Source organism: Pseudorasbora parva, chromosome 2, assembly GCF_024679245.1.
Source record: "Pseudorasbora parva isolate DD20220531a chromosome 2, ASM2467924v1, whole genome shotgun sequence".
Classification (NCBI taxonomy): Eukaryota; Metazoa; Chordata; class Actinopteri; order Cypriniformes; family Gobionidae; genus Pseudorasbora; species Pseudorasbora parva.
This window is the reverse complement of record NC_090173.1, coordinates 17,012,135-17,504,634: the sequence shown is the minus strand read 5'-3', so window position 1 is coordinate 17,504,634 and position 492,500 is coordinate 17,012,135. Positions and strand designations below refer to the sequence as shown.

At 39.5% G+C, this 492,500-nt stretch overlaps 16 protein-coding genes, 1 long non-coding RNA gene and 1 pseudogene across 27 annotated transcripts in view; 8 read left to right on the top strand and 10 right to left on the bottom strand.

Moving 5' to 3' along the window:
- The window catches only part of st6galnac2 (ST6 (alpha-N-acetyl-neuraminyl-2,3-beta-galactosyl-1,3)-N-acetylgalactosaminide alpha-2,6-sialyltransferase 2), a 9,420-nt gene extending 6,635 nt beyond the window's left edge, over positions 1-2,785 (top strand). Inside the window, exons 6-8 of the mRNA XM_067427047.1 lie at positions 1,607-1,690; positions 1,786-1,882; positions 2,033-2,785. Coding sequence (XP_067283148.1) covers positions 1,607-1,690; positions 1,786-1,882; positions 2,033-2,209 — 358 coding nt within the window. The 3' untranslated portion in view covers positions 2,210-2,785. The remainder of the gene's footprint in view (positions 1-1,606; positions 1,691-1,785; positions 1,883-2,032) is intronic.
- Positions 2,786-10,491: 7,706 nt separating this feature from the next.
- On the top strand, positions 10,492-105,734 carry LOC137092972 (caskin-2). Of its 4 annotated transcripts, none has more exons than XM_067457574.1 (22): positions 10,492-10,971; positions 16,692-17,233; positions 56,032-56,083; positions 66,219-66,316; positions 68,543-68,688; positions 69,787-69,882; positions 74,773-74,903; positions 80,157-80,265; positions 85,376-85,484; positions 88,308-88,402; positions 89,527-89,644; positions 91,480-91,665; positions 95,567-95,644; positions 96,073-96,212; positions 97,465-97,528; positions 98,733-98,827; positions 99,030-99,140; positions 99,230-99,331; positions 99,424-99,559; positions 101,362-102,996; positions 103,668-103,914; positions 104,051-105,734. In XM_067457574.1, the coding sequence occupies exons 2-22, from the start codon at positions 17,140-17,142 to the stop codon at positions 104,145-104,147; spliced, it is 3,939 nt and encodes a 1,312-aa protein (XP_067313675.1). In that variant the 5' UTR covers positions 10,492-10,971; positions 16,692-17,139; the 3' UTR covers positions 104,148-105,734. The 4 variants fall into 4 exon arrangements, with proteins under 4 accessions (XP_067313675.1, XP_067313666.1, XP_067313686.1 ...); XM_067457565.1 differs by having other exon boundaries at positions 99,421-99,559; XM_067457585.1 differs by lacking the exon at positions 95,567-95,644 and having other exon boundaries at positions 10,494-10,971; positions 99,421-99,559.
- On the top strand, positions 92,650-92,766 carry LOC137056894 (5S ribosomal RNA; annotated as a pseudogene).
- Positions 105,735-109,980: 4,246 nt separating the features above from the next.
- nherf1b (NHERF family PDZ scaffold protein 1b) lies at positions 109,981-157,079 on the bottom strand. 2 transcript variants are annotated; one of them, XM_067457542.1, is made up of 7 exons: positions 156,362-157,072; positions 138,581-138,715; positions 136,282-136,452; positions 126,779-126,932; positions 120,442-120,485; positions 114,823-114,948; positions 109,981-111,620 (listed from the first exon to the last, which is right to left on the bottom strand). In XM_067457542.1, the coding sequence occupies exons 1-7, from the start codon at positions 156,848-156,850 to the stop codon at positions 111,474-111,476; spliced, it is 1,266 nt and encodes a 421-aa protein (XP_067313643.1). In that variant the 5' UTR covers positions 156,851-157,072; the 3' UTR covers positions 109,981-111,473. The 2 variants fall into 2 exon arrangements, with proteins under 2 accessions (XP_067313643.1, XP_067313652.1); XM_067457551.1 differs by lacking the exon at positions 138,581-138,715 and having other exon boundaries at positions 156,362-157,079.
- An 8,665-nt stretch (positions 157,080-165,744) lies between these two features.
- LOC137092950 (ras-related protein Rab-37-like) lies at positions 165,745-230,535 on the bottom strand. Of its 2 annotated transcripts, none has more exons than XM_067457521.1 (9): positions 230,337-230,535; positions 215,783-215,893; positions 186,072-186,113; positions 185,771-185,837; positions 184,412-184,464; positions 184,167-184,232; positions 180,302-180,358; positions 180,138-180,214; positions 165,745-166,800 (listed from the first exon to the last, which is right to left on the bottom strand). In XM_067457521.1, the coding sequence occupies exons 1-9, from the start codon at positions 230,505-230,507 to the stop codon at positions 166,692-166,694; spliced, it is 753 nt and encodes a 250-aa protein (XP_067313622.1). In that variant the 5' UTR covers positions 230,508-230,535; the 3' UTR covers positions 165,745-166,691. The 2 variants fall into 2 exon arrangements, with proteins under 2 accessions (XP_067313622.1, XP_067313631.1); XM_067457530.1 differs by lacking the exons at positions 215,783-215,893; positions 230,337-230,535 and adding exons at positions 200,979-201,089; positions 206,499-207,044.
- Positions 230,536-230,867: 332 nt separating this feature from the next.
- On the bottom strand, positions 230,868-266,424 carry xylt2 (xylosyltransferase II). 2 transcript variants are annotated; one of them, XM_067457508.1, is made up of 11 exons: positions 266,237-266,424; positions 252,214-252,736; positions 251,944-252,119; positions 248,456-248,658; positions 246,398-246,478; positions 242,692-242,908; positions 242,108-242,284; positions 240,445-240,701; positions 240,078-240,273; positions 239,365-239,698; positions 230,868-235,291 (listed from the first exon to the last, which is right to left on the bottom strand). In XM_067457508.1, the coding sequence occupies exons 1-11, from the start codon at positions 266,366-266,368 to the stop codon at positions 234,972-234,974; spliced, it is 2,616 nt and encodes an 871-aa protein (XP_067313609.1). In that variant the 5' UTR covers positions 266,369-266,424; the 3' UTR covers positions 230,868-234,971. The 2 variants fall into 2 exon arrangements, with proteins under 2 accessions (XP_067313609.1, XP_067313602.1); XM_067457501.1 differs by having other exon boundaries at positions 230,868-235,294; positions 266,237-266,423.
- Positions 266,425-268,158: 1,734 nt separating this feature from the next.
- LOC137051067 (uncharacterized) lies at positions 268,159-286,733 on the top strand. Its single transcript, XM_067428793.1, has 5 exons — positions 268,159-268,394; positions 269,930-270,039; positions 280,044-280,142; positions 280,389-280,559; positions 283,804-286,733. Exons 1-5 carry the CDS (start codon positions 268,319-268,321, stop codon positions 283,981-283,983), a joined length of 636 nt encoding a protein of 211 aa, XP_067284894.1. The 5' UTR covers positions 268,159-268,318; the 3' UTR covers positions 283,984-286,733.
- A 15,969-nt stretch (positions 286,734-302,702) lies between these two features.
- On the bottom strand, positions 302,703-313,209 carry LOC137092893 (tripartite motif-containing protein 16-like protein). The gene is made up of 6 exons (XM_067457426.1): positions 312,578-313,209; positions 308,621-308,716; positions 308,292-308,525; positions 304,238-304,397; positions 303,792-303,839; positions 302,703-303,630 (listed from the first exon to the last, which is right to left on the bottom strand). Exons 1-6 carry the CDS (start codon positions 313,148-313,150, stop codon positions 303,104-303,106), a joined length of 1,638 nt encoding a protein of 545 aa, XP_067313527.1. The 5' UTR covers positions 313,151-313,209; the 3' UTR covers positions 302,703-303,103.
- A 2,899-nt stretch (positions 313,210-316,108) lies between these two features.
- LOC137092909 (E3 ubiquitin-protein ligase TRIM69-like) lies at positions 316,109-331,646 on the top strand. The gene is made up of 10 exons (XM_067457450.1): positions 316,109-316,258; positions 319,761-319,843; positions 326,137-326,235; positions 327,436-327,537; positions 327,665-327,799; positions 328,549-328,686; positions 328,776-328,827; positions 329,369-329,395; positions 329,508-329,534; positions 330,580-331,646. The coding sequence occupies exons 2-10, from the start codon at positions 319,781-319,783 to the stop codon at positions 331,137-331,139; spliced, it is 1,203 nt and encodes a 400-aa protein (XP_067313551.1). The 5' UTR covers positions 316,109-316,258; positions 319,761-319,780; the 3' UTR covers positions 331,140-331,646.
- Positions 331,647-333,628: 1,982 nt separating this feature from the next.
- Positions 333,629-373,354, top strand: recql5 (RecQ helicase-like 5). Of its 3 annotated transcripts, XM_067457329.1 has the most exons (19): positions 333,629-333,787; positions 334,053-334,174; positions 337,366-337,881; positions 338,350-338,446; positions 338,540-338,651; positions 340,825-340,987; positions 341,090-341,172; positions 359,164-359,385; positions 359,490-359,586; positions 360,872-360,908; positions 361,022-361,080; positions 365,191-365,264; positions 365,436-365,529; positions 365,608-365,748; positions 367,695-368,242; positions 371,428-371,470; positions 371,568-371,789; positions 372,414-372,486; positions 372,579-373,350. In XM_067457329.1, exons 1-19 carry the CDS (start codon positions 333,694-333,696, stop codon positions 372,677-372,679), a joined length of 2,898 nt encoding a protein of 965 aa, XP_067313430.1. In that variant the 5' UTR covers positions 333,629-333,693; the 3' UTR covers positions 372,680-373,350. The 3 variants fall into 3 exon arrangements, with proteins under 3 accessions (XP_067313430.1, XP_067313424.1, XP_067313417.1); XM_067457323.1 differs by having other exon boundaries at positions 365,436-365,748; positions 372,584-373,354; XM_067457316.1 differs by having other exon boundaries at positions 365,436-365,748; positions 372,579-373,352.
- Positions 341,192-353,272, bottom strand: smim5 (small integral membrane protein 5). Its single transcript, XM_067457367.1, has 3 exons — positions 353,051-353,272; positions 344,089-344,212; positions 341,192-342,265 (listed from the first exon to the last, which is right to left on the bottom strand). The coding sequence occupies exons 2-3, from the start codon at positions 344,204-344,206 to the stop codon at positions 342,174-342,176; spliced, it is 210 nt and encodes a 69-aa protein (XP_067313468.1). The 5' UTR covers positions 344,207-344,212; positions 353,051-353,272; the 3' UTR covers positions 341,192-342,173.
- A 2,210-nt stretch (positions 373,355-375,564) lies between the features above and the next one.
- cdr2l (cerebellar degeneration-related protein 2-like) lies at positions 375,565-397,766 on the top strand. Of its 2 annotated transcripts, none has more exons than XM_067457342.1 (6): positions 375,565-375,770; positions 376,013-376,131; positions 386,323-386,435; positions 392,776-392,924; positions 395,339-395,503; positions 396,751-397,766. In XM_067457342.1, exons 2-6 carry the CDS (start codon positions 376,053-376,055, stop codon positions 397,670-397,672), a joined length of 1,428 nt encoding a protein of 475 aa, XP_067313443.1. In that variant the 5' UTR covers positions 375,565-375,770; positions 376,013-376,052; the 3' UTR covers positions 397,673-397,766. The 2 variants fall into 2 exon arrangements, with proteins under 2 accessions (XP_067313443.1, XP_067313452.1); XM_067457351.1 differs by lacking the exon at positions 375,565-375,770 and adding an exon at positions 375,777-375,914.
- Positions 397,767-401,997: 4,231 nt separating this feature from the next.
- On the bottom strand, positions 401,998-435,495 carry arhgdia (Rho GDP dissociation inhibitor (GDI) alpha). Its single transcript, XM_067457474.1, has 6 exons — positions 435,169-435,495; positions 412,277-412,472; positions 406,675-406,758; positions 404,365-404,441; positions 403,909-403,972; positions 401,998-402,335 (listed from the first exon to the last, which is right to left on the bottom strand). The coding sequence occupies exons 2-6, from the start codon at positions 412,461-412,463 to the stop codon at positions 402,136-402,138; spliced, it is 612 nt and encodes a 203-aa protein (XP_067313575.1). The 5' UTR covers positions 412,464-412,472; positions 435,169-435,495; the 3' UTR covers positions 401,998-402,135.
- A 1,761-nt stretch (positions 435,496-437,256) lies between these two features.
- Positions 437,257-442,128, bottom strand: alyref (Aly/REF export factor). The gene is made up of 6 exons (XM_067457304.1): positions 441,753-442,128; positions 439,779-439,943; positions 439,549-439,696; positions 437,929-437,995; positions 437,658-437,850; positions 437,257-437,569 (listed from the first exon to the last, which is right to left on the bottom strand). Exons 1-6 carry the CDS (start codon positions 441,996-441,998, stop codon positions 437,555-437,557), a joined length of 834 nt encoding a protein of 277 aa, XP_067313405.1. The 5' UTR covers positions 441,999-442,128; the 3' UTR covers positions 437,257-437,554.
- Positions 442,129-444,354: 2,226 nt separating this feature from the next.
- mcrip1 (MAPK regulated corepressor interacting protein 1) lies at positions 444,355-452,250 on the bottom strand. Its single transcript, XM_067457291.1, has 5 exons — positions 452,134-452,250; positions 451,641-451,723; positions 448,917-449,032; positions 446,381-446,485; positions 444,355-445,139 (listed from the first exon to the last, which is right to left on the bottom strand). Exons 2-5 carry the CDS (start codon positions 451,646-451,648, stop codon positions 445,075-445,077), a joined length of 294 nt encoding a protein of 97 aa, XP_067313392.1. The 5' UTR covers positions 451,649-451,723; positions 452,134-452,250; the 3' UTR covers positions 444,355-445,074.
- Positions 452,251-456,107: 3,857 nt separating this feature from the next.
- On the bottom strand, positions 456,108-468,350 carry LOC137092882 (tripartite motif-containing protein 16-like protein). Of its 2 annotated transcripts, none has more exons than XM_067457410.1 (6): positions 467,714-468,350; positions 460,714-460,809; positions 460,385-460,618; positions 457,623-457,807; positions 457,201-457,250; positions 456,108-456,972 (listed from the first exon to the last, which is right to left on the bottom strand). In XM_067457410.1, the coding sequence occupies exons 1-6, from the start codon at positions 468,290-468,292 to the stop codon at positions 456,446-456,448; spliced, it is 1,671 nt and encodes a 556-aa protein (XP_067313511.1). In that variant the 5' UTR covers positions 468,293-468,350; the 3' UTR covers positions 456,108-456,445. The 2 variants fall into 2 exon arrangements, with proteins under 2 accessions (XP_067313511.1, XP_067313517.1); XM_067457416.1 differs by having other exon boundaries at positions 456,109-456,972; positions 457,201-457,248; positions 457,648-457,807.
- Positions 468,351-470,248: 1,898 nt separating this feature from the next.
- On the bottom strand, positions 470,249-481,018 carry LOC137092901 (tripartite motif-containing protein 16-like). Its single transcript, XM_067457439.1, has 6 exons — positions 480,335-481,018; positions 479,128-479,223; positions 478,805-479,038; positions 473,600-473,759; positions 471,388-471,435; positions 470,249-471,158 (listed from the first exon to the last, which is right to left on the bottom strand). Exons 1-6 carry the CDS (start codon positions 480,911-480,913, stop codon positions 470,638-470,640), a joined length of 1,638 nt encoding a protein of 545 aa, XP_067313540.1. The 5' UTR covers positions 480,914-481,018; the 3' UTR covers positions 470,249-470,637.
- A 3,830-nt stretch (positions 481,019-484,848) lies between these two features.
- Positions 484,849-492,500, top strand: part of LOC137051056 (uncharacterized) — an 8,573-nt gene continuing 921 nt past the window's right edge. Inside the window, exons 1-2 of the long non-coding RNA XR_010899915.1 lie at positions 484,849-485,033; positions 485,788-485,958. This is a non-coding gene — a long non-coding RNA (uncharacterized lncRNA). The remainder of the gene's footprint in view (positions 485,034-485,787; positions 485,959-492,500) is intronic.

Here is a 492,500-nt window from a genome sequence, read left to right as displayed (position 1 = left end):
TTTTTTTTTTTTTAAATCCTGAAACCTGAAAAATGTATTCATTTAATATAATTTCATGTCATGTATATTAATAAAATATATTTTTTAATTTTTTGCTCTTATGCTCTCAAGGGTTAATTTTTTGCTCTGAAAAAATACAAAATTCAAAAGACTTTGTTTTCCTGGGTCGATTCAAAGAAATTCAACATAGTCACACAACAAAAGAACTTAAGATACAACATACAACACACAATATATCAATAATTACCTTAATTAATTAGGGCTATTTGTTCCCTGATGTTTATAATAATTATTTTCTTTCTTTTTTTATTTAAAGTATTGAACTAACTACATACAGTATATGTATTGATAAAAGATAATCAGAACATCCTATACTCCATTAATCCTTTGAGGATTTTCTGTACTGAATATGTAAGATGGCTGTTGCTAATAAAAACATGTATAAATGTTTTATTTTGATGTTGAAATGAAAGGTAATAAATGGCCAAAATATATATGAATTCACCCTATATGATGAACATACAATCAGGCATAACTTTATGACAGGTGAAGTGAATAACACTGATCATCTCTTCATCACGGCACCTGTTAGTGAGTGGGAGATATTAGGCAACAAGTGAACATTTTGTCCTCAAAGTTGATGTGTTAGAATCGGGAAAAATGGGCAAGTGTAAGGATTTGAGCGAGTTTGACAAGGGCCAAATTGTGATTTGATCAGAGCATCTCCAAAACTGCAGCTCTTGTGGGGTGTTCTGTCTGCAGTGGTCAATATTTATCAAAAGTGGACCAAGGAAGAAATAGTGATGAACCGGTAGCATGTGGGGAGCGAAGGCTGGCCTGTGTGGTCTGATCAAACAGACGAGCTACTGTAGCTCAAAATGCTCAACAAGTTAATGCTGGTTCTGATAGAAAGGTGTCAGAATACACAGTGCATCACAGTTTGTTGCTTATGGGGTCGGCATAGCCGCAGACCAGTCAGAGTACCCATGATGACCCCTGTCCACCGCCGAAAGCGGCAACCGTGGGCATGGGAGCATAACAACTGGACCACGGAGCAATGGAAGAAGGTGGCCTGGTCTGATGAATCACGTTTCCTTTTACATCATGTGGATGGGCCGTGTGCGTGTGCGTCGCTTACCTGTGGAACACATGACACCAGGATGCACTATGGGAAGAAAGCAAGCCAGTGGAGGCGGTGTGATGGTTTGGGCAATGTTCTGCTGGGAAACCTTGGGGCCTGGCCTCCATGTGGATGTTACTTTGACACGTACCACCAACCTAAGCGTTGTTGCAGACCATGTTCACCCTTTCATGGAAACGGAACAGGAACCTGGAAACCCTGGTGGCTGTGGTCTCTTTCAGCAGATAATGCTCCAGCCACAAAGCAAAAATGGTTCAGGAATGGTTTGAGGTGTTGACTTGGTCTCCAAATTCCCCAGAACAATATGTCTTTTATTCAGTTTTAAATTTAAACTATTTTTGCTTCTTTTTTTTGTGCTACTTTGATTGAATTGCACTGAATTGCAATTCTAAAAGTCATTCTACTGCTTCTAGAGTTAGTTTGATTGTTTTTTAACAGCTTAAGCTTATGTTGTTAATGAAACAGGCCCTCAGAACTTTTTGGATATAATCCTGAAATTCATCAGTTCAAGATGATCCATCCAACCTTCATTCAATATGTGACTCAAAGGTGAACGTGTTTTCCAATACATTAATCTACGCACATCACTTTGTCACATTTGTTTCTCTTCGTAAATGTAATGCCATTGTATTTTTGATTAACAGGTTTCTGAAATCCCCACAGCTGGATCAATACAGAGATCTTTACATGCCCAGCACGGGTGCTCTAATGCTGCTGACTGCTTTACACACCTGTGACCAGGTAAACACACCTCCCGTGTCTTTTATCATTAAAACAGCATTAGAAATTCTTATTTCTAAAAGGCTATTTTTACGAGAGTTTTATTGTTAGAGTGAGCCCAAAATCTATTGTAATCTGTTGTTGATAAATAGATGTTGGCTTCTCTCTCAGGTCTCTGCGTATGGCTTCATCACAGACAATTACAATGACTTCTCAGACCATTACTATGACAAGGTCATGAAGCCTCTGATCTTCTATGCCAACCATGACATGATGATGGAGGGACAACTGTGGAAGCAGCTGCACTCTCATAAAGTATTGTGGCTATATCAGAGACAATTAATCTGAAAATAATGTCACTTCAGTGAATCGTTGGACATGGGAAAAACAAGGGTACAGGACTGCAAAAATGAAGACGTTCACAGACTACCCTGCTTCTCCGGCAACGGCACTAAGAAGAATGTTTTTAACGAGCCAAATAATTTAAATCAAAGAGATTGGACGATTTCCAACTTGGAGTCCCATCACAAATTAAGCACAGAGACTGTACTTGTGAAAATACTTAATGATATTTAACTGAATACATGATTCAGACAAAATACCAGTAGTGATTTTACTGTATCAGTATGCACTTGAGACCATAGGACACTCCTAGACAGACTGGAAAACTGATACTCACATGGTTTAGGTCATATACAGAAGGAATTTGTTCCCGTGAAAAATAGGCACCTTTAAATGGACCTCTATGACGTGCCATTTCCCAGGGTTCAGTCTTTGGACCTCTCCTCTTCAGTCTGAACAATGTCTAAAATGTGTTTTAAAATATAGAATATATATAGGAGAGAACATAGGCAACTTTAAATAGACCTTTATGAAGTGTTGTCCCCCAGAGTTCAGTCCTTGGACCTCTCCTCTTCAGTCTGAGTTTGCAATCTCGTGGAATGTATACGCCAAAATGAGTTTTGGCGTGCTTATGGTACGCGGTTTTTCGCATGCATATGATACACACTTTATGGCGTATTATACATACGAACCCCCCACCCCACCACCCTAAACCTACCCAAGAGCGTGTCATATGCACGCCATAAAGTGCGTATCATATGAACGCGAAAAACCGCGTACCATACGCACGCCAAAACTCATTTTGGCGTATACATTCTACGAGATTGCAAACTCATACTATTTATACGCATGACCATGAGATCGTGTTGAACAGAACATAGGCATCTTTAAATAGACCTCTATGACCTGTCGTCCCCCAGGATTCAGTCCTTGGACCTCTCCTCTTCAGTCTGTATAATTTTACATTGTCATGCCAAAAATTAATTTGACAAATCAATCATCATTAGATCGGAATATTAAACATTTCTGGGTATCACGCAAGAGACGGGTTTATTGAGGATGGCTTGTCGATTACACAAGAATATGAATATTTGAAAGATTGCAGTCATTGTGCCGGAAACGGGTTTATTGAGGATGACGTGCCGGTGAGGCAAATTCAGAGGAGACACCGATTTACACGCTCTCTGCAGACACTCCAGGATGCGCTGGTCATGCCCAGGTCCAAATGCATCGATGTCCAGGTCCAAATGCAAGGGTATGCATCAGCGTCAATTTCCCGCCCGAACACGGCCCAAATAAATATTAAATATCTTAAACTGTGTACTGAAGATGAACGGAGGTCTTACGGGTGTGGAACGACATTAGGGTGAGTCATTAATGACAGAATTGTCTTTTTTGGGTGAACTAATCCTTTAAATACATTAAAATATTAATTATTCCAAACTGTTGACCTGCCAAATACGCCACAATAATGGGCTCTCCTCACAGTCAAATCTCTGTACTTAATGACACGTTATGTTCTCCAAATATACTTTGCTTTGTGCGGTGAATCTGTTCATTTATCTGACTCTATAAAAAACTCTTCAAAGCAAAATAAACTCTTTTTTTCTGCTTCAAGGTGCTGGTTTCACCCTGTTTTAGCTTGTGATCACTGTGATAGTGACATTAACTGCTCTATTTAAACATGCCCCAGGTGTGCAACATCTGTTTGTGGGATATCCGGGAAGGTGATAGCAGCCCCTGATCCTTTGATCACAGCTCGCCCTTATCTTTGTGAAAGCAGGTGAAGGGATGCAGAACCACAAGCCTTGTTCTTCAGTTTTCACCTGGTTCTCCACAGCACACAGTCTCATTCAGACGCTTGTCAGAGCCATATTCACCATCCTGTTCCAGATGACTTCATTTAGGAGGGGACAGGAAGCACTTTGATCTGTGGCAGATAAAAAGAGACTTCTCAATCAGTGTGTGCACATGCAAGTTTAAGCATATAAATGAGTCCAAGGACGGTTTAAATAGTTTTCACACTTTATTGATAGCTCAGAACATTGAACAAAACAAACTTTGTTTTCCATTAGTTTTAACTGCACAACAGCATGCAACAAATGACTGCCTATAGGGATGAATAAACATGTGGGAGAAAAAAAATCGCAAATGAGTTCTCTTTAATATTTAACTTCTTTCTCCCAGACAGATATTTAAAAGCATAAACCCATATCCTTCAGAATATCTTATTTTGTGTTCAGCACAATAAAGAAATTCATACAGGTTGGAACAATTTAAGAGCAAGTAAATGATAACAATTAAAACTATTTGAACTATCCCTTTAAGGGCCTTAAACCCTTCACCCCCCCCCCCAAAAAATTCTGTCATTAATTATCACCCTCATGTCCTTCAAAACCCGTAAAATTTCCGTTCATCTTTGGCACACAAATGAAGATCTTTTTGATGAAATCTGAGAGATTTCTGTCCCTCCATAAACAGAAAAGATCATAAAAAGCTCATAAAACTAATCTATACGGATTGAGCCTTTTAGTCCAGATGTTCTGAAGAGACGTGATCGCTTTATATGATGAAAAGATTGAATTTAGGCTTTTATTGCATGAACATTCATCAGCACACACATCTGTTGTGTGTAAGCATGTTATCTGGACGTGCAAGAACCATTGAGGTTCATTCTCATCTTACGCAGCACATTGAGCTTCAGCAAGAACCAATGAGGTTCATTCTCGTGTTACGCAGCACGTTTGAGCTTCAGCAAGAACCAATGAGGTTCATTCTCGTGTTACGCAGCACGTTTGAGCTTCAGCAAGAACCAATGAGGTTCATTCTCGTGTTACGCAGCACGATTGAGCTTCAGCAAGAACCAATGAGGTTCATTCTCGTGTTACACAGCACGATTGAGCTTCAGCAAGAACCAATGAGGTTCATTCTCGTGTTACGCAGCACGATTGAGCTTCAGCAAGAACCAGTGAGGTTCATTCTCGTGTCACGCAGCACGATTGAGCTTCAGCAAGAACCAATGAGGTTCATTCTTGTGTTACGCAGCACGATTGAGCTTCAGCAAGAACCAATGAGGTTCATTCTCGTATTACGCAGCACGATTGAGCTTCAGCAAGAACCAATGAGGTTCATTCTCGTGTTACGCAGCACGTTTGAGCTTCAGCAAGAACCAATGAGGTTCATTCTTGTGTTATGCAGCACGTTTGAGCTTCAGCAAGAACCAATGAGGTTCATTCTCGTGTTACGCAGCACGTTTGAGCTTCAGCAAGAACCAATGAGGTTTATTCTTGTGTTACTCAGCACCTTTGAGCTTCAGCAAGAACCAATGAGGTTCATTCTTGTGTTACGCAGCACCTTTGAGCTTCAGCAAGAACCAACGAGGTTCATTCTCGTGTTACGCAGCACGTTTGAGCTTCAGCAAGAACCAATGAGGTTCATTCTCGTGATACGCAGCACGTTTGAGCTTCAGAAAGAACCAATGAGGTTCATTCTTGTGTTATGCAGCACGTTTGAGCTTCAGCAAGAACCAATGAGGCTCATTCTTGTGTGATGCAGCACGTTTGAGCTTCAGCAAGAACCAATGAGGTTTATTCTTGTGTTACTCAGCACCTTTGAGCTTCAGCAAGAACCAATGAGGTTTATTCTTGTGTTACGCAGCACCTTTGAGCTTCAGCAAGAACCAATGAGGTTCATTCTCGTGTTACGCAGCACGTTTGAGCTTCAGCAAGAACCAATGAGGTTTATTCTTGTGTTACTCAGCACCTTTGAGCTTCAGCAAGAACCAATGAGGTTCATTCTCGTGTTACTCAGCACGTTTGAGCTTCAGCAAGAACCAATGAGGTTTATTCTTGTGTTACTCAGCACCTTTGAGCTTCAGCAAGAACCAATGAGGTTCATTCTCGTGTTACGCAGCACGTTTGAGCTTCAGCAAGAACCAATGAGGTTCATTCTTGTGTTACGCAGCACGTTTGAGCTTCAGCAAGAACCAATGAGGTTCATTCTTGTGTGATGCAGCACGTTTGAGCTTCAGCAAGAACCAGTGAGGTTCATTCTTGTGTTACGCAGCACGTTTGAGCTTCAGCAAGAACCAATGAGGTTTATTCTCGTGATACGCAGCACGTTTGAGCTTCAGCAAGAACCAATGAGGTTCATTCTTGTGTTACGCAGCACGTTTGAGCTTCAGCAAGAACCAATGAGGTTTATTCTCGTGATACGCAGCACGTTTGAGCTTCAGCAAGAACCAATGATGTTCATTCTTGTGTTACGCAGCACGTTTGAGCTTCAGCAAGAACCAATGAGGTTCATTCTTGTGTGATGCAGCACGTTTGAGCTTCAGCAAGAACCAATGAGGTTCATTCTTGTGTTACGCAGCACGTTTGAGCTTCAGCAAGAACCAATGAGGTTCATTCTTGTGTGATGCAGCACGTTTGAGCTTCAGCAAGAACCAATGAGGTTTATTCTTGTGTTACGCAGCACCTTTGAGCTTCAGCAAGAACCAATGAGGTTTATTCTTGTGTTACGCAGCACGTTTGAGCTTCAGCAAGAACCAATGAGGTTCATTCTTGTGTGATGCAGCACGTTTGAGCTTCAGCAAGAACCAATGAGGTTCATTCTTGTGTTACGCAGCACGTTTGAGCTTCAGCAAGAACCAATGAGGTTCATTCTTGTGTGATGCAGCACGTTTGAGCTTCAGCAAGAACCAATGAGGTTTATTCTTGTGTTACGCAGCACGATTGAGCTTCAGCAAGAACCAATGAGGTTCATTCTCGTGTTACGCAGCACGTTTGAGCTTCAGCAAGAACCAATGAGGTTCATTCTCGTGTTATGCAGCACGTTTGAGCTTCAGCAAGAACCAATGAGGTTCATTCTCGTGTTACGCAGCACGTTTGAGCCTCAGCAAGAACCAATGAGGTTCATTCTCGTGATGCGCAGCACGATTGAGCTTCAGCAAGAACCAATGAGGTTCATTCTCGTGTTACGCAGCACGATTGAGCTTCAGCAAGAACCAGTGAGGTTCATTCTCGTGTCACGCAGCACGATTGAGCTTCAGCAAGAACCAATGAGGTTCATTCTCGTGATACGCAGAAAGATTGAGCTTCAGCAAGAACCAATAAGGTTCATTCTCGTGATACGCAGCACGATTGAGCTTCAGCAAGAACCAATGACGTTCATTCTCGTGTTACGCACCACAATTGAGCTTCAGCAAGAACCAATGAGGTTCATTCTCGTGTTACGCAGCACGATTGAGCTTCAGCAAGAACCAATGAGGTTTATTCTTGTGTTACGCAGCACGTTTGAGCTTCAGCAAGAACCAATGAGGTTCATTCTCGTGATACGCAGCACGTTTGAGCTTCAGCAAGAACCAATGAGGTTCATTCTTGTGTTAAGCAGCACGTTTGAGCTTCAGCAAGAACCAATGAGGTTCATTCTTGTGTTACGCAGCACGTTTGAGCTTCAGCAAGAACCAATGAGGTTCATTCTCGTGATACGCAGCACGTTTGAGCTTCAGCAAGAACCAATGAGGTTCATTCTTGTGTGATGCAGCACGTTTGAGCTTCAGCAAGAACCAATGAGGTTTATTCTTGTGTTACGCAGCACCTTTGAGCTTCAGCAAGAACCAATGAGGTTCATTCTCGTGTTACTCAGCACCTTTGAGCTTCAGCAAGAACCAATGAGGTTCATTCTCGTGTTATGCAGCACGTTTGAGCTTCAGCAAGAACCAATGAGGTTTTTCTTGTGTTACGCAGCACCTTTGAGCTTCAGCAAGAACCAATGAGGTTCATTCTCGTGTTACGCAGCACGTTTGAGCTTCAGCAAGAACCAATGAGGTTCATTCTTGTGTTACTCAGCACCTTTGAGCTTCAGCAAGAACCAATGAGGTTCATTCTCGTGTTATGCAGCACGTTTGAGCTTCAGCAAGAACCAATGAGGTTTTTCTTGTGTTACGCAGCACCTTTGAGCTTCAGCAAGAACCAATGAGGTTCATTCTCGTGTTACGCAGCACGTTTGAGGTTCAGCAAGAACCAATGAGGTTCATTCTCGTGTTACGCAGCACGTTTGAGCTTCAGCAAGAACCAATGAGGTTTATTCTCGTGATACGCAGCACGTTTGAGCTTCAGCAAGAACCAATGAGGTTTATTCTCGTGATACGCAGCACGTTTGAGCTTCAGCAAGAACCAATGAGGTTCATTCTTGTGTTACGCAGCACGTTTGAGCTTCAGCAAGAACCAATGAGGTTCATTCTTGTGTGATGCAGCACGTTTGAGCTTCAGCAAGAACCAATGAGGTTTATTCTTGTGTTACGCAGCACCTTTGAGCTTCAGCAAGAACCAATGAGGTTTATTCTTGTGTTACGCAGCACGTTTGAGCTTCAGCAAGAACCAATGAGGTTCATTCTTGTGTTACGCAGCACGTTTGAGCTTCAGCAAGAATGAGGTTCATTCATGTGTGATGCAGCACGATTGAGCTTCAGCAAGAACCAATGAGGTTCATTCTTGTGTTACGCAGCACGTTTGAGCTTCAGCAAGAATGAGGTTCATTCATGTGTGATGCAGCACGATTGAGCTTCAGCAAGAACCAATGAGGTTCATTCTCGTGTCACGCAGCACGTTTGAGCTTCAGCAAGAACCAATGAGGTTCATTCTCGTGTTACGCAGCACGTTTGAGCTTCAGCAAGAACCAATGAGGTTCATTCTCGTGTTACGCAGCACGTTTGAGCTTCAGCAAGAACCAATGAGGTTCATTCTCGTGATGCGCAGCACGATTGAGCTTCAGCAAGAACCAATGAGGTTCATTCTCGTGTTACGCAGCACGATTGAGCTTCAGCAAGAACCAATGAGGTTCATTCTCGTGTTATGCAGCACGTTTGAGCTTCAGCAAGAACCAATGAGGTTCATTCTCGTGTTACGCAGCACGTTTGAGCTTCAGCAAGAACCAATGAGGTTCATTCTCGTGATGCACAGCACGATTGAGCTTCAGCAAGAACCAATGAGGTTCATTCTCGTGTTACGCAGCACGATTGAGCTTCAGCAAGAACCAATGAGGTTCATTCTCGTGTTATGCAGCACGTTTTAGCTTCAGCAAGAACCAATGAGGTTCATTCTCGTGTTACGCAGCACGTTTGAGCTTCTGCAAGAACCAATGAGGTTCATTCTCGTGTTACGCAGCACGTTTGAGCTTCAGCAAGAACCAATGAGGTTCATTCTTGTGTTACACAGCACGTTTGAGCTTCAGCAAGAACCAATGAGGTTCATTCTCGTGTTACGCAGCATGTTTGAGCTTCAGCAAGAACCAATGAGGTTCATTCTCGTGATGCGCAGCACGATTGAGCTTCAGCAAGAGGTTTGTCCTCGCCTGTATGTTGAGCAGGTTTGGTTGAGCTTCTGATTATGTCCGTTAATCAATGTTTTATATGTTAATAAAAGCCTAAATTACATCATCATATAAAGTTATCAAGTCTCTTCAGTAAATATGAACTAAGCCACTCAAATCATATGGATTAGTTTTACAATCTTAATAAACACGTCAAAGTGTCAGTTGCAAAGCTGTCAATGGAGGGAAGCTCTCAGATTTCATCAAAAAGATCTTGGGAACACTTTACAATGGGTGCACTAATATGCATTAATTCATGATTAATTAAAGCAGACAACTGAAAGTTGAGATGCATTACTTTGACCCGTTGTGGTAATTAAAATGTAAACTATTAGTTAATATAATATGTTTTAAGGAATTAATACATTGACATAACTAATAAAAATGTAATGATTACTTATTAGTCATGTAGAATCTTCATTGGCTGCTGATCCAGTTATCATTAATAAATGTGTTAGTTCACCATTAGTATGCATGAACTCATGACTATCTGTGCATTAGTTAAGTATGAATTAATGCATATTTGTGCACCCGTATTGTAATTACACTGTAGACCCTTCCCTTACACCTAACCCTACCCTTAAACTTACCCACACCATCACACCTGTCCCTAACTCTACCCGTATCCTACCTCAATATCAGCAAAAGTGTTTTGCAATATAATATGAACACAATAAGTACACACCGTGCTTACTTTTTGATGTAAGTAGTAGGCTAGTTAAGGCCAACTAATATAAAGTGGGACCCTGAAATCAATTAGAAAATCTCAATAGCCACACTTTTGCATCAAATTCTCCCAAAACCAAATGATCTGAGATGTTCTCTCCACACTAATTGTATAGCTCTGGACTTTGTAATGAATAGTTATATTTGAGTATATAAATAATTTCTGCTTCACGAATAGTCTAATACATCAGATAAGATGAAGGAGCATCCGGCAAATGAGTGGCGTTTGGCGGCAGAGCAGCGGATGAGTCCCAGAGGGCGGCAGAGCGGCACAGCTGCTACCCCGGAGCGGGACGGGCGTCGGGGCAGCGTTGCTCCCTCCCACTGGGAGGAGGGCCGACCCGCACTGGAGCTGCTATGCCTGCCGCTCGACTCCACTCACAGTGTTGGAGCTCTCGAAACACGCACATGCAAATCCATGCAGACGTATAGTTTGGAGAAAACACGGGCGAGAAAATAACCTTATTAAGACTCGAGCGCGAGTAGCAGCAGTGAAGGTTGTTCACACTTATAGTAAAGAGTTTTTCTCGGCTAAGCGTTGACTAAAGGTGACTTTGAGTTGGCTGTTCTTGAAGTGTCTGGACTGGAGAGAGTGAACGAGTCACTGATCCTGAACCCGCTGTTATGGCACCAACCGACAGCGAAAATTAATACATTACTCTAATTTAATGGTAAGTGTGTTCATTATAACTAATGGAGAAGTATTGTTTAAGCTAATAGTAGATTAAAGCTAATAGTGTATCGCGGTACTAGATGTGATATTTCACCGAATTATCATTTCATTTTCGTGTTTTTCCAAACTAAACCACCATACTAACTAGTTTCGCGAAAGTACAATGTTTATTGCTTTTGTTGTGAGGTACGTTTGTTATAAAGTGTAAGAAGCTTCATTGTTATGAATTCGTCTAGCATGTAACAACTTTACTTTCAGCTGTAGTAAATACATTTTGGCGGACACTATGGTTACCATGACGATTTTCTTTTGTACAGCTCTCTGCAAATTGGATTTTGGATCTACCAGACATACTTTATTAGTATATTATGCTATCAACCACATTACAGTGTGCTATTATGCATCTTCAACTAGCACCAGCTATTGCATGATTTATGATTGAATAGTGTTATGAAGAAACGTGTTATGTCATTGTTTGTTTATTTTGGCACACACGTGATGTCTGTGCTCAGAGACCTTCTGTATGGATGGAAAGGGGTTGTGTTAGGCTGGTAACCTAAGGGATGTAGCTCTAAACCCCACAAGAGCTGATCCAGGGCCATCACCATTGCATTTTTCATCAACCTCAGGTTACTCCAGGACTGAATCTGTTGGTGTTCAGAGAAGGCCTGTGCTAAAAATAGGTTTAAGATGAGATTTTCAGGCTATGATAACCGTCACAGAAAAATTAACAGTTTCATGATATATACAGTGTATTAAACAATCAATTATTAATATTATCATCAGTTAAACTAACCATTACATTTTTGTTTGTTAAACATTTGGCTATAGCAGACTTGAAACTATGTGTGTGTTTTGTTTATTTAAATTTCAGTAATTAAAAACAAATATGGTTTATTAAACAAACAAGTATTAATATTATCATCAGTTAAAATTAACTTTAAATTAATAAAAACAGTTTTATTTTGGTTGAACATCATAGCAGACTTGGAACCATGTATTTGTTTTATTCACATTCTAATAATCAAAACATATTGTTTATTAAACAACCAATTTTTTATATTATCATCATTAATAATAAGAGTAATTTTAAATGCATTTATTCTGAAATGTTTTATTCAAATGTTATGATTTAATACAAATATATTATTAAAAATGGTGGCAAATCAAATGAATGCACAAAGCTAACAATTTAACTAATGTTTTAAAATGTAATCAAATGAAAATTTATAATATTTTTTTGGCAACGTGCTGCACAGCAGAGATTGACAAAATTAAACCGTGGACAAAAATGATATTCCTTAAATAATGTTTAAATACATTGCATTATTATTATTATTGTTATTATTATTTTGAGAAGTATATTCTATTGTGCAACAGTAGGCTAATATTTCTGTCATAATTTTTCAAGTTTAACCAAACTTTTGTTTTGAAGGGTGAAGTTATGTGCTTTTCAGAGTGTATTTACATTTACATTTATGCATTTGGCAGACGCTTTTATCCAATGCGACTTACATTGCATTTTTTAAGGTACACATTTTACATTTTTGTCAGTTATTGCTTTCCCTGGGAATCGAACCCATGACCTTGGCGTTGCTAGCGCCATGTTCTACTGTTTGAGCTACAGGAATGGCCAACTATTTGACAATGGTTTTTCTCAAATAAAATGATGAAACGCTTATTAATCTTTCTCTCAGAGAAGCTCTGGATATGTTTGTGTGTTCACGTCCTCATATTGTGAGACGTCAGATATACATTTATATAGAAGTCTTTTGCACTCTTATATTCACAGACCATGTCGCGATTTGATTTATTGTACAGCTCTACTTTCGATATAGTCATCCGTCCATCAGTTAATACAGGTCTAGCAGCGTTTAACCGAGTAAAAACAAAGCAACACACCTGATGTACGTTCTTCATTCATCATTCTGTTGAAGTATTGGTAAAAATTCTTGCTGTATTTTTGGAGAAAAGTACATCTCCATCTTACTCCGACCAAAGTGATTTGAACGCACCTGACGTCACACGTACTGTCTGTTTCCCAAGAGGACTTGCAAGCACCATGATTAGCGACCTGTTCCGGCAAACCGTCGCTTATTTCTTTGCATCTCTAAAATGAATATGACGGTTCATAAACAAGAGGCCCAGTGACTGAGCTTGTTTAACCGTTATTCCTGTTTGTGAGTTGTTTTCATCACTCAAAGCAGTTTGATCCAATGGATCCTCACATTCACCTGTCCTGTTCCTCCTCTTTCTTTTTTTCGAACTGTGGCTTTCCTCATGATAAACAGCATCTGTAAACATGCTCATGAAGTTCAATCAAAGCGTTATAAACCTGTCATAACAGCACTCCACCCTGGCTCAAAAACACACATTATCAGCGGTTTGGCAGCAGCGTGTGAAAACTATTGGCCTTGAGGGAAACGAAAGAGGACGCTATTAAGAGTGACAGTTCTGAGTGTTTTGGGTGTGTAGAGAAGGCATGCTCGTTCAGGGTTGTGCATTGGAAGAGTGATTATGAGACGGCCGTGTGGCGCTCATTTACTGCTCAAGCTGTGACCGAGACACACTGAGTGTGGAGGTCCCATGTGCTGCGCTGCATATGGTTATTGCTGTTTTTTTTAAGTAAAAAAAAAACTTAAAGGGTTAGTTCACCCAAAAATTTTTCTTTCATTAATGACTCACCCCAATGTAGTTCCACACCCCTAAGACCTCCGTTCATCCTCAGAACACAGTTTAAGATATTTTAGATTTAGTCAGAGGGCTTTCTGTCCTTTGAATGTAAGTGTATGCCCACTTGCTGTCCACGTCCAGATCAAAGTAGTCCATATGTGACATCAGTTGGTTAGTGAGACTTTTTTGAAGGGTCGACAATATATTTTGGTCCAAAAATATAAAAAAATACGACTTTATTCAGCATTGTCTTCTCTTCCGTGTTTGTTTTCAAACCTCAAATAAAGATTCAAACAGTCGTGAATCAGCAGATTGATTCGTGATTCGGTTCGCCAATGTCACGTGATTTCAGCAGTTTGCCAGTTTGACACGCGATCTGAATCATGATTCATGACCGTTTGATTCTTTATTTGAGGAACACGGAGGTGAGAGATGACAATGCTGAATAAAGTTGTATTTTTTAATATTTGGATCAAAATGTATTGTCGACGCTTCAAAAGAGTCTAACTAACCGACTGATGTCGCATATGGACTACTTTGATGATGTTTTCATTACCTTCTGGATGTGAACAGCAAGTGGTAATACACTTACATTCAAAGGACAGAAAGCCCTCGGACTAAATCTAAAATATCTTAAACTGTGTTCTGAAGATGAACGGAGGTCTTACGGGTGTGGAACGACATTAGGGTGAGTCATTAATGATATCAATTTCATTTTTTGGGTGAACTAACCCTTTAAGACGCTTAAGTTAAGCTTGTGATTGTTTTTAATTTGTGTGCTTTGACAGCAAGTATTTTTGAGATGGTGTACTATCAAGACTTTTAAGTTCACAGGCCTCATTTGGCGTGTTTAAACGTTTTCTTAGACTACTAGTCTCAGCAGTTTTTTAAATAGTAGTGCAATTACTACTACTGCTCAAGCTTAGGGTTAGGCTGCGGCATGCAAACACAGATACAAATGCTTGGCCAACAGATTTAAAATGTGCAGGAGCATACTTAAAGCTGAAGTGTCACTGCCGATTGTTACAAACCGGTTTTTGCAAAAAATCCCACCTCCTTCTGTCGGAGGTCTGTTACACACAACTATTAAAGCTGAAAGTTTGGCTGCACCACATTTGACCTGAACTTACATCGCTTTGTGGCTAAAAAGTTCAAGTAATCTTATATTTTGAGAGACTTATTGACGTTGACACAGTCATTCAGGTCTACAGATACTTTGAGACTTTGATTTGGAGGGCAAAAGTTTTTTCTAAGAAGTTATTACAAAACTACTCAGGATTTTCTTTTCAAGAATTTCATCATTTTAATGAGAATTTATTTCTTTATTATGATATTATCCCTCCCCCATGCCCCCCCAAAACATCAAAATAAATGGTGTGAGCATCATGTCATTGACACAAAGACAATACATATGTATATATGTAGTTAAAATTGGCTTAAAGGTATAGTTCACCCCAACATGTAAATCTTATCATCATATTATGTAATAATAAAACAAGTTTTTTGTCAATGCAATAAATGCCAATGCGTTACAGTGCTATTTTGAACCTCACTGACCTTAATTTTACTTTGTTACAGGTTTGGGGTCGGTACATTTAAAAAAAAAAAATACACTGACGTCTCTTCTAAGTCTCTTCTACTCACTAAGTCTGCACTTATTAGATCAAAAATACAGTCAAAACTGTGATATTGTGAAATATTATTACCATTTAAAGGGGTAGTTCACCCAAAAATGAAAATGACCCCATGATTTACTCACCCTCAAGTCATCCTAGGTGTATATGACATTTTTCTTTCAGACGAATACAATAAGAGTTATACTTAAATAATATCCTGGCTAATCTAAGCTTTATAATGGTAGCCCAGAACTTGATGCCCAAAAAAGTGCATCCATCCATTTATACCGCCTTCCATGTTTAACTTACGAAAAAAGTGCAACTGGCGCGACGATGACGTCAGATGTAGCGCAAACGCTTTGAACTGCGAGAGGTTTTACACTTTTTGCGTAAGTTAAATAATAAAGGCAGTCTGCCAGAAGCTAGATATTTTACTTGATAACATTTTAAAAATGGGTATTTTTCTTACACAAATGCATTGCTTCACTTTTCTTTATTTACCACCTGGAGCCATGTGGAGCAGTTATATGATGGGTGAATGCACTTTTTTGGGCTTTCAATTTCGGGCTGCCATTCTAATTCAATTTCGGGCTGCCATTCAAGCTTTAAAGAGCCAGGACATTTTTAATATAACTCTGATGGTTTTGTCTGAAAGAAGGAAGCCATATACACCTAGGATGGCTTGAGGGTGAGTAAATTATGGTATTATTTTAATATAACTTTTATATTGTGATATAACTGTTTTTTAAACAGTTAACTCGAGTAATTGACTTTCCTGTAGCTCAAACAGTAGAGCATGGCGCTAACAACGCCAAAGTCATGGGTTCGATTCCCAGGGAAAGCAAGAACTGACAATAATGTAAAATGTGTACCTTAAAATGCAATGTATGTCGCTTTGGATAAAAGCGTCTGCCAAATGCGTAAATGTAATATGCTGATTTGATGCTCAAGAAACATTTCATATTATTATCAATGTTGGAAACAGTTGTGCTGCTTCATAGTTTTGTGGAAACCGATTCTTTGATCAAAAAAATAGCATATATTTGAAATAATTTGAAAAGGTCTTTATTGTCACGTTTGATCATTTGATGCATCCTTGCTGAATAATTTTTTTTTTTTTAACTCAATTGAACAGTAGTGTGTAATTTGTGTGTTCAACAATAGAAAGTCTTGAAGTGACATGAGGGTGAGTGATGACAGAATTTACATCTTGGCTATCAGCATGAAAAATCCACCTGTAGTTTTTCCTTGTGAAATCTAAGGAATTAATCAAGTGTGAAAGGTGTAAAGAGTCTCTAAGGCTTGCTGTAAAAGTATCATAGTTGGCTTCTTTTCTTATTGTTACTTTCCCTGTCTTGCTGCTTTGCTGATGCACTGTTCTTGACTGGTCTATTAACAGTAGTATTTTTCTTGCCGACTCCTTTTCCAGGTTTTGGTCTGCTGATCCAAACTGTCCAAAACTCCAGACTTCTCAACCTTCTAAACCACAGCATCAACAGCGCCCCTGCGTTCCCAGAATCTGAGCTCCACACGGCCCAAAAAGGCTCTGGAAACTTGAGAACGAAAAACCGGAAGGCAATTCATAAGGCAAAATAGATTTTCCATTTCTCCAACCTTCCGCATCCATAACCAGACAGAGCGCTGAAGTAGACGGTCTGTTGATTTTGATGACGTGATTGTTGGAGAAATACTGATATCTGGTTGCTTGTGGTTCGCTCAGACGTCTGGCTCTCACCTACCCCGACTGAAGTAAGCACTACCGAAAGAAAGAAAGGATTCCGGGATAGGTTCATGCCGCGGTTGCGCCGCTGAATGGAGGTGTAAGGGAGGAGCGGGACTCTTGTGGGACGCTGGTGGAGTTGTGGCTGGTGGGGATCATGGGAAAAGAGACGGATCTTCTGCAAGCGGTCAAGAATGGAGATCTAGCTACTACACAGAAACTGCTGGCCAAGGTCAAAGCCAGCAAAAGCAGTGAGTAACATGTCATTGCTATTATAAAACAGCTTTTGATGACGTGTATCGATGAAGATCTTTGCTTTCGCAGCCTCCCATTGGCAATTAAGGAGCTAAAAAATGGGCTATGAAACATTTTGAATATTTTTTTCTGATGATTCTGTTATGATTTTCTTCCAATCATGACTATGGCTGGCTCATATACATCAAAAACATTCTTGATATGCACGTATTTGCTCTAAAATGGTCTGCAGTGGTGCTCATTTCTAGGATGTTAAAGAGTAGCTCACCCATAGTTCTGAAAATAGTTATTTATTCATCCAAACCTGTATGACTTTCTTTCTTCCATACAAAGAAACAAAGAAGATATTTAGCATAATGTCCATGCTGCTCTTTTTTTTCATACATTTACATTTTACATTTACATTTATGCATTTGGCAGACGCTTTTATCCAAAGCGACTTACACTACATTCAAGGTACACATTTTACATTATTGTCAATTCTTGCTTTCCCTGGGAATCGAACCCATGACCTTGGCGTTGCTAGCGCCACACTCTACTGGTTGAGCTACAGGAAAGCCTCACAATGGAAATACAATGAAAGTAGATGGTGAGAAAGTGCACTGTAAACCCAAATAAGTTGGCAAAAGTAAAAAAAAATTAGGAAACCAGTTACATCAAAATTGAGAAATTATTAAGAAATTTCAGAACATTTTTATTTTGTACTCATACATTTTAATTGCTGATAACTAGTGCTAGGCATTTGATTAATTGATTAAAGAGGCATAATGGGCAGTAAGTAAGTAATATAATTTTACACAGTACACACACATATTATGTAAACACAAACTTTTATTTTACATCCGATTAATCGATTGTCCAGCATTACTCTGAACTTGAAATATTTGAGTAAGCTAATTCATACATTTAACTTTACAATAAAATGATCATGTAATCTCAACTTAAATACTTTTAATAGTGGAACCGTGGCTAGCTTTAACTAGCTAATTCAGCAAATGCTAATTGGTAATACGATGCTTTAATAGCATTAGAATAGCATAGCAATTTCTGAATGAGTACAGCAATATTAAACATTTTATATAATGTACAGCTCAGGGAAAAATTAAGAAGACCACTTAAAATGGATTTCTCAATGTTAAGTGGTCTCTTCATTTTTTCCAGATCTGTTCTCAAACTAAGCTCATGATCCACTCGTCACCATGACGGTAACCCTCCAAAAAACAAAACATAACAGAAACTCTTCTAAACTAGCATTATAAAACATAAAATATGACTGAATCTCCCACTTAACATTAATCTTGTATTATGTACATTATATAACACTTATTTTTAGCATTTACTTTTGAGTGTCATGGCAAAGCATGCTGGGAAAAAGAAATCCCAGTGCAGTTTCAGTTAAATTTACAATTTGTCTACATTTTTAAAGTTTCCTAAACTCAAAACAATGAAACAATTCAGATGACTTCAAATGTGTCAGTTTTGTGAGCTCAAAGAAAAAGAAAGTTCTAAATTCAGGTTTGGAATGATGCAAGAATATTAATTTTGGGTTAAAGAGCCCTTTAATCGTGGTTAAGCATGGGAATTCATGCTTGAAAGCATGATCAAATTAGCCACAAGATTTACTTAATAAGCATGCAATGTGGTAATGTGAAGAACTTTGAGTGCAAATCGGTTTGGCTTGCTACAGACATAATTGGGAAACACACATTTGCACATATTTACTTACACATAGCCCACTTAATTACTTTTCATTTCACAAGTTTATTTTCAGGAGGTCAAAGTTCAGGACCCACTTGTCTGCTCAGCGGTTATCAATGGTGACTGTTGTTTTGGTTAAGTGTATTTCTTTTCTTTGCAATCTCGAATGATCTAGCGTGAATGAACTCACCGCTTGGAGAGCCCCATTCATGCCTGTTTTCCCCAGTCCCACCATTTGGTCTTTGTTTGAGGTGTATTTTATCTCCTGGTTTGTGTTCTTTAAGAGCAGTGTGATTGGCCTTTGGAACATCTTGCCAACCAGGTCCTGATAACATCAACAGACTGTAGAGTGTGTTTGCGTTCTACTTTTATCTCTTTATGGCAGCACATTAAGAGAGAGCTGTATGCACTCGACTCCAGTATGAAGAGCTCATTCGCTCTGTGATGTGGTCCAGACTGCAGAGGGGAAGAGAGGTAGTTGCTCCCCCAGTACGACCTCACAAACTCCCAGCCATCAGAAGAGAAGCTGTGATAACATATAAAGACAGTTGTAAAAGCAATATGCCATTAAACAGACATTTTACTATGGTAAAGAAGTGTTGTTGTGCAAATCAGTCAGGATTCTTTAATGAATAGAAAGTTAACAAGAACAGCATTTATTTGTAAGATAAATCTTTTGTAACATTATAAATGTCTTTACTCTCCCTTTTGATCAATTTAGAGATGCAGCGAAAATTCAGCTACCGAATTTGCAGCGAAAAACCAGCTATTTTTGGTTTTGGGTCGAAATGGTTTTGGAGGGCTGAAATCAGTGACCGAAACAGACATTTAATTAGCGCTTCTCCGATGGCACGTTTTGACTGTGTTCAGCTTGCATGTCATGCACACAACGTGGATAAGCTACAACAGTTAAACGTGCAGCTTCACCAAAATTTGTAGTGTGCCTGCCATCCAATAATTGCAAGCTTTGTGCTCTGTTACTTTTAAAATGAAGCAAAGTCTCAACTTTAAAATTCTGTAAATTTGATTATGAAGTTCAAACAATAAGGGCCTCTATCATACACCCAGCGCAATGCAATGCCAGGCATGACGCAAGTGTTTTTTGCTAGTATTAGCCCGACGCAGTTATCATTTTCACGTCAAGCTCTACGTTGTTTAAATAGCAAATGCACTCGCGCCCATCTGCCCATCAAAAAACCAGGTGTGTTCAGGAGCATTGTTGGCGTGTTGCTATTTTGAGGAGGAACTGAAAACGACTGCCATTGACCAACAAAAACCTGGACTAAAGTCAATAGTGCAGTATTTTAGTGTTATTTAAAGGGTGTGTTAGTAATGTGCGCCTATAGGCGGGTGCACAACGCTTGTACACTCTGCTTATTACACATACAGGGACGCGCAGCAGCACACAAACATTTTTGAACATTACAAATAAAATGATTCCCCTCTGGAGAAGCGTTTAGTCTTTCCGCTTGCAAGTTCGCATCGGGCCGCATTTTTCTGTCCGAGCCCGGCCCGCGTCCGACAGAGCAGTAACCGAACCTGACCCGAGCTCGACAGGCATTAAGATATTTATGTCCGAGCCCGACAGTTAAAATCTATTTTTTTTCTTCATATACTAACAACACGTATGTTTGTTTGTGTGGAAAGCCCGCTTTTATTAAAGGGGGGGTGAAATGCTGTTTCATGCATACTGATCTTTTTACACTGTTAAAGACTTGGAATCCCATACTAAACATAGACAAAGTTTCAAAAGTTAAGGTGGACGTTTGATGGGAGTATTTCTTTGTCAAAAATACTACTTCCGGTTAGTCATAAGTTTCGGCAAGTTTTTTTGAGATCATGCGTCCCCATTGACGTTAGTGGGGGCAGAATTTCCTTGTATGGGCCTTACGGACAATTCTACCGGAAGCGCGTGAGAGAGAGCGAGGGAGAGAGCGAAAGCAACAGCCTACGCCCATCAAAGCAGGGTTTGTAGGATGCTGGACAGGTGACAATTACACATAGCACATAACAATGTCACCAAAAAAGTGGGTTTTTGGTTGCCAGACCAAGACAGTCCTGCACAGATTCGCCAAAAACCCCGCGTTAAGGCAACAGTGGATGTAATTTGCTTTTCCGGATCAGCAACTGAGTTGCGCGAATGTTTATATCTGTTCGCTGCATTTCGGTGCCGACTGTTTCACAAGGCCCAGCTCGACGCCGAATTTTCCCAATCGCCTAATGCTGAAGGATGGAGCAGTCCCAACGTTAGAAGGGTGAGTGAGACTGCTTTTAGTCCGCTTACTGTCTACACAAACCACGCGTAAACACACAAACACACGTGCACAACTGCACTTCCCACATGTACACCTTCAAAGACAAAAATACGACGATATAATTCAAGTATAAATATGTAAATAACACAAGCCGCTAAGCATATTATATAGTTAGTGTATAACTTGTAACTTACCACATACAGACGTCCTGCTCTAGTCGTTTTTGCTGCTGCTCCTGTTCAACTGCAGCCTCTGGGTCTGATTCCGGATCATAGATGTATGGCTGTATCTGATTAAAAGCCATATTTTTATTTTGAATAAAGTTTTTTTCCGCTGTTAGGGATGACGCTCGACTCAACACACAGCGCGCTGCTGCACACGTCATTATTTAGCTCCGCTCACACGATACGCCCCCACCCGCTCGGCTTTTTTCGGAAAGACTCGGAACAGCGCATCTTTCTTATATAATTATTAAAAAAATAAAAACTTTTCGGAGATATGCAGGATGCAATGCTACTCTATAGGTACTCAAGATTGACATGACACTGACTGAAACTGAGTGTTTCACCCCCCCTTTAAGCAACTGTAGGAAGGCATTCTGAAATGTTTACCGACGAGCGCATCAGCACGCGCATGGGGCATCAAATGTTACACAGAGCCCAATCAAATAGCCAACTGAAATCAAATTTTTATGCAGAAAAAGGATTGCATCAACTGTGGATGGCTTCAAGGCTGTCCTGCTGCCAGCTGAAGTTGCGCTCACTGGAATGACAAGGATGCCGCGGGCAATATGCACGCACTTGTTGCGCGTTGTTGTCACGGCGACATAAACAAATTTCCGCATGCAGGAAGACGGATGTTAGGGTAATATTTTACATTTATTTTAATCACAAAAACAAACCACTGCATCAAGTTAAACAGGGCCATTGGCTACTTGCATAATAATCAGTTTTAAATTTAAAAGGTTCAATGCCTCATCGCGCTGACGTGACCGAGGCTCGGGTCGGGTATCCATCCTCTAATGTAAATAGTGAATCTGCCATGGCATGAGTGGCTTTTATAGGGAATGGGAGATGACACTGGAGATTGGTTTATTGCACGTTACGTCTAAAACACACCCATGACCAATTTTCCCGTCGTTAAACTAGCAAAAGTGGATTCGGACATGCCATAAGTGCATTAGATAGACCATAGCTAGTCAATTGTCCATAAACTCATTAGTTAACTAGAGAAGAGTATTTTTGCTAAATGCACCGTATAACATATTCATAATATTTTTACTTAACCTGCTAGTGATGTCTTCGTTTTTTTTAAATGTATGTTTGAATCAATCTGTCATGAAAAAGTTTTTACAGTGTATTGCTGTTTAAATGTTTATATTTCACTAACAAACTGGATCAGAAACAAGTCAAAACAAAAAGTTGAAAAAAAAACTGCTTTATGTGCTATTGTGTAGAATAAGATTTAAGTGTTGATTATTAAATACATTTGATTCAATGTAGTTTTTGGCCAAGTGCATCCTTAAATTTTGGTTTTGTTCCAGGTTTTTTATTTCGTTGCATTTTTTTTTTTTTTACATACTGATCCTAAATTTGAAAATGACTTCACTGTATATGCACATCATAAGATAAGTGCTACCCTGAAAGGAAAATAGTCTCATGTGACTTCACACCTGGGACGACCTTAGCCTTAATATACCTTTGCACCTCGCAGGTGACCGTTTCAGATGTTTGCGAAGGTGCTTTTAATTATCCATTAGAACACAGGGCACTTTGTCTTTTGAAGATCGTGTCCTCTTGTTGGGCAGGTGCCTGTATTTATCGCCGGTTGGCTGTGTGTTTGCCTGCGCCTCGTGGGAAAGAGTAGGTCTAAGAGGAGGTCTTTGAGACTTCTACCTTTACAATTGACTGGTGTTTTTTTGTTTGGACTTAAAGCGTTAGCTCACCCAAAAATGAAATTGATGTCATTAATGGCTCACCCTAATGTTGTTCCACATCCGTAAGACCTCTGTTCATCTTCAGAACACAGTTTAAGATATTTTAGATTTAGTCTGAGAGCGTATGCAAGTGTATGCACACTATACTGTCCATGTCCAGAAGGGGAATGAAAACATCATCAAAGTAGTCCATATGTGACATCAGTTAGTTAATTAGAATCTCTTGAAGCATCGAAAATACATTTTGGTCCAAAAATACCAAAAACTACGATTTTTTCAGCATTTGTTTTCTCTTCCGTGTTTGTTTTCACTCCTCGAATAAAGATTCGAACGGTTATGAATCAGTGATTTGATTCATGATTCGGATCGCTCGTCAAATCGCGTGACATTGGCCGTTCGAATCTTTATTAAATAAAGACGTAGTTTTTGTTAGAATGAATGAAGTTGTAGACTACTTTGATGATGTTTTTATTCTCCTTCTGGACATTATAGTGTGCATACACTTGCATACGCTCTCGGGCTAAATATAAAACATCTTAAACTGTGCTCTGAAGATGAACGGAGGTCTTACTGGTGTGGAACGACATTAGGGTGAGTCATTAATAACATAGATTTCCTTTTTGTGTGAACTAACCCTTTAAGCTTCAGGATCTGATTTCCAAGGCCGGCGAGAGGTCAGTATGATAACCCAGCACCACCTCAGCTATTCTTTACCCAAGTGTGTGTAAACACGCAGAGATAACGCAGCCACTTCAGGGTCGCGAGTCGATCTTGTGTATAACCCCCTCTTTTGTCTTTCAGGCCAGAATCAACGCCTGAGCCATTGTGTGAGTGGCTCACAGGCTGAGTAATTGCTCCATAATGTCATCTTTAGTGCGCTAAGGGTCATAAACGCTTTCATACAGTCATTAACGTGCGGAGTGGTTTTGTGGCCCTCATCCTTCAGGCTGGAGAAGACCCGGCCAGCTGACTAGCCTACCCAGCACGCCTCCTCCCCTTCGTTCCCGCCGCTTTGTCTCAGTCCCTCAGGGGCTACGCCGCAGCCTGTCAGATTACCCACGACTCTTTGTTCGAACTCGCAGCTTTACTAATTCATCACCTTGGGCTCTGTACACGTGCTCACCCAGGCTGTGCAGGCCAACAAACATTTATTGCATCCATTGATGATGAACGCATCCGTCGCTTCCCTTGACATCTGCCAGCGCAGGTTTGCTTTCGCCACACATCAAACTCTCATAAATCATGATGAAGACCCAGATGGTGGCCAAACAGATTATAGAGTATTATGCGAGACCCTTCTTATCATCTCCTGTTCTTATCATGACCTATTTTAGATCTCCATGTTGTTGTATGTATAAAGTTCTCATGGAGAGCCCGGAGTACGTCCAATATACGCCTACTGATGACTTTGGATTTTGCTGGATGGGTATTTTTCTTTCTTTCCACCTTTTCTTTCCAAAAAGAAGTGGAATTCTGTGGTTTGGGTGGAATTATGCTTTAATTTGTTTGTGTGTGTGTGATTAATGTTTTGTGGTAAATCCACGGCGTAATCCTATATGATTCCAGATTCATGCCAGACGTTTGATCCTCTAAGTCCTGTTGTTTTTAGTGCTGGGATGTTTGTAGGCATACATGTTATTCAAAGGAACAAGATACACAAGGGATACGTAAGTTGTTACGTCTGATCCAGGATCTGAGTAACACAAAAACTACCCAAACACTGGGTTGTTATGTTTGTCCCAGGAGCTGAGTAACACAAAAACTACCCAAACAATGGGGTTACACAAAAACTACCCAAACACTGGTTTGGTACGTCTGACCCAAGATTTGGGTAACACAAAAACCACCCAAACACTGGGTTGTTACGTCTGACCCAGGATCTAGGTTATACAAAAACTACCCAAACACTGGGTTGTTACGTCTGACCCAGGATCTAGGTTATACAAAAACTACCCAAACACTGGGTTGTTATTTTTGTCCCGTGAGCTGAGTAACACAATAACTACCCAAACACTGAGTTGTAATGTCTGACCCAGGATTTGGGTAACACAAAAACCACCCAAACACTGGGTTGTTACGTCTGACCCAGGATTTGGGTAACACAAAAACTACCCAAACACTGGGTTATAAAGTCTGACCCAGGATTTAAGTAACACAAAAACTACCCAAACACTGGGTTGGTACGTCTGACCCAGGATTTGGATAACACAAATCTACTCAAACACTGGGTTGTTACGTCTGACCCAGGATTTGGGTAACACAAAAACTACCCAAACACTGGGTTATAAAGTCTGACCCAGGATTTAAGTAACACAAAAACTACCCAAACACTGGGTTGGTACGTCTGACCCAGGATTTGGATAACACAAATCTACTCAAACACTTGGTTGTAAAGTCTGACCCAGGATTTGGGTAACACAAATCTACCTTGAGTAGAAAAAATAACCCAAGACACATTTTGACGTTTGGTTTCTACTTTTGCTGCTTCAAACAGAGTGAAATTTCATCTGCATGCATAATTTCCTCGTTCAGTGCTGAAAACTGTAGTATTGGGTCAGAATGAATATGTGTATTCAGCAAGGACTCATGAAAACCATCAAAAGTGACAGTAAAGACATTTGCAATGTTACAAAATCATGAATAATTGTACATTTTGTAAATGCATGAACAACAACAGAAGTGTCATTTACAGTCTTTATAGTTTGAGTGTTTATAGGTTTCTACATGTTTCTTGAACTTCTATGGTTTCTTGCTCTCGGCACCCAGTAATTCACCACACAAAGCACATTGTGGTTGACACAAAGCATGTCTATCCTCGTCGCGGAGAATGTACTCATATGAAGTGCCATTGTGAAGTATTTAATTCACTGGATTATCCAAAAATAGGCATTACCTCATGGTTATTTAACCAATTTTCTTTTTAAGTTCCTCAGTTTTTAATTGCAGAATAAGATTTTGGTCATACCACCCACCACTAACCTCCAGCACCTTGCATCCAGGGTGCAGAAGTTCCCCATCGGTGTTTTCTCTTCATTTCAGTGAATGTGGTTTTGATCATTTCCACCAGATGGGGCGCACGTTTGTATGGACCTCAAAGAGCCGGTGGTGGTTCCTCCAGTTTGTATTGACGCTGCTCAACACCAGAATCACAGATGATTTGATTTGATCCTCCGAAAGAGCCACTGTTGTGGTTTTTCATTCATTAGTTTGTGGTTTAACTGCATGTTAACGCTGTTCTTTAATATCAAGCAACCCCCACCACAACTAATGGCAGCAGGGGAAACTAATGAGATTTTCTCCTTTTGGTGGCGGAGACATATTGAGGGGGACGTGTTAAAACCCTTTTTGACAGACTGTGAAATTCTGTCTCTGTATGGTAGTTGTCTGTCGAGTCTGACACTTGCCTGCTAAATGTTTAATTGGCTCGCTAAAGAGAAACGTCCTGAGTGCATGTCATGTGCTGTTCAGAAGATTCCTATATAAGGCTATAAAGCATCTGCTATCACCTGAATTCTCAACAGCCATATATATATGACTTTATATCTCTCAATTCTGACTTTATATCTCTCAATTCTGACTTTATATCTCTCAATTCTGACTTTATATCTCACAATTCTGACTTTATATCTCACAATTCTGACTTTATATCTCTCAATTCTGACTTTATATCTCACAATTCTGACTTTATATCTCACAATTCTGACTTGATATCTCACAATTCTGACTTTATATCTCACAATTCTGACTTTATATCTCTCAATTCTGACTTAATATCTCTCAATTCTGACTTGATATCTCACAATTCTGACTTAATATCTCTCAATTCTGACTTTATATCTCTCAATTCTGACTTTATATCTCACAATTCTGACTTTATATCTCACAATTCTGACTTTATATCTCACAATTCTGACTTTATATCTCTCAATTCTGACTTAATATCTCTCAATTCTGACTTTATATCACACAATTCTGACTTTATATCTCACAATTCTGACTTTATATCACACAATTCTGACTTTATATCTCTCAATTCTGACTTTATATCTCACAATTCTGACTTTATATCTCACAATTCTGACTTTATATCACACAATTCTGACTTTATATCTCACAATTCTGACTTTATATCTCACAATTCTGACTTTATATCTCTCAATTCTGACTTTATATCTCACAATTCTGACTTTATATCTCACAATTCTGACTTTATATCTCACAATTCTGACTTTATATCTCACAATTCTGACTTTATATCTCACAATTCTGACTTAATATCTCTCATTTCTGACTTTATATCTCACAATTCTGACTTTATATCTCTCATTTCTGACTTTATATCTCACAATTCTGAATTTATATCTCTCAATTCTGACTTTATATCTCACAATTCTGACTTTATATCTCACAATTCTGACTTTATATCTCTCAATTCTGACTTTATATCTCACAATTCTGACTTAATATCTCTCATTTCTGACTTTATATCTCTCAATTCTGACTTTATATCTCTCAATTCTGACTTTATATCTCTCAATTCTGACTTTATATCTCTCAATTCTGACTTTATATCTCACAATTCTGACTTTATATCTCTCATTTCTGACTTTATATCTCACAATTCTGACTTAATATCTCTCAATTCTGACTTTATATCTCTCAATTCTGACTTTATATCTCTCAATTCTGACTTTATATCTCTCAATTCTGACTTTATATCTCTCAATTCTGACTTTATATCTCTCATTTCTGACTTTATATCTCACAATTCTGACTTAATATCTCTCAATTCTGACTTTATATCTCTCAATTCTGACTTTATATCTCTCAATTCTGACTTTATATCTCACAATTCTGACTTAATATCTCTCAATTCTGACTTTATATCTCTCAATTCTGACTTTATATCTCTCAATTCTGACTTTATTTCTCACAATTCTGACTTTATATCTCTCAATTCTGACTTTATATCTCACAATTCTGACTTTATATCTCACAATTCTGACTTAATATCTCTCAATTCTGACTTAATATCTCACAATTCTGACTATATCTCTCATCAATTCTGACTTTATATCTCTCAATTCTGACTTTATATCTCTCAATTCTGACTTTATATCTCACAATTCTGACTTTATATCTCACAATTCTGACTTTATATCTCACAATTCTGACTTTATATCACACAATTCTGACTTTATATCTCTCAATTCTGACTTAATATCTCTCAATTCTGACTTTATATCTCTCAATTCTGACTTAATATCTCTCAATTCTGACTTTATATCTCACAATTCTGACTTTATATCTCACAATTCTGACTTTATATCTCACAATTCTGACTTTATATCACACAATTCTGACTTTATATCTCACAATTCTGACTTTATATCTCACAATTCTGACTTTATATCTCACAATTCTGACTTTATATCACACAATTCTGACTTTATATCTCTCAATTCTGACTTAATATCTCTCAATTCTGACTTTATATCTCACAATTCTGACTTTATATCTCACAATTCTGACTTTATATCACACAATTCTGACTTTATATCTCTCAATTCTGACTTTATATCTCTCAATTCTGACTTTATATCGCACAATTCTGACTTAATATCTCTCAATTCTGACTTTATATCTCTCAATTCTGACTTTATATCTCTCAATTCTGACTTTATATCTCTCAATTCTGACTTTATATCTCACATTTCTGACTTTATATCTCACAATTCTGACTTAATATCTCTCAATTCTGACTTTATATCTCTCAATTCTGACTTTATATCTCACAATTCTGACTTAATATCTCTCAATTCTGACTTTATATCTCTCAATTCTGACTTTATATCTCTCAATTCTGACTTTATATCTCACAATTCTGACTTTATATCTCTCAATTCTGACTTTATATCTCACAATTCTGACTTTATATCTCACAATTCTGACTTTATATCTCACAATTCTGACTTAATATCTCTCAATTCTGACTTTATATCTCTCAATTCTGACTTAATATCTCTCAATTCTGACTTTATATCTCTCAATTCTGACTTTATATCTCAATTCTGACTTTATATCTCTCAATTCTGACTTTATATCTCACAATTCTGACTTTATATCTCACAATTCTGACTTTATATCACACAATTCTGACTTTATATCACACAATTCTGACTTTATATCTCATTATATCTCACAATTCTGACTTTATATCTCTCAATTCTGACTTTATATCTCTCAATTCTGACTTTATATCTCTCAATTCTGACTTAATATCTCTCAATTCTGACTTTATATCTCTCAATTCTGACTTTATATCTCACATTTCTGACTTTATATCTCTCAATTCTGACTTAATATCTCTCAATTCTGACTTAATATCTCTCAATTCTGACTTTATATCTCTCAATTCTGACTTTATATCTCTCAATTCTGACTTTATATCTCACAATTCTGACTTTATACCTCTCAATTCTGACTTTATATCTCTCAATTCTGACTTTATATCTCTCAATTCTGACTTTATATCTCTCAATTCTGACTTTATATCTCACAATTCTGACTTTATATCTCTCAATTCTGACTTTATATCTCACAATTCTGACTTTATACCTCTCAATTCTGACTTTATATCTCTCAATTCTGACTTTATATCTCTCAATTCTGACTTTATATCTCTCAATTCTGACTTTATATCTCACATTTCTGACTTTATATCTCTCAATTCTGACTTTATATCTCACAATTCTGACTTTATATCTCTCAATTCTGACTTAATATCTCACAATTCTGACTTTATATCCCACAATTCTGACTTAATATCTCTCAATTCTGACTTTATATCTCACAATTCTGACTTTATATCTCTCAATTCTGACTTAATATCTCACAATTCTGACTTTATATCTCACAATTCTGACTTTATATCTCACAATTCTGACTTTATATCCCACAATTCTGACTTTATATCTCACAATTGGGAGATTGTGAAAACATTTTTTATTCTGCAGTGGAAACAAGCTTCCATAAGAGACACTACATTTTGCCACTTAATATTTTTAGGGAAACTGTGATACATTTTTTCCGGATTATTTGATGATTAAAGTTAAAAAAGAGTTTATTTAAAATAGAATTGTTTTATTTATTTAAACTTGATAGAACATTTGTGTAACATTAAACATCTCTTCACTGTCACTTTTGATCAATTTAATGTTTCTTTGCTAAATAAAAGTATTAATTTCTTTTAAAAAAATCTTACTGACCCCATACTTTTAAATTGTGGAATAGGCATATATATTAAATATGTGATATAGACCACATAGCTTAATTTTTTTAGGTTTTCTAAAAATTTTTTTTAAAAAAAAGAGTTACCCTCTACATTAAATGTTTCTGTTAGTGGCCTGAAACACAATCATAGTAAATCAGAATTCAAGCTGAACAGTTAAATGGTTGAAATCATACTGTTTGTGTATGTGTGTGTGTGCGTATTTGACCCCATGCGCTGTTTATTTTCTGTCACGGTCTTATCTCTTTATCCTGCATTTGTTGTGTCCATCAGTTGCACAGATGCAGTCTTTGGTGTGTCAGAGAAAAGCTTTGAGATTACGGCAATTATTTTCTGCCTATGAATGTGTATTCAAACGTTATCTTCCTGACACAGATGACTGAGAAATGTACTGCAGTCCTGCCTGAGGCCAGAATAATGCTGAATAAACCAGAGAACACTGCTTCGTTTAGCTTACATGCACAACCAGCCTCTAGTATGTTTTTTTGGGATGTATTTAGGGATGGAAAGTTACTATAAGTGCACACAGCTCTCAGTAAGACTCAAGCAGAGCTTTATAACACTGCAGTCAATTAATGCTTAAGCCCGTCGCATATGACCATGGCTGTGCGTGACTACGCCACGTTTCTTTTCCAGACAGGAATGCGGGAGCAGAATCTGGTAGTACATGTGGAAAATAGGTCAATATTACCTCAGAACACTGTATGCGTTGACTTATGAGCCACAGCTGCCTAGAGCTGGAGCTTAATAGAGTTTCACAGATATTTTTCTGGCATTCTTCCTCTTCTCCGAGCGTGCCAACCATTGTCCGGGCTGCGACATAACACTCCGAACTTTGAATGAGGGGGAAAAATGCACAAGAATAGGAGAGATGATGTCAGCTAGAGGGAATGTACGCCCCACAGCGCTCTCTGTGTCCTCTAATGGAGTTTATGAATGCGTTCAACAGGTACACCAAGACAGTCTGTGCTGAGACAGTCGTGGATGAGGGCAGTGAATTCACAAACGATAATCAGACCATATTTTGCTGAGTGTGTTTTTGTGCTTGTATTTTGGCTGGTTTAGGTCTGTAATTGACAGCTGGCTTCCAAAGCTTTGGACATTCTTCATATTCTGTGATGTGGTTAGAAATGTATTTAGATATGTCACTAACCCTAACCCTTAAATTGATTTCCACTGGCATTTTTTTCTAACCTTAAGATGTATGCTATGAATATTTTTTTGGTTAAATTCTTCGAATGTAAATAATATACATTCAAATCATTTGTATTAATAATTATTAGAATAATAAGGCACTACATCTGTTATAAATAAAATAAAAGTAGCATCAAGATATATTTAAGATATACTGATCAGGCATAACATTATGACAGGTGAAGTGAGTAACACTGATTGTCTTTTCATCACGGCACCTGTTAGTGGGTGGGATTTATTAGGCAGCAAGTGAACATTTTGTTCTCAAAGTTGATGTGTTACGGTGCTTTCACACTAGCACTTTTGGTGCGCACCCGGGTTCGATTGACGTCAGAGTTCGGTTGGTTTGGATGATATCAATGTGGTCTTCCGAACTCAGGTGCGCACCTGCGAACCGCACCCGAGTCCGCTTAGGGTGCTTTCATATCTCTAGTTCGGTTCATTTGGTCCGAACCAAGGGCAAAAAATTATACATTGTTGCATTTTTCAGCTTTTTTGGTTCCTTTTCACACCACACTGATTGCTTCGGTCCGAACCAGTTGAAAGGAACCAAAAAGCAGGCACGTGACAACATCCACATCACTCATTAGCCATGGCGTATTTCCTAAACTGCTTTTCGATTGGTCAGAATTTACGTGTGGGAAAATTCCAACAGAAGAGGAAAAGCCAGCAAACTACAATAACACTATGAAGAGACGACTGCAGGCTGGTTTTGTCCCTGGCCATAATATATACTTCATTGTGTGTATTTACCACTGTATGCAAACAATACCTTTCTATAATGAAGCGCCTGAACGGCGAGCGTGCATCACTCGTCACTCGAAGTGGAGGCGTGCATTAATTATTCTTAACTCTGACATGCTCATCTTCTGAAAATATTGCCAACGATCTATCAGGTAATAATGTCATGCACATAATGTCAGTGCAGCTAACTACGGCAGCTGGTTTAGTCCAAAAATGATCAGTACTTTTGCATTTGGTTCTGTTCGAGGTCTGTTCACGTTCTCACCACAAACTGGCCGCTCCAGAGTTCGTTTGAAAGCGTACTGAGACCACCTCTTCACACCTGACCAAACGAACCGCACCAAAGAGGGAAACGAACTCTAGTATGATTCAACCGAACTTAATGAGGCAGGTGTGAAAACACCCTTTAAGAGGTGGTCTGGAGTTCGGTTCATGTGAACTCCGGTACGGTTCGTTGCTGATATGAACGCAATCGTAGTAAATCGCGGAAGTGAACCGCTATGACATATGAGTTGATAAAAACTGTCATACTGCAAGCAGAGAGCTGTGGATCTCATCTCTGCTGGTCTTTAGAGTTCTTTAGAGCATTTGCAGTGCATTCGCAGCAGATAGACTAGACACAAGTGCCATTACGTACAGAAGCTTTGGTAACAAAACCAACGGTTCAAAAACAAAAATATAGTGACAGAAGCACCGCCTTCGCGCTGACTGTCGTTACTAAGCAAGCGGGCAAACAGCTGCTGCTTTGATGACGCAAACGAACCCCGGTTCGGAACCAAATAATTTAATATGAAGACAGTCCAGCGGAGGCAGGGGGAGCAATCGAACTCGGGTTCGGTCCAGGCATTCAAACCAAATGTGAAAGCACCCTTAGAAGCAGGAAAAATGGGCAAGCGTAAGCAGGCCCGTTTCTAGCCTTTCTGGCACCCTAGGCGAGATTCATATGTTGCACCCCCCCCACCCCACCCCCCCACCCCTTTTTTTTTTTTAACTACAACTTATTAAGTAAATATGACTTCCTTATTTCATGGGCATATTGTACATGCATTAATCAAATAATGTAGCTAGGTTTATTATCACTGAGATCACAGATGTTCGGGGGCATGCTCCCCCGAGAAAATTTTGATTTCTATGATCTACATGTGTATTTTAAGATGTTCTGAAGGCCAAAAAATTAGATAACAATAGCTTAAAAAACCATGTCACTCGGCGCCGCTGCGGATTGAAGAACACAATGACACAAAGACTAAAAGACGGGACGAAGCCGTAGCCGAAGCCTCGCGCCAGTTTCATATGTTTTAAAGGTTAATCACATATTTTTTTAGGGGGGCTGATGCATAAGTTCATAAAAAAGGGCCTAGTGAGGCCCATGGTTATGACAGTATTAGCCTACTTGATCAATTACACTAAACAGCTATCTCTGATGTAAAAAAAAAAAAATATATTCAAATGATATATGCTATAATGTTCTGCACCTGAAATGAGCATGGCGTGTGGTCCGTCCAGTACTAATATTCAGTGTAATGTTTTGCTCAACGTTATGATAGAGCGACCAGCTTAGTAGAGAAGAAGTAACCAATAAGTAGGCAAACATACCTGTATATTTTGCATTCTTTTTTTATATTTCCTCTTTTTTCTTTTTAGGATACTGAGCCCCTGATGGCTTTGACCTTTTCATGATGATGAAACTAAAGCACGCTGTAACGAGTAGAAATATAGTGTGGCCCCTTTAAGAGTTGCGCGCGCTCCCTGCAAACGAAGTCTGCATTTTGTGTATGTGCGCAGTGCGCACTGAGTCTTGAGCTCCCATGTGTGGGGATTATTTTCTGTTTTCTGTTGCTAACAGTCAGTTATTTTGTTTTATTAAGTAATGCTGTGGACGGAAAGGGAGTTTGTGATGAGAGTTCAGCGTGGAATAAAGTGCGATCTGTTTTATGTTAATCGCCTCCGTGTTTGCATCCACTCCAGTTACATTAAGTGAGCTATCCGCATTTTTCACTCGGACACAAGCGTTACAACGCCACGGATGACGACGTTCCCTGCCGCCCTGACATGATCTCATTTCATTACAGCAGCGCCACTATCACCATGGTGACTTCACTCCAATAATCGCAACTAATCATAATGCCTTGAAATAGCAAAAGTACGAAATATTAATAATAAAATATATATGAAATAACTATAAAATCTTGTTGGGGCGGGGGCTCATTGGCGCCCCCCAGCTGTTGGCGCCCTAGGCGACCGCCTAGTTTGCCTATGCCTAGAAACGGCACTGAGCGTAAGGATTTGAGCGAGTTTGACAAGGGCCAAATTGTGATGGCTAGACGACTGGGTCAGAGCATCTCCAAAACTGCAGCTCTTGTGGGGTGTTCCCGGACTGCAGTGGTCAGTATCTCAAAAGTGCTCCAAGGAAGGAACAGTGGTGAACCGGCGACAGATCTGCTCTGATTGGTCAGGTGGTCCAATCTGTTGTGATTGGTCTACTCTGCAGTTGCAGCAAGGACGAGTTTGAGTTATGATCTAAATACACCAGTAAAACTTTAATAAACAATAAAGCAATATTTTAGTTTACCCACACACAGGAGCAAAACAATCACTTAAAACAGATGAGAAAGAAAAAAAACAACAGAAAATGAGAGCTATATATAAACAGGTTAAACAAAGGGAGTTAATTAAATTAGGTGACAGTAATTAGTAAATGTAGCAACTAGGGCTGGGCGATATGGCCAAAATTTCATATCCCGATATAGCTAATTTGATATCCCGATAACGATATACATAACGATATAGCAATTTTTCTGTTAATTCAGTTTATGAATAGTCTATACAAAATTGCAATGTGGAAATGCAGTTTGAAATGATATACAAAACAAATAAAGGTAGTATGGACTACATTTTTATTTTATTTACAACCTTTTTTTAAAGCAAGACTGTTGGTAAAGTTAACACCTGCCTAGGGATGTTAACCGATGACCGTTTGACCGATGGTTGACCGTATCAACGTTAACCGATCAAAGTTGTCGGTTAAAATAAATAAAAAAGTGATCTCTAAATTAGGCTATTATAGACAGTGGACTAAACGCTACAGTTGGCCGTCTCATTCCAAAATCTTTTTGTGTGATTGAACATATCCCTCACACTCAATTTTTCATAACTCGCCTGTTTGTACTTAATAAACCAATAAAAACATTTGGCGCGAGGTCACAGCGTTTGGGTTTGCGCGCTCACAAGGTTTGCAAAAAGTAAACACTGGAGGTTAGAGCCAGGGCAGACGACAGGATGAAGCGTGCATTTCGCTTAAGATGGGCTTACATTTGGAAATATATTACATCTTCATTTCAGTGGTAACACATAAGGTGTTGATCGTCTTTCTTTATTATTGCTAGCACTACCTCGAACTAAAGCGGCGTCTCTTCGGAGCTGTCATTTTCTTAAATGAGCCGCGGCAATGATTCAAATGAGCTTCTAACGCTAGACAAATGCCTTTATCTTCAACGCGATCACCTTGTACCCAAACCATTTCGAAACTAAGGAGCATTTCGCGCTGTGGGGGATTTAAAAAAAGTGACGTGAGTGGAAGGGAGGCGGCAGCGCGTGTGTGTGTGAGTGAGAGAGCGAGAGAGAGACAGAGGGAGCGCGGCTCGCGGCTGTTATTTCAAATAGCGCAGCATATTTTAAACTAATCGGTTAACCGGTTTCAACCGGCTAATGAGGCTCGGTGGTCGGTCAAGAAAATGTTTCGTTTTCGCCATCCCTACACCTGCCATTAAAATATTTCAATATATGGCTATATGGTGTGCCACGCGTATAAAAGCCCGTTGCAGCGTCTGTGTCTGAAGTTTGTTTTGCGCGCTTATGCCACCACTCTGGCATAATTACTCTGAGAATTACCCTGGTCTGAACCGCGTCTACTACCGTCTTCATCTATGTTTGTTTATGTATTGCAGCGTGCATGGGCATGCCGGGGAGGTGCATCTTGACGTAAAATTCTGCCATAAACGCCTTATCGTGGCGTAAGCGATAGAGCTTTATATAAAACGATAGACATTTTCTATCGTCCAGACGATATATTTCGTCATATCGCCCAGCCCTAGTAGCAACCAAGGAGCACACAATGAACATCCCAGGAAACAGAGAAGGAAAACAGGAACAATTAAACACAATGTGATCCTGACAATTTACTAAATATGGATATATTTTAATTCAGCAAAAATGTGTCGAAAGCCCTTTCGAACAAGATCTGTATGTTTGGTCTGGTTTCCTGGAAAAGAAAGTCTGTACTTGTTAAAGGGGTGATGAATTGAGAAATCAACTTTCCCTTGAGCTTTTGATATATAAAAGTTCATGGTAACATAAGAATATCCTGTAAGTTTCAGAGCTGAAAACTTCCTTGTTAGTCAAAGAAAATCTTTTATAGACACCAGGCCCAGCAAACGATCGTGTTCGCATCTTGACGTCATCGTGTGAAGAAACACGCCTCTACAGAATAATAAGCACATGTAGTTCAGTAGCCCTGCCACCGACTCATGGAGCTGTTCGGATCACTAGCCAGCAGCAATAAACATGCCGAAGAAGATAGCAAGATATTGTGGAATAACACAGTCATTGCATCGCTGGATTTGCAGACATATTGAGATTAAAACACAATGCTGTGGCTTCTATATTGGATCCGACAGGAATGGTGCAACACACTTATGTGAGTAAAACGTCTTTTTAATATGTAATAGTAGTCCCGGATCTATGTGTTTTCCAGACGGGCTGCCAAACCGTAAGCCCGTCAGCAGGCCGGTGAATCTCAAATAGTGAAATAATATTCCTTTCTTGATCTTGGTGCGTGCACACGTGTGTGTGTGTTTGTGTGTGTGCGTGGTTCGCGCTCATATCCTCGAATCGGGCAGGCCAAGTAGGCTAATACAAAAATAATATTCCAATCAAACGCGGGTGGATGAGAAATAAATCTTTGTGTTTGTTTGATAAAGACCAAGTTGCAACCTCCCACAGTTTCTCTTGAAGCCAATACGGAAGTAATTTTAACTGCAATTCATCGACTGGTCGCTAGGGACAGGCTCCAGAAGGGAGCAGAATCTCATTGAGATTGTTACATTGTTACATTGTTTTAACTCATAAAAATAAGTTAAGAATTGTTAAACTTTTTTTAATAAGTTATACAAGATGTTAAACTGACTTCATTTTTTGAAGTCAGTTTAACATAATCTAAGTTGAAATAAATCTAAGTTGAAACTACATTTCAGGCTGTGACTTTTTTTTCTTCAGTGTAACTCATTCGTTTACATTATATTAAGCCTTAAAGTTCTGCATAATTAAGGGCGTGGTTACTTTGAGTGACTGGTGGATAGCCATTTATCTGCCATCTGTTAGTCATTGCGTCACCTAAGCTCCGCCCACGTCCCGCCTTTTTGGCCAGTTTCTATTGACGCAATGCTATGATGGCAACAACCAGCTTGGCCCTACTTTACACTTTACAGAACTGCTCTTCAGAATCCTATGGGTGACGTCACGGACACTACGTCCGTATTTTTTTACAGTCTATGATAAAGAAGTTTACGAGCCCTGTGATCGAGAGAATCATTCCGGTTGCCGCTATCAAATCAAGTGAACTGACAGGGGAAAAGAAGCTAATTAAATATGCAAATCTTATCCAATCCTAGACTTGGGCGTTTAATTCCAAGTCTCCAGTGCTTCACGCCCATCAAAACCCAGCGTTCAGGAAAAAGCCAGTGTAGAAAATCGCCTATTACATATTAGTTATGATGTTTTGAATGTAAAAACCACACAAAAGTTTAGTTGACCTCAGACAACAGTATAAAACATTTTAAAAAGCCAGTTCATGACACCTTTAACTGTATGCTAAAAATTTGTTTGTTTGTTTTTTACTTCAAGAACTATAGTTTATAGATAACCTAAAAGCTAATAGATGTGGACTAAAAGCCACAAAATACTGATTTAGTTTTTATGGGCTCTTTATTGTGTCCTAACGGGAGAACTGGAAACGCTCCAGCTCTTTTCATATGGAGATGAACGGACGTGAGCCAAAGCACAGATACGGCAGGAGAAGCTCTCTGGTGCTGTTAATCTGTCACCTTATCTCCTGTAGCGCCTGCGTATCTCAGACGGATACGCTCAATCACATGCCAGCAGCACGTGATCTCTGTGAAATAGAGTGGGAGTCGATTCTGGGTAAACCGATGAAAGTTTGGGATAGGAAGAAAAAAGCCTTTCTGAACAAAGCGTGGGGTGTGAATTTCCTTTTCATCCTTGGAACAAAATGCGTACCTTTTGTGTGTGTGCGTGTGTGGTGTTGAATAACAGTTTTAGCTGATGTATGCATTCTAAAGAAAAATACTTTTTTAGCCAAGAAGCTAGTAATAAAGTATTTTGTTTTCATAAGTAAATCCAGTGAAAACAGGTCCAGATCACATTTCACCCCAAAAATCAAAAGAAAGAATTAAAAAAACTTGTTGCTTTAATGCGTCTTTTAACTGTAATCAGAACAAATTAAAGGAAGTACTACCGTTACTATCAGGATGTGTAGTATAAATATATTTATAATCTTTTTTTGATGGGAAGTTTGTATTTTAGCTTTGCTAAAAATGTTCTAATTTGTCATGAATATGTAAAAAAAAAATTATTTCTTTCTGATAAAAATACATTTGACAACTGTATATGCTACGCAATGAATTTAGGCACAGTCAAGCTTATGTAAAAGGGAGTGTGATGTAGTGGTCAAAATGCTGATTTGCTGATTTGAATGGGCATGAGCTATTAATATTGCACCCTTGATGAAACCATTTAAAGGGATAGTTCACCCAAAAATGATGTTGTTCCAAACTTGTATACGTTTCTTTTTCTGTTGAACACAAGAGAAGATACTTTCAAGATTGTCGGTTATCAGACAGTTGACGGTATCCATTGACTTCTATAGTTTTTTTTCCTTTCTACCGTCAAGTGTTTGATTACCAACATTCTCTTAAATATCTTCTCTTTTGTTCAATAGAAGAAAGAAACTAATACAGGTTTGGAACAGCATATTTTTGGGGTGAACTATCCCTTTAACCTCAGGTTTTAATGAAGGACTGAACCAGCAATAAGCAAACTGTTAGTCAAGTTGGATAAAAGTCTTACCTAAATGACTACTGGCAGAACATGCTTAGTAAACCACCTCTTACTCATCACATAACACATATTCAGCAGTTTTGATCGGTCTCTTCCTCCCTCATCATCATCAGTGTCATCACCTGTGCTAAAGTGACACTTTAAATGTTCTGCTGAGTCAACAAACCATGAATGCTGATGGAGAGAAGTCACACAGAAACAGGCCTGCCATGGTGCTACAGCTGTCAGCACTGGAGCTGTGGGCTCTCTTCTATTTGACTTGTCCACGTGTATCACACACACCCACATTCAGAGGAATGATCATTTGCATGCTACGCATAGGATGCTTTGCATTCTACCTTATTAACAGTAAAATATGGTTTCCGGGATTGCATCACACTTCTCTTTGGAAAATACCACAATTCTGGATGACGCACGGTGGTCAAAACCATTTGTAGCTCCAGCTAATTGAAGACGCATGATTTCAATCTTGAATTCTTTTGTCATAAAACTGATCTTAGATGAGTTGATTTCTCTTGCAGATTCATGATCAATAACTTGAGCGCTCCGTGCGTACGGGCGTTATTTTCAATTGTCCAGATCCTCTGGTTGTAGTGGGAAAACCCATGGCTGAAACAGATGTTTCCCTCTTGAATAATCTCCACCTCTTCTGTTGTTGCTTTTGAGACATAATAGGAAGCAGCAGGAGGAAATTACGGCTTGTTTTAATCCTAGTTGAAATGCATTCCCCTTGTAGGCACTGGCACGACCTTGCACCTGTGATCTGGATTGTGGTTTGTGCCATTACAAATATTAATGAAAAGCAAAGCTTTTCCGCTGTTATAAAATTCATTACTCAAAGTGTTGGTTCAGAAAAGCGGCTGTAACTCGTTCTCGTAATTTAGAATGACAGCATCTTATTTTTCTCTGTCTTGACAGGCTGCACTTTACATTTATGGTTTGTTTTATTACTAGCTTCATAACCTGTTTGCACTTTACTCATCAAATTGTAGTTTGGGAGCTCTTGCACACATATAATTAAAGCGTCCTCTTGTCATGAAGCAGTTGAGAAGTTTTTTTTCTTTTGGAGCGGAGAGAAAATTCCCTTTTCTCAGTGCAATTTCTTTATCGGATGTTATGGGTTTATTACTCTTCTGAGATGTGCAGAAACACCTCATCAGACTTTTTTTTTTTTTTTTTTTTACACATTTTCCAATTAGATTTTTAGGGGAAATCTGCCCAAAGGGGTCATGAACTGTGAAATACAATTTTCCTTGAGCTTTTGACGTATAAGAGGACATTATACTATAGGAAAATCCTGCAAGTTTCAGAATTGAAAACGTCCTTGTTAGCTCAAAAACAGCTTTTATTTTAAACAAGCCCAGCGAAACGACTCTTTGTGGAACGTGAAATGTTGTGGAATCTGTTGGTGAAAATGATTGGTGGACCTCTGCAGAAGAAGATCAACACCTACTTTATCATTTCAATTTTGGCCCCGCCCACTGGTGTGTTAGTGAGATGACGAAGAGAGAAAAGCGATTTAGGATCACTGGACTTAAAAAAGCATCACCTTACAAAGGATCCTAGTGCTAGGAATGTGCTTATTTTATTTATTGTCAACAATATGAGTGTCTTAGTTGAGCATTATTTATTTTTATGCGGTACATTTGACTTTGGATTCGTTGGTAAATCAGTCACAGTTTTGACGCAGGCTATTTCTGATATGATTCGTGTACAGTCAGATGTTCTTTGTCTATGTGTCAGTAAATCAAACCAGTCACTAAACGGTCAACTTCACATTGTTTCTCTTAGTAGGATGAAAATAATCTGTTATTTAAACTGTGATTAAACTATATATAGATAGTGATCAAAGAATGCATTCCCTTCACAGTCGCTGGAACTATCAATCAAACGGTGCAAGTTTATCAGTGACCAAGTTCTACCAAAACTCCCTCTGTTATAATGAAAGCATTCGTTAGTGTGCAAAAATAGAGTTGCAATGATGAGATGCATTTATGCGCATCTCTGTGATCGTCTACAATGCTCATCACTGCAACCTTTCATGAACACTTAAGGTTGAGTTACTTACATGTTGTGGCATTACTGTCGAGTCAGTATTGTAAAAGTCTGGTTGCAAAGCGTACACCGAAACCGAGATTGATTTACAACAGAATCTACAGTTAAATGTACCAAAGTTGCAATGATAAAGTGGGCATTGACATTCTTCTGCAGAGGCAGTCTTTCACCAATCTATAGGAACCTTCCACAATAAGTTGTTATCTGGGCTTGGCAACAATAGAAGCTGTTTTTGGATGAACAAGGAAGTTTTCAGTTCTGAAACACACAGGATATTCGTATAGTATGATGACCTCTTTTATGTCAAAAGCTCAAGGAAAAATTCATTTCTCAGTTCATGACCCCTTTAATGCTGACTCTGGACTAGGTAGGACACAGCCCTCATTAGGATGCAGGCTTCCGTTTGAGAATTCACTTCCAAGAACGCACAGAAATGGACTTGCGTTCTCGTGGAGAGCGGTTTCGCCAGGCGACCTTGAAAGAATGAACTCGGAAGGACGCGAGGACACAGAACGCATCTTTGTGAGAACGTAGATGTGCTGCGTTGTTGCTCAGCTGACCGTCCCAGCATATTTTAAGGAGTAAATACATTATTACAGACATTATTTTCATATAATTTTATATCCTTTTATTTGAACATGTGTATTTGTGAAAATTAGTTACCTATGTGTTACCTATACTTTGTCAATGTTGAGATTCTTTGTAATATGCCAATAAATATACTGCAGGCGTTCTTCAGGTTTTATCACTATAAGAATTAAGCAAAACAACCGAACAAATCCCACCAAGCAATAGCCGTCACTTCACCATCTTGGTTAACTATAGACCCAATATAATCTGGCTATCAGTAACCCACTTCTATCCAAAATAACCTTGAATTTGCTCACAAGTAATTTTTGCCAAAATAACTTGCGAGATGTATGATATTCCTGTATCATGTAAGCAAAGTCAACAGTGATTTCAAGGTGTTTAGTTTAATTTCTTTGACATGTTCATGTGATGACTAGTCTACTCTTGGGCAATGGTTAGACATCTATTAAATCTTCACTGACAGCCCAAATTTTCCTCTGTTTTAGCCTAGACGTCAGGGCATCAGACGTCTTTTAAATTCAAAACTGCTTGCTGGTATGTTTACTTTCAGCAGCCATCAGATATTTGTGAGTTTGCAAAAGGAATCTCTTAGTGAGAATGAGGAGTTTAAAGCTTACAGGCTTCCGTACGTCAACCGCCCGCAGCGTCTTCTGGGATTTCTAATGGTTTGATTTCTCTCAAGTCTGCATTTGATGCATCCTCGATATCAAGAACACATCCGGGTACTTTCATGCATCCTCTGTACATGTGCTCTTAGGTATTGTAATTGAACTTCAATGTGGATTTTGTAGTATGAGAACACAAGGACACAAGATAGCTTAAGAATGCATATTGAGAAACAGCCTATAGGCGTTTCTCAATATGCACTCTTGACTGTACTTGTGTTCATGTGAACTTGTGAGACGTCATCAGTTGCTGCCCAAGTTCCAAGTTCACATCTAGCCAAGTACAGTTCAAATCTCCGGATGTGTCCTTGATCTGCCCCTTTTATTGAGGATGCATCGAGAGGAGACTTGTGTGGACTTGAGACACTAACCAGCAAGCATCAACAGCGGACGAGAAACCCTGCGTAATTTAAAAATACTACTGTTATTGTGTCACGAAATGTAGTGTTAAGAGTTTTTCAGGCGAAAATGTACTTAAAGCTCAAATCTGTGGTTTATTAGTAAAGATAGTGCTTATTTGAACCCTTTATCTGTTGTTTTCAGAGCGGAGCTCAGCTCTCATGTACCTTTCCTCAGCCAGTCCTTCTGATGTCTGCCACTGGCTGTGATTTCTATGTAGTGGTTAAACAGGAGTATTTATAATAATGCTGTTTGCACATTACACTCCTGCACTTCTGTTATCCACGTATTTATTTTTATAGTCTCCAGTTTACTTTATCTCACTTATTTTATTCCACATCTCTTATTTCTTTTACTTGATTTATTCATAATTCTACATATGTATATATATAGCACCTTTATCCTATTCCTATTTTATAATTTATTGTGCTTTTTTTGTTAATTGTTATTTGCTGTCCATGGAGCGGACCTGTTTACATTTCACTGCCGGTTGTATTCTGTATAACTGTGTATGTGACAAATAAAACTCTTGAACTTGAACTTGAACTATCAATATGTAATATTTAATTTTATAGTAGTGATGATCATCAGAGTACATACACTCTAGAAAATGCTGGGTCAAAAACAACCCAAGTTGGGTTGGAAATGGACAAACCCAGAAATTGGGCTGTTTGAACCCTAAATGGACCCATTCCAACAACCCAATTTCTGGGTTTTTCCATTTTCAACCCAACTTGGGTTGTTTTTAACCCAGCATTTTTTAGAGTGTATATGTACATATTTCCTGAACCACATATTAATATTAATATGTTTATTTTTTTATGTAAACGAAAAGAGGCAGGGTTGTGTTGTAAGGTGAGGGATTCTATCCAACTCTTCCAAATTACAATTATAGAATTACTGGACCGAACCTTGCATACTTGGTATTGAGAAATGCCCTATGTCTCCTTTATTTAACGCACATGATTCAGATCATCAGCTCGTTTGGAGAGTGCTCCATGAACTGCACTGAATGTGTCAGATAAGAGAGACATACATAAATGTGCAGTGCAGTTGGTCTCCAGGACCAGCACTGAAAACCGCTGCTTTACTACACATTCTTAAAGAGATAGTTCACCCTAAAATGAAAATGACCCCATGATTTACTCACCCTCAAGTCATCCTAGGTGTATATGACATTCTTCTTTCAAACTAACACAGTTATATCCAAAAAACGTCCTGGCTCTTCCAAGCTTTATGATGGCAGCCCAAAATTTGAAGCTCAGAAAAGTGCATCCAGCCATTATTAAAGTCATAAATCATGGGGTCATTTTCATTTTGGGGTGAACTATTCCTTTGAGGAGGCAATATGTGAACAATATGTGAAGGGGCAGGGCATTCCAGATCTTCGAAAAATCGGCTTTCAGCATGTACATATTCCCAAAGGACCCCAAATTTACTTTTGTTTAACAAACCATAAGAATTGTTTTGCTCTCTTGCGAGTCGCGGGCCTCCTCTCTGCTCTCCCCAGCGGCCGGCCCCGCAACTGCCGGGCCCCATCATTTGGCACGGAGATGAAAGCGTGTCTCGCGCTCGGCTCTGTCCTCTGTGACACGGCCTGACCGCAGTGCAGGCGCAGACGTGCCCATTAACTGCACCGCTAGCCCTGTGACAGCACGACTCCGCTGACACAACAGACACCCCGAGACTGAGATGGAGCTGAGAAATCTGTCCCGCGCGCAATTTGCACACCCACCGTCTTCTATTACTGATTTATTAGTATGGAGACTGCTTCCTCCATCTCTAGAGATCTTTTTTTTAATCGGACTTTAAAGGGAAACCAGGATTGTTTCTGCAGGACATAAAAACATGGAATGCGTTTGGTTTGGATACGCATAGCCTTCCAGAGGCCACATGCCCAGGCCTTGGCAGCGGGAGGCTGCCACAGTCTCTCTATAGAATGGCAGTGCTCTTTAAAACGTTTTGTGACTTTATGCCATTTCAAAAATGCAGTCTTGTGTTTAAAGTTGGAGGCGTGGCAAAAGCCGAATGTGAATTCTATTACTCTCCTGCATTTAGGACTAGCTCTCACGGATGGCTTTTGGTGTAATTGGATGCTGCAGCTGTGCATTTGATCTAATATACTAAAAAAGTCTAAGCTTGAAAGCAAATTGAATCATCGCAAATTACTTTGGCATTTGCGTTAAAGTGGTCTGTAGCAATGTGAGAGACTTCATTGAGGAGACAAGGATTGGGCCGAACTTTGAGTATGTTGTGGTTTTTCACATTTTCAGTTTAAGAGAATGGGCATACTTTAAACTTTTACATTGTGTTTAAAAAGGCCAACGGTCATTTGATTTGTTTGTTTTAGCATTGCTTTGCCAGCATGGAATGGGTTTGAACACTCTCCCACAAAAGCAGTTGGGACTTATTGTTTCCTTGGCTTAAGACATTGGTGTTAAAACTAATCTTGTGCTCAACCTTTGCCCTCTTAGATCAACTCCAACTTAAATTTACTGACCCTTTTAGGGGACTTCGCAGTCCTGTTTATGATCTCCTCTTCTACTTTGAATGAAATGACCCTAATCCTTTAAAACTTACAATATGAAAGCCAAGATGAAAGTTTTCTTTTTTCCTCAATAATCCAGTGAATTGGTTTACTTTCCAGCCCTGTTTTATTTCTTGACATTTGACCTTTTAAAAGCCCTTGGGGCCGTTTCCACTGTCACTTCCGGGGCTTGATCAGGCATCATCTGGGCTTCCTCTGGGCCAATGGTCAGGACTTTTAGTCCACTGAATACCTTGGTCCAAAGTGGGCCAGCTTAAACTTGAGGAGTGGTTATGATCTGGAGACGGATGATTTCATCTACCAGCTAACTTCAGAATCAAAAACCTTTCAAATTATTTTAGCTCAAATCTCACTTTCAGACAGCCGCGAGTGTTTAAAATAACTTCTGACTATGAGCAGATGTGGATTCTGATCACCGTATAAGGCAGACATATTTATATGAGATACAAAAGACTATGCATGCTAACTATTACTATAGTAAACATGGTAAATACGACCACTTGAAGAAATCAGACAAATTATATAGGCTATTACAATAGTTTTTATTTTATTTGATCTGTTACGTACGTCTCGACTCTTTACAACAGACTGTCTGATATCATTTAACTCTGCATATGTTATTAAATAAAGCAACTTTACGCTTTCAGAAGTTTTTCATCTGTTTCTCTGACTGAAAATATAACTGTATTGGGACTGTCGTTGGAGAGAGTGTTAAAGCTGTAAAGTGGGACTAATGTGTAATCTTGACACAAAATAATTCATTATGATCAATGCATCACTTGTTATTTGAAAAATTGGGGTAAAGCATTGATGCTTGGGTTTTTAATCTTTAAGTAAACAACAATAAAGCCAATAAACGGCCACTTTTATCATGTTCATTTGACAATCTCACTAGTTTTAAGTAATTTCTTTTTGATTCGTTGGTGAAATTATGGGTTTGTGTAACATTGTTCCAAAGAGGCATGTTACGGGTAGGCTTTAGTGAAGTGCTGCAGAGCTTTTAGCCTAACGGTGGAAATGCTCTTTGGTTTTTGGGCTCAGTGCTCACAGGTCTGAGGTTATTAGCCCGGCCCGGCCCATTGAAAGCCCTGGCTCGCACTGGCCCGACAGTGGAAAAGCTGCTTTTGTGACTACAAATGACTTAAAACCTGCTAGCTATGTTCTACCTTTAGAAAAATTGTTGCAACCAATTAAAAAAAACACAGCTGAGTTTGATACAAACTGTAGTATCCCTAACGTCAACTGTCTTTCCAGTTTAAATAGGAAATTTAGTCTTTGTTCAACTTTTTTTCAGAGGACTCTCCTGCGTGTGTTTAAAGGCAGAGCTCTGCAGCGTGTTTGAGTTGGCTGTATGCGTGACCACATGCTCCTCGGGGCCCATCTGCAACGATTATTTATTTACACGCTGTGATGCTTAACCCTGAGCAGGCAAGGGCATCCCAAACCTCAGCAGCAGCAGGACAGGACGAACTCTGTAAGTTCCCTGCCTCTCTTTAAACTTGACGCTAATCCATCCTTCGTACCTCCCTCAATCATACTCTGAGCCCTTTTGATTCTTCCCAGACATCACTGTTGACATTCTCAAGGCTCCAGAGTCAAGAAAAATGCCTCCTGCCTCCTAAAATTACTTTTTTTGCAGTTGCAAATTACAGAAGAGCACTAAATAGATGGCGGTTTAGAAGTAGTGTCATCTAAGGGTGACACAAAAACACTAGGCTGAGGGTTATGTTAGTGCTGCAGAAAACACTGGAAGTACAGAGATGAAATTAGTCAAAATAAAGTGTAGACAGAACGTTTTCCTGACAGTCATCAAAGGCGACTAGATTTTAAATTATGATGGCATATTTGCAACCATTTTAGTTCCAAGTTTTGCATAGGGTCTTCTTTTTTGCACGAAATGTTTAAGGCCTACGATACTGGAAAGACAGATATAACACAGATAAAGACCAGCTTTATCTCTCAAGGATGACCTGACTTTCTGTTATCAGGGCTTCATCAGGGGTCTTGAGAACAGGCTGACGTGAGTCTCTGCATTCCAGTGTTGAGAGGTTTAAGTGTGTAAAAGGTCTACCATCCCTTCAAAATGACAATCACTGTGAGATGGGCCAGTTGTTCACCTATATCTCCATTCACATACGTTGCTTTGCACGTAATGCTGCAGTGATCATCTCAGGGGAACTGCTGGGGATAGTGTGGAACAAATTACTGGGTGCAGTTTAACACATTTGTGGCTCCTCTATATTTGTGTTTCCCCATTTGTCCTTAGTATGCAGAGTATGTTGTTTAACTGACAGCCGGACATATCTTGTAGTGCGTAGGACTGGCTGATAGTTGTGTTTTTTTCAGTCAGAGGAATATTCATTTTGAAATGAAAGCTATTGCTGCCATGGACATTTTAGATGTAAAAAAATTTAAATCATGCAAACAGCAAAAAGCATGGTAATAAATGTTTTGTTTTCTACGTAAGTGATGACACAAATTAAACAATTCATTAAAATGAATGGCAATTGAAGTATAGTTTATATTCCAAAATTGGATCAACCTTCCCAAGTCTGTATTTTTGATGTTGAGGTTTAATCCAGAGAGTCATTTCCTTGCGTCATTAGTTGTGACACAAGGAACCACCATGGAATAAGTCCAAGCCCACATGTGCTAACCACTAGGAACAAGAACAACAAAAGTGTTTCTTGAGTTACCTCACCAGGAGATGTTCTCACCCTCTGCGTGGAGACCTGGAAGTGTTTTACTGGGGAAGACTGAACATACACAATAGTCTAAGTGATCCTCCTTTTTGGAACAATAGTGTAGGGAAGGAAGTGCAATAAGGGGCCTATCCCAAGTCCTTAAAAGCCTGGTTGCTTTCGATGGGGCCTGTGTCAACAGACCCCCCACCTAATCTCGCCAAGGGTCACACTTGCTTTTGCACCCTCTGTCCTCACTCTAACAAACCCTCCGTCTGTGCGGAACCCCAACCCCCTTGCCTCTGGTTTGGGATGGCACAAACCGGAAAAGTGGCTCACAAAGGGAAGTGTATTCTTCCATGAAGAAAACAATGTGTAAACAAAGAAGACCACCAAAGACATGGTAGGTGAACTGAAATGGGTTTGTCTTTGCCCGTTAGAGCAGAAGTGCTCTGCGCCACCCTGTCTCGCGTTGTGCACGGTATCTATGTGCGCTTCACAAGGGCTAGAAAGATGAGCAAAACAATGAAGATGGGTTGGAATTTGGTGTCATTACGTAACTTGAGACTGGTTAAGAGAAAGAGCGGTGAGAGGGATGATGCATTTGCCCTGATCAGTGTCTAAGATTTCTGTCTGTAGATGTGAAAAAGAGTCCAGATGTTCAATAAAGCGCTGGAGGAAGTCTTGATGACAGGATATGGACGTTACCTTAACCACTGTCTAGTGCTACTTCACTATTAACTACTAATTACTGCCTAATTCCTGCTTCATATGATCTCATGCTTCCGGTGACATAATCATGCAAGTGATAAGAAAATAGCCAAAATGTGTATACTATATGGCCAAACTTATGTAGACCTTCAAACACCACATTTGTGTGCTTATTGAGAATTTAATTTAATAGAGGTTGAAACATTGTTGCAAGGTTTTGCCTAGTCAAACCTGCTCATTTATAAGGGGGTGCCCATATGATTGGTGCCCATGTAGTGTACTTAGTTTTTGCAATTAGTTTTCTTGGTGAGGAATCTCAATGCACCATTTTGTTAATACTGCAGGGCTCTGAAACAACCTAGTTTAGTGAGCAAGACTCACAAAGTTTCCCAGCGATGATATGGTACAGAAATCCAGAGGGGTAGCTGTCGCCAGGCTCATTTACACAGCTGATAAGAGGACCAGGGGAAGTGTGTTTCTCCTTCTCCAAACATGTAATCTCCCAGCTCTGCAGGCCTTCCATTGTCAGGTCAAGAGGACTAGAATGGAGCTGTGAACTTCCTGGAATCTGCCACCTCTTGACTTTCTGTTGGCCACAGATCGGCCACAGATGCTATGAAATCCACCCCTTCCTTGCTTTCTCTGTTTAATCAAGAAGTTTCTTGAGTAGCCATTACCGAAGAGGAAGGTTGTCAGTCATTAAGCCATTGTACTGTGGTCATTACTGCTCAGGGCGGGTTGGCGTACAGGAAGGAGCTGATGTATGGAAATCAAACATCAAACATTCAGCTGAAGGATCAAAGCCGCACTTGGCGACAGTTTGTAGGAGACAGTAGCTGTTAATGTAAGCATGGGTATTGTAAGAATCTCCAAAAGTTTTTTTGTTTTTTTCAGACAGTCCATCTACTGCACCTGCATGTTCTGAAATAAAACACAAAGTAATACCTTTACCAAATAGGACAGGGGCGTCTAGTCTTGCAGATTCAACTTCCTGCAGAATTTAGCTCCAACATACTTGCCTGAATCCTGAAGACATTTATTTGCAAGTCCAAGTACTATGTTTAAAGGTGCACTATGCAACTTTTCCATCCGCTAGAAGGCGCCTATTACAAAAAAGGTGTAGTTTGATGACGCCAAGTGTGAGCGCAGAATCTTGGGACATGTGGTCTTCACCTCACAGCCGGTGGAAATGAATCGGGATAGGACTTGGTGCAGAAATCATGTTGATGGATGCGATTATTAACGTTACTGTAGTATGAAGCAGAGCAGGAGTGAGTGTTGTGGAGCTGAGCAATGCCGTTGGAGCGACTTTTCAGTAAACGCACGGCTCGTGAGCACCGGGACTTTTATTATGACGAGACATGGACCCGTCACCGGCGCTATTTCGGCTTTTCCGGTCATGAGTGTGAGGTAACGCAGCTCTGTTTATCATATCAGATACATTTAAGTGTGTTTAAAATTATGTTATGACGTTCCTCTGTGCGTTCGCTCATCAGCTGCTGTGACACTTGTTCACACTGCTAAGAGTAAAGCGTTTTTGCCAAATAAAACAAAAAGATATGACGCAATTGACAGGCGACTCCCTCAGACGTCACGGCTCCTTGGTTAAAATAGCAATTTTCTCACAATTTACAAATAGTTTAAAACGTTTGGGATAGTGTAAGAATGCAACTGAACAAAATATATAACACTGGCCTAGTGGTAGATATTTTACTGCAAAAATACTACATAGTGCACCTTTAACTGCTGTCAGTGGACACCCCTGAGTTGCATAAGTTGCACTGGCCTTTCCTACAGCCACCTACAAACACAAACTGGCGAACGGCAGTCTTTCAAATCAGCTTTGACCGCGACTCTGGAAGACTTGGAGGAAAGCTTTTCTCTAAGAAAAGAACAAAGAACGGCACTGAAGTCATTCTTAAGAAGGGAAGATGTGTTCTGAGTTTTGCTGACCGGATACGGTGAATGTTTAATCCGTCAACTAGCTCTGCTTCACCTTCGTTGCTCTGGTTGGTTGTAGCGCTATCCTATCACGTGCAGAGGGAGTTTGAAAGACAACCGTTTATCCCGCCCCTCGGATTGAGCCCTGTCTATGGTGGTCTGGCTTGTCAGGCTAATAAAACCAATTTCTGTCCAGTGTCCAATTTTAATTGCTGTGCCACCAGTGCAACTCATCAGTCGCAAGGTTCTCATTCATTGACAGATTTTAAGCCATAAATTTAGTTAATAAAAAACAGTTTAGGTTTGACTACCTGTGCAACAAAACCTGTGATATTTTAATATGGTGGTTCTCCTGGCTCATTTCAGATGAAGCACAATCTATCTGACTCCAGCCAGAGTAAAACCGTGAGCCATTCCTTTCCTCTGGGTGTGTGTGTTTACAGCTTGGCTCCGACGCATTGTCAGTTATAGTAGTGAAAGGCGTTGGCTGTTCTTTTGTAGATGAACGTATAATTGTGTACTTTTGATATAAGCAGTGGTTGTCTAAATTTAGTGTTTTCTTTCTTCCTTTCTTTCTTTCTTTCTTTCTTTCTTTCTTTCTTTCTTTCTTTCTTTCTTTCTTTCTTTCTTTCTTTCTTTCTTTCTTTCTTTCTTTCTTTCTTTCTTTCTTTCTTTCTTTCTTTCTTTCTTTCTCTCTCAGTCTCTCTCTCTCTCTCTCTCTCTCTCTCTCTCTCTCTCTCTCTCTCTCTCTCTCTCTCTCTCTCTCTCTCTCTCTCTCTCTCTCTCTCTCTCTCTCTTTTTTTTTACAAAAACAAGCAGAAACCCATAGTCAGCATTGCATTTCAAGAGCTAAATTCTCCATTGTGCAGAGTTGAGCAAAAATGGCAAAATGCATTTTTGTGGCGGAAAACCCTTTCAGCTTTATGCCTGCCACTTTTAGCATTAAAAAAATAAGTAGTTATTCTAAGCCTTACCAGTGTGGTAACCAAAGAGGAGGTGCCTTTTCTGGCTCTTTAACGGCATTAAAAATAACTTCAACAAATGTTTAGCAGATGAACGTTTTACTTAAAAAAAAAAATAATAATTATTCCAAATTTCTCTTTTTAGCAGGTTCATTTTAATGAATTGGTCAAGAAAGACTCAAATCAGCTCCCACAAAAGAACTTGGAATTGTTACAATATGAACCAGAATTGTTCATTTCTTTGGGTTTTCCATCTTTTAAGGAAGAGCTCTTGACTTCAAAGCTTCTCATTATGTATGAAAGGTAACTAGGTTTCATTGAGACCATGTCAATTAACCGCTCCTGTGGATTTGAGGGTATAGAGCTTGACTTCAAAGGTTTTTTTGTGTGTGTTTTGGCCACTCATGGCTGTGACAGCTTCATAATAAGGATTGGCGATGGATCGTCACTGTGACTCCACATCGTGGGTGTATCCAGTGTCTGAGTTCTAGGTCCAATTCTATCCCATTGCCCCCTGTCTTAAACTTTGACCTCACCGAGCTGGGAATACAAACACTGATTCATCTTTAGGTGGACAATGCGGTTCCTCTGACGTTCCTGTGGTCTGGGTAAATTGTTTAGTTGTTAACAATTACAAGATTGGAAAGTACAAAATGAAAACTGGGGTAAAACAGAACATGTAGATTGAATAATGAAACTAAATATAATCGAGTAGCATGGAAAATAAATCCTCACCAAGTGTGAATTAAGGCTGGGCGATGTAGCTGAAAATGATATCTTCATAATTTTGTTCCTTTCGACAATATTTAACTCTCTGGAGATTATTTCAGAGTATTATTTCAACAAACCAGCCATTCAGGATAGTCAAGTAGACTAAATTTCACTTTCAAAAGATGTTTTCAGAAGCTTAATGGTAAAAAAAAGTAATTTAAATAGTAATTTTTACAAAACTTCCTTGAACATTTTGAGGAATATGGCGGACATTTTACAGCTTTCCTATAGCTCAAACAGTAGAGCATGGCGCTAGCAACGCCAAGGTCATGGGTTCAATTCCCAGGGAAAGCGAGAATTGACAAAATGTAAAAATGTGTACCTTGAATGCAATGTAAGTTGCTTTGGATAAAAGCATCTGTCAAATGCGTAAATGTGAATATCAGTTTTAACGTGGTTTATGGTCTTGAGACATTGTCCATGTGCTGCAGGGAAGAATTGTTTCCTCTTAAGGGCCACCATTGCTGAGGATCAAAGACTTCAAGATTACTATTGAGTGGTCCCTTATTTTCCATCCTCCTGCCAGTTTAACGCCCCCTGAGCTGTCCAGTGAGGTCAGGAAGAGGTCAGAGGTTAATGAAGTGCCCCTTGTTGTTCACAGGACGAGGCAGTGTTATTTAGTCCTGTATCTCCCAGTAAGCTGACAGGAATCTCGTCGGACCTTCTCATCAGTCTGGATCTCAGACGCCCTCTCAGGCTCTCATGGGAAAGACCAATTTAAACTACATAGCAACTCGTTTTAGCATGAAGTTATGAACCTTAAAGTTGAAATTGTAGTCATTTCTGCACCGCTAGTGGCACCAAAATATAGAACTACCTGTCTAATGCCTTGCAGAAACCTAGCATCCACTAATAATGCATCTATTTTCCAGAGCAACCATTTAACACTTTAGCAGCTACATAGCAAGGCCTACAAACACCCTTTGTAATGCTCTCTTCAAACTGTATTTTTTAGACTTTTTAGTTTCAGGTTGTTGTAAAATTCAAGTGAATATGTCCGTGTTTCTGTACTTGGGACCTGACCGCTGATCCTGTGTATTAGAGACCATCACAAGTTTATACAGACACATTCCACAGCGTACGCTGAATGAAAGACAGCCTGTCAACACACAGCCCTCTCATTTGCTTCATGTGACACATCAGCCATGAGTCTCACGATGGATGTACTGTCCACACTGAATCGATGGAGATTTACAGCCATGCTGGCTAGGCTGCAACAAACGCTTATGACACGATTAATCCACCAATCATCGATTATGTAGCTGATTAATCAGTATGCTTTGATCAATTATCCCACTTTTGCAATATCGAGTTGTACCTATTTTAACTTATAGATAAAATAATAAAATCACATCAGCTTTTGAAAATGTATTTTTAATGAATTTCAAGTCAATTGAATAGACCAATCTCCTTCAGGTTTTCTTTCCTCCTCAGAAGTCATCAATAGTCCAACTCTTACAATGAGTGGTACTGTGTTTCATTAAGTCTGGTAATTGTAATAATAACTTTTTAATCAGAGTAAAAATATGAATATGTAATTGTGTGCTTTTGTTAAAAATGCTCCTTTCTGGAATTCTTTTTTTTTTTTTTAGCTAATTATCGTGTTTATGGTCTTTAAATGGCTTTCCTGAGGTAAATGTAACGTTTTGTGACTTTCTGTCAGATGAAACTGATTAAGTGACTGCATTAGAGATGGATTCATTTCAGTAAATTGTACTGTATCTTTCAACATACCTTTCGATGTTCAGTCATGTTTATTTTGAGCTGTTACAGTAAGAAAAGAGGAAGAGATAACAGGTTCACAATTAATCGAATTTCTAATCGTGATTATAATTACAGACGCCACAAATTACGTAATCATTCAAATGCGCAGTTATAAAATAAAATTCTGCATGTTTAAGATGTTTTAAATAAGGCTTTTTTTCCATGGTTTTAATTTGTTTTATTATAATATTATAATACCATACATATTTTTTACTTTTTTCTTTAAAGAAGAAATCAAGGTAGAGTTGGCATTTGACACTTAATGCTATTGAAAAGCATTAAAAGTTTTTCAGGAAGTGTTTTCACCTTGTTTTTTTTTTTCATTTAAAATATAGCATGCAGTTGCTTCGAACAATGGTATAAAGCTATTCGAAACAGCATTCAATGTAAATTTTGATCATTGTAATTACTAGTCTCGATTACAGTTTCAAGGGAATAATCGACAAATATGTTTTTTGTCATAATCGTGTCAGCGATCTTTCACGCCCCATTAAAGAGAGCCAAAACCAATTTTTTTTAATTCCGTAGTAAAATTGACAGAATTCAAAAGCTGAGACTTAACCTGTTTTGTCTAATCTGTTGGCACATTGTCTGTGTCCTCTTTGCTCTGTGATGCATCTTTCACTACGTGAAAAAAAATGGATGTGTGGCAATTGCGTGAGTTTGAGGCCCTGTCCACACGAACACGGGTATTTGCAAAACTCCAGCTTTTTTATGCGGTTTGGCCACTTGTCCACACGCAAACACAGTATCCGGACACTGAAACCAAACTTTTTTTTAAAACTCCTGCCAGGGTAAACATTCTTTAGAAACTCCAGTTGCAGTGTTATCGTGTGGACAGTGAAACCAGAGATTTTGGTTTGTTGTGTCAAAACCGGAACCGGCAATAACATTTTTTCCAGGCTTCTGATTGGCCAACATGGATTTACAGTCAGGGTTATATTGCCATCTCTTGGTTTGCAATGCTCTTGACAGAGCTTCATAGCGTGTTTTGTGTTTTCATGTGGACGCAATTTTCGTTTGCACTCTGAAGCGTTGTGTCTTCTTCTATTGGATTGGATCTGGGAAGGCAGTATTACAGTATTGCGCTACAGCACCCCACTGCTCAAACGTCATTGCAGACCCTTCAAATATGGCATATGAGATCAACAAAAAGATTTGTTGTCAATTTTTTATTGTCGACGTTGTTGGTAATGTTGTCTAATCATTTTAGCACTAATGCCGGTGTGATGTCAATAGGCCAATTAATAAAATATATAATTGTGCACCCTGCTTTCTAGTCACTCTATCAGTTCACCATCAGATCTAAACCACTTCGGCTTGGGTCGTGTCTCATATGCGAGCTTTGATGCAAATCTCAACCCTATTGTCTCGTCTTACTTCGTAGGTATGACTTTTCTACTGACTTTCTTTATGTGAAGCTGACGTATGTGTTTTTTTGTCTTGTGTTGTAGAGTTACTGGGCTCCACCAAGAGGCTGAACATTAACTATCAGGATCCAGACGGGTGAGTCATTGTTCTGCTGTGGGTTAATCTAATAAGGACATGTCCAGATCAAAACACAGGGATTAAGAAATGCAGAGTCACTAAACATTCCCAGAAGGCCACAAGAACTAAGGAAATGTGAAGGTGTCAGAGAACTTGTAAGACATGCAACTCTTTTTAAGTTTAAATGCTATAGATACCAACAAGATTCCTTGTTTGATTGCCTGAGCAAATTATTGCTGTGGATTGTTAGTATATCATAGTTTAAGGACCATCTGGGTCAAAGAACATTGTCAACACAAATGTGATGTTACATATGACACTGAAGCTTCAACCTGAGTTTCGAGTTTGAAGCACAATTCTTTGATAAGCATAAAGAATACATAAAGTAACCTGATATTTATCTCACAAACTCACATCCCCTGAGAGTGTCAGTGTGATCATGTTCATGCATGTTGACTTCCTGTGTGAAGCATCATGATTAGTTTTGAAATTTTGATTCCTTTTGAAATTGAAAGGGAAGCTTTTGCAAGTAGTTGAGTCACACCAGCACACTGTCTTAAGCTAAAATGCAAAAATATGTACTCCACACATCTCTAACCTCTCTGTTTGTCTCGGACAGGCCACTGAATAATAACTCGGTCATGTCTTCATCCATCTTTGCTGAAATTATCATGTTTGGCCAACTTCATATACACGCTAAGTGCACTATGAGCCATTAGCCTGTGTTTATAAGACTAGATCCCTTCAGCCAGATAGTTTACCTGTGGCTCGTCTTAAACTGACCGAGTATCGTTGCTCCCACAGTCCATTAAAACATGCTATGTCAACAATGTCTTTTGAGATAAGGCGGGCCTCTCACAGGGCTGTAAAAAGGTACATTGACCTCATATATTTAAGTCGAGACTTTGGTGACATTTAGGTGCTTGTTTTTGGGTCGAACCCCCACCTCTCAATCGTAAAGAAGAGAAAGGAGGGTGGGCCAGTCGAGGGGTCAGAGATGGCCATTCGCAGACAAGGACCGTAACGAATTAGATAGGAGTGTTTACAAAGCACCGAACAGCCATTATTGAGGCCGGATGGGAATGGCAAAAGGAAAACAGGGAATGATGGATGGAGTTTTATGGGAGTTGCTGAGTGCTGTTCCATTGCTTTCTTGTGTGTAGCTGGTGTGAACAAATCTGCCACTATATGGCATTTTAAAATGGATATATTGAAGATAAACCCTTGGGTTAGACTGGCTGACGTCTCAGGTCTTTAAAGCGGTCCACTCTTAGTTTTAGATGCATCAGTCACGTTTTATTTTGTTCTGTGAAGTTGCCATGGTATCTACTGACTGGCTTTTGTTATATAACATCTCTATCCAATGGAAACTTACCAACATAAGAGGAAAACAAGAAAAAGGGTGAAAGGATGTAGTTGAACCCACTCCGAGTGTGTGCAACACAATCGTGCAGAGACCTGTATCACTTATTAATGGGTACATAGTACATAGACTCACCCATGTGTGTAGGCAGAGGAATCTGAATCTTACGAAATCTGGAACATATCAAGTTCATATACTACTCTCACAAATCATAAGCAAAAATTTGAAACATTTTTTATACATTTTATAACGAAAATTAAGCTACTTTTTTCTTATCTTTCTTTTTTTTCTGCACATGACATATGGGGAAAAAATATGTATGTTATGACCACAAATTAACAAATGGTTCCCACAACTTACTAATACATCAGCATGTTTTACTAATTCATTCCCTTGTTTTTTTTAAGTAAATCATGGACATGATATAATCATTTGTTCCCTTGTTTTAGATAAATTAAAATGGTGGAACAAATTAGTACAGCGTGGTCATGATTTACTTAAATGAGAGAATGAGTTATTAAAGGCACAGTATGTGGGTTTTACCACTAGATGTTGCTCATTCAAAACAATAACAAAGGCGTAGCTTGATGACGCCGTGAATGAGTGTGTCGTCTTCACCTCCACAGCCAATGGAAAGCATTCAGACGGGACTCGTGTTCATGGATTCACGATGTATTAAAGTTTTATTAATGTTACTGTGGTATGAAGCAGGGAGGGCTGAGAGCCCAGGAAATTTTACCTGGCTGTTTTTATTAAGCTTAAATGTGTTGTCTATGTGTTAATCACATGACAGAATAGTGCCATCTCTGAGGCACAAACACGGTAGTCGCCATACCTGTCAACATTTGGGTATCAACATTTGGGTATCAACATTTGGGTATCAACATTTGGGTATCAACATTTGGGTATCAAAATGGGGTGTGGGGGGGATGTGGGGGGGTATATAGATGTTTTAAAATCTAAAATTAATACGTATTTTTTATATAAATACGTTTCTTTGTTTTTTACTTAACTATATTGATATTTTGTTTCTGTGATTCATCTTAATTAATTGCCATTAAAACATAATATGTATATTAGCTCCAAATTAATGTAGAAACAACATAAAAATGTGTTTATTGGAACCTTTTTATCTTTTTAGGCCCACTGATAGTAATAGGCCTACAGCTTCTGATGTCTCTATGAAATAATATTTAATTCACACTTAAATAAAATAACACACTAACATTTATTAAGCTTCAAAAAATATTACTTTTAATTTAAGTAAATAAAAAAAAAAATCCTCACATTTCATTTGTTCCAGTGCTCAAGAAGTTAACAAGTAGGAAAAATACATGTTATCAGTTTGCACTACATACATTATGAATTATATATAGATTAATCCTTATTAAGGGTACTAAAGTTATTTAGTCAAGAGCAGAGCATATTTAGTGAGCAATTACTTTTGTTCTTTACATTGTCATTATAAGTGTTACTGTCGCTTTAAAAGATCTTCCGCTGTCGCACATGATGCGTAGCCTATCTCACAAACATCTCATTTTCTCACACCTCTTTAAACTCATTTAAGATGTTATTTAACTTTTTAAGGCTGCTCTTACGAAGAAACTTAACAAAACTGGTATATTGGCATAATTGTGTGTTATTGTTTGTTAAAGCGCGAAAGAGAACTTGAATCTGGGCGTTGTGTGAGTTTTTCATACAGCACATTCTCTTTGTCTTGTCGCTCTTAAATGGTTTAAAAGCATGTGCATGAATAAACTCGTGATCATATAATGTAACAGTCAGGGAATTACAGAAAATAAATATTTACCAGTGGAGTCTTCTCTCGTTTCTACCATGGTTTCTACTAATGATGCTTGATTCAACTTCCCGCGCCCTGCGCAGATATCAACAGCGCAACTAGGTTGCCAAGTCGAGGCCACAAAGGGTTTGAAATTTGTGCATTGTGTCGATTGTATGAGTCGCCGTTTCATACAAGATCTGGCAACTGAACAACCTTGAAATAACACATTTGTGATTATTCAAAGAACGAGGTTTTGGCCATCCAAATTACGGGAGATTTCCGGGAGAAATTACAAAACGGGAGGGGGGCGGGAGATGGGTGTGAAATACGGGAGACTCCCGGCAAAAACGGGAGTGTTGACAGGTATGGTAGTCGCGGTACATCAAGAAAATAAGAGATTCTAACAATAAGACTAACCCTGTTGAGCTATAGAACAATGATTCGTTTTCTGTCGATAAAGTTATCCAAAACAGTTTCTTACCTGTCTAATAAAGCACATATTATATTAAATGGTCAATTGAGGGTAATTCGGACGTCATTGATAGGTGACGCAATGATATAATGATAATATATTCACAAAACTGTAAAAAGTATTGCATTTTCTGTATTTATATGATGCCACTCAAACAATACAGTATTTTTAAAATAATAATGCAATGATTCACAGTAATGCAGAATACAGTAATTAGAATGGGATAATGGGACTCACAACTGAGTATAATGGAAATGTGCGGCAATTTTTGGTCAAAATGTGCTTGGTTATTATTAACAAAAATCCTTCTTCTTTTACTCTATAGTACACAATGTTCTTTTGGGTCTGAACATATTTTCATCAGATACACCCATCTAAACGATGTTGGAGTTGCAACATAGGACAACTTTGTTTCTGCATGGCACCTAATGATGACCTCAGCATGCATCATAAACTCCACTTTTAATTGTGAAAATTTGTTCATTGCCCAGGCATGCCAAGGAAAAAAATATTTTATACAGTTTTTTTAATGGGGATGGGGTGGGGGGTGTTGGTGTTGGTGTGGTGTAGCATTTAAGGTTTTGCTTGTCTGTGAGACAAATTAGTATTTGAGCTGCCTTTGACTTTCTGGGGAACTGTTGGGATTTGTATGGGGGGCGTTTCCATGGCAAACATCGTGGAATGTGTGTGAATGAATGGCCAGGCCGGTGTGAGAGGGACTCTTTGGAGCCCTGTCCTTTGTCCAGCCAGGGCTGCGCTGCCAGGACACATCAAATCCGTCCTGACATCCCGCGAAATGAAGGCGAAAGTGGACAGGGCTTGTAACACAAGACCCTTGCTGAGTTCTGGGAACTTTTCCGAATTGTGTGTTTGTGGGTAAATCAACAACTGCTCGATATCGCTGCGGGCAGTCACCGGACTGTCTGACCCGCTCTTGATATTTCCTGGGGTGCAAAACTCTGTTTTTGTCTGGTGTGATGGCAAAATGCAGCCAAATCTTGTAACCGATCAAGAACATGATTCCAATTAATTAAACAAGTTTCATTGTATGTTTGAATCATTTTAAGTATTAAGTGCAGTAATTAACCCTTATTGCCGTTTAATTGTTGCAGAATATGTTTGTTTTCAGTGTTCTAGAAGCCGCTTTATGGTGTACCTGTCCTGTACTAACATATTGCCTTACTGTGTATTAGGCAAGGCTCATCATTAAGGATGGCCCACGGCCAGATGACAGTACTAACACTTTTCCTGCTGGGCCACAAAATCTTGTTTGTTTGTTTTTATGACATTTAAACTTTTGATCACTTTTTTTTATTATTATTAATTTATTTTATTTATATAGTGCTTTTACAATGACGATTGTTTCAAAGCAGCTATTTACATGTATTTATATTTAAATATATTTCAAGAGTTGTTGTAGTAGAGCACATTTGAGAGTCTGCAATAGCTTGTCATAAAATAAAAGCAAGATGACAACATGTCTACAGAGCCCCACAACATGACATGCAGGAAAAAAAATAGTAGGCTGAATTGTGTGCACAATTTATAAATCGAGGGAATTAATTAGTAAATTGTGTGCACAATTATTATTATTTTTTGCATGTCATGTGCAGGGCTCCGTATACAACAGTTCCCACACAAGCAAATTATAGATTATCTTGACAGAATATGCTAATCTTAAAGCTGAATCGACATCAATTCATAAACTAACCATTTAGAAAAATCATGTTGCCATTTCTTCTTGAGTCTCTCCATAATTGTCCGACTCAAAAAAGGCTGAACAGTGTCTGACATTTTCTGTGCGTGTCTGCATGAATCTGAGCTGCTAACATGAGCTCTTGAAACTCCACCCCTTCTTGAAAGAGCAGCAGCTTATTTGCATTTAAAGGGACACAAAAAATTCACATTTTTGCTGACCCTCAAAAAGTGGCAATTTTACCATCATAAAAAAAACAACATTGTGGTATATTGAACTAAAACTTAACGTACACACTCTGGGGACATCAAGGACTTATTTTATATCTTATAAAAATACTGTAATAATAGGATCCTTTTAACACTTTAAATGATTTCTCATTTTCCATGCAATTAGTGGAGTGGAGAAAAGCATAAAACCACCGTAAAAGTAGTCAATAAGACTTGTGCAAGTATTTTGAAGCCATACTATAACTTAATTTGAGCAATAGGCTGAAATGTTAGTCATTATTGTTACGTCTGCTAGTGGAAAAGAGACAGAGAATCCAATAGCGAGAATCAAAGTATTTATTATACTCGCGTTCAGAATGAACACAAACAGTTCGCTGTGAGACGCGAGACGAATACTCAGGAACACCATAGAACCGGCTGTGACACAAGGCTGTCCGATGGGCTATCTGAACCGACGGGAGCGGGCCTCCGGAACGACGGGCAGAACATCCAAGACACACAGGAACAGGAAACACCACGCAGACAGGAATCAAACAAATAGCAATAATCTGACAACAGAACATGGTGAGAACCCTGTATAAATAGTCCCGGTGATGAGTGCAGCAGGTGTCTGTGATCAGAGTGAAGTAATCAGAAACCACGCCTCCAACAAAACCACACACACACAAAAGGTGAGACAATTATTCAGTAAATATTAGCTACCCTAGTCTACCCTAGCTCTTCATGGCACATTAATGAGAGAGGTAGCTATGCCCATTTTATGAACAAATTATTATTTTTAGTCAGATCTATTGAAATTGTATTTGCTTTTTCTGGTTCACAAAAAACTGAATTATTCACAAATTGGACTGATCTGGTTATCCACTCAATGGTCCAGTTTTTAGCAGTCTACGTTTATGATAATTTTTATGGTGGTTTATTTTTATTTTTTAAACTTCAGTCCCCCTTCATCAAATTCTTCATATGCACTGAACAACATGAGGCTGAGTAAATAACAGTATGACAGTTTTTACAGTGTGTGCCTCCTAATCGACATTTGTATTTGGTTATATTGTTGATTTAGGCTAGGATGAATTTGGTCCCGATTCTCTGGTAAAGAGTCCAGTCCAGATCCAGTGATTAAGAGAGATGAAACAACCTCTCACTTCGACAAAACATCTTTCCTCACAGCTCCCAGTTTCTTTTAGTTTTTTTCCTAGAAAGCTGATGGAAGTGTGTGTGGAAGTGTGGAAGAGAAGAGTACAGTCTTCTGTTCGCAAGAGAGAGAGCTCTTTCACAACACAGGTTTCTTTCACCATCTACATCCCCTCGCAGGCTCTTAGGGCCAGCCATCAGCGGGTCAGGTAGAGGTACAAAGAAAGACAGCACAGGGGAGTGATTGTGCCATCTACCCAGAGCCCCACACCTCATAACCAGACCTACACTCTTAGAAGAAAAGGTTCTATATAGAACTTTAAAAGGTTCTATCGGTGCTACGTATTTGGAATCCCTAAAAGGTCCTATACAGAATACTTTTTAAGGTTTCAATCAAAAGAACCCTTTAGTGCCATTTCAGTTTTTCTCCTCCAGAAAAACTGCATGATTAAAATGTGATATTAAGTTACTACAACAGTTTTATAAACAATAATTTAATTACAACTACACAGTGGTGCAGAATAATGTAATATATGAATGAATAATAGCCTAAAGAACCTTTGTGACAAAAAGGGTTCTTTCTTGTCATTATAGAACCTTTTTAGCATAAAAGGTTCTTTGGAGTTGAGTAAAGAACCCTATGGTTCTATATAGAACCCCGGTGAAGCCTTTTTTCTAAGAGTGTACGTGGAATATACTGACTTTTCATGCACTGTTACTGGGATGAAATCTGAATACATCTGTGAAATGAATATAAATGTGGTAAAGTGCATTAAACACAGCTGAGAGTACCACCTAAAAGTGTTATCAAGTAAATGGATATTATCCAATGACCCTCATGATGGGGGTCCCAATTCTGCGGAAAATTGAGTTCTGCGGGCACAAGACCTGTGTGGGCCTGCTCATAACACAGCTAGGGCCTGAACTGACTCTCTTCCTCTCCTCAAACACAAATGTCCCAGTCGTGAGGCTGACTTTTCCCTCCTAAGATTCTGGAGTTAAACTTGTGGTGTTTTGCCCTTTGCTTTGTGCCATGGAGCCTCTGGCAGTCTTCATTTCCTGCCATAACCTGCCTTCTTGTGCCGTGGAATGTTTGTGTAATAATTGTGTACAATAAACTCTACTTTAATAGAAACTTTTTATTGGCAAACTACCAAGACCAGTGGAATTTATTTCTGGGAATTTGGTACAATGGTACAAATTTGGTACAATGGTACAACTTTGGTGCAGGGACCTTCTGGTTTATAGTCCTTAGTTTTAACCACTTTGCCACATCACCTCCTTTCATCCACCACTTAAAAAACGTAGAATGAATTACTAATTTTCAAACCTTCACAGCTGTCACACCATTTCTCATGAGTGTCAAGAGCGTCCACTGTGAAGACACTTAGCTGATTTACATCCGAGCGTTTCCGCTAAGCATGGCGAACTGTGTGATTCAACACAATGTGAGAGTTTGACACCAGCTTGTGATTCGGAGGGTAGAAAGACCTTGCAAAGTTCCATCTCTTCAAAGAGATGGGCGTCAGCAAAGGGTTTTCTCTAAGCAGGAGTCTCAACTTTAGCCATCATATTCATCCAGTCTGATTAGTTTTCACTCTACTTGTCTGTACTGATCCATTTCACATCTAATACACACAGCTGCCTGCTCAGAGAAGCTGGGCTCAGGAAATGAATGGCTCCTTTGGCTAACCTGTGCTTTTAGTGTGATAAAATGTTGGGCCAAAATATCTGCATTGCAAAGTAGACCGCATAAGATGTCTCTTATTGATGCCTGATAAGATGAGTCAGGCATGTTATGGTTTAAGGCAAAGTTTCCAGACTTATGCTGCAGGCTTCTAGAAATGTAGGATTTGTTTCTTGTCAAGACTTCCAAAAACTCCAAAAACTGTGCCCAAAAGATCAGTGCATTGATTGCTTTGCCTTTTAAGATGCCGTCTTTTGGCAAATTTCTAAAGCAGCATTTCATATATTCATTGCAAAAAAGGCCATCCCAAAATGCACTCTTTTGAAATCAGTTGAGTTTCTTAAAGTGTTCTGGAAGAGTCCTTTGTGAGGTTCAGTTTCCAGTGCAATGCTGCCTGGAATACACTACATGACTTTTCTGAACAGATGTTAAAACACTAGGCATCAAGCACTTGCCAACTTTTAAAATATTTTAAAGAAAAACTGAGCTTCATACACTAAACGACTGAGGATCACACACTGCCAAAACTCACGCAGAAATGTGCACCTCGTTGCTGGAAGACACATGATAAAAGACAACAATACGTTCTAAAATTGGCTCAAAATATATATTTTTTTTAATATACTCTGATTGGATGAAATCGAAAGACTGAAGCTAAAACATCAGAGTCTGTGCGTATTATACACTATGCCATTCTCTGTAAAAACCTGGTTGACCAAAATCTGCAAACTGGCTCTGACTTTCAGCAAGTAGAGTTGACTCCTCCAGACTGCAAAATGGGGCAAAAGTTGTGTTACACCATATTGGTAACTGATTGAAAGGAGGCTCATAGGTTTTGCAACTGAGCTTACCTCTCAGGCATAAGAGCAATAAGTCAGATTATCCCTTAGTTTTACTGTATGCTTTCATGCATCCTGATGAAATAGTCATTGTTTTAGTAATTACAGCCAAGCTGTGACTTGACATTTAAAGATATTAAGGGAGAAATGTAGGTTATTTGTCTACCGGTGCACAGTTTATTCCAAAAGCGCCACAGTAATGCTGTACTTGCCCAGTCAAACTTGGCTCATTCTTTATGGGGCCACTCGTGCCTCAAGTGACAGCTTCCCCTTCTAAAAGTGATATGTTTGCAGTAATGGCTGTGGGTGAGGACTTCACTAAGACAAGATTCTGGAAGGAGATTTACGTCCGGGACATCTGAAGCATTTGAGGAGGGGTGGTTGAAGACATCCCTGTTACGCTTCTGTGAGAGGTCTTGCTTTGGTTTTGGCATGTCCTAACAAAATACATCCACCCCAGACAAGAAGCATTTTCATTTGTCATACTTTGGTAAACATCAGATCATATGAGGGCGTCTGTGCCCAGAGGACACAGTTTTTTATTGCCTGAGCTTGTGCTGAATTTAATATATCTCCCCCTTGTCGCCCTGATTCTTTTTTTGACTCATGAAACCTTGTAAATTTCAGGCTTTAGTCTCTAATTGTGCCACAGCTTGAGCAATATGAGGCACTTTTACAAGATGTTGGTTCGTTGGCAATCTCGCATGTACTGTTGTTGTTGTTTTTTTCTTTTTCCATTCTCTTTATGACCACACATGGCCTCAAGTGTCGAGTGATGAATGTGTAACTGTGAGCTCAAATTAAGCTGATAAATGTTATTGAGTGGCTTCTTTATTATTTGGCTGTAGCTTGCATCTTTCCCAAATGTACTGTTACTTATTTGTCAAAAGTTTTTTTTCCCACCACTCTCTTCATCTATTTAAAGTTTTCTGTTTTCCCCCCCGCTTAGGTTTTCAGCGTTGCATCATGCTGCTCTCACAGGGACTACGGAGTTGCTGTCCCTGTTGTTGGAGGCTCAGGCTGTTGTGGACATCAAGGATAGCAACGGTTAGAAATGTCTCCTCATTAACTTTAGCTAGTCCTATAGTAAAACTGTCAACTGGCTAAGATTTATTTGCATAATAACCCGGAACCTTGTAACTTCAGTCTGATAGGAGAGCTCAACCTTCCCTTCTTTTAAAGGGTTACTTCAGCGATTAGCATATAGCTTTGTATCACTAGAAACCCTGGAGTATAATCAAATGATTGTGCTTCCCACACTCATATCCCCTTGAGACAAGAGATTTATGCATTTTATTTCTGGAAAAATTCCTCCCGTGACGCAAATTGACGATATTTGCGTCATCTTTGGAATTTTTGGCCAGAGGCTAAAGACTACAGCCAGCAGAGGGAGCTATTTCCACATGTTTTCAACTCGCACATGGGGGATGGAGATCAAACTCACAGCTCAGCTCGCAGCTGCAGGCATTAATTTAAACAGATGCTAAGCAATGTAAGTGTTTTAACTTCTCAAATAAATTTCTATGAAAGTTAAGCTTCCAAAGGCATGAACTGAAAACGCGCCAGACTGAACATGCGTTGTGAATTTATGCCGCGAATGTGGTTGCGATTACCTCAGCTCTTATCACCTCATCAGCTCATTTATGTCGTTAAATGTAATCTGACTCCTAATCTGAGTTAGTGCTGTGAGACTCACGCGGCGACTTGATTGTTATATTGAACAGACACGTTCAGTATTTAATTGTAGTGTCTGTTCTCTAACATAGTCACTCCAATTAGCAGTAGCTTTGGGAATTGCCTCACAGGGCAGCGAAGCATTCTGGGAATTGTAGTCTTTCATCCCCATGAGACAAAAATACATTTTCTGTCTTTTCTCAGTCTAGAAGGCACCAAATTCAAAAATAATTTCACATTTCTACTAAATTAATGACCAAGTTTAAATACAGATTCATCTTCCCAGCGCTGAAGTACCCCTCTAACCTGTGCACATTAGGAGCATTCAAAAGTGAATTACGAACTATTATATTCTAAATCAATTCCTTAATTTGATTGAGGTAACAAACATGATTTAGAATAATATGAATTTGAATGTTTTTAATTTAAAGAATTAGAATTCAAAAAGGGAAAGCAACACATAACATAAAAAAACAACCAGTATGAATTACCCATAAAAAATATATCATATACACAACATACAGTATGAAGGAGCTATTTCTTGAAATATTTGATGACTCACATTCTAGCCCTTTACACCAAGAAGGATGATTTTAGCGATAACTATATTAGTGCCCTCACCAACAAACGATATTGTTCTCTTTATTATAAGCACGTGCTACAGTTTTGTCGTTTGACACTTTAAATTCTCAAACACTTTAAAGCAGAATTCTGATTGGCTCTCAATATTTGATCATTTATCAGCTGGAATAAAAGTGATTCCAATGACATTGTTCCTTTGTCTTTTTATCGTTTTAGTTTTGGTATGGACTATTCTTTCACTATATCCATATCTTTATCCGTATCTTTGTAGTTATCATCCTTGTGAACAGGCCTAAAAGGGATAGTTCTCCCAAAAATGAAAATTACCCCATGATTTACTCACCCTCAAGTCATGCTAGGTGTATTTGACATTCTTCTTTCAGACGAATACAATCAAAGCTATATTAAAAAATATCCTGGCTTTTCCAAGATTTATAATGGAAGTTAGGTTTTTTTTAGGCCCCCCAAAAAATGCATCCGTCCATTATAAAAGTAATTCAGGGGGTTAATAAAGGCCTTCTGAAGCAAAGCGATGTTTTTTTGTAAGAAAAACATCCATATTTAAAACTTCATGAACTAAAATAACTAGCTTTTGGCAGACGGCCTACACATGCCAACTTGCACCAAAAGAGTAACTGCCGTGATGTAGGAGTAGCGTAAGCTTTGATGCCTCTCATGGTTCAAACAAATAGGGCTGGGCTGGGCAAAAAACTCAAGCCCCACCATCAATTCGTTTTAAATATTAATGACTGGTGTTTTGTTTTGTCTATCCTCTGCGCTTTTGCGTTGTGCGTCAGGTCAGAGTTTTTTTTAATTATATCTCAGATTGTATTCGTCTGAAAGAAGATGACTATGATGACTTGAGGGTGAGTAAATCGAGGTAATTTTAATTTTTGAGTGGACTATCCCTTTGACACATAAATTGAAATGGAGCATATTATTACATTTTGCCCAGTCTTGTACAGAGCTCACAGAACTCTGCATCAGAGGTTGAATTGTGTATGTTTTGTTCTGCAGGCATGCGGCCGCTGCATTACGCAGCATGGCAGGGTAAAGCTGACTCAGTGCTCATGCTGCTGAGATCAGGGGCTGCCGTTAACAGCGCGTCCCACGACGGGCAGATTCCACTGCACCTGGCAGCTCAGTATGGACACTACGAGGTGGTGCGTATCCATTAGACCAGGGGTTTTCAAACTTTACGATGCCAAGGACCCCCAAATATGATGCAGCTTTATGGGGGACCCCCTTAAATCCATCCATCTATATATATATATATATATATATATGTATGTATGTATGAAAAACATTTTAACTGTTAGATAAATAGTAAGTGTGACATTTTAAATACAACATTGTTTCCAAATGTAAATGGGATATACTTAAGTTTGGACGTATAAACCTGAAGGTGTTCAATTAAAAATGAACTTGTATAAGCAACATTCACAATAAATGTATGCACCAGTAAGCAGCATACGTCCCGCATCAATGATTCTGCTCTACGCACCCAGTGAGCATGATAAAGGGGACTATAGTGAGAAAAGTTCTCTAGCAAGATACAAAGCAAACATATACAATTCTGAAAGGTATGTATTATGGCAAACAAGGTGAGAAACGTTTAGAAATTAAACAGTTAGATTGTTCGGTAGACTTTATCCATTTTTAGTTTGTCTTTTAACTACCTGGAATTTTTCTGGGGACCCCTTAGAACCTTCTAGAGGACCCCTGGGGGTCCCCGGACCCCAGTTTGAAAATCCCTGCTTTAGACCACACTCAGATTACTGTTATCAAACACGTCACGTGTCAACTCTTGAACAAAGAGCAGAGCAGTTTTGCACTGTGGCCTCCATAGGGCAGCCTAATGATATTGTTCAAGGTTTTTCGATTCAAATTCTTTCCATAATTGCTTTGTTTAAATAATTGGTTCCAAAAGCCAGTCGGGTCAGCCCACAGAGAAAACTGTCCAGTCCATGTTTGAGAAGCAGTGCTGTTAGATAAAGCACCTGTGAATCATCTGACATCAGCTCACTGAAATGCAAAGAAATATGATATCTGCATTGCGACATCAACAAGTGACCCCAGATGTTTGTGTGTGCGTGTGTGTGTGTGTGCGTGCGTGCGTGTGTATATACAGTATTACTGAGGGATCAGAGATAATCTGCCTGTTTTCATGATTATTTTCTGTCTCATGTCACATATATGAACTAACAAGATAGTACAAAAAACATAATTCTTCTATTTTTTTCTATCTCTCTGTTTATCAGTCTGAGATGTTGTTGCAGCACCAGTCGAACCCATGCGTGCTAAACAAGGCTAAGAAGACTCCTCTGGATCTGGCCTGTGAGTTTGGCCGGGTGAAGGTCAGTCATCTCATCTCTGTAGAGACGTTTCAGTGTTTAATTTCTAGCCTGTTCATGGTTGTTCTTCATGTGCAATGACGATTTTTAAATCACTGTTACTATGGCTACTGTGATCTCATAAATTATGTTATCTGATGTGCAGGAGATCTCACTAAATCTGACAAGAATATGTCCTTTTAAATCTTTTGGGGATTTTGAGTTGAAATACGGCCTGTATTTCACCTCAAAATCCCCAAAACATTAAAAATACAATTTGCCTAAAGAAAATAAATCGGTCTATTTGGGCCATTATTAAAGTCTACATTCTTATTTTCACTTGTGATTCTCATTACTTTAATACAATATTTTTCCTGTATTATATTGTTCATATTGTATTGCAAAGCACTTTTTCTGCTACTGAGGTGGGATAAAGGTAAGATTAGGCACAGGTGTGGTGGTATGGGTAGGTTTAAGTGTAGGGTTAGGTGTAAGGGAAGGGTCGACAGATTAATTATAGACGTAATTACAGAAAATAATCACAACTGTAATGACATGCATGTATTTTAAATGCAATTTAAATGTTAGTACATTAAGGCCACCTAATAATATAAAGGGGACCAAAAACAGTAATACAATGTTTTCATTTAAATCAGCATAATTAAAGGCAGTACAACAAAAACTACAATCTTATATACATATTAGGACTCTTAATTGACTCAATTTAACATTTAACTTGATTATTCGAATTATAATATTAATAATCTCAAATAATCAGTATGTGCTGAGAAAATCCGCCAAATAAAGGTCATTGTTGTGGCAGATGAAAAAAGATTTGAATAGATTTATATATTATTTAATATCGTTGAACATATGTCATTGGATGACAAAACTGGACTGTCTATGAACTTTCTAAAACGTGTTGCATTTACATCAAACTTGAATTGTATGAATTAGTATGAAAATTCGTTATTGTGCGATGGAGGCATGAATTAGGAACGCGAGTAATGTATTACTTGTTAAATGTACTGCCCCAGTACTTTTAAAGTACAGTTTATATAAATAATATATAATATTATTGTGCTTTGCTGTAATAAGAATATTTGAGTTAAAAAACGAGTGGGAGTTTTCATGAAAATAAAGCAAAAAATCCTAATGATTTTAAAATAGGCTTAATTTTGTAACTTGTGGCCCTCTAGAGCATAAAAAACAAAACTGTGTGCATTTTGCTGAAGACTTTTCTTTTTTGGTTGTGCTTCATCTCTGCTGTAATTCTTTGAAAATAAATTCCAGCACAGTGCTATAACAACCGTAATGAAATGACCCTTCGTGATGCATAATGCTTTAAAATACCTTACTCACTTTTCCAACATTTCAAATCCCTCAGTTCTCACCATCTCTGTAAAGCCAAGCCAATGTTGATTCTTGTTTTATTACAAGCTCTGTCACATTCTCGTTTTGCCAGCAGACTCTCCTCTGTGTTTAAAATGTGTGATTTCCAAGAGGTTTGGAGATTTAGTGGCTCCATGTCAACCTTTCTCACTCGTTGTGACAACTAACCTCTGTCACTCCCACACCAGACACGCGTCAAACTAGACGGAGCAACTTTTCTCGATTTATGAATATGACGAGACACACGGGCAAGTGATTTATGTATGCAATTACAAACACTTCTAATTGGCCTACCATTGAGTGAATCAGGGTAAGAAAACACATTTTGGAAGAAAAGAATTACATACATTTTAGTAACATCCTGTGGTGAGGTTGTGAATTGCAACCGCCCCTCGCTCACCCCTCCCTTTTGAAGCACATAGAGAAGCTTTGGTGGCCATCACAGGACAAAGATCTTGTCGTCTGAGACAGCAGAGAGTATCTAGTGCTTTGTAGAGCAGTTTGTCCCTTTAGGGCTACTGTAGAAACATGACGGCGCAAAATGGTGACTTCACTGTAAGGGACCCGCAGTGTGTGGAGACAGAAATAGCTCATTCTAAGATAATAAAAACATAACGGTTTATTATGTAAGGTCTTTATACATAACTGAAAACATAAATATGCAATATAAAAGTATATTATATTGCATTTCTGTCAATAGATACTCAAAAATACTACACTGCAGCTTTAAGAGAAAAATATTAATTGTCATTTTTCCTGAGATAAAACAGTCTGTGGAGATACTTGTTTACATGCAAAGACATTTTTCCTCTTCTCTATTTCTACCCTGGCTTTTCCTGTCTGTCTTTGTGTGTCATTCATTCTCTCTGGTTTACATGTTCTCGTGCACACATGCCCAGTGGTGTGTGATTTTAGTTCAGCTGTGTATTTAGGCCTTTTGGAGGTGTTACTTTAATGGCAGTGTGTGTATGCGTGGTATTTAATCAGCTGCTGTATTGAGGTATCAGGGTGCGGCTGAAGCAACTGGATAATGTCTTTCTTTCTCACCCTACTCAGTGCTGCCCGCTTAGGGTGTGCCTTTAAAATGTACCGTAGTGAGTCTTCAGCGTGATCTTATGAATGCTTTGAATATGTGATCAATAAAATCACTTAAAAATTCTAACTTTATTACTACCAGTCAAAGGTGTACATATCTACTCAATATTTGACTTTGAATATTTGATAACTTTATAATAGTTATAACTTTGTGAGTATCTGTATTTTTGCCATGAAAACTTAAAGGGCTAGTTCAGACAAAAATTAAATTGATGTCATTAATGACTCTCCCTAATGTCGTTCCACACCCGTAAGACCTCCGTTCATCTTCAGACACAGTTTAAGATGTTTTATATTTAGTCCGAGAGCGTATGCAAGTGAATGCACACTATACTGTCCATGTCCAGAAAGGGAATAAAAACATCATCAAAGTAGTCCATATGGGACATCAGTTGGTAAGTTAGAATCTCTTGAAGCATTGTCTTCTCTTCCATGTTCCTCACATAAAGATTCAAGTGGTTATGAATCAGTGAATCGATCAATGATTCAAATCGCCAATGTCACGTGATGACACGTCATCCAAACTGCTGAAATCACGTGACATTGGCGATTCGAATCATTGATCGATTCACTGATTCATGGACAGTAAAGTGTGCATAGACTGCATATGCTCTGGGACTAAAATATAAAATATCTTAAACTGTGTTCTGAAGATGAACGGAGGTCTTACGGGTGAGGAACGACATTAGGGTGAGTCATTAATGACATCAATTTCATTTTTGGGTGAACTAACCCTTTAATTACCAAGTATTTAATTACCAAATAATAGATTTTTCTAAAAGAAGCTTTTACTTGCTTTTACTTTATTAACATATTTTTTCCATGTATGCGCCGCTTCACTCCACACTATCCCATAATCCCCAGTGCAAGTCTGACGCGTGAATGACGCTCAAACTGCAGAAAAGGAAGAGAAACGCTATGAGCTTGTGACCCAGATGTTTTTGGGTGTTAATGTTTACTGGGACACATTAAAACATGAGCTCATCCTCACCTGTGAGAGCCAACACAAGACTGTGTGTGTGTGTGTGTGTAGCCCCTTTCACACTGCGATTCCGGAAAATACACGGATAATGCGACCCCGCATTTTAATGGTCCCGGGTCGAGTTGACACGTGACATCCGGATGTGACGTATAATGGCGAGCGATCTCAGCTTCAGTGCGGATAGTAAGGAGCTCCGTGGTCTCGACTTCTGTCCAGTTTGCGCACATTTCTGCTTGTTTAATTTTAGTTTCTTTTGTATACGAACACTCTCTGCGTTTAAAACACTGACTAGCTCTTCTGGCACTGCAGGGTTATATTATTGAAAAAACAAGCTCTAGGAGTCGCACGATAACTACGTACACGTTGCGGCATTAGTTTTGGCTATTGTTCACACAGCTTTGGTCCCGGGGTCGAATACCGCAATATTACTAGGTCCCCGACCCGGGTCGAATTCGGTAATCAATCCCGGGACGTGGTTGCTTTTTACACAGAAGGCGACCCGGCAATGTTCCGGGAATATTGCGGGTCCGACGTGCAGTGTGAAAAGGACTTATGCGTGTATCCACATTTTCTATCTTCTTACGGCCTTTTCCAGTTTTTTTTTTTTACACCTTCATCAAATCATTTCTCTTTTAATTCAGTTTTAGCATAAAATCGAAATCACTTACTATCTGAGAAGGTACTACATTTGAATCTGAATTTACTTCGCAACCGTTAAAAAAGAAAGTTCTATATAGTATGAATGTGTGTAGTATAAATTAAATTTGGACATGCTACAACCGCCATGTTGTCATTATCACTTGACCTATTGCATCAGTTGCGTCGCTTCACTGCCTTGTAAAGTGTCCACTTTTCAAACGTTTCGCGAGTACTATGAATTTGGACATAATGTAGTAGGGAAATAATATATTTCAGGCGGAGCTTACATCGCATTAGCAAAAGTGTTTGTAGCTTACCTGCCTACCATTTATTCTGGTTAATGCCACAGTTTATGTAAGATGGATGTAGTTTAAGAATGTGTTATGCTTTTGTTTTAGAAATGAGACATACTGAGAAATTGTGTAAATAAATAAATAAATAAATATTGATATTAATGGAGTAAACAAGTAATTTTATTATTATTTATTTTTATTTTTTTACTGTAAAACAGTTATTTTAGTATAGTTTATACACTATAGTGTTTATTAATATTTAGAATTTTATTTTTATTTTCAGTTTTCAATTTCAATTTAATTTTTTTGTAATTTTGGTTGTAAATAATTATTTTCTATTTTAGTTTTAGTCATTTAGAACTACAATTTAAACTGATTTATTTCAATTTGTTGACAAGGCACCATTATACTTTAGCTTTGTTTAAATTATGGAAAATAATATGGTTTAATAGTTTTAGTTATCAGTAACAACACTGGTGCAGATTATGCCAATGATCTCTGTCTCTTTTGTAGGTGGCTCAGCTGTTGTTGAGCAGTAATATGGTTGCGTCTCTGTTAGAGGGGGATCGGAAAGATGCTTCAGACTCAAACTTTAACACTCCTCTTCACCTCGCGGCTCGCAACGGACACAAGGATGTTATCTGGTGAGCTCTTAAATAACTCAAGTGTGTGTGTGTGTGTGTGTGTGTGTGTGTATGTCGGTGTGTGTGTGTGTGTGTGTGTTTAGCGCATCTGTAGGCATCAGTCTCAGCTGTGTTGGGCTGTTCTGTCTCTCTGGAGAGTGCGCATGTGTGGTGTGTGTTTAATGCATCAACACGGCATTTGATTCTCAGCTGATTTCAGTGTTAGTCCAGAAACACGGCTGATATATGGTAAATATTACCCTCAGAAAAATGTATGGGATGAGCCACATTCAAAACTGATATGTACACATGTGAACACACATTAGTTGAATTCTGTATAACATTTTTTCTCAGTTGATTTGACACATTTCTCCAAATTCATTTAGTTGCTCTCAAATCAATTAACACAACGAACTAAACACGCTTGTGTTGGCAAAACAGTTCACTATTCACTGCATAATGAAGCACTGCATTTTATTGATAATGCATTTATCAAAAATACTGTCAGCTAAACAGTTTCTCTTGTCATGCATTACAACATTCTTATATCATGCTTCACAACATGCTTATGTCACTCTTCACAACATGCTTATATCATGCTTCAGAACATGCTTATGTCACTCTTCACTACATGCTTATATCATGCTTCAAAACATGCTTATGTCACTTTACAACATGCTAATATCATGCTTCACAACATGCTTATGTCACTCTTTATAACATTCTTATATCATGCTTCACAACATGCTTATATCACTCTTTACAACATGCTTATATCATGCTTTAAAACATGCTTTTGTCACTCTTTACAACATGCTTATATCATGCTTTACGTTAAATCCCTCTTTAAAACGAGCTTATATCATGCTTCAAAACATGCTTAAAACATGCTTATGTCACTCTTTACAACATGCTAATATCATGCTTCAAAACATGCTTATTTCACTTTACAACATGCTTATATCATGCTTTACAACATGCTTATATCACTCTTTAAACATTGCTTATATCATGCTCCAAAACATGCTTGTCACTCTTTAAAACATGCTTATATCATGCTTCAAAACATGCTTATATCACTCTTTACAACATGCTTATATCATGCTTCAAAACATGCTTATGTCACTCTTTACAACATTGCTTATATCATGCTTCAAAACATGCTTATATCATGCTTCCCACCATGCTTGTCAATCTATACAACATGCTTATATCATGCTTTACAACATGCTTATATCACTCTTTAAAACATGCTTATATAATGCTTTAAAACATGCTTGTCACTGTTTACAACATGCTAATATCATGCATCAAAACATGCTTGTGTCACTCTTTACAACATGCTTATATCATGCTTCCCACCATGCTTGTCAATCTATACAACATGATTATATCATGCTTTACAACAGGCTTATATCACTCTTTAAAACATGCTTATATCATGCTTTAAAACATGCTTGTCACTGTTTACAACATGCTAATATCATGCTTCAAAACATGCTTGTGTCACTCTTTACAACATGCTTATATCATGCTTCCCACCATGCTTGTCAATCTATACATGCTTATATCATGCTTCAGAACATGCTTATATCACTCTTTAAAACATGTTTATATCATGCTTCAAAACATGCTTATGTCACTCTTTACAACATGCTAATATCATGCTTCAAAACATGCTTATGTCACTCTTTACAACATGCTTATATCATGCTTCCCACCATGCTTGTCAATCTTTACAACATGCTTATATCATGCTTCAAAACATACTTATGTCAATCTTTACAACATGCTTATATCATGCTTCCCACCATGCTTTTCAATCTTTACAACATGCTTATATCATGCTTCAAAACATGCTTATGTCAATCTTTACAACATGCTTATATCATGCTTCCCTCCATGCTTGTCACTCTTTACAACATGCTTATATCATGCTTCAAAACATGCTTATGTCACTCTTTACAACATGCTTATATCATGCTTCCCACCATGCTTGTCAATCTTTACAACATGCTTATATCATGCTTCAAAACATACTTATGTCAACCTTTACAACATGCTTATATCATGCTTTCCACCATGCTTGTCAATCTTTACAACATGCTTGTATCATGCTTCAAAACATGCTTATGTCAATCTTTACAACATGCTTATATCATGCTTCCCTCCATGCTTGTCAATCTTTACAACATGCTTATATCATGCTTCAAAACATGCTTATGTCAATCTTTACAACATGCTTATTTCATGCTTCCCACCATGCTTGTCAATCTTTACAACATGCTTATATCATGCTTTACAACAGGCTTATGTCACTCTTTAAAACATGATTATGTCACACTTCGAAACACACTTAAGCCATGCTTTGATACCAGCATCACAAAACGCTTACATTGTTTGCAAAAATGCTTCTTAGCATGCTTATGGGATGTTTTACAACACGCTTATGTGACAACATGCTTTATAACATGCTTCACAACACACTTCTCAGTGTACTTGCGTGATGCTTCGCAACACGTTTATGTCATGCTTCTCAACACGTTTATAACGTGCTTACATCACGTTTCACAACATGCTTACGTCACGCATTACAACATGCTTATATCATGGCTCACAATGCGTTTACATCGCACTTCGCAACATGCTTGCATCACATTACATAAAACGCTCATGTTATACTTACGCCACGTTTGAGTACCCCGTTTATGTGGTGCTTTACAAAATGCTTTTCTCAAGCTACACAACATGCTTCACGTCATGCTTCTCAACAAACTTCAGTCATGCTTTGGTACCAGCGTCACAGAACGCTTACACAACGCTTTGCAAAAAAACAACAAAAAACTTAGCATGCTTATGTGATGCTTTGCAACACGCTTACTATTACAGCAGCACTTTACAACACACTTACACAACATGCTTCACAACACACTTACATCACGCTTCGTAACATTCTTATGTCATGTTTTGCAACATGCTTACGTGGTGCTTTACAAAGTGTTTACATAAAGCTTCACAACACACTTTTTACCACGCTTCTCAAAGTATTTAGTATTTTATTACGTGACTTTTTGCATCACCCATATATCATGCTTTGCAACACACTTACATCATGTCACACTTTACAGCAAGCGAATATTATGCTTCTCAACATGCTTACATTGGCATGCTTTGGTACCAGCATCACAAAACACTCACATGATGGTTCACAAAAGCACTTCTCACCATGCTTATGTGATGCTTCACAAAACATTTATGTGACAACACGATTTACAACACACTTACATGACTCTCCACATCACGCTAATGTCAGGCTTAACACACGTTACACACACCCACTGATATGATGCTTCACAACACGCTTGCATCATGCTTCACAACCTTGTTTCTCTATAAGCTTACATGATGCTTCGCAATATGTGCGCTTATGTTAAGCTTCGCAAAAACAATCCGATTTTGATTATATTTAATAAAAAGTTTAAATATTTACTAAGGGCTAGTCAGTACTCTGAACTATTCATTTAAATGTGACATATTTTGACTATAGTTGTTTAGATTTTTGTGATTTGAGATCAAACACACCCACATGCAATTCAGACACTGTACACACACAGTAGAGGATGAGACTGGGAAAGTCCTGGTGCCAGCAGACAGTCAGCATTTTGTCTGTCTCTCTGACTCACACTCCCCCACATGATCGTCCCGAGGGAGAGGAGTGTCCCAGTCTCCCTAAATATGTGTGATCACCTCTATGTGTGATCTGTCTGAGATGAGTGGATTAAGCACTGCTTTGACTCATCAATCTTATCATCGAAGACACACAGCACTTCCTGTATCATATTTAACTCTTTATCATCATATCAGAGAGATTTACAGTTTTGAGAGATGTTTATGGCAGTGATTCACACGAAACATCAAAGTTAAATAAAATTTAAAATGCATTACATTGTACCAAATTAAACAAAGTCTAATTTAGGAGCAGTTAAGCACATTTACCTGCAAACCTTTGGCAAATCATAATTATGACAAATTATTTAAATTATGACATTAAAAGTCAAATTGTGTGTATTTTGTCTGTTATGATTTGACCTTTTATCTTAGAAATATGACTTAGTATCTCATTATTTTGACATTTTATGTAATAATTCTGACTAGAAATCATGCTTTAGTTAATCATATTTTTTCTACCGTGGTAGAATTGGGTTTTCATACACATTCTGTTTTTGTATTGTAAAACCATATTTTATAAATATTTAGATTATAAAGTATATATTTTATATAGTACTTATTATATTGCACTTAATTTATTCTAATTTAAATATTTTGTGTCAAAGTAATAAGACTGTGAGGATAAAAAAAAGCATCTTAATATATTACAGCAATGACAATTTGGAAAGGAATATGTGTTTAATTTGCATGAAAATAATACCACAATGTCAAAAAGTTAAATAGGATCTAATTTTGACAGATTTTGTGAAATTCACACGGTGACATTTGTGCAGTGTGGTTCATTTTTACTTTGCATGGTCATGACATATCTGTCTCTCTGTGTGTGCGTGTGCGTGTGCGTGTGTGTGTGTGTGTGTGTGTGTGTGTGTGTGTGTGAGCCTGTTTATGTGGTTTATGAGGACACAAATTTGTATAACTACATGGGTATTACACTGGTATTACACTATAAATGTGGATAATGAGGACATATCAAATGTCCTCATAATTCAAATGGCCTTAAAAACATACTAGATTATGTTTTTTTGAGAAAGTAAAAATGCAGAATGTTTCCTGTGATGGGTAGGTTTAGGGGCAGGGGCAGTGTAAGGGGATAGAAAATACGGTTTGTACAGTATAAAAACCATTACGCCTATGGAGAGTCCCTGTAAACCACATAGACCGACATGTGTGTGTGTGTGTGTGTGTGTGTGTGTGTGTGTGTGTGTGTGTGTGTGTGTGTGTGTGTGTGTGTGTGTGTGTGTGTGTGTGTGTATGTGTGCGCACATTTTCTACGGCTGTCACGCTAACGGATCCCCCATGCCTGGCATTGCAGCAATGAAATTCCATCCAGCATTCCGACAGATGAGCGTCTCTGTCTCTGCCGTGTGTGTGTGTCTGTGTGTGTGTGTGTTTGTGTGTAAATTCCACAAGTCTGTGTGTATTATAGGCCCTTTAGTATGTAAATATAACACAGAGTGCTAAAGAGTATGTCGTCCCCTCTCTTTGGAGTAGTTATAGAGTACTACCACCAGTCCATTCACTCAGTTTCCATATCTCTGTCTTCAGGCTTCTTCTGAAAGCAGGTATTGACATCAACAGAACCACTAAAGCTGGCACAGCGCTCCATGAGGCTGCCCTCTATGGGAAGACAGAGGTAGTGCGGCTACTCCTGGACGTAAGTTGATCCTCTTTTTGTTTTGTTTTGTAGAAATGCCTCTACTGCAAGGATTGACAACCTTTCTGACATTTTTTTATATCCCTTTTTTAATCACTGTGGCATATTCCCCCAAAAGTAACTTTTTTTTATACATTTCTGAACATTTCTTAGTAACCCCACTCTTTTGCTTCTTACTGAGAATATTGCTTTTAGAGCAAGAAACACAAAAGGAAAATAAATCAAGACCCACCATAACTTTTAGTTTCACCTGTAACTGGAAGTACATCACATATTAGTTAACTGTAATACTGTAATATTTACAGGTGAGTTTAAAATGTACATTTATATTTAAGGTTTATAATTACTGTATATTCAAATGTAATATTTATATTGCAAATATAAAGTTTGTGGTCAAAACATTTTTTTCCGACATTTATAATGTTACACAAAATTATAAATGCTGTTCATTTAAACGTTTTTATTCAATAAATAATCCTTAAACATTTATTACGGGTTCCACAATAATGATAATAAAAAATGTATTTTCATATTTTCCATTGTTGCAGCACCTCTTTTCCCAGTCTGTCAGTAATGTCCTGTTTAGTTCCTGTCTCTATAAAGCCCCTCCTTCTGAAAAGCACTATGTGCTCTGATTGGTTGATAGATCAGTGTCTTGTGATTGGTCAGCCACTTCAGCCGTGTTTGGCAAATGTCATGTCTCTTTACTATAACCTCAACACAAGGAATATTGTGATTTGTTTATTCCTGGAAGAAAACTGAAGACTACAGTGGAGGTGTTTCAGGGAGTTCAGAAACAGCGTCACTGATATAGAGAACAACAACTGCTGGAGGGACCTTTTTCATGCTCAAACAGCAACATTACGCATATAAAAAAGTATAACAGATGTATGTGTCCACTTTTTCATTTTATTTGACATAATTACATAAAATATTGATTTCTCCAAGTATTTTGCTAATGCTAATGAATCATCTTCCATATGCCAGTTAGTTGTTCACTGTAAACCGGATAAGGTTACCAGAACTCCAGAACAAAGTTGATTAACAAGTCACAATTTTCCAGAACTTAAAAGGTTGGATTACCTGCTACTTGTACCTTTTGATAACAGTTAAAGTCCTCATTTTGCTCAACTCAAATATTTACAGTTTATGACTTTTAAACTGAAGTTTGAACAAATTTTCAGTTAAGGTAACTCAATTATTTTCAGTTATTATAACAAAGTTTTGAGTTTTCACAGAACTTTAAAAATTAAGTACACAACCACACCATTTTATGTTACCAAAACTGTATTCCAATCCTGTAACTGGAAACCAATCAAAACTTCCGCATGGGTCCCAACATGCATTGCGGCAGATGTGTCTCACAAACATAAAGCAGCTAGAGAACTGCCAATATTACACAGTCAAGAGTCAAGAGCCCAACTAAAGCAAACACTTATCTCCATCATGGTGACTTCCAACAAAACTATTATTTTCATTAAAACAGAAATGAAGTCAATCTGGTTAGTTAGTTGGTTCAACAAAAGTTGGTTCACATATTATTGTTAGGTTTTAGTAACTTACACATTTTTACTTACCGAATTTAAGATTGCACACAAAAAGTCTCCATCTTAATTTGAATCACCAACAGATGAGGCGAAAATGACCGCCTTTTGTAAATGTCCTCCAATCAGTGAATTAGTTCTCTTGTTGCCAGACAGAACATCTTGAATGGCCAATCACATCACAATCACATTTTCTGAGTTATGGTAACTTATTCGGGTTTACAGTTTTTCATTTATTTATTATTTTTTATTTAAAATCCAAAAGTTCTTACTGAACATGGCTCGTCAGAATTGCAATTCCTTTTGTTGACTCTTTCATAGAAGTCAGGTTAATGTACTACATTTAAACAACATTTTAGCAAGACCAAAGTGAGCTATTTTAATTATTTATGATTTTGAGTTCATACAACTTAAGTTTATGTATTTCATTCTTAGCATGTAATTACATTGTTATATTTAATTAATAAATAATTATATTAAGTTAATTAATAATTATATTAAGTTATATTTAATTTATGTTTTTAAGTTATGCTTACTTATTCACAAAAAACTTCAATTTAATCAAAAAATATTAGTTATCATTACTCAAAAGGAAGACGATGCTACATCAACTTGAAATAATTAAGTTAGTTGAACTTTTTCTAAAACTTTGAGTATACACTACTTCCATCCATCCATCATCTTCCGCTTATCCGGGGCCGGGTCGCGGGGGCAACAGTCTAAGCAGAGACGCCCAGACTTCCTTCTCTCTGGCCACTTCCTCCAGCTCCTCCGGGAGTACCCCGAGGCGTTCCCAGGCCAGCCTGGAGACATAATCCCTCCAGCGTGTCCTGGGTCTTCCCCGGGGCCTCCTCCCGGTGGGATGTGCCCGGAACACCTCCCTGGGAAGGCGTCCAGGAGGCATCCGAAATAGATGCCCGAGCCACCTCAGCTGGCTCCTCTCGATGTGAAGGAGCAACGGCTCTACTCTGAGCTCCTCCCGAGTGACCGAGCTTCTCACCCTATCTCTAAGGGAGCGCCCAGCCACCCTGCGGAGAAAGCTCATTTCAGCCGCCTGTATCCGGGATCTTGTCCTTTCGGTCATGACCCACAGCTCATGACCATAGGTGAGAGTAGGAACGTAGATTGACCGGTAAATCGAGAGCTTTGCCTTATGGCTCAGCTCCTTCTTCACCACAACAGACCGGTACATCGCCCGCATTACTGCAGATGATGCACCGATCCGTCTGTCAATCTCCCGTTCCATCCTTCCCTCACTCGTGAACAAGACCCCAAGATACTTAAACTCCTCCACTTGAGGCAAGAACTCTCCACCAACCTGAAGTGAGCAAGCTACCCTTTTCCGACTGAGAACCATGGCCTCGGACTTGGAGGTGCTGATTCTCATCCCCGCCGCTTCACACTCGGCTGCAAACCGTCCCAGTGCATGTTGAAGGTCCCGGTCTGAGGTTGCCAACACGACAACATCATCTGCAAAGAGCAGCGATGAAATTATGAACAGAACCGGTGACAAAGGGCAGCCCTGCCGGAGACCAACATGCACCGGGAACAAATTTGACCTACTGCCGGCAATGCGAACCAAGCTCCTGCTCTGGTTGTAAAGGGACCGTACTGCCCTAAGCAAGGGGCCCCGGACCCCATACTCCCAGAGCACCCCCCACAGGGTGCTACGGGGAACACAGTCGAATGCCTTCTCCAAATCCACAAAGCACATGTGGACCGGTTGGGCAAACTCCCATGAACCCTCCAGCACCCTGTGAAGGATATAGAGCTGGTCCAGCGTTCCACGACCGGGACAAAAACCACACTGCTCCTCCTGAATCCGAGGTTCCACTATCGGCCGAATTCTCCTCTCCAGTACCTTGGCATAGACTTTCCCAGTGAGGCTGAGGAGTGTGATCCCCCTGTAGTTGGAACACACTCTCCGGTCCCCCTTCTTGAAAAGAGGGACCACCACCCCGGTCTGCCAGTCCATAGGCACTGTCCCCAACCGCCACGCGATGCTGCAGAGGCGCGTCAGCCAAGACAGCCCCACAACATCCAGAGACTTAAGGTACTCAGGGCGAATCTCATCCACCCCCGGCGCCTTGCCACCGAGGAGCTTATTAACTACCTCGATGACTTCAGCCCGGGTGATGGACGAGTCCCCCTCCGAGCCCTCAGCCTCTGCTTCCTCAAAGGAAGACGTGTCGGTGGGATTGAGGAGATCCTCAAAGTATTCCTTCCACCGTTCAACAATATCCCCAGTTGAGGTCAGCAGCTGCCCATTTCCACTGTAGACAGTGTTGGTAGGGCACTGCTTCCCTCTCCTGAGGCGTCGAACGGTTTGCCAGAATCTCTTCGAGGCTTCTCCATGGCCTCACCGAACTCCTCCCAGGCCCGAGTTTTTGCCTCCACAACCGTTGGAAACCGTTTGAACCGTACCTGTCCGCTGCCTCAGGAGCCCCACAAGCCAGCCAGGCCTGATAGGACTCCTTCTTCAGCTTGACGGCATTCCTTACTTCCGGTGTCCACCACCGGGTTCGGGGATTACCGCCTCGACAGGCACCGGAGACCTTATGGCCACAGCTCCGAGCGGCCGCGTCGACAATGGAGGTGGAGAACATGGTCCACTCTGACTCAATATCTCCAGACTCCCTCGGGATCTGGTCGAAGCTCTGCCGGAGGTGGGAGTTGAAGATCTCTCTGACAGGGGGTTCAGCCAAACGTTCCCAACAGACCCTCACAGTACGTTTGGGTCTGCCGAGTCTGTCCAGCTTCCTCCCCCGCCATCGGATCCAACTCACCACCAGGTTGTGATCGGTTGACAGCTCCGCCCCTCTCTTCACCCGAGTGTCCAAGACATACGGCCGGAGGTCAGATGAGACGACCACAAAGTCGATCATCGACCTTCGGCCTAGGGTGTCCTGGTGCCAAGTGCACTGATGGACACCCTTATGCTTGAACATGGTGTTCGTTATGGACAAGCCATGGTTAGCACAGAAGTCCAATAACAGAACACCGCTTGGGTTCAGATCAGGGGGGCCGTTCCTCCCAATCACGCCCCTCCAGGTGTCTCTGTCACTGCCCACATGGGCGTTGAAGTCCCCCAGTAGGACGATGGAGTCTCCAGTCGGAGCACTTTCCAGCACCCCTCCCAGAGACCCCAAGAGGGCCGGGTACTCTGCACTGCCATTCGGCTCGTAGGCACAAATGACAGTGAGAAACCTATCCCCGACTCGAAGGCGCAGGGAAGCAACCCTCTCGCTCACCGGGGTGAACTCCAACACATGGCGACTGAGCTGGGGGGCTATACACTACTTAATCTATTTAATTAATTTGAACGTTCGGGTTTACAGTGTTGTCTTTGCTTTAACTTAAGGCTCCCACATGTTTGTTTGCACAGTGTAAGCACACTTTCTCATGGTATAAACTGATCTGAAGATGTGCCTGGCACTTACCTGTTCAGTATCTGTAATGTTCTGTCCTGTGTATTTCTATAGATCAATTTTTCCATGGCTCAACGCTCATCTACTTATCGACGCAAAGCGTTTAACTGGCCTAATGTTTTTTTCTTATAATGGCAGGCTGGGATCGATGTGAATATCCGCAACACTTACAACCAAACAGCTCTGGATATCGTCAACCAGTTCACCGCGTGCCACGCCAGCAAAGACATCAAGCAGCTCTTACGAGGTGAGATGCAATCTGACAATTATTTGAGGACAGCTGCACTGTATGTGTGTTGTAGTGTGTATTCGTGCCTAACAGTGTGTATGTGGAGTGTGTTTGTGCTCATACTGCATTTGACTGTGTGAAGTTTGTGTGTGTGAGTGTTTAGGAACGGCCCATCTTAAGTTTATAAGGGGTTATGGGAGACATTTGAGCTGTCATTTAGAAAGCAGCTGTTTAAACTCAGGATTATATAACCTGCTGGGAAGTTTTTAATGCACGAAAGAGATGTGTGTTTGTGTGCAGATGCATACTACAAGTCTATGGGAAATGTAGATTTATGAAACATAAGACAGGGCCCACCCACAAGCACTTACATCATACTCAAACACTTGTGTCAGGGATGTTATTTTGGGGGAATTTAGCCTTCTGTTCATTACTCTTACTTATTCTATTCATAGATGTGGCCTTTAACCTGTTAACTGTCACCCCCCTTTTTGAGCATTGGCATGAAAATACAAAACTTCTAAAAATATATATATATTCTGAACTTAAGTAGTTAATTTATGAATGCTTTGGACCTATGGGTGATCTCTTTTTAACCCTTAAATGCATGAATGTTTCACCAATCATTCTTACATATTTGGGTCTTTCGCAACCCAGATGGATCTCTACCTGTCGTGATAATGTAAAACTATAAAAAAATATAAAAATAGTGCTGTAAACTTTGTAATATTAGAAAACTGACACCACCCACTTGGGGAGGAGCCCGCTAATAAGTTTTAAAGCACTGTTTCCAAGTGTTTAAGCTTTTGAATTATGTGATAATTCAATTATGTGATAATTTAAAAAGGCAATCAAAAAAGCGCTACACACTCACAGTTGACAGTTTAAGAATGCACAATTTTTTTCACACGGTATCACAATTTGGCACACGTGACCATCACGGACCGCTGGCTGAATGTCTGATGCATAAGACACACAAAATGGGAAACACTTCAGGAGTTTCGAAGTCGTCATCTGAAGTCAGTTTTCCAGGAGACGTGTGTCGTGTTATATAAACCCATCTCATAAGAGAAGAAAGCCGTCGTGATTTTAACTGTGACAGTGTGTTCTTTAACATCTGCGGCATTTATTATGGTTTATACCTGTGAATATAAATACATATTTGAGGGGAATGTTTATATGAGCCACTTATTCTGTTTGTGTCATCTCCTCTGAGTTCAGGCAACAGACAACTCTTATGATAATGAGCGCAGAGACAGGCCCGTCGGCTTTAACCAGAGCTGCTCTATGTGGGCCACAGCGCTTCCCAAAACCTCTGAGTGTTAATTATTGATTCAGCGAGCCTGCCGTGTGTCTGTGTCAGCACATTCCTTCCCCTGGAATAAAAATCGCAGAAATGACACGCTGAGAAATCCAAATGGCGGGATCTCACTAGATTAGGATTTTAGGAACAAAAAAAAAGAAAAAGAAATGAAAGCTGTGAAAACAAGCACAAAACACAAAAATATATTTTGGGAAAATGTGCTTTAAAATAAAGAAAAATACATATGTACCTAAAAGTATTGGTAAAATTATACATTATGTATTATATTATATATACATTAAAATCTATACATTATATACTTATATAAAGATTTTTTTTCTTTGTAAGTTTTATATTATTAAACTTTTGAATTTTAAAAATTTAATTTGTAGTATATAGTAAGACTATATAGTAAGAAAATGTGTTTAAAAATGAAGAAAAAAATACATATAAATGTACCTAAAAGTATAAGTAAAAAGTAAATAAAACATTTATGCAATTTTTATATTATTATTATTATTATTATTATTATTATTATTATTATTATTATTATTATTATTATTATTATTATTATTTTACATTTTATAATATTTTTGTCACGATCCCAGCTCTAAGTCTTTTGTTTAGTATGGACTTTTATGTTGAAGTGCCTTCTGCTTTCATTGTTTCTATGTTCTCTTCCTATTTGGTTTCTGTCTCTCCTTGTTGTCATATCAGTTGTTATGGTTACCTTCATTGTACACACCTGCAGTCTATCTACTCATTGTTTTGTGTATTTAAGGCCTTGGTTTTCATGTAGGGTTTGCGAGTCGTTAATTGTAAGTCTGGATGTTCTGACCTGCGTTTACTGTTCTCTGGTATGGATCGTGTTTGTTTTCTGATTCTGATGTCCCTGTACTTTTCCGAGGAGTCTTGGAATTAAATGTGTGCGTGCAAATGGATTCTCTCTCAGCTTCTTTGCTCAGTGATCCGTTATAATTTTATACCATACTACATTTTAAAATTGAAAATAAAAATTTGGTCAAGAATGAGCATCCTTATGATTATTAATCACCCTTATGATTAAGTGCATCCTTATGATTATTAACCATATTACAGACATTCTCAATAATGAAAGAAGTAAAAACAAGCAAAAACATTAATGGAAGCAACATATATATGTATATATATATATATATATATATATATATATATATATATATATATATATATATATATATATATATATATGATGGGAAATATGATGGGAAAATACATGTACCTATAAGTAATTTTTTTTTTTTTTTTTACAATTTAAAATAAATCATTTATAAAATATAACAATTCTACACACACACACACACACACACACACACACATGTCTGTCTGTCTGTTTGTCTGATGTATATGAAACATGGGTATTGATTTTTGGTCTGGACAGGTTTCATTAGATCCAGCAGTGTAATGTATGTTGTATTGTCCAGTATCTGAACTCTATGAACGATGTGAATTTATGGCGTTTTGTATTAACACAGATGTGTGTGTGTGTGTGTTTTCAGAAGCTACAGGAGTTCTACAGGTCAGAGCTCTGAAAGACTTCTGGAATCTTCACGACCCCACGGCCCTCACCATACGCGCCGGTGACGTCATCACGGTACGGCTGCTCACATGACTTTATTAAACCAATTATACAGCCCTCAACTAAGCAACAATAAAAACATTTAATTTACTAGACGTTCAGACAAAATGTTAACTGCTGCAGTCTATTTAAAAAAATATTTAATTAAGTAAAATTTGTTATACAAAAAAACAAAACAGGTTGAGTGACTGATTCAATGGCTCATTTAGAAAGACTTCACTTATTTCATGACTGGATGATTGAGCGTTTATAAATGAATCTCTTGAATAAATGATTCAATGACAACTACATTTTTAAATGTCACTTGTTGCCACCTTCTGGTCTAAATGCAATTGACAGTCTTTATTTGACGCCATGTTACTTCCAAAAGGTGATTTACTCTATTGCGATAGTTACCGTTGACATAAGTGCTTATATCCAAACTATACACTTTTATCCCAGCACTTCTGTGATCATCTGAATTATTCTAACACAGAAATAATGATTCTGTGTGGTTGAAAAGGACCTCATTGCTCTCTCTGGCTCAGCAGCAGTGCCAATGCAGATCTGAATGTTTACTGTGATCGTACTTCTCAAAGGTTTAACAGACAAGGGGTGAATCGTTGTTATTTAGGAATAAGATGTTGTGGGTGTTTGAATCGAGTTCACGTCTGTTTTCTTGTCTTAAGTGCTATACCAAATGACTGTCAGGAGGTCAGATTTTTCTCTTTCTTTCTCGTTCCACCGAGTTTTAAATGACTCTTTCTGTTCGTCACCTTGGTTTTTAAAACACTTGTTTATTTGTGAACTCAAACTCAAACCAACAGAGATTTTCACACTGCTTTGTTTCACAGGAAATGGTGGGCAGAAAATAAGAACTGTCTAAGGGTCATATCCTGGGCGGTTTGGAGATTTATTTTGTGAGCTGCTGTAATGTTGTTAGGCCTGCAGCTATTGTATGTTTGATGTGTGTTTACCTAGCGTGGGTGGCTGGGGTCATGTTATCTAACTTTCAAAAGATTTTAGATCACGCATTGTCTCTGAACTCCTGACCTCCTCCTCTGTTTTGACTGGCTGTCAAGGACGTGAAAAACTGCTTTATTAAAAATCATATGAGGTCACTGTGACGTCAATGTGTTTTGCTGTGTTATGATTGGCAGGTGATAGAGCAGCATGTGGACGGACGCTGGAAGGGCCACATTCATGACACCCAGAGAGGAACAGACCGAATCGGCTACTTCCCCCCCTCCATAGTTGAGGTCATCAGCCGGCGATCAGGTACAATCATAACCTGAAATCTGGATTCGTCATCTTTGGAGCTTCACCGCCTGTGGTCACTATATATTTTCATTTTAAGGATTTTATTACTGACATTAACCTCACAAATTAGTGTTTGTCTTTCTAAATCAATAACATGGACATGTAACTCCTACAAACTTCCATCCCACTGCTTCCCATGTAATAAATGGCTGCATCCGAAAGCTGAAAAATGCAAGAAGTAAATATAGCAGCACGCAGCCATTAAGGTGCTAAGCACAAAGAAAGCACGACAAATCATGACTGCATGGCTGTGAGCGTCAGACCAACTGCAAATGTTTGCAATGAAATGATTAAGATGATTCTAGGCAAAATGCCTGAAAAATCAAATCCAATTCCTAGTAATGTGTTTTAATGCTATAACACTTTCGACTAATAGGTGGCGCTGTTACGAAACTTATGTGGTATGGTCAAACTGATGTGACAATGACACATGCAAAGTTTGGTGTCAAAATGCCAAAGCACTGCAGAGATAACGCCTCAGAGTCATTTTGGCATCATGCCGTTTTCTATTGACGAAATCCATAACTTTTTGGGGAAAATTGGACAAATGGTCTCAGAGGAGTTTAAAAAAGTAGGTTTTTAAAGAGAATCAAAGTGGCGGACAGGATGTTCGGCTGAATATGGCAAAATTGGTGTCTGTTGTTCTCTGCATTACCCAAGGAATCTAATAACACCAGTTTCATTACACTAGACTCATTTAATCAAAAGTTATCAGCATTTTTGGAAATATCATTATAACTTTTGACCCCAAGGTCATGATGCCCTGAAGTACTGTCAAAACATGGTGCCAAAGCATACCAAGTTTCATAACAAAACACAAATCCGTTTGTAAAATATAGCATTTTACACAAATTCTAAAATGGCTAACACCCAAGGTGGCCAATATGGAAATTTGGAAACTAAAGAGTTTTGTGATTTTTTTTTGTTTTGTTGTTGTTGCCAAAGTGCTCAGAAGTTATAAGGAAAAATATATTTATATCTCCTGTCCACTAGGTGGCACTGCTCTGAAACTGTACAGGTAGTCTCAGGTCATGGTTGGCATAAAATACACCAAGTTTAGTCGAAATACGCTAAAGGTTATGGCCTCATGGTCATTTTGGCGGGCACTTAATCGGAATTCGTTTGCGTGTTATTCAAGAATGGTTTGACGCATCAACTTGAATTCAATCAAATTTTGTCAGCATTGTCTGAAGATGATCTGGTTAAATTTTCGTGAAAATTGGAGCAACAGCCAAAAAAATGGAAGAAAAAAATTCATGATGGAATATGGTGCAAATTCCAAGTCATGGAATCAGAGGGGAAAATAATTTAGTTTCTAACAATTACGGTTCAAAAGTTAAGTCAAACGCAAGTCAAACTAGGACAGGTGGTGGCGCTAGAGGGGTTTTAGACTGACCTCTATCTGTGTGCCACAAATTATTACCACATGGTTCTATAGGCTGCCATAAACTCAAGAGTGGAAGAAGAAGAAGAAACGGAAGCAGAAGCAGAATAATAAAACGGATACAATAAGTGCCTATACACTTTCGATGCTTGGCCCCTAAACACTTTTGGTGCTTAGCCCCTAATTAAATCTTTGCTTTTGTAGTCACCAAATCTCCCTCTGTTTATTTGCTGATTATTAAACCATTATGCTGCCCTTTAGAAGTCTGTCCGGATGCGCAAATGCTATCTCCAAAGTCATTGCCTGATCAGTCAGCTGCCTAAGCTTTCGGACGCAGCCAGTGTTCATCTCTAACCTCCATCCGCTTGCATTAACCCTCTGCTCCTGTCATGTGTGTATTGTCCTGTAGGGGGCACCCTGTTACGACACACCTCTCTGCCCACCCAGAGGCAGCAGCTGCTCTCCAGGTCCGCCCTCAGTCCCAGCTTGAGTCTGAGTGGGGGCGGGACCCTTCAAACCGACGACTCCTACACTCTGTACACCACTAACCCACACCTGGTCCTCCCACATGCCAACGGTCTGAGCACCAACCCAGGTATAACTTCCGCACCCAACTGGTGCTTTCTCAGCAAGGCCCTGTTTCCACCTGGTATTAAGATGCGTTTCAAATGCCTCTCAAAGACACTACGATAATACGCTTTTTAATGGGTTTTCGAGTAGCTCTGGAAGTGGTGGAAATTGGTCAAGTTCAATATATATGTACAGTGAGGAAAATAGGTATTTGAACACCCTGCTATTTTGCAAATTCTCCCACTTGGAAATCATGGAGGGGTCTGAAATTGTCATCGTAGGTGCATGCCTACTGTGAGAGACTAAAAAAAAATCCAGAAATCACAATATATGATTTTTTAACTATTTATTTGTATGATACAGCTGCAAATAAGTATTTGAACACCTGTCTATCAGCTAGAATTCTGCCCCTCAAATACCTGTTAGTCTGCCTTTAAATATACACCTCCTCTCCATTTATTATCCTAAATTAGATGCACCTGTTAGAGGTTGTTAGCTGCATAAAGACACCTGTCCAGACCATACAATCAGTGAGAATCCAACTACTAACATGGCCAAGACCAAAGAGCTATCCAAAGACACTAGAGACAAATTTGTACACCTCCACAAGGCTGGAAAGGGCTACAGGGAAATTGCCAAGCAGCTTGGTGAAAAAAGGTCCACTGTTGGAGCAATCATTAGAAAATGGAAGAAGCTAAACATAACTGTCAATCTCCCTCGGACTGGGGCTCCATGCAAGATCTCACCTCGTGGGGTCTCAATGATCCTAAGAAAGGTGAGAAATCAGCCCAGAACTACACGGGAGGAGCTGGTCAATAACCTGAAAAGAGCTGGGACCACCGTTTCCAAGGTTACTGTTGGTAATACACTAAGACGTCACGGTTTTAAATCATGCATGGCATGGAAGGTTCCCCTGCTTAAACAGCACATGTCCAGGCCCGTCTTAAGTTTGCCAATGACCATTTGGATAATCCAGTGGAGTCATGGAAGAAAGTCATGTGGTCAGATGACCAGCAGCCATATCACCCTGTAGCCCAAGACTGGTTTCCCACTGAAGCTAAACAGGGCTGAGCCTGGTCAGTACCTGGATGGGAGACCAACTGGGAAAACCAGGTAGCTGCTGGTAGAGGTGTTAGTGAGGCCAGCAAGTGGCGCTCACCCTGTGGTCTGTGTGGGGCTTAACACCCCAGTATAGTGATGGGGACACTATACTGACAAAGAGCACCGTCTCTTTAGGATGAGACGTTAAACTGGTCCAGACTCTCTGTGGTCATAAAAAAATCCCCCCCCCCCCAAAAAAAAAAAAAAAATTTGCCCATTGGCCCCTGTCCATCATGGCCTCCTAATAATCCCCATATCCTGATTGGCTTCATCACTCGGTCTCCTCTTTACCATAAGCTGGTGTGTGGTGAGCGTTCTGGCGCAATATGGCTGCCGTCACATCATCCAGGTGGATGCTGCACATTGGTGGTGGTTGAGGAGATTCCCCCTTCCATGTAAAGCGCTTTGAGTGCCTAGAAAAGCACTATATAAATGTAACAAATTATTATTATTATTATTATTATTATTATTATTATTATTATTATTATTATTATTATTGTTATTATTATGAGACCAAAATATAACTGTTTGGTCATATTTCCCCTAACGTGTTTGGAGGAAGAAGAATGATGAGTACCATCCCAAGAACACCATCCCTACTGTGAAGCATGGGGGTGGTAGCATCATGCTTTGGGGGTGTTTTTCTGCACATGGTACAGGGCGACTACACTGTATTAAGGAGAGGATGACCGGGGCCATGTATTGAAAGATTTTGGGGAACAACCTCCTTCCCTCAGTTAGAGCATTGAAGATGGGTCGAGGCTGGGTCTTCCAACATGACAATGACCCGAAGCACGAAGCCAGGATAACAAAGGAGTGGCTCTGTAAGAAGCATATCGAGGTTCTGGCGTGGCCGAGCCAGTCTCCAGACCTTAACCCAATAGAGAATCTTTGGAGGAAGCTCAAACTCCGTGTTTCTCAGCGACAGGCCAGAGACTAATCTAGAGAAGATCTGTGTGGTGGAGTTGGGCAAAATCCCTCCTGCAGTGTGTACAAACCTGGTGAAAAACTACAGGAACCTTTTGACTTCTGTAAATGCAAACAAAGGCTACTGTAGCAAATATTAATATTGATTTTCTCAGGTGTTCAAATACTTATTTGGAGCTGTATCATACAAATAAATGGTTAAAAAATCATATATTGTGATTTCTGAATTTTTTAAATTTAGATTATGTCTCTCACAGTGGACATGCACCTACGATGACAATTGCAGACCCCTCCATGATTTCTAAGTTGGAGAACTTGCAAAATGGCAGGGTGTTCAAATACTTATTTTCCTCACTGAATATTGTACAACCATACGTGCCTTATACGTCCTGAAAAGTGCTTGATCGCACACGTGATTGGTCCCAGTATAGGTCATAAACCCCGCCCTCTCTATGTAATGTAATGGGAAGTGAGACAAAGTGAACAATCAAATTACACTTTGAACTATTTTTTTGCCAAAGTTGATTTCTGTCACTGTCACTGAGGCACCAACAGACTTTTTTCGGGAGGAGATTGGAGCTTTAGCTTTAATTTCTACATTTCCATAACATGTTTATTTCACACCAACATGATGCATTGTTCTGCATCTGCGAGAGTTTGGCAGACTTTTGATATTACGGCTCTACTTCCTTCCTGCTCTCTACTGCACAGACTCCGGTCCCGCGCTTACTACTGCACAAACTCAGGTCAAGATGTCCGTACCATATTCGGACGTTGGTGGCTTTATTCTTCAGTGGAAGGCAGTAAAGACGCATCGTCCATATTTTTTTACGGTCTATAGGTACAACAGGGAAAAGGCTCCTTTGATTTTATTATCCTCCAAACTGCTAGATGGCGGTTTGGTTGAACGTGCCTCAGCGCTTTCCAAAACATCCGCTTTTCAAGATGCACGTGGAAATTTGTCTGATCGTGAACACTGACAGCAGCGCAAACTTAATTCTGCACTCATTTGATCTAATATTTGATTTTTTTTAAAATGTTATCAATTTAAATAGCAAACAAGTAAATCAGTAAAAATAATGTTTATATTTTGAGACAAAGTTCTTGTTCAACGTTTTGTACAAGGTAATTAAAGCAACAGTTTTTAATAACGGAGAAAATGTAAAATGGTATTTGGGGCAAAAGGCTCCATATTTAACATGATAATACAGATGGCTTCAGACTTTTCCATTTGTCGACATGACAGTAAGATTTAGATGGTGATTTAGATTTAGGTGTTTAGGTGATGTTGTACTCTTCTAAATTTAGGAAGCTGTTATAATTAAGTCTTAACCACTGATTTCTAATTCTATCTGTCTTTCGCATCCAAACACAGCGTCTCCACGACATGCAAAAACATCACTGAAGCGTCCACCTTTTTTCTTTGCGTATGCCTTTGTACGAGCATTATGCTATTATTTCACATTGTGACTTAGACGATTTTGGAAGGAATAACTGAACTTCGATCGAGGCAATCTAGGCAGGCCTAGATCAGTTTTCTCTGTTAGACAGAATTAATCCCTTTGTAAGAGACTATGAGCTTTGTATGCACGAACATACACATGGCACACTAAAGGAAAGTTGCTCAATAATATCTACCGCAGAATAAATGTTGTATTAAAATCTTAAAATGGCTTCCTGCACATAATGTCATATTTATGGCTAGTAAGTGTTCCCGATTTATTGAGATTTTGGACCCTGTTCACGACTGATATAGTACAAACACTCTCTTTGCATATAAACACTATACAGTGGCACACACTCATCTGAAGCCCCTGATTTGGGATGCACACCCTCATCACAACCCCCACCCCCACTAGACTGAGGCCAGTGGCCCAAAAAGTGTTTGTGTCTGCTAGGTGGGCCTCCCGGCAGTCTGTCCCAGCACATAAGCCCCAGCATGGAGGACGTGTGGGTTTTGCGGAACTCCTGCACTGGTAAGAACCGCTTCACTCCCCTCCACCGAAATGCTCCTCCCCTGCGCCCCCTACTGGCTGTCACCCCCTCCCTGCTGCAGACAGACCCTCTAATTGGCTGGCCTGTCGGACGGCACACAGACCCAGTTGGTGTGTCTGTCTCTAGATGCCAATTCCCTGTTAGCGTACTGTGAACCCGCTCCTGTAGCAGAACGTAGGTTGTGTGTAAACCGCATCACCACATGCCTGTGGCTTTGCCCTGCTACCCCCACCCCATCCTGCCTGCTGCTTGAGTAGAAATCCAGTGGGTACAGAGTCCTCACGGCTGCGGAGTGGCACACTGGCATGGCAGCGCAGACGGCCGCTGCGATGCCATAATTCGCGGCGTGTTATGATTGCAGTTACTCATTGGACTAACACCTCCTTCGCTCTCTCTCGCTCTCTCACAGCGGGGGACAGGAATAGTGTGGGCAGCACTGGCAGCGTGGGCAGCACCCGCAGTGCAGGCAGTGGCCAGAGCACAGAAAGCAACAGCGCCCCCAATGGACCACAACAACACCAACAGGCCACCAACCCTGACCCCAGCAAGGTAACCGCCCACTCTGTTCAGTCAAAGGCATGATGCTTTGAGAGGAAGACAGCCTCAAGAGTTGTATTGAGTCATGCTCTAAGGACAGTTGCTGTTATAGGTAGTGAGTTATAATGATAGAGCAAATAATAGTGCTAATTTGACTATTTTAGCAGGTAAAATGTTTTGTTCCATTGTAAATAATCAGTGTTTTCTTTTTCTTTGTTCACATAACTATGCTGAAATACATTAATTCCAAGTTGGCACATCACAGATTCAAAAATGCATTTAGTTAAATTCCCATTTTGTAACATTTCGAACAACATTAACATGAAGCCAGCCATCGCATGCCCATTTAAAAACACAAATTAACCGGTGACCAACCTTGTACTTCCTTGTACTTTCAAACCTGGAATCCAGGAAGCACAAATGATTGAAAAGGTCAGGGAAATTCAGTGGTGAAATATTATAGGAACACTTAACATTATTTTATGTTGAAGGGTTGACAGAATTAATTTTCTATCTTTAATTTCTTTTGACCTTATGTTGTTCCAAACCTGTAAGACCTTCGTTCATCTTCGGAACAAAAACTGAGATATTTTGATGAAATCTGAGAGATTTCTGACCCCCATAGACTACAACGCATTTACCACTTTTAAGGCACAGAAAGGTAGGAAAGACATCATTAAAAAACAGTCCATGTGACTACATTGGTTCAACTTTAATTTTATGATGATACCATAATACTTTTTGTGCGCAAAAAAAAACAACAAGTTGTAATTATTTGCCAGCTCCTGTGTCAGTATCACAGCGTCGGCCAATGGCGAGCCGGCGTTCTGACGTAGAACCCGGAAGAGCTGTACTGTATTTACTACGTCAACAGCGTAGGATACTGGCACATACAAGAAGAAATTGTTGAATAAAGTAGTTATTTTTGTTTGTTTTTGCGCACAAAAGTATTCTCGTCGCTTCATAAAATTAAGGCTGAACCACTGGAGTCACATGGACTATATTAGCAAACCTCGGGTCTTGAAAGTGGTCATTGTGTTGCTGTCTATAGGGGGGTCAGAAAGCGCTCGAATTTCATCAAAAATATATTTTACAAAAATACCAAAGATGAACGAAGGTCTTATGGGTTTGAACTGAATGACAGAATTTTCATTTTTGGTTAAACTAGCCATTTAACAAACCCCTTTTAGTTTCAGGCATACGCTTGTTGTTTCTGTGTTCGATAGCTAAGGTTTCTTTTAACATTTTCTATCCTTTTATGCAGACGGCACCCTCTGCTGTGGATTTGCTACAGCCTGACCAAACCAAACATCCTGACGCACCCACAGGTAATGAGCAACTTTACCTGTGACATGTTTATGTGTGCATCTGTATACAGCTTACAGTGACAGTATTTGGACTCTTAGCCCTATTCAGAGGGGACTAGTTTCACTGGCTTAATTTGTGATTTGTATCCTGTCTGAATCTATCATGTCTTATGTTTTTCTCATACAACCTCAGTAAAAATGCCAAAGGAAATTGCATACTGTTTTTCGGCAATGTTCCTCTGAGAAATCTAATCCATTCTGAATGTGTATTGTCAGTTCATGCACTACGCACACATGCTTTCAGTTTAATTCAATATGGATGGCATCCGTGGAAAAAGCGGCCTGTAATTTCATGTACCGATTCGGATTGGACACGTGGACGTCCGTGTTTATTACAGAGGTGGGAGTGTGTGTTGTCTAAACATGGGCATTACAGGAGGTCATCTGCTGTGCTTGTGTGCATCACATAGGACGTATCTTTCAATTCATTACTTATTGATATAACTTTAATTTTTTATTAAAACTCTATTTAAATAAACTTCACATGAGTTTATAGAGGAGGCAACACAAGTGAGGGGAGACATCTAGTCCAGTACCTGACATGGTACTTGAAAATGGGCAGTGTTCACAGTTTCCATGATTTGGCTTTATTTATTTATTTATTTATTTAATTTTTTCATTAGATACCATCCATATTGAAATTAAATGAATGCTTGCGAAAGATTGGTGTGCATACGGTACCTCAGGTAGGTAGGTACAGAGATCACGTGGTACAACTAGGAGCTCTCCGAAAATTCACAACTTGCAAGTCCCAATTACGAATTCTACAAGGATATGTGCTTTTCTCGTGATTACAACCCGGCGTGCAAATTAATACAACATCGCAATCACAGACATTCGCATTCAGACTGGATTAGATTTAGCTGAGGACTGTTGAGTTTGCCGAAAAACAGTAGGTAATTTGCTTCGGTTGTGTGAGAAAAACATGGGATTAAAATCACAAAGTGCACTTGTGAAACACGAATTTCAATAGCATCCTCCATGAAAACTAGTTCATCCAAATAGGGTAAAATGTATGAATATTGTTGCCTTATATTACAAAATATCAAAGCGTCACCTGTGTGATCTTGAGGATCTTAAAAATACTCACCGGGTGATTCAAAGACATTGAAAACGCTGTTAGGCGTGCATATATTAACATGAGTATGTGTGTTGTGTTTTAAAGGAGTTCCTCGCAGACCTGTGTTGCCCACACAGAGGGCGGGAGAGCAGGGTTTCTCTCAGCAGTTTGTGCGTCCTCAACAGCTGCTAGAGGGAAAGGTAAAAAATAAAAAAAAAACCCGTTACAGTGAATGACACCAACTTGAACATATTTCAATATGGCAAATTATTTGTAAAATAAAAATATTGGTGCAGCGTTCTACATCTGGGTCTGCACTTGGTTTTGTACATAGCAGGATTAGTGATTTATTAAAAGAGTCCTATAACAGCAGTTCGATCTTCATGTCTTTATCACTGTCAGGATGCAGAGGCCATCTATCAGTGGCTGAGTGAGTTTCAGCTGGAGCAGTACACCGCAAACTTCCTCAATGCTGGCTATGATGTTCCTACCATTAGCAGAATGACCCCAGAGGTACGATCAACGCGCATGTTGCTTTGAAGAGATATGCCGTTTAGTCTGGATAGGGTTGATGTTGATTGAGTATTATGCCTCTTTTTCAGGATCTTACGGCTATTGGTGTGACCAAACCGGGTCACCGTAAGAAGATTTCCCTGGAGATCGGCAACCTCAGCATTCCAGAATGGCTCCCAGAGTACATACCAGTAAGTCTCTGTTCTTTATAGCTTGTATGCATACATGTGTGTCTACGGCGTTGTCTTCAGTTCACTCACAGCCAAATCTTTTCTCTTAGCAGGATCTTGGAGAGTGGTTGAGCGCCATAGGCCTGCCTCAGTACCACAAGAAACTCTCGGAGAACGGCTATGACTCGATAAACATTGTCCGAGATCTCACGTGGGAAGATTTACAGGAGATAGGCATCACCAAACTAGGTGAGCATAACACAGAACTAAAGTGAGAATATATATAAAATTCTGCAGTGAATCAGCTTTAACAAGATAATAAAAATGTTCATCTCAATTCAGTTAATATATCCCGTAGGGGTGACCCCGAATAGTCGAGGATTCGATGCATCGATATGCGGAGCCGGATTCGACCACCGATCTTATGGTCGAATCTTCATGGGTGTTATGAAACTAGGATCATACCATTTTGGCAATATGGGGGTGCTCAATATTTTAAAGACGTAGTGCGGTGCTGAGCGTCCGGTGTGCGACCCCTTTAACTCTTTCCCCGCCAGCGTTTAAAAAAAAAGTTGCCAGCCACCGCCAGGGTTTTTGACAATTTTCAAAAAAATGTAATAGCCCATAGAATATTCTGTTTAATGAATATCTGAGCATGCCATATATCAAAATAAAGAGCTGACCCTCTTCTTTAAAAAAAAACAAAAAAAAAAAAACATTTTATTGTAGCTTCATGCGTTCCTTGAATATGGGTACGCTTCATAAAAAAAAGCAACATTTTGAACAAAAAGCTGAGAAAATCCTGTTTTTGTGAAAGACTGTATCCAGATCAGATTCAGAGCGATGATCAAACACAGATGGAGTAGATCGAGTCCATCAACACCCATAATGCTTGCACAGTCCTGTAGCTCGTCCTGGCTCCACATTTCATTCAGTAACATTAGATCGTTTTGATTCATATGCTGTTTAATGATGATGATTACGTTATTTTTCATATGCATATGATTACATGCGATCGCTCGTTTTACTGCGTCTTACTCGCGCGTGTTTTGATCAGGAGATCCAGTACTACTCATTCAGAAGATGCGCAATAGCACCCCCTAGCGCCCGACAGTGAAAACACGGAAACCCGGAAAATTCCGTTATTGGCCTGGAAGCGTTTTCTCACAAATAACGGAAATTTCCGCGTTTGGCGGGTAAAGAGTTAAGGGTGCTGAGCTTCGTACCGCAAAATTTGAACATATTTAATGAGTACACAAACACCGGTGGCAGGATTCGGTGCCTGTCCTCAGCGACTCAGGAAGTTGTTTAAAATCCTGCCCTGCCACAGAGCACCATTTCAAGGTTTTATTATATTTCTGTCAAATCGTCAATGTACTGATTTCACCATGTGCTACAAGATACATTCATCGTGCAGCTCTTCTGTCAGAAGTCGATTCAAAATTCAGCTTGCGCATATAATGTGCGAGTGAGGTGTGAGATACCTGAGACGCGCCGCTGAGCTTCACGTCCGGTGTGTGACCCGCTTTAGGCACAATCGGCTTAAGAACGTGCATATAAACAAACTCAAATGTTTCTTTTCTTCTCTAGACAGGTATTTTTTTAGGTTTATTTATCAAAATGTTCTTTAATATATTTGTGTGATGTTCTGTATTTCGATTGCGGCTTTTACATGTTATGAGAAAACAGTTTACGAATGTTTATCCACCACATTACCTTTTATCTAAACCTAAATAAGAAAGCCATCGTCAGTTCGTCTGTCAGTTGGCAGGCAGTTTTGGTCGCTTTATTAAAAGTTGTTGCTGTGTGCAGTGTGTAAAGGAAAATAAAAATTGTTTTACCCTCCTGCTGACTAGTGTCGTGCCCCTCCCAACCCATTCACCCACACACATAACGTAGATGATTCGACTATCTGTCGACCATAGAAAGATTCGACAATTCTAATTTGAATGTGTAAATCCTTAGCCGGGGACACCCCTAATATCCTGTGAAGTATATCCTGTTGTGTGTGACATCTACCATAAGAGTGTGTGTGTGTGTGTCTCTGACAGGCCATCAGAAGAAGATGATGCTTGCTGTCAAGAAGTTGTGTGATGTTCATAAGGCTCTTCTGCTGGCGGAATCAGGACAGGGCACTCTGCGGCGCAAAACACCTGCTGCCCTGGACCTGGTCACTATCGAGCCGCCCCCTGAGAGTTGCGACCTCCCCTCACCCCACACTCCCAAGATGATGACTTTCCAGGACAGTGAGCTTAGCTCTGAGCTACAGAGCGCCATGTCCTCCCAGTACAGCGGCTGTCAGGACGGACTGGCCATCAAGAACGCAGTAGGCATGTCCTCCAGTCAGGAGAGCATCGACGCACGCTCTCGAGGCTCCGGACGCTCTCAGGAGCCCCCCAGCACTCCCTCCTCCACTTCAGCCGTGACCCCTTACAGCCGTTCCCGAGAGAGTTTAACGAGCCCAGACAGCAGTCCTGGTAAAGAGCGCAACATTCCAGAAGGCCGTGACCAGGTCCCACGTCCTCAGCCACCACAACAGCTGCCGTTCAGCGCGTCCGCAGGCTTTAAATACCCAGCGGTGCCTTCCAAACCCAAACTGGGCTCTGCTCCTTCTCCGCAAGGTTCTCCTTCTCATAAAACCTTCAATTATCTCCGTGCACAATATAACAGTGCCACACTTGACCGCCGCTCTCCTAGCGTGGCCAAGAAGCGTACACAAAGTCTGTCCCGGTATGCTTTGTCGGATGGTGAACCAGATGAAGAGGATGATGATGAAGCAGCTCAGCTAGCCAGTATGGCCATGCCTTCGTATGCCACGCTGAGCCGCAAGCCTACCCGGGGCCAGCTGGCACGTCTTCAGTCCGCCCCTGAGCAGTCCATCGGCCGAAGCCACTCTTTCGCCATTAGGGCTCGGCGTAAAGGGCCTCCACCGCCGCCACCTAAACGCCTTAGCTCTGTCAGCAGCAGCACTAGTGTCGAAACTGTCTCAGACACACCAGCGCCAGCTTCTGGAGGAGTCGAGAGCGGCAGACCTGAGAGCGTAAAGAGCATCACAGCTGCATTAGAAACAGTCCTACCTGTGCCTACGGTGGAGCTCCTCCCGGAAACCACAGCAGTTGTCTCTAGCACCAATGAAGGGTCCAGACGCCGACCTTTGAGTCAGAGTGAACCCAGCCCGGTATCCGCCAAACCGGATACTGATCGAGCAACAAAATCTGACACAGAGGAGGATGATGGGACGAAGGATTCTGGCCTGGAGAGCTCATCCTCTCCTCAGAGCAGCTCCAGTGAGTGCATCCCCTTTGCGGAGGAAGGCAACCTCACCATCAAACAGAGGCCCAAAGTTGGTGGGCCACTCAAGGTGGAGACCACTTCTGAGTCTCCAGAGAAAGCCAAACCAGCCAAAACCCCTGAAGTTCCAGAGTTCAACCTGAAAGAGTCAGACACAGTGAAGAGACGGCAGAAGCCAAAGGAGAAAGAGAATCCAAACACAGCGTCCGACAACACACCTGCTTTAGATACTCAGGACATGGTGAAGCTCCGCATCAGCGAAACAGAGATGAGTCTGCCATGTGTGGATCTTCCAGCCAAACCAGTGAAAGCACCTCCCCCTCTTGCCCCTAAACCTCCCAGCCCCCTGAATCCAACACGGCACACCTCTAAACCTCACCCTGCTCCTGTAACAGGTACAGACAACAGATACAAATAAATTCAGTTGACTTAATATTGCTGTTGCATGGGAAGTGATAACTTGCTTAAATTCATTGACCTCAAACCTTAAATTTTAGATTCCTTATTCATTTGCTAGATTTAGCAAATAGGTCTATCTAAATGGTCAGATTTATAAGTTGTTCCCAGAGGTACTTGACAGAAAGTCTCAATTCAGAGGCTGCATCCTTCCAAGGATACAGACTTTGGCCGTGTCCCAAATGGCACACTTCATATGCACTTACTGTCTTGTGTACTTACAATGGCTGTCGCATACGTGTGTCTGTTAAGACCGTAGGCTCTCACATTTGTTATGTTATGTGTCAGAGGCGAGCGGCCCCTTTGTGATCAGTGTGCAAAGATGTTAAGATAAGTTGTTTTTGCAGGTAAAAATATTTTTTGCGGGTTGATTTCCATCCCTGTGCATGTGATTTCGGTGCTCCAACATTCCCAAAACTCCCTCAAGACGTACAAATTCAGTGGAGAATTCGACCGTTCCAATGGAGAAAATCACATTAGAAGAATCATATTATTTTGATTTGCCATTTGGGCAACTATTTTTATTGCACAGACCTGGCAACCCTGATTACAGTATATGCAGAGGACAGTAAGTTGTGAGTTTATTCTGTGATTCTTGTTCTGTCCGCAGCTGGCTCCAGTGTCACTCTCAGTGTTGTACAGAGCGTTGCCTTTGCGGCACCTCAGTCTCCTGTGCCGTACTCGCCCTCAGCAGAGAACACGGGTCAAAGTGTGACGTCAGGAAGGCCCCAGGCTCTGGTGGAAGGTGGTCAAGGGTCAACACTGAAGCATCAGAGGCTGGAGAAGACCAGCTCATCCCTGGAGGAAGCACTGAAGGCTGTGGAGAGAAAACTCACTCTTGAGAACAACAACGTGGGGTGAGAGACACTTTCCACCAGCTTTCACACCAAAATGATAGATTTTTCAAACTGTTCCTTTCATGTTTTTTCAGTTTCCTTTTAATCGTTACAAATGTATCACTCCTAATTAAACATTCTGTTGCGTCTCTTTTAGCACTTCTCACATGGTGAAGTCTGCGGGGAACATTCTGGATGACATTGGGAACATGTTTGATGACCTGGCTGATCAGTTGGATGCTATGCTGGATTAAAAATGATCCTGGATGGAGCTGTTTGGTTTTTTTTTGTGATGGCCCAGAAACAGGATGATAGAGATCTACGTATAGAAGCATGGTTTCGTCTGCCTTATATTTCAGATGGAGAGCAGAGAAGAACTCTTGAACACAAAAGCGGGCACCTCTATTTACAAAGACCACACAGACATTTTTGGACCACAGTTGGACCACTGACTAATGTCAGTCTAGGTGTCGTTTGTACTTGTTTGTTTATATTCCATTTTCTAATCAACCAGCATATATATTTGTTTTTGTGTTTTTAATTTTGTCCTGTCATTTGTTGTTCTTTTTGGGTCTAAACTGTGTGACCCCAATGGACCCTACGCGATGGACCCAGATAGAAGAAATGCACTTAGGAGAATCATTCCTAAAGCAATATACATTTCAAAACACTACACTGATTCAAAACATTTCTAGAAAGATTAAAGGGACAGTTCACCCAAAAAGTGATTGACTTGCCCTAATGCTGATCCAAACTCAAAAGGATAACATTTTGAATTAATAATACGCACACAGAAACATGCCGTCAAGACAAAAAATACAGGATTTAAATTTTTGGAGTGAACTGTTCCTTTAATATAACTATATATTTCAACACAGTTAAGCTCTAAAATGTATCTTGTTTTGTAAGGAGGACTTTTATCCATTTAAGCAAGTGAAGCAGGTATCCATGTCCTAGCCTTTGGAAGGATTGGTGCTTGTATCTTAATCACCTTGCAGATTTGCAGGTTAAAATACATGACTGACATTTATTTTTGTATGAAAGTGTGGTTTAAAGGGAACATGTTGAAATGAAAACAGTAACACTGCCTTATGTAACTAGAGCAGCATCAATGTACAGCAAGCAATTCAGGGTTAAGTTACCATGAACTATTTTTGAACATCTTTAAACTTATATTAGTCCAAATAGTATTTAAACTTTATCAAAATATGTATATTGTACACTAAAGGTATATTTGATTGGGACGCAAACGTGTTTGTTGTACCAAAGTTTATGTATATTTTTATTCAAATGTTGGATAATGCTAATGCTAACAGACTTATCTTGCAGCTAAACTAATGAAAGTTATCCCAGTGGCATTTCCCCTTTTGCACATAATTTGATATGATGTGGAATATTTTCACACTATTCTTGTGTGCCGTTCGTTTAAATGGATGTTACATTCAGGTTCTGTCTCCCAATTAACCAAGATGTAATTAATGGAATTTGTTTAACTGAAGGCCGTTTTAATGTTTTAGAATTGCATTTAAGCCCCGTTCACACCAAGTACTATAAACTATGAAGTTTTAAATTATCGTTCCAACTCTATGAGAATTGTGACATTCACACCACAGCTATAATGATAATAAATCCACAGAACCAGAATTTAAAGAGATTGAATGCAAATGTAGTTATTATATTTCTAGTCCTCGGTATGAACGGGCCTTTACTTATGTTAATGCTATAATATACTAGTGATGTTTTTGATTAGATAAACATAACACTCTGATATGATTGTTCCATACGAAGCCTGTCTTTGTTCTAATTTGTTAACATTTTTTATTAAATGAATTTAGCTATTCTGTTCTTTTTATCTGTCATTTCAGCATTTACAGTGCAAAAATTTAGGGTGTTCTGTCTGACTGGCCCAGATTTCAAAGGTAGGGTTGCACCAGCAATAATTCATAGTAGCATAATACGACATTTACCTTCGATTATCTAACAGCAGCTTTCAAATAAGTGTGCAATGGCTGGTTCCCGAAGTACAAATCCCATTCAGTTTGTTAACAGAAAGTTTTCATACTTTATACAGTGAATTACTGTAATAGATCTAAGCTTACATTTAATGTAAATTTTCAGTAAAATACAGTTAAATGTACAGTTTTTGGGGGTGTAAAAGAACAAGTCATTGTGTATTTTCCAATTAAAAAAACATAAATTGACATTCCCAGAAATCTCTGTGTGGACACTTCACATTTAATGTATTTTCATTGAAACAAATTTCTCCTTAGTTTTTTCTAATCCATTACATGTATTAGGGTTTTAAGTTTTTAAATGAATGTTTATTGCATTTTTTAAATTCCATGTGTCCATGTGATTAAATTCCAATCACGTCGTGTATAGAGTCGGTGGGCGGGGCCATAATGACGAGGGCCGAGTTGCGCTTGCGTGCTTCTTGTAAACACAGAAACTGGCGAACGGCGGTCTTTCGAATCAGCTTTGACCACGACTCTGGAAGACTTGGAGTTAAGCTTTTCTCTGAGAAAAGAACAAAGAACGGCACTGAAGTCATTCTTAAAAAGGGAAGATGTGTTTGGAGTTTTGCTGACCGGATACGGCGAATGTTTAATCTATCAACAAGCTCAGTTTCACCTTCGTTGCTCTGGTTGGTTGTAGCACTGGTAGCGCTATCCTATCGCGTGCAGAGGGAGTTTGAAAGACAACCGTTTATCCCGCCCCTCGGATTAAGCCCTGTCAAAATCAATGGTGAGTTTCCATACCAAACATCTTGATGTGGGTCTGGCTTGTCAGGCTAATGATGGTGTTAGTGTTTGTGTGAATGACACTGTGCACCTTCTATGTATTAGCATTATCTATTCTTCCTAAAAGCTGCTTGTGATGAGCTTTGATTCATCATGGGACTTTTATCGCCACTGTGATTGGTGGATGTCAGTATATATCAAAGGTATGTAACAGATTGGTCAGGTTTTATTGATATTCATGACGGCACTTGCCGAACATCTAAAACAGAGCTGTATTCTGGGCTAAAGGCGCTCGTTGTATGTTCGTAGCTACATATGATGGTAGTTTGACCAGTTGAGAACTCATGAACATTGTCAGAAATCCCTCCGTCACACACAAATCAGGATCTGACTGAGAGGGTCAACGCCTGAAGTTACCGAACTCTGATGGGCATCACAACTATGACGAGAAAAAAAAGGTATGCTTGAGCATTCTGGCCCTTTTAGGGTTACATATTACTGTTTTTTGTTCGTTTATGTGTTCATTTTTCAGTCGAATCTCACCAGAGTTTGTTTGGAAGCGAAATGAGACCCATCTTTTTAGTGGTCTCAGTCCTCTTGTGCACTCCGGGGTTCAGACGGCAGCGTTCACACTTATTCAAATTTGAATCGCACGAACAGAGCAATCAATCACACCAGGGTTCATTTTAATTGAACCAAACACTGAATGGCGCTGCGTGTGATAGCACAGACAAGATCAGGGAATCTTGAGCCAGACCCAGAGAAGTTTGGCCTTCCATTGATCATCATATTGACTCGAGCTAGGTCAGTGAATCTCAGTCATTCAAGTTTTGGGAAGGTTATCATTAATTAAAAAGGATTCTATTGTGCAGGGGTCCCTAATCACAGTTTAGCTCCAACCCCAATCAAAAACACCTGAAACAGCTAATCAATAAGCACATCAAAGAGCTAAACTATGCAGGACAGTGGCCCTCCAGGACTGAGATTGGGGACCCCTGCTATTGTGTATTGTAGCGGTATAGATGTAAGTGATGGGCACTTTAGAAACTGCTTCATGAAGCTTTTAAACCTTTACAAACCTCTTGAATCAGTGGTTCGGCGGTTCAATGGATTTCACCTTATTTCTGATCAGTTTTATACATTTGTTTAATTAGACATTAGTATAATTAAAAGTAATAACAGTAGTTCATCTATTATTGGTCTGTTAAGATGAGGCTGTGCGATATTGAAGAAAAATTCAATATGCAAAATCTTCTTAAATAATGCGATATTCGATATGCGATATACGATATTGCTATTAGTGTGTATTAAAATCTATTTAAATTATATTTTAAAAAAGTATTTAAAGCCGCACTTGGCTACTTTTGCTCTCGGGGTCCCCCTACAGTTTGGAAAAAATAATGTCCTCAACTACTGTCGTAAGAGCTGTCATCCTACAACAGGGGATGCCATCGCGCGTGCATTTGTTGACATGACAACCCTGATAGCCCTGAACTAGTGATGCGTGGGTCGTCTCATAACCCGCGGACCCCGTATGTCTATTTAATGGTCGCGGGTGCGCGGCGGGTTGTAAAAATATATACAGTGGTCCGGTGCGGGCCAAATAACTTCATAAAAGTGGTGCAGCGGGTCGTTGAACACTGCAAGAGGAGTTCAGAGTTCTTCTGGCATCGCGTGTGAAATGTCTTCATCCCAGGTAACGTTACAGTCAGTGGCATGTTTCAGCATGTCATATGAATATAATTTCATGGGTTTTATTTTTTTCAAATGCCAAATAATCATGATGCTCACGTTTACAAGCCAGCGTCATTATAGTAGTCTATTGGTTAGCGTTTTACAGAATCTATATGATACTTCAGTTCAATGTTTGAGTGGTAGGTATTCACCATAACAAGCATGACAGCATCGGTCGGGCACGCCTCCTTCAGCTCACGCCGACGAGCAAACGCTGGTCACATGTTGATCCTCGTCCTGCCTTTAATCCCATCACTTTTTCGTTTCCTCTTATTGCTTTCCTCCAACAAAACCTTTTCTTTCTTATTTGTCTCTGCTGCTTCGGACATGACTATATTATCCGACGAACAAAGTTGGGCTCGCACGTCTGAATGTAAGGAAGTGTGGGTGTCGGTGGAAGTGACGTATATGCCGTAAAGCAGTCGAATTTTGTAGTTCTTTTTTTTCTCGGGTTACTACCCGAAACCCGAAGTTTAAAAGTACGATTAAAAACGATACAGAGCCCATCAGGCTATGGCAGACGTGTCATTCAACCTATTGTAAGTCGATTTATCATCACAAGAGTCTTAAAAAATATATTATGAAGGTTGAAAAGTTACCTAGTGCTGCTTTAAAAACTGAGAATTATATTATTTATGTGTTTCACATTCTTTTTGGGGAAAGCAAGCATTGCTACAACTTCTGAAAGTGACCAGCAGTGTTTTAGCAAAAAATGGTCATAAATCTGACAATATCATTTTAACATCAATGTAAACAAACAAAAATTGCAATGCAAATATTATACCAAAAACTCTTTGGTTGACTTGGTAATATAGTTATATCAACCTAAAACTCAACATCATGAACATCCTGAACTAGGGCTGGACGATTATTTTTGTTATTTTAATTTATCTTTTTTATTAAAAATAACTAAAAACAGTAGTCTTCCTATGAATTAAATATACACTGATGCATGATAAAGCTACAAAGGTTATTCAACCAAGAGCACTGAGTGATATTCTCTCTTTCTTCTGTTGTTTGACAGACAGGTTTACTGTATTAGCTGCCTGTCACTTTAAGAGCTAATGCACGGATCCTATTGACACGCATTAGGTGTCTTTCCTCGACTGCTATCATTCACTTAAAGCATAACTGACTGGGTTTACATGAATACTCATCAAGACAGCCATTTTGACATAACTGTGTGTGTATTTGACAGTTCGAGTGCGTACCAAGACACGCAACAGAACTGAAGGGATCACACGCTTTCAGAGCTGCGATTTGTGCGCACGTTTTGGTGTGTGTGTAAGACAGCCCAAGACTTCAAAGAGTTGTTTTAATAACTCTTTTTAACGTCAAGCAAGTCACATACGTAACAGCCCAGTCGATTCTCTGCTATATGCGTCAACCTAAAAAGCCCTGAAAACTGATAAAAGAACTCGTATTATACAGACACTTGATATTTAATCTTCTTAGATTAGTAGTTCGTTGCATTTGATAGATTTTAGGTTCAATAAAACATTTGCAATGTGTTTGTAAGAGGTCTTTTTATGTACGTGTGGCCTGAGTTTGTGTTGTATTTCCACTGTTCTGACCAACAGGGGTCACCAGCGAGCATAAAACACTGCAGAAATCATTTGTCCACTATAATGTATTTTCTGAACAAAGTGGGTGCTCTATAATTGCATTGTTACATAATATAGAAATAACATTCACAAATATGAAATAACAACAATGCAGTGATCAGAAGTGCAGGATTAAAATAAAAACATATAATTTGGAACAAGACCATGATACACTAACATGAATTTACAGCGTGCTCCAAAACGTCTCTGGCCACTAGTGAAAATGCTTCCTTGCTTATTATAGATTTCTCAGACTTTTTGACAGCACTGTATCCGTCAGGAGTTTGGGATGCAAGTCTTCATTTATTCCTTCATTATAAAACAATGAAATCATTCTCAACAGAGCTGGTAGAGAAATGAGACTCAAGAAGTCATTCATAAATCAAACTACATTGCTTTCACTTTTAGAAGAAATGGTTCTATAGAACCTTAAAGGGTTCTGTCAGGCACTTCATATATAGAACATTTAGCATAAAGGGTTCTTTAAATTAAGAACATTAGGGTTCTATATAGAACCCCATTGAACCTTTATACAGCCTCATGCATAAAACTCACTGAACACACACACACACGTTTGTTTTTGAGACATATGGGGACATTTCATAGGCGTGATGGTTTTTATACTGTACAAACCGTATTTTCTGTCCCCCTACATTGCCCCTGCCCCTAAACCTACCCATCACAGGAAACATTCTGCATTTTTACTTTCTCAAAAAAACTCATCCTGTATGATTTATAAGCATTTTGAAAAGTGGGGACATGGCCAATGTCCTCATCTTACACCCTCTCCTTGTAATTCCTATGTCATTATACACATTTGTCCTGTTATGTCACAAAAACATGCCCACACGCACACACACACACGCTCTGAATTAGGCTCGGTTCAGAATAGCATACTAACATAATATCACTATTTCTGTAGTGTATAATGTGCACATAAGTTGCTGAAATACTGCAAAATGCAATGTGACTAATTGTTTAATGCAATTGCCTGACATTAAGACATATTTACACATAATTGAATTAATAAAAAATAAACTTTATTTTCCAAAATGACTGGATGCTGCTCATTAACATGCAATTTAGTGGTCATGTGACAACCGCATAGCATACAACTGTATGCATAACAACATAACGCTACGACTGTTTTACTATACGTTTAAAGAGTAAGCAGTATACGATGTGTAATGCACGGTATTCAGTGAGCAGTAATATTACAGTAAGTACTCCATTCTGAACACAGCCGGTGATTATAATACATCAAAGTTGTAGAATGTATCATTCCATTTGCCCCGTAGCTGATGTACTAATATAATCTGTTAGTAATTCAAATACATAGTTCTGAATACATATAATTCTTTGTGCATATATATATACACATACACACACTGTACACAAATCATATTGAGCCTACTTTAATGATAACCTCATTATAAGATCTGATCTGTTTCATGAAGTCTTAAACAGAGCATGATGGATGGATGGATGGATGGATGGAGGTCTATAGGTTACTAAAGAGTTCATTTTTCTTGCTCCAGTCCATGGGCGGAGCTCTCTTATTGGAGCGTTTCTGGTGCGCGCGCTCTTTCACCTGCTGTAAGGACAGATTGAGCTCCGGAATGGCTTTTATGATGGACGGCTCCAAAGCCTGAGAGAGGAAGAGAAACAAACAAAGTTATGAAACACCTGCCACAAACATGTGAAACCACTTTCTAATGGAAAACGGTTTCCAAATATTTAATTGGGTTAATAACTGTAGTGTATACTGCTGGTTATTTCTTTAATAATAGAATGTGAAAGAGTATGCATACTGTAAATGTCACACAGTGACTAATTGTGTTGGATGTGCAATTCAAATCGTAAAAAACAGAGCAGATCATATATTACTGAAATATGCACTTAAATTACACTTTTAAAAATGCACTTTGTAGTAATGTTAAATGAAAAGATTTACTTTCATGTTTTAATCTGTTGTCATGTTGTGAAGACGTGCTCTTATTTTGATCACATGTAAAGCAATTGATTGTTAAAACTATTGGTTTATTCAATATTATATAAGTTAATATATTTCAAATGTACTAAATTGCAACTTCTTCACAACAAATATGAATACACTTAAATACATAACACAACTTTCAATATAAATGACAATAAAGTATATATTAGTTTATCATACGTATAGTATGATACTATATGTATGATACATGCAGTAGCTTTAACCATATTTCTAAGACAATAAAAGTAATTTATATAAAATTATATATATATATATATATATATATATATATATATATATATATATATATATATATATATAGAATGTTATGCTGAAAAAGTAATGTTATATAGTGAGAGTATGTTATGTAGTAAGAGTAGTAAATAATGTAATAAGAGTAGTAAATAATGTAATAAGAGTAGTATGTAGCATGCAGTAAGACTGTAAGAGTATAGTTAGAGTATGTCGTATAGTAAGAGTATAATATGCATTAAGATAGTATGTTATGCAGCAAGAGTAGTGTTATGTCATAAAGTTAGAGTATATCACGAAGTAAGAGTATAGTACGAGTAGTATGTCATATAGTAAGAGTATGTCATGTAATAAGAGTATGTCATGTAGTACGAGTAGTATGTCATATAGTAAGAGTATGTTATGCAGTAAGAGTAGTAAGAGTATGTCATGTAATAAGAGTATGTCATGTAGTACGAGTAGTATGCCATATAGTAAGAGAATTTTTTGCAGTAAGAGTAGTACGTTATGTCATGTAGTAAGAGTATAGTACGAGTAATGTGATGTAGTGGAAGTATGTTATGCAGTAAGAGTGGTATGTTATGTCATGTAGTAAGAGTAGTATGCCATATAGTAAGAGTATTTTATGCAGTAAGAGTAGTACGGTATGTCATGTAGAAAGAGTACAGGGAGTGCAGAATTATTAGGCAAGTTGTATTTTTGAGGATTAATTTTATTATTGAACAACAACCATGTTCTCAATGAACACAAACTCATTAATATCAAAGCTGAATATTTTTGGAAGTTTTAGTTTTTAGTTTTAGCTATTTTAGGGGGATATCTGTGTGTGCAGGTGACTATTACTGTGCATAATTATTAGGCAACTTAACAAAAAACAAATTTATACCCATTTCAATTATTTATTTTTACCAGTGAAACCAATATAACATCTCAACATTCACAAATATACATTTCTGACATTCAAAAACCAAACAAAAACAAATCAGTGACCAATATAGCCACCTTTCTTTGCAAGGACACTCAAAAGCCTGCCATCCATGGATTCTGTCAGTGTTTTGATCGGTTCACCATCAACATTGCGTGCAGCAGCAACCACAGCCTCCCAGACACTGTTCAGAGAGGTGTACTGTTTTCCCTCCTTGTAAATCGCACATTTGATGATGGACCACAGGTTCTCAATGGGGTTCAGATCAGGTGAACAAGGAGGCCATATCATTAGATTTTCTTCTTTTATACCCTTTCTTGCCAGCCACGCTGTGGAGTACTTGGACGCGTGTGATGGAGCATTGTCCTGCATGAAAATCATGTATTTCTTGAAGGATGCAGACTTCTTCCTGTACCACTGCTTGAAGAAGGTGTCTTCCAGAAACTGGCAGTAGGACTGGGAGTTGAGCTTGACTCCATCCTCAACCCAAAAAGGCCCCACAAGCTCATCTTTGATGATACCAGCCCAAACCAGTACTCCACCTCCACCTTGCTGGCGTCTGAGTCGGACTGGAGCTCTCTGCCCTTTACCAATCCAGCCACGGGCCCATCCATCTGGCCCATCAAGACTCACTCTCATTTCATCAGTCCATAAAACCTTAGAAAAATCAGTCTTGAGATATTTCTTGGCCCAGTCTTGACGTTTCAGCTTGTGTGTCTTGTTCAGTGGTGGTTGACTTTCTGCCTTTCTTACCTTGGCCATGTCTCTGAGTATTGCACACCTTGTGCTTTTGGGCACTCCAGTGATGTTGCAGCTCTGAAATATGGCCAAACTGGTGGCAAGTGGCATCTTGGCAGCTGCACGCTTGACTTTTCTCAGTTCACGGGCAGTTATTTTGCGTCTTGGTTTTTCCACACGCTTCTTGTGACCCTGTTGACTATTTTGAATGAAACGCTTGATTGTTCGATGATCACGCTTCAGAAGCTTGGCTATTTTAAGATTGCTGCATCCCTCTGCAATATATCTCACTATTTTTGACTTTTCTGAGCCTGTCAAGTCCTTCTTTTGACCCATTTTGCCAAAGGAAAGGAAGTTGCCTAATAATTATGCACACCTGATATAGGGTGTTGATGTCATTAGACCACACCCCTTCTCATTACAGAGATGCACATCACCTAATATGCTTAATTGGTAGTAGGCTTTCCAGCCTATACAGCTTGGAGTAAGACAACATGCATAACGAGGATGATGTGGTCAAAATACTCATTTGCCTAATAATTCTGCACTCCCTGTATAGTTGAGTAGTATGTCATATAGTAAGAGTATGTTATGCAGTAAGAGTGGTATGTTATGTCATGTAGAAAGAGTAGTATGGTACGTCATGTAGTAAGAGTATTTATGCAGTAAAGTAAGAGTATAGTACGAGTAGTATGTCATATAGTAAGTGTATGTTATGCAGTAAGAGTAGTAGTATGTTATGTCATGTAGAAAGAGTAGTATGGTACGTCATGTAGTAAGAGTATGTATGCAGTAAAGTAAGAGTATAGTACGAGTAGTATGTCATATAGTAAGTGTATGTTATGCAGTAAGAGTAGTAGTATGTTATGTCATGTAGTAAGAGTGTGTCATATAGCAAGAATAGTATGTAAGTGGTTCTGAATTCAGCATCAGTCTCACCTCAGGGGGTGGAGTCCCAGTGGGTGGAGTCATGAGGGAGGTGTTGGAGGATGCGTTGGAAGGAGACGGACTGACTGATATCTTCGAGTCATTCAGCCCCATCTCTTTGGCCACATTCCCATTTACCTAAACAGAAGGCAGAATTCAGTCAAATGTCCTGTGATGGATCTGAGACTGATGCTCAGTGCTGTGGTCTGTGCACCAGGGGTCAGACTTGAGCCTGTGCTGTACTGGCAGCTGCAGTGTGTGGGCCTCAGGCTGCTGGAGACAGAGGGTTCATTAACTGTACGAGTGGGCAGCATTAGCCAGGCATCAATACTCCTCCTCTGACAGGTGACAGCGCCCCCTTCTTCCCTCCTGCCAGCTACAGCTAACGTCAGCCATTAGCCAGAGGCTGAAGGATCGCTGTATCACCCCACAATCATCTTTAGAGAAACCGTCCCCAGCGTCTCTCTCTCTGTCTCTTCTGGAGACACAGCCTCAAAACATAAACTCCAGCAATGAGTGAAGGATCGGAGAACTCCAGCGAGATGAGTGCAAAAACTGAAGGTGAATTCAGAAGGTAGCTGTAACTAACTATTACCGGCCATGAAATTGTATTTTTTGCCTTATAATCTTGCCTCAAATATATATTTTTAGCCTGTATGACAGTGTGTTGCATATTAGTGTCAAACAGTGGAAGTCATAGTCTCGCTCGCGGCGACATATAAGCCGGTCTCTGTCTCGCAGTCAAACTCCTCCTGTCACAAAAATGTAATGATATATCACGTTTATTCTCCTTATGGTGCTCCATATTGTGGTGGCATAATGTGAGAAATATTACACATATGTGTCACCACAAGAGTCTTGGTGGAAAAGAAACAACGTTATTCAAGGTGCGACTTGTTAAAAAAAAAAAACGGAACGGTTGGGGGTGTTGATATTTGAACAACAATGCCATCATTTAAATTTAAATGTAGAAATATAGTGCAGTGTCATTAACCACAAAGGTAACACCTTTTGTTTAGGGTCCAATTCTCAATATTATCTAGTTAAGATATTGCTGGTTTATTAGTATTTAATCACATATTACTGACTTTTTCTGCATATTTTACATACCTTAAAGGTGCAGTGTGTAGTATTGATGAGGATCTATTGACGTAAGGGCAATATAATATACATAACTATGTTTTCAGTGGTGTATAAAAAGACTAGATGCAGCTAAAAATCACACACTGCACCTTTAATCCTACCCATTACCTAAACTCAACGACTACCTTTTTATTAGGAGTTTATTGAGGCAAACACCGTAGTTAATCCTGATAATTGGACCCTAATCTGAAGTGTGACCAATATGAAGTTTTAACAATTAACTTATTGACTTGAATTTAATGGACTACTTGCACTGAGCTTCTTCTGAAGTGACGCAATTTGGTTTTGTAATAGTAAACAGGTAGAGATCCATCCGTGAGTTAGAAATAGATCCCGGTCACTAAAGATTAATACAAATTTGGCTAAACATTTATGCATTTAAGAGTTAAAGAGAAGACTAACACAAATGTGTTTAGTATGTAACTTAATATTTATTATACAGGATGCACAGTTGGAAAGAAAATGTATCATTTCTGGAAGTTCAAAATAATTCATGCTATCAATTGACCGACATGAAAGGTAATAGTCTGCGTTCTCATGTATGTGAGCTGTTATCAGAAACTAAGTACTAATTTACAGGAAAATAAGTAGAACGGAAGTTGTGCAAGTAGTCCATTACTCTACTTGGACTCATTATGATTCACACTCATAATGATTATGGGCAATAAAGCACATTATTTCTTTTTCACATGTACACTGCATGAAGTCCAGTAATCTGTACACCACTGAGTGACGCATCTCAGACCCTCCAGCACACAAACTAGTTCAATGAATGACTGAAAACTTGAAAACCTGTGATAAATCCTGTCAATTTCTGTATAAAGGATTGATCTTTAACCTCTAATGGGCTTCTGGCATTCCTTTTCAAACGTTTATCATTGGCGTAATCCCAATACAGTTTTAGACACAGGCTTCCCTTCATATTTGTCTAGAGCGACGACTTCACTAAACCCAATAATGGGCTAATACTGTATTTCAATCATAAGCTAATATCAAAACATCTAAAGTTTTCCAATAAGCTCTGAGAAACTTGCTGTTTTAAGTGTGTTTTTCTGTGATGAGAACTAGATTCAGGCACAGATCAATACAAACAATTCCAAGTTACTGTATTTATTTATTTATTAAAAAGCACACAGAATAACAAATAAAACCCCAACAGGAAAGAGTACAGGGCTGAGAACGGAGATTAAAAAAATGGATCTCAATATCACTCGTTCTGGCTAGAAATGGATATCTAATCACAAACAAGCCAGATTTTGTCCATGATGCTCAATGTTATTAAAGCCACAAGACGTCTTTGTAATATCTGCTGAATTTGAAACGTTGATCTTATTGACACAACCAAATCCCAGAACCTCAAATTTCCTTTTTTCTTTTGCTACCTGGTATTCCACATTTGGCAGAGGAAAGCGATATTAATGGGTACGGAGTCAGTGGGGATCCTATGGTATCTTTCTTGCCCTGCTGGCCATGTAAAGAATGAGGTGTCCCTAAGGGCCCTATCATACCCTCGGTGCAATGCGACAAGTATTTTTTGCTCGTTTTAGCCCAACGCAGTTATCATTTTCACGTCCAGCGCCACGTTGTTTAAATAGCAAATGCACTCGCGCTCATCTGTTCACCCCTGGGCGTGCTGGTCTGAAAACCAGGTGTGTTCAGGAGCATTGTTGGCATGTTGCTATTTTGAGGAACTGAAAACGACTGCCATTGACCAACAAAAACCTGGCCTAAAGTCAATAGTGCAGTATTTTAGTGTTATTTAAAGGGTGTCACGAACTGGCTTTCTTCCTTTTTTATACTGTTGTCTGAGGTCAACTAATGATGTTCGTGTGGTTCATTCAAAAACATCATAACTAATAAGTAATAGGCTATTTTCTAGACTGTTTTTTTTTGGCTCTCTCCTGAACGCTGGGTTTTGATGGGCGTGATGCGCTGGAGACTTGGAAGTAAACGCCCACGGCTATGATTGGAGAAGATTTGCATATTTAATGAGCTTCAGCTCCCCTGTCAGTTCAGTTCACATGAGAGAGTGAGGGAGAAGCGGCAACCGGAATGATTTTCTCGATCACAGGGCTCATAAACGTCTTTATCAAACAAACAAAATGATTTATTTCAATGATTTATTTTTATATTACACATACATAGCCCACAAGTTAACTCGAGAGGGACTAAGAGAGAATAGCAGAACAAGGACGGAATATAATGAGATTCATTGGCCTGCCGGGCTTTGCAAGCCCTGGCCCATACGTGTCTGAGTCCAACGTGCTAAAGGTATGCTCTGTTAGACACGTACACATGGGGAAAACGATCGATAACAATGCAATAGGACATTCAAGACTCACTCGTTCATATTTATTGAAGGGGGAAGAGAAACCAGTTTGTGATTTGTGTAAGAATTTCCCGAGTATAAAACATATTTTAATAGAATGTCCTTTTCTAAATAATATTAGACGCCGGTTTTATTCAGAAAACACATTAATTGATATTTTTAAAAAGGTTTCTCCTGGAGTAATTTTAATTTTTTTTTGTCAAATAATCAATTGAAAGATTATGTGTAATTGTTGTTGTTATTATGACTATTGTTTTTATTGATATATATGCCTGATTTTTGTATCGTGATTGTTTTTTAAGATAAAATTGTTAAATTATTGTAAACAATGTATTGAAGTGATACTGTTGATTGCCATGATTTTAGCCATTGCTTAGCCTGACTTGGTCATACTCAATTCTAGCCAGAATATGAGTCTGAATCTGCTCCATTGGGCTGTGATTATGGGCCGTGTTTCAACCGAAACAGGAAAGACCTCAATTGGATAGACCTACAACCAATCAGAGCAAAGAAGCGACGCATTGTCAAATGTCAACAGACAAAGCTCAACTGTGTTGCCCATGGTGTTGCCAAGTCCGCGTTTTTTTCCTGCGTGTTGTTTTCTATGTCCGCGGGTTAAAGCGACTATTATGTGATATATAGACCCATGAGTGCGAATTTTAGCAGGCAACCTTGCCAAAAAAACACACATTTTACCCACCAAACTTCATTTTTCCCACGGAGAACCCCCTGAGAAGCTATTGTTTAGGGCGAGTAGTTGGTGGGTTTTGTTGTAAAAACTTGGCAACCCTGTCTGCACGTGCGCTGAAATCAGGCTGGAATACACAATCTTTGCCGGTGTTGTAAAAAAATAACCTAATTTAATGATACACAGAGTACTTACCCAACATGATCATCATTTCTGAGAGAAATAGTGAAGGTGAATGCATATACGAACAAACTCTCCATTTAGGATTCGAACAAATATAATCCAAGCCCCTTTGAAGACGTGATGATTACGTTACTGTTGATCATCTGTCCGTCATCGTCTAAAGTCCGCCCTGATGATTTCATTGGTCCGAACAGTTTCTGTTCGGGGGTAATTACTCCTCTATGGAGCAAGGCCAGACCGAACTGCCCGACCTGAAAAATGTTTGGGGCGGGGCTAAGTTCGGCTGGCATCCAGGCTAGCCATTGCTGCTGATATGGCATTAAATCATAAATAAATAAAAATGCAATACTATTACATATAAAAACACGACCGGAGATTTGTTTACAAATGATCCCGCAGTGAACTGAAGTGAACATGTCTTCCCCACGTCAGCTGGAACTTCATTAAAAATACAGTTCAACCACTCATTCCTAATATTAGGATCAGAAGGAAGCTTATGCAGCGACTGTGTTCTTCCACAACCAGGAATAGCGCAATATCTTAATCTTCCTCGGCATGTTTATTGTTGTTGACCAGCTAGCCCGAGCCCTCCATGAGTCGGTGGGCGGGACTACTGGATTAGACGCGCTGTAGATTCTGTAGAGGTGTGTGTTTCGTTGCACACTGACGTCAGTATGAAGCACAGGACCGTTTGCTGAGCCTGGTGTCTATAAAAGCTTTTCTTTGACTAACAAGGAAGTTTTCAGCTCTTAAACTTAGAGGCTATTCTTATATCACCATGACCTTTTATATATCAAAAGCTCAAGGGAAGTAGATTTCTCAATTCATCTCCCTTTAGAGGGTGTGTTAGTAATATGTGCCTATAGGCGTGTGTACAACGCTTGTACACTCTGCTTATTACACACAGGGACTCGCAGCAGCACACAAACATTTTTAAATATTAAAAATAAAAGGATTCCTCTCTGGAGAAGCGTTCAGTCTTTCCGCTCACAAATTCCTCCATGTAAATAGTGAATCCTCCATGGTGTGAGCGCAACTGGCTTTTAAAGTGAAAGGGAGATTCTGATTCGTTTCTTGCACGTTACGCCCAAAACACACCCATGACTCATTAAGAGACTAGCCAGGTACAAATATACTGTATTATACGCCAAGTACTGTATCATTTTGTATATCTCTGATAAGTACATAAGTAGACTGAATGCGAGAAAATGACAGAACTTTAAGTTTGAGGTGAATTATGCCCTTAATATGGCCATCTAATATTCTGTAATTTGAGCGGTTATCTTACCTTGTCCTCCATGTCTCCGTTGAGCACAGGTTCAGGCAGTGGTCCTGCGGGCAGAGAGAAGCAGGACAGGTCAGTCACAGATCAAACAACTGCACCTACTACATCTGCATCTATCAGACGGGACACTTTCTCCAACAATGTCGCCAATGCTCCTCATCAGAGATGGTGAGGAAGCAAGACACTTGCTTCCAAACACCCTGAGAATAGCTAGTATGACAATCACTCCTTCTCAGGTTGCAGTGAGCAGATGTCGACTCTGTTACATACTGTAGCACAGGTATGTGCTTCATTTATTATTCAGATGCCGATAATCACCGTGGTGAGATCCGTGATACCTGGATACCCGTCGACCCCCCCCACAACTCCACAGGGAACAAAATCTAGAGGGCTTCATAGTGGATTACACTTTAACAAATGAGCTTGACATGAGAGATGAAGGATGTACAGTATGAGGAGATAAGCAGAGACTTTGTACACTTTAGCATACGTCTACTTCTATTGTCTTAAAAATATGCTTACAGTTAACTCTGAATGTACTGGTAAACTTCTATAGTAAATTAAAATATGCTTATTGTAATTAATTTAATTTCCACTGAAGTTGCATTTTATCACATTTAAAATGTATACTACTTTATTTACTTTAAATGTACTATCAAATAACCATTTCAAAATTCCATACTTTTCCAGACTCAACTTTCTAAACCTCTGTAGATTTTCACACCATATTAAACATAAATGCTTCATACAGAATTATTTTTAGCTTTATATTTGGTATATAGTATAGTTATCTGTAAATATTTTTATTTACTCATATTTGCTCATTTTTATTCACTCAAGTTTTTTTCATTGGTTTTCCCAAAGTTAAACTTACAGAGCTCTTAAAATAATTAAAATATACAGACTTGTCCATGCACACAAGAAACTTTTTTTTGTGCCCTTGAGAAACTATTCACATGCACACAGGTATTTCTTTGCGTGCTTCTGCATTACAATTTCTAGTTATAACCCATTTTCTTTGTGTGTCATTGCTATTTTACTATGAAGAAATGAGAGCATGGATGCACATAAATTATTAGAGCTCTATTTGAGATCCTTAAGGTTGTACCTCTAATATCATGGCCTAATGTCCGATTTAACACACACTATGGCGGCCAACAAACTATGATACGAAATGTGCTGATGGCACAATACGGCTGTGTGCATTGTCCTATTTGTCAAGTTTAAGGGTCCATAAAAAAGACTGTTACTGTAAAAAATAAAAATAATAATGCACATGTAAAGGCAAAAAAATGTTCATGCGCATGTAAAGGCAGACTCCCAAAAAGTTTGGCAATATAGTGAATCAGCCAATGGGTAAGAAACAATATCTTGTTTTCTGTTGTTGTTGTTCCTCTTTCCTTAGGTGGTTTTATTAATCTCAATAATCACTTAATTATATTTATGTATATTAATGTCCGGACATCTCTGGTTAAACTTCATGACATTTACCTTTATTTAAGGAAAAGGGCCTTTTTTTTCAGTGGTCTGAGTACCTGCATTTTTAGGGGAATTTAGCCATTTTATATATATATATTATAATATAATATAATATAATATAATAATAATAATTATTATTATTATTATACACAAAAAGCTAAATCGTTGTTAAATTTTACAGCAATTTTTCTGTAAAAATACATTTCCTCAACTCTGAGAAAAAAATAGATGTTTAGTTTTTTACAAATAAATTTATCAGGTTAAATACATTTTTGCACACAATAATGACAATATTGCCTTTACTTTTAAGGAAAATTACTTTTTTCAGTAACAATTAGTTAACTTAATTTTTTTTTTTTTTTTTTTGGTGTGAATGTACATTACATCTGTATACATGTATACAAGTTTGAAACAGGTATTTGTGGTGCTGCACGCTTGATAGGCCACAACTGCATTTTACTGTAAACATGTTAGCCTTTTGTTTATACGCAAGTCAAAATTATTGTCAGTGACTATTTCGTTTTGAACGGTCACAACACGGTCACACAACAAGAAACGTCAATTTACTGCATTAACTGAATTTAATTGATAGTCATAATGTATTGTGGTTATCATGAGTACCCTTTACTTTTTTTTGGTAAAGTAATTAAGTGACTGGATAATGCAAAAAAATATATAACTTCATACTTGTGTAATATTAAATATGCTTTGTTTCCAACAAAAATATGTTCCTACCACCAGCCAGTCTTTCTGAAGAGTTTATATGAAGAAGAGTAAAGTATAGGAAGGCAGATAACAGAATTGGAAAATAATCCCGACACCCTTTACTGTCTTCTTGTCTCCAAATTTCTGTCTTTCTACCACCGTCTGAAGGCTTTATGAGTGGCAGAAAACTGCAGGGAGGATACGATAACACAGATCCATCTGGCCTCTGATCAGCACAAAACACACACATTACTGGCTGTTTGGACACTTCAAATGTCCTTCAGTCCCAATACGGCAATCTGAGAGCCACTCCAGACCAGCACCTTGGAAACCACACAAATGCTGCTTCCAAATTTGGGAGACATGCAGCAGAGAAAGACAGAGGGTGTGTGCTCAGACAGAGCAGTGTGACTGTGTGTGAAAGAGAAGAGAAAACAGCTGAATGTACAACTGTGCAGAGAATAGATTCCTACCATCTTTAAAAAAAAAAACACTAGAAGAACCATTTTGGGTTTCACAAAGAATCTTTCAAAGAACAGTAAAAAGCGCATATTTTAATTATCTTATTAACCTTTTTCCACTATGAAGAATCTTTTGTGGAATAGAAAGATTGTTAAAGGTTTGAAACATTAATTAAGACATCTGAACACCTGCTGTTAACAATTACGGAGAAACAGCATAAATAGAAACTACAACAGCCTTGAAATCAACTAAAGATAAAAGAAGACAGATCTGATTTAACAAATCCCCAAACAGCTTTACCAGCTTCACTTATTACTAACCAGACTTTATTTCTGTTGTAAGACTACAGAAGCTCTTATTGAGAAATAACAGAGCTTTACATGCTGATGTTTGGTTGAAAATGTTTTGTTTGATCACCATTATGGTGATCAGTGTTACTGTTTCCTTTAGTTTATTTCACTTTCAGCAATTGCAGGTGATTTCAGAAAACTATTCTGCATTTATAGAGATTGATGAAAAGGCAGACAAAGATGTCTGTTTTAATGGCAGTCAAATAACTTTTCTGTAGTTTCATGAATAACAGTTGAAGCATTAATGAAAAAAGTAATTCAACCTTTGACAGCCTCTTTTATAACAGCTGAGACACTTAGCATCAACACTCATCATACAAACCTCAATGGTGACAATCAAAAACATTCAAATATGAATAGTACAAGAGTTCAGCTGCATAATAAGCCAGGAAGGAGTTTTATATGCTGGCATGAAGCATGTCACCATTGTTGCGTTTATTATGCTGATGTCTCTAAGTGTCTAAAAAGCACTGACAGCCCAAATGTTGCCTTGTTTTAGACTAGACATCAGGGTGTTTGGAGGGCTGTTATACGTCTTTTAAATGCAAAATTGTTTGCTGGGATACTACAGCCAGAAACACTCAACAAGAGCCCAACTGCAGGAAAAACTGATCACCATAAGGGTGACTTCAAATGTTTGTTTCCCTTTCCTTCAGTTATTTTACTCATTAACATCAGGTGACATCACTAATGGTCACACTAAGCGCTGTTCATTAAACTCAGGGGATTTTTGTCATCCAACCTTAAGCCATTGTTTAAACCAGAGAGTTAGTGACCCTTAATACTTGAAGGACATCAGTGTTTGGGTAACGCATTACAAGTAATTTATTTAAGTTATGTAATCAGATTATTTTTTCATTCAAGTAATTTACTTTTTAAATTTATTGACTGATGGCTCTCCTGTCCCTATGTTGAGAGAGATCGTAAGTGTAGATGTGTGAACATGATGGTCATTGTCAGGATGTGTGTCCCGCCATTCGCTTGTGTATTTAGGCTGTATTGTGTAACCGTCACTCCCACTAGCCACTTTGGCGGGTTTAATTTTTTTGTTGTCTTCTCAAAATCACGTGATTCTGTTGAGCGTATGAGCGATATCAGGTGATCAGATGAGTCGTCGCTGAAATGCTGGAGTTTTGTTCAGAGCTCGCTCTCACTGAAATCTGCACTCTCATCATAAACAAAGCCGAGATGTATGTAGGAGATCATTCATGATACAGTGATTGACTGTTTTTGTTCTATTTTAGCAGCAAAAAAATGCTTTATGATGTGGCATAAAGTTGGCTTGACGTTGGACATGCGATATTCACAAATTTAGGAACCATCTTTAAAGTTATATACAACATTAGTATCCATTTTTCTTACTTCAATAACATGAAGAGAATGACTTGCAGTCATAAAACCAACTAAAGTATTCATCTAGGTGATATTATATCAAATAAACTGTCAAGTCACATGAAAATGTTTATATAACATTTAACATATTTAAAAATTCACTAGACTACTCTACATGCTCATACACAAAATATGCTTTAAATATGTTATAGTTGATAAAACACTGAGAATATTGCTTGAGAATAAATTCAATTTACACCAATGTTTTTTTGTTGTTTTTTTCAGACAGGCAACTATTAGTGTTTCTCTGTCTCTACACAAAAGCTTAGCAGAGCTAAATAGACCTATTTGATGACCTATCATGTTATACATTTCATGTAGATTTGGTTTAGGGGATAAGGGGTCGCACACCGGACGCGAAGCTCGGCGCCGCGCTGCGCATCGCCGCATCTCTAAAATTCGAACACATTGTTTTCAATGAGTGTACGCACACCAGAGGTGGCATTCGGTGCCTGTCCGCGGGGACTCAGGAAGTTGCTCTAAATCCTGCCGCACCACCGAGCGCCATTCCAGGGTTTTATATTAAATGCATATTATATTTCCCTCAAATCGTCAATGTACTGATTTCACTCTGTGCTACAAGATACACTCATGGTGCAGCTCTTCTGTCAGAAGTTGATTCAAAATTGAGCCTGCGCCTGTATAATGTTTGTGTCCGGTGTGAGATACCTGAGACGCCGCGCCGCTGAGCTTCGCGTCCAGTGTGCGACCAGTTTACAGTGGTAATTTTTAATTTTAGGAAACCACTAGCCACAGTGCCTGGTTGAAAAAAGTTGATGTCAAGCCCTGGTCATTGTAGTTCTAGACTAAATGTACAAATCTCACTTACAAAACAAAAAACTGATTAATTATTACTCAAAATTAAAAAAAACACATTGAAATGCAAACTCAGAATATTACACAAACCTGCAATAATGAAATATATTAAATTACACAAATATACTTTGTGTTTAATCTCACTTTATAAACCATTCTAAGCCATTTATGTTTATTTATAAAAATAAAATAAAAAATGTATTGCTAAAGTAAACCTGTTGAATTTTCTTCTCCTTCATCTTATTTTTCTTCAATCCAGAATGGCAGCACAGCTGAAAGTGTTTTTTTTAATTATTTTTTTACTGCACCCTCTATTGAACAGGCCTGCATTTGCTTTTCTTTCATTTTATTAATTATAATTTTTTTTTGTGAGAAAGAAAAAAATATATAACTAAATATATGTATTTGGTCTATATATTTGCCAAAAATATAACTTTTTTTAAATATTATTATTATTACAAAACAAACAAGCAAGCACAGCCCAGGTGAGAAAAAGTAATGCAAAAGTAAGGTGCCGCACTAATTTCTACTAAGTAAAGCAATTCAAATATTGTAATCCATTACTTTTAAAAGTAACTTTCCCCAACACTGATGAATATAAAAAATGAGCCTCACTGAGAACAGTAGCACCTAAACACTAAAACTCGCCTTCATCTGGTCAATCCTGCCATTTCCACTCAAGCAGAAGGAGTCAGAGGAACTGATAAAACGTGATAGCAGCTAAGGAAAGTTTCCACTAGTGCTGACGCCAAACGCTTGCTCAGCAAATACAATGAGTAAACATTGTGTCTCCACTCACTCATGACTAATCTAGTTGTGACACACACACACTCACTCACACTCACACTCACACTCACACACACACACACACACACACACACACACACACACACACACACACACACACACACACACACACAGTTTCCATGGCTGCAAGTTGGCATTGTTGATGATTGTTGGCACAGGGTAACAAAATGAGACGGACAAACTAAATTGCTTAATAGGAAACCCAAAACCACACGCTTGCCTGAGCGACCCCTGCCAGACAATGACTCCATGTCAGACGCCACCTACAGAGATGCCATGGAGAGTTACGGCTGCTGGATAGTGTGTGTATATATATTGTGTGTTTGTACCTGTGAGGTGTTCTGCAGTGGGCATCACTCGACACTTCTTAAAGAAAGCATCTGTTTCTTGATCTACGACCAAGAGTGTTGTGTCATCACCACCGGCTTTAATCGCGGCCACCACCTCTGCATGCTGCTTCCCTTCCACTGAAAGCCCGTTCACCTGCGGACAAACAGTGACTCATCAGAAGACATTCACACACGCGTGCACGGACTCACACTTAAAGGGATAGTTCACCCAAAAATGTTAAATCTTACCCTCATGCCGTTCCAAACAAAAGTTTACTACAGACAACGGTTACTTTTTGGCGTCGCCCTGAAATCTATTTTTAGATGCATTTCACATCTTCATTGTTCCAACAAAGAAAGTGTTTATCAAAGCAAGGATTTATTTTTCAATATTATCAGTCTCCTTTCCTGCTGTCCGAGGGAAGGATATCCTGTGTCTTTAATTCACAAACATTCATGCATTACACGTTTGCCAAAAAAAGCCACGAGACTCGTTTGTGTGAACTGAATGAGGAGGAATGTCAAGGGCAAATCTTACAGGATCCTGCTGAGGCATGATTGTGGAAGAAAATTGTGACTTGAAATATTTATTATTTAATATTGAACAATATGAAATATTCACAAGCATTGGTTTATTATTCATAAATAGATGGATATGAGTGTGAAATCAATGTTCATTTCAGCTCATGTAGCATTAAAAGGAATAGTGCACACAAAATGAAAATTCATTATTAGATTTTTCTGACCTTATATTTTCTTTCCTCTTTGATACAAAAGGTAAGCTGAAGATGATTTATACTGCTAAACTTAAAGAAGGACAAGCCAGATGTGGAATAAACAGGAGCTCACTTTAAAGGCACATTTTACTATATATATATATATATATATATATATATATATATATATATATATATATATATATATATATATATATATATATATATATATATATATATATATATATATATATATATATATATATAATAAAACAAGTTAAATTGGATTGTACACAGTTTATAATTTTGATCTTTTATTCAGAAAAAAAATTCAAAAATCTAACCTTTCAATGACGTAAACTGAACTGTAAAATCACATTTAAAAAAATAAATGCTTTTGTTGAAAACATGTTGGCCATAATTATTGGCACCCTTTTATTAAATACTTTTTGCCAAGATAAGAGCTCTGAGTCGTCTTCTCTAATGTCTAATAAGTTTGTTGTAGAACATCTGACCAGAGATCATGGCAGAAGCTTCATTTTGTGCTCAGTGACACATTTGTGTGTTGATTTTGGTGTTTGTTTTGGATCATTGTCCCGATGGGAGATCCAGCCACGGCCTATTGTAAGATTTCTAGCAGAAGTTGTCAGGTTTAGATGTTTTATCTGCTGGTATTTGCTAGAATCCATGACACCATGAATGTCCAGGACCTCCAGCAAAAAAAACAGACCCAAAACATTAAAGATCCAGCTGTGTTTTGAACCGTGGACATGGGGGACTTTTTATCCCAGTTTACACCAAATCAATCTGATGGGTTTTCTGCCAGAAAGCACTTTTTTGTTCTATCTGAGCACAGAACCAGGTCCAGTTTGAAGTTCCAGTCACGTCTGAACTTAATATATTGGAGTGTGTTTCTGGATGAGCGAGAAGGATTTTTCTTGACTCCCTCCCAAGGTTATTTTCGTAAACGAAAACTGAAACTAAGACTAAAACTATTGGTCAAAAAACATTTTCGTAAACTGAAATAAAATTAAAAAATCTGAATAAATAAAAAAAATAAACTAAATGAAACTAACTTCTCTTACTAAAAAACTAACTGAAATAAAATAATAATTAGCAAAAATAAATATTCGTTTTCGTTATTAATAAGCCCTATTTAATGTGGTGGAAAATCTGACTGTGGCGGTTGAGCGAGTGTCTGTATATATTGCGCAACTGCGCGTGAAGTGATCTCTGAGGAGATTCACCGCTGTCCTGTGACGGACGCGTGCAGACAGGCAATACATCGCCAGTCCTAAACGGCAGTTCACAAAGAATCAATGCGTCCGTGGCAGTGAAATGGGAAATAACAAGGTAATGAGATGCACGTTGAACTTCTTTTAACTTAAGCTCACTGTTTTAGAATGCCGTTTCTTACGCGACGAGAGACGCAGGCGCAGAAGTCAGCAACTATAGTAGCAAGTAACGTTACTAGCCTACTGTGCGTTTGTGATTTCATGTTTGCATAATATTGACAGGCTCAAAGGTGTTATCATAATCATTTACTACTAATAATATTATTGTCTGTGTGGAGACATTTCCCCACAAAGTAGGGAATACCAGGACACACACACGTTTGTTTCACTATATAAGTGAGGACATGGACTTCCAATGATTTTATATCAGGTTAATTATATTTTATATCCCCTAACCCAATCCCTATCCCTATCCCTAAATCCATCCCAAGGACGTGCAAAACAATAGATTTAAATAAAAACATGTTTTGGCCGATTTATAAGCCTTTTTAACTATAGTGAGGACCAGTCAAATGTCCTCACTAGTCAGTTATCATAATATTTTACTAGATAAGTGAGGACATTGGTCCCCTTTACAATTATATCACAACACACACACACACACACACACACACACACACACACACACACACACACACAACAGTGTGTGTTGGCTGTATTCAGATGACTTTAGCTGTGGTCTTACACTGCTAGCCTACATTGTACTACTGAAGAAATTAAAATAAGCTTTTAATTGTTTAACAATATTTCATCTTTGTTATGAATGAGTTTGTCTGGAATTTATAATTTTTACTTTTATATTTTACATTGCATTTATTTTGTTCTTTAAGATAGATCCTCGGAGTATTAGCCTATGTCAAAAATATCAAATATAATTTTTTAATATCAAAATATAATTTATTTCATTTTTAATCTCCAGATTAAAAAAAAAAAAAATTAATATTAATGGGAGATACTTCTAGGGGTGCCAATATTCGTGTCCAACGTGTTTTGGAGAAAATCAATTTCATAATGTGATTTCACTCGACTTTCAATTTCAGCTTTTTGTGTGTTTTTTTTTTGTTTGTTTGTTTGTTTTAGCAAAACAATGCTACAGCCAGCCATTCTGCTTCCAAATGTGCGTTTCGTGTCAGAATGTCTGTTTTTGTTTTGGTGTGTGTGATACCGCACACTGCCAATTTACCCAAAAGTATTTCGACACCAGATATTGCCAGTTGGTGGAAAACACAGAGTACTGCAGCCAGGGAAGCCAGCTAACAAACTGGGCCCGAGATCACAAATTCTCAAAAGCCTCTGCATCTATTTATCTCTATGAATGGGAGCATATTAAAATGCGGATAAAGCAACTCATCAATTTACAGAGTAAGGCTCCTCGCTTTCATTGTCAATTGTATTCTCTCCTGTTGTGTGTCCTTAATCTGGTAACCCATGTGAGCGTTCAGCCTGAGGAGAAGCAGGTGGGGCAAGCTCCTCCAACAGTTTAAATTTGGACTGCAGTACCCATTTCAACCAATAGCTGTCAATATTATAATTTACACTAAATCCATAAAATGATCCCATATACAGAAATGGTTCTATGTATGAAGCACCAGACAGAACTCTTTTTCATCTTAGATTAATGGACAGTATTTTCATTGAAAATAATATAAAAACGATACATTTTGATAAAGAAAGGCCAATGCTGGCATGTTGAAATGAGTTTAGGTGAGATGGGAGGCGCTCAGGGAACAGATCTGTCCACTTGTGTGTCTATATGTGAAATGAGGGTGTGTCTGTTAGTGGAGCTCAGTCCTAGAGAGGAAATGGACAATGTGCGCTCAGCAGGAACAATAGCTGCCTGTCCAACACAAAGAGCCCGGCTCGCAGAATAAGGCCTGGAGGCCCCTCAGGGACAACAAAGACCCCTCCATCCCTCTCCTCCCTCTGCTTCCTTCCCTCGTTCACTGGTGGCCTTTCTGTGACTTTGCTCCGGATGGAGCGGCCAAACTCAAGAATTCCAACTCACACAAGAACCGGACAAGGAAAAACCTACAGAAACATACACCTACTCGTTCTTTATTTTTAGTATTATGTGCATTGTCTACAGGATTATTATGTATATGCATTTGAATGCATTCAGGAATGAAGCACATTGTGTTATCCGAAGGCATACAAAAGTTCTGATTGGAACCATTTTCATGGTGAAATAGAGTAAAACAAGACAATAAAATCTGTCTTGTTTCTTAAAGGGGTGGTTCCGTGTTTTTTTTAATTTTTTTAAGGCTTGGTTGTGTTTATGGGGCGCATTATATGTCACAATATCCTGGCCGGACTACTGTTGTCAGTGATATAAGTATTTGAAATGAACATGATTTCTTAATGTCTAGTGACATATCAGGGCCATTTTATGATTAATTGAAATACATTTCTTACGTACAGTTTGTTTAAAGTAGCCTGACACCATCATAATCAATTCTAGTCAGTAGTGTTTCGGGTTGCCAAGTCCGCATAACATTAGTTGTCAAATATCAACAGAACTAAACTGCACAGTGTTGCCAAGTCTGCAGTTTTCCCCCGGGTTGTTTTGCATGTCCGCTGGTTGAAAAGATTAGTGTAATCGATCTTTGCTGGTGTTGTAAAAAATTTTTTTTTTAAAAAAGGATACACAAAGTACTAATGCCACCTTCACATGCTATCGGAAATGTGATAATTCCCACTTCTGAAGTCGTGATTACGGGTTCATGCCATTCAAATGTAGAAATGGGAGGGTGTTCATGTGTAATTTTTACCTAGGAAACTGGTATTTACGATAATTCAGAGAACACGTGGATGCAGCATTACCAACACAATCATCACTTCTGAGAGAAACAGTGATGCATATACGAACAAGTTTTCTGTTTAGGATTAGAACAAATTAAACCCAAGCACCTTTGATGACGTGGATGATTACGTTACTGTTTATCATCTGTCCATCATCGTCTAAAGCCCTGATGATTTCATTGGTCCGAACAGTTTCTGTTTGTGCATAATCACTCCTCTATGGATCAAGTCCAGACCGAACTGCCTGAGCTCAAATGTTGTGGGCGGGGCTGAGTTCTGCTGGCATCCAGGCTACAGTTAAAGGGTTTTTTTTTCACCTAAAAATGAAAAGTTCGGCGGAAGAGTGACCTCTGACCCGACGCCTAAATAGACATAAATCCTGTAGCAGATCTAGGCAGGTGGAGCTGGGGGAGGCGGAGGGTCTCAGAGGAACTCTTACTAGCTTACAGCAAACACTGAACCAGACTGTTTAATTGTTAAGCAAGCAATCTCATTGGCTGCAGGATCAACTGAGGCCAATCAGCTTGTGCCATCTGTTAATGATGTGATTGCTTGCAGGTTGAATGTGATTGCGCCCTCTAGAGTTTCATGTCTGAACTAGATATTCTTCTAAAAAAGATTTTGTTCCCTGACTGACTGACTATGCCAAAAATCTCCACTTCAGCAGCACTTATATCAGGAGTCCCCAAACTTGGTCCTGTAGGGCCGCTCTCCTGCAGAGTTTAGCTCCAACCCCAATCAAACACCTGAACCAGCTAATCAAGGCCTTTATAGGACATAGTAAGACATTGATTAGCTGGTTCAGGTGTGTTTGATTAGGGTTGGAGCCAAACTCTGCAGGACAGCGGCCCTATAGGACCGACCCTGCGTCCCAATTCGCATACTATCCATACTAAAAAGCATTCGAAAATAGAATTAATATGCCCCAAATCGTAGTATGTTGAAAAGAGTATTCCAAAGATACCCGATGGTTTACTATTTCCGGTCCGAATTCGAAGTACGGATCGATGGGCACTCTAACGGCTGATATTGCCCACAACTCATTGTGAGTTGGACGAGGATTCGATTAGAACTACAAACGCGGATAAAAAGCGTTAAAAAAACTACAAACATGACGGATGTGCAAGTTCGACGGTTAAGTAGAGAAGTTTAGATTAAGGGGTTTGAGTGACCAACTATCAATATTTAACCTGACAAAAATATATTTATTCAGTGTTGCCACATTATATTTCACATGCAGCAGCATTGTGAACTTTTTTAATGACACGTTTGGCCATTAACTTTTAAATGCATCATTATATTTAAACTGCAAACAGAGGAGGAGAGTCTCTGACCCACAAAGACCCACACATGGCAGATCAATGAGCGGCTACATTTCTCTTCGATGCGGTAGGAGATTAATCTGAATGTGGAGGATTTGAACTGTGACGAATCTGACGATGATTGACAGGGCAGATAAACGGTGACGGGATGCACGTAACTAACGCTGCCTTCACGTGCTAGCGGAATTATCGTAAATACGAGTTTTCGAGCTAAAAATAGCACATGAACGCCCTCTGATGTCGTGTTTACCACTGGGAAGTTCGGAAATAATTTTCATACCAAAGTTCCCGAGATGGGCGTGGCATAACCGTTAAAAATGGCAGATGGGAGCAGAATTTCTGCTGTGGCAGGTGTTTTATTAGTTTTTTCCCCACAACAATTTCATTGTCTTGTCGTTAAAGTAGTACATATTTACATAAATTAATAATCATTTGAAGCATATTATGTATTTTAAACACATATAATTGTCTACATTATGCCTTTATTGTGAATGTGATTATAAACAATATGCTATCATGTTGTGCTGCTATGTTTGCCAGTGATTGTGATTTTCTGGGACCGGGAAATGACTGAAATGGTGTTAAAATAACATTTTCCAAAGACGCAGAAAAGTAAACCTGGAGTCCTCCATTCTTTCCGACAACAAAGCTGAACACAACAAGCTCGTAATCACGACTTCTGAAGTGGGAAGTAGGAAACTGTCGCTTATGCCGCCTTTACGTGCTATCAGAAGAGTCCGTTAAAGATGGCGAAGTAGTATGTCCCGAAGCTTGCATACTTTTCTTCTACACACTCAAAAGTATATACTTTTTCTTCACAAAAAGAGTACATACTTTTAGAACGTAGTATAAGTAGGCGAATTGGGACGCAGCGCGAGTCTGGGGACCCCTGACTTATATACACCAAACTTCAGTTTTTTCTATTTTCTATTAGTTTTTACAGAGTGTGTATATCATTCACCTAATTTATATAACATGTTATACATAACAACATAGTCAATTTTTGTTTTCTGGCCCTTGACAGAATAAAAACAAAAGAGAAACCCAATTTTGAACTGCATGGATTAATCCAATGTTCAGGTTTCTTTCTGGAAAATTATGCAAATTGGTACAGATTTACTTAGATAATGCCTATTTCCATATTTAAACAATATTTCACAAAACTTGTAATAGATAATAATTGTCTTAATGTACTGTGATGATAGCTGTAGTTATAGCTATTAGTATATATATATTGCCTTGAACCCTGGTTCATTTGAGGGTCTGATAGGGATTTGAAAAGCAGGATTTTATACCATATTGAAATGGTTTACATCGCATCACGCTTTGAAACTGGTCAGGGCTGCAATGTTCATTATGCTATGACATACTAAGTGTTTATTTTCTGGAAGTGCTTAATTCGAAAAAGGTTGGGCAATCCTGAAGTTACTTCTCATTTTTGTTTTTAGACACAGTCTGGAGCCCTGACATAAATTCAACAAAGTGTTTCCAGATTTGTTACTTGTATGGTCTATTTTACACAGTGCACGTAAAAGAACACAAGCAGAGTCTCCAGTTTTAGAAGTATTATTATTGCTCATGGCTTCTTGTTTGACTCTCTAATGTTCTTGAGGGTGATGTGCTCATTCCAGGGCTCTTGACCATGCTTCACTTCTATCCCATTTGTTTCTACTTCTCCGTTCTCAAACAGGATAAGTTTAAAAAAGTGGTACAATGTACAAATTTCCCTTCCAGGAACAGTTTCCGAATCACTATACTTGGAAAAGTATAAATCTATCATGTTTTATTCTAACACCAAAGGCTTATCTCACCATAGATATTTATTTAAACTGCACTGGGGTGTGTTTCCCAAAAGCATCGTTAGCAAACTAGGGTCACAAGTTCCATCATTCCCAAAACCATACCGTTGTGAAAAAGAAGTGTGCTTAACTGTATTGAATGTGTTCCTTTAGTGCACTTTAAATCTTAAAAGTTAACTTTTTAAAAAGCATACTTGCAGATAATATATTACAAAAGTTAAAGGCCTCTTAAGTGAACTTAGAGCACATTTTCATGTTTCTTAACACACTTTGGGCAATTAAACAGCACACTTTCATGTTTCTTAACACACTTAAATGCACTTCAACAGAGATTTTTTTATATTTCTTAACACACTTACGTGCACTTAAACAACACACTTTCATGTTTATTAACACACTCAAGTGCACTTAAACAGCACACTTCAATGTTTCTTAACACACTTAAGTGCACTTAAACAGAGAACATTTTCATATTTCTTAACACACTTAAGTAGCTTAGAAATCTAGCCGCACCCTAGCAGCAGCAAATCTAATCTGCCGCGAGTGTCGTCTAGCAACTCTCAATACACTTCTGAGCTGTAATGCCAACTGCTAAACTCTGGTCAGGCCAATCACATCATGTATAGAGTCGGTGGGCGGGGCTTAACATAATGACAGCCGAGTTGCGTTTGCGTGCTGCTAGTAAACACAGAAACTGGCGAACGGCGGTCTTTCGAATCAGCTTTGACCGCGACTCTGGAAGACTTGGAGTTAAGCTTTTCTCTGAGAAAAGAACAAAGTACGGCACTAAAGTCATTCTTAAAAAGGGAAGATGTGTTCTGCGTTTTGCCGACCGGATACGGCGAATGTTTAATCTATCAACTAGCTCCGCTTCACCTTCATTGCTCTGGTTGGTGTAGCGCTATCCTATCGCGTGCAGAGGGAGTTTGAAAGACAACCGTTTATCCCGCCCCTCGGATTGAGCCCTGTCAATGGTGAGTTTCCAGACCAAACATCGTGATGTGTGTCTGGCTTGTCAGGCTAACACTTAAGTACACTTAGAACACGCTTTCATGTTTCTTAACACACTTAAGTGCATTTAGAACACATTTTCAGGTATTTTAATGCACATAAGAAGCAGATTTGTTTCTTAACACAATTAAGTGAACTTAAGTTAGAACTCACTTTCATGTTTCTTAACACACTTAAGTGCACTTAGAGCACATTTTCATGTTTCTTACACTTAAGTTTAACAAGTGCACTTTCTAATATAATTAAGAACGTGCAATTAAGTGCACAGAAATATTACATTCAGTTCACACTCATTCAGTTTATAATATTTCCATAATAATTGCTCTCTAACAAATGCTGGGTAGATTCAACCCATGTTTGGATCAAATGTGGACAACCGTTTGCTTAAATTAACTTTAAAATCAACCAACAAATGGGTTTGTTCATAACTGACCCAAACATGAGTTGAAACAACCCAGCATTTTTTAGAGTACATGCTACTTGTTTTTCACAAGGATGTCTAAGTATGCAGTAAAGTGAGACAGTTCACAGGGTTTGCAGCATGTCCAGTGTGTCTTGTACCTGTATTATCCGGTCTTTGGGCCTCAGGCCAGACCTCTGTGCCGGCGACTCGTCATCTACAGCTCTGATGTACTGGCCAGGTCTGGACTTCTCGCTGTGCAGGTTAAAGCCGAAGCCATTGGAGCCTTTCTTGATGGCACATAGCCGCGGTCTGAGTTCAGACTTCAAGTCCTGTAGGACGGACACAGCACAACACACACAACATCAGCACAACTCAACACAAGCGAGTGCCACTGAAATGCAGGACGTGCCCTTCTGTGCCCTTCATCTTATAGAATAAAGTCTTTATACAGTACCTTATAAGTCTAAGACTAGTCTTAAAAGTTAAGTTAAGACTAAAACACGACTAACATAATTTGAATCCAAAAAGTAACTCTAATACAAATCAAAATGACCGCAATTATGTTGCATAAGGCACAAATAAGAGCACTAAACAACTAATATTCATGCATCTGTCGGCAGGCTGAGCACAGAAGTACACTTAAGCATCCTTTTATTACAGAAACATGTTTTGAAAGAATATACTTGAGAACAAATTGAAAGTAATGTTTTTTAGACGGTTCATTTCATGTTATTTACAATTAAAAATAAAATGTATTAACACATTTATGTCCATACAAAATGCTAAATTAATATGAAAGGAAATTAGTTGGATACAAGAGTGCTTTTATGAACCATTTACAAAAAATAATCCTAAATTATTAAGTAGGATTTAGGTACATCTTTATATTTAATGTCATTCATAATCACTTCTATTGTCTTTGAAATACAGTTAAAGTTCCTGCTGAATGAACTGACAAGCATTTATGATAAACTAAAATATAATTTTTATTGAAACTTGTATGTATATATTAAGTTGAAATTCATTAAATTTAAAATATATTAACTTTAAATGTAACATTGAATAACACACAAACAAATCATAATCATGTGCTTTAAGGTTAGTCAAAACTTCAAAATAAGTGCCCTTCTTTAAAACAGGACAGATTGTTAATTTGACATCACTGTGGACACGTAAAGGGTTAGTTCACCCAAAAACAAAATATCGCAGATGTCACGTGATTTCAGCATTTTGACACGCAATCTGATTCATGAATCAATACACTGATTATAAACTGTTTGAATCTTTATTTGAGGATTGAAAACAAAACCGGAAGAGAAGAATATGCTGAATAAAGTCGTAGTTTTTGTGATTTTTGGACCAAAATGTATTTTTCATGCTTCAAGAGATTCTAATTAACTAACCGATGTCACATAACTAATGATGTTTTTATTCCCTTTCTGTACATGGACAGTATAGTGTGCATACACTTGCATACGCTCTCGGACTAAATCTAAAATATCTTAAACTGTGTCTGAAGATGAACGGAGGTCTTACGGGTGTGGAACGACATTAGGGCGAGTCATTAATGACATCAATTTCATTTAAGGGTTGAACTAACCCTTTCAGTTAAGATAGTGTCTTTTTTGGGCCTTTTATTTCATCAATATTATATTATCTGCAACTACAGATTTTTGTAAATACTTTCAAGATTGTAATTACACTAAAAGCATATTCAATACAATTAAGCGCACCTCTATTTCCAAAAGGGTTGTTATACTGGACAGAGGTATAGACCCAGACAGAAGGATGTTTTCTCTTTGTCCTGAATGTGGACGGCGCACAGGATGAGGTCACCTGATCATGAGCCGCCCCTCACTGTTCTTAGACGGCACACGGGTCAGTGCATTGTCATCCAGGAAAAAAACACCCTTCCGCTACGTTCGGCATGTTAGGTCTTTTTATAGTTCTGTGGACAGTGTTTTAAACTGCTATTTGTGTTTAATCCGCTGCTGATTGTATTTGGCCAGGATATTTCAACACAGTTCGTTTTGTCATCACACCCTTAATCATAAGTGAAAACAACTTTCCTGGAGGGCACAGTACACTTCAGTCAGTTGGAGCCATATTTAGTTTGCCACAAATTAAAACGCTAATTGTTCTTCTGATCTGTAGCAGCAATGCTGGGATGTTTAAATGTTTAATACTTCCAAGAGTTGTTCCTATGGCTAACAGCAAATATAAGCAATGGTAACAGTGAAAACATGATTAACAATTATAATTAAAGCACCAGTGCAGAGCATTCTGCTTCTCCCAGCATTGTCACTCTTACACACGGCGCTACGGTAGCACTTCCTCTCTGTTCGGCTCCAGCGCAGGAAGAGCTGGACTTCCTGTGGACCACACCTGCTTTCCACTGTCAGAAACAATGAGGAACACCACCCGCCTTCACCCGCCCTAAACCACAGCACAACTCACACGCTCCATCACAGCGCCGTCAGTCAGTCCGGCGGAGGACGGGTGGACACCATGTAGCCGAATCAGTCCGTGAGGGGTGTATCCGGCCATGAACAGCTCTGCTGCTTTTCCTTCATTTCGCCACAATTCTGCAGTCTATAAATAAATTACAATACAACAGGATCTGATCATTCTGTCCACTTGATTACACCAATCAAGACATTTCACAGTGGATTACATAATTATGGGGTAAACGCATTGAAACTGCAGTTAAATGTTAATAAATGGTTACAATATGTATATCGCTTAATAGCACAATGACTTGAATAGCTGTTAAGGCCCGTTCACACCAAGAACGATGTTTATAACTATAAGGTTTTAATAATCATTCTAAATGTAAAAGAATAGCACACCGAAACTATGATAATGATGAAAGGTATAGTTCTAAAAATCATTTTAAACTTCTTGCCATATCTGCCAATGGCCGAAAAAAAGAAAGAAAAAAAATAGTAAAAAAGAGTAAAGAAAGTTAAAGGCACAATATGTACCATTTTTGGATTCAAATATACCAAAAAAAACTAGAGCAGTGTTATATTATGTTGTTGTCTTGTGTCTTGTTCCGCTCCAGCGGCTTTCAGCCCCACCCTGCTTCATACTACAGTAACTTTAATAAATATTTAATACATTAGCTCATACATGAATATGATTCTGCCCCAGCCACATCAGATTGGAATAAAGTTAGGCCTGTCACGATAACACATTTTGCTGGACGATAAATTGGCCAAGAAATTATTGCGGTAAACGATAATATTGTTGTTCTGAGACCATTTTCATCTAAAATAATGATAATGGCATAAAAATGCAGGTACACCTTTTCAAAGATCAATAAACTTTAATTTCTTAAGACTATTTAATTGAAAACATTTTAAATAACCATAATAAATGAACAAAACAACCAAAAACAATGAAAGCATGGACTCTCAGTCTGTTTAAAAAAATGCATTTAAATAAATACCAAAAACAATAAATAAAATGGATGAAAACCGCAACGGATGATTGTGTTTTAGGTGCATATTAGGGGCGGCACGTTTCACAAAACGCACGGTTCGGTTCGTATCACAGTTTTAGGGTCACGGTTTTCCGTTCTGTCCGGTTCTTGTTGTTTTTTTTCTTTTAATACAGAAATACTTCATGGCCGAGCAGCTCATCCATGCCTTACATCACCAAGTGCACTGCAAAGCGTCAGATGCAGTGGTGTAAAGCACAACGCCACTGGACTCTAGAGCAGTAGGAGACGTGTTCTCTGGAGTGATGAATCACGCTTCTCTTTCCAATGGACAAGTCTGGGTTTGACAGTTGCCAGGAGAATGATACTTGTCTGACTGCATTGTGCCAAGTGTAAAGTTTGGTGGAGGGGGTATTATAGTGTGAGGTTGTTTTTCAGGGGTTGGGCTTGGCCCATTAGTTCCAGTGAAATAAACTCTTAATGCTTCAGTATACCAAGACATTTTGATCAATTTCATGCCCCCAACTTTATGGGAACAGTTTGGGGATGGCCCCTTCCTGTTCCAACATGACTGCTCGCCAGTGCACAAAGCAAGGTCCATAAAGACATGGATGAGCGAGTTTGGTGTGGAGGAACTTGACTGGCCTGCACAGAGTCCTGACCTCAACCCGATAGAGCATCTTTGGGATGAATTAGAGCGGAGACTGAAAGCCAGGCCTTCTCGTCCAACATCAGTGCCTGACCTCACTAATGTGCTTCTAGTTAAAGCTGTTGTAGCTGCAAAGGGTGGGCCAACTCCATATTTAACCCTACGGATTAAGAATGGGATGTCAATAAAGTTATTGTGCATGTAAAGGCAGGTGTCCCAAAACTTTTGGCAATATAGTGTATTTATTTAATTAAATCGCAGCTATTGGATAATGTCACTAAGCCATATAGTAATTTCGATTCATTGTTCAGGTCCCTAATCAAAATGAATTAGGGCTGCTCAGACTGCTCAGCCTCAATGGGACATGTTCCACTGCTCTATCCCCAATTCCCACCGACCTACACTAGGCATGTCAGCAGTGCAACAGAGGATGTGTTGTGCGTCTCGTGTGGAGGAATCTCAGTAAGGGCAGGGAATCTGAGGAATCTGCTGCAATCACAAAAGCCTGTCAATCCCGTGAGGAGGAACCATTGAAATGAAAATGGGAGGAACCGAGGTTTGGCTCCAACAGAACATCCTGTGTACACAACCTCGGCCTTGACCTGAGATCAGCCCTGCCAACCCGACACAGTCGCCACAGCTGCCAACACCAGAAGGTCTTACAAACTCTGAAACATGGAGGAAGTAAATACGTGTTTTGGGTTGCTTTACTACTTGCCGTTACTGGGGGCTCATATGAATTGTGTCTAGTGACTAAGTGTTTGGAAAAACAGCTGAGGCTGGGTCAATGAAAATCCAATTAAAGATCCAGAACACAGTAGTAAATCTCTGCTCATGCCCAAACAGAGAAAATGACATATACTGTATATCACATATGTCCACATCAGAATCCTGACCTCAATTCCACAGAGATGATGTGCTATGATCAAGCAAAATCACAAAAATATACAATGGAAAAAGACTGTTATGGAAAAATGGACCAGATTGTCAGTTGTTCATAGACTGCAAATTCCCATTAGCTACACCAACCAATGAAAATAGCTTCTTTTTTTGTTTGTTGCTGCATCAGTACTAAAGAACCAAAATGTATTTAAAAAAAACACACACACAAAAAAAAACATTTGCGTTTATAATACCTACGTAGCAAATAGCTGTCTAGAGGGTGTTGATAATCTGGCTGCCAAACCTATAGTATCTCAATTGAACTATATTTATACACCGATCAGGCATAACATTATGAAATTATGCAAAACATCCCTGACCCATCAAAACATGGACTCCACTAGACCCCTGAAGGTATCTGGCACCAAGATGTTAGCAGCAGATCCTAAAAGTTGTTAGGGGGGCCTCCCTGGATTGGACTTTTTTGTTCAGCACATCCCACAGATGCTCGATTGGATTGAAATCTGCGGAATTTGGAGGCCAAGTCAACACCTCAAACTCGTTGTGCTCCTCAAACCATTCCTGAACCTTTTTGTTTTGTTTTTTGTGGCAGGGCACATTTTCTGCTGAAAGAGGCCACAGCCACCTGGGAAATCCTTTTCCATGAAAAGTTGAACATGGTCTGCAACAATGCTTAGAGAGGTGGTACGTGTCAAAGTAACATTCACATGGATGGCAGGCCCCAAGTTTTTCCAGCAGAACATTGCCCAAAGCATCCCTTCCTCTGCCGGCTTGCCTTCTTCCCATAGTGCATCCTGGTGCCATGTGTTCCCCAGGTACACATCGACAGACATGCACCAGGCCATCCACATGATGTAAAAGAAACTGTAATTCATCAGACCAGGCCACCTTCTTCCATTGCTCCGTGGTCCAGTTCTAATGCTCACGAGCCACTGTTGGCGCAATCGGAGGTGGACAGGGGTCAGCATGGGCACCCTGACTGGTCTGTGGCTTTGCAGCCTCATTCACAACAAACTGTGATGCACTGTCTATCAGAACCAGCATTAATATTTTGAGCAATTTGAGCCACAGTAGCTCGCCAGTTTGATCGGACCACACGGGCAAGCCTTCACTCCCCACGTGCATCAATGAGCCTTCACCGGTCCTCCACTGTTCCTTCCTTGGAGCACTTTTGATAGATACTGACCACTGCAGACCGGGAACACCCCACAAGAGCTGCAGTTTTGGAGATGCTCTGACCCAGTCGTCTAGCCATCACAATTTGGCCCTTGTCAAACTCGCTCAAATCCTTACAACTTTGAGCACAAAATGTTCACTTGCTGTCTAATATATCCCACCCAAAGGTGCAGGGGCTGTGATGAAAATACAATCAGTGTTATTCACTTCAGCTGTCAGTGGTCATAATTGTATGCCTGATCGTTGTATATTACAATGAATTAGACAAAGAGCAGATCATATTTTCTGCATCCAAACAAGCCATTTATGCAGAATCCTGAACGTGTTCTCATGGCTGTGAATTTCATGGCACAGCAAGATCTTATTTCATAAACTGAGTCAGCGCTTTTTTATATTAGCCTACAGAAGAAGCTAAAGTGTATTTCCTGCTGCACTGAAAAAAAAATGATATAGAAGCAATTTTTAGTTCAAATTTCTAGTAAATTTCAATAATTACAAAGAAGTAACACTGAATTAAATGAGAAATTTTTACATTGAAAGACTGAAATGTTATTTTCTTGTAAAATGTCCTCCAATAACCTTCGATTTAAAACTTCTATTCTACTAAAAAATGCAGATGAGTGGAAATAAACAAGAAATAAAATGTATATAGTTTGGTCTGATACATAAAATATAAAAAGCTGAACTGAATTTTGTGATGACTGGTGATTCCCTGATAAAGGTTTGCTCAGCAGAACATTACACAACACAGTGAATCATAAAGCTTGAAACCGGCCTTAATTACAGCTTTACATATTCAAATGACTGCACCGATACTGTGCAGCTTTGACTAGGCAAACATTTAGCAAAGGAGTGCTAGTGTGTAGCTGCAGTTTACATGGTGATACGTTTATCAGTCCTCTAATTCTACAATCATGTCATCAATGAATGTGAAACCCCTACATTGATTACATACTTATTATAAATGTAATTATAATAATAATATTTTACCAATCCAAGGCTATTCTGTGTGGAGTACTAGTACGAATACTATTTTACTGCAATACAAAACAAGTTTTCCCTTTGTCTTTTTGTGTACAGATGACAACATTGTCAAAACGATCCCCGTTCGCACGGATCTGTAAAAAACAACTAAAGCGCTGTATTATTCATGCCAGGCCAGTAGATGGCGATTTGTCCCGTGGTGTGGAATGAAAAGGAAGTCTTGTGCTGTACATACACAGCAAATACTTGCGTCTGTGTTGAAAAGTAAGGTATTTCTTAAAAAAACAAAAAAGATTTTAAAACGAGGGTCCTAGAAATGCTGTCCTGAAACTGCAGTCCCCAGTATTGCAGGGACACCCTCCTCCCTGAAGGGCCAATGTCCTGCAGAGTTTATCTCATGCCTGACCAATCAAACCTGCTTGGAATTTTCTACTCATCCAGAAGATGAGTATGTTCAGGTGTGTTTGATTGGGATTAGAGCTAAACTCTACAGTATTCCCTCCAGTGTTGTAGTAGTCAAGGTCGGACAAGAAGTCCAAGACCATGAGTGTGTCTCAATCAGCTCCCTAGTTCAGTTGTCAGGGCACTGATCAGGAAGTCAGCCCATGGACCTATTTCCTGATCAGTGCCCTGACTACTGAACTAGGGAGCTGATTGAGACACACCCCATATTTTCTATGACTAGTGAAGACCAGTTCATTCGAGTCAGACCACACCAGGTGCACATGTTCCGGAAAATATGGTCCGAGTCTGAGTCTTGACTCAAGTACTACAATACTGGTGACTCTGGGATATGCTTCAGCTTCACCGTGACTCTACATAAAACAAGCAGATTGGAAAACGGATGTGGTGTGTTTGTGGTGGTTTATACCAATGTTTTCCCAACCCTGTTCCTGGAGGCACACTAACAGGCATACTAAACTCTTTTCAAACTCTTTCTAAACAAGCACCTGATTTAACTCATCAGCTGATGGTTGGAAAACACTGCTGTATAATCTAGACACATATGGTAGATGAGTTGTGATGACTGTATTCTCTGTGGGTTCTCTTATACAACTATCTTGACCAACAGTTTACTAGAATGCACTTGGAAGTAAACCCGCTGACAATAAATATTTACACAGCCCTAATATATAAATAAGTCCCTGGGGAACTTCCTGTCCAACTTCATATGGTGGCTCAATGACACAAGTCACATCTGTTCAGAGATAGCTAGGCTTGATAAGTCAAATTAGAGCTTTCACAGAAGTTAAAGATGTTTCTCAACATGGTGAAACACATTTACATTCACAGCTTCATTTCACCCTGTCGGGTCCAAAGTTCACCCATATTAGACTAAATGGCCTGCAAATTATCAACCTCACTGTCAAGCATGCCCAGCTCTAGACTACATGACCACAGATGACGTAAAACAAAAACAAACAGCATGTGTTCTTAAGTCAATAATGATCTTGTACTCTTGTTCTGGTAGCAGGTGGTGTATTTCTGAACTCTCCCGGAATGGTATCAGAGCTATTGAATAGACAAACATTTCCCACAAATGAGCCCTATTGTGTCTTTAAGTGAACTCCAGACAGCCCAGAGAGTATTGCTCTTATCTGGGGCAAATCTATCACTCTCCTTCCACTCGACTGGTAGAGTCTGACCTAACTCTCTGGGAGATCTTTCATGGTACCCTGGAAGGGAGGATTGTCTAAGGGCAAATTAACACTAGCGTTTTTGAGTCACTTCACAGGGAAACTGGCATTGTTACTTCTTAAGTCTGCCTCATGGCAGTATTCAAGCAAACATACCATTGTTCTGACCCACTCGGCGTACCACAGGGTTCGCTACTAGGCCCCCTCTTCTTCTTTATATACACTCTCGGAACCAGCTATTTACTTAATTATCTATCATAAAACTTTGTTTTGTAGTGCTTCTTATGTTGCTGTCTTCTCTGGTTAAAAATAAGTGTGCTTAATAGCGAATGTGTACTTGTAGTGTACGTATAACTACAGAAAGGTATCAGAAAGTGCTACTAGTATGTTTTTTTATACTTGATAGTTCCACAATATTCTTCTGATACCTTTGTGTGCTTACTTGTAGTGAATGTGCACTTGTATTGTACTATAAATCTTAATATTTACTGTACTTGCAGATAATATACTATTCATAAATTAAAAGGCCACTTTAAGTGTACTCACAGAGAGTAAACTTTCATGGCTTTCACTTAAGTACACTTTTTAAAAGTGCACCTTGTCAAATTAAAAGACAATAAAGATGTCTCTACTTATAAAGATGCACTTAAGTCCTAATTAAGCGGGTCGAAAAGCACTCTTACGTTGCAATGAACTAATTTCAATGACATGTAATGTCTGTACATGTAAACTTTCAGTGGTCGATTAAAGTAGGAAATGTGTCCGTTCCGCCAAAAGTGGATTGCTCAGGTTAATCAAACTACCAAGACGGGACTATGTTGTACAGTATGTCATTACTGCATTCATATAAATGTATTCATAATTCTGATCTGAGCTTGTCTATACAAGCTATTTTCATTTTGCTGTGCTTGTAGAAGAGTCCCTCTCCACAGCCAGGGTGGAGATGCTACTCTATTGTAGGTCGATAGACTTCCACTTTCCAGTCAGGCTTTTCAAAAGGGAAAGGTTGTGCTTATTATCAGAAGAAGTTTGTGAACCCTGCATAGAAGAGGAAATGGGATGTAACAGTGTGTAGTAGTAGCTGCTATATCCACAACCCCCAAGAGGCAAACAAAAAAACCTTCAGCTGCCCTTCCTCTGACAAGCCACCCTGTGAGTGCAAGGTGGGGTTGACCTGGTGGCACAATAGAAAGACCTGAGCTACACCCCTGGCACTAGACAGAGAACACACACACACACACACACACACACACACACACACACACACACACACACACACACACACACACCTGACTACCTTCAGAGGAACCTGAACCCACCCACCTCTATCTATACAGTCTGTATTTACAATGCTAACAATCATCCTTTTCAGGCCATTCCACAGAGAGTTAGTTTATTAAAGGGACAGTTTATCATGAATCCTTGGGTTTCACGATGACAACAATGTAGCCGGTCAAAAATAAAAGTTACAATCCAGGACATAATGTAGATGCTCTAGGCTAAACGAAACTGAGATGTACTACAAATAATAACATACATTTGGTTTGAACATTATGTATACACCCAAATAAATAAGTCTGAGTTTGATTTTGTTTCACATTGTGCTTCTAGGTCCGAAGTGCATCATTAAATATGAGTACCAGCGTGAGAGTCAGTGTGGTTTACTGGTGCACACTAGAGTTTGAAGAACTGGTTTCATACCAACCAAACAAAACATCTCTGATGTCAAACAGATCAAAAGATCCATTGTGAAAGCGCCCAACTAAACCAACCATCAAAAGATCAAACCCACTCAGTTAAGTGCCTCAGGGTTTGATACACGGCCCCCTCCTGTTCCTTATTTACACTTTTTAGGACCAGTTATTTACTTAATTATCTGTTCTATCAGCACAGAGTTTATTACTCTTATCTGGGGCAAATATATCACTGTCCTTAAACTCACTGGTTTGAGTCTGACCTCATGGGTAGATCTTTCATGGTACCCTGGAAGGGAGGATTGTCTAAGGGCAAATTCACACTAGCGTTTTTGAGTCACTTCACAGGGAAACTGGCATTGTTACTTCTTAAGTCTGCCTCATGGCAGTATTCAAGCAAACATACCATTGTTCTGACTCAAATGGACAAACAGTGAGAAACCCACTCGGAGTACCTCAGGGTTCGATACTAGGCCCCCTCCTCTTCGTTATATACACTCTCTAAGACTTACTTAATTATCTCTTACTTCTAACCTACTAACAGAAATTCACCAAAAACTACTATGATATTACTGTTTTTGTACTTGGTAGTTCAATAGTATTCTTTAATGCATCATGCAAATACATGGTGTGCTATTATGGTAATCATGGTTTACCATGGTAAATAATGGATGTAAAAGATGTAAACTATACACCGATCAGGCATAACATTATGACCAAATATTGTGTTGGTCCCCCTTTTGCTGCAAAAACAGCCCTGATCTGTCGAGATGACATGGACTCCCCTGAAGGTGTGATGTGGTATCTGGCACCAAGATGTTAGCAGCAGATTTTTTAAGTCCTGTGAGTTGTGAGGTGGAGCCTCCACAAATTGGACTTGTTTGTTTAGCACATCCCAAAGATGCTTGACTAGATTGAGATCTGGGAAATTTGAAGGGCCAAGTCAAAACCTCAAACTCGTTGTGCTCCTCAAACAATTCCTGAACCATTTTTGCTTTGTGGCAGGAGCATTATCCATTATCCAGCCACCAGGGAGCAGCCATCTGTTTCCATAAAAATAATGTACATGGTCTGCAACAACGCTTAGGTAGGTGTGTCAAAGTAACATCCACATGGATGGCAGGACCCAAGGTTTCCCAGCAGAACATTGGCCAAAGCATCATCCTAGTCGTCTATCCATCACAGTATGGCCCTTGTCAAACTCGCTCAAATCCTTACACATGCCCATTTTTCCTGCTTCTAACACATTAACTTTGAGAACAAAACGTTCACTTGTTGACACAATGACAACAATGTAGCCGGTCAAAAATGTAGCTGAGTCAGTGGTCATAATGTTATGCCTGATCTGTATATATGTGTATATATATATATATATGTGTGTGTGTGTGTGTGTGTGTGTGCGCGTGTGCGTGTGTGTGTGTAATATATATTAATTAATTAATGGGCAACTTAAGTGTACTTGAAGAGGGCAAACTATCATGAATATGTCCAAGTACATTTTTTTAAAAGTGCACTTTGGTCAAATTAAGCACCTTCAGAAGATGAAAGAGTTTGTTGCAACAAGTTCTCAAATAAAAATGCATTCACATGAAAAGAAAAGCTTTGCTGATCACAATATATCTAACAAAAACGTCTACATAATAACTGAGACAAACCAAAGAATGCAAGTGACACGGATGCAGCCACAAGACCAAAAGTATTTCCTTTGTCTGGATCCTGAGCTTGTTCGTAATGAATAAGGGCAGCTCCAGGGTCAGATGTTCTTGTAGTTGTTGATGGCCTCGAGGGTGGGATCACTGCTCCTAGATCAGTGCTTAAAGACAGGGGAAGTGTGTGATATCTGCACATCCATGAAAAACAATCAGAGGAAACCACTCTCAGATTTCTGGAGTGCCTGTTCTGCCACCGGCTCCGAGAACCGATTCCCACACACTCCCTACAGCCTCTTTGAAGAACAGCTTTTTTTTCTCTCTGCGCAGTGTTTATGCTATAAATGTGATTATATTGAAAAGCTTAGAAATCAAAATGTATTGACGTTCATTCGAAAGAATAAGTCCCACAGGATTCAGACACCTTTTGACCTTATTAAAACAAAAATAAACATTAAGTAAACTAAAATAAAATGTATTTTATTTCAGCAGATTGACAAGGCATTGTCATTTTCAATTAGAATAAACTGGATAAAAATATTAAATACTACAGTAACTAGCTATATTTTTAATTAAATAAAAATAAAATGACAAAAATACACAACAAAATTACTAAAACTTTAACTATAACTATATAAAATTTAAAACTACATTTAAATATTAATAACCGATTCTGATTTTTAGAGACTAAATATTTTAGTGCTAAGCATAACTAGAAATATCTATATTAACATTGAATATTCACAATATAATGATTTTTCAAGCTACTGTATATAAAAAATAAGCAAGGCCATCATTTTAGACCATATTGCAATGATTTTTATTTAGTGATTAATACTGAAAGCCTGCATCATTGCACTTACGACATTGCAGGACAGGATCATTTTAATAGTGTTCATGATTTAAATTTCTGTTACAAAAGGGCATTAGAGTTAGAAAACTTAGATTAACTTCTATCAAATCAATAAATTAAAAAAACAATGTGGAAAATTATAAAATGTAATCTTAGTTTTATTTCTTATTGATTCATTTTGATTTAATGTCTGTTGATGGTTCCTCTGAACAAAAACAGCATATAGTTCAGCCCAGCCTCAGGCATGGTTTTTGACATGAAATGTCCGAAATCATTATAGCTCAAAGACTCCAAGTCAAAACCTTTTTGTGTCAACCTGCTCTTACAGAAAGTTCATATGAAGTACATTAGCGAGCTTCATTGAGATTCCAGAGTAAATGTGCCGCTGGATGACGTATCCGTGCTTCTTCCTGACAGAGAGAGCAGTTACGTAAGAAACAGCACTTGACCCGGAGAGTCACAGTCGATTTCACCCAACACAAAAGCACTTCCACGCAAGTAATTGCCTCTGAGAATAAGCTTATGTAAGACCAGTCATCTGTGCACGATTGAAAAACAGCCCTGCTATCTTCGCAGATTTCACTCTGACTTCCCCTCGGAGCTGTACAGGAAAGCAACAGGCTTTTAAAAGGAAAACCATCGTCATGAAAACATCGGAACACAGGCCAGCTCTCTCAGTTATTTTTATTCAAACACTCCTGTTGTAGCGCAACAAAGAATTACAATTCTAACAAAAGCCCAAAGATGGACCTCGCAACATTCGCAGGGTTTTTAAGGGTTGTTCTTTAACTGAGGATAAACTCCTGTGAACATTATATTATGTATTTTTGGCCTTCTGCCACTTGAGAGAAATGATTTGGAGAAGCGGAAGCGACAGTGTTGGACTCTATATATATATATATATATATATATATATATATAGTGACTCAATGTGTCGTAGGACAGCGTGACTGTATGATTTTAATAATAGAGACCATATCTCCATAGTTTTGTAAAAGTAATTATGTAGTTATAGAGACCATTACACAATATGTCATTTTTTGCTTATTCAAAACAAAGGTTTTCGCGCATAACTAGATTGGAAGTTTGAATTGTTTAAAGCAGCTGTATCGACAACACATCGTCTCTCTGATGTAGAGCTAAAAGATCGATATCTCGATTCAAACATCCACGAGATTTTATTCCTAAATGACAATGATTCGCCTCTGTCTATTAACTCTTCGACAAAATCACTCCTGAACATTCAGATCTGTGTTGGTGCTGCCACTGAGCCAGATAGAGCAGTTGTCATGTAAAGGTACAAAACAGCTACACAAACAGTTTTATCAACCATACAGTTTTGTTATTTTTGTGTTAGAAAAATTTAAATTATCACCTAAGTACTAGGATAAAAGTTTATAGTTCCGATATAAACACTGATGTCCATGATAGTGATGATCAAAATAGAGCAAATCAGCTTTTGAAAGCAACTTGCAGTTTTAAATATTAAAGTTTTTCAATTGTATCAACTACACCATTACACCAGTAGGTGGCAACAAGCTAAATTTATTTATTTATCATTGAATCATTCATTAAAGAGATCCGTTCAGAAAGGCTGATTGGTCCAGTCATGAAACAAGAGAAGTCTTTATGAGTGAGTCATTGAATTATTCACTTAACCTTATTGTTTTAAAATAATTAATTCAAATTAAAGGGATACTTCACCGCTTTTTCATATTAAACTATGTTATTCCCTTAACTAAAACGAGTTGAAGTGCATGCACTTAATCTCTCTGACGCGCGGTGACGATCTGATAGCATTTAGCTTAGCCCACTAAGCTCAGTTCATTCACTATGGTGCCAAACAGAGATCAAGTTAGAAGGGACCAAACACCTCCACGTTTCCCTATTTAAATACACTTACATGAATAGTTGAACGATCAATTATGGTGACATAAAACGTGGCACTTTTCTAATAGGGATTAAAAAGGAGAACTAATGTATGGCGGAATAGCACTTCTGAGAGTACTTCGACTCGGCACAGTAAAAAGTCATGCCTGAAAAATCCTCCCTCACGTCTCCCCCTCCCTCTCTCATGTCTCTCAATATGGGGGAGGGGTAGATGTGAGGGAGGATTTTTCAGCCGGGACCTTTTACTGCGCCGAGTCGAAGTACTCTCAGAAGTGCTATTCCGTACCATACCATACCATACCATACCATACCATACCATACCATAGGGAATGAACTGGGCTTAGTGGGCTAAGCTAAATGCTATAAGATCGTCACCGTGCGTCAGAGAGATTAAGAGCACACACTCAGACTAGAGAGGTATGTATCAACTCTTTTTAGTTAAAGGGTTACTTCAGCGATTAGCATATGGATTTGTATCAGTAGAAACCCTGGAGTATATTTGAATGATTGTGCTTCCCCCCCTCATATCCCCCTGAGACAAGAGATTTATGCATTGTATTTTTGGAAAAATTCCTCCCATGACGCAAATATTGTCAATTTGCGCCATCGGAGGAATTGTTGGCCAGAGGCTAAAGACTACAGCCAGCAGAGGGAGCCATTTCCACATGTTTTCAACTCGCGCATGGTGGATGAGAGATCACACTCACAGCACTCAGCTCACAGCTGCAGCCTCAGGCATTCATGTTTAAACGGTGCGGCCAGCAGAGCAAAGTAAGTCTTTCAACTTCTCAAACTAATTCCTATGAAAGTTAAGCTTTCAAAGGCATGAACTGAAAACGCGCCAGACTGAACATGCGCTGTGAATCAATGCCGCGGACGCGTTTACCTCAGCTCTCATCACGAGCTCATCCATGACTGTCAATATATCTGACTCCTGCAGCGTTCGTGCAGTGGCACTCCCTCAGCGGCTAAATCACATATTGAACAGACATGTTCAGTTTTTAATTGTAGTGTCTGTTCTCTAACTAAACTGATTTTATGAATATGAACGCAGTCATGGTGGGAAAGTGAAAGTGATCCAGTAATCTAGTAGCGGTGGCTTTGCGAGTGGCCTCGTAGACCAGCGAAGCATTCTGGGAATTGTTGTCTTTCATCCCCATGAGACAAAAATACGTTTTCTGTCTTTTCTCAGTCTAGAAAGCTTAAAATTCACTACATTAATGACCCAATTTAAATAGATTCATCTTCCCAGCGCTGAAGTACTCATTTAAGGGAATAACATAGTTTAATATGAAAAAGCGGTGATGTATTCCTTTAAATTGACTGCAGCAAATGACATATTGTCAAAACCTCTAGTAAATAATGGGAGAATCATGATCTCTATTTGAAACAAACAAATCATGATTCTCAGTGTATCCAGAATCACGCAGCTCTACTCTGATGCATCACAAACCCACGTCCCTTTCTGACCCCAGTGTATCTCAGTGTATCCAGAATCACGCAGCTCTACTCTGATGCATCACAAACCCACGTCCCTTTCTGACCCCAAAATTGTCCTTGTGAGAATGTGACCCTTCATGCACACCTGCCCTCGTCCTAGCAGTTTACACTAGTGCACGTGCCACAGAAAAGATCGAGGACAGTTGGCTTGCAAGTGGGGTACAGAACAGATCTGCACGATGCCACAGGGGCATTCTGGGTAATTTGGTTATGCAGATGACATGAGAATGAATAGGAGGTCTGAGCAGTAAACAGGACTGTCACCATGGGGAGCCCAGCTGTTCTGGAGTCTGGCCTTTTTCCTCCTTGAGTAATGTGCAAATCATTATCATGGCAGCAGTTCACACACACACGCACACAAAAGACACCGCGGTTACAACCGTCTGGACAGAAAATAGAGCGACGCGTGAGAAAAACACAGCAAGATCTTTCTCAGACAGCTTATGAACATACAGCTGATCAGCTTTAAATGATGGTAATAATGCTCTGTGTAATTAGTTGTGGTGTGAAACTGTGCGTTAAAGCTGTTTACTCAAGGACCGAGGCTGAATGGAGTTGTCTGTCTTCTGTGAGAACTAACCGAGGTGGAGGTCGTCCTCAACGTGCCACCCACTCACAGTCAATGACTAAATAAGCACTAGGTATGTGACCTGCCAAGTGCACTATACAGTGTGTAGGTGTGTGTTTCACAGTTGTCATAGCGCTGTTTTATAATTGCTTGAGGAATACAAAGACATTTTTCAACCGCATATATGGACAAAAACATCAAAGCAATGATACTGAATTGTATGGTGGATGCATTTAGACTTATCAGAGAATAAAGTATGACAAATTTAGATTAAAGGGTTAGGTTTAGGGAACAACCGTGGCAGTACCATGGTAAAATTATTACATTAATAAACATATACGTAGTTTAAAGACATGGTATTTGTACCATGGATCATGTACAAAAGACTATATCATAGAACTCTGTCAGTGTATTACACAAGACATCACATGTAAGTACTGTGGTTAATGCCATAATTGTACTAAATTACAACGGCACAGATGTGACCAGATTAGGGTTCAACCAATACATTTTAATGGTTGATTCTAATTATTACACTATAGCTTTCCTACACTTAAGTATATTCATAGTAAGTACACTAAGTATGTTAAGTGTGAGTGTTTCCAGACACTTAATTGCATGTTAAGTGCCATTAAATTAAAATATATCAGTTTAAATTTATATGAAATGCAATTAATTCAACTTAACAAGTTTGACCCATTTACTCTGTATATGTAATTTCATAATCACTTCTATTGTCTTTGAAATATGGTTAAAGCTACTGCTGAATGATCTGACAAGCATTTATGATAAACTAAAATATATTTGTAAATACACATTTCTAACAATGAAGTTTAGTAACTTTTATAATTTTAAGTAAACTATAAGTGAAATTCAAATCATCAAATTACACAGTTAAGCCCAATACAATTAGACACACCTCTTTTTCGAAAGGATTTAGATTACGTCCATAGTTTACCATGTAAATGATTATCATAATCATGCACCATATATTGCATTAAGCATTAATGTACACAGAAGAATACCATGGAACTACAAAGTAGAAAAAAACATACTAGTAGTACCATAGTACTTTCTGGTACCTTTCTGTTAGGTCAGACAACGTATTATTTCATGAAAACTTGAAGAATATAAGTGTGCACTTTATCCTCTCAAAAAGCAAGGCTGCCAACTCTGTTCTCACAAAGCGTAAGCATTCAAATTCTTTCAATTTTACAACGAAATTCAATCAATAAATATCGTTTCAATGTGCAGTGACAGAGTGCGCCTAGGTTGAACTGATCATCTCTTCCTCTTTACTACTAGTCATAGCATGAAATAAACATGAATGAACATCAGAAGGTATGTTAAAAGATATAGTACAACTTACTGATAAGTCTTGTGTAATAATTGCTCAATCACTGTTTCAACCGGGAAAAGAAATCAATAAAACATCTTGTTAACGTAATGTTACATTTACCTCAGAAAAAGCCATTCAATGACCATATCTTATCTTGTTTGTACGCTAGATAAATTAGTGGAGAATTCTGCTAAATATACACTGTAAAAACAATATATGATCAATAAGTTACGACAACATGTGTTTTTACATTGCTTTAACTCATTAAAATAAGTCAATCAATTTTCAACTTTTTAAAATAATTTTAAATAAGTCAGTTTAATGTAATTTAAGTCAAAAGTACTTAAATATCCAAGTTGATTGTACTTAAATTTAAGGCAGCAACTTTTTTCACTCTTATATAATTAAAAATATATATTATAAGGTTATTATTATAACACCCTTATATTATTTGTATACAAATAAGTTGTTAATTTTAAACTTTAATATTATAATAATGTACCAGCTGACAGGGTTCCCTATCGAAGCTTGTTTCTTCCACAAAATAAAACATTTTAAAAGATAATTGCGACATTTTATCTCACAATGTGTTTATCTCACAACTGTGACTTTTTTGCAGAATTGTGATTTATAAATTCATAATTGCAAGATAAAAATTCAGAATTACGAGTAATGAAGTCAGAATTGTGTGATATAAAGTCAGAATTGGGAGATAAAGTCAGAATTGTGCGATATAAAGTCAGAATTGGGAGATAAAGTCAGAATTGTGAGATATAAAGTCAGAATTACAAGTTTAAAAGTCAGAATTGAGAGATATAAAGTCAGAATTGTGAGATATAAAGTCAGAATTGTGAGATATAAAGTCAGAATTGTGTGATATAAAGTCAGAATTGTGAGATATAAAGTCAGAATTGAGAGATATAAAGTCAGATTTGTGAGATATAAAGTCAGAATTGTGAGATATAAAGTCAGAATTGGGAGATAAAGTCAGAATTGTGAGATATAAAGTCAGAATTACAAGTTTAAAAGTCAGAATTGAGAGATATAAAGTCAGAATTGTGAGATATAAAGTCAGAATTGTGAGATATAAAGTCAGAATTGTGTGATATAAAGTCAGAATTGAGAGATATAAAGTCAGAATTGTGTGATATAAAGTCAGAATTGTGAGATATAAAGTCAGAATTGTGAGATATAAAGTCAGAATTGTGAGATATAAAGTCAGAATTGTGAGATATAAAGTCAGAATTATGAGATATAAAGTCAGAATTATGAGATATAAAGTCAGAATTATGAGATGTAAAGTCAGAATTTCAAAGTTTTAAAGTCAGAATTGTGAGATATAAAGACAGAATAAAAAGTTTTAAAGTCAGAATTAAGAGATATAAAGTCAGAATTATGAGATATAAAGTCAGAATTACAAGTTTTAAAGTCAGAATTGTGTGATATAAAGACAGAATTATGAGATATAAAGTCAGAATTGTGTGACAAAGTCAGAATTGCAAGTTATAACGTCAGAATTGAGAGATATAAAGACAGAATTGCTTATTCTGTGGTGGAAAAAAGATTCCAGGTTCCCTGTAGTTTCCAATTAGTTGCTAGAGATTTTTTAAAAATATAAAATCAATCGATATTGAATTAGAATCGAATCGCGAATTTATTAATCGAATCGTGAAATTGGTGTAAATATCCAGCCCTAATAAAAACACCTGCCATTGTACCTTGTAAACATTGTAACATGTTGTCATGTTAATTAAATTCTGTTCAGTTACAGCATGTTGACAATCTCAGTAGCCTATGGGCTACAAGGTTTTGTGGGGTATGTACGTTTAGAAAAAAAAAATCGTGAAAAGTTGGCAGCCCTGCAAAAAGTGCTACAATTATGGCAAACATCAGAGAATGATATGCAATATTAACTTCCATTATAGCTTTTAATGAATAATCAGTGGTCTCTCACCGTCTCGGAGCTCACGGATGTTCTCTGTTTCTCCACCGCTGGAATGTAAACGGGGATGATCTCGCCGTTCCTCTCTGGCACCGGGGGCGGCAGCGGCGAATCGTCCCGCATCATCTCGTCGCTGATCTCGAGCTCATCGTCACATTCGGGCACCGGAATGCCCTCCGTGACGAACTCCCGCACACACTTCAGCTCGTGTTTCTTCAGCAGCTCGTCGGTGTCCACGTCCAACACGATGAGCTCCAGGCTCCCGGCGCTCGCGCGTATTCTCGCCACGACCTGCTGGTGGCTGTCGCTCTCCACGCGCTCTCCGTTAACGAACACCAGCCGGTCGCCAGCGCGCAGACCGGACAGCTCGGCGGGAGAGTCGGGCTCTACCAGGCGGATGAATTGACCGCTTTTACCCTTCTCTCCGTGCAGATGAAAGCCGTATCCGTTCTCGCCCTTCTCCAGGACGCAGAGTCGCGGGCGCAGAGTCTGGCTGGGCATCACGCAAGTCACCTGTTGATTTAATCTGATAGCCTAAATAAATAGAAATTAAGAATAAATGAGGGTCCTGCGCTGAGGTGCTCACGGATGAAGCATGTTAACCCGCTCAGTCTGAGTATATGAAGGGATTTGTTGTTGATAAAGTGTGAAGAGAAAGTTCTAGTGTTCGAGTGTTTGAACGGCTGCACATCAACATCCAAATCCAGCCCAGAGAGGAGTGACTGCTCTCTGGAACCTCCTCCTCCTCCACCCCTGCACGCTTTAAGTGAAAGCGCGGTGAACCGGGGTCATCTCCTTCTCCGGGACCCTTTCTCTTCCTACTTTCGACTTCTGTTATGTGATGTCATCCGCACACTTTACAAGCATTACATCTCTCTGGGATGGCCAATTTGGCCTTAAACAAGAAATAGCTGTGTATAATTAAAGGGTTAGTTCAACCAAAAATGAAATTTCTTTAATTAATGGCTCACCCTAATGTCGTTCCACACCCGTAAGACCTCCGTTCATCTTCAGAACACAGTTTAAGATATTTTAGATTTAGTCCAAGGGCTTTCTGTCCTTTGAATGTAAGTGTATGCCCACTTGCTGTCCACGTCCAGAAGGTAATGAAAACATCATAAGTAGTCCATATGTGACAAAGTAGTCCATATGGTTAGTTAGACTCTCTTGAAGCGTTGACAATACATTTTGGTCCAAAAATAACAAAAAATATGACTTTATTCAGCATGGTCTTCTCTTCCGTGTTCCTCAAATAAAGAATCAAACGATTCAAAAGTTGCGAATCAGCGTATATCCGTGATTCATTTCCATATGAATCACGAATCAATACGCTGATTCGCAACCGTTTGATTCTTTACTTGAGGTTTGAAAACAAACGCGGAAGAGAAGACAATGCTGAATAAATTCGTATTTTTTGTTATTTTTTTGGACTAAAATGTATTGTCGACGCTTCAAAAGAGTCTCACTAACCAACTGATGTCTCATATGGACTACTTTGATGATGTTTTCATTGTATGGCATACACTTACATTCAAAGGACAGAAACCCCTCGGACTAAATCTAAAATATCTTAAACTGTGTTCTGAAGATGAACGGAGGTCTTACGGGTGTGGAACGACATTGGAGTGAGTCATTAATGAAAGAAATTTCCTTTTTGGGTGAACTAACCCTTTAACATATAATAAAATAATTAGCTTTATTGACACATTTTAATTTGATCTAATTAAATGTTGCACTTGAAATGACAGTATATTCCTTGTAAATAACTGCATGACTTTCACAGCAATTCCACAGTAGGACTTATCTTGACTCTAACTGCACTCTTGCAAATTTCTTGAGAAATATACAATATCATACTAAATTTATACACTGATGATGTCAGACCTTTCAAAGATAAATCTCAGCTTCTCAGATACTGTTAAATATCCATGCTGAAACGAGGAGTGAAGTATTAACGCATAATACTATCGTTTGACTAACTTATAATCAGCCAATTAGCTTATTTTATATTCTAGCTTGTCATTGTTTTAACAACTGTTTTCATTTGTCACTTTTGACTTGGCTAGATCAGAAATCTGAATATGGATATGCAATGTCCGAGATCCCAAGCTAATGTAACACCGATCACCATCATGGTGACTTTAAAACAATAGCAGTACTAAACAATATAATTTCTTACAGTGGCATGGCTAAAGACAACTTTATCATGTGAATTCACAGTAAAACAAGAGCAGCATCATTTTGCTGTTAATTAACAGTTATTCATAGGACAATTACCCAGCATGCATTATTTTTCACTGTACATTTCTGACTACAGTAATTTATTGTATAGCGTATAAAATAATACTCTTTCATTTTTACAGTGTATGTAGTTCACCCAAAAATGTACTCACCCTCAAGCCATCCTAGGTGTATGACATTCTTCTTTCAGACGAATACAATCAGAGATATATTTTTAAAAAAATGCCCTGGCTCTTCTAACCTTATAATGACATTGAATGGAAAATGAGATTCTGGAGATCAAAAAAGGGCATCCATCATCATAAAAGTAATCCATCTGGTTTCAGGGGGTTAAAGGGGGGTCTAATGCTCTTGAATGAATTCTGAGTTATTTACACTGTTAAAGAGTGGATTCTCATGCTAAACATGGCCAAAATTTCAAAACACGAGTTAGACGTGTGAGAGTATTCCTGTGCCAAATACACTCCTGGATTCGAAGCTTTGTTCGGGTTACGGGAGCCGTCTGCAGCAACGGAGTTGTGCAAGTGTGTTTGTTTGTTCCCGGTCATAAAAAAAAAAAAACGCCATAATGTTATTGTGTCTGCGTGTGTGTGTGTGTGTGTGTGTGTGGTGCTCGTGATTGTTTAGCTCCGCCCACTGCACACCTCCACGAGTTCGGCTGTTTTCGGAAAGAATCAGTGCAGCGTATCTGTCTTTTGTAGAGATGGTAAAACTAAAGACTCTTCAGGTATGGAGCTAGAAATATGACAAAATGATCTGAATTTGAATTGTATAAATCTGAATTATTGACAAGTGTAATCTAACAAAATTGAATATTATGTTGCATTTTACACAGTACTGAATTTGAATTTTTTTAAATATTGAATATAGAACCTTTGAAATTGAACACATCTGAAATGTTTTTATGTCGAAATTGTATCGACATGTATTTTCAAACAGCAGATATTTTGTTCTGAATAGACTGGAAATATTGTTTTTGAAAATACAGATTCAAGATTTCAGATGAAGAAGAAATTCAGATCATCAAATTCAATATTCTAAAATTCAGATCATCAAATTCAATATTCTAAAATTCAGATCATCAAATTCAATATTCTAAAATTCAGATCATCAGATTCAATATTCTAAAACTCAGATCATCAAATTCAGATCTTACAGAAAGTAGGCCAGAGGTCATCATCAGGGAAGAGTAAAGGATGTCAGAAAAATCCAACGGAGCACCATCTGATCATTTCATTTCCTATTTGTAATGGAATAAAGAGAAAAGATCAAACGGCCCTTTATACTTTTTTTGTTTATTTTACATTAATGCACGGAAAAAGAGATTCCTCATTTTTCGTGTGGTTTACCGCACAATTAAATAAGACAGGCCGGGTGCTGATTAATTATATCAGATAAGAAGAAAATAAAGGTAAAGGTAGCATTTGCTTCAAGTAAAAAACATTTACACTATAGCGCTGGGCATTGTCACAAGTTTTAAAATTTGATTTGATATTGATTAACTTCCGGCCTATCAGGTAGAGTATGGCAAATTGTATGTACTGTACAGTGTATTGGGGGGATTTTTGGTGGTATAAATATATTGATTTTGATTTTTGATTGCATATTTGTGATATTTACCCCAGGGCGTTGTCATTTTATAAAGGCCATTTTTTAAAATCTTATTAAATGTATGCATTTCATATTAAATTCTTACATTTGATTAATAAATGCAATTATAATAGTAAGACACTAGGGCTTTTACCAATCAAATTAATTAATTTAAACTGCAAAAATAAAACTGCAATACATAATGTTATGAGATTGATGTTCTAAATGTTTGAATATACAAATAAAAAAATGCAATTATACTTTTAAACATGAAACTAAACCGCCAATAGGTGACAGCAAGTGATCGTCTTAATGAGTGAGTCATTGAGTGAAATGATTCATTCAAAACGCTGAATCATTCAGTACGAAACACCACGCTGAGTGTTGTTCCTTTGGAGCTATTTTCGTCAGTGAAATCGTAGTTGAAATAAAACAAAAAAACGTTTTTTGAGTCTAAAATGTAAGTACCTAATAATGAATTATGCTACACAATTCACGATTGCAATGTATTTGAAATCATGATAATGTTCAGCAAAACAGCTCCGTTTAAATTGCTGCTCACTTGTTTTGATTTCTCCACGAATGTCTCACAAAGAGACAGGCAGCGCCAGCCTCAACGCGACTTTGTTACCAGAGATACACTCCATTATCAGTCGCTGTTTACATTGAATAAATTATTATCTGGTTATTTTAATGTTTTATTTGTCTGGGCGGGAAAGTAAAACCCTCTTTGATTTGTCCCAGACAAAGATAAAGTCGAGCCCTTACAGATAGCCCTGTGTGTTCATTCATGATTTCTCTCGTGCTGTAAAGCGGAGATGATTGGTTCATGTCATGAGCACCGCCGTTTGCTTGAACTGAGGGCTACAGTGATCTGTGAATGTCACGCCATAGACTGTTAAAAAATAGGTCACGCCACATTAGAGCATTTCCCCTTATTATTGTTAACAACTTCACCCCCCACCCCCGAAAGAAAACTCATCGGATCTACATTCATTCACCCCTTCAAGTTAACTGTGTTAGTGGACTAAAGTAGGGAATAGTGAGGGTTTAGGGAGCGAAGTTGGATTCAGCCCTGGAGAACGACAGATGACGTCAAATGCTGAGATTTTCTTCACTAATCAGCGATTTGTAAACCACGCACGAAAAATGAGAAATCTAGCCAAAATCTAATTTTCCGTGCATTAATCTAAAATAAACAAAAGTATAAAGGGCCGTTTGATCTTCTCTCTTTATTCCATTACAAATAGGAAATGAAATGATCAGATTATGCTCTGTTGGATTTTTCTGACATCCTTTACTCTTCCCTGATGATGACCTCTGGCCTACTTTCTGTAAGATCTGAATTTCTGCCATCTGAATTTTAGAATATTGAATTTGATGATCTGAATCTGATGATCTGAATTTGATGATCTGAATTTGATGATCTGAATTTGATGATCTGAATTTGATGATCTGAATTTTAGAACATTGAATCTGATGATCTGAATTTGATGATCTGAATTTGATGATCTGAATTTGATGATCTGAATTTGATGATCTGAATTTGATGATCTGAATCTGATGATCTGAATTTGATGATCTGAATTTGATGATCTGAATTTTAGAACATTGAATCTGATGATCTGAATTTGATGATCTGAATTTGATGATCTGAATTTGATGATCTGAATTTGATGATCTGAATCTGATGATCTGAATTTGATGATCTGAATTTTAGAACATTGAATCTGATGATCTGAATTTGATGATCTGAATTTGATGATCTGAATTTTAGAACATTGAATCTGATGATCTGAATTTGATGATCTGAATTTGATGATCTGAATTTTAGAACATTGAATCTGATGATCTGAATTTGATGATCTGAATTTGATGATCTGAATTTGATGATCTGAATTTTAGAACATTGAATCTGATGATCTGAATTTGATGATCTGAATTTGATGATCTGAATTTGATGATCTGAATTTGATGATCTGAATTTTAGAACATTGAATCTGATGATCTGAATTTGATGATCTGAATTTGATGATCTGAATTTGATGATCTGAATTTGATGATCTGAATTTGATGATCTGAATCTGATGATCTGAATTTGATGATCTGAATTTTAGAACATTGAATCTGATGATCTGAATTTGATGATCTGAATTTGATGATCTGAATTTGATGATCTGAATTTGATGATCTGAATTTGATGATCTGAATCTGATGATCTGAATCTGATGATCTGAATTTGATGATCTGAATTTTAGAACATTGAATCTGATGATCTGAATTTGATGATCTGAATTTTTTCTTCATCTGAAATCTTGAATCTGTATTTTCAAAAACTGAATATTTCCAGTCTATTCAGAACAAAATATCTGCTGTTTGAAAATACATGTCGATACAATTTTGACATAAAAACATTTCAGATGTGTTCAATTTCAAAGGTTCTATATTCAATATTTTAAAAAATTCAAATTCAGTACTGTGTAAAATGCAACATAATATTCAATTTTGTTAGATTACACTTGTCAATAATTCAGATTTATACAATTCAAATTCAGATCATTTTGTCATATTTCTAGCTCCATAAGGTCAGGATTTTCATTAAATGGGATTTGGTGTCTTTTGTGTCCCCAGTAAAGATCATGATCTCACGGCCTTAAAATGTTGAACGGTGTCAATTTTTGAACCTGTCTTAGTCATAAATAACCCCATTTGAATTCTAAGCACATTGATTTATTATTATTAAATGTATTTTAACAATTATAATTGAGGGTTTTTAGCTTGGGCCTTAATTTATTGTCCACCCTGTAATTTTTGACTACATTCCCTTTTAATGAAATTTGGAAAAATGAAATGACATCATACCAATGGTCACGTCTTTGGAGGGAAAACATTTTTTTTAACCAATTGTTTCTTTCAAATTTGATATGGTCAAACTTAGTACGTCAAATATGGAAATATGGAAAATTGTAGTACTTTAAAAAAATTTTTTTTACAGTTTTGACCTTGCAATTCTTTATTTGATAAACCTTCTCTGTTTTCACTCAGACCTGCTGATTTTAGATCAGAACGTCCACTCTGTTATATATCTGAAGAGCTATACTGACACTGAGTGTGTTTAGTGAGTGTGAAAGCCATCTATGTTTAAATAGTGCATTTGAAGTTCGCTGGCAATGTTTTATATATTGTTTCCTATCTAAATTCAGTTCATAATAAAGTAAATGTACTGGATGTACATGAGTGACAGAAAATCATCCGTCCATCCATTCTTTATACCACTTGTCCACCGTGTTATTATCAGTTTGTCGACTCTGTTATGCAGTTTTTCAAAAATCTGCAAAAAACAAACATACTAATAATTCAGTGACAGTAAAATGTTCTAGGCATTTGTATCTTTCCTTACAGGGTGGACATTTTTGATCATCCATAAGTTCTATTTTTATGTTTTATTTTTTTCACAAATTGTTAAATGTATTTTATCTGAGCTTGACCAGAATTTTCTTCAAATCTTTCTCATCACCCTATCATGACTGTAGAAAAATCTCCTTTAAAAACTGAGTTCGATTTTTTGATTTATGATGGCCAAAAAGCACCAGGAAGGACCCAAATGATACATTGAATTTCGTTTTTTTCTTTCACAGAAACCTATCGCATACCTCAAGAACACGTGTGGCATTGAACCATTCTGTGATACTTTTGTGTCCTTTTTAAAAAGCGTTACTGTTCGCTGCTCTCTGCCATTATATGAACGAGCGTCATTTTTGTTTAAATTCTCTTTTTGTGGTCCATAAAAGAAAGAAGGGCATACGGCATTAGAGTAAATTATGACTTCATTAATAACTTAATTTCAGACTTTAAACAGGCCACTTTTTTTTTTTTGGGTGAATGATGATCTGGGCATTTCATGTTGTCAGGGCATCGTGTTAAAGGCATTGATTTCAGATAGAACAGAATAATCTTAACACCACACTGCATTAATGTGAATTTAATAAAATTACCCTTTTTAAGATCTGGGACCATTTTGGGGGATTTCACCTGGATTTGGCCTACCCTAATTGAAAATATTCCCATAACCATGTTAGTCTAAATGAATCATTTTGGTGTAATTTTACAAGAAACCCTTTGAAGTTACATAAAACACTGCTAAAAGTGATGAACATTAAACATATATTTTGTCTGAGCTGTAATAAACCCCACAAAAGAGGCGCTTTTTGATTTTTTGTGTTATAATTTAATATTTGTGTATAAGTGTATACCTCAGGCCCTGTGTGTTCTAGCACCATGCAGACAGTTTTGGCTGTTTTCCCTAGATGGCAGCAAATACTGAAAAAAATAATTTTGTCTTTATCATGTTGTATGCAAGACTTTACATTTTAAATGTCTGTGGAATAGCTGAATTTTGCAGTATTTTTTCTGTATCATGTATGCAAGATTAATTCAAATGGATCCGAATGAAGGAATATTTTTTTTTTTTTTAAATCAAATTTTTGCCTACCCAAATCTAAAGTCTCCCCACACCCATATACAGTGGTATTAACGGAATATCCCAGTGTCACCATTTTTCCCCCAGTGTTTGCTAACATATGATGGAAACAGCCAGGGTGCTAGAACACACTCTCAAAAATATTTATAATCAAAAAACAAAAAAGTGCCTATTTGGTTTGTTTTTTTATATTTTATATGCTTTTTTATTATAGCACAGACAAAATATAATATAATATTTATCACTTTCCGCAGTGTTTTATAGGGATGCACCGAATGTTCGGCAACCGAAATTATTCGGCCGAATAATCCAAAATAAGCACTTTCGGTATTCGGCCGAATAAGTAAAAAGGCCGAATAATTTTTGCCGAACAATGACGTTTTTAATGATGCGATCAAATAGTAACCCACGTAGAGTGAGAGGCGGGCGCTTTATGCAGCAAACATGTCAGCAGTGTGGAAGCACTGTTTAGTGCTGCATCTCATGTCATCGATGAGAAGAGGAACTGACTTTCATGTGAGAGAGCAGAGAAGCTACTTTTCATAAATTTACTATTTAATTATTGTAATGGTAAAAAAATGGCCAAATAAATGGAAAAAATGCGAAACACCGCGTTTGGTATTCGGCCTTCGGCCATCGGCCAAGCATTTCATTATTATTCGGTTTCAACTTCGGCCAAGAATTTCATTTCGGTGCATCCCTAGTGTTTTTGTGTAAAATTACTTTAATTTTGTGAAAAATCCAGCTATTCCACAGACATTTAAAATTTAAAGTCTTCACTTGATGACGTCATTCCGGACCCTGATCAGAGTTTAGGAGGTGAACCCAATGTTAAACTGCTTCTGTGTCGATGCCTCAGGTCTTAAATTGAATGTCAGGTTTACAGTGTAAGAAAAGCAGCCTTCTTTACAGAGGAGGAGGAAAGCTTAAAGCATGGAGGAAATCAACAGACATGATGCCCATATTTCTTGCTCATTATATGCTTCGCTAATGGGCCAAATATTTGCGCTGCAGTGTGAGGTCACATGACTCATGATGTCACAAAATAACCAACAGCAGTCTACAGACCAATATCTCACCAAGATCAAATAACGTTTACATTTATTCATTTGGCAGGTGTTTTTTTTATGCAAAACAACTTACATAGTACAACACAAGCATTTGCTCATTCAAATAAGACTTGTTTATCTCCTCTAGGACCCATAGGTCAACATAACTCACTTTATTTCAAAGTACAGGACACATATAAACTCGAAAGGTAAGGCAACAATTAAATCGATAAGCTCATTAGTAATTCGTAGTTCTTTGTGTGTAACACCGCCCCCCTGTGGCTTTAAATATTAACAAATGAAACCATGGAAAACACCCAAACAAAGCACTGAGAAGAAAACAAAAAGCCTGTGTGTGGTTACAGTGGACTTTCTCATGGCACTTTGTGACCACTGTGAAAAGGTGCGGGTTTTTTATTATTATTTTTTTTACAATACATATTCACATCAGTCTCTATGTATGAGTGTGACATGCGAAATGAAACCATGATCAGGCCTGACTCTGTCAAGCTGTGCTATGATTGTTTTCAAGTTAATATATACACTGATTGTAAACATAATACTTAACAGAAGCTGATTTTTTAACTCTGCAAGACGCCCAAATTTATATATTAAAAAAAACACTACAGACACAAGCTCACTGCCCAATTAGAGCACATTTGCGTGGCATATAATGTAATTTAATACTAATATATTTTATACTGTGTGTAGACAGAGGATATAGCCATGGAAAAACCATGTACACAGACAAACATACCCGGAAACTGTACACACCTGGATTAACGCAGTTCATAAAGCAGAAACCACTTCCAGAAGCTTATTACTCTGATGTACCTCAGCAGTATTTGGCTGTATATTCCTGACTAGAAAGCGAACAGGGGTCTGGGGGATCGTCGGACACATCAAAACAACAACGTTCACGCACACAAACACACATCACACACACGCACACACACGTCTTAGTATAGAAATATCTCGGCCGTCACACGAGGCTGCCGCAACAGCTGGACTTCTGCTTCTGTGACTCGATGTAATCGTGGATCTTGAACTTGGGCTCGTGGGGCTGCTGGAGATTTCTCTGCTTCAGCTCTCTGTGTGCACAGTACAAAAGCGACATTTTAAAAGAGTGCGATGATAACTAGGAAGTAGAAAGTCAAGGCAAACTTTAAATGTTGGTGAGACAATGCCTTAAAAACACCTTGTGAAAGCCCTTAAAGAATTGTACTTGTAGTGTACTTCAAACCTTATTAAATAGGCCTACACGATTCAAGTTTCAGTGGAAATTACATTTACAAGTATTTTTTAGTTTATCATAAATGCTTGTCAGTTAATTTAGCAGTAACTTTAGGCATATTTCATAGAAAATAGCAATAAATATGAAATTACATATTAAAATGTACCTAAATTCTAAGTTTAGCTTAATCGCATTTAATATAAATATAAAGAGTGATATTTTTTATTTAATTGCATTCATCATACAATAAAGTTTGCAAAGAAATTGCACACACACACGTATATTCTTTTAAAGTATTTTTTCCATAATCAGTACTTTTTAATTATGCTGAGGTGTACTTTTTGATGATATTTGCAGTTTTACAGCCATCAGGCATAACACTACATGACCACCTTCTTAAAATTGTGTTGGTCCCCCTTTTTCTGCCAAAACAGCCCTGAACTGTTGAGGCAAGGACTCCACTAGATCCCTGGAGGTGTGCTGTGGTATCTGGCACCAATATGTTAGCAGTAGATCCTTTAAGTCCTGTAAGTTGTTTTTTTTGTTTTTTGTTTTTTTTGTTTATTATTTATTTGACAGGGACCATGTGCAAGTACATTAATCTTCCAAGAGAAAAGATGCTTCACACCAGATTTAGCTACAGCTAATTTCCATCCGCAGTCCCTGGGCAGATAAAACAATAAAATATATGCATCTAAACATCAATAACTCACCAGTGTTGGGAGTAACGCATTACAAAAGTAATACATTACAGTAACTTATTACTTTTTGCTGTAACGCAGTAGTGTAAGGCATTACTAATCAATTTTCAGTAATATTTTACTCGGTACATTTCCAGTAACGCGTGCGTTACCCCCCTCCCCCCCAAAAAAAGAAAGAAATACAATAAAACGAAAAAGGAAAAGGAAAAAAAGGCGTGATACATTAACGCATGAAAAATGCAAGTTATTACCTGTTCGTGGTCATTCAATAGCCACGTGTGGTGTCCAGGTTAGTAATTAAATACTAAATGACAGCTTCTGATATGTTTTTGTATAGCGATTTACTTCATTTTCCTTCAATTCAGTACTTCAATTCATCTCCCTCTTGCTGGTGTACTTTTGGATATGGTGTGACATAGTCCAGTGAAGGCGTACGTGTTTATTGCGGATTTTACAGAAGTGCCGCAGGCATGATCTCAGTCTCTGTGCTCGCACTGGCCAGTGGAAAAGTGGCTAAAGAAGGTTTAAAGGCTCTGTCGTTTCAAAGAATAGCACAACGGCGAGCGCATCGAAGAACGGACGAGAGACAAGGCGCGCGCTGCTGAGCCAAACTATATGCCTAATGCCTATAAACAACACTTGGGTGAAGATGACAGAATAAGACTACTGCACACCGTGACACTGTCGTTTAGATTTTTTATAGTAATACAGTCATTTAGTTCAGTTAGAGAACAGGCCGTTCAAATAAAAACGGAAGCATGAACCGAAAATGTGATCTTGAGCTGACAGATGATCGCGGAAGATTTGGTTTCAAAGTAAAATGTAAAAGCGCCTATTAAAGGGGGTTTGTCATTGTGTTGTGTATTTCATTAAGAATAATAGGCTAATTTTAAACCGAAACTAAAAATCTGCTTGGCCGCACACAGAGCGCGCATTTACTAACGAGCTGTGCGCGCACTGGCGCGTTTTCAGTTCATATGGAAGCTTAACTTTTATAGGAATTCATTGAAAGCACTCGCTTTGCCTCCGCTCCCGTTATTAATGACCAAGCGGCAGTGCGCAGGTTCCTTTCGGTTAGATAGATTAGTGATTTAAAAGCCCAGATACCGGTGATGTCATCACACTTTGATTAGCCGGTGGGAAAATGTCCCCACCGTCTCATCCCTACTGTACATTCGCGAGATGTGTGCGCATTGCTTAGTTTATCAGAGATGAGGACAAGAACGTAGGCTAGTCAAATGCAAATGCAGTCAAATACAACCTTTTTCTAAAACCGAAATAACTAGGCTATCTCGCAACTATGTTGCAACAATAAGAAAAGAACAAATGCGCATATTGTCATAACTTAGAGTTTACACAGTTCTGTTGTGTCTATGAACACAGAAGCTATTCCCAGATATTGCCAGATAATCACTTTACCTCTAAAATAATTCTTATAACAGAGTTGGATCGTCATGATTTCTTGCATTGTCTTGAGCATTCACTTTTTTGCCAATTCTCTACTGTTAGCCTATAGCCCATGTCATTATTCTTCATCATATCGCCTTCTACTGGATGTAAAATGCTCTCTGTCTACATCTTAGAATGTTAAGAGCTACTTCTGTAGTTATTTTGGTGAAAGTAACTCAAAAGTAATACAGGAGTAATGTAACGCATTACAATTCTGAGACAGTAATATTGTAGTGTAATGAATTACTTTTAAATAGCAGTAGTAAGTAATCTATAATATATTACAGTTTGGAAGTAACTTGCACAACACTGTAACTCACTATCTATTTACAACCATATTTACAGTCATACTTCAGCCTACACTAACCCTATACATACTTTCAACAATAAACCATTTAAAATTTCTACATTAAAAACTTGACTAACCCATAAACATAGTCAATGCTGGCATAACTGATTATCTAATAATACCTTTCTAACATTTTGCGAGAAGGACTTCAGATCAGAGGATAATTTAAGACTATCTGGAAGATTGTTCCATTCTTTAACAGCTTTGAATGAGAAGGCTGTCTGTGCAAAGGCAGAGCTTCTGTTCGGTAATCTGCAGTCATTTCGACTTGTGGACCTAGATGTCCTGGTATTCTGTTCTGAGCAGAGCTGTACAAATCTCCTCAGTGGTGGAGGTGCGCTATTATTAAGAATCTTAAAAATTAATCGTACATTTGAGTACACAATTAAATTTGCAAAATTTAAGATTTTTAACCGGTTAAAAATTTGACAGTGATGATGTCTCAACGGTTTTTTATCTAATACCTTTACAGCCTGATTATAAAGGGATTTTAAAGGTTTTAATGTTGTTTCACTTGTTTGAGACCAACACGAGATACAATAATTAACATGAGAAACAATCATTGCATCAAGATATATTTTTGCGGCATCATAAGTAAGCATATTTCGAATATGTTTAAAAACTGAGATGTTGTATTTTAAAATATTAGACATTTTTTTGATATGCTTTTTAAATCCTAACGTTGGTTCCAAAAGGACACCTAAGTATTTAAATTCATCTACTACTTTTATCTTATCTTTTACAAAAACACATGGAAAGGTTGTTGGTTTTCTAATTTTAGTGAAATACATTGTCACCGTTTTATCTACATTAAGTGTAAGCGAAGCAGAGGTGAGCCAGTCAGCGATGTTATTCATGACCTTAGTTAATTTATTAGCGACACTAGTAGCGTCATTTCCATGTGCATAAATAATAGTGTCATCCGCATACATTTGAACATCCACCTCACCACACACTGTAGGGAGATCATTAATATAGAGTGTAAACAGCAGAGGTCCAAGAACAGAGCCCTGGGGGACACCTGTGTCACAAGCCTTTGGAGTAGACAGCATATTACTGACCCTCACACACTGTACACGGTCACTTAGATATGATTTTATCCACTGCAGTGCACTGTTGGACAGTTTATAGTTGCTCAATTTCTTCAGCAGCACTGAGTGGTTGACCGTGTCAAATGCTTTGCGAAGATCTAGAAACACAGTGCCAACGACCCCTCCCTTGTCCAGTTTAGTTTTTACCCCTTCTATAAAATGACAGCATGCCGTTTCAGTGGAGTGGTTTTTCCTATATCCAAATTGCATGGGATGTAGAAGATTATTTTTATTTAGATGTTCTAATAACTGTTCTTTAATTACTTTTTCAATGACCTTTGAGACAACAGGAAGTATGCAGATAGGTCTATAATTGCATACTTCATATCTATTACCGGTTTTAAAAACTGGCGTGATAATTGCATTTTTAAAAACAGTGGGGAACATATTTTCTTCGATTGATTTATTAGTCATATAAGTAATAGGAGTCATTAAAATATCTTTATGTCTTTTTAAGATTGAACTATTAAGCCCCCAAATATCTTTACATTTGGAGTTTGTCAGTGATTCTAAGATTTTGAATATTTTAGATTCATTGATTGGTTTGAACTTCAAAAAACTTGGATTATCATCAATAAATGGATCAGATATTTGATAATTAGTACAATTGTAATATTTGCCAAGTTCATTAACTGATTCTATAAAATAATTGTTGAAATAATTTGCAACTATTTGTGGATCGTTTTCAAGATTTTCATTTACATTAATTTCCATTTTCTGGCATTTAAAATGTTTTCGTCCAGTGACTTTATCAACAGCTTTCCAAAGTTTTTTAGTATCACCTTTTGCTTGTTCAATCAAATTCATATAAAAGTTTGCTTTCGTCTCTCTTAACAACCTTATAACCTTATTTCTAAGCTCCGTATATAAAAGTCGATCAGTCATGTGACCTGTTTTCAAGGACTTTTTAAGTGCTGTATCTCTTGACTTCATTAGATTCCATATGGACTCATTTATCCAAGGCAAGAATTTTTTTTTGGATTTATTCTTTAAATGGGATTGTTTAGAATATTTGGATAAAAGTTCATGGAATGTTTTTAAAAAATCATTACATGCTGACTGACAATTTTTACCAGATGTTAATTGTTTCCATTCAATTTTTTGTATTTCATTATGAAACAGTTTTATATCTTTCTTGGGAATATAAGAAGCCACTGAATCACGGTCAATTGAATTAAAATGTTTATATCTCATTTTTGATAATTTCCTAACCATTAAAGTACGATTATGGTCAGACAAGCCTGTTATCAAATTATAGGTTTTGGTAATTCGTTCTGCGTGATTAGTAAAGATTAAGTCTATTAAAGTTTGGGACGAATTTGTTATTCGTGTAGGATGTTTTATCATTTGTGCCATCTGAAACTTGTTACTAATTTGTTTTAACTTTTTCTTGATACTCTTGTTCAGCCAATTTATATTAAAATCACCTAACAAAATGGTTTCCTTATTATCACATTTTTTTAGTATCTCAATGAGATGGTTAAAAAAAATGTCTTTTGCTGTAGGTGGTCTATACAACACAATGACCTTAAAAGACCTTTCAGATGATAGTCTGATTGTTACTCCCACACATTCCAACGACTCAGTGAGATTTTCAATCAATTTACAATCCAAATGTTCCATCACATATATCATTACTCCACCACCCTTTCCCTGTTTCCGGTCACATCTAAAAACATTGTAGCCAGATACATGAAATAGAGTTTCAGGAGTAGAGGGTTTTAGCCAAGTCTCAGACAAACAAAAAATCCAGATTTGAGTCCGTTAGCAGATGTTCCAACTGTTCAGTCTTTGACAAGACACTTCTAATATTCAAATGTCCACCAAGGATTCCCCTCGGCTTTACTTTTGGCTCCCAGAGAATTTTTGCATGATTTACAGTCTGGAACAATCTAAATCTTTGTTGTTTCAAAGTCACTCTGTCTTTGCACGTATACTCTGAACACGGGGGAAAGCGTGGCGTTAAAAGGTCAACAGCGGGAATTTCAACTTTCCTTTTCACTGTGCGCGATATTAAGTTGGTTTGCAAAGACGACACACCCATGTCCGCGGCTCTAGAAGGAGCAGAACTCACCGCTGTGGAAGTTGTAGAACCATAAGCAGCAAGCGAAGAGTTGACACTTTGTTCCGTAGTTAGCCGACCGCCCACAGGACCCGGGTTTAGATGGATATCTCCACACAGTAGTAGAAGCATACACAGTAAATTTGACGCTTTCTTTTGTGCCGATGTTTGAGATCCCTCATTGCGGTCCTGTTGATGAACGTCAGCGCGTCCGTAGTTTAAAATCACAGAATAAGCGATGTACTGGCACCACGAAACGACAGGGGAGAAAGCGATATGCTTCACAGAGCGTGACGAAAAGTGATAGGAAGTTGACCAGGTGTTCCATGCTGCAGCGCAGATTGCAACAAATTGAAGAATCAAAATTACGCGTTGTACCTGAGTGCTCGTTTTCCTAACGTGCAGACGTTGTGATATCGGTTTTATACCTTTGTTGTTGTAAGATAAATTTGGCGGCATCCTAGATTGTTTTAAATTAAGTGGAGTCACAGTACCTGCCAGCCTGCGAGCACTCACAGCCATCGATCTGAGGTTATATCGAGTTGCTGAAGCCTGAGGTGGGTCCTCCATGGATTGGACTTGTCTGTTCAGCACATCCCACAGATGCTCGATTAGATTGAGATCTGGAGAATTTGAAGGCCAAGTCAACACCTCAAACTCATGCTCCTCAAACCATTCCTGAACCATTTTTACTTTGTGGCAGGAGCATTATCCTGCTGGAAGAGACCACAGCCACCAGAGAATACCGTTTCCATGAAAGGATGTACATGGTCTGGAACAACGCTTAGGTACGTGTCAGAGTAACATGAAGACAGAGTAAGCAGAACATTGCCTAAAGCATCACACTGCCTCCACTGGCTTGCCTTCTTCCCACCAGGTCATCCACGTGATGTAAAAGAAACCGTGATTCATCAGACCAGGCCACCTTCTTCCAATGCTCCGTGGTTTAGTTCTGATACTCATGTGCCCACAGTTGCTTCTTTCGGCGGTGGACAGGGGTGAGCATGGGCACCCTGATTTGTCTGCGGCTATGCAGGCCCATACGCAACAAACTGTGATGCACTGTGTATTCTGACACCTTTCTATCAGAACCAGCATTAACTTCTTGAGCAATTTGAGCTACAATATTGTTCCAGCCTTCACTTCCCACGTGCATCAATGAGCCTTGGCTGGCCGTAATCCTGTCGCCGGTTCTCCACTGTTCCTTCCTTGGAGCACTTTTGACAGATACTGACCACTGCAGACCAGGAACACCCCACAAGAGCTGCAGTTTTGACCCAGTCGTCTAGCCATCAAAATTTGGCCCATGTCAAACTCGCTCAAATCCTTACACTTGCCCATTTTTCCTGATTCTAACACATCAACTTTGAGGACAAAATGTTCTCTCACCCACTAACAGGTGCCGTGATGAAGAGACAATCAGAGTTATTCACTACATCTATCAAAATAATGTTATGCCTGATCAGTGTATATACGTCCTGTGCATTAATATTACAAAGGGTGGTACCTAGAGTATTACTATGTGGTTGCTAGGGCATTTCGTGGACACTCAGACTGGTTGCTAGGCGGTTACTAGAATGTGGGTGCTAAAGTGATCTGTGTAGCTATATCCTGTATATAGATATAAAGATATAAAAGTAAAGAGATAGATAAAAATACAAATATATTGACAGACAGTTGCTGGGACGTTGTTGTGCAGTTACTAGGTTGGTCTGGATGATTGCTTACTGGCCCAAGTGAAAAGCAATTTTAAATAAAAAAATCATTATTAGACACTAAAAAAAGTCTCAGACACATTATCTGATGTGTCATTCATAACTGTGAAGGACTTCCCCTCCCTCTTCCAGTATTATTTATCTGACGATGTGTGTTACTAGCGTGAGGGCGGGGCAACCTGTCACTCACATGAGATCCACCAATAGCAAAAAACAAAAACCATCCAATCAATTCCTCTCGGACAAAATCAAGTCTCGTCTTACTTTTGTGCTTCTTCCAGAAGCCATTTCACTCTGATATACAGTCATGTGAAAAATAAAGTATACTCTCTTTGGATTGTATGGTTTTAATTAGCAGGAAATAATTAAAAAAAATCTTCTGTCCCTGGCAGGTCTTAATATTCGATAAATACAACACCACATGACATTTCACACCATGTGATTATTTATTTAACAAAAACTAGGCCAAAACTGGAAAAGCCATGGGTGACAAACTAAGTACACTACTGTTTTCATAGGGATTAAGAAAAGTCAGGCACTGCTAATCAAATGTCTTTGATTATCTGATCATCAGCAAGCGTGACCAACTTTATAAAAGCAGAAGTTCTGGCAGTTTGCTGGTCTAGAGTGTTCAGGTGTGTGTTAACACAATGCCAACAAAAGAAATACATCAGCAATGATCTTAGAGAAGCAGTTGTTGCTGCCATCAATCTGAGAAGGGTAATATCCTCATTTCCAAACAGTTTGAAGTCTATCATTCTACAGTGAGGAAGATTATTCACAAGTGGAAAACATTCAAGACAGCTGCCAATCTTTCTAGAAGTGGACGTCCCGGCAAATTCACCCCAAGATCAGACCGTGCAATGCTCAGAGAAACTGCAAAAAACCCAAGAGCTACATCTCAGGCCTCAGTTAACAGGTTCATGACAGTACAATTAGACTGAACGAATATGGCTTGTTTAGAAGGATTTCCAGGAGAAAAAAATAACATGGCAGCTTAGATTTGCAAAGTTGCATCTGAACAAACTTCAAGGTTACTAGAACAATATCCTTTGGACAGACGAGACCAAAGTTGAGATCTTTGGCCATAATGCACAGAAACCCAAACACAGCATATCAGCACAAACACCTCATACCAACATCATGCTGATTTTTGGCTTATTTTATAGCCACGGGACCTGGGCACCTCACATTCACTGAGTCGTCCATGAACTCCTCTGTGAACCAAAGTATTTTAGAGTCGAATGGGAGGCCATCTGTCCAACAGCTAAAGCTTGGTGAAATTTGGTTCATAAATGATCACAAGCACACCAGCACATCTACACCAGAATGGCTGGAAAAGAAAAGAATCAAGGCAATGGCCCTGAAGTCCAGACCTCAACCCGACTGACATGTTGCGGAGGGACCTTCAGAGAGCTGTACATAAACAGAAGCCTGCAAACCTCAAATGAACTGAAGCAACGTTGTAAAGAAGAGCGAGGCAAAATGTCTCCATAACGCGAGACTGATAGTGTCATGCAGAAAACCAATACCTCAGCGTATTACTGCTAATGTCTATGCTAATGTCATGTGGTGTTCTTCATCTGAGGTTGTAGTAACCTAATGTAGACCTGCTAAAGGTCAGATGATTGTATATTATGTCCTGATTCATAAAACCAGTTTCCAAAAAGGGGCACTTACTTGTTCACATAACTGTACGTCACAATAGAGAATTAAAGACAAGCTCAACTTTAATGATTCAATCCCTAACATATGATCAATGGTAATAAAGTGACACTTGTTTAAATGTTCACATTCAATTAAAGATGCGGTCCGTAAGTTTTGACTATTTGTCGCCATCTCTGTTTGAAACCTGCAATTGCAGTTATTTGCGGAAATATCATCTTTACGTGGGTTGTGCAGTGACGGATCCCCAGCGTGCATGAATCTAATGTTTTTAGGAGTTTGTGTGGCTGTCGTTCATTCATCGCACCTGTATGGATACTATACTTCAAATCACAGATTATATGTCTTGGAGTATGACCAAAACGAGAATTTTCTGAACAAGTGAGAAAAAAAAAACTTACAATAAATCTTGGTACCATCGGAGATTGAATCGAACGATCGCTTAGGTCATACCACATCAAACCATGCAAATTATAATGAATGTTATACTTTTTTCTCAAATTGTTAATGTTAACAAACTCAGCATTGTGTGACTGTGTATTTAGTGTAGATTTCAATTTCCGTACCATCTCATCTTTAGCTTTTGACTACAGGCTAATCTCTGGTTGTCACTGATGATTGACATCAAAATGATGCGTTTGATTATACCAGCTGCTGTGTGAAAAGGTTTTAAATGATCCGCCACCTGCAGCATCCACACATGCGATAATACTGCTAGTCGGACTCCTACTTTATGCATACAGATGTGACGTAATGATATGCTGGAATTTCCCACGGGAATACAGCAGTACCACTCAAATTATAACACAATATTACAAGTTTACCCTTGTGAATCTGGCTACGGTAAGGCGATTTTGAACCCTGCTGGTTGATTTTAGATCATTTTTAACCACAAAAAAAAAAAAAAAAAAGTTACGCACTGCAGCTTTTATAGTGAAGTATTTTTACTCAAGTAGATTTTATAAAAATATATGTACTTTATCAGTGGTGTTTTTTGGAAAAATTTTACTTCACTTCTTTCCAAAGCATTAGGTCTTACTTTTTAACGGTACTACATTTAATTTAAAGATGCAACTTTCCGTCCACTGGAGGGCGCCTATTCTAAACAAAGGCGTAGTTTGATGATGCCAAGTTTGAGCGCAGCATCTTGGGACATGTGGTCTTCACCTCACAGCCGGTGGAACATAGGACTCGGGCAGAAATCATGTTCATGGATGCGGTTATTAACGTTGCAGTAGTGTGAAGCAGAGCAGGACCGAGTGTTTTGGGGCTGAGCCCGGCCGCTGGAGCAATTGTTATACAAACACCAGCCTCGCAAACACCGGGACTTTTATTATGACGAGGTGGGACGCAGTCGCTGGGCGCCTGCACTATTTCCGCTTTTCATGAGTATAAGGTAAAGCAGCTCTGTTAATCATATTAGATTAGAGGTTAGATCGGGATCAAAAAACCCTACCCGAGCCCGTGCACGTTGTGTCCAAGCCCGGCCCGGCCCGACACATTAACTTTAATTATGAGCCCGAGCCCGATTTAAACCCGACCATTGTTCAATACGTGGGCGTTTTGACGAGAACGAGCCTGTAATGAGCAAAGCGCAGCGAAGCGGACTGGTGAGGCTCATGATAAAACTACATTTAGTTTTCAGTTTTCTCCACAGCAACTGTACAGCCGAATAACATTTTTGTTGCAATATTTTCATGTTTAACACTTTGAAGCTTCTTTGAAACAATCATCATTGTAAAAGCGCTATAGGCTATAAATAAAGCTGACGTGACTCCGCTCAATAATCCGCAGGCGCGCGCTCATGATCCGCTCACCGGTAAACTGATGTCTGCTCAAATCCAGCTCAGACATTTATCTGTAGCTTACTTTGTTGTAGCCATTAAACAATGTGTTTTTTCCTTCATATTTATGTTTAAATATTATATTATTATTTTTACATTTCATCTGATTATGATGAGTGAAAAGATGCGAGTGGGTCAGAAATGATTTTGATGGTTATTTAGTTTAATATTAAGTTTTGTTTTGTAGAAAGCATTTATTTCGTTTTGTTTAAATTGTATCTTAATTTTAAAAAAGGTTTCTTAGGCCAATTGCCTGGATTTAATAAATAAAAAGCAAATAGCAGACTATAATCGTGAGGTGAAGTCGTGGGAGTGATCGCTTTCATTCCTCATGAACTGGAGCTGCGCGTCTCATAAATAAACCCAAACTCAGCAGCTACTCGCCTCACAGACATAAGAAATATGCGTATAGAAAGCTTGAAATGACCACTTTTAAACGAAACGATACGAAGATATTTAATTAAGCAAAGTGCAGTGTTCACACGAGCAGCTCTTGACACAGAGCGTTTCTGTTTAGAATGCTGCGCTCCATCACTGCTCGAGCTGTGAGTTTAACACGCATTTTTACACTAATCCTGACTTGTGCAACTTTGTAGCCTACACATTTGTTTCTTAGTTGTTGTATTAGTTCTTACTTTGCTAAATATATATATAATTTCTGATTATAGCATAGCTTTCTGCCCACCCAATTAGACTAGTAAAGTAGGCTAATGATTAAAAAAACAAACGCTTGATCACGGGCCCGGCCCTACCCGACCCGAGGATAGTGCCGGGAAATCTTAGCCCGACCCGTCCCGCGGGTCGGTTCGGGTCAGGTTCGGGCTCGGGCAGAGAATCTAAACTCTATATTAGATACATTTAAGTGTGTTTAAAATTATGTTATGACATTACTCTGTGCGTTCACTCAGCGCTGCTGTGACATGTTCACACTGCTAAGAGTAAAGCGCTTCTGCCCAATAAAACTGAGGGTAACGCAGATATGACGCGATTGACAGGCGACTCGCTCAAACGCTATGCTGACACGTCCCGGGTCCTCGGTTAAAATAGCAATTTTCTCACGATTTACAAATAGTTGGAAACATTTGGGATATTGTAAGTAATCAACTGAACAAAATATATAACACTGGCCTAGTGGTTTTTGGATATTTTTCTGCAAAACTACTACATAGTGCAGCTTCAATACTTTATCACATTTATAATACTTTTTTTTCTTTTGCTCAAGTAAAAGTTATTTAACGTTAACTTAAGTTAACTTAAGAAGTAAGAAAGTACAAAATGTTTTATGTAAATGGTCTACTATTATATAGCACTTTTAACAGACCCTATGGCTATCCAAAGCGCTTTACATCTTCCCTCACATTCACCCATTCACCCTTTCATTCATACACCGACGGCGGTGTCTGCCATGTAAGGCGCCATCCAGCTCGTCGGGAGCAGCTGGGGTTCGGTGTCTTGCTCATGGACACCTCGACACTTGGTCAGGTGGAACCGGGGATCGAACCACCAACCTTCCGATTTGTAGACAATCTACATGAACCACTGAGCCACTGCCGCCACAAATGTAGTTATTCTTAAAGGGGTGGTTGCATGCGATTTGACTTTTTTAACTTTAGTTAGTGTTGCTGCTTGAGCATAAACAGTATCTGCAAAGTTACAGCGCTGAAAGATCAATGAAAATAAATGGAGATATTGTCTTTTAAAGTTATGGCAGTTTATTGCCTACAAAAACGGCCGGTTTGGACTACAACGAGCTTCTTCCTGGGTTGGTGAAATCATAAACTCTTGCTAGTCACTGCAGATGTGACTTCTGCCCATAATGGTAAGGTTCGTGGCGTTTCTGGACAACCTGTGCTTGGCACTTTAGCCAATAAAAATACAGGAAACTACATTTGGCCATCTAACCAATCTAAGACCATTGCGCTTTTCAGAGGGATGGGCTTCATAGAAGCAGGAAGCAGACGAGCCGTTCAAAGGACAGTGGAGCGGTGTGGAATAAAGGTAAAATATAAGAAAAATACAGTGTTTAAAAAAAGAAGAAGCATTAAGACATGTTATACTGCGCCTCATAAACACAACCAAGTCTATTTTTTTTTTTTTTTAAAACATGAAACCCTTTAAAGTTTTAAAAAAAATGTATTCATGAAACGTAGTGCAGTAAAAAGTATGACATTATGCTTTGGAATGAACTGAAATAAAAGTTTTCCAAAGAAAAACATTGATAAAGAACATATAATTTTAAAAATGAACTTGAGTAAAAAGCACAAATACTTAATTACTGTCCGCCTCTGCATAATATATAAAGAAAATCTCAGACAGACCTTGCTATGGCATGAAAAGCGAGTTCCACGTTGACACCGGTCTTGGCACTTGTCTCCATGAAAGGAACTCCATATTGCTTTAGTAAAGAAAAAGAAAGTGTTAAAGTTTATTAAAAAATAACCATTCACTGATCATTTGTAACCGCAGATATGTCCACTCTTACCTTGGCCAGCTTCTCCCCTTCTTCATGCGTGATGACCCTCTCAGCAGTCATGTCTGACTGGAGGAATACAAACACAAAGCAAACATTGATGCCTTTACATTTGTGCTTTTGAAAGACATTTTGAAAGACTCGAAGTGAATTGAACCACGCATACATGACCTTGTTATCCTACAAAGGCAAACACAAAAAAGTGTGAATAGAGGACCAGTTGTTTTTAATGAGCTGTTATGATTTTGTTAAAGAAACATTCTGGGATAAATACAAGTTAACCTTGCAAAGTCTGACATGAAAAAATTGTGATATTTATTAGACCAGTTTAAACAACTTTTTAAACCATCCAAAAACATGTTTGCATTTGATACTTCAGGCTTTTATGGCTCATACAGTCCAATATAGTGAGAATATAAAGCACAAACTCGAGAAGGAAAAAATACCTGTATTATTCTGTAAAAACATTTGCTGATATTTATATGACCAAAACGATATACAATTCTGATGCTTGTAATGTAAATAAATTAGGTATTTATAACAGGATAGCGATAGCTACACTCTAAAAAATGTTTTGTTGTTTTTTGTTGGTTTTAACTAAAAAAAGTAAGTAACCTGGTTGCCTTAATTTTTAGTTTATTGAAATTAAAAATTTGAGTTGATACAATGAAGGAAATTTGTTTAATAAATAGAAACTCAAAATATTATTGTATCTGAACCACATAAAAAATTGATAAATCATGATTAAATCACAAATTTAAATCATAAATCACGTTTCACTGCGTCATCAGAAATAAAACAATTACCCAATATGCTTACAAAATCGTTTAATACTATTTTAATAAAGGTTGTCGAATCTCAAAAAATGTTCATTGTATTAACTCAATTGTAATTTCAATGAACTCAATTTTAAGGAAACCAGTCAACTTTTTTTCTAAATATTTTTTTACAGTGTACCACAAACTAATTTTAAGATCTTCAGATCTTTCAATCTAATGGATGAAATAAGCTCTTGCAGTTTGCATATGAGCACGCACGGAGATGATGGAAAAACACACGAAGAGCTGCAATTTCGTTTCTGCTCTGACAGACACAAGACCAGCCGAACGCTGTGAGTGTGTCTGAAATCAGGAATGGAGAGAGAACATTGTGCTTGGGATGTTTATTATCTTCAAACAAAGCGTAGGTCTCCAGACGACAAAGTTTAATCGCGTATGGCTAGCGTGCTTCTCATTATGTTTCCGCATTAGGTCAGTAGGCGGAGAGTAGTCTTTTGTGGCCGTTAGAACACATTCGACCACGTAAGTGTTAAAACTACAAAAGCAATCCGGTCCTATGTGTTTTTGACTACCTCTGAAAATGGACAGGCTCAAAACGCTTGAGACCCCATTTTACCTGTATTATACCGTCGTCAACTTGTGATACACTCGACCAAAACGCATCTTTACAATGTTCTTTTAAAACGTTCTAGTTTTATTTTTGTCAAATAATTTTTTGGTTTATCTGTTCTGATTTCAAAAGAAGGCGTGTAGTGTATTCCAGTATTCATTAAACGGATATGGATACAATCACTTTTTTTTCAAATAATACAATTTAAATGAGTGAGCACATCCACCTTCCAAACAGTGTTTTTGTTTTGCTCCACAAAGGTATTATGGTTGTTTATATGGTAACACTTTGCAAAAAGGTTGCATTTGTTAATACCAATGCATTAACTTGAACGAACAACGAGCAATGTTTTTACAGCATTTTTAACCTCTGTTTAGGTTATTATCAGTTATAAAAATAAATACAACACTTGACCTTAACAGACGAGCAATCGTTTGTAACACTAATCATTAAAAACATCAGCATTTCCAATGGTTCAAAACTACAGTGTAAAATATGGCACTTGCATGCTCAGATAACATATTTTTTGAATTTCCATGTGTTCAAAATTCCTGCAAACTATATTTATCCGCACAGAGCCGAAAGAATAAACAGAACAGTTTTTTAAATTTACTCAGAAAATTGGAATATTGTGCAAAGATTCAATATAAGACACCTGATGCCACACTCTAATCAGCTAATTCCCTCAAAACACCTGCAAAGGCCTTTAAATGGTCTCTCAGTCTAGTTCTTTAGGCTACACAATCATGGGGAAGACTGCTGACTTGACGGTTGTCCAAAAGGTGACTATTGACACCATACAAGAAGGGCAAGACATAAAAGGTGATTGGAAAAGAGGCTGGCTGTTCACAGAGCTCTGTGTCCAAGCACATTAATAGAGAGGCGGAGGGAAGGAAAAGATGTGGTCGGAAAAAAAGTGTACAAGCAATAGGGATAACCACATCCTGGTGAGGATTGTGAGACAAAACCCATTCAAAGATGTGAGGGAGATTTACAAAGAGTGGACTGCAGCTGGAGTCAGTGCTTCGAGAACCACTACGCACAGACGTATGCAAGACATGGGTTTCAGCTTCGCATTCCTTGTGTCAAGCCACTCTTGAACAACAGACAGCAACAGAAGCGTCTCGCCTGGGCTAAAGACAAAAAGGACTGCTGAGTGGTCTAAAGTTATGTTCTCTGGTTAAATTAAATTTAGCATTTCCTTTGGAAATCAGGGTCCCAGAGTCTGGAGAAATAGAGAAGGCACACAATTCACGCTGCTTGAGGTCCAGTGTAAAGTTTCACAGTCAGTGATGGTTGATGTTTTCTGAGGTCCAAAATCATATACCAGGAAGTTTGAGAGCAGCTCATGCTTCCTGCTGCTGACCAACTTTATGGAGATGCAGATTTAATTTTCCAAAAGGTCTTGGTACCTGCACACAGTGCCAAAGCAACCAGTCCCTGGTTTAAGGACCATGGCATCGCTGTTCTTAATTGGCCAGCAAACTTCCCTGACCTTAACGGCATATAAAATCTATGGGGTATTGTGAAGAGGAAGATGCGATATGCCAGACCCAACAATGCAGAAGAGCTGAAGGCCAGTATCAGAGCAACCTGGGCTCTCATAACACCTGAGCAGTGCCACAGACTGATCGACTCCATGCCACGGCACATTGCTGCAGTAATTCAGGCAAAAGGAGCCCCAAATAAGTATTGAGTGCTGTACATGCTCATACTTTTCATGTTCATACTTTTCAGTTGGCCAATATTTCTAAAAATCCTTTCTTTGTATTCGTCTCAAGTAATATTCAAATTTTCTGAGATACTGAATTTGGGATTTTCCTTAGTTGTCAGTTATAATAATCAAAATCAAAAGAAAAATAAACATTTGAAATATATCGGTCTGTGTGTAATGAATGAATATGATAAACAAGTTTCACTTTTTTCACAAAACCAAACTTGGGTCTATATTCAAAGCATTCTTGGATTACAGCCATTTAAGTTTGGATAGTGCATTTTCATGTCTATTTTCACAAAGGAGGGTGACAGTTAAGGGGTTAAACGGCTATCACTATTGCAAATATCCTCTGCCTTAGATACTTCCCTCTTTCTAGTCCTTTTTTATCCTTCTCTTTAAAGTTAAACCCAGGAAGATTCCTTTAATATTAAATAAGGCTTTCCGTCTCAGTCAGTCCATGAGGGGGCGCTACCTAACCCAGCGCAAAACCAGTTAGTGCAGTTCCACCAGAACACACCCTAACCGCACATCAAAAGATGAAAGATGACCAGAGGCGTGTGGTTAAAATGACTGTGCCTAAAATGAATTACTAGCTAAAATGACACATTGATGGATAAAAGGCAGAAAAGTATAAAGGACTGAAAAACGTCAGAAAAACATAAAATATTTGCTGCTGTGTGTGTGTGTCTGCATATGCATTAAAACGTTATTTGTACCCTTTCAAGAGGGTCTGCTTATCTCAGTTCATTCCTTTCAGGAAGTCCCACTTACCTTGTTGCCAAGCAACATGATGACCACATCCTTCTGTGCGTACTCATAGATTTCAGTCAGCCAGGCCTGCATAGCAATAGACACGCAACAACAACAACAACAACAACAAGAACAAAAACACTTTGAAGGACAAGAAACACATTTGCAGTAGATATGAATGTCATTTGACAACCCACGCTAACAACAGCGAGGAAATAAGGTCCAATAAATGCATTTTTAAAGGTCTAAATGTCTGTTTGTCTTACTCTAATGTTGTCGAAGGAGGACTTTCTCGTGATGTCGTACAGCAGCAGCAGAGCTGTAAGGGAAAGGACAGTACGTTCAAGTCACGCAGTATGATTCAGAGCTGAGCTTTATTAGTAATCAAACTCTGACTCGAGTCTGCCTTGTTCGTCAGGAATTGTGACAGTACAGATGTCACTGCAGCACTGAACGTTTTACACAGACTGAGACTAAAATGAAACACTCTACTGAGAAACTGACTTGCGTTAAAGATTTATTCTAACAGAGTTCAGACCAGCGGTTGACCAACATGATGTTTTTATTGATCGAAAAAAATGCAATAACTAGAGAGCAGAGCTAATGATGACTGGTATAATGCCAATATACATTCACCGCCATTTTATTAAATTAGGTACACGCATTCAACTGCCCATTAATGCAAATATCTAATCAGCCGATCACAGCGATGGATCTGCTGAAGTTCAAACTAAGCATCAGAATGGGGAAGAAAGGTGATTTAAGTGGCTTTGAACGTGGCATGACTGGTGCCAGATGGGCCGATCTGAGTGTTTCAGAAACTGATGATCTACTGGGATTTTTACAGACAACCATCTCTAGGGTTTTACAGAGAATATGCTCTGAAAAGAGAAAATATCCAGTAAGCGGCAAAATATCGGAGGAATGTTTCCAGGAACATGTTGAATCTATGCAATAAACATTTATTTTAAGCAATATTTATTATTTAGTTCACTTAAAGAAAAAAATATAAAATAAAATATAATATATAAAATATAAAAATAAAACAAAACAATAAGTAAAATATAAAACAAGAAAGCAAAAAAAAAAAAAAAACGCATTACAAAAGTAAAGCGAAAGCATTGCAAAAAGCAAAGAAAAATATGAATAAAAACAAAGCAAAACAAATAAAATCAAAGCAAAACCAAACAAAAAATCTAATCAAAGCAACAAAAAAAGGTTAAAAAAACAACAACAAAGCAAATGCATCAAAGAAAAGCAAAAAAAAAATTAAAATCAAAAACTAAATCAAAAACACAAAAAGCAAAACATAAAACCAGAAAACAAAAAACAAAACAAAATAACTACAAAAACAAAATGAATTAAAAAAACTAAAAAATTTCCATAAACATATTTATTGAATGACTAAATATTTTATATTGTTGTTACCACCATTTCAAAAAATGAATAAGTCACTCGAGGCTGAACATGTTTGATTTGACCAGTTTCCTCAGCTTTGTTTCAGGCATAAGAAGAGCCGTGACTCACGGTAAAATCATGGTGATGCACGGCCTCTCGTGACATACTGCTTTAATGAGGCACGCCATACGATGTGTCAGATTTCATAGGGAAGGCGTCATATTTACCCTGAGCGTCTCTGTAGTACGCGTGAGTAACGCTGCGGAACCGCTCCTGACCGGCCGTATCCCAGATCTGCAGGAGAGCAGCGTTAACATGTGAGCCTTCATTTACTGTACATTAACATGAATCATATCTCAAATGTGGCAAAGAGGGAAACCTGAAAAAGGCATTAAGAATATCCTAAAGTAACAGACGTCAAGTCAGATGATTTGAGACGCCAATCAGGACAGGTTCAACACAGTACTCACATACTGATAACAACACCTCTGACTAGAGGTATATATTTGTATTTAGATGATTGCTTACCTGGAGTTTGACCTTCATGTTATCCACTGTCACCACCTTATTCTACAACAGGAAGAAAACAAAACAGCTGTAGCCATTAACTTACACCATTAAAACCACAACACACTGTTTCTGACAGACAAAATAATGAACGGTAAATACTTTGTTATTCAAGGAAATCATACCATACCACACACACACACACACACACACACACACACAACTAAAGTGAGATCTCTAACTGTGCCATTCAGCTTTTGTGTGGCCAGTCTCTCCCCAGGGACTTAATTACATAGCAAAGATGAAATAACAGACCAGCTCCCTGCTTAATTTCCTGTTGACGTCAGCTGTTACTTCCTTTGTGAGCAAAACGTTTTTAAAAAAAAAAATCACACCTTCTGCACCGAGAGGACCAGGCTTATCAGATGTTTTCGTGCACCAAATGGCAGTGCAATCAGAGACGTCACTCACACAAATGGAAGTGAGATTTTCAGAGATGAGTAATTATCATCCGCAGACATTCACATACATCTACAGGAAACCATTTAGGCCCGACCAATCCTTCAGCGCAGTTAATGCTGACGGATCAAAAAGCGTGGGTGTTTGAAGCTGAAGTGTGTCAATTGTTTGCTTACTTTCTCCTTTCTAGGCTTGATTTGGAGACACAACTGAAAGTATGTTTATTTTGTAGGTGCGTAGAAATTAGACAAAATATCTGACGTAACGTTACCGTACATAATCCTTTAATTTCCATCATCAAACAGTTCTCAGACCAAAGTAATAATGTTTGAACACCAATGAAATGCTGGAGCGTTCCTCATCGATTAACCTGTTAAGCTGATTTCTAAATTTTGAAAAAATCCTAAGAAATGTATACTCAGACTAAAACAAATACAGTTTGTGAATCCTTTGCACTAAAAGCATAATTATGGTCTCATTTGAAAGCAGACACCTGGCAGTTTACTGTAAAGTCAAAATGATAATATTTTTTATAATAAAAAAAAGCTATAATAAGCTTCAAAGTTTTGTAAAGTTATTAGAAATTTATTTGTATGATATATCTTTATGAAAATAAAATTGAAGTGGGCCTTGGAGAAATCTAGAAATGCACTACAGCTAAAGCCACAAGTCTGACCATGTTATATTTCAGATCTGAAGATGATCAGTCTAAAACTCTGCATTTTATTAAACGTTTTACAAGATCGTTTCATGTGATTTTATTTTGAGATATCGCTGAAATATCAACTGATGTTTATTGCCACATCTTCTCAGCTTTCAGTCGCTGTATTGCCTCTATTGTTTAGAGGTGCAAACTGCCCCATTCAGTTTGTCTCCCCGGCATTCACACTTCTGCGGACTGGTTATGGCTCCAATTATTATTCTTTTGTCTGCATTATAATTACTAACGATTCTCTATTCAAACTGTTCTATTCAAACCTCATTTCTAAATCAAACCTCTCACTTTACCCTCACTGAGGCTCTATTGAATGCATTTCGTCCAAATAAGCATTTCAGTAGTTTTACATTTAGAAAATGTTCATAAAAATAAAGTATTTACTCAGTAGCAGGTGCATCTAGGGCAAGCTAGCATGTTAGCTTAGCACACCAGCAAAACAACAATTTATACGATTAAAATCATGTTTTATTCAAAACTTGCTTCATATCACTTTATAATTTATAAGTCGAGTGTTTTATATAACAATATGTGATCTCATATAGCTTCGGGTCAAAAAATCTGACAGAAAATATACAATGCTAAAAGCTATGTGGAATAGCATTGCATTATAAATATCATCTATTATGAAACCACCCAACATGGCATAAAGAACACAGACCAACCATATATTGCCGCGATTGTGTGTTTATTGTCTTAAAACGTGTTTATCTGCATAAAATAGCGATCTGACGATCCCAGGGAGCTGTGTGGATATGTCCATATGTCAGATACTTCCTGAATGTCACATGGTGTGTCTGTTCTTCATGTGTTCCCCATGGGGTGAATTTTCAGTAGTACAGCTTTCCAGCGCCCTCCGGCTGCCAGAATGAATTGAAAACACAGCATATCACAGCCTACTGCTCTCATAATCACACATCCGCGGATTTTGGATAAAGATTGAATAAATAATACTTCTCTGTATAGAAATTTGACTCAAACGTGTGAGAATCTATCAATATTTCTCCACATCTGCACACTTTTGAAGTAAAAGCCCTGAGGGAAGTTGTTTTGTCGAGTGTCTTCATGACGACCAAGGAGGATTTTTTTATGAATGGGAGCAAATGACGCGCATATTACAATCAAAAGGTAGCGACGCCCAAGATCATATTCATAACTCCTGGAACATATTAACACATTACGGTCACTATAAGACTTTGAGAATAAAACAGAGGTAAAAAAATTAAACTTTAGTCTTAGATCTTTTTAATGATGTATAGTTTTTCAAGGTAATTACTTACATCTGATAGTAATTTTGAGCTAATTTAAACAAAGAGACCTTCAGTGCGTCCTCGTGACGGTTATCAGGCTAGAGATCCTACACACAGCTTCCTTGATTTAAGTCACTTTCTTGAGGTTCAGAAATGTTTAAAAGAACATTTCATGTTCCGTCACATTCATGTTGTTCCTAACATGCATAACTTATTCCATGGAAAACAAAAGGAGAACTTTTGAAGACTGTTCAGGCTGTTCTTCTACACACAAGACTGAAGGGTAATGGGGATGCTGTCAAAGCACAGTAAACAGAGGCCCATGTGACTTGTGTTTTCAAAACTCGTATGATATCGAGGGCAGTTTTGTTATAGAAAAAATGTGTTTTTGGTAATTGAAAAAAAGGTTAAATAAAATAAACTTAGCCCAGGTTTTTAGTGACCCGAGAAATCTTTCACCCTGCTCCTCATTATTATTATTTTTTTTTAGTATTCCTTCTTAGTATTCCTCAGTCAACTCATATAAAATAAACAATACAAAAAATAACAAAATTATAAAATAATGCCTGTTTTCCCTAGCCTGACGTGGTCATACTCAATTCTAGTCAGAATATGAGTCTGATACTGCTCCATTGTAGCCTAGAAATCTAGACGCACCCTAGCGGCAGCAAATTTAATCCGCCTGCGAGTATCGTCTAGCAACTCTCAATACCCTTCTGAGCTGTATTCGCCAAACTCTTGCCGGGCCAATCACATCGTGTATAGAGTCGGTGGGTGGGGCCATAATGACGACGGCCGAGTTGCGCTTGCGTGCTTCTAGTAAACACAGAAACTGGCGAACGGCGGTCTTACGAATCAGCTTTGACCGCGACTCTGGAAGACTTGGAGTTAAGCTTTTCTCTGAGAAAAGAACAAAGTACGGCACTGAAGTCATTCTTAAAAAGGGAAGATGTATTCGGAGTTTTGCCGACCGTATACGGCAAATGTTTAATCTGTCAACTAGCTCTGCTTCACCTTCGTTGCTCTGGTTGGTGGTAGCGCTATCCTATCGCGTGCAGAGGGAGTTTGAAAGCCAACCGTTTATCCCGCCCCTCGGATTGAGCCCTGCCTATTGGGAGTTTCCTGACCAAAACATCTTGATGTGGGTCTGGCTTGTCAGGCTAGCTCCATTGGGCTGTGATTATGGGGCGTGTTTCAACTGAACCAGGAAAGACCTCAATTGGACACACCTACAACCAATCAGAGCAACGAAGCGACGCATTACGCTATTTGTCGAATGTCAACAGAACTCAACTGCACTGTGTTGCCAAGTCCGCGTTATTTCGCGGGTTGTTTTCCATGTCCGTGGGTTGAAGCGACTATTATGTGATATATAGACGCATGAGTGTGAATTTTAGCAGGCAACCTTGCCAAAATAACACACATTTTATCCCCCAAACGCCATTTTTTCCCATGAGAACACAGTTGCTTACCAACATGATCATCATTTCTGAGAGAAATAGTGAAGGTGAATGCATATACGAACAAGCTCTCCGTTTAGGATTTGAACAAATATAATCCAAGCGCCTTTGATGACGTGCATGATTACGTTACTGTTGATCATCTGTCCATCATTGTCTAAAGCCCGCCCTGATGATTTCATTGGTCCGATCAGTTTCTGTTCGGGGATAATTACTCCTCTATGGATCGAGTCCAGACCGAACCACCCGAGCTCAAATATTGTGGATGGGGTTGAGTTCGGGTGGCATCCAGGCTAGGTTTTCCCATTCATTTTTTGTAAAAAATGTATAGGGTCGCTAACGACCCGAGGTGTGTAACAGTGCAAGTATATTTTTTTCTGTACAATAATTAAATCTTTGGTGATTGAATAAGTGCACTTCACCTTTACTCCTCAAGGTTTCATACACCTGGTGCAATGCAACACTAGTGTTTTTTGTTAGTTTCAGCCCGTCATCATTTTCTCCTCCCATTCCACTTTAAATAGCAAATGCACTCGCGCACATCTGTTCGCCCATGGGCGTGCTGGCCTGAAAACAAGGTGTGTTCAGGAGCATTGTTGGAGTGTTGCTATTTTGAGAAAATGAGACAACAGTATTTTTTGTTATTTAAAGAGCAAAGTAACTTAATTTACGATATGGACTCGACAGAATTGCCAACATGCAAGTAAGCGTTATATGAATTCACGCAAAATCTAAGTATAATGCCATAGATCTAAATAAAATGCTATAATCGACCCTTTTTATGATTAGTTAACCTTGGGAGCTAAAATAGTAAAAACGTGCAAGTTTTTGAGAGAGTTAAGCATTTAATACTAACTATTTCATGTGCAAAGGTGTTAGCTAATCACAGCAGTGGGCGTTTACATCTGATACAGTTCATATCAGATGCTAAAATCAGGGTATGAATAGTGCCTTTTATTTCTGAATTATTTTTTGTAAAAATATGTTTTGTTATAATTATTTTAACATTATAAGTGCACCCCAGGAAGCATCAGTTCATGGCCCCTTTAAGTAACTATTAAAATAAAACCTGCTATTTAATTATGATAGATCGATCGATCGATCGATAGATAGATAGATAGATAGATAGATAGATAGATAGATAGATAGATAGATAGATAGATAGATAGATAGATAGATCGAGAGAGAGATATAGATAGATAGATAGATAGATAGATAGATAGATAGATAGATAGATAGATAGATAGATAGATAGATAGATAGATAGATAGATAAAAGCTCATTTAAAATATTAATACCTTCTATAAAATAAAAAAAGACAAAATATTGCAAAATTTCTGCATATTTAATCATCACTTAATTCAAACCTGACACAATGGGTCTTGAATAGCTGAATGTATAAGAACATTAAAATTAGATTTAATAACTAGAGGAACAGATGAAATTCACACATTGTGCTAAATTTCTCCTTTTGTGATTCACAGGAGGGAATAAAAACATGTTTGAAGCAACAGGGAAGTAAATGATGACAAAACTGTTTTCGTGGTTGACTAACAAACACAAATGCATGCTTCGGCTGCTTAAAACGCCTTCCAGGAAGTTCAGCATAAAAATGAAATCAGAGCACAGCACAAAGCAATTTGAGAAGAACATTAACTGTTCAATAGGAGCGCAGGTATGCCTCTATTGTTCCTTCCATCACTAATGCATTTCTGACTTGAATGAAAACACTATTGTTTTTCTTGACAGAACTGCGTTCAGCAGAGCTCAGATGTCTCATTCTTTCTCTGAGGGCAAAGCCATCACAAGCGGCAGAATAAGATAAACTGAAATCCAATGACAAAAATGGTAGCGATGATTAGGCTGGGAACTGGGAACTGCTTTTTCAGAACGCTTACATTTAAAAAAATAAATAAATAAATGCAGGAATGTTCCATGCATAATCTTCTGTTAACAGATCTTGATTGCATGCATTCTTCCACTTTTAGTCTTACAAATTATTGGTATATTATGTTTGAAACTTAAATTTCTAATACAAAACAAAACCGTCTTTATTTATTTATTCTCATGTTGTTCCAAACCCGTATGACATTATTTGTGCCACAAAATGCTGACCAAGCTTATGAATAAATTTCATTTATGAAATAACCAATACAATCTGACAACAGCTGTCTCATAAATGTTGTTCGCACCAATAATGTACAATTCTTTTACAACCGTTTGTTCTCGTTCTCGAATCTGAGAGCATTTTCCAATCATGTGATATTTTACCAGGATCAGCACAGGAAACATTTCGTCGCTTGTATCACTCCGCTTGCAGCATTTTTCACAAAGAGAAAAGTTTTCTTTTCTCAGAGAAAAGCTTAACTCAAGTCTTCCCGAGTCGCGGTCAAAGCTGATTCGAAAGACCACCGTTCGCCAGCTTCTGTGTTTACTAGTAATACGCAATCTCAACTCTGCCGTCATTATGTTAAGCCCCGCCCACCGACTCTATACACAATGTTATTGGCCTGACCAGAGTTTGGTTTTTACAGCTCAGACTTGTATTGAAAGTTGCTAGACGACACTCGTGGCAGATTAGATTTGCTGCCGCTAGGGTGCGGCTAAATTTCTAGGCTACAGATGCACTTTTTTGGGCTTAAATTTTTGAGTTGCCATTATGAAGCTTGGAAGAGCCAGGATATTTTTTAATATTACTCTGACATTTAATATTACACTGGCTTTAGTGAGCTATCCCTTTTAGTCGACGATGCCTAGTCGTCATCTCCACAGTGGACACGCCTATGTGACTATTTGTTTTCCACTTGAATTTGTTTTGTTTTTTTAAAGTTGACTTTAAGCTTTCGATAGATATGATATTCTATCAGGCAAGTATATCCTGAGATTCGGTTCATTTTTGCGACATGCTCAAGTTCACTGAGACCGAGACTGCAGAAAGCACATTGTTTGTTATTTTACCAAAGCACAACATTTTGTTGTCATTGTGAGTTTACAGAAATAAAAGTAGACCCTTTACAGTTTGCATTTCTCTTATCTGTATGACAAAAATGAAGTAAGCGTGCTCTTCAAACAAACACTTTGATAATAGCGCACATTTAGGTTAATGTTAGAACAAGTTGACTAAGTTGCTACTACTTGCATGTTTTAAGTGATAATCCACATTTGAGTTTGATGAATGATGAGCGAATGTTTGGATTTCCTGCCGTTAATGATCAGTCCGTCACAGCCTGTGTGATTTCGCCACTTCCTGTGGAGGTGTTTTTTCTCTTACTATCCGACTAATACAATTTGGTCGACCAAGCCTCTTCTAGTCTACTAACGGTTAGTCGACTATTAGGGGGCAGCCCTAGTATCTACTCTTTATTATGTACATAAATGGACCACGGTGAACATATTTAGACAGGTTGTGACGTCACATTTTACAACGCTCAGTACGACCTTCTTGGCCTTTGGGAAAGTTTTTATAGCAGCCGGAGCTTCTAACAGCAGCTGCAATGAAATGGCGATTGGCTCTTATTTAAAAGGCGGGACTTATTCTACACATGGTACTTCTTTCAATTCATAGTAATATGAGTGACCCATCTTTGTGTATATATATCTTTGGGTAAAGGTAGATTGCTGCTCTTCCATACAAAATAAAACAGAATGGTGACCAATATTTTCAGAGAATAACGACTTACATTTTGGTCTGTTCTTCACACAAAGCTATTTTATGACTTAAGGCTTGGGATATAGTGAGATTGTGCTTCTTTCAGGGTTTTTTCCACTGCATTAAAGAGGAGTGACTTGAGGGAGAGAAAAATGACAGAATCTTTATTTTTCTGTGAACTATCCCTTTAAATCAGTTTCAGTCAGGAACAAATATTGATGGCACTTCTTCGAAAGCACTAAAGGAATCAATAAAGGAAAGTTAAAAGACCGGGATCAAAGCCAGAATCATTCAATCCTTTACCATTTCCATTCCTACATTGATGATGATATATGGCTATAGGATATTCATTAGTTGCTCTAGTTGATCTGTCCAAGTCTTAACCTATTATTTGAGAAATTTAACAATAAATGCCCTGTACCTGTATCAATGTCAAGGACCTTTTGACACTGGAAAGTATATTGATTTAGGAAAAACATACATATTTCATGGCCTCTGCATATCCAGCATAAATCAACCATAGCCATCAATTTGTTGTAATGGCTTTCAATTTCTCTGGCATCAGACTTGCTCCGCTCTGGCTCCCACACATCCTCATGCTGAGCAAGTGCTACAAGGAAGAGCCCAAAATAGACTCAGGCTATAGTGCTGCTGCTGTGCCATTCAAAAAAAAAAATACCAGCACAGAAACGCATCGCTGTTTCCCTGAGCCACGGCAGATAAGATGCTTAATTTCAGACTAATTTTAGCCGTTGTTGGCAGGCAATCAAAGAATACCGTGTCTTTAAACTTCCTAAAGACGCCTTCTGTCTCAAAGCATGACACTTTCTTCTTGATTCTGACGTTAGGATCTGGTCAACGCCACGTGCAAAACCTTGACTATTTCAAGGTCTTTAGCCAACCTTCACTTCCTTGCAAAAACACATACTGTGAAACCAAACTGACTGTCTTGGCTTGAGGGCAAATATCTATTTGTGGCGCATGACCAACTTTATTTCCCTCCAATAAAACACGCCAACTGACAGCAGCCTTTTGAAATAACATATGTTGGTGTGTTTACCATGATGACCCAAAAAACAAACACAAAAAGTCACCAAAACTTCACCACACAGCACTGATGCAGTTAAAACACAGTCTCTCTCTGAGAAAATAAACTAAATATTTTCCAATCAGGTGCTCTCTATAATGAGAATGCCACTAAAAATAACAACTAGCTAATTATGGTTCCCAGCAGTGATGTAAACAAAATCCAACTGGCTATATTTTATTATTATTATTAACCCTATAACGGTCACCCCCTTTTTGAGAATAGATGTGAAAAGGCACTATCCAAAATTAAATGGCTTTGGAATATAGACCCAAGTTTGGACTTCTTTTAAAGAAGACATTCAGCAGCACTTCAACAACAACAAAAATAAAATAAAAAATGAAAGTATGAAGGTGATGGAAGTTTAAATTTACTGCAAATGAAATGTACTAAATATTTATTTTATAGAAAGTATATATTTTTTTCATAAAACATTTTTTTACTGTAACATTACTATTAAATCAAAGCAATGGGTCTAATCGTGTTGTGTTCCAAATTCAAAGTTGATAGCACACAAATTTAAGTTCCCATAAGATTTTGCTTAGGCGCTGTACCAAATATTGCCACCGGGTGACATCCATATAATGCATTCTCCTGTAACAATGCATTTTTGTCCAAATATCACTAAATACAGAACCTTGAGACTCAGATGTTTCCGACGAAATATGCATTTTGTCAAGATTAGAAAACATTGATTATAAAGTATTTAAAATCAATTTTGCAATATGAAACCTGACACTAGGGGAGGAGCCTGCTAAAAAAAATTAGGAGTAACGTTTCCATGGTAACGCAACATCCAATTTCAAACCAGTTTTCACAGAATGAGTACAATTATGCAAGTTCGTGAGTCCATAAGCTTTCAAATGATACCTACTTTATAGGGATGGCTCGATACCATAATTTTGGCTTCGGTACGGTACCACAATCTAATACCGAAGTAACGATATTTAATCAATACCACACGGTCTGATATTAGCGCGTAAGAAATCTTGTAAGAAATAATTGCAGCAAAAATCTCTCAAAATTAGCAAATTGCTTCTGGTTTTAAAAGACATTGCACCTACACTAAAGCAATCTGCACAATCCGATTCACCATTTCACATTTGTCTCGGGGTGGATAACGGAAATAATTTGAACATGCAAGCAATTTAATAGCATTTCGTAGTAACAGTTACAGGAAATATGAGCTCATAACAACGACACACAAACACAATCCTGTAACTTAGAGCTTGCATATTACAAATTAAGTTTCCTTAAACAGTCAAATTCACAGAATTATGTAAAAATGTCTGTCTTTAGTGAGTATTCACATAAACACAGGCGGTTGTGTCTAACGCGAATGTAAATAGTGCAATAGTATGCAAATATTATGAGATCTAAATGTCATTGCTTGAAACGAAAGCTGGAGATTGTGATATTCGATCTTATGTTAGGCTATTTATGTGCGTTTGATCAGTGTAAAAAGAAAATAAATGTCTAAATTAGATGGTTTAAATGATTCACTGACCTGTCAATCTCTTAAGAAGTCTTAAAGTCAGAATAGTGACAGATGCTTCTTGGCTAGGTTTGATGGTTCTTCATCAGTTTTATAAGCAAAGTAATTACAAATTTCACTTCTACTCCTCTCTTTATTAATTCGTTTTGGGCATCTTGAGTGAGATTCAACCATAAACAGTAAAAGAAATGGACAGAGCTATCCCATTGACTTCAACGGCCGAAAATGAGGCCAATCAGAGGCACTCACTTCCTGATGGCTGAGCGAACTGCGTAGGCTCAGACTGAGCTTGACGACGTAGATGTGACGTGAGCCTTCTGTCTGACAGCTGTAGGTCTTCTAGTAGTTGTGGAAAGTGAAATCTGAATCACGTTGTTTAAATATTTTCTCCCGTTGCTTTTGGCTCACTATGGACTTCTCCCCGTTCTTCTCTCTTGACTTTATCGGACTTTATGTCTCCACGTCCCCCCGACTGTCTCATAGACAGTAAAGATTGCCTGCGAGCGTCTCCTCAGGTCTATACGGTAATTTCTTAACTGTGCGACAAAGTCGCGTTGGTTATGACGCAATCGTTAGCCTATTTTTACAAAAACAGCTTCTACGGGGCGATAGTGTAAGATACAAGATAGTGTAATGTAAGATACAGGGTAATGGAGCCTTTTATGCATTGTCGTGTTTCTTTATAAATAAACAATGGACAAATGGAGTCTGTAAACGCCTCAGATGTAAAGTTATTCACTGTCAAAGTGACTCAAAAATGAATGGGAGTCAATGGGATGCTAACAGCAGGTGATGGCTTGGTTAGCAATGGCCCCCCCCCTATGGGTGGAACGCTTTCCGAGTGCTAGATTACCCCCTTGGATTCAACTGCTTTATCCATTTTGTTCGTCTATTTTGTCGTCCCATTTGCAGGTTGTTTCGGGTCAGAGTGGCTAGCGAGCTGCCATCTAGCAGTGAACTTCAGAATGGCAGCATATACCGAAATGTGCAAAATCATGATATTGTACCGTTTTAAATAAAATATACCAGTATTTTTCCAGTATCGGTATACCACGCATCCCTACTACTTTATAATGATTAGTAAAATATGTGATAGGAAAAAAGTGGGGATGATGACAGTTAAGGGGTTAAATGGGATGGGCCCTTTGCAAACTATTTTATGGGGTCTTTAAATTCGCAGTGAAATGGAAGTAACAGATCCTTTCTTCTGAATTGTGAAGTAAATCTGATTAGAGTAACTGATTATCGAAAAACGTAGGGCGAACTTGGTTCTATGCATTGGTTGTGATTAGACTTTTTTTAAATGTGCCACTGCTCTCATAAAATGAATGCAATCGTGTATTTGAAAGAGGCACGGGGTTCTGCATACGTCACCAGAGATAAGTGACGTTTTTGACAGGAAGATCAAAAAACAAACACATGACTAGATAATTAGTTCACAATAAGATGAAGAAAAGGAATTCAGAAAATAGATATGGTGAATTTCCATTTTATGCCAACTTTGAAAAGCAAACAAGTTTTAGTTTTGAAACTTAAGTTTTCAGTTACATTTTTTCTCAAGACCCAAAGTGGTACGGGGCGATGGGTTAATCATTTAGCCAGACTGAAACGTGAATGAGCATCGGATTGGCCTGTTATATCCAAACACTCCAAGACTTCACAGATTGATCTATCAGAGAAGCTGGTGGACTGCACCAACAGTTCTTCAGAAGACCACAGAGATCTGCACAGTTTAACGGCAATGGACAGTGAACACACACGCACACACACACAACCTCTGGATGACAAAGTGTCTGAACAGCTTACTGGCACTGACACCAAATGTTAAAACGGGTCATTTTTTTCAAGCATCATATTGTAATCTTTCGCATCTGAGGTCCACTTGTAATGTTAGATTTTGACTAATATTTCACTGACCCTGAGGATTAAAAGAGACAATTTTGGAACATAAAAGATCATATTTTGAAGGATGTTAGTAATCAAACCGTTCTGGTGCCCAGTCTACCCACTGACTTCCATTGAATGGACAAAAACAGGCATTTCTCAAAATATCTTCTTTTACAGTTCCATAGCCTACATAAAGAAATTAAACAGGTTTGATATGACATACAAGTGAATAAATTAAATTTTGGGTGAACTATCAATGTAAGCCTCTGTGGTCAAAACTTTTGTGGTCAGTTTAGCTTTTAAAAAATTTTTTAAAAACTTTTTTGCAAAAATGAATGGGAAATTAATTTCATCTAGTGGAGACGTTTGGTACTTCGCCCAAACAAAATAGACTGAAAGCTCAATTCTGGAGATATCAACCTCAAATTTGGAACACATCTTGTTTAGATTTATGGCTTTGATTTTCCACACAGTTTTAGAGTAAAATGTGTTTTGGAAAATATAATAATAATAATAATAATACTTTATTATTATTATTATATGTCATTATTATATTATATTATTATATGGAAAATATGTCATAACTAAACATGGTGAATTTTTCTTAGCAATAAAGGTAACTTTTTTGTTGGTTTAGTCCAATTCAGCAATAATCTGCCACGTGTTGTCTTTAAAGGTCCCGTTTTTCTTTTGTTTTTGAAGCCTTGATTATGTTCATGTTTCGTGTAAAAAACTAAGTATTTTTCACAAAATTTACTTATCTGTACAGCGCTGTTTTCTCTGTCCTAAAAACGGCCTGATGATTTCCTTGTTCTATGAAGTCCCTCCTTCAGAAACACGTAACGAGTTCTGATTGGGCCAGCGCTTCCCGTGTTGTGATTGGACAGCAGCTTAGTGCACTTTGCCCGGAAATGTCCCGCCTCTTACCATAACGGGGCGATGCAAGCGCTGAATGCGGGCTCTTCTTCACGTGAGAGAGCAACAAGACCACGCCCCCTATTTTGTGTGTTCTTGTGGGCGGAGGGTTAGTCAACAAACGCTTCTAGTGACGTCATTCCTGAAGGAAGTGCAGAGGTGTAGTCCAAACCGGCCGTTCGCTGTAGGCTTTGAAAGGGAACTTCTGTTAAATAAAATATCTCGCTTGGCATTGAACTTTGAGCTTTATAATTTTACAGGTATTATTTATGCTCTAACAGCAACATTACACACTAACTAAAGTTTGAAAGATGGAATTGCGAAGAACGGGACCTTTAAAAAGAGACTAAACGCAAGCCTGTTCTCCAAAGCCTTCAATATTTAACACAGTTCAAGTTGGGAATTTCATTGTCAGCTCAAAAAGTGAATAGATGGATTATAACTACTGCATACATACAATTAAGTACCACAAGATCCAATAAAATTACAAAATATTAAATAAATAAACATGATCAAACTAAAACATAACAGTCATTTCATTGAAGTAAAAAAGGGTAATTTTTTACTGCCAAGCGAGAGCACCAGAGGGTTTAGTCTTTGGAATAATTCATAAGAAATGATCAACAGTGCAGCGGCTTTGCTTTCGGGTCTAATATCTTCTGCACTTCAATAACAGCCTTGGCAAAGCTGCATTTTATTATGACATTTGTGTGATTCATAAAACAATCTGCACTAAAATGTGCAACTCAAACTGTTAGGATCAAACTGAAACAATTGTGGACACTGTTGAAAAATAACAATCTTTCTTAACATCAGGGAAAGGATACTTCTATAGTTAGTTAAACACAGATCATAGGCCTGTTCATGCTGAGGACGATAACTATAAATGTAGCAATGTCTATAACTATAAAATTTTAATAATTGTTCTAATTCTATGAGAACAGGAAATGTTCTCAGGACACATTCTGGCAAGGTTCTAGAACAAACGTTCTTCAACACTGTAAAACATTGTTGGTTTAAAGGTGCAGTGTGTAGTTTTTATGATGTTCTAGGACAAAACCGAAATATAATATACATTTGTGTTTAGTGGTGTATAAAGACCTTACATAATGAACAGTTATGTTTTTATTACCTTAGAACGAGCCATTTTTATCTCCATTCACCGCAGGTCCCTTTACAGTGAGGTCGCCATTTTGCGGCATCATGTTTCTACAGTAGCCCTAAAGGGACAAACTACTCTACAGAGCGCTAGCTACTCTCTGCTGTCTCAGACGACCAAATCTTTGTCCTGTGTCAGCCACCGTAGCTTCTCTATGAGCAAAAGGGAAGGGTGACTGGTGGGCGGTTTCAATTCACAACCTCACCACTAGATGACGCTAAAATTCACATACTGCACCTTAACGCAAGTTATGGTTGCCTTAAAATTTAGTTCATTGAAATTTTAAAATTGAGTTAATTTAGCAAATGAGATTTGCTTAATAAATATAAACTCAAAATAGTATGTTATCGGAACCAAATTACTTATCTAAAGTTGATTATCTATTTGACAATTGATCAAAAGTTGTGATGACAAATCATGAAAATCATTTTTTACAGGGAAGCAAAATTAATAGAACATTCGATCAATGTTCTCAAAACATTAGCATATACATTGTTCATGGAACTTTTTCTGAAACATTTTATTTGGATATTCATCTGAAAGGTTTTTCTTTCTCCTTTAAAAAAAATGTTAATACATCAGAACATTCTGGTATTTCTAAGGTTTGCAAATGACAAAATGTTAGCTTAATCTTCTCTAACATCCACAAAACCAAGAAAATGATCTAAAACATTTAAAAACTGGTCTTTTTGAACGCTCAGAAATAGCGGTTTCATTACTTGATGTGAAAACATTAGTAAACCGTTCGCCCACACCACAACTATAACAACAGAGAAACGATATCAAGAAAATCACTTTCAGAACGATTGTTTTCCTGCTGATGAATGAAAAAAACATCCACTGCTGGCTCACCCTAAAGTCTATCCCCACTGTGGCAATGAAGTTGCCTCCCAGAAAGGCACCATCTTTAAAGCGCACCAGGACGCAGGTCTTCCCTACTGCCGAGTCTCCCAGCAGCATCACCTACAGGCATCGGGGTCAGAGACAGCTGTTAGGCCCACAACCCTTCCCTTACACACATCCTGAGCGCTAACCGTTTGCCAGTACCATGTTAAAGTCAACATGAAATGATACGTTTCTGAGCGAAACAGGACAACAGTGTAAGGTAGGAATCTGTATCATCCATCCAGAATGACTGGAGTGTGAAACATGTCTCTAACAGATTTTTGCAGAGAGCTGGTGGGATCAAATTGAGAATAGATGCTACGTTTACATGGATACCTTTTGTTTCATTAATTAATTCAGAATCCGAACGCAGTGTTTACAGGAACACTAAATAAAGGGATCGGGTTGCTGTGAGAGTTTATATGTCACAAGCCTTAAAGGGATAGATCACTCAAAAATGAAAATGACCCCATGATTTACTCACTCTCAAGTCATCCTATAGGCATATATAACATTCTTCTTTCAGACAAACTCAATCAGAGTTATATTAAAAATGTCCTCTCTCTTCCAAGCTTTATAATGGGAGTGAATGGAAACCCAAAATTTGAAGCTCAGAAAAGTGCATCCATTCATTATAAAAGTGCTACACACGACTCTGGGGGTTAATAAAGACCTTTTGAAGCGAATTGATGAGTTTGCGAATTGCGTAAGAAAAATAACTATATTTGAAACTTCGTAAAGTAAAATATCTAGCTTCTGGTGGACTGCCTTCTGTAAATTCATATACATCAGGATGACTTGAGGGCGAGTGAATCATGGGGTTAACTTTTTTTTTTTTTTTCAACTATCCCTTGAACTCGTAACTGATTTTTTGACTTGCACACATTTTACGACTGTTTCCAGCCATTAGTGAACGCTAACTTTTCTTCAACATTGCTTATTTTTGTTATGTTTAAAGAGCAGGCTAGATATTTTTCTATTTCTGGTCCTAATTAGGAGACGAAGAGCATGTGAATGGTTGTGTGATCGCAGCTTCATAGCCAGCAGCCATATCTCCCTGTAGCTTAAGTGACAGCTCCCACTAAATCCAAGCAGGGTTGAGCCTTGTCAGTATCTGGATGGGAGACCTCCTGGGAAAACTAGGTTGCTGGTGGTAGAGGTGTTGGTTAGGCCAGCCGAAGAAGCTCACCCTGTGGTCTGTGTGGGTCCTAACACCCCAGTATAGTAATGGGGACACTGTACTGAAACGAGCACCATCCTTTAGATGAGTTGTTAAAGGGATAGTTCACCCCAAAATGAAAATTCTGTCATCATTTATTCACCCTCAAGTTGTTCCAAACCTGTATAAATTGATCTCTTCTGCTGAACACAAAATACAATATTTCAAAGAATGTCAGTAACTAAACAGCTAATAGGCCCCATTGACTTTCATAGTACAACCCCAAATCAGAAAAAGTTGGGACAGTATGGAATGTGCAAAAAAAAGAAAAGAAAAAAGTGATTTCTAAAATTATTCTGACTTGTATTTCATTGCAGACAATATGAACACAAAATATTTCATGTTTTGTCTGGTCAACTTCATGTCATTTGTAAATATGCATCCTTTCCTGTCATTCAGACCTGCAACACATTTCAAAAAAAGTTGGGACAGTAAAGCATTTACCACTTTGTAATGTTGCCATTCCTTTTCACAGCACTTAAAAGACGTTTAGGGACTGAAGACACCAAGTGATGAAGTGTTTCAGGTGTAATTTTGTCCCATTCTTCTGCAAACAAGTCTTAAGGTGGGCAACAGTACGGGGTCTTCGTTGTCGCATTTTGCGCTTCAAAATGCGCCACACATTCTCTATTGGAGACAGGTCGGGACTGCAGGCAGGCCAGTCAAGTACCCGTACCCTCTTCCTCCGCAGCCAGGACTTTGTAATGTATGCAGAATGTGGTTTTGCATTGTCTTGTTGAAATATGCATGGACGTCCCTGGAAAAGTTATCTTCTTGAAGGCAGCATATTATGCTCCAAAATCTCTATGTACTTTTCAGCATTAATGGTGCCTTCACAGAAGTGCACGTTACCTTTGCCAAGGGCACTGACACAACCCCATACCATGACAGACACTGGCTTTTGGACTTGTTGCTGGTAACAGTCTGGATGATCCTTTTCTTCTTTGGTCCGGAGCACACGGCGGCCATTCCTCCCAAAAAATACCTGAAATACTGATTCATCTGACCACAGTACACATTTCCACTGTGTGATGGTCCATCCCAGATGCCTCCGAGCCCAGAGAAGTCGACGGCGCTTCTGGACACTGTTAACATAAGGCTTCCTTTTGGCACAGTACAGTTTTAACTGGCATTTGTGGATGTAACTACGTATTGAAGTACTTGACAAAGTTTTGCAAAGTAGTCCTGAGCCCATGTGGTGATATCGCTTATAGATGAATGACGATTCTTGATGCAGTGCCGCCTGAGGGATCGGAGATCACAGATGTTCAGCTTAGGCTTGCGGCCTTGTCCTTTACGCACTGAAATTCCTCCAGATTCCTTGAATCTTGTAATTATGTTATGCACTGTTGAATGTGAAATATCCAAATCTCTTCCTATCTTTCTTTGAGGAACATTGTTTTTAAACATTTCAATAATTTTCTCACGTATTTGTTGGCAAACTGGCGATCCTCGGCCCATCTTTGCTCCTAAAGGATTAGATCTTTCTTGGATGCTGCTTTTGTACCAAATCATAATTTCAATCACCTGTTGACATCACCTGTTTCAAATCACATCATTATTTAACCCTTTTACCTCATTACTAGCCCTAAATTGCTCCTGTCCCAACTTTTTTTTGAAATGTGTTGCAGGTCTGAATGACAGGAAAGGATGCATATTTACAAATGACATGAAGTTGACCAGACAAAACATGAAATATTTTGTGTTCATATTGTCTGCAATGAAATACAAGTCAAAGTAAATTTAGAAATCACTACTTTCTTTTTTTATTAGCGTTTTCCAAACTGTCCCAACTTTTTCTGACTTGGGGTTGTATTTTCCCCCATATTATGGAAATCAATGGGGTCCATCAACTGTTTGGTTACTCACATTCTTCAAAATATCTTAGTGTTCAGCAGAATAAATAAAATCAATAAACTGAGGGTGAATAAATGATGGCAAAAGTGTAATTTTTGGGTGAACTATCCCTTTAAATCGAGGTCCTGACTCTCTGAGGTCATAAAACAAATCCAGAGTAGTGGTGGCATCCTGGTCAAATTTGTCCATGATCATGGCCTCCTAATCATCTCCATATACTGATGGACTACTTCACTACAATCAGCTGGTGTGTGGTGGGCGTTCTGGCGCAATATGACGGCCGTCACTTCATCCAGGTGGATTCTGCACTTGTGGTGGTGGTTGAGGAGATTCCACTTTCATGAGATTTGAGTGCAGAGAAAATCACTATAGCAGTAAAAATGTCTCTTCCCACACCCAAAACAAGGCATCTTTGGATGAGAGTACGAGACCAGGACTGATGGGACGTTGTCCGACTCCACTTCACAGACGATGAGTGGAAGGAGAATTTTATAATGACACGTCAGTCATTTATGACAATTTATTTACCACAATGGCTCATTACACCTGTCATACGATCAAGTTTTTACAAGTGTCCTCTCAAACGGAATAGAAAAGGATTTGGATTTGGCCCATTAATTCCGACTGACGTGATTACATGTGACTTTTGTATTCTGACGGTGATACTAGTATGATTACAATTTGATTATAGGGTCCATGTAAATACAGCTAGTGACAAATCATGCATAATAAAGTACTGTGCATGGAACAAGTATTGACAGGTACATATAGGGTAATTTCTGCCTTCATGTTAACTTTAACACCAATATGCAGTTGTTTTAAAGAGATGGTTCACTCCAAAAAGAAAATGACCCCATGATTTACTCACCCTCAAGCCATGCTAGGTGTATATGACTTTCTTCTTTCACAATCAGAGTTATATTTAAAAATGTCCTGGCTCTTTCAAGCTTTATAATGGCAGTGAATGGTACCTTAGATTTTGAAGTCAAAAAAGTGCATCCCTCCATCATAAAAGTACTTCACACTACTCCAGCAGGATTAATAAAGACCTTCTGAAGCAAAGCCATGCACTTGGGTAAAAAAAAAAAAAAAAAAAAAACTATTTATCCGATAAAAGGCAAAGGCTACAAAAGTCTAGTTCAGGTGGTAGAGTGACCTCTGACCCGACGCACCACGTAGGATGTAGGAGTAGCGCAAGCTAAAATGAGTGTGGTTCAAACAAATAGAGCTGGCCAACAAACTCAAGCTCTTCCAACATTTCTCTTTAAACATTCTCGTTTTAGACCTCTAATATGTCATGTGTCAGGTCAGAGGTCACCGTTACTGTAAGCCAATGGTTATAAATAGGGATATTTTTCTCACACAAATGCGTGACATCACTTCAGAAGGCCTTTTTATGATAATGGATGTACTTCTTTGGGATTCAAAATCTAATCCTCCATTCACTCCCATTATAAAGCTAGGAAGAGCCAGGATATTTATTACTATAACTCTGATTGTATTCATCTGAAAGAAGAAATTCATATACACCTGGCTTTAGGGTAAGTAGGCTAAATCATGGACTAATTTAAATTTTTGGGTGAACTATCCCTTTAAAAGGAGAAAATGCATGGCAAGGAAACTGGCATTGTGAAATGCACGTTTACCCAATTGTGTTAACTGGTATTGCATAATATTCTTCTCAGAAACCACTATTGCTTAACGACATTGCGACATAACGATCATTTTTCATGCATACACTTGACTTACTAACACATCTCCTCTTATTGGACTAAAGCACATCATTCTGGAAACCCTGAGACATGGTGTTTTAGCCGATATCATCGAGTCTCTACATTGATAGCTTTTTTAATGCGCAGAAATGACTCCCTCCTTGGGTCAATATTTATCCACCAGTGAGGAAAAGTCAAATATGCACGTTACTCAAATATTAGACAGCATGCATTAGAACAAAAACGGGTGATATGCTGTATATAGTTATAAACTGTTAGGTCCCAAAGGAGATACAATTGAATCACATATTGTTAGAAAAAAAGCAATAGGCTTAACTTTTAAACGGGAGATGGAAACTACTGTCAACTGATTTTAAATTGATTGCGTACAATATATAATTGAACTGCTTTTGGTCTAAACTTTGGTCCAAACCAAGTTGAAGGAACCGCTGTTATATTGTATTACACAGTGAACTACTATTTATCCCCCACGTTTGCATCCATTAAAGTGAATTCTGACAGTTGCATGGCGGTGAACATGCCTTCGCATTGTTGAAAAACTAAGTGGTTTCAGAGTAGAAGACGACCGCACACACGCACGCGCGCGCGCCACAGGTGCTAACTAATACAGGGCAAATGTTTCAGACACAACAATCGTGATAACAACAAATGAACTAGACAATAAAAAATAACTCACACCTTGAAGGCAACATCAAAATACTCATTGACCGAGGCGCATCGCTCCAGCACATTTCTCGATGTTCCGTTTTTTACCCCATTCTCCATCAATGTTGCTTTTTTGATTGACATCGCGGAAACAAATAGCGAGGATGTTTTGCTGTCGATGTTCTTCTCCGGTGACTAGATCACGAGTGCATCACATAGTGCATGTAAAAACGCGCACAAACTTCATCAGATGCTGGAGGAGGACGTGAGCGCGAAGAAACAGAAAGCATCTATCCGAAAAGCGTCCTCTTCATAATCATTTACGCGCAAAGACGCAAAACATGCGCGTTATCGTGCAGTTGCGCGCATAATCACGCACAGCAAAGAAGCAGATCGCTCCAAAACACACATGAGCAACAGGCTCCCGTTGGTCACACACACGCACACACACACAGGTGCTAGATCACACTGATTGAGAGGAGGAGACCGACCAATGACACCCGTTCAAGCGACGCGACAAAACTAGACGCGCCCAAGCTGCCAGTGTAGCGAGCGTTGAGATTTTTTTCGCGTCGCGTCTGTTGAGGGGCAAACGCTGACCAACGCGTTTTCTTGTGTGACATAAACCTGTTGTCTCTGCAGGGGGCGCTCAAGCGCTCCGAAAGCCACATCCTCCAGCTTCATTCAAATCGCAGGGGGGTTGTATGGCAAGCCGATTTAACATTTAATCCGTATCTATTTTCTTGTTACTAGTACTTTTTTTTTTTTTTAGATATTAGTATAGATAGCTAATGAATAAGAACTAGTACTTAATAAAGTAAATGCTAGTATCAAAAATAAAGTAGGCATAGGCATCAGAAGCAAATAAAAATGCGGGTGGGTCCTCCCCCAGAAAGTTTACTGGATTAGCTGCCATCTACATTAAATGGTTAGTTCACATAAAAATGTAAATTCTGTCATTAATTATCACCCTCAAGTTGCGCCTAACCCCTAAGGCCTTCGTTCATCTTTAGAACACAAATTAAGATATTTTCGATAAAATCTGAGAGCTGTTTGACAACTCCATATCTGCAATATAATGAACATTTTCAAGGCCTAGAAAGGTAGTAAAGACATTGTTAAAATTGACCACGTGACTCCAGTGGTTTAACCTTAATTTTATGAAATGACAGTAATACTTTTGTGTGTGTAAAAAACAAACAAAAATAACGACTTTATGCAGCAATTTCTTCTCGCAAGTGTCCTACGCAGTTTACGTTGTTACCGCAAGTGCTTTGCTTCCTAGGGCCTGCTCTTCGTACGTCACTAACTCAGTTAGCTGGATTTGACTGTTGACGATTTGGCTTGATCTCAGATGGTTTGTTTTTTTGAAGCTCATCCTGGAGTTGCTGTCATAGCAACAGGTCCGTTAGCTTAAACTTGCTCGGGAGCTTATTTCATGTAAACAGGATTAGATTGCATCTTGAGGTGATACTTAAAATCTGTCCCAGCCACTGCTACTTTATAACAAGAGTTCATTAGTGAACCAGGGGCAATACTAATTTAAAATAATAATAAATATAAAAGTTTATTTGAAAATAATATTTTAATGTTGTGTAAAATGTGTGTATAATAGACACAGTCACTTGATTGAGAGATTTATTTGTGAATTATGATGGAATGATTACTTTATAGATGTATTGGAGGTTTACACACATTGTGCCATTAATCTTCATCGTGCATTCATTTGAGCGATGACAGATATAATGGGAGTGGCTTGATGCAGAGCAAGAGATGCAGATAATTTGATCTTGACTGTTAAGAAACTTTAATTAATATTGTCACATAACAAATCTGCTTCAAATTGAATTAAAAATTAAATTTCAACATTAAAATAAAAATGTAAAGTGTGTACAAATATTATAAAATCGTGAATATAAATAATTGGGAATCATGTTCATCAAATGGTTTGTCTGTTTCCTTATAAAGGTCCAGAAATTTGTGTTTTTTCTTCTTCTTTTTTCTTTGACAAGTTTTTTGCCAGGTGGCTTTTTTAATTATATGATGTCATTACGTTGTCTTGACGCCAGCCAATCGCTGTATTGTTGATCATGGTTTCGAGTATCGATGCATCTGCCCTCTTCAGGAAACACAGGCACGAGCAGTGATCTCAGATAACTTAATCCAGATATTTTAATCCAATCCGCAAATTCGTTTGAAGAATCGAATTAGCCAGAGATCAGTTATCAGGATTAAAAGATCTGGGATCTGTCAAATTATCTCAAATGTATTAAACAAGGTACGAAGAACGGGCCCCTAGTTCTACGTCAGGACAACGGCTCACCATGGCTGATGCTGTTTATGTGAGGACGACAATGCATGCGTGTGATGCTATCGCAGCCAGATTAGCCGTTGTCCTGACGTAGAACTAGGAAGTAAATCACTTGTTAAAAGATTAAATGTTAAAGGGGGGGTGAAATGCTGTTTCATGCATACTGATCTTTTTACACTGTTAAAGACTTGGAATCCCATACTAAACATAGACAAAGTTTCAAAAGTTAAGGTGGACGTTTGATGGGAGTATTTCTTTGTCAAAAATACTACTTCCGGTTAGTCATAAGTTTCGGCAAGTTTTTTGAGATCATGCGTTCCCATTGACGTTAGTGGGGGCGGAATTTCCTTGTATGGGCCTTACGGACAATTCTACCGGAAGCGCGTGAGAGAGAGCGAGGGAGAGAGCGAAAGCAACAGGCTACGCCCATCAAAGCGCTGGCTTGTAGGATGCTAAACAGGTGATATAACCAGTAGCTACTGACTTACCCACTGATAGGCCGGCGGTCGATCTGTATTAGCACTTTCCTCACGCGACGGGCGAATCACTTTCCTCACGCGGCAGGCGAATCACTTTCCTCACTGAGCGAATCACTTTCCTCACGCGGCGGGCGAATCACTTTCCTCACCGAGCGACTCACTTTCCTCACGCGGCGGGCGAATCACTTTCCTCACTGAGCGAATTACTTTCCTCACAGAGCGAATCCCTTTCCTCACAGAGCGACTCACTTTCCTCACGCGGCGGGCGAATCACTTTCCTCACAGAGCGAATCACTTTCCTCACGCGGCGGGCGAATCACTTTCCTCACTGAGCGAATCACTTTCCTCACAGAGCGAATCACTTTGCTCACAGAGCGACTCACTTTCCTCACTGCAGCGCGCTGCTGCACACGTCATTATTTAGCTCCACTCACACGACACGCCCCCACCCGCTCGGCTTTTTTCGGAAAGACTCGGAACAGCGCATCTTTCTTATATAATTATAAAAAAAATAAAGACTTTTCGGAGATATGCAGGATGCAATGCTACTCTATAGGTACTCAAGATTGACATGACACTGACTGAAACTGAGTGTTTCACCCCCCCTTTAACACGGCTTTCCATAGACTTTGAAAACGGACATAAAAACGACAAATCCCCTCTAGCAATCTCTATAAAAAAGCCCGCACAAATGACTGTGATTGATCCCTCCTAAACAGCGTTGTGAAAAGTACCATGTACCACGTGACAATAGTGTCTTTGAATTTATCATTTGACTGAAAAAGGATTGGCCTACAGCGCCTTTAATAACCTTCTGTGAATTGTAAAATAAAAACAACTCAAGCGGTTAAAATATAAGATTTATTGTTCGGAACCATACGCCCACTTCGTAATATTTTGTAATCTCAACAGTCATTCTGCCATTTGATCTGTTTCTGTGAGAGAGTTTGGCCGATTATTTCAACAAAATGCATTATCGACAAAATGCAGTTTTGTAATATTAGCAATATCTAAGCTGTAGTTTTGAATGACTTTACAAATATGAACGCCTCTTCGCGGTTTCTTTCATTAAGTCCATTAAATAAACGGGTTGTTAAGTGACATGGCATTTTCACTGTCCCACAAGATAAAAATGAATATGTTGTCAGCATTTAAAATGCAGTAAATGGTTAAACAGATCTTTGTCTTACATGGACCTGTTGATATAAAAACGACTTCGTCTTTAGATTTTTTACATTTTGAGCCCAAATCTCAAAAAGTACGTGTGACTGTCGCAAGCATGGTTCAGTAACCTACAACTTTTATAAATTATCGAGCATACTACACATGTTAATTAATACCACAGGCATATTTAGTATGTTTTAGTAAATGAAAATATTGTTCCCCATATATTTCTAAAAGCGTAGAAAAGTAATACATTTTGTTTGTTAAATTAGGCCTAGTTGAAGGATCCCATTCAAGCTCATGTTACTGTGAAGCCCATGGCATGTGCACATGGGAAGATTGTCTCAGAATTGTTCAAATATTTACATTTTATATTTCTGTTGTCCTTTGGTGCGACACTATTCTTAATTCTTTCTATGTCACACCCATCAGGACATTCAGTTAAAAAAAAAAAAAAAAAAAAAAAAAAAAAAAAAAAAACATGATGGCCTCTTATATTTTCTTAAACATCAGACTTTATATAACAATATGCATTTTTTTTTTCTTCAAAAGTGGTATTTTACACACGACACAAAGAGCAATTTTTACTGCTTAGCCTATTTGTAAACTACCCAAATATTATTAATGACTCCGATGGTGTGTTTTACCTATTTCCACAACCTACCCCCGGATTAAAAGACAAGGTTTAAGCCTAAACTGTATGTTTGAGCTGTTTTAACTGAAAGCAACTTGCACTGGCATATTTTAAAGCATGTCAGTGTCATTGTTTTGGCTTCAAGATGTAGGCTACATCAGTAATATTTTTTCCAAACCATATTTAAGCTACTTAAATGACCTAATTGAACTAAGATTAATCTTTGCTTAATCTAAGACCTGTCTGTGAAACCAGGCATTTATGTTACAAATTAATTGAGTTTTAATGTTCGTTAAAAAACGTGTTTAGTGCGCCCCCTACTGACCATCGAGTGTAATGACATCCAATGCTCCATCCGTGTATATCTCAGACTTTAATAATAGCGTAAACGGCTTAATAAAAACATATTTTGGTTAAAAGCGCAGCACTTTCTTTAATAAGCAATGTTTTTAACAGTAGGCCTATGTTTCCCCACCCCTGATCTGATCACTCATGATCTGCAGGAATATTGTTTGACATTGACATTGTCGTTTGACATTTAAAAAAAAAAGAACAATTTTTTTTTTCATATGTATTGTAGCAAATCGATACCTGATTATGATAACTCACTGTACTATTGCGTTCTTCTTATGCATCCCTCTTTAGAATCAGTCTTGGCACAATCTGCCCTTAATAGGTAGTCAATTTCATCTTATATTTCCAGAGTAGCATAATATGCACACACAGGCTAGTTAAACACTCTGTTTAACATAACACACACACACACCCACACACACGCACACACACACACACACACACACGCGCGTCTGGTTTTGTGGGGACTCTAGGCGTAATGGTTTTTACTGTACAAACTGTATTTTCTGTCCCCCTACACTGCCCCTGCCCCTAAACCTACCCATCACAGGAAACATTCTGCATTTTTACTTTCTCTAGAAAGAAAAAAACCTTATCCTGTATGATTTATAAGCCTTTTGGAGGTCCCTACAATATGATCTCACACACACACACACACACACACACACACACACACACACACACACGAGACTAATTACAAAATATGAAGAAAAACAACAAACAGTGATGATCCAACCGAGACCAGGCAGATCCCTGTGTAATTATAATCAGAGCCCACAGTAAAATGATCATTATCATATTATTGTAATCAGACGCCCTGTGCCGAGCAACCCCAGCGGAGCTATGACAGCAGATAGAGAAGCAAATCCAGCAGGCAAAGCCAACATGGAAGCTATTGATATTTGTGTGCCAATCAACGTTTTCAGAGAGAATGGGAAGATGGGGGGAATACATCTTTACTATTAAAAGTAACATTTATAGCCTATATGATATAATAAATAATATATAATATTATACACTAATATCCCCCTTTTGCTGCCAAAACAGCCCTGACCCGTCGATACAGTGGACTCCACTAGACCCCTGAAGGTGTGCTCTGGCACCAAGATGTTAGCAGCAGATCATTTAAGTCCTGTAAGTTGTGAGGTGGGGCCTCCATGGATTGGACTTGTTTGTTCAGCACATCCCACAGATCAGGCTTGTGCAAATCTCAGAATTTCAAAATTGGCCTCCATTCAATTCATGATTTTGAATTTGAATTGAGCTGACTCCGCCCCACAGGAAGTTGAATTTGAATTGGAATGACAGGAAGTAGAATTAAATTCATGACAATTCAAATAAATTCCACTCAGTCACACAACAGAAAGATTGTGTTGAGTCTCACATACATTCAGCGTTAGGAAGGTTACTTTGGAAACGTAATTGCTTACTGTTATAAGTTACCCATTATAAATGTGGTTTGGATTACTTTATCAATGCAAAGCAATTTTTAATATGATTAGTAACTAATTAAATTATACATTTTACCTCAGTAATACAACAATTACATTCATTTTGTAATTTAATAACACAATTTCATTACACGCATCTAAAACACAGTATCTACTTAAAAAAATGATGGTAACAATATTACATAATATTTCAGTAGCTTTTATGATGAATTAAATCTTATTAGTGGAATGTGCTTTTTCAATTTAAGGCGATTTTGAAATATATATATATATATTAGAGTAAATGGAAATGACATTGTATTTGACTTTCAGTTATGTTATTCAATTAATAGTCTGTTTAATGCTGGCATAGGAATTAGCAAACTTATTGCACTAGCATTAGCAAAGTTATTGCTCATTAAACAAAGCAACATTCTTCATAATAATAATAATCATAATACTTGCAGTTATTCACATCACAACCTAACCATAAGCTCTACTCTTCTGCACAATGGTAACAGTCAAAACTTCATAACAGAAATTCTTTCAAATGTCAAACATTACTGAACATTATACATTAACAGATGTTTCCCTCCACTCAGAAACACATTAAACACTTCGTCTCAATATTAATCTCCATTTACAGCCATATGCAAAGCATGCTGGGAACTAACAATGGTGTCTCTGAATAACACACAATTGAGCTAATTCTCGTAAAATAAACAAGTAATCTTAATATCCTTAATTAATTTTATCAGCTTAATTCGTTCCTCAATTCAAGCCTCAAAATTGCTTACATTTCCTTAAAAAATTAGGAAAGTACCTCTTGGTTTTATTTCTATTCAACACTGAACCACAATTTTCTTAAAAAAAAAAAAAAAACAACAACAACAACACTATTTTTAATTACCACCTTACTTTTTTGTGTGAAAATGACAAAAACCATGATACATTTTTTTTATAGTGTCACTCCTCAACCCTGGATACATTTTGTTCTAAAATACAGATAATGATCAATTTAAATAAATTAACCCTTCAATGTTGTTTAATTAGTTCTGTTCCAATGTTATTTTTATTTCAAAGTAATATAATAACACAAAGTTGTTGTAAATGCAGTTATCATTAATTCCAATGCAAAACTCACAGATCAACACTGATGATCTGATTCTCAATCGCTCCTCAGATGTTTTATCATTGAGTCCGCAGCGTTCTGCTCTGAAGATCTTTCCTGCAACACTAAAGATGTTCTCGACAGAAGCAGAGGAAGCTGCTGTGGCAAGATGGACATGAATATGAGTTTCTTTGAATTTTTCTTGAATTTCAATTCTGCTTCCTTTAATTCAAATTCGAATTGTAATTCTGCATCCTGTTTTTGACATCAATTCAAATTCAAGAATTGATTTGGAATTTAGGAGTCATTCTGAATTGTGCACAAGCCTCACACAGATGCTCGAATGGATTGAGATCTGGGGAACTTGGAGGCCAAGTCAACACCTCAAACTCGTTGTTGTGCTCCTCAAACCATTCCTGAACCATTTTTACTTCGTGGCAGGAGCATTATCCTCCTGGAAGAGGCCACAGCCACCAGTGAATACCGTTTCCCTGTACATGGTCTGCAACAATGCAAAGTAACATCCCAAGGTTTCCCAGCAGAACATTGGCCAAAGCTTCACACTGCCTCCGCCGGCTTGCCTTCTTCCCAAAGTGCATCCTGGTGCCATGTGTTCCCCATAAGTGACACACACACACCCGCCCATCCACGCGATGTAAAAGAAAACATGATTCATCAGACCAAGGCCTTCTTCTTCCATTGCTCCATGGTCCATTTCTGATGCTCACATGAAGAGATAATCAGTGTTATTTACTTTACCTGGTCATAATGTTATGTCTGAACGGTGTGTATTATATTTAATTTGAGAAAAACTACTTTGTGCCCTGCTCAGTTCTTACTTTCTCAGCAGTTCCGTTATATTTGTGTATATTTGTCTAAAAAAGAGTTGTCTGTTTTGGTCTATTTAAAAGTTTTGTTTATTCAAATTACAGTCAAATAATTAAATTTAAGACTTATTACAGGTTTTTATCGGTACCTATGGTTCTGTGAAGAACCTTTAACATCCACGGAATCTTTCCATCCCACAAAATATTCTTTATAGTGGAAAAAAGGTTCTTTAGATTATTCAAATGTTCTTTGCACTAATGAATAAGTGGTTCTTTTAATAACTGCTCACAGAAATGTTAATAATTCTTGGGGGAAAATAGTTCCCCAAAACAAATCCATAAAATGAATCCATAAAATTAAAATACATGTTAAATGTTATTTATTGAAAATTATGTTATAATTGATTTCAAACATTTGTTGTCTCGTTTAAAGCATACAAATGTAGTGATGTGAAGTTTTAATATTAAATGTCAAGTAAACTTCTTGTTTTAACCTCTTAAGACCCATGGAAAGATACAACATCATTTGTTCATGACACAACAACAAAAAAAAACATTATTTGAAAATGTATACTTTAATCACACTATGCCCTTTGTAGTGGACAACAGGACTTTAAAAATGACTTTCTTTTTATTCACCAATTTTATTCATCAATTTTTAGGTTTCAGTTTTTTTTTTAAACCAAACTTTGTTTCAATACGACTCTTAACTATGTTATAAATGATATAAGGGAATGAATTGATACCATTTTAACTTCATGCAATATGTGTGTAAAATGGCCGTACATTGCCCTGAAAAGCCCTGAATGTGCTCTTTGCAGGACATCCAGACTTAAAACTGTGACATGTATGGTGTCAGAGAAATGCACTAAAATATAATGTCCTCGAACGAGGACAGTGGCACCCAGAAGGTTACGGATATTTATTTATTTTGCAGTGTAAAGTGATGTCATCTGAGTGTCTAATCGGAGAGAACAGCAGCTGTGACTTTCTGCAGACAGACTCACCGTGAAGCCAATGCCCACAGTAGCAGAGAAGGATCCAGAGATGAATTTTCCCTGGTCAAACTGCACTAGCAGAGACGTCTTCCCCACTCCACTGTCTCCAACTAGTATAGTCTGCAACAGACATGAAGATAAAGGTATTGTGACACTTTTGTGGTTGTCAAACGTTAGTGGATCATGGTTAATGTGATTCTCTACACCTGTGGTTCCTCTGATACCTGGAGGAGATCTGACTTTCATACAAACATCCACCAACGAACACTAAAACACTAGACCATAAACAAAAATGAACAAAAAATAAGACATTTTAAGTTAGTGAAGGGAAAATATTCTGTGGCAAGAGTGCAGATGGCACTCAGGGCATTTGTACACGACAACAATGTACTAAAAAACAGTAATGTTTTCCCTTGGTGTTTTTCGCATACAGACGCTGACGAAATTATCCCTGTTCTCACGTATCGGTCAAAACAACTAAAAACATTGTATTATATGTGCCAGACCAGTAGTTGGCTATGTCACTTTGTAAAGAAACTCTGTGCTTATAGACTGAACACGTTTTCACTAATTCATGTTTTTGTAGTTTAAACGGAGACGATAACGGTATCATTTAAAAAAACGTGTAGCCTGACAAGCCAGACCCACATCAAGACATTTGGACCAATCACAAACTGGCTTATCCACCTGGTGCACTATAGGGGGGTTTAACACAATGACAGATAGCGATGGGTCGTTGGTCTGATTGGTTGAAGGACTATCCAAATGCATACAGAGTCATTTGAACTATGCTCATTGATCACACCTCTTGTAACCCACATCAAGATGTTTGGTCTGGAAACTCACCATTGACAGGGCTCAATCCGAAGGGCGGGATAAACGGTTGTCTTTCAAACTCCCTCTGAACGCGATAGGATAGCGCTACAACCAACCAGAGCAACGAAGACGGTAACGCGGAGCTAGTTGATTGATTAAACTTTCGCCGTATCCGGTCGGCAAAACTCTGACACACATCTTCCCTTTCTAAAAATGACTTCAGTGCCGTTCTTTATTTTCTCAGAGAAAAGCTTAACTCCAAGTCTTCCAGCGTCGTGGTCAAAGCTGATTTGAAAGACCGCCGTTTACCAGCTTCTGTGTTTTCAAGTAGCACGCAGAACCTTCGCAACTCGGCCGTCATTATGTTAAGCCCGCCAACTGACTCGATACATGATGTGATTGGCCTGACCAGAGTTTGGTTTTTCCAGCTCGCAAGCCAATGTAGAGTTGATAGACTACCCTGGCTGCAAATTATATTTGCTGCCGCTAGGGTGCGTCTAGATTTTAGGCTAAAAACGTGCACTTTGAAACCCTAATTCACATTTTTGTAGGTTAAACGGAGACGATGACGATAGCGGTATCATTTTCAAAAACTTGCACTATTGAAACCCTTATTCACTATTTCATGTTTTTGTAGTTTAAATGGAAACAATGAAGGTATCGTTTTCAAAAACTTGCCCTTTGAAAGTCTATTTTCAAGTCCCCAAAACACTGTTGTCATGTAAATGAATGGCCAAAATGTATTAAAAGTTTTCCATTTTTAGTTGAAAACGGTGTTGTGTTATCCCCCCCCCCCCCCCCAGTTTTCAACTAGAGATGGAAAACATTTTGATTGTTAATTTATTTACACACTGTAAAATTTTTTTTTTAGTTTTTTGTAACTTTAAAAAGTAAGTAACCTGGTTGCCTTAAAATTTTGAGTTTATTGAAATTAAACATTTGAGTTGATTTAATGAAGGAAATTTGGTTAATAAATAGAAACTTAAAATATTATTGTATCTGAACCACATAAAAAAATGTAATAAATCATAAAAATAGCACTATTTGGCATGTTTCACTGCGTCATCAGAAATAAAACACACACAATTACCCAATATGCTTACAAAATCTTTTAATAATATTTTAATAAAGGCTGTCGAATCTCAAAAAATGTTCATTGTATTAACTCAAAATTTTAATTTCAATGAACTCAAAATTTTAAGGCAACCAGGTAACGTTTTTTCTAAATATTTTTTTACAGTGCATGACAATGGCGTTAGTTTTGGGGAGCTGTGTGAACTGGATTGTTGTCGTCTCTACAGAAAAAACTCAAATACAAAGCTGTTTTTAGTACATAATTGTCATATAAATGTACCCTAAGCTCAGTTCACACTGCCACAACAAACTCCAACAAACATGGTTGTAATGTCTTGCTGGATCAGTGTGTTCACCCTATTTGTTGGGACAGTGAATTAGCCTTAATGCATGTCTATACTCTGGGGTTATTGTATTTTTGTTGTCATATTAATATTATTATTTCTGTGCATATAAAATGGGAAACCTTTTAACATAAAACAGCAAAATAAGCGAAAGGGTTCAGATATTTTCCCACAACCTTCTTGTTAAAATACAGTGTAAAGTACATGTATTCCATAAACAAACACAGAGAATAATCAAGCATAATCCAAGGTCTTAATTTCTCTTTTGCTGTGTTCTCTCATCTGCATAGCGTGATTTCGATTGCACTTCTTTTTACAGTATACGTGCACTTACGTGTACTTACCTAAAAAAAGTATTGGGTAATATAAGGTAACTAATGTGTTAAGGTTCGGTTTAGAGTTAAATTCAGGGTTAATACCTTGTTATTATTCTATTATTGTAATAACTATAATAGGTACATAGTATGTGCAATCTAGAACAGGACTGTAAAATAAATTGCTACTGTGATTTCTGCCGCACAGCTAAAATGTGAAAGAAAGAAAAAACGAGCGTCGGCTTTAGGATGGGAGAGATGATCCTAGCTAGTGTTGAAAAGACAGATTAGTCACTTTCCTGTTGACACCTGCTATTGGCATCAACAAGACAGAAAGCGGCTCTGCACACTCTTATAGCTTTTTCATCAAGAGATCTGTCAGGGTGTTTGTTAATGGTGGTGTTTTGAAAGGAAAGCATGCTAGCCTGTTGCTCATATGTGGGGTTAAACACACTTATGAAATCTTGCAGCTTTTTCAGGAAGGAACGGTGTACTATAACCCCGATCAGCTGGATGGTAAGAAAATGAGTGAAAAAACGTATCAAAGACTTTTAAAAAGGACCTGTGTCATATTTACAGACAAGAATGTCACTGATTATGAGACCTGAGGGTGGGCTCTTTTGACTTGGGCCAGTAAGCAATCAATTCAACAACCCAGAACAATCAAGCATCTTAGAAACTGCATAGCAACACCCTGGGAACTTGCCAGAACACTTGGAAACACCCTAGTAACAACCCAAAACATCTCGATACTGCATCACAACATGGCAACAACAACAAAAAAAGACACTGTAGACCAAGGCTATTCATATCTTGCCCCAGAGGACCAATGCGCTGCAGAGTTTAGCTCCAACCCTGATCAGACAAACCCACCTGTGATTTTCTATGATCCTGAAGACATTGATTAGCCTGGTCAGGTGTGTAAACTCTGCAGCGCATTGGCCCTCCAGGGCAAGATTTGAATAGCCCTGCTGTGTAGACTATAGCAAGTTCCCTGGCAACCAACCAGAATACCCCAGCAACCCCATAGCAACATGCAAAATCTAAAACTAAAAGTTTAGTAAATGAAAGCTTTAGCATAAGTTCTGCAGGGAAGACTTAATTGTTACGTCACTTTAACTTGTATCTATCCAATCACCAATCTAGGTACTTACTCATGTTTGAGTTCGCAGATGCTGACTCCCCAATTCACCGCCATCCTCCCCACCACCTCCAAGTCAAATCCTTCCCTACTCCACCCCACCACCACCAGGATGGTCCCTTCCATACCTCACAGGGGGGTCGGCTGCACCTCTGCCTTCGTCTTCAGGCAGGATATGCAGTGTCCGTACCCTCTGATTAAGAGCTACGGACGGGGCCTATGCCAAGTACTTTATTGCTTGCTGGGTTGTTAATAAATGGATAATTGTCACAGTATTTATTCTCCCGAGTCTTTCTGGCAGAACTGCATTGCAACATTCTAGCAACCACCAATTACACCCTAGCAACCATCTAGATATGCCCTAAAAATACCAAGAAAGCTGTAGCAACCAAATAGAAATACCCTAGGAAATTTCAGAACAATTTAACATCTGCATAGTAACACCCTGGCAACCACCCAGTAGGTCATAGCAACTACCTATAAATGCCCATCACCCCACAAACCACATAGAAACACCCACATTTCTAACCGGAACATCCCAACAACCACCGAGAAATGGCTTAACAATCTGCAAATAACCCTTTAGAAAGCACCTAGAAATGCCCTAGCAACACATAACTAAAAATTCCCAACATTCTTGATCCAGAAAATGCCCTAACATCCACCCGGAACACCTTAGCAACCATCTAGTAACACTGAACAACCATCAAATCTCCCCTAGCAACGACCCAGCATCACTCAGAACATTTTAGCAATACCCTGGCAACCACCCAATACATTTACATTTATGCATTTAGCAGACACTTTTATCCAAAACGACTTACAACTGAGGAGTACAGGAATTATCTGTCATTAAGAGGCGAAGTAGCGCAAAAAAATGCCCTAAATACAACCATTTGGATATTACTCAGAGCAGCAAAAACCAGAAAAGGGAGGGAAAAGAGAAAAATAAGGGAGGAAGAGGAAGATTTTTTTTATGATAAGATTTAGTGCTCATGGAAGAGATGAGTTTTTACCTGTCTTTTGAATGAAGCGAGTGATTCTGTCGTGCGTATGGAGGACGGAAGATCCTTCACCAACCAGGAACGATGAATGAGAAAGTTCTGGAGAGGGATTTCATGCCTCTCTGTGATGGTACCACAAGCCTCCACTCGTTAGCTGAGCGAAGGCTTCTGGTGGGGGTGTAGACTCGTAGGAGTGAGTCGAAGTATGCGGGTGCTGAGCTTGTGGTGGATCCATAAGCAAGAGTCAAAGCCTTGAACTTGATGCGGGCAGCGAGGGGAAGCCAATGCAGAGAGATGAAGAGGGGTGTGACATGGGCTCTTTTGGGCTCATTGAAGACAAGACGTGCCGCAGCGTTCTGGATCATTTGAAGTGGTTTGATTGCACAAGATGGAAGTCCAGCCAGAAGCGCACTGCAGTAGTCAAGTCTAGAAATTACCAGGGCTTGGACAAGAAGATGTGTTGCATGCTCCGTAAGGAACGGTCTGATCTTCCTGATGCTGTGCAGCGCAACCCTGCATGACCGAGCTGTCTTTGAAATGTGGTCTTTTGAAGGACAGCTGGTCACCAATACATCAAAGCAAAATCTTAGAAACACTCTAACAACCAGCAAGTGCCAGGGTTGGGGTTGAAGAGATGAGGTGAAGACTCGATATGCAGAATTAATGGGCTTTTTATTAATAAGTTAAACAAACGATTTGTGAAAACAGGACCGTCTTGACTTGACTGCAAGTCAGGGAAACACAACAGGAAACTTTAGACGATCTGGCCCAGGACTGTAAACGCAAGGAGAATAAATAGTGAGCAATGCAGGCAAGAAGTGAGGACAGGTGGGGAAAATTAACCAATAACCAGGTAACAAGATGGGTCATGTGCTTGTGATTTTGGCATGTTTGGTGTGAGCCAAACATGACAAAATCACGGGCACAGGGCCAGCGAACAATAACAAGCCACAAGCTGCATGCTACACAGAGCACAACAACACAGGGTGGAGTCGAAGGGATAGGCCAGTGAATCTCCAGTGTGTCTGGAGTCCTGGCTGAGGGCCAGGGTGGTGCAGGGAGAATGGGTGAAGTCACAGGGAGCTCTGGGACCACTGAAGTAATTGGAGAACTGGGGACTTGGCAGGAGAAGCGGGGAAGAGCCAAGAGGAAGAAAGGCCACTTTCTTCTTCTCCACGGTTGTACACATTCCCCAAAAAGTGCCAGAATGACAGTATCTCATGGGAGTAGATGACTGACTCCGAAAGTAGACAGGTGTCTTTTTAATAGTTTGTATGTAAATATGAGCTTGACCACTGTGCTGCATCTTGCAGCTTTTTCATCATGTTGTGCTTAAGACTGTGCCGCCTTTTTCATTCATGAGGACTGTGGCTCTGCCGTAAAGTATTTGATATACTTTAGGGTGCGTCTAATGTTTTTAAGACCAAAAACACATTCTGTTTGATCATCCCCTTATGCCTGTCACTCAGATGTTAAAAAAGGATGAATGAAGACATTGGCATGGTGATTAAAGATAATGTCAGATGACTGACATCACAGAATTTACCGGCATTTCGGTGCTGATGTGTGAATGGTCTCTGTGGCAAGCAGCGAGGCAGAGGGACCGTGCGAACGGGGTAGTGTGAGTGATAATGAGCGCCAGCTGCATGCTGCACCGGTCTTGTGTCTCGGAGGAGCTTGGATGCATTAAAGGAGGAGCGACGACAGTGAAGGACAAGAGAGGACCAGGCCTGGATTTTTGTTTTGTTTTTTGTTTACGTTTTATTACAGTATGTGTGTGTGGCCGTCCGTGATGAGGCTGTCGTTTTTACTTTCAGTTTGTTTATGTATTTCTTTAAAGTTGTTGAACGTTCGCTGGTTCCCGCCTCCTTCTTCCCATTTCAACATACCGTATTGCATTGGTGCAGAAACCCGGGAGTAAGGTGGGACATGCTTTCGAAAAGCCCTTGCTGCTGAGGGAGATCGTGGTTCTGAGGAGATCGGGCAATGCAGAAGAGAGACTACCTAGAGTGTCTGCCAGAGGCAGTGGTGCTGGAGTGAGTGAAGACCAGGTGTGCTCCTGGGTTGATGTGGGGTAGGTGGCTATTGTCCGAAAGGAAGCGGAGGCGCCATTCATCGTGGGCTGGAGCCTGCTGCCGTTGGCCATGTTTGGGGAGAAGCAGGGGATGGGGAGGAGCTGCCGGGTGCCCTCAACCAGAGCAGCCACCAACAGCTGAGGAGGATTGAGCCATCCACCGAGTTTCCAGTACCATCGCACTGCGAGGAAGAGCCTCGGACCGAGTGGGAGTGTGTCCGGGAACCGGACCAATAATTTTTTTTTTCTTCTTTTCCTCTTTCTCCTCTTTTATCTTTGTCACTACTCATGATTCTGGCTCCTTTTCTCCTGCCTCATCTGTCCTTACTGCCAGGTGCCGCGGTTGCCGTGATCGGTCCTCCTGGAGGGAGAGGGTGGACCAGTGTCTCGGGAGTACCCCCCAGCCTGCTAGGGGCGATGGGACAGTGAGAACAGGGTGAGGCTAGTAGTGTGAGTGATAGTGAGTGCCAGCTGTGTTTTGTTTTTTGTGTACTTTTTTATGTGTATGTGCGGCAGTCTTCCGTGAGGAGGCTGCCATTTTTACTTTCAGTTTTTTTATTGTTAAAGGTCCCATGCCATGGATTTTTTTATTTTATGTTTGCTGAGGTGTACTTATATTGTTAGTATGGTTTTTACATCAAAAAATGTAAAAACTGATAAACTGAATCCATTCTCTACTAATTCTCTGGGCGGGCAAAGCAGAGGAAGGGGCGGTAACCTTTCCTGGTATGACGTCATAACAGGAGAATTCAAGATCAGATCATCTGAGCTCTCGTTTTCTCAAAGGCAGAGAAAGACAGCCAGAACTCGGTTTACACCGATCAAAATTTCTAGCCACTTGGGGACAATAGGCTAGGGGAACTCCTATTAATGTTGAAAAACCTCATAAAATAAAAATTGAGTGCCATGGGACCTTTAAAGTTGTTGAACATTCGCCAGTTCCCGCCTCCTTCCCATTTCAACATAAAGTATTACAGTCTCTTAATGGTAAAAAGCCAGAACGGTGTCAGCCTAATTTCATGGTAATTTACTGGGACTACTGTCTGAAAAAGTAACACTCTTCATTAGCTTTGGACAGCTTTGAACAAAAAAAAAAAAAAAACCTCTTAGGGAAGTGAGCATCCCTAGGCCCTACTCACTCTAAAGGGGAGAGCACCACTTGAAGTGGGGATTTTGTAGGGAGCAGGGCACTTGAGTGTCTTAATGAAGCCGTTCGGATCGCACTTGGCAAAGGGAGCAATGCAAGACCACAATTTCCTCATTAGCTTCACCTGTAATGTTGCCACGACAAAGCTAGGCAGGGACAACACAAATGTCTTATTATTGATGTTGATATAATACAAATATTCTTCATATGTGTGTGTGTTTCTTATCTGTTTGTAACTTGAAAAATTAAGCATAAACACATTGGAACTTTTATAAACTTAATATGAAATGCATGATGAAAATGTGTATAATATATATCACAACAAAACAAAACAACTTGAATTATTCTGTTCATACGTTCATAACGCCAGCTCTCCCGCCACATCTTACTTTAAAATGAATGCACTCACGCACATCCACCCTGGGTCACATGACCGTAAATGTTTAAATTACTTCTTTCAAGTTACCATCGCATGTTCCCTTCGCTGACAGACTTGTGGAAGGGCCCTTCGTTAAGGGATTAATTTGGCCTCTTCAAATGGCGTCGTTGATGCGCCGTTTGGTATTCGCCCAGCGTCTCACACTTGCCCAGGGCAGCGTGCCACATCTCTGTGGGGACTGACTGAGGACGTGGGCGTCATCAAGTACGGGTTGCCATGGTTATCACATTTGGCCAGAGGCTGCAAAAGCACATGCGGCTCGTTCGACGACATTTATCAGCTGGAGGGCAGATGGGTGGCTGTATTCATAGTTTCATCTAGAGTCTCACTATGTTGCCCTCCTTCAATCCCTGCAGTGAGTAGGCTACATCACGCCGCAGGTACAATATTACATCCTGCAACGCTTTCTGTGTTTAATACAGATATGTGATGATTGTTTTAGAAACAACGTGATCGTTTAGAATGTAGGAAGTTTGACGAAACAATAAAACGCATTAAGAGTCACAAGGCATTGTTTTACACGGCTAAACGAACAAATACCTGTGGGATGATTTCGGGAGATGAATCGTGTCGAGCACAGAGCCCACAGGCTTTCAAACTCTATTATTATTTCATACGAACCTCATCCATGTTTGATATTCCTTAAATCCCTCATTACTCATTCAGCTGAAATGCTTGATTAAGGAAGAACACAATGGAGCAAACCACATGAGGCACGTGACGGGGCACGGGATGCCATTACCATGGTAACATACATTTCCACAACCGGCACACCAAAGTTTCTAAAGTTTCTACGGCCTAAAAAGCTTAAAATATGAGAGTATCCAACTTCAAAAGTATCACATTTTAGGAATATGATCCTAAAAAAAAATTATACTTATGCAAAATTTGAGACATGACCCGTTGAGACATGGACTCCGCTAGAGGTGTGCTGTGGTATCTGGCACCAAGATGTAAGCAGCAGATCCTTTAAGTCCTGTGAGTTGCAATGTGGGGCCTCCATGGATCGGACTTCTTTGCTCAGCACGTCCCACAGATGCTCAACTGAATTGAGATCTGGGGAATTTAGAGGCCGAATCAACGCCTCAAACTCGTTGTTGTGCTCCTTAAACCATTCCTGAACCATTTTTGAATTGTGGCAGGAGCATTATCCTGCTGGAAGAGGACACAGCCCCATACGCAACAAACTGCAATGCACTGTGTATTCTGACACCTTTCTGTCAGAACCAGCATTAACTTGTTGAGCAATTTGCAAAATATACCTAAATATATTTGTTCTTAAACATTGAAATATATGCTATAATGCGAATATCATCTCAGCTAAAAGAATCTCATTGCAGTGTACTTTGTTGTTTAAAGGGGGGGTGAAACACTCAGTTTCAGTCAATCTCATGTCAATCTTGAGTACCTATAAAGTAGTATTGCATCCTTCATATCTCTGAAAAGTCTTTAGTTTTATTATATTTATAAAAGAAATATAGGCTGTACCGAGTCTTTCCGGAAAAAAACGAGCGCCTGGAGGCGTATCGTGTGGGCGGAGCTAAAGAATGACGAGCGCAAACAAAGCGGTGACGTCCTCAAGCGTGGAGAAACTCATGGCTATCGATCTCAGCTAATACAGATAATGATCCAGAATCATTCGGAGGCTGAAATAAATTGAACAGGAGAAATAGCAACAGCAGGACGTCCGTCTCTGTGGTATGGACTGTATTTAGTGGCCTGTCAACATTTGTGTCTTTACTCTCAGTTTATGAGGACATGATTTAGTTTATGGACTATTGTATGTAATAAAGTGGAGCGCGGCGCGGAGTGTTTATGGCCGTGCATTTCCTCTCTCGCTGTAGTCACGCGCGCGCCCACCCTACCGGGAGAAGAGCCCGTACGGCCCATACAAGGACCTTCCGCTCTATCGACGTCAAGCCGACCCATACTTGAAAAAAACTCTCCGAAACTTGTGAGAAACCGGAAGGAGTATTTTTAACACAGAAATACTCCATCAAACGTCCAACATTAGTTTTTGAAACTTTGTCTATGTTTAGGATGGGAATCCAAGTCTTTAACAGTGTAAAAAGCTCAGTATGCATGAAACAGCATTTCACCCCCCCTTTAACTCTTTCCCGGCCAGCATTTAAAAAAAAGTTGCCAGTATCCACCAGGGTTTTTGACAATTATTATAAAAATGTAATAACCCATAGAATATTTTGTTTAATGAATATCTGAGCATGCAATATGTATTAAAGAGCTGTACCTCATCTTTAAAACACAACAACAACAACAAATTTGAATCTAGCATTCCGGGCAAGCTTCATAAAAAAAGCAACATTTTGAACAAAAAGCTGAGACATTCACGTTTTTGTTAAAGACTGTATCCAGATCAGATTCAGAGCGATCGAGTCCATCAACACCCATAATGCTTCACAGTCCTGTAGCTCGTCCTGGCTCCACATATCATTCAGTAACATTAGATAGTTATGATTCATATGTTGTTTAATGTTGATGATCATGTTATTTTACATATGCATCTGCTTATATACGATCACTTGTTTTACTGCGTCTTCCTCACGTGTGTTTTAATCGGGAGATTCAGTACTCATTCAGAAGATGCGTAATAGCGCCGCGTCTGACAGTGGAAACAGAAAATTCTGTGTTTGTCGGGGAAAGAGTTAAAGGGTTAGTTCACCCAAAAATGAAAATTATTTCATTAATTACTCACCCTCATGTTGTTGGACACCTGTAACACCTTCGTTCATCTTCAGAACACAAATGAAGTGTGACATTTTTGTTGAAAGCTGACGGCTGAGAAAGGCTTCAGAAAGGCCTCCATTGACATTCAGTACATTTCCACTGACCCACTCACAAGACGCATAAAGGCACTAAAGACTTCGTTACAAAGTCCATCTCACTACAGTGGCTGTACAATCATTTTACAATGCGACGAAAATAGTTATTGTGTGCACAAAGATCAAAATAACGATATAATCCACCAAATTATTGACGTGAACTCGACGCATGCGCGAGAATATGACGCAGCTCTGCCGTTCGAATCATAGCGAATACATGACCCGGAAGAGGAGGAGCGCCGCTATCACGTGAGTTCACGTCCGAGACCTACACGGAAGACAGATAAAGTCATTATTTTGTTTTTTTTTGCGCACAAAAACTGTTCTCGCCGCTTGGTACAAATATTGTAGAGCCACTGTAGTGAGATGGACTTTGTAACGACGTCTTTAGTGCCTTTATGGGTCTTGTGAGTGGGTCAGTGGAAATATACTGAATGCCAATGGAGGCCTTTCTGAAGCCTTTCTCAGCCATCAGCTTTCAACAAAAATATCTTCATTTGTGTTCCGAAGATGAACGAAGGCCTTACGGGTGTCCAACGACATGAGGGTGAGTAATTAATGAAATCATTTTCATTTTTGGGTGAACTAACCCTTTAATTGAATAAATACACAACCGAGTGTCACAATTGAATTGACAGAATCCATTTTGGGTTATTTAGTGAATGTTTTGCCATGTAGCATTTCAACAATGGAAAACAACAAGAGAAACGGAGTCAACGTTTCGCTCTCACCCTCACTCAGAGCAACTGATGTGTTTCACATCTCATGTTTCTTTAATAAACTCATTTCCTAGCATCCTTCCTCACCACATCCACGTACATGCTGAGAAAAAAGAAGCAACTCGTCTGCAAAATGTGTAGTTAGCTATGTAGTAAACACTTCCTTACGAAAATGTACCATGGTTTTATTATAGTAAAAGTATTTTCTAAAATAATTAATAAAAGTATTTTTTTTGTACACATGGTGTAGTAACCATGTTTTGGCTAATTGAGTATCATTTATATAACCACAGTTTTAAAACAAATCCTATGGTTAGAGTAGCAAATCCATGGTTAATTTGTGATTACCATGGTTTAACTATAATAACCATGTTTTTTTGGTTTTTTTTTATTTGTAGTAAAACCATGGTTCATTTTTACAAGGGCTATTCCACATCCACTGATTTAAAGTTCAACAGCCCAATATGTGGTTTACTGTACATTCTTAAAAGGTTCTTCAGGTTGTCAATAATCTTCTTAAAAAAACCCTGATTTGAATAATATGACCATTTGGAGATCTAAAAAATTACAGATATTATACATTCTAGGTCCTTCAGACCAGTTTATGGGTTTCTATTTAGAGAACCAGAGAATAAAAAGTTATTTAAAGGGATAGCTCACCCAAATATTTTGTCTTACCCTGAAATTGTTCCAAACCTATTCTCTCTCTCTCTCTCTCTCTCTCTCTCTCTCTCTCTCTCTCTCTCTCTCTCTCTCTCTCTCTCTCTCTCTCTCTCTCTCTCTCTCTCTCTCTCTCTCTCTCTCTCTCTCTCTCTCTCTCTCTCTCTCTCTCTCTCTATGCGTGCTGTCAACATCCTTTAAAACCTTCTTTTGTGTTCAACAGAATAAATATTTTTTTGGGGGGGATGAACTAATCCCTTTAAGTATCTTTAAAATGTTTTTCTTTCACAACAGACTGTAAAACCTAGTTTAGGATCTAACTGGAATCTTTCTAAGGGTGTAAGTACATGTAGCTGGTTTGTGAGCTCAATGTGAATGACAGATGAACAATACCACAAAACCCCCTTCAGCAATAAATTGATCGCACAGATAGTCACTAGGTCAAGGCATATGGGTCAACATACAACGCAACCTTACTCACGAGGCCAAATAAATGAACGAATGGCTCCATGGACCAAAGGAGAGTGTGTAATTCATGCAGCCATGAACAGCATTGTACTGGTTTATTTCTGCAGGTCTCTGGCACTGACTGTGAGAGGGTGGTGGGTGTGCAACTTCCTCTGAAAGCCATAATCACAGCTGATTCAGCTTTTAATAGAAACTAGGAGAACAGGCACAGACAGACAGATAGCTATACATACAGAAAATAGATAGACAGAAAAAAAGAGGCACTATATTGCCAAAAGTATTGGGACACTCCTCCAAAACATTGAACTCATGTGTTTTTTTTAATGACTTCCATGACTACAGGTGTATAAAATCAAGCACTAGGCATGCAGACGCTTCTACAAACATTTGTGAAAGAATGGGTCGCTCTCAGGAGCTCAGTGAATTCAAGCGTGGTACCGTGATTGATTGCCACCTGTGCAATAAGTCCATTTGTGAAATTTCCTCATGACTAAATATTTCACTGTCAACGGTTAGTGGTGTTATAACAAAGTGGAAGCAATTAGGAACAACAGCAACTCAGCAACTAAGTGGTAGGCCACATAAAATCACAGAGCGGGGTCAGCACATGGTGAGGTGCACAGTGTGCAGAAGTCACCAACTTGCTGCAGAGTCAATAGCTACAGACCTCCAAACTTTATGTGGCCTTCAGATTACCTCAAGAACAGTGCGTAGAGAGCTTCATGGAATGGGTTTCCATGGCCGAGTAGCTCATCCAAGCCGTACATCACCAAGTGCACTGCAAAGCGTCGGATGCAGTGGTGTAAAGCACACTGCCACTGGACTCTAGAGCAGTGCATACGTGTTCTCTGGAGTGACCAATCATGCGTCTCTGACTGGAAATCCGATTGACGAGTCTGGGTTTGGTGGTTGTCAGGAGAACGGTACTTGCCTGACTGTATTGTGCCGAGTGTAAAGTTTGGTGGATGGGGGATTTTTCAGGGATTGGGCTTGGCCACTTAATGCTTCAGCATACCAATACATTTTAGACAATTTCATGCTCCCAACTTTGTGGGAACAGTTTGGGGATAACCCCTCTCTGTTCCAACATGACCGCACACCAGTGCACAAAGCAAGGTCCATAAAGACATGGATGAGCGAGTTTGGTGTGGAGGAACTCGACTGGCCTGCAGAGTCCTGACCTCCTGTGAGATGAATTAGAGCGGAGAATGAGAGCTCAGCCTACTTGCCCAACATCAGTGCCTGACCTCACAAATGTGCTTCTAGAAGAATGGTCAAAATTTCCCCAAAACACACTCCTTAACCTTGTGTAAAGCCTTCCCAGAAGAGCTGAAGCTATTAGAGCTGCAAAGGGAGGGACAACTCCATATTAAACCCTACAGATTAAGAATGGGATGTCATTAAAGTTCATGTGCATGTAAAGGCAGGCGTCCCAAAATGTTTGACAACAGAGTATGTATAGATAGAGAGCAAACAGACGATAGATAGACAGACAGACTTGACGGATAGATAGTAGTGGTCACCTTATGCATGAGCTCCTCATTGTATGTGAGGATGAGTGAGCTGCTGGAGAGTGTCCGTCCGTCCTCGGTGTCCGTGTCCACGGGAGAGGAGCCGTAAGCGCTGTCAGGATCAGCCGGCTCTCCCTGCTCCACCGTCTCCAGCTCCGAAGGGCTCTCCATCATCAGCTCCATGTGTGAGGAGCTTCTCAGCAGCAGATCTTTGACCGTCATCGTGAGGAACTTCTCCTTGCCCGCTCGTCTCAACGATGTCCCGGCGTCGCTTATCTGCTCCCGTCTCTTATGCGTGACTCGTGCCAGAGATTCTTATAACCTGATGAAGTTTACACTGATAAATATTTAACAGAAGGGCTTCCTGTGGCGCGCAGTACAGGACGTGGTACAAAACTGGGTCGTTCCTGTTGTGTAGAACCTTCTGAACAAGGAAGCTTTTAAAAATGAATCTGCTTGTTCTGTTGGAAAGTATGCTCCTGTATGCTCTGCTCAAACTCAAGACACTAAACCTTGCCAGACAACAAATAAATAAGACATGACTCACTTGATTTCACATCTTTATTGTGCCATCATGTGTCATCTGTTGCTGCCCATCAGCCTTAAAACAAGGCTCTGATTCAATGTGTCCCGAACGTTCAGTTTAGGACTGGTGCTTGCATCCCACAGAGAGCCTGATGATGATGATGATGATGGTAAAACAAAAGCATTCTCAAACTCTCACAGACAGGTTAAAATATGACTTTAAATACAAAAATAGCATTCATTCTTTACATCCTCATTCCACTTCACACAAAGTATGTACACGATGAGAAAAAGGACACTTTAAAACCTCAACAAAGAAGAGTTTTTTGATCAATAAATCAAAACCTGAAAGAACCCCTTTTGAAACGCAGGGCACTTCAAATCTATTGTAAATGAAGCATGACCAAATATAAGCAGCATGTCGCACAAGACACATTTGTTTCTTAGTGATGTCTTCATTAGAAGGCAAGAAAGTAAAATAGCACATGTAACAAACTAGAAATGGACAAATGTGGATGGTTTAAAAAAGGGACAGCCATTACACGTTTAAATGGAAACAGATATTTCCCATTTCCAGATGTATTTTGTTATTTAAAGGGACAGTTTTCCCAAAACGTTAATTGAGCCATCACTTACTCAGCCTCGTGTTCCAAACCAAAAGACTTTCTTCTGTGTGACGCAAAGGAAGAATGCGTATAAACTGATGTTTTACATCCTGGTGCTCTCAGGCTCCGAAAAACACAATAAGCCCACATAAAGTTTATGTAACTCGTGCACTGCATTTCAAATCTTCAGAAGCCATAGCATGTGTAAGAAACTTAAAAGAATTTACAGGGATGGTCCATCTAAAAAATATTTAATTCAGGCCTTCAGGTTGTTCCGAAGACTTTCATTCATCTTTAAAACAGATTTTTTCTTCCCCCACTGGTCAAAATAACCCGAAGCCCTAAAATAATACTTCTTTTGTTTTGGTCCAGAAAGCTGATATTATTTCATTATAAATAACTAGATTTTGTCAATAAATAATATCATTTAAGTACATTCTTTCGTCTTAAATTTAAAACAGCTCTCCGATACAGACATAAATAGCTAAAATCAGCTAATTTTTTTTGTACATTTGGTCATCTTCGCCAAGATCTTATGAAAAAAAAATCATATGATAACATGATATTTCATGACTCTTGATGACCTTATAGCTCCACATGGAGCAAATGAGCTGTTCCACTGGGTCCTAAAGTCAGTTTATCTTCACTATGCATTCAGACACACATGTAGACATTATACAATTATTTTGTTGGTAAAGTTTTAGCATTTTGTCATTTTTGAGCATGTTTAGCTTTTTCTGTGTACTGTGTACTGCATTCCATTCAGTCCTAAAGGGGTCAAATTGACATGTAAGGGAAGGATTTGTTACTTTTTTTAGTACAACCACGTAAACTTCTTGAATCAAGTAATTTTTTTGTGTGTATTCGTGGTCCAAGAGCATCAAAAGTCCTATAAAAGTTAAATAATTTTAAATGAATTTCGGGAGGAAAAAAACCTGAAGGAAGAACAAGCTAATGAAACATCCATTTAAAAAAGTCCATTCAGCAAAAAAATTCAAACATCAAAACGGCATTGTAAAAGTAATCCATGTGCCTCGACTGGTTTAATCCCCATTGTGTGATGTAAATGTTTTGTGTGAGCTTATAATTACAAAGTATCTTTACTTCTCCATAGATCTCCAAGATCTGTTCACAAGAGAGCCAAACAGACCTCCTCATGATGAACCCTGAAGTTGTAAGTCTTAGTTTCTTTTTTTTAATCGTACCAAAGTGTGCAATTCCAGGAAACCAGAGCTGGAGGATATCAGTGTAAGAGTCCATTAAAGAGTGCATTTCTCTTGTTAACAAAGTGGTTTTGATTTGGGTTGAATGTACCTTCAATGGAGGAACAGAAATCGTCAGGGGTTCATTAATGAGGACTAATGTGTAATGTTGCTTTTTTGGGCATGATAAAGCTCTGCAAAGTCTCTCCAGCCGGAGTCATTCCCTACATCAGTGACACGGTTTCTGAACTCCCTAAATTGCCTCCATTGTAGTCTGGAGTTTTCTTCCGGGAACAAACACGTCACAATATTCCTCACTTAAATCATTTCCGCCTAAGGCACATGCTAAATAAAGGGGCGAGGCCTGGTTGTGTTATTTAGGCCCTGTCCCAAATGGCACCCTAAGCCCTCACGACCTTTCTCCGAGTCCAGACTTTCATGACGTACTGTCCCGTTGACTGCCGGGTAAAGGTCCTCTGTGTTGCCTGCGAACTTGTGGGCTCAGCTTAAGTGTGCATCGAGGGAGCACAGCAGCCGCAAAGGGGGCGCTACCGAGCACCCTTCTTTAAGCTTAAATAACAAATGGGACACCCTACAGTCTTGTGGACATAACCGAAAATGCACATGAAGTTTGCCATTTGGGACGGGGCCTTAGAAGTGTGTTAAAATTCACGGTAATGGTAAGGGAAAGGACAATTCCCAAACACTCATTTAACCAATCACAACACATGGATCAACCAGAGCACATTGTGCTTCATAGAGACAGGACCTAAACATTTGTGTTTCAAGGATCTTATGGGTTTAAAATAATATGAAAGGGAGTAAATATTGACAGAATTTTAATTTTTGGGTGAACTAAACCCTTTTATAAATGGCTAACCAATGATCCCGCCGTAAAAGTAAAAAATGAAAGATTTCTTTTGTGAAAACTGAGAGTTGGGTTTCCACCCAACCATTTTAATGCAAATTTCAAAACCTCTATGTAAACAGGTGGTGTGTGAAAAAGTGAAAACAAATGCCTTGGTTTCTCGCATCGCATAACTAAACAATGCAGTACCTTTGAATATGTACAAGTGCAAACGCAATTTTGTAGGTATGGAGATGAAGGGGATATTTTTTAGTTTCTCAAGACTTGAAATATTGCACACGAGTCATTTTTTTGTTCATTCACCAATGTGAACATTATTTGTAAGGTCTTCTTTTTGTGTTCCAAAGACGAAAGTCACAGATTCACATAAGGATGACTGAAATATTCCTTTAAATGAGAGGTACAAAACAGCAGCTAGTGTAACTTAAGTCTCCAGCTCTTGTGTTGTTCTACACCAATTGCAGTTCAAGAAATAAGAGTGAAAAACTATTCGTAGTTGAAAACCAAACTGGTGGAAGACCAGAATAAAGTGTGAAATACTGTAACAAGACCAGTGAGTGACAGATAACAGACTGATCTTCAGCAGGGTAAGTTCAGGCAGTCGCAAATAATTATATCCATATCCCCGTACATTGCAATCTGTGTGCGGTTGAGCAAACTTTGCAGTAACGGATGAAGCAAGTCCTCCTTTAGAAAGGACATTCAACACGGAGACAAAGTCACAGTATCAAAACTCAGATTCTTGTTTCCTGACAGACGGCTTTCATTAGTGTTCATTTTGTTGCTGTATACAATGATTCCATGCAACGCTGCATCTGAAAAACATTAAATGAGCAAACGTATTGATCTGTTGGCAGAAATTCATGATGATCCAACAAGCTCCGCCTCCTCTGCCGAGATTCAGCCAATCAGAAAGGAGCTCAGTCTTACAGTAAAGTGCACTTCTTCAATCTGCTTCTGAAGTTTTGATATTAATACTTCAAAATAAGCAAAGCAATACAGCCAGAGGTGTCCAGCAACTTGCCTCCAACAGCTTCAAAAACGAATTTTGGCCACTGTTTCAGAGAGGACAATGTGCACAAGTTTTTCAATTTTCTTTTAACAAAGAATACAAATGTAAAATAGTTTGAGATTTGAGTCTTTGTATCATAAACCCACACCGTAAACTATGTGCTAAGACTCCGAACCTTGTAACAACGTATTTAGGTGACATCTGAACATTGATTTATAAAAGCAAGACTCATACATGTCCACGTCTGGCAGTCTTCTTGTGCAAATTTAAACGTTTTCTCTTGTAGATTCACCCTCAACCAGTTTCCACCCTCAAATAGGATGTGCCTCGACTAGTAATGGGATGATCTCAAAGACCACGACTCGTAAACATCACTCTTGCAGACAGTTCTTCAGAGCCATCAATGCTCTGCTCCATTTATTCAAGCTTGTAAGGCTACCTAATGCGACCGTTAAGTTTGACTGGCCCCAGTTCTGATTTGGGGTCAGGAGACAAGGAGCTCCAAGCGGTCTTGGTGCAGAGTCCAATGGAGGGACAGGAGGAGGTCTTCTCAGAGCAGATATTTCCAGTGACCCAGAAAGCCCCCACAGAGCTGTCCACCCAGGCCTCCAGGGGCTTCCCCACCAGGGAGGTCTTCTTCTGCGCCTCCTGCAGGGCGGGCTCGCTGGGCGGCAGCTTCAACACATGGGCGAGCTGCTGGAAGCTTTGCTCCAAGTACACGTTACCTGGTGGACCTGCATGTACCCAGCCATGGTCTTCTGAAGGGAAGGGAAAAGGAAGGGGAACAAGGATGGGGAAAAAAAGGAGGGGAAAGGAAAGGGAGAAGGGGAGAGGAAGAGAAGAAATGGAAATGGTAGGGAAGTAGAAAGGAAGGCGAAAGTGAAGGGGGAAGGGAAGGGGGGAAGGAATGGAGAGATGAGTATATATTCAAAGCAACAGATAAATGTCAGTAGCCTATGAACAGGAAGCAATAACCTCAACCATATTCAAGCGATTATATATATATATATATGGGGTGACCCCGAAAAGTCGAAGATTTGATGCATCGATATGCGGATTCGACCACCGATCTCTCAAGTCGAATCTTTGCGGGTGTTATGAAACGAGGACCATACCATTTTGGGAATATGGGGGTGCTCAATATTTTAAAGACGTGGCGCTGAGCTTCGCATCCGGTGCGCCCCCTTTAAAGGTCCCTGTTTTCGTGTGTTTTTGAAGCCTTGATTGTGTTTACAGTGTGCAATATAACATGAGTTCATGTTTCGCGTGTAAAAAAAACAGTATTTTTCACACAATTGACTTATCTGTACAGTGCTGTTTCCTCTGTCCTAAAAACGGCCTGATGATTTCCTTGTTCTATGAAGTCCCTCATATTTTATATATATATATATATATATATATATATATATATATATATATATATATATATATATATATATATATATATATATAAATTATATTATATTATTAAAAAAATATCTGTCTAGAGAGGAAAAGAACACTTTGAGTTCGTTTATAGGCACGTTCTTAAGCCGATTGTGCCTAAAGGGGGTCGCACACCGGACGCAAAGCTTAGCGCCGTGTCTCAGGTATCTCGCACCAGATGCGCACATTATATACGTGCAAGCTCAATTTTGAATCGACTTCTGACAGAAGAGCTGCACAATAGGCGTATCTTGTAGGACAGGGAGAAATCGGTATATACACTGACGATTTGAGGGAAATACAATATAAACGTAATATAAAGTCTTGAAATGGTGCTCTGTGGCGCAGCAGGATTTTAAACAACTTCCTGAGTCGCCACGGACAGGCACCAAATGCTGCCACCAGTGTGTGTACACTCATTGAAAACAATGTGTTCGAATTTTAAAGGCGCTGAGCTTCGCTTCACGTCCAGTGCAAAGTTCAGTGCTCTTAAAGGGGGCGCACAGCGCCGTGCCACGTCTTTAAAATATTGAGCTCCCCCATATTGCCAAAATGGTATGATCCTCGTTTCGGTGGTCGAATCTGGCCCTGCATATCGATGCATCGAATCTTCGATATATATATACTATTTTGCAAGTTCTCCCACTTGGAAATCATGAAGGGGTCTGAAATTGTCATTGTAGGTGCATGTCTACTGTTAGAAACAATCTAAAAACAAAATCAAGAAATCACAATATATGATTTTTTAACTATTTATTTGTATGATACAGCTGCAAATAAATATTTGAACACCTGTCTATCAGCTAGAATTCTGACCTTCAAATACCTGTTAGTCTCCCTTTAAAATGTCCACCTCCACTCCATTTATTATCCTAAATTAGATGCACCTGTTTGAGGTTGTTAGCTGCATAAAGACACCTGTCCACACCATTCAATCAGTAAGAATCCAACTACTAACATAGCCAAGACCAAAGAGCTGTCCAAAGACACTAGAGACAAAAATTGTACACCTCCACAAGGCTGGAAAGGGCTACGGGGAAATTGCCAAGCAGCTTGGTGAAAAAAGGTCCACTGTTGGAGCAATCATTAGTAAATGGAAAAAGCGAAATATGACTGTCAATCTCCATCGGACTGGGGCTCCATGCAAGATCTCACCTCCTGGGGTCTCAATGATCAGCCCAGAACTACAAGGGAGGAGCTGGTCAATGACCGGAAAAGAGCTGGGACCACCGTTTCCAAGGTTACTGTTGGTTAGACATGTGCCGATTTTCGATAATGCGATTTATCACGGTAATGAATATGCACGATATTGTTATCGTGGGCACTTTAAAATATCGTAAATAATAATTTATTAACAATTTATATTTTTTTTATAATGCACTCAAGAATACTTTGCCCATCAACCGTATAAATGCTCAACACCGCTGTATTCTGCGTCAAAGGGACACGCGCTCAGATATAAACAAGCCCAACGTGCGTTTGCACATGACTGAACCGGTGAAGGAGACGCGCTGCTGAAGTGCCGCTCAGTGACAGCAGAGGGCGCTGATGAACTGCAGAATGCAGCCGGTTACCCCGGAAACCAGCAAACAAACAAAAAACACGTGTAGTTTTTAAAACAGCCATTCGTTTTTGTAATCTCAATGTTGTTCATCACAGCACCAAATACTTAATACTTAAAGACTTAATAGGCTATTTATTTTCAAACTTAAACATTTTCATGTTTTAAATCTGGACTAGGCCTACAACATGCCCTAATAATTAGAACTGTTCTGATTATTTGTTATTGTTCAGTAAAACTTTGAGACATCCGACTTCATTAGTTAACATGTTAATTCATTATTACCAAACTGACAATGAAAAATACTTGTAAAGAATTAATCATTCGATGTTAATTTCTTAGTTACTGTTTAATGGCATTAAAATCAAAATCAAAATAACTTTTTTAATGGACCTAAGATAAAACTAACAATGATCAGTATTTCTTAACTAACATTACCAAAAACATTATACTTTCTGTACCAAATGTAGCTATTGCTCAATCTTAGTTAATGCATTAAATAATGAGACCTTATTGTAATTTGTAAGCCTACCTGTTGTTCTTTATAGCCTAATTCTTTTGCAATTTAATCTTGAAAATTGTACTTTTACAGCTCTGAAAAATATCAAGAGACCACTTAACATTGATTTCTCAATGAGGGGTCTCTTAATTTTTTTTCCAGAGCTGTATATATTTTTGGTGCATTATTGTATTTAAACATTCAGTTATTTTTGTTCTTACAAAAATAGTTCTTAAAGCTGTTATGCTATGGCAACACTTTTTTTTGCAACTTATTTCAATATCATGATAATATCGTATACCGTGATAAAACTTCATCAATTAATCCCAACATGAAAAATTGATATCGGCACATGCCTACTGTTGGTAATACACTAAGACGTCATGGTTTGAAATCATGCATGGCACGGAAGGTTCCCCTGCTTAAACAGCACATGTCCAGGCCCGTCTTAAGTTTGCCAATGACCATTTGAATGATCCAGAGGAGTCATGGGAGAAAGTCAAGGGGGTGGTAGCATCATGCTTTGGGGGTGTTTTTCTGCACATGGGACGGGGCGACTGCACTGTATTAAGGAGAGGATGACCTGGGCCATGTATTGCAAGATTTTGGGGAACAACCTCCTTCCCTCAGTTAGAGCATTAAAGATGGGTCGAGGCAGGGTCTTCCAAAATAACAATGACCCGAAGCACACAGCCAGGATAACAAAGGAGTGGCTCTGTAAAAAGCATATCAAGGTTCTGCCGTGGCCTAGCCAGTCTCCAGACCTAAACCCAATAGAGGGAGCTCAAACTCCGTGTTTCTCAGCCACAGGCCAGAAACCTGACTAATCTAGAGAAAATCTGTGTGGAGGAGTGGGTCAAAATCCCTCCTGCAGTGTGTGCAAACCTGGTGAAAAACTACAGGAAACGTTTGACCTCTGTAATTGCAAAAAAATGTAGCAAATTTTAACATTGATTTTCTCAGGTGTTTAAATACCTATTTGCAGCTGTATCATACAAATAAATAGTTTTTAAAAAAATCATACATTGTGATTGCTGGATTTTTTTAAATAAATTATGTCTCTCACAGTGGACATGCACCTACGATGACAATTTCAGACCCCTCCATGATTTCTAAGACGGAGAACATGCAAAATAGCAGGGTGTTCAAATACTTATTTTCCTCACTGTATATATACATATATATATACACACACACACACACACACACACATAATATTATATATATATATATATTCAGATGAACCAGGAACAGTCATTGTTACCAAGTAGGTTCAAAATATTTGATGTATGAAAAATAACAGTAATAATGGTAATAATATTTCACATGAATGTCTCTCTCACCTGTGCGCAGGGGCTCGCGTCCCTTGAAGGCCAGAGGCATGACCAGAAAGCGAGCTTCTGCTACACGCTCCCACAACCGCAGCACACGCACCGTCCACACTCCAGGCCTGAGGGGGCGCTGAAGGGGTGGCTTGTATTGCGTGAACTCTGCCTCAACATCTATGCTGATGTCATAGGAGGCTGCGACTATGTGTGCTGGATCAATCCACACTATAGTGGCCGTCAGGTTGGGCCCACGAGCCCACTTCTGAACTGCCACCGGCTCATCTAGAGGTCCCATCACACCACCAAAGTTACGGAAGATTCGCTCCTTTGGGTCCCACTCAGTTCCGACCTGGTACAAAACAGCATGAAGAAAAAAAAAACAACAGTGAAAAAGAAGAACGACAGAATAAATTAAATACTGCTGCAGAATGAGTTGCAAACATTGCCTTTGGCATGAAATGGAAATTCACCCTATCTATTTTCTAAATGGATGTTTTTGATCTTTTGTGAATGAATCATCCAATCTATCTGTCTTAAATCTGTCTCTCTGATCTTAAATGGATCTTCAGTGAAACTTCTATCTGGTGACAAATGCAGAAATTCTCCAATCATTTCGTCCACTTAAACCTGCCCCGTTTTCTTAAAACTGACCACAAGCTCCCATTCAGATCTGCCTTGATCCGATCAACAACACTTTTTTTTCCTATTCGTATCCCTGTTCCACTCACCTCAAGGTGTTTGAGGCGCTCAAACTCATGAAGATTGTGTTCCAGCTGCAATGTTGCTTGAGGAACAGCCCACACCTCCAGAATCTCACGGGACCTGGTCACCACATTCTGGACCTCCTGCTTGACCAGGTAACCCTGGAATCGGTCATCATAAAAATACAGGTGCACTGAGACGGGGTAGCCAATGGCTTCAAATCTGTGGGTAAGAAACAATTCAATAAATTAATTAACTGATAACTGGAATGGGATTGGATTGAATGGGATTTGGAGGGAGGGTGGGATTTGGATGGATTGGGTAGGATAAATGGATTGGACAGATTAAATGACTGGATTGACTGAAATGGATGCAATTGGATTGGACTCTCACCTGCAGGCTTCAGAACTGCTTTGAGTGGTCTCCTGTCTATGGAGGCCCAGTCTAAAGAAAGAGGAGTACGCCGTGAGGGCCACATCATTGAGGGATGAGACCCCATCAGCCAGCTCGAATAGGCTCTCCCAGTACGCTTTCAGTGCCACTGTGCCTGGCGGGTACTGCCCATATAGATGATTGTCCAGGATCTCAATAGCCTCTTGATTCACAGTGGACTCAAACTTACGGGCGAAGAACGTAGGTCGCGTTAGTTGCTGTTGTGAGAGAAAAGTGGGGTAGAATTGGTGCCAAATGTAAGGACAATTTGCTAAGAAAGACAATGGGTCTCGTTCACTAATTGCGTGGATGATTCGTATCTTCTAAAAAAAAATCTCCCTAATTCACAACATGCAGAGCGGGTTCAAAATCGGAGAAGTTATACATTACGTGACTAATGCGTCTAAAATGTGTATTTCATCAATGAAAAATGTTGTAAACAAAGTCACAGCTGAGCCCCTGCAAATCTCTTTGCAAACACACTGCGGTGTTTTGGCGATGAATGAATTTCCGTTTTTGAACGAATCATGCGAGTCAATGATTCAATGACTCATTCACAAAGAAAGTGGCTGCACCCGAAATCACATACTCTCAAGTATAGGTCCTTATTTTGAATAATTAATTAATCTGCGATCGCTAAAAAAAGTACAGTATGAATGTTTGTAGTATGAATGCAATCCAGACGTACTACATTTGCCATGTTTTCATTATCACGTGACCTAGGGCATCAGCTGTGGAGCTTCACTGCCATTCACAAATCCTCTCCTGTAGTTTATGAGATTGTAAAGTGTCCACCGTATTTACACTTCAGCATCTCACCAGAAGCAGTAGGTCATCCGGGGAATTTGTGCCTACTTTTGTGTAGTGTGAATTTGGACACCTTTTTTTGCCACACAGTGCTTTTTGTCTACTATATTGCAGGGAAGTATGCGATTTCGGATGCAGCCTGTCACTCGTTTCGTTCCTGAATGAATCTAGCCTGGATGCCAGCCGAACTTAGCCCCGGCCACAACATTAAAGGTCGGGAAGTTCGGTCTGGACTTGATCTGTTGTGGAGCAGCTATGCTCAAACCAGAGCTGTTCGGACCAATCCAATTGTCAGGGCGGGCTTTATACGATGATAGACAAATAATCAACAGTAACGTTATTAACATCATCAATTTGAGTTTAATTTGTTCTAATCCTAAACGGAGAGCTTGTTCATATATGCATTCACCTTTACCGTTTCTCTTAAAAATGATTGTGTTGGTAAGTACTCCATGTATCCTTAAATTGTTTTAACACCTGTTGTAAAAATGTTGTTCACAAAGATGACATTTAATAAAGGTTAGGAAAAAAATGCCCCCTAAAAAAAAGGTTCAAAAAGATTCCCCTGTAAATAAATATTGTCCATAATGGGAAAGTTGACCACAAGAGAGAAATGTAAGCACAGAGCTCAGACTATGTACGGTGAAATATATTTATGATCAACTATTTAATTCGCCCAAAATGTGTTTCATGAAGCAGATTTTACTCTCAAGTTTGCACGTAAATGCGCTTAGTGAACGAGACCCACTGTGATCCATTAAATACTGTGGCTCCTGACTTTGATATATCTGAAGGGATTGCGTAACAGTTCACGGACCTGTATTCTGATGAGGTCCGAGGGTTTGAAGTCATTTGGTGAACAGCCACACCAGTCCACTATGTGCTTATACTGGCACTTGCAGCCCAACTTCCGGTTCCAGTTGGTCACACGCAGATTATTGTCTACCAAAGTATCGCACATTAGGCTGTTTCCCAGCACCGTGTGGAAGAAAGACTGCAAACCAGACAGAGAGGAATTATATAATATACCCTCAGGGACACAGCGTTTACTGCTCACTGCTGTGCTAATTAAATAAAACTAGCTAACATGGAGAATCATATCAACAGTCTTATGAATGTATGATTCAGATTTAATGTGCAGGCCAGATGTGTAGGATGAGATACACTCTGCTTGTTTAACCCCTAAATGCATGAATGTTTCTCCAATCATTATTACATTGAGGTTGTTAGCTGCATAAAGACACGCCGGAAACGTCTCGAAAAACGCTGATGATAAGCAAGCGCGATAATCATCCGCACAGGCCTTAAGAATATCTTTTAACTATGACAGTGAGCAAAAAAACGACTTATTTTAGTAGTGTTTGCACAACCAGAAGATGTAAACATGTCCAACGGCCATACCTCAGCAGGCAGAAGAGCATAGGTGTAAAACAACTTGAGACCCGTCACCAGCTCGTCCTTCGAGTTCACCACATACTCCACAAACTTCCGCGTGAGGGAGAACCAGTCCGAGCCTCCTGACACCTCCAGCCCCTCAGGGATGCTGCGCTCGCCCAGACGCCACATGTGGTTGTCACATTCGTGGAACAGGCGGTCCAAACCCTGCTTCTTAATGAACCTGCGTGACAGGAGAGAGCAGGATGATGACTGATGTCATGATAAACACGATCACTGCTAGTTAGGCATGCCAAAAGTGTCAAGGCAGTATAAATATCCTGATATCATAATGAATGACAGCAGGGGTCTCATTAAAAGGCTGAAATTCGTTCACAGTTCACAAAAAAACAAAAAAAAGTTAGTTTGGTGCAGACTTTTATCAGCATTTCTCAAGATATTTGACAGCTTTTTTTATTATGCCCTTCAAATCAAAGTCATTAAACCAACACACAAACAAACTTATGTCACAGGTGGCCCTTGTAGACTAGTGTGTAAATGATCAGTATTTTAAAGATGATTTGCTGGAAGCATAACATTTTTTACTTTCGATTTATGTCAAGTGGCAAACAATAAAATCATGATATTCATAATTAACGCATTAAATATTTTTATAGAATATATCTGAAAACCTTTTGAAAATGTGCATTTAAGGAGTTAAGAAAAAAGTAATTACTTCATTATACCACAACAATAAATTAGCTAGTCTCTAAATCAAGTGGCAGTGGCTTAGTGGTTCACGTAGGTGGCCTACAAACTGAAAGGTTGGTTCAATCCCCGGTTCCACCTGACCAAGTGTCCATGAGCAAGACACCTAACCCCAGCTGCTCCCGACGAGCTGGATGGTGCCTTACATGGCTGACATCGCTGTCGGTGTATGAATGGGTGAATGTAAGGCAAAACGTAAAGTGATTTCGATGGCCATAGGTCTGTTGAAAGCTCTATTTGTGAATATTTGTTAACTGTTGTGGCGATATGCACTACAGTTCAACAGGTTTTTAAAATGTTTTTGAAAGAAGTCTCTTCTGCTAACCAAAGTTGCATTTATTTGGTCAAAAAACAGCAAAAAAAAAGTAATATTGTGAAATATTATTACAGATAAAGCTATTTATTCATGTGAATCATTTAGATTAGCTTTTTATGCAAAACCAAAAATTCTGGATGCACTTGGCCAAACTATAAACATTTAAACTACGGCTGTGATTGTTCGTTTTTAAGACATATTTATTCAAACACAATTACTGAATCACTAACAGGTAAAGTAAAAATATAATGAAATGTAATACAGTGGATATATTTAACAAAATGCTGCTCTAGTTAATTTTCTAGCTGCCTATCAAATTTATGGTCATTGAATGGCTTTTCTGATGTAATTGTGTCCTTATGTGACCGTTTACAAGCTGTTTTATTGCGGCCTTTCCCCGGTTGAAAGACAGATTGAGCGATTACATGAGAGGGACAAATTTTGAAATTGTAATGTACACTATGGCCATGTCCACACTAATAGGTTTTTGTTTGAAACCGCGTCTTGTTCTCTCCGTTTTGACCTTGAGTCCACACTTAGACAGCGTTTTAAGGCAACAAAAACATTGCTTTTTGAAAATGCCCCCCAAAGCGTATAAATGTGAAAAGCCGTCTTCATGTTGTACTGTGGACACTGAACCTCAGTGAATGGTGATATTTTGCTAAATAAAATGATCCTGCCAGAAGAATTGTGTGATAACTTTATGATGCCTGTATCATCTCAGTCAGCTTTTACGCCTGTGCAGTAAGTTGAATGTGGCGTTTACTGACGTTTTAGTGTGGATGAGAAACTTTTGGAAAACGGTAGTGTAGACGGAGAGCGTTTTTAAACTAAAACTGCATTTTCAAATACAATTTATTACTGTAGATGTAGCGTATATAGCCAAAAGAATTTGGAAACTCATCCAAATCATTGAATTCAGGTGTTCCTGAAGTCTGACCATAGTCAGAGCCAGGGCCGGTGTTTGCTATAGGCGAGCTGGGCGGTTGCCTAGGGCGACAATTGTGTTAGGGGCGCGAGCGCACTCTAGTGCCGCCCATTACATCCCATTAAGCATCGAATCGGAACAAGCAAAATACAACATAATGTTTATTAAACATGATCATCATAGGGCGCCCCTTCAGCCACACGTTTAATTACTTATCAACCTGATTATTAGATTGATTTGATGGTGATTATTGATTATTAGTTCAGGCAAGTGCTCATCTAGAAAAATTATTTAAAAATTATCATTAAAAAAATGAGGCGTCTAAACCACGCACAGGGACGGAAAAAGAGAAAGAAAGAAAGGAAGAAAATCGAAAGAAAGCCCAGTATAGAGGTTAGTCTTCTTATCTCAGCCAATAAGTTGTCAAACAAAATAAAATGACTTAGTATTATCAATATTATCAACTAATATTTATTTTATAAATATTATTAATATTGTCCCCAAGCTATCACTTGCTAGTTTTCTACGTATTACTACATATTGCATACATAACTTCACTGACAATAATCTACAGTAACATACATGGATGTAATTTAAATATCAAAAGTCCAGCTCGTTATAAATATGGATAAAGTATGCACGTTAGTTATGAAAAGTATGTAATCTACATGGGCGTCGGGAGCAAATAAAAAGTGGGGCCTCTCGTTTTTTTTTGTATTTTTTTTTACTGGAGTGATAGATGCCATATTATTTACATTAAACACAAAAATTATGTTTTTTTTGGCTACTTAAAAACTGATTGGGCTAGACAAAATTACGGAAATCACCGTACTCTCTACAGTGGCTGTAGTGTAGGGGTAAGACGCATGTCATCAAGTTGAGACGCATATCGATCAGAGGTTGGATTCCACCTTTTGCCACACTTGCTCTATTCCCTTTTCCCATCACATATCAGATCGGAAAGGCATTTATTTTTCAATAAAAAGTGAGAAAATATTAGAAAAGTGGAAATAAAGCATCTAACGTGTTTAATAATAAGTGCTTCTTGGTTAGGGGTAGGCCTAGGTAAACGGACGTGTTGAATAAGAGACGATAAAAGTGAGTGGGGCGGGGCGAGCAAAACTTCATCTCGCCAAAGAGCTAGAGCCGGCCCTGGTCAGAGCAATGTCGTCTGCAAATTATCCCTCCAAGACTGGTAATGCCACAAACTTGTTTATTGTTTCATACTAAAAGTATCAAGGCACAAAGCTTATGGCAGGCTTTGTTTCAGAATTTTAAAATTAAGAAATTGATATTGTCAACCTATCCCAAGGCTCCACAAAGCTGATATGTTTTTAATTGTTGGTAGCTTATGCACGTGTTGTGCACAAAATAGATGCCGAACAGGTAAAATGCACCACCATTCTAATATGATTTGACGCTCAAGAAAGATTTCTTATTATTAATGTTTAAAACAGTTGCTTCGCATTTTTGTGGAAACTATGATACTTTCTTTTTAAAGATTCTTAAAAGAAAATTGGTGCAAAAGTTGGCAAGTCTGATTCTTTCTATGAATTATTTCAAATTGCTCATGTCAATGAATGAATTCACATAATCCCCACCCACAAACAAATTAAATCGTCTGTGGTGCATTTTAGAGCCTCACTAGATGTGAACAGTATATCAGAACTACTACCCCTACCTGGAGTAACCTCAGAGTGGAAAAACTAAAATGAGTTTACCTTGCGTTCTCTCTGCCGTGAGACTTCAGGAAGTTCTTGTCACGGTTCTGGGAGAGAAAAGCCACAAGCTCATCGTTGGTCCTGTGTTAGAGCGATAGTGAGAGAGCAGAGAAGAGGAGAGATAAAAACGAGGGATTATGTCAGAAGCCGCGCTGACTGCAGGGTGGCGTGGGTGAAATCTTCATCTGGAAGGAATTAGCTTCTGCTGACAGGATTTGGTCGGTTTCAAAGTCTACATGTGCATCAGGGCCACGTACACCGATTTGGCTTATTTAGCGTACTTTAGAGAAAAGAAAAAAAACATCAACAGCTGGAGGGATTGTGACATTTGTAAGGCTCTGGTGCGAGAAATCCTCCCGAAAAAGATTGCAGAGAAACCCACAGATTTGCCAGCATCATTATGCTTGCACACAATGGGAGAGGCTCTCTTAAACCAGCATCAATCCATCTCAGATTTTTTCACTGAGCTCATTGCAGTGCATTTTGGGATTACCTTCGATAGCGTTCCCTTTATGGTTTGGAATAAGAGGTCTTGTTTTGGCCGAACGAAATCCATACCAATAGTTTCTCTGGGTTGCGTCCGGCTGAGAATGGTGTGCTGTCATTACACAGTACGAGAGCGGCCTCTAGAGGCCAAATAAACACTATCACTGACACCTTGTGGAGTTTGTTTTGACACATGAGGCTTGGCTGCACAGAGCAGGACACTTCAGAGGCACATTTAAAACAGACATGAAACTGTATGTATACAGTACACTACTGTACGTGTTTTTATAGCATTATAAATTCATCATTCATTTGTTGACTAGATGCTACATTAATGGAGAACAGCAGTATGTTTGCCGTTAAAGCTGAGAGGATGCTAACATTAGTGGTACCTCAAGCGATTAAACCAGTGAAAAAAATCCGACCCAAATGTTTAATGTCATGATTGTGACCATCTGTTTGCATTAGTTAATAGACAGCTGGTTACTTTTATCCATTCGTTACGCAGAGAAGTTGCATATAAAGCTAGTGACATGAGAAAGCAAACTGATATGTTCATGCAGCCGACAGAACCATATAAACAAACCAGAAACGCATTCGATTTCACTTCTTTTGCTAACACATACTTTGCTATTTTCATTAGATAATAAAGCTCTGAAAAACAGAAGCATAACGTGAGAATATACATACAATATTGTAATGTATTTAAAGATCTCCATCTTTAAGCATGACTCTATGGATTTATATGAAATGGCAATGCTTTACAATAAGAGTCCACTTATATGTACTTATGTAACATATTACTATTTTGTATAATTAAACAGTACAGTACATTCAAATTTCAGTACTGTACTGTTTTTTTCAAGTTTTGAAAAAAAAAGTACAGTACTGTTTTAAGTTCAGCAAATAAAGTTCAGCACTATTTTATGCACTGTTTGTTTTCATTCAGTATTATATATTTTTTTTAAAATTTAACTGTGAGAAATTCTTTTATACAGTAAATTCCATTTTTATAACTATTCTGTGATTCCATCCATTTTTAATGCATCATGGAAATTATAGGGCTCTACTTTTAAAGAAAATCCACAGTTCAGTCATGAAACTCTATCTGAGCACTGATTGGTTCTTCAAAACCGTTTTTTTAGTCAATCAGATATCCTTCCTAATCTATGTATCCATTTATCACCATTCCCTAGCCGGCGATAATTCAGCAGCGTGATATGAAGACCCTTGTTTTACCCTCTTCCTCCCCAGCCCCACATTATTTTAACTAAGCTAAAGAAATCTTCATATTTGATCAGCTGCAGCATAGCAGATCTCATTTGCCAACATAAAGCATATGTATATTATACATGCCACAATAAATGCTGGATACAATAAACCTGGAGATCTACCTATCTGCAGAGTTCAGATCGACCGCTGATCCAACACACCTGTCTCTAATTATCAAGAACTCCTGAAGCTCTTAATTATCTGATTCAGTTGTGTTTGGTCAGGGTTGGATCTGAACTTTGCAGAAAAGGTAGATCTTCAGGAACAGGATTGGCCACCCTGACCTAAGGCAGTGCTGACCTGGTGGGGAAGTCGGTGGCACTGAGGTTGATGAAGAAGTCCCACTTCCAGTCCAACATGGACAGCAGATCATGCATGCTGCGCAGGTAGGCCTTCAGCAGACTGGCCCCGCCCCAGATGGTGACCATGCGCCAGGGCGTGGCTCTCACGTTGGGGTAGATCTCCGCCATCTGCAGCACTTCCCGATGCATGTAGTTTGACCGCTTTAAGGAACAATATAACAGTCTTCAATGACAGTCAATGATCTTAAATAGGAGCACATGATTTTGGGTGAACAATTTCTTTAATATTTTTTTGCATGTTACTGCAGTAGAGCTGATCTGCTGCTGGAAAAGGGAAGATTTCCTGTCAGGAATTTAGCTTAGCTCCTAAGAACTTTACTTTTTTAAGAGGCTAAAACCTGAAATAACTTCAAATGAAACACTAGACAGGCATGTAGAGAGGAAGAGACAGAGCAGATGTTATGCCAAATCGTATCAAGGTGCGAGAAAAGCATTCCTCCAGCAAAAGACCCGGTTTACCACAAGTTCTGACAAACCTCAGCTCTACACACACATCTTTGTTCTCCAGCATGTGAGCTGACGGCCACTGAGTATCTCTAACACTCAATCAAGAATCCAACCCACAGGGCTGTCTTTAAGGGCACTAAAGCTTTTGCCGTGGAACAGAGACCCATTTGATGTCTGATGTCGTTCTTTTAGGGTCAAAGTGGCTTTCTGAACTCCAACAGAACAGCTTGACAGGGCAGTTTGGACTACAGATAGGTTGAACTTGGTGTGGTTTGCACTTAGTTTGAAACTTTGTAATGCATCAAAATCAAAAATGTATACAGCAACTTAAATTTGTGGACCGGCGAAGCCAAAAGCTGAAATCAATGCTAATTTTAAAATAGCCTTTATGTGAAATACTAATTATACTATTGTTACTTTTTTATTATGATTACGCAACTTCTCTTTAATTGGCATTACTTCACAAAAACATAGCCTCCAACCATTTAAAAATGTTATAATATTGTTTACATTTACAGACAACTGCATAGAAAACAGTGTAAAAAAACTCAACATGTACTTACTGGTTCAGCACACCAACAAACAGCGCAAGCAAGTCCCAATCTTATGAGTCAGCTTTTCATTGACAACTTTAAAAGAGACTCTCTTAACCAGTCTTGAACTCACAAGTTATCGAAATGATGCAATAAATTACACTGTAAAACCTAACTCAAAATAATGAATAGGTTTGAATAGAGCCAACTCAATCAAATTAGTTCAATAAAATTAACTTTTATGAGTACTTAGAACTTTTTCTTTTCAGTTCACAGCACTGACACATTTTAAGTCAATCTGATTTGTTTCATTAGTTTGAGTTTTTTTAAACTTTTCTTTTAAATGTCTCTTTTAGACAAACTTAAATTTAACTGAAACTGCGCTGGGATTTCTATTTCTCAGCATGCCAGGACACTCAAAAGGGACAGTAAAAATGCTAAAATTATGTGTTATGTAATGTTTTTTTGTGCAGATTAATGCCAAGTTAGAGATTTAGTTGTGTTTTGTTATGCTAATTTAGAAGAGTTTCTCTAACGTTGGGTTTTTTTGAGGGTTACCATCATGCTGACGAGTGGATCATGAACGATTTTGAGAAAAAATGTTAAATATTTTTATATTGCTGTAACCATTCAACAAGTGACATGCTATGCTCACGTGGTCAAAGCATTGTGCATCCGATTAGCAAGGTAGCATTTACTGAATTAGCTAGTTAAGCTAACCAAGTTTTAGCTAATAATAATATTTAAATTGAGATTACATTATCATTTTAAGTTAAATGTATGAATTATCTTACTCAAACACTTCAAGTTAAGACCAATTAAGGGGGGGGGGGGGGTGAAATGCTGTTTCATGCATACTGAGCTTTTTACACTGTTAAAGACTTGGATTCCCATCCTAAACATAGACAAAGTTTCAAAAACTAATGTTGGACGTTTGATGGAGTATTTCTGTGTTAAAAATACTCCTTCCGGTTTCTCACAAGTTTCGGAGAGTTTCCGGAAGGTTCTTGTATGGGCCGTACGGGCTCTTCTCCCGGTAGGGTGCGCGCGCGCGTCACTAGAGGGAGAGAGGAAATGCACGGCCATAAACAATCTCAGCTGCAGATTCAGTCGTCCGTGAACACTAATGTCGGTTATAGTCCGCGCCGCGCTCCACTTCATTCCAGTGAGTAAACATCAGTAAACGACACGATCGCGTGCTTCATCATTCAAATGCGCTAACGGACTTCATTGCTGTTCTATGTATAACGTTACACTAGTCTGACGTGCAAAACCGTTTTGCTTGCTACTAAAGTTTGGGAATAGTCCATAAACCAAATCATGTGCTCATAAACTGCGAGTAAAGACACAAATGTTGACAGGCCACTAAATACAGTACATACCACAGAGACGGACGTCCTGCTGTTGCTGTTTCTCCTGTTCAATTTATTTCAGCCTCCGAATGATTCTGGATCATTATCTGTATTAGCTGAGATAGCCATGGGTTTCTCCACGCTTGAGGATGTCACCGCTTTGCGCATTCGTCATTCTTTAGCTCCGCCCACATGATACGCCTCCAGGCGCTCGTTTTTTTCCGGAAAGACTCGGTACAGCCCATATTTCTTTTACAAATATAATAAAACGAAAGACTTTTCGGAGATATGAAGGATGCAATACTACTCTATAGGTACTCAAGATTGACATGAGATTGACTGAAACTGAGTGTTTCACCCCCCCTTTAAAATGTATGTGTACCAAATAAAATCTTTAAATGTCTTACCTTAAAAAAAAAATGATGTAACGATTACCTCAAATTGTTTGAGTTTGCCAATTTATTAGGGATTACGGTGTAGCAAAACTTTGGCTAATTTTTTTTAAAAAGTCAACCAATGTATGACGCACAGCTCACACAGAGGTCACTTTCAAACCAAGCACCTTTCTAATTGTCAATAAGGCGAAACCGAGTGAACAACTTTAAATTAGGATTATTGCTAGTTGTTTCACGGGACGTTAGGTCTTACCTCCGGATTAACGTTAACTCCTGGATGCTTTGCATTTGGTACTTTTATCAACTTTCCATCAAGCCGTTTTTTTTTTTTTCTATAAGAAAATGTTCCAATCAATGATCCAGACAGCGCGTTCTTCTCATCTCCTTCCTTTATTCTACAGTTGAATGGTGGCGAGAACTGCTCAGGGTCAAAGTTACGGAATTGATTAATCTGCGTAATTTTTTTAACACGTTTTTTTCTCAGATTAATTAATCGAAATGAACGAGTTATTTTGACAGCCCTATTTTAAATCATTCTAAAACTTGGGTGCGCAAAAATCTTTCGCCCTCATGTGAAATTCCCAATTGTGAAGGATGGTAAATGTGACTTTCATCATGCTAGACTCAAACAGAGACCCTTTTTTATTATTACGGTTCATGAGGCTGTTCTTAGATACACACAAATTCTAAGTAACTTACCTTGTCCACATGGATGTAATAAAAGTGGTCTTTGTGATAGATGGCTTTAAGGAGACGTTTCAACTGTCGGACTGCTCGTCCATGAACCACCAGCACAAAAACCACCCTGACCGGGTTCTCCACCTTGGAGAGGTCAGTGTCAGACAAATCTGCATGCTGGACGGCACTGGAGATCACTAAAGATGGACAGAGAAAAAACAAACTAACTACTACACATGCCAATTAACATTGGACTGGGTGTGGATATGATGGATGAAAGAGTGCAGTTACCATGCTGTGGGCAAAACTGAGGCAGAGATTGAGGAATGAGCTGTCCTGATTGGTGCTGGCAGACGATGTTGGCTATCTCTTGTCTGCATTGCCGTGAACCCGCACGGTGGAGGGCAGATAAGGCGTCCTTGCCCGAGATCTCACATTTGGGCACAAAGTCACTGTTCGGGACTTGAGGAGCACCCTCGACGCTCCCTGGCTCTCCTGGTGCCACTAGATGGATTTTGGCCATTTCCCCGGCACGATTCTCACTGAAGTTACGGCTGCTTGAGGGATCATAATGCCCAACTTTTTCAACCGCCACTCCATCTTCCGGCCCGCCAATGCTCTTGTCCTTCAACGAGGGCTTGCTTCTCCGTCTAGACACCTTCCTGATGATGGTGGTCACGGCGGCCTGATCCTGACGCTGCCTCCACTGGACGTGGTTCGCCCCAGACAGGGCGTTTTGCCTGTCAAAGGCCACAGGGTCCATCTTCTGCTCCTGCCCATTGTGGTCAGGCAACTTCGACCGCCTGTGCTTCCGCTGAAAAGGAAACAGATCAGTAAATAATTCAGATGTGATAAGGAATCAAACTTTTTTTCTAAAAGAGTATCTATTTTAGAACAAAACAATGATTCACTTTCCAAAAACAAACTTGCTGACGTTTCAGGGAGCCCAGAGGCACAGCATGTTTGCTTTGTTTCCCATTTGTTGTTCCCTGTCTCTAGTCTGGGCTATTTTTAGCATGGTTTCGTGGCGGGAATCGGAGGAAGCAGAGATTCATAATGAGGATATTGACTCACAGGAGAAGGTTTGAGAAAGAGCTCGGCCAGCACAGAAACACACTCGGTGTTATTATCTTACAGCATCTACAGGGGTGCAAGGTTGAATCTCACAAACAATATTAAAAAAAAGAAAGAACTTGTAACACTTCACAATAAGGTTTTATTTGTGAACAATCCCAGTCTTTGTTTTATTTTCAACATCTACTAATGCATTTTTAACACCAAAAGTTGCATTTGTTAGCATTTGTACTTCAGGGCTCAACGTTCGTCTGGGAAAAGTAGATTTTTTTGAAGACGCAAGTGAAAGAGAATTTTACTATACCAGTAGCCTTGGTCAATAACAAAAAATAACTAGGGCAGTCACCAAAACACGAGAATGATTCTGCATCCATTTAGTGTAGGTGGTGATTGATACTGAATAATTATATAATATATAAACAAACTGACGGCAACAACTTTGTGTGGTTGAGGCTCACGCAGCCTCATGAGGAGAAATCGTAACAAATGAGCACAGCTTGTACAAAGAAACTCAGTTAACACTAGGCATGTGCCGTTTTTTCGGTAATGCGATTTATCACGATAATGAATATGCATGATATTGTTATTGTGGGCACTTCAAAATATCGTAAATAATAATTTATTAACAATTATAAAAAAATTTTTAATGCACTCAAGAATACTTTGCCCATCAACCTTATAAATGCTCAACACTGCTATTCTGCCAAAGGGACACGCGCTCAGATGTAAACAAGCCCAAAGTGCGTTTGCACATGACTGAACGGGTGAAGGAAACGGGCTGAATGAAGTGCCGCTCAGTGACAGCAGAGGGCGCTGATGGAACGGCAGAATGCAGTGGTTACCCCGGAAACCCCACAAACAAAAGCATCCACGCTAGTGAAGAAGTTTTTAAACAGCTATTCGTTTTTGTAATCTCAATGTTGTTCATCACAGGCTCAGCACCAAATACTTAATACTTAAAGACTTAATAAGCTATTTATTTTCAAACTTAAACATTGTTTTAATCTGGACTACAACATGCCCTAATGATTATAAATTTATATACAAATAATATGCTCTTATTTTTACACATTAGGCCAATTAAAATAATCCCAGAATTTACTGTATACATTATAAAAAAATTTTTTAAAAAAAAATGCGATTTCATAAAATGGTGGCAAACCATTTTTCTCATGTATGGAGAAGAAATGATGCAACCTCCGCATCCATTTTCAGGTTTTCATACTTGGGTCTCTCCAGCGCCGGAAAGCTTTTCCAATATTAACGTGAGTGATGAGTCCAAAAGATCTTGCCTGATCATAACACTTCTTTTTCCAGTGATATTAGTCTGAACTCTACAAATGCCCCACTTACTCAGTCTCTCTCCGCCCCCTCAATGAGTGGATACGCCCATTACTGCTGATTGGCTACAAATGTGTTGTGGTGCTCTCCCTGTTCCACTAGGTTTCCTATTTACACAAATATGATGTACAAGCTTTTATTGTTTTTCAGCACACACAGAATCGACATCTAGCAAATAAAAAAATTAAAAATAAAAAGTATTTATATCGGCCACCCCCAAAAATATTATATCTGTCGACCACTAGCAAAAAGAAGAATGTGTGCAAACAATCTAGTCCTTTGTTGAGAAAAAAAGCTAACCACAACGTTACATGGCATGCCAGTGTGGTGCTGGAAGTATGTAATGGGAGAGAGAGAAATAACAAGCATTTCCCACCACTTCCTGCTATGGGATCATTACAGAGCAAGTCTGGGTCTATGCCACACATCTGCTGCCCACACAATGGATTGTGGGCCAGCAGCCCTAGACCAATGTCAAACGGTACAACACCAGTGGACCTCATTATCAGGAAAGGTTTGGACTTTTTAAGCTCAGGCATTTTAAAGTGAACCAACAGCTTTGTTTCAAAACTTGAGTTCCCAAAGCAAAAAGCTGTTTCACAAGGACAGCAGCATTGCGTTATATTCGCGAAGGTGATCCCAGAATACACTGCAGTCAGTGAAACAAATCCTTAGAAAAAAGCATATGGAAGTGGATCAAAACAAATCCTTAAAAACAGATGGAAGTGAATTGATTGAAACAAATCCTTAAAACAGATGGAAGTGGATTGAAGCATATGGAAGTGGACTGATTGAAACAAATCCTGGATGGATGGATGGATGGATGGATGGATGGATGGATGGATGGCATTCAATTCAGAAAAGTAATGTAAGATAGTAATATAATAATGTAATATATTTGCAATTGCACAGCACACACATATTGAGTAAAATGGACAGAGTATTGTGCTTTTAGCTTAGCAACAGAGCTTGTGTTATGTATTTTCTACCCAGAAGATTGCAGAAGTCTTACAGCAGAAAGGGCAACGTTATACAACATTCTCTCATAGCTGACAGTCAGACGACAGCTGTCTGCAAACTTCCTCTCACCAAAGTTTCCTTAACCTTAAAAACAAACCACAAAACAGGAATGTTTGAGTTGATGTTGTTAAATGTACCTACACTGGGTGCAACCTACACATCAAGTATAGAGGTTGGAACCAAGAAATTCAGATTCTTATACAGAGCAAATGACTTGCAAATGGTGGCCTGTTAAAGGATTCTCGAATGTGCATTTGAGTGCCAGTGTGGACTGAACATTAAAGAATGATAACTATAATGTAGAAACCTATATTAGCGCACACACAAATTGACAATAACACTGTTTATTAAGAGTGCACACTTATGTCATCTGCCGCTTTAAATGTTTGGGCTCTTTAGAGCAGGATGGATTCTGTTTGGCAGTCAATGCTTTTATCAGCTAAAACGATTGATCTGAAAATAACACCTGCTCTGCTGAAATATAAAATGTTCTTCATTGGGGAACAGTCTGCTAAGGGTCGTAAATGCGATGAAAATGAGAAGAAATATTCCTTGAAAGTACTAATAGAATCATTAAAGGAGCGATTACGGAAGTGAAATCGTTTAAGAGAAACCCAGAATCGTTAACTTCTTTTAAGCAGCACAGGTCACATGACCTGCAGTAATTCATTCTTCCCGTCTTACAGACCAAAGGCTGCAAACTCAATGGCCTCATTCATCACACTGAGATTTGCTACAGAGAGAGACAGAGGTCAGAGGAGCCTGTGGATGTGCTGTGCTTGGAACAAGGGCAACTTCTTGTGTAGGGATCAGTCAGGACGGTTGACTCGTCATCAAACAATCAGTTAGTCAGCCAGTGCTTCATTACTTTTTAGTGGTGGTGCTGTAAAAGAGCTGAATATAGAGTCATTCAGAGGCGGTTACAGCATGCTGCCAGTCAATAAGGTCACACTAACAATTTGTCAAACAAAGCAAGTCGTCATTCGTTTTAAGTGATAGTTGATTTATGGCAATGTAACAATTAGTTAATTTTTAAAGGGGTAATAAATTGAGAAATCAACGTTGCCTTGAGCTTTTATAAAAGGTCATGGTGATATAAGAATATCCTCTAAGTTTCTGAGCTGAAAACGTCCTTGTTAGTCAAAGAAAAGCTTTTATAGACACCAGGCCCAGGTCCTGTGCTTCATACTGACGTCAGTGTGCAACGAAACACACACCTCTACAGAATCTACAGCGCGTCTAATCCAGTAGCTCCGCCCACCGACTCATGGAGGGCTCGTGCTAGCTGGACAACAACAATAAACATGCCGAGGAAGATTAAGATATTGCGCTATTCCTGGTTGTGGAAGAACACAGTCGCTGCATAAGCTTCCTTCTGATCCTAATATTAGGAATGAGTGGTTGAACTTTATTTTTAATGAAGTTCCAGCTCATGTGGGGAAGACATGTTCACCTCAGTTCACTGCGGGATCATTTGTAAACAAATCTCCAGTCGATGCTGGATTTGGATGCGACAGGAATGGTGCAACACACTGATGTGAGTAAAACGTGTTTTTATATGTAATAGTATTGCATTGTTATAGATCGTTTTGCTTCTGTGTACGTGTCTAACAGAGCATACCTTTAGCATGCTGGACTTGGAAGCCCGCCAGGCCAATGAATCATTATATTCCGTTCTCATTATTTTCCGATATTATATATCTCATTATATTCCGTTCTCATTATATTCCGATATTATATATCTCATTATATTCCGTTCTTGTTCTGCTATTCTCTCTCAGTCCCTCTCGAGTTAACATCTGAAGGGTGGCGCGCGCACGAACGTGTATGTGTGCGTGCGGTTCGTGCTTATATCGTCCGATCTTGCGGGCTGTGTGTAATATAAAAATAATAGTCCAATCAATCGTGTGTGGATGAAAAATAAATAAATAATTGTGTTTGATAAAGACGTTTACGAGCCCTGTGATCGAGAGAATCATTCTGGTTGCCGCTTCTCCCTCACTCTCTCATGTGAACTGAACTGGCAGGGGAGCTGAAGCTCATTAAATATGCAAATCTTCTCCAATCCTAGCCGTGGGCGTTTACTTCCAAGTCTCCAGTGCGTCACGCCCATCAAAACCCAGCGTTTTGGAGAGAGCAAAAAAAGAAACGGTAAAGAAAATAGCCTATTACTTATTAGTTATGATGATTTGAATCTAAAAACCACACGAACATCATTAGTTGACCTAGTTGAAGAGAGTAATAAAAATATATCAGGCTATTTTGCAACTCCAGTTCAAAGAAACAATGCAACTGTACCTATAAACCTAACTGTGTAAAGTCTAAAGCACATTATTTTTTATATTTATGCTAGATGTAGATGTTTTTTTTAATACGTATGGAGGTCTGGCGGAAATTAGATACCTAACACTAACATGTTCAATATGGATATTTTTCTTACACAAACCCATGGAGTTTATTATCCCCCCGGAGCTGTGTGGAGTACTTTTATAATGGATGGATGCACTTTTTTAGGCTTAAAATTTTGGGCTGACAATCACTTCAATTATAATGCTTGGATTAGCCAGGGCTTTTTTCATGTAACTCCTATTCTATTCGTCTTTGAGAAGAAAGTCGTATATACCTGGGATGGCTTGAGGGTGAGTAAATCACAGGGTATTTTTTTTATTTCAGGGTGAACTGTCCCTTTAAAATCCTGTTGTGAGCTTTTGAGCAGGCTGATTCCTGTTTAAACAAAGACGATCTCACTGCAGACACCTTGGGGCTGAATGACACATGCTATTTAATCAAACATGCATTGTTCCTGAATGAATTAGACAATACAGATTCATACCGCAACAGTATGGCTGTAATATCTGCAGAAGGTGTTCATTCCTCCAGGGCCACTACAGGAAGCAGTTTTGTGAAAGAGACACATAGTAGGTTGCATTCCCGTGAGGGCCAATTAGGAGAGAGGCTGCAGCAAAGCATTCACGCAAACATGTGAAACATCCCATGACGAAAACTTTGGAAGCTTCTCAGGATGGCGGCGCTCCATTCATTCAGTCCACTATCATCTCAACCGCATCTTAAAAAACCAACATTTCTTGCCTTGTGCATATGTAAGCATCTCAACGTGGCCTGTTACAAGCCGGAGTATTGGGCAAACACTCGAGATAATGTTATCTAGTTGGCTAAAATGGACGAGGACTCATGAGAATGAGTTAAAAATTGGTAACAAAGTGTAAATAAAAAGTCAGAGCTGTCAGTAAAGGACATTTGGTGTTTAACAAAAAACTACTGTTCAAAGGTTTGGGGTCAGAAAGATATTTTTAAAGTAACTAACTTCAGCAAAGATGAATGAAACTGCTCAAAACTGACAGTAAAATTTTCTATTCATCAAAGAATCCTGAATAATGTGAAGAAACAAATGTATTCTATGAAAAAGATGGTCACTTTAAGATGGGAGTTTCGGTCACTCATTATCAGTATGTATTTTTCATGTAATGTAAAGATTATGTAACATTTATGAATTGCCAGGAAGCTATCGGGCCAGTGCTGAGTCTTCAAAAAAGTTTACTTTTTGCACATATTTTTAAGTCTGGTAAATTTAATTTAGAGTTGTCTGACTGTGCGTTCAGACCAGACGCGAATTAAACAAATAAATCATGGTATTTGCGCATAGTTGGACGCTTAAGCATTTCGAGTTTACTTGCTTTCGCACATGACATTCACTTCACAACAGACACAAATTCGCAGGCTTCTGTCAGGCTGCTTGTCTCGTTGCAAAATGGATGATATTAATTGTTTTAAAATATTCAGTGATTGGGAGTCATCTCAAGGGCAAAAAGTGTCCCAATCTGAAATCCCCCTATGTATAGCTCAAATTGAGCAAAGAGCCTTTTTTTTTTTACAACTTAACAGATCCTGGTACAACTTTGCCAACCTCCTCACTCACTTTCTTCTAAGCAAGATCCCTTTTACCGGTAGTCCTATTTCTATTAACTACAAAGATCTATTGTACAGCTCTGGATATCCACACATGATTTTGTCCTCATTGTTGTCATTACTAGAGAAGCCTCCTGATTGGTTAACACAGCGTGAATATCCACCAAAGTTTAGATTTTTCGTTTGGCGCCTCAAATCCTTAATTCGCCTCTCTTTGCATTGTCTTGCCTGGTGTGAACTAGGCCTGCAGTACCCCTCTCAGAAACTGAAGCTTTCGCGCCTCGATCGCCCCCCGGTGACCGGTCCCAGTATAGCCGTCCCTCTGTGTTTTCTAACGGATGCGAGGCAAACTAAACAATAAAATTACACCTCAAATAATTTTTCCCCAAAGTTAGTTTATGTCACTGAAGGCAGTTATCATCACGATGATTTCATTTCAAGTGTTCGTTTTTAAAATAAGTTTAGTTTTAGTTAGTTAAATGTGGGGTGTGACGTCATGATTGACAGCTGAGACTGACGGCTTCTCTGAGTGAAGTTGTCACTGAGGCACTAACAGACTTTTTTCTGGATTTTGGGGAGCAGATTGGAGCTTTAGCTTTAATTTCTACATTTCCATAACTCTTTATTTCCTCCCAACATAATTAATTGTTCCGTATCTGTGAGAGTGTGGGCAGGATTTTGATATCGCAGCAGTACTTCCTGCTCCACTTCCTGTTCTCTACTGCGCAACTCCCGAAATTGCTACTACGCACAGTGCGCAGACTCGGTCCCAAGATGTCAGCGCCGTGCAGGCCGCCTGAAAGCTTCAACTATGGCAAGCGGAAACGGATGATGTCGAGTCGTCTGTATTTTTTTTTAAGGTCTATGGTGTGAACGCACCATAAAAATCTAAAATGTGCTGCAAACCGCGCATTATCTAACCGAAGCTCATGGACTAAATTATTTTAAGCACCATACTGTTCTCTTCCCCACATAATGTCGTGAACCAGATGCGTGGACTCGAGTCATGTGACTTGGACTCGAGTCAGACTCGAGTTATGAATTTGATGACACTCGGCTACTATTGGAACCAAACGCTTTTAGCTTTCTTTCTTTTTTGCTAAAAAGAGTGCTCGTCAACTTTTTTTTTGGTCAAAAAACACGTCACGTGTGAACACAGCCTTACTGACTTAAAACAATGGAGTATTTTTCTTAAAAAATATGCACGTACTGTTTACTTTTGACCACCAAAGAACATCTAGTTTTGCTCAAGACTCTCACATTCATTGATCATGTAGGGAAAGTATTCGAGGAAGACAGTGAAGTGCAGACGGAGCAGGAATCCAGACACGACAGCACATTCCTTATACCCGTCACAACTCTTAGTCTCCTTTCCCAAATGTATTCACACATTACTCTAGGGCCCTTGAAAAGCAGACAGTTAAACATTTACTAATTAGCAATGCTAATGAATGCACAATGATTAGCGTTCCTGAATCAACCCTGCTGGGGTGTGAACCCCAATTCGTTTGTTTAAACACTTCACCACATTATTAGCTGCAGTCCTCCAAGAACTGCAAAACAGTCACACGTGGTTCAATTGACCAGAGTGAGCGCGTTTCAAGTTTTTATGGACATATTTCAGACATACACTCTAGTCTAGTGCTCTAAAGATGGACCAGCACCGTGTATGCCATCGTCGCCAATCCCACAGGTGCTCAAGGACCCACGGAAAAAAACACAAGATATTCTATGATAATAACCATCAAAACTATTAAAAAATTCAGGAACTTCTCTGATTGGTGGACCTCGCTTGTCATAATATCAGCCTTATATGAGTGCATGCCTTTTTGAAACGGTGGTGGGCGTGGTTATCAAACCGTTATCTTCATTTTTAAAAATGAAAGGTGTATTGTAAGTGAACACGCTTAGTGTGCCTAATGTGTTTCTTATAGCCCATAGAAGCTGTAAATATCTATAGCTCCGTTTTTTGTAACTTTAGTTGGACTTAAGATTAGTTGGAGTAAGTTTGTTTCTGACGCCTATCATTAGTGAAAACACGCATAACATTTTTTCTTGAAAATAAAGATGTTACATAAACATATTTTACACTAAATAGTCTGCTTTAACTTGGATCTTTCAAGTATTAAACATTTGAACACAATATATGACACTAATAATTCTTAATTTCTGATATTGCAAAATCAATCAGTTAATGATATTTTGAATGGAATATGAGACACAAACCTGTACATAATCCCTTTATCGCAGTGCTGCGGTGCACAACATAGGATAGGCTGGAGAAATATATTCATACGTAAACCTCATATTTCTTTAGATAAAATAGAACCACAATTTCTTGATGATCACAGAAAGATTCTTTCTTTGTTCTCTGCCAATCCAACAGTCAGTATTGCGTAATAATTCCCACCTTATGGTGACGGTAAACTTCTGCATTCTGTCTCACGATACATAATGTGTCCTATTATTGTGGCCAGCCTAAGTCACCCAAAGGAGAAGTGCTCACTGACACAGATTTAGACAGATTTGTGAACAATATTTGAAAGAAATAGGCCTTTTGTGTAAATAGAAAAAGAAAATAATAATATCTGCATTAGGTCACAGAGTGAGTTTTGATCGGAAACATTGTATTAATCTCATATTGTCACTCAGAAATAGATAAATGGTGCGCACTAACTTTGTTATAAACTCTGGATTGAGGAGTGTGAAACAGGATCACGAATCCAAGACGATCTCTAAGCGGGAGCGCTAACAGTTATGGTCCATTTCTGATTTTATTGTTGTTTGTTTTGTCATGTTGCATTGTTTTACTCAGTGATGTTTTAAAACAATAAAGAAAAAGCACAATTTTGACAAACGTTGCAGGGGTGGGGAATGTTGATCCTGGAGAGGCACTGCTCCAACCCTAATCAAACACACCTGAACAAGCTAATTAAGGTCTTTCAGGATTACTACGCCGTAGTCCGCACGTACACTGGTATGTTTATAACCTGAGTATTTCCTCCAAAACAAATCACATCCACACAAGGATGTGATTTATGCAGGATGTGGTTTAAAAAAAAAAAAAATCCCTCTAAAAACGCAAAAACACGCTATGATTGGCTGCCTAATTTCCACATTGGTCCCATCCACCGCACTGATGCACTGAGGGATGCCATGGGCTCGGTGAAACCCTTCTACAAGTTTCTTTACTTTGGATTCAGAGACATAACTGTATACACAGGGGCAGGGCTCAAGTGGACTGTAAAAAATTCACACACTTGCCTTACTAGTATTTAGTATTATTTTTGCATTCTGGAGCCTCTGTTCTGCAATACAATGAGATAACTGTGCATACGTATCTGTATACATGTGATAAGCGCTGTAAGCAGAGCTATTAAAAGCTATGACAGCTGTCATTGCATAGACTCGACTCTTGTAAACAAAAGAGGAGGCGGTGCACAATCTGACGTCAAACAAAGGAGAGAACGCCGCACACTTTGACTTCACAAGCCGAAATCTCTGGTTTCACCATCTACACGACAACGCTGCAACCGGAGTTTCTTAAAATCTTCACCCTGGCCGGAGGTTTCAAAAAAAGTCTGGTTTCAGTAACCGGATACTGCGTTTGCGTGTGGACGAACAGCTAAACCGCGTAGAACGAGCTGCGGTTTTAAAAATACACTTGTCAGAGTGCAGAGGGACTAAAGTTGCAGGGCAGTGGCTCTCCAGGATCAACGTTCCCTACCCCAGCACTAGAGTGACGCAAAAGTGCAGACTCCCAAACCATTTACAATCATAGAGGGGTACTTCAGCGCTGGGAAGATGAATCTGTATTTAAACTGGGTCATTAATGTAGTAGAATACTCCAGGGTTTCTACAGATAAAAAGCCATATGCTGAAGTAACCCTTTAAATAGAGCTTGGTCTGGTGATAGCCAGACAAGATTCACTCCGATATGCCGTCATAATTAGACATGTGACGATTTTCGGTAATACAATGGTAATGAATGTAACGCCCGTTTCACATATACTCCGTCTGCAGTGTGTATACGGTGTGTGTTGCGGAGCGTATGCGGTGCAGGAGCCACACGTCCTTTGTGCTTTCCCAAATGCTGCGTTCGCAGCCCGCAACTGATTCGCTGTTGCATACCACAAACAAAGCATTTATTTATTATTTTTTATTTAAAATCCAAAAGCTGTTACTGAACATGGCTCGACAGAATTGCAATTCTCTTTGTTTACTTTTTCATAGAAGTCAGATTAACGTACTGTATTTAAACATTTTATTCAATTCATTAATTCATATTTATATAGCCTAGTACTTTAGATTTAGCTCACACAGGTGGCAAAACATTTAAACATAGGTTACAGCCATAGACTGTAAAAAAATATGGACATTGTGTCCGTTACGTCACCCATAGGATTCTGATAAGCCGTTCTGAAGCTTTTAAGTAGCGGCGAGCTGGGCGTTGCCATCTTGCGAGCGAGTCATCGCGAGTAACTCCCGGAAACAGAAAATGGGCAAAAAGGCGGGATGTGGGCGTAGCTTAGGTTATGCAATGACTTAGACGGTGGATAAATGGCTATCCACCTGTCACTCAAAGTGACCACGCCCTTAATTATGCAGAACTTTATGGCTTTATATAACATAAACGAATAACTTATAAAATAAAATAAAAATCACCCCCCCTTACAGTTGTCATGAAGGTCAAAAATAGCTGTATAGGCCAAAACCACAATTTGTACCAGGCTGTAAAGATGTTTTTTTTCCACTGTAAAGTTGGGAATTTTAGCATGGGGCTCAATGAGATTCTGCTCCCTTCTGGAGCCTGTCCCTAGTGGCCAGTCGATGAATTGCAGTTTACATTACTCCCGTATTGGCTTCAATAGAGATCGGATGAGGTTGCCGCTTGGTTATAGCCTAAAATCACAAACATTTTAAATTAGAAACTTACAATAGGCTATTCAAAAACTGCCGACGCTCGTCTTTTCTTTCGTTTTAAAAACCTTTAAAAAGAAATCCTGTAGGTCATAAAGAGCTTTGTTTTCCAACACCAAGAAAGGAATAGTGCTATCCATTATAGCACTTTTTTTTAACCTAAATGCCAGGCAAGGGGTCATTTAGTTGCTTTACTTGAGAAAAAAGCCATGTGTTGACATTGAAACAAGAGTATATTTTAAATTATATGCGTCTGTGGTGAAATTTTTAGCAGCAGTGCAGCACAGCAAAAAATAGACTCGGTATGAAAACGATCGCCGCACTGCAATACGCACCGCTCCTGGAACGGACTGACGGTAACGTACCACATCCGCGCGCAGTGTGACAGCCAAGCGGCAACCTCCCGCGATCTCTCTTGAAGCCAACACGGAAGTAATGTAAACTGCAATTCCTCAACTGGCCACTAGGGACATGCTCCAGAAGGGAGCAGAATCTCATTGAGCCCCATGTTAAAATTCTCAACTTTACAGCAGAAAAAAACATGTTTACAGCCTGGTACAAATTGTGGTTTTGGCTTATAAGGCTAATTTTGATCTTCATGACAACTCTGAGGGGGGTGAATTTTTTTATAACTCATTCGTTTACGTTATATAAAGCCTTAAAGTTCTGCATAATTAAGGGCGTGGTTACAAGTGGATAGCCATTTATCCGCCGTCTATAGTTACTGCGTCACCTCAGCTCCACGCACATCCCGCCTTTTTGCCCATTTTCTGTTATCCGGGAGTGACACGCGATGACTCGCTCACAAGATGGCAACGTCCAGCTCGCCTCTACTTTAAGCTTCAGAACGGCTTATCGGAATCCTATGGGTGACGTCACGGATGCTACGTCCATATTTTTTTACAGTCTATGGTGACAGCTGTAATCCATTTACACTGGCGCTGAAATAAATACGCACCGCATACGCACTGCAGACGTGAAGTATGTGTGAAACGGGCCTAAACAAGTCCAACGTGCATTTGCACATGGCTGAACGAATGAAGAAAAGATTGAACTTTCCTATCAGCATCAATGGTTCCAAGAACATTATTTAGATTTGCACAATGTTCTTCACATTATAAAATAAAAAACTCAGTTCACTTGTCCAAAATGGTCCAAAATTGAACCAAAAATGGTTCACTTGTCATCGCTGTGAAGCATCCTTTATTTTTAGGAGTGTAAAAATCTAGGGTGACCAAACGTCCTGTTTTCTCAGGACACATTTTGGTTATGGATAGTATTTTGTAATAATTTAACAATTTTCTATCCATACAGAGGGGGCATAGTTAAGTATTGAAATGAATAAGCCATCTTTAAGTAAACTTCGAGTATCATTTGAGTATCTCAATGCCGGGCAGATTGTCCTGATTTTCGGTAATCAAAATATGTTCCCCCTAGTGTAGTCAGCATTTTTGGGCATCAAAGTCAAAGTCTACTGAGTGACCTATGGTGCTCAAAAAGGCTGCCTAGGTAGGACACATTCTACTTGCCCTACAGACTGATGGCCAAAAAGGCTGCATTTTAATTGGCTCAATAATAGTAAAAGGCTCAATAATCTTCCATACAGTCAAGCCCAAACATCCGGTGTATGAAACCAGCTTACTGGAATATAACACCATGATGCATAGTCTCATCTAGGTTAAGACTATGAAGACAAAAAAACATCTCTCACTAAGTTTGTACACAGCCATAGAGTTGTAAGTTAATTGGTGTCAGTCCAGTCATTTAAACCCGACGCCGGTCAAAACAAACCACTCTAAATGACACTTGATCATAACAACTGCAACTATGGTTCATGTATACTAAGACTTCTTCTGGTAATACAATAAACGTGTTTGTTTACAATCGATGTCGCTATTACTGGAGTTTCAGTTCAGCTAATGAGACTAGACTGACGGCTTTAGCTTAGCTTAGCATGCTATCGTAAACCTTCAGATCTAACGGCGTAACTGTGGCACGGAGGACAGATTTACCCGGATGAAAGAGCACCTACCTCAGCCTCTCCCTCCTCCAGACTCCGCAGGCTCCATACCACCAGCCCTTGGATCAGCAGGATTGTTAAACCGGTAGCGATTGCGAGTTTATACCGTCTAAGGAGCTTCTGTACACGGGTGCTCGCGACCATCTTTCCCCTGTGATTCGCAGACAGCAGCGAGTCATGTCAGCCGCGAGTCACGCTTATCTGGAGGGAGTCGACTCAGTGAATCACACAGTGAACCGGTCAAAGATATGTGGTTCAGAGTCTTTTAAAGGGATAGTTCACCTGAAAATGAAGAGCCCTACTCAACCACCCTCAAGTCATCCAAGGTGTATTATAGCATTCTTCTTTCAGATGAATACAATCAGAGCTAGATTAAAAAATACATATTAAAAAATGCCCTGGTTTTTCCAAGCTTTATAATGGCAGTGGACGGGTGTTTCTGTTTTGAAGTCCATGTGTTTATGTAAGAAAAATATACCTATTTAAAACTTTATTAACTGCATTCACAAGAGACTGGCGTTCCAGCGTATGACGTAGGGCGCAGGTGTAGAGTAATTTCTGGGGATGAACACAGAAGCGCAGACGATAGAGCAAAACAAAGCTTGGTTCTCGTGAGAACTATAGCATCCCGGAGCATCCTATGTCATCGACTGGAACGCAAGTCTCTCATGAACGGGGGGTACGTCAGTTAGTGGAAGTTAGAGATTACAGTTTTTAAAGTTTTAAACATGGTTATTTTTCTTACACAAATGCATCGCTTTGCTTCAGTTCTTTATCCATGGAGCCGTGTGGAGCATGTGAGGGATAGATGCATATTTATGTTCTTGACCCAAATGACCCAACAATTCACTGCCATTATAAAGCATTGAAGATCCAGGATATTTTTTTGCGTGTGCATATAACTCCGATTGTGTTTGTCTGAAAGAAGAAAGTCATATACATCTAGGATGACTTGAGGGTGAATAGCCTTAATCATGGGCTAATTTTCATTTTTGGATGAACTATCCCTTTAACCAAACGATTCTGATAAACTGAATCAGACTGATCTGAATCAATATTCAGAGAGATGCCATGTTGGCTGTGAAAATAATATATCCTAATTAAGTGTACGATTCACAAATTCATGACGATTGTTTATGAAAATGATTTAAAATATAGTTTTTTTTTTAAAATAAACATTTAATGCACAAATTCTTCAACTTCTGTCATCCTATTAGGCCTAATCAAATATTTAAGCATCAATCAACATGTAGTTATATTAAATAGTGGTTTCTTAAGAAATAATAAAAGCATTTGTATGAAAAAATATAGGCTAAATACTGCTAGCTCTAAAAACATGCAGAAACATGACTTTCTTATCTTCAAATGTACGTAATTTCCTTTTATTGTTGTCTGTAGTCTATATTTAACTAATACGAGCCTTGTTTAATACTTGGTTATTTCTATTCATCAATGCCTTTGAGGATGTATTTTTTCGTACTGTTTTGTTCTTGGTGTTCAATAAAATTACATTAAATTTATGCTAACGTTAGGTGGCGCTCTGTATAAGCACAAAGTCCTGCTTATCTCCAAGACAACCAGTAAACGTTCGAGGAATGTTTCGGCTTGAGCGATTTGAGCGAAACGGTGAGATTGAGTATGGCATAGAATTAATTATACATTTTTTAAAGATAACTTTTATTTATGTAGTTATATGATAATACATAAACAAATTCACAGCTTTATTTGTGTCTATTTCAAACGCTCCTCACACCGAAATGAACAAATCCTACTATGGTGAAGGCTCAGCTCATGAATATTAATTAGTCCTTGCAACCGTTGCTTAGCAACTTCCCTATCAGCGTCGATCAGCGTCCAGTCACGACCGTTGTTGGTATTCATGAGCCAAGCCTTCACCATAGTATGACCCTGTCCATTCACTGATGGCAACAATGTATCCGTCGCTTCGTGAGGACTAGGATGTGAGTCGTGACTGACGCTCAGTTCACTCAACTGAACTTCTCTGAGATGAAGCTGGGGAGAAAGAAAGAGGACTCTTCTGGTGACTTACTATGAGACAGTTTGGGTCGCTTTTTAGGAGAGTAGTATTCAGAGATGTCCAGCACTGCGTCCCCAACGGTCCCCTCCTTGAGCCTCTCGGCGGAACAGCGGACAATCGTCGTGGGTGCATGTGAGTCAAAATATCATCAGATGTTATATCCATATAAATATTGTATTTTCCAAATTTACATGTCTTAATTGGGCTATTATTATTTGTTTAAAAGTTGTAATATCTATTTTAAAGGTTGTTCTACTGTAGGCTTTCTGTATTACTGTAAAAAATAAACTAAGAATGTAATCTTCAGTAGTGTAATAAGATTACTGTACTAATTACTCTCTCTAAAAGTATTGCATTACTTATTAATCACTTTGTAAATCCCACATAAACCTCGACCATTTGAACAAAACAAGCATAGACATAAAAATTCGCTTTTAATTATTTGTAAATAAATAATATTCATATTATTGCATATTATTCTTGAACTGGCCAAAGTATTTAAAGAGAGAAGGTTACATTTAAACACACACACACACACACACACACACACATATATATATATATATATATATATATATATATATATATATATATATATATATATATATATATATATATACTCACTTAAAAATGTTGGGTTAAAAATAACCCAACACGTAACCCAACTGTGGGTTGGTATAGCACCTTCCCAACGTTGGGTTATTTCAAAGGCATAAGTTACTTACTTTCTTTATCGCCGTTAAGTTTCTAAATAGGTACACTAGAATAATGTTTTTACTTTATTACTGCTAGCGAGCTAACTGGGATAGCTATGGTTTATTTCCAATCTATCTCATTTTTCCAGAGAGCATTAACGGGATTTTTTAAAATAAAATTCAGTTTTCGACTATATTCAACGTTTCAGTACACAATACATAATGTTATAAGAGTTGTATTCATAAAAAAATGACATGTCTTACCTTTCATTTCATAATCAGGCTGCAGCAGCGTCTTCTGTTGGCAGTAGCTGGACAGTTTGCCGTTAAAATTTGAACCGTCACTGGGGAAACCGTATTTAACCCAACGGCCGGGTTATTACTAAAAATAACCCAACGATGTTAAAATAACCCAACGTTTTGCAAAATAACCCAACATATTGACCCAATATGTGTAACCCAACGGTTGGGTTAAAAAAATAACCCAACGTTTTTTAGTGTGTATATATATATATATATATATATAGATTACTTAGTAATTAATTACACCCAACACTGAGACACACACACACACACACACACAATTATATATTTTTTTATTAAGTATATAATGACACGGGTATTAGGCCTACACTGATATTACGACGTACACATTAAATATTTAATATGTCCTCATATATAAAATAGCTTTAAAAACATACCAAACTATGTTTTATTAAGAATGTAAAATTGCAGAATGTTTCCTGTGTGTGTGTGTGTGTGTGTGTGTGTGTGTGTGTGGATATATCACAAGTTCTTTACACACTTAATTATGCAGAATTTATACTTGCCAATATTGTAAAGACTCGTGCTTCATGCTTAAATGTTTTAAATTGCATAAACTGTGCCCGTCTTTAACCAATTAACCGAACTGTACATTTTAATAGATGAGATGACACTGACTAATGTTTGCGGCATGTTGTCTTTTTTCAGTCTGTTGTCTGGTGTTTTTCTTTATGATCGTGGTGCTGCTGTTGATCCTGTACCGGAAGGTTCCCCTCTGCTGCAAAATGAGGGTTTATCATGAATCTCGAGCTGACATGGTGAGTAGAATCTCATTTATCAAAGTTTTCATACCTTCTCATTTTCGGTTTTTATACGTGCCTCAGGTGTTGTTTAAGGCCTGGAAATGAATGCAGCCCATAGTTTGGTCCTGGGACAGTTCAACGGGAAATGTCCATATTGACACCTCTGGCTTTCTCTGAGCACAGTTTGAGACATTGCTGAGATTTCTCCTGAAACTTTAGAGGAGATTAGAGATATAAATGAGATTTCATTTGTGATTTTCCTTTCCATCAGGACATGAAACCAGCTGTTTAATGCAGGAGTTTAGGCAAACGAAACTACCAAATGTAGTTAAAGAGTTACAGCTGACCCAGTTTGATGTTTTTGTATTTTATTTTTGTGCTAATGAAGAATGTCTCTCACTGTTCAGTACACCGACACACAATCAGAGATTACATATTATCTCTAAACTTTCAAGAGCTTCACCATGTGCTTTGGCAAACACTGTGACACATTGTTAGCGTCAGCTGCGACGTTAACCAAAACAAGCTTAAGCAACGTAAGCAAGAAAGCTTCAAAAACTCAAAGATTTGAGAGTGAAGAGCACAATCTGTCCGGGTTCATGTGAGTCAGCGTGTAAACAAGCCGTTCTGTTAGTGAGGAGCACAAGAAAGCGTGACCGTTCCCTTGACTATCACGGTTACATGTGCCCTAGAAAAGTTACACTGTAATCAGATCTTAAACTGAGTGGAAGAAATAATACACTTATGTATAATGTTAATTGCAATAGTTGAACTTTAGAGTGTTTCTGACCCACTTAAGTACATCTTTATGTCATTTTATAATGATAGGCATATTGTCTTTGAAATATGGTTACAATTACTGCTGAATCGCAAGCATATATGGCAAACTGAAAAATATGTATGCAAGTCATGTATTTAAATATTTATTACATATTTCTAATGACGAAGTTGCAGTTTAGTACATTTCAAATATATTAACTTTCAATATTGGGGGTAACTCATTACTGAGTACTCTACTGTAATTCAGGACAGAGTTTCACTTTTGTGCTTTGGGGGCACATTGCGGTATAATTTATAAAATTATAAATAATAATAATAATTAAAGGGTTAGTTCACCCAAACATGAAATTGATGTCATTAATGACTCACCCTAATGTCGTTCCACACCCGTAAGACCTCCGTTCATCTTCAGAACACAGTTTAAGATATTTTAGATTTAGTCTGAGAGCGTATCTAAGTGTATGCACACTATACTGTCCATGTCCAGAAAGGACTACTTTCTGTCACATATGGACTACTTTAATGATGTTTTTATTCCCTTTCTGGACATGGACAGTATAGTGTGTATACACTTGCCTACGCTCTCTGACTAAATCTAAAATATCTTAAACTGTGTCTGAAGATGAACGGAGGTCTTACGGGTGTGGAACGACATTAGGGGGAGTCATTAATGACATCAATTTCATTTAAGGGTTGAACTAACCTTTTAAGGAATTGAATAATTAAAGAATTAAAAGTGATTTAAGGGAATTGTGATTCACATTAAAATTTCATTCAATTACAAACGAGTAGTTTGCATCACTAGATAGTCTATTTTTGTAAGTAGCTGAACATTTCTATCATAAAACAGTTGTATAAGACTTGCATCTACTTCCATCTTTCCACAAACTCTTGTTGTGTTGTGGCAGTATGCCCCGCCTTCTTTGATTTGATTGGCCATCTCGATCATTTTGACATTGACGGGACCACTAAGGTAGAGCAGCAAAAAAAAAAATCAGCCTAAACATTTAACTTTTAAAATGTTTTGCCATCCTATATATATATATATATATATATATATATATATATATATATATATATATATATATATATATATATATATATATATATATATATATATATATATATATATATATATATATATATATATATATATTCACAGTCATATACACCTAGGATGACTCGAGGAGGGTGAGTAAATCATGAAGTAATTTTGATTTCGATGTGAACTATCCCTTTAATTGTCTAAGTTGATTTGACAAAATATTAAAAAAGAAAAACATTTATTCATTTTTTTACAGTGTGAGATATTTTTCTAGCGGAGAGATTACTATGGTCTGAACAGAATAAAACATCTTAAAGTGTGTTCAACAGGTTTTGAAAGTTCAAAATTGAAGTAGCTGAAAATATTATTGAATTAGGCAAAAAAAGAAAAAAAAGGTGTAGTGACCTTCCATGTGGGCTGTGGAAGCTCAGCTCAAGTCAGAGCTGCTCTCCTGTAACGTCCTCAGGACGTGGGTCGTGAGAGCAGATGTTAGATTAGACAGAGAGAGTGCACCGTTTATCTGCTCTGCTCACACTTTGTGACTTTGCCTGAAGTCATACCTCATCCTCAGCTTTTCCTTTTCCTGTCCACTTTCTGCCCTAATCGCCCCCCCGGAGAGAACTTTAACCTTATCTTACTAACACATGGAAACTGCCTCCGCATCCCCCCCCCCCCCCCCCCAAAAAAAAGAGGAAATGCAAAACATGTCTGTTGAGTAAAACAGTGATAAAGACAGACATGAGGCACAGGTTTAATTAGTAAAAGGCACACCGTGTTCACTCATAGTAGTGACCACCATATTTAAACCCAATGTTTATTCCTGTATTTAAAATCAGTTCACTGAAATGACCTACTTTCTTACAAACCAATAACCTGGCAAAGCAAGAAGACCACACTGTAAAAAAAAAAAACCATGATCAATTAGGTATGGCAACATTTTTTACATAGCTTCCTTTTTTTTAATTTTTTTTTTTTTTACTTTTTTATATTATACAAGATTGAACTCATTTTTTTAAAAGTCAGTTCAATGTAATTTAATTTGAAATTACTTAAATACCAAGTTGATTGTAAAAAAATTTTTTAAAGGGACAGTTCTCCCAAAAATGAAAATGACCCCATGATTGACTCACCCTCAAGTCATTCTAGGTGTATATGACATGGTTCTTTCAGACGAACACATTCAGAGTTACATTAAAAAATATCCTGGCTCTTCCAAGCTTTATAATGGGAGTCAATGGCAGTCCAAAAGCTGAAGCCCAAAAAGTGAATCCATCCATTATAAAAGTGCTCCACACGACTCTGGGGGTTAATAAAGACCTTATGAAGTGAATCGATGGGTTTGTGTAAGAAACATAACCATATTTAACACTTTATAAAGTTAAACGTCTAGCTTCCAAAGTCATCAATGCACCAGTTACACTTTTTTGGGCTGCCATTCTCTTCCATTATAAACCTTAAATGAGCCAGGATGGCTTGAGGGCGATTAACTCATGTGATCATTTTCATTTTTGGGTGAACTATCCCTTTATGGCAGCAACCTTTTTTAGGTTTTTTTTAAAGTGCATGTTTACAAGATTTTAAGGTCTTTTGTCAGTTGTCATGTTTAGTGCACTGCAGTGAGGATGTTTTTTTAACTCGTAAGTTAAGCATCATCCTGATTTTTCCATTGGCTTTTGGATTGTAATTTGTAACCATCATGGGTTTATGATACTTGCACATTTTGTCCATCATGGTAATTTTCACAAATGAACATAATTGTCAGAAGCAAGACCATAACCACCATTGAGTCATTGACAAGTCCCCTCGAATATTTAGAAATGGCCAGATTATCCCCCCAATATTTGATATTGTTGACACTGCTCTGCTTTACTCCATTACACACCGCATAAGTCAGATGTTACATTTTTATGTTGGTTTGCCTCAGCGATCTAACAGCACTCGTCACTGTCAGAATGAGTGAGATGGCCAATCAAATCAAAGCAGGCGGGGCTTATTGTTAGCGCAAATTCCAACACTCATTTTAGTTATAGCTGTGAAAAAGTGCGTCGTAAGATGTAAGTAGATAAAAATGTAATATTTGACAACTGTTTTATGATAAAAAATGTTCAGCGACCAACAGTTAAATCAAGTGATGGAAATTACTTGACATTTATGAAATTTCACCATTTTGAATAAAAAACAAACAAACATTATTTATGTAAATCATTACTGAATTTGACGTGACAAGAAACGTTTTGCATTTTTACATGTTAGGCAGAAGAAAAGAGTAAATGTGTGCATATTAAAAATAAAAATTATTTACATTTCTGCATTTGGCAGACGATTTTATCCAAAGCGACTTACATAGCATTTTTAAGGTACACATTTTTTGTCAGTTCTTGCTTTCCCTGGGAATCGGACCCATGACATTGGCGTTGCTAAAGCCACGCTCTACTGGTTGAGCTACAGGAAAGCTCATTTAAAATATTATTCATAACTACAATAGAACTGAAACTTTTACAGGTCTTATTTCTTTATTTCCTTAAATCCCGTTTAATCCTTTAATAATTTAATTCCTTTAAATAAACCAATAAGATCCATCATAAGTAGACTTGTCCCTTACTGCTGATTGGCTCACTCGCTCTCCTCCCCAACATGAGTAAACTTGTCCCTTACTGCTGATTGGCTCACTCGCTCTCCTCCCCAACATGAATAAACTTGTCCCTTACTGCTGATTGGCTCACTCTCTCCTCCCTATTATGAGTGGACACGCCTCTTACTGCTGATTGGCTCACTCTCTCTCCCTCCCATTATGAGTGGACACGCCTCTTACTGCTGATTGGCTCACTCCTCCCTATTATGAGCGGACACGCTTCTTACTGCTGATTGGCTCACTCTCTCTCCTTCCCATTATGAGTGGACACGCCTCTTACTGCTTATTGACTCACTCTCTCTCCTCCCCATCATGAGTGGACACGCCTCTTACTGCTGATTGACTCACTCTCTCTCCTCTCCATTTTGAGTGGACACGCCTCTTACTGCTTATTGACTCACTCTCTCTCCTCCCCATCATGAGTGGACACGCCTCTTACTGCTTATTGACTCACTCTCTCTCCTCCCCATCATGAGTGGACACGCCTCTTACTGCTGATTGGCTCACTCTCTCTCCTCCCCAACATGAGTAGACTTCTCCCTTACTGCTGATTGGCTCACTCGCTCCTGCCTATCATGAGTGGACACGCCTCTTACTGCTGATTGGCTCACTCTCTCCACCCCATCATGAGTGGACACGCCTCTTACTGCTGATTGACTCACTCTCTCTCCTCCCCATCATGAGTGGACACGCCTCTTACTGCTTATTGACTCACTCTCTCTCCTCCCCATCATGAGTGGACACGCCTCTTACTGCTTATTGACTCACTCTCTCTCCTCCCCATCATGAGTGGACACGCCTCTTACTGCTGATTGGCTCACTCTCTCTCCTCCCCACTTTGACTGGACACGCCTCTTACTGCTGATTGGCTCACTCTCTCTCCTCCCCACTTTGAGTGGACACGCCTCTTACTGCTCTTTGGCTCACTCTCTCTCCTCCCCATTATGAGTGGACACACCTCTTACTGCTGATTGGCTCACTCTCTCTCCTCCCCATCATGAGTGGACACACCTCTTACTGCTGATTGGCTAAAAGTGTGTTTTGGTGCTCAGTCAACATTGTTTCTCAGAAATCGCTTACTGCACCTTTTAGCAAAATAATGCAACCATGGAGAATATGGGAAATATAATGCGTTGTTTTTTTTTACATTTAAGCATGAAAACTTATTATAGCCTGAAAACAATATCAAAACTTTGAAAATATGTATAATATGCCATTTTTATTTAAATACATTTTAACAACTAGTGGCATACTGTGACTTGTCAGTTTTTAGTAAATTGCTGTCTATAGATTTGTTAATGCGCTTTAAAGTCGCAAGGAAACAGAAGTCAGCTCTTTTTTTCCTTTTTTTTTCTAATATTGTGAAGTACATCAGAGTGAAATGTATCACTGAAAAAGGAAAAAGGGGCGGGACTTGAATCAATCCACTGGATTGAAAGAAAGGGGTGGAGTTTACATGGACAAAATTATTATGTTATTATTATATAAGTCAATTATAATGTTTTCCTTGGGGATAATTATCCACTATTGTGGATGAAACAATCCCAAACTTACATCAATGAAGAAGAAATCTGTCTTTAACATGGTAAATCTCTAACGTTGCGTGTCTTTTCTTAAAATGTGTGACTTGCATGGGACAAAGCCTGCTGAAAAATCCAGCATAAGGTACTGTATGTTTGCATACGGTGGACCAGCTATGAATATGCTGGTAGATCAGCATAAAATATCCTGGACCAACATTCATTCATGCTGAAGTTGTTAACAGGAAGGTACTAAACTACTACTACTAACTACTGCAAAACAGCCCAATGCAAGTGAAACTCTATCATCATCTCTCTAATAGAAACTTGACTCATTTTGAGACATATATGTCCTCTTATTGAGGCGTTTGATCGTTAGGTTCAGTGTTTTGGTGGGAGGATCACAGCAGACAAAGGTTTTTACTTTAGGTCAGGCACTGAAAAAGGCACACCGCTGAAGAGGTCCTCCCCCGACTTCAGGACTGATTTTACACGCTTTTGCTTTTTCACACTGCCTGAATCAGAGGAGCAAACAAAAGAACGTCTCTCTTATTGGGGGGGGGGACTCGAAAAAACCAGCGAGGGAAGGTGACCTCTGACCTCACATTTACTAAACGTGTCTCCTGGAGTCCCGAATGAGAAGGGTGATGGGAAAGGTCAAAATACGTCACCGTGAGTGATGTCAGAGCTGTCAGGAGTCCAAGACATCAGCAGTGTCTCAGATTAGGGCCCAGTTTCTATTAGGGGACGGTATTTGCCTACTGAAATTTGATTGACAGGCCTTTTTTTTTGTACCTTTAAGAGGGAACTTTTTACAAACAATATAAACACAAAGTATACTTACTGAATTTAATGTTTTCAGACACTTAAAATCATGTTAATTGCAATTAAATGAAAATGTATTATAGTTTACATTTACATTAAATGCAATTAGTTGAATTTTAAGTGTGTTTTTGACCTCTTAAGCAGGACTTGTAAGTCATTTCATAATTTCTTCTTTTATCTTTGAAATACAAATATATTAACTTTAAATGTAATATTGAATAACATACTTGAGTTAAAAATATGAGGACTTTAGTATGTTAGTCAACACATCAAAGTAATTATTCAAATGTGATTTAAAAGCTAAACTTTTAGTTTGACAGTATTAGAAAATACACTTTATGGTACAGTCTGCCATTTATTATTGCACCATTTTATTCTTATATTTTGTGACTAAAATTTACAAGAAATTATATTTTACATATGATTTCCTATTTTTAAAACATTTTTGCCATTGTTACATTATTTGATTGGTAAAGTATTTATGGAAGAATTTGTTGTAGTGCCTTTAAAAATGTATTTTAGAATGGGATTACAGAATTTTATGAAATTATAATAATATAATGACTGGAATAACTCAAAATTAAACTGTCCACTCAGTAATGGTAGAAATCTGTCACCCAACGTGTTTTATTTTTGTTTTGTTTTTAAATAAAGGTTAAAAAGGTTTAAAAAGGTCTTAAAAAGGTTTCATTCTCTTCGTCATAAATTTAATATCTTATTTTTTCTTAAAATGTTTGCCGTGAAATTCTCCCAGAAATTAAATTATGTAAATAACTGATAATAATGTAAAAAAAAAAAAAAAAAAGTGTTGCTTTTCATTGTATTTTACCTCAAACCCTGGTTAATTTCGGACCCTTCTCCGAACATTTGGGACAACTAGTACACTAATGACTGACTTGTCCGGGTGACATATGGGCCTGTAAAACGAAGTGCGCTCGTTTAATAGTACCTGCCACAGAAACAAGGGTGCAAAACAGAGGCAGGCCTTTAAAACGCCACTGCGGGGATTGTTACTCAGCACCCTGATGACGCAGTAAGACACTGTATTGTCCCGGGACACAAAGGCTCTTTTTAGGTGTGGGGTAATCACTGAGTGTCCGGCTGGGCTGGAGGAATTCCTCTGCCTCACGCAGGGCCCGCCTGCCTAATCTAGCGTTGGATGGGAGGGGAGGGAGCCATGGAGGAAGTTGCTTGGTGGTCTTCTCTTTAGCGGCGTAATTTACGACCATCCAGAGGCCTGGATTTAACATTGCAGAAGTAGGAAGAGGAGGAGAGACATTACGAAGGACAAAGACGGGGGTGTGAGACTTTAAATTAAGATTGGTGATAGTTTGACTTGGTGGTTGAGCTCCGGAAAGGAAGATGAAACTAAAACTATTATTCAGTATTGATAATAAATATAAGCATCAAATCATTATATGAGAGTGATTTCTGAAGGATCATGTGACACTGAAGACTGAAATAATGATGGTGAATGTTCAGCTTTCATTACAGGAATACATAACATTTGACAGTATATTCAAGTAAAAAACGTTAAAAGAAGTTTTAAATTGTAATGGTATCTCAGAGTATTACTATTTTTACTGTATTTTTGATTCAGATAAATGCAGTCTTGGTGAGCAGAAGAGACTTATTTCAAAAACATTTAAAAAAAATCGTACTCACACTTTTGAACGCTAGTTTTCAGAAATGTCATACACTGTAAAAAAAGTAAATATTTTTTTTAATTTTTTTTTACTGTACAATATTGTAAAACAGCAATAACAGCTGTTAATAGATTAATTAAGTCCCATATTATATACAGAGGTAAACTGTAAAGGATTTAACCGGACATTTTTGGTAATTTTTACTTAAGTAAAATACTTTTCAATGCAAGGTTTTTAGATATAAAAATAGCAAATCAAGTTTTAATTAACAGTGGAAAAAACGATAAAGGATACAACCGGGCATATGTAATCAGTAAAATACTGTTTAATGCAAAACATTTTGAAGTAAAAACAGCTAATCACTGGCACGACATGCTCAAAACCCGTCTTCGGCGCAATAATTCCGATCTTTCATGTATTCATACTCTTGTGTAATTGACGCCCCATCCTAAATAAATCTGTCTCTTCCGTGATACCCTGAAATTTTGAATAATCCGATCTAATATGATTTCTGACCTGTAAGGTTGCCAGAATAATAATCATACACGGTGTGTTAATAGGCCAGAGGAGAACTGGCACCCCGACTGAGTCTGGTTTCTCCCAAGGTTTATTTTTCTCCATCACGCCCTGATGGAGTTTTGGTTCCTTGCCACTGTCGCCTTTGGCTTGGCTTGCTCAGTTGGGGACACTAAAAATATGATTAAAGTTATTCAACTTATTATACAAATAAAATATATGAATTAGGTCTTATTTAATTCTATAAACTATAATACTGATCTGCCAACATTGATGCTATATGATAAATTAAAATAAGCTGATAACATCACTGTTTTCTCCAGTACGACTGTACAGCCAAATCTAATTTTGTCGCAATATTATCCTGTTTGACACTGTGAAGCTGCTTTGACACAATCGTGATTGTAAAAGCGCTATATAAATAAAGTTGATTGATTGATTGATAATCAAATTATAATTTACAGTGGAAAAACGGTAAAGGATCTAACCAGACATTTCATGTAATTTTTACAGTAAAATACTTTTTTATGCACAATTTTCAGAAGTAAAAAAAAGCTAATTGAATTATAATTTACAGTGGAAAAACAGTAAAGGATCTAACCAGACATTACATTTAATATTTACAGTAAAATACTTTTAAATGTACAAACTGTAAAATTCCTAGAATTCCCTCTGGGACACTTCAATTTATTTATGTTTCTTAATGGTTTTTGTTATCAGTTATGCACATTTAGGTCTAATGTTAAATCTTCTGTTGTTTAATGAATGTTTATTTGCGTAAATGACTGTATGAACTTCTTCATGTCCTCTTTTACCACCTGCATTATTATGATGGTTGTCAGGATATGTTAAAAGTACAAAAGAGATTTTAGTAGCAGTGTGCATTGTTGGATTTCCGATTTAAATTGGAATGTTCTTGTTTATAAATATGTTCAAATTTTACTGCATTTTCGCAGTATTATTCGGACAACCACAGTGACCAGGATTTTTAAAGTTGACAGGATTATATTTTTTTACAGTGTATTAACAGAGGCTTGTGATTTCTTGTTGAACAGGAAGCTCCTCCTCAGTACTACAACAGCAGACAGACTCTAGTCGCTTCATCTGATGTTGAGCAAATGCACGACACGGGTCATGATAATATCAGTGCACAGGTAAGCACTATGAAAGATCCCGCATCATCTATCATTTACTCACCGTCAGGTCTTTACAAACCTGTATGAACAAAAGGCACCAAAATACTTTTCCTGAATGGAAAGATACTCACTTTTGATTCGATGTATTGTCTTGTGCAGAAGAAAGAAATTCATACAGGTTTGGAGCAACATTAGGGTGAAAGAAATTAACTTGATACGTCCCATAACATCAGTTTATATTTTGTTTGTGATTGTGTCTGTCAGTCGGGCTCTTTGTTCCTCATCGGTGTGCCCAGCAGCTACTACCTGTCCTCACTGGAGCCTCCTCTTCCTCGCCTGCCCTCGTACGAGAGTGTGCGCAAGAAAGACAGACAGCGGCAGATCCACATGATGATAGCCGACCGCTTCGGCCTCAGCGGACCTATTGTGACGGAGGTGACTCTTTTAGCCATAGTGATCACATTCAGTGTTGGTACAAGTAACCTAAGCAAAGTAATTGGATGACTTTTTTCAGGTAACTAGTAAAGTAGTGCATTACTTTTAAATAAACAATAAACTACTTATTTTAAAAGTAAGTAATGCAAGTTACTTTACTTTCCCATGTATTGTATCTGCTGTACAGGCATGAATGTGCATTTCCTTCAGCCTGAGGCGTATTCATTTCACTGTTTCCATCACTCTGTTTTTATGCGCATTTTGAAGTATCGTATCAGAAACGAGTGATGGAAACGGCACATTTTTTTGGGGGAGGGGAATCCCTTAATTGGCAAAAAAAGCTTTTATGCTCGCTTATGGTTTTTGACTTGTGCATCAAAGAGCTAAAGTGAATAATGGGAGATGGAAATGCATTTGCTGAATAAATTCTGACGAAGCGAACATTAAACCCATGTGACTAATTGGCTGTTTCCGATGATGGTGTTTTATTCACTGTTGGTTACTAGGTTACCAGTACTACCATCAACCAAACAACTTGATGGAAACGCACCTAATTGTTTTTGCGAACTTTGAAAATATTTGCTTCAACATTTGGACGGAAACCCAGCTACTTTTGTTGTGAAAGGGCATTTACATTTGCCCAAAACAGAACTTTTTTTGTTATTAAACGATAAGCAAGCCTAGCCCAGGTGAGGAAAAGTAGCGCAAAAGTAATGTAACGCATAACTTTCCATGAAAAGTAACAACATGATTTAATTAGTAAAACAATATTGTACAATTGAAAGTAACTTTCCCTGAAAAATTTGCCATTTTACTGTTCTCAAAATAAAAAGCAAAGCATTTTTATTTAAATGTAATGACAGCAAAAGTAAAGTTTTTATGAATGGCTAGATAGAAACAAACCCATAATCATAAAATTGTTAAAGATATATCAGTTTAATAAGTGATGGACAATTTCGAAACACTGCTTCATGGAGCTTTGAAACCTTTATGAAGCTCTTGTTTCGAATCAGCGTGCCACGTGATTTCAGTAAACGAATCTTCGTTACGTCATAACGTTTTCAAAACGTTTCGAAATTTCGATGGTTCCCCTCTGGGGGGCGATGAACTCTGTGAACCCATGAATCAAGCAGATTCACAATTGAACAACTGTCTATGGTTTTTACCTGATCTCTGATCTGTTTTATACATCATGTGTAGATGTTTTAATGAGACAGTATGAATTATAGTAGATAATAATCTCTTATTGGCCTGTTTAGCTGAGCCACCCATGGAAAAAACAAAGCAAGCCCTAAAAACTGATAAAAGAACACATTATACAGACACTTGATATGCACTCGCGGCCATCTGTTCGTCCGTGGGCGTGCTGTTTTGAGGAACTAAAAATGACTGCACCATTGACCAACAAAAACCTGGCCTGAAGTCAATAGTGCAGTATTTTAGTGTTATTTAAAGGGTGTGTTAGTAATATGCGCCTATAGGCGGGTGCACAACGCTGATACACTCTGATTATTACACACACAGGGACGCGCAGCGGCACACCAACATCTGTAAATATTAAAAATAAAAGGATTCCTCTCTGGAGAGTCTTACTGCTCTAAGATCCCTCCATGTAAATATAGAATCTGCCATGGTGCGAGCGCAACTGGCTTTTAAAGGGAAAGGGAGAGGTACAACCCTCTTGGACCATGCGCCTGGACCATTTTTTCCATCTTTAAACTAGCAAAAGTGGATTTGGACACGCCCTAAGTGCACCTTCACACCAAAAACTCAGATTGTTAAAATAGGGCTTTATGTTTATAATGTGAATGATCTTTTAATTCGAATGACCCTTAATGTTATGCTCCGTAACGTGATCGTGTATCTGAGAAATGGCCATTCACTGCCGCGCATACAGGCCCAGTATCCCTCACCTGCGCATGACGCGTGCATGCTTTCAGCATTTCAAGGCCTTTTGATATTGACTTTGTGCAAGGAAATGCATGAGTACACACACTAATGGGAAATAATGGACGTCAAACACAATAAAAGCGGGCGGTCTTGAAAGGTAAACATTGGCAGAGAGTACGGCTCATTGTCCGTCTGTCCTCTCGTTCGCTCAGTGGGTGGATCGTTCACTCACGGGGGGCGTCTCTCACCTATTAACCAGATTACTGGGCTAAGTGAGCTTGTTCTCCATCTAAAGGCCGCCGTATTGTCTGTCCTATAATAGCTCTGTTTTTAGGAGGCTGAAGGGAAGGCTCGAAGCTCAAAGATTAAACATGATAAAGAGATAGTGAAAGAGAGACAGATAAAACGTCTGTAACATCGCCAGCTGAATTTGTTTAAATACATGTTGAATACTGTCTTATGAATTATCATAGGGCAAAGGTCTTTATCTTTTGGGAATGTACTGACCTGCTAATGTTGAATAATAATAATAATCTAAATTATTATCCAAAAGTTGGGTTCCATAAGTAATTACTCCATTGGGAAATTATTAATTGATTCCAATAAACCTTTAAAGACAGCGCTACTGTGAGCTACGAGGTTGACAGCTGATGATAGTTGCTTCTGTTGAAGCCGTCAGCCTTTTAAAGTCATGAATTCCATTAATCCATGTTAATCCACACAACAAAATTGCCTTTTAGTCAGGAAAAGTCTGGAAACTTTTTTTTTTTTTTTTGGTGGCCCTGAAGCAAAATTCCTGACCGTGCAGATTACAATCAAAAATGATAAAATTTATACCGGTAAAAAAGTATATATATATATATATATATATATATATATATATATATATATATATACTAAATATTTTTTGTTTTCTTGACAAGAAGTTTTATGTTCAAAAGATTACCTACTACTCATTTCACGAACAAACTTTTTGAAATTGACTTTAACTGAAGCAAATTAGTTGAACTAACTTAAAAAGTTGATTGTAATAAGTTGCCTTATTCTTTTTAGGTTAGCTCAACTATTTATTTTTGTACAATATATTCTTGCAGAATTTGAGTGATTATTAAAGCTTTATTAGTTAACTTATCGTTCATTGTGTTCATTGTTCAACAGGCCTGAAGTCTATGATATTTTATTTCTGGTCTTTAAATTTCGTGATTTCTTAATCCTGAACGTATTTGGTTTGGTAACACTTTTGGTTAAACACTAAACAAAATGTGTGACATAAGCAGAGTCGCTTTTGAATACGTGATTCACCGTCATTTATCTTGTGTGTTGAAGTCGAGCTCTATCTCTGTTTTTACCACAGCCGCCTCCCACGTACGAGGAAAGCATTCGTCAGTCCGTCCAGTCCATTGACGTCCCGTTTGACATCCTGGCCCTCGAGGAGTGTCCGGTTACAGTCCCCGAGCCTGGCACAGATTTACCTGCTTATGAAGCTCTACCTCGCATCACAGACTCACAAGATCCCAATGACGCGGTTAATTAAAGCACACTCACGCAAAGGGAAGAATGCAGTCCATCCTGAGCAGCTGTTGAGCTGTCGATGCCCTGACAGCTGATCGCTCACCCTGAGGACCAGGCTGTAGCAGACAATGTGTGTGTGGATCCGCTGTGCTGGCAGAACACACCACAATATGATAAGACTTGACCTATGCAAAAACTTGCACTAGCACACGACCAGAGGAGAAAGATAATGCATCACTACTGGGAAAAGAGGAGAGGAGAACAAGAATATGCAAGAATTCTGTTAAAAACAGCATCAAACTGCTGCTATAGAATTATACTGACATTTCCGTTACTTCTCCAAGCCTACAAATTTAAAAGCTGCATGACATTTCATGATATTACTAATTGATACTTACTATATACACTGTATTGCCAAAAGTTTTGGGATGCCTCCCTTTACATGCAAATTAACTTTAATGCCATCCCATTCTTAATCCGTAGGGTTTAGCTGCTCTAACAGCTTCAACTCTTCTGGGAAGGCTTTCCACAAGGTTTAGGAGTGTGTTTATGGGAATGTTTGACCATTCTTCTAGAAGTACATTTGTGAGGTCAGGCACTGTTGTTGGACGAGAAGGCCTGGCTCTCAGTCTCTGCTCTAATTCATCCCAAAGGTGTTCTGTCAGGTTGAGGTCAGGACTCTCTGCAGGCCAGTCAAGTTCCTCCACACCAAACTCGCTCATCCATGTCTTTATGGACCTTACTTTGTGTACTGGAGCACAGTCATGTTGGAACCATCCCCAAACTGTTCCCACAAAGTTGGGGGCATGAAATTGTCCAAAATGTCTTGGTATGCTGAAGCATTAAGAGTTCCTATCACTGGAACTAAGGGGCCAAGCCCAACCGCTGAAAAACACCCCAATACCATAATCCACCCTCCACCAAACTTTGTGGAAACCCATTCCATGAAGCTCTCTACACACTGTTGTTGAGCTAATCTGAAGGCCACAAAAAGTTTAGAGGTCTGTATCTATTGACTCTGCAGAATAATAATAATAATAATTCATTACATTTATATAGCGCTTTTCTAGACACCCAAAGCGCTTTACATATAGAATGGGGGAATCTCCTCAGCCACCACCAATATGCAGCACCCACCTGGATGATGCGACGGCAGCCATTTTGCACCAGAACGCCCACCGCACACCAGCTGATTGGTGGAGAGGAGACCGAGTGATGAAGCCAATCAGGATAGGGGGATTATTAGGAGGCCATGATGGACAGAGGCCAATGGGCAAATTTGGCCAGGATGCCGGGGTTACACCCCTACTCTTTATCGAAGGACATCCTGGGATTTTTAACGACCACAGAGAGTCGGGACCTCGGTTTAACGTCTCATCCGAAAGACGGTGCTCTTTGACAGTATAGTGTCCCCATCACTATACTGGGGTGTTAGGACCCACACAGACCACAGGGTGAGCGCCCCCTGCTGGCCTCTAACACCTCTACCAGCAGCAACCTGGTTTTTCCATTTGGTCTCCCATCCAGGTACTGACCAGGCTCAGCCCTGCTTAGCTTCAGTGGGAAGCCAGTCTTGGGCTACAGGGTGATATGGCTGCAGAAAGTTGGTGAATTCTGTGATTTTACATGGCCTACCACTTTGTGGCTGAGTTGCTGTTGTTCCCATTTGCTTCCACTTTGTTAAAATGCTGTTACATACTGTTACATTTCTATAGTAACAGTTGACAGTGGGATATTTAGTAGTGAGGAAATTTCACGAATGGACTTATTGCACAGGTGGCAACCAATCACGGTACCACGCTTGAATTTACTGAGCTCCTGAGAGCGACCCATTCTTTCACAAATGTTTGTAGAAGCGTCTGCATGCCTAGGTGCTTGATTCTGTGGCCATGGAAGTGATTGAGGAGCACCTGAATTTAATTATGGAGGGGTGTCCCAATACTTTTGGCAATATAGTGTGTGTGTGTGTGTGTGTGTGTGTGTGTGTGTGTGTGTGTGTGTGTGTGTGTGTGTGTGTGTGTGTGTGTGTGTGTGTGTGTGTGTGTGTGTGTGTGTGTGTGTGTGTGTGTGTGTGTGTGTGTGTGTGTGTGAAGGGAAGAATGTTATTTAATTCTAAAAACAATGAAAACAAAGGTCTTCGTTTGGAATAACTTCCATTTATGTATTGCTCCCAATAACACTATAGTTGCATTTATTAAGAAAGCAAATAAAGTCTATTTTCATGTTTAATTTTTCACAGAGGTGGCCGGTTCATCTCATACCAAAGCAGCAACTGATGCACTGTACTGAACGCTTATTCTTAAAAAGGGACAATTGAAGCCATATTTTGGATATTACAGGGAAGATGACTTGTTTTTGCAAATCTTTTATTATCGTTTCGTCATATGTAATCATTATGTGCTTTTGTATGAGAGTTGTATTCTTAGCTTCTTTATGTAGATCAGATTTTATCATTATTTTAGGCAGAGAGAATGGAAATTAGTTATTCCATTTTAACCATAATTTTTACCTTTGTAAATATATTCATTGTCCAACCAAATGATGCCTTGTTGAATCTCTCTTTTTGAATTACCGTTTATGAATGTGTCTATTTTTTTCACTGTGAATAAAGATGTCAAATATAGAGAAAAGGTAGTTTGTAAAAGTATTACAAGACTTCGAACTGTTTTTTTAATATGCTGAGTGGGTCACATTAAGGGTGTGTTAGTAATATGTGCCTATAGGCGGGTGCACAACAGGTGTACACTCTGATTATTAAACACACACAGGGACGCGCAGCAGCACACAGACATTTTTAAATAAAAAAATTAAAAGGATTACTATTACTATAGATTATTATTGTGTACATAAAGATAAAAATGCCATTATATGTCATAATGGATAGTCTTTACATGTATCAGAATCAGTGTTGGGTGATTTCATGTTTCCCATGGACATGTAAAGTAAGGGATTACTCTAATTTTTTCTGTAATTTAATTACAGTTACTTGCTCCTGATGTGATTGAACTAAATACTAAATATAATTATGCATAATTCAATAGTGGACTTCGCATCAACATTTAAAGTCTAACTTAAAATGCATGTTTTATGTTTCCTTCTCACATTTGCAATACTTTGGTCAGTTAATAAAAGTAATTTATGTAGTTTTATTTTATGTTTTTGAATGAATCAAAAGAGAGTTTCATGTCTAACCTTGAATTGATTAACTCGAGGTTGATATAGGATTTAGAATTAAAAAGTAATTAGTAATTAAATACTTTATGGAGAGAGTAATTTGTACACTAATCTAATCACACTATTGAAGATATAATTAGTAACTAGTAATTAATTACTTTTTTAGAGTAACTTACCCAACACTAATCAGAATTACTTATTTGCCGTAATGACAAATGAAATTGACAAATGATTTGACCAATTTGGCAATACCCACATGTATTTAACTGACTCATCCGGTTGAGGGTGTCTATATTCTGCCATGTAAATAACGATGGTGCAAGCACAACTGGCTTTTAAACGGGACTCTGATTGGTTTATTGCATGTTATGCCCAAAACATAGCCATGATTCATTAAGAGACTAGGGACAGCCCTTTTAGACCATGTGTCTGGAGTGCTGACCATTTTTCCCATTGTTAAACTACTAAAAGTGGATTCGGACACGGCCTAAGAGCACCTGCACTGTGTGCTTCAGACCATGCGCTCAGATCGTTAAAATAGGGCCCCATAAGTTTTACATATTTAGTTGAAAATGGCGTAAACTTCCCCCTCAAGTTATTCTTTTCTCCCTTTACTGTAAATATGTTACTGAGACTCAGACCATAGGAGTTCACACATTTGCATTCACAAACAAAATTCAAATGACTTCAATTCAAGGTGTTTCATGTAACAACACTGAGGTCACAGGTGTCCTCATTTTCCTCTCGACGTACATTTGCATCTTTCAAAACTTAGTGGCAAATATTTTCTTTAAAGCAGAAGATTTAAGAAATGGGGATGGAGCGCTTGTGCTACACTGTGAATATAGTAAAAGGCACAATGTGCAGCAACAGGGCTGTGTTTGAGATCACCCCCTATACCCTTAAACAGGCACAGCCATGGCAGAAGCTTTATTTTTTTGTGCTCAGTGACACATTTGTGTGCTGATTTTGATGTTTGTTTTTGTCCTGATGGAAGATCCAGCCACGGCCCATTGTAAGATTTGTAGCAGAAGTTGTCAGGTTTTGATATTTTATCTGCTGGTATTTGCTAGAATCCATGACACCATGAATCTGAACAAGATGTCCAGGACTTCCAGCAAAAAAAACAGACCCAAAACATTAAAGATCCAGCTGTTTTTAACCGTGGACATGGAGGACTTTTTATCCCGGTTTCCCCCGAACACATCTGGTGGGTTTGCAGCCAAAAAGCTCTTTTTTTTCAGTTTCATCTGAGCACAGAACCAGGTCCAGTTTGAAGTTTCAGACGCGTCTGACTGAATATACCAGTGCGTTTCTGGATGAGCGAGGAGGATTTTTCTTGACTCCCTCCTGAACAACATGTGGTGATGTAGGGATTGTTTGATGTTTTTTTGTCTTTCTGAGCCCAAGACTCAACTAATCTCTGATTCTCCATCTGTGATCTTGGAGAGTCTTTGTCCACTCAAACGTTCCTCCTCGCTAATTCATCCCAAAGGTGTTCTATCGGGTTGAGGTCAGGGCTCTGTGCAGACCAGTCAAGTTCCTCCACACCAAACTCGCTCATCCATGTCTTTATGGACCTTGCTTTGTCCACTGGCGAGCAGTCATGTTGGAACAGGAAGGGGCCATCCCCAAACTAATCCCACAAAGTTGGGAGCATGAAATTGTGAAAAAATGTATTGGTATACTGAAGCATTAAGAGTTAATTTCACTGGAACTAAGGGGCCACACCCAACCGCTGAAAAACAACCCTACACCATAACCCCCCATCCCCCCTCCAGCAAACATTACACTTGGCACAATGCAGTCAGACAAGAACTGTTCTCCTGGCAACTGCCAAACCCAGACTTGTCCATCGGATTGCCAGACAGAGAAGCGTGATTTGTGGCTGAGTTGCTGTTGTTCCTAATTGCTTCCACTTTGTTATAACACCACTAACAGTTGACCATGGATTATTTAGTAGTGAGGAAATTTCACGAATGGACTTATTGCACAGGTGGCACTCTATCCCGGTACCATGCTTGAATTCACTGAGCTCATGCGCGCGACCAATCTTTCACAAATGTTTGTAGAAGCGTCTGCATGCCTAGTGCTTGAGTTTACACACCTGTTACCATGGAAGTGATTGGAACACCTGAATTCAATGATTTGGTGGAGGGTCTCAATACTTTTGCCAATATAGTGTAGACAACTTTAGAGATATTTCACTCAAAAAAATCTAGGGGTGATAATTGTGGAGAATTGTTTTGGAGAAAAGCATTTATTTCTTAATGACATTTGTCCCTCATTTTAAAATATTTTACTTAAAGGGTTACTTCAGCGATTAGCATATGGCTTTGTATCAGTAGAAACCCTGGAGTATATTCAAATTATTGTGCTTTTCCCCCTCATATCTCCCTGAGACAAGAGATTTATGCATTTTATTTCTGGAAAAATTCCTCCTATGATGCAAATTGACGATTTTTGCATCATAGGAGGAATGTTTGCCCAAAGGCTAAAGACTACAGCCAGCAGAGGGAGCCATTTCCGCATGTTTTGAATCCGCGCATGGGGGATGGAGAGATAACACTCAGCTTGCAGAGAGAGCTCAGCTGGCAGCTACAGGCACTCATTTAAACGGAGCTATGGTGAGCAATGCAAGTCTTTTAACTTCTCAAATTAATTTCTATGAAAGTTAAGCTTGTAAAGGCATGAACTGAAACGCGCCAGACTGAACTCGCGTTGTGAATGTATGCCGCGAGTGTAGTCACGATTACCTCAGCTCTCATCACTCCTGCAGGTGCTGTGAGACTCGCGCGGTGACTCACTCATTATATTGAACAGACACGTTCAGTTTTTAATTGTAGTGTCTCCTCTAACTGAGTCACTGTAATCAAGTTGGTGGCTTTGGGAATGGCACAGGGCAGCGAAGCATTCTGGGAATGTAGTCTTTCATCCCCATGGGACAAAAATACATTTTCTGTCTTTTCTCAGTCTAGAAGACACCACATTCAAAAAGAATTTCACATTTCTACTGCATTGATGACCCAGTTTAAATACAGATTCATCTTCCCAGCGCTGAAGTACCCCTTTAAGTGAACGTTTTTTTGCTAATTGTTTGAATGAAAGATTTAACGGATAAACAGTGCAGATTTATTTTTACAACCATCTTTAGTATTTATTTATTTATATGTCTTTATATGAGTATATGTCATGGTATGGATTGTAGACCAACAGGCTTCTGCATACTGAATCATTGTAGTGAAATTGTGTCTTCTAGTGGTCATTTTTGGAAGTAGCAACTTTACCAAGCCTAACAGATGATCCCTTATTCCTTTAGTTACCTGTGGCCAAATGAGCTCTGAATGCCTGAAAGTGGTTTAAAGTGTAATTCTTCAACTCCTATAGTGTCTCTATTGTCTTCACTGATGTCCTAATGAGAGACACAACAGAGACCTGCACAGCTGGAGCCTGCATCTCAATACAGAGTGAATGAAGCATGTCAGCCAGATGAGGACACTCTCAGCTGATTCATCCGCTCTCCTTCTGCTGCATTAGATCTCAGGTCACCGATCCCTTCAAACGAGTGCCGTTAATCACACAAAATTAGTTTTTTATGGGGATTTGAACATAACATGCTTGCTTTCTTTGCATTGGGCTTCCTATTCAAACACTATGAGGGGCTTTTTCATTGTTTTAAGCAAAAGATTTTATTTAAAAAAAAATGTTTAAATCAGTCAAAAACTATTAATCCATAATCCACACTTTTACCCATGTTCTAGTTTAAGTCTGGGGTCGATAACTCTTCCACTTCGAAGTGAATTGAAAAGTCTCCAGGAAAACCAGGTGTGGGTTGAAAACATGTGGAAATAGCTCCCTCTGCTGGCTGTAGTCTTTAGCCTCTGGCCAAAAATTCCAAAGATGACGCAAATTGAGGAATTTTTCCAGAAATAAAATGCATAAATCTCTTGTCTCATGGGAACATGAGGGGGGAAGCACAATCATTTTAGCCTTAAGAGCCAGACCCACATGATCAAGATGTTTGGTCTGGAAACTCACCATAGACAGGGCTCAATCCGAGGGGCGGGATAAACGGTAGTCTTTCAAACTCCCTCTGTACGCGATAGGATAGCGCTACAACCAACCAGAGCAACGAAGGTGAAACAGAGCTCGCTGACAGATTAAACATTCGCCGTATCCGGTCAGCAAAACTCAGAACACATCTTCCCCTTTTAAGAATGACTTCAGTGCCGTTCTTTGTTCTTTTCTCAGAGAAAAGCTTAAGGGGGGGGGGGGGGGGGGGGGGGTGAAACACTACTCAGTTTCAGTCAATCTCATGTCGATCTTGAGTACCTATAGAGTAGTATTGCATCCTTCATATCTCCGAAAAGTCTTTAGTTTTATTATATTTATAAAAGAAATATGGGCTGTACCGAGTCTTTCCGGAAAAAAACGAGTGCCTGGAGACGTATCGTGTGGGCGGAGCTAAAGAATGACGAATGCTCAAAGCGGTGACGTCCTCAAGCGTGGAGAAGCCCATCGCTATCTCAGCTAATACAGATAATGATCCAGAATCAAATCTGAGGCTGAAATAAATTTAACAGGAGAAACAGCAACAGCAGGACGTCCGTCTCTGTGGTATGTACTGTATTTAGTAGCCTGTCAACATTTGTGTCTTTACTCGCAGTTTATGAGGACATGATTCGGTTTATGGACTATTGTATGCGACTAGACCTTAGAGGTAGCAAGCAAAAAGGTTTTGCACGTCAGACTAGTGTAACGTTATACAGAGAACAGCAAGTTTCCGTTCCGCATTTGAATGACGAAGCACGCGATCGTGTCGTTTACTGATGTTTACTCACGTGACGATAGCCAACAGCACAGACATTTGAAGCAGTTTTACTCACCGGCTGCTTCCATCGCTGGGACCGCTCCGTCAAAAACACACTTCTTTGGTATGATTTGGTAAAGTCCTGTGACAGCAGTGGCATGTAAATCCACTTTGAGACGCGACTGAAACGATGTTGTGAAGCTTCCCGTCATTTCTGCATTCAAATTGGTTCAAATGCAGCGCTGCCTTCCCGGAATGCTGTGCTGAAGCGTTGAAGTCGCTCGACGTCACCCATAGGAATAAAGTGGAGCGCGGCGCGGCATAAGTGTTCACGGACGACTGGATCTGCACCTGAGAGCAGTCTTTACGGGCGTGCATTTCCTCTCTCTCGCTCTAGTTACGCGCGCGCGAACCCTACCGGGAGAAGAGCCCGTACGGCCCATACAAGGACCTTCCGCTCTATTAACGTCAAGCCGACCCATACTTGAAAAAACTCTCCGAAACTTGTGAGAAACCGGAAGGAGTATTTTTAACACAGAAATACTCCATCAAACGTCCAACATTAGTTTTTGAAACTTTGTCTATGTTTAGGATGGGAATCCAAGTCTTTAACAGTGTAAAAAGCTCAGTATGCATGAAACAGCATTTCACCCCCCCCCCCCCCCCCCCCCCCCTAACTCCAAGTCTTCCAGAGTCGCGGTCAAAGCTGATTCGAAAGACCGCTGTTCGCCAGTTTTTTGTGTTTACTAAGCCCCTTTCCCGGAACATTGGCGGGTCGCCTTCTGTGTGAAAGCAACCACGTCCTGGAATTGATTACCGAATTGAACCCGGGTCGGCGACCTAGTAACATTGCGGGGTTCGATCCGGGACGAGCGCTGTGTGAACAAAAGCCAAAACTAATGCCGCAACGTGTATGTAGTTATCTTGCGACTCCTAGAGCTTATTTTTTCAATAATACAACCCTGCAGTGCAAGAAGTGTTTTAAACGCAGAAAGTGTTCGTGTAGCGGACCCCGTCTGAATGATGGCCAGACTTTACTGATGTTTCATGGAGTTTATTGAAACCGTTTATCTCCATGAAACATCAGTAAAGTCTGGTAAGATCATTCGGACAGGGTCTGCTGCAGTAAGAGCTTCACTTTCGCTGGTTCTGATCCCCGCTGCATTTGGTTGGTGGCAACGGGACGATCGTTAACGGATTGCAGCACGTTGAATCAGCGTGATGGTCTACAGAGCTGAAACGCCATAAACGTGAGTTCACTATGGAATTTGATACTGAAGATCAAGAATCTGCAAACCTGCTTCAGATAGAAGGTGTAAAGGATGGAAAAGGATCAGTTAAGAGTAAAGATACATCTGAACTTTTGTGTCATGAACAAGACAGAGCAGAACTCCCTCAACGTTCAGAACGTTCACATATTCCTACGGAGAAAATGCTTGCTTACCAGAAAGATGAGTACTGTAAGAAAGAAAAGAAGTTAAGCACTTTGTATGAACAATGGAAATTAGATGCTCGTAAAGCAAGACATGATTTGAAGTCAGACATATCTGATAAGCAGCTTGCTGAAATTGCTGACTCGCTGGAAGATAAAAAGAACTATATTACGAAAATCTTCAGTGAAATAAGGGAACATATCACACCCACTGCTGATTTAAGGCGTAAAATTGATGTATGCGAAGCTGTGACCAATGACATTGTCAAAATTGTGCTGGAAAGGCTATCAACAGTAGATGGCGACTTTGATGCAGAACAGGAAAGAAGTCGTCTTCATGAACTTTTAGCTCATAGCTACGCTCGCTCCATATGTGGTTCCAGTGCTTCACAAGCAAGCGTGGGCAGCTGTTCTGTATCTTCTTGTACAGCAAGCAAACGAGCAGATGCTGTAGCAGAGCTGGCTGCGAAAGAGGCTGAATACAAGATGATGCAAACAGAAAGACGACAAAAGGAAAAAGTAAGAACAATGGAAGAGCGGCTCAGAAAAGAGCTAGAAACACAAAGATTTGAATTAGAACGGCTGCAGATAGAGAAGGATGTAGAGGTTGCTCGGGCCCGAGTAAAATCATACGATGAAGGAATAAAGCAAGAAACAAAGAGTCAGTCAATACAGAATGAACATGAAAGTCAGAGAAACGAAATCTCTTCTACGACACCTCAGCAACACGATGTTGTCCAGTTAGCACCTCTCAGCGAAGTGTATCACCTTGCTCAAGCAGTTCAGGACAGCATTGCCATCAACAGGTAACCCATTCCTGAGCCTACAGTGTTCAATGGAGACGCCATTCAGTTTGTGGACTGGAAAGCTTCATTTATGTCACTTATAGATAGAAAGGGTATCTCAGCAGAGGAAAAACTCTATTATTTGAAAAAGTATGTGAGTGGCTCAGCACACAAATATCTTGAAGGCACCTTTTATCGAAAGGATGAAGAAGCGTACAAAGATGCTTGGAACAAGCTTAACCAAAGATATGGCCAGCCCTTCGTCATTCAGAGAGCATTCCGGGAAAAGCTGTCAAAGTGGCCGAGAATACAGTCCAAAGATGCAGAAGGTCTGAGGACATTTTCAGACTTCTTAAATGCCTGCCTGCAAGCCATACCTCATGTTAAAGGCTTGGAAATATTAAACGACTGTGAGGAGAACCAAAAGCTGGTACAGAAACTTCCTGACTGGGCAGCCTCCAGGTGGAACCGCCAGGTCACAACATATGGACAGAAAGGAATTTCCTAGCTTTCAAGAATTTGTAAAGTTCATGTCAACAGAAGCAGAAATAGTGTGTAATCCTATCACTTCTTTACATGCTCTTCATTCACATGAACCACCTCAGGAGAGAAGGATCTCAAAAGAAACCAAAAGAAACAAGGCAACTGTCTTCAAAACTCAAACAACCGTAAACAGTGATAAACCAACAGTAAACCGACAGTTAAGAGTGTCATGCACGTGTCAAGATGCCAATCATCCACTTTGCAAGTGCCCAAGATTCATGGAGAAGTCTCTGAAAGACAGAAGGTCCTATGTCAAAGACAATAAATTCTGTTATGGGTGCATGAAACTAGGTCACTTTGCTAAGGAATGTCGCCGTCACCACACATGTGATGTATGCAAATTGAGACATCCAACATGTCTTCATGATTACAACTATGATGGAAACAGAATACTACCAACGGTAAGCTATGAACGTGCACATGAGAGTGAAGTAACGGATGCCATGTCACTTAATATCACAAGCGAAGGTCATTCAATCATTACATCTATGATTGTACCTGTTTGGGTGTCATCTGTGAAAAATCCATCCAATGAACAGCTTGTCTATGCTTCGCTGGACACTCAGAGTGGCACGACTTTCATTGATGAAGAAATGAGTAAGGTACTGCAAGTGGACACTCAACCAATAAAGCTCAAACTTACCACCATGATGGGAGACAATATGATTATTAAAAGTAAAAGAGTATCTGATCTTCGTGTGAGAGGGTACAATTCCTCAGTACATATCAATCTTCCTCCAGTATACACCAAGGAGTGTATTCCAGTCAATCGTGATCACATACCAACACAGGAAACGGCAAAGAATTGGAGTCATTTGAAGGTAATCACAGATGAAATGTCACCTCTTCTCAGCTGCGAAGTTGGCTTACTGATCGGCTACAACTGCCCCAGAGTGCTAGCTCCCAGGCAAGTCATACTAGGTAAAGAGGATGAACCATATGTTATTCTAACTGACTTAGGATGGAGTATCGTGGGCTGCTCCACACCAGGCTTCAAAGACTCAACAGCAGTCAGTCTTTGTCACAGAATAGTCACAAAGGAGATACCAGCTTTTACACCTGTGGATGTTATTCGGGTACTTGAGTCGGACTTTAAGGATATCACATCAGGTGACAAGACCATCTCTCAAGAGGATATCATGTTCCTAGACAAACTCAAAGAAGGCATAAAGAAAGATGCTCAAGGACATTATGAAATGCCTCTTCCGTTCAAACAACGGCCATACTTGCCTGACAACAGAGAGCTTGCCAAGGTCAGACTTCTTCATTTGAACAAGAAGTCTGTAGAAACGAGAAATACAAGACGGACTACATTACTTACATGAATGACATCATTGAGAGAGGTGATGTAGAAACAGTGAATGATGCTGGAATCCAAAAAAGCCAGACAAACTACGGGTTGTTTTCGATTGTTCTGCGAAATTCAAAGGCACAAGTCTCAATGAACATTTGTTAACAGGACCAGACATGATAAACAATCTCACCGGAGTCCTTGTGAGGTTCAGAAGGCATCCAATAGCTATAATATGTGACATTGAAAAAATGTTCCACCAGTTTCATGTCCAAGAAAATGACCGTGATTACCTGCGCTTCTTATGGTGGAAAGACGGAGACACAAATTCAGCGCTTCAAGATTACCGAATGAAAGTGCATCTTTTCAGTGCAGTGTCTTTGCCTGGTTGCGCAAACTATGGACTACGATATCTAGCCAGTGAGCATAGCCAATCACACTCATTAGCTGCTCAGTTCATCGCAAGAGACTTTTACGTGGGCGATGGAGTCGCAAGTGTAGAGACAGTGGAAATCGCCATTCAGCTGGCAAAAGAGACACGGGAGCTGTGTGCAAAAGGCGGTCTTCGACTTCACAAGTTTATATCAAATGACAACGCGGTTCTGCAAAGCATACCAGCATCAGAACGTGCTGTAAACTTTGAAACAAAAGATCTTACCTTCAATGACATGCCAATTGAGAGAGCTCTGGGAATTCACTGGAACATACAGAGTGATAGCTTCAAATTCCATATTCCACTAAGTGGTCAACCCACAACACGTCGTGGCATATTGTCAACTGTTGCCTCCATATATGATCCTTTGCGCTTTGTAGCTCCCTATGTTCTCAATGGTAAGAGGATCCTTCAAGAGATGTGTCGACAGGGTACAGGCTGGGATGATCCACTTTCCCCTGCACTTAGCCCCCTGTGGGAGAGATGGCAGAATGACTTCATCAATCTGGAAAGGGTGAACATACCACGATGTTACGCACCTGCTGATTTTGGTAAGATCGTGAAAACAGAAATACATAATTTCTCTGATGCAAGCACCTGTGGTTATGGTCAGTGTTCTTACCTGAGAATGATGAATGAGAAGGATGAGATTCATTGTACTTTCCTCATTGGCAAAACCCGGGTCACTCCTGTAAAGATTACTACGATACCGAGATTAGAATTGACAGCAGCTGTGGTATCAGTCAAAATGAGCAATTTGCTCAGAGAAGAGCTTGACCTCACCAATGCCAATGAATTTTTTTGGACTGACTCAAAGGTTGTCTTGGGTTACATAAATAATGATGCCCGCCGCTTTCATACATTTGTAGCCAATAGAGTCCAAAAAATACACCAAAACGCAGCACCCAAGCAATGGCTGTACGTCCCAACGGATGAGAACCCAGCAGACAATGCTTCAAGAGGAAGAACAATAAATGAGTTGCTCTCATCCAACTGGTTCTCGGGTCCCTCATTTCTGTGGAAGAAAGAAATGGCGATTTCAAATTTTGTACCGGAACTTCCAGTAGGAGATCCAGAAGTAAGGAAAGTGCAGACATTTCAAACAGAAACCACTGAAAGTAAAGATCTCGTAGACCATTTGTCTAAGTTCTCATCTTGGTCTAATGCTGTCAAAGCCATTGCACGCCTTCTGAGACGGATTAGGAAAGATAAAACTAATTCCCCGGCTTCTGTAAGTGAACAAGAGGATGCAAAATGCTTGATTCTAAAAGGAGTGCAAATGCAAGGATATCAGAAAGAAATGGAGGTCCTGAGTCAAGGAAAACAACTGCCAGGTTATAATAAACTTAATCACGGATGCCTTCATAGATACGGATGGTATGATCAAGGTGGGAGGAAGATTAAGCCACTCATCATGCATTCACAACTTCAAACATCCACTGATCCTTCCTAAAGATCACCATGTGACAAAGTTGATAATTGCACACAGTCATGAAAGTGAAAAGCATCAAGGAAAGGGTTTCACAATCAATGACATCAGATCTTGTGGCTATTGGATACCTGGAATCAACAGAGCAGTCACATCTTACATTCGCACCTGTGTAACGTGTAGAAGGCTGAGAAAATCTGTTGAAGGCCAGCGGATGAGTGATCTCCCCACAGAACGCGTAGAGCCTTCCCCACCGTTTGTGTATTGCGGTATGGATTGCTTTGGTCCTTTCATGACTAAAGAAGGAAGAAAACAGCACAAAAGGTATGGCCTGCTTTTAACTTGCTTTTGTTCAAGAGCCATTCACATAGAAATGTTAGAAGATATGTCGACAGATGCGTTCATCAACAGTCTACGATGCTTTATTCCTATTCGAGGTACAGTACGACAGATCAGATGCGATCAAGGTAGCAATTTTGTGGGCGCAAAGAACGAACTGAACTCCGCATTACAGCAGCTTGATCCTGAAAGGCTCACCGCGTTTCTTGCAGATAAGCAGTGTGATTTTGTTATGAATGCCCCTCATTCCAGTCATGCAGGTTGTGTATGGGAGCGCCAAATCAAAACTGTAAGGAGTGTTCTTAATGCTACAGTCTCCCTCTCATCAGGCAGGCTCAATGATGCTTCACTGCGCACTTTGTTTTATGAAGCCATGGCAATAGTCAACAGTTGCCCCCTTTCAGTGGACAACCTAAACGATCCCAAGAGCTTAGAACCACTCACACCGAATCATCTGATCACCATGAAAGCCACTACAGCCCTATCACCACCCGGAAAGTTCATAAGAGAAGACGTCTATGGGAAAAAGAGATGGAGACGGATACAGTATCTTACTGAACAGTTTTGGAGTAGATGGAAAAAATAGTATCTACACAACATAGCTACTAGACAATGCTGGCATGCTCCAAAAAGGAACTTTCAAATTGGTGATGTGGTCATGGATACGGATGAGACCCTTCCAAGAAATGAGTGGAGACTAGGACGGATCATAAGCCCCGTTTCCACCACAGGAACTTTACCCAGGAACCAAGAACTTTGGGTGGTACTTGGTGTGTTTAGACCGCAGGAACCAGGGTCTAAATGAAGTTCCGGGTAAATATTTCCCCCTCCAAACGGCCCTGCTCGCGAGGTAGTACTTTTTCAAAGTTCAGGAACTTTCGAGGGCGGGACTTGGGCGCTGAACATGCTGATTGGTTGAGCTCAGGCAGCATTTTATTTCAACTCGGCATTTTTAAAAGTCTTTTGCGAGGTTCGGTCTACGTTCAGTAATAATCAGTCTTACACGCCGCGCTCATGTTGACAAGAGAGGAAAGCTCATTTTTCTGAGGGGTTAACTTTTTATTTCGTAAGTTATGAAGATAATGTTGGAGTAATGACACAGCGTATATTGCCCCAGGCAGTTTTTACTTTAACTGCGCCTGACAGAAGAATTTTTTTTTTTCTCAGATGATTATTTAAACAAATAAATAGCTTATAATATAATACTGTATTAGTCCTGGTGGCCGTTAAGAGTTGCTCTGGCTTCAGTTAACACATAGCTGCTGGAGAAAACAGCGTTGACATTTTTGATGTGGCAGACAAACTGCTTATGTGACAAAATGATTGCGATTGAAAGTCATCACATGTAAACACCAGATCGGTTTAGATAACGTCTCATGTAAACAGTCCACTAAATCTTTCAATCGGTACACACAAAAATGATTACTGTCCGTTAGGGCTGTCATTTTTGAAAAAAATCTAATTGAACGGAATTAAAATATCAAGCAATGCATTCGAATATATTCAATTATCTACAACGCCGTCATCTCCAGTAGCTGGAATGTGTTTACGGATGCCATAGCAACTCTAAACGGCCACCAGGACTTACGGTTTTATAAAAGCTATTCATTTGTTGTAAAGTGTAATAATCATCTCAGAAAAAATTAATTCTAATGTCAGGCGCAGTTGAAGTAGTTAATGATTGTTTGCTTACATAGGCTTAGGGACAGTGTCATTATGCCAACATTATCTTCATAACTTCTTATGAAATAAAACGTTTATCCCTCAGAAAAATGTAATTTCCTCTCTTGTCATGCTTGGTGCATGAGCGTGACCTGGCTCTTCAGTGGTGAAGGCACGCGCTGTGTACCTCACATAAGGACGCACACTCAAAAGTAATCCGGTCAGGTCATTTACATTGTGAAATGTTTAGTTTGATCGATTCATGAAAAGGTTTATCCACCCATTGTCAGGGAACTCAGAAATAGGAGGACTCAAATGCTGAGATGATCGTGAGGAAAAAAGTTTATTAGGGAACTGAAGGACGGAACATAAGCAGTCTCAGTGTGACAGAACAAAAGCTGGGTTCTCTCTGATGGTGGTTCCCGTGTGCACAGCACAATAATAAGCAAGCGTGCAGGAAGAGGAGGCAGGTCGTAGCACCAAAAGACAAGCCCTGGCTCAGCAAGTGACTCAATCTTGCTACTAACTCCTCGTCTCAAGGTTCCTGAACACAAAAGTCAGCAGGTAATCACAGAACACGAGACGTTCACACGACATAGCATATGATCAACTGACAACAAGAGGTAGACACAGCTGGGCATATAAAGGGTAGAGGGAACGAGTGACAGGTGTGGGAGATCAGCTCGTGATCAGCTCATTATCCAATCACGAGCTGCAGAGAAATGACAGGACAGGACAAACAACAGGAAGAGCCAGTGTCACACCCTGAACCTGTGACACCCATCTCAAAACGATTAAGTTACAATTTCATTCAGTTTGGGCATTTTTATTACGATTGAGGTGTTTATATGGAGCATTTTCCTTCAGATTGGACTTTTAAACTGATTACAGTGCTCCATGTAAACGCACCGACAGTAAAAAAAATTGCGCTACATGGCACTTTAAAAACCGGATAGTTTATTTATAGTTCGATTACAGATATTTCACGTCATCTTCGAATGCATATTCGAATAACGAATAAAAAGTGACAGCCCTTGTCCGTCACTGGCTTGGAGGAACAGTCGCTCGCGTGCAGTCCTACATCACCAGACTAATTTGCCTAATCTTCTCGGAACTTTATCGCATTCGAAACGCAGACAGCTGCAGGTCTGGGGGGGAGAAAAGTTCCTGTAAAAAAGTTCCTGGTACAAATTGTTCCAGGTAATTTTGGTGGAAACGGGGCTATAGACACTGTTACCAGCCAAGATGGACTTGTAAGGAAAGTTACAATAGCACTTGGTGACAAAAAGCTAAACAGGTCTCTAAGGTAGAGAGACCAGCTCAGAAGTTGGTCTTATTATTAGAAGCTGAGTAAACAAATCTTTAAAAGGACTTTACATACACAAGGGTTAGTATTTAATTGAAAATTATGCATGTTTGAAAAACATTGATAATTTAATGGGAGTGTAACAGACTACATTGTGATGTATTTTATAATTTGTTTTGTGTACATTTTTGACATTTCTGTATGTTTAAATAGGCTTAAGGTCTGCCTTTTATGTCTTAATAAGTAAGGACTTTTATTATGACGGGTGGGGCAGTCTACTGTGCGCCACGGAAAAGAGAGTTAGAGCACGGGGTTCATCGTTTCAGCATTCAGTGGGTTTAAGTAGATTTAAAGTTTACAGTTTGTCCCCCCCCCCCCCCCCCCCCGAAAAGGCATAAGGTGTTTATGTGCTTGTTTATTGTCATCTGTAATTAGTATTTTGCTGTATTATGTTAATGGTAATGCTATGGAGAGAGAGTTTATGTACGAGGTGTTAATGCGCACTTTTTTGCTTTTTGTTCAGCTTTTACAGTGATTTTTTGGAGATAAACGGTTTCAATAAACTCCATGAAACATCAGTAAAGTCTGGCCATCATTCGGACGGGGTCCGCTACAGTTCGTATACAAAAGAAACTAAAATTAAACAAGCAGAAATGTGCGCAAACTGGAAAGTCGAGACCACGGAGCTCCTTACTACCCGCGCTGAAGCTGAGATCGCTCGCCATTATACGTCACATCCGGATGTCACGTGTCAACTCGACCCGGGACCGTTACGGTTTGTGTGTGAAAGCGCACATATTACGGTATTTCGCGGGCAGTGTGAATGGACCAAATCTAGCAGCCTGGGAACAAATGCCATATCGCATTATCTGTGTATTTGCCGGAATCGCAGTGTGAAAGGGGCTCTAGAAGCACGCAAACGCAACTCGGCCGTCATCATTATGGCCCCGCCCACCGACTCTATAGACGATGTAACAATGAAAATTAAATGTTTATCCCCTAGTGAAAAAATTATGCTAAGTATACTTGCGGCCAGACTCATTTTCAGTATACTTGAAGTGTGCTATTTTGACACGACTAATTTTGTACTAAGTATATTTAAGTTGTAATTAAATTGTGTTAAAGCATAACTTTAAGTGTGTTTAGTGTACTTTTGAGTGCTAAATTGGAACAACATTAAGTATACTTAGTACACTTTAAGTATAGTGACTAATTACATGCTTAGTGATATTAAATGTGCTTTATTTGTATTATAAGTATATTTGTGTTAAGTATATTTTATTTTTACTATAAGTATACTTTATTTGTGTTTTAAGTAAATTACAAATTAATTACCAGTATCTTCAGAACACACAAGCAATATACTATGAACATAATATATATTTTATTTACCTTGACTTATTCAAATGACTAAAAATAGTAGTACATTTTGTAGTCAATAACAATACAATGTGTTATTACTTAGCTATACATTGTACAATATACTTTGAATTACATAAAGTCACACAATACAGTATTTTAAATGTGCTACATTACATTTTAATGAACTACATACTGACTTTCTCAATGTTGAATGCATTTGTTTTCAAGGACATTACAATAAATTAAATCAAATCTAACGCACATAACTGATGAAAAGGCATTTAATTAAACAAGCCCAACGATTTTTATAAATGGTTTCAGCAAAGCTAAACAAAATTAACTTATGTTTTTCATTAAATTAACACTGGAAGATGTTACACTTGTCTCTGATGACCGCTTACACAAGATTGACATGAGATTGACTGAAACTGAGTGTCCCCCAACACACACAGGTTATTTCAGTGGCAGAAGTTCAGCTGTATAAATTGAATAAAGAAAAATAATATAAGAGACTGTAAAATCTCACAGTTACTGCTTTATCATGCATTATGGGTAAAATCAATCTGCTCTGAAACATCAACACAGTTTCACTGACGATCCTAAAGAATAAACATTAAACCCCGGATAGAGTGTCTGAGTGAATGTGGTCTGGACTGTGTGGATGAGGCTCATTGTGTCTCCAGAGACGCTGTAGAAGGACAGCGTTCCTGCACTGGGATCCACATACACTCCTATTCTACCACCGATGGGCTTTCCAGGGAGAACAGTGTGTGTGTTATTGTGTCTGAATGTGTAACTGGAGGAAGAGCAGTCAAAACTCCAGGACTGATCATTATGTCCAAACACACACTCAAGACCCCGTCCCTTCCTGCTGATGCTCTTGTATGACACTGATATATACACATTATTCCCACTCCACTCAGTCTCCCAGTAACAGCGTCCACACACACTCTCTCTACACAACACCTGATTATAATAATCAAATCTGTCTGGATGATCAGGATACGGCTGATCTGTGTTAGTGTAAGTAATCTCTCTGTTCCTCTCAGACAGACGGAGGTGTTTATGCACTGTGTTCAGATCCAGAGTCAGCGGACGTGAATCTGATGAAAAGAAAACACACCAGAATCAGGAATTATGAATCTGTCTGATCATTAATTTACATGATCAGTTATGAAACTCTTATCATGATTTGTTTCACCTTCTCCAGGAAGAACATGAACACATTCAGTGAGATTCTCTGCTTGTTTTCTCAGTGACTTACATTGTAGGAAGTCGTTCCTGGTCTTAGGATTGATGTTGGTGAACGTGACTGTGGAAATATAAACAGACATGAACAGTGTGAATAGAAATGACAAGATAAAATACATTCATTTCTGAGATATTTCTAATATTTCTAATGTGATGCTCTATGATATTAGATGATGAAGGACTCATTTCTGAGAGCAGATGAATCTCCAGGAGCCTCATTTATAAAACACAGGTATCGGATTGATCATATATTCCATGGACTTCATCCTACATCAGATATATACATAAACCAGGATGATGAGAGTCCTTCTTCTGAACCATCAAGTGATATTTGTGTCCGCAAGAACTGTGATTTATAAAGTGTGCATTTAATAACTTTTTGTGCAAATAGATGTTTTATAAATAACAGGAACATTTCAGAAACTGTTGTGTCTTTATAAAGGAGGCGCAGGACTTCACCTCTGTATGAGATCTTCTTGATCTCCTCTTTGCAGAAATCCTCCAGACTGTCTCTCAGCTGATGGACAGATTTTGTAATTTCATCAAAAGAGGAGAGAGAACTGAAGGGATCGTCGGGTTCGTCTGTAGTTTCAGGAGGAGCTGAAAGAGACTGGGAACTCTACAGAAAACAGAAATCAAAACTCATCAGCTCTGAACTTCAGCCAATAACCTGCTCTATATCAGATCTGAGCAGCTCTTGATTATTTTAATTAAATTAACATATTATCATTTAAATTTATATTCAATGTAATAAGCTAATATTTAGAGTGCTTTTGGCCCATAGGATTTAAGGATATTTGAATGTAATTTCATAATTATATCTATTCTCTTTGAAATATGGTTAAAGTTACTGCTGGATGAACTGACAAGAATGTATGATAATATATATATATATATATATATATATATATATATATATATATATATATATATATATATATATATATATATATATATATATATATATATATATATATATATATATATATATATATATATATATAATGTAATTTCTATTGAAACTTGTCAGTGATGCATTTATTAGCATAATTATTAAAGGGGGGGTGAAATGCTGTTTCATGCATACTGATCTTTTTAGACTGCTAAAGACTTGGATTCCAATACTAAACATAGACAAAGTTTCAAAAGTTAAGGTGGACGTTTGATGGGAGTATTTCTTTGTCAAAAATACTACTTCCGGTTAGTCATAAGTTTTGGCAAGTTTTTTGAGATCATGCGTCCCCTTTGACGTTAATGGGGGCGGAATTTCCTTGTATGGGCCTTACGGACAATTCTACCGGAAGCGCGTGAGAGAGAGCGAGGGAGAGAGCAAAAGTAACAGGCTACGCCCATCAAAGCGCTGGCTTGTAGGATGCTGGACAGGTGATGTGCACATAACAATGTCACCAAAAAAGTGCGTTTTTGGTTGCCAGACCAAGACAGTCCTGCACAGATTCCCCAAAACCCCGCGTTAAGGCAACAGTGGATGTAATTTGCTTTTCCGGATCAGCAACTGAGTTGCGCGAATGTTTATATCTGTTCGCTGCATTTCGGTTCCGACTGTTTCATAAACAAGGCCCAGCTCGACGCCGGATTTTCCAGATCGCCTAATGCTGAAGGATGGAGCAGTCCCAACGTTAGAACCGCGGGCGGTGAGTGAGACTGCTTCAAATGTCTGTGTTTTTTTTAGTCCGCTTACTGTCTACACAAACCACGCGTAAACACACAAACACACGTGCACAACTGCACTTCCCACATGTACACCTTCAAAGACAAAAATACGACGATATAATTCAAGTATAAATATGTAAATAACACAAGCCGCTAAGCATATTATATAGTTAGTGTATAACTTGTACCACATAGAGACGTCCTGCTCTAGTCGTTTTTGCTGCTGCTCCTGTTCAACTGCAGCCTCTGGGTCGGATTCCGGATCATAGATGTATGGCTGTATCTGATTAAAAGCCATATTTTTATTTTGAATAAAGTTTTTTTCCCGCTGTTGACACAGCTTTACGACGCACTCGACTCAACATAGCAGCAGCGAGCACACGTCATTATTTAGCTCCGCACACGACACGCCCCTTTCAGCGCATCTTTCTTATATAATTATTAAAAAAATAAAGACTTTTCGGAGATATGCAGGATGCAATGCTACTCTATAGGTACTCAAGATTGACATGACACTGACTGAAACTGAGTGTTTCACCCCCCCTTTAAATAAAATAAAATAGTGACATTAGTAAAAACAATTTGCAATGAATACATTAAAATATATTAAAGCTACACTGTGTGATATTTTCCCTCATCTAGTGGTGCAAAGGTATATGACCATCCAGTGAATAATAGTTTCTGTTCCCCTCAATTCCGATTTCGTTTTAACTCCTACGGTGGCCAATTTAGTCCAAGATTAAAATGGCAACCCCCCTCTTCACATTCGACATCAACGCGAAGGTTGAGTCCCTCTTTGGCTAATGAACTTTCAAGCAAGATGGAGGAGTTGGGTATAAAAGGAGGTCGGAGCCAGCTGCAAATGGGTGGGTCACCAGCAAGTGGGTGGAGCTTTAGCCACAAGTGGGCTGTACAAACTTCCACAGGATTTTGATTGGTTTATTGAGTAACCTGTGTATAGTAATTGGTTGGTGGCGGTAATGTAAGTCTTGTTGCGATCCATCAGAAAACCAAGAAAGAAGAAAACACTTTCACGTGTTCATCATCGTTAATTTGAAGGGGTAAGCTTGTTGTTAATTTTTTTTTTAGTTTAGTAAAAATGCATTATACGTTGTGAAAAAGTACATATAATGGTTGGTACACTGTTTTTACTCTTTAAAAAGAATAAGGGTAAAGTGCATCCAAATTATTTCTGTAGTTTTATTAGTAGCACACACAAATTACAAAATCTGTAACATCCATTTCTAAAATTTGCTCTCGATCATGGATTTTGAAGACCATAAGAAGGTATTATGGAGTGTTTATGGCGGTATTAAGCAGTGTAATGTTTGTGATTTTGTAGTTAATTCGATTTTTTTGTATTGACTAGTCTTTACTGTAATTTGTGATCAATTTAATGCATCCTTGTATTCAATTAATTATGATATTGTACTGCTAACAATTAATTAAATAATTAATTAAAAAGTAATGGATAATTGTATCTTTTTTTATTCTAATCCAATTTCAGAAGAAGAATACTCTGCACTTCTCCCTGAAACCTGTAGCAATACAAAAATACACTATGCTGGGTTTCTAATTTTGCTCAGCTAACTTTTAATTACTTAATTTTTACTAGATACAATTTTAGCAAGGTATGCATAATCAATTTTAATAATGACTTAAAATGTGTATAATATTACTTGAACCCAGTTGCTAAAGAACATATTGCTTGAAGTTGTTCTTGAAGAAGGAGATGCTGCCTACAAGCCCGGCATTGGTTTGCTCTAGATTCAGAGACATAGTTGGGGGATAAAAACTGAAAAATCAGGCACACTTCTTATGGCTAGAAATGAAATATTGACATTAAAAAATAAAACCCATAACAAGAACAACATTGATAATGTTAAATGTTATGTTACTTTTTTTTAAATATTTTAAAAATATTTTTCCCTCTGGTGTTGCATGTTGGAAAAATACATCTTCACACTACAAACAACTCTTAATGGAAAATGTAGGATCTCCAGTTATGAGTGCCATTTTGAGTACAAATGTTGAACACTTGGTACATTTAGTGTAAATTGGTGATGAATAAACTAGTTGTTAGTCTAGGTGTGGCATTTAAAAGAAATACTGAAAATAGTAATAAAGTCTAATTTATGTCATCCCTTGGAGTTCTAGACACCATTCACTTGCATGGCATGGACCTACAGAGCTGAGAAATTATTCTTAATGTTTGTAATTGTTCAATGTCAACATAAACCCTAGTGCTTATTACGCTTCTTGTGTCTCCACCAGGTTATGCTGGGAAGGGAAAGCGAGGCGAGCTCCATGTGCCTCCAAAAAGAATCAAACGGTTAATGAATCAGTGAATCGATCAATGATTCGGGTCGCCAATGTCACGCGATTTCAGCAGTTTGGCGGTTTGACGCGAACCGAACTGCTGAAATCGCGTGACATTGGCGACACGAATCATTGATCGATTGACTGATTCATTAACCGTATGATTCTTTTTGGAGGCACATGGAGGAGAAGACAATGCTGAATAAAATCGTAGTTTTTGATATTTTTGGACCAAAATGTATTTTCGATGCTTCAAGAGACTCTAATCAACCAACTGATGTCACATATGGACTACTTTGATTATGTTTTTATTAGCTTTCTGGACATTGACAGTAAAGTGTGCATTGACTGCATATGCCCTGGGACTAAAATATAAAATATCTTAAACTGTGTTCCGTCATTAATAACATCAATTTTATTTTTGGGTGAACTAACCCTTTAAGGCCCAATACGTCACAATGTTTCTGTCGTAGCAGATCTTGGTCAAGTCCACTATGATCCTTTTCTTCTAGATCTCTGTTACCTGCAGGAAATGAATGTGATGTTGTGTGTGTGAAAGCTGCTCCAGCTCAGCGTCTCTCCTCCTCAGATCATTGATCTCCTGCTCCAGTCGCTCCAGTTCTCCTTCAGCTCGACTCACTGCAGTCTTTTCCTGATCTCTGATCAGCTGTGTAACCTCAGAGCGGCTTCTCTCAATAGACCTGATGAGCTCAGAGAAGATCTTCTCACTGTCCTCCACTGCTGTCTGTGCTGAGCGCTGTTAGGACACACACCACAATCACACAGTGGCTTCAGCGGGACTGACAGAGACAAACTGAGACGTCTCAAACTTCTCTTCTCCTCCAGACTCACCTTATGAGACTCCACAGCTTCTCTCAGCTGCTGAAGATCTTTCTGTCTCTGCTGGATTCTCTGACGGATCTTCATCTGCGTCTCCGTCAGCTGTTTCTGGAGGACAAACCAATAACAGGAAATTACAACTACTATCACACTGAAATTAAAGCTACATGACTCCAGATTTGGTGGAGGCTTAAAGACCTTGAATGGTAAGTTTATACTGTAGGTTCAAACCACAGATTCATAGTTTCCAGAAATGACACTATGAATGGATATGAAACTGAAATGTCAGCAGTATTTCATCAGTGCCTAGTTTTATATGAATACTTCACCCTAAAGTTTTAATTCTGTTATTTACTTGCCCTCCTTTCGTTTCAATCCTTTATGCCTTTGGATGTTATATCATATAATTATGTTATTGTGTCACACAGTGCTAGCAGGCAGACAGACAAAGTTTAATGTCAAGAAGAATCTAAGCGAGGTAAACAGGCTATGCACCACACAACTTAAAGGTCCCGTTCTTCCTGATTCCATATTTCAAACTTTAGTTAGTGTGTAATTTTGCTGTTAGAGCATAAATAATACCTGTAAAATTATAAAGCTCAAAGTTCAATGCCAAGCGAGATATTTTATTTAACAGAAGTTCCCTTTCAAAGCCTACAGCGAACGGCCGGTTTGGACTACAGCAGGAAGTGCAGGGATGTAACGACATCACTAGAACCGTTTGTTGACTAACCCTCCGCCCACAAGAACACGCAAAAAAGTGGGCGTGGTCTTGTTGCTCTCCCACGTGGAGAAGAGCGCGCATTCAGTGCTTCCATCTCCCCGTTATGGTAAGAGGCGGGACCTTTCCGGGCAAAGTGCGCTAAGCTGTTGTCCAGTCACAACACGGGAAGCGCTGGCCCAATCAGAACTCGTTACGTGTTTCTGAAGGAGGGACTTCATAGAACAAGGAAATCATCAGGCCGTTTTTAGGACAGAGGAAACAGCGCTCTACAGATAAGTCAATTGTGTGAAAAATACTATGTTTTAAATACTGTGTTTAAAAATACTGTGCGAAACATGAACTCATGTTATATTGCACACTGTAAACATAATCAAAGCTTCGAAAACACGCGAAGAACGGGACCTTTAATGTGAACATGGCCAAAGAGAGAATGAATGTGAGGGTAGAACTTATATAGCAAACACAAATGAGACTATGTCATGAAACACAGCTGAACAGAATAAACTCATAATGACGTGACCATGGAAGACATGTGACTAATGAAAACAAACGGAAAGTCTATGACCTAAATTAAACATTACTGTGACATTACGCCCCCTCCAAAAAGGCGCAGCCTTGCGCCGCAACAGTAGACAAGGTAGGGAAGGTGGGAGCTCTGGAGGTGGGCGAGGATGTGGTGAAGGGATGGTGACAGGAGATGGCGATGATGGGAACAGCCAGATGGCACAGACCCAGAGCCTTACCAGTGCCGACAGCTCATGATGGAGTCTTTAGAGGGAGGAGCCAAATTGGTATGGAGGCTGACGACAACTGGGGGGTGATTGACAGAGACGAGGCCGATGGATCCACAGGCACCGACGGAGAGCCGATGGGATCGAGCGGCATAGACCTAGTTGGAGACCTAGGGCGATGCCACAGTAACACTCATCCGAGGTGAATCCATACTACAGAGGCAATGCCGAAGGGAAGGAGGAACCTGCTGCAGCCGTAGAGGTAAAGGGATAGAGTGCAATGAAGGGGCTGTGGTGGTGACGACTGACCAAGGGGGAGACGGCAGGATGAGGGAGCCCAGTGGACCTGAATGTGGTAGGGGCCAATACAGAGCTGACCAGTCAACAGGTTGAGATGGAGAGGAGAGATCCGAGGCCGGAGGCGGAGCTACAGGATCCTCAGCCACTGACACTGCTGGTAGTAACAAGACCTGCGGCTCGGAGTCAAAGCAGGGCTTCCATGGAGACGGTGCATGGCTGTACACATCCAGCAGCAGTGGGGCTGGAAGACTGGCTGACCTTCACGGTGATGACGGCAACAGAAATCTTGACAGACTAACGGTAGGTATAGCATAGTCCATGTAGGTCAATGAAAATAAGTTTGAGTTAAGTTTTATTTTTTTCTTATTAAAAATAAAAAACAAAAATAATTACATGTACATAAGTATATACAGCTTTTGCCCCAACACTCCAAATTGAGCTCAGGTGCATCCTGTTTCCACTGATCATCCTTGAGATATTTCTACAACTTTCTTGGAGTCCACCTGTGGTAAATTTAGTTGATTGGACATGATTTGGAAAGGCACACATATGTCTATATAAGATCCTACAGTTAACAGTGCATGTCAGAGCACAAACCAAGCCATGAAGTCCAAGGATTTGTCTGTAGACCTCCTAGACTGGGAGACAGACTGGGAGATATAGATATAGAGGCACAGATCTGGGGAAGGGTACAGAAATATATCTGCAGCATTGAAGGTCCCAGTGAGCCTAGTGGCCTTCATCGTCTCTAAATGGAAGAAGTTTGGAACCACCAGGACTCTTCCTAGAGTTGGGCCCCCGGCCAAACTGAGTGATTGGGGGAGAAGGGCCTTAGTCAGGAAGGTGACCAAAAACCTGATGGTCACTCTGACAGAGTTCCAGCCTTTTGTTGAAAGAGGAGAACCTTCCAGAAGAACAACCATCTCTGCAGCACTCCACCAATCAGGCCTGTATGTTAGAGTGCCCAAACCAAAGACACCTCAATGACTCTCACACTACGAGAAACAAAATTCTCTGGTCTGATGAAACAAAGATTGAACCCTTTGCCTGAATGGCAAGCTTCATGTCTGGAGGAAACCAGGCACTGTTCATAACCTAGGCAATACCATCTCTACAGTGAAGCATGGTGGTGGCAGCATCATGCTGTGGGGATGTTTTTCAGCAGCAGAAACTGCAATACTAGTCAGGATTGAGGGAAAGATGAATGCAGCAATGTAAAGAGACATCCTTGTTGAAAACCTGCTCCAGAGCTCTCTGGACCTCAGACTGGGGTGAAGGTTCATCTTCCAACAGGAAAATGAACCTAAGCACAAAGCCAAGATAACACAGGAGTGGCTACCGGTCAACTCTGTGAATTTCCTTAAGTGGCCCAGTCAGAGCCCAGACCTGAACCAGATTGAACATCTCAGGAGAGATCTGAAAATGAATGTGCATTGACGCTCCCCATCTAATCTGATGGATCTTGCGACGTCCTGCAAAGAAGAATGGGAGAAACTGCCCAACAATAGTTGTGTCAAGCTTGTAGCATTATACTCAAAAAGACTTGAGGCTGTAACGGGTGCCAAAGATACTTCAACAAAGTATTGAGCGACGGCCATGAATACTTATATACAAACACACTTCTTTCACGTTGTCATTATGGTGTATTGTTTGTAGAATTTTGAGGAAAATAATTCATTTAATCCATTTGGAATAAGGCTGCTACTAAACAAATTTGGAAAAAGTGAAGTGCTGTGAATACTTTCGGAATGATAATTCTGAGTTAAATCGAAATATTTAATATTATTAAAATGTATTTTAAAGTAAAACTTTTAAGTAAAATTTTTCATTTGACATTATTACAAAGTGTACTTTATAATAAAAGTGTACTTATGAAACAGTCATGAAAATTCACTCTATTTAAGTGCACTTAAGTGTTCTTTTATTTCATTAATATTATATTATCTTCAAGTACAGTTTTATCCACAATTGAGCACACTTATTTTTCAACCACTAGTTGTTACTTTTATGGTTTTGTCTCCTTTTTGAAACTTGAAGCTTTTGTACCCCTGTTGACTTTCAATGTAGAAACTGAAACAGATGAGACATTCTTTAAAATATCATCTTTTAAATTATTATACAGAATAAAGCAAGTCAAATCTGTTTGGATTGGCATGACGGTGAGTAAATGAAGACAGCACTTTGATTTCTGTGATCAATCGCTTCAGTACATACCTGTTTCTCTGTCCTCTGAGCTGCAGTCGATACAGTGTTGTGGTTTTTATGTTCATATTCCTTACACCACACACAGATGCACTGTTGATCAGTGATACAGAACATCTCTAGCTCTTTATCATGTTTACGGCAGATCAAGTCCTGCAGTCGTCCAGTGGCATCAATCACTTTGTGTGGTTTACGAGAGTGAAATTCCTCATGACGGTCGAAATGAGTTTGACAGAAAGATTCCTGACACACCAGACAGGACTTGACGGCTTTGTATTTTCTTCCAGTGCAGACGTCACACTCCACATCTCCAGCTCCAGCGTAACAGTCAGCAGGAAGTTTAGACTTCTTCAGTTTCTCCACCATTTGAGCCAGAATGGTGTTCTTACCTAAAGCCGGTCTTGGACTGAAGGCCTGTCTGCACTGAGGGCAGCTGTAGACTCTCTTCTCATCCTCCTGATCCCAGCAGTCTGTAATACAGATCTTACAGTAACTGTGTCCACAGGGAATGGCCACTGGATCCTTCAGGAGATCCAGACACACTGGACACGTGAACTCATCCTGAGAAATTCTGGCTTCTGCCATTTCAAATACAGAGAGACACAAACACACAACAGCTCAGCAATATTTCAGTTTCTGTTTCCCTGAACTGAGGAGCTGAAATAGTTCCTGCTTCTGTGTTTGAGTGACGTGTGTAAAACAGGCGTGTCTGTAAAGCAGCTTCCTTGTTCTTGGTCACAGAGAGTCACTTTCCTGCTGTGTTTATGTGAACTTTTAGTGGAGCTCCACAGTCCAACTGAGCACATGACTGACCGAGCAAAGTTGCATTTACAAATGACAAACTTAGAATTCTGAACTCTTGATGATGATTTTCTCCAGACTGGAAAGTGGGGCAGATATCTGGACAGAAGTCAGATTTTGCCTTTAGACTACAGCATTTTTAATGTTTTATTTATTGATCAATTGATTTAATTTGATTTATTTGTATAGCTCTTTTAACAGTGCATATAGTTTCAAAGCATCCTTATACACTCTAAAAAATGCTGGGTTAAAAACAACCCAAGTTGGGTTGAAAATGCACCGACCCAACAATTGGGTTGTTTTAACCCAATGGTTGAGTTGTTCTTACCCAGCAATTGGGTTGTCTTAAGCAACATTTAACCCAACCACTGGGTTAAAACAACTCAACCATTGGGTTAAAACAACTCAATTGTTGGGTCGGTGCATTTTCAACCCAACTTGGGTTGTTTTTAACCCAGCATTTTTTAGAGTGTAGAAAATATATGTCTGTATATTGTGTCAAAGTAATGTCCATGTCAGAATATACAGTTCTAAACTAATACATATCATTCAGTTAGCTAACACATTATGTATTCTGTACAGTTCCAGGTCAAAGATGATGAAGAAGGCAGGATAAGTATTTCCCAAATGCAGCTATAGATTTATTCAACACAAGCAAACAACATGAAACAATATTGGACACTGACCAGAGGAGAAGGAGGAACTTAAATACACAGATGTTAGTGTCCATGGTGACTGATGAGTGGCGGGAAAATAGAACAAAGGCTGCGTCCGAAAACCTAGGCAGCTGACTCGTTGCCTCGCCTTATCAGGCAATGGCTTGTAAGGCAGCGTTTTGTGCACGAAGGGACCTTACAAAACTGATTTCAGACAGACTTCTAAGGCAGTGTAACAGTTTAATGATCTACAGCAAAATAGAGTGAGCTTTGGTGAGAACTAAACACATATTTAATTACTACATTAGTCATTTCTCACTAGAAATTACATCAGAAGTGGAAAATATTGGTTAAAAACATACATTTACACACAAACTGACCAGCAAACACAACCTTAGGACGCCATCTTATTTTCCAAGCTCAACTGTCACTGAATGGAAAGCACAGGATTGTGTGATATCAAAGGCAGCAAAGGATACATGTGTGCTGCCTTCAAAAATCGATCAGATGAAGGCATCTCAGGAGACAGGGAGTGAAGCTAACATTAGATTTGGACGTTGCTTGATGCCTTCCTGCCTTCAAATGTGTCCTCCGAAGGCAGCATTTTCCAGGTTTCGGACGCAGCCAAAGAAACAAATGTGATGAATTTATAAACACTGAAAGTCCATGATAATGAAACTAAACAGAACAGACGTGACATATTTATTTAGGCAGAATTCAAAATTCAAAAATTTTCACACCACCATTTTTGAATAAAATTTGAGCACAAAACTGAGTCAAAACAGTGGGATCTGAATTTGCATTAGGGCCTATTCTTCAATCCTGCTTTAAAGGTTCACCGTATAGAATTTTCTCTTGTGTTTAATAACAGAAAATGGCAGTTTTTATTTTGAAATGTGCTTTCCATATTGGAGTGTCTGTTTTAGTTTGTATGTGCTATAATGCACACCCCAGTTTACCCTATATTATTCTAACACCACAGGTTGCCAGCTGGTGGGAAACAGTGTATTAATTACTGGGCACACAGAGCTATACACACACGCACGCACACACGCGTGCGTGTCTGGTTGGCTATCTTTGTGCGGACTCTCCATATAGACGTATGGCTTATACTGTACAAACCGTATTTTCTATCCCCCTACACTGCCTCTCAACCTAGACCCCATCACAAGGAAAAATTCTGCATTTTGACTTTCTCAAAAAATCTCATCCAGTATTATTTCTAAGCCATTTGAAAAGTGGGGACCGCTGGCTGGTTCCCACAAGGTGACCTCAGGTTTTACTTATTTGGTCCCCACAATGTAATATAAACAAGGACACAGACACAGACACAGACACAGACACACACACACACACACACACACACACACACACACACACACACACACACACACACACACACACACACACACACACACACACACACACACACACACACACACACATGTTGGTCTATATGGTTTACAGGGACTCTCCATAGGCGTAATGGTTTTTATACTGTACAAACTGTATTTTCTATCCCCTTACACTGCCCCTGCCCCTAAACCTACCCATCACAGGAAACATTCTGCATTTTTACTTTCTCAAAAAAACATAATCTAGTATGTTTTTAAGGCCATTTGAATTATGAGGACATTTGATATGTCCTCATAAACCACATTTATAGTGTAATACCAGTGTAATACCCATGTAGTTATACAAATTTGTGTCCTCATAAACCACATAAACAGGCTCACACACACACACACACACACACACACACACACACACACACACACACACACACACACACACACACACACACACACACACACACACACACACACACACACACACACACACACACACACACACACACACACACACACACACACACACACACACACACACACACACACACACACACTGATTTCTTAAATTCATATTTTATTTTATTGAACTATACTTTTTTGTCAGATAACTATGTTCTGCTGTTATAAAGTATAATGTAATAATTGTATAATGTAAAATCCTAGTTAGAACAATAAAACTCGCGTACCTTATGCCACAATAAACATGGAGTCGCTCGCATTCCGCGTCTGTTTTCCGGAAACCCCCGAATGACACTCGGCTCGTGTTCGGCTCTGCGAAGTCACTGTACGTAAACAAGGTCAAGTGTTCGCTGCAGTCTTCATTCTCCACTGACTTTCTCTCGCGAAGGATCCATCCAGCGACACAGACAGCACACCTCCTGCAGGTACAGCGATCAGTGCATGCACAGATTGAGACATACGCAGCTACGCATGGTTTTATTTCTGCATATCTGTTTCCTGCAAACATTTCGCGGCTTGTCGTTTTCTCACATACGTCATGAAAAGACAGCATGGCGTTGTTGACAAACTCTCGCAGTGTGAAGATCCTGCAGATGATGTTGTGTGCGACTGGTTTGAGAATGTCATTCAAGGGCATTACCTCATCAATATACATGAAAGATCTTGTGCAGTGCACCAAAGTCATGTGCCTTCTCCAGCCTTTACTCAGCAGGTCTAGACTGTTTACAATGCAGTCATAACATCTCACAGATTTTCATCTTTTTTTCCCTCTTTTTTGTTGTTGCAATGCACGTATTTAAAACTCTTAGTTTATAGAGTGCTATGATGTAACATTTTTTTTAGGTCTGACTGTCTTCAGGAATTAAGCTACAAATAATTATAATTTGTGTTGTCATATTTCGAAACACAGTTAGGATTGCTTTGTATAATAGTCTGCCACTGAGATGTTATTAGTTACATTTATATATATTTGCAGTTACATGTATATCAATTACTGATCTATATTTAATGGCCCATTTAAATTAGCCATTAATTAAATCATTTAGTCTTTCAAAGCGATATTTATATAAGTAAGATTCATGTTAAATTAGTCTTCAAGCTTGCTGACAGGAGTTGTTTGGATAATCTGAATTACAGACTGCTTTACGTCACGTGTGCGTTCATCCCCAGATATTTATAGGCTATTCAAATGATGCATGTAGCTTTTGCATTGATAGTTATTTTTAATAATGATCTAAAAGAGGCTGATTATGCTTTGTATTATTTTTAGTAGTGTTTGCTGATTATCCACCAAAACTGGGTGAAAAAAATTGCCCACAACCCTCTGGTATCATGATGGAGAATATTGCACACTTATTATCTTCAGAAAATGATCAAATTTAGTTTTGCTGTCATACTTCCATTGTGAAAAAGTACACTTTTGGATATTTAGGAGTTATTTTTATGGAAATAATATACTTTAAAATAATTACATTTACATTTAATCATTTAGCAGACGCTTTTATCCAAAGCGACTTACAAAAAAAAGGGTAGAGCAATAGAAGCAACGAAACAAACAAAGCCAACAACCTGTAAGAGCTGTAAGAAATCTCAATTAATTAGCAGAGTACACAACGTTTTTTTTTTTTATTTTTTTTTTTTATAGCCAGCTACAACAAATACTCACGTACGGAAAATACACAACACTGGATTTGGATAGCTAAGATAACAACCCATTAGGACTAAGGCTGATGCCCCAACTGTTGTCGTTAATGCGGATTCAGTGGCCCAATGAGTCTGTAATATGCTAATAATTACAATTGCAAATAATATGCTATAATTACATTATTATTAAATGCATTTTTTTTACCCACTTAAAGCTACACTGTGTAACTTTTTTAGTTTATTCTTAGCTAAAAACAGTTAGTTCTTTCAAAAAGATATGTGCTCATTAATGTATATTTACTTCTTTCAAGTAATAAAGTATTCTGGTAAGTTTATAATATGCCATTGAAAATACATACGGGTGAGGGGTTCGAATGCAGGTCGCCATGTTGCCCCTCCATCTTTAAAAGTACATTAGCCAAAGAGGGACATACCCGTAAATTCAAACTTCATCTTTCACGTTTTCACACTCGATGGCACCGTGTCGAATGTGAAGAGGGTGATTGCCGTGTTAATCTTGGACTAAATCGGCCACCGTAGGAGTTAAAGGTGCACTATGGAGCTTTCCGTCCACTGGAGGGCGCCTATTCAAAACAAATCGTAGTTTGATGACGCAAAGTGTGAGCGCAGCATCTTGGAAGATGTGGTCTTCTCATCACAGCCGGTGGAAAATAGGACTTGGGCAGAAATCACGTTCATGCATACGTTATTAACGTTACTGTAGTCTAAAGCAGAGCAGGACCGAGTGTTGTGGAGCTGAGCACAGCTGCTGGAGTGATTGTTAAACAAATACCCGCCTCGCGAATACCGGGACTTTTATTATGACGGGACGGGACACATTCGCCGGGCGTCTGCACAGATCCGCTCTTCCGGTTATGATTATGAGGTAATGCAGCTCTGTTTATCATATTAGATACATTTAAGTGTGTTTAAAACGATGTTATGACTTTACTCCGTGCGTTCACTTGTTCACACTGCTAAGAGTAAAGCGCTCCTGCCAAATAAAAGCCGAAACCGAGGGTAGTGCAGATATGACGCAATTGACAGGCGACTCCCTCAAATGCAATGTTGAAACGTCCCTGTCCTTAGTTAAAATAGCAATTTTCTCACAATTTACAAATAGTTGGAAACTTCTGGGATATTACACCGGCCTAGTGGTTTTTGGATATTTTACTGCAAAAATACTACATAGTTCACCTTTAAAACTAAATCAGAATGGAGAGGAATAGAAACTATTATTCACTGGATGGTCATATACCTTTACACCGCTAGATGGGGGAAAATATCACACAGTGTAGCTTTAACTAGGACTATAACCATATTGCAAAGACAATAGAAGTGATTATGAAAATACATATACAGATGTATTTTCATAATCACTTCTATTGTCTTTAAAATATGGTTAATACTGCAGAATGAACTGATAAGCGTTTATGATAAACTAAAACATACTTTAATGTAATTTCTTTTGTATGTTGTTTATTTTTTAAATATATTTGTGATTACATTTGTAATGATGATTGCAATTTAGTTCATTTAAAATATATTAACTTTATATGTAATATTGAATAACAGGGCAGGACTTATAATGAAGCTCTTTACATGTGCTTTGTTTTGCTATTGGCTAGATTGCCTTATAGCTCTATATGGAGCAAATGTTCCGCTGGGTCCTAAAGTCATTCAGTATGCTTTCAGGTACACATGTACGGTATACATTATAAAATAATTTTTGGTAAAGTTTTAGCATTTTAGTTTGCATTTAGGTTTATTGTATATGTTCTGTATATTAAAGCATTCCACTCATTCCTAACAGGGTAATTTTTAAAATGTATTATAACCACATAAACTCCTTGAGTCCAGTCAATTTCTTTTGTGTACATTCATGGTTCAAGTGCGACAAAAGTCCTAAGGTCTTGGATCTCCGATGAACATTTATTTTTTATATATATTTGTATTTTTAAAAATGAGTTTCAGGTCAGAATTACCAGATGTTAGGATGAAAATATACTTTTAGGATTTGAAGTGCACATTCGGTACAATTTAGCTTTTAAGGGTTTATATGTCGTGTCAACATTGAACTCCTGAAGTGTTGTTTTATTTAGGTCACGGGCAAGGTGTGACTGTTTTGGTCATACAAATCAGTCATATAAATCTGCTTTGTGTTTAATCATTGATCTGCTGTGAAAGTCAACAAACGGTCACCTAGATCAGCACATGCTTTTCTGTGTATCAAGCCTTTTTCATTTCCTGTTTTCTCTGTTGGTATTTGCTCTTTTCTTGAAGGATTTCTGTGAGCACCAGCCATGATGATGCAGTGTCTTCAGTTTCTGGTCGAACCAACCAAGAACATTGCAGAGAAGTTTAAGGTACCTTGCAAAAATATCTTGGTAGTCTGAGTGGATTACATGCTAAAAAGAAGGACATTGGTGAACCTATTGCTTGAAAAGCTTTGGCATCAGTTGGCATAACAAAGTTCGCCCTTCTTTTCTATCCTGTAGTCCAAAAGTGAGATAAAAGGCTCTTTTAGCTGGTCATTTGTAACCGATTTCAATAGCAAATGGGTCTTTTGCTGCTCGTGAGACAAAGACAGAGGAAGTAGATCACACATGAGCTGCATTTTAATCAAACACTGTCCTTGTTTGTTTGCTGTTGCCTTCATGAACAACTTTTACTGTTTGAAATGACAACATGCCTTAATATACACCAATCAGACATAACATTATGACCACCTTCCTAATATTGTGTAGATCCCCCTTCTGCTGCTTACTCCACTAGACTCCTGTGTGCTGTGGTATCTGGCACCAAGATGTTAGCAGCAGATCCTTTAAGTCCTGTAAGTTGTGAGATGGGGACTCCATGTATCGGATTTGTTTGTTCAGTAGTTCCCACAGATGCTCGATTGGATTGAGATCCAAAGTCAAAGTCAAGAGGCCAAGTCAACACCTCAATCTCGTTGTTGTGCTCATCAAACCATTCCTGAACCATTTTTGCTTAGTGACGGGGCGTATTATCCTGCTGAAAGAGGCCACAGCCACTAGGGGATAATGTTTCCATGAAAGAGTGTACATGGTCTGCAACAATGCTTAGGTTGATGGTATGTGTCAAAGTAATATCCACATGGATGCAGGACCCAAGGTTTCCCAGCAGAACATTGCCCAAAGCATCACACTGCTTCCGCTGGCTTGACTTTTTCCCATAGTGCATCCTGGTGCCATGTGTTCCCCAGGTAAGCGACGCACATGCACCCAGGCCATTCATCAGACCAGGCCACCTTCTTCCATTGCTCCGTGGTCCAGTTCTGATGCTCACCTGCCCACAGTTGCTGCTTTTGGCGGTGGACAGGGGTCAGCATGGGCACCCTGACTGGTCTGCAGCTATGCAGCCCCATACGCAACAAACTGCGATTCACTGTGTATCCTGACACCTTTCTATAACGAGTATTAACTTCTTGTGCAATTTGAGCTACAGTAGCTCATCTGTTTGATCGGACCACACGTGCCAGCCTTCGGTCTCCACGTGCATCAATGAGCCTTGGCCTGCCATGCCCCTGTCTGCGGTTCACCACTGTTATTTTCTTGGAGCACTTTTCAGATACTGATCACTGCAGACCACCCCACAAGAGCTGCAGTTTTGGAGATGATCTGACCCAGTCGCTAGCATCACAATTTGGCCCTTGTCAAACTCGTTCAAATCCTTAAGCTTGCCCATTGATCCTGTTTCTAACACTTTGAGGACAAAATCACTTGCTGCCTAATATATTCCACCCACTAACAGGTGCCGTGATGAAGAGATAATCAGTCATCTGGTCATAATGCTATGCCTGATCGGTGTATAGTCTCAAGTAGTCGAACTTTTGACTGTCTATCAGCATAAAGTCTGGTCTACATTACAGCTTACTGAACTGCCCATACGACAGGAATAGATCAAATGACTGACATGCATAGAGGGCAATCACATTGTGTTCCCTTTCGGGGAACTCGAGCTGCGTCGAAACGCTGTGAGAACGCCTCTGCGTTAATGCGTCGTGAAGCGCCTGTAGAACCATTCCATCGGAAAAAAGATCGATCGTCGGCGTGATGACGTCATCGACCGGAAGCTATAAAACGTCCGCGAAAACAAACAGGAACTAGCTTCTGAGCCTTCAGCAAGCGATCTGTGTGAACCTGTCTGTCTATTTGGTGTTTTTGTCTGTCTATTGAAGAGTTTTTCCACCCTTTTTGTTAAATATTTCATATATATTAACAAAACAAAGAGAAAATAAAATAGATAGAGAATTATGGCGAGTGAAAGCAGTTTTAAGAGTTGTGTTCATCCCTGCCCACGTTTCATCACGAGTGGGGATACACACTCTCTTTGTGTAGCCTGCTTGGGAGCGCAGCATGCCCAGGCAGCCCTCGAGGGGGCTGCTTGCGAGCACTGTGAGCGTATGCCACTGAGAACGCTGCGCTCCCGCCGGGCACTCTTTGAGGAGGGTGCCTCGGCTCGTGTTCCCCGCGGCTCTGGTCCCGCTGCCGACGAGGCGGAGCGGAGGCTGCAGTCGTGGGGATCACAATTGGATGTTGCAGAGGGGTTAGAGACGGGCGCTGCCTTATCTCTGCCCTCACCTGCACCATCCAGCGGCTCTTCTCGGGGCATGGAAGCACGCATGGCGGTTTCTTCCCCCCCGAGAGAGTCGCCGGTGCTTCATCTGTCCAGCTCTGAGGAGGTGGACGTTGAAAGCATCGAGACTGAAGACTCGCCACTTCAGTCCCCTGCATGCGAGGAGCTCGTTGAGGTTCTGACGCAATCGGTGGCCAGGCTTAACATAGACTGGCCAACCGAGAGATACGAGGCAGGAAGTAAACGTGCAAGTAAATTAGAGAGATTCCTGCCTTCTCGCGCTTCAGAGCCTCAGCGGCGGGGCTTGCCGTTCTTTCACGACTTGCACACTGAGGTGGCAAGATCGTGGAGGAGACCGGCATCATACCGCGTTTTCAGCCCACAGACTTCGGTCTATAGTAACATCGCTGGGCTGAAACAGTATGGGTATGAAGAAGCGCCAGGACGCTGAGGGTGGTTCCCCCGTAGGGAAACGGTGTTTACCCCTGCCTACGGTACCCGTTTTCCCTGCGGCACCCTTTGGGGGCCGCGCTGCCAACCCCGCCGCAATGCCGGGGCGCAGTCGGTCTCCGCGGGCCACCTGAGGGTGGGCCGCCCCCTCCTCGGAGGGCAGGAGAAACAAAAGGACGCTGAGGGTAGTCCCCTCCGAAGGGAAACGGTGTTTACCTCTGCCTACGGTACCCGTTGTCCTGCAGCGCCCTCTGGGGGCCGCGCGGCCAACCCCGCCGCAATGACGGGGCGCAGGCGGTCCCCGCGGGCCACTCGAGGGTGGTCCGCTCCCCCTTCGGGGGGCTCCCGAGCAGTCAAGTCAGTCGTTCCCTGCCGGTCCGCCGCTTCAGGGCACTGGGCTTGTTGCTCAAAGTACACCAGAGGCCAGCCTCGAGAGGCTGGTTCCCTTAGTAGATTCTCTAGACGAGTGGAAACGTCAATCGAATATATCTCATTGGGTCCTGCAGCGGTGTCCTACCTACAGAGGTGGGCCCGGAGCAGGCTCTGGTAATGGTACAGGAAGTACAGACACTCCTGCAAAAAGGGGCTATAGAGAGGGTTTCCCCTCCCAGCAGGGAGTCTGGGTTTTACAGCCGTTACTTCATCGTGCCGAAGAAGGATGGGGCTTATGCCCGACATTAGCTTCCTTTCGGTCTAGCACTGTCACCCCGCACATTTACCAAGTGTGTGGATGCAGAACTGGCGCCGTTGCGTCTACAGGGCATCCGCATACTGAGGTATATCGACGACTGGCTGATTCTAGCGAATACAGAGCAGATGGCGGTTCAGCATCGAGATGCTGTTCTCGCGCATATGTCGAAGTTGGGGTTGAGGCTGAGCGCCAAGAAGAGTGTGCTTTCTCCGGCTTAGAGAACCACTTTTCTAGGTGTGAACTGGGACTCGGTAATAATGCGGGCGCAATTATCGCCAACACGCATAGCATCGATCCTGGCAGCAGTCAAAGAACAGAAGCTAGGCCGGGCCGTCACTGTGAAACAGTTCCAGAAACTGTTAGGTCTCATGGCAGCAGCGTCCAATGTAATACCTCTTGGCCTACTGTACATGAGGCCACTGCAGTGGTGGCTCAAAACAAAGGGATTCTCCCCGAGGGGAAATCCGCTCCGCACGATCACAGTCACGCGGCGATGCCTACGTGCTCTGGTCATGTGGGAAAACCCGGGGTTGCTATCTCAGGGTCCCGTGTTAGGGGCTCATGTTCGTCGCGTAACGCTAACGACAGATGCCTCTCTCACGGGCTGGGGGGGCGACCATGAGTGGTCGCTCATCCCAGGGTCTATGGCAGGAACATTAGCGGCACTGGCACGTAAATCGGCTAGAGATGCTCGCAGTGTTTCTTGCATTGAAACAGTTCCTGCCCGACCTCAGGGGCCACCATGTGCAGACAACACATCGGTGGTCGTCTATATAAATCACCAGGGGGGTCTGAGGTCCCGTCCGTTGGACAAAGTGGCACATCGGGTCCTCCTGTGGGCCCAAGGGAAATTGCTGTCAGTCAGAGCAGTATATATCCCGGGGGTCCTGAATCAGGAAGCAGACAGCCTGTCGAGGCAGGGGCCGAGGCCCGGGGAATGGAGACTCCACCCAGAAGTGGTGGAGCTCCTATGGAAGGTATATGGGAGCTATTTGCTTCGGCGGAGAGTTCTCACTGCCCGCAGTGGTTTCTCTGACCCATCCAGCCCCGCTGGGGTTGGATGCCACGGTGCAGGGGTGGCCGAGGCCACCTCTGTACGCCTTCCCCCCGATTGTCTTGCTTCCAGGAGTTCTGGAGAGGGTACGCCGGGACGGGGCCCAGGTACTTCTAGTGGCTCCGTACTGGCCGACCCGAGTATGGTTTTCGGACCTGATATCTTTCCTGGAAGGCTCTCCGATGGAGATTCCGACCAGGAGGGATCTACTCTCTCAGGCGGGCGGGAGATTCCTGCACCCACGCCCAGAGATGTGGAAACTGTGGGCCTGGCCTCTGAGGGGGCTAGGCTCATAGAGGAAGGTCTCTCGGCCGAGGTCGTAGAGACCATCCTTCACTCCAGAGCTCCGTCTACGAGGAAACTGTACGCTCTGAAAGGGAAACTTTTCTCAGCATGGTGCAGAGAACGCCAGTGGGACCCAGTTAACTGCCCGGTTGGTACAGTGCTGGAGTTTCTGCAGGCAAGGTTCTCGGCAGGGTTGACCCCCTCCACAATAAAGGCGTACGTGGCGGCCTTGGGTGCCTTCCACGTCCCTTTGGGTGGAGTGTCTTGGGAAAGACACCCTCTGATTACACGTTTCCTCCGTGGCACTTTAAGGTTGAGGCCTGTTATGCACTCGAGGGTCCCAGCATGGGACTTAGCCTGTGTTTTGCGGGGCTTGTCCGAGCCTCCGTTTGAACCCTTGGAGGAGGTGTCGGATAAGTTCCTCACCTCAGGACTATATTCCTTTTGGCTATTTCATCTCTCAAAAGAATAAGAGATATTCAGTCCCTGTCTGTAGGGCCCTCATGTCTAGAGTTTGCGCCGGGGATTTCTACATCCCAGGCCGGGTTATGTCCCCAAGGTTCCTACGAGCCCACGGGGCCCCATTACTCTTCAAGCATTCTGTCCTCCTCCTTTCACGACGTCAGACCAGGAAGGATTAATCTGCTGTGCCCTGTTAGAGCACTAGATACTATGTCCACAGAGCTGCCCTGTGGAGGAAAACTGATCAGCTGTTTGTCTGTTTCGGGCCCCCTAGAAGGGGCCCCAGTATCTAAGCAGAGGATGAGCAAGTGGGTGGTCGAGGCCATCTCACTTGCTTATGAGGCGGCCGGGCACCAGTCTCCACTGGCTGTCCGGGCGCATTCAACCAGGGGTATGGCTGCTTCTAAAGCACTTTTGTCGGGGGCTTCCCTCCACGATATTTGTAACGCGGCCGGATGGTCGTCTCCTTTAACCTTCGTCAGGTTCTACGAACTAGACCTGGCATCTGCTGTTGGGGCACAGGTACTCTCGTAACCGTGTGCGCTTCGGCTTCACACATACGAGACACTTGGTCCTATGGCGTTGTGGGTATAAGCGTTCTCACAGCGTTTCGACGCAGCTCGAGTTCCCCGAAAGGGAACGTCTCAGGTTACGTATGTAACCCTAGTTCCCTGAGGGAACGAGACGCTGCGTCGCTTTGCCATACTCCCGGCATGTCCGTGATCACTTACTTCAGGCTTTATCAGAAGTTAGTTCCTGTTTGTTTTCGCGGACGTTTTATAGCTTCCGGTCGATGACGTCATCACGCCGACGATCGATCTTTTTTCCGATGGAATGGTTCTACAGGCGCTTCACGACGCATTAACGCAGAGGCGTTCTCACAGCGTTTCGACGCAGCGTCTCGTTCCCTCAGGGAACTAGGGTTACATACGTAACCTGAGACGTTTTGTTTTAATGTGTTTTTTAGGGGCAGCGGATTTCTGTCCATCATAAGTAAAAAAAAATGTATCTGTTGAATTTGTTCTTCTTATGTTTCATGAATAAGGCCTGTGGGCAGTCCGTCACCAAGACTGGAATTGAAATAGCTTTAATAAAGATTTTTTTGTTTTTGCTTACAGGACTTTCGTAAGAAGGCGAAGAATGAGAAGCGAGAACCGCTGGAAGAGAACCAGCAGTTCGTTGTGAACCTCGCCAAGGATCTGGGACGCGTCTGTCAGGTACAGCCACAGATACATGACTGATAGATCAGAGTGGATGATAGATGAATAATCACATGCAGGAAAGGTTGGGCGAATGCAGAATTTAAAGGGGCCATGACGTGAGAAATCAGATTTGCCTTGATCTTTTGACATATAAAACAAAGCATTTATTCAATCAAGCTCCAAAAACAGCTAGTTTAGATATTGCAGGATCTGTGACATCACACTGGCAAACACATTCGCATATGACCGTCTGCAGAGCAAAACACTGACCAATAGTTATAGATCTATAGGCCCCGCCCACTATCGTTCAGTCACTTTTTGGCTAATAATTTCTTAGACTGGATGTGAGCGTTTTGTCAAAAGCAAATCAAACTGATACAGTATACAGATGAGTGTTCAGTTTCTGACATACTTCCACGCACTTGAGTCTGCCGACAACAGGACAAATGCAAGAGTGAAAGAAGTTTAAACAGCTCATTTGAGTCTCTGTACAGACTTCAGAAGGATCCCAGCATCGGAAACTAGTGGATGGTTTATTTTAATGGCGTCCCAGATTATAGGATTATATGTTTGTTCGGAGCATTTTGTTTTATTAGCGAGGCAAAGTGTAATGGAGAGTTTGCAAAGAAACTATTGTAATAAAGCAGTCAACTGACAGCAGCTGCATCACACACCATAAGGAAATGATCTCCGAATGCTTTGTCTGTAAATTACACTTTTATATAATTATTTTATGTTTTTTTAAATTACAATTACTCTAATTAGTTTTTTTTAGCTAAATGTGCTTTTTTTAAATTATATTTATTACATTTTGATTTTATATAAATCAAAAACATTTCCTTTCACAGACAAAAATATTAATACAAAGTAAAAAGACTTTATTATAATCCGAATCATTTCTTGTTATTGATATTTAACTAGAATAATTGCACCATAAACAAAAGCTAATTTAGCTATTCAATGAAAGTAAAATTTTCACTTTGTTAGTTGACGTTCTGTTTTAGTTACTATAATATAACTTACAATAATTAAAGATAGCTTCCAAATACCTTAATTTGTATTTTCTGTTATTAAAAAAAACAGTAGAGAGATATTCACATTTTTTTTTTGCAATCGGTAAAGCTTGCCAGTGCATCCAAAAATACTATGTAACTTTTATTGCTTTTAGACAAAGTGATCCAAACATATTTAAATGTAAAATCTGTCTTCTCTCAGCGGGCGGAGGTTTTGGAGCACGTCTCAAAGGGCGAGGATGTTTGGCCCACTCTCTCCTGCAGGGCCTTCATTCTGGAGTGGGCATCGCTGCTAGAGAGCAAGGTCAGATACGTATTTCTACCGGTTTTCTGCACTCACGGAAACCGAAATCCTGCAAATAAATGTGCTTTTTGAAGGTTGCCTGTGTAGACAGCTCACTAGGTTTTGTCATCAAATATCGTCATAACAGAAAAGACCGATGCAGACGGACGGCTGGCCAGAGAGCAGCGACTGGAAGGATCTTGCTCTGAGCAGCGAGCAGGACATGGAGAGCGCCAAGAGACTCATCCTCACCTGGACCAAAGATCTGAGGGCCCAACCTGAGGTACGCACACATCACACCGCATCTGCCACCGCCTCAATGGCTTTCTGTTTAATCCTTAAAAGACTACTGTATTAGACATGACTACAATCAGACATCCTGCTTATTAAACAAAGGGCCCTTTTTTAAAGATCTGAGCGCATGGTCTAAACCGCTTGGCACACGTGCACTTAGGTCATGTCCGAATCCACTTTTGGTAGTTTAACGAGAACTGCGTCGAGCTGAAACTAGCAAAAAACACTTATACTGTTATAAAGATCTCATTGATTAACATGACAAACATCAGGATTTTGTCGTAATTCTTGTCATATAAATATCAGCAAATTGCACCAAATTGCGTTTTTTCTTTTTGGGTCTCTAAATATTTTTTTTTTATAGCTTTATACTCTCACTATATGTTACATGAAGATGATACACAACAAAAAATACAAACTTTCATGTTTTTTTTATTTTTTATTTCAATTTAAGAAAAAAATTGACCTATGCCAGGTTTTACAAGGTTAAATGATTGATTGAAAACTGAACAAAATGTCAAAACCTGAGACTCACATGAAGCATTTCACATGAAGCACCTTTAAAGTGTATGGAAAAGAGCCGAGCTTCCTTGGTGTTCAGTTGAGGAAGCTTCCAATCACACAGGTTTTAAATGACATCCTCAGACCTGAATGCGATGTTTTGATTATTCATTTTTGGGGTGAATAGTGTCATGTCAGATGCACTGAGTGCATCATTTCCCCCTCCTCCGTGTGCAGCAGAGTGTCTGGCCTGGAGAGCAGGTGGTGGCAGCTTTGGATGACTTTGAGAATCACTGGAAAAGAGGCCGGATGTCCACCCTGCAGTCGGCCGTGGAGCTGGTGTTCTGGACACTCGTCAACAAAGACCTGGACAAGGTATGAAGTACAGTCACATTACAGGAACTTCAGCTTGACACAAACTTTATAGTAACACAAAAACCTTTGTGATTTATCCGTGTGTTCAGGAAAACATTCCCCAAAAGTGGCTCATGTGGAAACAGAGGAGCCAGAAAATAGGTCAGCTCATCTCTTCAGTGTCTTCAATATCTCTCCAATATCATTAATATATTGTACTATAAATGACTTTAGTTGTTGTCAACAAACCTGAATATGGTAAAGGCAGAGTGCTTTTCTGATTTTCTCCCCGGACATGTGATGCGCATGCAAACACAATAACTTCATTGGATTAAGAATTGAGCATCTGTATTAAGTTTGCAGTTGAATTATATTTGTTTAGATGAAAATACGTTCATGTGTCTGCCAGGTGGTAGGTATAAATTGCGCATGGTATTAAAAAATCGGTTACACTTTATTTTAAGGTGTCCATGTTACAATGTAAGTATACATTTAAGTACCGAGTAATAGTAATGAACTACTTGTACTTACTATAGGGTTAGGTTTAGGGTTATTTGCATGTAATTATGCATAATTTATAGTTATTCCTATAGTAACTAAATGTAACAAATGTAACAAGGACACTGTAAAATAAAGTGTTACCAAAAACTCTTTCACCTTTACATTTTTAGCTTAATTCTCTTTTTTGTTGTTCACTCACTAGGCGCCACCCCATATATTCCTCACATAGGTGAGTCACTTGTAATTTCTTCTAAATATATTCCAGACAGCTTTGCAATTATAGTGTGGGTTGAATATTAAGACTATGAACTTGAGCTAATCGTCGCTTTTGTTGTCTTTAGTGTGGGACTGGATCAGTGATGCAGGAGGTAAGACGTGTTCTGACTGCAAAGACATCATAACTATTGGAAACTCATAATTGAAAAGTACCCCCATATATGTGCATCATACAAATAGCGTTTCTCACATTAGACTCAGCTCACATTCGATAAGATTGTGAGTTCAACAGATACACTACTGATCAAAAGTTTGGGGTCGTTAAAGGGATAGTTCACTCCAAAATTACAATTCTGTCATAATTTTTTCTCCCTCAAGTTTTTCTAAACCTGTATGAGTTTCATTCTTCTGTTGAACTAGAAAGTAGAGTGAAGAATATGGGAACCTGAACAGGTCTGGTGCACCATTGACTTTCATAGTATTTTTAACTTGACTATGGAAGTCAATGGTGCCCTAAAGGGGCCTGGTTACAAACTTTCTTCACTCTATCTTCTCTTGTGTTCAACAGAGCAAAGAAACTCATACAGGTTTGTAACAAGATGAGGGAGAATAAACGATGACAGACCTTTCATTTTTGGGTGAACTATCCCTTTAATGGTTTTCTGTTAGCTTGGCTTTGATGACTTAAATGAAGTGTATGTAAGATTGTGGCCAAAACTGATACTGCAATCACTTTTAAATGACTGTAGAGCGGTGTATCCCTCTCCCCCTCCCCCCGACATGAGGTTGCCAGATAGACTCAGGATCAGCAGGAACGTTTGTAGCTGCAGCTGTGGTAACTAGAGCAGATCTGGCAACCCAGATGCTGAAACACTACTGACTTCATGATTGGTCGATAGGTGGAGGGCGGAGCTTCAGGCCAAAACACATGTCAACATCAACATCAGTTGAGGGCTGCAACAGCAACTTTTAAATGACAATATCCTGGCCGGACTACTGTTGTCAGTGATAGATGTATTTGAAATGAACATGATTTCTTAATGTCTAGGGACATATCAGGGCCATTTTATGATTCATTGAAATACATTTCTTACATACAGTTCCTTTAAAATGATGACCAATTTGATGACCATTTTGACTGATTCATAGTTTATAAATTGATTTATTAGTCTTGACCCTCCATTCATTCCGTCGTAGTGGAGGTTACCCTTGACCTGGACACAGCCAATCCTGACCTGCTGATCTCCGAGGATGAGAGGCGCATGCGCTGTGGTTTCAAGCGCAAAGACGTGCCCAACTATCACCAGCGCTTCGACGGTTGGTGGTGTGCGGTCGGATCCGAAGGCTTCGCCTCTGGCCGGCAGTACTGGGAGGTGGATGTTGGGGAAATGGACTGGCGTATCGGCGTGGCCAAAGAGTCAGCCTTGCGTAAGGGCTTCAAGTCTCTGAACACAGACACCGGATACCTGACCCTGCGGCTGGAGCGCGGCACGGAGCTGAAGGCCCTCACCGTGCCCTTCACTGCCCTGCCGGCCACCTTAATCCCTCGGAAGGTCGGCGTCTACCTGGACTTCCTCCAGGGCCAGCTGTCCTTCTATGACGTGGAGAACCGCTCCCACATCTACACCTACAACGAGACATTTGGAGAAAAGCTCTTCCCGCTCTTCGGAACGGTGGAGATCGTGAAGGACCTGGTGATCAGATCGCCCGGGAACAGGGGCCACTGTCTGTGTCCTGGCATGTGCCTGTGGGGTTGAGACCCCGTCGACTCCTGAGCCCAGTGCTTAATCTCTAGAGCAGTGGTTCTCAACCGGTCACAGCCCAAAATTTCAGAGATGGCAGAGAAAGAATGCAAAAAGTGCAACAAATACTTTTTTATGTACAAGAATTGTATATTCGCCTTATTTTGCAACAGGATATTAGCCCCCCAAACCCCACCACCACCAGATGCGCAAAGTTGGATAGATAAAGATATAGATAAAGTTGAAACGTTACAAGAATTAAGTCGTAATATTTTGAGAATAAAGTTGAAACATTATGGGGATTTATGGGAAGTAAAAATTACGATAATAAAGTCATAGCAAAATGAGAATAAAGTCATAATATTTGGAAAATAAGGTAAAAATTATGAGATTAAATTCAAAACATGAGAATAAAGTCGTAATATTTTGAGAATAAAGTCATACATTTTAAATTACGAAGAAAAAGTCAAAACATTTCAAGAATGAAGTCATAATATTTTGAGAATAAAGTTGAAACATGGGAATAAAGGGCTTCTGCAGTGATCAGTTGACTTAATGTAAACATTTTTTAATTAAATAAAATTCATGCGTAATTGAAAAATATAAGTTCCACAAAATCAATTCCACAAAACTGATTTTTTTTAATTATGCATGAAGTTTATTTACTTAATAATTTCAGGGCAACGAGTTTCCTCACTTTTTAAAGTCAAAGCGGCTGATCACTTTTTACAGTGTAATATGAGAATAAAGTACAATATTAAGCAGCAGGCCTACTTAATATTTTTTGTACAGCTGAAAAAACGGTAAGTGGACGAGACCGGAAGCCTCGCACATTCAAGTTAGTGATGTTTAAATAGTTAGGGCAGCAAAATAAGTGGAATTGCTGCAAGGTACTTTTTACTTCTAACTTCTAAGTGAAGAACAAAAGAGAACTTCGTTCAGTCTGAGAAGGAGTAATACAATTTTAGGCTGCAATTCACTCAACGGCCACCGGTGTTGCTATTAACAAGAGTTTCTGAACTCTACATACAGCGCCTTTAAAAAGTAACTTTACACAAGTTCATCACTTAGTTCACAGACATCCCCTCATTCTCTAAAACCTTGAAGAAAACGAAGCAAGGTCAAATAAAATATGACTCAGACTACATCAAACACAGGTTCACTTGCAATGAGAATTAGCAGGGTTTGTGTCAACCATAATGTGAGAAACAACTGAAATTCAAAAGAAAATTAGAAACTCCTCAAGCTCAGTTTTCTTCTTCAGCCAATCCTTTTGTTAATCCTTGTGTGTATTGTTGAACATATGCAGGTCATCGCAAGATTGAGAAATGTGAGTGTTTGATGCTAGGACATGCTGTGTTGGGTCGTTCGATGTATAAATGTACAGTCCTGAAGCAAAACCAGTTGAGAACCAGTGTTCTAGACCTCATTAGCATTAGATAAACCACTGGGCCATGTTAGTTGGTCAGTTCTTATGGCTGTCAGTGATCCATAGGGGTCAAGACCAATAATTTCATCAAGGTAGTGTACGATCTCTTTCAGCTACTGCTTCTGTGGTACTTCTGAACCTGCGTCTGTCTGCACCTTATTATATAGTGTCTACCTGCCCTGTCTGCACTTTCACATTCATCTGACAAACTCCAATCACCAAAACGCACTTTATGTGAATAATAAATGGTTATAAGCTCAACCCTGTGTGTTCACACTTATTTATCTGTCAGATGTTTGCACATTATTTAAAGATCACGTAAACATGCATTATGTTGTGAGGTGAATTGTGTCATGCTTTGAGCGATGAATAAAAATAAAAAATTGAAAACGTGTTTAATTATTATTTAGGCATTGGTCAAGTTATAATTCAGATGTTGAATTTTAACGTGTTACACCACAAAAAACAAAAAAATAAATACATTTCATATTAATTTACTCACTTTTATATAAATGACCAAACGGGGGAAAGGAAAAGAATTTCACAATCAAATTAAGTATAATGTAAAACATCATCATCAACATACCGGTATATATATATTCTACTGTATGCACTGATGTTATATATATATATATATATATATATATATATATATATATATATATATATATATATATATATATATATATATATATATATATATATATATATATATATATATATATATATATTAGTAAATGATTAAAGAATTCAATAGCATATAAAAGAAAAGCATAAGAAAAGAATCATAATAGAATAATAAAATACAAGCAATACTTTGAATAAAGACATCATAAACATTGACCATTTTGGATACACCGCAGCTGAAGTGTTTTTCCCCTTCTCCATTCTCTCCAGGGCTTCTTAATTTTATTTCTTTTTATAAATATGTGGTGTACGTGTAACTTGTAACTGAAATTAGTTGAGAAAATCATTGTAATGTGAATTGAACGTGCATTTATGCATGTGAAAAATAAAATATTTGAAATATGAAAAGTAAACGAACGCAGTATATTTGCGTCACGGTGACGTCATCTATGCGCGACCCAGAGCTCAATGAAAGAAAGTTGAGTGAATGTTGTGATTGTTGTTGTGGTTATTATGAGTGTCGTTCATCGGGCGCTACAGCAGCACTTCGGATTCGACAGGTTTCGCTCTCAGCAGCAGGAAGATGCCGTGAAAGCAGTGCTGAACGGTGACAATCACACATTTACACTGGGTTATTATGGGATAAGTGGCAGGAGCTCGGGGAATGCTAGTTGTAGTATTGCTTTCCTGTTGCCTGATGCTTTGAGTGTGTGTGTGTGTGTGTGTGTGTGTGTGTGTGTGTGTGTGTGTGTGTGTGTGTGTGTGTGTGTGTGTGTGTGTGTTTTTGTGTGTGTGTGTGTGTGTGTGTGTGTGTGTGTGTGTGTGTGTGTGTGTGTGTGTGTGTGTGTGTGTGTGTGTGTGTGTTCTCGCAGGTGACAGGGATGTGTTTGTATGTATGCCCACTGGAGCAGGCAAGTCTCTGGTCTATCAGCTCCCTGCTCTTCTGGCCAGCGGCATCACTCTGGTCATTTCTCCTCTTATCGCCCTCATACAGGTGAATGAAGACATGCTGTTGACAACTCATCCCATCCACGTACATAAATAAGCCATCTGTCAGCATGGATAAGCTGCAGACACACAATAGCCTTTGAGGAACCAAACTATGTTTTTCATTAATGTTAAACTGATTTATTGGCCAAACCAATTAAACATACAATACTGGACTAAAATATATATTAGTCCAAGAATGAAAATTAGCCCATGATTTACTCACCCTCAAGCCATCCTATGTGTATATGACTTTCCACATTTACAAGTATTAATTTAGCAGGCGCTTTTATCCAAAGCGACTTACAACTGAGGAATACAGGAAGCGGTCTGTCATGATTGAATAAGAGGTGAATAAACACAAAAAGGACTCAAAATAGTTTTCAACTGATTGTTCCAGCAGCTAGGAACAGAGAACGAAATTCTTCTGGAGAGTGATTTCATGCCACTCTGTGGTGGTACCACGAGCAATCGCTTCTGGTGGGGGTGTAGAGTAGACTCATAGGAGCGAGTGGAAGTATATGGGTGCTGAGACTTGGGTGGATCTGTAAGCAAGCGTCATCGCTTCGAACTTGATGCGAGCAGCGAGTGGTAGCCGATGAAGAGTGGTGTAACCTTTTAGGCTCGTTGAAGAAAAGACGTGCCACTGCGTTCTGAATCATTCTGAGCATCTTGATCACACGCAATGGAAGTCCAGCTAGAAGCGCATTGCAGTAGTCAAGCCTAGAAATGACCAGGGCTTGGACAAGAAGCTGTGTTGCATGCTTTATTAGTAACGGTCTGGTCTTCCTGATGTTGTGCAGCTCAAACCTGCATGACTGAGCTGTCTTTGAAAGTTGATCTTTGAAGGACAGCTGGTCATCAAAGGTCACTCCACGATTTCTGACTGACCTTGAAAGGGTAATCAAGGATGAGCCTAGCTGGATGGTGAAATCATGATTGTAGAGTCTGGTTGGCAGGGAACACGAGAAGTTCTGTCTTTGCCAGGTCGAGCTGCAGGTTATGTTCTTTCTTTCACGCCGAGATGTCCGCCAGAAAGCTTGAGGTTTGTGCAGCTACTGTGGGATCATCTGGTTGAAATGAGAGGTAGAGCTGTGTGTCATCAGCATAACGATGGTATGGTAAACTATGTGCCTGCGATGGGTCTCAATGATGTTGTGTAAATGGAGAAGAGGAGAGGTCCAAGCACTGAGCCCTGAGGAACACCCGTGGTTAGTTGATTTGCATTGGATACCTCCCCTCTCTAGGCAACCTTGAAAGATCTACCTGTGAGATAAGACTGAAGCCAGTGTGATGCCCAGTGATGGGAGGGTGCACAGAAGAATCTGATTATTCACAGTGTCACGGGCAGCAGTTGACCGAAACAAGGACCGAAAGTAATGCAGTCTCAGTTGAGTGGTCCCTTTTGAAACCTGACTGGTTTACGTCCAGCTGATTAAACTGTGTGAGGAAAAATGAAACCTGTTTGAAAACAAATTGTTCAAGTGTTTTCGCTATGAATGGAAGGAGAGAGACAGGTCTGTAGCCATCTACAAGTTACATGTTTAATCTGTTTTTTTTTTAAGCAGTGGGGTTACCTGAGCCTGCTTTAATGTGGTATCTTGTGGTATTAAAGTGGAAAGTGCCAGTGCAGAGAGGTGTGTGAGTGCTGGAAGGAGTGTAGGAGAGATGGCTTGTTAAGGGTGTGAGGGGATGGGGTCTAGATGACAGGTGGTTGGATGGCTGGAGAAGAGAAGTTTAGATACTACTGTCTAAGTGAGTGTAGAGAAAGAGGAGAGAAGATTTCCGGCTGTGGAAGTGGCTGATCTTAAAGTCTGCCTGTGGTTGTTGTTTTATCAGGGAAGAAATGATCTAAATGGTCTTCAGATAAAGAAGTGGTGGAGGGGGACAGAGGAGAGAGTTGAATGTTCTGAAAAGATTTGTGGGTATGTAAAGTGATGAGCTGTTTGAGATCAAATGAGGCTAGGAGGGAGTGAAAACACACTTACGCATTCATGCTTCGTTCACTGTCCAGATGCTTCTCTGCTCCTTCCTCATTCTTCTTTCAGATGAAACAATCTGAGTTATATTAAAATATATATATTATACATTTTGGACTGCCATTCACTGCTGTTATAAAGCTTGGAAGAGCCAGGACATTTTTTAATATAACTCAGATTGTATTTGTCGGAAAGAAGAAAGTCATATACACCTAGGATGACTTAAGGGTGAGTAAATCATGGGCTAATGTTTATTTTTCGGCGGACTATGCCTTTAAAGGGTTAGTTCACCCATAAATGAAAATTCAGTCATTAATTATTCCCCCTCATGTCGTTCGACACCGGTAAGACCTCCGTTCTAGCCTAAAAAGTCAGACCCACATCAAGATGTTTGGTCTGGAAACTCACCATTGACAGCTCAATCCGAGGGGCGGGATAAACGCTTGTCTTTCAAACTCCCTCTGCACGTGATAGGATAGCGCTGCGCCAACCAGAGCAACGAAGGTGAAGCAGAGCTTGTTGATAGATTAAACATTCACCGTATCCGGTCGGCAAAACTCTTCCCTTCCCTCGAACACATCTTCCCTTTTTAAGAATGACTTCAGTGCCGTTCTTTGTTCTTTTCTCAGAGAAAAGCTTAACTCCAAGTCTTCCAGAGTCGCGGTCAGCTGATTCGAAAGACCGCCGTTCGCCAGTTTCTGTGTTTACTAGAAGCACACAAGCGCAACTCGGCCGTCGTCATTATGGCCCCGCCCACCGACTCTATACACGATGTGATTGGCCCGGCAAGAGTTAGGGGAATACAGCTCAGAAGGGTATTGAGAGTTGCTAGATCACTATATAAGTCGTTATTTAGTTTTTTTGCGCACAAAAACTATTCTCGCCGCTTCATAAAATGATTGTAGAGCCACTGTAGTGAGATGGGCTTTGTATCGACGTCTTTAGTGCCTTTATGGGTCTTGAGAGAGGAAATGACATTGGTGTCAATGAAGGCCTTTCTGAGCCATCGGATTTCAACAAAAATATCTTCATCTGTGTTCTGAAGATGAACGGAGGTCTTACAGGTGTCGGACGACATGAGGGGGAATAATTAATGACCGAATTTTAATTTTTGGTTGAACTAACCCTTTAAGCTACTGTATATACCAGTCTATCACTAGTTTATATAAGTGAGAAATAATGTTTTTCCGCTTGCTTCATCATATTTGTGCCGCTCCAGGATCAAGTGGAGCACCTGAAAGCTCTCAATGTTCCCGCACGTTCCATCAACTCCAAGCTTCCCTCGGCCGAGCGCCGGCAGATCCTGGCGGATCTGGAGAGCGAGAGTCCTCGGCTCAAGCTGCTCTACATCACTCCAGAGATGGTGGCCTCTCCGTCCTTCCAGCCCTGCTTGAGCTCGCTGTGCTCGCGGGGGCTCCTGGCGTATCTGGCGGTGGATGAAGCTCACTGCGTCTCCCAGTGGGGTCATGACTTCAGGCCGGACTATCTGAAGCTGGGCGACCTGCGCTCCCGTCTGCAGGGCGTTCCCTGCGTAGCGCTCACAGCCACAGCGCCCAAGAGAGTCCAGGAGGACATCGAGCGCTCACTCAGACTGCGCTCGCCGCTCGTCTTTGCCACGCCTGTTTTCCGTAAAAACTTGAAGTATGATGTGATCTTCCGGGATCTGCTGCCTGACCCTTACGTCCACCTGCTTGCGTTTGCTAAAGAGGCTTTGGGTGGAAGTACTGCTGAAAAGGTCAGTCACTGGCTTTTCTTTTGCTGTCATTCCCCTCGTGTTGTTCTGAACCTGTATAATGTTCTCTCATCTGCTGAACACAGAAGTATGGCAGAAAAAAAACACAGTTTTAAATTCATGCATTCAAATATAGTGCGTCTTCAATAACACAAGACTTGGGAGGACATGACCTGATGTGCTATATTTGAAATTGAAGTTAAAGGGAAGCTCTTCAGTGAATAACAGATCAATTTCAAGCAGTATTTCTGGATTTTAACAGTGTCAGTCACTGTTCACTTTCAGTGTATGGAAAAGTGCGACTTGGACATTCTGTGAAACGTCTCCTTTTGTGTTCCATGGGATGAATAAAGTCATGCAGGTTTAGAACAACAAGAGCGTGAGAAAATGAAGTTTAATTTTTAGTTATACTATTCCTTTATGTACGTAAATCAAGATGGTGCAACGTCAAAAGCAATTTTTGGTTTGCAGGGATGTGGGATTGTTTACTGTCGAACCCGAGAGTGTTGTGAGGAAGTGGCTCATAAGTTGACAAAGTTGGGAGTTTCAGCCAAGCCCTACCATGCAGGTGATCCTGCCTTCTCACGCTTTATGGATGCTTGTGTCTAATGTTATTGTGCACGCTTGAATAGGAAGCTCATTCTGGGTTCTCTCTCTCTAGGGCTAAAGGTGAGCGATCGTACTGAGAGTCAGGCTGACTGGATGGCTGATAAAGTGCCTGTTATTGTGGCCACCATCAGTTTTGGTATGGGAGTGGACAAGGCCAATGTCAGGTGAGTCACGCTTTATCACCTTTCAAAAGTTTGAAGTCTGTAGGATTTATTTATAATTTCTCTTCTGCTCACTAATGCTGCATTTTATTTGATCTAAAAACAGTAATATTGTGAAATATCATTACAATTTAAAATAACTTTTTTCTATTGTAATATATTAATATGTAATTTATTCCTGTGATCATAGCTGAATTTTCAGCATCATTACTCCTTCATTGTCACATGATCCTTCAGAAATCCTCAAAAATTGTGATGTGATGATTTTGATGCTGAAGAAACAATGTTGAAAATATTGGATTCCCAGGATTCTTTGCTAAATAGATTCGTTTATTGGGGAGATTTTTCCCCAACATTATAAATGTTTTACTATTTTTACTTTGAATAAATATAAATTTATTTTAAAATAAGGAGAATCTGATTGAGCAGATCTTTCGAATGGTAGAATAAATAAAATAAAAATTTGTGGTGTTTCAGTTGTGAAGGAATCATTTTCATTTACTTTGATTTATTCAGTTTATTTAGACTGTAACTGGCCCTTTTCTAAAACGTCTAGGCTAGTCATTGACTAAATAGAGGAAACTATTGAAGTTTGCATGAAACCATTTAAAAGATAATTCTGACTTTTTATCTCACAGTATCTCACAACAAGTTTTTTCTCCTCACAAGTGCGAATTTAGATAACTCAATTGTGAGGGGAAAAAGCCAGAATGGTGATATAAAAAGTTGCAGTTTTTGCAAATGATTATGGTGGTACCTAAACTATTTCTTCGGTTGTACTCTCCCCAAGTAAAATTATTATTATTTTTATTAGTTAATAAAATTAGTGCGCTGTATTTTACTTTTGATAAAAAAATTGTATTTATATACAATTTGTACTTTTAGGGGATTTTATGGTACTAAATTAATAATTTTAATCCATTTATTCAGTTTTTTAGCATAGACTTGAATATGAAATTTCCAACTTAAACTGTGATAAATCTTGAATTCTTTAGATCGCAGACTTAAGGTTGTTGTCTTTTTAAAGAAGATGCTCTGCAGAGTATTGCTGAAGATAAAAAAGTAAAAAAAAGAAAAGAAAAGAATATTTATAGGGACAGATTTACTAAACAGGCCAAATAACGTGAGAGCGCAATTCAGTAAATAATGGCACAACAGGCTTTGATCCTGAGTTCAAGAGTTTAGCTATGACATCAGCAGTGAACAGCCAATCACACGCAAATCACCGTGAGATCAGCGAAACTTTAATTTCTCTCTTCTGCAGATTATTAGGCCTACATGATTGAAAAATATTAAGAATAAAAAAAAATGTACTCAGTAAGAAGAAAAGAGCTGTCTATGAAAGAGGACAACTTAAAGAAACAATATTATATGTCAATGCAAGTAAAAGTTATGAAAGAAAATTGAACATTTAAGCTCAGTAAGCTTCTTTTTTTAATAGTCTTATTTATTGATTTTAAACTTATTTGTATGGCTTTATGTAGGCTATTTACAGTATATTAATTTTAACAAAGTGCCTATTAATGATTGATTCACTAAAATGATAAATGTGTAATTGATTAAGGGTATAATAATTACATAATCATATCTAAATTATTCAAAATTATTATTTTTATAAATAAGCATCGCTAAAAGCCAGACGCTTTAGTCTTTAAAAACCATTTGCTATGTAGTGACCTTTAATTTGGAGCAGAAACAGGGGGAGTGACTTTATTGCATCAGGGGTGTGTAACTTTACTCACAGCTGATTGGTCCAATTTCAGTTTGAGCTCTCTAATCCAGAACAAAACCTGCCCTGGAGCAGGTTATAAGTTTATTGTTATTCAATAAACAAAATACAATTTCAATTTAATATGAAAAGACATTTTCCCAAACACATTTTACAATCAAAGTTGTACATTTAAACAAGATGTGTTTCAAATTTGAGGTTGATATCTCAAAAAATGAGCTTTCAGTCAGATTCTGTTTGGGCGTAGTACCAAACGTCTCCACTTGATGAAATTCCTTTCCCATTCATTTCCATTACCCTCACCAAAACCTTTACCAAGTTCATGTAACATTTTTTGAAGAGCACCAGCGTCTTTATGAATCTGTAGAAATATCAGACAAGCTTATTTTCCCGCATCTGTGCTTTACTGTGTGTGATGTTGCGTGTAACTGTCCGTATTGTTTTCAGGTTTGTTGTTCACTGGAATGTTGCGAAGTCTCTGGCCAGTTACTATCAGGAGTCGGGACGAGCTGGACGTGACGGACTGCCATCGTCCTGCAGGATATACTACTCCGCCAAAGACAGAGACCAGCTCGGCTTCCTCATCCGCAAAGAAATCTCACGCAAACAGGTCGGCAACAGCATCCAGTCCGAATGTCTTCACGCTTCTGAGCAGTTATTTGTAGACGTTCATTGTGCCCACTGTCTGATATGCAGCATGTTTTGAATTCAGGAGAAGCGAGGATCAGAGAAAGAGCAGGACAAGGCGCCCATTCAGGACTTCGAGGCCATGGTTGCTTTTTGTGAGCAAGAAGGGTGAGTTCAAAAACAGACAGCTGTGCATATATGTTTAATAAAACAGGATAGTATGTTTCAAAAACAAAAACAAACATGCATGAATATTTTTATCACTTTAGATCCGTAAAATACGTTTAATTTGAATCTGTATAAAATACACAAATACACAGTTTTTTTTGTTTTGCATATTGGATTTCAATGTATTTATCCAGCGTCTCCGCTCCATTTTCCTCTGTATAGCACATGATCTTAATACAACATGACAAGAGAATTAAGTCTTAAAAAAAATCAGACACTTCCTTTCAAAAGTTTAGGGTCAGTAAGGTTTTTTTCATTCTTTTGAAATAAATCTCTTCTGCTCACCAACACTGCATTTATTTAATCAAGTAAAAACTATAATATTGTCACATGATCCTAATCTGAATCATTCTAATGTGGTGATTTGATGCTCAAGAAACATTTCTGATTCTTATCAATGCTGAAAAAAGTTGTGCTGCTTCATATTTTGGTGAAAACTGATACATGTTTCATAGTTCTTAAGGATTTCTTTGCGTATATAATGCCCTTCCGAAATGAAAATATTAATATCTTAAAATAAATCCTACTGACCCCACACTTTTGAATGGCAGTGCACCTGAGAGATCTGCCCTAATCCGCCCTCCTCTCGTTCCTTCATCTCTGCCCCGTTACTGCAGTTGTGTGAGCAAACAGCAGAGGGCAGCCTTTGGCACTGGTTTCACAGTGGTTCACCGTTCCTATGATGAGAGAGGTTGGGAATTTAGTGTATATTTGTGACATCCGTAATTAAGGGGGGCCATATTCTTCAGCCAGATGCTTGTTTCTGCATCTGAAGATTTGCTTCACGACTGTAGCTGGTGAATGTTGAGTGTTTGTACAGCTTTACAGCGTGGCTGAATTGAATCACAGTAATGCGTGATATCACAAACAGAACTATCAAACGCCACCAAATTTTATTTTGGCCCATTGTGGTCTCTTCCTGTCTTCTCGGTGCCCATGTTTCAGACGGCGGAGACTTTGTTTCTGGACCCTGCAGTGCAGCAGCCACAGCAGCCGTAAACGCATCCAGTCACAATCAGCGCGATGAATGTCACTGGAAGGAGAACAAAACATGGAGAATTAGTCACATGTCGTAATCAAAAGGGCTTTTCACACGTAGCTTAACCTCGGGTTATCGAAGGTTAAGTGACCGGTCTAGCATTGTGCATCCTATTGCCGACTACTATTGAGTTAAAGGGTTAGTTCACCCAAAAATTTTAATTTGGTCATTAATTATTCCCCCTCATGTCGTTCGACACCCGTAAGACCTCCGTTCATCTTCAGAACACAGATGAAGATATTTTTGTTGAAATCCGATGTCTCAGAAAGGCCTTCATTGACACCAATGTCATTTCCTCTCTCAAGACCCATAAAGGCACTAAAGACGTCGATACAAAGCCCATCTCACTACAGCGGCTCTATAATCATTTATGAAGTGACGGGAATAGTTATTGTACGCAAAATAAAACTAAATATGACTTATATAGTGATGGGCCGATTTCAAAACACTGCTTTGTGAAGCTTTGAACTGTTATTAATCAGCTTATCCATTCATGATTCGGATCACGTGTCAAACCCATAGACTGTAAAAAAAAAAAAAAAGGTTAAACTGCTGAAATCACGTGTCTGTGGTGATCCAAATCATGTATCGATACACTGATTGATAACTAGGGTTGGGTACCGAAACCCGGTACCAATGTAACAGATATGTACTGGACCGAATCAGAACCCAGATTTCGGTTCCAGTGCCGCCCACTTAAGTTCAAACGTGTTTCTGTGTTTTGGCTGGCGCTGAGCCAGAGACAGACACACTCAGCGCTCGTCACATATCACAACTATTCGGTGTTTTCCACCACATAATTTTTATTTTAGGTTCCAGACATTTAAATGCACATAAGTACTAGAAAAACACACACACTGATGTCTATAGAAGCGGAACAAACATCCTTTCAGACAGTTATAATTTGACTGTCTTATTCATATCAGACACACATTATATAAGTTACTATATAGTTTTCTATATTCTTCTCCGAGTTCCCTGGTCAATTACTTTCATGTATTTTGTGAGACGAGGATGAATTTACGTGATGTAAAATCCAATAGATCCGATTCTCTGAGGCGCAAACTAACATGGCGGCGTATAGATCAACTAACATGATCATTATGACAGAACACATTTACTTACACATACTTGAAAATCAGAATACTATAGTTCATTATATAGTTAACATGTTATATTTTGAATTAAAAAAAAAATACATCTGTGAACAGCGCTATTGCGGCTGCTGTGTCATGTGAGAAGCACGACGCGTCACCATGGAAACAATAAGGCGATGGGTTTTGAAAATATTTAGTCAGAGAATATAGCGATATTTCAGCAAAATAAAGCTGAACCTTGAAGATGGTAATTTTTTTTTTACAAAAAGACATTCTTTTATGTCATCCACCATTGTTTTGTGGCTCTCTCTCTCTTTAAAAAAAATTAAAAAAAATAAAGTAACGGTTTAGGCACTGGTACCGTTTTAAAATTACCGGTTTGGCACCGGTATTGTAAAAAAACCAAACGATACCCAACCCTATTAATAACGGTTCAAAGCTTCACGAAATTGCATTTGTGGAAACCAAGCTAGAGAACGACTCAAATCTTTGGACTTCTGATGTCAGAAACCTTAACTTTAACAGTTACTGTCCTACAATTACAGTCAACTACTCGGAGTTTAAGTGTTGGGCGCTCACTAAAATAGCAAGATAAATATGGATGTGCGCTTGGTGGATCCCTTTAATCACAGTAGAGCCTCTTATAGCCTCCCCGCCTTGTGTTCAAATGAAACCTCCAGATGTAATGACAGCCTAGTGCAGAAAGAAGGCTGTGCTTACAGAAGAACAGCAGGATGATGAGGAACGCCGTCTGCGTGAGCGGGTGCTCCTGGGGAAGAGCCTGCAGTTTGGTCCAGATGCTCTGGAGAATTCCTGTTATGTCCTCTGAAGCGCCCATTCTGACCTAAATACAAGCACACACAGAGGAGACTGACTCGATCCATTGTACACTGTAAAAAAATGCCAAAAATTGTGACTGTAGAAGACTGTAGAAAACCTGTTAATTGGTCAACACAAAGTCCCCTTACAATATATGTGGAAAAACTAATAGTTATAAGTATAACCTTACATTTAATGTAGTCTTACAGTAAAGAAATACTGTTAAATGTACACTTTTTGTAAATATAAAAGGACAAATCACCTTATAATCTATAGTAGAAAACAAGTAAGTGTTGCCTGGATAATTCAGCTGAAAAATGCTCTTGTTGTTGTTGTTTTTTTTAAATATCAACAGTTTTAAACTGTAACATGCACAGCTTGTTCGTTCTGCAAAGTTGTTTACATTTTTTACTGTACTTTTTGCATAGTTATTCTGGCAACCTCATCTAACAGGGTTTTTTCTGTAAAGACAACTGGATTTCTTTTTTTTTTGCAGTGTACAGTTTAACAGTCAAAAAAGACACTTCTCACTAGAAAACTCAATATATAATTCTGTAAATTATTATATGATTAAACGATCTGAAATCGAATCGCACATCTTTGGTCTGTGGCAGAGTGACAGGCCTTAAAAGGACTTAAAAAATAAGAAAAAACTAGTTTTAAAATAAGTGTTAACACTTTTTGTTAGAGTCCAAGTCTCAGGTGAACTAGTTGCTTATTATCATGTATATTACTAGGATATTGGCTGTTTATTAGTACTTATAAAGTACATACACTGGACAAAAAAAATTAAAAAAAAGTGAGGGACCTGGTTGCCTTAAAGCTACACTGTGTGATATTTTCCCCCATCTAGTGGTGAAAAGGTATATAACTTTTATATATAGTATATATAAAATATATAGCTTATACCTATATACAGTCTTGTTCAAAATAATAGCAGTACAATGTGACTAACCAGAATAATCAAGGTTTTTAGTAAATTTTTTATTGCTACGTGGCAAACAAGTTACCAGTAGGTTCAGTAGATTGTCAGAAAACAAACAAGACCCAGCATTCATGATATGCACGCTCTTAAGGCTGTGCAATTGGGCAATTAGTTGAAAGGGGTGTGTTCAAAAAAATAGCAGTGTCTACCTTTGACTGTACAAACTCAAAACTATTTTGTACAAACTTTTTTTTTTCTGGGATTTAGCAATCCTGTGAATCACTAAACTAATATTTAGTTGTATGACCACAGTTTTTTAAAACTGCTTGACATCTGTGTGGCATGGAGACAACCAACTTGTGGCACCTCTCAGCTGTTATTCCACTCCATGATTCTTTAACAACATTCCACAATTCATTCACATTTCTTGGTTTTGCTTCAGAAACAGCATTTTTGATATCACCCCACAAGTTCTCAATTGGATTAAGGTCTGGAGATTGGGCTGGCCACTCCATAACCATTAATTTTGTTGGTTTGGAACCAAGACTTTGCCCGTTTACTAGTGTGTTTTGGGTCATTGTCTTGTTGAAACAACCGTTTCAAGGGCATGTCCTCTTCAGCATAGGGCAACATGACCTCTTCAAGTATTTTAACATATGCAAACTGATCCATGATCCCTGGTATGCGATAAATAGGCCCAACACCATAGTAGGAGAAACATGCCCATATCATGATGCTTGCACCTCCATGCTTCACTGTGTACTGTGGCTTGAATTCAGAGTTTGGGGGTCGTCTCACAAACTGCCTGTGGCCCTTGGACCCAAAAAGAACAATTTTACTCTCATCAGTCCACAAAATGTTCCTCCATTTCTCTTTAGGCCAGTTGATGTGTTCTTTGGCAAATTGTAACCTCTTCTGCACATGCCTTTTTTTAACAGAGGGACTTTGCGGGGGATTCTTGAAAATAGATTAGCTTCACACAGACGTCTTCTAACTGTCACAGTACTTACAGGTAACTCCAGACTGTCTTTGATCATCCTGGAGGTGATCATTGGCTGAGCCTTTGCCATTCTGGTTATTCTTCTATCCATTTTGATGGTTGTCTTCCGTTTTCTTCCACGTCTCTCTGGGTTTGCTCTCCATTTTAAGGCATTGGAGATCATTTTAGCTGAACAGCCTATCATTTTTTGCACCTCTTTATAGGTTTTCCCCTCTCTAATCAACTTTTTAATCAAAGTACGCTGTTCTTCTGAACAATGTCTTGAACGACCCATTTTCCTCAGCTTTCAAATGCATGTTCAACAAGTGTTGGCTTCATCCTTAAATAGGGGCCACCTGATTCACACCTGTTTCTTCACAAAATTGATGACCTCAGTGATTGAATGCCACACTGCTATTTTTTTGAACACACCCCTTTCAACTAATTCAACTAATTGCCCAATTGCACAGCCTTAAGAGCGTGCGTATCATGAATGCTGGGTCTCATTTGTTTTCTGAAAATCTACTGAACCTACTGGTAACTTGTTTGCCACGTAGCAATAAAAAAATATACTAAAAACCTTGATTATTCTGGTTAGTCACATTGTACTGCTATTATTTTGAACAAGACTGTATATATATATATATATATATATATATATATATATATATATATATATACAAATCCATATGTAAAATCATGGGTTAAAAAGTGGCAACCGTGAAGATCATTCAGCTCTTAACTTGTGGAATCGTGAAATTTAAGACATTGTACTAAAAATGTAAAAAATAAAAATTGTACTCCTTTTGTGTTTTTCGCGTACAGATGAAAACGTCATCAAAACAATCCCGTTCTCACGGATTCGTGAAAATGACTAAATACGCTGCAGTATTCATGCCAGGCCAGTAGATGGCGACTTTGTAAAGAAAGGCACATGAACTCACATTTTTCATGAATTCATGTTTTTTGTGGTTTGAACCATAGACAGTAAAAGAAATGGACGGAGCGTTCTCATTGACGTCAACGGCGAAAGAATGAAGTCAACCTAGGGGCACTCACTTCCTGATGGCTGAGCGAACTGCGCAGGCTCAAACTGAGCTTGACGACGTAGATGTGACGGGAGCCTCCTGTCTGACAGCTGTGAGTCTTCTACTAGATGTGGAAAGCGAAATCTGAATCACGTTGTTTAAATATTTTCTCCCGCTGCTTTTGGCTCACTATGGGCTTCTCCCCATTCTTCCCCCTTGACTTTATCAGACTAGTCTCCAGGACATGTCTCCACGTCCCCCCGACTGTCTCAAAGACAGTAAAAGATTGCCTGCGAGCGTCTCCTCAGGTCTATACGGTAATTTCTCAACTGTGCGACAGGGTCGCGTTGGTTATGACGCAATCATTAGCCTATTTTTACAAAAACAGCTTCTGCGGGGCGATAGTGTAAGATACAAGGTAATGGAGCCTTTTATACATTGTGGGGGGAGAATGACGTCATGATTGACAGCTGAGACTGACGGCTTCTCTGAGTGAAGTTGTCACTGAGGCACTAACGGACTTTTTTCGAAATTTTTGGGAGCAGATTAGAGCTTTGGCTTTAATTTCTACATTTCCATAACTGTTTATTTCACACCAACATTATTAATTGTTCTGCATCTGCGAGAGTGTGGGCGGGCTTTTGATATCGCAGCTGTACTTCCTGCGCTCTACTGCGCAGACTCGGTTCCAAGATGTCCGCGCCGTGCAGGCCGCCTGAAAGCTTCATATCTGCCAAGCGGAAACGGATGATGTCGAGTCGTCCATATTTTTTTACGGTCTATGGTTTGAACAGAGACGAGAATGGTATCATTTTCAAAACTTGTGTTTTGAACCCTGTTTTCAGGCCCCCAAAACGTGTGCAAATGAAGTTTTCTAGCTGTTTTTAGTTGAAAATTGTCAAGTAAAGCCCCTCAGTTCCTTTTTTAATTTACAGAAACTAGGAGGGCACATAGATTGGATTAAAATACGTTATTACAAATAAATACAAATATTGCTGAGGACATTTGGGGGTTTAGAGTCTTAAAAAACATCGATCTGTGGAAATTCATGTTATGTTGGTTGATAGATTAACTTCTCTCTGAGACATCATGCAAACCCTATGGCTGATTTAATACAGTAACTGAGAACTATAACTGTAAAAACATTTTGTCCTGTTTGTGTTGGCAGTTATTAGTCAAATTAAATGACTGTTGTTCACTGAGGCCCTGCAGAAAGTTTCCTGTGTGGTTTTCCTGAAGAATGTGATAAAACTAGATAAGAAAAAGCAGAACCTGCATGAGCTATTAAAGTTCTGCTGCGTTGTGGGTTTGTTCCCAACACGAGAGACGCCATGGGTGTGCCATCATTGTATACTAACTCTGATGATGAAAGAATCATTCCTTACTGCTCATTTCCTCTTTTTTCCCACCTTTCAGCACCATTTCCTCGGTTAAATTGAGTTTATATGGTCCTGTATTGAGTGCGATAACCACAGATATGTATACGTAGATACCTCATTAGCGACTGTTTCTATGGGGCGCTATACATTAGCCGTCCGCCATTTTAGAACGGTCAAAGTTCGCGCAAACACGCATTGTGACCATTCAAATCACAGATATGTATACATATCTATCGTGATAACTGTCTGACGTCATCAGGACACTGAACAGAATTCTAATTCTGTTCCTTTCTAGAATTATACATGATTCTAATTCTGTATGACATCACAGTCTATTGACATCCAGTTACTGAATTGAAAATTATAATAAAATCAAACTGGCTCTTAACATCTACATATACAAAATTATTAATCCCCAAAACGTAACATTTTGTACCCTACCATACTAGTGATTTAAAAACAGCAATGTTGAGCAATTATGACATAGCTGTATTATGAAAAACTCCAACATATTACATTATATGAATATTATTATGTATGTATGTATGCAATACAGTACAGGCCAAAAGTTTGGACACATTACTATTTGTAATGTTTTTGAAAGAAGATTCTTCTGCTCATCAAGCCTGCATTTATTTGATCAAAAATACAGAAAAATAATAATATTGTGATTATATTATAACTATTTAAAATAATTGTTTTTCAATTTATTATACTTTAAATGATCATTTATTTCTGTAATGCAAAGCTGAATTTTCAGGATCTTTCCTCCTGTCTTCAGTGATCATGATCCTTCAGAAATCATTCTAATATGAGGATTCATTTTCAAAGTTGGAAACAGTTCTGCTGCTTCATAATAATTACTTTTTTATAATACTTTGATGAATAAAAAGTTTTAAAAAAATAAGCAAATGTTTTCAAAATAGAAATCTTTTGTAACAACAATATACACTACTGGTCAGTAATTTGGGGTCAGTCTTTTTTTTTTTTTGTTGTTGAAATAAATCAATAATTTTATTCAGCAAGGATGTGTTTAAAATTGATAGTAAAAGAGTTTTATATTATTTAAAAATGCTTTTATTTTGAAGAAATGCAGTTTTTTTTAACCTTTTATTCATCAAATATATTAGGCAGCAGAACTGTTTCCAACACTCATAATAAATCAGAATATGAGAGTGATTTCTGAAGAATCATGATCACTGAAGACTGGAGGATCACAGAAATAAATGATCATTTAAAGTATGATAAATTGAAAACCAAATATTTTAAATTGTAATAATATATCACAATATTAAATAAAAAGTCTGTATTTTTGATCAAATAAATGCAGGCTTGATGAGAAGAAGAAACATCTTTCAAAAACATTACAAATAGTAATGTGTCCAAACTTCATACACCACATATATATATATATATATATATAAATAATGTATACAGGGTGTCCGAGGGGTTATTAAAAGTTTTGGGAAAATTTCTTAATAACCTTAAAAGGTAGCCTATTAAAAAGTCTTAATCACGATTTTATGAGAGATAACATTTAGTTCAAGCTTTGTAGAGTTTAACTCCAAAAAGTATTCATGAATATGTTTATTTTCATCCCCATAAGTATTAAAAAACAACGGGGTGCTCAGTCTGAGATCGGCTCGGTACGCGTGCCGTCTACAGGTGACGTATTTTGCTAAATGCGTGGTTAGGTGATGTAAAGCCCTCCATACGTTGCGAAACAGATAAGCAAGATAAATGATACAAAATTGTCCTACGATAGAGATTTTAATTCTATATTATTAGAACTTGAAGTGCGATGAAGTCTTAAAATATATTGAGAAGGTCTTTAAAAGTCTTAAAAAGGTATTGAAATTAACTTCAGGATGTGTGTGTTTTTGTAAACAGTGGATTTGAAAGCTTGTAAACAGCAATTCACCATCTTATAACTTATTCATATTCACAAAGGACAATTGCACAACCAAATTTATATTCACAAAGATGCAGAAATGCAAAACACTTTTCATAAATGCTTTTATACACTCTAAAAAATGCTGGGTTAAAAACAACCCAAGTTGGGTTGAAAATGCACTAACCCAACAATTGAGTTGTTTTAACCCAATGGTTGAGTTGTTTTAACCCAGTGGTTGGGTTGTTTTAACCCAGTGGTTGGGTTGTTTTAACCCAGTGGTTGGGTTGTTTTAACCTAGTGGTTGGGTTGTTTTAACCCAGTGGTTGAGTTGTTTTAACCCAGTGGTTGGGTTGTTTTAACCCAGTGGTTGAGTTGTTTTAACCCAGTGGTTGGGTTGTTTTAACCCAGTGGTTGGGTTGTTTTAACCCAGTGGTTGGGTTGTTTTAACCTAGTGGTTGAGTTGTTTTAACCCAGTGGTTGGGTTGTTTTAACCTAGTGGTTGGGTTGTTTTAACCCAGTGGTTGAGTTGTTTTAACCCAGTGGTTGGGTTGTTTTAACCCAGTGGTTGAGTTGTTTTAACCCAGTGGTTGGGTTGTTTTAACCCAGTGGTTGAGTTGTTTTAACCTAGTGGTTGGGTTAAATGTTGCTTAAGACAACCCAATTGCTGGGTAAGAACAACTCAACCATTGGGTTAAAACAACCCAATTGTTGGGTTGGTGCATTTTCAACCCAGCATTTTTTAGAGTGTACTCAATGGTTTTGTACAATTCTGAATGGTTGTAAAACGGAAAAAAACGGGACGCCTGGTTGCTCTACTAAAGGAACTGTCTTCAAAAACATTTCAATGGCATTTTATTTTACAGCGTGTCGCTGTTTTGCATGACGTTTATGAACGTAAGGCTGTGTTAAATGGGTAACCATACTATTTCTGTTGTTCCATAAGCGCCACCTACTGGTGAATAAAATCGAACTCACATTTTCATCAAAAGTTATGCTTTTTGAGTCAAAGCATTGAGCAAGGGCATATTTTGATTGGTTGGACTGAAAACTCGCATCCGATTGGCTAAAGAGAGAGTGGCGCTTTAATAAAACGCTAATTTGTAAATCTGCGGAAAAGTCGCGCACGAATTCATGTCAATTCACACATCTCGAAACATCAGAAATGTGCATCAGGATGTTTTGCATTTGTGAATTTTAATTTGGTTGTTCGTTTGAAAATCATATTTTGTAAATTAGGGCTGTGCGATATTGAAGAAAAGTGCGATATATGATATCTTGTTAAATAGTGCGATATTCGATATGCGATACGATATTGCAATTAGTGCATAAAATCATTTCAATTATATTGGAAAAAAAATTTAAAAACTGAGAATGAAACCATTTGTGTTTCACATTCTTTCTGGGAAAAGAAAGCATCGCTACAACTTCTGAAAGTGACCAGCTGTGTTTTAGCAAAAATTTGTGTCACACATTGTTCACGTTTGTGTGTGTGTGTCAAACAGCGCGAGACTGCAGGTTATTGTTTTGCGCAAATTATTGCGTTTAATAACTCTTTTTAACGTCAAGCAAGTCACATAAGTAAAAGTAATGTGCTCAGTCTATTCTCTGCCCAATGTGTGACCTAAAACATACACTTTTCACAATGTTGAAGTAACCTAGTAAAATCGTTCAGATATTGCGAGCCATTGCGATATGCATATTGCGATATGTACATTTGCGATATTTCGATAATTTCGATATATTGCACCGACCTATTGTGAATATTAGATTATGACTTTGTGAATTATATTCTGAAATTGTTAATCATGTTTTGTAATGCATTACATCATAATTTCTTATATCACCTTAACATGATCCATTAATATTTCACAAGCACAAAGTACACGTTTTGACTATATCGTGCAATCATTTAGGGATATAAACTAGCAATCATCGTTTAGAAAATGTTCAGCTGTGAATTTGTCAGTGAAAGTCAGTCAAATCAAGACATGTTCTCCACACCATTTAATGAAATATTTTTATTTAAATGCTCCTATATAACAAAAATGATTAATAACAATAATTTACATTAAGGATCCATTTGTTAACATCAGTCATCCACATTAACATAAACGAATCTTAAACTTAATATTAATTTCAAGATTTCCTAAATCCAAAAGTTGGGAAATTTCTTAAGTTCCCCGAAAGTTGTATAATTTCATTTAATGGACCAGAGCTGACATACACAAACATGTTTTATTAGCCATTAACTATTTTAATAACTACTATGACACAAGTTAATTGTGGGAAATGAACCAGTGGCTGTTCCTAAAAAGTGTGAGTCATGGATTGAGTAATGGTCGAATTCTTCAGAAAGTGTATGTAATGACTAAATATAAAGTGCATTAAAATCAGCACATTATGCAAAATGTTGATACATTTTATATTTCTAGTAAAACTATTGGATATATAGCCCAGCTTGTTATCTATCTTTAAAACAATGCCACATCTGTTATATTTGCTCTAATACAGCTCAACATGTGTCCGAGTGCTCTTGCTGGACACTGCAGATTCGTGTTTCCCCTTCATTTCTTCATGTAAATGTCTCTCTCATGTTTTTGGAGATGCGCTTTTTATTTAACTGCTCGCAGTCACTCCAAACACACACCATGCTCTCACCTTTGTTCCAGTTTGTAGTTCACGTCCCCCTTAACTCTCTCCTTGTGTCTATTTCTGTCGGTCTGTTAGAGCGCTCTGTCCCGTCCTGCAGTTGCTGTGAGTTGTCTCTCAGCTGTGTTTGGCCTGCGGTCTTTGAGTTTTCCAGTATAACGAGTCTTTTGGGCTGGGCTGGGCTGGGCTGTGCAGCGTTCTGGCAGTATGGATCTCTCTCTTTCTCTCTCTCTGTTTACCACATTCATCCCCACCCCCTTTTTGTCTGGCCCCGTCTTTTCTCCTCCCCTCAAATCACCGTGGAAACAGTTTTTTTCCTCCTTCTTTTATCAAACAAAGTCTTGAAGTGTTTTTTTTTTAAAGTGACTGTGTGTGAGTATGAGTGTGGGAAAACAAATTCCCTAAAAAGTAGGACATTTGTTTTTCAATGTCACACATCATTATATCTTATATAATATGCTGTTAACCCTTTGGTGCTCCTCGTGTGGAGGTCAAAAAACTAAAATATAAACAATTTTTGTGTTTTTAGGGGATTAAACTATATTTATTAAGTAGTTATAACCCGTTTATAATTTTTTTTGATAGAACTGAACATTTAATTTCCAGCTTGGATGAATGTTGCACAGACTTAAGTTTGGTGTCTTTTTTAAGACTTATTGCTGATAAAAAATATTTTTTTGAATATATATTTTCCAAAATATTTTTTCTCTAAAACTACAAGAAAATCAAACCTATAAACTTGTGTTTCAAATTTGAGGTTGATATCTCAAAAATCAAGATTTTTTTTCTCCTGGCATTAAGATGCATTTGAGTGGACCGTTTCACAAGCTGACGATGTTAAATACAGGTGTAAACAGGGTCAGTGTTTTGAGATTGTCCACTTTGGACCACTTCCAGAGGTAGTCTAGATCGGGTTGCTTTCATAGCGTAGATGCTCATGTGGTCGAATGTGTTCAAACCGCCACTAAAAGACCGCCTAATCTCCGCCTACTGACCTAATGCGTAAACATTATGGGAAGCGCGCTTGCTCAGATGGGATTTAAACTTTGTCGGCTGGAGACCCAAGTTTGGTTTGAAGATGAAAAAACGTCCCAAGTTCTCTTACATTCCTGACTTCTGACAGCATTCGGCTGGTCTCACAGCTATCAGAGCAGGAACAAAAACTGATACTCTCTGTATGTTTTCCACCATCTCCGGTACGTTGGGAAATGCAAATCTTCGAAAAGATCTGAAAAAGCCCACACATATACCCACCCATAGACCCTCCGCTCGACGAAATCAGGACAGAAGTGGTTGAAAGTGGACAAAAGAGACAGATTAAAACACCATGTGTAAACGGGAATGTGTCTCCCTCGTCTACATGTGATCCAATCGACCAAAACAGGACTTTGCTTGGGCGCAGTACTAAATGTTTCCACTTTAATTACCGCGAAGAGCATTTTTTTTTCGGGGACCCTTTTTCTAATCAAATCCATGATTTTCATGTGTGCTCACATAGAAAATGCCTAAACCTTTACCATGTTTCATACCATTCCGATGAAGACAAATACTTAAAATAAATTATTTGGTCAAAAAGGACTGAAGCACACCAAGCATAAAACAAAACAAAACAAAAAATTTAATTAATTTAAATTAAATTAAAAAGTGTTGTAACATTCAAAATATTTTGCCTAAAGCCTCTTTAACGACCATACACACTTTTACATGAGTTATTTGTATTGTATTTTAATTTAATTTATTTTATTTTTTATCTAACTACAGGGAGTGCAGAATTATTAGGCAAATTAATATTTTGACCACATCATCCTCGTTATGCATGTTGTCTTACTCCAAGCTGTATAGGCTGGAAAGCCTACTACCAATTAAGCATATTAGGTGATGTGCATCTCTGTAATGAGAAAGGGTGTGGTCTAATGACATCAACACCCTATATCAGGTGTGCATAGTTATTAGGCAACTTCCTTTCCTTTGGCAAAATGGGTCAAAAGAAGGACTTGACAGGCTCAGAAAAGTCAAAAATAGTGAGATATATTGCAGAGGGATGCAGCAGTCTTAAAATAGCCAAGCTTCTAAAGCGTGATCATCGAACAATCAAGCGTTTCATTCAAAATAGTCAACAGGGCCGCAAGAAGCGTGTGGAAAAACCAAGGCGCAAAATAACTGCCCGTGAACTGAGAAAAGTCAAGCGTGCAGCTGCCAAGATGCCACTTGCCACCAGTTTGGCCATATTTCAGAGCTGCAAAATCACTGGAGTGCCCAAAAGCACAAGGTGTGCAATACTCAGAGACATGGCCAAGGTAAGAAAGGCAGAAAGTCGACCACCACTGAACAAGACACACAAGCTGAAACGTCAAGACTGGGCCAAGAAATATCTCAAGACTGATTTTTCTAAGGTTTTATGGACTGATGAAATGAGTGAGTCTTGATGGGCCAGATGGATGGGCCCGTGGCTGGATTGGTAAAGGGCAGAGAGCTCCAGTCCGACTCAGACGCCAGCAAGGTGGAGGTGGAGTACTGGTTTGGGCTAGTATCATCAAAGATGAGCTTGTGGGGCCTTTTTTTTTTTTAGTTGTCAAGCTCAACTCCCAGTCCTACTGCCAGTTTCTGGAAGACACCTTCTTCAAGCAGTGGTACAGGAAGAAGTCTGCATCCTTCAAGAAAAACATGATTTTCATGCAGGACAATGCTCCATCACACGCGTCCAAGTACTCCACAGCGTAGCTGGCAAGAAAGGGTATAAAAGAAGAAAATCTAATGATATGGCCTCCTTGTTCACCTGATCTGAACCCCATTGAGAACCTGTGGTCCATCATCAAATGTGCGATTTACAAGGAGGGAAAACAGTACACCTCTCTGAACAGTGTCTGGGAGGCTGTGGTTGCTGCTGCACGCAATGCTGATGGTGAACAGATCAAAACACTGACAGAATCCATGGATGGCAGGCTTTTGAGTGTCCTTGCAAAGAAAGGTGGCTATATTGGTCACTGATTTGTTTTTGTTTGGTTTTTGAATGTCAGAAATGTATATTTGTGAATGTTGAGATGTTATATTGGTTTCACTGGTAAAAATAAATAATTGAAATGGGTATAAATTTGTTTTTTGTTAAGTTGCCTAATAATTATGCACAGTAATAGTCACCTGCACACACAGATATCCCCCTAAAATAGCTAAAACTAAAACTTCCAAAAATATTCAGCTTTGATATTAATGAGTTTTTTGTGTTCATTGAGAACATGGTTGTTGTTCAATCATAAAATTAATCCTCAAAAATACAACTTGCCTAATAATTCTGCACTCCCTGTATTAAAAAAAATATATAATTATTTAAATCGGCATACATTTAAAACAAAATACTTTATGATTGAACTATGTCTTGGATATATTATCAGATATATATATTTTATTGTCTTGAGAATTGGGTGTAAAGTGTCTTATTATGAAAATACTGATACAAAGCAAAACATTCTTCATGATCCTAAAAATAATCTTAATTTTCTAGTAACACTTTGTTTTTCAGTGTGCCTGTTACACATCTTACCTGTACTAACTATAGTAATAACTGTACATTTTGCATATGGTCAAGCAACTAACCCTAAACTAAATCCTAACCCTAACTATATAGTAAGCAGTGGCACACTCAGTACTTATTTGTATAATTACACTGGAACTGTGTCCCTTTAAAATAAAATGTAACCCATTTTCCTTATGGAAAAACACAGTCTGTTTGATTTTGAGATAAAACATCACCCAGATATGCTCTTTTTATTCATAGTTAGTTTATTTGCTCCTCACACTTTGTAAGTGTGAAAAAATGTGATGTTTAAAGCGACACACTTTTTTTTTTTTAAAACCACTGTCTCTACACCAGATGTGACCGCTGACGGGTCGCATTGTGCAGCTGGAAGCTGTCTATACTGGACGCGACAAAGTTACAATCGCAAATTCTCAAATATGAGAAATATAGGGAGTGCTTGAAGTGCCTCTAAAATAGAACGAGGCATCAGTTTACAGTCAGAGATTTGCCGTGTCGCACCGTGTCCAGTGTAGACAGCATCGCTGATTATAATGGGTTCTGTTGTCTGTTGTTAGTTCGCATTGTGCCGCTCGTGTCCGGTGAAAGATTTTTCTGCATTTGTTTGCCATCAGAGCTGCATATGCCTTCACACATCTAGTGACTATGTCCAGAAAGGAGAAAAGCCTTACGAGGAAGTCACTAATGGGACAAGCGTGGTCAGTGTGAGTTGTAGTGAACACCAGGGCTCTGGTTATGGGCGGCGGTGTTGGCACAGAGGGTCTTTGTGTGACAGACCACGCAAATGTGTTTTGGGAGGTAATTTCTGCCTCCCTCTCTGCCTACACCAGCTATTTCAGACTCTGAAACCAGAAACCCAGGCATCAGAGAAGTGAGAAGCGCACGTCTCTATTTTAGAGTTCACAGTGTAAGCTCTCAGAAAAATATTATTACCGTTATACTTGCAGAAAATACCCTTTGTTCTTCATTCAAAGGGTAGTTCATCATTCTCTAACATAAGTTAAGCCATTTGGCTTTCTTTCTGACATGGAGCACAAATGGAGACATTAAATCATAAAGTGACCAGCAGGGGTGATGGCCGTGATGCACCAAACCGATGGGCGGCCAACATCAGGCCATGTCAGGCACCGTCCAGTTTGTGCTAGTTGGCGGATTTTTGGACAGATGAGCATGTTGACAGTTGACTTTACACCTTTTGGTTTGTAAATAACTGGACCATTATAAATAACTGAAAACTTCAATTTATTCTTCTGTGATTTTGTGACTTCTATGGAAATGTCCACTATTCTTTCTCTGCTTTCCTCTTTTGGTTTCTGCTATTTCTAGAAAGTTCCAGAAAGCTCTAAACAGTCCTAGAAAGTTTTATGAAGTGCTACTTTCTTATAAGCAGTAGTTTGTTGTATGGTTGTTCCAGTCTGGGGTGACAATTTTACTTAAATAGGGCATTTTTCATTGTTTTTAAGCTAAAGTTAAAGGGTTGGTTAATCCAAAAATGACATTTATGGGCCATTCTACAGAATTGGTGCAAACTGCTGTCCTACATAAAAAAAACACATTTTAAAAGCATTTAATTATTCAAATCTTAGATGTTTACTAAGATCCTTCAATTATCTATTGAAACCCACCATAACATTTAAAATATCACTAAGCTTTATATATATAAAATCATCATTTATAGGGTACTTTCAATTGGGAGGTGGCTGTCCCAAACCCTAACATCTAAATTTCAACATTTGAAAATTATATTGAAACATTTTTTGTAATTTTTTCCAATCTTGTTTTTAAACATATCTTTTTGATTGTTTTAAAATAATGAAGTATAAAAAAATATACATTTTATATTTTATTTTTAAATCATGAAACTTTATGTAAAAAAATGTGTCCCGCATTTTCATGTCACTACCGAAACAGTGAATTTTTTAGTCCACTGGCTGAGACTGATTTTAACCACACCCCTAATCCCTCTCTCTCATATGCTACTTGGTGAAAAGATTTGTCCCATCATTTTGATGCAATTGTGTTTTAAAGTCTGAAAATCTGTGTGTAACTTTAAGGAATGTCACTACCAAACACATTTTTTCTGCGATTAAGAACACTTTTTTGGATGTTATTCCATAAAATTACGTTTTTATATGGGTATATCTGTTCTGACCAGTAATTGCTAATTATGTGCTGCATCTTCGAACTAGGCTCAAAATTATCTAAAATTGTCACTACCAAAACAGTCACAACCAAAACAAATCTTGAAGTTTCGGTTGTGACATCATTGTTTTGGTAGTGACAAAAGGGAACAAATAATCCTTTATTTTGAGGATTAAACTACATTTTAGTACAGTTATGCAAATCATTAGTATTGTAGTATGTTTTAGTAGTGGTTTAGTATGCACATTTTAATTCTGTACTAGGTTTACTAGGTTACTAGGATATTGGCTGTTTATTAACACACACACACACACACACACACACACACACACACACACACACACACACACACACACACACACACACACACACACACACACACACACACACACACGTATATATAAATTATTTGATTCCATTTAATCATTCCATCATTCTTGATTTCCAGGTGCAGACATGCCACCATCTCGCAGTTTTTTGGCAATCAGAAGCCCAACTGCGCTGGGTCGTGTGACTTCTGCCGTGACCCCAAACTGGTCCGCGCTCAGCTGGCAAGAGCAGCCGCCCTCAGCACCAGAACCGGCCCGGCCCAGAGCGCGGAGCCCAGGGGACCGTTCGGCTTTGATCCTGAACTCTACGCCGGAGGCAGAAAGGGTTACGGGTTCGAGAGGTCAGCTGACCTGTTACATTATGAGCATTATGAGCATTATGCAGCATTATGAGTCAGGACAGTGAGTCTGTGGAGACTGAGAGCACTTCTGTCTGTGTGTTCAGATGTGATGAGGAGGAATGGGGCGATGAGGAAGATGACTCCGAGAAGAGAAAGAAACAGTTCGGAAATCTCTTCAAGAAGCAGATGAGCCTGAGAAAGGTGATCACACGGCCTGCAGACACGCTAGCAAAATCAGTGAAATCTCATGAAAGCTTGTCCTGGTCACATTTCACCCCAAAAAATGTCATTACCAAACATGGTCGATTTGTGGAAGTTGAACAACATTGAATATTATATAAGAAGTTTCACATGAGTTTGTCATGGAAGTAATAACAAACTCTGGTGGCTGTTATAGGTTGTCATTGTGCAGCATTTTTGGCTTCAAAAATGCTGTCACTGGAATCATATTGCATTGCAGATGGGTAAGAAGATCACCCAAAAATGAACATTAGCACAGGATTTATTAACCCTCAAGCCATCCTATGTGGCGGACGTAGCATAAGCTAAAGGCACTTTCTTTGTAAGCTGAATACAGTAGCTGGATATTTTACTTTATAAAGTTTTAAATCAATCTGCTTCAGAAGGTCTTTATTAACCCCCAGAGCCTTGTGGAGCGGTTATACGATGCATGTATACACTTTTTGGGCTGCCATTCACTGCTATTATAAAGCTTGGAATAGCCAGGATTTTTAATATAACTCAGATTGTATTTGTCTGAAAGAAGAATGTCATACACACACAGGATGGCTTGAGGATGAGTAAATCAGGGGGTGATTTTCATTTTTTGTGTGAACTATCCCTTTAAGATCATCAATGCTTCATTTAATTGATCAAAAACACAGTAGAAATAGTGATATTGTGAAATATTATTAAAACAACTGTATTCTGTAATTTATTCCTCTGATCAAAGCTGATTATTCATCATCATTACTGCAGTCTTCAGTATCACATGATATTTTTCACATTACAGAGTGGGATTTTTTTTTGCCCTACTGTAATGACAATTCGTGTAAATGTGCTCATATTTAACTGCACGCAAACAAACAAGTACAGCGATACATTAACATGAGGAACGGCTTAACTACACTCTTCCTTCAATTCACCCTCTCAGTCTGAGTCTGTGCCAGAACATTCCTCACTCTCTCTCTCTCTCTTTTTCTTATTTCTCTCTCTCCTCCACATCTGTTTTCCAGCTGTGTGTTTGAGGCCTCCCCCATAAAATTGAGCAAACTACAGTTCTGCACGATCTTCAGTTTGGAGAAGGGGAAATAATTTACAAGCACCACTCACATTTATATAAAAATCTAGTTATTTCATATGATTTTACCGTACTAAAAGTAACTTTGGTGTTTAGGCGGAAACACTAGTTATTGAGAGGAATATAAAGAGGTTTGAGCATGCGATGATCATGTCATCAGCTTCTCTTTTGTTTGCTTGTTTATAGGGTTCAGATGTGGCGAATGAGACGTTTGTTCCACCAGGTCAGTGCTTGAGTTGAGTTGTTACATATGTAATTTTCCATGCCTAGGACATTTTGAGTCAATAAATTTGACATATGCAAGTGTAAAGCATCACGTTGTTGGTGTTTTCTCAGACGATGACTGCATGTTGAAGGATGCTGCCAGTCAGAGGATCCCCAGACTCACAGTTAAGGTATTAATAACATTTATCACCACATCTGGATGGACGGATGAATGGATGGATGGATGGACGGACGGACGGATGGACTGATGGATGGATGGATGGATGGATGGATGGATGGATGGATAAAGATAGATATGTTCTTATATAGATATATAGATGGATAGGGATGGATGGACAAAGATATGTTCATAGATATGTAGATGGATGGATGGAGATAGAAAGACGGATGGATGGATGGATGGATGGATGGATGGATGGACTGATGGACGGACGGACGGATGGATGGATGGATGGATGGATAAAGATAAATATGTTCTTATATAGATATATAGATGGATAGGGATGGATGGACAAAGATATGTTCATAGATATATATTGATGGATGGATGGAGATAGAAAGATGGATGGATGGATGGATGGATGGATGGATGGATGGATGGATGGATGGATGGACTGATGGACGGACGGACGGACGGACGGATGGATGGATGGATGGATAAAGATAAATATGTTCTTTATAGATATATAGATGGATAGGGATGGATGGACAAAGATATGTTCATAGATATGTAGATGGATGGATGGAGATAGAAAGACGGATGGATGGATGGATGGATGGATGGATGGATGGATGGATGGATGGATGGATGGATGGATGGATGGACTGATGGACGGACGGACGGACGGATGGATGGATGGATGGATGGATGGATAAAGATAAATATGTTCTTATATAGATATATAGATGGATAGGGATGGATGGACAAAGATATGTTCATAGATATATATTGATGGATGGATGGAGATAGAAGGATGGATGGATGGATGGATGGATGGATGGATGGATGGATGGATGGATGGATGGACTGATGGACGGACGGACGGATGGATGGATGGATAAAGATAAATATGTTCTTTATAGATATATAGATGGATAGGGATGGATGGACAAAGATATGTTCATAGATATATAGATGGATGGATGGAGATAGACAGACTGATGGATGGACGTATGGATGGATGACAGATAGATGGATAGATTGATAGAAGGATGGGGATGGACGGACGAAGATAGATATGTTCATAGATAGATACAGTCTTGTTCAAAATAATAGCAGTACAATGTGACTAACCAGAATAATCATGGTTTTTCGTATATTTTTTATTGCTACGTGGCAAACAAGTTACCAGTAGGTTCAGTAGATTGTCAGAAAACAAATGAGACCCAGCATTCATGATATGCACGCTCTTAAGGCTGTGCAATTGGGCAATTAGTTGAATTAGTTGAAAGGGGTGTGTTCAAAAAAATAGCAGTGTGGCATTCAATCACTGAGGTCATCAATTTTGTGAAGAAACAGGTGTGAATCAGATGGCCCCTATTTAAGGATGAAGCCAACACTTGTTGAACATGCATTTGAAAGCTGAGGAAAATGGGTCGTTCAAGACATTGTTCAGAAGAACAGCGTACTTTGATTAAAAAGTTGATTAGAGAGGGGAAAACCTATAAAGAGGTGCAAAAAATGATAGGCTGTTCAGCTAAAATGATCTCCAATGCCTTAAAATGGAGAGCAAAACCAGAGAGACGTGGAAGAAAACGGAAGACAACCATCAAAATGGATAGAAGAATAACCAGAATGGCAAAGGCTCAGCCAATGATCACCTCCAGGATGATCAAAGACAGTCTGGAGTTACCTGTAAGTACTGTGACAGTTAGAAGACGTCTGTGTGAAGCTATTCTATTTTCAAGAATCCCCCGCAAAGTCCCTCTGTTAAAAAAAAGGCATGTGCAGAAGAGGTTACAATTTGCCAAAGAACACATCAACTGGCCTAAAGAGAAATGGAGGAACATTTTGTGGACTGATGAGAGTAAAATTGTTCTTTTTTGGTCCAAGGGCCACAGGCAGTTAGAGACGACCCCCAAACTCTGAATTCAAGCCACAGTACACAGTGAAGACAGTGAAGCATGGAGGTGCAAGCATCATGATATGGGCATGTTTCTCCTACTATGGTGTTGGGCCTATTTATCGCATACCAGGGATCATGGATCAGTTTGCATATGTTAAAATACTTGAAGAGGTCATGTTGCCCTATGCTGAAGAGGACATGCCCTTGAAACGGTTGTTTCAACAAGACAATGACCCAAAACACACTAGTAAACGGGCAAAGTCTTGGTTCCAAACCAACAAAATTAATGTTATGGAGTGGCCAGCCCAATCTCAAGACCTTAATCCAATTGAGAACTTGTGGGGTGATATCAAAAATGCTGTTTCTGAAGCAAAACCAAGAAATGTGAATGAATTGTGGAATGTTGTTAAAGAATCATGGAGTGGAATAACAGCTGAGAGGTGCCACAAGTTGGTTGACTCCATGCCACACAGATGTCAAGCAGTTTTAAAAAACTGTGGTCATACAACTAAATATTAGTTTAGTGATTCACAGGATTGCTAAATCCCAGAAAAAAAAAATGTTTGTACAAAATAGTTTTGAGTTTGTACAGTCAAAGGTAGACACTGCTATTTTTTTGAACACACCCCTTTCAACTAATTGCCCAATTGCACAGCCTTAAGAGCGTGCATATCATGAATGCTGGGTCTTGTTTGTTTTCTGACAATCTACTGAACCTACTGGTAACTTGTTTGCCACGTAGCAATAAAAAATATACTAAAAACCTTGATTATTCTGGTTAGTCACATTGTACTGCTATTATTTTGAACAAGACTGTATATGGATGGATGCATGGATCGATGGATGGATATAGGCGGATGGACGGATGAAGACAGACAGACAGACAGACAGACAGACAGACAGACAGACAGACAGACAGACAGACAGACAGACAGATAGATAGATAGATAGATAGATAGATAGATAGATAGATAGATAGATAGATAGATAGATAGATAGATAGATAGATAGATAGATAGATAGATAGATAGATACAGACAGAAGGATTGATGGAGACATAGATAGATGGACGGATGACAGATAGATGGATATATAGACGGATAGATAGATGGATGGATGGGGATGGATGGATGGATGAAGTTAAATATATCCATAGATAGATATATAGGTGGATGGATGGATGGATTGGATGGATGGATATAGATAGATATGTTCTTATATAGATATATAGATGGATAGGGATGGAGATACAGACTGATGGATGGACGGACAAAGATAGCTAAATAGATAGATAGATGGATAGATGGATAGAAGGATGGGGATGGACAGACGAAGATAGATATGTTCATAGATAGATATATGGATGGATGGATGGATGGATATAGGCGGATGGACGGATTAAGACAGACAGATAGATAGATAGATAGATAGATAGATAGATAGATAGATAGATAGATGGATAGATGGATAGATAGATAGATAGATAGATAGATAGATAGATAGATAGATAGATAGATAGATAGAGACAGAAGGATTGATGGAGACAGATAGATGGACGGATGACAGATAGATGGATATATAGACGGATAGATAGATAGATGGATAGATGGGGATGGATGGATGGATGAAGTTAACAAAGATAGCTAAATGTATAGATGGATGGACGGATGGATGGACGTATAGACAGATGACAGATAGATGGATGGATAGATAGATAGAAGGATGGTGATGGACGGACGAAGATAGATATGTTCATAGTTAGATATATTGATGGATGGATGGATACAGATAGATAGATAGATAGATAGATAGATAGATAGATAGATAGATAGATAGATAGATAGATAGATAGATAGATAGATAGATAGATAGATAGATAGATAGATACAGACGGAAGGACGGAGGGAGACAGATAGACAGACGGATATTGTGTACACGTGACACCACTAAACTAAATCAGATATCAGCATCGTTGAACAGCGTCATTGAAAAATCTTCATCAGTCAACCACTCATATTAATCATGCAGTGCTCTTGTGTTATTGCTTGTGTATGTGTGTCCCATCAGTCAAGATGGGTCTGTGCTTTGTCATCCTGAGTTTCAGTCAGAGATGAGGAGTGCTGCCCTCTACAGGCACACTTGTGCAGTGTGTCTCAAACCTTGACACATTCAACGGTTTGTTGTGTACTGTGTGTGTGTGTGTGTGTGTTTTAGAGCAGAGAGCACTGCCTGTCTCTCCTGCAGGAGTGTGTGAGCAGCCACAGGGGGGCAGCAGAGCTTTCACACAGGTAACGCAGACATCACAAATGCACCGTCAGTGTTTCAAAGCTAGATCTTTTTGCATTTTAAAATCCTCCTGAGATGCATCCAACAATCATGCACAAAAGTACATTACTATAGTGTTGTGTAATATTTATTGTGATGTGTGAGATATTGACTGTTGTTTTCTTCTGGTGTAGCTGCGAGGCTCTTGATCAGGCTGTAGAAATAGAGCACGAGATCTTCAGGGCCAGTAAATCAGCAAACCTGTACAAGGCTGCGGTCCTCAAGAGAGTGAGTGCTGATAATGCTCCACTGCGTCTACAGCCTTCATCAGTAACCATAGGGATTCACATATATATCCCTCTCCAGGTGTCAGAGATGAAGAAAAGTGCAGCTGCGAGTGTTGCTGAGGAGAAATCATGTGAATCTGCTGAAGCGACGGCGACCTGCTCTTCATCATCTCTACCTGAACATCTGGACGGCTTCAAGTCGGCATCTCAAGTCTACTCAGTGAGCTAGCCTCAACTTGTCCCCCAAAATAAACACAGCGGGGAAACCTGTCTGTCTGTCTGTCAGTCTTTCTTACTTTCTATCTGTCGTTCTTTCTATCTGTCTGTCTGTCTGGCTATCTGTCTGTCATTCTGTCTGTCTGTCTGTCTATCTATCTAGCTATCTGTCTGTCATTCTTTCTGTCTGTCTGTATGTAGTTATTTCAGTTTGTTTGTCTGTCTGTCTGTTGTTCTTTCTCTGTCTGTCTGTCTGTCTTTCTCTCTGTCTGTCTGTCTGTCTGTCTGTCTGTCGTTCTTTCTGTCTGTCTGTCTGTCTGTCTGTCTGTCTTTCTGTCTGTCTGTCTGTCTGTCGTTCTTTCTCTCTGTCTGTCTGTCGTTCTTTCTCTGTCTGCCTGTCTGTCTGTCATTCTTTCTCTCTGTCTGCCTGTTTGTTTGTCTGTCTATCTCTCTGTCTGTCTGTCTGTCATTCTTTCTGTCTGTCTGTCGTTCTTTCTCTCTCTCTGTCTGTCTGTCGTTCTTTCTCTCTGTCTGCCTGTCTGTCTTTCATTCTTTCTCTCTGTCTGCCTGTCTGTCTGTCGTTCTTTCTCTCTGTCTGCCTATCTGTCTGTCTGTCTGTCTGTCTTTCTTACTTTCTGTCTGTCGTTCTTTCTATTTGTCTGTCTGTCTGTCTAGCTATCTGTCTGTCATTCTTTCTGTCTGTATGTATGTAGTTATTTGAGTTTGTCTGTCTGTCGTTCTTTCTCTCTGTCTGTCTGTCTTTCTTTCTGTCTGTCGTTCTTTCTCTCTCTCTCTCTCTCTCTTTCTTTCTTTCTTTCTTTCTTTCTTTCTTTCTTTCTTTCTTTCTTTCTTTCTTTCTTTCTTTCTTTCTTTCTTTCTTTCTTTCTTTCTTTCTTTCTTTCTTTCTCTATTTGTCTGTCGTTCTTTCTGTCTCTATTTGTCTGTCGTTCTTTCTCTGTCTGTCTGTCTGTCTGTCATTCTTTATGTTTGTCTATCTGTCTGTCGTTCTTTCTGTTTGTCTATCTGTCTTTCGTTCGTTCTTTTTGTTTGTCAGTCTGTCTGTCTGTCATTCTTTCTGTCTAGTTATCTGTCTGTCAGTCTGTCTGTCAGTCATTTTTTCTGTCTCTTTGTCTGTCGGTCTTCCTTACTTTCGTTGTTCTTTTTATCTGTCTTTCTTTCTGTCTATCGTTCTTTTTGTCTGTCTGTCTATTGTTCTTTCTTTCTGTCTGTCTTTCTGTCTGTATGTCTGTCATTCTGTCTGTCGTTCTCTTTCTGTCTGTTTGTCTGTCGTTCTTTCTGTCTGTCGTTCTTTCTTTCTTTCTTTCTTTCTTTCTTTCTTTCTTTCTTTCTTTCTTTCTTTCTTTCTTTCTTTCTTTCTTTCTTTCTTTCTTTCTTTCTTTCTTTCTTTCTTTCTTTCTTTCTTTCTTTCTTTCTTTCTTTCTTTCTTTCTGTCTGTCTGTTGTTCTTTCTTTCTGTCTCTGTCTGTCGTTCTTTCTGTCTGTCTGTCTGTCTGTCTGTCTGTCTGTCTGTCATTCTTTCTGTCTGTTGTTCTTTCTTTCTGTCTCTGTCTGTCTTTTTTTCTTTCTGTCTGTCTGTCTTTCTGTCTTTCTTTCTGTCTGTCTGTCATTCTTTCTGTTTGTCTGTCGTTCTTTCTGTGTGTCTGTCTGTTAATTGAAGAAATAACCAACGTTAACTAATGGCAACTTACAGTAAAGTGTAACCACTTTAACTAACATGTATCTGCATTTACAATACATGTATCTTCTGTAATACCATATAATTCCCACTAAAACAGGTCAATATTTCAATAGTTTGAAATAATGGTGGGGTGGGGCTTAGTTTTGATTAACTCTGATTCAGTTGGACATTGAAAAGTGAATTAGAGGTCTAGTTGAAGTTTATCCACAGAAACCTGATGAAACAGTCATCTTCTTGTCCTTCACATTCTAGCTGAAGCGGAAGCGTGTAGGCGCTGGATTTCGTGGCTCGTCCAGTCTGTTTCAGACAGCTGGAGATCTTCTGAACTCTCAAAATGAGATGCTCAACACGGACAAAATAGCCAGAGACCCCGTCTGTGAGGAAGAGGGGGAAACAGGAAAAACCCAAAAGATGAAAAGCAGTAAAACAACTCCCGCTGACTCGTCCCCCATTAAAGACAAAACCAGCACCACTTCCTCCCTGAGCAGTCCAAGCAAAAGACTCACTAAGAAGCAGCAGAAACTAGCAGAAGCAGCCAAAGACATGCGCTGTATATCGCAGTATTTCGGAAAAAAGCAAGATGACGCCACTCATGTGAAAGGTGTTAAATCAGAGCCTGAGGAGGAAAGATCTCGCCATCCCTCGCCTTCACCAAATCTGAATGAATTCATAGCGATGGATGTTGAAAGCATTTCAGAAAATGAGGCTGCTTCACATGCAAGTCCCACTGCAGAAGAGACGCCCAGCCGGGATGAGACGGCCATGGACGCTGAGTTTACAGCACATCCAGATCTTCAGCGGTATGATAGGAGAAGACGATGATATTAGGGTGTGTTCACACTTGGCATGTTTGGTTGGATTAAAACGAACCCTGGTGCGATTGCTCAGTTAGTGTGGTTCATTTGAATAAGTGTGAACGCTGCTGTCTGAACCCTGGTGCGCACCAAACCTGACACGGTTTGTTTGAAACTCTGTCCGCTTCCAAGTGAACTCTGTCAAGTTGCCTTCATATATATATAGCACATTTTACAATACAGGTAATTTCAAAGCAGCTTTACAATGATAATAGGAAATTAATGCAACAAAGATAATGGCAAACACCTTCGTATTACATTTAGTCTATAGAGAGTCTTCGTATTACATTTAGTCTATGTGCACTGGTGCATAGTCAACTCCATAGAGAGAAAACTTTTGTTGTGTTGAGGAGGCCTTTACAGGGGAGTATAGTTGATATAGCCTTTGCAGACTCTTCAGGGTTGCGTTGTGGTCGTGTCTAGCACAGGTCCTTCATCTGATCTGGATACGGCCTAGATCCGGCTGACTGCAGTAAACCTCGGGATAAACAGAGAGACTAACACTAGCGTAGATGCCACTCTTCTTATGATGTCACGAGTACATCAGGTGTTATGGGAAGTGTTCCCGGTTCCGGCTGACCTAGTTAATGCAGCCAACAATCAGTTAACTGATTTGAATAATATAAATTGATAAAGTGTTATGTGTATGCCAGGTTAAAGAGAGATGTTTTTTTGTGTCTAAATTTAAACTGACAGTGTTTCTGCTTTCTGGACAATACTAGGAAGAATGTTCCAGAGTTTAGATGCTAAATAGGAAAAATATTGATTGTGATATTCTAGGTATTATCCACTGACCAGAATTTTGAGACCGCAATAGACGTGATGGAGTATAATGTGTTAAGAGCTCGCTCAAGTACTGGGAGCTAAAGCATTTAGGGCTTTGTAAGTAGATTTTAAAATGTCTACGTTTGATAGGGAGCCAGTGCAGTGTTGACAGAACCGGGCAAATATGATCGTACTTCCTGGTTCTAGTAAGAACTCGAGCTGCTGCGTTTCGGACCAGTTGGAGTTTGTTTATTAAGCGAGCAGGGCAACCACCCAGTAGAGCATCACAATAATCTAGCCTTGAGCTCATGAACGCATTAACTAAATTGTTCCACATTTGTCTTTGAGAGCATATGTCGTAATTTTGATATATTTTTAAGATGGAACAATGCGGTTTTACAGATGCTCTGGTGTGGTCCGTGTTGTGTTCATAGTTAATTAGAATCAAAGACATGTAAACAAACCAAAAACAGGAAGATGTGTCCCTAAAAAGGATGGAATGCTCTCACACACCTGTTTTTTCTGGTCATAGTCCTGATGTTCCCTGTCACAGTTTGGTAGGCGTCAGAACCTCACCTCCTCAAAGCAGATCTTTTTTGAAAACAGCAGAACAGTTTTAACTCCTTAACACAATAAAAAAGCTCTCATGAGTTCTCGGCTTGTCAAAATACCATCATATGTAGGTACGGTAGGGTTGCCACCCGTCCCGTGAAATACGGAATCGTCCCGTATTTTCAGGAAAAATGACTTGTCCCGTATTTTACATAGGTCCACCCGCGTTGTGTGAAGACACGTCCTATTCTGCTCCTAATTGGGTCGCTGCCGTCGTTGGTTTGTTTGATTGGTTTGTTTCAAGTTCACGGGCCGTGAATCACGGCCAATCAGAGTCAGAAGAGGAGGAGACCCCGCCTCGCCGGTTCTTTTCTATATGGGCAGAATCCATTTGAAACGATGGCGGAGGCTGTAAAAGTTTCAGAGCAGAAACGCAAGCGGATTCAGAGGTAGGCCTACAGATGAGAGTCGGAAGAATTAAATACTTGGCTGGAAAGTGTCAGCGGCAATAAATACCAAGCCCATTGCACAATTTGTCGGCGAGTGTTTTCAGTGGCGCACGCTGGCCTGTCAAATGCAAGAGCTCACCGAAATCAAAAGCACTGTCGCACAGTTCTTCAGACCTCAAGCATCTCCTGAGGCAGACAGTGTAATGTTTTTTTTTTATCACCTCAATTTTTTGATTGATAACGTTAGATTTCATATGCTGCCTATTAAGAAATAATGTTAATAATGTAGGCTACATGAATGATGTTATGGTATGATTTGTTTATTAAGGTTAAGTTGTACAGTCAGACACAAGCATTATTTAATAAGGGATTATATATATATATATATATATATATATATATATATATATATATATATATATATATATATATATATATATATATATATATATATATATATAAAATCAGAATAGGACCTTTTAGGAATAAAATAAACAACAATTTGTTATGCTTAACAAATTTAAATAATTGCATCATACAATAGGTTACTATAGAATTAACAATAGACTATATAAAAACGGAATAATACATAAATATATTTACTTAACTTACCAAAAATAAAAATGTTGTAAAGTGTTTTATTAAAATAAGAAATGATTGTAGAAATTATATCATTTACAGTTATTTAGGTGTGGTTTCACTGTTTGGATGGTGTTACTGCAAACAATGACAAACATTTTTGTTCACAACACTATAAAATTACTCGAGTTAATTAGGAATTTCTTATCCTACTCCCCTCTAGGTTACAGCAGCTGAGTTTGTTTTTCATTGTCATAGCTGTGTATTATACTGAGTGCATCTGTTCACACTGATTTCAATAGCAGATATCCTATTATAATGTCCATTGGTATCAATCTTAATATATATACAAATTATGAAAACACGTTTTAAGCTATGATATACCACCACTGCACTGGCACACCATCGGGACTGGGTTCATTGTGGCCCCGAGGGGTGTGGCCACCGCTGCGGCAGGCGTCCCTTATTTTTCTGTATTGAAGGTGGCAACCCTAAGGTATGGACATACAACGAGAGCATTTAGCCCAGAGCACAGCTTTGTTTCGGATGTTCAGTAAGTTCCAGCGCAAAATATACATCATTTTTGGTTTTGTATCTTTAGGTTTAGTGTGAAAAATGGAAATGCTAAGCGAAGCAGGACTAAATGTATCCTTTTCTTTTTTTTTTTATCTGATCAAACAAACCAAGAGAACTGAACTACAAGTGTGAACACACCCTCATTATAATCATGGAGGAAAGGACTTGTTCTCAATGTGTTCTGAACCACTGTTTCTTTGTCCAAAACAGAGAGAATCTGAAGTCTGACGGCCAACAAAAATCACCAAAACAAGTAACATCTCAATGTATTCTCTATCAAAGGAGTCATATCATGCAAAATGTTGACCTCAAAAAAACAGAGCTGATTGATTAGTATTTCTTTTCCTTAGTCGTGTGAAGACAGAGCGCCATCTCCTCCTGTGAAACGCAGCCGTGTGATAAAGGACGGCAAGAGAGTGACCTTTGACCCGGTGGTGCAGGAGACGAAGATTGAAACAATGAATGGAGATGCTGCTGGGATTTCACAAAAGCCTGTGACACTTAAAGAGGCCGCTGATATCGTGGTCCGATGCCTGGATCCATTCTACAAAAAGGGCAAATTTGCAACGAAGGTGATCATTGACATTTAAAGGGGTGGTTCCGTGTTTTTTTTCTAGGCTTGGTTGTGTTTATGGGGCGCAGTATAGCATGTCTTAATACTTCTTTTTTTTTTTAACACTGTATTTTTCTTATATTTTACCTTTATTCCACACCGCTGTCTCCACTGTCCTCTGAACGGCTCGTCTTCTTCCTGCTTCTATGAAGCCCATCCCTCCGAAAAGCGCAATGGTCTTAGATTGGTTAGATGGCCAAATGTAGTTTCCTGTATTTTTATTGGCTTAAGTGCCAAGCACAGGTTGTCTGGAAACGCCACGAACCTTACCATTACGGGCAGAAGTCACATCTGCTGTGACTAGCGAGGGTTTATGAGGTCACCAACCCAGGAAGAAGCTCGTTGTAGTCCAAACCGGCCGTTTTTGTAGGCAATAAACTGCCATAACTTTAAAAGACAATATCTCCGTTTGCATTGAACTTTCAGTGCTGTAACTTTGCAGATACTGTTTATGCTCAAGCAGCAACACTAACTAAAGTTAAAAAAGTCAAATCTCATGCAACCACTCCTTTAATGTAAATAGACAAAGGAAGATAGACTTTAATTAGAAAGAAAGTTTAATTTTTAAACCCTTTCCCCCCAGGATTTGTTCAAATCCTTTGCCCGTTTCCTCTCCCATCTTCTCACTGAGGGAAAAACTGCGAAACGAGGCCAAGGTGAGACTACCCTTAACCTCATAAAAATCCAACGGCATCATGCATTTTTCAAGTGCTGAATTAGCGTTTTATGATTTCTAATTTTTCTCCAGTGAAGACGGAAGCAAAGAGACTCATCAAGAGCTTCTTCAGCAAGATTCAGCGCTGTGAGAGCGAGGCCGACTGGAGACACCTGAAAGCCGAGGACAGATAGCGATCTCCGTCTTCGTGTCCCTTCATCCAAACCTCCACCAATCTGTCAGAGACGCTGTGTGTTTGGCAGCATGCTGCTGTAAATCTCAGGTGTATCATGAAGGCCTAAGCATACATTGCACATTAATATGAACTGCTGAAAAGAGATGTTTTATGTTTGAGATCGGAACGAGCAGCAGACCGCAATAACTGTTATGTAGCTTATATAATGCACTCAAAGTAGTGTGAACTGTATTGAAAACTACATTAAAGGACAAAAGTGCACAAATGGAAAATGGAGCAGTACTTCATGCTGAATAATTTATGGCATAATTGGGCAGTTTGTTTGTCTTCAATAGAACCATCCAGGTTTTCAGCAGCCTCGGTTGTGCATGTATTTTTCTCATTAATTTTCTCCACAGGGATTTCAAAAGATTCCTACTTTTTTTTAAGCCCATGAAACAAACTAACCAGTTCCCAGATGAATTACAACAAGAAGTGTGTATTTATAAGTGCATAGTGTAGAGGGGCTTTCAATATCAATATATTTTATGGGTGCTGGAACTGCTCATTCTTTAACACTAACTTAAAAACTTTAAAAAACAGCCATACTGTAATCTATGAGGTTGAATTAAAGGGATAGTTCACCCAAAAGTGTAAATTATGTCACTAATTACTCACCCTCATTACAAACCCGTAAGATTTTCGTTTATCTTTGGAAACAGAAATGCAGATCTTATTGATGAAATCTGAGAGCTTTCTGTCCCTCCATTGACAGAAAATACCAATTTGATGCTGCAAAAAGTTCATAAAGAAATTGTAAAACTCGTCCACTTTTTCTGTTACGCATCACGTTTGAGCTTCAGCAAGAACCAATGAGGTTCATTCTTGTGTTACGCAGCACGATTGAGCTTCAGCAAGAACCAATGAGGTTCATTCTCGTGATAAGCAGCACGATTGATTGAGCTTCAGCAAGAACCAATGAGGTTCATTCTCGTGTTACGCATCACGTTTGAGCTTCAGCACGAACCAATGAGGTTCATTCTCGTGTTACGCAGCACGATTGAGCTTCAGCAAGAACCAATGAGGTTCATTCTCGTGTTACGCAGCACGTTTGAGCTTCAGCAAGAACCAATGAGGTTCATTCTCGTGTTACGCAGCACGTTTGAGCTTCAGCAAGAACCAATGAGGTTCATTCTCGTGTTACGCAGCACGTTTGAGCTTCAGCAAGAACCAATGAGGTTCATTCTCGTGTTACGCAGCACGATTGAGCTTCAGCAAGAACCAATGAGGTTCATTCTTGTGTTACGCAGCACGATTGAGCTTCAGCAAGAACCAATGAGGTTCATTCTCGTGTTACGCAGCACGATTGAGCTTCAGCAAGAACCAATGAGGTTCATTCTCGTGTTACGCAGCACGTTTGAGCTTCAGCAAGAACCAATGAGGTTCATTCTTGTGTTACGCAGCACATTGAGCTTCAGCAAGAACCAATGAGGTTCATTCTCATGTTACGCAGCACGATTGAGCTTCAGCAAGAACCAATGAGGTTCATTCTCGTGTTGCGCAGTACGTTTGAGCTTTAGCAAGTGCATAGCAATTTATCAATTAAGTACATAGCGTGTACATTTCGAACAAGGACAAAGTGTTTTTGTCTGGTTTTCAGATACGCTTTTGCTTCGAATCCAGGTTTGTAAAGTTGTGATTCACCTCATAGCTGGTTGGTTTGGTTCATGGCTCATAACTCTAACAAAGAATAAAAAAACCTCAATGGGAAAATGTGCATCACGTTTGAACCTCACTGGTTCTTGCTGAAGCTCATTCTCGTGTTACGCAGCACATTTGAGCTTCAGTTCCACTATTGAGAAAGTGGGCTGACACGATTAGTGGATTATGGGTAGTGTATTTCTTTCACTTGGAATTATAACTTCACTTTTGTTCACACTGACTTCTACAGAAAGATATATCATCACTTGACCTCAGAGTTCTGTCTTGAAGTGTGTGTGTGTGTGTGTGTGTGTGTGTGTGTGTGTGTGTGTGTGTGTGTGTGTGTGTGTGTGTGTGTGAATAAAAATCTATTTCTTCATGGAGAAAATTAATTGTTTTTTTACTAGGAGTTAGGAAACCTATTGCTCTGCTCTAGCTGTACATTTACGCTGCATTATGGCTCGCCTAGATTATTTGTCTTCAGTTTTATTGCTGCAAATAAGAAAATTAGTCTCTTTTCATTGAATCTGGCTTCGTGCTATTATTAGGCACTTCTAAAATTACACTTTAATCATGCCATTGTCTTCCTCTCTGCTGGAAACCTGCTCGAAATAAACGAGTTTAACACTTCACTGAGCCCACAGTCTGCTGAATGGAGACCCCTAATTATCCCTCTTCAGAGTAAAAAACAGCCTCGGATTCCCGGACAAACGGATTATTGTGTTTGCCAGTTTTTCCCAGTGGAAGAGGAGAAATTACGATTCCTACTATGCTTAAGGAGTAAGTTGAGTTATGAATATTAATAAACTGTGGTGACGTGTCAGTTCATTTTTTAGTAGCAGATTTATTTCGTGTAATAAATAGAAGGTGAATATGCTTTCATGTTTGTCTAAAGGTTGGATCAATCTGTTTGAGAACTAGTTAGACATGACTTTCTTTATGTAATTGACTTTAAAAAAAAGAAAAAGTTAGAGACCAGTTTATCCAACCAATCATATTCCATTATAAACTCAAAAGTTGAAAAATAAATCGCTCAAAGGTCGTTTTTTGTGTGTGTGTGAGTAAAACATGCAAGCATTTTTTTTTTTACAGGACCCACGCATTGTTGAATATCAATGAGGAATGTTGACGTGGCACTGCAGCCGTCCAATGGCGAAGACTTGCTTATGAATATTAAGAGTCCGACCTTCCCAATAGTAGGATTTCGGGTACTTCATCTCTCGGGCGAAACCAACGGGATGTTGTTGGGAACTCGGATGAGGAGAGATATCTCCGTTTAGCACGGCAGTGGGAGGGGTTGAATGTGACAGGACTAAATGGCAGCAGCGTGACATTTTCTTTATTTCGTAGGAAATTTCTCCTGGGATGCCTGACACGTTTGACGCTCCGTTCGCGTGTGTTTGTTTGCAGTAAGTAGCGCGCGCTGTCATTGTTGCGTTGTCGCTGCGTTAAGCGGATCGCTCCACCGCGGATGCTGCCACAAAAAAACATTTATTTAGCGTAAAAAATAGCTGGAAAAGTGTTTTAACGCCCTTTTCTGGATATCTAGGACAGTATGTGTTTTTTTGTTGTTGTCGTTTTTTATGTGTTCTGCATGCACGCCTTGACAAGTCAGATGTTGCAAGCTCATGTATTTTTATCGCTTTGATAGGTCGCCGCATCTTTGAGCTCCCGTTTACCGCGACACACTGATGCTCCGAGCCGGCAGAATGGACGAGTTTGTGACGGAAGAGGATGAGCCGTGGTACGACCAGAGAGACCTGGAGCAAGGTGAGAAGAAACGCCACAAACCGCATCAGTTTGACAACAAAGGCCGGTGTGTGTGTGCGTGTGTGTTTGTGTGGTCGAATGACAACCCGTGGACAAAGAAAGTGCTCATTGTGTATAAAACAACGGTTTCCTCTGTCTAATAGAGTCTTCATCGTGTCATTTTTGTAAATGCACTGAGAAATAAGAGTTGAGGTTGAAGGTTAGAGACCATCTGTGATTGCTGTAAATGGATGACGTCTTCCTCTGGATGTGTGTCAGTCCAGATGCTCAACATTAGCTTAGTCTGGTTTAATCTCCCCATCACTAACCGTGTCTGCAGTCAAAGCATTAATGTGCTGTTTTCATTGTGGTAAGTAGTGGCCAGACAGATAATCAGTTGATATTTGCTTTTCTTAAAGTCCCCATGAAATTAAAATGATAGTTTTTTGTGGGGGCTTTTAGTATGAATGTTAGCCTTACTGTTATCTATAACCTAGTGCGTTCAGATTTAGAAGACATTCACAACTACTTGGTCTTCCACTTCCGTCAATATGGATCAATGATTTTTATGACATCACTGGACTTCAGCTTCTCATCAGATTTTCTGTCCAATCAAATGCTCTATAAAATCTGAAGCTCGGCCCAATACATTATAAACAGAGGCTGAAGCTGCGGCTGAAATCGGTCACTTGTTCACGTATTTACTATTTTCTACCTGGTGAATGGCATATTGTGCACTATATAGGGGATATGGAAAAATGCAGACGGTGTAAATAGGTTTTCCATTGGGGCGAATAAAGTCTGGTTTTACGAGATCACAGAGTGGATCATATGCGTGTGTTCGACACAGAAAACGCATCGGACCCATTTTGGATTCTGCACAGAATGCTGTATTTTAAAGTGATATGAAGGAGATTAGGTGGAGGAAACTGCAGCTTTATCGAGCTCAATGGCTGTGAAACTAAAGGCTATTGGCTAGTTTAAAAAAGGGGGAGGAGCTGCTCTATGTCCCGCCCTGTTGTCCTGTTTCAGTGCCGATTACCTCATCACATCGTGAATACATCTTGCATTCCTTGTTTGTAAATCGTCTTGGATAAAAATTATAAATGTGATTTAATGATTAATTAAATTGCTTTCCTGTAGCTCAACCAGTAGAGCGTGGCGCTAGCAACGCCAAGGTCATGGGTTCAAAACCCAAGGAAAGCAAGAACTGACAATAATGTAAAATGTGTACCTTGAATGCAATGTAAGTCGCTTTGGATAAAAGCGTCTGCCAAATGCATAAATGTAAATGTAATTTTCGGCAGCTAATAGAAAATAGAGTTCTCAGTAAGATCATTTCTTAAGCTCCTTCCTATCCAGTCAACAGGAAAAAGTTGCAAAGTAATGGGAACTCAACTTGGGAGCCATTTGATTTCTGGACTGAACGATGCAACAGCTGCTTCACATGTCAGATTGGATTATTTTCCAATCTTGAGTTGAGTTTTCCGCTCTGATCATCTGGCTTTTTTAATTCAAAGTCCAGTTATTTCAATATAATCAAGCTGCGTTTGAATAAGAGGAGCACCTCTCTCTTCCTGTCTCTCTTGGTTTAGGATGATGCCATTGCCCTCTCTCTGCCCTCTGGATTGAATCCCGCTGAAAACGCTGAGCTGTAGAACAGCCTGTGACCGATCTTCATGAATTTCAGGACACATTGTTATGCTGTGCTCTAGAACTGATGATGAGCCAGTAACTGAATGCTTAAATTAGATCTGAGGTACATGCCTTATAGCTCTGCTGTGGAAAGGGGAAGGAAAGAAGGCGAATGGAGAATTCTGGCTATTTGAGGAATTTGGTTTGAAATGGAATCGGGAACAATGATCTTTTAGCTGAGGATGACTGTGCAGAGGCGATTCGTTGGGAACCAGTAGTCAAGTTATTCCTCACTCGAAGTAATAAACTAAGCCCTGCAAAGCTTGCACAGTCATGTGCTGTACATCTTTGTTGGCTTGTCATTTAATTTGGTAACGTTTGGCAATTTTGAGTTACAACCTGTTGCATGTTTGGTGATCACGTAAGCTTTTGGATCTGGCGATTTTGTATTCTTTCAGAAGATGCCTAACACCGCCCCCTACCATATAACAGTGGAAGCATGGATTGCCAGAAAAACTCTTCAAATGTGGAAAGGAGTTAATAAACCCATTTTTAGCTTAGGCCATGTCCTCACTAATTGGTTTTAGTTTGAAACTGCATCTTCTGTAAATTTTGGCCTTTCGTCCACACCGAGACAGTGATTTTATTAACGAAAACGAAGCTTAGATATTATTGGATTTAGCTTGGACAGTATTAATGGATTTAGCTTGGATTTATTATTGGATTTAATTGGAGCTGCACAATTAAAAGTTAAACGATTAAAAGTTTATAGTTCATATATAAACACTGATGTCTACGGTAGTGATCAAAATAGAATAAATCACTCTTTGAAAGTAAAAGGGCTTCAGATAATGATGGTATCCATTACATTGTTACACCAGTAGATGGTGACAAGTGACTGTTAAAAATTGTATTTGTCATTGAATAATTCACTCAAGAGATTTGTTCAGAAACGCTGAATCATCCAGTCATGAAACAAGTGAAGTCTGTATTAAATAATTCACTCAGGAGATTCATTCAGAAACACTGATTCATCCCGGCATGAAACGAGCGAAGTCTTTATTGAATCATTCACTCAGGAGATTCATTCAGAAACACTGATTCATCCAGTCATGAAACAAGTTAAGTCTTTATGAGGGAGTTGTTGAAGTATTCATTCAAGATATTCGTTCAGAAACACTGATTCATCCAGTCCTAAAACAAGTGAAGACTTTGAGTGAGTCATTGACTCATTCACTCAAGAGATTTGTTCAGAAACACTGATTCATCCAGTCATGACACAAGTGAAGTCTTTATGAGTGAGTCATTGAATCATTCATTCAACCCTATCGTTTTTAAATAATTAAAATTAATGTAACATTTTTAAATATACCTCAGCATTTAATATTTTGTCAGAACCTCTAGTAAGTTACATGCTGTTTTGTTTAGTTGTCTATTCAGAATCATGGGAGAATTGGGATCTATATTTGAAACGACAACAACAAAAACATTGTGTTTCTCAGTTTTTCCAGAAGGATAATTGGTCTGCTTATCAACTTCATTGTCTCAGTTGCACCATTATCGCAACAAGCTTGGTTTGAATGTAAGGCATGCTTCAGAAATGCACCGTCAGCGACAGGAAGACCACTAATGATGCCATGTTTAGAGGCATATTTTTTCCACAATTAAATTAGCTAAGTAATATTCATGCACTTTGTGCTAATGGACGCCTAACACACAATCTCTCACAGAGACTCCATATTGATCCATTTCAGGATCTCGGAGCAATCCATCACGAGAGGAAATGCCGTTTTAGGAAGTGCACGCTCGGATCTGAAAAGGGTGAAATATCACCCACGCTCAGTTAGTGGCGTTTTGATAAATAACATGGTGGCTCGTTGGTTTTGAAATCTGGAGTAGTACTTTGTGGTTTCACCCTAAAGAGTGATTTCCCCTGCTGACCCAAAAGCACACGACTTAAGTGTGGATTCACTCTGTCGCAGCAGTGGACGGCAGATTTCACTATGTGAGTGAGCGGCATTAGGGCTGGGATGATCTGATTAGGACTCCAGACACCACTGTCTCTTTTGAAGAGGACGATACAGCTGGGCAGAATGAATGTGAAAGATGACATCACTTAGCCAAGAGACAGCACTAAGCATACAGAACATGGAGATAATCAGCTTTTATGACACATCAAATATCTGATGATTTTTTTATATCTGCACATTTTCATGTATCATGCATTGTGTGATGTTTCTATTTTTTTACTCACATTTGGTTGCATGACACATAATTACATGATGAGCTGGATATTCAAACAGTGATGTTTGCTAAGGCAAACACTTATATTACTCATTCTTAAAGGGATACTTCACCGCTTTTTCATCTGTTATTCCCTTAACTAAAACTAGTTGATACATCCCTCTCTCGTCTGAGTGCGTGCACTTAATCGCTCTGACGCACGGCGATCTGATAGCATTTAGCTTAGCCCACTAAGCCCAGTTCATTCACTATGGTACCAAACAGAGATCAAGTTAGAAGCGACCAAACACCTCCACGTTTCCCTATTTAAATACAGTTACACGAATAGTTGAACGATCATGTATGGCGAAAAAATAAAACGTGGCACGTTTCTAATCAGATTAAAAAGGAGAACTATAATGTATGGCGGAATAGCACTTCTGAGAGTACTTTGGCTCAGTGCAGTAAAAAGTCCCGGCTGAAACATATTTCCTCACATCTATTGACAAAAATGAGAGAGGGAGGGGGAGATGTGAGGAAAGATGTTTCGGCCGGGACTTTTTACTGCGCCGAGCCGCAGTACTCTCAGAAGTGCTATTCCGCCATACATTATAGTTCTCCTTTTTAATCCTATTAGAGAAACTTGGATTGTTCAACTATTCGTGTAACTGTATTTAAATAGGGAAATTGTGGAGGTGTTTGGTCACTTCTAACTTGATCTCTGTTTGGTACCATAGTGAATGAACTGGGCTAAGTGGGCTAAGCTAAATGCTATCAGATCTTCACCACACGTCAGAGAGATTAAGTGCACGCACTGAGACGAGAGAGGTATGTATCAACTCGTTTTAGTTAAGGGAATAACATAGTTTAATATGAAAAAGCGGTGAAGTAACCCTTTAAGGGATTTTTTGAACAAATGAAAATTTTATGTTTATCTGCTTCCAAGGCATCCAAGATGTAGGTGTGTTTGTTTCTTCAGTAGAACACGTGGAGATTTTTAACTCCAACCGTTACTGTGCCAGTCGTATAATGCATTTGTTCAATTTAAAATTGAACGTTGGTCAGGGGAGCCTGCTCTGCTTTGCTCTGAGCCTGCCTCCCAAGGGGCGTGATCAACTGGCATTATTTGAATAACTCTGTACTCAATTGGATAGTCCTTCAACCAATTGGACCACAAGAGGCGTGATCAACGGACAACGACCCATCGCTTCGCTATCCGTCATCGTGTTAAACCCGCCAATAGCATGCCAGGTGGATAAACCAGTCTGTGATTGGTTCCTGCAAAAGTGTAACAGAAGCAGTAGAAATGAATGTACGGGTTTCCAGACGGAGTTGTAGGGCAAAATCAAATCGCCAGCAGATCACCCTGGGTTTACCCAGTCTAATAATGCATGTCAATGGGGTCTAATTCTATGAAAGTAAAAAAAGACATAAGAATCCATATTAAAAAACCTGTGGCTTGTGGCGACACATTGACGTCTTAAGACATGAAATGATCAGTTTCTATAAAAACCCAATCGTGTTTGTTATTTTTGACCTCATATCAGACGAATCTCCCAGCGCAACGTTTTCCCCAGGGTCATTACTTCCACCGAAGAAAGTCAAAATGGTGGGGCAATCATTTATAGATCATCATTAGTGCCTGCGTGGATTAATCAAATGAGGTATCTATCTATCTATCTATCTATCTATCTATCTATCTATCTATCTATCTATCTATCTATCTATCTATCTATCTATCTATCTATCTATCTATCTATCTATCTATCTATCTATCTATCTATCTATCTATCTATCTATCTATCTATCTATCTATCTATCTATCTATCTATCTATCATATATATATAATATATATATATATAATATAATATAATATATAATATTATACGCCAGTATTTTGACCTTACCTTCTTCGGTGGAATTTTGCCGGGTTGTAGTGAAGACCTTTGAGCTTCTGTTTCTGTCTGATGATAGTTTATTGAGCATAAATGAAATGTTGAAATGCTGGTGAAGTGACTCTCAGAGCAGATCTAGAGATGAAGTTCATGTGTTCATGCGTGTTTAAACCTGCATTATTCATTCAGTCCATATCACGATTTGGTTAAGTGTACAACCCTACTTTTGATTTATCTTTATTTTGCCAAACTCAAGGACATTCAGTAAATTATAGACAGTAAATAAAATTTTTATGACTGGATTATGGCATTTTGTTGGCAAGCACTACTCACGATAAAGGGAGTAGTAAATAAGGTTAAACCTCTGATTTGTGCTGGTGGAGGATGTAATAATTCGGCTTGAGCAGTATTTAAAGGGCTTTGTGTTTGTTCTTGGTTTGCTGTCGTGTCGTGTTTTGAAACCGCACGTGCAGAAATCATCAGTGCACATGATGAGGCCTGTATTTGTCCTCATGGCCTCAGGCGAGTGAGTGTGTCTGTAACATGCATGTTAGCTTGGAAATCCTCTTCAGAGTAGCACATCCTCACTGGGAAAGTTCATTAAGAAAAATCCTTAATTAGGATGTGGATCCTCGGAGATCACCGCTGACCTTATTTCAAGGCTGTTACTAAAAATGTCTGACTGTACAGAATATCATATTCTGCTGTTGTTACGAGTGCCAAGAATTCACAGTGAGAGCAGTATTAACATTACAGTAATGCAGTAGGGCTGCACAATATAACCATGTTAAAGGGTTAATTCACCCAAAAATGAAACTGATGTCATTAATGACCCTAATGTCGTTCCACACCCGTAAGACCTCCGTTCATCTTCAGAACACAGTTTAAGATATTTTAGATTTAGTCTGAGAGCGTATCTAAGTGTATGCACACTATACTGTCCATGTCCAGAAAGGGAATAAAAACATCATCAAGGTAGTTCATATGAGGCATCAGTGGGTTAATTAGAAATATCTTGAAGCATCAAAAATACATTTTGGTCCAAAAATTACAAAAACTACGACTTTATTCAGCATCTCTTCGTGTTTGTTTTCAAACCTCAAATAAAGATTGAAACGGTCATGAATCAGCTTATTGATTCATGATTCGGATCGTCAATGTCACGTGATTTCAGCAGTTTGGCTTGCGATCTGAATCATGAATTAATACGCTGATTCATGACCGTTTCAATCTTTATTTGAGGTTTGAAAACAACTGATGTCACATATGGACTACTTTGATGATGTTTTTATTCCCTTTCTGGACATGGGCAGTATAGTGTGCATACACTTGCATAAGCTCTCTGACTAAATATGAAATATCTTAAACTGTGTCTGAAGATGAACGGAGGTCTTACGGGTGTGGAACGACATTAGGGGGAGTCATTAATGACATTTCATTTTTGGGTGAACTAACCCTTTAAGCATAACATCAGGAGTTATTTCTTTTGTTTATCAAGAGTTATTTCTTTTGTTTGTTATTTCTTTTGCACATTCAAGTTATAACTGGACACGCAGCGCTTACGTTAAAAATAAAGGGAATACTTCAAGCATATGTGGCGCCATCTTAAACAAAATCTGGCCAAAATTTAAGTTGTTTCAGGAGTTTGAAACCGCTTGTCAATTTCGGAAACTACCATTGGACATCGCTCTGAGGCTCCACCTTCTTTGACGTGGAAATCTTCTCGTTAACTTCTGGTTCAGTATGACTCAAGGTTGGACATCCGCGAGTAAAAAACATGAACACACTGGGGCTCTGCTTTATAGTAGAAACTGAAGACAGCCACACTGACACCGTTTTCCATGTTTAATACTGTAAAACGGCTTGCGTTGAAGCAATCCATTGTATCAATGAAGTGTTATATTAACTTGACATGAGTGTTTTCATACCCACTTATAATATGTGTGTTTTGTACATTGTTATCTGTGTTTTCCCCTCAACTCTCATGGGATCCGTTTCCACACACAGACACAGGAGGAAAGCTCTTGTATGATTTATGCGTGTGGTGCTCTGTGCTTCCTCACCATAGCATGTTTGCCTTGTCGCCAGCACTGTCTCATCTCATGATAAATCTCTGCGTTCATATCAGTGTAATGGAGGTCAACAATTCTGCTCTCAATACTTCAGCACCTCCCACGATGTCACTTCCTCACTCTGTGTGACACTGTCTCCGTTAGCATGTTCCCAGTGTCTGCTGGGTATTAAAACGCCATCTGAGGAGTCTGGAGGACTGTGTTTGTGTCTCTGAATAGGGGGTTTGGTGTCAAATCACACTGCGCTCTCTATGGAGATACGGCTGTGGAGGAAAAACAAGGAATGGGAGACTGAAACAAATTTGCTATCATAAAAGAATCAGAAGGACTCTGAATGCATAGTCAGCGGTCTAACGGTTGTTCCTAGGGTTATTTAACCCTACACAACTTTGTTTAATGATCTGCAAGACTGGGGCTCCCACTCACTTTAAAAGCCAGTTGCGCTCGCACCATGGCGGAGTTACTATTTACATGACAGAATTTGCGAGCGGAAAGACTGAATGCTTCTCCAGAGAGGAATCCTTTTATTTTTAATATTTGTGTATGTGTATGTGTGTGTAATAAGCAGAGTGTACGAGCGTTGTGCACCTGCCGCAGTCAATGGCGCAGTCATTTTTAGTTTCTCAAAATAGCAATGTGCCAACAATGCTCCTGAACACACCTGGTTTTCAGACCGACGCCCCCAGGGGCAAATGCTTTTGCTATTTAAACAATGTGGCGCTGGACGTGAAAATGATAGAACTAGCAAAAAAAAAAAAACGCCAGGGGTATGCTAGGGCCCAATATAACCAAAACTAGCACCGCAAGTCATTAACTATGTTTTTATCCAAATTTCTGAATTTAACTTAAGCGCAAAAAAAGCGCAAAAAAAAAAATAGTTGTACGAAATTTACAACTAAAGCAGTGTTTCCATCCAGTGTGTTCAAGAGAACAAAATCATCAGTTCCTGGGAAATTTACCAAAATATCAGTCATAAAAGTTGACGTTGCTACAATCAGGGGAAGAAACTGTGGCTCTTTTTTACTCCATGGTTAATGACTTGCGCTTTGAAACCGTGTTGCTGGTGTTTGTGAACGCAATCGTGTGAGGCGCTTCTGTGAGGGAATTAAACCAAATCCATTATGACAGATTTTGTCTCCTATGTTTCAGAGCGATCAAACCAACATTTGAGATGCTGCAATGCGATTGGTCCTCTGGTTAGTCCAGTTATCCAATCACATCCTCTACTGAGGCAAAGTCACGTTGGTTTTATGTTGTGCATCAAGGGATGTATTCGGTCAATGTGTTTCCATTGTAGTTTATGTGTCTTCTTATCGGATAATAACTATCCACCAGAATTGAGCGCACACATTTTTTATTAATGGATACGCATCCTGGCATTTCCAACCATTTTTTTTTAAATCCGAAAACCCAAAATTTGCATAAAAATAGGTGGTTGGAAACAGCTAATGCTGTCAAGGTTTCACTAACGTGTAGCGTGTCAATTGATTTTAAAATGTTTCAACTATAAGTAAACCATTCATTGGAGATTTTGGTCTTTATCCATTCAACCAGACAGGATCTTTAAATGTAGTTTAAATACTGCTTTCTTATTCTTTATCCTATTCTTATCTTTCTGCTGTTTAAAAAAAGTGACAAGGCCATTTATATGTTCTGACTGTTAAACAGATCCTGCCTCTTTCTCCTCATCTTTTGATTTCTTCAGTCGTATCTTGGCTGACGTCACACTGGCTCACGTTCATCAGAAAACACGAAGGATTAAATAAAATCACCTCCTTTAGGCGGAATTAAAGCGGAGGATTTTCTCTGCCCTCGTTTCGCTCCTTTCTCAGGTTTTCACACACTGAACCCACTAATTCCTACATTACAGAAACACGCTCTGCTTTATTGAGATAGAGTTGCTTGAAAATAACAAGAGAGCAGCGTGAACCATCTCTACACACAGACAATGTTTTATTCACGCAGTAAGGCATGAGAGGTCATGCTATGTTCAAAGAACTGCACAGTTCAGTGAGAAGATGAAAGAGATGTGTGTGGAATCTCACATTTGCATCACACTAAGCACATTTACAGACTTAAAGTATAGTAAATGTCAGAAAATTGCTGAAGTACAGCAGAACCTCAATCATTTCAAGTTTGTCAGGTGTTTTTCCTCTGGTGCTATATTATCAGTGCAATTCTGTATTTGATCTGTTACAAAGTCACTGATATTAATGGATTTAGCTTAAATTCAGATAAGCAGAACATCATATACTGGTGTGGGGAAAAAACAGTCCCATCAGACTAAAACACACCTGCAGTACACAATGTGCTGCTTAATGGAGGAAAAAAGAAACCAATCAGTTCGTTGCAGATTCCCTGATACTATATTGTGTTTTTGTCTCAGATCTGCACTTGGCAGCGGAGCTCGGTAAAACCCTCTTGGAGCGCAACAAGGAGCTGGAGGATTCGCTGCAGCAGATGTACATCAACAATGAAGAGCAGGTGCAGGAAATCGAGGTACAGACCAGCCCGACATCTGCTCAAAAAGGGCTTGTGAATACATCCTCTCATGATCCAGAACTGGCGTTCACACAATTGGGCTTATTTATGCATGACAGTACCATATATTTCTAGTTAGACATATAGTGTAAAACAACATGACTGTTAAAGAATTATTGGCCAGTAAACTAGATTAACTCTTTCCCTGCCAAACACAGAATTTTCCATGTTTTCATTGTTAGATGCTAGGGGGCGCTATTACACATCTCCTGAAAGAGTAAAGCAACTCCTAATCAAAACACAAGCAAGGAAGACGCATAAAACAGGTGATCGTATAGAAGCAGATGCATTTGCATAATAACGTGATCATTAACATTAAACATCATATGAATCAAAACTATCTAATGTTAGTGAATGAAATGTGGACCCAGGACGAGCTACAGGACTGTGAATCATTAGAGGTGTTGATGGACTCGAGGTACTCCATCTGTGTTTGATCATCGCTCTGAATCTGATCTGGAAACAGTCTTTCACAAAGTGTTGAAGTGTTCTTTTGTTCAAAATTTTGCCTTTTTTATGAAACTTACAAGTGTTTCAAGAACTTACTCAAGTGTTAAAGGTGCACTATGCAGTATTTTTGCAGTAAAATATCCAAAAACCACTAGGCCGGTGTTATATATTTTGTTCAGTTGAGTACTTACAATATCCCAGAAGTTTCCAGCTATTTGTATATTGTGAGAAAATTGCTATTTTAACCTAGGACAGGGACGTTTCAGCATTGCATTTGAGGGAGTCGCCTGTCAATTGCGTGACATCTGCGTTACCCTCGGTTTCGGGTTTTACTTGGCAGGAGCGCTTTACTCTTAGCAGTGTGAACAAGTGATCGCACAGAGTAACGTCATAACATCATTTTAAACACACTTAAATGTGTCTAATATGATAAACAGAGCTGCGTTACCTCAAAATCATAACCAGAAGAGCGGATCAGTGCGGGCGCCCGGCGACTGTGTCCCGTCCCGTCATAATAAAAGTCCCGGTGTTCGTGAGCCGTGTGTTTGTTTAACAATCGCTCCAGCAGCTGTGCTCAGCTCCTCAACACTCGGTCCTGCTCTGCTTTACACTACAGTAACGTTAATAACCGCATGCATGAACATGATTTCTGCCCGAGACCTATTTTCCACCGGCTGTGAGGTGAAGACCACATCTCCCAAGATGCTGCGCTCAAACTTTGCGTCATCAAACTACGCATTTGTTTTGAATAGGCGCCCTCCAGTGGACGGAAAGCTGCATAGTGCACCTTTAATAAAAAAGGAATGCATGTATCATTTTTTTTTTTTTTAAAGGGTCAGATCTTTCTTTTGATATATTGCAAAATATTCTATGGGCTCATCTTTATGAAAATGGTCAAAAACCCTTTTGGTGGCTGGCAACTTTTTTTAAATAAAAAAACGCTGGCAGGGAAAGAGTTAAGGCTGCTTTCACACTAGCCATTTTGGTGCACAACTGGGTTCGAACACATTCGGTCACAAATATTGCCTAAATCTCTTTATAAAGGCACATGTACACTCATTTCATTTTCCCAAATCGTCACAAAATAGCTAAAATTGGTTTAAAAAAAAAAAAAGTACATTTATGACATCTAATTTGGTATGTTCTTAATATCTAAAGGAAGGAAATTGGGTGTTTTGCACCTAGGTCCATACAATGACAGCTAATTTACAGAATATACTGAAATAATGTGTATATGCAGTAAACAAAGTATCAAAAATTATAGTTGGCATTTCAAACATTGATTATTAATATCATCGAAAGTTTGTGTGAATATATATGTTGTGCTCAGTTTCATGTTGATTTTATGTCATTAAAAATATGGAGCTATAAATATGACAATACGGTAGTCTGAATTTGAATTGTGTACATCTGAATTATTGACAAGTGTAATCTAACAAAATAGAATATTATGTTCTGAATTAGAATTTTTAAATGTTGAATAATATAGAACATTTGAAATTGAACACATCTGAAATGTTTTTATGTCGAAATAGTATAGACATGTATTTTCAAACTGCAGATATTTTGTTCTGAATTAATAGACTGGAAATATTCAGTTTTTGAAAATACAGATTCAAGATTTCAGATGAAGAAGAAATAGGGCATTATTTGAGGGAACAGCCATTGTCCGAAACCATGGACATGTTGAGTGCACTCATTCAACCCCCACACTGCAATAGCCAGTGAGGCTCTACAGCCGATGTACACTCAACGGCTGTCCGACTTCACGCACTCGGTTTCATACACTCGTTCAAGTTAACTGTGTTAGTGGACTAAATAGGGAATAGTGAATGAGGGTTTAGGAGGCGATTTTTGGATTCAGCCCTGCAGAACGACAGATGACACCAAATGCTGAGATTTTCTTCACTTATCAGCGATTTGTAAACCACGCACGAAAAATGAGAAATCTAGTCAAAATCTAATTTTCCGTGCATTAATCTAAACTAAACAAAAAAGTATAAAAGGGCTGTTTGATCTCTTTATTCCATTACAAATAGGAAATGAAATGATCAGATTATGCTCCGTTTGACTTTTCTGACATCCTTTACTCTTCCCTGATGACGACCTCTGGCCTACTTTCTGTAAGATCTGAATTTCTGCGGTTTGAATTTTAGAATATTGAATCTGATGATCTGAGTTTTAGAATATTGAATCTGATGATCTGAATTTTAGAATATTGAATCTGATGATCTGATTTTTAGAATATTGAATCTGATGATCTGAATTTTAGAATATTGAATCTGATGATCTGAATTTTAGAATATTGAATCTGATGATCTGAATTTTAGAATATTGAATTTGATGATCTGAATTTTAGAATATTGAATCTGATGATCTGAATTTTAGAATATTGAATCTGATGATCTGAATTTTAGAATATTGAATTTGATGATCTGATTTTTAGAATATTCAATCTGATGATCTGAGTTTTAGAATATTGAATCTGATGATCTGAATTTAAGAATATTGAATCTGATGATCTGAGTTTTAGAATATTCAATCTGATGATCTGAATTTTAGAATATTGAATCTGATGATCTGAGTTTTAGAATATTGAATCTGATGATCTGAGTTTTAGAATATTGAATCTGATGATCTGAATTTTAGAATATTGAATCTGATGATCTGATTTTTAGAATATTGAATCTGATGATCTGATTTTTAGAATATTGAATTTGATGATCTGAATTTTAGAATATTGAATCTGATGATCTGAATTTTAGAATATTGAATTTGATGATCTGAATTTTAGAATATTGAATCTGATGATCTGAATTTTAGAATATTGAATCTGATGATCTGAATTTTAGAATATTGAATTTGATGATCTGATTTTTAGAATATTCAATCTGATGATCTGAGTTTTAGAATATTGAATCTGATGATCTGAGTTTTAGAATATTGAATTTGATGATCTGATTTTTAGAATATTGAATCTGATGATCTGATTTTTAGAATATTGAATTTGATGATCTGATTTTTAGAATATTGAATCTGATGATCTGATTTTTAGAATATTCAATCTGATGATCTGATTTTTAGAATATTCAATCTGATGATCTGAGTTTTAGAATATTCAATCTGATGATCTGATTTTTAGAATATTCAATCTGATGATCTGATTTTTAGAATATTCAATCTGATTATCTGAGTTTTAGAATATTCAATCTGATGATCTGAGTTTTAGAATATTCAATCTGATGATCTGATTTTTAGAATATTGAATCTGATGATCTGAGTTTTAGAATATTGAATCTGATGATCTGATTTTTAGAATATTGAATTTGATGATCTGATTTTTAGAATATTGAATCTGATGATCTGAATTTTAGAATATTGAATCTGATGATCTGAATTTCTTCTTCATCTGAAATCTTGAATCTGTATTTTCAAAAACGGAATATTTCCAGTCTATTAATTCAGAACAAAATATCTGCTGTTTGAAAATACGTGTCTATACTATGTGTTCAATTTCAAATGTTCTATATTCAACATTTCAAAAAATTCAAATTCAGAACTATGTAAAATGCAACATATTTAATTTTGTTAGATTATGCTTGTCAATAATTTAGATTTATACAATTCAAATTCAAACCTTTCTAGCTTCATATAAAAACGCACAAGTAATTTGAATTCTGCTTCCTTAAATAAGACAATTGCGATTAGTATTCTGCTGTGTGAAATTAATTGAATTTAAAAGGATTACATTCTAAATGGCGCACAACCCTGTCCTGACCTCTGACCCGCATGTCCCAGCGAAGAATATTTTTTCTAGATTTCCTGTCGATTAACCAATAACACATCAGGATGATGCCAATGGAGCACATGAAGCGTGTTTGTAGATGCGAGCACATGCGGTGGGAGGCGCACTTCGCCTGTCTGTGTGCCATATCCACCGAACAAAGACAGTTACATATCTGAGAACAATGAGCTGCTGTTTCTTAGATATATTTGGAGACTGGCCTCATTCTGTGTGGATTGCACAACATTTAGGTATCTCAGACCAGTAATGCTGAGACTGTTATGTTTTGGCTACAGCCGTATGAATTCTAGCACAGGAAAAAAAAGAGAAGAAACGTAAGGGGTTTATGGTCTTAAGCTTAGTGAAGGAAAGTTCAGTGCAATATTTAACACAAAAACACATTTCACAAGAGATTACCTCAAGAATATGCCATTTTATAATAGCTTGACCGCAGGTCCCATTTTTATTGTAGTTGTGAACATTAACTCCATCATTTGATATTTCTTCACATTCAAATTATTTTTGGCAGTTTTATCAACCGTTTAGTAATAGGTTTACATAATATCAGCATATTGAATCGATTCACTAAACAGACTGATTCATTAAATGAAACTTTTTCATTACTCTCTTACTGTAAAACATAAGAACAATCACAAAACAAGTCTTTTACATTCTTTAGAAAACCTAATGGCCAAATATAAGACACATTCACTAACAGCACTGTTTACAATGAATAATATATTCTTAACCTCATCATGAAAAAATAAATCAATAATAAGAATTATATATATAATTTCACTTTCCTTTAATCCATCCCTATTCTATTTTATGCCACTCTAAACAATTTCTGAAATGCTGAATTTTGAGCACTTTTTGTGTTTATTCACCTCTTCATGACAGATCGTTTCCTGTATTACTCATTTGTAAGTCACTTTGGATAAAAGCATATGCTAAAAGAATAAATGTAATATTCTGCAACAGGCTTGTGAGTGATTCTATAATTGCAGGTATATTTGGTATATTATTATTTTTCCTGCTTTAAAAAAAAAAAAAAAAACATATATTTTTTTTTTATTATTTTAATCATTTGTTACTCATTGTCATGAATCACAAGATGTTAGACCATAATGAAAAAATAAAAAAAATGTCCTGTACAAAATATTGTTGGTTTAACTTAAACTGGTAGCCTTAAAATGTTGAATTAATAAAATGAAGGAAATTGGTTAAATAAATAGAAATTTACAATAATTGTATCTGAGCCACATAAATATTTTGTTGTTGTTGTGATAAATCATGAAAATTGCACAATTTGGCATGTTTACTGCATTATTACAAATAAAACACAATTATGCAACATGCTTACTAAATCTTTTAATACTATTTTCAGGGTGATGTCAATTCTCAAAAATGTTCATTGCATTAACTCAAATTTTTTATTTAACTTTCTTTTTAAATATATTTTTTTACAGTGCTTCTGTTCTAGTGTTGTTCGGTGCTAGTGTTGATTTTTGTCCATCTTGTATCATGTAATAAGAATATTTTTGGTCATAGTATTTCATTTTTTTTTTTTTTATAAAAGCCTAAAATAGTACTTTTCCTAATTTTACAACATTGAATTGTTTAAATAGAATTTTTATTCCATAAAAAAGTCCATAAATCTTGCGTCAACTCTGTCACCGTACTGTATTTTGCCTTTAAATTGGTGAAATGATCTATGTAAGATAAAGGAAATTGTCACTTTCCCTCACTGATAATATCTGAAGCACTTATGTGCAATTTCTCTAAAAAAAATGTAATCTAAAAAGTTCTTACATGAAGAGTTATTTTGTAAAACGTCAAAATTGTTACCACAATATCAAAAAGAAAACAAAATCCACCACTGATCACACAGTGGGTTGTTTAAAAAAAATGTGTTTGGCAAGCACTGAATGATTACAATTGATTATGTTTTCAATATGATACTGGAAAAAAAATCTGTTTGTGAACAGTTTTTGAAACTTTTTGAAATGCAAAATGCACCTCCAATTATAGATTCACTCGTCTGCATGTGTCTCTTTGTGTCAGTACTTGACCAAGCAGATGGAGATGTTACGCGAGATGAACGAGCAGCACGCTAAAGTCTACGAGCAGTTGGATGTGACGGCCCGAGAGCTGGAGATAACCAATGAGAAACTGGTGCTGGAGAGCAAAGCTTCTCAGCAGAAGATTGACAGGTGAGCCACACCTTATCAGAGCATGACGGGAAATGCACTACACACTACTTCCGTACCGAAAAAGACAAATTTGCAAAAATACCAGTTATTCCATTGTGCCTCTGAAATTACGAGTCTAAAGCCTCACTCACACATAAAGAAATGAAAAATGTATTAGTGTCAACACTAGCTGACAATGCGGTTCTGTTTATCATAAACACGTGCTACAATTTTATCATCTTTAAAGGGGTAGTTCCCCGAAAAATGAAAACGACGGCATGATTTACTCCCCCTCAAGCCACCCTAGGTGTATATGATTTTTTTTTTTCAGACAAATATAATCAGTGTTACATTAAACATGTCCTGGCTAATGCTTTATAATGGCAGGTGAAATTTGAAGCCTAAAAAAGTGCATCCATCCATTATAAAATTACTCCATCCGGCTCCAGGGTGTTAATAAAGCTCTTCTGAAGTGAATCACTGGGTTTGTGTAAGAAAAATATACATTTAACACGTTATAAAGCATTTATAAATAAGCATTTATTTTTCTTACACAAACCCATTGATTTGCTTCAGAAGGCCTTTATTAACCCCCGGAGGCCTGTAGAGCAGTTTTATAATGGATGGACACACTTTTTTTTGGCCTTTAAATTTTGGGCTGCCATTATAAAGCTTGAATTAGCCAAGATATGTATTAATATAACTGATGGTATTCGTCTGAAAAGAAGAATGTCATGTATACCTACGATGGCTTGAGGAGGGTGAGTAAATCAAGGGGTGATTTTCATTTTGGAGGGAACCATCTCTTTAAAGCTGGGTGGATTTTGATTGGCCGTCAGCGTTTGTATTGTTCATCAGATGGGAATTTTTTTTTTGTGAAAGTTATTCCAACCATGTGTCATTACCGTTGTGGGGCCGACTTTACTATCCTTTTAAAACTACAGCAGATATTTAAAACGATATTTTTACAGTTATCGCCCTTGGTGTGAACAGGCCTCTACTCTGGCAAAAGCTCAGCTCATAAATATTAATCTGGTCGTGCTGACATTGCATTGTACCCTTCCTGGAGCCTCAAACCATTAATATTCATGAGCTAAACTGTCAGATTCATTATCCGACTAGTTCCATCTTACCATTGTTTGCCTTCCATCAAATCAGGATTACTGTATTGACCTGATAGTGCAGCTCCAGGCTACAGTCTTGAAGTTTTTCCCTTTTGTATTCCTTTACTGGAATTATATCAGGGCATTTACATTATTTAAATGTTGATGTTACATTTCTGTATTATCAATCAATCAATCAATCAATCAACTTTATTTATATAGCGCTTTTACAATCACGATTGTGTCAAAGCAGCTTCACAGTGTCAAACAGGATAATATTGCAACAAAATTAGATTTGGCTGTACAGTCGTACTGGAGAAAACAGTGATGTTATCAGCTTATTTTAATTTATCATATTGCGACAATGTTGGCAGATCAGTATTATAGTTTATAGAATTAAATAAGACCTAATTCATATATTTTATTTGTATAATAAGTTGAATAACTTTAATCATATTGTTAGTGTCCCCAACTGAGCAAGCCAAGCCAAAGGCGACAGTGGCAAGGAACCAAAACTCCATCAGGGCATGATGGAGAAAAATAAACCTTGGGAGAAACCAGACTCAGTCGGGGTGCCAGTTCTCCTCTGGCCTATTAACACACCGTGTAAGATTATTATTCTGGCAACCTTACAGGTCGGAAATCATATTAGATCGGATTATTCAAAATTTTCAGGGTATCACGGAAGAGACATACTCAATTACACAAGAGTATGAATACATGAAAGATCGGAATTATTGCGCCGAAGACGGGTTTTGAGCATGTCGTGCCAGTGAGGCAAATTCGGAGGAGACACCATTTCACACGGCTCAGCTAACAATATTATCTAACAATCCAATGGACAATACCAGAGGACATATGGATTATGGTGGGCGGCTAAAGCTCATGCAAAAATACAGTCAAACCAAAAATGATTCAGACACCAGATGTAATTTTTCACTAGTGGGTGCAATTTTTCACTGTTGTTCATTTATGTAAGTGAGGATAGCAAAATAAAGTCAACCGTGACATATTATACCCAAACATTCTTCATACAGTGACTACCAGTGACACTGATACAAATCTGGGAGCAAAATGATTCAGACACTTTGACCTGAGCATGTTTTGCTGAAGTGTTTTTCCTTTAGTTGCTAATGTGACCTTTAACACCACAGACTGAACAAAATGAAGCATTGCTTGGTCATTGGTTGACCTAAATTGGTATTATCTAAATGTCCACTTACAGCTGATTGATTTCTTTTCATATTTTATTACCATTTTCTAAACTATTGTGAATAAACTGTGATAATGTGAGAAAATGTTGAAGGTGTGTTTGACCGTATATTCATACAGATTGACAAGTACTATGGAGATGCTGCAGGGTCAGGTGGACACGCTGACGGCTCGCGTGGAGGAACTGCGCACTTTGGAAGAGCTCAGGGTTCGCAGAGAAAAGAAAGAGAGGAGGAAGACCGTGCACTCTTTCCCCTGCCTCAAAGAACTCTGCACCGCTCCCAGGTACATCCCGATTTATTACGTCTGCAGTGGAGTCGAGTCGCGCCATTAAAAAAAATGTGCACAGGGAGACCAATATTTCACTATGAACAGTGATGTCCAAGAAAGAAAAGAACAGAACGTAATAGACCTTAGTCAGGGAGGGTAGCATATTTACTTTGTGACAGGAATAATTAAGCGAGGCTGTGAGTTACAGTAGTACAATAAAGTAGTATAGTATACAGTAGTTCAATGGATCGGGATCTTTTCAAAATACACTTTAGGTAGAAACAGACTCCACTAAAAGGTGTTGAAGCAGACATGATCTGGGACCTTTATACCATCATTGTAAAGACTGCAACTCTATCTCTTACTGCTTCATTTTCAATAGCCCCTTTCACACAGAAATCCCGGTAAATTACCGTAAAAATGACCAGAATGATTTTACTGTTAAACACAGATGTGCTGTTCACACGAGCGACGTCGTGCCGGCTTTTTACCGGCAAGAGACTGTTCACACATCAGCACCAAAATACCGGTAAAATCTCTATAAACGCTGCGCCGGTGTCTTCATTCGCCCGCATGAGGAGAAGCACTTTAGTTTCGTTATCTCTTCACTTTGACAACATATTTTGAAGTGAAAGGCATAATGAATGACAGAAAACATGTTTGCTCTTAAAAACACTAATGTAATAGTATCAAGCTGCAGAGCCGTAGCACTGATGAATGAAAAAGAAGGCCGGGTATCGAGCGGGACATGTTGAAAAAGCTTTGAGACTTGGCGCAACGGTTTAGCCCATATTTAAATAGAAAAACTATTGAAAAGCGTACTGTAAACGGCGCGGAAACGGGAACTTATGATGGGCGCACATCAGCCCAGACATTTAGCTTAAACGCTAAAATGATGATGCGAGATACGACAAAGAAATTATATTTCCTTGCACACGGCAACCTTTTCACAAATACATGACTTGAAAGACAGGCAGGTCATCTTTCTGGATCTTTCTCATTCACTATCTGTTTAGGCTTATGAGCAAATCCACGGAGCCTCTGTACAAATCGCCATGATCAACAGTCTTATTATCATTATACATTAATTTAACATTCAATACACATTCAGGGTTGCAGACTGTGACCAAATTTCCGAGTGCTGAAGGCCTCAACATCAACCTATCATACCCTACTTTTTTTATTTTCTCCACTCTCGGATGTTCGACATATGCAAGATAATGTGTGTTCTCTGTGCCTATGGTTTGGTGTTTCTTTTGCAGGTACGAGGATGGCTTCATGGTGTCTTACCCAGGCAGCGGCGACCTAGAGGAATGTCAGCCCACTGATGAAGAGAACGAACATCTGCGCGTGATGGTGTCGTCTTTGCGCGCCGCAGTGGCGGCCGAACGCGGTCGGCGCGAGGCTGCTGAGCGGGAATGTGGCGCAGTGCTACAAGAGTTCGAGCGCTTGGAACAGCGCCTCATGGGGGCGGAGAGTTGCCAGCGGCGTGTGCACGAGCTGGAGGCGGAGCTCCAGGAGATGCAGCAGCTCCGCAAGTCCCGAGCCTGCCTGCTGAGCGGAGAGGAGGGCCTGGAGCAGACTCTCCTCAACTGCGCCCCAGAGACCGACACGCCGGATGACGCCGTTATGTCTGGAACTCAGAACGGGGATGCGAATGATGGCGGGGCACCCGTCCGGAAGAGTTGCAGCGACACCGCTCTAGACGCCATTTCTGCGCTCGACGCCTCAGGGAGACGCAAAGGCAGCTACGCGCTACACGCTAACGGCGTCCGGAAGAGGGGTATGTCCATCCTACGGGAGGTGGACGAGCAGTATCACGCGCTTCTGGAGAAGTACGAGGAGCTGCTGGGGAAGTGCCGGCGCCACGAGGAGAGCCTGTGCCACGCTGAGGTGCAGACCTCGCGTCCCGTATCCAGAGACCCGTCCATGAAGGAATGCCGGGTCGCAGAACCGCAGCAGCCGCCTACTCCACCGCAGACGCCCTCGACTCCAGAGGCCCTGGAGGGCATCAGCCGACAAGTGGAGGCTGTGGACAAGCGGCTGAGCCAAAACACTCCCGAGTACAAAGCCCTCTTCAAGGAGATCTTTTCCCGCTTGCAGAGAACCAAGAGCGACATAAACTCCACCAAAGGGAGGAAAAGTGACACAAACTCCGCCAAGGGGAGGAAAAGTGGAAAATAATAGCCAATTCTGCTCTTAAAGGGTTAGTTCACCCAAAAATGAAATTGATGTCATTAATGACTCGCCCTAATGTCGTTCCTCACCCGTAAGACCTCCGTTCATCTTCAGAACACAGTTTAAGATATTTTAAATTTAGTCTGATAGCGTATCTAAATGTGTGCACACTATACTGTCCATGTCCAGAAGGGGAATAAAAACATCATCAAAGTAGTCCATATGTGACATCAGTGGTTTAATTAGAGTCTCTTGAAGCATCGAAAACACATTTTGGTCCAAAAATAACAAAAACTACGACTTTATTCAGCATTGTCTTCTCTTCCACGTTCGTTTTCAATCCTCAAATAAAGATTCAAACGGTTATGAATCAGCGTATTGAATTCAAATCAAAATATTTAAATCAGTTCACTGATTCATCACGGTTTGAAACTTTGTTTGATGATTGAAAACAAACCCGGTAAAGAAGACAATGTTGAATAAAGTCGTAGTTTTTGTTATTTTTGGACCAAAATGTATTTTCGATTCTAACCAACTGATGTCACATATGGACTACTTTGATGATGTTTTTATTCCCTTTCTGGACATGGACAGTATAGCGTGCATACACTTGTATACGCTCTCAGACTAAATCTAAAATATCTTAAACTGTGTCTGAAGATGAACGGAGGTCTTACGGGTGTGGAACGACATTAGGGCGAGTCATTAATGACATCAATTTCATTTTTGGGTGGACTAACCCTTTAATATTCGTGCCACTGATTTAGTTTCCTCAGTCGTTCATGTAACGTCTTACTTTTTGTTTTGTTTTTGTGTTGAAACTACAGTCAGAAAGATGTTTAGAGATGGCTGTTATTTAGCACAACCCGTCCCTGAATCGTTAGGTGCCACATATCAAGAGCCAAATGGTGGTTGTCTGTTAACAGGACGTTTGCCGTCTAATGTGCTTTTGCCGGGTTGGCCTTTTAGTGTAGACCATGTTACTCACTATTGGTTAAACTGTAACCATATTCACCCTGAAGATGATTTCCTTTATCGCATGTATTATGTTATGAATAACCACAGCGTTGTGTAACCACTTTTGTTCAATATTAAATCACACTTTGCTTTAGAAGGGTGTTTGATACATTTATTACCTTGAGCATATGGATGAACGTGTGAGTGAGTGAGTGATCAGGATGAATCTGCTGTAGGGTTGTGTCTAGATGGAAACACTTGTTCTGTGAAAAATCTAACATGCAACAGTCTCGGCCCAAGTGCCGCCCACAGACTGAGCCTCTGACGCACATTCACACAAACTCAGCAAGCTATTGCAGAAAATCTAGTTTTAATCTTCCGTTTGGGTGAACCTGTCCAACAGGAACTAAAGATGCTCACAAGGTACTAGACTATGACGAGGAAGCACTAGTCTCTGGTTAGTCTTATTTAGATGATATTCAGTGTTGAGGCACTTTGTAATAAGCATAACTTGTCCTGTGTGTGCTTTGATGGACCATGATACAATTTGAACGCAGTCTGTGTGGACATCAGGCCAAATGTGAAACAAATCCATGCTCACGAACTATATCACCCTAATAATCCGATTGTAATTCCAAATCTGATTGCAAGTGGTGGTTTAACCCTTTTATAAATAATCGAGAGGACACTTGTAAACACTTGATCGTATGAGCGGTTGTGGTTAAATAGTGTCATCGCCCTGGTTTAGGACTCTCATCCACAAACAATTTGCTTTAGTTGTGGGAAGGGCTGGAAGCAGCACGGTTCAGTGGTTCATGTGCTCGTCTTCTAAGTAGGACCCGAAATAAAAAATATCTAGTCTTTTAAAACAAAGAAAAGCAGCATTGGAAAATAGTTAGTATGCGCAGACAGCAGCAGAAAACTGTATATTCATGCAGTGTGCACGTCCCAAAAATAAATTCTGAGTTTCCTATTCCACTTTTGAAGTGAATCCTATTCCTATTCACTTTAAAAGGTCTTTATTAACCCCCCGGAGCTGTGTAGAGCTAGCCTAGAAATCTAGACGCACCCTAGCGGCAGCAAATTTAATCTGCCCACGAGTGTCGTCTAGCAACTCTCAATACCCTTCTGAGCTGTATTCCTCTCAATCTGGACAGGCCAATCACATCGTGTATAGAGTCGGTGGGCGGGGCCATAATGACGACGGCCGAGTTGCGTTTGCGTGCTTCTAGTAAACACAGAAACTGGCGAACGGCGGTCTTTCGAATCCGCTTTGACCGCGACTCTGGAAGACTTGGAGTTAAGCTTTTCTCTGAGAAAAGAACGGCACTGAAGTCATTCTTAATAAGGGGAGATGTGTTCGGAGTTTTGCTGACCGGATACGGCGAATGTTTAATCTATCAACAAGCTCTGTTTCACCTTTGTTGCTCTGATTGGTGGTAGTGCTATCCTATCACGTGCAGAGGGAGTTTGAAAGACAACCGTTTATCCCGCCCCTCGGATTGAGCTGTCAATGGTGAGTTTCCAGACCAAACATCTTGATGTGGGTCTGGCTTGTCAGGCTAGTGTAGAGCAGTTATATGATTAATGGATGCACTTTTTTTGGGATTCAAATTTTGGACTGCCATTATAAAGCTTGGATTAACCAGGACATTTTTAACATAACTCTTGATTGTATTTGTCTGAAAGAAGAATGTCATATGCACCTAAGATGACTTGAGGGTGAGTAAATCATGGGCTAAATACAATTTTTGGGTGAACTATCCCTTTAATGCTGACAATCAGGACTGGCCTACTACCAAGTTCAAAAAGTTTTGCAGAACGAGGCTAACCATCTAGACATCACCCTGGTGAAGTAACACACAAACAAAACAATGGTACAGCACTCATGTGGGTGAATGGAAGACGAAAGGAAACCGTCTGTTCTGAACACTTTAATGTTGACACAGGTGAACAGTAATCTCCAGATGAGTACAAACAGGTGAAGACAGAAGCAGCATTCTGGACCAGCACAACAAGCTACTACTTTGCAGGCAATGTCACCAAAGAAAAAAACAAAAACAAGCGTGTATAAAAACAGTACAGTGATGCATGAGCACATCCTCTCTAGTTTGAACATTGAGGTCAGACTACACCTGGACTGGAACTGAGAGTTGAGATTTAGGTTCACTCCAGATCTGTCCCACTACAAACGCACCTCCTTTAGAGTCCTGACTTTCCTTCCCTTAGGTTACGCACCGAGAGCGGCTCGTGGGCGTCAATACTGGAGGCACAATCTATGGTGTTGGTTTTTTTTTTTTCCTTAGTCGTTCAATACTTGAGATCTGTTTTAAAAAAAAACATCCTAACTGGCAACTCACATAAACCACAAGCAAACGGCACATTCTGCAAACGAAGCACCAGTCGTCTTTGGGAAGTTTGTGATTGCTGAATTGGGGGGGGAAATGTTTGCTCAGCATCAAGGTTCACTAACTTCTACTGGCCGTCAAGGTCGGTCTATCCTGAATTGAGCCAATTGAACGAGGCAGAAGATGTGACCGCCAGTCCCTTGAGGGAGCAAGAGTCGGAAAAGCACCTTGGCCTCGAAAGGACGAAAGACTTGAGTGGATTTAAACCTAGATGCTAAAAGGCAGCTCCTCAATGTCTTGCTACAGGAATCATTTTTAAGGCCTCATGGCGATGAAATGGTTAAACAAAAAACCCTACGCCGTTGGAGCAGGGCAAGGCTGAGTCTTAGTACGGCTCCCCTAGTGGACAGAATCTTCACATCCTGCGAACCCTACGTAGCTAAAACCAAATCCGGACACGCACACATTCATACCGAGAGACAAGTAAAGACCTGCTCCGCTATAATCGCTAACATTCCTACAGTTACCCCCTGCTACACTAACCCTAGGCTCATCTCAAAGGCATCGGACACACGTTCCCTCTGGGCAAAGGCAAACTTGAGTTGTGAGGGAATGCCGGTGGCGAAACATTAGCAAGTGGCACCTTCTCCCAATACACTCATAAAGGCAGATCATGGTTAAAAAGAAAACAAGGAATGTTAAAGAAAGGAATGACGTGGGGTAAACGGGAAGGGTTCGGGACACAGGAGGAAGACGGGGGGGCAGTGAAGATTACTCATAACAACCATGCCAAAAGCATCCATGAGGTTTTTTTGAATATTTTTTTCCTCTGTTTTTACTTTTATATACAAACAAACCAAAACACAAAATATGGATTGTGCACGTTTTTGTTTGTTTTCACATATATATTTCATGAAAAGCCTCAATACTCATTTGGGGAAGGGGTGAGGGAGGGAAAGGGGCAGGAATACGGAGGGAGGGATGGAAGATGGGAAAGTGGACGGAGTGAGAAATATCCTTTTCCTCTAGATCAATTAATCCAGTACTATTATGTTGATGGTGGTGGTGATTGATGATGATGATGGAGATAACTTTGGGGAGGTTGGAGAGGAAGAAAGGGAAGGGGGAAGTAGGGGAGGAGGAAAACAGGGGTTTGGAAACAACTCAATCTTTCCAGTCCTTCTTGATGTTGAGGTTCCATTCCCAGGACAGGTGGTCGTGCTTGTCGTCGTCAGTGAACTTGGATTTAATGTTGTAAGTGCCGCGGGCCAGCATGCCTTTGGGGGCCTCCTCTAAGGGCGTCAGGAACTCGTATTCATCCGGTCGGGGCCCATAGCTCCCTACCATGTAGTCAGACTTGTCAACTGAACACAAGAAACAGGTGAAGAGGTTCAGTCAGTGGTGGATAGTGCAATAAAAGATTGCAAAAACATTGATAAACTGATGCAGTTAGAAAAACCCCATAATTTAAGATATGGGGCAAAAATGGCCTTGTGTGCATTTTTGTATTTTATATGTATAACAAGCCTGCGGTACCCCTCTCAGATACTGAAGCTTTCGCGCCTCGATCGCCCCCCGGTGACCGGTCCCAGTATAGCCGCCCCTCTGCGTTTTCTAATGGACGCGAGGCAAACTAAACAATAAAATTACACCTCAAATATTTTTCCCCCAAAGTTAGTTTATGTCATTGAAGGCAGTTATCATCACGATGATTTCATTTCAAGTGTTCATTTTTAAAATAAGTTTAGTTTGAGTCAGTTATTTGATGCTATAAAAACAGGGGGTGTGTGACGTACATGATTGACAGCTGAGATCGACGGCTTCTCTGAGTGAAGTTGTCACTGAGGCACTAACGGACTTTTTTTCTGGATTTTTGGGAGCAGATTGGAGCTTTAGCTTTAATTTCTACATTTCCATAACTGTTTATTTCACACCAACATAATTCATTGTTCTGCATCTGTGAGAGTGTGGGCGGGCTTTTGATATCGCGACTGTACTTCCTGCTCTCTACTGCGCAGACTCCGGTCCCAAGATGTCAGCGCCGTGCAGGCCGTCTGAAAGCTTCAACTCTGTTCAGCGGAAACGGATGAAATCGCGGTGTCCATATATTTTTATGGTCAATGGTATAACATGATAAGGTAAAGCAAGAGTGATGTTCTTCCCAAATTTTTGGAAACAGAAATAATTGCTCAAAAAGTTAGCCGAAATTTTCGTCGCATTGTAAAATGATTGTACAGCCACTGTAGTGAGATGGACTTTGTAACGACGTCTTTAGTGCCTTTTACGGGTCTTGTGAGTGGGTCAGTGGAAATAGGCTTCAGAAAGGCCTCCATTGGCATTCAGTATTTCTCAGCCATCAGCTTTCAACAAAAATATCTTCATTTGTGTTCTGAAGATGAACGAAGGTGTTACAGGTGTCCAACGACATGAGGGTGAGTAATTCATGAAATAATTTTCATTTTTGGGTGAACTAACTCTTTAAAATTCCCAACTTGACAGTACAAAAAAAAAAAAAAAAACATTTACACCCTGGTACAAACTTTTAGTTTTTTTTTTAAGTTTTTTTTAAAGTTTTTTTTGGTCAACAAGCAAAATTCCAGTTGCACCCATTTTACACAAAATAGCACTAGTCATATGGGTACATACATACAATACTGTATATGCATGCACACATACATAACCATAAAAATAATCTCACTAGTGTAATTGCATTATACCCCAATGAGCTTTCATTTTAAGTCAAGGTACCAGCTTAAAAGCACACTTACTAAATATCAATAAGCCTCTGATATCTATTCACATAACCAAAGAAAAATATAAACATCATAGCATTTGTTGTACTGCATTTTTTTGTATGTTGCTGAATCCAAAAAACAACAACCTTGAGCTGAAATGTACCATGAACACGATGTGATTGTCATTTTTAAGTACACTTACTCTTCACCCCTTTCCTAAAGGTCTGCTGTACGTACTTCAACCCCGAGACGATGTCTCTGTTTACCTGCGAACAGATGTAAACACACATGTGGACCAGTGACGTCACATTACTGAGCTGATAAACAGGAAGTGGTTCAGTGCAGCGTGTTTGCACATGCTGTTTACATGCAGTCGGTACACAATGTGCCTCTGTTTGTACCACAGCAGATTCATTCACACGATGATAAGGAAATACAGGGCATCCAACCTTCAAATAAGATGAATGGATTATCCGATAACATTGGATTATGCACTAAAGCATGGTTATAAAATATATACTTCAGTTATTCTTACTGGAAATTCAGTGAGGATTCAGTTAATGTGCCATGGAAATTGTTACACCATGATAAACGCTGTGATGCCGTTTATCCCTAGCAATTACTGCGGTTAAAGTGTTTCCTGTTGTGATCATCTAACCTTGAAGCTGATCTTTATCCTGTACTCCACTCCCTCCTTCAGCACAAACGACTGCTTCTTATAGGACTCCAGATCACCTGAGAGAGGAACAAAACACATTCTCTGAAGTTACTACAGCGAGGTGAACCGGCGAATACCAGCGAAACATTGTGACATTAATATTCCTCACAGTAGGCCAAAACCAAAATATGAGAAACAGAAACGCTGTCATAACTTGTGTATAATGTGAAGGGTAGTGCCCAACCAAATTCGCCATTCCTTTAATGGCAGCGGCTATTTACACCAAGTGAAAATTATTCTATATTATTCTATTTACAATGAAAAAGTAGCAGTTCTTTGCAATATGTATAAATAGTAATTAGATGCCATATATATAATACACTTTATTTTGACAGAAACATACTATTTGCACCTCAGTATTGTTGTACATTACCAGGATCCAGTAATAACAGTGTGTTAATGACTATATTTATTAAATGGATGCTGCATTAATGGCACAATAAAAGCCCTCCCTACCCAATAAATGCATTTATTAATATTAAACGTCGTTAGGCACTTTATTTCCACATTTAGAACATTTTCTTCCTTTTTATTGAACGTAAATGCCTTTCCGATATGATATGTGATGAGAAAAGAGCGAGCTCTGCAGAAGGCGAACTCGAACCCGGGTCGATCTCGTCAACCTAGTACCATGAGCCTTAAGCTTGATTTATACTCGACACACCGGTATTCAGGAGTGGGCGGCAGTGTGCGCATCGAAATCAGTTGCTTATATTCACAAAAAGCCCTTAAATCCCATAAGCCCTTAAATTGAAAAAAGGTCAATGTTTAATAAAAATGTTCACAAAAGTAAATGAAAATGTTTAGAGAAAAAAATATTTAAGAGATTGTTAATTTTGCTCTATACTCATATCCGCTGACCACTAATAATGACCTGCATAAGGACACAAATATGAGAGAATTTTGAAGGTTGAGCTGCCATTGTCAGGTGTGGTATGAGGATGATTGTTAACGATGGTGATGAACGACAGACTGCAGTTGAATCTTGTTTCCAGCAGATGGCTGCAGGACACACACACACACTCTCTCCGTCCGCTCATCTTCAGCTCACTCACTCTGGCTGCTGTGCTTTATAGGTCATGTGACTGTAAGATTATGTTGCACCACAGGTTTGGCTTGGCTTAGTCATAGCATAAATAACACTCACTAATAATGGTATGAATGAGACAAATACATCATATGCATTGTTGTGGTGTGATTACATAAAAGGGGTATTTGAATATGCATACTATAAATTGTCAAAATTATAAGTCTCGTGCCAAGTCTTATTTTTAAAACAATTTGTAATGTTTCCTAAATAAAAGCTCAAACAATGAGGTTTGTATTTATGCACACAAGCAAGCCTGTTTCAGCAGAGCTGTCATTTTGCCTTTCCACTTCTTCCGCTCGTGTGTATGTGAGGTTTTATCATATCAGACACCTTTGAGTGTGTTGAAGGTTATGTCATAATTCTCCTCTGTGTGTTCGCTCTGTCAATACTATGAGACACTTGTTCAGACTGCAGTGAGCGAGATCGATATTAGGCATGGTAAAACATGGTACTCGCGCTAAATCAAGAAAATGAGATTTAAACAATCATTTGGGAAAATGCACAAGTCAACAAAATGTAACACTGTTCTAGTGGTTTTTGTTTTATAATATAAAAATCGTAGACCATGCCTTTAATGTTTACACATGGATTAAATTAATTGTACGACTTTAGAAGACTAACAGCTCGATTCATATGGATTACTATTAAGATGTCTTCATAAACTTGGAAGCTTGAAAATCTTTAATGCCTTTCCACGGATGGACAAAAATGATTCGGTAAGATTAAGAACATGCACATACAGCTCTGGAAAAAACATGGATTTCTCAATGTTAAACCGATAGTTCACTTTAAAAGGAAAATTCTGTCATCTTTTACTCACCCTCGAGTTGTTTCAAACCTGTATGAGTTTCTTTCTTCAGCTGAACACAAGGGAAGATTTTTTGAAGAATGTCAGTAACCAAACAGTTAACTGGAGCCATTGACTTCCATAGTATTTTTTTTTTCCTACTATGGAAGTCAATGGCTCCAGATAACTGTTTGGTTAGTAAAGGATGACAGAATTTTCATTTAAGTGGTCTCAATTTTTTCCAGAGCTGCACCTTCATTTGTGTTCTAAGGATGAGCGAAAGTGGGATTGGAACGACATGAGGGTCAGTAAATGATGACAATTTTCATTTTTGGGTGAACTAACCCTTTAAGAACAAGCTCTCTCTACTCACCCTGCAGGTCTAGAGTCAGTGGGGCGGGAGCCGTCTCGCACATAAGAGTTAGCCGCGTCACCTGGACGTTGGGAGCGGTGGGATCTGCAAAATGAACAACACACACAACAAAAGTACATAAGAAAATCTGTTGCTTGACTTTTGTACATCAAGGGCCTGAATTTAATTTAGGAAATGGGAGGGACTTTCCCCCTTTATTCATTCGAGGGGGGTGAGTGGGGTAATATTTTATACATTGTTAAAAAGTTAATTATTTCACCTAAATGCTTGCTCACTCAATTCATGTGTGTTTGTACAATACATATTTTACAGAAAAGGGCGTCTTACAAACACCAACATACACGACACCAAACATCCTTTTTATTATTGATACAATTGCGTACCGAATCATATTTCAGTGGTTAGGGAGATTCTCACAGAAATAAGCACACACCTGGGTGCAAGATTACTATTTGGTCTTTTTCATTGTGCAAAATTCTATACAGCACAAGAGGGGTAAAATTTAAAACTTTGAATCCATTTTTTTTCTTTTATCACAAATGACAATGAAAAATAGCGCAGTCAGATTAAATTGTGTTGTTCTCCAAACCTCAACCAACAGGCCAAACAGATTCGGACTCTTTTTGGCAATCATAACCTGATTGGACAGAGTTTATGACGTATATTTTGCGCTGGAACTTACCAACCATCTAAAACAATGCTGTGTGCTGGGCTAAATGCACTCGTTGTGTGTGGTTTTTTTGACCAGCTGTGAACTCGTGAAGAGCTTATTAAATGTGTGAAGGAATCAAACAGTACCACATTTGCACACACAGACAAATATATGCTGCAAGGAGACCGCAGTTTAGACGTCTGTCAACATTGCGACTATGACGGGGAAAAACATCACTTGCTTGCTGTTTTTGGTGAAGATGTCTTTGGTCTGGATTGCATTTAAATTTCAGTCGAATATTACCAGACTTTGTTCGGAAGTGAAAAATTGGGTTTGGTGTGCACCAGAGTTTGTTTTAATCCAATCAAACCTGCCAAGTGTGAACAACAACAACACAATATAATTAACTCACTATACTCACTATATTGCCAAAAGTATTGTGACACCCCACCAAATCATTCAATTCCGGTGTTCCGATCCCTTCTATGGTCACAGGTGTATAAAATCAAGCACTAGGCATGCAGACGCTTTTGCAGACAAACGTTTGTGAAAGAATGGGTCGCTCTCAGGAGCTCAGTGAATTCAAGTGTGGTACCGTGATAGGTTGCCAACTGTGCAATATGTCCATTTGTGAAATTTCCTCACAAATAAATATTCCACACTCAACTGTTAGTGGTGTTATAACAAAGAGGAAGCAATTGGGAACAACAACTCAGCCAAAAAGTGGTAGGCCACATAAAAATCCAAAAGCAGGGTCAGCACATGCTGAGGTGCACAGTGTGCAGAAGTCACCAACTTCCTGCAGAGTCAATAGCTACAGACCTCCAAACTGTGTGTGGCCTTCAGATTAGCTCAAGAACAGTGTGTAGAGAGCTTCATGGAATGGGTTTCCATGGCCGAGTAGCTCATCCAAGCCATACATCAAGTGCAGTGTAAAGCATCGGATGCAGTGGTGTAAAGCACACTGCCACTGGACTCTAGAGTAGTGGAGACGTGTTCTCTGGAGTGACCAATCACGCTTCTCTGACTGGCAATCCGATTGACGAGTCTGGGTTTGGCAGTTGCCAGGAGAATGGGACTTGCCTGACTGCATTGTGCCGAGTGTAAAGTTTGGTGGCGGGTGGATCATGGTGTGGGGTTGTTTTTACAGTAAATGACCTACTCAACACTCTCCAGCAGACACTCAAAAAAAAAAAAAAAAAAACACTGGAATGTTAGTAACTTGATGCATACGATTAACAACACCAACTAATGTGTTACATAAACAGCATTTTCTTATTACCTTCAACAGAATAAAGTCTTATTTGGAATACAACTTCACTTGAAATGTTAAAAATAACAAACCCTATTCCATCTTAGAGAGACAATTATAGTGAGACACTGACAGCTCCACTTCCTAAGGAATGTCTGACAGCGATGACTTCCAGAAAACACTTTTGTTTGTTTGAGAAGCTCAACTTCTGGCTCCGCTAATGCCGCAAGATCAGGGCGGGTGTTTTGCTGACCCATTAAAGATGGGGAGCGGGTGTATTTGGGAAAACAAACTTTTGCAAATCCATTTGTGGCCGCATGTTCTATAAGCAACTTCACAATTTTGTTTAGAGTACGAGCAATACTGATGGCTAAACGCAGGAACTACAGAAATACACAGCTGACGTTTACGGTTGGCCATCCATCATGATCTCGGATGTCTCTGTGGGAGCTGCTTTACTCGCTCTACAGTAAGTAATGAGATGATTAAACACCCGTCTCTTGACGCCCGTTCAAAAAGCTCTTCAGGTGATGGGAAGAGCCGTGGCGCATTGTAATGGCAGACTGCTGGTGAAAGCAAAAAGGAGCAGGAACTCGAGAGACGTGACCTCGTTTTTGAGCGCTCTTCAGAAGGTGCTGGCACAAGGACAGCAGCCGGAGGCGTGAGCCGTTAACCACGAGTCCACAGCTCCAGCCCAGAACAACATGATTTACCCAAAGGAGGACACATTCCTGGATCAACATTATCTGATGGTCCTGGAACAACACGCGTATCGGGATGAAAACACGTGCTGAATATTGAACGATACAAGCTACACTTTAATACATCACGATGCAACAATATCATTCAGAAGTGGATTGCGATTTAAACTTCAGGGAGAGGAGAACAATCCTTTAAAACCTAGTTTAAAACTTAGAAAATGTACTTTATGTAATCACGTTGGCTTCATATGATTTTGATAAAAAAGGTTTCAATTCAGTGGCTCTTAAAATGTCATGTTTTGTAATCATCAAAGGAAAGGTAATAACATTTTCCTGACAGTGAATAAAACAGAATATACACACACTTCTGTTCAAATGTTCTGAGGGAGGTGTGCACTTTTTTATGTTCTTGAAAGAAGTCATGCTCACAAAGGCTGCATTTATTTGATCAGAAACAGTAAAAACAGCAATATTGTGAACTATTTCCATTTAAAATAAGATATTTATAATATTTCTTAACACTTTTACAGTGCCCTTGTTACATTAAATGTAGTTTACTATTTACAGTCAATTATGCATAGTTACATGCAACTAAACCAAACCCTTACCCTTTAGTAAGTACAGTAGTTTATTATTACTCTGTACTTAAAGGTGGGATAAGTGATATCTGGTAACCGTTGTTGTTATTTCAAATCACCAAAACAAAGACGCCCCTACCCCCAAAAAGGGTCACACACAATTATGTTTTACAATTATAATTATGGGCTATATAGATGTTAAGAGGAAACAAACATATATTAGGAGTAGAGTATCTTACTTGTCGAACACATTTTGTGAGCTGACGCTTGAAACACTGAGGGGATTTAAATGTGCCATATGGTGTGGAAATGAACGGATCTTTATCGTCGCTGAAGTGAGCGACAATACGATCGCAAATGGACAAACAAGCGAACATGACACACGAGCATATTCAAGCAAACGCATAAATCCAGCATATATTCGTTCTTTCTTGGCTAATGTCCGTTGTGTGTGACCCGTGTGTTTTGAATAATGACGTGCACTGAGCCTCTCTTCTCACCATAGACACGCTTCTCACTCTTCCACTCGGCCCGAGTCCTTTTTCTAAAACGGTTTTGAAATAACACTTATCCCACCTTTAAATGTGTAATGTAAAAAGGACACCTTAAAATAAAGTGTAACAATATTTTTATTTCAATACATTTTAAAATGTAAATTACTCCTATAATGCAAAGCTGAAGTGTCACATGATTAAAATCTTCTCTAAAAATTTTTACACAAACGTTATGAATAATTAGTCAGACCACATGACATTTTAACCTGGAATAACCTTCCCCTGAAGTAGAAAGGTCTGTATTTACCAAACACTGTCATGAGGAGCTGTAAAGGTTCTCTCTGTTTTAGTTATTTTTGCCTGCATGTTATGATGCACCATATGACTTACAATAATTGTATTAATTTAATGTGTTTTTTTCTTGTTATACCCAGACAGCTGCTTCACCACACATTTAAAATGCATGCCCACCCTAACAATGTGTATTTAAAGCAGCACTTGGCAACTTTTGCTCTCGGGGTCCCCCTACAGTTGGGAAAAAATGATGTCCTCAACTACTGTCGTAAGCGGTCATCCTACAACAGGGGATGTAATGCGCGGGTCGTCTCATAACCCGCGGACCCCGTATGTCTATTTAATTGTCGCGGGTGCGGGGCGGGTTGTAAAAATATATACAGTGGTGCGGAGTGGGCCAAATAACTTCATAAAAGCATCCCCGCGGGTCGGTGCAGCACTAACAGTTCCCCTGAACACTGCTGGAGGAGTTCACATGCAGTTGTTCTGCTTGCATCGCGTGTGAAATGTCTTCATCCCAGGTAACGTTACAGTCAGGGGCATATGTTTCAGCATTTCATATGAATATAATTTCATGGGTTTTATTTTTTTCAAACGCCAAATAATCACAATGCTCATGTTTACAAGCCAGTGTCATTATAGTAGTGGTTACTATTGGTTAGCGTTTTACAAAATCTATATGATACTTCAGTTCAATGTTTGAGTGGTAGGTAATCACTATAACAAGCATGACAGCATCGGTCGGGCACGCCTCCTTCAGCTCAGGCCAACGAGCAAACGCTGGTCATATGTTGATCCTCGTCCTGCCTTTAATCCCATCACTTTTTCGTTTCCTCTTATTGCTTTCCCCCAAAAAGTTTTTCTTTCTTATTTGTCTCTGCTGCTTCGGACATGACTATATTATACGACAAACAAAGTTGGGCTCGCACGTCCGAATTTAAGGAAGTGTGGGTGTTGGTGGAAGTGACGTATATGCCGTAAAGCAGTTGAATTTTGTAGTTCTTTTTGTTCTCGGGTTACTACCCGAAACCCGAAGTTTAAAAGTACGATTAAAAACGATACAGACCCCATCAGGCTATGGCAGACGTGTCATTCAACCTATTGGAAGTCGATGTATCATCACAAGAGTCTTGAAAATATATTATGAAAGTTGAAAAGTTACCTAGTGCTGCTTTAAGTGATTTCATGCATGCATGAAATGTAACATCAACACAAAATAAAAAACATCAGTAAATTTAAAAGCTGTTTTCCTCATGGGACCAAAAAAATGTCCCCACACGGTCAAGAATATCGGATACTGCCATCATTATGGGAACATTTTGTCCTCATAGCGTAGGGTTTACCAGGACCACCCGCCAACACCCCACACGGCTTTAGTGCATGCCAAGACATACTAGTCAAATAAGCTAAAAATCAAAGTGTGTTGAAAGAAGAACAGGTCCATGGGATGAATTCTGGGAAAGAGAATGGTGCACTACAACCTTATGTGTGTGTGTGTATACAGAAACATTTATCAAACTAGGCCATAGCAGTGAGAGAGTGAGTGTGTGTGTGAGAGAGAGAGAGAGCGAGCGAGAGCGAGGGAGGGAGGGAGAGAGTGAGGGAGGGGTGTTCAAGAAAGCGACACACACCTGCAGCAACACTGCAGTTGCCCAGCAGCGCCTCCTTGTACTTGCGAAGGCTTTCGTCATCTTTGTCGAGTTCCTGGATCTCTTGAAGGCTCTTCTGTGCTGGTGGCTTGTAGTTCACAGCCTCGCTCTGTTCGTTCTCCGCTGCGATAGCGGCCAGCTGCTCTGGTGTGGGCTCCTGCTCGGCCATGATTGACAGCTAGAGGGAAACATCAGCCAGGTTAGGGGAAAGGAAACAAACATGCCACGAATAAACGGTAGCAATGGAGATCTGACCCACATAATGTCATGTGATCAGTTCCTCCAGCGTGTTAATTTTTTATTATATTAATGGATTTGAAATGAATTCACCCCACACACACACAGCAACGGAAGCAGCCTATTGTGGCCATCTGTATTCAGCACTATTGCATTAATGGTCAAAGCCAATTACTGCAGTGACTCAAACACACTACACAGTGCTGTGTGTGCAGCCTATTTTTAGGTTAATTCATGATTCAAAATTAATAAGTTTTTAAAATCCCCAATTTATTGCAAATGTACAAGTTATAAATAAAGATTACGTAATGTATGCTAGCATTTTTTAAAGTTAATTTATGCTCACCAAGACCATGTAAAGTAAAAACAGCAAAACATTATACAATAGAGACAGAGCGTATTTAGGCCACAATCCAACGCTCTCCACTGACTTTGTATTGCGTGAGGCAGCATTCTTGTCATTTCGGACTTATATCAGCTTTTAGACATTGTTCTGTTTTTAGTAATGTGACAAGGTGTGCAAACTGTGTAAACAGTCAACACAAAAAAAAACGAGCGTTTAAGGAGACAAAAGTGGATACAGGCAATAAGACGTGACGCTTTAGCAGGAATAATGGGTCCTTTTTGGGATTCTGACACTCAGTATGCCTACGTGTGAAGTAAACATTTGGTCGAATATCCAAATGTCAGTTTTATATGTTATATTTCCTGTTGCTGATTACTTTCCCCTCCAGTGGGCGTAGTTCTCAGTGTAATCTCACATGTCGCGCTCTGTCTCATTCACTTTTATATCTTTAAACCCTCGTTTTTTGGGGGCCAGCAGCTTATAAATACTTCTGGGTTTTTGGTTCTGGCTTTTTTAGATTTTTTTTCTGTACACCTTGTCACATATCAGCTTTTAGACATTGTTAGTTTTTTTGTTATAAGTCAGAAATAACAAGGAGGCCGCTTCCCGCAAATAGAAAGTCAATTTAGACGGTTGGTTTGTTTCCCTCTTGGTGGGCGTGGCTTTCAGATTATGAGGCGTCCCGCTCTGGTATATATATATTTTTTTATAAATAGAGACAATGTTGAAAACAGTTGTTCCGCTTTTTTTAAAGAATGGCATTAGTGTCACTTTTGATCAATCAATTGTGTCCTCTAAATGCGCACACACAGCCATCCACGTGACGTAAAAGAAACCGTGATTCATCAGACCAGGGCACCTTCTTCCATTGCTCCATAGTCTAGTTCTGGTACTCATGTGCTCACTGTTGGCGCTTTTGGCGGTGGATAGGGGTCAACATGGGCACCAGGACTGGCCTGCGGCTATGCCGCCCCATAAGCAACAACCTGTGATGCTCTGCGTATTTTGACACCTTTCTATCAGAACCAGCATTAACTTCTTGAGCAATTTACGCTACATTAGCTGTTTGATTGGACCACAAGGGCCAGCCTTCGCTCCCCACGTGCATCAATGAGCCTTGGCCGGCCGTAATCCTGTCGCCGGTTCACCGCTGTTCCTTCCTTGGAGCACTTTTGATAGATACTGACCACTGCAGACCGGGAACACCCCACAAGAGCTGCAGTTTTGGAGAAGCTCTGACCCAGTCATCTAGCCATCACAATTTGACCCATGTCAGACTCACTCAAATCCTAATGCTTGCCCATTTTTCCACCTTTTAACACATATATACTTGTTGCCTAATATATCCCACCCACTTATGAAGTGATAAGTGTTATTCATGTCACCTGTCAGTGGTCATAATGTCATGCCTGTAGATAAGAACTTTAATCTAATTAACTCCGTGCAAAACAAACCATTCGCAAACTAACGACTCATGACAAATTACTCTGACTGTCAGTTCCTGAATTAGGCTCTGATTGCCTCACTGACTGTATGTTTACATGCACATGTCATAAAACACACCCTCACGTCTTCACCCAGTGAGGCCCTTCAAAGGTGTACGCTGGACACAGAAGTGAACGCAGAGGGGATGTCTGGGAAACTCTCGTGCTGCAATGCAGTAGACTTGGAACAGAAAGTGCTTGTGTTCTCTCCGTGCTTGAGCACTAAAGTCAGAATACGACTGCTTCACCTTCACAGCAGCTTCTGTAGTTTCCTGTTCTGCAGAGCTGCGGCACACATCGCTTATAGAGACACCCCACTGTGGCGTTTCCTTTCCTTACATGGTATTGGCGTGCTAAACGCACAAAATCACACTCATAACAGAACTGAATCACTTTCAACTTGCTTTGGCACATGGAAGATGCATCTGCAAAAGAGCAATCGCGACTCGCCGTGATCTTTCACACTCGTGATTTTGGCAAGTTACTGACAAATACAGGCCCTACACATTTTGTAGAGCCATTTCCACGATGCAAAATGTGAACAACCAAAGAATCCATAAAAAAAGATTTATGTAAAAGGCAGCATTTCATGGCATTATTTGAATGATTACATCAAAAGTAGGGCTGAAAACCTAAAGTAGGTCTGTGTTGACATTTCTGCCTTTATAACTGAGGGGATTATAATCAGAGGAAGGTTTAGTTTAAAATAAAAATGTTTAAAATGCAATATTTTTTTTTTCCCTGGGGGTGTATAACAGAAACTTTCTATCTAAGGTCTTATCTTAAGATATGATAAGTTAATTTAGGATTTTTCACAATTTCGTATTACAGAAGCAAATCTTAACTTGATTTAGGATTCTTATCCTATCTTACAAAATCAAATTTGATCTGTAGTTAGGATATCTTAAACCACTCAATCGAGTTTGGTAATCAACTGTCAGGCCCGTTACCAAGCAACCAACAACTCGCAAACTGCTTCTGAGGCTAATCTAAAATCAAAATGGAGAAACAACGGCGTGCTTTTAATTCCAGTGCGGTAGAAATTGATATTTTGATAAGCGCTGTTAAAAGTTAAAGCCTGTTTTATAAACCACCTTTTGCAAAAGAAAAAAAGAAAAAAGTTCAATATTCACAAATGTAGGGACCGTCTCTAAAGTTACATACGACATCGCTACATATATCTAACTTCAATAGCATTTGAACAGAATGACTGTCTTACAGTATCAATACTATCTGTAAAGTGTTCATCTAGATGTCAGCGATGATGCACACCTTTTACGTATTCTGTTCAAATGCTATTAAAGTTAGAAATGTATACCAATGTCGTTTGTAACTTTAGAGATGGTCCTTAAATTTGCGGATATCGAACGTCTAGCGTCAAAGCCACTTCATTGGATTTCAAAAAGGTTTGAAGTTAGGACACCAGTGGGGTTGTCTTAAAGTTGCTTTTAGGATTATATTTAGGATCCTACTGCTTTTAGGATTTTTTTGTCGAGTTAGGATGCTTCTGTAATACCCATTTTCTATCCATAAGGGGGTCGCACACCGGATGCGGAGCTCGGCGCCGCGCAGCGTCTCAGGTATCGCACACCGGACGCGCACATTCTTAAAAGGATTTTAAAAGGCTACGTTTATTATACATTTCCCCAAAATATGTTTAGACTTTATTCAAGCTGTTGAATTCAGAATGTAAAACAAATGTGTCTTGTAGCAAAGGGTGAAATCAGTATACCTTAACGATAATATACTTTTAATATAAAGCCTTGAAATGGCGCTCTGTGGCGTGGCAGGATTTAGAACAACTTCCTGAGGCGCCGCGGACAGGCGGCGAATGCCGCCAGCGGTGTGCGTACACTCATTGAAAACAATGTGTTCGAATTTTAAAGACATGGCTCGCCGCCGAGCGCCGCCGAGCTCCGCGTCCAGTGTGCGACCCCCTATATAGTTAAGATAAGATTATGCATTTAAGAAAAGTCATTCTGTAATAGCGTTTGTCCTAAATGTGGTCCTAACTGAAATCGCCAAGGTTACCAAACAAATAAGATAGGATACTAAAGTCAAGATCTTTCTGTAATACCTGGTCCTTATTCTAAATACGAAACACTTATATCGTAATAGTTTTCCGCCAAATCGTCAAGCACTACTCAACAAATGTTATCTGAACCACATAATTTATCCAAGTTCATCTGACAAAAGATAAAAGTAAGTCGTGATAAATCATGAAAATATTTTTGTTGTGTACATATACATGCGTTACCCTGAAAGAGCCCTTCAAGTCATCAAGAGGAGAAAATCCAAGTGGCCACCAACAGCACAACCGTTTCTATAAATCCGACAACTTCCTTCAAACAAACTGCCAGCTTAGCTGACAAACAGTTGTAATGAGGACCACATATGAACAAACGTGCGAGACATGAACCGAGAGAGCCAGGGAACAGAGAGAAAAAGAAAAAAACATCCTCATCTCAGCATATGGTGTACTAGTACAGTCTTGACTCTTGCAGGTCCTGCATATTGAAGACAGATGTTGTTTGCGTAACACTTCAGGAGATTCCCCAAACTGACAAATGGTCTTCATTAATGCTGCTTGTGCCATGAAAACCAACAAAACTAGTTTCTGCTCATTAAAATGGAAGGATAACAACTATAAAAGGACTGAAACAATGCAATCAATAAAAGAGCGTAACATTCTAGCAGAATCATCAAAGTCATCTTTGCCTTGTGAAAAGAGTTTTGGCAGTGGACGGTTTTGGCCACGGTCCGAAAGGAATTCAGATAACACTGCATGGCTTTTTCCATTCTGGGCCTCTTCACGCCCCTGACAGCGAAAGAGGCCGTTCTCCATCAGCAGGCTCTGGCACACCGATCCAGCGGCTAGGTTTTCAAGTTGAGGATCAGAAGCAAGAGACACATGATGGGTTGTCATGTTCCCATTGGCACCAAACCAGGCATGTCCCAATCCTGCTCCCGGAGGGCTATTATCCTTCAGATTTTAGCTTCAACCAAACTGACTAGACATTTATAGTGATCCTGAAGAGCTTGATTATCTAAAATGAGTCAAATGAGCTCTAAAAGGTGGACTTATAGAAAACCTGCTTTTCTTGATTTCTGGAAAAGACCAGTTTGATGTAGGGGTGAAATTGTTCTAAATAGCGGCCATTTTGGTGGTGGAATAATCATTAAAATGTATAGAAAAAGTAATTGTTAGTTCCAGCCCTAGTAGCACCGCGCTGGAAGATCATAACTCATCCACCAGGACTTTCTTGCTTGTTACTTATTCGGTGTAATTTGAATATATTTTTATGCTTTTAAACATGCAAGTAATTCTTATTTTCAGTTAAATTGAACATATGGTTCAAAATGTCATAACTTTTGATTGCTTTGAGATATCAACACAAAATTTGGTCCAGATACAGTTGACATGATTGTGAACAAGCCAAACCTTGTCACATCAAGCTTAAATAACAGAATAAATACATGGCATCACTTTTTCTGGGTTATTCTTAGCAGTGATATAACATACCAAAACTTCCAACATTATACAAATGGGTAACACTTAAGAATAATGGTCATTACTTAACATTAGTTAATGTATTACTGCAACTAACATGAGCAGTACATGTATTACGGTACAGTTCATGTTAGTTAACGGTGCATTGACTAATGTTAACAAGATTTTAATAATGTATTAGTAAATGTTGAAATTAACATTAACAACAGCTTTATAAGTGCAGTTCATTATTAGTTCGTTAACTAACTGTAGTTAACTAATAACCACCATTATTCTAAAGCGTTACCTAAAAAGGTTCTGTTTTCTTCCAAGTTTGAAAAGGTTTCTATCAAATAAGATCATGTACTTGAAGATAGCTTGTTTAGTTTTTGTCTGACAAATTAAAGCCGATAAAAAATGGATTATTTCCTTCAGCTGAGACACTTCAGATTTACACTGTCCACCATGATGTTTTTAATTGCTTAAAATATGATTGGACTCACACACAAAAAAGAAGAAGTGAAGTACAACATGTGTCAAATAGGCTACATAAAATTATAAAGAGAAGATTACAATTGTGTGCTCAGGACGTGGATTTTAATTGTGAGGCTTTTGATTTTGTAACCAGGTTTTAAAAAAATGTATATACAAATTTGGATTTAGATTTATATCATTATTAGTATCAGCCAGAATTTATAGATTCAGTGAGGACGTTTTAATGAAAACTGACCTCCCTAGTCGAGAAGCTAAACTGAGGGAAGTAGGACAGAAAACACTTGTGCATAATAAAAGGCAGCTCATGTCCCTTCTGGAGCTGGTAAAAGTTAATTAAGACTGATGAAATACAATCTGTTTCTGCTGAAGAATAAGCAAAACATGAAAACCAGGTCCTGCAGCAAACACAGCTCAGCTGAAAGCATTCATGCGCAGATGACATCACTTGAGCTGCCAGCGTAAACCGGTACGAACACCGTTAGCCATTTGGCAGTGGCCTCAACGTTAATATACCCAGAAGAGAGCGCAGGGTAATTTAACACAGCTGAGCATGATGGCGGAGCCGTTTAACAAGGCTGTAACAGTTCTTTCCTAAACATGGACAGCAGGTACCTAACCTCAGCAAACAACAGCAGGTTATTTTATAAAGTGAAAAGTCAATGAAAACAAGGCTGTCACGGCCAGTTCACGCACTTCACAGTGGAGAGCGTCTTGAATTTGACACTGGCACCACCCACTTCACCATTCCCTTCTGTCCAGCTGAGTTTAATTCACTCTAATTAGGGATTATCCAGAACCATCACCACCAGGGAAGCCTGAGTAAGACTAACATGTTAGTCTAGGGGATAAAGCCCGAGATTAGGCTCGTTACTGAGCAACCATTAAACTTAACAAGATTATGAAGTCAAGATTAGTAGCACTAATTAAAGGGCGGAAGTGTCGGTAAGAGCGAGAGATTTCAAACGGCGCCAGGTAAAGAGGATTTACCTGACAAACCCAATCAGTGTCCTCAAGAGACTCCATGGTCCTTAGGTTTACACAGCAAAGACGTGTGAAGCGACTCTCTCTGAATGTAGGCTATGAATTCTGCACTGATACAGCATAAAGGATAGTATAAATAGTCCGATGGGGAAGAAAATGAGGCTGTGCAATACTAGGGCTGCAACACCCAGTGGAAACGTTCCCATTCTTAAACATTCCCATTCTTCTCAAGTGCAGTAGACGTCCAGCAAATAGGGCAAAAAATAGTGTCGAAAGTCCGACCATTTCACTTGCATTTGCGACTAAAAATAGATGTAAAAACTGTAAAATGTATTTTTGAAGCATGAATGTGATTAAAACTGATCCACAGGGATTATTTTTAAATGTAAAATCATAAGTCTTCAATACCTTAAAGCTACACTGTGTGATATTTTTCCCCATCTAGCGGTGAAAAGGTATATGACCATCCAGTTTCTGTTCTTCTCAATTCCAATTTCGTTTTAACTCCTACGGTGGCCGATTTAGTCCAAGATTAACATGGCACTCCCCCTCTTCACATTCGACACGGTGCCATTGAATGTTAAAACGCAAAAGGCGAAGCTTAAATTTTCGGGTTTGTCCCTCTTTGGCTAATATACTTTAAGATGGAGGGGCAACATGGCGACCAGCATTCGAACCCCTCACCCGTATGTATTTTCAATGGCATTTTATAAACTTACGAGAATACTTTATTACTTGAAAGAAGCAAATATACGTTAATGAGCACATATATTTTTGAAAGAACTAAGTGTTTTTAGCTAAGAATAAACTAAAAAATTTACACAGTGTAGCTTTAAATTATATAACAAGCATTTTGACTGTTTTAAGGCATCTTATATTTTGGGGATGGAAAACCATAAATTATGATACTGACTACTGTAATTATTAAGCTTCAAAAGATTATGATTTCATTAAATAAATCCGGAATTTGGCGCTGTTGTTCGTTCTACCGGCTTGAGATCAGTTCATAAACGATAAAGAGCGCACATTCATGCCAAACGAATGCTTATGAACCAACACTGATCAATTATGCCAATGTTTACTTTACAGCGATTATTTTGTAATATTTTGTGTACAGTAGTAATAACGCATATTTTATCTCCCCCATTTGAATTTGAATGACCGCCCTGCCATAATAAAGCATATACATTTCAAAATAAGAGTCCCAGTGAATTTCAGGCCGGTTTATTAAATAAGTCAAGCAGTGTGTACAATTTCCACCTTGGTTATTATTTAGTTACACAAACTATATGTAATTTAATTTCCATTTAGTTTAAAGTAAAACTATTATATCACGTCTGGGATGCCCCATCATAGAAACGAAAGACTAAGAACACATTAAATATATAGATTTTACTAGTATCAGTTATTATAGTTAACAAAAACAAAAACCATTAAAAAAAGAAAAAGTCTCTTTACTTGAAATAAATAAATGTTTACTGACATTAAATAAAATATAGAAACTTTCATATTTTCATTTAGTTGAAATTAACCTGTAAGTTTCATTAACCTGATGTACCAAATGAAAACTGAAATAAATGTATAAAAACTATACAGATATTTTTAAAAATAACAAAACTTAAGTACAATTTAAATGAAAGCAGAATTCAATTAAAATCTAAATATTAACACTATACAGTATCTCAGTGATACTAAAACACTAGTATGGCAAAATCTGTTAGTGTTTTATATATAAATGCAGAAATAGTTAGTTGGACCCCTAAAGTTCCTAAATGTGCTCCTACATTTTTAACTTAGAAACACAAGATGTTGATCATACAGCCAATTTTTTAAGGTGTAGATACTCCCTAAAAAATGTCAGACATAGACTGTAAAAAAAAAAATCTAAGTTAATTCAATGCATCAATTGCTGCCTCTTTGTAACTATTTAGTACATTTAGTTTCTAAGTGTAAACCATTTCAAAGAAAATCTACATCTTTTAAAATACATGATAAAAGTATTGCAGTGGTAACTTCATCCTTACAATTGAACTGTCAAAGTAAACCATTGTAATGCCAAAGCAGAAGTCTCTAACTCTGGATAATAATATTGTTATGCAAGCCGGTCTCACAGCCAGGAGACTGTAGCTATGGAGAGCACTCGTGTTAATTAAACAGTAGGTCTAATCCGCTGGGAAAGGGAAAGTGAGACTCTCACTAGATGCTGTCGTTCTCCAGACATAACTATTTTTTACTCCGTTGACAGGGCTCCAGGCAAAACAAAAACAAAAAGACTGTGGCTCTTCATTTGAAACATTTCTCCAACAAATGACAGACTGGAGGTTGAGTATTTCCAATTTCCATTTAAATATTTAAAATTCTGTAGCTTACGCCTGACCGGAAGTAATGTATTATAATCAAAACTATGTTGGAAATGGTGAAAAGGTGGCATAGGTGCCAAATCGTTGCTGTTTTTTTTGGATAAATAATCAACTAACATAAATGTTTTATAAAAAAAAAAAATCCAAGAAAATTATTTTCTGCATTGCAGCATTCCTTCATGGGCACTAGGGGCTCATTCACACAGAACGTGAGCAGTGAAATGAGGCGGATAAAACACATGGTCTCTGGTTTTTTTTGGAGGTCAAGGATGTTTTTTAAAAGATTAACTGATTTTAAGTCTAACTTTTTGAAAAACTCGAGCGCAACTGGTTATACTCGTCCGTCCAGTGCATGTTTACATAGAAAAACATAGTGATTGTTAGTCGATAAGTTCTGGCTCTACCAAAATTCTGATTGGTCGATTTTTTGCCGCGTTCATTTCATTAGTTTTGCCGCGTTCATTTCATCAGTTTAGCCACGTTCATTTCATTCGTTCTGTGGTAAGCTAACTTGTCAGCGTTAGGTTGGCCATTCTGTTTTGACTAGGCTATGAACATATCAGATTTGCCATATTTCAATGCTTTAGTGTAATAAACGTTTTATAACTGCATGCGCAATTTTTTTACATTTTTTTGGAGCCTAATATGCGATGCGCTGTGCCCACTGTTTGTATTCGTTTTAAGCCTAATATGCTTAAATTTTCACTTATGCACTTTTTCATTTCTGCTCTTGATCTGGCTTGTTTTCAAAATTACAGCCGCGAAGGTAAACTGAGCTCATATGTTCGAGCTGCACAGAGCGGCTGAAATTATAATGTCTATCAGTCATTATAATACACATGAAAAACAATTGTCTAAATTATGTTGCATATTCCTCAAAAGCTTGTGATGATATCACTAGTTGACAACATAGCCTATGATTTCCAAAAATATAGTACTATGATATTGCACACAATGCACAGGTGCACGTATTGCAAAAATGTCAGAGCCGACTCGTGTCAGACTCATTTCAGTGCAAAATAATCAGGTCAAAAACTATTTAATATACTACAAATAGCCTACTAGTTTCTGTTTAATTATAATTCATTTAGGCAGACAACAAGGATACCAAATACTGTGCACAGTGCACAGCTAATTCATTTAACTTTTTTCCCCCTAACGTCATTTTCAGTGAAAAATTTCAGGACTTAAGTCGATCAAGATTTTCTTTGGTTGATTACAGCCCTAGAATAACCCAATTAAAATGGCCAAGCGCTTATGGAAAATAGCAGAGGACACAGAGCGAGCGCTTCTGGTAAATGTACATGATTCACGCTGTCCGAAACATGACAATGCTTTATACCATAATTGTAGCCAATCACAGATCTATATGTTGAGCGTGTGAATACAATGGCCAATTAGAAGGGGTTTATGAATTCTTACAACAGCGCCCAAAATTCTAGAGGTAAATGCTGGTATCGTTAAATTTCAGTACTGCCTTGGTAGTGAAGTCTGTACTTTTGATAACACTCATTTTAACCGTTTTTTTCTTATAATGCATTATAATGCCTACATAGACACATTCACCATTGGTTTGCATAGGCTTTATATTACACATTGCTGGAGGACAGCAATGGCCATGATGTGGAAAAACATTGTTTAAAATAACCTTTTGTATAAGTTTTTGATTTTACATCTGATTAATTGAAATAATAATAGACAGATTAACCTACGATCAAAATAATCGTTAGTTGCAAGCTAGTTTCTAGTCCTAAAGACGTCTTTCAACATTCAGTAGCTGAACACATTGATCTGTGGAAAGGTCTTTTTGGCTGGAAAGGTCCAACAGCATGTATTGTGGTGCATGTGCACAACTCTGCACAGAAAAAATGAGGTCCTGTCCTACTTAACCCCAAACCTTATCTCATCCTGTAGCAGCCGCAACACTGTGTAAAATAGTAAAAAAAAAAAAAAAGTTAAGTGAAATCTGTGCAGCATGGACAGAGGAATATTGGAAGAAAATGTGGGACAAGCACAAAGCAAAGTGGGGTAAAGTAAAAAGGAAACAGCCGTTTTACAGGAAGATGAATTGAGCCCAAACAGGCACAGTGTGCAAGAACAACAATTACCCCCACTGTCAAGTCATGTGTAGCTCAGCACAACGGAGGAACTGTGGGTAAAAGAGCACTACAAGTACTTGGCTTGAACCCAAGAAGGCTAAACTTAATTAGAGTGGATGAGTCAGTAAAGAAACGCTCTGAACACACACCGCAGGCCTCAGAGTGGGGCGAATGACTGGGTCCCTGGGCAGATGAAACTATTTGACCATCACATTAAAAAACACCAAATTTAATAATAAAATGACAGACGGGGTGAGGAAAGCTACACAAAACAGATCAGGAAGCTGCGGTGGTAGCCAGTAGTCTCATTACAGCACTGAACCGTGTTACTGCTAGTCAGTGTCAAGTGGAATTACTCTCACATTCGCATTATAGGGAGCATTTGATTTGATACGGATACGCCCATGTGTGCAACATGAGTCATCAATATCGTCTCCTATCCCAGAAGAGAAAGGCAGTTCAATTTTAAATGTGGAGATCGGCTGAAGATTTTATTTATTATTCCCTTTTAAGAAGCACTGAAAGCATTTACATTTAGATTTCACGGGGTCTTAACACGTGTCCAAAGTGACGCATTTTGAGGAAAGTCTGGAAAATTCCAATGTAAACAAGAGGAACTTTGTTCATATCCTCGCCTCACCCCGGATCTCAGGGAATACTTCTATAAACATTCCATTCTTTTCCATTTGGCCCTTGCTCTCTATTCCTAAATAGATGCCTTAGAAGGGGGCATTTCTGACTGAAATGGACCCTCAGAAGTGACCTAAAACAATATTGTTTAACCCAGTTTTACAGTTAAGCCAGGATTATGCCTTAGTTCAAATAGGATACTTAAGTAGCTTTTATTAATGTGCCTTAGGAAAAAACATTACTGCTGTGCATCTTAAGCCAAAACAATGACACTGATATATTTTTTTTAGATACTTAACATTCAGGTGAAACTGATTGCATTGCAGTCTAGGAGTAGTCTTAAGCCTTGTCTGTGAAACCCAATGTTTTAATGTTGCAGTGGTGTGCGATATTGGCCTTTTGTTGGTAGCAAGAATGTGCTTGCACCTTGAGTGTTTTAGGCCTGACTCCCAAAGCTTTTGGCATTCTTCATATTGTGTGATGTGGTTAGTTCACAGCAGTGATAGAAATTAAACTTTACATTAAAGGGTGATATTTGGCACCTTACTTTTTTATTATTTTTTACCTTTATAAAGGCACTTTGTCCTAACTTTACTGGAGTTTAGAATCATGTTGTGTCAAATTCTTACTCCAACTTCAGCTATTTTAATATTAAGACCATTTTTTTGCACTTTATAAGTGGCACAGAAGCTGCATTTGGATGCATTTACACTGCAATTGAATTAATAAAAGCACGAGACAATTGTTTTAAAAAAGTATTTAGAAGAGTGAATATTAGGGGTGGTTATCACCAATGCTATCTCACTACCAATTATTACGTACGAATTTGTACGATTTGTCTAAAACCCAGTGGTGGGATGCGTTGGGGGGGGGGGGTCGGGGGGGGGGTCCACAGGGTATCACAGGGTACGCGATGGGATACAATATGATACATTGCTCACTATACCAAAATTATTATATCGGTAATATTAATATTATAATACCCGATAAAGCAATTCTGCGATAATCAACATAGAATATGATCCATATGATCAATATGATCCATCATGTTATTGGTCTAATATGAAAACAAATTCTTTGGAAACCGTTTCACAACATTCCAAAACATAATTTTGGTTTTAATGAAATGATACATTAAAAATGAAACTAAAACTTTTATTAGATGGTGGCAAGAGACCATTTTAATAAGTCATTGAATCATTCACTCAACTGAGCCGTTCAAATTGCTGATTCATTCAAACACAAAAGCAAATGACTATCTTTATGAATGTATTTGTTTTTAAAAAAAAAAAGTTGATTCATTCAGGACCAAAATACCACTTTGATGCTCAGAGATGAGCCACGGTTCTATTGTGGCTTTATTTGGGGACAATGAGGGGCAGGACAATAAATTTGCCGATTGTAGACAAACGGGTTTCAGTCCCTCCCCCTAATCAACCTAATCAATCCCAATTTGACTAAATCAAGTATCTCCCTTAATCCAGTCATTTTTCTCTCCTTCAAGAAGCCATTTCACTCGTACGTCTCAATAGTGAAGAGAAGACCAATCCAAATGTATATGTATAACTCAAGTAAGAACTATTAAAAGGATGCAGTGAGAACTGTATTGTCGGGAAGCAGTAAGCGTGAGCGAAGGGGGGGTGATTAAGGTTTGTCCAGCTTGTGACGAGACTTCCCTATAGCAACAGCCATTAGCCTCGTACTTCACAATCAATAGCAATCGCCTACATGAGAGCCGGGTCAGCAGTGCTGTTGGGATTGGCTCTACTGAAAACAAACATGGAACGAGAGACAGATATTAAAGTGTATAATGGGGATGGTGAAAGTTGAGATCCCTAAGGGGCATCTTTTGTCAGGTGAAGGTCAGGGGAAAGCAGTGCGATTGGGCTGTATTTGTGTCCGTTGACCTAAAATTGGAAAAAGCTTGAGAAATGTCCAAGGTCCTTGAAGACAGAGAGAGAGAGAGAGAGACGAGGATAGAGGAGACAGGAATAGATCGCACTTCAACACACCCCTCCTAGTTTTGGCTCTTGTCATAAACATGCTAGGTCACACTGTAGTGCTCAATATACAAAACTACAATAACTCCCACAACATATGAACTACGCCAAGTTTCTTCAACCTTCTGTTCAAGACCTCCCCCAAATCACTTGGGTTTGCACTCATTATCTTTAAACAAAAATAAAACAAAGAAATAGCAGTTTGGAGATATTTTATTGTACATGCAGTGGGTTTCCTCGCAGGTGCTAACATGTGATCGGCTAAACACTGCTCACTACGCTCAAATTTTACTTCGACTTTGTCAATAAAAATGAGGCTATGAAAGATAGATCAAAATCATAGTCATTTTATTTTACAACAACAATATATATCATGATGTATCTACGTTTGGCTGGAAATAAGGTTGTTACAGTACCAACATTTTCAATACCATAGAAACTCAACAGTTCCAACATAATAATAATAATAATAATAGCTATTAAATGTTACGCCGCAACCATGGAAACATTTGGATTTGTGACGAACGAGAGATGTAGGCCATACATTTAAGCCATTTGTTGGCTTTGTTACTGTTTTGCATTCTGGTCACCTGATTTTCCTTGAATTTAACTATATCCCATGAGTTACGGACATGGAATCATGCTGCTTTTCGCAGGGGATTAGAAACGTTTCTTCCGTTTCCACTTTTAAATACTATATTTGCATTACCTTTTTACCTTCACATCAAATTCTATTTAACACATTTTGTGCTTGTTAGACTTGGTGAGGAAACGTCAAGTTTATTTGAATAGCGTATTTCACATTGTACTTTCATGTTCTCTGGCAGGGCAACAACACATATAGCCTAAATGTCTTTGTTTTGCAACTGCAGACTGCATTTTACGACAATCGCATGCACAAACCGTTATGAACATTTTATTAAAACCATTTTTTTCCATTTAAAGCACTAACATGCATCGACATGCACAAGCATGTGAATGACAGATAAGCACATTGCAGAAGAGCTGTCCCCTTCCACATGCCTAACGTTTTTGTACAACTGGAACTAGCTTGCTTTTCAAGATTTTCTTCAAACTGTAAACTGACTGTAGAAGAGCATTTACTCAAATGCTCACAATGCGAACCGTCCTTACAGAAAAGCTGCACGTGCAACCCATCCGTTTGCATTAAAGTTTTTACTCAGATACTGTGAAATCGAGCTTGCATTTGCAAATCAGTTCATTTGAAGGGTTTGTTTCAGCTTTTTATATACTAAGATGAAATATATGTGGGAAAATATTAGAGTTTAGTCCTGTGCATTATGTCATGTCAACACATATAAATGAATATGACTAAATATTTTTACTTTTTTAGGTCAAATGTAAGAATGGCAACAATGGCTATTTGGATGAGATAACGCAGGTTTCTTCTAATTGAAGAAATGAAAATCACCCTTAAGTAGTTTCAGAGCAAATATAGAAATATATTTAGTAGAGATGAATTATTATTCAGCACAATTAATTATTTAAATTTAGTTGGGGCTTCCAAACAGTCACCTTATTACAATACTGTACAATAATTCATATGATTGAATTCAGGTGAAGTCTTAATGAGTAATTGAATCATTCATGCAACCCCCCTTTTCTTTTTTACATAATTCATTTAAATTAAATATTTGAAATAGACAGCAGCATATTAAAATGGTCAGAACCTCTTAAGTAAAAAAGTACATTATTTTGTTAAGAAGTCTGTTCAGAATCACAGGACAATTGTGATCTCTATTTAAACAAAAAAATGTGATTCTCCAGAAACGTGCAGCTCTAACATTTAGGCCTGTCTCCAGGGGTTGGACAATGAAACTGAAACAGTGGTGGACGTTTCACACCTATATATGCGGCTTGGTGGTCAATCTTCACTGATTTCAAAATCCATCAGTAAGAGCAGAGTGTGAAGTTTGAATTAGCAGAGAGGTACACAGCTGCACAAATTGAAGTCCACACAACCTAATGGGACACACTATCAGAGTTCAGATTGGTGCTGGCTCATCTGAGAGAGCAGGACAGCAAGTCTTCGCGGTGCATGGAGAGCTGTGTCATCCCGGGTAATGTCTGCATACCAACACGTAGGAAGAACCACATCCAACAGGAGTAACTGTGTGGACCCAAGAAGAGGCTGTCTGAAAGGGATGTCTGGATACTAACCCGGATTGTATCCAAAAATCATAAAAGCACAGCTGCCTAACTCACTGCAGAATTAAATGCGCACCTCGACTCTCCACTTTCCACCAAGTTCGTCAGGAGCTCGACAGTGTCATTATTCATGGGCGGTCTGCTATAGCCAAAACTTTGGTCATTTGTGCCAATCCTAAATGTCAGTTTCATTGGAGCTAACAGTGCAAATTTTGGGCTGTGGACAATGTGGAACATGTTTTGTTCTCTGATGAGTCCATCATCACTGTCCATGGGAGCTGCGGTGTGGAGAAGCCCCAAAGAGCGCCGCTTAACACCCAGACTGTTGCTGCCCAGAGTGAAGCATGTTTCTGGATCAGTGATGGTTTGGGGCTGCGATATCAAGGCACTCTACTGCACTTGATGGGCACATCACTGCGAAAGGCCTACCAAACCATTCTGGAGGACCATGTGCACCCAATGGGGCTGTATATCCAAAACCAGAAAAACAAACTTAATTTGAACAGGAATATAAACATAAATTAAATCAAGTTTATACGTTCTGAACAGAAACCCTTCTTACCAAATAACCATAATAATGATGTTATTTCATCGTTCTGTTTTAGATTTTCATTTGGCGGTCCACCAATCATGATGAATTCAAATGGTACGGCCTGTGCAAATGTTAAGTTGACGCATCCAACGTGAGTGAAACGCCTGCGATCATCAGCTGTCAGGTCATCCTCTGTAAGTCTCAATGAAATGTGCTGGCATTAGCTGTTGGATTGCAGGAGTTTATCTAGGGTCGTGTCACGATGACAGGTTAGGTCCAGCGTGGGGTGTTTGAAAAGGTGTCAAAGTAAGTAACATTGTTGCTTTATGTATGGTCAGACACTTGCATGTCATTAAATTAGGGCTGGGTTTCGATTCAAATTTTAAGAATCGATAAGATCCCGATTCTCAAGATCTTGAATCGATTATCATTATTCGATCCGGTCTGATCCGATCCGATCTTTGAGATTTAGATACGTTTTTTTATAGAAAGCATTTTTTCCAGCTGTTACCTGAATATTACAGGACTGTATTATGCAACATATTGATACTATTATTATAGACATTCAACTGCAAATTAATGGAGTATTGATGATTGTAAAGAACAATCCCCCTTCCAGAGTGCTCTAGTCAGCGAACGCACGCAGTGGAGAGGGCGCGTGCTGTCATGACAAGGCAGCCATTACAACTTCCTTGGCAGTAAGCGCGCGCTGCAGTGAGAACGGCTGTGACGTAAGCCGCGTTCTCAACATATCCAGCAGCCCGAGTTCACTCGTCTACCTCACTCTAGCATTCTCTGTCCGCCGCGGTAAGGAGAGAAGAGGAAAAGTGAGGAAAACTCGGTCTGTCCACGGCACTTCTTCAGCACGGCCGCGTCGTTATAGTGATGAGAGCTTCGGCTTGAGTTTGTTTACCTACTCGAGTATTCTCTGTCCGCGGCGGTTCTGGAGTTTTCAAAGCTGCCATGTTCGTTGTTTTAATGTCCTTCCACCTCACGCGTATGCGTGAATTCAATGACGCGGCAAATTAAAATTCACGGGGAAAATGTAGGCCTATTATTAAATCGATCCTCTGAGTTACGGATCGAAACAAGGTGTGTCCAGGGTTTGACATCTTGGGACCGAGTCTGCGCAGTAGAGATTTCGGGACAGAGTCTGCGCAGTAGAGCGCAGGAAGTACAGCCGCGATATCAAAAGCTCGCCCACACTCTCGCAGATGCAGAACAATTAATTATGTTGGTGTGAAATAAACAGATATGGAAATGTAGAAATTAAAGCTAAAGCTCCAATCTGCTCCCAAAAATTTCAAAAAAAGTCTGTTAGTGCCTCAGTGACAACTTCACTCAGAGAAGACGTCGATCTCAGCTGTCAACCATGACGTCACACCCCACATTTTTATAGCATCAAATAACTGACTCAAACTAAACTTATTTTAAAAACGAACACTTGAAATGAAATCATCGTGATGATAACTGCCTTCAGTGACATAAACTAACTTTGGGGAAAAAATATTTGAAGTGTAATTTTATTATTTAGTTTGCCTCGCGTCCATTAGAAAACACAGAGGGGCGGCTATACTGGGACCGGTCACCGGGGGGCGATCGAGGCGCGAAAGCTTCAGTAAATGAGAGGGAGACTGCAGGCTTGGTGCAAACACATTATCAACTTCATTTTGATCAGTATAGTTTTACTTCATGCCTCATCAGCGTCTTCATGGCAATAAATGAACTACAAAAAATACAAGAGTTACATCTATTAATAGCAATTAATATTATACAAGATTTGTTAACATTAATGGGATAAAAGGTTATCGGCAACTTACAGGTTACAAAGGTTATTGTAGCTATTTGTGCGTCGTCATTTAATATATTTGGCAAATAGCTTGTGTTACAAACGACAATTTCGCATTGTATTGGCTATGACGAGATGGAAAATATTCATGACTGAGGCGGGTGGAGCTTCTGTGTGAGGTTTTGCTGACAGTTTGAGGATCCACTCGAGTTACGAGGTTTATCCACAAGCTATTAGTATAAAGTTCACCAAATTTTTTAAATTCTGTTATCATTTTCTCCCCCTCAAGTTGTTCCAAACCTGTACGAGTTTCTTTCTTCTGCTGAGCACAAAAGATTATGTTATGAAGTATGTTGGTAACCAAACAGTTGATTGGACCCCATTGACTTCCACAGTATTATTTTACATTTATATTTATATTACAGTCCATCAAATGTTTAGTTCCCCATATTCATCATAGTATCTTCTTTTGTGTTCAACAGAACAAGGAAACTCATACAGGTTAGGAACAACATGAGCATGACTAAATGACGACGGGATTTTCATTTTTGGGTGAACTATCCCTTCAAATTCAAGCTCCGGTATAAAGTATAGGCAAAATAATTTAACGTTATTAACCGGTATTTTCTCAAATCAAATGCATGACCAAAAACATTAAAATTACTGATTCTGCTCAGACTGTTCTGACTCAAAATGGTCACTTTGTGAAGGACTTGTATCAATCCTTCCCAAGACAAATAATGCTGTATTATCTCTAAAATAGATAGGTCCTAAACCATAGGCTACTAATAAAATGTGGTCTAAAATCAGGTGTTTCAGTTTCATTGTCCAATCCCTGTATCTACACTGAAAATAGCCAAAAAAGTCTAAAACAGAAAGAAAGAAAAAATCCTGCTGTAACTTTTTATTGCCCAGCCGTGGCATCAATAAACGGCAGCAGTGCCCACGGGAGCCCTTAGAGGTGGTCATATCAGCGATGGCCCATCAGGCCTGACCTTTATGTGGCTTCACACATCTCTCTGATGTCTGTCTCACTGCTGCTCTATCAGCCTGAAAGAGGCTTCATAAAAGAAACGTAAATCTATTATTCATTCAATTGGCTGAACTATACAAAATCAGACAATGAATAACAAAACACACTAAGAGATCGTCTTTACATATTCCTGTGCACTTTGGGGGGAAATCATTCAGAACACACAGGGCTTATAAGATGGTGGACACATTTTGGACATAAACCATGAAGAAAGTAAATGCACAGGAGTTATCAAACAGTTCATTCGCAACCTACTTTCCCTTCAGTTCCCCCTAACAGAGCTGAAATATTGAATTGTGGTCACGTATATATAGGACAGTGACAACCTCATTTCACTGCAATATTCACACTTCCCTTTTTTTGTGACAATAAAAGCGCAAAATGCACAGGTGTACAGGATTACACATCTGTTCAATCTGTCATTTAACGTTAAAGAGACAACATGTCATTTTTCTCGGATTTCATGTTTTATCATATAAAAAATTGTGTTGAAAGTTATAATGCTACTCTGTGCGTTCACTCTGCGGTAACTATAAGACACTTGTTCACACTGCAGTGAGCGAGATCTATATTAGGCATGGTAAAACATGGTACTCGCGGTAAAACAAGATAACCATATTAAAGGGGTGATGAATTGAGAAATCAACTTTCCCTTGAGCTTTTGATATATAAAAGGTCATGGTAATATAAGAATATCCTAAGTTTCAGAGCTGAAAACGTCCTTGTTAGTCAAAGAAAAGCTTTTATAGACACCAGGCTCAGCAAACGGTCCTGTGCTTCATACTGACGTCAGTGCGTGACGAAACACACACCTCTACAGAATCTACAGTGTGTCTAATCCAGTAGCCTCGCCCACCAGCTCATGGAGGGCTCGGGCTAGCTGGTCAACAACAATAAACATGCCATAATACAAACAAGTATGTGTAATACAAAAATAATAGTCCAATCAATGGCGGGTGGATGAAAAATAAATAAATCATTGTGTTTGTTTGATAAAGACGTTTACAAGCCCTGTGATCGAGAGAATCATTCTGGTTGCCGCTTCTCCCTGACTCTCTCATGTGAACTGAACTGACAGGGGAGCTTAAGCTCATTAAATATGCAAATCTTCTCCAATCCTAGCTGTCGGCATTTACTTCCAAGTCTCCAGTGCGTCACGCCCATCAAAAGCCAGCGTTCAGGAGAGAGCCTCAAAACCAGTGTAGAAAATAGCCTATTACTTATTAGTTATGATGTTTTTGAATGTAAAAACCACATGAACATCAACAATTGACCTCAGACAACCGTATAAAATAAAAATAAAAAGCCAGTTCATGACGCCTTTAAACAATAAGACTAACTGTGTTTTGAGATGATTCGTTTTCTGTCCATGAATGTCTCCAAACAGTTGCTGACCTGTCTAATAAAACATTATATATTAAAGTGTCTTTGGTGTTTCCATGGTTTCTACAAAATAAAAATGGATGTGGGTATGATATCATTGATAGGGGGAACGCGAACAGGGTCTGTCTCTTGGTTAAAATTGCTTATTTCTATGGATTTAAACATTCTTGGAAATATTTGGGATAATGTAAGTACACAAGACAACAACATATTTTAATCTAATCTCTTATATATTGTGTCTTTAACTTAAACTGCATTTCAGACAGTATAAAGAAAAGCGAGGCATCAAGTGCATTACATCAAAGAATGTTTTAAACAGTACTTTCGTTTTTAAAGATTGTAGGCTATGTGAAGCAAGCTTTGAACAAAATACACATGTACTAAGGCAACCTTTGAGACAAATACTGTATATTAACCCTAATGGCTGCTAAACAACTTAAAGACAAAGTTTAAACGCTGAGACACCGCCCTGACAAACTCCTGAAAGCCAAAATTACGGATACTATTGCGACGGTTGAGCTCATGAATATTAATTCATCCTGCCGACGCTTCTTTGAAAAGTACGGATGCGTTCAGTGACGTGCCCTCATTAATATGTAACGATCCAATCCTCCATTTAAGTAGAACTCGCTCATTCGTCAGCAGTCTCTACCTTTCAGCCAATCAGCAATCCGAATGTCACCTTGCGTGCTTAATATTCATAAGACAATTCTTCACCATAGTAGGAATAGCGTCTGAAAAAAGAAGGAACTAGAAAACACATCGTGCCGTTCATACACTAGACAGGAAGGAAATTAGCCTTTGATTATATTCGGGGGGTTTCAGTAGTGGGTTTCTTTTGTTAATATAAGGACTCTTTTTGAGAACACAAGAAAGGGTTTTGTATCTGGGCAAAGATTGCGTTAATCTCCATCTCGCTCTCAGATTCGGGTAGCTGTAACACCCGCTGCCAGGCGCGATTAAATTAACCGAGATTTACAAAGGAAACAACTAAAATCACGATGATCTTTTTCAACCACCATTAATTTATTTTACAACTAACATAATATATTGAGTTACGCGCAATGAAATAGATTACACAAATTAGCAAAAAACAATAAATAATGTGTCAAACCCAACTTGCAGCTTCGATCCAGGAAGTTCCTCATAATGCTAGAAAGCTAACGCTATTAATCGAGCATTTGTTTCCAACGACAGGAAGTTTTAAAAAAATGTGTTGTCCTTTCAATCAGACTTCTAACATTCAGAAATAGCAAATTCATGCAATAAACCAGTTAATCGTGTGATCAAGTTTTGAAAACTGCTTCCTCCTCGGCCCTTTATTCGCAGGTCAACATCTAATGTCAGTTTATACGCTTTTACAACAACGATTTCAGACTAAATTGCAACTTTTCTCGTGCACGAGCACAGAAAACATGCTGTTGGAAATGTGGTATCTCAGGAAACCCAATCTATAGTTTAATGACTCGATTTTATTGGGGGAAATGTAAAATTTCTGACTTGGAGATGATCGTTAACTTTGATGTTCCGCCACGGGCTTTCGGACAACGCCTGATGAGCAATTCCGACCAAACTGGGTGATCAAAATGAAACTGGAGACACGAAACCCTCCATAACATTAAACACACGCACGGTCGTGTTTAATAAAGAGCTGTAGGCGCAGTTAATAAAGCAGGGAGCAAATGCATGTATCAACTCGCTGTCTTGTGTCAACCTGCCGTTGCTACCGAGCTACGAAAGATGCAGAACTACCGGGAAAAACGTCAACGCAAGCGAAACCGCTGCTGTGTTTCTCTCCGTGGGTGCTATGTGAGATCTTCGCGGTGTTTATGTTGTGAGAACTTACCGTGGACCTGCGGGTACTGCGAGTTAATAGGTTCGAGAAAGCTTCCCTGACTTCTCAATGGCGCGATGAGGGAGCGGCGGCGATGCCAGCCAGAGCGACACACTTCCGGGAATAGCGGCGAGCGAGCGCGTCACGCGCCTGACGCCTTCTGCACATGCGCAAGAACGGCGCTTTTTCGAGCTCAAACGGAACAATAACGGAGGTTAATTTTATTTATAGCAGCCTGTTTTCTCGGTTCCACGTTGTAGTTTGTACATATAAAGCTGTGTAGTGTCATACATCTACCCAATTGAACGCTGTTATTTAAAGATTACGTTAACATTAGTGGCGCTTTCGAATCATCGCTTGAAGCTTCGAGACCGTGGCGAATCATTTGTTTCGAAACAGTGATCCGGAGCGCGCGTCAAGTCACGTGATGTCATTTAACAGATTTTGTTTTTTTTTGTCGGTTCATTCATTGTATGTGTTTCATTATTATTATTTCATGTTTTGTGGGGAGAATTGTTTTTAATTGATACTTTTTTATTTTGTTTTTTATTTATTTATTTGTCTTTCTCTTTTTCTCTTGAGTTCAATGTGATGTAGTTTGTCTGTGCCTTTCTTCTGGATTTTCACTTTTGTATTCTGCAAGTAAATGCTTAATAATAATAATAATAAAAGTGTAATTTCTTTAACATTACTGATTTATTTGGTCTTCTATTTAAATAATATTGTAGGCTATATAATATTGACTTTTTATGTTTTGTAAGCCAGTCCTTTTAGTAATCTTTTTAATGTTTTATAGTTGTATATGTTTTGTGTCCTTAACCAGGGTTTCTGGATGTCTTAATTCACCCTTAAACAAATTAAGGCCTTAAATTCATAAAGTTACTGTATTTTATGTTAAATGCATGGCAAATAAATGAAGCTCTTTCTCTGTATTTTTGTATCTAAATCTCCTTAAATCAGAACTTTTACTTGAGACGCAAATGTAAAATGAAATATTGAAAGCAAGAAAAAAAATGTATGTAAACAAGTAAATGTCTTCATTTAAACTCTAAAGTGTTGGTAATTCATTTACATCCCTAGACACTTACATTTAGAGAACATAATGCGTATTGTGTTCCCTTCAGTTGATTCCTTCAATTGGTCTTAATTCTTAAATTTACCTTCATTAAACCTGCAGAAACCCTATTAGTCATACATAAAAAATAAACCTCACAGCCAGTGGAAAAGAATCACGATAGGACTCCAGCAGAAATCTTGTTCATGGATGCTGTTATTAACATTACTGTAGTATGAAGTACAGCAGGACCGAGTGCTGTGGAGCTGAGCAAGGCAGCTAGAGAGATTGTCACACAAACACACGCCTCGTGAGAAGCAGGACTTTTATGACATAACACTGTAATGGGTGCCATTTTCGGTCATGATTATGAGGTAACAGCTCTGTTCATCTATTAAGACACTTTTAAGTGTGTTTAAAATGATATGACATTACTCTGTGCGATCCCTTGGCGGATGCTGTGACACTGCTAAGAGTAAAGCGTTTCTGCAAGAAAACAAGGGTAACGCAGATACGATGCAATTGACAGGAGACTCCCTCACAAATCCCGGCTCCTTGGTTAAAATAGCAATTTTCTCACAATTTACAAACAGTTGGAAGCATTTGGGATATCGTAAGATGATATACAACACTGGCCTAGTGTTTTTTGGATATTTTACTGCAAAAACACTACATGCTGCACCTTTAACGGAATAGCACACCCCAAAAATTTAATTCCAAACAATTTCTTTCTGCCAAAGATTATTTATGCAACCAAAAAGTTGAAGACATTAGATTCTGAAGTATAAAAAAAAAAAAAAAAAAAACAACAACACTGGCATTAAACAAAATAAGTAGCTGAATAACCAGCCCCTTAAAACATTAGAATTGTGTAGAAACTGATATTTTGACTTTGAGATGAAAACATTGTAGACTTTTTAAGGGGTTACAACTCCTCATTTAGACTCAACCCATTAATCAAAAAGCAAAAGAGATGCAGACACCTAGTGGCTGACACGAGTAGTGCACTTAACTCATTTGTGTATGAGGAGAAAACAGAGACATCATGTGGTTACTAAATACTGCAGGTTTTATTTCAATGATCTACACAAGGATGGTTTAAGATAAGCGCATCCCTTAAAATCCTACAGTCCAACCAGGTTTTCTCAGAAAAAAAAACAAAAAACAAAATAAAAACAAAGTAGGTAAAAAACACGAGCATTTAAAAGGAGAAAGTTTGTTACACAAATTTAAATCACTTCTGAAGACGTGAGTGTAAAACATCCGGCATGTTCAAAGCTATTACAACAATGACCACTCTTCCCATGCTGGAACAGCGGGGAATGCAGCTTGACGTGTTGGTATTTAGCTGGTATCCATCTGTTTGAAGAACAAAGGCAAAGGGAGATTACTACAAGATAGTGACGTAAAGAAGGAACATTTTAAAAGCCTCAAAGTGTTAACACACCCTGGCATTGTAGGCATCTAGCTGGGCGTCCAGCTCTTCAGCGGAGAGCTGCTGTTTGCTGCCGCCGCCCCCACGACCGCCCCGACCCCGACCTCTGGCTCCGCCGCCACCACCGCGCCCGCCACGACCTTTCTGTGTGCCAAAGCTTCCGATTCGGTTTCTGTTCATGCCACCACCTCCTCCACGATTTAGACTGCAAAAGGAAAAAAAATTCTGGTCACACCAAACATTAGAAACCACGAGAACAGACTAAACCTTTTTTTATCCTTACCCCTGCATCGGAGTCCGCCTCTGTGCATCAATCTGTGATGTAACGAGCTGAATGTTCATTGGCCGACCTAAAAGAGAATACACAAGTGAAAACGGCTGCCTAACTCGAACCACCAATTTAACAGGCTTAAAACAACGACTTTCTTCAGCATGGTCTTCTCTTCCACGTTTTTCAAGCCTCAAATAAGGAATCAAACAGTAATGAATCAACGTATTGATTCATGATTTGGATCGCCAATGTCCCGTGATTTCAGCAGTTTGACAGGTGATCCAAATCATGAATCAATATGCTGATTCAGGACCGTTTGAATCTTTATTTGACGGTTGAAAACAAACGCGAAAGAGAAGAATGCTGAATAGAGTCGTAGTTTTTGCTATTTTTGGACCAAAATGTATTTGAGCTTTCAAGAGATTCTAACTAACTGATGTCACATATGGACTACTTTGACAATGTTTTTATTCCCTTTCTGGACATGGACAGTATAGCGTGCATACACTTAGATACACTCTCAGACTAAATATAAAATATCTTAAACTGTGTTCTGAAGATGAACGGAGGTCTTAAGGCTGTGGAACGACATTAGGGTGAGTCATTAAATGACATCAATTTCTTTTGAGGTTTCTGTATATATAAAAAAATAAGATACTGTATTTTCCAGACTAAGTAGGCATCAGTCAAAAAGAGTCACGAAGAGAACAAAAAAAAAAAACGCACGTTTAGACTATAAGTCACATTAGGGCGGAGCGGGAGCAGGATCGCACACGAGCACCCGCTCGCTGTGCATCAACAGAATGAATGTTTGAAGTGAGCTAGAAACTTGTGAGGGACTGGCAAAAGCAGAGGTTACTTTAACTGTAATAAAGAAAACAAAGCTAATCGTGGACTGAAAGCAAGATGGCCCGAGCCGAAGGAACGAGCCCACAGATGGTGCTTGAACAACGCTCTGCCGGGAGAGACTCGGCTGCATATATTACTACATGCAGTTTGTAATTTGCAGAATAGGATTTTCTTTATGGGGGCATTTTGTTTGTGTTCAGTTTAAGTTGTTGTCTTGAAGTTAATATTTCAGTAAACAGTTTACTGTTTTCAGTTAATTTGAGATATACAAGGCCAGCAGGACCAGCCAAACTATGAAAAAAAAAAAAAAGCCTGAACCTCGAGCTGAGACTTCTTGTGCACAGGACAGCTATGGCATATGACAGCACTGCCCATAAGGTCTTTGGTCCTACACAACAGCTTATGTATCAGTTCTTTTGTCTTATGGTCTTTATATTTTTCACAGATTTCTGCTCGTTCTGAAGATATAGATAAAGTAACACAAAGATTACATGTGAATGCGCAAGTGATTGTGTGTAATTAATTCTACCTGGCAGCGTCTCTCTCTACTAATAGTGAAGCTGTACGTTTTAGTTATCAAGAAATATATGCTACAACTTTACAGTTTCTAAGCTATTTTATTGATAAATCCCAGAACTGTGTTGACAGAAGTACAAGTTTTATGGCTCCACTGTTGCAGTAAACAACGTTAGTTGTAACCCCAAAGCAAACTTGCATTCTTTGTCGAGTGCATGCGGGGGCCTTTAAAAAGTTACAGTGGGCTCTTGTAGGACGCACACGTACCGTCAAGGGGAACACCGTTGTACTGCTTCATGGCTTTCAGGGCATCTGCTTTCCTCTCAAAGTGCACATCCGCAGTGCCAAGGCTGCGTCCCGACCGATCGTAATGTACCGCGGCTTTCTTTAGCGTGCCAAATTCTGCGAAGAGCTCCTGTAGTAAAACAAACCAAATATTAGCGAAACAAAAAAAAAAAACAATTTCTCAGATTTTACAGCACAGCTTCGACCCCTACCTGAATGTCCGCATCAGAGACACCAAAGTCAAGATTGGACACAAGGAGTTTTCCTCCCGTCTCCACACCGGCTCCGCCACCACCACCGCCTCCTCCGCCTCCAGCGTTCGCACTGTAGCCGTTGTCAAACAGGTCATGCTGCCACTTGTCTGGGAGCTGCTTGGGCTGCAACAGATGAGAGAGAACGCACCTGCTGACTTCGGATCCCCAGTCTGTCACTGACAGTCCACTCGGCTGGGGTGTTGGGGCAAGCAGGGGGCTCCGCTTCAACAAGGCCAGGGGCACCCAGTGCGCTTACTGTGATTTCCAGCAATCCCTGCCCACCCCATCACTACAAACAAGTAAACCATGCCAGCTCCTGAACAGTTGGTTCGAATTATATTTGAAATTTACTAGATCAGTGGAGGCAAGCTTAACCCTCTGGTGGTCTTTGGCTGTTTTCGACCCAAAACAAAGTGTTTGATTGGTGTAGTGTTAAGAAATTAAAGCCCTTAGTATATGGAAGAAGAAAAAAAAGCTTCGTCAAATAGGAAGTTAAAAACAGCAATTTGAGGGAATGAAAAACCAACAAATCAGCCACAATGTAGCCTGACAAATGTCTATTCTATAAAGCCAAAATATCCAAAATGCAATATGTAAAAACAAGTGTTCCTAAAAGCAACTAGGAAGTAGACATACACAGCCATATACTTCTTGCACTTCTCTTATATTAGCATTTTGTATCCCTCACAAATATTAACAATTTATTAGAGTAACGTTAGAGAAGTTCACAGATTTACTCATTTTTATAACCACAGTTACACTATAAATACCATGGTTAGTGTAGCAAAACCAAGGTTTTTGCGTAAGGGATAAAATGGTTCATAAATTGGGTGATTAGTGTAGTATTACGATATTACATTTTTTTTAAACTAGGTAATTTAAATATATATATATATATATATATATATATATATATATATATAAATTACGCTTATTTTCAGCCTGTTTTGACCGCTATACATCAAAAGCAAGTAAAACCAGAGGGTTAATTCAAATAAAAATGTACATGCATTATAAAATAACCGATAACAAGAGTTGGCTAACAAATGAACCCATTGTAGCCTATTATGAAAAACACCAATATTCCCTCAGTAACTCCCCGCCCCCTGGGTAGCAAAGCTTGCCACCAGCAACCCCAAGAGTCTCTTGCCGTTCATACAAACGAATCCCAGCAGGCCTCCGTTAGGTGGATGATCCACTGGTCTCCGGTGAGGAGCAGCACAGTTAAGTCCAAAAAAGACGGAGAAAACAAGGCGAACAAAAAGTGTCCATGTTGGAGCGTCCATTTTGAGGCCACGCCATTTTGACGTGCTTACATAAACACAGCCCACACTAAACAAGCTCAAACTAATAATTTGAAGGGGGAACCTCCATAGATTGTTGGATAAAGATGGTCAAAGTTCGTGCGATTCCAACACTACATAACTATTTCTGCTTTAAATGATTTGGGACCATGAAACCCCTCCCAAAAACAAAAGCCGAATTCCACCGTGGAGCAAAGGCCTTCTTTTAAAGTTGGGCTTTAATGAACAAAAACATCAACATCTGACGGCAGGCCACATGAAGAGGGACGTTGGGCTGGACGTCGTCGAAAACAAAGAAAGGGTAGGCTGAATGAAGGGGATCCGCCGTCCTCAAAATGGCGTCGACGTCCGCAGGACGGCTTGTAAAGACACACGAGCCTCTTCGGATACGCCGCTTCTTCTCGACCCACGGGGTTTGATTCTCACACGGACGGCAAGACAACGGGCTTAGGGAGAGAACACATTATGCACAATATATATCTAAAGAGCTTCCCCGAAATACACTCCCAGAGAAGCTCCAGGGGCACGAGCTCGCCGCCATGTTTGCTGGCGGGCAGCCTAGAAAGATAAAAACGGGGCTTCACCCAGGGATGTGGATGCGCCCGTGATTTTCTCCGCTTTCTCCTACCCTGCTGTACGGCGTAGGTCTGCTTCTTCCGCGGCTCAGGTTCTGGCGGTTCCTCATGGGGCCCGATCCCCCGCCGCGGCCTCCAAAGCCTCCGCCTGTGTTTCCGAGCCGTCCGCCGGCGCCTCCTCGGCCGCCTGTGCCTCCGCGGCCACCGCGGCCTCCTCTCCCGCCGCGGCCACCACCACCCCCGCGCTGCCTGTTTTGCTTGATGATATCATCTAAGGACATATCCATCTTGTCTGCCATCGCCTGGCCTTTGTTAACGCTAAACACTGTGGTTAACTAAAACAAAAAAACCAACACGCTTGAAGTACTACACTGCCCCTGCACTACCGTTCGCTCACAAAAGAGGAAAGAATAGCCGTCCCTCCACCGGGAGACGCTTTTATAGTGGGACCGCAGATGACGTACATCCGCGAGACGAGCGCTTCCGGTTTAAAATTCCTCGCGGCAGGCAAGCGGTGTTTATTTTTCACGATTTGTAGTTTTTCTTCAAAAATATTAGAACTTCATTCGATTTCATTTCGAACAAACTTCAATTGTGACGACCTTTCCAAACTCAGAAATATAAACATAATAAATGTAAGCCTCACTAAAATTAGTTTTCATGAATGAGAATTGACCACTTAAGTTATATATAGACGCATTTTCAATCAAGACCTTAGATATTTGCTCTATTTTTAAAGTATTCGCTTTGATTTATAATGTTATTTATGCATGCATAAATTGAGGTAATTCCGCAGTATTTATTTATTGTTGTTGGATAAAAGCCATAAAATCAGTGGAACATTTGAATAGCATTTGTTTATTTTTTTTCCTGAAATATTTATCCTCATCATGATTCATGCCTGAAACCTATACATAGCAAACTAATGTAATTTTATATATCAAAAACGCCAGCGTATTAAGTAATAAAAAAATACTGACAATAAATATAAGTGCCTGCAAAATGCACAGCATTTATAAAAAAGCATAAACATTTAAGAGGCTTGTGATGTGTTTAACAAAGAAAGATTTATTTATTTTCATATAAATCATGTTTTTAGAATACCTTCAAAAAAGGTAATAACTAAGATAATATACTCACCAAAATATTATGGTTTAACAAAACCAAACCCTTCCTAAAACGAGTGGTGAAAATCAAGCTTTTAATTTTGTGTATATGTGGTGTTTTAAATATTCTTTAATACAAACCATGTGCTAATTTATAAGTCTACACTCTAAACATTACTGAGCATTTTCTCCTAAAAAATGTAGTGAACCAAAGACGGTTTGAAATCGCTGGTGTTTCTGACGTCACAAACTACCTTGTAACCAATCACGTCAACATGTGCTCATCAGCGAGTGGTGCTACATTGCATGATTGACCACAACTGGTCGAACCTTTGCAATGGACTGAACTGGAACATCCTAAGACCTTGATCACTTGGAATCCACTATGGAATTGATTCATAAAAATGTTTCCCTTTGCAAAATTATTTAACGCAGCATCAAGCTATTTTAAAGCCACAATATGTACTTTTTCACTGCTAGAGGTGGTTATTCGAAACAAAGGCGTAGCTTGATGACGCCCTGATTTCGGAGCTTTTATTATGCCTCAGACGGTGCTTCCTCTTCTTCCGCTCGTGTGTGTGGGGTAACGCAGCTCTGTTCATCATATTAGACACAGCTGAGTGTGTTGAAGGTTATGTTATAATGCTGTGCTTTCACTTGTCGGCTACTATGAGATACTTTTTCAGACTGCAGTGAGCTAGATCTATATCAGGTATGGTAAAACAGGTACTCGCGGTAAATCAAGAAAAACAGATTTAAACAATAAGACTACCTGTGTTGATCTATAGAACAATTCGTTTTCTGTCAATGAATGGATTCAAACCTCACCTGCTCACCTGCCTTACAAAACACATTGTATATTAAAGTGCCTTTGGTGTTTCCATGGTTTCTACAAAATAAAACGGAAATGGAGGGTATGATGTCACTGATAGGCGACGCACGTACACGGTCCGTGTCCTGGTTAAAATTGCTGAATTCTCTGGATTTAAACATTCTTGGAAACATTCAGGATAATGTAAGTAAGTCCACTAGTCAGCAAATTATATAACATTCTGGTGGTTTTTGGATGTTACGTGGTTAAAAAAATCGTACATATTGTGCTTTTAAGGCATGAAGATTTTAAAGATGGACATTCATTCTGGTGCTCAAAGATGAGTTTTAAGACATGGCAGTGGCAAAAAACTAACCTGGATTTTTGAACATTTGTCAAGTTAATTTTAGACTTACCAAGTCCTTCCTCATTTCACTCATCTTGGAGTGGATCGGTTTTCTTTTTCTTATTTTTAAAGAATTTTTTTAATATTTCAGTCAGAGACATTAACTATGATTTTACTTTCCGTACTAAAGTGTTTGCTTAAACACACATTGGTATACAGCCATGAGTTGAAGATGTGTCGAGAGGATTTTCAAATAATTTCCAGAAAAGAAGGATTGCATATTTCGAACACACATATCTGTTAAACATTACAGAAAAGAGATAAGACAACAGATAACCACACAATCAACAGACAAAACTCCATGACATAAGTACAATGCAGAGAGGCTGAGATAACATAAAAGCAACCTTTATTTTCATTTTATTTAAAGTCTGGGAACGAAAGATGTGGAAAAGTCTACTTAAGAGTTCTTGAAGGAATCAATTTAGTTAAAAATGGAGGTACATCTACTAAAAATATTTGCCGAGCCAAACTTACCTGTCCTATCAGACAAAGCTTTCTAATTCTTCTATTCAATCAATCGGTCAATCTATGAATCAACTAACTCAAGTCAGTCAGTCGCGCCTCTGCAGGTGGTTTGAGAAAGGACTAAATTCCTGGACTGCATCCCATTTAGAGAAAGTTTGTGTGGAGTCGGTCCAACAGTTTAACTGTTCTGTGCCTTTCCCGTTTGTCATCTGAACGTCAAAAAAAAAGCACTTGAAGGAGATTCTAAAAAACAAAACCATTGGAGAAAAAAGAAAATCCTGAAACAGGTCTGTTATTTTCCCAACTGCAAAAAAAAAGCAAGATCAGAGAGCCCGGATGAGCATGAAAAGCAGGGAATGGCCACTCAAACGGCTCTTGAAACTGTAACTCATAAATAGACGTCAGCTTGTAAGTCCAGACCACGGGTCCATGAGGCAGAGAAGAGAGAAGCTTTCTGGACGAGGATGGCCAAATATCCCGGCTCGTGGCTCTTTGTTGGCCGACAGAAGACTGATAGAGTAAAAAGGTCCCGAATGTAAAAGGGAGGACAAAAAAACTGCTGGATCAGAAAGAGAGGGAATGGTCTAAGACTTCTTGGAGTCTTGTGTGTTCCTCTTCTTCAGGTCACTCAGGTCCACTGGTATAAAAGCTGAGAGAAACAACAGACACAAAATGAAGTCGACCCATTTAAAAACACACCAAGAATTTTGTCTGCGAAAATGCTTATTGGGTCATTCCCAACCAGAGCTACCCAGCTATTTGGTCAAAGAAATGAAGAAGAAAGCCAAAATACTAAATATCATGAATGAATATTGACTGAGAAATCTACCATTTTGTAGAAGGGGACAAAGAGATTTGGACCCAAATTACAGGGGGATAAAAATGACTTTAGAAAGATGGCATCTGTATTATTTTATTTTTACACAGAGATTGGTAGATCTATTAGTAATATCTGTGGACTTTAGCACTCGTTGTTGCATTATATGCCAACGGTGACTGTTCAAAAAATGGGGGAAACCTCTTTTTCCTCCCTAAGTTTGCATGCCTGTAACTCAAGAAGTATTAAAGATATCTTAATGTCCTTTTATATTTTGTTTTTAAACAAACATGTATTTTGGCATCTTAATTTTAAAGGCCCTATATAGTTCAATCCCAGATATATGGAGATCTTTATGTGGCTCCATGAAACAATTGGTCAGTTGTACACATAAAAAGGAATATCTAAACAATAAACAATGTTTGAAACTAGAAATGTATCTCATTTTTTTCTATCAACAAAAACTGCAAAGAACTGTCTGAGTTCCATAAATATTGTTTTAAAAAGTGACCCATATTTGGTTTTTGACCACTGAAAATGTGTTTCAATTTACTCATTGAGCTGCATTATGATCTCCATATCTCTGGGATTGAAACAGAAAGGGCCTTTAAAATGAAGACACCATAAAAAAAGTTTGTTAAGAACCATAATATCAAAGGATATTAAGATATACTTAATACTTCTTGAGTTTCAGGCATGCAAACTTGGGGCAAAAAACACAAGCAATGTTTCTTCCCATTATTAAACTGTTGGCATATAATCCAACAAAGTTAGCTAAAGTCAACAGATTTAACTAACAGACTTACCAGGCTCCATATAAAAATTTAAATAATGATGCTGTCATTTTTTATACCACTGTAATTTGGGTCTGAATTTCATGTGAAAACAGTCAAAAATAGTATAAAATAGCAGATTACTCAGTCAAATATTTCATTACTTTTTATTATGTCTTTAGAAAAAATATTAACAAAATCCAAAATTTGAGCTGGGGAATCTGAAAATCAGTTGATATGACCTATTGTAATAGCAAATGTCCTGCCTTGAGGAACTTTCCATAAAAATAAACTACTTACAATGTAGGTTGGGATTTGGGTTTTTCTCCACATATTCCTGTGGTCCACGATCATTACGTTCACTATTTTGTGGGGATTTAATGTCTCTCAAAACACAAAGCCATGCTGGAAAGAAAACACACAAAAAAAAAGCATTACAACATTTATGTTTTGAAATCAAGAGCTTGTACACTTTTGACCAATGAATTTCCATCAATTGCACATGATTACACAATGAAGATTAAAAAAAATACATAGTAAAGATTGATCCATAAAGCAGTGGTTTCCCAAACCTTTTTCTGCCAGGCCCCTCTTTTGTAGAGAAAAATATTTAACAGATTTTACAATTTTTTTAATAGTCAGACATGGCCTTATTTTTGGGCAGAAAGTGCAACGTCCAATGTGGTGAATAAGCCACGCCTTGTAAATTAAAGAGCCAATCATTGATTAGTAAAGCTCTGGTTTCTATAGAAACAGGCAGGGTTCTGAGACCCGCGCTTAGGACCACACATTAGCTTCGTTCAGGCTGAATTTTTTTTCTTCTTCATGATTTGAGCATTTGGAAACAAAATATACTGTATGAGACAGTTGTTGTCAGCTTTGTAGTGAACAGTTTTGGAGAATCTGATGTTTCCCTATTCAAAGAGATAGGAGCTGCACTTGCATGCCCGAGAGGCATTTCAAAGATGACCGCAGAGTGAAATGACTAGTCTTAAAGGGACTTTGCTACAACTTCTTAACTTCATTGGGCTATGCTTCTACTCTTTGCGTTCCTGATGTGAAGTCTCTAAGTGGCGTCTCTTAACTTGTTCACAACACAACACAAAACCCATTACTGGTGAATCCAAAGGCAAGATACACCTCGTCATTATTTTCTTTTAACTGTGACAAAGCCAAAGTTTGCAGATCCAATTGTCTTTTGTGTCAAAAGTTGCTAGAGCGGGACATCACTTTACTGTGGCCGATTTGTCTACAGCTGATAACAGACCGCTTAAGCGGGTACTGCGAGTCATCTTGGGGTAATAAAAAGTGGGATAATTGCACAGTGTGGTCTTCCGTCACCCTGAAGAGGTTTATTTTGCTCAATCTGCTGACTGTAGCCTACAGTCACTGTCCCTTAGCCTTTCCACGCCCCCTTGTTATAACTCCGGGTGCTCCGATGTTTGGGACTGTGGGATTACAAATTTAAAAATCTGTTTAAAACTAAGGGAAGTACATTGTATTTAGCATTTAAGGTAAAATGATGACATCAGATGAATTATTCTGTTAAGCAAAGTTTCCAGCAAGAGTTTTCTGTCAGTTCCTGTTCTCTTTATTATAAGTCAAATGAGCCAGATTACTGAGAATCTCACCTTTTGTCTTTAATGGCTCTTAGAGCCCCTGTCCCATTTGTGAAACATTATGCTAATTGGATTAGGACTAGTGACACTCTAGAGTCTTGGGGAGGGTTGGGTACCGAAACCCAACCCGGTACGTACGTATATAACCAGTTTATACCGGACCAAATCAGAACGCAGATTTTGGTGCCACTTAAATTCAAACGTGATTTCTCGTTTTGGCTGGCGCTGAGCCAGAGACAGAAACGCTCAGCGCTCCTCACAGTTCACAACTATTCAGTGTTTTCAACCATATCACGTTTATTTTAGGTTTCAGACATTCAAATGCACATAGGCACTACCAAAGAAACACAGTGATGTCTATGGAAGTGGTATAATTTGACCACGCGTCTTATTTGTATCAAATACACATTATATAGTTAACTATATAGTTTACTCTATTCTTCTCCCAGTTCAACTGTCACTTTTTTTCCCATGTATTTTGTGAGACGTGATGTAAATCTGACAGGTCTGATTCTTCTAATTCTTCAAATTAACATGGCAGCACCTATCGCGCATTATAGATCAACTAACACACATTCACTTACACATATATCAGAATGTCAGATAGTTTATGACATAGTTAAACAAGTTTGTGTATATTTTGAATAAAAAAAAATAAAAAAAACGGAATACAATCGATAGCCTACATCTGTAATACAGCGCTCAGTGGCTGCTGTGTGTCATGTGAGAAGCGCGACAATAAAGGAAACAATAAAGTAAAGCGTTATAAAATATTTAGCCAGAGAATATATATTCTCTCTCTCTCTCTCTCTCTCTCTCTCTCTCTCTCTCTCTCTCTCTCTCTCTCTTTCTCTCTCTCTCTCTCTCTCTATATATATATATATATACACACACGTGACGTGACTTGACTGGGGGGTCAGAATCGCAGAGCTGACACAAACATTCACAATGATCAGATGCTTTCTTAACTGCTGTTTTCTCACGATGTCATTGTTGTAGTGTGTATAGTTTGTTATTAGGAGAAAAGCGTGCAGCACATATTCATCTAAACATCGCTCTCATTAGCATCAGGATGATTGCTAATCGTATGTTGCTGCAAAGGCAAATGACTTATTCCCATGCTTTTTTTTAATAGATTTCTCAGTTTCAGTGATGTTCTCAGGCATGGGAATCACACTTTTTCAAAGTGAAAATAGCGCACAGTGTAGCAGTCTTACTGTCATAGATGAAGCGCACATTTTCTTCATGTGCTGGTGTGAAAAGCTCTCCTGTATTCGTCGGTGATCGAGGGCTGGACGTCCTCTTGTACGTGTGCATCCTAGGGGTGGAGGAGCTGGAAAAGATGCACAAACCTTTGAATGCGAGATTTCATTATTACAAGATGCTTGAGAAAATATGCTTGAGTATGTAACCACACACATTTGATTATGGTTTTTGCCCTAATTGAGCACTCCTAAATAAAAGCGGTAAAGTTTTTATTTTGCGTTTTTCACATACAGGGGCCTATTGCACAAAACTAGGATAAGGGATTAAGCTGGGATATCTTGGTGATCCTGGCTTGATTTATCCGCTAATATACAGTTCTTTTTCGTTATCGTTCTTGGTGTGGGTGTGCCTTCAGGGTAAGTTTACACAACAGCGGTGTACTAAATTTTGCATACAGATGAAAAGATCGCCAAGATATCCCGGCTTAATCCCTTATCCTAGTTTTGTGCAATAGGCCCGAGGCAAAAACTTTGTTAAAACGATCCCCGTTCACACAGATCTGTGAATGATGATTTTTCATGCCAGTAGATGGCAATGTCCCTTTGTATAGAAAAACTACGCACCAACAGACCATAGACTTAGACTATAAAAAAAGATTCTGTAAAAAAAAAAACACTGAAGTAAGTTAAGCCGCCAGCGCTGACATCTTGGGTCTCGAGTCTGCGCAGTAGTGAGTGCGAAGTGGAGCTGCGATATCATGGTCCTACCCACACTCCCATCTAATCAATCACACGCCCTTTGAACTTTTTGTGAAATAAACATTTTTGGAAATGTAGAAATTAAAGATAAAGTTTATTTTTTTTCTCCCTAAAATCTCCTCCCTAAGTTCCAGAATATGTCCTTTGGTGCCTCAAGGCTTATTTATACTTTCGCCTGGTTCCACTGCGCGCTTCTCCCCAGACGGAAGAGGCGTTTATACTTGACGCGTTTGCCGTTGTGCTATTCTTTGAAACGATAGAGGGCGACTCGGAGGTATTGTTCTAAAAACCAACAGGAAAAAGCGTCAAGAAGAAGTGGGCTAATGTACAGAGGTGATGATAGGCTATTTATTTTAGTACATTTCACCAAAAACCAAACCACAAAAGAATCGTGTAAAACTCAGTAAACCTTTGCTTGATATTATTACTTGTGACATGAGAACAAAATATGCACTAAATTAAAGATATCTTAAATATTTCCTAATTTCACTAAACTTTAGTATCGTGATTTATTTATTTATTTGGTTAAACATGGATCTTTATTTAAAATAAAGCTTTAGTATCGTGATTTATTTATTTATTTGGTTAAACATGGATCTTTATTTAAAATGGCTTATTTCTGCTTTTGTAGGCTCATTTTGTAAATATAAGCACCTCATTTGTATGTGCAAACTGGGTGCCGGTCTGATGAGACGTCATGCTCGGCTAGATTCGGCGAGAACTCGTTCATCTTCGGATGTGGAGCTGCGCGCGGAGTTACAAAAAATGCGCTGCACACTGCCAGGCGAAATTGGGTCTTGCGGACCCAACGCGCATGACCACCCCTTCCACGTCGACATCATTTTGGCCACGCGCACCCTTGCACTCATGCGGACGCGTCGAGTATAAACAAGGCTTCAGTGACTGCCTCGCTCAAAGAAACTGTCAATCTCGGCCGTCAAGCATAACACCACACCCCCATTTTGTATACCATCACATAACTAACTAAAACCAAACTTATTTAAAGAACGAACACTTAAACTAACATCAGCTTGATGTAATGACCTAAATTGACAGAAACCATCTTTGGAAAAAAGGTATTTGAATTGTAATGATTTCTCATGTCCCATTCGACTACATGAAGAGGATGGGGTTTATGAGCTATACTGGGACCAGCCTCCTGGGACCAGGGGGCAATTGAGGTGCTTTTGCTTCACTTTCAGGACTCGTGTGGAACGCTTGCTATAGACTGAACACAATACGCATGAGCAGTACCGCCGCAGGCTGCCTTGATGCCTGTATTTTACACAGATAATGCATAAGTTTTCTTTTTTAACAGTGTTTTAAACAGTGTTGTGTAAAACACCCCTACGAAATGTAGAGTATGTCAAGTTGGTAAACCTTTATGAAACCCCTGAAACCTGTTAAATGAAACTGTTAAAAGTTAAAATTCAGCAGACTCTGCTTTTGCAGTAGTTTGACGTTTGACATTTGAATATGAAGCCTTTGCACATTATTTAAAGTGTGTGTAGGTGTTATGATATAAACTTCCACAGAGGTTAATGGAAGACTGCAGATAATATGATTAATGCATTCCCATTTGCTCTAAAAGCAAAAAAAACTTCAAAACAGAGAGGGACTGATTACAGCAGAAAGAGAAACGTCCAATTTATAATCATTGCCTCAGCAGATTTATTAGAAACACCCTTGCAGCATTTATTAATTTGTTTTTTGTACATTGCCTAAAAGTTTGGAATAATTAATGTTTAAGGTTTTTGAAAGATGGCTCACCAAAATTAAAACATCTTACTGACCCCAAACTTTGAACCAGTAGTGAAATTTAATGCCAAGGTAATAACACAAAGTACAACGTTATAAACACACATTATTAAAAATTAAAATAAAATAAAAACTGTGGAAACATCCATTGTTGACCAATTGTGCCCTGTCAAGTCAACAATGGTTATATCTTAATATCTAAAAGAATGCCATTGTTACCTTGTCATTCTGTTATAGTTTCTCGCCTCACAATCTCAGTATGAGGCTCAACAGGGACGCTTGCCTGTCCTTCAGTGTGTTTTCTAAGGGGAAAGACACTTCAGTAAAATTAAAGTCATTCAGACGAAACACATCAGCTGTCACACAAGCTCATTTGAGTAACAGACCCAAATTAAATCAATGGCACAGTTTATGAATTGATATGATCAATTCACATCAATCAACTAAATATATCAGTAACGTACATCTTGAGGTACAATATAAAATAGTGCTATATTTCTGGCACAAGCGAAAGCATCAGAAGCCACTTCAGCGCCTCAGTGTTTGTTATTGTTTATGAGACACTGTCAGCTAGTGTGTTAGCATTGTTTTCATGGCTGTAAACTGATACTGACTTCACAAGCAATCTGAGCGAACACACAGCGATTTCTTCCTCAAACATTCAGACTAACGCTCACTCTGATGGAAAACGCATTATTTGAGAGTTTCAAACCTGTCTGGTTGTTTCCCTTTCTTCTGCTATATGTATATTCAGGCCTGGCTCGGCCGAAACGTTGCTAATGCCAACCAATTATTTCCGGGTCAGTCGAAAGAGCTGAGAGAGAAGCGCATGCGCGACCAGAGGAATAATGTTTTGATTTTATTGTTTTGTATTCGAACTTTAAAAAAAAAAAAAAGGCTAACAAAAAGTTAAAGACACACAAACCGAGATGTAACATTTGATATTACACAGTGCTACAAAAAAAAACAAACACCAATGGTGTTGTTTGGCTGGGTACGGGGGTCTGATATGGAAAATGACACAAATTCGTACAAATAAAAAAATATTTATTTGATTAGTATGAGAGAGAGAGAGAGAGAGAGAGAGGAGAGAGAGGAGAGAGAGAGAGAGAGAGAGAGAGAGAGAGAGAGAGAGAAGAGAGAGAGAGAGAGAGAGAGAGAGAGAGAGAGAGAGAGAGAGAGAGAGAGAGAGAGAGAGAGAGAGAGAGAGAGAGAGAGAGAGAGAGAGAGAGAGAGAGAGAGAGAGAGAGAGAGAGAGAGGTTAGTGTTGTTTATTGGTGTTGGTAGCAGGTTTTTGAGGCCTTCAGCCCAGAGTTGGTGGCACCTTAACATGAGCACGGTCACGCTGAAGTGAACTGTGGTTTACAACAGAGATTATTTTACTCTCAAATAATCTTAGACAAGCTGACTATGATTATTGTTTGCTATATCAGTATGGTTGTATTGTTTCCTCTCTTTATGACAGCTCTTTGGTTGCTCTAGGCGAGATGGAGTTTTGCATTTTCGGATTGCATTTTCAATTCCACATTGAATTTTGCTGCATTCATTGCGGGATATATAATCAAAATGCATTTGCAAGTATCTTAAATGGGAGTTTAAATGCAATTTAGAAAAATGACATTTAAATGATCATTTTGCTACAATTTTGCTTGAACATGTTAAACACATCTAATTATTTCTGTAATACATTTTAATTTTGATACTTATATAAAGTATTACACTATACAATTTATGTTTAAATTATATGTTAAAACTAGTGTAGGAAATAGCAAAGGTAAATTATATTATTCCATTTGAATTATCATTTTGTTCCAAATGTTGCACACATGAAATGGAAAATGTAAATTTAAATACTGAAATGCATTGCCATTTTACATAGGCTATGGCATTGCCATTTTGCATATTGCATTGCAAATTTTATATCGCTACACTTCAGCTTCCATAAATAGGGGTGAGCACGAATATATTTGATCTGTAATAAATATTCGACAAATAAAAATAATATTACAATTTTACTAAATTGCTTCGCTGGCCGTAAATGCAGTGAATCCATGATAAATCCCTCTAAATCTCGCAGTTATAACTAAATCCACTGGGTGGTGCTGTGGACCGTGTTAATAACTCGACTGTATTTGATCACTAATGTTGGCTGCCTCGTGATGTTTGAAATTACTTAGATGAAAATGATCTTACAAAAATGGAGTTACTTTTAATAAATTAATTAATGAAAGTGAGTTAAAAAAAATCCCATCCAAACACTAGTCGAAGTAGATTTACAAAAATTATATAATGAGAATGTACAACATGAATCCATTTTCCAAACTGTGTTTTTGTCTTACCCTGAATGATAATGGTACACTTATAATAAGTGTTTATATTGGGAATATTTTAAGCCAGACTGGTAGGTACCGCTGCGGAGGAGCACAGTCCCTGCGTGATCCGCCATAGACATAAACAGAGAGAAGTAGCTCCGGCTAAAATGTTCTTCCGCAAGACGCATGCAGTTCTGTTTATTAACCACTAGAGTGCAAAAAGTTACGGACTGCAGCTTTAAGCTAAAATGGGCCACAATTTTTTGGGCTGCATACACACACATTTTACACAGAAATTTAGGGTGAAAATAGGTTTATAGGCCTAGATATGTATCAATACAAAATCTTAACAGTCTTTAAAAAAAAAAAAAAAGCATTTCAGACAGTATGGCAGGAGGAAAAGCAAAGAACGGAAAAAGAGAGACAAGGAGAGAGACGAGAAAGGGAAAGAAATGAAGATACAACCAGTGGAGAAATGAACGAATGAGAGGTGCCATTAATGAATACAAGGAGACAGTTGAGAGAGGGCAGACTGTTAATGTTAGACTCTAAATTCACACTAAAATCAGTTTACTGTTAAAAAATTAAATGATTTCAGCCATAAATACCCATGTTGTACTCTTTTTATATTGGCCCATTTTACCTGAATGTTGTGCCGTGGCTCAAGAAGGTACCTGCTAACAGTCTGACTATATATAGTATAGTATAACAATTATACTTTTTCACATTTAAAATATATATATATATATATATATATATATATATATATATATATATATATATATATATATATATATATATATATATATATATATATATAAAATTAAATTAAATGAAAAATGAAAGTATATTACATGACGATGTCATTCCCGACGCTGTACAGGGTCCATGGAGTTTAATATGTTAATCATCATCTATATATGATGGACAACTAAGGCTATAGGCTACTTTACAGACAACTGTGTTTCTGCAGGTGTTAGCTAAAGCAAAAAAAAAAAAAAAAAAATTTATCCTTTTCCACATTTATTTATTTATTAATTCTTTTATTTATTTATACATTTATTTATTTTTATAAACCCCATTATATTCAGTGATTCTGTGACGCGACAGAACGAAATGTTCTACTGTAATCGACGCTTCGTTCTGTTCTGGATCTTTAAAAATATGCGTTGTATTTTAAGCGTTTGTCACATGTTCAACACATGTACAAATAGGAAATATGAATGTGAAGTGAATTAGTGGTCTCGTTTGAAATGCATTGATCAGTATGCTTGCGTGGACTTCACTGTAGCCTATATGTGCTCTGCTTCCTTTCTGGTCCTATTTTTTACGGTCAATGATCCTGATGGAAAATATCAAGGCTTCCTTTCAGAGTCCCTGTTATCAGATCTGTTGAAGATGTTGCTGTTTTATTTATGTTTGTTAGCCCAGGACATTTTACAAATCCAGACCAGACGGTGTTCTACTCCCATGTCCGGAATAAAGAGTAGGCTAGCCTATCCATGTCACACAGTACAGTTCGGGTGATTTAACCCATGATATAAGATTGTGGCCATATACCCATCTAAATCAAAAATGTAGAAATATAAAAATATATAAGTAAATAAATGTAAACATAAATAATGAATGAAAAGAAAGAAATGAATGGAAAAAAATAAATGAATGCATAAATAAATAAAATAATAAATAAATAAATGTGGGAAAATATAATTAAATAAACAAATAATTAAACAAACAAACAGACAGACAAACAAACAAATAAACAAACAAACAAACAAACCAACAAACAAACAAACAAATAAATAAATAAATTTTTGGCTTTTAGCATCTTTTTCTGCTGGAATCTTTTATCCAGAACTTCAGAGCTCACTGTTTCAACAACAGCACTGATACTATACATTTCTTCATATCTGGAAAGAACTGTTTTCCACCAACTTTATCAAAAGTTAAGTCAAGAAAGTCATTCATTTCGATTTCATGTGTTCTATCCATTGTGACCAAATATCTAAAATCTCAGAAAGTGCATCTTCATCATCATCTTCTGAATCACAATTTTCCTCATGTTTTGAACTGTGATCTTTTCACGTATTTCACGTATTTCGCATTACTACTGTCATTTTTCCCCACACATTACTCAAAGCCACACTATCCTCAATCTGCTCATTTTGTCGTTTGTTAATTTTATTTAAACAAAGGTGCTTTTAATAGTAATAATACAAATTATTTATGTCATTAAAATTAAAAACTAAATGATTGAGATTTCAATCAACATAAATACAGCTTGAGAATGAACACACACACACACACACACACACACACACACACACACACACACACACACACACACACACACACACACACACACACACACACACACACACACACGTTGGTTTTTCATGTTTTATGAGGACTTTCCATAATGAATTTTATATTCTCTCCCCTTACCCTAAAACTAGCAATCATAGAAAACGTTCCGCATTTTTACATGACATATCGGATTACATTACAAGAATTTTAGATAGTGTCATCTTTGTGGGGACATTTTGTTCTTAATGTCTCTATGAGGATTTAATACTCTCATTCTATGATTTCAGGGCAGAAGTTCATCACTATTGTATTGAAGAAAAAATAAGAGATGTATTAAATTCTCACTGTTACTGGTTTATGATGCAGCTCAAAGTATTATGGGTAAAATCAATCTGCTCTGAAACATCAACACAGTTTCACTGACGATCCTGAGGAATAAACATTAAACCCCGGATAGAGTGTCTGAGTGAATGTGGTCTGGACTGTGTGGATGAGGCTCATTGTGTCTCCAGAGACGCTGTAGAAGGACAGCGTTCCTGCACTGGGATCCACATACACTCCAATTCTATCACTGATGGGCTTTACAGGGAGAACAGTGTGTGTGTTATTGTGTAGGAATGAGTAACTGGAGGAAGAGCAGAGCAAACTCCAGGACTGATCATTATGTCCAAACACACACTCAAGACCCCGTCCCTTCCTGCTGATGCTCTTGTATGACACTGATATATACACACTATTCCCACTCCACACAGTCTCCCAGTAACAGCGTCCACACACACTCTCTCTACACAACACCTGATTATAATAATCAAATCTGTCTGGATGATCAGGATACGGCTGATATGTGCTAGTGTAAGTAATCTCTCTGTTCCTCTCAGACAGACAGAGGTATTTATTCACTGTGTTCAGATCCAGAGTCAGCGGACGTGAATCTGATGAAGAGAAAACACACCAGAATCAGGAATTATGAATCTGTCTGATCATTAATGAATCTGTGTTTAATGTATCAACAGTGTCTCAGTACAGCTGATCAGATATCCTGTGCAAACCATCATTTACATGATCAGTTATGAAACTCTTATCATGATTTCTTTCACCTTCTCCAGGAAGAACATGAACACATTCAGTGAGATTCTCTGCTTGTTTTCTCAGTGACTTACATTGTAGGAAGTCGTTCCTGGTCTTGGGATTGATGTTGGTGAACGTGACTGTGGAAATATAAACAGACATGAACAGTGTGAAGAGAGATGACAAGATAAAATACATTCATTTCTGAGATATTTCTAAAGTGATGCTCTATGATATTAGATGATGAAGGACTCATTTCTGAGAGCAGATGAATCTCTAGAAGCCTCATTTATAATAAATATATATATATGAGTGTTGTACTACTGATCTATTTGTGGTCGTTCAGGTGGATTTGATGCTCTTGCTCACATTGCATTTGAATTTAAGGTGAACTGTGATTTATAAAGTGGGATGCATTTAAGAAAAATGTTTGTGCAAATGGATGTTTTATAAATATCATGAACGTTTCTGAAACTGTTGTGTTTTCACATTTAGGATCTTTCTACACTCATCTTTATAAAGGAGGCGCAGGACTTCACCTCTGTCTGAGATCTTCTTGATCTCCTCTTTGCAGAAATCCTCCAGACTGTCTCTCAGCTGATGGACAGATTTTGTAATTTCATCAAAAGAGGAGAGAGAACTGAAGGGATCGTCGGGTTCGTCTGTAGATTCAGGAGGAGCTGAAAGAGACTGGGAACTCTACAGAAAACAGAAATCAAAACTCATCAGCTCCGCACTTCAGTTCAGCCAATAACCTGCTCTATATCAGATCAGATCTTGTTGACTTGACTTATCTTCAGTGACTCGCCTCAGTCTAGCGCTTTCACACAATCAGCTTCATTCTTCTCATATTCAGATTTTAATTAGCCTGGTTAAAACCAGACCATTCTCAGGAGCAAATCTAAATTTGCTGGAAGTTGTCTTGGTTTTCCCAATGCTATAACTAGTATTTGACACTTTCACTGAAAAACAGTGCTCTTTAGCATAATTTTATGCAATTAGCTATTTAGAGTGTATTTGACCCACTTAGGGTTTAAGTATCTTTAAATTCAATTTTATAATTATTTATAAATATATTATCAAATATGATGTTAACCCCTAACAATGATTAATGCTGACAAGCATTTATGGTAAACTAAAATATGCTTCAATGTCATTTCTACTGAAATGTTTGTGATGTGTTTATTAATATTATTATTAGTAAAATATAAGTTGCTATAATGAAGTACTTAACATGTGTATTCAGTATGTTAGTCAACACATCAAAATAAGTGCACTTTACAGGATAAAAGATTATTAAAACATAATGATTTAAAATATACAAATTACAACTTTTAATTTTACATTATTACAAAGTGTATCAAAAGTGTTTATGGAGATACAAACCAATTTTATAAGGTTTAAAGGTCACCTGCACCATGACATTTCTGAGACATTACTGAAAAATATTGAAGTAGAAATAAAAGATTTTTGGTAACGCTTCAGATTACGGCTTTAGATTAAAGTAAAGCAAATTTGCAGCATAACTTTCAGTAATTATGGTGTAACTATAAAGTAACTGTGTATGTATAAGGGAACAATATGTAATATTGGGGGAATAAAGGGGTAACTATCAGGAAAATTAAAAAAATATTTATACTGTAAGTATTTTTTAATTAAGGGGTAATTGTCCGTGTAGTTACAGGGTAAGTACGAATATACGGGCTGTAAATTAAAGTGGTGTTTGTTCCCCTCTTATTTCATGTAGTTACAGGGTAAGTACAATAAAATAACATATACAATCTGATATCCCTCGGAACCCTTTATTTAAAAAAAAACTATTTTTTAAAAACATTTATGTTTATATCTTGCTTGGCTTCATCCTCCTCTTCTTCCTCTTCTTTTTTGTCCTTGCCACAGATGAATCTTAAGAAGAAGTCGTATGTCTCTAGTATTCTGTATTCTGTAACTGTTACTCTGAAAATACAGTGCACACAGAAATGTCCTCACCGTTTACTCGTCTTTTACCCTCATGTCATCCGAGATGCAACTTTATTTCTTCATATGAATACAGAATAATAAATAATCTCTGCTAATGAAAACTCATTTGGGTTCCTAAAAAATTCCACAGCACATAAAGCAATATAACTACAGTAATCCATACGACCCCAATGGATGAGTCAGTGTATTCTGAAGTGAAATGATTGTGTAATCATTAATATAATATATTTTACATTTTTTAAACAGTAGACTATCGCTTCTGACCAGCAGTCATCTGCATGGGTTGAGTTCACGCTTAATGTAACTTGAAGCGGGACATAAGCGCACTGATAAACTCGGACATGCGGACGTCGAATGCTGTCGTTTTTTTTTTAATGCTCACAACAGTATACAAATAATAACAATATATGATGATAGAAGTGAAAAACAAACAAGACTAGAAGACTGTGACCCCAGTTCTCGTATGTGTTTCACATGAAAATTGTGCATAAGAACGTCAAGTTTACTCGTGCACACATTGTAACAGCTGTACTTTTTCTTTTAATAAATAATAGTACAAAATATCAAAAGACATGGGACAAAAGACCTTTTAAGATCCATCAGTGGAAATAACGAAAAAGAAGAAGAGGAAGACAAGCAAGAGAAACAAAAAAGGGACAAAACGTGCTTCTTTCTGTCTGGACGTTATGATTTTAAATTGGTTTATTGTTTTTGAACTAAGTTGTTTTTCAAATAAATGTTTCCGAGGGATATCAGATTTTGTACGTGTTGTTTATTGTACTTCCTCTGTAACTAAACAAGAGGGGAACAAACACCACTTTAATTTACATCCCACAGATTCATACTTACCCTAACTACACAGATAATTACCCCTTAATTAAAAAATACTTACAGTATAAATAATTAGTTAATTTTCCTGATAGTTACCCCTTTATTCCCCCAATATTACATATCATTCCCTTATAAATACACATACTAACTTTATAGTTACACTATAATTACAGCAAGTTATGCTGTAAATTCACTTTCCAGGCCAGAATCTAAAGCGTTACCAGATTTTTTTATAAAAATTATTAAAAAAACCTAGTTGGGTGGAAACTTATAAACAGAAGTCGTCTTTTTAAACAGAAGATGATCAGATGAGAGTCTGAATGATGATTATATGATAATAACACAGCACTTGACTGAATCTGACTCAATTCCTGACAGCAACTCAGTCAGCGGCTCATTCTGATCATGAGAGCAGCAGATCTTGGTCAAGTCCACTATGATCCTATTCTTCTAGATCTCTGTTACCTGCAGGAAATGAATGTGATGTTGTGTGTGTGAAAGCTGCTCCAGCTCAGCGTCTCTCCTCCTCAGATCATTGATCTCCTGCTCCAGTCGCTCCAGTCGTCCTTCAGCTCGACTCACTGCAGTCTTTTCCTGATCTCTGATCAGCTGTGTGACCTCAGAGCGGCTTCTCTCAATGGAGCGGATGAGCTCAGTAAAGATCATCTCATTGTCTTTCACTGCTGTCTGTGCAGAGCGCTGTTAGGACACACACCACAATCACACAGTGGCTTCAGCGGGACTGACAGAGACAAACTGAGACGTCTCAAACTTCTCTTCTTCTCCAGACTCACCTTATGAGACTCCACAGCTTCTCTCAGGGGTTGAAGATCTTTCTGTCTCTGCTGTATTCTCTGACGGATCTTCATCTGCGTCTCCTTCAGCTGTTTCTGGAGGACAAACCAATAACAGGAAATGACATGTAGAACTACTATCAAACAAAAAGTTTAAAGATCTACCCTAATAAGTTTAGTTTCAAACCACAGATTCATGGTTTCCTGAAATGAGATTATGAATGAATATAAAACTGAAATGTCAGCAGTTTTTCATCAGTGCCTAGTTTTATATGAATACTTCACCCTAAAGTCATAATTTACTCGCCCTCAAATCATTCCAACCCTGTGTGACTTTCTGTCTATTATTGTGGAAAACAACATAACATATTTTGAAGAATGTCTCGGCCAAATAAAATATGGTGACACATCAATAACATCAAACCTCATTGGTTCTTGCATGTCACAGTCATCATGATGTCATGACCTAAGTATCAGTGAATTTTGATGTCATCAAATTTGATCAATGATTTGATTTGATTTCTGAATCAAAATGTGGCTCTTTTAAAAAGTGTATTTGTTATGGACGTAATATACTTTAAAAGTATATAATTGTCATGTGTGAATTGAATGTAACATATTTTAATTGCTATTAAATAAAAATGCACATTTAAAGCGTTCAGCTGAACGTCTCGGTTACGTATGTAACCCTCGTTCCCTGAGGAGGGAACGGAGACGTAACGTCAGTGATTGAACGAATGGACGAATGAGGGTTTCGCCTAGAAGCCAATCATCTTCGAGATCTTAGAAAATGCCCAATGGCAGTGCCAATGCCATGGGCATGCGAGATTTGCATGCGTAACTCCGCCTACCCACATGGGTATATAAGGAAGTAGCTGGTATGATCGCATTATGTTTATCTGCTGAGGAGCCAAGACTGAACTCTCGGCCGTTCCAGCGGTACAGCGGATGTGGCAGCGGGACGTTACATCTCTGTTCCCTCCTCAGGGAACGAGGGTTACATACGTAACCGAGATGTTCCCTTTGTTCAGTCACTCCGACGTAACGTCAGTGACTGACGAATGGGCGTCCCAATGTAATCACGCCACTCGGCTGTCTTCCAGTGCCCTGTGCAAGCGTGAGTGCCCCGATGCAAGATAGTATGATCGAAGGCCTCCACTTAACACAGGAATACCAAGGTACACTGGGAGGCATATTCCAGGAGGAGATATGCGCCATAGTGCCAACCTGTAGGGAGGACTTAAGAATACACATATGACCCGCTAAGGGCTGCATTCAGAAGATCACTGGGGTACCAGCTGCAGGTGGATTTTTAATCCCAGGAGGTGGCAGGCTTGCCAAGGGAAGACCCCCGCTCAGGGAGGCTTACGGTGGAAATAGACAAGTGGGGGTCGCCGGAGTGGAACCATGCACATGGGGCACCTGGCCGAACATGAGTGTCTGGGCTGAGTAGGGCAGACTTACTGGCGTCGGCGTCGTCAGTGCTGGAGGAGCTCAGGGCTTTTGGAGAAGCTCACCTGAGAAGAATATTGCACATATCCAGTCCGTGGAGTGGAATGACGAGCAAGCGAATACACCTGAGCCAATCCATTACCGGCCACTTGTAGAGGCGAGTACATAGTCGGATACAGGCTCCACTGGGAGATTGTAAAATCTGGCGAATGTGGTCGCCCAGCCTGCAGCTCTGCAGATGTCTGTTAGTGGAGCGCCATGCGCTAAAGCCCAAGAGGAGGCCACACTCCGAGTGGCGTGTGCTCTAACCCCAAGGGGGCATGGGTGCCCCTGCTGCTGGTATGCCAAAACAATGGTGTCCACTATCCAGTGAGACAACCTTTGCTTTGAGAGAGTCTTCCCTTTCAGCTTCCCACCATAACAGACAAAGTACTGGTCTGAGGTCCTGAAACACTGCGTCCTGTCTACGTAAGCGCGGAGCGCGTACTGAACAGAGCAGTGCCAAGGCTGGGTCTGCCTCCTCCAAAGGCAGCGCTCGCAGGTTCACCACCTGGTCTCTGAACGGAGTGGTGGGAACCTTGGGCACATCTCCAGGCCAGGGTCTCAGGATCACGTGAGAGTAACCCGGCCCGAATTCCAGGCACGCTTTGTCAACCGAAAACACCTGCCGGTCCCCTACCCTCTTGATGGAGGCCAGTGCGGTCAGGAGCGCTGTCTTCATAGACAAGAACTTAACATCTACTGACCGCAAAGGCTCAAATGGGGCCCTCTGCAGTGCACTTAAAACTACTGAGAGGTCCCAAGAGGGTACAAGAGGAGCACAAGGAGGATGTAGTCTCCTCGCACCCCTCAGGAACCTGATGACCAGATCGTGCTTACTTACCGGTTTACCGTCCAAAAGGTCATGGTAGGAAGCGATAGCGGCCACATAAACCTTCAGGGTGGAAGGAGACAGCCTTCGATTCAACCCTTCTTGGAGAAATGAGAGCACTGACCCGATCGGGCATTTCCAGGGGGCTTCTTGGCGAGAAGAACACCAGCTGACGAAGAGGTTCCACTTCAACGCATAGGCCTGTCTCGTGGACTCGGCCCTAGTGGAAGTGATGGTAGCCACCACCGGAGGTGGTAGGGTACTCAAACCTGCCGCGTTCCGTCCAGGAGCCACACGTGGAGGTTCTAAAGATCGGGACGCGGGTGCCACAGGGTGCCCCATCTCTGAGAGAGGAGATCCTGTCTCGGAGAAATCGGCCAGGGAGGGGCTGTCAAAAGGAGTACCAGTTCTGGGAACCAGGTCCGGCCGTGCCAATACGGGGCGACCAACATGACCTGCTCCTTGTCCTCCCTGACCTTGCACAGAACTTGTGCAAGAAGGCTCACTGGGGGGAATGCATACTTGCGTAGGCCCTGCGGCCAGCTGTGCGCCAGTGCATCCGTGCTGAGCGTGCCCTCAGTCAGGGAATAGTACAGGCTGCAGTGGGTCGAGTTGTGGGAGGCAAACAGATCTACCTGTGCGTCACCGAACTAATCCCAGATCAGCTGAAGCGACTGGGGATGGAGTCTCCACTCCCCAGGGATTGGCTGAATCTGTGAGAGCTCGTCGGCTGCACAGTTCAGGATCCCCGGGATATGGACAGCACAAAGGGACCTCAGGCGCTTCTGACTCCATAACACGAGATGGCGGGCGAGTTGGGACATGCCGCAGGAGCGTAGACCACCCTGGTGGTTGATGTACGCTACAGCGGCCCTGTTGTCTTACCTGACTAGCACGTGTTGACCCTTCAGTAACGCTAGGAAGCGGTGCAGGGCGAACCGTACTGCCAGCAACTCGAGGCAATTGACATGCAGGCAGCGCTGGCTCTCTGTCAAGGAGCCCACGGCAGCATGTCCATTGCACATGGCACCCCAACCTGTAGTGGAAGCATCTGTTGACACAACTACATGCCTGGAAACTCGTTCTAAGGGCACACCTGCCCATAGAAAACTAAGGTTCAACCACTGGGTGAGTATCTGTCTACAGGCCCGAGTCACTGGAGCGTGCCAGACTGCCATGCCCATCTCGGGAATCGATCGCGAAGCCAGTGCTGAAGCGGTCTCATATGAAGCACTCCGAGCGGCGTCACCGCGGCTGCAGATGCCATATGCCCCAGGAGCCTCTGAAACAATTCAGTGGAACCACGCTCTTGCTCTCTATCTGATGGAGGCAAGTCAGCAGTGACTGCGCACGCTCGGCGGTAAGCTGCGCGCACATGGCGACCGAGTCGATCTCCATACCGAGAAAAGAGATCCTCTGCGTGGGGCGGAGTTTGCTCTTCTCCCAGTTGACCCGAAGGCCCAGACGAGCTAAGTGGTTGAGAACCAGGTCTCTGTGTCCGCACACCCACTCCCGAGAGTGGCCAAGTATGAGCCAGTCGTCGAAATAGTTCAGGACGCGAACCCCTTGCTGCCTGAGTGGCGCAAGGGCTTTTTCGACAATCTTCGTGGAGACGCGAGGGGACAGAGCTAGCCCGAATGGGAGTACAGCATACTGATATGCCCGCCCTTCGAACGCAAACCGTAGGAATGGCCTGTGTCGCGGAAGGATGGACACATGGAAGTACGCGTCCTTCAGGTCGATCGCTGCAAACCAATCGCATGGACGAACGCATTCGAAAAGGCGTTTCGCAGTCAACATCCTGAACAGAAGCCTATGAAGGGATCGGTTCAGGACGCAAAGGTCCAGGATTGGTCGTAACCCACCGGATTTCTTCGGTACAATGAAGTAAGGGCTGTAGAAGCCGGACTTCATCTCGGCTGGAGGGACGAGCTAGATCGTGCCCTTTGCCAGTAGGGTGGCGATGTCCGCACGCATGACAGGGGCATTGGGCCCCACCATGGTGTATCGGACACCCCGGAAGCAGGGAGGAGCTCACGCGAACTGAATTGCATAGCCGAGCCTGATGGTCCGAGCAACCCAGCGGGACAGTCCCGGCAGCTGAAGGCACGCTCCCAGGGAGTGTATCAACGGGGTCATACGGGGCACCGACGTACCCGCGGTGGGGTAGCGAAGCCGATTCTCAAAAGATTCTCCCCCGGCCCTCCACTGGGGGAAGGAGTGGTCCTGCCACCGTCCCTTGAAAATAACTGCCTATCCCAGAGCTGTCCGTGTTAGGAGCGCCGCTTAGCCTGGCGTTCAGCAGGCTGCGGGCTGGCGCGGACTGGGGCGGCTTCCTGCGGCACATTCCGCGGCGTGGCCCGGGTGAAGGCTGCTGCTGTGGCCACGCGGGAGTGAGGGGGGTCGCAGGAGGTTGCCCTGGCGGCGAGGAGGCTGAGGCAACTGTGCCGGCGGCGCTTAGGTGCAGCAGCTGGCCACCGGGGCAGTAAGTGTTTGATGGCCTCAGTCTACCTCTGGGGACGGCCAAGAACTGTTGGGCACAGTCCTCGACTGTGCCGCCAATAAGGCCAGCCTGGGATATGGGCGAGTTGAGGAGGCGGGCTCACTCAGCCTACCCACATCGACCAAGTAAGGCCAATTGTCTTTCCCGGATCACAGCTGTGGACATCTCCTGACCCAGGGGGCGCGTGGTCACCTACGCCGCCCGTGGGGCAGGATCGGTGCCGGCACGCAGCTCGTAAGTCCTGGATCAGCTCTGTCCTCGTGCATACGCATCGGGGCGGCAGCTTATCCCGTAGCACTGCTGAACTACGCCACCAAAGTAGACGAGCCAACAGGCTTGGGAGGGCGCTTAGGATAGCCTCACTGCGTCAGGTCAAAGCACTCCGTGGACATCGTAGTGCGCAACAGAGCATCTGACTGAGGGGGAGGGACCCCAGTGTACCCTTCGGCCGCGACCCCTTGAGGGCAGAGAAGGCGGAGGAGGCCACCGAACGGTCGCGGGAAGACACGGGGATCTCCCGGACCGCGTGCACTTCTCATGCATCTCGGGAGCGAAATGGCATTGGGGGCGGGGCCCGCAGCTGTTGGGTGCCACCTCCAAAAACCAATCGCCCAACCGCGAGCACTCGTGACAGGGCGGAGTACCACACGAGCCCGAGGCCCGTGGCTGCCCGAGATAACATGGCTGTCATCTCTAGGTCAGATTCTACAGTGCTAATACACTCGGAGGCGGAGCATAGCCGAATCGCCATCCCCAAAGGACTTTAGCCCACCTTGAGATGCGGCAATCGACCTCTTGCCGCTATCTGGAGTTTGAACGAAACGAACGGGGTGGCAGTAGACAGTCCCGCCGCTTTAGTCCAACACTCGCTGGAAGCGATGTGCGAGAGGGCGGGAGTGGCCCGAGGAATGATCGTCGGGGTTCTTAATACCACAGCACTGCCCTCAGGTCACCCTGGCCACCAGCCAAAGTACCACCTCTCTCGGAGATGGTAGATCGGGGTGTGGCAGAGGGGACTCTCTCTCTTTACAGAGATCATTGAGTCTCGACCACAGCATCGCGATGGTCATGTTCCCGCAGAGGGAACACAGCACATCCACAAACACTGTCCGAACGTGCTGAAGCCCAAACACGTAGAGCAGTGAATGTGTCCCAAAGACAGCAACAGATATCGACCGCGCTCGGAAGTGCGCTGGCAAACCGTCTTGAAAAAGACGTGCCACACGCAAGCTCTTTTTGTGAGAGGAAGCTCTGCAGAGTGCCGAAGCGCACAGGGAAAACACACACAGCTGTTGCAGGTCACTGCACAGATCAGCAGGCAGGCAATGTGAGATCGCTGGAACGCGCCGTAACACCAACACCCTGGAGAACCGCTCGTCTCGAAGACTGAGGGGAGGACTTCAGAATTCAGGATTGCAGGAGTGAAGAGATGCTCTTGTCTCCGAAGCATAAACATAATGCGATCATGCCAGCTACTTCCTTATATACCCATGTGGGTAGGCAGAGTTACGAATGCAAATCTCGCATGCCCGTGGCATCTAAGATCTCGAAGATGATTGGCTTCTAGGCGAAACCCCCATTCTTCCATTCGTCAGTCACTGACGTTACGTCGGAGTGACTGAACGAAAGGGAACTTAAGAGTGACTTTTTGACTCACTTAAGTAGAATTCAAGAATATGATGTAATTTCAGTTAAAATGAAATAATAAATATTATTGATATGTATTTTAAAATAAAACTTGTAAGTAAAACTTTTAATTTGACATTATTACAAAGTGTACTTTGTTTTTTTCATGAGCACCGTTATGAAACTTTACTTACTTTAAGTGCACTTAAGTGGCTGTTTATTCCATTAATATTATTGTCTGTAAGTAGGTTTTTATTTAATTATAATTTTAATTTGAAGTACACTACAAGTGCTCATGTCAATGTAATAAGCGTAATTATTCTTAAAACCACTAGTTGTTAAGATGACTTTTATGGTTTTGTCTCCTTTTTGGAGCATTTATACCCCGTTGACTTTCAATGTAATCTAAAACAGATGAGACGTTCTTCAAAATATCATCTTTTACATTATTATACAGAAGAAAGGAAGTCAAATTGGATTGTATTGGCATGACGGTGAGTAAATGAAGACAGCATTGATTTCTGTGATCAATCACTCTCAGTACATACCTGTTTCTCTGTCCTCTGAGCTGCAGTCGATACAGTGTTGTGGTTTTTATGATCACTCTCCTTACACCACACACAGATGCACTGTTGATCAGTGATACAGAACATCTCTAGCTCTTTATCATGTTTACGGCAGATCAAGTCCTGCAGTCGTCCAGTGGCATCAATCACTTTGTGTGGTTTACGAGAGTGAAATTCCTCATGACGGTCAAAATGAGTTTGACAGAAAGATTCCTGACACACCAGACAGGACTTGACGGCTTTGTATTTTCTTCCAGTGCAGACGTCACACTCCACATCTCCAGCTCCAGCGTAACAGTCCGCATGAAATGTAGTCTTCTTCAGTTTCTCCACCATTTGAGCCAGAATGGTGTTCTTACCTAAAGCCGGTCTTGGACTGAAGGCCTGTCTGCACTGAGGGCAGCTGTAGACTCTCTTCTCATCCTCCTGATCCCAGCAGTCTGTAATACAGATCTTACAGTAACTGTGTCCACAGGGAATTGCCACTGGATCCTTCAGGAGATCCAGACACACTGGACACGTGAACTCATTCTGATCCACTGAAATTCTGGCTTCTGCCATTTTAAATACAGAGAGACACAAACACACAACAGCTCAGCAATACTTCAGTTTCTGTTTCCCTGAACTGAGGAGTTAAAATAGTTCCTGCTTCTGTGTTTGAGTGACGTGTGTAAAACAGGCTTGTCTGTAAAGTAGCTTCCTCGTTCTTGGTCACAGAGAGTCAAAGTCAAAGTCACAGTCAAATTTTATTTCCATAGCACATTTACAGATGGCTGAGCCACACCAAAGTGCTCTACAATAAAGTGGTAAGTGCAATAAGCAAAGGAAGGCAAATAAAATAAAATAAAAATATTAATAAATAAGTAGATTAAAATGAAATTAAAAGGGCAACAAGACAATAACTGCAGGAGTTAAAATAAAGTAAAAGAACATTTGAATGGTAGCCAGGGGCACTATGTACTGGCACTTAAAAAGAAGACACTAATCAAAGGCAAGAGAAAAGAGGTGAGTCTTCAAAAGAGACTTAAAAATGTTTAGAGACTGGGCTGCACGGATGTGGAGGGGGAGGCAGTTCCAGAGTCTGCAGGGGGCTGCTACTGCAAAGGCTCTGTCCCCCTTGGTTTTTAGCCTGGACCTGGGCACTTCCAACAGCAGTAGGTCATCTGACCGTAATGCTCTGGAGGGGATGTGGTGGTGGAGAAGATCAGATACGTACGTATCTGGTACGTGGGGGCCACACTATGGAGGGATTTATAGACTATCAGTAGCAGTTTAAAATCAATGTGGTTTATTATAAATACACTATATATATATACATTTAGTGGTATAGTACTTTTTTTTAACAATGCATATTGTTTCAAAGCAGCTTTATAGAAAATTAATGTTTCTGTGTCAAAGTAATGTCCATATGTCAGAATGTAGAGTTCTAAGATAAACCTGAGCATAAAGTTAGCTAACGTCATGTTTTCAATAAAGCATAAATCTAAATTCTAACTTTTTATGCATTCCTTTTTTTTTTTTTTTTAAATAATACTAGGTAAGTTGGTAAGTCTAATAGAAAAGCAATTTTTGAACAAATGATTGTTATTTTTTTTTATTTTTTTTACATAAGCAATGTACAAACTACACCCCTGGATGTGACGTAATGATGCAAAGATATGCTTGAACTTCCCGCAGAAATCCACCAGTACTGCTGGAATTAAAAACATTATTACAAGCTTAGCTTTGTAAATCGAGCTACGGTAAGGAGATAGTGTTGTACTTGCTCAAAATTATTTTGGATCATTTTTAACCCAAACAAGTTACAGATTGCAGCTTTAAATTAATAAAATACCCTGAATAGACAAGATCAATGATAATTCACTGCACTTCATAGGATGTATGATGCAACAATTCAAACGTAGTTTCACTTCATTATTATTATATATTATCATTTACAATTTGAACACCAATAAACTTGAAATAATCTTTTTTTTTCTTTTTTTTCTTTTTTTTCCTTTTTTTTTTTAGGAAACAGGCAGACTTGAATTAAAAGCAACACAGTAGCAAACAATGCATAATACAAATTACAAATACAAAAATGTGTAATTGATCCAAAATTTGAATAGGCTAAAACATTAATTTGAACATGCATTGTGTGACTGTTTACAGTAAGCCACATTGCTCAAACACAGTGCGAAAATAAAGGAATTATATATCGCGGTAAATTACCTGCTGGCAGTTTGAGGTATGTTTTAGATGCCCTCTTTATTAATTTGGTTTTATCGAAACAATTTTTAACAAAAGGGGATTGTAAACAATGATACTATAACTTTCTCCATATCTGGAAAGAACTATTTACATCAACAAGAAAATCATTCATTTCTTCTAAATGTTTTTTTTATATGTATTTATGTGCCACTACAATAAAAACGAAATTAATCTGATTTCATTCACACACACACACACACACACACACACACACACACACACACACACACACACACACACACACACACACACACACACACACACACACACACACACACACACACACACAATTTTTATGAAGAGAAAATAAGAGAATCTGCAACATCTTACTGTTAATAAATTATTATGCAGCTCAAAAATATTATGGGTAAAATCTCTCCACAATCTGTTTTGGATTCACAAGTTCACCAAACTGGTGAAACAAACTTGGCTTGCTGTCCTTGAAAGAGGCTCGAGTTCGAGGCTCAGCTCGAGCTCTGAGTTAAACCACCTTATAACAATACTGAGCAGAGGAGGCTCAGAGAATAAGAGAAATAGAGGAGGAGATGGGGAGGAGAAGGGTTGCTGGAAGATTTGTTGCTGCATGACGCAGTGACTGCTGCTTATATACGCTCGTAAAGATGATTGACAGGACTGAACGTTTGGAACTACATTAATCAACACAGTTTCACTGATGATCCTGAACGAACCCAAAACCCCGGATAGAGTGTCTGAGTGAATGTGGTCTGGACTGTGTGGATGAGGCTCATTGTGTCTCCAGAGACGCTGTAGAAGGACAGAGTTCCTGCACTGGGATCCACATACACTCCAATTCTATCACTGATGGGCTTTACAGGGAGAACAGTGTGTGTGTTATTGTGTATGAATGAGTAACTGGAGGAAGAGCAGAGCAAACTCCAGGACTGATCATTATGTCCAAACCAACACTCATCAACCCATCCCTTCCTGCTGATGCTCTTGTATGACACTGATATATACACACTCCCACTCCACTCAGTCTCCCAGTAACAGCGTCCACACACACTCTCTCTACACAACATCTGAGAATAACCACCAAATCTGTCTGGATGATCAGGATACGGCTGATCTGTGTCCGTGTAAGTAATCTCTCTGTTCCTCTCAGACAGACGGAGGTGTTTATGCACTGTGTTCAGATTCAGAGTCAGCGGACGTGAATCTGATGAAGAGAAAACATACCAGAATCAGGAATTATGAATCTGTCTGATCTTTAATGAATCTGTGTTTAATGTATCAATAGTGTCTCAGTACAGCTGATCAGATATCCTGTGCAAACCATCATTTACATGATCAATTATGAAACTCGTATCATGATTTCTTTCACCTTCTCCAGGATAAAACATGAACACATTCAGTGAGATTCTCTGCTTGTTTTCTTAGTGACTTACATTGTAGGAAGTCGTTCCTGGTCTTGGGATTGATGTTGGTGAACGTGACTGTGGAAATATAAACAGACATGAACAGTGTAAAGAGAGATGACAAGATAAAACATTAATTTCTGAGACATTTCTAATGTGATGCTCTATGGATATAAGATGATGAAGGACTCATTTCTGAGAGCAGATGATTCTCCAGAAGCCTCATTTTTAAAACACAGGTATCGGTGTAGCTTATCACATACATCACCTCGATGCAACCTGGACACATCATCAGTGATGTTACCTGGGGTCATTAAGTGTTTCAGATCTTTCAAGCATCATACACTCTCTCCCAGGCGACCCAGCTGAGGTTGATCAGGCCCCAGCTTGTGTCCAGGTAGCCCTACCCCACCCATGGTTCTCCTGTCTTTATCCACAGCCACCTTGAGGCAACTTCTGCTGACTCTGTGACCTCCTTAATGGCCCTTCCCTTACTGGTGCCTATGATGCCCAGGATGTTATAGGCCCTGCAGAGAGACTAGCTAGCAAACCCTCTACATCCAACCTCAATGGCCTCACACCGTGCTCGCCACCCATTGTTCCGGCACTCCTCCATTAGCTCAGCGTATTTTGCCCTCTTTCTGTCATTGGCCTCCTCGATACGATCCTCCAGGGGTACGGTAAGTTCCAGGAGAACGATCTGCTTAGAGGTCTCTGAGATGAGTAGTATGTCAGGCCGCAATGTTGAGGTGGCGACAGCTTCTGGGAATTTTAGTTGCTTCCCCAGGTCAACTTTCAACTCCCAGTCTCGTGCAGTTGCTAGCAGGCCTGATGAGGTGGCTCTGGCAGCAACGCGAGATCACACGTGCATATTTTAAGTCAGGACTCATTTCACACATTAGGAGTTTGAATCGCTGACAGGTCCAGATATTTAGCTTGCCAAATGTCTCACGGGCATTGGCGATTCTCTCTGATCGCGTCTTTGATCATTCACACTGCGTGATTGTCACTCGCGTGCACAAGCACCGATTTGCCTATGATTTCGGGCATTTGTCGGCGATTTGGCAAAACCTGTCGGCGAGTCAAAATCGGGGCTAAAATCGGGCAGTGTAAACTAGGCTTAAGAAATCATTGGGACTTCACTCCTTTCCATTAACAAACATCCCTTTCCCAGTAACCGTATGAATGTGTGTTTTCATTATTTTGTGTGTTTAGAATAGTTCAATAAACTTTTGTTTACCTTTTTCATCTATACAAGTGTCTTTGGCTATGTGTTTATAATGGGTCCTGCACACTGTGCGATTTTTCAAAATCCTTTGCGAATGTCCCTTGTCAGACTGTACGAACATGATCGCCGCTGTAAGCCATGTCACACTGAAAGATCTCAGTTGGCATTAATGTCAGACTGAACGATAGTGAAGGCGCGCTAAAAACGGACGCGCACAAGAAAACTCGTCCGGAGTTTTATATCATCAATGAATGACGCGTTCGGTGACAGTGAGCTGCATTACACGCGGGACTGAAATGCTGGCTACAAAGAAATCTCTAGCACTCGTTTTGGTCATAGTTTGTCTTGAAAAACAGAGATATTTGACTGTCGTAGTAGGAGAAGTCACACTGCAGGATTGTGTGCCAAATCTTCTGACACTGCCAGAATTTCGTCTGAGGTAAAATTGGATCGCAGCGCTCATTAATCGGCTGCCGGTGAACATGTCAAACTAACGACCAAAGACGTCAGATTTTAGCCTAGGATCAGAGGAATCTTTTAGGATTTGCTAAATTTGTCTCAGATGGCCAAATCGTGCCCAAAATCGCACAGTGTGCACCCGGCTTAAGTTACTGCCTCAAACTGATCGATTGTGCTACCTAAGCTCACAAACAGTGAACATAAAATTTATATTATTGCCGTTGTAACGGGTAATATTCAAGATTGATAATGTACTCTAATTTCAACGTATCACTGGGCGAATAGTTGATGAAGTGTTATATATCAATTTTGAATCATTTATTATGTATTATGGTTTCTTTCACTGTAATTCAATACCCCTTTGAGTTATATGATCCGAACCAATTCCTTACATCAGATAGATCCTAAATTCCATGAATTTCATCATACATCATATATCAAAATGTTTGTGCAAATGGACATTTTATAAATAACAGAAACATTTCTGAAACTGTTGTGCGTTCACATTAAGGATCTTTCTACACTCATCTTTATAAAGGAGGCACAGGACTTCACCTCTGTCTGAGATCTTCTTGATCTCCTCTTTGCAGAAATCCTCCAGACTGTCTCTCAGCTGATGGACAGATTTTGTAATTTCATCAAAAGAGGAGAGAGAACTGAAGGGATCGTCGGGTTCGTCTGTAGTTTCAGGAGGAGCTGAAAGAGACTGGGAACTCTACAGAAAACAGAAATCAAAACTCATCAGCTCTGAACTTCAGCCAATAACCTGCTCTATATCAGATCTGAGCAGCTCTTGTTGACTTGACTTATCTTCAGTGACTCGCCTCAGTCTAGCACTTTCACACAATCAGCTTCATTCTTCTCATATTCAGCTTTTTATGCTACAAACTGTAGTATTTGATACTTACACTGAAAACAAGTGCACTTTAGCATATTTTTATGCAATTAGCTAATATTTAGAGTGTATTTGACCCACTTAGGATTTAAGTATCTTTAATGTAATTTCATAATTATTTCTATTGGCTTTTAAATATTGTTAATGCTGACAAGCATTTATGGTAAACTAAAATATGCTTCAATGTCATTTCTATTGAAACGTTTGTGATGTGTTTATTAATATTATTATTAGTAAAATATAAGTTGCTAGTAGCAGCAGTAGTGAAGTACTTTACATGTGCTTCAGTACGTCAGTCAACACATCAAAATAAGTGCACTTTACAGGATAAAAGATTATTAAAGCATAATGATTTAAAATAAACAAATCAATTTTTTTAATTTTATATTATTACAAAGTGTATTTAAGTGTTTATGGAAATACAAATCAATCTTATAAGGTTTAAAGATCACCTGAACCAATTTCGGAGATAATTACTAAAAATATTGTTGTAGAAAGAAAATATTTTTTATGAAGATTATTAAAAAAATCTAGTTCGGTGGAAACGTCTTGGTTACGTATGTAACCCTTGTTACCTGAAGGAAGGGAACGGAAACGTTACATCAGTACTGACGAAATGGGGGTTTTACTTAGAAAGCCAGCTGCCTCGGAATTTAACATGACGAGGGGCTGGCTCAGCTACCAAGGTACACTGGGAGGCATATCCTATTTAGAGAAATGCAATCACAGTGCCTACCCGCAGGGAGGAATTATGAATACATGTATGACCCATGTATGGGCTGCATACGGAAGAACCTGGAGTATCCAGCCACAGGTGGAAAGGTTTTTCAACCCCAGGCATGGCAAGGGTCTTGCCAAGGGAAAACACAAGCTTAAGAAGACTTACAATGGAGAATACACGTGGTGGTTGGCCTGCTGGGGAACCATGCACACGCGGCACCTAACCTGACATGAGGGCTGGGACCATTCGGGCATGCACTCTGGGGCCAGCATCAACAGTGCTGGAGGAACTCAGGGCCTTCGGGGAGGCTCACCTGAGCGAATAAGCGCACCTATCCAGTCCGATTTAGTGGAATGGCGCATCAAGCAAAGACACCAGCATGTGTCCAGTCACTGGCCATCTGGGGCGAGTATATGAGAGGACACAGGCTCCACTTGCAGAATATAAAACCTGCTGAATGTGTTGGGTGTTGCCCAGCCTGCAGCTCTACAAATGTCTGTCAACAAGGTGCCACGCGCTAAAGCCCAAGCGGCAACTATGCTCCTAGTGGAGTTTGCTTTGACTCCAAGGGGGCATGGCAAGCCCTGATCCTGGTAAGCCAGGACAATGGCATCCACTATCCAGTGAGACAACCTCTGATTGAAGAGAGCCTTCCCTTTTTTCTTTCCCCTTAACAGACAAAGAGATGGTCTGATGTCCTAAAGCACTGGGTCCTGTCTACGTAAGCGCAAAAGGCATGTACTGGACAGAGCAGTGCCAAGGCTGGCTATGCTTCCTCCAAGGGCTTCGTCAAGGGTCATGCTGTCCTACTGTTTTTGAGTCCAGCAGGTCGTGGTCAGCGGCTATTGCCGCCACGTAGACCTTGTGGGGGGAGGGAGACAGCCTTCTCTCCAACCCTTCCTGGAGGAAGGAGAGCACGGACCCAATCTGGCATTTGGTGGGATCTTCTCCTCGAGTGGTGGTGGTAAGCTACTCAAACCTTCCGCGTGCCATGCGGTGCCCCCTCTCTGAGAAAGGAGGTCCTTCCTCAGAGGAATAGGCCAGGGAGGTGCTGTCGCAAGGAGTACAAGTTCGGAGAACCAGGTCCAGCCGGGCCAATACAGGGCGACCATTAGGACCTGCTCCCTGTCCTCCCTGATCTTGCACAGGAGCTGTGTGAGAAGGCTCACTGGGGGAAACACATTTTTGCATAGGCCCCACGGCCAGACCCGACCAGCACGTGCCTATCCTTGAGCAGGGCTCGGAAGCGGTGCAGGGCAAGATGTACGGCCAACAACTCGAGGCAATTGATGTGCCACACACGCTGGGGCTCTTTCTAGGCCCCAGCGGTGGCATGACCATTGCACATGGCACCCTAGCCCGTGGCAGAGGCATCCGTTGATACCACAACATGCCTGGAAACTCGTTCTCAAGAAAAGAGATCCTATGCACTGGGCAGAGTTTGCTCTTTTCCCAGTTGACCCGAAGGCCCAGACGGGCAAGATGGTGGAGAACCTGTCCCTGTTTTCACAAACCTGCTCTCGTGAGTGGCGAGATTCAGGATTCAAACCCCGAGCTGCCTAAGTGGCACTAGGACTGCCTTGACGACCTTCATGAAGATGTGAGGAGACAGGGCCAGCCTGAATGGGAGAATGGCCTACTGGTATGCTCTCCCCTCGAAGGCAAACCAAAGAAATGGTCTGTGTCGAGGAAGTATGGAGACATGAAAGTACGCGTCCTTCAGGTCGATCGCTGCAAACCATTTGCGTGGACGAACGCATTTGAAAATGCGTTTGGCTGTCAACATCTTGAATGGAAGCCTGTGTAGGGATTTGTTCAAGATGCGCAGGTCCAGGATTGGCCGTAACCCACCGCCTTTCTTGGGTACAATGAAGTATGGGCTGTAGAAGCTGGACTTCATCTCGGCTGGAGGTGAATGATTCGGTTCTTTCTTTAACCAACAATAAGGTGCCGCTGGCCCCTTTTTGGGAGCCAGCAGCGGGTTGGGATAAAAACAAAGGATTCTCCCCTGGCCCTTCTCTGGGGGAAGGAGCGGTCCTGTCACCGTATCCTGGGAGAGAACCAAGTTCACCTCCGAGCGGCCTGTCTCAGGACCGCTGCTTAGCCTTCCGTTTAGCCGGCTTCGGGGCTGAGACAGGCTGTGCCCCCTTCCTGCTGGCACCTCCGCACTTGGGCCCGGGTGAAGGCTGCTGCTGTGGGAGCAGGCTGAGGCGCCTGGGCCGGCAGTGGAGCGGGCGCAGCAGTGGGCCGCCAGGGCAGGATGTGCTTAATGGCCTGTCTCTGAGCGGCCGAGAACTGTTGGGCAAAGTCCTCGACCATAGCCCAGCCTGGGAGATGGGAGCGTTCAGAAACCGGGTCCTGTCAGCCTTGCGCATCTCGGCCAGGTTCAGGCATAGGTGGTGCTCCTGGACCACACAAGTGGACATCACCTGACCTACAGCTCGTGTGGTCACCTTTGTCGCCCGTAGGGCAATGTCGGTGGCCGCCTGCAGCTCCTGATGAGGGCAGGGTCAGCACTGCGCTCGTGCATATCTCTGAGCACTTTCGCCTGATGGACTTGAAGGATAGCCATAGAATGCAAAGTGGACGCGGCCTGCCCCGCAGCTCTATAGGCCTTGCCCACGAGAGTGGATGAGAACCTACAGGCCTTGGAGGGGTGCTTAGGATCGCCACACCACGCGGAGGCGCTCTGCAGACACAGCTGCATTGCAACAGAATGTTCCACAGGGGGAACCCCAGTGTACCCGCTAGTCACGCCACCATCGAGCGCAGTGAAGGCAGAAGCGGTCCAGTTGTGAAGAGAGCGCTCACAATAAGACATGGGAGACATCCACGACTTCGACACCTCTTCATGCACCTCGGGAAAGAAAGGCACTTGAGGCTGGTGGGCGCACTTGCCGCGGGCCGCCCCCAGATACCAAACATCAAGCCTTGAGCGCTCGGGACATGGTGGAGGGTTCCACTCAAGCCCGATGCTCTTGGCTGCCCAAGCTAGCATGGCCGTTAGCTCTGGATCAGACTCGGGCAATACTGGAGGGAGGCAACACAGCCGAATCCTCATCTCCAGAGGAATCAAACCCGCATTGTGATGCAGTGATCGACATGGCGTCATCAAACAACAGCGCCTTCATTCGGAAGCACCACGGGCTGTGTTGGGGGGTGTGGCCTGAGGAACGTTCTTCGGGTTGCTTCACACCCTCAGATCGCCCTGACCACCAGCCAAAGTGGTGCCTCTCGTGGAGACCTCAGATTGGGGTGTGGTAGAGGGGACTCTCCCTCCTGCATGGAGTTCACTGAGTCTCGATCTCAACACAGAGATGGTCATGTTCCCGCAGTGGGAACATGACGCATACATGAAAGCCCGCTTGGCATGCACTAAGCCCAAGCATACCAAGCAGCGCTCATGCCCGTCAAGCAGACTAACCTGTCGCCCACACCCAGGAACGGAACATGGACAAGACATCTTTAAAAAGATGTACCAGAGTTTTTTCTCAGGCAGAGTGCTGAGACGCCCAGGGAGAAAACACAGACCTGCACAGATCACTGCACAGATTGACAGGAATGCGGAACCCGTGGAACCCATATCACCAACACTCTGGGGAGACACTCGTCTTAAAGAGAAAAATCACTTAGGAAGGCAAGTTGAACTCTGCTCCAAAGCAGAAGCATAAATGCGTGACTGCTATGCAACGGCGTTTATACCGACGTGGTGGGGCGGGTTTGCATTAGGCAAATTCCGCAGACCATGACATTGTCATGTCATTGGATCGTTTTGATTAAGATTGAAGGCAGCTGGCTTTCTAAGTGAAACCCCCATTTCGTCAGTACTGACATAACTCATAGTGTACTGACAGAAAGGGAAATGATACCATCAAGTAAAAATACTTGTGTAGTGTTTGCCACCTAATAATTTATTCCAGAAGAATGTCTCTTGTGAGATTTTCCAGGGCTTTGTAATTGTCGTCTTTTTAAACAGAAGATGATCAGATGAGAGTCTGAATGATGATTATATGATAATAACACAGCACTTGACTGAATCTGACTCGATTCCTGACAGCATCTCAGTCAGCGGCTCATTCTGATCATGAGAGCAGCAGATCTTGGTCAAGTCCACTATGATCCTGTTCTTCTAGATATCTGTTACCTGCAGGAAATGAATGTGATGTTGTGTGTGTGAAAGCTGCTCCAGCTCAGCGTCTCTCCTCCTCAGATCATTGATCTCCTGCTCCAGTCGCTCCAGTCGTCCTTCAGCTCGACTCACTGCAGTCTTTTCCTGATCTCTGATCAGCTGTGTGACCTCAGAGCAGCTTCTCTCAATGGAGCAGATGAGCTCAGCAAAGCTCCTTTCACTGTCTTCCACTGCTGCCTGTGCAGAGCGCTGTTAGGACACACACCACAATCACACAGTGGCTTCAGCGGGACTATTAGACTGAGACGTCTCAAACTTCTCTTCTTCTCCAGACTCACCTTATGAGACTCCACATTCTCTCTCAGCTGCTGAAGATCTTTCTGTCTCTGCTGGATTTTCTGACGGATCTTCATCTGCGTCTCCTTCAGCTGTTTCTGGAGGACAAATCAATAACAGGAAATTACAACTACTTTCACACAAAAAGGTTTAAAGATCGAGCCTGTTAAGTTTAGTTTCAAACCACAGATCCAGTTTCCTGAAATGAGATTATTAATGAATATGAATATTAGTGCCCAGTTTTATATGAATACTTCACCCTAAAGTCATCATTTACTTGCCCTCAAGCCATTCCAAACCTGTGTGACTTTCTGTCTATTGGGACAGAAACATAATAAAATGGGAAACATGATAAAATATTTTAAAGAATGTCTCAGCTGAATAAAATATGGTGACGAGTCAATAACATCAAACCTCATTTGTTCTTGAATGTCCCAGTTATCAGTGAATTTTTACATTTTTGATTTCATCACAATTGATCAATGATTTGATTTGATTTCTGAATCAAAATTTGGCTCTTTTAAAAGTTTAAATCTTTAAAAAAAATATTTGTAATGGACATACTATAAAAAGAACAATTGTCATGTGTGAATTGAACGTAACGTTAAATGCTTAACGTGCTATTAAATGACAATGCAAATTTAAAGCAATCAGCTGAACTTGAGGGACTTTCTGACTCACTTAAGTAGAATTTAAGTATATAATGCAATTTCATAATTCTATTGAGTTAAATTGAAATATTAATTATCATTCATATGTATTTTAAAATAAAACTTAATTAAAACTTTAAATTTGACACTATTACAAAGTGTACATTTTAAACAGTCATGAAAGTTTACTGTCTTTGAGTGCACTTAAGTGGCCTTTTATTTCAATAATACTATTATCTGTAAGTATAGGTTTTTATTTAATTATATTTTTAATTTGAAGTACACTACAAGTGCACATGTTAATAAAATTAAGCAAAGTTATTTTTTTTAACCATTAGTTGTTAAGATGACTTTTATGCTTTTTTCTCAATTTTGGAGCCTGAAACTTTTCTACCCCGCTGACTTTCAATGTGTAAACTAAAACAGATGAGAAATTCTTTAAAATATCATCTTTTACATTTCACAGAAGAAAGCAAGTCAAACCGGTTTGGATTGGCATGACGGTGAGTAAATGAAGACAGCACTTTGATTTCTGTGATTAATCGCTCTCAGTTCATACCTGTTTCTCTGTCCTCTGAGCTGCAGTCGATACAGTGTTGTGGTTTTTATGATCACTCTCCTTACACCACACACAGATGCACTGTTGATCAGTGATACAGAACATCTCTAGCTCTTTATCATGTTTATGGCAGATCAAGTCCTGCAGTCGTCCAGTGGCATCAGTCACTTTGTGTGGTTTACGAGAGTGAAATTCCTCATGACGGTCAAAATGAGTTTGACAGAAAGATTCCTGACACACCAGACAGGACTTGACGGCTTTGTATTTTCTTCCAGTGCAGACGTCACACTCCACATCTTCAGCTCCAGCGTAACAGTCAGCAGGAAGTTTAGTCTTCTTCAGTTTCTCCACCATTTCGGCCAGAATGGTGTTCTTACCTAAAGCCGGTCTTGGACTGAAGGCCTGTCTGCACTGAGGGCAGCTGTAGTCTCTCTTCTCATCCTCCTTATCCCAGCAGTCTGTAATACAGATCTTACAGTAACTGTGTCCACAGGGAATTGTCACTGGATCCTTCAGGAGATCCAGACACACTGGACACGTGAACTCATTCTGATCCACTGAAATTCTGGCTTCTGCCATTTTACTGCATGAATACAGAGACACAAACACACAACAGCTCAGCAATACTTCAGTTTCTGTTTCCCTGAACTGAGGAGTTAAAATAATTCCAGGTTCTGTGTTTGAATGACGTGTGTAAAACAGGTAAAGCAGCTTTCTCATTCCTGGTCACAGAGAGTCACTTCCTGCTGTGTTTATGTGAACTTCAAGTGGAGTCAGAAATATTGTAATTATGAGCTCTGAGCACATGAATGACTGAGCAAACTTTTATTTACAATTGACAAGAATTCTGAACTCTAGATGATGATCTTCTCCAGACTGGAATTTGGGGCAAATATCAGGATAGACGTCATGTAATGTATTTGTTAGTATTATAATTTTTTAATGTACATTTATTTTTAAGTTCTTTTCATAATGCATATAATTTCAAAGCAGCTTTATAGAAAATGTGTTTACTTACAGTTTCAAAGTAATGTCCATATGTCAGAATGGACAGTTCTAAGATAAAACAGATTATACAGTTATCTAACATCATGTTTTCAATAAAGCAGAAATCTAAATTCTACATTTATGCATTTTATGCATTTTTAATTAACACTTGAATGTCTGTAAGTCTCGTAAAAAAGAAACTTTAAAAAAAATGTATGCATAGGCAATGCTTCTATCACTTGTTTATGCTTCTTTTTTTGCCTAGGTTTTGATTCATAGATTATTTAAGAAGATGTGTAATAGCGCCCCTATCGTATAACAGTTAAAATATGGAAATATGGAAAATTCTCATAAATAAAATTCCATCAATGGCGGGGAAAGAGTTAAAGCAATTATGGCAACAATTTTCATGTGTAACCGCCCGTCGCTGCGGACAAGACGTATAAATAAAAAGAGATGCGTAGCCCACGGTGTAGGGATTACAACGCAGGCCCAACAGAGATGTATAAATCAGCCTTAAGTGTACTGGATAGTTTGACTCACTATGTCAGTGTCCAAGGTTGATGTGGAGAAAGGGAAGAATGCTGCGTCATGCTCATGCCTCACGGCATGTAGATTCATGATCTCGGGAAGGGATCCGCATCCAAAGTGTATTGCATGCATGGGTGTCAAGTGTGCTCAGGCCCCACTCGTGGATGTGGGAAGTTATAAGCATGTCAGCCAGGATTTTGGAAAGAAGGCTTTGGGTGGCTGCATCTTCTAAAGAAGATCTGTGTTGCTCTACTATCCCTCCCTCAGCTAAGGGAGTCCAACCCTCTCCTCAGTGGGATCTTTCTTCATGGTGGCATATTATGGTTTCGGAACGCACTCACTATGAAACATTATTGTTAATTATGTTTCACATTATTATAATCTACATTTAAGCTATTAACACCCAGCATTTAACACCCAGTAAACATGGGTCTAAACATTCTAATATTCATCATCTTACAGTGTAAACACCCTTACTACTTTTATATTGTATTGCTCATTCCTTCGGATCCTTATATTAGGAATGTGTGATACTTCCAACCCAGGCTCATTGGAAATACCTGACTCTGCCTACATTTTGGCAACACCCGAATTATGTACCTCCAGGTACGTTTACCTGCACTTTTTGGGTGAAATGTCCACCGGAGGCGCTGAGTGGTAATATTTTTTCTCCATTCCAGATGCGCGCAACATGACATCATGACTTTGAGTAAATATACACGCGCCAACCTGAATGAATATTCATCAGAATGAATATTTATATCCTAATTTTATATTTTGGAGCAACTAACTCCACTCCTACCCTAAACCTACCAACTCTCAACAATATAAAACATGTAACAGGCAAATAAATGTGCAGTCACATGTATTTATTGCAAAAACTGAACAAAAAACTGTATAAAAGTATTAACTCATGTCGCATTCCAAGTCTTCTGAAGTCATATGATATCTTCATGTGGAGAACAGAGTTGATCTTAATGTTTTAGTCGTTGAAATGATGATCGCGCTCCTTTGCGAACAGAACACACACGCACTCGTTCATTCATATTTCTAATTCAAATGATACACAGGGCAAGTGACGCGATCGGTCACGAGACACACGAGAGCCAATGGCATTTTACAATCAAAGCTGATGTAATGACGCAATTGGTCACGAGGCACACGACAGCCAATGCTGTCAAAGCTGACCTGACGTTTCTTCCGGCGGCAATATTTGAAATGTATTAATATTCGTCAGATGGACTCAACGTTACTGATGGGATTTTCTTCACACAAATCAATCGTTTGGCCTCGGAACACTTGGGATATTTGTACTTTCTGAATAAATTATGCATGCAGTCGTATCTGCCTGTTATCCTGTTTTTTTATAATAAACAAATGGGTAGGTTTAGGGAAGCGATTAAGTTACGCGTTCAAAATGTGTCTGAATATGAGTGTGTGTCCACAAGGTAAATGGATTTATAAACACACTAAAATTGTTTTTTTTGGAAATGTAAAAATGCAGAATGTTTCTTGTGATGGGTAGGTTTAGGGGCTGTGTGTGTGTGATGGGTAGGTTTAGGGGCTGTGTGTGTGTGATGGGTAGGTTTAGGGGCTGTGTGCGTGTGTGTGATGGGTAGGTTTAGGGGTAGGGGCAGTGTAGAGGGATAGAGTGAAACGCCGTTGATAAACACGCTAAAAAGCGATTATGCGTCTTGATAGTACGCCAAAATGGCATACAAATTGGTGTGTCATGCATACGCCATTTCATGAGATCGGTCTGGGAATGGAGAAAAAATATTACCACTTAGCGCCTCCGGTGGATGTTTCACCCAAAAAGTGCAGGTAAACGTACCTGGAGGTACATATTTCGGGTTTTGAAAAAATGTAGGCAGAGTCACATATTTCCAATGAGCCTGGGTTGGATACTTCATTTATTTTTAATGAAGTTCCAGCTCACGTGGGGAAGAGATTGTATATATGCTTTCCCTTCATTTCACTGCGGAATCGTTTGTAAACAAGTCTCAGGTGCTGGATTTGCAGGCATATTGAGATTAAAACACAATGCTGTGCCTTCTATATTGGATCTGACAGGAATAGTGCAGCAAACTTATGTGAGTAAAATGTATTTTTTAAATGTAATAGTAGACCCGGGGCTGTGTGTTTTCCAGATGGGCTATCAGTTTTTTTTTATCCAATCCTAGCCGTGGGCGTTTACTTCCAAGTCTCCAGTGCGTCAAACCCATCAAAACCCAGCGTTTTGGAGAGAGCCTCAAAACCAGTGTAGAAAATAGCCTATTACTTATTAGTTATGTTTTTGAATGTAAAAACCACACGAACATCATTAGTTGACCCCAGACAACAGTATAAAAATATAAAAAAGCCAGTTCATGACACCTTTATGTGTTTATGCAACAATAAGACATATATAATTTAATTCCTTACCTCCGCTGATTCCACCATGTTCTTCTTCTTCTGAAATAAATCCTAAGCTTATTCCTCACAGCATGTCTTCCAAACTCGAGGAAAGGAAAAATGAAGCTGATGCTTTGTTGATTGAGGTGTTGGGGGCGTTTACAGCTTTAGCTGCCTCACACGTGGATGATGTGTGCATAAAAGGCTGCGCGGAACGTGAGCGTGGTCACATAAGAGCTACTGAGCAAGACTTGAGAAACTGAACCTCGCTTTGATTTCATACGAGTTACATTTCGTTTTGATATGAATTACCTTATTTAAAAGGAGACTCTTTGGAGAATTGAAAGGTTTCTTGCTCGTCTGATCAGCGGCTCCAGAAACTTTATGTAGCAGGATGCAGCTGTTGGGCTTCTGCCACCCTAAGTGGTAATTAATTTTCTGTGCTGTGAGTGGCGCTGGGCAATTAACAGGGAGCCACCCGCGATGGCCAAGTCCCTTTATAAACCGGGACTTTTCTTTTGACAAGTGACGTCACGGCACGCGACTGTGTTCCTGTTTACCTGCCTAGCGATCGGAGATCTGCTTCAGTTATCTGTTCTATCATAGCGCCGCAGGTATGATTAGCTCCGTTCCTCTATCCACTCGTTTGACATTGCAACTTGGGCTTATAGGAATGTTTTGTGTAGTAGAATCCCCTGTGCTGCAGTAGCCCTTTCTTCCAGCTGAGTGTGCACCCTGTAATTGGCAGTAAGAGCCGGGGCCCGAGACTCAACGCTGGTAATCCTAGGTAGGTGACTACACGGAGTGATGGTGGAATGTTACTGTGGGATACGTTTACAAGTAGACCTTATGTGTATTTCAGGGAGTGCAATTTAGCCGGGGTGCAGCCGCCAGTTGGCGACATCGGCGCTGAACATCTGCTGCTTTGCTTACGGTTGTTTTCCTGTTAACGTCACGTCGTGTGTACGGACGTTCGTTATACTCGTTGGCTGGTTTTCATCCGGGACTTTTGATTATCGGACTCGTGGTTGGTTCGAGTTCACCGGTTGTTGGCTGGCGTGTGATACTATTGCCTGCTTAACTCTTTGATCCTTCCCGTTATTTTTGTGAATCAGTGGTTGAGTGTAAAGTGTGTTGCTGGGCTAGCTGGCCCCACTTTGATTGTTTTGTTTGTTTATTATTTTTTTGTAACTTGTTTATAAGTTTCTTTTTTTTTTATTTGTTTCATTTATTTAACCTCTTGTATGGAAGTCATTTTTTGCTGTTGATATACCAGAGGACTAGTTTAATTGTGATTTTCTTTCTTTGTGATTTGCCCACTGACTAAACCCTGGACGTGCTCGATCCAGTGGGCATTTCTGTTTCGTTATTGATTGTTGTGGATGGTTTTATGATAATGTTTCTTCCATTTAAATGTTTATTTAGAGTTACTGTCTAACTGTTAGTCTTTACAGAACGAGTTGTTTATTAGACATTTATTTATTGTATTGTTTATTTTTGTGTATGTTTGTTTAACTTTTAAGTTTATTTCTTTTGTCCAGGTGCGGAGACGCGGCCAGTGGGAGCAGTGCCCCTTGCGGTGGTGGGTCCCTTGGTGTGTGCTGTGTTCACCGAGTGTGGTCGTTTCATTTGCAGTGCGTGTGTGAGGTTGACACGTGTGATTGGGGTGTTTCTTTTTGATGCTCATTGCCAGAGCTACTAGTCTCCCACTGGTAAGATTCCGCCCTGGGTGATTGTGTTTTTTATTTTATTGTGTTGTACTGTGTATTTTTGGTTGCTGTGAAGTTTGACTTAGTTTTGGAGTACGTGTGTGTGTGTGTGTGTGTGTGTGTGTGTTTGAGTTTTAAAGTAATAATAAAAATACTGTTTTTTTTATCGGACCACTGTCTCTGGCTGATCCATCAATGAACTTGAGTGCCTGGTTAACATAAGATAACAAAATCTTTGGGTGGAAGTCCCTTCGTGGCGTAGTCTGCTAATGTGTATCCCTCCTGCCACATTTGGCGTAGTCGGCAGGGTTGTTTGGTAAAGCCAGAGACGTGTTCCTTTGTTGTGTTGTTGTTGTTTGTTTTTCTCTGTTCTTTTCTTTTTTATAAGCAAAGCAGCAGCTGTTCTTTGGTGGACTGGTAACGAGGCAGGTAAGGTGGGGATTTTTTATTTTTTTGTCAATTGGCTTGTGCATTGCCAAAATATGGAACAGAGTGTGGCTGAGGGGAATGAGTTACAGGAGTTGAGGGACTTGATAGCTCAGCTGAAAGCTGATAATGAGCGTCTGCGTCAGATCTCGGGCCCTGGCCCTGCTCCAGGCCCTGCTCCTGCTCCGGGCCCTGTTCCTGCCCTTTCTCCTGCCCTTGCTTCTGCCCCAGAAAGGTTAATTTTTGTCCCACGTGATAGGAAATGCCCTCTGTTTAGTGGTAGAGCAAGCCCAAAGTTGGGGGAGTGGATTGAGGAAGCGGAAGCTTGCATGAGGGCACGACATTTGACTCCTGCTGATCAGGCATTTTTTCTTTACGATCACCTAGAGGGGGAAGCTCGGGATGAGCTAAAATATCGTCCGAGTACAGATCGAGCAGACCCAGCTAGGATATTTTCTGTGTTGCGGGAGGTGTATGGCTGTACTGATTCATATGTAGCTCTGCAGGAATCCTTTTTCTCCAGAAGGCAACAAGAAGGGGAATCCCTGCAGGAGTTCTCCCTTGCCTTGATGAGCCTTATGGCGAAAGTGAAGAAGAGTGCGCCGGGGAGTATGCCCAATGCTGAGGCACTGCTAAGGGATCAGTTCGTGGAGCATGTTCTCGATGGGGCATTGCGCCGTGAACTCAAGCAGATGGTACGCCGGGAGCCGACCGCCACTATTTTGGAGGTGAGGGGTGAGGCAATTAGATGGGAGCGTGAGGGTTTACCGGGGGGTTTGAGAGGGCGTAGCTTCTCTGTCCCCTCAGCATTGGGGATTCAGTACAGGGTTCAAGGTAGTTCCCAGACAGTGGCTTCTGTGCCGCCTGCTTCTGAACTGAGTGAGATCAGGGATTTGTTAAAGTGTCAACAAGAGCAGCTTAAAAGCCAACAAGAGCAATTGCAGAAGCTTACCCAGAGTTTGTCCCTTTTGCAGAGTTCCTCTCAACGCAATCGTTTCCCCCGCGATCCTGTCAAGACATGCAGGCGTTGCCAACAGCCTGGCCACTTTGCCTGGGAATGTGATGGGGTTCGTGTTCCCGCTCGCTTTCCACCCCCTTCTCAGACCCCGCATGATTTTAGAAATCAACCTCGTGTGGCTCCAATGTCGGAAAACTAGCGCCCACTGAACTGCAGAGCCACAGTTTGGGTGGGGCCACTATTGGCTCAGGGTTTGGGTCCCAAGGGTTGGGGCGTGCCTCTAAATTAATGTCGTCTTGCCCTCATCTTGATGTGCTATTTGGGGGAGTTAAGGTACCTTGCCTGCTTGACACCGGGTCCATGGTGTCAACAGTTACTGAGAGTTTTTTTCGGCAGAATTATGAACCATGGGGTCAAGAGCGGCTGCAATCTTGTCATTGGTTGCAGCTTAGGGCAGCCAACGGACTGGCCATCCCCTACCTTGGCTATTTGGAGTTGGATGTCGAACTTTGTGGTAAATTGATGCCCAATTGTGCAGTATTGGTGGTTCGGGATCCCCCAAATAGCCAGTCCCATCTGGTTCCTGGTGTGTTGGGGATGAATGTGATCCGCAAATGTTATCAAGAGCTGTTTGGTGCGCATGGCGCAGCTTTCTTTGATTTGCCCTTAGTGTCGGAGGCCCCGGCCTCCGTGCTGCAGGCGCTGCAACAGTGTTATAGTTGCAGCATACAGGGACTTAGTTCTGTCCCAGGCATGGTCAAGGTTCGAGGTAGGAAGGCTTGTCGTATTCCAGGTGGAGTAATAAAGCTGGTGGCAGCCACCTGTTCAGAACATTACTCAGGGGCCACGGTGCTCTTTGAGCCTTTGGACTCCGGCCTACCTGCTGGCCTGTTGGCTTCCCCGGCATTAGTCCGGGTCGATCGGGGTACAGCCTACATACCCATAGTTAATGTAAATTCTACTGATGTTTTGCTTTTTCCACGTACCATTGTAGGCATGATTGATCAGGCTCACATTGTTAGCCTGCCGGCCGGGGTCATTGAAGTGCCCTCTGTTACTGCTACTGTGTTATCCCAACTGGTTCACCCCTCTGTGTCAGACCAGATAGAGGCCTTAGATTTGTCCTCACTGCCCACTGATGACCAGGGACCAGTGAGGGAATTGTTGAACAGATATACGGACGTCTTTTCGGCTTATGACATGGATCTGGGCTGCACTAACTTGATTGCTCATGATATTCCTCTTGTGGATGATACTCCTATCCGTCAGCGCTATCGCCGGATACCCCCTTCAGAGTATGAGGTAGTGAAGGAGCATATTAACCAATTGCTTGAGGCAAACATCATACGAGAGAGTAGCAGCCCGTACGCATCCCCGATTGTCTTGGTTAAAAAGAAGGATGGTAGCCTGCGCATGTGCGTAGACTACCGCCAGCTAAATAACAAAACCAGGAAGGATGCATTCCCTCTTCCCCGTATTGAGGAATCACTTGATGCCCTGACTGGTGCTCGTTGGTTCTCCACCTTGGACTTGGCCAGCGGGTATAACCAGGTCCCAGTGGCAGAAGTGGACAGATCTAAGACAGCATTTTGTACACCCTTTGGGTTATTTGAGTGGAACCGGATGCCCTTCGGGCTCTGCAATGCCCCCAGCACCTTCCAAAGGTTAATGCAGCGTTTATTCGGAGATCAACAATGTCAGTCGTTGCTGTTATATCTTGACGATATTGTGATCTTCTCCTCCACAGTAAAACAACATATGGAGAGACTGGAGGTGGTTCTGGGACGGCTGCAGCGAGAGGGGCTGAAGGCAAAGCTCTCCAAATGCGCATTTTTCCAGCGACAGGTTCAGTATCTGGGTCATGTGATCTCTGACCAGGGTGTGGCCACTGACCCAGGAAAAATTGAGGTGGTTGCTTGCTGGCAGGCCCCTGCCACCATCTCAGAGCTTCGTTCTTTCTTGGGGTTCGCGAGTTACTACCGCCGTTTTGTGCCAGGGTTTGCCAAGTTGGCCGCCCCTCTACATCGTTTGGTGGCTGTTCAAGGAAACCTCAAGTCGAAACGGCGGTCTGAGCGGGAAAATATTGGCATATGGAGCGACGAGTGTAGTCGTAGTTTTGCAGCTCTGAAACGTAAACTGACCACCGCGCCAGTACTCGCGTATGCTGATTTCTCCCTCCCGTTTATTTTGGAGGTTGATGCCAGCTATGGAGGCCTGGGAGCAGTGCTCTCCCAAGAGCAGCAGGGCAAAGTACGGCCGATCGCATATGCCAGTCGGGGGTTGAAGCCCACAGAGCGTAATATGCAAAACTATAGCTCAATGAAATTGGAATTTTTGGCCCTTAAGTGGGCCATGACAGAAAAGTTCCGTGAATATTTGTTGGGTCATAAATGCATTGTCTTCACCGACAACAACCCACTCAGTCATCTAACATCGGCAAAGTTAGGTGCTACTGAGCAGCGTTGGGCAGCCCAGCTAGCTGCTTTTGACTTTGAGTTAAAATACCGTTCTGGTAGCAATAATAGGAATGCAGATGCTTTGTCTCGCCAACATCCTTCAGGCCCTTCGGAAATGCAAGTTATGCTTTCTGGTACCTCTTTGCCTAAACCACTCCAGCAGGTATTATCGCTGGGGAATGTGGAGGCAGCACTGGCAGCCATCACTGCTTTGCCATGTCGTGGGCCCGCTGATGTTTCATTTCTCCAGCGGGCCGACCCGGCCATTCGGGAACTCCTGCGGTTTTGGCAACATAAGCAAAGGCCTAACTCCGAGGAACGGAAGCAGGTATCCCCAACTGTGTTGGCATGGCTTCGCCAGTGGGATCGCCTCCTGGAAACTGATGAGGTTTTATATCGTCAAGTATTGCGCCCTGACGGAAAAGAGACCGTGCTTCAGGTGTTGCTGCCCACATCATTAAAACAGGATGTGTTGACTCAGGTTCACCAGGAGCATGGCCATCAAGGGGTGGAGAGAACACTGGAGTTGCTGCGCCAAACGATGTTTCTGGCCAGGTATGTCTGCGGAAGTGGCACAGTGGTGTCAGGCATGTGAGCGATGCCAGGTGGCCAAGAACTCTCAACCTGTCGCCCAAAGTTTTATGGGACATTTGCTGGCCTCAAAGCCTAATGAGATCCTGGCTATCGATTATACCACTTTGGAGCCCGGTAGGACTGGTGTGGAGAACGTTCTGGTGATGACTGATGTTTTCAGTAAATACACTTTGGCAGTTCCCACCCATGACCAGCGTGCTCCCACTGTAGCACGTGTATTGGTAACAGAATGGTTTTCGAAGTTTGGGGTTCCTGCTCGGATTCATTCCGATCAGGGCCGCAGCTTTGAAAGTTCTCTGATTCAGCAGCTATGTGGTTTTTACGGAATCCAAAAGACTCGAACAACCCCATACCATCCGTCTGGCAATGGTCAGTGTGAAAGATTTAACAGGACCCTTCACAACTTGTTGCGGACCCTGCCTGTTGCTAGAAAGCGGGACTGGCCATCCTGTTTGCCGCAGATACTTTATTGCTATAATACGACTCCCCACCAGTCTACTGGAGAGTCGCCATTTTTTCTCTTGTTCGGGCAGGAGCCTAGATTACCAGTTGATTTCCTTCTAGGTAGGGTTCGGGACCCGGTGGGCGGTATGGTTCATGAGTGGGTGCAAGAGCACCAGGCCCGACTACAGGTAGCATTTCAAGGGGCCAGGGAGAGGTTGGACATGGCGGCTGTACGCCGGAAAAAGAACTATGACCAGCATGTTCGAGATGCTCCACTGGTGGAGGGTCAGCAGGTGCTTTTGCGTGACTTCAACACCCGTGGACGCCATAAGATCCGCGACCTGTGGAGTTCAGTAGTGCATCAAATCCTGAGGGCACCTAAAGATGGTGGGTCGGTTTATACAGTGGCACCCGTAGCCGACCTCACTGGGGCCCGTCAGGTGCACCGCTCTCTCCTGAAGGCTGTGGTGCAGGACAGTGTCTGCCCCAGTCGGCCTAGGTGAATCTTTGCCCACTATTCCTGCTCTTACACCCCGGCCTACTGAGGGGGACCCGTACTTGGACTTCGACCTGATGGCTTTGAGATGTGAAGGGTCTGTGGCTCCTGGTTCGCCAGATTTTGGTAGACCAGTGGTAATGGCTAATTCGGAATTGCAGCTTCAGCCTTCACCTCCAGGTATATCCTTGCCAGAGCCTGGTTCGTTGGCACAGTCATCCCATCAGGAAAGGACAAATGATTTATCCACCTCTTTGACAGATTTTCCTTCCGTGTATCCAAGTGCTGAGGTGACCAGACGGAAAACATCCCGGTCCACCGCGGGAAAACACTCTAATATCCATCATCTACCATAGATGGTACAGGTTCTGGTTGCAGAAGCCCACTAGGACTTTGAATCAGTGAGCAGTTTTGTCGCTACATGCTGAATATTCTACCTGCCTCTGTTTAGTTTTTTTCCGTTAATCGTCGGGTCAACGATTTAGAAGGGGGGGGGGGGGGGGGGAGATTGTAGCAGGATGCAGCTGTTGGGCTTCTGCCACCCTAAGTGGTAATTAATTTTCTGTGCTGTGAGTGGCGCTGGGCAGTTAACAGGGAGCCACCCGCGATGGCCAAGTCCCTTTATAAACCGGGACTTTTCTTTTGACAAGTGACGTCACGGCACGCGACTGTGTTCCTGTTTACCTGCCTAGCGATCGGAGATCTGCTTCAGTTATCTGTTCTATCATAGCGCCGCAGGTATGATTAGCTCCGTTCCTCTATCCACTCGTTTGACATTGCAACTTGGGCTTATAGGAATGTTTTGTGTAGTAGAATCCCTGTGCTGCAGTAGCCCTTTCTTCCAGCTGAGTGTGCACCCTGTAATTGGCAGTAAGAGCCGGGGCCCGAGACTCAACGCTGGTAATCCTAGGTAGGTGACTACACGGAGTGATGGTGGAATGTTACTGTGGGATACGTTTACAAGTAGACCTTATGTGTATTTCAGGGAGTGCAATTTAGCCGGGGTGCAGCCGCCAGTTGGCGACATCGGCGCTGAACATCTGCTGCTTTGCTTACGGTTGTTTTCCTGTTAACGTCACGTCGTGTGTACGGACGTTCGTTATACTCGTTGGCTGGTTTTCATCCGGGACTTTTGATTATCGGACTCGTGGTTGGTTCGAGTTCACCGGTT

What these genes read in the sequence shown, in the direction of transcription:
- LOC137092972 (XM_067457565.1), top strand. Translation starts at nt 17,140, where the DNA reads ATGGGAAAAGAGACGGATCTTCTGCAAGCGGTCAAGAATGGAGATCTA. An exon ending in GGTCAAAGCCAGCAAAAGCA is followed by an intron (nt 17,234 to 56,031) that starts GTGAGTAACATG and finishes CTTGTGTTGTAG; the next exon opens with AGTTACTGGGCTCCACCAAG. An exon ending in ACATCCTGACGCACCCACAG is followed by an intron (nt 97,529 to 98,732) that starts GTAATGAGCAAC and finishes TGTGTTTTAAAG; the next exon opens with GAGTTCCTCGCAGACCTGTG.
- nherf1b (XM_067457542.1), bottom strand. Translation starts at nt 156,850, where the DNA reads ATGCCCAGCCAGACTCTGCGCCCGCGACTCTGCGTCCTGGAGAAGGGC. An exon ending in CATCCGTGAGCTCCGAGACG is followed by an intron (nt 138,716 to 156,361) that starts GTGAGAGACCAC and finishes ATTTATTTATAG; the next exon opens with ACTGCAGAATTGTGGCGAAA. An exon ending in CACTGCAGAACACCTCACAG is followed by an intron (nt 120,486 to 126,778) that starts GTACAAACACAC and finishes CTCTGCCCGCAG; the next exon opens with GACCACTGCCTGAACCTGTG.
- LOC137092950 (XM_067457521.1), bottom strand. Translation starts at nt 230,507, where the DNA reads ATGGAGCTGATGATGGAGAGCCCTTCGGAGCTGGAGACGGTGGAGCAG. An exon ending in CTGTGGGCATTGGCTTCACG is followed by an intron (nt 186,114 to 215,782) that starts GTGAGTCTGTCT and finishes TTCCTGTTGTAG; the next exon opens with AATAAGGTGGTGACAGTGGA. An exon ending in AAGGGGAGAAGCTGGCCAAG is followed by an intron (nt 180,215 to 180,301) that starts GTAAGAGTGGAC and finishes TCTTTACTAAAG; the next exon opens with CAATATGGAGTTCCTTTCAT.
- xylt2 (XM_067457501.1), bottom strand. Translation starts at nt 266,368, where the DNA reads ATGGTCGCGAGCACCCGTGTACAGAAGCTCCTTAGACGGTATAAACTC. An exon ending in CACGGCAGAGAGAACGCAAG is followed by an intron (nt 242,909 to 246,397) that starts GTAAACTCATTT and finishes CCTGTCACGCAG; the next exon opens with GTTCATTAAGAAGCAGGGTT. An exon ending in ACGCGAGCCCCTGCGCACAG is followed by an intron (nt 235,295 to 239,364) that starts GTGAGAGAGACA and finishes CCTTCCCTTCAG; the next exon opens with AAGACCATGGCTGGGTACAT.
- LOC137051067 (XM_067428793.1), top strand. Translation starts at nt 268,319, where the DNA reads ATGTCCAGCACTGCGTCCCCAACGGTCCCCTCCTTGAGCCTCTCGGCG. An exon ending in ATGAATCTCGAGCTGACATG is followed by an intron (nt 270,040 to 280,043) that starts GTGAGTAGAATC and finishes CTTGTTGAACAG; the next exon opens with GAAGCTCCTCCTCAGTACTA. An exon ending in GCGGACCTATTGTGACGGAG is followed by an intron (nt 280,560 to 283,803) that starts GTGACTCTTTTA and finishes TTTTTACCACAG; the next exon opens with CCGCCTCCCACGTACGAGGA.
- LOC137092893 (XM_067457426.1), bottom strand. Translation starts at nt 313,150, where the DNA reads ATGGCAGAAGCCAGAATTTCTCAGGATGAGTTCACGTGTCCAGTGTGT. An exon ending in CTCAGAGGACAGAGAAACAG is followed by an intron (nt 308,717 to 312,577) that starts GTATGTACTGAA and finishes TTTGTCCTCCAG; the next exon opens with AAACAGCTGACGGAGACGCA. An exon ending in ATCACATTCATTTCCTGCAG is followed by an intron (nt 304,398 to 308,291) that starts GTAACAGAGATC and finishes TGTTTTCTGTAG; the next exon opens with AGTTCCCAGTCTCTTTCAGC.
- LOC137092909 (XM_067457450.1), top strand. Translation starts at nt 319,781, where the DNA reads ATGATGATGCAGTGTCTTCAGTTTCTGGTCGAACCAACCAAGAACATT. An exon ending in CATCGCTGCTAGAGAGCAAG is followed by an intron (nt 327,538 to 327,664) that starts GTCAGATACGTA and finishes TCGTCATAACAG; the next exon opens with AAAAGACCGATGCAGACGGA. An exon ending in TCAACAAAGACCTGGACAAG is followed by an intron (nt 328,687 to 328,775) that starts GTATGAAGTACA and finishes CCGTGTGTTCAG; the next exon opens with GAAAACATTCCCCAAAAGTG.
- recql5 (XM_067457316.1), top strand. Translation starts at nt 333,694, where the DNA reads ATGAGTGTCGTTCATCGGGCGCTACAGCAGCACTTCGGATTCGACAGG. An exon ending in AGCCAAGCCCTACCATGCAG is followed by an intron (nt 338,447 to 338,539) that starts GTGATCCTGCCT and finishes CTCTCTCTCTAG; the next exon opens with GGCTAAAGGTGAGCGATCGT. An exon ending in GTGGACAAGGCCAATGTCAG is followed by an intron (nt 338,652 to 340,824) that starts GTGAGTCACGCT and finishes TATTGTTTTCAG; the next exon opens with GTTTGTTGTTCACTGGAATG.
- smim5 (XM_067457367.1), bottom strand. Translation starts at nt 344,206, where the DNA reads ATGGGCGCTTCAGAGGACATAACAGGAATTCTCCAGAGCATCTGGACC. An exon ending in CATCATCCTGCTGTTCTTCT is followed by an intron (nt 342,266 to 344,088) that starts GTAAGCACAGCC and finishes TTCTCCTTCCAG; the next exon opens with TGACATTCATCGCGCTGATT.
- cdr2l (XM_067457342.1), top strand. Translation starts at nt 376,053, where the DNA reads ATGCTCCGAGCCGGCAGAATGGACGAGTTTGTGACGGAAGAGGATGAG. An exon ending in AGCAGGTGCAGGAAATCGAG is followed by an intron (nt 386,436 to 392,775) that starts GTACAGACCAGC and finishes TCTTTGTGTCAG; the next exon opens with TACTTGACCAAGCAGATGGA. An exon ending in GAACTCTGCACCGCTCCCAG is followed by an intron (nt 395,504 to 396,750) that starts GTACATCCCGAT and finishes TTTCTTTTGCAG; the next exon opens with GTACGAGGATGGCTTCATGG.
- arhgdia (XM_067457474.1), bottom strand. Translation starts at nt 412,463, where the DNA reads ATGGCCGAGCAGGAGCCCACACCAGAGCAGCTGGCCGCTATCGCAGCG. An exon ending in GGATAAAGATCAGCTTCAAG is followed by an intron (nt 403,973 to 404,364) that starts GTTAGATGATCA and finishes ATCTGTTCGCAG; the next exon opens with GTAAACAGAGACATCGTCTC. An exon ending in CTTTAGGAAAGGGGTGAAGA is followed by an intron (nt 402,336 to 403,908) that starts GTAAGTGTACTT and finishes TCTTGTGTTCAG; the next exon opens with TTGACAAGTCTGACTACATG.
- alyref (XM_067457304.1), bottom strand. Translation starts at nt 441,998, where the DNA reads ATGGCAGACAAGATGGATATGTCCTTAGATGATATCATCAAGCAAAAC. An exon ending in GACCTACGCCGTACAGCAGG is followed by an intron (nt 439,944 to 441,752) that starts GTAGGAGAAAGC and finishes CATCTGTTGCAG; the next exon opens with CCCAAGCAGCTCCCAGACAA. An exon ending in CAACGGTGTTCCCCTTGACG is followed by an intron (nt 437,996 to 439,548) that starts GTACGTGTGCGT and finishes ATTCTCTTTTAG; the next exon opens with GTCGGCCAATGAACATTCAG.
- mcrip1 (XM_067457291.1), bottom strand. An exon ending in TGTGCGCTTCATCTATGACA is followed by an intron (nt 446,486 to 448,916) that starts GTAAGACTGCTA and finishes TTTTCTTTCCAG; the next exon opens with CATGGCTTTGTGTTTTGAGA. An exon ending in CCCAAATCCCAACCTACATT is followed by an intron (nt 445,140 to 446,380) that starts GTAAGTAGTTTA and finishes TGTTTCTCTCAG; the next exon opens with CTTTTATACCAGTGGACCTG.
- LOC137092882 (XM_067457410.1), bottom strand. Translation starts at nt 468,292, where the DNA reads ATGGCAGAAGCCAGAATTTCAGTGGATCAGAATGAGTTCACGTGTCCA. An exon ending in CTCAGAGGACAGAGAAACAG is followed by an intron (nt 460,810 to 467,713) that starts GTATGTACTGAG and finishes TTTGTCCTCCAG; the next exon opens with AAACAGCTGAAGGAGACGCA. An exon ending in GTCCTGCGCCTCCTTTATAA is followed by an intron (nt 457,251 to 457,622) that starts AGATGAGTGTAG and finishes TTATATTTCCAC; the next exon opens with AGTCACGTTCACCAACATCA.
- LOC137092901 (XM_067457439.1), bottom strand. Translation starts at nt 480,913, where the DNA reads ATGGCAGAAGCCAGAATTTCAGTGGATCAGAATGAGTTCACGTGTCCA. An exon ending in CTCAGAGGACAGAGAAACAG is followed by an intron (nt 479,224 to 480,334) that starts GTATGAACTGAG and finishes TTTGTCCTCCAG; the next exon opens with AAACAGCTGAAGGAGACGCA. An exon ending in CAGGAACGACTTCCTACAAT is followed by an intron (nt 471,159 to 471,387) that starts GTAAGTCACTAA and finishes TCTCTTCATCAG; the next exon opens with ATTCACGTCCGCTGACTCTG.